The following is a 573,363-nucleotide window of genomic DNA, read 5'->3' as shown; positions in this document are numbered from 1 at the left end:
GTTTTTTGTGAATGCTTGAAAGTAGTTTAAGGCACTTTCAAAGGAAAGTGATTTTCTCTGAAAGGACAGCATTTAGAAAGTGAAGCAACACTCCATTCATTTCGCACAGTGAATTGAAGTGTTGGAACAGACTGCTTCTCTTTCAGAGAAACGCATGTAAGTTTCTTCCTAATGCTTGCAAGTAGCTTAAGGCACTTTCAAAGGAAAGTGATTTTCTCTGAAAGGACAGCATTTAGAAAGTGAAGCAACACTCCATTCACTTCGCACAGTGAATTGAAGTGTTGGAACAGACTGCTTCTCTTTCAGAGAAACGCATGTGGGTTTCTGGTGAATGCTTGTAAGTAGCTTAAGGCACTTTCAAAGGAAAGTGATTTTCTCTGAAAGGACAGCATTTAGAAAGTGAAGCAACACTCCATTCCCTTCGTGCAGTGAATTGAAGTGTTGGAACAGAGTGCTTCTCTTTCATAGAAACGGATTAGTGTTTCTTGTGAATGCTTGCAAGTTGCTTAAGGCACTTTCAAAGGAAAGTGATTTTCTCTGAAAGGACAGCATTTAGAAAGTGAAGCAACACTCCATTCACTTCGCACAGTGAATTGAAGTGTTGGAACAGACTGCTTCTCTTTCAGAGAAATGCATGTAAGTTTCCCTTGAATGCTTGTAAGTAGCTTAAGGCACTTTCAAATTAAAGTGATTTTCTCTGAAAGGACAGCATTTAGAAAGTGAGGCAACACTCCATTCACTTCACACAGTGAATTGAAGTGCTGGAACAAACTGCTTCTCTTTCAGAGAAACGCATGTGAGTTTTTTATGAATGCTTGAAAGTAGTTTAAGGCACTTTCAAAGGAAAGTGATTTTCTCTGAAAGGACAGCATTTAGAAAGTGAGGCAACACTCCATTCACTTCGCACAGTGAATTGAAGTGTTGGAACAGACTGCTTCTCTTTCAGAGAAACGCATGTGAGTTTCTTTCTAATAATTGCAAGTAGCTTAAGGCACTTTCAAGGGAAAGTGATTTTCTCTGAAAGGACAGCATTTAGAAAGTGAAGCAACACTCCATCCACTTCGCACAGTGAATTGAAGTGTTGAAACAGACTGCTTCTCTTTCAGAGAAACGCATGTGAGTTTCTTGTGAATTCTTGCAAGTTGCTTAAGGCACTTTCAAGGAAAGTGATTTTCTCTGAAAGGACAGCATTTAGAAAGTGAATCAACACTCCATTCACTTCGCACAGTGAATTGAAGTGTTGGAACAGACTGCTTCTCTTTCAGAGAAACGCATGTGAGTTTTTTGTGAATGCTTGAAAGTAGTTTAAGGCACTTTCAAAGGAAAGTGATTTTCTCTGAAAGGACAGCATTTAGAAAGTGAAGCAACACTCCATTCATTTCGCACAGTGAATTGAAGTGTTGGAACAGACTGCTTCTATTTCAGAGAAACGCATGTAAGTTTCTTCCTAATGCTTGCAAGTAGCTTAAGGCACTTTCAAAGGAAAGTGATTTTCTCTGAAAGGACAGCATTTAGAAAGTGAAGCAACACTCCATTAACTTCGCACAGTGAATTGAAGTGTTGGAACAGACTGCTTCTCTTTCAGAGAAACGCATGTGAGTTTCTGGTGAATGCTTGTAAGTAGCTTAAGGCACTTTCAAAGGAAAGTGATTTTCTCTGAAAGGACAGCATTTAGAAAGTGAAGCAACACTCCATTCCCTTCGTGCAGTGAATTGAAGTGTTGGAACAGAGTGCTTCTCTTTCATAGAAACGGATTAGTGTTTCTTGTGAATGCTTGCAAGTTGCTTAAGGCACTTTCAAAGGAAAGTGATTTTCTCTGAAAGGACAGCATTTAGAAAGTGAAGCAACACTCCATTCACTTTGTACAGTGAATTGAAGTGTTGGAACAGACTGCTTCTCTTTCAGAGAAACGCATGTGAGTTTCTTCCTAATGCTTGCAAGTAGCTTAAGGCACTTTCAACGGAAAGTGATTTTCTCTGAAAGAACAGCATTTAGAAAGTGAAGCAACACTCCATTCACTTCGCACAGTGAATTGAAGTGTTGGAACAGACTGCTTCTCTTTCAGAGAAACGCATGTGAGTTTCTGTTAAATGCTTGTAAGTAGCTTAAGGCACTTTCAAAGGAAAGTGATTTTCTCTGAAAGGACAGCATTTAGAAAGTGAGGCAACACTCTATTCACTTCACACAGTGAATTGAAGTGTTGGAACAGACTGCTTCTCTTTCAGAGAAACGCATGTGAGTTTTTTCATAATGCTTGCCTGTAGCTTAAGGCACTATCAAAGGAAAGTGATTTTCTCTGAAAGGACAGCATTTAGAAAGTGAAGCAACACTCCATTCACTTCGCACAGTGAATTGAAGTGTTGGAACAGACTGCTTCTCTTTCAGAGAAACGCATGTGAGTTTTTTATGAATGCTTGAAAGTAGTTTAAGGCACTTTCAAAGAAAAGTGGTTTTCTCTGAAAGGACAGCATTTAGAAAGTGAGGCAACACTCCATTCACTTCACACAGTGAATTGAAGTGTTGGAACCGACTGCTTTTCTTTCAGAGAAACGCATGTGAGTTTCTGGTGAATGCTTGTAAGTAGCTTAAGGCACTTTCAAAGGAAAGTGATTTCCTCTGAAAGGACAGCATTTAGAAAGTGAAGCAACACTCCATTCACTTCGCACAGTGAATTGAAGTGTTGGAACAGACTGCTTCTCTTTCAGAGAAACGCATGTGAGTTTCTGTTGAATGCTTGTAAGTAGCTTAAGGCACTTTCAAAGGAAAGTGATTTTCTCTGAAAGGACAGCATTTAGAAAGTGAGGCAACACTCCATTCACTTCACACAGTGAATTGAAGTGCTGGAACAGACTGCTTCTCTTTCAGTGAAACGCATGTGAGTTTTTTATGAATGCTTGAAAGTAGTTTAAGGCACTTTCAAAGGAAAGTGATTTTCTCTGAAAGGACAGCATTTAGAAAGTGAGGCAACACTCCATTCACTTCGCACAGTGAATTGAAGTGTTGGAACAGACTGCTTCTCTTTCAGAGAAACGCATGTGAGTTTCTTGTGAATTCTTGCAAGTTGCTTAAGGCACTTTCAAAGGAAAGTGATTTTCTCTGAAAACAGCATTTAGAAAGTGAAGCAACACTCCATTCACTTCGCACAGTGAATTGAAGTGTTGGAACAGACTGCTTGTCTTTCAGAGAAACGCATGTGAGTTTTTTGTGAATGCTTGAAAGTAGTTTAAGGCACTTTCAAAGGAAAGTGATTTTCTCTGAAAGGACAGCATTTAGAAAGTGAAGCAACACTCCATTCATTTCGCACAGTGAATTGAAGTGTTGGAACAGACTGCTTCTCTTTCAGAGAAACGCATGTAAGTTTCTTCCTAATGCTTGCAAGTAGCTTAAGGCACTTTCAAAGGAAAGTGATTTTCGCTGAAAGGACAGCATTTAGAAAGTGAAGCAACACTCCATTCACTTCTCACAGTGAATTGAAGTGTTGGAACAGACTGCTTCTCTTTCAGAGAAACGCATGTGGGTTTCTGGTGAATGCTTGTAAGTAGCTTAAGGCACTTTCAAAGGAAAGTGATTTTCTCTGAAAGGACAGCATTTAGAAAGTGAAGCAACACTCCATTCCCTTCGTGCAGTGAATTGAAGTGTTGGAACAGAGTGCTTCTCTTTCATAGAAACGGATTAGTGTTTCTTGTGAATGCTTGCAAGTTGCTTAAGGCACTTTCAAAGGAAAGTGATTTTCTCTGAAAGGACAGCATTTAGAAAGTGAAGCAACACTCCATTCACTTTGTACAGTGAATTGAAGTGTTGGAACAGACTGCTTCTCTTTCAGAGAAACGCATGTGAGTTTCTTCCTAATGCTTGCAAGTAGCTTAAGGCACTTTCAACGGAAAGTGATTTTCTCTGAAAGAACAGCATTTAGAAAGTGAAGCAACACTCCATTCACTTCGCACAGTGAATTGAAGTGTTGGAACAGACTGCTTCTCTTTCAGAGAAACGCATGTGAGTTTCTGTTAAATGCTTGTAAGTAGCTTAAGGCACTTTCAAAGGAAAGTGATTTTCTCTGAAAGGACAGCATTTAGAAAGTGAGGCAACACTCTATTCACTTCACACATTGAATTGAAGTGTTGGAACAGACTGCTTCTCTTTCAGAGAAACGCATGTGAGTTTTTTCATAATGCTTGCCTGTAGCTTAAGGCACTATCAAAGGAAAGTGATTTTCTCTGAAAGGACAGCATTTAGAAAGTGAAGCAACACTCCATTCACTTCGCACAGTGAATTGAAGTGTTGGAACAGACTGCTTCTCTTTCAGAGAAACGCATGTGAGTTTTTTATGAATGCTTGAAAGTAGTTTAAGGCACTTTCAAAGAAAACTGGTTTTCTCTGAAAGGACAGCATTTAGAAAGTGAGGCAACACTCCATTCACTTCACACAGTGAATTGAAGTGTTGGAACAGACTGCTTCTCTTTCAGAGAAACGCATGTGAGTTTCTTCCTAATGCTTGCAAGCAGCTTAAGGCACTTTCAAAGGAAAGTGATTTTCTCTGAAAGGACAGCATTTAGAAAGTGAAGCAACACTCCATTCACTTCGCACAGTGAATTGAAGTGTTGGAACAGACTGCTTCTCTTTCAGAGAAACGCATGTGAGTTTTTTATGAATGCTTGAAAGTAGTTTAAGGCACTTTCAAAGGAAAGTGATTTTCTCTAAAACGACAGCATTTAGAAAGTGAGGCAACACTCCATTCACTTCGCACAGTGAATTGAAGTGTTGGAACCGACTGCTTCTCTTTCGGAGAAACGCATGTGAGTTTCTGGTGAATGCTTGCAAGTTGCTTAAGGCACTTTCAAAGGAAAGTGATTTTCTCTGAAAGGACATAATTTAGAAAGTGAAGCAACACTCCATTCACTTCGCACAGTGAATTGAAGTGTTGGAACAGACTGCTTCTCTTTCAGAGAAACGCATGTGAGTTTCTGTTGAATGCTTGTAAGTAGCTTAAGGCACTTTCAAAGGAAAGTGATTTTCTCTGAAAGGACAGCATTTAGAAAGTGAAGCAACACTCCATTCACTTCGCACAGTGAATTGAAGTGTTGGAACAGACTGCTTCTCTTTCAGAGAAACGCATGTGAGTTTCTGTTGTATGCTTGTAAGTAGCTTAAGGCACTTTCAAAGGAAAGTGATTTTCTCTGAAAGGACAGCATTTAGAAAGTGAGGCAACACTCCATTCACTTCACACAGTGAATTGAAGTGCTGGAACAGACTGCTTCTCTTTCAATGAAACGCATGTGAGTTTTTTATGAATGCTTGAAAGTAGTTTAAGGCACTTTCAAAGGAAAGTGATTTTCTCTGAAAGGACAGCATTTAGAAAGTGAGGCAACACTCCATTCACTTCGCACAGTGAATTGAAGTGTTGGAACAGACTGCTTCTCTTTCAGAGAAACGCATGTAAGTTTCTTCCTAATGCTTGCAAGTAGCTTAAGGCACTTTCAAAGGAAAGTGATTTTCTCTGAAAGGACAGCATTTAGAAAGTGAAGCAACACTCCATTCACTTCGCACAGTGAATTGAAGTGTTGGAACAGACTGCTTCTCTTTCAGAGAAACGCATGTGAGTTTCTGGTGAATGCTTGTAAGTAGCTTAAGGCACGTTCAAAGGAAAGTGATTTTCTCTGAAAGGACAGCATTTAGAACGTAAAGCAACACTCCATTCCCTTCGCGCAATGAATTGAAGTGCTGGAACAGACTGCTTCTCTTTCATAGAAACGCATTAGTGTTTATTGCAAATGCTTCCAAGTAGCTTAAGGCACTTTCAAAGGAAAGTGATTTTCTCTGAAAGAACAGCATTTAGAAAGTGAAGCAACACTCCATTCCCTTCGCACAGAGAATTGAAGTGTTGGAACAGATTGCTTCTCTTTCAGAGAAATGCATGTGAGTTTCTGTTGAATGCTTGTAAGTAGCTTAACTCACATTCAAAGGAAAGGGATTTTCTCGGAAAGGACAGCATTTAGAACGTGAAGCAACACTCCATTCACTTCGCACAGTGAATTGAAGTGTTGGAACAGACTGCTTCTCTTTCAGAGAAACGCATGTGAGTTTTTTGTGAATGCTTGAAAGTAGTTTAAGGCACTTTCAATGGAAAGTGATTTTCTCTGAAAGGACAGCATTTAGAAAGTGAGGCAACACTCCCTTCACTTCGCACAGTGAATTGAAGTGTTGGAACAGACTGTTTCTCTTTCAGAGAAACGCATGTGAGTTTCTTCCTAATGCTTGCAAGCAGCTTAAGGCACTTTCAAAGGAAAGTGATTTTCTCTGAAAGGACAGCATTTAGAAAGTGAAGCAACACTCCATTCACTTCGCACAGTGAATTGAAGTGTTGGAACGGACTGCTTCTCTTTCAGAGAAACGCATGTGAGTTTCTTCCTAATGCTTGCAAGTAGCTTAAGGCACTTTCAAAGGAAAGTGATTTTCTCTGAAAGAACAGCATTTAGAAAGTGAAGCAACACTCCACTTCGCACAGTGAATTGAAGTGTTGGAACAGACTGCTTCTCTTTCAGAGAAACGCATGTGAGTTTTTTATTAATGCTTGAAAGTAGTGTAAGGCACTTTCAAAGGAAAGTGATATTCTCTGAAACAAAAGCATTTAGAAAGTGAGGCAACACTCCATTCACTTCGCACAGTGAATTGAAGTGTTGGAACCGACTGCTTCTCTTTCAGAGAAACGCATGTGAGTTTCTGGTGAATGCTTGTAAGTAGCTTAAGGTACTTTCAAAGGAAAGTGATTTCCTCTGAAAGGACAGCATTTAGAAAGTGAAGCCACACTCCATTCACTTCGTGCAGTGAATTGAAGTGTTGGAACAGAGTGCTTCTCTTTCATAGAAACGCCTTAGTGTTTCTTGTGAATGCTTGCAAGTTGCTTAAGGCACTTTCAAAGGAAAGTGATTTTCTCTGAAACAACAGCATTTAGAAAGTGAGGCAACACTCCATTCACTTCGCACAGTGAATTGAAGTGTTGGAACCGACTGCTTCTCATTCAGAGAAAAGCATGTGAGTTTCTTGTGAATTCTTTCAAGTTGCTTAAGGCACTTTCAAAGGAAAGTGATTTTCTCTGAAAGGACAGCATTTAGAAAGTGAAGCAACACTCCATTCACTTCGCACAGTGAATTGAAGTGTTGGAACAGACTGCTTCTCTTTCAGAGAAACGCATGTAAGTTTCTTCCTAATGCTTGCAAGTAGCTTAAGGCACTTTCAAAGGAAAGTGATTTTCTCTGAAAGACAGCATTTAGAAAGTGAAGCAACACTCCATTCACTTCGCACAGTGAATGGAAGTGTTGGAACAGACTGCTTCTCTTTCAGAGAAACGCATGTGAGTTTCTGGTGAATGCTTGTAAGTAGCTTAAGGCACTTTCAAAGGAAAGTGATTTTCTCTGAAAGGACAGCATTTAGAAAGGGAAGCAACACTCCATTCCCTTCGTGCAGTGAATTGAAGTGTTGGAACAGAGTGCTTCTCTTTCATAGAAACGCATTAGAGTTTCTTGTGAATGCTTGCAAGTTGCTTAAGGCACTTTCAAAGGAAAGTGATTTTCTCTGAAAGGACAGCATTTAGAAAGTAAAGCAACACTCCATTCACTTTGCACAGTGAATTGAAGTGTTGGAACAGACTGCTTCTCTTTCAGAGAAACGCATGTGAGTTTTTTGTGAATGCTTGAAAGTACTTTAAGGCACTTTCAAAGGAAAGTGATTTTCTCTGAAAGGACAGCATTTAGAAAGTGAAGCAACACTCCATTCACTTCGCACAGTGAATTGAAGTGTTGGAACAGACTGCTTCTCTTTCAGAGAAACGCATGTAAGTTTCTTTCTAATGCTTGCAAGTAGCTTAAGGCACTTTCAAAGGAAAGTGATTTTCTCTGAAAGACAGCATTTAGAAAGTGAAGCAACACTCCATTCACTTCGCACAGTGAATTGAAGTGTTGGAACAGACTGCTTCTCTTTCAGAGAAACGCATGTGAGTTTCTGTTGAATGCTTGTAAGTAGCTTAAGGCACTTTCAAAGGAAAGTGATTTTCTCTGAAAGGACAGCATTTAGAAAGTGAAGCAACACTCCATTCACTTCGCACAGTGAATTGAAGTGTTGGAACAGACTGCTTCTCTTTCAGAGAAACGCATGTGAGTTTCTGTTGTATGCTTGTAAGTAGCTTAAGGCACTTTCAAAGGAAAGTGATTTTCTCTGAAAGGACAGCATTTAGAAAGTGAGGCAACACTCCATTCACTTCACACAGTGAATTGAAGTGCTGGAACAGACTGCTTCTCTTTCAATGAAACGCATGTGAGTTTTTTATGAATGCTTGAAAGTAGTTTAAGGCACTTTCAAAGGAAAGTGATTTTCTCTGAAAGGACAGCATTTAGAAAGTGAGGCAACACTCCATTCACTTCGCACAGTGAATTGAAGTGTTGGAACAGACTGCTTCTCTTTCAGAGAAACGCATGTAAGTTTCTTCCTAATGCTTGCAAGTAGCTTAAGGCACTTTCAAAGGAAAGTGATTTTCTCTGAAAGGACAGCATTTAGAAAGTGAAGCAACACTCCATTCACTTCGCACAGTGAATTGAAGTGTTGGAACAGACTGCTTCTCTTTCAGAGAAACGCATGTGAGTTTCTGGTGAATGCTTGTAAGTAGCTTAAGGCACGTTCAAAGGAAAGTGATTTTCTCTGAAAGGACAGCATTTAGAACGTAAAGCAACACTCCATTCCCTTCGCGCAATGAATTGAAGTGCTGGAACAGACTGCTTCTCTTTCATAGAAACGCATTAGTGTTTATTGCAAATGCTTCCAAGTAGCTTAAGGCACTTTCAAAGGAAAGTGATTTTCTCTGAAAGAACAGCATTTAGAAAGTGAAGCAACACTCCATTCCCTTCGCACAGAGAATTGAAGTGTTGGAACAGATTGCTTCTCTTTCAGAGAAATGCATGTGAGTTTCTGTTGAATGCTTGTAAGTAGCTTAACTCACATTCAAAGGAAAGGGATTTTCTCGGAAAGGACAGCATTTAGAACGTGAAGCAACACTCCATTCACTTCGCACAGTGAATTGAAGTGTTGGAACAGACTGCTTCTCTTTCAGAGAAACGCATGTGAGTTTTTTGTGAATGCTTGAAAGTAGTTTAAGGCACTTTCAATGGAAAGTGATTTTCTCTGAAAGGACAGCATTTAGAAAGTGAGGCAACACTCCCTTCACTTCGCACAGTGAATTGAAGTGTTGGAACAGACTGTTTCTCTTTCAGAGAAACGCATGTGAGTTTCTTCCTAATGCTTGCAAGCAGCTTAAGGCACTTTCAAAGGAAAGTGATTTTCTCTGAAAGGACAGCATTTAGAAAGTGAAGCAACACTCCATTCACTTCGCACAGTGAATTGAAGTGTTGGAACGGACTGCTTCTCTTTCAGAGAAACGCATGTGAGTTTCTTCCTAATGCTTGCAAGTAGCTTAAGGCACTTTCAAAGGAAAGTGATTTTCTCTGAAAGAACAGCATTTAGAAAGTGAAGCAACACTCCACTTCGCACAGTGAATTGAAGTGTTGAACAGACTGCTTCTCTTTCAGAGAAACGCATGTGAGTTTTTTATTAATGCTTGAAAGTAGTGTAAGGCACTTTCAAAGGAAAGTGATATTCTCTGAAACAAAAGCATTTAGAAAGTGAGGCAACACTCCATTCACTTCGCACAGTGAATTGAAGTGTTGGAACCGACTGCTTCTCTTTCAGAGAAACGCATGTGAGTTTCTGGTGAATGCTTGTAAGTAGCTTAAGGTACTTTCAAAGGAAAGTGATTTCCTCTGAAAGGACAGCATTTAGAAAGTGAAGCCACACTCCATTCACTTCGTGCAGTGAATTGAAGTGTTGGAACAGAGTGCTTCTCTTTCATAGAAACGCCTTAGAGTTTCTTGTGAATGCTTGCAAGTTGCTTAAGGCACTTTCAAAGGAAAGTGATTTTCTCTGAAAACAACAGCATTTAGAAAGTGAGGCAACACTCCATTCACTTCGCACAGTGAATTGAAGTGTTGGAACCGACTGCTTCTCTTTCAGAGAAAAGCATGTGAGTTTCTTGTGAATTCTTTCAAGTTGCTTAAGGCACTTTCAAAGGAAAGTGATTTTCCTCTGAAAGGACAGCATTTAGAAAGTGAAGCAACACTCCATTCACTTCGCACAGTGAATTGAAGTGTTGGAACAGACTGCTTCTCTTTCAGAGAAACGCATGTAAGTTTCTTCCTAATGCTTGCAAGTAGCTTAAGGCACTTTCAAAGGAAAGTGATTTTCTCTGAAAGACAGCATTTAGAAAGTGAAGCAACACTCCATTCACTTCGCACAGTGAATGGAAGTGTTGGAACAGACTGCTTCTCTTTCAGAGAAACGCATGTGAGTTTCTGGTGAATGCTTGTAAGTAGCTTAAGGCACTTTCAAAGGAAAGTGATTTTCTCTGAAAGGACAGCATTTAGAAAGGGAAGCAACACTCCATTCCCTTCGTGCAGTGAATTGAAGTGTTGGAACAGAGTGCTTCTCTTTCATAGAAACGCATTAGAGTTTCTTGTGAATGCTTGCAAGTTGCTTAAGGCACTTTCAAAGGAAAGTGATTTTCTCTGAAAGGACAGCATTTAGAAAGTAAAGCAACACTCCATTCACTTTGCACAGTGAATTGAAGTGTTGGAACAGACTGCTTCTCTTTCAGAGAAACGCATGTGAGTTTTTTGTGAATGCTTGAAAGTACTTTAAGGCACTTTCAAAGGAAAGTGATTTTCTCTGAAAGGACAGCATTTAGAAAGTGAAGCAACACTCCATTCACTTCGCACAGTGAATTGAAGTGTTGGAACAGACTGCTTCTCTTTCAGAGAAACGCATGTAAGTTTCTTTCTAATGCTTGCAAGTAGCTTAAGGCACTTTCAAAGGAAAGTGATTTTCTCTGAAAGACAGCATTTAGAAAGTGAAGCAACACTCCATTCACTTCGCACAGTGAATTGAAGTGTTGGAACAGACTGCTTCTCTTTCAGAGAAACGCATGTGAGTTTCTGGTGAATGCTTGTAAGTAGCTTAAGGCACTTTCAAAGGAAAGTGATTTTCTCTGAAAGGACAGCATTTAGAAAGGGAAGCAACACTCCATTCCCTTCGTGCAGTGAATTGAAGTGTTGGAACAGAGTGCTTCTCTTTCATAGAAACGCATTAGAGTTTCTTGTGAATGCTTGCAAGTTGCTTAAGGCACTTTCAAAGGAAAGTGATTTTCTCTGAAAGGACAGCATTTAGAAAGTGAAGCAACACTCCATTCACTTTGTACAGTGAATTGAAGTGTTGGAACAGACTGCTTCTCTTTCAGAGAAATGCATGTGAGTTTCTGTTGAATGCTTGTGAGTAGCTTAAGGCTCTTTCAAAGGAAAGTGATTTTCTCTGAAAGGACAGCATTTAGAAAGTAAAGCAACACTCCATTCCCTTCGCGCAATGAATTGAAGTGTTGGAACAGACTGCTTCTCTTTCATAGAAACGCATTAGTGTTTCTTGTAAATGCTTGCAAGTAGCTTAAGGCACTTTCAAAGGAAAGTGATTTTCTCTGAAAGGACAGCATTTAGAAAGTGAAGCAACACTCCATTCACTTCGCACAGTGAATTGAAGTGTTGGAACAGACTGCTTCTCTTTCAGAGAAACGCATGTGAGTTTTTTATGAATGCTTGAAAGTAGTTTAAGGCACTTTCAAAGGAAAGTGATTTTCTCTGAAACGACAGCATTTAGAAAGTGAGGCAACACTCCATTCACTTCGCACAGTGAATTGAAGTGTTGGAACCGACTGCTTCTCTTTCAGAGAAACGCATGTGAGTTTCTGGTGAATGCTTGTAAGTAGCTTAAGGCACTTTCAAAGGAAAGTGATTTCCTCTGAAAGGACAGCATTTAGAAAGTGAAGCAACACTCCATTCACTTCGTGCAGTGAATTGAAGTGTTGGAACAGAGTGCTTCTCTTTCAGAGAAACGCCTTAGTGTTTCTTGTGAATGTTTGCAAGTTGCTTAAGGCACTTTCAAAGGAAAGTGATTTTCTCTGAAAGGACATAATTTAGAAAGTGAAGCAACACTCCATTCACTTCGCACAGTGAATTGAAGTGTTGGAACAGACTGCTTCTCTTTCAGAGAAACGCATGTGAGTTTCTGTTGAATGCTTGTAAGTAGCTTAAGGCACTTTCAAAGGAAAGTGATTTTCTCTGAAAGGACAGCATTTAGAAAGTGAAGCAACACTCCATTCACTTCGCACAGTGAATTGAAGTGTTGGAACAGACTGCTTCTCTTTCAGAGAAACGCATGTGAGTTTCTGTTGAATGCTTGTAAGTAGCTTAAGGCACTTTCAAAGGAAAGTGATTTTCTCTGAAAGGACAGCATTTAGAAAGTGAGGCAACACTCCATTCACTTCACACAGTGAATTGAAGTGCTGGAACAGACTGCTTCTCTTTCAATGAAACGCATGTGAGTTTTTTATGAATGCTTGAAAGTAGTTTAAGGCACTTTCAAAGGAAAGTGATTTTCTCTGAAAGGACAGCATTTAGAAAGTGAAGCAACACTCCATTCCCTTCGCACAGAGAATTGAAGTGTTGGAACAGATTGCTTCTCTTTCAGAGAAATGCATGTGAGTTTCTGTTGAATGCTTGTAAGTAGCTTAACTCACATTCAAAGGAAAGGGATTTTCTCGGAAAGGACAGCATTTAGAACGTGAAGCAACACTCCATTCACTTCGCACAGTGAATTGAAGTGTTGGAACAGACTGCTTCTCTTTCAGAGAAACGCATGTGAGTTTTTTGTGAATGCTTGAAAGTAGTTTAAGGCACTTTCAATGGAAAGTGATTTTCTCTGAAAGGACAGCATTTAGAAAGTGAGGCAACACTCCCTTCACTTCGCACAGTGAATTGAAGTGTTGGAACAGACTGCTTCTCTTTCAGAGAAACGCATCTGAGTTTCTTCCTAATGCTTGCAAGCAGCTTAAGGCACTTTCAAAGGAAAGTGATTTTCTCTGAAAGGACAGCATTTAGAAAGTGAAGCAACACTCCATTCACTTCGCACAGTGAATTGAAGTGTTGGAACGGACTGCTTCTCTTTCAGAGAAACGCATGTGAGTTTCTTCCTAATGCTTGCAAGTAGCTTAAGGCACTTTCAAAGGAAAGTGATTTTCTCTGAAAGAACAGCATTTAGAAAGTGAAGCAACACTCCACTTCGCACAGTGAATTGAAGTGTTGGAACAGACTGCTTCTCTTTCAGAGAAACGCATGTGAGTTTTTTATTAATGCTTGAAAGTAGTTTAAGGCACTTTCAAAGGAAAGTGATTTTCTCTGAAACAACAGCATTTAGAAAGTGAGGAAACACTCCATTCACTTCGCACAGTGAATTGAAGTGTTGGAACCGACTGCTTCTCTTTCAGAGAAACGCATGTGAGTTTCTGGTGAATGCTTGTAAGTAGCTTAAGGCACTTTCAAAGGAAAGTGATTTCCTCTGAAAGGACAGCATTTAGAAAGTGAAGCCACACTCCATTCACTTCGTGCAGTGAATTGAAGTGTTGGAACAGAGTGCTTCTCTTTCATAGAAACGCCTTAGTGTTTCTTGTGAATGCTTGCAAGTTGCTTAAGGCACTTTCAAAGGAAAGTGATTTTCTCTGAAACAACAGCATTTAGAAAGTGAGGCAACACTCCATTCACTTCGCACAGTGAATTGAAGTGTTGGAACCGACTGCTTCTCTTTCAGAGAAACGCATGTGAGTTTCTTGTGAATTCTTTCAAGTTGCTTAAGGCACTTTCAAAGGAAAGTGATTTTCTCTGAAAGGACAGCATTTAGAAAGTGAAGCAACACTCCATTCACTTCGCACAGTGAATTGAAGTGTTGGAACAGACTGCTTCTCTTTCAGAGAAACGCATGTGAGTTTTTTGTGAATGCTTGAAAGTAGTTTAAGGCACTTTCAAAGGAAAGTGATTTTCTCTTAAAGGACAGCATTTAGAAAGTGAAGCAACACTCCATTCACTTCGCACAGTGAATTGAAGTGTTGGAACAGACTGCTTCTCTTTCAGAGAAACGCATGTAAGTTTCTTCCTAATGCTTGCAAGTAGCTTAAGGCCCTTTCAAAGGAAAGTGATTTTCTCTGAAAGACAGCATTTAGAAAGTGAAGCAACACTCCATTCACTTCGCACAGTGAATGGAAGTGTTGGAACAGACTGCTTCTCTTTCAGAGAAACGCATGTGAGTTTCTGGTGAATGCTTGTAAGTAGCTTAAGGCACTTTCAAAGGAAAGTGATTTTCTCTGAAAGGACAGCATTTAGAAAGGGAAGCAACACTCCATTCCCTTCGTGCAGTGAATTGAAGTGTTGGAACAGAGTGCTTCTCTTTCATAGAAACACATTAGAGTTTCTTGTGAATGCTTGCAAGTTTGCTTAAGGCACTTTCAAAGGAAAGTGATTTTCTCTGAAAGGACAGCATTTAGAAAGTAAAGCAACACTCCATTCACTTCGCACAGTGAACTGAAGTGTTGGAACAGACTGCTTCTCTTTCAGAGAAACGCATGTGAGTTTTTTGTGAATGCTTGAAAGTACTTTAAGGCACTTTCAAAGGAAAGTGATTTTCTCTGAAAGGACAGCATTTAGAAAGTGAAGCAACACTCCATTCACTTCGCACAGTGAATTGAAGTGTTGGAACAGACTGCTTCTCTTTCAGAGAAACGCATGTAAGTTTCTTCCTAATGCTTGCAAGTAGCTTAAGGCACTTTCAAAGGAAAGTGATTTTCTCTGAAAGACAGCATTTAGAAAGTGAAGCAACACTCCATTCACTTCGCACAGTGAATTGAAGTGTTGGAACAGACTGCTTCTCTTTCAGAGAAACGCATGTGAGTTTCTGGTGAATGCTTGTAAGTAGCTTAAGGCACTTTCAAAGGAAAGTGATTTTCTCTGAAAGGACAGCATTTAGAAAGGGAAGCAACACTCCATTCCCTTCGTGCAGTGAATTGAAGTGTTGGAACAGAGTGCTTCCCTTTCATAGAAACGCATTAGAGTTTCTTGTGAATGCTTGCAAGTTGCTTAAGGCACTTTCAAAGGAAAGTGATTTTCTCTGAAAGGACAGCATTTAGAAAGTGAAGCAACACTCCATTCACTTTGTACAGTGAATTGAAGTGTTGGAACAGACTGCTTCTCTTTCAGAGAAATGCATGTGAGTTTCTGTTGAATGCTTGTAAGTAGCTTAAGGCTCTTTCAAAGGAAAGTGATTTTCTGTGAAAGGACAGCATTTAGAAAGTAAAGCAACACTCCATTCCCTTCGCGCAATGAATTGAAGTGTTGGAACAGACTGCTTCTCTTTCATAGAAACGCATTAGTGTTTCTTGTAAATGCTTGCAAGTAGCTTAAGGCACTTTCAAAGGAAAGTGATTTTCTCTGAAAGGACAGCATTTAGAAAGTGAAGCAACACTCCATTCCCTTCGCAGTGAGAATTGAAGTGTTGGAACAGATTGCTTCTCTTTCAGAGAAATGCATGTGAGTTTCTGTTGAATGCTTGTAAGTAGCTTAAGTCACATTCAAAGGAAAGGGATTTTCTCTGAAAGGACAGCATTTAGAACGTGAAGCAACACTCCATTCACTTCGCACAGTGAATTGAAGTGTTGGAACAGATTGCTTCTCTTTCAGAGAAACGCATGTGAGTTTCTTCGTAATGCTTGCAAGCAGCTTAAGGCACTTTCAAAGGAAAGTGATTTTCTCTGAAAGAACAGCATTTAGAAAGTGAAGCAACACTCCATTCACTTCGCACTGTGAATTGAAGTGTTGGAACGGACTGCTTCTCTTTCAGAGAAACGCATGTGAGTTTCTTCCTAATGCTTGCAAGTAGCTTAAGGCACTTTCAAAGGAAAGTGATTTTCTCTGAAAGGACAGCATTTAGAAAGTGAAGCAACACTCCATCCACTTCGCACAAGAATTGAAGTGTTGGAACAGACTGCTTCTCTTTCAGAGAAACGCATGTGAGTTTTTTATGAATGCTTGAAAGTAGTTTAAGGCACTTTCAAAGGAAAGTGATTTTCTCTGAAAGGACAGCATTTAGAAAGTGAGGCAACACTCCATTCACTTCGCACAGTGAATTGAAGTGCTGGAGCAGACTGCTTCTCTTTCAGAGAAACGCATGTGAGTTTTTTATGAATGCTTGAAAGTAGTTTAAGGCACTTTCAAAGGAAAGTGATTTTCTCTGAAAGGACAGCATTTAGAAAGTGAGGCAACACTCCATTCACTTCGCACAGTGAATTGAAGTGTTGGAACGGACTGCTTCTCTTTCAGAGAAACGCATGTGAGTTTTTTATGAATGCTTGAAAGTAGTTTAAGGCACTTTCAAAGGAAAGTGGTTTTCTCTGAAAGGACAGCATTTAGAAAGTGAGGCAACACTCCATTCACTTCACACAGTGAATTGAAGTGCTGGAACAGACTGCTTCTCTTTCAGAGAAACGCATGTGAGTTTTTTATGAATGCTTGAAAGTAGTTTAAGGCACTTTCAAAGGAAAGTGATTTTCTCTGAAAGGACAGCATTTAGAAAGTGAGGCAACACTCCATTCACTTCGCACAGTGAATTGAAGTGTTGGAACAAACTGCTTCTCTTTCAGAGAAACGCATGTGAGTTTCTTCCTAATGCTTGCAAGTAGCTTAAGGCACTTTCAAGGGAAAGTGATTTTCTCTGAAAGGACAGCATTTAGAAAGTGAAGCAACACTCCATCCACTTCGCACAGTGAATTGAAGTGTTGGAACAGACTGCTTCTCTTTCAGAGAAACGCATGTGAGTTTCCTGTGAATTCTTGCAAGTTGCTTAAGGCACTTTCAAAGGAAAGTGATTTTCTCTGAAAGGACAGCATTTAGAAAGTGAAGCAACACTCCATTCACTTCGCACAGTGAATTGAAGTGTTGGAACAGACTGCTTCTCTTTCAGAGAAACGCATGTAAGTTTCTTCCTAATGCTTGCAAGTAGCTTAAGGCACTTTCAAAGGAAAGTGATTTTCTCTGAAAGGACAGCATTTAGAAAGTGAAGCAACACTCCAATCACTTCGCACAGTGAATTGAAGTGTTGGAACAGACTGCTTCTCTTTCAGAGAAACGCATGTGAGTTTCTGGTGAATGCTTGTAAGTAGCTTAAGGCACGTTCAAAGGAAAGTGATTTTCTCTGAAAGGACAGCATTTAGAAAGTGAAGCAACACTCCATTCACTTCGCACAGTGAATTGAAGTGTTGGAACCGACTGCTTCTCTTTCAGAGAAACGCATGTGAGTTTCTGGTGAATGCTTGTAAGTAGCTTAAGGCACTTTCAAAGGAAAGTGATTTCCTCCGAAAGGACAGCATTTAGAAAGTGAAGCCACACTCCATTCACTTCGTGCAATGAATTGAAGTGATGGAACAGACTGCTTCTCTTTCATAGAAACGCATTAGTGTTTCTTGTAAATGCTTGCAAGTAGCTTAAGGCAATTTCAAAGGAAAGTGATTTTCTCTGAAAGAACAGCATTTAGAAAGTGAAGCAACACTCCATTCCCTTCGCACAGAGAATTGAAGTGTTGGAACAGATTGCTTCTCTTTCAGAGAAATGCATGTGAGTTTCTGTTGAATGCTTGTAAGTAGCTTAACTCACATTCAAAGGAAAGGGATTTTCTCGGAAAGGACAGCATTTAGAACGTGAAGCAACACTCCATTCACTTCGCACAGTGAATTGAAGTGTTGGAACAGACTGCTTCTCTTTCAGAGAAACGCATGTGAGTTTTTTGTGAATGCTTGAAAGTAGTTTAAGGCACTTTCAATGGAAAGTGATTTTCTCTGAAAGGACAGCATTTAGAAAGTGAGGCAACACTCCCTTCACTTCGCACAGTGAATTGAAGTGTTGGAACAGACTGCTTCTCTTTCAGAGAAACGCATGTGAGTTTCTTCCTAATGCTTGCAAGTAGCTTAAGGCACTTACAAAGGAAAGTGATTTTCTCTGAAAGGACAGCATTTAGAAAGTGAAGCAACACTCCATTCACTTCGCACAGTGAATTGAAGTGTTGGAACGGACTGCTTCTCTTTCAGAGAAACGCATGTGAGTTTCTTCCTAATGCTTGCAAGTAGCTTAAGGCACTTTCAAAGGAAAGTGATTTTCTCTGAAAGAACAGCATTTAGAAAGAGAAGCAACACTCCACTTCGCACAGTGAATTGAAGTGTTGGAAGAGACTGCTTCTCTTTCAGAGAAACGCATGTGAGTTTTTTATTAATGCTTGAAAGTAGTTTAAGGCACTTTCAAAGGAAAGTGATTTTCTCTGAAACAACAGCATTTAGAAAGTGAGGCAACACTCCATTCACTTCGCACAGTGAATTGAAGTGTTGGAACCGACTGCTTCTCTTTCAGAGAAACGCATGTGAGTTTCTGGTGAATGCTTGTAAGTAGCTTAAGGCACTTTCAAAGGAAAGTGATTTCCTCCGAAAGGACAGCATTTAGAAAGTGAAGCCACACTCCATTCACTTCGTGCAGTGAATTGAAGTGTTGGAACAGAGTGCTTCTCTTTCATAGAAACGCCTTAGTGTTTCTTGTGAATGCTTGCAAGTTGCTTAAGGCACTTTCAAAGGAAAGTGATTTTCTCTGAAACAACAGCATTTAGAAAGTGAGGCAACACTCCCTTCACTTCGCACAGTGAATTGAAGTGTTGGAACAGACTGCTTCTCTTTCAGAGAAACGCATGTGAGTTTCTTCCTAATGCTTGCAAGCAGCTTAAGGCACTTTCAAAGGAAAGTGATTTTCTCTGAAAGGACAGCATTTAGAAAGTGAAGCAACACTCCATTCACTTCGCACAGTGAATTGAAGTGTTGGAACAGACTGCTTCTCTTTCAGAGAAGCGCATGTGAGTTTTTTGTGAATGCTTGAAAGTACTTTAAGGCACTTTCAAAGGAAAGTGATTTTCTCTGAAAGGACAGCATTTAGAAAGTGAAGCAACACTCCATTCACTTCGCACAGTGAATTGAAGTGTTGGAACAGACTGCTTCTCTTTCAGAGAAACACATGTAAGTTTCTTTCTAATGCTTGCAAGTAGCTTAAGGCACTTTCAAAGGAAAGTGATTTTCTCTGAAAGACAGCATTTAGAAAGTGAAGCAACACTCCATTCACTTCGCACAGTGAATTGAAGTGTTGGAACAGACTGCTTCTCTTTCAGAGAAACGCATGTGAGTTTCTGGTGAATGCTTGTAAGTAGCTTAAGGCACTTTCAAAGGAAAGTGATTTTCTCTGAAAGGACAGCATTTAGAAAGGGAAGCAACACTCCATTCCCTTCGTGCAGTGAATTGAAGTGTTGGAACAGAGTGCTTCTCTTTCATAGAAACGCATTAGAGTTTCTTGTGAATGCTTGCAAGTTGCTTAAGGCACTTTCAAAGGAAAGTGATTTTCTCTGAAAGGACAGCATTTAGAAAGTGAAGCAACACTAAATTCACTTTGTACAGTGAATTGAAGTGTTGGAACAGACTGCTTCTCTTTCAGAGAAATGCATGTGAGTTTCTGTTGAATGCTTGTAAGTAGCTTAAGGCTCTTTCAAAGGAAAGTGATTTTCTCTGAAAGGACAGCATTTAGAAAGTAAAGCAACACTCCATTCCCTTCGCGCAATGAATTGAAGTGTTGGAACAGACTGCTTCTCTTTCATAGAAACGCATTAGTGTTTCTTGTAAATGCTTGCAAGTAGCTTAAGGCACTTTCAAAGGAAAGTGATTTTCTCTGAAAGGACAGCATTTAGAAAGTGAAGCAACACTCCATTCCCTTCGCAGAGAGAACTGAAGTGTTGGAACAGATTGCTTCTCTTTCAGAGAAATGCATGTGAGTTTCTGTTGAATGCTTGTAAGTAGCTTAAGGCACTTTCAAAGGAAAGGGATTTTCTCTGAAAGGACAGCATTTAGAAAGTGAAGCAACACTCCATTCACTTCGCACAGTGAATTGAAGTGTTGGAACAGATTGCTTCTCTTTCAGAGAAACGCATGTGAGTTTCTTCCTAATGCTTGCAAGCAGCTTAAGGCACTTTCAAAGGAAAGTGATTTTCTCTGAAAGAACAGCATTTAGAAAGTGAAGCAACACTCCATTCACTTCGCACTGTGAATTGAAGTGTTGGAACGGACTGCTTCACTTTCAGAGAAACGCATGTGAGTTTCTTCCTAATGCTTGCAAGTAGCTTAAGGCACTTTCAAAGGAAAGTGATTTTCTCTGAAAGGACAGCATTTAGAAAGTGAAGCAACACTCCAACCACTTCGCACAGTGAATTGAAGTGTTGGAACAGACTGCTTCTCTTTCAGAGAAACGCATGTGATTTTTTTATGAATGCTTGAAAGTAGTTTAAGGCACTTTCAAAGGAAAGTGTTTTTCTCTGAAAGGACAGCATTTAGAAAGTGAGGCAACACTCCATTCACTTCGCACAGTGAATTGAAGTGCTGGAGCAGACTGCTTCTCTTTCAGAGAAACGCATGTGAGTTTTTTATGAATGCTTGAAAGTAGTTTAAGGCACTTTCAAAGGAAAGTGATTTTCTCTGAAAGGACAGCATTTAGAAAGTGAGGCAACACTCCATTCACTTCGCACAGTGAATTGAAGTGTTGGAGCAGACTGCTTCACTTTCAGAGAAACGCATGTGAGTTTTTTATGAATGCTTGAAAGTAGTTTAAGGCACTTTCAAAGGAAAGTGATTTTCTCTGAAAGGACAGCATTTAGAAAGTGAGGCAACACTCCATTCACTTCACACAGTGAATTGAAGTGCTGGAACAGACTGCTTCTCTTTCAGAGAAACGCATGTGAGTTTTTTATGAATGCTTGAAAGTAGTTTAAGGCACTTTCAAAGGAAAGTGATTTTCTCTGAAAGGACAGCATTTAGAAAGTGAGGCAACACTCCATTCACTTCGCACAGTGAATTGAAGTGTTGGAACAGACTGCTTCTCTTTCAGAGAAACGCATGTGAGTTTCTTCCTAATGCTTGCAAGTAGCTTAAGGCACTTTCAAGGGAAAGTGATTTTCTCTGAAAGGACAGCATTTAGAAAGTGAAGCAACATTCCATCCACTTCGCACAGTGAATTGAAGTGTTGGAACAGACTGCTTCTCTTTCAGAGAAACGCATGTGAGTTTCTTGTGAATTCTTGCAAGTTGCTTAAGGCACTTTCAAAGGAAAGTGATTTTCTCTGAAAGGACAGCATTTAGAAAGTGAAGCAACACTCCATTCACTTCGCACAGTGAATTGAAGTGTTGGAACAGACTGCTTCTCTTTCAGAGAAACGCATGTAAGTTTCTTCCTAATGCTTGCAAGTAGCTTAAGGCACTTTCAAAGGAAAGTGATTTTCTCTGAAAGGACAGCATTTAGAAAGTGAAGCAACACTCCAATCACTTCGCACAGTGAATTGAAGTGTTGGAACAGACTGCTTCTCTTTCAGAGAAACGCATGTGAGTTTCTGGTGAATGCTTGTAAGTAGCTTAAGGCACGTTCAAAGGAAAGTGATTTTCTCTGAAAGGACAGCATTTAGAACGTAAAGCAACACTCCATTCCCTTCGCGCAATGAATTGAAGTGATGGAACAGACTGCTTCTCTTTCATAGAAACGCATTAGTGTTTCTTGTAAATGCTTGCAAGTAGCTTAAGGCAATTTCAAAGGAAAGTGATTTTCTCTGAAAGAACAGCATTTAGAAAGTGAAGCAACACTCCATTCCCTTCGCACAGAGAATTGAAGTGTTGGAACAGATTGCTTCTCTTTCAGAGAAATGCATGTGAGTTTCTGTTGAATGCTTGTAAGTAGCTTAACTCACATTCAAAGGAAAGGGATTTTCTCGGAAAGGACAGCATTTAGAACGTGAAGCAACACTCCATTCACTTCGCACAGTGAATTGAAGTGTTGGAACAGACTGCTTCTCTTTCAGAGAAACGCATGTGAGTTTTTTGTGAATGCTTGAAAGTAGTTTAAGGCACTTTCAATGGAAAGTGATTTTCTCTGAAAGGACAGCATTTAGAAAGTGAGGCAACACTCCCTTCACTTCGCACAGTGAATTGAAGTGTTGGAACAGACTGCTTCTCTTTCAGAGAAACGCATGTGAGTTTCTTCCTAATGCTTGCAAGTAGCTTAAGGCACTTTCAAAGGAAAGTGATTTTCTCTGAAAGGACAGCATTTAGAAAGTGAAGCAACACTCCATTCACTTCGCACAGTGAATTGAAGTGTTGGAACGGACTGCTTCTCTTTCAGAGAAACGCATGTGAGTTTCTTCCTAATGCTTGCAAGTAGCTTAAGGCACTTTCAAAGGAAAGTGATTTTCTCTGAAAGAACAGCATTTAGAAAGAGAAGCAACACTCCACTTCGCACAGTGAATTGAAGTGTTGGAACAGACTGCTTCTCTTTCAGAGAAACGCATGTGAGTTTTTTATTAATGCTTGAAAGTAGTTTAAGGCACTTTCAAAGGAAAGTGATTTTCTCTGAAACAACAGCATTTAGAAAGTGAGGCAACACTCCATTCAATTCGCACAGTGAATTGAAGTGTTGGAACCGACTGCTTCTCTTTCAGAGAAACGCATGTGAGTTTCTGGTGAATGCTTGTAAGTAGCTTAAGGCACTTTCAAAGGAAAGTGATTTCCTCCGAAAGGACAGCATTTAGAAAGTGAAGCCACACTCCATTCACTTCGTGCAGTGAATTGAAGTGTTGGAACAGAGTGCTTCTCTTTCATAGAAACGCCTTAGTGTTTCTTGTGAATGCTTGCAAGTTGCTTAAGGCACTTTCAAAGGAAAGTGATTTTCTCTGAAACAAAAGCATTTAGAAAGTGAGGCAACACTCCATTCACTTCGCACAGTGAATTGAAGTGTTGGAACCGACTGCTTCTCTTTCAGAGAAACGCATGTGAGTTTCTTGTGAATTCTTTCAAGATGCTTAAGGCACTTTCAAAGGAAAGTGATTTTCTCTGAAAGGACAGCATTTAGAAAGTGAAGCAACACTCCATTCACTTCGCACAGTGAATTGAAGTGTTGGAACAGACTGCTTCTCTTTCAGAGAAACGCATGTGAGTTTTTTGTGAATGCTTGAAAGTACTTTAAGGCACTTTCAAAGGAAAGTGATTTTCTCTGAAAGGACAGCATTTAGAAAGTGAAGCAACACTCCATTCACTTCGCACAGTGAATTGAAGTGTTGGAACAGACTGCTTCTCTTTCAGAGAAACTCATGTAAGTTTCTTCCTAATGCTTGCAAGTAGCTTAAGGCACTTTCAAAGGAAAGTGATTTTCTCTGAAAGACAGCATTTAGAAAGTGAAGCAACACTCCATTCACTTCGCACAGTGAATTGAAGTGTTGGAACAGACTGCTTCTCTTTCAGAGAAACGCATGTGAGTTTCTGGTGAATGCTTGTAAGTAGCTTAAGGCACGTTCAAAGGAAAGTGATTTTCTCTGAAAGGACAGCATTTAGAAAGTGAAGCAACACTCCATTCACTTCGCACAGTGAATTGAAGTGTTGGAACCGACTGCTTCTCTTTCAGAGAAACGCATGTGAGTTTCTGGTGAATGCTTGTAAGTAGCTTAAGGCACTTTCAAAGGAAAGTGATTTCCTCCGAAAGGACAGCATTTAGAAAGTGAAGCCACACTCCATTCACTTCGTGCAATGAATTGAAGTGATGGAACAGACTGCTTCTCTTTCATAGAAACGCATTAGTGTTTCTTGTAAATGCTTGCAAGTAGCTTAAGGCAATTTCAAAGGAAAGTGATTTTCTCTGAAAGAACAGCATTTAGAAAGTGAAGCAACACTCCATTCCCTTCGCACAGAGAATTGAAGTGTTGGAACAGATTGCTTCTCTTTCAGAGAAATGCATGTGAGTTTCTGTTGAATGCTTGTAAGTAGCTTAACTCACATTCAAAGGAAAGGGATTTTCTCGGAAAGGACAGCATTTAGAACGTGAAGCAACACTCCATTCACTTCGCACAGTGAATTGAAGTGTTGGAACAGACTGCTTCTCTTTCAGAGAAACGCATGTGAGTTTTTTGTGAATGCTTGAAAGTAGTTTAAGGCACTTTCAATGGAAAGTGATTTTCTCTGAAAGGACAGCATTTAGAAAGTGAGGCAACACTCCCTTCACTTCGCACAGTGAATTGAAGTGTTGGAACAGACTGCTTCTCTTTCAGAGAAACGCATGTGAGTTTCTTCCTAATGCTTGCAAGTAGCTTAAGGCACTTACAAAGGAAAGTGATTTTCTCTGAAAGGACAGCATTTAGAAAGTGAAGCAACACTCCATTCACTTCGCACAGTGAATTGAAGTGTTGGAACGGACTGCTTCTCTTTCAGAGAAACGCATGTGAGTTTCTTCCTAATGCTTGCAAGTAGCTTAAGGCACTTTCAAAGGAAAGTGATTTTCTCTGAAAGAACAGCATTTAGAAAGAGAAGCAACACTCCACTTCGCACAGTGAATTGAAGTGTTGGAAGAGACTGCTTCTCTTTCAGAGAAACGCATGTGAGTTTTTTATTAATGCTTGAAAGTAGTTTAAGGCACTTTCAAAGGAAAGTGATTTTCTCTGAAACAACAGCATTTAGAAAGTGAGGCAACACTCCATTCACTTCGCACAGTGAATTGAAGTGTTGGAACCGACTGCTTCTCTTTCAGAGAAACGCATGTGAGTTTCTGGTGAATGCTTGTAAGTAGCTTAAGGCACTTTCAAAGGAAAGTGATTTCCTCCGAAAGGACAGCATTTAGAAAGTGAAGCCACACTCCATTCACTTCGTGCAGTGAATTGAAGTGTTGGAACAGAGTGCTTCTCTTTCATAGAAACGCCTTAGTGTTTCTTGTGAATGCTTGCAAGTTGCTTAAGGCACTTTCAAAGGAAAGTGATTTTCTCTGAAACAACAGCATTTAGAAAGTGAGGCAACACTCCATTCACTTCGCACAGTGAATTGAAGTGTTGGAACCGACTGCTTCTCTTTCAGAAAAACGCATGTGAGTTTCTTGTGAATTCTTTCAAGTTGCTTAAGGCACTTTCAAAGGAAAGTGATTTTCTCTGAAAGGACAGCATTTAGAAAGTGAAGCAACACTCCATTCACTTCGCACAGTGAATTGAAGTGTTGGAACAGACTGCTTCTCTTTCAGAGAAACGCATGTGAGTTTTTTGTGAATGCTTGAAAGTACTTTAAGGCACTTTCAAAGGAAAGTGATTTTCTCTGAAAGGACAGCATTTAGAAAGTGAAGCAACACTCCATTCACTTCGCACAGTGAATTGAAGTGTTGGAACAGACTGCTTCTCTTTCAGAGAAACGCATGTAAGTTTCTTTCTAATGCTTGCAAGTAGCTTAAGGCACTTTCAAAGGAAAGTGATTTTCTCTGAAAGACAGCATTTAGAAAGTGAAGCAACACTCCATTCACTTCGCACAGTGAATTGAAGTGTTGGAACAGACTGCTTCTCTTTCAGAGAAACGCATGTGAGTTTCTGGTGAATGCTTGTAAGTAGCTTAAGGCACTTTCAAAGGAAAGTGATTTTCTCTGAAAGGACAGCATTTAGAAAGGGAAGCAACACTCCATTCCCTTCGTGCAGTGAATTGAAGTGTTGGAACAGAGTGCTTCTCTTTCATAGAAACGCATTAGAGTTTCTTGTGAATGCTTGCAAGTTGCTTAAGGCACTTTCAAAGGAAAGTGATTTTCTCTGAAAGGACAGCATTTAGAAAGTGAAGCAACACTAAATTCACTTTGTACAGTGAATTGAAGTGTTGGAACAGACTGCTTCTCTTTCAGAGAAATGCATGTGAGTTTCTGTTGAATGCTTGTAAGTAGCTTAAGGCTCTTTCAAAGGAAAGTGATTTTCTCTGAAAGGACAGCATTTAGAAAGTAAAGCAACACTCCATTCCCTTCGCGCAATGAATTGAAGTGTTGGAACAGACTGCTTCTCTTTCATAGAAACGCATTAGTGTTTCTTGTAAATGCTTGCAAGTAGCTTAAGGCACTTTCAAAGGAAAGTGATTTTCTCTGAAAGGACAGCATTTAGAAAGTGAAGCAACACTCCATTCCCTTCGCAGAGAGAACTGAAGTGTTGGAACAGATTGCTTCTCTTTCAGAGAAATGCATGTGAGTTTCTGTTGAATGCTTGTAAGTAGCTTAAGGCACTTTCAAAGGAAAGGGATTTTCTCTGAAAGGACAGCATTTAGAAAGTGAAGCAACACTCCATTCACTTCGCACAGTGAATTGAAGTGTTGGAACAGATTGCTTCTCTTTCAGAGAAACGCATGTGAGTTTCTTCCTAATGCTTGCAAGCAGCTTAAGGCACTTTCAAAGGAAAGTGATTTTCTCTGAAAGAACAGCATTTAGAAAGTGAAGCAACACTCCATTCACTTCGCACTGTGAATTGAAGTGTTGGAACGGACTGCTGCACTTTCAGAGAAACGCATGTGAGTTTCTTCCTAATGCTTGCAAGTAGCTTAAGGCACTTTCAAAGGAAAGTGATTTTCTCTGAAAGGACAGCATTTAGAAAGTGAAGCAACACTCCAACCACTTCGCACAGTGAATTGAAGTGTTGGAACAGACTGCTTCTCTTTCAGAGAAACGCATGTGATTTTTTTATGAATGCTTGAAAGTAGTTTAAGGCACTTTCAAAGGAAAGTGTTTTTCTCTGAAAGGACAGCATTTAGAAAGTGAGGCAACACTCCATTCACTTCGCACAGTGAATTGAAGTGCTGGAGCAGACTGCTTCTCTTTCAGAGAAACGCATGTGAGTTTTTTATGAATGCTTGAAAGTAGTTTAAGGCACTTTCAAAGGAAAGTGATTTTCTCTGAAAGGACAGCATTTAGAAAGTGAGGCAACACTCCATTCACTTCGCACAGTGAATTGAAGTGTTGGAGCAGACTGCTTCACTTTCAGAGAAACGCATGTGAGTTTTTTATGAATGCTTGAAAGTAGTTTAAGGCACTTTCAAAGGAAAGTGATTTTCTCTGAAAGGACAGCATTTAGAAAGTGAGGCAACACTCCATTCACTTCACACAGTGAATTGAAGTGCTGGAACAGACTGCTTCTCTTTCAGAGAAACGCATGTGAGTTTTTTATGAATGCTTGAAAGTAGTTTAAGGCACTTTCAAAGGAAAGTGATTTTCTCTGAAAGGACAGCATTTAGAAAGTGAGGCAACACTCCATTCACTTCGCACAGTGAATTGAAGTGTTGGAACAGACTGCTTCTCTTTCAGAGAAACGCATGTGAGTTTCTTCCTAATGCTTGCAAGTAGCTTAAGGCACTTTCAAGGGAAAGTGATTTTCTCTGAAAGGACAGCATTTAGAAAGTGAAGCAACATTCCATCCACTTCGCACAGTGAATTGAAGTGTTGGAACAGACTGCTTCTCTTTCAGAGAAACGCATGTGAGTTTCTTGTGAATTCTTGCAAGTTGCTTAAGGCACTTTCAAAGGAAAGTGATTTTCTCTGAAAGGACAGCATTTAGAAAGTGAAGCAACACTCCATTCACTTCGCACAGTGAATTGAAGTGTTGGAACAGACTGCTTCTCTTTCAGAGAAACGCATGTAAGTTTCTTCCTAATGCTTGCAAGTAGCTTAAGGCACTTTCAAAGGAAAGTGATTTTCTCTGAAAGGACAGCATTTAGAAAGTGAAGCAACACTCCAATCACTTCGCACAGTGAATTGAAGTGTTGGAACAGACTGCTTCTCTTTCAGAGAAACGCATGTGAGTTTCTGGTGAATGCTTGTAAGTAGCTTAAGGCACGTTCAAAGGAAAGTGATTTTCTCTGAAAGGACAGCATTTAGAACGTAAAGCAACACTCCATTCCCTTCGCGCAATGAATTGAAGTGATGGAACAGACTGCTTCTCTTTCATAGAAACGCATTAGTGTTTCTTGTAAATGCTTGCAAGTAGCTTAAGGCAATTTCAAAGGAAAGTGATTTTCTCTGAAAGAACAGCATTTAGAAAGTGAAGCAACACTCCATTCCCTTCGCACAGAGAATTGAAGTGTTGGAACAGATTGCTTCTCTTTCAGAGAAATGCATGTGAGTTTCTGTTGAATGCTTGTAAGTAGCTTAACTCACATTCAAAGGAAAGGGATTTTCTCGGAAAGGACAGCATTTAGAACGTGAAGCAACACTCCATTCACTTCGCACAGTGAATTGAAGTGTTGGAACAGACTGCTTCTCTTTCAGAGAAACGCATGTGAGTTTTTTGTGAATGCTTGAAAGTAGTTTAAGGCACTTTCAATGGAAAGTGATTTTCTCTGAAAGGACAGCATTTAGAAAGTGAGGCAACACTCCCTTCACTTCGCACAGTGAATTGAAGTGTTGGAACAGACTGCTTCTCTTTCAGAGAAACGCATGTGAGTTTCTTCCTAATGCTTGCAAGTAGCTTAAGGCACTTTCAAAGGAAAGTGATTTTCTCTGAAAGGACAGCATTTAGAAAGTGAAGCAACACTCCATTCACTTCGCACAGTGAATTGAAGTGTTGGAACGGACTGCTTCTCTTTCAGAGAAACGCATGTGAGTTTCTTCCTAATGCTTGCAAGTAGCTTAAGGCACTTTCAAAGGAAAGTGATTTTCTCTGAAAGAACAGCATTTAGAAAGAGAAGCAACACTCCACTTCGCACAGTGAATTGAAGTGTTGGAACAGACTGCTTCTCTTTCAGAGAAACGCATGTGAGTTTTTTATTAATGCTTGAAAGTAGTTTAAGGCACTTTCAAAGGAAAGTGATTTTCTCTGAAACAACAGCATTTAGAAAGTGAGGCAACACTCCATTCAATTCGCACAGTGAATTGAAGTGTTGGAACCGACTGCTTCTCTTTCAGAGAAACGCATGTGAGTTTCTGGTGAATGCTTGTAAGTAGCTTAAGGCACTTTCAAAGGAAAGTGATTTCCTCCGAAAGGACAGCATTTAGAAAGTGAAGCCACACTCCATTCACTTCGTGCAGTGAATTGAAGTGTTGGAACAGAGTGCTTCTCTTTCATAGAAACGCCTTAGTGTTTCTTGTGAATGCTTGCAAGTTGCTTAAGGCACTTTCAAAGGAAAGTGATTTTCTCTGAAACAAAAGCATTTAGAAAGTGAGGCAACACTCCATTCACTTCGCACAGTGAATTGAAGTGTTGGAACCGACTGCTTCTCTTTCAGAGAAACGCATGTGAGTTTCTTGTGAATTCTTTCAAGATGCTTAAGGCACTTTCAAAGGAAAGTGATTTTCTCTGAAAGGACAGCATTTAGAAAGTGAAGCAACACTCCATTCACTTCGCACAGTGAATTGAAGTGTTGGAACAGACTGCTTCTCTTTCAGAGAAACGCATGTGAGTTTTTTGTGAATGCTTGAAAGTACTTTAAGGCACTTTCAAAGGAAAGTGATTTTCTCTGAAAGGACAGCATTTAGAAAGTGAAGCAACACTCCATTCACTTCGCACAGTGAATTGAAGTGTTGGAACAGACTGCTTCTCTTTCAGAGAAACTCATGTAAGTTTCTTCCTAATGCTTGCAAGTAGCTTAAGGCACTTTCAAAGGAAAGTGATTTTCTCTGAAAGACAGCATTTAGAAAGTGAAGCAACACTCCATTCACTTCGCACAGTGAATTGAAGTGTTGGAACAGACTGCTTCTCTTTCAGAGAAACGCATGTGAGTTTCTGGTGAATGCTTGTAAGTAGCTTAAGGCACTTTCAAAGGAAAGTGATTTTCTCTGAAAGGACAGCATTTAGAAAGGGAAGCAACACTCCATTCCCTTCGTGCAGTGAATTGAAGTGTTGGAACAGAGTGCTTCTCTTTCATAGAAACGCATTAGAGTTTCTTGTGAATGCTTGCAAGTTGCTTAAGGTACTTTCAAAGGAAAGTGATTTTCTCTGAAAGGACAGCATTTAGAAAGTGAAGCAACACTCCATTCACTTTGTACAGTGAATTGAAGTGTTGGAACAGACTGCTTCTCTTTCAGAGAAACGCATGTGAGTTTCTGTTGAATGCTTGTAATTAGCTTAAGTCACATTCAAAGGAAAGGGATTTTCTCTGAAAGGACAGCATTTAGAACGTGAAGCAACACTCCATTCACTTCGCACAGTGAATTGAAGTGTTGGAACAGATTGCTTCTCTTTCAGAGAAAGGCATGTGATTTCTTCCTAATGCTTGCAAGCAGCTTAAGGCACTTTCAAAGGAAAGTGATTTTCTCTGAAAGAACAGCATTTAGAAAGTGAAGCAACACTCCATTCACTTCGCACTGTGAATTGAAGTGTTGGAACGGACTGCTTCTCTTTCAAAGAAACGCATGTGAGTTTCTTCCTAATGCTTGCAAGTAGCTTAAGGCACTTTCAAAGGAAAGTGATTTTCTCTGAAAGGACAGCATTTAGAAAGTGAAGCAACACTCCATCCACTTCGCACAGTGAATTGAAGTGTTGGAACAGACTGCTTTTCTTTCAGAGAAACGCATGTGAGTTTTTTATGAATGCTTGAAAGTAGTTTAAGGCACTTTCAAAGGAAAGTGATTTTCCCTGAAAGGACAGCATTTAGAAAGTGAGGCAACACTCCATTCACTTCGTACAGTGAATTGAAGTGCTGGAGCAGACTGCTTCTCTTTCAGAGAAACGCATGTGAGTTTTTTATGAATGCTTGAAAGTAGTTTAAGGCACTTTCAAAGGAAAGTGATTTTCTCTGAAAGGACAGCATTGAGAAAGTGAGGCAACACTCCATTCACTTCGCACAGTGAATTGAAGTGTTGGAACCGACTGCTTCTCTTTCAGAGAAACGCATGTGAGTTTCTTTCTAATGCTTGCAAGTAGCTTAAGGCACTTTCAAGGGAAAGTGATTTTCTCTGAAAAGACAGCATTTAGAAAGTGAGACAACACTCCATTCACTTCACACAGTGAATTGAAGTGCTGGAACAGACTGCTTCTCTTTCAGAGAAACGCATGTGAGTTTTTTATGAATGCTTGAAAGTAGTTTAAGGCACTTTCAAAGGAAAGTGATTTTCTCTGAAAGGACAGCATTTAGAAAGTGAGGCAACACTCCCTTCACTTCGCACAGTGAATTGAAGTGTTGGAACAGACTGCTTCTCTTTCAGAGAAACGCATGTGAGTTTCTTCCTAATGCTTGCAAGCAGCTTAAGGCACTTTCAAAGGAAAGTGATTTTCTCTGAAAGGACAGCATTTAGAAAGTGAAGCAACACTCCATTCACTTCGCACAGTGAATTGAAGTGTTGGAACGGACTGCTTCTCTTTCAGAGAAACGCATGTGAGTTTCTTCCTAATGCTTGCAAGTAGCTTAAGGCACTTTCAAAGGAAAGTGATTTTCTCTGAAAGAACAGCATTTAGAAAGTGAAGCAACACTCCACTTCGCACAGTGAATTGAAGTGTTGGAACAGACTGCTTCTCTTTCAGAGAAACGCATGTGAGTTTTTTATTAATGCTTGAAAGTAGTTTAAGGCACTTTCAAAGGAAAGTGATTTTCTCTGAAACAACAGCATTTAGAAAGTGAGGCAACACTCCATTCACTTCGCACAGTGAATTGAAGTGTTGGAACAGACTGCTTCTCTTTCAGAGAAACGCATGTGAGTTTCTGGTGAATGCTTGTAAGTAGCTTAAGGCACTTTCAAAGGAAAGTGATTTCCTCTGAAAGGACAGCATTTAGAAAGTGAAGCCACACTCCATTCACTTCGTGCAGTGAATTGAAGTGTTGGAACAGAGTGCTTCTCTTTCATAGAAACGCATTAGAGTTTCTTGTGAATGCTTGCAAGTTGCTTAAGGTACTTTCAAAGGAAAGTGATTTTCTCTGAAAGGACAGCATTTAGAACGTGAAGCAACACTCCATTCACTTCGCACAGTGAATTGAATTGTTGGAACAGATTGCTTCTCTTTCAGAGAAAGGCATGTGATTTCTTCCTAATGCTTGCAATCAGCTTAAGTCACTTTCAAAGGAAAGTGATTTTCTCTGAAAGAACAGCATTTAGAAAGTGAAGCAACACTCCATTCACTTCGCACTGTGAATTGAAGTGTTGGAACGGACTGCTTCTCTTTCAGAGAAACACATGTGAGTTTCTTCCTAATGCTTGCAAGTAGCTTAAGGCACTTTCAAAGGAAAGTGATTTTCTCTGAAAGGACAGCATTTAGAAAGTGAAGCAACACTCCATCCACTTCGCACAGTGAATTGAAGTGTTGGAACAGACTGCTTCTCTTTCAGAGAAACGCATGTGAGTTTTTTATGAATGCTTGAAAGTAGTTTAAGGCACTTTCAAAGGAAAGTGATTTTCTCTGAAAGGACAGCATTTAGAAAGTGAGGCAACACTCCATTCACTTCATACAGTGAATTGAAGTGCTGGAGCAGACTGCTTCTCTTTCAGAGAAACGCATGTGAGTTTTTTATGAATGCTTGAAAGTAGTTTAAGGCACTTTCAAAGGAAAGTGATTTTCTCTGAAAGGACAGCATTGAGAAAGTGAGGCAACACTCCATTCACTTCGCACAAGGAATTGAAGTGTTGGAACCGACTGCTTCTCTTTCAGAGAAACGCATGTGAGTTTCTTTCTAATGCTTGCAAGTAGCTTAAGGCACTTTCAAGGGAAAGTGATTTTCTCTGAAAGGACAGCATTTAGAAAGTGAGGCAACACTCCATTCACTTCACACAGTGAATTGAAGTGCTGGAACAGACTGCTTCTCTTTCAGAGAAACGCATGTGAGTTTTTTATGAATGCTTGAAAGTAGTTTAAGGCACTTTCAAAGGAAAGTGATTTTCTCTGAAAGGACAGCATTTAGAAAGTGAGGCAACACTCCCTTCACTTCGCACAGTGAATTGAAGTGTTGGAACAGACTGCTTCTCTTTCAGAGAAACGCATGTGAGTTTCTTCCTAATGCTTGCAAGCAGCTTAAGGCACTTTCAAAGGAAAGTGATTTTCTCTGAAAGGACAGCATTTAGAAAGTGAAGCAACACTCCATTCACTTCGCACAGTGAATTGAGGTGTTGGAACGGACTGCTTCTCTTTCAGAGAAACGCATGTGAGTTTCTTCCTAATGCTTGCAAGTAGCTTAAGGCACTTTCAAAGGAAAGTGATTTTCTCTGAAAGAACAGCATTTAGAAAGTGAAGCAACACTCCACTTCGCACAGTGAATTGAAGTGTTGGAACAGACTGCTTCTCTTTCAGAGAAACGCATGTGAGTTTTTTATTAATGCTTGAAAGTAGTTTAAGGCACTTTCAAAGGAAAGTGATTTTCTCTGAAACAACAGCATTTAGAAAGTGAGGCAACACTCCATTCACTTCGCACAGTGAATTGAAGTGTTGGAACCGACTGCTTCTCTTTCAGAGAAACGCATGTGAGTTTCTGGTGAATGCTTGTAAGTAGCTTAAGGCACTTTCAAAGGAAAGTGATTTCCTCTGAAAGGACAGCATTTAGAAAGTGAAGCCACACTCCATTCACTTCGTGCAGTGAATTGAAGTGTTGGAACAGAGTGCTTCTCTTTCATAGAAACGCCTTAGTGTTTCTTGTGAATGCTTGCAAGTTGCTTAAGGCACTTTCAAAGGAAAGTGATTTTCTCTGAAACAACAGCATTTAGAAAGTGAGGCAACACTCCATTCACTTCGCACAGTGAATTGAAGTGTTGGAACCGACTGCTTCTCTTTCAGAGAAACGCATGTGAGTTTCTTGTGAATTCTTTCAAGTTGCTTAAGGCACTTTCAAAGGAAAGTGATTTTCTCTGAAAGGACAGCATTTAGAAAGTGAAGCAACACTCCATTCACTTCGCACAGTGAATTGAAGTGCTGGAACAGACTGCTTCTCTTTCAGAGAAACGCATGTGAGTTTTTTGTGAATGCTTGAAAGTACTTTAAGGCACTTTCAAAGGAAAGTGATTTTCTCTGAAAGGACAGCATTTAGAAAGTGAAGCAACACTCCATTCACTTCGCACAGTGAATTGAAGTGTTGGAACAGACTGCTTCTCTTTCAGAGAAACGCATGTAAGTTTCTTCCTAATGCTTGCAAGTAGCTTAAGGCACTTTCAAAGGAAAGTGATTTTCTCTGAAAGGACAGCATTTAGAAAGTGAAGCAATACTCCATTCACTTCGCACAGTGAATTGAAGTGTTGGAACAGACTGCTTCTCTTTCAGAGAAACGCATGTGAGTTTCTGGTGAATGCTTGTAAGTAGCTTAAGGCACTTTCAAAGGAAAGTGATTTTCTCTGAAAGGACAGCATTTAGAAAGGGAAGCAACACTCCATTCCCTTCGTGCAGTGAATTGAAGTGTTGGAACAGAGTGCTTCTCTTTCATAGAAACGCATTAGAGTTTCTTGTGAATGCTTGCAAGTTGCTTAAGGCACTTTCAAAGGAAAGTGATTTTCTCTGAAAGGACAGCATTTAGAAAGTCAAGCAACACTCCATTCACTTTGTACAGTGAATTGAAGTGTTGGAACAGACTGCTTCTCTTTCAGAGAAATGCATGTGAGTTTCTGTTGAATGCTTGTAAGTAGCTTAAGGCTCTTTCAAAGGAAAGTGATTTTCTCTGAAAGGACAGCATTTAGAAAGTAAAGCAACACTCCATTCCCTTCGCGCAATGAATTGAAGTGTTGGAACAGACTGCTTCTCTTTCATAGAAACGCATTAGTGTTTCTTGTAAATGCTTGCAAGTAGCTTAAGGCACTTTCAAAGGAAAGTGATTTTCTCTGAAAGGACAGCATTTAGAAAGTGAAGCAACACTCCATTCCCTTCGCACAGAGAATTGAAGTGTTGGAACAGATTGCTTCTCTTTCAGAGAAATGCATGTGAGTTTCTGTTGAATGCTTGTAAGTAGCTTAAGTCACATTCAAAGGAAAGGGATTTTCTCTGAAAGGACAGCATTTAGAACGTGAAGCAACACTCCATTCACTTCGCACAGTGAATTGAAGTGTTGGAACAGATTGCTTCTCTTTCAGAGAAACGCATGTGAGTTTCTTCCTAATGCTTGCAAGCAGCTTAAGGCACTTTCAAAGGAAAGTGATTTTCTCTGAAAGAACAGCATTTAGAAAGTGAAGCAACACTCCATTCACTTCGCACTGTGAATTGAAGTGTTGGAACGGACTGCTTCTCTTTCAGAGAAACGCATGTGAGTTTCTTCCTAATGCTTGCAAGTAGCTTAAGGCACTTTCAAAGGAAAGTGATTTTCTCTGAAAGGACAGCATTTAGAAAGTGAAGCAACACTCCATTCACTTCGCACAGTGAATTGAAGTGTTGGAACAGACTGCTTCTCTTTCAGAGAAACACATGTGAGTTTCTGTTTAATGCTTGTAAGTAGCTTAAGGCACTTTCAAATTAAAGTGATTTTCTCTGAAAGGACAGCATTTAGAAAGTGAGGCAACACTCCATTCATTTCACGCAGTGAATTGAAGTGCTGGAGCAGACTGCTTCTCTTTCAGAGAAACGCATGTGAGTTTTTTATGAATGCTTGAAAGTAGTTTAAGGCACTTTCAAAGGAAAGTGATTTTCTCTGAAAGGACAGCATTTAGAAAGTGAGGCAACACTCCATTCACTTCGCACAGTGAATTGAAGTGTTGGAACAGACTGCTTCTCTTTCAGAGAAACGCATGTGAGTTTCTTTCTAATGCTTGCAAGTAGCTTAAGGCACTTTCAAGGGAAAGCGATTTTCTCTGAAAGGACAGCATTTAGAAAGTGAAGCAACACTCCATCCACTTCGCACAGTGAATTGAAGTGTTGGAACAGACTGCTTCTCTTTCAGAGAAACGCATGTGAGTTTCTTGTGAATTCTTGCTAGTTGCTTAAGGCACTTTCAAAGGAAAGTGATTTTCTCTGAAAGGACAGCATTTAGAAAGTGAAGCAACACTCCATTCACTTCGCACAGTGAATTGAAGTGTTGGAACAGACTGCTTCTCTTTCAGAGAAACGCATGTGAGTTTTTTGTGAATGCTTGAAAGTAGTTTAAGGCACTTACAAAGGAAAGTGATTTTCTCTGAAAGGACAGCATTTAGAAAGTGAAGCAACACTCCATTCACTTCGCACAGTGAATTGAAGTGTTGGAACAGACTGCTTCTCTTTCAGAGAAACGCATGTAAGTTTCTTCCTAATGCTTGCAAGTAGCTTAAGGCACTTTCAAAGGAAAGTGATTTTCTCTGAAAGGACAGCATTTAGAAAGTGAAGCAACACTCCATTCACTTCGCACAGTGAATTGAAGTGTTGGAACAGACTGCTTCTCTTTCAGAGAAACGCATGTGAGGTTCTGGTGAATGCTTGTAAGTAGCTTAAGGCACTTTCAAAGGAAAGTGATTTTCTCTGAAAGGACAGCATTTAGAAAGTGAAGCAACACTCCATTCCCTTCGTGCAGTGAATTGAAGTGTTGGAGCAGAGTGCTTCTCTTTCATAGAAACGCCTTAGTGTTTCTTGTGAATGCTTGCAAGTTGCTTAAGGCACTTTCAAAGGAAAGTGATTTTCTCTGAAACAACAGCATTTAGAAAGTGAGGCAACACTCCATTCACTTCGCACAGTGAATTGAAGTGTTGGAACCGACTGCTTCTCTTTCAGAGAAACGCATGTGAGTTTCTTGTGAATTCTTTCAAGTTGCTTAAGGCACTTTCAAAGGAAAGTGATTTTCTCTGAAAGGACAGAATTTAGAAAGTGAAGCAACACTCCATTCACTTCGCACAGTGAATTGAAGTGTTGGAACAGACTGCTTCTCTTTCAGAGAAACGCATGTGAGTTTTTTGTGAATGCTTGAAAGTACTTTAAGGCACTTTCAAAGGAAAGTGATTTTCTCTGAAAGGACAGCATTTAGAAAGTGAAGCAACACTCCATTCACTTCGCACAGTGAATTGAAGTGTTGGAACAGACTGCTTCTCTTTCAGAGAAACGCATGTAAGTTTCTTCCTAATGCTTGCAAGTAGCTTAAGGCACTTTCAAAGGAAAGTGATTTTCTCTGAAAGGACAGCATTTAGAAAGTGAAGCAATACTCCATTCACTTCGCACAGTGAATTGAAGTGTTGGAACAGACTGCTTCTCTTTCAGAGAAACGCATGTGAGTTTCTGGTGAATGCTTGTAAGTAGCTTAAGGCACTTTCAAAGGAAAGTGATTTTCTCTGAAAGGACAGCATTTAGAAAGGGAAGCAACACTCCATTCACTTCGTGCAGTGAATTGAAGTGTTGGAACAGAGTGCTTCTCTTTCATAGAAACGCATTAGAGTTTCTTGTGAATGCTTGCAAGTTGCTTAAGGCACTTTCAAAGGAAAGTGATTTTCTCTGAAAGGACAGCATTTAGAAAGTCAAGCAACACTCCATTCACTTTGTACAGTGAATTGAAGTGTTGGAACAGACTGCTTCTCTTTCAGAGAAATGCATGTGAGTTTCTGTTGAATGCTTGTAAGTAGCTTAAGGCTCTTTCAAAGGAAAGTGATTTTCTCTGAAAGGACAGCATTTAGAAAGTAAAGCAACACTCCATTCCCTTCGCGCAATGAATTGAAGTGTTGGAACAGACTGCTTCTCTTTCATAGAAACGCATTAGTGTTTCTTGTAAATGCTTGCAAGTAGCTTAAGGCACTTTCAAAGGAAAGTGATTTTCTCTGAAAGGACAGCATTTAGAAAGTGAAGCAACACTCCATTCCCTTCGCACAGAGAATTGAAGTGTTGGAACAGATTGCTTCTCTTTCAGAGAAATGCATGTGAGATTCTGTTGAATGCTTGTAAGTAGCTTAAGTCACATTCAAAGGAAAGGGATTTTCTCTGAAAGGACAGCATTTAGAACGTGAAGCAACACTCCATTCACTTCGCACAGTGAATTGAATTGTTGGAACAGATTGCTTCTCTTTCAGAGAAACGCATGTGAGTTTCTTCCTAATGCTTGCAAGCAGCTTAAGGCACTTTCAAAGGAAAGTGATTTTCTCTGAAAGAACAGCATTTAGAAAGTGAAGCAACACTCCATTCACTTCGCACTGTGAATTGAAGTGTTGGAACGGACTGCTTCTCTTTCAGAGAAACGCATGTGAGTTTCTTCCTAATGCTTTCAAGTAGCTTAAGGCACTTTCAAAGGAAAGTGATTTTCTCTGAAAGGACAGCATTTAGAAAGTGAAGCAACACTCCATTCACTTCGCACAGTGAATTGAAGTGTTGGAACAGACTGCTTCTCTTTCAGAGAAACACATGTGAGTTTCTGTTGAATGCTTGTAAGTAGCTTAAGGCACTTTCAAATTAAAGTGATTTTCTCTGAAAGGACAGCATTTAGAAAGTGAGGCAACACTCCATTCACTTCACGCAGTGAATTGAAGTGCTGGAGCAGACAGCTTCTCTTTCAGAGAAACGCATGTGAGTTTTTTATGAATGCTTGAAAGTAGTTTAAGGCACTTTCAAAGGAAAGTGATTTTCTCTGAAAGGACAGCATTTAGAAAGTGAGGCAACACTCCATTCACTTCGCACAGTGAATTGAAGTGTTGGAACAGACTGCTTCTCTTTCAGAGAAACGCATGTGAGTTTCTTTCTAATGCTTGCAAGTAGCTTAAGGCACTTTCAAGGGAAAGCGATTTTCTCTGAAAGGACAGCATTTAGAAAGTGAAGCAACACTCCATCCACTTCGCACAGTGAATTGAAGTGTTGGAACAGACTGCTTCTCTTTCAGAGAAACGCATGTGAGTTTCTTGTGAATTCTTGCTAGTTGCTTAAGGCACTTTCAAAGGAAAGTGATTTTCTCTGAAAGGACAGCATTTAGAAAGTGAAGCAACACTCCATTCACTTCGCACAGTGAATTGAAGTGTTGGAACAGACTGCTTCTCTTTCAGAGAAACGCATGTGAGTTTTTTGTGAATGCTTGAAAGTAGTTTAAGGCACTTACAAAGGAAAGTGATTTTCTCTGAAAGGACAGCATTTAGAAAGTGAAGCAACACTCCATTCACTTCGCACAGTGAATTGAAGTGTTGGAACAGACTGCTTCTCTTTCAGAGAAACGCATGTAAGTTTCTTCCTAATGCTTGCAAGTAGATTAAGGCACTTTCAAAGGAAAGTGATTTTCTCTGAAAGGACAGCATTTAGAAAGTGAAGCAACACTCCATTCACTTCGCACAGTGAATTGAAGTGTTGGAACAGACTGCTTCTCTTTCAGAGAAACGCATGTGAGTTTCTGGTGAATGCTTGTAAGTAGCTTAAGGCACTTTCAAAGGAAAGTGATTTTCTCTGAAAGGACAGCATTTAGAAAGTGAAGCAACACTCCATTCCCTTCGTGCAGTGAATTGAAGTGTTGGAGCAGAGTGCTTCTCTTTCATAGAAACGCTTTAGTGTTTCTTGTGAATGCTTGCAAGTTGCTTAAGGCACTTTCAAAGGAAAGTGATTTTCTCTGAAAGGACAGCATTTAGAAAGTGAAGCAACACTCCATTCACTTTGTACAGTGAATTGAAGTGTTGGAACAGACTGCTTCTCTTTCAGAGAAATGCATGTGAGTTTCTGTTGAATGCTTGTAAGAAGCTTAAGGCTCTTTCAAAGGAAAGTGATTTTCTCTGAAAGGACAGCATTTAGAAAGTAAAGCAACACTCCATTCCCTTCGCGCAATGAATTGAAGTCTTGGAACAGACTGCTACTCTTTCATAGAAACGCATTAGTGTTTCTTGTAAATTCTTGCAAGTTGCTTAACGCATTTTCAAAGGAAAGTGATTTTCTCTGAAAGGACAGCATTTGGAAAGTGAAGCAACACTCCATTCCCTTCGCACAGAGAATTGAAGTGTTGGAACAGATTGCTTCTCTTTCAGAGAAATGCATGTGAGTTTCTGTTGAATGCTTGTAAGTAGCTTAAGTCACATTCAAAGGAAAGGGATTTTCTCTGAAAGGACAGCACTTAGAACGTGAAGCAACACTCCATTCACTTCGCACAGTGAATTGAAGTGTTGGAACAGACTGCTTCTCTTTCAGAGAAACGCATGTGAGTTTTTTGTGAATGCTTGAAAGTAGTTTAAGGCACTTTCAATGAAAAGTGATTTTCTCTGAAAGGACAGCATTTAGAAAGTGAGGCAACACTCCCTTCACTTCGCACAGTGAATTGAAGTGTTGGAACAGATTGCTTCTCTTTCAGAGAAACGCATATGAGTTTCTTCCTAATGCTTGCAAGCAGCTTAAGGCACTTTCAAAGGAAAGTGATTTTCTCTGAAAGGACAGCATTTAGAAAGTGAAGCAACACTCCATTCTCTTCGCTCAGTGAATTGAAGTGTTGGAACAGACTGCTTCTCTTTCTGAGAAACGCATGTGAGTTTCTTCCTAATGCTTGCAAGTAGCTTAAGGCACTTTCAAAGGAAAGTGATTTTCTCTGAAAGAACAGCATTTAGAAAGTGAAGCAACACTCCATTCACTTCGCACAGTGAATTGAAGTGTTGGAACAGACTGCTTCTCTTTCAGAGAAACGCATGTGAGTTTCTGTTAAATGCTTGTAAGTAGCTTAAGGCACTTTCAAAGGAAAGTGATTTTCTCTGAAAGGACAGCATTTAGAAAGTGAGGCAACACTCTATTCACTTCACACAGTGAATTGAAGCGTTGGAACAGACTGCTTCTCTTTCAGAGAAACGCATGTGAGTTTTTTCCTAATGCTTGCAAGTAGCTTAAGGCACTATCAAAGGAAAGAGATTTTCTCTGAAAGGACAGCATTTAGAAAGTGAAGCAACACTCCATTCACTTCGCACAGCGAATTTAAGTGTTGGAACAGACTGCTTCTCTTTCAGAGAAACGCATGTGAGTTTTTTATGAATGCTTGAAATAGTTTAAGGCACTTTCAAAGGAAAGTGATTTTCTCTGAAAGGACAGCATTTAGAAAGTGAGGCAACACTCCATTCACTTCACACAGTGAATTGAAGTGTTGGAACAGACTGCTTCTCTTTCAGAGAAACGCATGTGACTTTCTGTTGAATGCTTGTAAGTAGCTTAAAGCACTTTCAAAGGAAAGTGATTTTCTCTGAAAGGACAGCATTTAGAAAGTGAAGCAACAGTCCATTCACTTCGCACAGTGAATTGAAGTGTTGGAACGGACTGCTTCTCTTTCAGAGAAACGCATGTGAGTTTCTGTTAAATGCTTGTAAGTAGCTTAAGGCACTTTCAAAGGAAAGTGATTTTCTCTGAAAGGACAGCATTTAGAAAGTGAAGCAACACTCCATTCACTTCGCACAGTGAATTGAAGTGTTAGAACAGACTGCTTCTCTTTCATAGAAACGCCTTAGTGTTTCTTGTGAATGCTTGCAAGTTGCTTAAGGCACTTTCAAAGGAAAGTGATTTTCTCTGAAAGGACAGCATTTAGAAAGTGAAGCAACACTCCATTCACTTCGTGCAGTGAAATGAAGTGTTGGAACAGAGTGCTTCTCTTTCATAGAAACGCCTTAGTGTTTCTTGTGAATGCTTGCAAGTTGCTTAAGGCACTTTCAAAGGAAAGTGATTTTCTCTGAAAGGACATAATTTAGAAAGTGAAGCAACACTCCATTCACTTCGCACAGTGAATTGAAGTGTTGGAACAGACTGCTTCTCTTTCAGAGAAACGCATGTGAGTTTCTGTTGAATGCTTGCAAGTAGCTTAAGGCACTTTCAAGGGAAAGTTATTTTCTCTGAAAGGACAGCATTTAGAAAGTGAGGCAACACTCCATTCACTTCGCACAGTGAATTGAAGTGTTGGAACAGACTGCTTCTCTTTCAGAGAAACGCATGTGAGTTTCTTCCTAATGCTTGCAAGTAGCTTAAGGCACTTTCAAGGGAAAGTGATTTTCTCTGAAAGGACAGCATTTAGAAAGTGAAGCAACACTCCATCCACTTCGCACAGTGAATTGAAGTGTTGGAACAGACTGCTTCTCTTTCAGAGAAACGCATGTGAGTTTCTTGTGAATTCTTGCAAGTTGCTTAAGGCACTTTCAAAGGAAAGTGATTTTCTCTGAAAGGACAGCATTTAGAAAGTGAAGCAACACTCCATTCACTTCGCACAGTGAATTGAAGTGTTGGAACAGACTGCTTCTCTTTCAGAGAAACGCATGTAAGTTTCTTCCTAATGCTTGCAAGTAGCTTAAGGCACTTTCAAAGGAAAGTGATTTTCTCTGAAAGGACAGCATTTAGAAAGTGAAGCAACACTCCAATCACTTCGCACAGTGAATTGAAGTGTTGGAACAGACTGCTTCTCTTTCAGAGAAACGCATGTGAGTTTCTGGTGAATGCTTGTAAGTAGCTTAAGGCACGTTCAAAGGAAAGTGATTTTCTCTGCAAGGACAGCATTTAGAACGTAAAGCAACACTCCATTCCCTTCGCGCAATGAATTGAAGTGATGGAACAGACTGCTTCTCTTTCATAGAAACGCATTAGTGTTTCTTGTAAATGCTTGCAAGTAGCTTAAGGCAATTTCAAAGGAAAGTGATTTTCTCTGAAAGAACAGCATTTAGAAAGAGAAGCAACACTCCACTTCGCACAGTGAATTGAAGTGTTGGAACAGACTGCTTCTCTTTCAGAGAAACGCATGTGAGTTTTTTATTAATGCTTGAAAGTAGTTTAAGGCACTTTCAAAGGAAAGTGATTTTCTCTGAAACAACAGCATTTAGAAAGTGAGGCAACACTCCATTCACTTCGCACAGTGAATTGAAGTGTTGGAACCGACTGCTTCTCTTTCAGAGAAACGCATGTGAGTTTCTGGTGAATGCTTGTAAGTAGCTTAAGGAACTTTCAAAGGAAAGTGATTTCCTCCGAAAGGACAGCATTTAGAAAGTGAAGCCACACTCCATTCACTTCGTGCAGTGAATTGAAGTGTTGGAACAGAGTGCTTCTCTTTCATAGAAACGCCTTAGTGTTTCTTGTGAATGCTTGCAAGTTGCTTAAGGCACTTTCAAAGGAAAGTGATTTTCTCTGAAACAAAAGCATTTAGAAAGTGAGGCAACACTCCATTCACTTCGCACAGTGAATTGAAGTGTTGGAACCGACTGCTTCTCTTTCAGAGAAACGCATGTGAGTTTCTTGTGAATTCTTTCAAGTTGCTTAAGGCACTTTCAAAGGAAAGTGATTTTCTCTGAAAGGACAGCATTTAGAAAGTGAAGCAACACTCCATTCAATTCGCACAGTGAATTGAAGTGTTGGAACAGACTGCTTCTCTTTCAGAGAAACGCATGTGAGTTTTTTGTGAATGCTTGAAAGTACTTTAAGGCACTTTCAAAGGAAAGTGATTTTCTCTGAAAGGACAGCATTTAGAAAGTGAAGCAACACTCCATTCACTTCGCACAGTGAATTGAAGTGTTGGAACAGACTGCTTCTCTTTCAGAGAAACGCATGTAAGTTTCTTCCTAATGCTTGCAAGTAGCTTAAGGCACTTTCAAAGGAAAGTGATTTTCTCTGAAAGACAGCATTTAGAAAGTGAAGCAACACTCCATTCACTTCGCACAGTGAATTGAAGTGTTGGAACAGACTGCTTCTCTTTCAGAGAAACGCATGTGAGTTTCTGGTGAATGCTTGTAAGTAGCTTAAGGCACTTTCAAAGGAAAGTGATTTTCTCTGAAAGGACAGCATTTAGAAAGGGAAGCAACACTCCATTCCCTTCGTGCAGTGAATTGAAGTGTTGGAACAGAGTGCTTCTCTTTCATAGAAACGCATTAGAGTTTCTTGTGAATGCTTGCAAGTTGCTTAAGGTACTTTCAAAGGAAAGTGATTTTCTCTGAAAGGACAGCATTTAGAAAGTGAAGCAACACTCCATTCACTTTGTACAGTGAATTGAAGTGTTGGAACAGACTGCTTCTCTTTCAGAGAAACGCATGTGAGTTTCTGTTGAATGCTTATAAGTAGCTTAAGTCACATTCAAAGGAAAGGGATTTTCTCTGAAAGGACAGCATTTAGAACGTGAAGCAACACTCCATTCACTTCGCACAGTGAATTGAAGTGTTGGAACAGATTGCTTCTCTTTCAGAGAAAGGCATGTGATTTCTTCCTAATGCTTGCAAGCAGCTTAAGGCACTTTCAAAGGAAAGTGATTTTCTCTGAAAGAACAGCATTTAGAAAGTGAAGCAACACTCCATTCACTTCGCACTGTGAATTGAAGTGTTGGAACGGACTGCTTCTCTTTCAGAGAAACGCATGTGAGTTTCTTCCTAATGCTTGCAAGTAGCTTAAGGCACTTTCAAAGGAAAGTGATTTTCTCTGAAAGAACAGCATTTAGAAAGTGAAGCAACACTCCACTTCGCACAGTGAATTGAAGTGTTGGAACAGACTGCTTCTCTTTCAGAGAAACGCATGTGAGTTTTTTATTAATGCTTGAAAGTAGTTTAAGGCACTTTCAAAGGAAAGTGATTTTCTCTGAAACAACAGCATTTAGAAAGTGAGGCAACACTCCATTCACTTCGCACAGTGAATTGAAGTGTTGGAACCGACTGCTTCTCTTTCAGAGAAACGCATGTGAGTTTCTGGTGAATGCTTGTAAGTAGCTTAAGGCACTTTCAAAGGAAAGTGATTTCCTCTGAAAGGACAGCATTTAGAAAGTGAAGCCACACTCCATTCACTTCCTGCAGTGAATTGCAGTGTTGGAACAGAGTGCTTCTCTTTCATAGAAACGCCTTAGTGTTTCTTGTGAATGCTTGCAAGTTGCTTAAGGCACTTTCAAAGGAAAGTGATTTTCTCTGAAACAACAACATTTAGAAAGTGAGGCAACACTCCATTCACTTCGCACAGTGAATTGAAGTGTTGGAACCGACTGCTTCTCTTTCAGAGAAACGCATGTGAGTTTCTTGTGAATTCTTTCAAGTTGCTTAAGGCACTTTCAAAGGAAAGTGATTTTCTCTGAAAGGACAGCATTTAGAAAGTGAAGCAACACTCCATTCACTTCGCACAGTGAATTGAAGTGTTGGAACAGACTGCTTCTCTTTCAGAGAAACGCATGTGAGTTTTTTGTGAATGCTTGAAAGTACTTTAAGGCACTTTCAAAGGAAAGTGATTTTCTCTGAAAGGACAGCATTTAGAAAGTGAAGCAACACTCCATTCACTTCGCACAGTGAATTGAAGTGTTGGAACAGACTGCTTCTCTTTCAGAGAAACGCATGTGAGTTTCTGGTGAATGCTTGTAAGTAGCTTAAGGCACTTTCAAAGGAAAGTGATTTTCTCTAAAAGGACAGCATTTAGAAAGGGAAGCAACACTCCATTCCCTTCGTGCAGTGAATTGAAGTGTTGGAACAGAGTGCTTCTCTTTCATAGAAACGCATTAGAGTTTCTTGTAAATGCTTGCAAGTTGCTTAAGGCACTTTCAAAGGAAAGTGATTTTCTCTGAAAGGACAGCATTTAGAAAGTGAAGCAACACTCCATTCATTTTGTACAGTGAATTGAAGTGTTGGAACAGACTGCTTCTCTTTCAGAGAAATGCATGTGAGTTTCTGTTGAATGCTTGTAAGTAGCTTAAGGCTCTTTCAAAGGAAAGTGATTTTCTCTGAAAGGACAGCATTTAGAAAGTAAAGCAACACTCCATTCCCTTCGCGCAATGAATTGAAGTGTTGGAACAGACTGCTTCTCTTTCAGAGAAACGCATGTGAGTTTCTGGTGAATGCTTGTAAGTAGCTTAAGGCACTTTCAAAGGAAAGTGATTTTCTCTGAAAGGACAGCATTTAGAAAGGGAAGCAACACTCCATTCCCTTCGTGCAGTGAATTGAAGTGTTGGAACAGAGTGCTTCTCTTTCATAGAAACGCATTAGAGTTTCTTGTGAATGCTTGCAAGTTGCTTAAGGCACTTTCAAAGGAAAGTGATTTTCTCTGAAAGGACAGCATTTAGAAAGTCAAGCAACACTCCATTCACTTTGTACAGTGAATTGAAGTGTTGGAACAGACTGCTTCTCTTTCAGAGAAATGCATGTGAGTTTCTGTTGAATGCTTGTAAGTAGCTTAAGGCTCTTTCAAAGGAAAGTGATTTTCTCTGAAAGGACAGCATTTAGAAAGTAAAGCAACACTCCATTCCCTTCGCGCAATGAATTGAAGTGTTGGAACAGACTGCTTCTCTTTCATAGAAACGCATTAGTGTTTCTTGTAAATGCTTGCAAGTAGCTTAAGGCACTTTCAAAGGAAAGTGATTTTCTCTGAAAGGACAGCATTTAGAAAGTGAAGCAACACTCCATTCCCTTCGCACAGAGAATTGAAGTGTTGGAACAGATTGCTTCTCTTTCAGAGAAATGCATGTGAGTTTCTGTTGAATGCTTGTAAGTAGCTTAAGTCACATTCAAAGGAAAGGGATTTTTTCTGAAAGGACAGCATTTAGAACGTGAAGCAACACTCCATTCACTTCGCACAGTGAATTGAAGTGTTGGAACAGATTGCTTCTCTTTCAGAGAAACGCATGTGAGTTTCTTCCTAATGCTTGCAAGCAGCTTAAGGCACTTTCAAAGGAAAGTGATTTTCTCTGAAAGAACAGCATTTAGAAAGTGAAGCAACACTCCATTCACTTCGCACTGTGAATTGAAGTGTTGGAACGGACTGCTTCTCTTTCAGAGAAACGCATGTGAGTTTCTTCCTAATGCTTGCAAGTAGCTTAAGGCACTTTCAAAGGAAAGTGATTTTCTCTGAAAGGACAGCATTTAGAAAGTGAAGCAACACTCCATTCACTTCGCACAGTGAATTGAAGTGTTGGAACAGACTGCTTCTCTTTCAGAAAACGCATGTGAGTTTCTGTTGAATGCTTGTAAGTAGCTTAAGGCACTTTCAAATTAAAGTGATTTTCTCTGAAAGGACAGCATTTAGAAAGTGAGGCAACACTCCATTCACTTCACGCAGTGAATTGAAGTGCTGGAGCAGACTGCTTCTCTTTCAGAGAAACGCATGTGAGTTTTTTATGAATGCTTGAAAGTAGTTTAAGGCACTTTCAAAGGAAAGTGATTTTCTCTGAAAGGACAGCATTTAGAAAGTGAGGCAACACTCCATTCACTTCGCACAGTGAATTGAAGTGTTGGAACAGACTGCTTCTCTTTCAGAGAAACGCATGTAAGTTTCTTCCTAATGCTTGCAAGTAGCTTAAGGCACTTTCAAAGGAAAGTGATTTTCTCTGAAAGGACAGCATTTAGAAAGTGAAGCAACACTCCATTCACTTCGCACAGTGAATTGAAGTGTTGGAACAGACTGCTTCTCTTTCAGAGAAACACATGTGAGTTTCTGGTGAATGCTTGTAAGTAGCTTAAGGCACTTTCAAAGGAAAGTGATTTTCTCTGAAAGGACAGCATTTAGAAAGTGAAGCAACACTCCATTCCCTTCGTGCAGTGAATTGAAGTGTTGGAGCAGAGTGCTTCTCTTTCATAGAAACGCTTTAGGGTTTCTTGTGAATACTTGCAAGTTGCTTAAGGCACTTTCAAAGGAAAGTGATTTTCTCTGAAAGGACAGCATTTAGAAAGTGAAGCAACACTCCATTCACTTTGTACAGTGAATTGAAGTGTTGGAACAGACTGCTTCTCTTTCAGAGAAATGCATGTGAGTTTCTGTTGAATGCTTGTAAGAAGCTTAAGGCTCTTTCAAAGGAAAGTGATTTTCTCTGAAAGGACAGCATTTAGAAAGTAAAGCAACACTCCATTCCCTTCGCGCAATGAATTGAAGTCTTGGAACAGACTGCTTCTCTTTCATAGAAACGCATTAGTGTTTCTTGTAAATTCTTGCAAGTTGCTTAACGCATTTTCAAAGGAAAGTGATTTTCTCTGAAAGGACAGCATTTAGAAAGTGAAGCAACACTCCATTCCCTTCGCACAGAGAATTGAAGTGTTGGAACAGATTGCTTCTCTTTCAGAGAAATGCATGTGAGTTTCTGTTGAATGCTTGTAAGTAGCTTAAGTCACATTCAAAGGAAAGGGATTTTCTCTGAAAGGACAGCATTTAGAACGTGAAGCAACACTCCATTCACTTCGCACAGTGAATTGAAGTGTTGGAACAGACTGCTTCTCTTTCAGAGAAACGCATGTGAGTTTTTTGTGAATGCTTGAAAGTAGTTTAAGGCACTTTCAATGGAAAGTGATTTTCTCTGAAAGGACAGCATTTAGAAAGTGAGGCAACACTCCCTTCACTTCGCACAGTGAATTGAAGTGTTGGAACAGATTGCTTCTCTTTCAGAGAAACGCATATGAGTTTCTTCCTAATGCTTGCAAGCAGCTTAAGGCACTTTCAAAGGAAAGTGATTTTCTCTGAAAGGACAGCATTTAGAAAGTGAAGCAACACTCCATTCACTTCGCACAGTGAATTGAAGTGTTGGAACAGACTGCTTCTCTTTCAGAGAAACGCATGTGAGTTTCTTCCTAATGCTTGCAAGTAGCTTAAGGCACTTTCAAAGGAAAGTGATTTTCTCTGAAAGAACAGCATTTAGAAAGTGAAGCAACACTCCATTCACTTCGCACAGTGAATTGAAGTGTTGGAACAGACTGCTTCTCTTTCAGAGAAACGCATGTGAGTTTCTGTTAAATGCTTGTAAGTAGCTTAAGGCACTTTCAAAGGAAAGTGATTTTCTCTGAAAGGACAGCATTTAGAAAGTGAGGCAACACTCTATTCACTTCACACAGTGAATTGAAGCGTTGGAACAGACTGCTTCTCTTTCAGAGAAACGGATGTGAGTTTTTTCCTAATGCTTGCAAGTAGCTTAAGGCACTATCAAAGGAAAGAGATTTTCTCTGAAAGGACAGCATTTAGAAAGTGAAGCAACACTCCATTCACTTCGCACAGCGAATTTAAGTGTTGGAACAGACTGCTTCTCTTTCAGAGAAACGCATGTGAGTTTTTTATGAATGCTTGAAAGTAGTTTAAGGCACTTTCAAAGGAAAGTGATTTTCTCTGAAAGGACAGCATTTAGAAAGTGAGGCAACACTCCATTCACTTCACACAGTGAATTGAAGTGTTGGAACAGACTGCTTTTCTTTCAGAGAAACGCATGTGACTTTCTGTTGAATGCTTGTAAGTAGCTTAAGGCACTTTCAAAGGAAAGTGATTTCCTCTGAAAGAACAGCATTTAGAAAGTGAAGCAACACTCCATTCACTTCGCACAGTGAATTGAAGTGTTGGAACAGACTGTTTCTCTTTCAGAGAAACTCATGTGAGTTTCTTCCTAATGCTTGCAAGCAGCTTAAGGCACTTCCAAAGGAAAGTGATTTTCTCTGAAAGGACAGCATTTAGAAAGTGATGCAACACTCCATTCACTTCGCACAGTGAATTGAAGTGTTGGAACGGACTGCTTCTCTTTCAGAGAAACGCATGTGAGTTTCTTCCTAATGCTTGCAAGTAGCTTAAGGCACTTTCAAAGGAAAGTGATTTTCTCTGAAAGAACAGCATTTAGAAAGTGAAGCAACACTCCATTCACTTGGCACAGTGAATTGAAGTGTTGGAACAGACTGCTTCTCTTTCAGAGAAACGCATGTGAGTTTCTGTTAAATGCTTGTAAGTAGCTTAAGGCGCTTTCAAAGGAAAGTGATTTTCTCTGAAAGGACAGCATTTAGAAAGTGATGCAACACTCCATTCACTTCGCACAGTGAATTGAAGTGTTGGAACGGACTGCTTCTCTTTCAGAGAAACACATGTGAGTTTCTGTTAAATGCTTGTAAGTAGCTTAAGGCACTTTCAAAGGAAAGTGATTTTCTCTGAAAGGACAGCATTTAGAAAGTGAAGCAACACTCCATTCACTTCACACAGTGAATTGAAGTGTTGGAACAGACTGCTTCTTTTTCAGAGAAACGCATGTGAGTTTTTTATGAATGCTTGAAAGTAGTTTAAGGCACTTTTAAAGGAAAGTGATTTTCTCCGAAAGGACAGCATTTAGAAAGTGAGGCAACACTCCATTCACTTCGCACAGTGAATTGAAGTGTTGGAACAGACTGCTTCTCTTTCAGAGAAACGCATGTGAGTTCTTCCTAATGCTTGCAAGTAGCTTAAGGCACTTTCAAGGGAAAGTGATTTTCTCTGAAAGGACAGCATTTAGAAAGTGAAGCAACGCTCCATCCACTTCGCACAGTGAATTGCAGTGTTGGAACAGACTGCTTCTCTTTCAGAGAAACGCATGTGAGTTTCTTGTGAATTCTTGCAAGTTGCTTAAGGCACTTTCAAAGGAAAGTGATTTTCTCTGAAAGGACAGCATTTAGAAAGTGAAGCAACACTCCATTCACTTCGCACAGTGAATTGAAGTGTTGGAACAGAGTGCTTCTCTTTCATAGAAACGCCTTAGTGTTTCTTGTGAATGCTTGCAAGTTGCTTAAGGCACTTTCAAAGGAAAGTGATTTTCTCTGAAAGGACATAATTTAGAAAGTGAAGCAACATTCCATTCACTTCGCACAGTGAATTGAAGTGTTGGAACAGACTGCTTCTCTTTCAGAGAAACGCATGTGAGTTTCTGTTGAATGCTTGCAAGTAGCTTAAGGCACTTTCAAGGGAAAGTGATTTTCTCTGAAAGGACAGCATTTAGAAAGTGAGGCAACACTCCATTCACTTCGCACAGTGAATTGAAGTGTTGGAACAGACTGCTTCTCTTTCAGAGAAACGCATGTGAGTTTCTTCCTAATGCTTGCAAGTAGCTTAAGGCACTTTCAAGGGAAAGTGATTTTCTCTGAAAGGACAGCATTTAGAAAGTGAAGCAACACTCCATCCACTTCGCACAGTGAATTGAAGTGTTTGAACAGACTGCTTCTCTTTCAGAGAAACGCATGTGAGTTTCTTGTGAATTCTTGCAAGTTGCTTAAGGCACTTTCAAAGGAAAGTGATTTTCTCTGCAAGGACAGCATTTAGAAAGTGAAGCAACACTCCATTCACTTCGCACAGTGAATTGAAGTGTTGGAACAGACTGCTTCTCTTTCAGAGAAACGCATGTGAGTTTTTTGTGAATGCTTGAAAGTAGTTTAAGGCACTTTCAAAGGAAAGTGATTTTCTCTGAAAGGACAGCATTTAGAAAGTGAAGCAACACTCCATTCACTTCGCACAGTGAATTGAAGTGTTGGAACAGACTGCTTCTCTTTCAGAGAAACGCATGTGAGTTTTTTGTGAATGCTTGAAAGTAGTTTAAGGCACTTTCAAAGGAAAGTGATTTTCTCTGAAAGGACAGCATTTAGAAAGTGAAGCAACACTCCATTCACTTCGCACAGTGAATTGAAGTGTTGGAACAGACTGCTTCTCTTTCAGAGAAACGCATGTGAGTTTTTTATGAATGCTTGAAAGTAGTTTAAGGCACTTTCAAAGGAAAGTGATTTTCTCTGAAAGGACAGCATTTAGAAAGTGAGGCAAAACTCCATTCACTTCGCACAGTGAATTGAAGTGTTGGAACAGACTGCTTCTCTTTCAGAGAAACGCATGTGAGTTTCTTCCTAATGCTTGCAAGTAGCTTAAGGCACTTTCAAAGGAAAGTGATTTTCTCTGAAAGGACAGCATTTAGAAAGTGAAGCAACACTCCATTCCCTTCGTGCAGTGAATTGAAGTGTTGGAGCAGAGTGCTTCTCTTTCATAGAAACGCTTTAGTGTTTCTTGTGAATGCTTGCAAGTTGCTTAAGGCACTTTCAAAGGAAAGTGATTTTCTCTGAAAGGACAGCATTTAGAAAGTGAAGCAACACTCCATTCACTTTGTACAGTGAATTGAAGTGTTGGAACAGACTGCTTCTCTTTCAGAGAAGTGCATGTGAGTTTCTGTTGAATGCTTGTAAGAAGCTTAAGGCTCTTTCAAAGGAAAGTGATTTTCTCTGAAAGGACAGCATTTAGAAAGTAAAGCAACACTCCATTCCCTTCGCGCAATGAATTGAAGTCTTGGAACAGACTGCTTCTCTTTCATAGAAACGCATTAGTGTTTCTTGTAAATGCTTGCAAGTAGCTTAAGGCACTTTCAAAGGAAAGTGATTTTCTCTGAAAGGACAGCATTTAGAAAGTGAAGCAACACTCCATTCCCTTCGCACAGAGAATTGAAGTGTTGGAACAGATTGCTTCTCTTTCAGAGAAATGCATGTGAGTTTCTGTTGAATGCTTGTAAGTAGCTTAAGTCACATTCAAAGGAAAGGGATTTTCTCTGAAAGGACAGCATTTAGAAAGTGAAGCAACACTCCATTCACTTCACACAGTGAATTGAAGTGTTGGAACAGACTGCTTCTCTTTCAGAGAAACGCATGTGAGTTTCTGTTAAATGCTTGTAAGTAGCTTAAGGCACTTTCAAAGGAAAGTGATTTTCTCTGAAAGGACAGCATTTAGAAAGTGAAGCAACAGTCCATTCACTTCGCACAGTGAATTGAAGTGTTGGAACGGACTGCTTCTCTTTCAGAGAAACGCATGTGAGTTTCTGTTAAATGCTTGTAAGTAGCTTAAGGCACTTTCAAAGGAAAGTGATTTTCTCTGAAAGGACAGCATTTAGAAAGTGAAGCAACACTCCATTCACTTCACACAGTGAATTGAAGTGTTGGAACAGACTGCTTCTTTTTCAGAGAAACGCATGTGAGTTTTTTATGAATGCTTGAAAGTAGTTTAAGGCACTTTTAAAGGAAAGTGATTTTCTCCGAAAGGACAGCATTTAGAAAGTGAGGCAACACTCCATTCACTTCGCACAGTGAATTGAAGTGTTGGAACAGACTGCTTCTCTTTCAGAGAAACGCATGTGAGTTCTTCCTAATGCTTGCAAGTAGCTTAAGGCACTTTCAAGGGAAAGTGATTTTCTCTGAAAGGACAGCATTTAGAAAGTGAAGCAATGCTCCATCCACTTCGCACAGTGAATTGAAGTGTTGGAACAGACTGCTTCTCTTTCAGAGAAACGCATGTGAGTTTCTTGTGAATTCTTGCAAGTTGCTTAAGGCACTTTCAAAGGAAAGTGATTTTCTCTGAAAGGACAGCATTTAGAATGTGAAGCAACACTCCATTCACTTCGCACAGTGAATTGAAGTGTTAGAACAGACTGCTTCTCTTTCATAGAAACGCCTTAGTGTTTCTTGTGAATGCTTGCAAGTTGCTTAAGGCACTCTCAAAGGAAAGTGATTTTCTCTGAAAGGACAGCATTTAGAAAGTGAAGCAACACTCCATTCACTTCGTGCAGTGAAATGAAGTGTTGGAACAGAGTGCTTCTCTTTCATAGAAACGCCTTAGTGTTTCTTGTGAATGCTTGCAAGTTGCTTAAGGCACTTTCAAAGGAAAGTGATTTTCTCTGAAAGGACATAATTTAGAAAGTGAAGCAACACTCCATTCACTTCGCACAGTGAATTGAAGTGTTGGAACAGACTGCTTCTCTTTCAGAGAAACGCATGTGAGTTTCTGTTGAATGCTTGCAAGTAGCTTAAGGCACTTTCAAGGGAAAGTGATTTTCTCTGAAAGGACAGCATTTAGAAAGTGAGGCAACACTCCATTCACTTCGCACAGTGAATTGAAGTGTTGGAACAGACTGCTTCTCTTTCAGAGAAACGCATGTGAGTTTCTTCCTAATGCTTGCAAGTAGCTTAAGACACTTTCAAGGGAAAGTGATTTTCTCTGAAAGGACAGCATTTAGAAAGTGAAGCAACACTCCATCCACTTCGCACAGTGAATTGAAGTGTTGGAACAGACTGCTTCTCTTTCAGAGAAACGCATGTGAGTTTCTTGTGAATTCTTGCAAGTTGCTTAAGGCACTTTCAAAGGAAAGTGATTTTCTCTGCAAGGACAGCATTTAGAAAGTGAAGCAACACTCCATTCAATTCGCACAGTGAATTGAAGTGTTGGAACAGACTGCTTCTCTTTCAGAGAAACGCATGTGAGTTTTTGTGAATGCTTGAAAGTAGTTTAAGGCACTTTCAAAGGAAAGTGATTTTCTCTGAAAGGACAGCATTTAGAAAGTGAAGCAACACTCCATTCACTTCGCACAGTGAATTGAAGTGTTGGAACAGACTGCTTCTCTTTCAGAGAAACGCATGTGAGTTTTTTATGAATGCTTGAAAGTAGTTTAAGGCACTTTCAAAGGAAAGTGATTTTCTCTGAAAGGACAGCATTTAGAAAGTGAGGCAAAACTCCATTCACTTCGCACAGTGAATTGAAGTGTTGGAACAGACTGCTTCTCTTTCAGAGAAACGCATGTGAGTTTCTTCCTAATGCTTGCAAGTAGCTTAAGGCACTTTCAAAGGAAAGTGATTTTCTCTGAAAGGACAGCATTTAGAAAGTGAAGCAACACTCCATTCCCTTCGTGCAGTGAATTGAAGTGTTGGAGCAGAGTGCTTCTCTTTCATAGAAACGCTTTAGTGTTTCTTGTGAATGCTTGCAAGTTGCTTAAGGCACTTTCAAAGGAAAGTGATTTTCTCTGAAAGGACAGCATTTAGAAAGTGAAGCAACACTCCATTCACTTTGTACAGTGAATTGAAGTGTTGGAACAGACTGCTTCTCTTTCAGAGAAGTGCATGTGAGTTTCTGTTGAATGCTTGTAAGAAGCTTAAGGCTCTTTCAAAGGAAAGTGATTTTCTCTGAAAGGACAGCATTTAGAAAGTAAAGCAACACTCCATTCCCTTCGCGCAATTAATTGAAGTCTTGGAACAGACTGCTTCTCTTTCATAGAAACGCATTAGTGTTTCTTGTAAATGCTTGCAAGTAGCTTAAGGCACTTTCAAAGGAAAGTGATTTTCTCTGAAAGGACAGCATTTAGAAAGTGAAGCAACACTCCATTCCCTTCGCACAGAGAATTGAAGTGTTGGAACAGATTGCTTCTCTTTCAGAGAAATGCATGTGAGTTTCTGTTGAATGCTTGTAAGTAGCTTAAGTCACATTCAAAGGAAAGGGATTTTCTCTGAAAGGACAGCATTTAGAAAGTGAAGCAACACTATATTCACTTTGCACAGTGAATTGAAGTGTTGGAACAGACTGCTTCTCTTTCATAGAAACCAATGTGAGTTTTTTGTGAATGCTTGAAAGTAGTTTTGGGCACTTTCAATGGAAAGTGATTTTCTCTGAAAGGACAGCATTTAGAAAGTGAGGCAACACTCCATTCACTTCGCACAGTGAATTGAAGTGTTGGAACAGACTGCTTCTCTTTCAGAGAAACGCATGTGAGTTTCTTCCTAATGCTTGCAAGTAGCTTAAGGCACTTTCAAAGGAAAGTGATTTTCTCTGAAAGGACAGCATTTAGAAAGTGAAGCAACACTCCATTCACTTCGCACAGTGAATTGAAGTGTTGGAACAGACTGCTTCTCTTTCAGAGAAACGCATGTGAGTTTCTTCCTAATGCTTGCAAGTAGCTTAAGGCACTTTCAAAGGAAAGTGATTTTCTCTGAAAGGACAGCATTTAGAAAGTGAGGCAACACTCTATTCACTTCACACAGTGAATTGAAGTGTTGGAACAGACTGCTTCTCTTTCAGAGAAACGCATGTGAGTTTTTTCCTAATGCTTGCAAGTAGCTTAAGGCACTATCAAAGGAAAGAGATTTTCTCTGAAAGGACAGCATTTAGAAAGTGAAGCAACACTCCATTCACTTCGCACAGCGAATTGAAGTGTTGGAACAGACTGCTTCTCTTTCAGAGAAACGCATGTGAGTTTTTTATGAATGCTTGAAAGTAGTTTAAGGCACTTTCAAAGGAAAGTGATTTTCTCTGAAACGACAGCATTTAGAAAGTGAGGCAACACTCCATTCACTTCACACAGTGAATTGAAGTGTTGGAACAGACTGCTTCTCTTTCAGAGAAACGCATGTGACTTTCTGTTGAATGCTTGTAAGTAGCTTAAGGCACTTTCAAAGGAAAGTGATTTCCTCTGAAAGAACAGCATTTAGAAAGTGAAGCAACACTCCATTCACTTCGCACAGTGAATTGAAGTGTTGGAACAGACTGCTTCTCTTTCAGAGAAACGCATGTGAGTTTCTTCCTAATGCTTGCAAGCAGCTTAAGGCTCTTTCAAGGGAAAGTGATTTTCTCTGAAAGGACAGCATTTAGAAAGTGAAGCAACACTCCATCCACTTCGCACAGTGAATTGAAGTGTTGGAACAGACTGCTTCTCTTTCAGAGAAACGCATGTGAGTTTCTTGTGAATTCTTGCAAGTTAGTTAAGGCACTTTCAAAGGAAAGTGATTTTCTCTGCAAGGACAGCATTTAGAAAGTGAAGCAACACTCCATTCACTTCGCACAGTGAATTGAAGTGTTGGAACAGACTGCTTCTCTTTCAGAGAAACGCATGTGAGTTTTTTGTGAATGCTTGAAAGTAGTTTAAGGCACTTTCAAAGGAAAGTGATTTTCTCTGAAAGGACAGCATTTAGAAAGTGAAGCAACACTCCATTCACTTCGCACAGTGAATTGAAGTGTTGGAACAGACTGCTTCTCTTTCAGAGAAACGCATGTGAGTTTTTTATGAATGCTTGAAAGTAGTTTAAGGCACTTTCAAAGGAAAGTGATTTTCTCTGAAAGGACAGCATTTAGAAAGTGAGGCAAAACTCCATTCACTTCGCACAGTGAATTGAAGTGTTGGAACAGACTGCTTCTCTTTCAGAGAAACGCATGTGAGTTTCTTCCTAATGCTTGCAGGTAGCTTAAGGCACTTTCAAAGGAAAGTGATTTTCTCTGAAAGGACAGCATTTAGAAAGTGAGGCAACACTCCATTCACTTCACACAGAGAATTGAAGTGTTGGAACAGACTGCTTCTCTTTCAGAGAAACGCATGTGAGTTTCTTCCTAATGCTTGCAAGTAGCTTAAGGCACTTTCAAAGGAAAGTGATTTTCTCTGAAAGGACAGCATTTAGAAAGTGAAGCAACACTCCATTCACTTCGCACAGTGAATTGAAGTGTTGGAACAGACTGCTTCTCTTTCAGAGAAACGCATGTGAGTTTCTTCCTAATGGTTGCAAGTAGCTTAAGGCACTATCAAAGGAAAGTGATTTTCTCTGAAAGGACAGCATTTAGAAAGTGAAGCAACACTCCATTCACTTCGCACAGTGGATTGAAGTGTTGGAACAGACTGCTTCTCTTTCAGAGAAACGCATGTGAGTTTTTTATGAATGCTTGAAAGTAGTTTAAGGCACTTTCAAAGGAAAGTGATTTTCTCTGAAACGACAGCATTTAGAAAGTGAGGCAACACTCCATTCACTTCGCACAGTGAATTGAAGTGTTGGAACCGACTGCTTCTATTTCAGAGAAACGCATGTGAGTTTATGGTGAATGCTTGTAAGTAGCTTAAGGCACTTTCAAAGGAAAGTGATTTTCTCTGAAAGGACAGCATTTAGAAAGTGAAGCAACACTCCATTCACTTCGTGCAGTGAATTGAAGTGTTGGAACAGAGTGCTTCTCTTTCACAGAAACGCCTTAGTGTTTCTTGTGAATGCTTGCAAGTTGCTTAAGGCACATTCAAAGGAAAGTGATTTTCTCTGAAAGGACAGCATTTAGAAAGTGAAGCAACACTCCATTCACTTCGCACAGTGAATTGAAGTGTTGGAACAGACTGCTTCTCTTTCAGAGAAACGCATGTGAGTTTCTGTTAAATGCTTGTAAGTAGCTTAAGGCACTTTCAAAGGAAAGTGATTTTCTCTGAAAGGACAGCATTTAGAAAGTGAGGCAACAATCTATTCACTTCACACAGTGAATTGAAGTGTTGGGACAGACTGCTTCTCTTTCAGAGAAACGCATGTGAGTTTTTTCCTAATGCTTGCAAGTAGCTTAAGGCACTATCAAAGGAAAGTGATTTTCTCTGAAAGGACAGCATTTAGAAAGTGAAGCAACACTCCATTCACTTCGCACAGTGGATTGAAGTGTTGGAACAGACTGCTTCTCTTTCAGAGAAACACATGTGAGTTTTTTATGAATGCTTGAAAGTAGTTTAAGGCACTTTCAAAGGAAAGTGATTTTTTCTGAAACGACAACATTTAGAAAGTGAGGCAACACTCCATTCACTTCACACAGTGAATTGAAGTGTTGGAACCCACTGCTTCACTTTCAGAGAAACGCATGTGAGTTTCTGGTGAATGCTTGTAAGTAGCTTAAGGCACTTTCAAAGGAAAGTGATTTCCTCTGAAAGGACAGCATTTAGAAAGTGAAGCAACACTCCATTCACTTCGTGCAGTGAAATGAAGTGTTGGAACAGAGTGCTTCTCTTTCATAGAAACGCCTTAGTGTTTCTTGTGAATGCTTGCAAGTTGCTTAAGGCACTTTCAAAGGAAAGTGATTTTCTCTGAAAGGACATAATTTAGAAAGTGAAGCAACACTCCATTCACTTCGCACAGTGAATTGAAGTGTTGGAACAGACTGCTTCTCTTTCAGAGAAACGCATGTGAGTTTCTTCCTAATGCTTGCAAGTAGCTTAAGGCACTTTCAAAGGAAAGTGATTTTCTCTGAAAGGACAGAATTTAGAAAGTGAGGCAACACTCTATTCACTTCACACAGTGAATTGAAGTGTTGGAACAGACTGCTTCTCTTTCAGAGAAACGCATGTGAGTTTTTTCCTAATGCTTGCAAGTAGCTTAAGGCACTATCAAAGGAAAGAGATTTTCTCTGAAAGGACAGCATTTAGAAAGTGAAGCAACACTCCATTCACTTCGCACAGCGAATTGAAGTGTTGGAACAGACTGCTTCTCTTTCAGAGAAACGCATGTGAGTTTTTTATGAATGCTTGAAAGTAGTTTAAGGCACTTTCAAAGGAAAGTGATTTTCTCTGAAACGACAGCATTTAGAAAGTGAGGCAACACTCCATTCACTTCACACAGTGAATTGAAGTGTTGGAACAGACTGCTTCTCTTTCAGAGAAACGCATGTGACTTTCTGTTGAATGCTTGTAAGTAGCTTAAGGCACTTTCAAAGGAAAGTGATTTCCTCTGAAAGAACAGCATTTAGAAAGTGAAGCAACACTCCATTCACTTCGCACAGTGAATTGAAGTGTTGGAACAGACTGCTTCTCTTTCAGAGAAACGCATGTGAGTTTCTTCCTAATGCTTGCAAGCAGCTTAAGGCTCTTTCAAGGGAAAGTGATTTTCTCTGAAAGGACAGCATTTAGAAAGTGAAGCAACACTCCATCCACTTCGCACAGTGAATTGAAGTGTTGGAACAGACTGCTTCTCTTTCAGAGAAACGCATGTGAGTTTCTTGTGAATTCTTGCAAGTTAGTTAAGGCACTTTCAAAGGAAAGTGATTTTCTCTGCAAGGACAGCATTTAGAAAGTGAAGCAACACTCCATTCACTTCGCACAGTGAATTGAAGTGTTGGAACAGACTGCTTCTCTTTCAGAGAAACGCATGTGAGTTTTTTGTGAATGCTTGAAAGTAGTTTAAGGCACTTTCAAAGGAAAGTGATTTTCTCTGAAAGGACAGCATTTAGAAAGTGAAGCAACACTCCATTCACTTCGCACAGTGAATTGAAGTGTTGGAACAGACTGCTTCTCTTTCAGAGAAACGCATGTGAGTTTTTTATGAATGCTTGAAAGTAGTTTAAGGCACTTTCAAAGGAAAGTGATTTTCTCTGAAAGGACAGCATTTAGAAAGTGAGGCAAAACTCCATTCACTTCGCACAGTGAATTGAAGTGTTGGAACAGACTGCTTCTCTTTCAGAGAAACGCATGTGAGTTTCTTCCTAATGCTTGCAGGTAGCTTAAGGCACTTTCAAAGGAAAGTGATTTTCTCTGAAAGGACAGCATTTAGAAAGTGAGGCAACACTCCATTCACTTCACACAGAGAATTGAAGTGTTGGAACAGACTGCTTCTCTTTCAGAGAAACGCATGTGAGTTTCTTCCTAATGCTTGCAAGTAGCTTAAGGCACTTTCAAAGGAAAGTGATTTTCTCTGAAAGGACAGCATTTAGAAAGTGAAGCAACACTCCATTCACTTCGCACAGTGAATTGAAGTGTTGGAACAGACTGCTTCTCTTTCAGAGAAACGCATGTGAGTTTCTTCCTAATGGTTGCAAGTAGCTTAAGGCACTATCAAAGGAAAGTGATTTTCTCTGAAAGGACAGCATTTAGAAAGTGAAGCAACACTCCATTCACTTCGCACAGTGGATTGAAGTGTTGGAACAGACTGCTTCTCTTTCAGAGAAACGCATGTGAGTTTTTTATGAATGCTTGAAAGTAGTTTAAGGCACTTTCAAAGGAAAGTGATTTTCTCTGAAACGACAGCATTTAGAAAGTGAGGCAACACTCCATTCACTTCGCACAGTGAATTGAAGTGTTGGAACCGACTGCTTCTATTTCAGAGAAACGCATGTGAGTTTATGGTGAATGCTTGTAAGTAGCTTAAGGCACTTTCAAAGGAAAGTGATTTTCTCTGAAAGGACAGCATTTAGAAAGTGAAGCAACACTCCATTCACTTCGTGCAGTGAATTGAAGTGTTGGAACAGAGTGCTTCTCTTTCACAGAAACGCCTTAGTGTTTCTTGTGAATGCTTGCAAGTTGCTTAAGGCACATTCAAAGGAAAGTGATTTTCTCTGAAAGGACAGCATTTAGAAAGTGAAGCAACACTCCATTCACTTCGCACAGTGAATTGAAGTGTTGGAACAGACTGCTTCTCTTTCAGAGAAACGCATGTGAGTTTCTGTTAAATGCTTGTAAGTAGCTTAAGGCACTTTCAAAGGAAAGTGATTTTCTCTGAAAGGACAGCATTTAGAAAGTGAGGCAACACTCTATTCACTTCACACAGTGAATTGAAGTGTTGGGACAGACTGCTTCTCTTTCAGAGAAACGCATGTGAGTTTTTTCCTAATGCTTGCAAGTAGCTTAAGGCACTATCAAAGGAAAGTGATTTTCTCTGAAAGGACAGCATTTAGAGAGTGAAGCAACACTCCATTCACTTCGCACAGTGGATTGAAGTGTTGGAACAGACTGCTTCTCTTTCAGAGAAACACATGTGAGTTTTTTATGAATGCTTGAAAGTAGTTTAAGGCACTTTCAAAGGAAAGTGATTTTTTCTGAAACGACAACATTTAGAAAGTGAGGCAACACTCCATTCACTTCACACAGTGAATTGAAGTGTTGGAACCCACTGCTTCACTTTCAGAGAAACGCATGTGAGTTTCTGGTGAATGCTTGTAAGTAGCTTAAGGCACTTTCAAAGGAAAGTGATTTCCTCTGAAAGGACAGCATTTAGAAAGTGAAGCAACACTCCATTCACTTCGTGCAGTGAAATGAAGTGTTGGAACAGAGTGCTTCTCTTTCATAGAAACGCCTTAGTGTTTCTTGTGAATGCTTGCAAGTTGCTTAAGGCACTTTCAAAGGAAAGTGATTTTCTCTGAAAGGACATAATTTAGAAAGTGAAGCAACACTCCATTCACTTCGCACAGTGAATTGAAGTGTTGGAACAGACTGCTTCTCTTTCAGAGAAACGCATGTGAGTTTCTGTTGAATGCTTGCAAGTAGCTTAAGGCACTTTCAAGGGAAAGTGATTTTCTCTGAAAGGACAGCATTTAGAAAGTGAGGCAACACTCCATTCACTTCGCACAGTAAATTGAACTGTTGGAACAGACTGCTTCTCTTTCAGAGAAACGCATGTGAGTTTCTTCCTAATGCTTGCAAGTAGCTTAAGGCACTTTCAAGGGAAAGTGATTTTCTCTGAAAGGACAGCATTTAGAATGTGAAGCAACACTCCATCCACTTCGCACAGTGAATTGAAGTGTTGGAACAGACTGCTTCTCTTTCAGAGAAACGCATGTGAGTTTCTTGTCAATTCTTGCAAGTTGCTTAAGGCACTTTCAAAGGAAAGTATTTTCTCTGCAAGGAAAGCATTTAGAAAGTGAAGCAACACTCCATTCACTTCGCACAGTGAATTGAAGTGTTGGAACAGACTGCTTCTCTTTCAGAGAAACGCATGTGAGTTTTTTGTGAATGCTTGAAAGTAGTTTAAGGCACTTTCAAAGGAAAGTGATTTCCTCTGAAAGGATAGCATTTAGAAAGTGAGGCTACAATCCATTCACTTCACACAGTGAATTGAAGTGCTTGAACAGACTGCTTCTCTTTCAGAGAAACGCATGTGAGTTTTTTATGAATGCTTGAAAGTAGTTTAAGGCACTTTCAAAGGAAAGTGATTTTCTCTGAAAGGACAGCATTTAGAAAGTGAGGCAACACTCCATTCACTTCGCACAGTGAATTGAAGTGTTGGAACAGACTGCTTCTCTTTCAGAGAAACGCATGTGAGTTTCTTCCTAATGCTTGCAAGTAGCTTAAGGCACTTTCAAGGGAAAGTGATTTTCTCTGAAAGGACAGCATTTAGAAAGTGAAGCAACACTTCATCCACTTCGCACAGTGAATTGAAGTGTTGGAACAGACTGCTTCTCTTTCAGAGAAACGCATGTGAGTTTCTTCCTAATGCTTGCAAGTAGCTTAAGGCACTTTCAAAGGAAAGTGATTTTCTCTGAAAGGACAGCATTTAGAAAGTGAAGCAACACTCCATTCACTTCGCACAGTGAATTGAAGTGTTGGAACAGACTGCTTCTCTTTCAGAGAAACGCATGTGAGTTTTTTGTGAATGCTTGAAAGTAGTTTAAGGCACTTTCAAAGGAAAGTGATTTTCTCTTAAAGGACAGCATTTAGAAAGTGAGGCAACACTCCATTCACTTCACACAGTGAATTGAAGTGTTGGAACAGACTGCTTCTCTTTCAGAGAAACGCATGTGAGTTTCTTCCTAATGCTTGCAAGTAGCTTAAGGCACTTTCAAAGGATAGTGATTTTCTCTGAAAGGACAGCATTTAGAAAGTGAGGCAACACTCCATTCACTTCGCACAGTGAATTGAAGTGTTGGAACAGACTGCTTCTCTTTCAGAGAAACGCATGTGAGTTTCTTCCTAATGCTTGCAAGCAGCTTAAGGCGCTTTCAAAGGAAAGTGATTTTCTCTGAAAGAACAGCATTTAGAAAGTGAAGCAACACTATATTCACTTTGCACAGTGAATTGAAGTGTTGGAACAGACTGCTTCTCTTTCAGAAAAACGCATGTGATTTTCTGTTAAATGCTTGTAAGTAGCTTAAGGCACTTTCAAAGGAAAGTGATTTTCTCTGAAATTACAGCATTTAGAAAGTGAGGCAACACTCTATTCACTTCACACAGTGAATTGAAGTGTTGGAACAGACTGCTTCTGTTTCAGAGAAACGCACGTGAGTTTCTTCCTAATGCTTGCAAGTAGCTTAAGGCACTATCAAATAAAAGTGATTTTCTCTGTAAGGACAGCATTTAGAAAGTGAAGCAACACTCCATTCACTTCGCACAGTGAATTGAAGTGTTGGAACAGACTGCTTCTCTTTCAGTGAAACGCATGTGAGTTTTTTATGAATGCTTGAAAGTAGTTTAAGGCACTTTCAAAGGAAAGTGATTTTCTCTGAAACGACAGCATTTAGAAAGTGAGGCAACACTCCATTCACTTCGCACAGTGAATTGAAGTGTTGGAACCGACTGCTTCTCTTTCAGAGAAACGCATGTGAGTTTCTGGTGAATGCTTGTAAGTAGCTTAAGGCACTTTCAAAGAAAAGTGATTTTCTCTGAAAGGACAGCATTTAGAAAGTGAAGCAACACTCCATTTACTTCGTGCAGTGAATTGAAATTTTGGAACAGAGTGCTTCTCTTTCATAGAAACGCCTTAGTGTTTCTTGTGAATGCTTGCAAGTTGCATAAGGCACTTTCAAAGGAAAGTGATTTTCTCTGAAAGGACAGCATTTAGAAAGTGAGGCAACACTCCATTCACTTCACACAGTGAATTGAAGTGTTGGAACAGACTGCTTCTCTTTCAGAGAAACGCATGTGACTTTCTTCCTAATGCTTGCAAGTAGCTTAAGGCACTTTCAAAGGAAAGTGATTTTCTCTGAAAGGACAGCATTTAGAAAGTGAAGGAACACTCCATTCACTTCGCACAGTGAATTGAAGTGTTGGAACAGACTGCTTCTCTTTCAGAGAAACGCATGTGAGTTTCTGGTGAATGCTTGTAAGTAGCTTAAGGCACTTTGAAAGGAAAGTGATTTTCTCTGAAAGGACAGCATTTAGAAAGTGAAGCAACACTCCATTCTCTTCACACATTGAATTGAAGTGTTGGAACAGACGGCTTCTCTTTCAGAGAAACGCATGTGAGTTTCTGTTGAATGCTTGTAAGTAGCTTAAGGCACTTTCAAAGGAAAGTGATTTTCTCTGAAATGACAGCATTTAGAAAGTGTGGCAACACTCCATTCACTTCACACAGTGAACTGAAGTGTTGGAACAGACTGCTTCTCTTTCAGAGAAACGCATGTGAGTTTCTTTTTGATGCTTGCAAGAAGCTTAAGGCACTTTCAAAGGAAAGTGATATTCTCTGAAAGGACAGCATTTAGAAAGTGAAGCAACACTCCATTCACTTCGCACAGTGAATTGAAGTGTTGGAACAGACTGCTTCTCTTTCAGAGAAACGCATGTGAGTTTCTTCCTAATGCTTGCAAGTAGCTTAAGGCACTTTCAAAGGAAAGTGATTTTCTCTGAAAGGACAGCATTTAGAAAGTAAAGCAAGACTCCATTCCCTTCGCGCAATGAATTGAAGTGTTGGAACAGACTGCTTCTCTTTCATAGAAACGCATTAGTGTTTCTTGTGAATGCTTGCAAGTAGCTTAAGGCACTTTCAAAGGAAAGTGATTTTCTCTGAAAGGACAGCATTTAGAAAGTGAAGCAACACTCCATTCACTTCGCACAGAGAATTGAAGTGTTGGAACAGATTGCTCCTCTTTCAGAGAAATGCATGTGAGTTTCTGTTGAATGCTTGTAAGTAGCTTAAGGCACATTCAAAGGAAAGGGATTTTCTCTGAAAGGACAGCATTTAGAAAGTGAAGCAACACTATATTCACTTCGCACAGTGAATTGAAGTGTTGGAACAGACTGCTTCTCTTTCAGAGAAACGCATGTGAGTTTCTTGTGAATGCTCGAAAGTTGTTTTGGGCACTTTCAATGGAAAATGATTTTCTCTGAAAGGACAGCATTTAGAAAGTGAGGCAACACTCCATTCACTTCGCACAGTGAATTGAAGTGTTGGAACAGACTGCTTCTCTTTCAGAGAAACGCATGTGAGTTTCTGGTGAATGCTTGTAAGTAGCTTAAGGCACTTTCAAAGGAAAGTGATTTTCTCTGAAAGGACAGCATTTAGAAAGTGAAGCAACACTCCATTCACTTCGCACAGTGAATTGAAGTGTTGGAACAGAATGCTTCTCTTTCAGAGAAATGCATGTGAGTTTCTGTTGAATGCTTGTAAGTAGCTTAAGGCACTTTCAAAGGAAAGTGATTTTCTCTGAAAGGACAGCATTTAGAAAGTGAAGCAACACTCCATTCACTTGACAGAGTGAATTGAAGTATTGGAACAGACTGCTTCTCTTTCAGAGAAACGCATGTGAGTTTCTGGTGAATGCTTGTAAGTAGCTTAAGGCACTTTCAAAGGAAAGTGATTTTCTCTGAAAGGACAGCATTTAGAAAGTGAAGCAACACTCCATTCACTTCGCACAGTGAATTGAAGTGTTGGAACAGACTGCTTCTCTTTCAGAGAAACGCATGTGAGTTTCTGTTGAATGCTTGTAAGTAGCTTAAGGCACTTTCAAAGGAAAGTGATTTTCTCTGAAAGGACAGCATTTAGAAAGTGAGGCAACACTCCATTCACTTCACACAGTGAATTGAAGTGCTGGAACAGACTGCTTCTCTTTCAGAGAAACGCATGTGAGTTTTTTATGAATGCTTGAAAGTAGTTAAGGCACTTTGAAAGGAAAGTGATTTTCTCTGAATGGACAGCATTTAGAAAGTGAGGCAACACTCCATTCACTTCGCACAGTGAATTGAAGTGTTGGAACAGACTGCTTCTCTTTCAGAGAGACGCATGTGAGTTTCTGGTGAATGCTTGTAAGTAGCTTAAGGTACTTTCAAGGGAAAGTGATTTTCTCTGAAAGGACAGCATTTAGAAAGTGAAGCAACACTCCATCCACTTCGCACAGTGAATTGAAGTGTTGGAACAGACTGCTTCTCTTTCAGAGAAACGCATGTGAGTTTCTTGTGAATTCTTGCAAGTTGCTTAACGCACTTTCAAAGGAAAGTGATTTTCTCTGAAAGGACAGCATTTAGAAAGTGAAGCAACACTCCATTCACTTCGCACAGTGAATTGAAGTGTTGGAACAGACTGCTTCTCTTTCAGAGAAACGCATGTGAGTTTCTGGTGAATGCTTGTAAGTAGCTTAAGGCACTTTCAAAGGAAAGTGATTTTCTCTGAAAGGACAGCATTTAGAAAGTGAAGCAACACTCCATTCACTTCGCACAGTGAATTGAAGTGTTGGAACAGACTGCTTCTCTTTCAGAGAAATGCATGTGAGTTTCTGTTGAATGCTTGTAAGTAGCTTAAGGCACTTTCAAAGGAAAGTGATTTTCTCTGAAAGGACAGCATTTAGAAAGTGAAGCAACACTCCATTCACTTGACAGAGTGAATTGAAGTATTGGAACAGACTGCTTCTCTTTCAGAGAAACGCATGTGAGTTTCTGGTGAATGCTTGTAAGTAGCTTAAGGCACTTTCAAAGGAAATTGATTTTCTCTGAAAGGACAGCATTTAGAAAGTGAAGCAACACTCCATTCACTTCGCTCAGTGAATTGAAGTGTTGGAACAGACTGCTTCTATTTCAGAGAAACGCATGTGAGTTTCTGTTGAATGCTTGTAAGTAGCTTAAGGCACTTTCAAAGGAAAGTGATTTTCTCTGAAAGGACAGCATTTAGAAAGTGAGGCAACACTCCATTCACTTCACACAGAGAATTGAAGTGCTGGAACAGACTGCTTCTCTTTCAGAGAAACGCATGTGAGTTTTTTATGAATGCTTGAAAGTAGTTAAGGCACTTTCAAAGGAAAGTAATTGTCTCTGAATGGACAGCATTTAGAAAGTGAGGCAACACTCCATTCACTTCGCACAGTGAATTGAAGTGTTGGAACAGACTGCTTCTCTTTCAGAGAGACGCATGTGAGTTTCTGGTGAATGCTTGTAAGTAGCTTAAGGCACTTTCAAGGGAAAGTGATTTTCTCTGAAAGGACAGCATTTAGAAAGTGAAGCAACACTCCATCCACTTCGCACAGTGAATTGAAGTGTTGGAACAGACTGCTTCTCTTTCAGAGAAACGCATGTGAGTTTCTTGTGAATTCTTGCAAGTTGCTTAACGCACTTTCAAAGGAAAGTGATTTTCTCTGAAAGGACAGCATTTAGAAAGTGAAGCAACACTCCATTCACTTCGCACAGTGAATTGAAGTGTTGGAACAGACTGCTTCTCTTTCAGAGAAACGCATGTGAGTTTTTTGTGAATGCTTGAAAGTAGTTTAAGGCACTTTCAAAGGAAAGTGATTTTCTCTGAAAGGACAGCATTTAGAAATTGAAGCAACACTCCATTCACTTCGCACAGTGAATTGAAGTGTTGGAACAGACTGCTTCTCTTTCAGAGAAATGCATGTGAGTTTCTTTTGAATGCTTGTAAGTAGCTTAAGGCACTTTCAAAGGAAAGTGATTTTCTCTGAAAGGACAGCATTTAGAAAGTGAAGCAACACTCCATTCACTTGACAGAGTGAATTGAAGTATTGGAACAGACTGCTTCTCTTTCAGAGAAACGCATGTGAGTTTCTGGTGAATGCTTGTAAGTAGCTTAAGGCACTTTCAAAGGAAAGTGATTTTCTCTGAAAGGACAGCATTTAGAAAGTGAAGCAACACTCCATTCCCTTCGTGCAGTGAATTGAAGTGTTGGAACAGACTGCTTCTCTTTCATAGAAACGCATTAGTGTTTCTTGTGAATGCTTGCAAGTTGCTTAAGGCACTTTCAAAGGAAAGTGATTTTCTCTGAAAGGACAGCATTTAGAAAGTGAAGCAACACTCCATTCACTTTGTACAGTGAATTGAAGTGTTGGAACAGACTGCTTCTCTCTCAGAGAAATGCATGTGAGTTTCTGTTGAATGCTTGTAAGTAGCTTAAGGCTCTTTCAAAGGAAAGTGATTTTCTCTGAAAGGACAGCATTTAGAAAGTAAAGCAACACTCCATTCCCTTCGCGCAATGAATTGAAGTGTTGGAACAGACTGCTTCTCTTTCAGAGAAACGCATGTGAGTTTCTTCCTAATGCTTGCAAGCAGCTTAAGGCACTTTCAAAGGAAAGTGATTTCCTCTGAAAGGACAGCATTTAGAAAGTGAAGCAACACTCCATTCACTTCGTGCAGTGAATTGAAGTGTTGGAACAGAGTGCTTCTCTTTCAGAGAAACGCATGTGAGTTTCTGTTAAATGCTTGTAAGTAGCTTAAGGCACTTTCAAAGGAAAGTGATTTTCTCTGAAAGGACAGCATTTAGAAAGTGAGGCAACACTCCATTCACTTCACACAGTGAATTGAAGTGCTGGAACAGACTGCTTCTCTTTCAGAGAAACGCATGTGAGTTTTTTATGAATGCTTGAAAGTAGTTAAGGCACTTTCAAAGGAAAGTGATTTTCTCTGAATGGACAGCATTTAGAAAGTGAGGCAACACTCCATTCACTTCGCACAGTGAATTGAAGTGTTGGAACAGACTGCTTCTCTTTCAGAGAAATGCATGTGAGTTTCTTTTGAATGCTTGTAAGTAGCTTAAGGCACTTTCAAAGGAAAGTGATTTTCTCTGAAAGGACAGCATTTAGAAAGTGAAGCAACACTCCATTCACTTGACAGAGTGAATTGAAGTATTGGAACAGACTGCTTCTCTTTCAGAGAAACGCATGTGAGTTTCTGGTGAATGCTTGTAAGTAGCTTAAGGCACTTTCAAAGGAAAGTGATTTCCTCTAAAAGGACAGCATTTAGAAAGTGAAGCAACACTCCATTCACTTCGTGCAGTGAATTGAAGTGTTGGAACAGAGTGCTTCTCTTTCAGAGAAACGCCTTAGTGTTTCTTGTGAATGCTTGCAAGTTGCTTAAGGCACTTTCAAAGGAAAGTGATTTTCTCTGAAAGGACATAATTTAGAAAGTGAAGCAACACTCCATTCACTTCGCACAGTGAATTGAAGTGTTGGAACAGACTGCTTCTCTTTCAGAGAAACGCATGTGAGTTTTTTATGAATGCTTGGAAGTAGTTTTAGGCACTTTCAAAGGAAAGTGATTTTCTCTGAAACAGCAGCATTTAGAAAGTGAGGCAACACTCCATTCACTTCGCACAGTGAATTGAAGTGTTGGAACCGACTGCTTCTCTTTCAGAGAAACGCATGTGAGTTTCTGGTGAATGCTTGTAAGTAGCTTAAGGCACTTTCAAAGGAAAGTGATTTTCTCTGAAAGGACAGCATTTAGAAAGTGAAGCAACACTTCATCCACTTCGCACAGTGAATTGAAGTGTTGGAACAGACTGCTTCTCTTTCAGAGAAACGCATGTGAGTTTTTTATGAATGCTTGAAAGTAGTTTAAGGCACTTTCAAAGGAAAGTGATTTTCTCTGAAAGGACAGCATTTAGAAAGTGAGGCAACACTCCATTCACTTCGCACAGTGAATTGAAGTGTTGGAACAGACTGCTTCTCTTTCAGAGAAACGCATGTGAGTTTCTTCCTAATGCTTGCAAGTAGCTTAAGGCACTTTCAAGGGAAAGTGATTTTCTCTGAAAGGACAGCATTTAGAAAGTGAAGCAACACTTCATCCACTTCGCACAGTGAATTGAAGTGTTGGAACAGACTGCTTCTCTTTCAGAGAAACGCATGTGAGTTTCTTCCTAATGCTTGCAAGTAGCTTAAGGCACTTTCAAGGGAAAGTGATTTTCTCTGAAAGGACAGCATTTAGAAAGTGAAGCAACACTCCATTCACTTCGCACAGTGAATTGAAGTGTTGGAACAGACTGCTTCTCTTTCAGAGAAACGCATGTGAGTTTCTGGTGAATGCTTGTAAGTAGCTTAAGGCACTTTCAAAGGAAAGTGATTTTCTCTGAAAGGACAGCATTTAGAAAGTAAAGCAACACTCCATTCCCTTCGCGCAATGAATTGAAGTGTTGGAACAGACTGCTTCTCTTTCATAGAAACGCATTAGTGTTTCTTGTAAATGCTTGCAAGTAGCTTAAGGCACTTTCAAAGGAAAGTGATTTTCTCTGAAAGGACAGCATTTAGAAAGTGAGGAAACACTCCATTCACTTCACTCAGTGAACTGATGTGTTGGAACAGACTGCTTCTCTTTCAGAGAAACGCATGTGAGTTTCTTTTTAATGCTTGCAAGTAGCTTAATGCACTTTCAAAGGAAAGTGATTTTCTCTGAAAGGACAGCATTTCGAAAGTGAAGCAACACTCCATTCACTTCGCACAGTGAATTGAAGTGTTGGAACAGACTGCTTCTCTTTCAGAGAAACGCATGTGAGTTTCTTCCTAATGCTTGCAAGTAGCTTAAGGCACTTTCAAAGGAAAGTGATTTTCTCTGAAAGGACAGCATTTAGAAAGTGAAGCAACACTCCATTCACTTCGCACAGTGAATTGAAGTGTTGGAACAGAGTGCTTCTCTTTCAGAGAAACACATGTGAGTTTCTTCCTAATGCTTGCAAGTAGCTTAAGGCACTTTCCTAAGAAAGTGATTTTCTCTGAAAGGACAGCATTTAGAAAGTGAAGCAACACTCCATTCACTTCGCACAGTGAATTGAAGTGTTGGAACAGACTGCTTCTCTTTCATACAGACGCATTAGTGTTTCCTGTGAATGCTTGCAAGTAGCTTAAGGCACTTTCAAAGGAAAGTGATTTTCTCTGAAAGGACAGCATTTAGAAAGTGAAGCAACACTGCATTCACTTCGCACAGAGAATTGAAGTGTTGGAACATATTGCTTCTCTTTCAGAGAAATGCATGTGAGTTTCTGTTCAATGCTTGTAAGTGCTTAAGGCACTTTCAAAGGAAAGTGATTTTCTCTGAAAGGACAGCATTTAGAAAGTGAAGCAACACTCCATTCACTTCACACATTGAATTGAAGTGTTGGAACAGACTGCTTCTCGTTCAGAGAAACGCATGTGAGTTTCTGTTGAATGCTTGTAAGTAGCTTAAGGCACTTTCAAAGGAAAGTGATTTTCTCTGAAAGGACAGCATTTAGAAAGTGAGGCCACACTCCATTCACTTCACACAATGAATTGAAGTGTTGGAACAGACTGCTTCTCTTTCAAGAAACGCATGTGAGTTTCTTCCTAATGCTTGCAAGTAGCTTAAGGCACTTTCAAGGGAAAGTGATTTTCTCTGAAAGGACAGCATTTAGAAAGTGAAGCAACACTCCATCCACTTCACACAGTGAATTGCAGTGTTGGAACAGACTGCTTCTCTTTCAGAGAAACGCATGTGAGTTTCTTCCTAATGCTTGCAAGTAGCTTAAGGTACTTTCAAAGGAAAGTGATTTTCTCTGAAAGGACAGCATTTAGAAAGTGAAGCAACACTCCATTCACTTCGCACAGTGAATTGAAGTATTGGAACAGACTGCTTCTCTTTCAGAGAAACGCATGTGAGTTTTTGTGAATGCTTGAAAGTAGTTTAAGGCACTTTCAAAGGAAAGTGATTTTCTCTGAAAGGACAGCATTTAGAAAGTGAAGCAACACTCCATTCACTTCGCACAGTGAATTGAAGTGTTGGAACAGACTGCTTCTTTTTCAGAGAAACGCATGTAAGTTTCTTCCTAATGCTTGCAAGTAGCTTAAGGCACTTTCAAAGGAAAGTGATTTTCTCTGAAAGGACAGCATTTAGAAAGTGAAGCAACACTCCATTCACTTCGCACAGTGAATTGAAGTGTTGGAACAGACTGCTTCTCTTTCAGAGAAACGCATGTGAGTTTCTGGTGAATGCTTGTAAGTAGCTTAAGGCACTTTCAAAGGAAAGTGATTTTCTCTGAAAGGACAGCATTTAGAAAGTAAAGCAACACTCCATTCCCTTCGCGCAATGAATTGAAGTGTTGGAACAGACTGCTTCTCTTTCATAGAAACGCATTAGTGTTTCTTGTAAATGCTTGCAAGTAGCTTAAGGCACTTTCAAAGGAAAGTGATTTTCTCTGAAAGGACAGCATTTAGAAAGTGAGGAAACACTCCATTCACTTCACTCAGTGAACTGATGTGTTGGAACAGACTGCTTCTCTTTCAGAGAAACGCATGTGAGTTTCTTTTTAATGCTTGCAAGTAGCTTAAGGCACTTTCAAAGGAAAGTGATTTTCTCTGAAAGGACAGCATTTCGAAAGTGAAGCAACACTCCATTCACTTCGCACAGTGAATTGAAGTGTTGGAACAGACTGCTTCTCTTTCTGAGAAACGCATGTGAGTTTCTTCCTAATGCTTGCAAGTAGCTTAAGGCACTTTCAAAGGAAAGTGATTTTCTCTGAAAGGACAGCATTTAGAAAGTGAAGCAACACTCCATTCACTTCGCACAGTGAATTGAAGTGTTGGAACAGACTGCTTCTCTTTCAGAGAAACGCATGTGAGTTTCTTCCTAATGCTTGCAAGTAGCTTAAGGCACTTTCAAAGGAAAGTGATTTTCTCTGAAAGGACATAATTTAGAAAGTGAAGCAACACTCCATTCACTTCGCACAGTGAATTGAAGTGTTGGAACAGACTGCTTCTCTTTCATACAAACGCATTAGTGTTTCTTGTGAATGCTTGCAAGTAGCTTAAGGCACTTTCAAAGGAAAGTGATTTTCTCTGAAAGGACAGCATTTAGAAAGTGAAGCAACACTGCATTCACTTCGCACAGAGAACTGAAGTGTTGGAACAGATTGCTTCTCTTTCAGAGAAATTCATGTGAGTTTCTGTTAAATGCTTGTAAGTAGCTTAAGGCACTTTCAAAGGAAAGTGATTTTCTCTGAAAGGACAGCATTTAGAAAGTGAAGCAACACTCCATTCACTTCACACATTGAATTGAAGTGTTGGAACAGACTGCTTCTCTTTCAGAGAAACGCATGTGAGTTTCTGTTGAATGCTTGTAAGTAGCTTAAGGCACTTTCAAAGGAAAGTGATTTTCTCTGAAAGGACAGCATTTAGAAAGAGAGGCCACACTCCATTCACTTCACACAGTGAATTGAAGTGTTGGAACAGACTGCTTCTCTTTCAGAGAAACGCATGTGAGTTTCTTCCTAATGCTTGCAAGTAGCTTAAGGCACTTTCAAAGGAAAGTGATTTTCTCTGAAAGGACAGCATTTAGAAAGTGAAGCAACACTCCATTCACTTCGCACAGAGAATTGAAGTGTTAGAACAGATTGCTTCTCTTTCAGAAAAATGCATGTGAGTTTCTGTTGAATGCTTGTAAGTAGCTTAAGGCTCTTTCAAAGGAAAGTGATTTTCTCTGAAAGGACAGCATTTAGAAAGTGAAGCAACACTCCATTCCCTTCGTGCAGTGAATTGAAGTGTTGGAACAGAGTGCTTCTCTTTCATAGAAACGCATTAGTGTTTCTTGTGAATGCTTGCAAGTTGCTTAAGGCACTTTCAAAGGAAAGTGATTTTCTCTGAAAGGACAGCATTTAGAAAGTAAAGCAACACTCCATTCCCTTCGCACAGAGAATTGAAGTGTTGGAACAGATTGCTTCTCTTTCAGAGAAATGCATGTGAGTTTCTGTTGAATGCTTGTAAGTAGCTTAAGTCACATTCAAAGGAAAGGGATTTTCTCTGAAAGGACAGCATTTAGAACGTGAACCAACACTCCATTCACTTCGCACAGTGAATTGAAGTGTTGGAACAGACTGCTTCTCTTTCAGAGAAACGCATGTGAGTTTCTGTTGAATGCTTGTAAGTAGCTTGAGGCACTTTCAAATTAAAGTGATTTTCTCTGAAAGGACAGCATTTAGAAAGTGAGGCAACACTCCATTCACTTCACACAGTGAATTGAAGTGCTGGAACAGACTGCTTCTCTTTCAGAGAAACGCATGTGAGTTTTTTATGAATGCTTGAAAGTAGTTTAAGGCACTTTCAAAGGAAAGTGATTTTCTCTGAAAGGACAGCATTTAGAAAGTGAGTCAACACTCCATTCACTTCGCACAGTGAATTGAAGTGTTGGAACAGACTGCTTCTCTTTCAGAGAAACGCATGTGAGTTTCTTCCTAATGCTTGCAAGTAGCTTAAGGCACTTTCAAGGGAAAGTGATTTTCTCTGAAAGGACAGCATTTAGAAAGTGAAGCAACACTCCATCCACTTCGCACAGTGAATTGAAGTGTTGGAACGGACTGCTTCTCTTTCAGAGAAACGCATGAGTTTCTTCCTAATGCTTGCAAGTAGCTTAAGGCACTTTCAAGGGAAAGTGATTTTCTCTGAAAGGACAGCATTTAGAAAGTGAAGCAACACTCCATTCACTTCGCACAGTGAATTGAAGTGTTGGAACAGACTGCTTCTCTTTCAGAGAAACGCATGTGAGTTTCTGGTGAATGCTTGTAAGTAGCTTAAGGCACTTTCAAAGGAAAGTGATTTTCTCTGAAAGGACAGCATTTAGAAAGTAAAGCAACACTCCATTCCCTTCGCGCAATGAATTGAAGTGTTGGAACAGACTGCTTCTCTTTCATAGAAACGCATTAGTGTTTCTTGTAAATGCTTGCAAGTAGCTTAAGGCACTTTCAAAGGAAAGTGATTTTCTCTGAAAGGACAGCATTTAGAAAGTGAGGAAACACTCCATTCACTTCACTCAGTGAACTGATGTGTTGGAACAGACTGCTTCTCTTTCAGAGAAACGCATGTGAGTTTCTTTTTAATGCTTGCAAGTAGCTTAATGCACTTTCAAAGGAAAGTGATTTTCTCTGAAAGGACAGCATTTCGAAAGTGAAGCAACACTCCATTCACTTCGCACAGTGAATTGAAGTGTTGGAACAGACTGCTTCTCTTTCAGAGAAACGCATGTGAGTTTCTTCCTAATGCTTGCAAGTAGCTTAAGGCACTTTCAAAGGAAAGTGATTTTCTCTGAAAGGACAGCATTTAGAAAGTGAAGCAACACTCCATTCACTTCGCACAGTGAATTGAAGAGTTGGAACAGAGTGCTTCTCTTTCAGAGAAACACATGTGAGTTTCTTCCTAATGCTTGCAAGTAGCTTAAGGCACTTTCCTAAGAAAGTGATTTTCTCTGAAAGGACAGCATTTAGAAAGTGAAGCAACACTCCATTCACTTCGCACAGTGAATTGAAGTGTTGGAACAGACTGCTTCTCTTTCATACAGACGCATTAGTGTTTCCTGTGAATGCTTGCAAGTAGCTTAAGGCACTTTCAAAGGAAAGTGATTTTCTCTGAAAGGACAGCATTTAGAAAGTGAAGCAACACTGCATTCACTTCGCACAGAGAATTGAAGTGTTGGAACATATTGCTTCTCTTTCAGAGAAATGCATGTGAGTTTCTGTTCAATGCTTGTAAGTGCTTAAGGCACTTTCAAAGGAAAGTGATTTTCTCTGAAAGGACAGCATTTAGAAAGTGAAGCAACACTCCATTCACTTCACACATTGAATTGAAGTGTTGGAACAGACTGCTTCTCGTTCAGAGAAACGCATGTGAGTTTCTGTTGAATGCTTGTAAGTAGCTTAAGGCACTTTCAAAGGAAAGTGATTTTCTCTGAAAGGACAGCATTTAGAAAGTGAGGCCACACTCCATTCACTTCACACAATGAATTGAAGTGTTGGAACAGACTGCTTCTCTTTCAAGAAACGCATGTGAGTTTCTTCCTAATGCTTGCAAGTAGCTTAAGGCACTTTCAAGGGAAAGTGATTTTCTCTGAAAGGACAGCATTTAGAAAGTGAAGCAACACTCCATCCACTTCACACAGTGAATTGCAGTGTTGGAACAGACTGCTTCTCTTTCAGAGAAACGCATGTGAGTTTCTTCCTAATGCTTGCAAGTAGCTTAAGGTACTTTCAAAGGAAAGTGATTTTCTCTGAAAGGACAGCATTTAGAAAGTGAAGCAACACTCCATTCACTTCGCACAGTGAATTGAAGTATTGGAACAGACTGCTTCTCTTTCAGAGAAACGCATGTGAGTTTTTGTGAATGCTTGAAAGTAGTTTAAGGCACTTTCAAAGGAAAGTGATTTTCTCTGAAAGGACAGCATTTAGAAAGTGAAGCAACACTCCATTCACTTCGCACAGTGAATTGAAGTGTTGGAACAGACTGCTTCTTTTTCAGAGAAACGCATGTAAGTTTCTTCCTAATGCTTGCAAGTAGCTTAAGGCACTTTCAAAGGAAAGTGATTTTCTCTGAAAGGACAGCATTTAGAAAGTGAAGCAACACTCCATTCACTTCGCACAGTGAATTGAAGTGTTGGAACAGACTGCTTCTCTTTCAGAGAAACGCATGTGAGTTTCTGGTGAATGCTTGTAAGTAGCTTAAGGCACTTTCAAAGGAAAGTGATTTTCTCTGAAAGGACAGCATTTAGAAAGTAAAGCAACACTCCATTCCCTTCGCGCAATGAATTGAAGTGTTGGAACAGACTGCTTCTCTTTCATAGAAACGCATTAGTGTTTCTTGTAAATGCTTGCAAGTAGCTTAAGGCACTTTCAAAGGAAAGTGATTTTCTCTGAAAGGACAGCATTTAGAAAGTGAGGAAACACTCCATTCACTTCACTCAGTGAACTGATGTGTTGGAACAGACTGCTTCTCTTTCAGAGAAACGCATGTGAGTTTCTTTTTAATGCTTGCAAGTAGCTTAAGGCACTTTCAAAGGAAAGTGATTTTCTCTGAAAGGACAGCATTTCGAAAGTGAAGCAACACTCCATTCACTTCGCACAGTGAATTGAAGTGTTGGAACAGACTGCTTCTCTTTCTGAGAAACGCATGTGAGTTTCTTCCTAATGCTTGCAAGTAGCTTAAGGCACTTTCAAAGGAAAGTGATTTTCTCTGAAAGGACAGCATTTAGAAAGTGAAGCAACACTCCATTCACTTCGCACAGTGAATTGAAGTGTTGGAACAGACTGCTTCTCTTTCAGAGAAACGCATGTGAGTTTCTTCCTAATGCTTGCAAGTAGCTTAAGGCACTTTCAAAGGAAAGTGATTTTCTCTGAAAGGACATAATTTAGAAAGTGAAGCAACACTCCATTCACTTCGCACAGTGAATTGAAGTGTTGGAACAGACTGCTTCTCTTTCATACAAACGCATTAGTGTTTCTTGTGAATGCTTGCAAGTAGCTTAAGGCACTTTCAAAGGAAAGTGATTTTCTCTGAAAGGACAGCATTTAGAAAGTGAAGCAACACTGCATTCACTTCGCACAGAGAACTGAAGTGTTGGAACAGATTGCTTCTCTTTCAGAGAAATTCATGTGAGTTTCTGTTAAATGCTTGTAAGTAGCTTAAGGCACTTTCAAAGGAAAGTGATTTTCTCTGAAAGGACAGCATTTAGAAAGTGAAGCAACACTCCATTCACTTCACACATTGAATTGAAGTGTTGGAACAGACTGCTTCTCTTTCAGAGAAACGCATGTGAGTTTCTGTTGAATGCTTGTAAGTAGCTTAAGGCACTTTCAAAGGAAAGTGATTTTCTCTGAAAGGACAGCATTTAGAAAGAGAGGCCACACTCCATTCACTTCACACAGTGAATTGAAGTGTTGGAACAGACTGCTTCTCTTTCAGAGAAACGCATGTGAGTTTCTTCCTAATGCTTGCAAGTAGCTTAAGGCACTTTCAAAGGAAAGTGATTTTCTCTGAAAGGACAGCATTTAGAAAGTGAAGCAACACTCCATTCACTTCGCACAGAGAATTGAAGTGTTAGAACAGATTGCTTCTCTTTCAGAAAAATGCATGTGAGTTTCTGTTGAATGCTTGTAAGTAGCTTAAGGCTCTTTCAAAGGAAAGTGATTTTCTCTGAAAGGACAGCATTTAGAAAGTGAAGCAACACTCCATTCCCTTCGTGCAGTGAATTGAAGTGTTGGAACAGAGTGCTTCTCTTTCATAGAAACGCATTAGTGTTTCTTGTGAATGCTTGCAAGTTGCTTAAGGCACTTTCAAAGGAAAGTGATTTTCTCTGAAAGGACAGCATTTAGAAAGTAAAGCAACACTCCATTCCCTTCGCACAGAGAATTGAAGTGTTGGAACAGATTGCTTCTCTTTCAGAGAAATGCATGTGAGTTTCTGTTGAATGCTTGTAAGTAGCTTAAGTCACATTCAAAGGAAAGGGATTTTCTCTGAAAGGACAGCATTTAGAACGTGAACCAACACTCCATTCACTTCGCACAGTGAATTGAAGTGTTGGAACAGACTGCTTCTCTTTCAGAGAAACGCATGTGAGTTTCTGTTGAATGCTTGTAAGTAGCTTGAGGCACTTTCAAATTAAAGTGATTTTCTCTGAAAGGACAGCATTTAGAAAGTGAGGCAACACTCCATTCACTTCACACAGTGAATTGAAGTGCTGGAACAGACTGCTTCTCTTTCAGAGAAACGCATGTGAGTTTTTTATGAATGCTTGAAAGTAGTTTAAGGCACTTTCAAAGGAAAGTGATTTTCTCTGAAAGGACAGCATTTAGAAAGTGAGTCAACACTCCATTCACTTCGCACAGTGAATTGAAGTGTTGGAACAGACTGCTTCTCTTTCAGAGAAACGCATGTGAGTTTCTTCCTAATGCTTGCAAGTAGCTTAAGGCACTTTCAAGGGAAAGTGATTTTCTCTGAAAGGACAGCATTTAGAAAGTGAAGCAACACTCCATCCACTTCGCACAGTGAATTGAAGTGTTGGAACGGACTGCTTCTCTTTCAGAGAAACGCATGAGTTTCTTCCTAATGCTTGCAAGTAGCTTAAGGCACTTTCAAAGGAAAGTGATTTCCTCTGAAAGGACAGCATTTAGAAAGTGAAGCAACACTCCATTCACTTCGTGCAGTGAATTGAAGTGTTGGAACAGAGTGCTTCTCTTTCAGAGAAACGCATGTGAGTTTCTGTTAAATGCTTGTAAGTAGCTTAAGGCACTTTCAAAGGAAAGTGATTTTCTCTGAAAGGACAGCATTTAGAAAGTGAGGCAACACTCTATTCACTTCACACAGTGAATTGCAGTGTTGGAACAGACTGCTTCTCTTTCAGAGAAACGCATGTGAGTTTTTTCCTAATGCTTGCAAGTAGCTTAAGGCACTATCAAAGGAAAGTGATTTTCTCTGAAAGGACAGCATTTAGAAAGTGAAGCAACACTCCATTCACTTCGCACAGTGAATTGAAGTGTTGGAAGAGACTGCTTCTCTTTCAGAGAAACGCATGTGAGTTTTTTATGAATGCTTGAAAGTAGTTTAAGGCACTTTCAAAGGAAAGTGATTTTCTCTGAAACGACAGCATTTAGAAAGGGAGGCAACACTCCATTCACTTCGCACAGTGAATTGAAGTGTTGGAACCGACTGCTTCTCTTTCAGAGAAACGCATGTGAGTTTCTGGTGAATGCTTGTAAGTAGCTTAAGGCACTTTCAAAGGAAAGTGATTTCCTCTGAAAGGACAGCATTTAGAAAGTGAAGCAACACTCCATTCACTTCGTGCAGTGAATTGAAGTGTTGGAACAGAGTGCTTCTCTTTCAGAGAAACGCCTTAGTGTTTCTTGTGAATGCTTGCAAGTTGCTTAAGGCACTTTCAAAGGAAAGTGATTTTCTCTGAAAGGACATAATTTAGAAAGTGAAGCAACACTCCATTCACTTCGCACAGTGAATTGAAGTGTTGGAACAGACTGCTTCTCTTTCAGAGAAACGCATGTGCGTTTCTGTTGAATGCTTGTAAGTAGCTTAAGGCACTTTCAAAGGAAAGTGATTTTCTCTGAAAGGACAGCATTTAGAAAGTGAAGCAACACTCCATTCACTTCGCACAGTGAATTGAAGTGTTGGAACAGACTGCTTCTCTTTCAGAGAAACGCATGTGAGTTTCTGGTGAATGCTTGTAAGTAGCTTAAGGCACTTTCAAAGGAAAGTGATTTTCTCTGAAAGGACAGCATTTAGAAAGTAAAGCAACACTCCATTCCCTTCGCGCAATGAATTGAAGTGTTGGAACAGACTGCTTCTCTTTCATAGAAACGCATTAGTGTTTCTTGTAAATGCTTGCAAGTAGCTTAAGGCACTTTCAAAGGAAAGTGATTTTCTCTGAAAGGACAGCATTTAGAAAGTGAGGAAACACTCCATTCACTTCACTCAGTGAACTGATGTGTTGGAACAGACTGCTTCTCTTTCAGAGAAACGCATGTGAGTTTCTTTTTAATGCTTGCAAGTAGCTTAAGGCACTTTCAAAGGAAAGTGATTTTCTCTGAAAGGACAGCATTTCGAAAGTGAAGCAACACTCCATTCACTTCGCACAGTGAATTGAAGTGTTGGAACAGACTGCTTCTCTTTCTGAGAAACGCATGTGAGTTTCTTCCTAATGCTTGCAAGTAGCTTAAGGCACTTTCAAAGGAAAGTGATTTTCTCTGAAAGGACAGCATTTAGAAAGTGAAGCAACACTCCATTCACTTCGCACAGTGAATTGAAGTGTTGGAACAGAGTGCTTCTCTTTCAGAGAAACGCATGTGAGTTTCTTCCTAATGCTTGCAAGTAGCTTAAGGCACTTTCAAAGGAAAGTGATTTTCTCTGAAAGGACATAATTTAGAAAGTGAAGCAACACTCCATTCACTTCGCACAGTGAATTGAAGTGTTGGAACAGACTTCTTCTCTTTCATACAAACGCATTAGTGTTTCTTGTGAATGCTTGCAAGTAGCTTAAGGCACTTTCAAAGGAAAGTGATTTTCTCTGAAAGGACAGCATTTAGAAAGTGAAGCAACACTGCATTCACTTCGCACAGAGAACTGAAGTGTTGGAACAGATTGCTTCTCTTTCAGAGAAATTCATGTGAGTTTCTGTTAAATGCTTGTAAGTAGCTTAAGGCACTTTCAAAGGAAAGTGATTTTCTCTGAAAGGACAGCATTTAGAAAGTGAAGCAACACTCCATTCACTTCACACATTGAATTGAAGTGTTGGAACAGACTGCTTCTCTTTCAGACAAACGCATGTGAGTTTCTGTTGAATGCTTGTAAGTAGCTTAAGGCACTTTCAAAGGAAAGTGATTTTCTCTGAAAGGACAGCATTTAGAAAGAGAGGCCACACTCCATTCACTTCACACAGTGAATTGAAGTGTTGGAACAGACTGCTTCTCTTTCAGAGAAACGCATGTGAGTTTCTTCCTAATGCTTGCAAGTAGCTTAAGGCACTTTCAAAGGAAAGTGATTTTCTCTGAAAGGACAGCATTTAGAAAGTGAAGCAACACTCCATTCACTTCGCACAGAGAATTGAAGTGTTAGAACAGATTGCTTCTCTTTCAGAAAAATGCATGTGAGTTTCTGTTGAATGCTTGTAAGTAGCTTAAGGCTCTTTCAAAGGAAAGTGATTTTCTCTGAAAGGACAGCATTTAGAAAGTGAAGCAACACTCCATTCCCTTCGTGCAGTGAATTGAAGTGTTGGAACAGAGTGCTTCTCTTTCATAGAAACGCATTAGTGTTTCTTGTGAATGCTTGCAAGTTGCTTAAGGCACTTTCAAAGGAAAGTGATTTTCTCTGAAAGGACAGCATTTAGAAAGTGAAGCAACACTCCATTCACTTCGCACAGTGAATTGAAGTGTTGGAACAGACTGCTTCTCTTTCAGAGAAATGCATGTGAGTTTCTGTTGAATGCTTGTAAGTAGCTTAAGGCTCTTTCAAAGGAAAGTGATTTTCTCTGAAAGGACAGCATTTAGAAAGTGAAGCAACACTCCATTCCCTTCGTGCAGTGAATTGAAGTGTTGGAACAGAGTGCTTCTCTTTCATAGAAACGCATTAGTGTTTCTTGTGAATGCTTGCAAGTTGCTTAAGGCACTTTCAAAGGAAAGTGATTTTCTCTGAAAGGACAGCATTTAGAACGTGAAGCAACACTCCATTCACTTCGCACAGTGAATTGAAGTGTTGGAACAGACTGCTTCTCTTTCAGAGAAACGCATGTGAGTTTTTTGTGAATGCTTGAAAGTAGTTTAAGGCACTTTCAATGGAAAGTGATTTTCTCTGAAAGGACAGCATTTAGAAAGTGAGGCAACACTCCCTTCACTTCGCAGAGTAATTGAAGTGTTGGAACAGACTGCTTCTCTTTCAGAGAAACACATGTGAGTTTCTTCCTAATGCTTGCAAGCAGCTTAAGGCACTTTCAAAGGAAAGTGATTTTCTCTGAAAGGACAGCATTTAGAAAGTGAAGCAACACTCCATTCACTTCGCACAGTGAATTGAAGTGTTGGAACAGACTGCTTCTCTTTCAGAGAAACGCATGTGAGTTTCTGGTGAATGCTTGTAAGTAGCTTAAGGCACTTTGAAAGGAAAGTGATTTTCTCTGAAAGGACAGCATTTAGAAAGTGAAGCAACACTCCATTCTCTTCACACATTGAATTGAAGTGTTGGAACAGACGGCTTCTCTTTCAGAGAAACGCATGTGAGTTTCTGTTGAATGCTTGTAAGTAGCTTAAGGCACTTTCAAAGGAAAGTGATTTTCTCTGAAAGGACAGCATTTAGAAAGTGAAGCAACACTCCATTCACTTCGCACAGTGAATTGAAGTGTTGGAACAGACTGCTTCTCTTTCAGAGAAACGCATGTGAGTTTCTGTTAAATGCTTGTAAGTAGCTTAAAGCACTTTCAAAGGAAAGTGATTTTCTCTGAAAGGACATTATTTAGAAAGTGAAGCAACACTCCATTCACTTCGCACAGTGAATTGAAGTGTTGGAACAGACTGCTTCTCTTTCAGAGAAACGCATGTGAGTTTCTGTTGAATGCTTGTAAGTAGCTTAAGGCACTTTCAAATTAAAGTGATTTTCTCTGAAAGGACAGCATTTAGAAAGTGAGGCAACACTCCATTCACTTCACACAGTGAATTGAAGTGCTGGAACAGACTGCTTCTCTGTCAGAGAAACGCATGTGAGTTTTTTATGAATGCTTGAAAGTAGTTTAAGGCACTTTCAAAGGAAAGTGATTTTCTCTGAAAGGACAGCATTTAGAAAGTGAGTCAACACTCCATTCACTTCGCACAGTGAATTGAAGTGTTGGAACAGACTGCTTCTCTTTCAGAGAAACGCATGTGAGTTTCTTCCTAATGCTTGCAAGTAGCTTAAGGCACTTTCAAGGGAAAGTGATTTTCTCTGAAAGGACAGCATTTAGAAAGTGAAGCAACACTCCATTCACTTCGTGCAGTGAATTGAAGTGTTGGAACAGAGTGCTTCTCTTTCAGAGAAACGCATGTGAGTTTCTGTTAAATGCTTGTAAGTAGCTTAAGGCACTTTCAAAGGAAAGTGATTTTCTCTGAAAGGACAGCATTTAGAAAGTGAGGCAACACTCTATTCACTTCACACAGTGAATTGCAGTGTTGGAACAGACTGCTTCTCTTTCAGAGAAACGCATGTGAGTTTTTTCCTAATGCTTGCAAGTAGCTTAAGGCACTATCAAAGGAAAGTGATTTTCTCTGAAAGGACAGCATTTAGAAAGTGAAGCAACACTCCATTCACTTCGCACAGTGAATTGAAGTGTTGGAACAGACTGCTTCTCTTTCAGAGAAACGCATGTGAGTTTTTTATGAATGCTTGAAAGTACTTTAAGGCACTTTCAAAGGAAAGTGATTTTCTCTGAAACGACAGCATTTAGAAAGTGAGGCAACACTCCATTCACTTCGCACAGTGAATTGAAGTGTTGGAACCGACTGCTTCTCTTTCAGAGAAACGCATGTGAGTTTCTGGTGAATGCTTGTAAGTAGCTTAAGGCACTTTCAAAGGAAAGTGATTTCCTCTGAAAGGACAGCATTTAGAAAGTGAAGCAACACTCCATTCACTTCGTGCAGTGAATTGAAATGTTGGAACAGAGTGCTTCTCTTTCAGAGAAACGCCTTAGTGTTTCTTGTGAATGCTTGCAAGTTGCTTAAGGCACTTTCAAAGGAAAGTGATTTTCTCTGAAAGGACATAATTTAGAAAGTGAAGCAACACTCCATTCACTTCGCACAGTGAATTGAAGTGTTGGAACAGACTGCTTCTCTTTCAGAAAACGCATGTGCGTTTCTGTTGAATGCTTGTAAGTAGCTTAAGGCACTTTCAAAGGAAAGTGATTTTCTCTGAAAGGACAGCATTTAGAAAGTGAAGCAACACTCCATTCACTTCGCACAGTGAATTGAAGTGTTGGAACAGACTGCTTCTCTTTCAGAGAAACGCATGTGAGTTTCTGTTGAATGCTTGTAAGTAGCTTAAGGCACTTTCAAATTAAAGTGATTTTCTCTGAAAGGACAGCATTTAGAAGGTGAGGCAACACTCCATTCACTTCACACACTGAATTGAAGTGCTGGAACAGACTGCTTCTCTTTCAGAGAAACGCATGTGAGTTTTTTGTGAATGCTTGAAAGTAGTTTAAGGCACTTTCAATGAAAAGTGATTTTCTCTGAAAGGACAGCATTTAGAAAGTGAGGCAACACTCCCTTCACTTCGCACAGTGAATTGAAGTGTTGGAACAGATTGCTTCTCTTTCAGAGAAACGCATATGAGTTTCTTCCTAATGCTTGCAAGCAGCTTAAGGCACTTTCAAAGGAAAGTGATTTTCTCTGAAAGGACAGCATTTAGAAAGTGAAGCAACACTCCATTCTCTTCGCTCAGTGAATTGAAGTGTTGGAACAGACTGCTTCTCTTTCTGAGAAACGCATGTGAGTTTCTTCCTAATGCTTGCAAGTAGCTTAAGGCACTTTCAAAGGAAAGTGATTTTCTCTGAAAGAACAGCATTTAGAAAGTGAAGCAACACTCCATTCACTTCGCACAGTGAATTGAAGTGTTGGAACAGACTGCTTCTCTTTCAGAGAAACGCATGTGAGTTTCTGTTAAATGCTTGTAAGTAGCTTAAGGCACTTTCAAAGGAAAGTGATTTTCTCTGAAAGGACAGCATTTAGAAAGTGAGGCAACACTCTATTCACTTCACACAGTGAATTGAAGCGTTGGAACAGACTGCTTCTCTTTCAGAGAAACGCATGTGAGTTTTTTCCTAATGCTTGCAAGTAGCTTAAGGCACTATCAAAGGAAAGAGATTTTCTCTGAAAGGACAGCATTTAGAAAGTGAAGCAACACTCCATTCACTTCGCACAGCGAATTTAAGTGTTGGAACAGACTGCTTCTCTTTCAGAGAAACGCATGTGAGTTTTTTATGAATGCTTGAAATAGTTTAAGGCACTTTCAAAGGAAAGTGATTTTCTCTGAAAGGACAGCATTTAGAAAGTGAGGCAACACTCCATTCACTTCACACAGTGAATTGAAGTGTTGGAACAGACTGCTTCTCTTTCAGAGAAACGCATGTGACTTTCTGTTGAATGCTTGTAAGTAGCTTAAAGCACTTTCAAAGGAAAGTGATTTTCTCTGAAAGGACAGCATTTAGAAAGTGAAGCAACAGTCCATTCACTTCGCACAGTGAATTGAAGTGTTGGAACGGACTGCTTCTCTTTCAGAGAAACGCATGTGAGTTTCTGTTAAATGCTTGTAAGTAGCTTAAGGCACTTTCAAAGGAAAGTGATTTTCTCTGAAAGGACAGCATTTAGAAAGTGAAGCAACACTCCATTCACTTCGCACAGTGAATTGAAGTGTTAGAACAGACTGCTTCTCTTTCATAGAAACGCCTTAGTGTTTCTTGTGAATGCTTGCAAGTTGCTTAAGGCACTTTCAAAGGAAAGTGATTTTCTCTGAAAGGACAGCATTTAGAAAGTGAAGCAACACTCCATTCACTTCGTGCAGTGAAATGAAGTGTTGGAACAGAGTGCTTCTCTTTCATAGAAACGCCTTAGTGTTTCTTGTGAATGCTTGCAAGTTGCTTAAGGCACTTTCAAAGGAAAGTGATTTTCTCTGAAAGGACATAATTTAGAAAGTGAAGCAACACTCCATTCACTTCGCACAGTGAATTGAAGTGTTGGAACAGACTGCTTCTCTTTCAGAGAAACGCATGTGAGTTTCTGTTGAATGCTTGCAAGTAGCTTAAGGCACTTTCAAGGGAAAGTTATTTTCTCTGAAAGGACAGCATTTAGAAAGTGAGGCAACACTCCATTCACTTCGCACAGTGAATTGAAGTGTTGGAACAGACTGCTTCTCTTTCAGAGAAACGCATGTGAGTTTCTTCCTAATGCTTGCAAGTAGCTTAAGGCACTTTCAAGGGAAAGTGATTTTCTCTGAAAGGACAGCATTTAGAAAGTGAAGCAACACTCCATCCACTTCGCACAGTGAATTGAAGTGTTGGAACAGACTGCTTCTCTTTCAGAGAAACGCATGTGAGTTTCTTGTGAATTCTTGCAAGTTGCTTAAGGCACTTTCAAAGGAAAGTGATTTTCTCTGAAAGGACAGCATTTAGAAAGTGAAGCAACACTCCATTCACTTCGCACAGTGAATTGAAGTGTTGGAACAGACTGCTTCTCTTTCAGAGAAACGCATGTAAGTTTCTTCCTAATGCTTGCAAGTAGCTTAAGGCACTTTCAAAGGAAAGTGATTTTCTCTGAAAGGACAGCATTTAGAAAGTGAAGCAACACTCCAATCACTTCGCACAGTGAATTGAAGTGTTGGAACAGACTGCTTCTCTTTCAGAGAAACGCATGTGAGTTTCTGGTGAATGCTTGTAAGTAGCTTAAGGCACGTTCAAAGGAAAGTGATTTTCTCTGCAAGGACAGCATTTAGAACGTAAAGCAACACTCCATTCCCTTCGCGCAATGAATTGAAGTGATGGAACAGACTGCTTCTCTTTCATAGAAACGCATTAGTGTTTCTTGTAAATGCTTGCAAGTAGCTTAAGGCAATTTCAAAGGAAAGTGATTTTCTCTGAAAGAACAGCATTTAGAAAGAGAAGCAACACTCCACTTCGCACAGTGAATTGAAGTGTTGGAACAGACTGCTTCTCTTTCAGAGAAACGCATGTGAGTTTTTTATTAATGCTTGAAAGTAGTTTAAGGCACTTTCAAAGGAAAGTGATTTTCTCTGAAACAACAGCATTTAGAAAGTGAGGCAACACTCCATTCACTTCGCACAGTGAATTGAAGTGTTGGAACCGACTGCTTCTCTTTCAGAGAAACGCATGTGAGTTTCTGGTGAATGCTTGTAAGTAGCTTAAGGAACTTTCAAAGGAAAGTGATTTCCTCCGAAAGGACAGCATTTAGAAAGTGAAGCCACACTCCATTCACTTCGTGCAGTGAATTGAAGTGTTGGAACAGAGTGCTTCTCTTTCATAGAAACGCCTTAGTGTTTCTTGTGAATGCTTGCAAGTTGCTTAAGGCACTTTCAAAGGAAAGTGATTTTCTCTGAAACAAAAGCATTTAGAAAGTGAGGCAACACTCCATTCACTTCGCACAGTGAATTGAAGTGTTGGAACCGACTGCTTCTCTTTCAGAGAAACGCATGTGAGTTTCTTGTGAATTCTTTCAAGTTGCTTAAGGCACTTTCAAAGGAAAGTGATTTTCTCTGAAAGGACAGCATTTAGAAAGTGAAGCAACACTCCATTCAATTCGCACAGTGAATTGAAGTGTTGGAACAGACTGCTTCTCTTTCAGAGAAACGCATGTGAGTTTTTTGTGAATGCTTGAAAGTACTTTAAGGCACTTTCAAAGGAAAGTGATTTTCTCTGAAAGGACAGCATTTAGAAAGTGAAGCAACACTCCATTCACTTCGCACAGTGAATTGAAGTGTTGGAACAGACTGCTTCTCTTTCAGAGAAACGCATGTAAGTTTCTTCCTAATGCTTGCAAGTAGCTTAAGGCACTTTCAAAGGAAAGTGATTTTCTCTGAAAGACAGCATTTAGAAAGTGAAGCAACACTCCATTCACTTCGCACAGTGAATTGAAGTGTTGGAACAGACTGCTTCTCTTTCAGAGAAACGCATGTGAGTTTCTGGTGAATGCTTGTAAGTAGCTTAAGGCACTTTCAAAGGAAAGTGATTTTCTCTGAAAGGACAGCATTTAGAAAGGGAAGCAACACTCCATTCCCTTCGTGCAGTGAATTGAAGTGTTGGAACAGAGTGCTTCTCTTTCATAGAAACGCATTAGAGTTTCTTGTGAATGCTTGCAAGTTGCTTAAGGTACTTTCAAAGGAAAGTGATTTTCTCTGAAAGGACAGCATTTAGAAAGTGAAGCAACACTCCATTCACTTTGTACAGTGAATTGAAGTGTTGGAACAGACTGCTTCTCTTTCAGAGAAACGCATGTGAGTTTCTGTTGAATGCTTATAAGTAGCTTAAGTCACATTCAAAGGAAAGGGATTTTCTCTGAAAGGACAGCATTTAGAACGTGAAGCAACACTCCATTCACTTCGCACAGTGAATTGAAGTGTTGGAACAGATTGCTTCTCTTTCAGAGAAAGGCATGTGATTTCTTCCTAATGCTTGCAAGCAGCTTAAGGCACTTTCAAAGGAAAGTGATTTTCTCTGAAAGAACAGCATTTAGAAAGTGAAGCAACACTCCATTCACTTCGCACTGTGAATTGAAGTGTTGGAACGGACTGCTTCTCTTTCAGAGAAACGCATGTGAGTTTCTTCCTAATGCTTGCAAGTAGCTTAAGGCACTTTCAAAGGAAAGTGATTTTCTCTGAAAGAACAGCATTTAGAAAGTGAAGCAACACTCCACTTCGCACAGTGAATTGAAGTGTTGGAACAGACTGCTTCTCTTTCAGAGAAACGCATGTGAGTTTTTTATTAATGCTTGAAAGTAGTTTAAGGCACTTTCAAAGGAAAGTGATTTTCTCTGAAACAACAGCATTTAGAAAGTGAGGCAACACTCCATTCACTTCGCACAGTGAATTGAAGTGTTGGAACCGACTGCTTCTCTTTCAGAGAAACGCATGTGAGTTTCTGGTGAATGCTTGTAAGTAGCTTAAGGCACTTTCAAAGGAAAGTGATTTCCTCTGAAAGGACAGCATTTAGAAAGTGAAGCCACACTCCATTCACTTCGTGCAGTGAATTGCAGTGTTGGAACAGAGTGCTTCTCTTTCATAGAAACGCCTTAGTGTTTCTTGTGAATGCTTGCAAGTTGCTTAAGGCACTTTCAAAGGAAAGTGATTTTCTCTGAAACAACAACATTTAGAAAGTGAGGCAACACTCCATTCACTTCGCACAGTGAATTGAAGTGTTGGAACCGACTGCTTCTCTTTCAGAGAAACGCATGTGAGTTTCTTGTGAATTCTTTCAAGTTGCTTAAGGCACTTTCAAAGGAAAGTGATTTTCTCTGAAAGGACAGCATTTAGAAAGTGAAGCAACACTCCATTCACTTCGCACAGTGAATTGAAGTGTTGGAACAGACTGCTTCTCTTTCAGAGAAACGCATGTGAGTTTTTTGTGAATGCTTGAAAGTACTTTAAGGCACTTTCAAAGGAAAGTGATTTTCTCTGAAAGGACAGCATTTAGAAAGTGAAGCAACACTCCATTCACTTCGCACAGTGAATTGAAGTGTTGGAACAGACTGCTTCTCTTTCAGAGAAACGCATGTGAGTTTCTGGTGAATGCTTGTAAGTAGCTTAAGGCACTTTCAAAGGAAAGTGATTTTCTCTAAAAGGACAGCATTTAGAAAGGGAAGCAACACTCCATTCCCTTCGTGCAGTGAATTGAAGTGTTGGAACAGAGTGCTTCTCTTTCATAGAAACGCATTAGAGTTTCTTGTAAATGCTTGCAAGTTGCTTAAGGCACTTTCAAAGGAAAGTGATTTTCTCTGAAAGGACAGCATTTAGAAAGTGAAGCAACACTCCATTCATTTTGTACAGTGAATTGAAGTGTTGGAACAGACTGCTTCTCTTTCAGAGAAATGCATGTGAGTTTCTGTTGAATGCTTGTAAGTAGCTTAAGGCTCTTTCAAAGGAAAGTGATTTTCTCTGAAAGGACAGCATTTAGAAAGTAAAGCAACACTCCATTCCCTTCGCGCAATGAATTGAAGTGTTGGAACAGACTGCTTCTCTTTCAGAGAAACGCATGTGAGTTTCTGGTGAATGCTTGTAAGTAGCTTAAGGCACTTTCAAAGGAAAGTGATTTTCTCTGAAAGGACAGCATTTAGAAAGGGAAGCAACACTCCATTCCCTTCGTGCAGTGAATTGAAGTGTTGGAACAGAGTGCTTCTCTTTCATAGAAACGCATTAGAGTTTCTTGTGAATGCTTGCAAGTTGCTTAAGGCACTTTCAAAGGAAAGTGATTTTCTCTGAAAGGACAGCATTTAGAAAGTCAAGCAACACTCCATTCACTTTGTACAGTGAATTGAAGTGTTGGAACAGACTGCTTCTCTTTCAGAGAAATGCATGTGAGTTTCTGTTGAATGCTTGTAAGTAGCTTAAGGCTCTTTCAAAGGAAAGTGATTTTCTCTGAAAGGACAGCATTTAGAAAGTAAAGCAACACTCCATTCCCTTCGCGCAATGAATTGAAGTGTTGGAACAGACTGCTTCTCTTTCATAGAAACGCATTAGTGTTTCTTGTAAATGCTTGCAAGTAGCTTAAGGCACTTTCAAAGGAAAGTGATTTTCTCTGAAAGGACAGCATTTAGAAAGTGAAGCAACACTCCATTCCCTTCGCACAGAGAATTGAAGTGTTGGAACAGATTGCTTCTCTTTCAGAGAAATGCATGTGAGTTTCTGTTGAATGCTTGTAAGTAGCTTAAGTCACATTCAAAGGAAAGGGATTTTTTCTGAAAGGACAGCATTTAGAACGTGAAGCAACACTCCATTCACTTCGCACAGTGAATTGAAGTGTTGGAACAGATTGCTTCTCTTTCAGAGAAACGCATGTGAGTTTCTTCCTAATGCTTGCAAGCAGCTTAAGGCACTTTCAAAGGAAAGTGATTTTCTCTGAAAGAACAGCATTTAGAAAGTGAAGCAACACTCCATTCACTTCGCACTGTGAATTGAAGTGTTGGAACGGACTGCTTCTCTTTCAGAGAAACGCATGTGAGTTTCTTCCTAATGCTTGCAAGTAGCTTAAGGCACTTTCAAAGGAAAGTGATTTTCTCTGAAAGGACAGCATTTAGAAAGTGAAGCAACACTCCATTCACTTCGCACAGTGAATTGAAGTGTTGGAACAGACTGCTTCTCTTTCAGAAAACGCATGTGAGTTTCTGTTGAATGCTTGTAAGTAGCTTAAGGCACTTTCAAATTAAAGTGATTTTCTCTGAAAGGACAGCATTTAGAAAGTGAGGCAACACTCCATTCACTTCACGCAGTGAATTGAAGTGCTGGAGCAGACTGCTTCTCTTTCAGAGAAACGCATGTGAGTTTTTTATGAATGCTTGAAAGTAGTTTAAGGCACTTTCAAAGGAAAGTGATTTTCTCTGAAAGGACAGCATTTAGAAAGTGAGGCAACACTCCATTCACTTCGCACAGTGAATTGAAGTGTTGGAACAGACTGCTTCTCTTTCAGAGAAACGCATGTAAGTTTCTTCCTAATGCTTGCAAGTAGCTTAAGGCACTTTCAAAGGAAAGTGATTTTCTCTGAAAGGACAGCATTTAGAAAGTGAAGCAACACTCCATTCACTTCGCACAGTGAATTGAAGTGTTGGAACAGACTGCTTCTCTTTCAGAGAAACACATGTGAGTTTCTCGTGAATGCTTGTAAGTAGCTTAAGGCACTTTCAAAGGAAAGTGATTTTCTCTGAAAGGACAGCATTTAGAAAGTGAAGCAACACTCCATTCCCTTCGTGCAGTGAATTGAAGTGTTGGAGCAGAGTGCTTCTCTTTCATAGAAACGCTTTAGGGTTTCTTGTGAATACTTGCAAGTTGCTTAAGGCACTTTCAAAGGAAAGTGATTTTCTCTGAAAGGACAGCATTTAGAAAGTGAAGCAACACTCCATTCACTTTGTACAGTGAATTGAAGTGTTGGAACAGACTGCTTCTCTTTCAGAGAAATGCATGTGAGTTTCTGTTGAATGCTTGTAAGAAGCTTAAGGCTCTTTCAAAGGAAAGTGATTTTCTCTGAAAGGACAGCATTTAGAAAGTAAAGCAACACTCCATTCCCTTCGCGCAATGAATTGAAGTCTTGGAACAGACTGCTTCTCTTTCATAGAAACGCATTAGTGTTTCTTGTAAATTCTTGCAAGTTGCTTAACGCATTTTCAAAGGAAAGTGATTTTCTCTGAAAGGACAGCATTTAGAAAGTGAAGCAACACTCCATTCCCTTCGCACAGAGAATTGAAGTGTTGGAACAGATTGCTTCTCTTTCAGAGAAATGCATGTGAGTTTCTGTTGAATGCTTGTAAGTAGCTTAAGTCACATTCAAAGGAAAGGGATTTTCTCTGAAAGGACAGCATTTAGAACGTGAAGCAACACTCCATTCACTTCGCACAGTGAATTGAAGTGTTGGAACAGACTGCTTCTCTTTCAGAGAAACGCATGTGAGTTTTTTGTGAATGCTTGAAAGTAGTTTAAGGCACTTTCAATGGAAAGTGATTTTCTCTGAAAGGACAGCATTTAGAAAGTGAGGCAACACTCCCTTCACTTCGCACAGTGAATTGAAGTGTTGGAACAGATTGCTTCTCTTTCAGAGAAACGCATATGAGTTTCTTCCTAATGCTTGCAAGCAGCTTAAGGCACTTTCAAAGGAAAGTGATTTTCTCTGAAAGGACAGCATTTAGAAAGTGAAGCAACACTCCATTCACTTCGCACAGTGAATTGAAGTGTTGGAACAGACTGCTTCTCTTTCAGAGAAACGCATGTGAGTTTCTTCCTAATGCTTGCAAGTAGCTTAAGGCACTTTCAAAGGAAAGTGATTTTCTCTGAAAGAACAGCATTTAGAAAGTGAAGCAACACTCCATTCACTTCGCACAGTGAATTGAAGTGTTGGAACAGACTGCTTCTCTTTCAGAGAAACGCATGTGAGTTTCTGTTAAATGCTTGTAAGTAGCTTAAGGCACTTTCAAAGGAAAGTGATTTTCTCTGAAAGGACAGCATTTAGAAAGTGAGGCAACACTCTATTCACTTCACACAGTGAATTGAAGCGTTGGAACAGACTGCTTCTCTTTCAGAGAAACGGATGTGAGTTTTTTCCTAATGCTTGCAAGTAGCTTAAGGCACTATCAAAGGAAAGAGATTTTCTCTGAAAGGACAGCATTTAGAAAGTGAAGCAACACTCCATTCACTTCGCACAGCGAATTTAAGTGTTGGAACAGACTGCTTCTCTTTCAGAGAAACGCATGTGAGTTTTTTATGAATGCTTGAAAGTAGTTTAAGGCACTTTCAAAGGAAAGTGATTTTCTCTGAAAGGACAGCATTTAGAAAGTGAGGCAACACTCCATTCACTTCACACAGTGAATTGAAGTGTTGGAACAGACTGCTTTTCTTTCAGAGAAACGCATGTGACTTTCTGTTGAATGCTTGTAAGTAGCTTAAGGCACTTTCAAAGGAAAGTGATTTCCTCTGAAAGAACAGCATTTAGAAAGTGAAGCAACACTCCATTCACTTCGCACAGTGAATTGAAGTGTTGGAACAGACTGTTTCTCTTTCAGAGAAACTCATGTGAGTTTCTTCCTAATGCTTGCAAGCAGCTTAAGGCACTTCCAAAGGAAAGTGATTTTCTCTGAAAGGACAGCATTTAGAAAGTGATGCAACACTCCATTCACTTCGCACAGTGAATTGAAGTGTTGGAACGGACTGCTTCTCTTTCAGAGAAACGCATGTGAGTTTCTTCCTAATGCTTGCAAGTAGCTTAAGGCACTTTCAAAGGAAAGTGATTTTCTCTGAAAGAACAGCATTTAGAAAGTGAAGCAACACTCCATTCACTTGGCACAGTGAATTGAAGTGTTGGAACAGACTGCTTCTCTTTCAGAGAAACGCATGTGAGTTTCTGTTAAATGCTTGTAAGTAGCTTAAGGCGCTTTCAAAGGAAAGTGATTTTCTCTGAAAGGACAGCATTTAGAAAGTGATGCAACACTCCATTCACTTCGCACAGTGAATTGAAGTGTTGGAACGGACTGCTTCTCTTTCAGAGAAACACATGTGAGTTTCTGTTAAATGCTTGTAAGTAGCTTAAGGCACTTTCAAAGGAAAGTGATTTTCTCTGAAAGGACAGCATTTAGAAAGTGAAGCAACACTCCATTCACTTCACACAGTGAATTGAAGTGTTGGAACAGACTGCTTCTTTTTCAGAGAAACGCATGTGAGTTTTTTATGAATGCTTGAAAGTAGTTTAAGGCACTTTTAAAGGAAAGTGATTTTCTCCGAAAGGACAGCATTTAGAAAGTGAGGCAACACTCCATTCACTTCGCACAGTGAATTGAAGTGTTGGAACAGACTGCTTCTCTTTCAGAGAAACGCATGTGAGTTCTTCCTAATGCTTGCAAGTAGCTTAAGGCACTTTCAAGGGAAAGTGATTTTCTCTGAAAGGACAGCATTTAGAAAGTGAAGCAACGCTCCATCCACTTCGCACAGTGAATTGCAGTGTTGGAACAGACTGCTTCTCTTTCAGAGAAACGCATGTGAGTTTCTTGTGAATTCTTGCAAGTTGCTTAAGGCACTTTCAAAGGAAAGTGATTTTCTCTGAAAGGACAGCATTTAGAAAGTGAAGCAACACTCCATTCACTTCGCACAGTGAATTGAAGTGTTGGAACAGAGTGCTTCTCTTTCATAGAAACGCCTTAGTGTTTCTTGTGAATGCTTGCAAGTTGCTTAAGGCACTTTCAAAGGAAAGTGATTTTCTCTGAAAGGACATAATTTAGAAAGTGAAGCAACATTCCATTCACTTCGCACAGTGAATTGAAGTGTTGGAACAGACTGCTTCTCTTTCAGAGAAACGCATGTGAGTTTCTGTTGAATGCTTGCAAGTAGCTTAAGGCACTTTCAAGGGAAAGTGATTTTCTCTGAAAGGACAGCATTTAGAAAGTGAGGCAACACTCCATTCACTTCGCACAGTGAATTGAAGTGTTGGAACAGACTGCTTCTCTTTCAGAGAAACGCATGTGAGTTTCTTCCTAATGCTTGCAAGTAGCTTAAGGCACTTTCAAGGGAAAGTGATTTTCTCTGAAAGGACAGCATTTAGAAAGTGAAGCAACACTCCATCCACTTCGCACAGTGAATTGAAGTGTTTGAACAGACTGCTTCTCTTTCAGAGAAACGCATGTGAGTTTCTTGTGAATTCTTGCAAGTTGCTTAAGGCACTTTCAAAGGAAAGTGATTTTCTCTGCAAGGACAGCATTTAGAAAGTGAAGCAACACTCCATTCACTTCGCACAGTGAATTGAAGTGTTGGAACAGACTGCTTCTCTTTCAGAGAAACGCATGTGAGTTTTTTGTGAATGCTTGAAAGTAGTTTAAGGCACTTTCAAAGGAAAGTGATTTTCTCTGAAAGGACAGCATTTAGAAAGTGAAGCAACACTCCATTCACTTCGCACAGTGAATTGAAGTGTTGGAACAGACTGCTTCTCTTTCAGAGAAACGCATGTGAGTTTTTTGTGAATGCTTGAAAGTAGTTTAAGGCACTTTCAAAGGAAAGTGATTTTCTCTGAAAGGACAGCATTTAGAAAGTGAAGCAACACTCCATTCACTTCGCACAGTGAATTGAAGTGTTGGAACAGACTGCTTCTCTTTCAGAGAAACGCATGTGAGTTTTTTATGAATGCTTGAAAGTAGTTTAAGGCACTTTCAAAGGAAAGTGATTTTCTCTGAAAGGACAGCATTTAGAAAGTGAGGCAAAACTCCATTCACTTCGCACAGTGAATTGAAGTGTTGGAACAGACTGCTTCTCTTTCAGAGAAACGCATGTGAGTTTCTTCCTAATGCTTGCAAGTAGCTTAAGGCACTTTCAAAGGAAAGTGATTTTCTCTGAAAGGACAGCATTTAGAAAGTGAAGCAACACTCCATTCCCTTCGTGCAGTGAATTGAAGTGTTGGAGCAGAGTGCTTCTCTTTCATAGAAACGCTTTAGTGTTTCTTGTGAATGCTTGCAAGTTGCTTAAGGCACTTTCAAAGGAAAGTGATTTTCTCTGAAAGGACAGCATTTAGAAAGTGAAGCAACACTCCATTCACTTTGTACAGTGAATTGAAGTGTTGGAACAGACTGCTTCTCTTTCAGAGAAGTGCATGTGAGTTTCTGTTGAATGCTTGTAAGAAGCTTAAGGCTCTTTCAAAGGAAAGTGATTTTCTCTGAAAGGACAGCATTTAGAAAGTAAAGCAACACTCCATTCCCTTCGCGCAATGAATTGAAGTCTTGGAACAGACTGCTTCTCTTTCATAGAAACGCATTAGTGTTTCTTGTAAATGCTTGCAAGTAGCTTAAGGCACTTTCAAAGGAAAGTGATTTTCTCTGAAAGGACAGCATTTAGAAAGTGAAGCAACACTCCATTCCCTTCGCACAGAGAATTGAAGTGTTGGAACAGATTGCTTCTCTTTCAGAGAAATGCATGTGAGTTTCTGTTGAATGCTTGTAAGTAGCTTAAGTCACATTCAAAGGAAAGGGATTTTCTCTGAAAGGACAGCATTTAGAAAGTGAAGCAACACTCCATTCACTTCACACAGTGAATTGAAGTGTTGGAACAGACTGCTTCTCTTTCAGAGAAACGCATGTGAGTTTCTGTTAAATGCTTGTAAGTAGCTTAAGGCACTTTCAAAGGAAAGTGATTTTCTCTGAAAGGACAGCATTTAGAAAGTGAAGCAACAGTCCATTCACTTCGCACAGTGAATTGAAGTGTTGGAACGGACTGCTTCTCTTTCAGAGAAACGCATGTGAGTTTCTGTTAAATGCTTGTAAGTAGCTTAAGGCACTTTCAAAGGAAAGTGATTTTCTCTGAAAGGACAGCATTTAGAAAGTGAAGCAACACTCCATTCACTTCACACAGTGAATTGAAGTGTTGGAACAGACTGCTTCTTTTTCAGAGAAACGCATGTGAGTTTTTTATGAATGCTTGAAAGTAGTTTAAGGCACTTTTAAAGGAAAGTGATTTTCTCCGAAAGGACAGCATTTAGAAAGTGAGGCAACACTCCATTCACTTCGCACAGTGAATTGAAGTGTTGGAACAGACTGCTTCTCTTTCAGAGAAACGCATGTGAGTTCTTCCTAATGCTTGCAAGTAGCTTAAGGCACTTTCAAGGGAAAGTGATTTTCTCTGAAAGGACAGCATTTAGAAAGTGAAGCAATGCTCCATCCACTTCGCACAGTGAATTGAAGTGTTGGAACAGACTGCTTCTCTTTCAGAGAAACGCATGTGAGTTTCTTGTGAATTCTTGCAAGTTGCTTAAGGCACTTTCAAAGGAAAGTGATTTTCTCTGAAAGGACAGCATTTAGAATGTGAAGCAACACTCCATTCACTTCGCACAGTGAATTGAAGTGTTAGAATAGACTGCTTCTCTTTCATAGAAACGCCTTAGTGTTTCTTGTGAATGCTTGCAAGTTGCTTAAGGCACTCTCAAAGGAAAGTGATTTTCTCTGAAAGGACAGCATTTAGAAAGTGAAGCAACACTCCATTCACTTCGTGCAGTGAAATGAAGTGTTGGAACAGAGTGCTTCTCTTTCATAGAAACGCCTTAGTGTTTCTTGTGAATGCTTGCAAGTTGCTTAAGGCACTTTCAAAGGAAAGTGATTTTCTCTGAAAGGACATAATTTAGAAAGTGAAGCAACACTCCATTCACTTCGCACAGTGAATTGAAGTGTTGGAACAGACTGCTTCTCTTTCAGAGAAACGCATGTGAGTTTCTGTTGAATGCTTGCAAGTAGCTTAAGGCACTTTCAAGGGAAAGTGATTTTCTCTGAAAGGACAGCATTTAGAAAGTGAGGCAACACTCCATTCACTTCGCACAGTGAATTGAAGTGTTGGAACAGACTGCTTCTCTTTCAGAGAAACGCATGTGAGTTTCTTCCTAATGCTTGCAAGTAGCTTAAGACACTTTCAAGGGAAAGTGATTTTCTCTGAAAGGACAGCATTTAGAAAGTGAAGCAACACTCCATCCACTTCGCACAGTGAATTGAAGTGTTGGAACAGACTGCTTCTCTTTCAGAGAAACGCATGTGAGTTTCTTGTGAATTCTTGCAAGTTGCTTAAGGCACTTTCAAAGGAAAGTGATTTTCTCTGCAAGGACAGCATTTAGAAAGTGAAGCAACACTCCATTCAATTCGCACAGTGAATTGAAGTGTTGGAACAGACTGCTTCTCTTTCAGAGAAACGCATGTGAGTTTTTGTGAATGCTTGAAAGTAGTTTAAGGCACTTTCAAAGGAAAGTGATTTTCTCTGAAAGGACAGCATTTAGAAAGTGAAGCAACACTCCATTCACTTCGCACAGTGAATTGAAGTGTTGGAACAGACTGCTTCTCTTTCAGAGAAACGCATGTGAGTTTTTTATGAATGCTTGAAAGTAGTTTAAGGCACTTTCAAAGGAAAGTGATTTTCTCTGAAAGGACAGCATTTAGAAAGTGAGGCAAAACTCCATTCACTTCGCACAGTGAATTGAAGTGTTGGAACAGACTGCTTCTCTTTCAGAGAAACGCATGTGAGTTTCTTCCTAATGCTTGCAAGTAGCTTAAGGCACTTTCAAAGGAAAGTGATTTTCTCTGAAAGGACAGCATTTAGAAAGTGAAGCAACACTCCATTCCCTTCGTGCAGTGAATTGAAGTGTTGGAGCAGAGTGCTTCTCTTTCATAGAAACGCTTTAGTGTTTCTTGTGAATGCTTGCAAGTTGCTTAAGGCACTTTCAAAGGAAAGTGATTTTCTCTGAAAGGACAGCATTTAGAAAGTGAAGCAACACTCCATTCACTTTGTACAGTGAATTGAAGTGTTGGAACAGACTGCTTCTCTTTCAGAGAAGTGCATGTGAGTTTCTGTTGAATGCTTGTAAGAAGCTTAAGGCTCTTTCAAAGGAAAGTGATTTTCTCTGAAAGGACAGCATTTAGAAAGTAAAGCAACACTCCATTCCCTTCGCGCAATTAATTGAAGTCTTGGAACAGACTGCTTCTCTTTCATAGAAACGCATTAGTGTTTCTTGTAAATGCTTGCAAGTAGCTTAAGGCACTTTCAAAGGAAAGTGATTTTCTCTGAAAGGACAGCATTTAGAAAGTGAAGCAACACTCCATTCCCTTCGCACAGAGAATTGAAGTGTTGGAACAGATTGCTTCTCTTTCAGAGAAATGCATGTGAGTTTCTGTTGAATGCTTGTAAGTAGCTTAAGTCACATTCAAAGGAAAGGGATTTTCTCTGAAAGGACAGCATTTAGAAAGTGAAGCAACACTATATTCACTTTGCACAGTGAATTGAAGTGTTGGAACAGACTGCTTCTCTTTCAGAGAAACGCATGTGAGTTTTTTATGAATGCTTGAAAGTAGTTTAAGGCACTTTCAAAGGAAAGTGATTTTCTCTGAAAGGACAGCATTTAGAAAGTGAGGCAAAACTCCATTCACTTCGCACAGTGAATTGAAGTGTTGGAACAGACTGCTTCTCTTTCAGAGAAACGCATGTGAGTTTCTTCCTAATGCTTGCAGGTAGCTTAAGGCACTTTCAAAGGAAAGTGATTTTCTCTGAAAGGACAGCATTTAGAAAGTGAGGCAACACTCCATTCACTTCACACAGAGAATTGAAGTGTTGGAACAGACTGCTTCTCTTTCAGAGAAACGCATGTGAGTTTCTTCCTAATGCTTGCAAGTAGCTTAAGGCACTTTCAAAGGAAAGTGATTTTCTCTGAAAGGACAGCATTTAGAAAGTGAAGCAACACTCCATTCACTTCGCACAGTGAATTGAAGTGTTGGAACAGACTGCTTCTCTTTCAGAGAAACGCATGTGAGTTTCTTCCTAATGGTTGCAAGTAGCTTAAGGCACTATCAAAGGAAAGTGATTTTCTCTGAAAGGACAGCATTTAGAAAGTGAAGCAACACTCCATTCACTTCGCACAGTGGATTGAAGTGTTGGAACAGACTGCTTCTCTTTCAGAGAAACGCATGTGAGTTTTTTATGAATGCTTGAAAGTAGTTTAAGGCACTTTCAAAGGAAAGTGATTTTCTCTGAAACGACAGCATTTAGAAAGTGAGGCAACACTCCATTCACTTCGCACAGTGAATTGAAGTGTTGGAACCGACTGCTTCTATTTCAGAGAAACGCATGTGAGTTTATGGTGAATGCTTGTAAGTAGCTTAAGGCACTTTCAAAGGAAAGTGATTTTCTCTGAAAGGACAGCATTTAGAAAGTGAAGCAACACTCCATTCACTTCGTGCAGTGAATTGAAGTGTTGGAACAGAGTGCTTCTCTTTCACAGAAACGCCTTAGTGTTTCTTGTGAATGCTTGCAAGTTGCTTAAGGCACATTCAAAGGAAAGTGATTTTCTCTGAAAGGACAGCATTTAGAAAGTGAAGCAACACTCCATTCACTTCGCACAGTGAATTGAAGTGTTGGAACAGACTGCTTCTCTTTCAGAGAAACGCATGTGAGTTTCTGTTAAATGCTTGTAAGTAGCTTAAGGCACTTTCAAAGGAAAGTGATTTTCTCTGAAAGGACAGCATTTAGAAAGTGAGGCAACAATCTATTCACTTCACACAGTGAATTGAAGTGTTGGGACAGACTGCTTCTCTTTCAGAGAAACGCATGTGAGTTTTTTCCTAATGCTTGCAAGTAGCTTAAGGCACTATCAAAGGAAAGTGATTTTCTCTGAAAGGACAGCATTTAGAAAGTGAAGCAACACTCCATTCACTTCGCACAGTGGATTGAAGTGTTGGAACAGACTGCTTCTCTTTCAGAGAAACACATGTGAGTTTTTTATGAATGCTTGAAAGTAGTTTAAGGCACTTTCAAAGGAAAGTGATTTTTTCTGAAACGACAACATTTAGAAAGTGAGGCAACACTCCATTCACTTCACACAGTGAATTGAAGTGTTGGAACCCACTGCTTCACTTTCAGAGAAACGCATGTGAGTTTCTGGTGAATGCTTGTAAGTAGCTTAAGGCACTTTCAAAGGAAAGTGATTTCCTCTGAAAGGACAGCATTTAGAAAGTGAAGCAACACTCCATTCACTTCGTGCAGTGAAATGAAGTGTTGGAACAGAGTGCTTCTCTTTCATAGAAACGCCTTAGTGTTTCTTGTGAATGCTTGCAAGTTGCTTAAGGCACTTTCAAAGGAAAGTGATTTTCTCTGAAAGGACATAATTTAGAAAGTGAAGCAACACTCCATTCACTTCGCACAGTGAATTGAAGTGTTGGAACAGACTGCTTCTCTTTCAGAGAAACGCATGTGAGTTTCTTCCTAATGCTTGCAAGTAGCTTAAGGCACTTTCAAAGGAAAGTGATTTTCTCTGAAAGGACAGAATTTAGAAAGTGAGGCAACACTCTATTCACTTCACACAGTGAATTGAAGTGTTGGAACAGACTGCTTCTCTTTCAGAGAAACGCATGTGAGTTTTTTCCTAATGCTTGCAAGTAGCTTAAGGCACTATCAAAGGAAAGAGATTTTCTCTGAAAGGACAGCATTTAGAAAGTGAAGCAACACTCCATTCACTTCGCACAGCGAATTGAAGTGTTGGAACAGACTGCTTCTCTTTCAGAGAAACGCATGTGAGTTTTTTATGAATGCTTGAAAGTAGTTTAAGGCACTTTCAAAGGAAAGTGATTTTCTCTGAAACGACAGCATTTAGAAAGTGAGGCAACACTCCATTCACTTCACACAGTGAATTGAAGTGTTGGAACAGACTGCTTCTCTTTCAGAGAAACGCATGTGACTTTCTGTTGAATGCTTGTAAGTAGCTTAAGGCACTTTCAAAGGAAAGTGATTTCCTCTGAAAGAACAGCATTTAGAAAGTGAAGCAACACTCCATTCACTTCGCACAGTGAATTGAAGTGTTGGAACAGACTGCTTCTCTTTCAGAGAAACGCATGTGAGTTTCTTCCTAATGCTTGCAAGCAGCTTAAGGCTCTTTCAAGGGAAAGTGATTTTCTCTGAAAGGACAGCATTTAGAAAGTGAAGCAACACTCCATCCACTTCGCACAGTGAATTGAAGTGTTGGAACAGACTGCTTCTCTTTCAGAGAAACGCATGTGAGTTTCTTGTGAATTCTTGCAAGTTAGTTAAGGCACTTTCAAAGGAAAGTGATTTTCTCTGCAAGGACAGCATTTAGAAAGTGAAGCAACACTCCATTCACTTCGCACAGTGAATTGAAGTGTTGGAACAGACTGCTTCTCTTTCAGAGAAACGCATGTGAGTTTTTTGTGAATGCTTGAAAGTAGTTTAAGGCACTTTCAAAGGAAAGTGATTTTCTCTGAAAGGACAGCATTTAGAAAGTGAAGCAACACTCCATTCACTTCGCACAGTGAATTGAAGTGTTGGAACAGACTGCTTCTCTTTCAGAGAAACGCATGTGAGTTTTTTATGAATGCTTGAAAGTAGTTTAAGGCACTTTCAAAGGAAAGTGATTTTCTCTGAAAGGACAGCATTTAGAAAGTGAGGCAAAACTCCATTCACTTCGCACAGTGAATTGAAGTGTTGGAACAGACTGCTTCTCTTTCAGAGAAACGCATGTGAGTTTCTTCCTAATGCTTGCAGGTAGCTTAAGGCACTTTCAAAGGAAAGTGATTTTCTCTGAAAGGACAGCATTTAGAAAGTGAGGCAACACTCCATTCACTTCACACAGAGAATTGAAGTGTTGGAACAGACTGCTTCTCTTTCAGAGAAACGCATGTGAGTTTCTTCCTAATGCTTGCAAGTAGCTTAAGGCACTTTCAAAGGAAAGTGATTTTCTCTGAAAGGACAGCATTTAGAAAGTGAAGCAACACTCCATTCACTTCGCACAGTGAATTGAAGTGTTGGAACAGACTGCTTCTCTTTCAGAGAAACGCATGTGAGTTTCTTCCTAATGGTTGCAAGTAGCTTAAGGCACTATCAAAGGAAAGTGATTTTCTCTGAAAGGACAGCATTTAGAAAGTGAAGCAACACTCCATTCACTTCGCACAGTGGATTGAAGTGTTGGAACAGACTGCTTCTCTTTCAGAGAAACGCATGTGAGTTTTTTATGAATGCTTGAAAGTAGTTTAAGGCACTTTCAAAGGAAAGTGATTTTCTCTGAAACGACAGCATTTAGAAAGTGAGGCAACACTCCATTCACTTCGCACAGTGAATTGAAGTGTTGGAACCGACTGCTTCTATTTCAGAGAAACGCATGTGAGTTTATGGTGAATGCTTGTAAGTAGCTTAAGGCACTTTCAAAGGAAAGTGATTTTCTCTGAAAGGACAGCATTTAGAAAGTGAAGCAACACTCCATTCACTTCGTGCAGTGAATTGAAGTGTTGGAACAGAGTGCTTCTCTTTCACAGAAACGCCTTAGTGTTTCTTGTGAATGCTTGCAAGTTGCTTAAGGCACATTCAAAGGAAAGTGATTTTCTCTGAAAGGACAGCATTTAGAAAGTGAAGCAACACTCCATTCACTTCGCACAGTGAATTGAAGTGTTGGAACAGACTGCTTCTCTTTCAGAGAAACGCATGTGAGTTTCTGTTAAATGCTTGTAAGTAGCTTAAGGCACTTTCAAAGGAAAGTGATTTTCTCTGAAAGGACAGCATTTAGAAAGTGAGGCAACACTCTATTCACTTCACACAGTGAATTGAAGTGTTGGGACAGACTGCTTCTCTTTCAGAGAAACGCATGTGAGTTTTTTCCTAATGCTTGCAAGTAGCTTAAGGCACTATCAAAGGAAAGTGATTTTCTCTGAAAGGACAGCATTTAGAGAGTGAAGCAACACTCCATTCACTTCGCACAGTGGATTGAAGTGTTGGAACAGACTGCTTCTCTTTCAGAGAAACACATGTGAGTTTTTTATGAATGCTTGAAAGTAGTTTAAGGCACTTTCAAAGGAAAGTGATTTTTTCTGAAACGACAACATTTAGAAAGTGAGGCAACACTCCATTCACTTCACACAGTGAATTGAAGTGTTGGAACCCACTGCTTCACTTTCAGAGAAACGCATGTGAGTTTCTGGTGAATGCTTGTAAGTAGCTTAAGGCACTTTCAAAGGAAAGTGATTTCCTCTGAAAGGACAGCATTTAGAAAGTGAAGCAACACTCCATTCACTTCGTGCAGTGAAATGAAGTGTTGGAACAGAGTGCTTCTCTTTCATAGAAACGCCTTAGTGTTTCTTGTGAATGCTTGCAAGTTGCTTAAGGCACTTTCAAAGGAAAGTGATTTTCTCTGAAAGGACATAATTTAGAAAGTGAAGCAACACTCCATTCACTTCGCACAGTGAATTGAAGTGTTGGAACAGACTGCTTCTCTTTCAGAGAAACGCATGTGAGTTTCTGTTGAATGCTTGCAAGTAGCTTAAGGCACTTTCAAGGGAAAGTGATTTTCTCTGAAAGGACAGCATTTAGAAAGTGAGGCAACACTCCATTCACTTCGCACAGTAAATTGAACTGTTGGAACAGACTGCTTCTCTTTCAGAGAAACGCATGTGAGTTTCTTCCTAATGCTTGCAAGTAGCTTAAGGCACTTTCAAGGGAAAGTGATTTTCTCTGAAAGGACAGCATTTAGAATGTGAAGCAACACTCCATCCACTTCGCACAGTGAATTGAAGTGTTGGAACAGACTGCTTCTCTTTCAGAGAAACGCATGTGAGTTTCTTGTCAATTCTTGCAAGTTGCTTAAGGCACTTTCAAAGGAAAGTATTTTCTCTGCAAGGAAAGCATTTAGAAAGTGAAGCAACACTCCATTCACTTCGCACAGTGAATTGAAGTGTTGGAACAGACTGCTTCTCTTTCAGAGAAACGCATGTGAGTTTTTTGTGAATGCTTGAAAGTAGTTTAAGGCACTTTCAAAGGAAAGTGATTTCCTCTGAAAGGATAGCATTTAGAAAGTGAGGCAACAATCCATTCACTTCACACAGTGAATTGAAGTGCTTGAACAGACTGCTTCTCTTTCAGAGAAACGCATGTGAGTTTTTTATGAATGCTTGAAAGTAGTTTAAGGCACTTTCAAAGGAAAGTGATTTTCTCTGAAAGGACAGCATTTAGAAAGTGAGGCAACACTCCATTCACTTCGCACAGTGAATTGAAGTGTTGGAACAGACTGCTTCTCTTTCAGAGAAACGCATGTGAGTTTCTTCCTAATGCTTGCAAGTAGCTTAAGGCACTTTCAAGGGAAAGTGATTTTCTCTGAAAGGACAGCATTTAGAAAGTGAAGCAACACTTCATCCACTTCGCACAGTGAATTGAAGTGTTGGAACAGACTGCTTCTCTTTCAGAGAAACGCATGTGAGTTTCTTCCTAATGCTTGCAAGTAGCTTAAGGCACTTTCAAAGGAAAGTGATTTTCTCTGAAAGGACAGCATTTAGAAAGTGAAGCAACACTCCATTCACTTCGCACAGTGAATTGAAGTGTTGGAACAGACTGCTTCTCTTTCAGAGAAACGCATGTGAGTTTTTTGTGAATGCTTGAAAGTAGTTTAAGGCACTTTCAAAGGAAAGTGATTTTCTCTTAAAGGACAGCATTTAGAAAGTGAGGCAACACTCCATTCACTTCACACAGTGAATTGAAGTGTTGGAACAGACTGCTTCTCTTTCAGAGAAACGCATGTGAGTTTCTTCCTAATGCTTGCAAGTAGCTTAAGGCACTTTCAAAGGATAGTGATTTTCTCTGAAAGGACAGCATTTAGAAAGTGAGGCAACACTCCATTCACTTCGCACAGTGAATTGAAGTGTTGGAACAGACTGCTTCTCTTTCAGAGAAACGCATGTGAGTTTCTTCCTAATGCTTGCAAGCAGCTTAAGGCGCTTTCAAAGGAAAGTGATTTTCTCTGAAAGAACAGCATTTAGAAAGTGAAGCAACACTATATTCACTTTGCACAGTGAATTGAAGTGTTGGAACAGACTGCTTCTCTTTCAGAAAAACGCATGTGATTTTCTGTTAAATGCTTGTAAGTAGCTTAAGGCACTTTCAAAGGAAAGTGATTTTCTCTGAAATTACAGCATTTAGAAAGTGAGGCAACACTCTATTCACTTCACACAGTGAATTGAAGTGTTGGAACAGACTGCTTCTGTTTCAGAGAAACGCACGTGAGTTTCTTCCTAATGCTTGCAAGTAGCTTAAGGCACTATCAAATAAAAGTGATTTTCTCTGTAAGGACAGCATTTAGAAAGTGAAGCAACACTCCATTCACTTCGCACAGTGAATTGAAGTGTTGGAACAGACTGCTTCTCTTTCAGTGAAACGCATGTGAGTTTTTTATGAATGCTTGAAAGTAGTTTAAGGCACTTTCAAAGGAAAGTGATTTTCTCTGAAACGACAGCATTTAGAAAGTGAGGCAACACTCCATTCACTTCGCACAGTGAATTGAAGTGTTGGAACCGACTGCTTCTCTTTCAGAGAAACGCATGTGAGTTTCTGGTGAATGCTTGTAAGTAGCTTAAGGCACTTTCAAAGAAAAGTGATTTTCTCTGAAAGGACAGCATTTAGAAAGTGAAGCAACACTCCATTTACTTCGTGCAGTGAATTGAAATTTTGGAACAGAGTGCTTCTCTTTCATAGAAACGCCTTAGTGTTTCTTGTGAATGCTTGCAAGTTGCATAAGGCACTTTCAAAGGAAAGTGATTTTCTCTGAAAGGACAGCATTTAGAAAGTGAGGCAACACTCCATTCACTTCACACAGTGAATTGAAGTGTTGGAACAGACTGCTTCTCTTTCAGAGAAACGCATGTGACTTTCTTCCTAATGCTTGCAAGTAGCTTAAGGCACTTTCAAAGGAAAGTGATTTTCTCTGAAAGGACAGCATTTAGAAAGTGAAGGAACACTCCATTCACTTCGCACAGTGAATTGAAGTGTTGGAACAGACTGCTTCTCTTTCAGAGAAACGCATGTGAGTTTCTGGTGAATGCTTGTAAGTAGCTTAAGGCACTTTGAAAGGAAAGTGATTTTCTCTGAAAGGACAGCATTTAGAAAGTGAAGCAACACTCCATTCTCTTCACACATTGAATTGAAGTGTTGGAACAGACGGCTTCTCTTTCAGAGAAACGCATGTGAGTTTCTGTTGAATGCTTGTAAGTAGCTTAAGGCACTTTCAAAGGAAAGTGATTTTCTCTGAAATGACAGCATTTAGAAAGTGTGGCAACACTCCATTCACTTCACACAGTGAACTGAAGTGTTGGAACAGACTGCTTCTCTTTCAGAGAAACGCATGTGAGTTTCTTTTTGATGCTTGCAAGAAGCTTAAGGCACTTTCAAAGGAAAGTGATATTCTCTGAAAGGACAGCATTTAGAAAGTGAAGCAACACTCCATTCACTTCGCACAGTGAATTGAAGTGTTGGAACAGACTGCTTCTCTTTCAGAGAAACGCATGTGAGTTTCTTCCTAATGCTTGCAAGTAGCTTAAGGCACTTTCAAAGGAAAGTGATTTTCTCTGAAAGGACAGCATTTAGAAAGTAAAGCAAGACTCCATTCCCTTCGCGCAATGAATTGAAGTGTTGGAACAGACTGCTTCTCTTTCATAGAAACGCATTAGTGTTTCTTGTGAATGCTTGCAAGTAGCTTAAGGCACTTTCAAAGGAAAGTGATTTTCTCTGAAAGGACAGCATTTAGAAAGTGAAGCAACACTCCATTCACTTCGCACAGAGAATTGAAGTGTTGGAACAGATTGCTCCTCTTTCAGAGAAATGCATGTGAGTTTCTGTTGAATGCTTGTAAGTAGCTTAAGGCACATTCAAAGGAAAGGGATTTTCTCTGAAAGGACAGCATTTAGAAAGTGAAGCAACACTATATTCACTTCGCACAGTGAATTGAAGTGTTGGAACAGACTGCTTCTCTTTCAGAGAAACGCATGTGAGTTTCTTGTGAATGCTCGAAAGTTGTTTTGGGCACTTTCAATGGAAAATGATTTTCTCTGAAAGGACAGCATTTAGAAAGTGAGGCAACACTCCATTCACTTCGCACAGTGAATTGAAGTGTTGGAACAGACTGCTTCTCTTTCAGAGAAACGCATGTGAGTTTCTGGTGAATGCTTGTAAGTAGCTTAAGGCACTTTCAAAGGAAAGTGATTTTCTCTGAAAGGACAGCATTTAGAAAGTGAAGCAACACTCCATTCACTTCGCACAGTGAATTGAAGTGTTGGAACAGACTGCTTCTCTTTCAGAGAAATGCATGTGAGTTTCTGTTGAATGCTTGTAAGTAGCTTAAGGCACTTTCAAAGGAAAGTGATTTTCTCTGAAAGGACAGCATTTAGAAAGTGAAGCAACACTCCATTCACTTGACAGAGTGAATTGAAGTATTGGAACAGACTGCTTCTCTTTCAGAGAAACGCATGTGAGTTTCTGGTGAATGCTTGTAAGTAGCTTAAGGCACTTTCAAAGGAAAGTGATTTTCTCTGAAAGGACAGCATTTAGAAAGTGAAGCAACACTCCATTCACTTCGCACAGTGAATTGAAGTGTTGGAACAGACTGCTTCTCTTTCAGAGAAACGCATGTGAGTTTCTGTTGAATGCTTGTAAGTAGCTTAAGGCACTTTCAAAGGAAAGTGATTTTCTCTGAAAGGACAGCATTTAGAAAGTGAGGCAACACTCCATTCACTTCACACAGTGAATTGAAGTGCTGGAACAGACTGCTTCTCTTTCAGAGAAACGCATGTGAGTTTTTTATGAATGCTTGAAAGTAGTTAAGGCACTTTGAAAGGAAAGTGATTTTCTCTGAATGGACAGCATTTAGAAAGTGAGGCAACACTCCATTCACTTCGCACAGTGAATTGAAGTGTTGGAACAGACTGCTTCTCTTTCAGAGAGACGCATGTGAGTTTCTGGTGAATGCTTGTAAGTAGCTTAAGGTACTTTCAAGGGAAAGTGATTTTCTCTGAAAGGACAGCATTTAGAAAGTGAAGCAACACTCCATCCACTTCGCACAGTGAATTGAAGTGTTGGAACAGACTGCTTCTCTTTCAGAGAAACGCATGTGAGTTTCTTGTGAATTCTTGCAAGTTGCTTAACGCACTTTCAAAGGAAAGTGATTTTCTCTGAAAGGACAGCATTTAGAAAGTGAAGCAACACTCCATTCACTTCGCACAGTGAATTGAAGTGTTGGAACAGACTGCTTCTCTTTCAGAGAAACGCATGTGAGTTTCTGGTGAATGCTTGTAAGTAGCTTAAGGCACTTTCAAAGGAAAGTGATTTTCTCTGAAAGGACAGCATTTAGAAAGTGAAGCAACACTCCATTCACTTCGCACAGTGAATTGAAGTGTTGGAACAGACTGCTTCTCTTTCAGAGAAATGCATGTGAGTTTCTGTTGAATGCTTGTAAGTAGCTTAAGGCACTTTCAAAGGAAAGTGATTTTCTCTGAAAGGACAGCATTTAGAAAGTGAAGCAACACTCCATTCACTTGACAGAGTGAATTGAAGTATTGGAACAGACTGCTTCTCTTTCAGAGAAACGCATGTGAGTTTCTGGTGAATGCTTGTAAGTAGCTTAAGGCACTTTCAAAGGAAATTGATTTTCTCTGAAAGGACAGCATTTAGAAAGTGAAGCAACACTCCATTCACTTCGCTCAGTGAATTGAAGTGTTGGAACAGACTGCTTCTATTTCAGAGAAACGCATGTGAGTTTCTGTTGAATGCTTGTAAGTAGCTTAAGGCACTTTCAAAGGAAAGTGATTTTCTCTGAAAGGACAGCATTTAGAAAGTGAGGCAACACTCCATTCACTTCACACAGAGAATTGAAGTGCTGGAACAGACTGCTTCTCTTTCAGAGAAACGCATGTGAGTTTTTTATGAATGCTTGAAAGTAGTTAAGGCACTTTCAAAGGAAAGTAATTGTCTCTGAATGGACAGCATTTAGAAAGTGAGGCAACACTCCATTCACTTCGCACAGTGAATTGAAGTGTTGGAACAGACTGCTTCTCTTTCAGAGAGACGCATGTGAGTTTCTGGTGAATGCTTGTAAGTAGCTTAAGGCACTTTCAAGGGAAAGTGATTTTCTCTGAAAGGACAGCATTTAGAAAGTGAAGCAACACTCCATCCACTTCGCACAGTGAATTGAAGTGTTGGAACAGACTGCTTCTCTTTCAGAGAAACGCATGTGAGTTTCTTGTGAATTCTTGCAAGTTGCTTAACGCACTTTCAAAGGAAAGTGATTTTCTCTGAAAGGACAGCATTTAGAAAGTGAAGCAACACTCCATTCACTTCGCACAGTGAATTGAAGTGTTGGAACAGACTGCTTCTCTTTCAGAGAAACGCATGTGAGTTTTTTGTGAATGCTTGAAAGTAGTTTAAGGCACTTTCAAAGGAAAGTGATTTTCTCTGAAAGGACAGCATTTAGAAATTGAAGCAACACTCCATTCACTTCGCACAGTGAATTGAAGTGTTGGAACAGACTGCTTCTCTTTCAGAGAAATGCATGTGAGTTTCTTTTGAATGCTTGTAAGTAGCTTAAGGCACTTTCAAAGGAAAGTGATTTTCTCTGAAAGGACAGCATTTAGAAAGTGAAGCAACACTCCATTCACTTGACAGAGTGAATTGAAGTATTGGAACAGACTGCTTCTCTTTCAGAGAAACGCATGTGAGTTTCTGGTGAATGCTTGTAAGTAGCTTAAGGCACTTTCAAAGGAAAGTGATTTTCTCTGAAAGGACAGCATTTAGAAAGTGAAGCAACACTCCATTCCCTTCGTGCAGTGAATTGAAGTGTTGGAACAGACTGCTTCTCTTTCATAGAAACGCATTAGTGTTTCTTGTGAATGCTTGCAAGTTGCTTAAGGCACTTTCAAAGGAAAGTGATTTTCTCTGAAAGGACAGCATTTAGAAAGTGAAGCAACACTCCATTCACTTTGTACAGTGAATTGAAGTGTTGGAACAGACTGCTTCTCTCTCAGAGAAATGCATGTGAGTTTCTGTTGAATGCTTGTAAGTAGCTTAAGGCTCTTTCAAAGGAAAGTGATTTTCTCTGAAAGGACAGCATTTAGAAAGTAAAGCAACACTCCATTCCCTTCGCGCAATGAATTGAAGTGTTGGAACAGACTGCTTCTCTTTCAGAGAAACGCATGTGAGTTTCTTCCTAATGCTTGCAAGCAGCTTAAGGCACTTTCAAAGGAAAGTGATTTCCTCTGAAAGGACAGCATTTAGAAAGTGAAGCAACACTCCATTCACTTCGTGCAGTGAATTGAAGTGTTGGAACAGAGTGCTTCTCTTTCAGAGAAACGCATGTGAGTTTCTGTTAAATGCTTGTAAGTAGCTTAAGGCACTTTCAAAGGAAAGTGATTTTCTCTGAAAGGACAGCATTTAGAAAGTGAGGCAACACTCCATTCACTTCACACAGTGAATTGAAGTGCTGGAACAGACTGCTTCTCTTTCAGAGAAACGCATGTGAGTTTTTTATGAATGCTTGAAAGTAGTTAAGGCACTTTCAAAGGAAAGTGATTTTCTCTGAATGGACAGCATTTAGAAAGTGAGGCAACACTCCATTCACTTCGCACAGTGAATTGAAGTGTTGGAACAGACTGCTTCTCTTTCAGAGAAATGCATGTGAGTTTCTTTTGAATGCTTGTAAGTAGCTTAAGGCACTTTCAAAGGAAAGTGATTTTCTCTGAAAGGACAGCATTTAGAAAGTGAAGCAACACTCCATTCACTTGACAGAGTGAATTGAAGTATTGGAACAGACTGCTTCTCTTTCAGAGAAACGCATGTGAGTTTCTGGTGAATGCTTGTAAGTAGCTTAAGGCACTTTCAAAGGAAAGTGATTTCCTCTAAAAGGACAGCATTTAGAAAGTGAAGCAACACTCCATTCACTTCGTGCAGTGAATTGAAGTGTTGGAACAGAGTGCTTCTCTTTCAGAGAAACGCCTTAGTGTTTCTTGTGAATGCTTGCAAGTTGCTTAAGGCACTTTCAAAGGAAAGTGATTTTCTCTGAAAGGACATAATTTAGAAAGTGAAGCAACACTCCATTCACTTCGCACAGTGAATTGAAGTGTTGGAACAGACTGCTTCTCTTTCAGAGAAACGCATGTGAGTTTTTTATGAATGCTTGGAAGTAGTTTTAGGCACTTTCAAAGGAAAGTGATTTTCTCTGAAACAGCAGCATTTAGAAAGTGAGGCAACACTCCATTCACTTCGCACAGTGAATTGAAGTGTTGGAACCGACTGCTTCTCTTTCAGAGAAACGCATGTGAGTTTCTGGTGAATGCTTGTAAGTAGCTTAAGGCACTTTCAAAGGAAAGTGATTTTCTCTGAAAGGACAGCATTTAGAAAGTGAAGCAACACTTCATCCACTTCGCACAGTGAATTGAAGTTTTGGAACAGACTGCTTCTCTTTCAGAGAAACGCATGTGAGTTTCTTCCTAATGCTTGCAAGTAGCTTAAGGCACTTTCAAGGGAAAGTGATTTTCTCTGAAAGGACAGCATTTAGAAAGTGAAGCAACACTTCATCCACTTCGCACAGTGAATTGAAGTGTTGGAACAGACTGCTTCTCTTTCAGAGAAACGCATGTGAGTTTCTTCCTAATGCTTGCAAGTAGCTTAAGGCACTTTCAAGGGAAAGTGATTTTCTCTGAAAGGACAGCATTTAGAAAGTGAAGCAACACTCCATTCACTTCGCACAGTGAATTGAAGTGTTGGAACAGACTGCTTCTCTTTCAGAGAAACGCATGTGAGTTTCTGGTGAATGCTTGTAAGTAGCTTAAGGCACTTTCAAAGGAAAGTGATTTTCTCTGAAAGGACAGCATTTAGAAAGTAAAGCAACACTCCATTCCCTTCGCGCAATGAATTGAAGTGTTGGAACAGACTGCTTCTCTTTCATAGAAACGCATTAGTGTTTCTTGTAAATGCTTGCAAGTAGCTTAAGGCACTTTCAAAGGAAAGTGATTTTCTCTGAAAGGACAGCATTTAGAAAGTGAGGAAACACTCCATTCACTTCACTCAGTGAACTGATGTGTTGGAACAGACTGCTTCTCTTTCAGAGAAACGCATGTGAGTTTCTTTTTAATGCTTGCAAGTAGCTTAATGCACTTTCAAAGGAAAGTGATTTTCTCTGAAAGGACAGCATTTCGAAAGTGAAGCAACACTCCATTCACTTCGCACAGTGAATTGAAGTGTTGGAACAGACTGCTTCTCTTTCAGAGAAACGCATGTGAGTTTCTTCCTAATGCTTGCAAGTAGCTTAAGGCACTTTCAAAGGAAAGTGATTTTCTCTGAAAGGACAGCATTTAGAAAGTGAAGCAACACTCCATTCACTTCGCACAGTGAATTGAAGTGTTGGAACAGAGTGCTTCTCTTTCAGAGAAACACATGTGAGTTTCTTCCTAATGCTTGCAAGTAGCTTAAGGCACTTTCCTAAGAAAGTGATTTTCTCTGAAAGGACAGCATTTAGAAAGTGAAGCAACACTCCATTCACTTCGCACAGTGAATTGAAGTGTTGGAACAGACTGCTTCTCTTTCATACAGACGCATTAGTGTTTCCTGTGAATGCTTGCAAGTAGCTTAAGGCACTTTCAAAGGAAAGTGATTTTCTCTGAAAGGACAGCATTTAGAAAGTGAAGCAACACTGCATTCACTTCGCACAGAGAATTGAAGTGTTGGAACATATTGCTTCTCTTTCAGAGAAATGCATGTGAGTTTCTGTTCAATGCTTGTAAGTGCTTAAGGCACTTTCAAAGGAAAGTGATTTTCTCTGAAAGGACAGCATTTAGAAAGTGAAGCAACACTCCATTCACTTCACACATTGAATTGAAGTGTTGGAACAGACTGCTTCTCGTTCAGAGAAACGCATGTGAGTTTCTGTTGAATGCTTGTAAGTAGCTTAAGGCACTTTCAAAGGAAAGTGATTTTCTCTGAAAGGACAGCATTTAGAAAGTGAGGCCACACTCCATTCACTTCACACAATGAATTGAAGTGTTGGAACAGACTGCTTCTCTTTCAAGAAACGCATGTGAGTTTCTTCCTAATGCTTGCAAGTAGCTTAAGGCACTTTCAAGGGAAAGTGATTTTCTCTGAAAGGACAGCATTTAGAAAGTGAAGCAACACTCCATCCACTTCACACAGTGAATTGCAGTGTTGGAACAGACTGCTTCTCTTTCAGAGAAACGCATGTGAGTTTCTTCCTAATGCTTGCAAGTAGCTTAAGGTACTTTCAAAGGAAAGTGATTTTCTCTGAAAGGACAGCATTTAGAAAGTGAAGCAACACTCCATTCACTTCGCACAGTGAATTGAAGTATTGGAACAGACTGCTTCTCTTTCAGAGAAACGCATGTGAGTTTTTGTGAATGCTTGAAAGTAGTTTAAGGCACTTTCAAAGGAAAGTGATTTTCTCTGAAAGGACAGCATTTAGAAAGTGAAGCAACACTCCATTCACTTCGCACAGTGAATTGAAGTGTTGGAACAGACTGCTTCTTTTTCAGAGAAACGCATGTAAGTTTCTTCCTAATGCTTGCAAGTAGCTTAAGGCACTTTCAAAGGAAAGTGATTTTCTCTGAAAGGACAGCATTTAGAAAGTGAAGCAACACTCCATTCACTTCGCACAGTGAATTGAAGTGTTGGAACAGACTGCTTCTCTTTCAGAGAAACGCATGTGAGTTTCTGGTGAATGCTTGTAAGTAGCTTAAGGCACTTTCAAAGGAAAGTGATTTTCTCTGAAAGGACAGCATTTAGAAAGTAAAGCAACACTCCATTCCCTTCGCGCAATGAATTGAAGTGTTGGAACAGACTGCTTCTCTTTCATAGAAACGCATTAGTGTTTCTTGTAAATGCTTGCAAGTAGCTTAAGGCACTTTCAAAGGAAAGTGATTTTCTCTGAAAGGACAGCATTTAGAAAGTGAGGAAACACTCCATTCACTTCACTCAGTGAACTGATGTGTTGGAACAGACTGCTTCTCTTTCAGAGAAACGCATGTGAGTTTCTTTTTAATGCTTGCAAGTAGCTTAAGGCACTTTCAAAGGAAAGTGATTTTCTCTGAAAGGACAGCATTTCGAAAGTGAAGCAACACTCCATTCACTTCGCACAGTGAATTGAAGTGTTGGAACAGACTGCTTCTCTTTCTGAGAAACGCATGTGAGTTTCTTCCTAATGCTTGCAAGTAGCTTAAGGCACTTTCAAAGGAAAGTGATTTTCTCTGAAAGGACAGCATTTAGAAAGTGAAGCAACACTCCATTCACTTCGCACAGTGAATTGAAGTGTTGGAACAGACTGCTTCTCTTTCAGAGAAACGCATGTGAGTTTCTTCCTAATGCTTGCAAGTAGCTTAAGGCACTTTCAAAGGAAAGTGATTTTCTCTGAAAGGACATAATTTAGAAAGTGAAGCAACACTCCATTCACTTCGCACAGTGAATTGAAGTGTTGGAACAGACTGCTTCTCTTTCATACAAACGCATTAGTGTTTCTTGTGAATGCTTGCAAGTAGCTTAAGGCACTTTCAAAGGAAAGTGATTTTCTCTGAAAGGACAGCATTTAGAAAGTGAAGCAACACTGCATTCACTTCGCACAGAGAACTGAAGTGTTGGAACAGATTGCTTCTCTTTCAGAGAAATTCATGTGAGTTTCTGTTAAATGCTTGTAAGTAGCTTAAGGCACTTTCAAAGGAAAGTGATTTTCTCTGAAAGGACAGCATTTAGAAAGTGAAGCAACACTCCATTCACTTCACACATTGAATTGAAGTGTTGGAACAGACTGCTTCTCTTTCAGAGAAACGCATGTGAGTTTCTGTTGAATGCTTGTAAGTAGCTTAAGGCACTTTCAAAGGAAAGTGATTTTCTCTGAAAGGACAGCATTTAGAAAGAGAGGCCACACTCCATTCACTTCACACAGTGAATTGAAGTGTTGGAACAGACTGCTTCTCTTTCAGAGAAACGCATGTGAGTTTCTTCCTAATGCTTGCAAGTAGCTTAAGGCACTTTCAAAGGAAAGTGATTTTCTCTGAAAGGACAGCATTTAGAAAGTGAAGCAACACTCCATTCACTTCGCACAGAGAATTGAAGTGTTAGAACAGATTGCTTCTCTTTCAGAAAAATGCATGTGAGTTTCTGTTGAATGCTTGTAAGTAGCTTAAGGCTCTTTCAAAGGAAAGTGATTTTCTCTGAAAGGACAGCATTTAGAAAGTGAAGCAACACTCCATTCCCTTCGTGCAGTGAATTGAAGTGTTGGAACAGAGTGCTTCTCTTTCATAGAAACGCATTAGTGTTTCTTGTGAATGCTTGCAAGTTGCTTAAGGCACTTTCAAAGGAAAGTGATTTTCTCTGAAAGGACAGCATTTAGAAAGTAAAGCAACACTCCATTCCCTTCGCACAGAGAATTGAAGTGTTGGAACAGATTGCTTCTCTTTCAGAGAAATGCATGTGAGTTTCTGTTGAATGCTTGTAAGTAGCTTAAGTCACATTCAAAGGAAAGGGATTTTCTCTGAAAGGACAGCATTTAGAACGTGAACCAACACTCCATTCACTTCGCACAGTGAATTGAAGTGTTGGAACAGACTGCTTCTCTTTCAGAGAAACGCATGTGAGTTTCTGTTGAATGCTTGTAAGTAGCTTGAGGCACTTTCAAATTAAAGTGATTTTCTCTGAAAGGACAGCATTTAGAAAGTGAGGCAACACTCCATTCACTTCACACAGTGAATTGAAGTGCTGGAACAGACTGCTTCTCTTTCAGAGAAACGCATGTGAGTTTTTTATGAATGCTTGAAAGTAGTTTAAGGCACTTTCAAAGGAAAGTGATTTTCTCTGAAAGGACAGCATTTAGAAAGTGAGTCAACACTCCATTCACTTCGCACAGTGAATTGAAGTGTTGGAACAGACTGCTTCTCTTTCAGAGAAACGCATGTGAGTTTCTTCCTAATGCTTGCAAGTAGCTTAAGGCACTTTCAAGGGAAAGTGATTTTCTCTGAAAGGACAGCATTTAGAAAGTGAAGCAACACTCCATCCACTTCGCACAGTGAATTGAAGTGTTGGAACGGACTGCTTCTCTTTCAGAGAAACGCATGAGTTTCTTCCTAATGCTTGCAAGTAGCTTAAGGCACTTTCAAGGGAAAGTGATTTTCTCTGAAAGGACAGCATTTAGAAAGTGAAGCAACACTCCATTCACTTCGCACAGTGAATTGAAGTGTTGGAACAGACTGCTTCTCTTTCAGAGAAACGCATGTGAGTTTCTGGTGAATGCTTGTAAGTAGCTTAAGGCACTTTCAAAGGAAAGTGATTTTCTCTGAAAGGACAGCATTTAGAAAGTAAAGCAACACTCCATTCCCTTCGCGCAATGAATTGAAGTGTTGGAACAGACTGCTTCTCTTTCATAGAAACGCATTAGTGTTTCTTGTAAATGCTTGCAAGTAGCTTAAGGCACTTTCAAAGGAAAGTGATTTTCTCTGAAAGGACAGCATTTAGAAAGTGAGGAAACACTCCATTCACTTCACTCAGTGAACTGATGTGTTGGAACAGACTGCTTCTCTTTCAGAGAAACGCATGTGAGTTTCTTTTTAATGCTTGCAAGTAGCTTAATGCACTTTCAAAGGAAAGTGATTTTCTCTGAAAGGACAGCATTTCGAAAGTGAAGCAACACTCCATTCACTTCGCACAGTGAATTGAAGTGTTGGAACAGACTGCTTCTCTTTCAGAGAAACGCATGTGAGTTTCTTCCTAATGCTTGCAAGTAGCTTAAGGCACTTTCAAAGGAAAGTGATTTTCTCTGAAAGGACAGCATTTAGAAAGTGAAGCAACACTCCATTCACTTCGCACAGTGAATTGAAGAGTTGGAACAGAGTGCTTCTCTTTCAGAGAAACACATGTGAGTTTCTTCCTAATGCTTGCAAGTAGCTTAAGGCACTTTCCTAAGAAAGTGATTTTCTCTGAAAGGACAGCATTTAGAAAGTGAAGCAACACTCCATTCACTTCGCACAGTGAATTGAAGTGTTGGAACAGACTGCTTCTCTTTCATACAGACGCATTAGTGTTTCCTGTGAATGCTTGCAAGTAGCTTAAGGCACTTTCAAAGGAAAGTGATTTTCTCTGAAAGGACAGCATTTAGAAAGTGAAGCAACACTGCATTCACTTCGCACAGAGAATTGAAGTGTTGGAACATATTGCTTCTCTTTCAGAGAAATGCATGTGAGTTTCTGTTCAATGCTTGTAAGTGCTTAAGGCACTTTCAAAGGAAAGTGATTTTCTCTGAAAGGACAGCATTTAGAAAGTGAAGCAACACTCCATTCACTTCACACATTGAATTGAAGTGTTGGAACAGACTGCTTCTCGTTCAGAGAAACGCATGTGAGTTTCTGTTGAATGCTTGTAAGTAGCTTAAGGCACTTTCAAAGGAAAGTGATTTTCTCTGAAAGGACAGCATTTAGAAAGTGAGGCCACACTCCATTCACTTCACACAATGAATTGAAGTGTTGGAACAGACTGCTTCTCTTTCAAGAAACGCATGTGAGTTTCTTCCTAATGCTTGCAAGTAGCTTAAGGCACTTTCAAGGGAAAGTGATTTTCTCTGAAAGGACAGCATTTAGAAAGTGAAGCAACACTCCATCCACTTCACACAGTGAATTGCAGTGTTGGAACAGACTGCTTCTCTTTCAGAGAAACGCATGTGAGTTTCTTCCTAATGCTTGCAAGTAGCTTAAGGTACTTTCAAAGGAAAGTGATTTTCTCTGAAAGGACAGCATTTAGAAAGTGAAGCAACACTCCATTCACTTCGCACAGTGAATTGAAGTATTGGAACAGACTGCTTCTCTTTCAGAGAAACGCATGTGAGTTTTTGTGAATGCTTGAAAGTAGTTTAAGGCACTTTCAAAGGAAAGTGATTTTCTCTGAAAGGACAGCATTTAGAAAGTGAAGCAACACTCCATTCACTTCGCACAGTGAATTGAAGTGTTGGAACAGACTGCTTCTTTTTCAGAGAAACGCATGTAAGTTTCTTCCTAATGCTTGCAAGTAGCTTAAGGCACTTTCAAAGGAAAGTGATTTTCTCTGAAAGGACAGCATTTAGAAAGTGAAGCAACACTCCATTCACTTCGCACAGTGAATTGAAGTGTTGGAACAGACTGCTTCTCTTTCAGAGAAACGCATGTGAGTTTCTGGTGAATGCTTGTAAGTAGCTTAAGGCACTTTCAAAGGAAAGTGATTTTCTCTGAAAGGACAGCATTTAGAAAGTAAAGCAACACTCCATTCCCTTCGCGCAATGAATTGAAGTGTTGGAACAGACTGCTTCTCTTTCATAGAAACGCATTAGTGTTTCTTGTAAATGCTTGCAAGTAGCTTAAGGCACTTTCAAAGGAAAGTGATTTTCTCTGAAAGGACAGCATTTAGAAAGTGAGGAAACACTCCATTCACTTCACTCAGTGAACTGATGTGTTGGAACAGACTGCTTCTCTTTCAGAGAAACGCATGTGAGTTTCTTTTTAATGCTTGCAAGTAGCTTAAGGCACTTTCAAAGGAAAGTGATTTTCTCTGAAAGGACAGCATTTCGAAAGTGAAGCAACACTCCATTCACTTCGCACAGTGAATTGAAGTGTTGGAACAGACTGCTTCTCTTTCTGAGAAACGCATGTGAGTTTCTTCCTAATGCTTGCAAGTAGCTTAAGGCACTTTCAAAGGAAAGTGATTTTCTCTGAAAGGACAGCATTTAGAAAGTGAAGCAACACTCCATTCACTTCGCACAGTGAATTGAAGTGTTGGAACAGACTGCTTCTCTTTCAGAGAAACGCATGTGAGTTTCTTCCTAATGCTTGCAAGTAGCTTAAGGCACTTTCAAAGGAAAGTGATTTTCTCTGAAAGGACATAATTTAGAAAGTGAAGCAACACTCCATTCACTTCGCACAGTGAATTGAAGTGTTGGAACAGACTGCTTCTCTTTCATACAAACGCATTAGTGTTTCTTGTGAATGCTTGCAAGTAGCTTAAGGCACTTTCAAAGGAAAGTGATTTTCTCTGAAAGGACAGCATTTAGAAAGTGAAGCAACACTGCATTCACTTCGCACAGAGAACTGAAGTGTTGGAACAGATTGCTTCTCTTTCAGAGAAATTCATGTGAGTTTCTGTTAAATGCTTGTAAGTAGCTTAAGGCACTTTCAAAGGAAAGTGATTTTCTCTGAAAGGACAGCATTTAGAAAGTGAAGCAACACTCCATTCACTTCACACATTGAATTGAAGTGTTGGAACAGACTGCTTCTCTTTCAGAGAAACGCATGTGAGTTTCTGTTGAATGCTTGTAAGTAGCTTAAGGCACTTTCAAAGGAAAGTGATTTTCTCTGAAAGGACAGCATTTAGAAAGAGAGGCCACACTCCATTCACTTCACACAGTGAATTGAAGTGTTGGAACAGACTGCTTCTCTTTCAGAGAAACGCATGTGAGTTTCTTCCTAATGCTTGCAAGTAGCTTAAGGCACTTTCAAAGGAAAGTGATTTTCTCTGAAAGGACAGCATTTAGAAAGTGAAGCAACACTCCATTCACTTCGCACAGAGAATTGAAGTGTTAGAACAGATTGCTTCTCTTTCAGAAAAATGCATGTGAGTTTCTGTTGAATGCTTGTAAGTAGCTTAAGGCTCTTTCAAAGGAAAGTGATTTTCTCTGAAAGGACAGCATTTAGAAAGTGAAGCAACACTCCATTCCCTTCGTGCAGTGAATTGAAGTGTTGGAACAGAGTGCTTCTCTTTCATAGAAACGCATTAGTGTTTCTTGTGAATGCTTGCAAGTTGCTTAAGGCACTTTCAAAGGAAAGTGATTTTCTCTGAAAGGACAGCATTTAGAAAGTAAAGCAACACTCCATTCCCTTCGCACAGAGAATTGAAGTGTTGGAACAGATTGCTTCTCTTTCAGAGAAATGCATGTGAGTTTCTGTTGAATGCTTGTAAGTAGCTTAAGTCACATTCAAAGGAAAGGGATTTTCTCTGAAAGGACAGCATTTAGAACGTGAACCAACACTCCATTCACTTCGCACAGTGAATTGAAGTGTTGGAACAGACTGCTTCTCTTTCAGAGAAACGCATGTGAGTTTCTGTTGAATGCTTGTAAGTAGCTTGAGGCACTTTCAAATTAAAGTGATTTTCTCTGAAAGGACAGCATTTAGAAAGTGAGGCAACACTCCATTCACTTCACACAGTGAATTGAAGTGCTGGAACAGACTGCTTCTCTTTCAGAGAAACGCATGTGAGTTTTTTATGAATGCTTGAAAGTAGTTTAAGGCACTTTCAAAGGAAAGTGATTTTCTCTGAAAGGACAGCATTTAGAAAGTGAGTCAACACTCCATTCACTTCGCACAGTGAATTGAAGTGTTGGAACAGACTGCTTCTCTTTCAGAGAAACGCATGTGAGTTTCTTCCTAATGCTTGCAAGTAGCTTAAGGCACTTTCAAGGGAAAGTGATTTTCTCTGAAAGGACAGCATTTAGAAAGTGAAGCAACACTCCATCCACTTCGCACAGTGAATTGAAGTGTTGGAACGGACTGCTTCTCTTTCAGAGAAACGCATGAGTTTCTTCCTAATGCTTGCAAGTAGCTTAAGGCACTTTCAAAGGAAAGTGATTTCCTCTGAAAGGACAGCATTTAGAAAGTGAAGCAACACTCCATTCACTTCGTGCAGTGAATTGAAGTGTTGGAACAGAGTGCTTCTCTTTCAGAGAAACGCATGTGAGTTTCTGTTAAATGCTTGTAAGTAGCTTAAGGCACTTTCAAAGGAAAGTGATTTTCTCTGAAAGGACAGCATTTAGAAAGTGAGGCAACACTCTATTCACTTCACACAGTGAATTGCAGTGTTGGAACAGACTGCTTCTCTTTCAGAGAAACGCATGTGAGTTTTTTCCTAATGCTTGCAAGTAGCTTAAGGCACTATCAAAGGAAAGTGATTTTCTCTGAAAGGACAGCATTTAGAAAGTGAAGCAACACTCCATTCACTTCGCACAGTGAATTGAAGTGTTGGAAGAGACTGCTTCTCTTTCAGAGAAACGCATGTGAGTTTTTTATGAATGCTTGAAAGTAGTTTAAGGCACTTTCAAAGGAAAGTGATTTTCTCTGAAACGACAGCATTTAGAAAGGGAGGCAACACTCCATTCACTTCGCACAGTGAATTGAAGTGTTGGAACCGACTGCTTCTCTTTCAGAGAAACGCATGTGAGTTTCTGGTGAATGCTTGTAAGTAGCTTAAGGCACTTTCAAAGGAAAGTGATTTCCTCTGAAAGGACAGCATTTAGAAAGTGAAGCAACACTCCATTCACTTCGTGCAGTGAATTGAAGTGTTGGAACAGAGTGCTTCTCTTTCAGAGAAACGCCTTAGTGTTTCTTGTGAATGCTTGCAAGTTGCTTAAGGCACTTTCAAAGGAAAGTGATTTTCTCTGAAAGGACATAATTTAGAAAGTGAAGCAACACTCCATTCACTTCGCACAGTGAATTGAAGTGTTGGAACAGACTGCTTCTCTTTCAGAGAAACGCATGTGCGTTTCTGTTGAATGCTTGTAAGTAGCTTAAGGCACTTTCAAAGGAAAGTGATTTTCTCTGAAAGGACAGCATTTCGAAAGTGAAGCAACACTCCATTCACTTCGCACAGTGAATTGAAGTGTTGGAACAGACTGCTTCTCTTTCAGAGAAACGCATGTGAGTTTCTGGTGAATGCTTGTAAGTAGCTTAAGGCACTTTCAAAGGAAAGTGATTTTCTCTGAAAGGACAGCATTTAGAAAGTAAAGCAACACTCCATTCCCTTCGCGCAATGAATTGAAGTGTTGGAACAGACTGCTTCTCTTTCATAGAAACGCATTAGTGTTTCTTGTAAATGCTTGCAAGTAGCTTAAGGCACTTTCAAAGGAAAGTGATTTTCTCTGAAAGGACAGCATTTAGAAAGTGAGGAAACACTCCATTCACTTCACTCAGTGAACTGATGTGTTGGAACAGACTGCTTCTCTTTCAGAGAAACGCATGTGAGTTTCTTTTTAATGCTTGCAAGTAGCTTAAGGCACTTTCAAAGGAAAGTGATTTTCTCTGAAAGGACAGCATTTCGAAAGTGAAGCAACACTCCATTCACTTCGCACAGTGAATTGAAGTGTTGGAACAGACTGCTTCTCTTTCTGAGAAACGCATGTGAGTTTCTTCCTAATGCTTGCAAGTAGCTTAAGGCACTTTCAAAGGAAAGTGATTTTCTCTGAAAGGACAGCATTTAGAAAGTGAAGCAACACTCCATTCACTTCGCACAGTGAATTGAAGTGTTGGAACAGAGTGCTTCTCTTTCAGAGAAACGCATGTGAGTTTCTTCCTAATGCTTGCAAGTAGCTTAAGGCACTTTCAAAGGAAAGTGATTTTCTCTGAAAGGACATAATTTAGAAAGTGAAGCAACACTCCATTCACTTCGCACAGTGAATTGAAGTGTTGGAACAGACTTCTTCTCTTTCATACAAACGCATTAGTGTTTCTTGTGAATGCTTGCAAGTAGCTTAAGGCACTTTCAAAGGAAAGTGATTTTCTCTGAAAGGACAGCATTTAGAAAGTGAAGCAACACTGCATTCACTTCGCACAGAGAACTGAAGTGTTGGAACAGATTGCTTCTCTTTCAGAGAAATTCATGTGAGTTTCTGTTAAATGCTTGTAAGTAGCTTAAGGCACTTTCAAAGGAAAGTGATTTTCTCTGAAAGGACAGCATTTAGAAAGTGAAGCAACACTCCATTCACTTCACACATTGAATTGAAGTGTTGGAACAGACTGCTTCTCTTTCAGACAAACGCATGTGAGTTTCTGTTGAATGCTTGTAAGTAGCTTAAGGCACTTTCAAAGGAAAGTGATTTTCTCTGAAAGGACAGCATTTAGAAAGAGAGGCCACACTCCATTCACTTCACACAGTGAATTGAAGTGTTGGAACAGACTGCTTCTCTTTCAGAGAAACGCATGTGAGTTTCTTCCTAATGCTTGCAAGTAGCTTAAGGCACTTTCAAAGGAAAGTGATTTTCTCTGAAAGGACAGCATTTAGAAAGTGAAGCAACACTCCATTCACTTCGCACAGAGAATTGAAGTGTTAGAACAGATTGCTTCTCTTTCAGAAAAATGCATGTGAGTTTCTGTTGAATGCTTGTAAGTAGCTTAAGGCTCTTTCAAAGGAAAGTGATTTTCTCTGAAAGGACAGCATTTAGAAAGTGAAGCAACACTCCATTCCCTTCGTGCAGTGAATTGAAGTGTTGGAACAGAGTGCTTCTCTTTCATAGAAACGCATTAGTGTTTCTTGTGAATGCTTGCAAGTTGCTTAAGGCACTTTCAAAGGAAAGTGATTTTCTCTGAAAGGACAGCATTTAGAAAGTGAAGCAACACTCCATTCACTTCGCACAGTGAATTGAAGTGTTGGAACAGACTGCTTCTCTTTCAGAGAAATGCATGTGAGTTTCTGTTGAATGCTTGTAAGTAGCTTAAGGCTCTTTCAAAGGAAAGTGATTTTCTCTGAAAGGACAGCATTTAGAAAGTGAAGCAACACTCCATTCCCTTCGTGCAGTGAATTGAAGTGTTGGAACAGAGTGCTTCTCTTTCATAGAAACGCATTAGTGTTTCTTGTGAATGCTTGCAAGTTGCTTAAGGCACTTTCAAAGGAAAGTGATTTTCTCTGAAAGGACAGCATTTAGAACGTGAAGCAACACTCCATTCACTTCGCACAGTGAATTGAAGTGTTGGAACAGACTGCTTCTCTTTCAGAGAAACGCATGTGAGTTTTTTGTGAATGCTTGAAAGTAGTTTAAGGCACTTTCAATGGAAAGTGATTTTCTCTGAAAGGACAGCATTTAGAAAGTGAGGCAACACTCCCTTCACTTCGCAGAGTAATTGAAGTGTTGGAACAGACTGCTTCTCTTTCAGAGAAACACATGTGAGTTTCTTCCTAATGCTTGCAAGCAGCTTAAGGCACTTTCAAAGGAAAGTGATTTTCTCTGAAAGGACAGCATTTAGAAAGTGAAGCAACACTCCATTCACTTCGCACAGTGAATTGAAGTGTTGGAACAGACTGCTTCTCTTTCAGAGAAACGCATGTGAGTTTCTGGTGAATGCTTGTAAGTAGCTTAAGGCACTTTGAAAGGAAAGTGATTTTCTCTGAAAGGACAGCATTTAGAAAGTGAAGCAACACTCCATTCTCTTCACACATTGAATTGAAGTGTTGGAACAGACGGCTTCTCTTTCAGAGAAACGCATGTGAGTTTCTGTTGAATGCTTGTAAGTAGCTTAAGGCACTTTCAAAGGAAAGTGATTTTCTCTGAAAGGACAGCATTTAGAAAGTGAAGCAACACTCCATTCACTTCGCACAGTGAATTGAAGTGTTGGAACAGACTGCTTCTCTTTCAGAGAAACGCATGTGAGTTTCTGTTAAATGCTTGTAAGTAGCTTAAAGCACTTTCAAAGGAAAGTGATTTTCTCTGAAAGGACATTATTTAGAAAGTGAAGCAACACTCCATTCACTTCGCACAGTGAATTGAAGTGTTGGAACAGACTGCTTCTCTTTCAGAGAAACGCATGTGAGTTTCTGTTGAATGCTTGTAAGTAGCTTAAGGCACTTTCAAATTAAAGTGATTTTCTCTGAAAGGACAGCATTTAGAAAGTGAGGCAACACTCCATTCACTTCACACAGTGAATTGAAGTGCTGGAACAGACTGCTTCTCTGTCAGAGAAACGCATGTGAGTTTTTTATGAATGCTTGAAAGTAGTTTAAGGCACTTTCAAAGGAAAGTGATTTTCTCTGAAAGGACAGCATTTAGAAAGTGAGTCAACACTCCATTCACTTCGCACAGTGAATTGAAGTGTTGGAACAGACTGCTTCTCTTTCAGAGAAACGCATGTGAGTTTCTTCCTAATGCTTGCAAGTAGCTTAAGGCACTTTCAAGGGAAAGTGATTTTCTCTGAAAGGACAGCATTTAGAAAGTGAAGCAACACTCCATTCACTTCGTGCAGTGAATTGAAGTGTTGGAACAGAGTGCTTCTCTTTCAGAGAAACGCATGTGAGTTTCTGTTAAATGCTTGTAAGTAGCTTAAGGCACTTTCAAAGGAAAGTGATTTTCTCTGAAAGGACAGCATTTAGAAAGTGAGGCAACACTCTATTCACTTCACACAGTGAATTGCAGTGTTGGAACAGACTGCTTCTCTTTCAGAGAAACGCATGTGAGTTTTTTCCTAATGCTTGCAAGTAGCTTAAGGCACTATCAAAGGAAAGTGATTTTCTCTGAAAGGACAGCATTTAGAAAGTGAAGCAACACTCCATTCACTTCGCACAGTGAATTGAAGTGTTGGAACAGACTGCTTCTCTTTCAGAGAAACGCATGTGAGTTTTTTATGAATGCTTGAAAGTACTTTAAGGCACTTTCAAAGGAAAGTGATTTTCTCTGAAACGACAGCATTTAGAAAGTGAGGCAACACTCCATTCACTTCGCACAGTGAATTGAAGTGTTGGAACCGACTGCTTCTCTTTCAGAGAAACGCATGTGAGTTTCTGGTGAATGCTTGTAAGTAGCTTAAGGCACTTTCAAAGGAAAGTGATTTCCTCTGAAAGGACAGCATTTAGAAAGTGAAGCAACACTCCATTCACTTCGTGCAGTGAATTGAAATGTTGGAACAGAGTGCTTCTCTTTCAGAGAAACGCCTTAGTGTTTCTTGTGAATGCTTGCAAGTTGCTTAAGGCACTTTCAAAGGAAAGTGATTTTCTCTGAAAGGACATAATTTAGAAAGTGAAGCAACACTCCATTCACTTCGCACAGTGAATTGAAGTGTTGGAACAGACTGCTTCTCTTTCAGAAAACGCATGTGCGTTTCTGTTGAATGCTTGTAAGTAGCTTAAGGCACTTTCAAAGGAAAGTGATTTTCTCTGAAAGGACAGCATTTAGAAAGTGAAGCAACACTCCATTCACTTCGCACAGTGAATTGAAGTGTTGGAACAGACTGCTTCTCTTTCAGAGAAACGCATGTGAGTTTCTGTTGAATGCTTGTAAGTAGCTTAAGGCACTTTCAAATTAAAGTGATTTTCTCTGAAAGGACAGCATTTAGAAGGTGAGGCAACACTCCATTCACTTCACACACTGAATTGAAGTGCTGGAACAGACTGCTTCTCTTTCAGAGAAACGCATGTGAGTTTTTTATGAATGCTTGAAAGTAGTTTAAGGCACTTTCAAAGGAAAGTGATTTTCTCTGAAAGGACAGCATTTAGAAAGTGAGGCAACACTCCATTCACTTCGCACAGTGAATTGAAGTGTTGGAACAGACTGCTTCTCTTTCAGAGAAACGCATTAGTGTTTCTTGTAAATGCTTGCAAGTAGCTTAAGGCACTTTCAAAGGAAAGTGATTTTCTCTGAAAGGACAGCATTTAGAAAGTGAGAAAACACTCCATTCACTTCACTCAGTGAACTGATGTGTTGGAACAGACTGCTTCTCTTTCAGAGAAACGCATGTGAGTTTCTTTTTAATGCTTGCAAGTAGCTTAAGGCACTTTCAAAGGAAAGTGATTTTCTCTGAAAGGACAGCATTTCGAAAGTGAAGCAACACTCCATTCACTTCGCACAGTGAATTGAAGTGTTGGAACAGACTGCTTCTCTTTCTGAGAAACGCATGTGAGTTTCTTCCTAATGCTTGCAAGTAGCTTAAGGCACTTTTAAAGGAAAGTGATTTTCTCTGAAAGGACAGCATTTAGAAAGTGAAGCAACACTCCATTCACTTCGCACAGTGAATTGAAGTGTTGGAACAGAGTGCTTCTCTTTCAGAGAAACGCATGTGAGTTTCTTCCTAATGCTTGCAAGTAGCTTAAGGCACTTTCAAAGGAAAGTGATTTTCTCTGAAAGGACATAATTTAGAAAGTGAAGCAACACTCCATTCACTTCGCACAGTGAATTGAAGTGTTGGAACAGACTTCTTCTCTTTCATACAAACGCATTAGTGTTTCTTGTGAATGCTTGCAAGTAGCTTAAGGCACTTTCAAAGGAAAGTGATTTTCTCTGAAAGGACAGCATTTAGAAAGTGAAGCAACACTGCATTCACTTCGCACAGAGAACTGAAGTGTTGGAACAGATTGCTTCTCTTTCAGAGAAATTCATGTGAGTTTCTGTTAAATGCTTGTAAGTAGCTTAAGGCACTTTCAAAGGAAAGTGATTTTCTCTGAAAGGACAGCATTTAGAAAGTGAAGCAACACTCCATTCACTTCACACATTGAATTGAAGTGTTGGAACAGACTGCTTCTCTTTCAGACAAACGCATGTGAGTTTCTGTTGAATGCTTGTAAGTAGCTTAAGGCACTTTCAAAGGAAAGTGATTTTCTCTGAAAGGACAGCATTTAGAAAGAGAGGCCACACTCCATTCACTTCACACAGTGAATTGAAGTGTTGGAACAGACTGCTTCTCTTTCAGAGAAACGCATGTGAGTTTCTTCCTAATGCTTGCAAGTAGCTTAAGGCACTTTCAAAGGAAAGTGATTTTCTCTGAAAGGACAGCATTTAGAAAGTGAAGCAACACTCCATTCACTTCGCACAGAGAATTGAAGTGTTAGAACAGATTGCTTCTCTTTCAGAAAAATGCATGTGAGTTTCTGTTGAATGCTTGTAAGTAGCTTAAGGCTCTTTCAAAGGAAAGTGATTTTCTCTGAAAGGACAGCATTTAGAAAGTGAAGCAACACTCCATTCCCTTCGTGCAGTGAATTGAAGTGTTGGAACAGAGTGCTTCTCTTTCATAGAAACGCATTAGTGTTTCTTGTGAATGCTTGCAAGTTGCTTAAGGCACTTTCAAAGGAAAGTGATTTTCTCTGAAAGGACAGCATTTAGAAAGTGAAGCAACACTCCATTCACTTCGCACAGTGAATTGAAGTGTTGGAACAGACTGCTTCTCTTTCAGAGAAATGCATGTGAGTTTCTGTTGAATGCTTGTAAGTAGCTTAAGGCTCTTTCAAAGGAAAGTGATTTTCTCTGAAAGGACAGCATTTAGAAAGTGAAGCAACACTCCATTCCCTTCGTGCAGTGAATTGAAGTGTTGGAACAGAGTGCTTCTCTTTCATAGAAACGCATTAGTGTTTCTTGTGAATGCTTGCAAGTTGCTTAAGGCACTTTCAAAGGAAAGTGATTTTCTCTGAAAGGACAGCATTTAGAACGTGAAGCAACACTCCATTCACTTCGCACAGTGAATTGAAGTGTTGGAACAGACTGCTTCTCTTTCAGAGAAACGCATGTGAGTTTTTTGTGAATGCTTGAAAGTAGTTTAAGGCACTTTCAATGGAAAGTGATTTTCTCTGAAAGGACAGCATTTAGAAAGTGAGGCAACACTCCCTTCACTTCGCAGAGTAATTGAAGTGTTGGAACAGACTGCTTCTCTTTCAGAGAAACGCATGTGAGTTTCTTCCTAATGCTTGCAAGCAGCTTAAGGCACTTTCAAAGGAAAGTGATTTTCTCTGAAAGGACAGCATTTAGAAAGTGAAGCAACACTCCATTCACTTCGCACAGTGAATTGAAGTGTTGGAACAGACTGCTTCTCTTTCAGAGAAACGCATGTGAGTTTCTGGTGAATGCTTGTAAGTAGCTTAAGGCACTTTGAAAGGAAAGTGATTTTCTCTGAAAGGACAGCATTTAGAAAGTGAAGCAACACTCCATTCTCTTCACACATTGAATTGAAGTGTTGGAACAGACGGCTTCTCTTTCAGAGAAACGCATGTGAGTTTCTGTTGAATGCTTGTAAGTAGCTTAAGGCACTTTCAAAGGAAAGTGATTTTCTCTGAAAGGACAGCATTTAGAAAGTGAAGCAACACTCCATTCACTTCGCACAGTGAATTGAAGTGTTGGAACAGACTGCTTCTCTTTCAGAGAAACGCATGTGAGTTTCTGTTAAATGCTTGTAAGTAGCTTAAAGCACTTTCAAAGGAAAGTGATTTTCTCTGAAAGGACATTATTTAGAAAGTGAAGCAACACTCCATTCACTTCGCACAGTGAATTGAAGTGTTGGAACAGACTGCTTCTCTTTCAGAGAAACGCATGTGAGTTTCTGTTGAATGCTTGTAAGTAGCTTAAGGCACTTTCAAATTAAAGTGATTTTCTCTGAAAGGACAGCATTTAGAAAGTGAGGCAACACTCCATTCACTTCACACAGTGAATTGAAGTGCTGGAACAGACTGCTTCTCTGTCAGAGAAACGCATGTGAGTTTTTTATGAATGCTTGAAAGTAGTTTAAGGCACTTTCAAAGGAAAGTGATTTTCTCTGAAAGGACAGCATTTAGAAAGTGAGTCAACACTCCATTCACTTCGCACAGTGAATTGAAGTGTTGGAACAGACTGCTTCTCTTTCAGAAAACGCATGTGAGTTTCTTCCTAATGCTTGCAAGTAGCTTAAGGCACTTTCAAGGGAAAGTGATTTTCTCTGAAAGGACAGCATTTAGAAAGTGAAGCAACACTCCATTCACTTCGTGCAGTGAATTGAAGTGTTGGAACAGAGTGCTTCTCTTTCAGAGAAACGCATGTGAGTTTCTGTTAAATGCTTGTAAGTAGCTTAAGGCACTTTCAAAGGAAAGTGATTTTCTCTGAAAGGACAGCATTTAGAAAGTGAGGCAACACTCTATTCACTTCACACAGTGAATTGCAGTGTTGGAACAGACTGCTTCTCTTTCAGAGAAACGCATGTGAGTTTTTTCCTAATGCTTGCAAGTAGCTTAAGGCACTATCAAAGGAAAGTGATTTTCTCTGAAAGGACAGCATTTAGAAAGTGAAGCAACACTCCATTCACTTCGCACAGTGAATTGAAGTGTTGGAACAGACTGCTTCTCTTTCAGAGAAACGCATGTGAGTTTTTTATGAATGCTTGAAAGTACTTTAAGGCACTTTCAAAGGAAAGTGATTTTCTCTGAAACGACAGCATTTAGAAAGTGAGGCAACACTCCATTCACTTCGCACAGTGAATTGAAGTGTTGGAACCGACTGCTTCTCTTTCAGAGAAACGCATGTGAGTTTCTGGTGAATGCTTGTAAGTAGCTTAAGGCACTTTCAAAGGAAAGTGATTTCCTCTGTAAGGACAGCATTTAGAAAGTGAAGCAACACTCCATTCACTTCGTGCAGTGAATTGAAATGTTGGAACAGAGTGCTTCTCTTTCAGAGAAACGCCTTAGTGTTTCTTGTGAATGCTTGCAAGTTGCTTAAGGCACTTTCAAAGGAAAGTGATTTTCTCTGAAAGGACATAATTTAGAAAGTGAAGCAACACTCCATTCACTTCGCACAGTGAATTGAAGTGTTGGAACAGACTGCTTCTCTTTCAGAAAACGCATGTGCGTTTCTGTTGAATGCTTGTAAGTAGCTTAAGGCACTTTCAAAGGAAAGTGATTTTCTCTGAAAGGACAGCATTTAGAAAGTGAAGCAACACTCCATTCACTTCGCACAGTGAATTGAAGTGTTGGAACAGACTGCTTCTCTTTCAGAGAAACGCATGTGAGTTTCTGTTGAATGCTTGTAAGTAGCTTAAGGCACTTTCAAATTAAAGTGATTTTCTCTGAAAGGACAGCATTTAGAAGGTGAGGCAACACTCCATTCACTTCACACACTGAATTGAAGTGCTGGAACAGACTGCTTCTCTTTCAGAGAAACGCATGTGAGTTTTTTATGAATGCTTGAAAGTAGTTTAAGGCACTTTCAAAGGAAAGTGATTTTCTCTGAAAGGACAGCATTTAGAAAGTGAGGCAACACTCCATTCACTTCGCACAGTGAATTGAAGTGTTGGAACAGACTGCTTCTCTTTCAGAGAAATGCATGTGAGTTTCTTCCTAATGCTTGCAAGTAGCTTAAGGCACTTTCAAGGGAAAGTGATTTTCTCTGAAAGGACAGCATTTAGAAAGTGAGGCAACACTCTATTCACTTCACACAGTGAATTGAAGTGTTGGAACAGACTGCTTCTCTTTCAGAGAAACGCATGTGAGTTTTTTCCTAATGCTTGCAAGTAGCTTAAGGCACTATCAAAGGAAAGTGATTTTCTCTGAAAGGACAGCATTTAGAAAGTGAAGCAACGTTCCATTCACTTCGCACAGTGAATTGAAGTGTTGGAACAGACTGCTTCTCTTTCAGAGAAACGCATGTGAGTTTTTTATGAATGCTTGAAAGTAGTTTAAGGCACTTTCAAAGGAAAGTGATTTTCTCTGAAACGACAGCATTTAGAAAGTGAGGCAACACTCCATTCACTTCGCACAGTGAATTGAAGTGTTGGAACCGACTGCTTCTCTTTCAGAGAAACGCATGTGAGTTTCTGGTGAATGCTTGTAAGTAGCTTAAGGCACTTTCAAAGGAAAGTGATTTCCTCTGAAAGGACAGCATTTAGAAAGTGAAGCAACACTCCATTCACTTCGCACAGTGAATTGAAGTGTTGGAACAGAGTGCTTCTCTTTCATAGAAACGCCTTAGTGTTTCTTGTGAATGCTTGCAAGTTGCTTAAGGCACTTTCAAAGGAAAGTGATTTTCTCTGAAAGGACATAATTTAGAAAGTGAAACAACACTCCATTCACTTCGCACAGTGAATTGAAGTGTTGGAACAGACTGCTTCTCTTTCAGAAAAACGCATGTAAGTTTCTGTTGAATGCTTGTATGTAGCTTAAGGCACTTTCAAAGGAAAGTGATTTTCTCTGGAAGGACAGCATTTAGAAAGTGAAGCAACACTCCTTTCACTTCGCACAGTGAATTGAAGTTTTGGAACAGACTGCTTTTCTTTCAGAGAAACGCATGTGAGTTTCTTCCTAATGCTTACAAGTAGCTTAAGTCACTTTCCAGGGAAAGTGATTTTCTCTGAAAGGACAGCATTTAGAAAGTGAAGCAACACTCCATCCACTTCGCACAGTGAATTGAAGTGTTGGAACAGACTGCTTCTCTTTCAGGAAACGCATGTGAGTTTCTTGTGAATTCTTGCAAGTTGCTTAAGGCACTTTCAAAGGAAAGTGATTTTCTCTGAAAGGACAGCATTTAGAAAGTGAAGCAACACTCCATTCACTTCGCACAGTGAATTGAAGTGTTGGAACAGACTGCTTCTCTTTCAGAGAAATGCATGTAAGTTTCTTCCTAATGCTTGCAAGTAGCTTAAGGCACTTTCAAAGGAAAGTGATTTTCTCTGAAAGGACAGCATTTAGAAAGTGAAGCAACACTCCATTCACTTCGCACAGTGAATTGAAGTGTTGGAAAAGACTGCTTCTCTTTCAGAGAAACGCATCTGAGTTTCTGGTGAATGCTTGTAAGTAGCTTAAGGCACTTTCAAAGGAAAATGATTTTCTCTGAAAGGACAGCATTTAGAAAGTAAAGCAACACTCCATTCCCTTCGCGCAATGAATTGAAGTCTTGGAACAGACTGCTTCTCTTTCATAGAAACGCATTAGTGTTTCTTGTAAATGCTTGCAAGTAGCTTAAGGCACTTTCAAAGGAAAGTGATTTTCGCTGAAACGACAACATTTAGAAATTGAGGAAACACTCCATTCACTTCACTCAGTGAACTGATGTGTTGGAACAGACGGCTTCTCTTTAACAGAAACGCATGTGAGTTTCTTTTTAATGCTTGCAAGTAGCTTAAGGCACTTTCAAAGGAAAGTGATTTTCTCTGAAAGGACAGCATTTCGAAAGTGAAGCAACACTCCATTCACTTCGCACAGTGAATTGAAGTGTTGGAACAGACTGCTTCTCTTTCAGAGAAACGCATGTGAGTTTCTTCCTAATGCTTGCAAGTAGCTTAAGGCACTTTCAAAGGAAAGTGATTTTCTCTGAAAGGACAGCATTTAGAAAGTGAAGCAACACTCCATTCACTTCGCACAGTGAATTGAAGTGTTGGAACAGAGTGCTTCACTTTCAGAGAAACACATGTAAGTTTCTTCCTAATGCTTGCAAGTAGCTTAAGGCACTTTCAAAGGAAAGTGATTTTCTCTGAAAGGACAGCATTTAGAAAGTGAAGCAACACTCCATTCACTTCGCACAGTGAATTGAAGTGTTGGAACAGACTGCTTCTCTTTCATACAGACGCATTAGTGTTTCTTGTGAATGCTTGCAAGTAGCTTAAGGCACTTTCAAAGGAAAGTGATTTTCTCTGAAAGGACAGCATTTAGAAAGTGAAGCAGCACTGCATTCACTTCGCACAGAGAATTGAAGTGTTGGAACAGATTGCTTCTCTTTCAGAGAAATGCATGTGAGTTTCTGTTGAATGCTTGTAATTAGCTTAAGGCACTTTCAAAGGAAAGTGATTTTCTCTGAAAGGACAGCATTTAGAAAGTGAAGCAACACTCCATTCACTTCACACATTGAATTGAAGTGTTGGAACAGACTGCTTCTCTTTCAGAGAAACGCATGTGAGTTTCTGTTGAATGCTTGTAAGTAGCTTAAGGCACTTTCAAAGGAAAGTGATTTTCTCTGAAAGGACAGCATTTAGAAAGAGAGGCCACACTCCATTCACTTCACACAGTGAATTGAAGTGTTGGAACAGACTGCTTCTCTTTCAGAGAAACGCATGTGAGTTTCTTCCTAATGCTTGCAAGTAGCTTAAGGCACTTTCAAAGGAAAGTGATTTTCTCTGAAAGGACAGCATTTAGAAAGTGAAGCAACACTCCATTCACTTCGCACAGAGAATTGAAGTGTTAGAACAGACTGCTTCTCTTTCAGAGAAATGCATGTGAGTTTCTGTTGAATGCTTGTAAGTAGCTTAAGGCTCTTTCAAAGGAAAGTGATTTTCTCTGAAAGGACAGCATTTAGAAAGTGAAGCAACACTCCATTCCCTTCGTGCAGTGAATTGAAGTGTTGGAACAGAGTGCTTCTCTTTCATAGAAACGCATTAGTGTTTCTTGTGAATGCTTGCAAGGTGCTTAAGGCACTTTCAAAGGAAAGTGATTTTCTCTGAAAGGACAGCATTTAGAAAGTGAAGCAACACTCCATTCACTTCGCACAGTGAATTGAAGTGTTGGAACAGACTGCTTCTCTTTCAGAGAAATGCATGTGAGTTTCTGTTGAATGCTTGTAAGTAGCTTAAGGCTCTTTCAAAGGAAAGTGATTTTCTCTGAAAGGACAGCATTTAGAAAGTGAAGCAACACTCCATTCCCTTCGTGCAGTGAATTGAAGTGTTGGAACAGAGTGCTTCTCTTTCATAGAAACGCATTAGTGTTTCTTGTGAATGCTTGCAAGTTGCTTAAGGCACTTTCAAAGGAAAGTGATTTTCTCTGAAAGGACAGCATTTAGAACGTGAAGCAACACTCCATTCACTTCGCACAGTGAATTGAAGTGTTGGAACAGACTGCTTCTCTTTCAGAGAAACGCATGTGAGTTTTTTGTGAATGCTTGAAAGTAGTTTAAGGCACTTTCAATGGAAAGTGATTTTCTCTGAAAGGACAGCATTTAGAAAGTGAGGCAACACTCCCTTCACTTCGCAGAGTAATTGAAGTGTTGGAACAGACTGCTTCTCTTTCAGAGAAACGCATGTGAGTTTCTTCCTAATGCTTGCAAGCAGCTTAAGGCACTTTCAAAGGAAAGTGATTTTCTCTGAAAGGACAGCATTTAGAAAGTGAAGCAACACTCCATTCACTTCGCACAGTGAATTGAAGTGTTGGAACAGACTGCTTCTCTTTCAGAGAAACGCATGTGAGTTTCTGGTGAATGCTTGTAAGTAGCTTAAGGCACTTTGAAAGGAAAGTGATTTTCTCTGAAAGGACAGCATTTAGAAAGTGAAGCAACACTCCATTCTCTTCACACATTGAATTGAAGTGTTGGAACAGACGGCTTCTCTTTCAGAGAAACGCATGTGAGTTTCTGTTGAATGCTTGTAAGTAGCTTAAGGCACTTTCAAAGGAAAGTGATTTTCTCTGAAAGGACAGCATTTAGAAAGTGAAGCAACACTCCATTCACTTCGCACAGTGAATTGAAGTGTTGGAATAGACTGCTTCTCTTTCAGAGAAACGCATGTGAGTTTCTGTTAAATGCTTGTAAGTAGCTTAAAGCACTTTCAAAGGAAAGTGATTTTCTCTGAAAGGACATTATTTAGAAAGTGAAGCAACACTCCATTCACTTCGCACAGTGAATTGAAGTGTTGGAACAGACTGCTTCTCTTTCAGAGAAACGCATGTGAGTTTCTGTTGAATGCTTGTAAGTAGCTTAAGGCACTTTCAAATTAAAGTGATTTTCTCTGAAAGGACAGCATTTAGAAAGTGAGGCAACACTCCATTCACTTCACACAGTGAATTGAAGTGCTGGAACAGACTGCTTCTCTGTCAGAGAAACGCATGTGAGTTTTTTATGAATGCTTGAAAGTAGTTTAAGGCACTTTCAAAGGAAAGTGATTTTCTCTGAAAGGACAGCATTTAGAAAGTGAGTCAACACTCCATTCACTTCGCACAGTGAATTGAAGTGTTGGAACAGACTGCTTCTCTTTCAGAGAAACGCATGTGAGTTTCTTCCTAATGCTTGCAAGTAGCTTAAGGCACTTTCAAGGGAAAGTGATTTTCTCTGAAAGGACAGCATTTAGAAAGTGAAGCAACACTCCATTCACTTCGTGCAGTGAATTGAAGTGTTGGAACAGAGTGCTTCTCTTTCAGAGAAACGCATGTGAGTTTCTGTTAAATGCTTGTAAGTAGCTTAAGGCACTTTCAAAGGAAAGTGATTTTCTCTGAAAGGACAGCATTTAGAAAGTGAGGCAACACTCTATTCACTTCACACAGTGAATTGCAGTGTTGGAACAGACTGCTTCTCTTTCAGAGAAACGCATGTGAGTTTTTTCCTAATGCTTGCAAGTAGCTTAAGGCACTATCAAAGGAAAGTGATTTTCTCTGAAAGGACAGCATTTAGAAAGTGAAGCAACACTCCATTCACTTCGCACAGTGAATTGAAGTGTTGGAACAGACTGCTTCTCTTTCAGAGAAACGCATGTGAGTTTTTTATGAATGCTTGAAAGTACTTTAAGGCACTTTCAAAGGAAAGTGATTTTCTCTGAAACGACAGCATTTAGAAAGTGAGGCAACACTCCATTCACTTCGCACAGTGAATTGAAGTGTTGGAACCGACTGCTTCTCTTTCAGAGAAACGCATGTGAGTTTCTGGTGAATGCTTGTAAGTAGCTTAAGGCACTTTCAAAGGAAAGTGATTTCCTCTGTAAGGACAGCATTTAGAAAGTGAAGCAACACTCCATTCACTTCGTGCAGTGAATTGAAATGTTGGAACAGAGTGCTTCTCTTTCAGAGAAACGCCTTAGTGTTTCTTGTGAATGCTTGCAAGTTGCTTAAGGCACTTTCAAAGGAAAGTGATTTTCTCTGAAAGGACATAATTTAGAAAGTGAAGCAACACTCCATTCACTTCGCACAGTGAATTGAAGTGTTGGAACAGACTGCTTCTCTTTCAGAAAACGCATGTGCGTTTCTGTTGAATGCTTGTAAGTAGCTTAAGGCACTTTCAAAGGAAAGTGATTTTCTCTGAAAGGACAGCATTTAGAAAGTGAAGCAACACTCCATTCACTTCGCACAGTGAATTGAAGTGTTGGAACAGACTGCTTCTCTTTCAGAGAAACGCATGTGAGTTTCTGTTGAATGCTTGTAAGTAGCTTAAGGCACTTTCAAATTAAAGTGATTTTCTCTGAAAGGACAGCATTTAGAAGGTGAGGCAACACTCCATTCACTTCACACACTGAATTGAAGTGCTGGAACAGACTGCTTCTCTTTCAGAGAAACGCATGTGAGTTTTTTATGAATGCTTGAAAGTAGTTTAAGGCACTTTCAAAGGAAAGTGATTTTCTCTGAAAGGACAGCATTTAGAAAGTGAGGCAACACTCCATTCACTTCGCACAGTGAATTGAAGTGTTGGAACAGACTGCTTCTCTTTCAGAGAAATGCATGTGAGTTTCTTCCTAATGCTTGCAAGTAGCTTAAGGCACTTTCAAGGGAAAGTGATTTTCTCTGAAAGGACAGCATTTAGAAAGTGAGGCAACACTCTATTCACTTCACACAGTGAATTGAAGTGTTGGAACAGACTGCTTCTCTTTCAGAGAAACGCATGTGAGTTTTTTCCTAATGCTTGCAAGTAGCTTAAGGCACTATCAAAGGAAAGTGATTTTCTCTGAAAGGACAGCATTTAGAAAGTGAAGCAACGTTCCATTCACTTCGCACAGTGAATTGAAGTGTTGGAACAGACTGCTTCTCTTTCAGAGAAACGCATGTGAGTTTTTTATGAATGCTTGAAAGTAGTTTAAGGCACTTTCAAAGGAAAGTGATTTTCTCTGAAACGACAGCATTTAGAAAGTGAGGCAACACTCCATTCACTTCGCACAGTGAATTGAAGTGTTGGAACCGACTGCTTCTCTTTCAGAGAAACGCATGTGAGTTTCTGGTGAATGCTTGTAAGTAGCTTAAGGCACTTTCAAAGGAAAGTGATTTCCTCTGAAAGGACAGCATTTAGAAAGTGAAGCAACACTCCATTCACTTCGCACAGTGAATTGAAGTGTTGGAACAGAGTGCTTCTCTTTCATAGAAACGCCTTAGTGTTTCTTGTGAATGCTTGCAAGTTGCTTAAGGCACTTTCAAAGGAAAGTGATTTTCTCTGAAAGGACATAATTTAGAAAGTGAAACAACACTCCATTCACTTCGCACAGTGAATTGAAGTGTTGGAACAGACTGCTTCTCTTTCAGAAAAACGCATGTAAGTTTCTGTTGAATGCTTGTATGTAGCTTAAGGCACTTTCAAAGGAAAGTGATTTTCTCTGGAAGGACAGCATTTAGAAAGTGAAGCAACACTCCTTTCACTTCGCACAGTGAATTGAAGTTTTGGAACAGACTGCTTTTCTTTCAGAGAAACGCATGTGAGTTTCTTCCTAATGCTTACAAGTAGCTTAAGTCACTTTCCAGGGAAAGTGATTTTCTCTGAAAGGACAGCATTTAGAAAGTGAAGCAACACTCCATCCACTTCGCACAGTGAATTGAAGTGTTGGAACAGACTGCTTCTCTTTCAGGAAACGCATGTGAGTTTCTTGTGAATTCTTGCAAGTTGCTTAAGGCACTTTCAAAGGAAAGTGATTTTCTCTGAAAGGACAGCATTTAGAAAGTGAAGCAACACTCCATTCACTTCGCACAGTGAATTGAAGTGTTGGAACAGACTGCTTCTCTTTCAGAGAAATGCATGTAAGTTTCTTCCTAATGCTTGCAAGTAGCTTAAGGCACTTTCAAAGGAAAGTGATTTTCTCTGAAAGGACAGCATTTAGAAAGTGAAGCAACACTCCATTCACTTCGCACAGTGAATTGAAGTGTTGGAAAAGACTGCTTCTCTTTCAGAGAAACGCATCTGAGTTTCTGGTGAATGCTTGTAAGTAGCTTAAGGCACTTTCAAAGGAAAATGATTTTCTCTGAAAGGACAGCATTTAGAAAGTAAAGCAACACTCCATTCCCTTCGCGCAATGAATTGAAGTCTTGGAACAGACTGCTTCTCTTTCATAGAAACGCATTAGTGTTTCTTGTAAATGCTTGCAAGTAGCTTAAGGCACTTTCAAAGGAAAGTGATTTTCGCTGAAACGACAACATTTAGAAATTGAGGAAACACTCCATTCACTTCACTCAGTGAACTGATGTGTTGGAACAGACGGCTTCTCTTTAACAGAAACGCATGTGAGTTTCTTTTTAATGCTTGCAAGTAGCTTAAGGCACTTTCAAAGGAAAGTGATTTTCTCTGAAAGGACAGCATTTCGAAAGTGAAGCAACACTCCATTCACTTCGCACAGTGAATTGAAGTGTTGGAACAGACTGCTTCTCTTTCAGAGAAACGCATGTGAGTTTCTTCCTAATGCTTGCAAGTAGCTTAAGGCACTTTCAAAGGAAAGTGATTTTCTCTGAAAGGACAGCATTTAGAAAGTGAAGCAACACTCCATTCACTTCGCACAGTGAATTGAAGTGTTGGAACAGAGTGCTTCTCTTTCAGAGAAACACATGTAAGTTTCTTCCTAATGCTTGCAAGTAGCTTAAGGCACTTTCAAAGGAAAGTGATTTTCTCTGAAAGGACAGCATTTAGAAAGTGAAGCAACACTCCATTCACTTCGCACAGTGAATTGAAGTGTTGGAACAGACTGCTTCTCTTTCATACAGACGCATTAGTGTTTCTTGTGAATGCTTGCAAGTAGCTTAAGGCACTTTCAAAGGAAAGTGATTTTCTCTGAAAGGACAGCATTTAGAAAGTGAAGCAGCACTGCATTCACTTCGCACAGAGAATTGAAGTGTTGGAACAGATTGCTTCTCTTTCAGAGAAATGCATGTGAGTTTCTGTTGAATGCTTGTAATTAGCTTAAGGCACTTTCAAAGGAAAGTGATTTTCTCTGAAAGGACAGCATTTAGAAAGTGAAGCAACACTCCATTCACTTCACACATTGAATTGAAGTGTTGGAACAGACTGCTTCTCTTTCAGAGAAACGCATGTGAGTTTCTGTTGAATGCTTGTAAGTAGCTTAAGGCACTTTCAAAGGAAAGTGATTTTCTCTGAAAGGACAGCATTTAGAAAGAGAGGCCACACTCCATTCACTTCACACAGTGAATTGAAGTGTTGGAACAGACTGCTTCTCTTTCAGAGAAACGCATGTGAGTTTCTTCCTAATGCTTGCAAGTAGCTTAAGGCACTTTCAAAGGAAAGTGATTTTCTCTGAAAGGACAGCATTTAGAAAGTGAAGCAACACTCCATTCACTTCGCACAGAGAATTGAAGTGTTAGAACAGACTGCTTCTCTTTCAGAGAAATGCATGTGAGTTTCTGTTGAATGCTTGTAAGTAGCTTAAGGCTCTTTCAAAGGAAAGTGATTTTCTCTGAAAGGACAGCATTTAGAAAGTGAAGCAACACTCCATTCCCTTCGTGCAGTGAATTGAAGTGTTGGAACAGAGTGCTTCTCTTTCATAGAAACGCATTAGTGTTTCTTGTGAATGCTTGCAAGGTGCTTAAGGCACTTTCAAAGGAAAGTGATTTTCTCTGAAAGGACAGCATTTAGAAAGTGAAGCAACACTCCATTCACTTCGCACAGTGAATTGAAGTGTTGGAACAGACTGCTTCTCTTTCAGAGAAATGCATGTGAGTTTCTGTTGAATGCTTGTAAGTAGCTTAAGGCTCTTTCAAAGGAAAGTGATTTTCTCTGAAAGGACAGCATTTAGAAAGTAAAGCAACACTCCATTCCCTTCGCACAGAGAATTGAAGTGTTGGAACAGATTGCTTCTCTTTCAGAGAAACGCATGTGAGTTTCTTCCTAATGCTTGCAAGTAGCTTAAGGTACTTTCAAAGGAAAGTGATTTTCTCTGAAAGGACAGCATTTAGAAAGTGAAGCAACACTCCATTCACTTCGCACAGTGAATTGAAGTATTGGAACAGACTGCTTCTCTTTCAGAGAAACGCATGTGAGTTTTTGTGAATGCTTGAAAGTAGTTTAAGGCACTTTCAAAGGAAAGTGATTTTCTCTGAAAGGACAGCATTTAGAAAGTGAAGCAACACTCCATTCACTTCGCACAGTGAATTGAAGTGTTGGAACAGACTGCTTCTTTTTCAGAGAAACGCATGTAAGTTTCTTCCTAATGCTTGCAAGTAGCTTAAGGCACTTTCAAAGGAAAGTCATTTTCTCTGAAAGGACAGCATTTAGAAAGTGAAGCAACACTCCATTCACTTCGCACAGTGAATTGAAGTGTTGGAACAGACTGCTTCTCTTTCAGAGAAATGCATGTGATTTTCTGGTGAATGCTTGTAAGTATCTTAAGGCACTTTCAAAGGAAAGTGATTTTCTCTGAAAGGACAGCATTTAGAAAGTGAGGAAACACTCCATTCACTTCACTCAGTGAACTGATGTGTTGGAACAGACTGCTTCTCTTTCAGAGAAACGCATGTGAGTTTCTTTTTAATGCTTGCAAGTAGCTTAAGGCACTTTCAAAGGAAAGTGATTTTCTCTGAAAGGACAGCATTTAGAAAGTGAAGCAACACTGCATTCACTTCGCACAGAGAATTGAAGTGTTGGAACAGATTGCTTCTCTTTCAGAGAAATGCATGTGAGTTTCTGTTGAATGCTTGTAAGTAGCTTAAGGCACTTTCAAAGGAAAATGATTTTCTCTGAAAGGACAGCATTTAGAAAGTGAAGCAACACTCCATTCACTTCACACATTGAATTGAAGTGTTGGAACAGACTGCTTCTCGTTCAGAGAAATGCATGTGAGTTTCTGGTGAATGCTTGTAAGTAGCTTAAGGCACTTTCAAAGGAAAGTGATTTTCTCTGAAAGGACAGCATTTAGAAAGTGAGGCCACACTCCATTCACTTCACACAGTGAATTGAAGTGTTGGAACAGACTGCTTCTCTTTCAGAGAAACGCATGTGAGTTTCTTCCTAATGCTTGCAAGTAGCTTAAGGCACTTTCAAGGGAAAGTGATTTTCTCTGAAAGGACAGCATTTAGAAAGTGAAGCAACACTCCATCCACTTCACACAGTGAATTGAAGTGTTGGAACAGACTGCTTCTCTTTCAGAGAAACGCATGTGAGTTTCTTCCTAATGCTTGCAAGTAGCTTAAGGTACTTTCAAAGGAAAGTGATTTTCTCTGAAAGGACAGCATTTAGAAAGTGAAGCAACACTCCATTCACTTCGCACAGTGAATTGAAGTATTGGAACAGACTGCTTCTCTTTCAGAGAAACGCATGTGAGTTTTTGTGAATGCTTGAAAGTAGTTTAAGGCACTTTCAAAGGAAAGTGATTTTCTCTGAAAGGACAGCATTTAGAAAGTGAAGCAACACTCCATTCACTTCGCACAGTGAATTGAAGTGTTGGAACAGACTGCTTCTTTTTCAGAGAAACGCATGTAAGTTTCTTCCTAATGCTTGCAAGTAGCTTAAGGTACTTTCAAAGGAAAGTGATTTTCTCTGAAAGGACAGCATTTAGAAAGTGAAGCAACACTCCATTCACTTCGCACAGTGAATTGAAGTGTTGGAACAGACTGCTTCTCTTTCAGAGAAACGCATGTGAGTTTCTGGTGAATGCTTGTAAGTAGCTTAAGGCACTTTCAAAGGAAAGTGATTTTCTCTGAAAGGACAGCATTTAGAAAGTAAAGCAACACTCCATTCCCTTCGCGCAATGAATTGAAGTGTTGGAACAGACTGCTTCTCTTTCATAGAAACGCATTAGTGTTTCTTGTAAATGCTTGCAAGTAGCTTAAGGCACTTTCAAAGGAAAGTGATTTTCTCTGAAAGGACAGCATTTAGAAAGTGAGGAAACACTCCATTCACTTCACTCAGTGAACTGATGTGTTGGAACAGACTGCTTCTCTTTCAGAGAAACGCATGTGAGTTTCTTTTTAATGCTTGCAAGTAGCTTAAGGCACTTTCAAAGGAAAGTGATTTTCTCTGAAAGGACAGCATTTCGAAAGTGAAGCAACACTCCATTCACTTCGCACAGTGAATTGAAGTGTTGGAACAGACTGCTTCTCTTTCAGAGAAACGCATGTGAGTTTCTTCCTAATGCTTGCAAGTAGCTTAAGGCACTTTCAAAGGAAAGTGATTTTCTCTGAAAGGACAGCATTTAGAAAGTGAGGCAACACTCCATTCACTTCGCACAGTGAATTGAAGTGTTGGAACAGAGTGCTTCTCTTTCAGAGAAACGCATGTGAGTTTCTTCCTAATGCTTGCAAGTAGCTTAAGGCACTTTCAAAGGAAAGTGATTTTCTCTGAAAGGACAGCATTTAGAAAGTGAAGCAACACTCCATTCACTTCGCACAGTGAATTGAAGTGTTGGAACAGACTGCTTCTCTTTCACACAAACGCATTTGTGTTTCTTGTGAATGCTTGCAAGTAGCTTAAGGCACTTTCAAAGGAAAGTGATTTTCTCTGAAAGGACAGCATTTAGAAAGTGAAGCAACACTGCATTCACTTCGCACAGAGAACTGAAGTGTTGGAACAGATTGCTTCTCTTTCAGAGAAATTCATGTGAGTTTCTGTTAAATGCTTGTAAGTAGCTTAAGGCACTTTCAAAGGAAAGTGATTTTCTCTGAAAGGACAGCATTTAGAAAGTGAAGCAAGACTCCATTCACTTCACACATTGAATTGAAGTGTTGGAACAGACTGCTTCTCTTTCAGAGAAACGCATGTGAGTTTCTGTTGAATGCTTGTAAGTAGCTTAAGGCACTTTGAAAGGAAAGTGATTTTCTCTGAAAGGACAGCATTTAGAAAGTGAAGCAACACTCCATTCTCTTCACACATTGAATTGAAGTGTTGGAACAGACGGCTTCTCTTTCAGAGAAACGCATGTGAGTTTCTGTTGAATGCTTGTAAGTAGCTTAAGGCACTTTGAAAGGAAAGTGATTTTCTCTGAAAGGACAGCATTTAGAAAGTGAAGCAACACTCCATTCACTTCGCACAGTGAATTGAAGTGTTGGAACAGACTGCTTCTCTTTCACACAAACGCATTTGTGTTTCTTGTGAATGCTTGCAAGTAGCTTAAGGCACTTTCAAAGGAAAGTGATTTTCTCTGAAAGGACAGCATTTAGAAAGAGAGGCCACACTCCATTCACTTCACACAGTGAATTGAAGTGTTGGAACAGACTGCTTCTCTTTCAGAGAAACGCATGTGAGTTTCTTCCTAATGCTTGCAAGTAGCTTAAGGCACTTTCAAAGGAAAGTGATTTTCTCTGAAAGGACAGCATTTAGAAAGTGAAGCAACACTCCATTCACTTCGCACAGAGAATTGAAGTGTTAGAACAGACTGCTTCTCTTTCAGAGAAATGCATGTGAGTTTCTGTTGAATGCTTGTAAGTAGCTTAAGGCTCTTTCAAAGAAAGTGATTTTCTCTGAAAGGACAGCATTTAGAAAGTGAAGCAACACTCCATTCCCTTCGTGCAGTGAATTGAAGTGTTGGAACAGAGTGCTTCTCTTTCACAGAAACGCATTAGTGTTTCTTGTGAATGCTTGCAAGTTGCTTAAGGCACTTTCAAAGGAAAGTGATTTTCTCTGAAAGGACAGCATTTAGAAAGTGAAGCAACACTCCATTCACTTCGCACAGTGAATTGAAGTGTTGGAACAGACTGCTTCTCTTTCAGAGAAATGCATGTGAGTTTCTGTTGAATGCTTGTAAGTAGCTTAAGGCACTTTCAAAGGAAAGTGATTTTCTCTGAAAGGACAGCATTTAGAACGTGAAGCAACACTCCATTCACTTCGCACAGTGAATTGAAGTGTTGGAAAAGACTGCTTCTCTTTCAGAGAAACGCATGTGAGTTTTTTGTGAATGCTTGAAAGTAGTTTAAGGCACTTTCAATGGAAAGTGATTTTCTCTGAAAGGACAGCATTTAGAAAGTGAGGCAACACTCCCTTCACTTCGCAGAGTGAATTGAAGTGTTGGAACAGACTGCTTCTCTTTCAGAGAAACGCAAGTGAGTTTCTTCCTAATGCTTGCAAGCAGCTTAAGGCACTTTCAAAGGAAAGTGATTTTCTCTGAAAGGACAGCATTTAGAAAGTGAAGCAACACTCCATTCACTTCGCACAGTGAATTGAAGTGTTGGAACGGACTGCTTCTCTTTCAGAGAAACGCATGTGAGTTTCTTCCTAATGCTTGCAAGTAGCTTAAGGCACTTTCAAAGGAAAGTGATTTTCTCTGAAAGGACAGCATTTAGAAAGTGAAGCAACACTCCATTCACTTCACACAGTGAATTGAAGTGTTGGAACAGACTGCTTCTCTTTCAGAGAAACGCATGTGAGTTTCTGTTAAATGCTTGTAAGTAGCTTAAAGCACTTTCAAAGGAAAGTGATTTTCTCGGAAAGGACAGCATTTAGAAAGTGAAGCAACACTCCATTCACTTCGCACAGTGAATTGAAGTGTTGGAACAGACTGCTTCTCTTTCAGAGAAACGCATGTGAGTTTCTGTTGAATGCTTGTAAGTAGCTTAAGGCACTTTCAAATTAAAGTGATTTTCTCTGAAAGGACAGCATTTAGAAAGTGAGGCAACACTCCATTCACTTCACACAGTGAATTGAAGTGCTGGAACAGACTGCTTCTCTTTCAGAGAAACGCATGTGAGTTTTTTATGAATGCTTGAAACTAGTTTAAGGCACTTTCAAAGGAAAGTGATTTTCTCTGAAAGGACAGCATTTAGAAAGTGAGTCAACACTCCATTCACTTCGCACAGTGAATTGAAGTGTTGGAACAGACTGCTTCTCTTTCAGAAAAACGCATGTGAGTTTCTTCCTAATGCTTGCAAGTAGCTTAAGGCACTTTCAAGGGAAAGTGATTTTCTCTGAAAGGACAGCATTTAGAAAGTGAAGCAACACTCCATCCACTTCGCACAGTGAATTGAAGTGTTGGAACGGACTGCTTCTCTTTCAGAGAAACGCATGAGTTTCTTCCTAATGCTTGCAAGTAGCTTAAGGCACTTTCAAAGGAAAGTGATTTCCTCTGAAAGGACAGCATTTAGAAAGTGAAGCAACACTCCATTCACTTCGTGCAGTGAATTGAAGTGTTGGAACAGAGTGCTTCTCTTTCAGAGAAACGTATGTGAGTTTCTGTTAAATGCTTGTAAGTAGCTTAAGGCACTTTCAAAGGAAAGTGATTTTCTCTGAAAGGACAGGATTTAGAAAGTGAGGCAACACTCTATTCACTTCACACAGTGAATTGCAGTGTTGGAACAGACTGCCTCTCTTTCAGAGAAACGCATGTGAGTTTTTTCCTAATGCTTGCAAGTAGCTTAAGGCACTATCAAAGGAAAGTGATTTTCTCTGAAAGGACAGCATTTAGAAAGTGAAGCAACACTCCATTCACTTCGCACAGTGAATTGAAGTGTTGGAACAGACTGCTTCTCTTTCAGAGAAACGCATGTGAGTTTTTTATGAATGCTTGAAAGTAGTTTAAGGCACTTTCAAAGGAAAGTGATTTTCTCTGAAACGACAGCATTTAGAAAGTGAGGCAACACTCCATTCACTTCGCACAGTGAATTGAAGTGTTGGAACCGACTGCTTCTCTTTCAGAGAAACGCATGTGAGTTTCTGGTGAATGCTTGTAAGTAGCTTAAGGCACTTTCAAAGGAAAGTGATTTCCTCTGAAAGGACAGCATTTAGAAAGTGAAGCAACACTCCATTCACTTCGTGCAGTGAATTGAAGTGTTGGAACAGAGTGCTTCTCTTTCAGAGAAATGCCTTAGTGTTTCTTGTGAATGCTTGCAAGTTGCTTAAGGCACTTTCAAAGGAAAGTGATTTTCTCTGAAAGGACATAATTTAGAAAGTGAGGCAACACTCCATTCACTTCGCACAGTTAATTGAAGTGTTGGAACAGACTGCTTCTCTTTCAGAGAAACGCATGTGAGTTTCTGTTAAATGCTTGTAAGTAGCTTAAGGCACTTTCAAAGGAAAGTGATTTTCTCTGAAAGGACAGCATTTAGAAAGTGAGGCAACACTCTATTCACTTCACACAGTGAATTGAAGTGTTGGAACAGACTGCTTCTCTTTCAGAGAAACGCATGTGAGTTTTTTCCTAATGCTTGCAAGTAGCTTAAGGCACTATCAAAGGAAAGTGATTTTCTCTGAAAGGACAGCATTTAGAAAGTGAAGCAACACTACATTCACTTCGCACAGTGAATTGAAGTGTTGGAACAGACTGCTTTTCTTTCAGAGAAACGCATGTGAGTTTCTTCCTAATGCTTGCAAGTAGCTTAAGTCACTTTCCAGGGAAAGTGATTTTCTCTGAAAGGACAGCATTTAGAAAGTGAAGCAACACTCCATCCACTTCGCACAGTGAATTGAAGTGTTGGAACAGACTGCTTCTCTTTCAGAGAAACGCATGTGAGTTTCTTGTGAATTCTTGCAAGTTGCTTAAGGCACTTTCAAAGGAAAGTGATTTTCTCTGAAAGGACAGCATTTAGAAAGTGAAGCAACACTCCATTCACTTCGCACAGTGAATTGAAGTGTTGGAACAGACTGCTTCACTTTAAGAGAAACGCATGTGAGTTTTTTGTGAATGCTTGAAAGTAGTTTAAGGCACCTTCAAAGGAAAGTGATTTTCTCTGAAAGGACAGCATTTAGAAAGTGAAGCAACACTCCATTCACTTCGCACAGTGAATTGAAGTGTTGGAACAGACTGCTTCTCTTTCAGAGAAACGCATGTAAGTTTCTTCCTAATGCTTGCAAGTAGCTTAAGGCTCTTTCAAAGGAAAGTGATTTTCTCTGAAAGGACAGCATTTAGAAAGTGAAGCAACACTCCATTCCCTTCGTGCAGTGAATTGAAGTGTTGGAACAGAGTGCTTCTCTTTCATAGAAACGCATTAGTGTTTCTTGTGAATGCTTGCAAGTTGCTTAGGGCACTTTCAAAGGAAAGTAATTTTCTCTGAAAGGACAGCATTTAGAAAGTGAAGCAACACTCCATTCACTTTGTACAGTGAATTGAAGTGTTGGAACAGACTGCTTCTCTTTCAGAGAAATGCATGTGAGTTTCTGTTGAATGCTTGTAAGTAGCTTAAGGCTCTTTCAAAGGAAAGTGATTTTCTCTGAAAGGGCAGCATTTAGAAAGTAAAGCAACACTCCATTCCCTTCGCGCAATGAACTGAAGTGTTGGAACAGACTGCTTCTCTTTCATAGAAACGCATTAGTGTTTCTTGTAAATGCTTGCAAGTAGCTTAAGGCACTTTCAAAGGAAAGTGATTTTCTCTGAAAGGACAGCATTTAGAAAGTGAAGCAACACTCCATTCCCTTCGCACAGAGAATTGAAGTGTTGGAACAGATTGCTTCTCTTTCAGAGAAATGCATGTGAGTTTCTGTTGAATGCTTGTAAGTAGCTTAAGTCACATTCAAAGGAAAGGGATTTTCTCTGAAAGGACAGCATTTAGAACGTGAAGCAACACTCCATTCACTTCGCACAGTGAATTGAAGTGTTGGAACAGACTGCTTCTCTTTAAGAGAAACGCATGTGAGTTTTTTGTGAATGCTTGAAAGTAGTTTAAGGCACTTTCAATGGAAAGTGATTTTCTCTGAAAGGACAGCATTTAGAAAGTGAGGCAACACTCCCTTCACTTCGCACAGTGAATTGAAGTGTTGGAACAGACTGCTTCTCTTTCAGAGAAACGCATGTGAGTTTCTGTTAAATGCTTGTAAGTAGCTTAAGGCACTTTCTAAGGAAAGTGATTTTCTCTGAAAGGACAGCATTTAGAAAGTGAGGCAACACTCCATTCACTTCACACAGTGAATTGAAGTGCTGGAACAGACTGCTTCTCTTTCAGAGAAACGCATGTGAGTTTTTTATGAATGCTTGAAATTAGTTTAGGGCACTTTCAAAGGAAAGTGATTTTCTCTGAAAGGACAGCATTTAGAAAGTGAGGCAACACTCCCTTCACTTCGCACAGTGAATTGAAGTTTTGGAACGGACTGCTTCTCTTTCAGAGAAACGCATGTGAGTTTCTTCCTAATGCTTGCAAGTAGCTTAAGGCACTTTCAAAGGAAAGTGATTTCCTCTGAAAGGACAGCATTTAGTAAGTGAAGCAACACTCCATTCACTTCGTGCAGTGAATTGAAGTGTTGGAACAGAGTGCTTCTCTTTCAGAGAAACGCATGTGAGTTTCTGTTAAATGCTTGTAAGTAGCTTAAGGCACTTTCAAAGGAAAGTGATTTTCTCTGAAAGGACAGCATTTAGAAAGTGAGGCAGCACTCTATTCACTTCACACAGTGAATTGCAGTGCTGGAACAGACAGCTTCTCTTTCAGAGAAACGCATGTGAGTTTTTTCCTAATGCTTGCAAGTAGCTTAAGGCACTTTCAAAGGAAAGTGATTTTCTCTTAAAGGACAGCATTTAGAAAGTGAAGCAACACTCCATTCACTTCGCACAGTGAATTGAAGTGTTGGAACAGACTGCTTCTCTTTCAGAGAAACGCATGTGAGTTTCTTCCTAATGCTTGCAAGTAGCTTAAGGCACTTTCAAGGGAAAGTGATTTCTCTGAAAGGACAGCATTTAGAAAGTGAAGCAACACTCCATTCACTTCGCACAGTGAATTGAAGTGTTGGAACCGACTGCTTCTCTTTCAGAGAAACGCATGTGAGTTTCTGGTGAATGCTTGTAAGTAGCTTAAGGCACTTTCAAAGGAAAGTGATTTCCTCTGAAAGGACAGCATTTAGAAAGTGAAGCAACACTCCATTCACTTCGCACAGTGAATTGAAGTGTTGGAACAGAGTGCTTCTCTTTCAGAGAAACGCCTTATTGTTTCTTGTGAATGCTTGCAAGTTGCTTAAGGCACTTTCAAAGGAAAGTGATTTTCTCTGAAAGGACATAATTTAGAAAGTGAAACAACACTCCATTCACTTCGCACAGTGAATTGAAGTGTTGGAACAGACTGCTTCTCTTTCAGAAAAACGCATGTAAGTTTCTGTTGAATGCTTGTAAGTAGTTTAAGGCACTTTCAAAGGAAAGTGATTTTCTCTGAAAGGACAGCATTTAGAAAGTGAAGCAACACTCCTTTCACTTCGCACAGTGAATTGAAGTGTTGGAACAGACTGCTTTTCTTTCAGAGAAACGCATGTGAGTTTCTTCCTAATGCTTGCAAGTAGCTTAAGTCACTTTCCAGGGAAAGTGATTTTCTCTGAAAGGACAGCATTTAGAAAGTGAAGCAACACTCCATCCACTTCGCACAGTGAATTGAAGTGTTGGAACAGACTGCTTCTCTTTCAGAGAAACGCATGTGAGTTTCTTGTGAATTCTTTCAAGTTGCTTAAGGCACTTTCAAAGGAAAGTGATTTTCTCTGAAAGGACAGCATTTAGAAAGTGAAGCAACACTCCATTCACTTCGCACAGTGAATTGAAGTGTTGGAACAGACTGCTTCTCTTTCAGAGAAACGCATGTGAGTTTTTTGTGAATGCTTGAAAGTAGTTCAAGGCACTTTCAAAGGAAAGTGATTTTCTCTGAAAGGACAGCATTTAGAAAGTGAAGCAACACTCCATTCACTTCGCACAGTGAATTGAAGTGTTGGAACAGACTGCTTCTCTTTCAGAGAAACGCATGTAAGTTTCTTCCTAATGCTTGCAAGTAGCTTAAGGCTCTTTCAAAGGAAAGTGATTTTCTCTGAAAGGACAGCATTTAGAAAGTGAAGCAACACTCCATTCCCTTCGTGCAGTGAATTGAAGTGTTGGAACAGAGTGCTTCTCTTTCATAGAAACGCATTAGTGTTTCTTGTGAATGCTTGCAAGTTGCTTAGGGCACTTTCAAAGGAAAGTGATATTCTCTGAAAGGACAGCATTTAGAAAGTGAAGCAACACTCCATTCACTTCGCACAGTGAATTGAAGTGTTGGAACAGACTGCTTCTTTTTCAGAGAAACGCATGTAAGTTTCTTCCTAATGCTTGCAAGTAGCTTAAGGCACTTTCAAAGGAAAGTCATTTTCTCTGAAAGGACAGCATTTAGAAAGTGAAGCAACACTCCATTCACTTCGCACAGTGAATTGAAGTGTTGGAACAGACTGCTTCTCTTTCAGAGAAACGCATGTGAGTTTCTGGTGAATGCTTGTAAGTAGCTTAAGGCACTTTCAAAGGAAAGTGATTTTCTCTGAAAGGACAGCATTTAGAAAGTGAGGAAACACTCCATTCACTTCACTCAGTGAACTGATGTGTTGGAACAGACTGCTTCTCTTTCAGAGAAACGCATATGAGTTTCTTTTTAATGCTTGCAAGTAGCTTAAGGCACTTTCAAAGGAAAGTGATTTTCTCTGAAAGGACAGCATTTAGAAAGTGAAGCAACACTGCATTCACTTCGCACAGAGAATTGAAGTGTTGGAACAGATTGCTTCTCTTTCAGAGAAATGCATGTGAGTTTCTGTTGAATGCTTTTAAGTAGCTTAAGGCACTTTCAAAGGAAAGTGATTTTCTCTGAAAGGACAGCATTTAGAAAGTGAAGCAACACTCCATTCACTTCACCCATTGAATTGAAGTGTTGGAACAGACTGCTTCTCGTTCAGAGAAACGCATGTGAGTTTCTGGTGAATGCTTGTAAATAGCTTAAGGCACTTTCAAAGGAAAGTGATTTTCTCTGAAAGGACAGCATTTAGAAAGTGAGGCCACACTCCATTCACTTCACACAGTGAATTGAAGTGTTGGAACAGACTGCTTCTCTTTCAGAGAAACGCATGTGAGTTTCTTCCTAATGCTTGCAAGTAGCTTAAGGCACTTTCAAGGGAAAGTGATTTTCTCTGAAAGGACAGCATTTAGAAAGTGAAGCAACACTCCATCCACTTCACACAGTGAATTGAAGTGTTGGAACACACTGCTTCTCTTTCAGAGAAACGCATGTGAGTTTCTTCCTAATGCTTGCAAGTAGCTTAAGGTACTTTCAAAGGAAAGTGATTTTCTCTGAAAGGACAGCATTTAGAAAGTGAAGCAACACTCCATTCACTTCGCACAGTGAATTGAAGTATTGGAACAGACTGCTTCTCTTTCAGAGAAACGCATGTGAGTTTTTGTGAATGCTTGAAAGTAGTTTAAGGCACTTTCAAAGGAAAGTGATTTTCTCTGAAAGGACAGCATTTAGAAAGTGAAGCAACACTCCATTCACTTCGCACAGTGAATTGAAGTGTTGGAACAGACTGCTTCTTTTTCAGAGAAACGCATGTAAGTTTCTTTCTAATGCTTGCAAGTAGCTTAAGGCACTATCAAAGGAAAGTGATTTTCTCTGAAAGGACAGCATTTAGAAAGTGAAGCAACACTCCATTCACTTCGCACCGTGAATTGAAGTGTTGGAACAGACTGCTTCTCTTTCAGAGAAACGCATGTGAGTTTCTGGTGAATGCTTGTAAGTAGCTTAAGGCACTTTCAAAGGAAAGTGATTTTCTCTGAAAGGACAGCATTTAGAAAGTAAAGCAACACTCCATTCCCTTCGCGCAATGAATTGAAGTGTTGGAACAGACTGCTTCTCTTTCATAGAAACGCATTAGTGTTTCTTGTAAATGCTTGCAAGTAGCTTAAGGCACTTTCAAAGGAAAGTGATTTTCTCTGAAAGGACAGCATTTAGAAAGTGAGGAAACACTCCATTCACTTCACTCAGTGAACTGATGTGTTGGAACAGACTGCTTCTCTTTCAGAGAAACGCATGTGAGTGTCTTTTTAATGCTTGCAAGTAGCTTAAGGCACTTTCAAAGGAAAGTGATTTTCTCTGAAAGGACAGCATTTCGAAAGTGAAGCAACACTCCATTCACTTCGCACAGTGAATTGAAGTGTTGGAACAGACTGCTTCTCTTTCAGAGAAACGCATGTGAGTTTCTTCCTAATGCTTGCAAGTAGCTTAAGGCACTTTCAAAGGAAAGTGATTTTCTCTGAAAGGACAGCATTTAGAAAGTGAGGCAACACTCCATTCACTTCGCACAGTGAATTGAAGTGTTGGAACAGAGTGCTTCTCTTTCAGAGAAGCGCATGTGAGTTTCTTCCTAATGCTTGCAAGTAGCTTAAGGCACTTTCAAAGGAAAGTGATTTTCTCTGAAAGGACAGCATTTAGAAAGTGAAGCAACACTCCATTCACTTCGCACAGTGAATTGAAGTGTTGGAATAGACTGCTTCTCTTTCATACAAACGCATTTGTGTTTCTTGTGAATGCTTGCAAGTAGCTTAAGGCACTTTCAAAGGAAAGTGATTTTCTCTGAAAGGACAGCATTTAGAAAGTGAAGCAACACTGCATTCACTTCGCACAGAGAACTGAAGTGTTGGAACAGATTGCTTCTCTTTCAGAGAAATTCATGTGAGTTTCTGTTAAATGCTTGTAAGTAGCTTAAGGCACTTTCAAAGGAAAGTGATTTTCTCTGAAAGGACAGCATTTAGAAAGTGAAGCAACACTCCATTCACTTCGCACAGAGAATTGAAGTGTTAGAACAGACTGCTTCTCTTTCAGAGAAATGCATGTGAGTTTCTGTTGAATGCTTGTAAGTAGCTTAAGGCTCTTTCAAAGGAAAGTGATTTTCTCTGAAAGGACAGCATTTAGAAAGTGAAGCAACACTCCATTCCCTTCGTGCAGTGAATTGAAGTGTTGGAACAGAGTGCTTCTCTTTCATAGAAACGCATTAGTGTTTCTTGTGAATGCTTGCAAGTTGCTTAAGGCACTTTCAAAGGAAAGTGATTTTCTCTGAAAGGACAGCATTTAGAAAGTGAAGCAACACTCCATTCACTTCGCACAGTGAATTGAAGTGTTGGAACAGACTGCTTTTCTTTCAGAGAAATGCATGTGAGTTTCTGTTGAATGCTTGTAAGTAGCTTAAGGCTCTTTCAAAGGAAAGTGATTTTCTCTGAAAGGACAGCATTTAGAAAGTGAAGCAACACTCCATTCCCTTCGCACAGAGAATTGAAGTGTTGGAACAGATTGCTTCTCTTTCAGAGAAATGCATGTGAGTTTCTGTTGAATGCTTGTAAGTAGCTTAAGTCACATTCAAAGGAAAGGGATTTTCTCTGAAAGGACAGCATTTAGAACGTGAAGCAACACTCCATTCACTTCGCACAATGAATTGAAGTGTTGGAACAGACTGCTTCTCTTTCAGAGAAACGCATGTGAGTTTTTTTGTGAATGCTTGAAAGTAGTTTAAGGCACTTTCAATGGAAAGTGATTTTCTCTGAAAGGACAGCATTTAGAAAGTGAGGCAACACTCCCTTCACTTCGCAGAGTGAATTGAAGTGTTGGAACAGACTGCTTCTCTTTCAGAGAAACGCAAGTGAGTTTCTTCCTAATGCTTGCAAGCAGCTTAAGTCACTTTCAAAGGAAAGTGATTTTCTCTGAAAGGACAGCATTTAGAAAGTGAAGCAACACTCCATTCACTTCGCACAGTGAATTGAAGTGTTGGAACGGACTGCTTCTCTTTCAGAGAAACGCATGTGAGTTTCTTCCTAATGCTTGCAAGTAGCTTAAGGCACTTTCAAAGGAAAGTGATTTTCTCTGAAAGGACAGCATTTAGAAAGTGAAGCAACACTCCATTCACTTCACACAGTGAATTGAAGTGTTGGAACAGACTGCTTCTCTTTCAGAGAAACGCATGTGAGTTTCTGTTAAATGCTTGTAAGTAGCTTAAAGCACTTTCAAAGGAAAGTGATTTTCTCTGAAAGGACAGCATTTAGAAAGAGAAGCAACACTCCATTCACTTCGCACAGTGAATTGAAGTGTTGGAACAGACTGCTTCTCTTTCAGAGAAACGCATGTGAGTTTCTGTTGAATGCTTGTAAGTAGCTTAAGGCACTTTCAAATTAAAGTGATTTTCTCTGAAAGGACAGCATTTAGAAAGTGAGGCAACACTCCATTCACTTCACACAGTGAATTGAAGTGCTGGAACAGACTGCTTCTCTTTCAGAGAAACGCATGTGAGTTTTTTATGAATGCTTGAAAGTAGTTTAAGGCACTTTCAAAGGAAAGTGATTTTCTCTGAAAGGACAGCATTTAGAAAGTGAGTCAACACTCCATTCACTTCGCACAGTGAATTGAAGTGTTGGAACAGACTTCTTCTCTTTCAGAGAAACGCATGTGAGTTTCTTCCTAATGCTTGCAAGTAGCTTAAGGCACTTTCAAGGGAAAGTGATTTTCTCTGAAAGGACAGCATTTAGAAAGTGAAGCAACACTCCATCCACTTCGCACAGTGAATTGAAGTGTTGGAACGGACTGCTTCTCTTTCAGAGAAACGCATGTGAGTTTCTTCCTAATGCTTGCAAGTAGCTTAAGGCACTTTCAAAGGAAAGTGATTTCCTCTGAAAGGACAGCATTTAGAAAGTGAAGCAACACTCCATTCACTTCGTGCAGTGAATTGAAGTGTTGGAACAGAGTGCTTCTCTTTCAGAGAAACGCATGTGAGTTTCTGTTAAATGCTTGTAAGTAGCTTAAGGCACTTTCAAAGGAAAGTGATTTTCTCTGAAAGGACAGGATTTAGAAAGTGAGGCAACACTCTATTCACTTCACACAGTGAATTGCAGTGTTGGAACAGACTGCTTCTCTTTCAGAGAAACGCATGTGAGTTTTTTCCTAATGCTTGCAAGTAGCTTAAGGCACTTTCAAAGGAAAGTGATTTTCTCTGAAAGGACAGCATTTAGAAAGTGAAGCAACACTCCATTCACTTCGCACAGTGAATTGAAGTGTTGTAACAGACTGCTTCTCTTTCAGAGAAACGCATGTGAGTTTTTTATGAATGCTTGAAAGTAGTTTAAGGCACTTTCAAAGGAAAGTGATTTTCTCTGAAACGACAGCATTTAGAAAGTGAGGCAACACTCCATTCACTTCACACAGTGAATTGAAGTGTTGGAACCGACTGCTTCTCTTTCAGAGAAACGCATGTGAGTTTCTGGTGAATGCTTGTAAGTAGCTTAAGGCACTTTCAAAGGAAAGTGATTTCCTCTGAAAGGACAGCATTTAGAAAGTGAAGCAACACTCCATTCACTTCGTGCAGTGAATTGAAGTGTTGGAACAGAGTGCTTCTCTTTCAGAGAAACGCCTTAGTGTTTCTTGTGAATGCTTGCAAGTTGCTTAAGGCACTTTCAAAGGAAAGTGATTTTCTCTGAAAGGACAGCATTTAGAAAGTGAAGCAACACTGCATTCACTTCGCACAGAGAACTGAAGTGTTGGAACAGATTGCTTCTCTTTCAGAGAAATTCATGTGAGTTTCTGTTAAATGCTTGTAAGTAGCTTAAGGCACTTTCAAAGGAAAGTGATTTTCTCTGAAAGGACAGCATTTAGAAAGTGAAGCAACACTCCATTCACTTCGCACAGAGAATTGAAGTGTTAGAACAGACTGCTTCTCTTTCAGAGAAATGCATGTGAGTTTCTGTTGAATGCTTGTAAGTAGCTTAAGGCTCTTTCAAAGGAAAGTGATTTTCTCTGAAAGGACAGCATTTAGAAAGTGAAGCAACACTCCATTCCCTTCGTGCAGTGAATTGAAGTGTTGGAACAGAGTGCTTCTCTTTCATAGAAACGCATTAGTGTTTCTTGTGAATGCTTGCAAGTTGCTTAAGGCACTTTCAAAGGAAAGTGATTTTCTCTGAAAGGACAGCATTTAGAAAGTGAAGCAACACTCCATTCACTTCGCACAGTGAATTGAAGTGTTGGAACAGACTGCTTTTCTTTCAGAGAAATGCATGTGAGTTTCTGTTGAATGCTTGTAAGTAGCTTAAGGCTCTTTCAAAGGAAAGTGATTTTCTCTGAAAGGACAGCATTTAGAAAGTGAAGCAACACTCCATTCCCTTCGCACAGAGAATTGAAGTGTTGGAACAGATTGCTTCTCTTTCAGAGAAATGCATGTGAGTTTCTGTTGAATGCTTGTAAGTAGCTTAAGTCACATTCAAAGGAAAGGGATTTTCTCTGAAAGGACAGCATTTAGAACGTGAAGCAACACTCCATTCACTTCGCACAATGAATTGAAGTGTTGGAACAGACTGCTTCTCTTTCAGAGAAACGCATGTGAGTTTTTTTGTGAATGCTTGAAAGTAGTTTAAGGCACTTTCAATGGAAAGTGATTTTCTCTGAAAGGACAGCATTTAGAAAGTGAGGCAACACTCCCTTCACTTCGCAGAGTGAATTGAAGTGTTGGAACAGACTGCTTCTCTTTCAGAGAAACGCAAGTGAGTTTCTTCCTAATGCTTGCAAGCAGCTTAAGTCACTTTCAAAGGAAAGTGATTTTCTCTGAAAGGACAGCATTTAGAAAGTGAAGCAACACTCCATTCACTTCGCACAGTGAATTGAAGTGTTGGAACGGACTGCTTCTCTTTCAGAGAAACGCATGTGAGTTTCTTCCTAATGCTTGCAAGTAGCTTAAGGCACTTTCAAAGGAAAGTGATTTTCTCTGAAAGGACAGCATTTAGAAAGTGAAGCAACACTCCATTCACTTCACACAGTGAATTGAAGTGTTGGAACAGACTGCTTCTCTTTCAGAGAAACGCATGTGAGTTTCTGTTAAATGCTTGTAAGTAGCTTAAAGCACTTTCAAAGGAAAGTGATTTTCTCTGAAAGGACAGCATTTAGAAAGAGAAGCAACACTCCATTCACTTCGCACAGTGAATTGAAGTGTTGGAACAGACTGCTTCTCTTTCAGAGAAACGCATGTGAGTTTCTGTTGAATGCTTGTAAGTAGCTTAAGGCACTTTCAAATTAAAGTGATTTTCTCTGAAAGGACAGCATTTAGAAAGTGAGGCAACACTCCATTCACTTCACACAGTGAATTGAAGTGCTGGAACAGACTGCTTCTCTTTCAGAGAAACGCATGTGAGTTTTTTATGAATGCTTGAAAGTAGTTTAAGGCACTTTCAAAGGAAAGTGATTTTCTCTGAAAGGACAGCATTTAGAAAGTGAGTCAACACTCCATTCACTTCGCACAGTGAATTGAAGTGTTGGAACAGACTTCTTCTCTTTCAGAGAAACGCATGTGAGTTTCTTCCTAATGCTTGCAAGTAGCTTAAGGCACTTTCAAGGGAAAGTGATTTTCTCTGAAAGGACAGCATTTAGAAAGTGAAGCAACACTCCATCCACTTCGCACAGTGAATTGAAGTGTTGGAACGGACTGCTTCTCTTTCAGAGAAACGCATGTGAGTTTCTTCCTAATGCTTGCAAGTAGCTTAAGGCACTTTCAAAGGAAAGTGATTTCCTCTGAAAGGACAGCATTTAGAAAGTGAAGCAACACTCCATTCACTTCGTGCAGTGAATTGAAGTGTTGGAACAGAGTGCTTCTCTTTCAGAGAAACGCATGTGAGTTTCTGTTAAATGCTTGTAAGTAGCTTAAGGCACTTTCAAAGGAAAGTGATTTTCTCTGAAAGGACAGGATTTAGAAAGTGAGGCAACACTCTATTCACTTCACACAGTGAATTGCAGTGTTGGAACAGACTGCTTCTCTTTCAGAGAAACGCATGTGAGTTTTTTCCTAATGCTTGCAAGTAGCTTAAGGCACTTTCAAAGGAAAGTGATTTTCTCTGAAAGGACAGCATTTAGAAAGTGAAGCAACACTCCATTCACTTCGCACAGTGAATTGAAGTGTTGGAACAGACTGCTTCTCTTTCAGAGAAACGCATGTGAGTTTTTTATGAATGCTTGAAAGTAGTTTAAGGCACTTTCAAAGGAAAGTGATTTTCTCTGAAACGACAGCATTTAGAAAGTGAGGCAACACTCCATTCACTTCACACAGTGAATTGAAGTGTTGGAACCGACTGCTTCTCTTTCAGAGAAACGCATGTGAGTTTCTGGTGAATGCTTGTAAGTAGCTTAAGGCACTTTCAAAGGAAAGTGATTTCCTCTGAAAGGACAGCATTTAGAAAGTGAAGCAACACTCCATTCACTTCGTGCAGTGAATTGAAGTGTTGGAACAGAGTGCTTCTCTTTCAGAGAAACGCCTTAGTGTTTCTTGTGAATGCTTGCAAGTTGCTTAAGGCACTTTCAAAGGAAAGTGATTTTCTCTGAAAGGACATAATTTAGAAAGTGAAGCAACACTCCATTCACTTCGCACAGTGAATTGAAGTGTTGGAACAGACTGCTTCTCTTTCAGAGAAACGCATGTAAGTTTCTTCCTAATGCTTGCAAGAAGCTTAAGGCACTTTCAAAGGAAAGTGATTTTCTCTGAAAGGACAGCATTTAGAAAGTGAAGCAACACTCCATTCACTTCGCACAGTGAATTGAAGTGTTGGAACAGACTGCTTCTCTTTCAGTGAAACGCATGTGAGTTTCTGGTGAATGCTTGTAAGTAGCTTAAGGCACTTTCAAAGGAAAGTGATTTTCTGTGAAAGGACAGCATTTAGAACGTAAAGCAACACTCCATTCCCTTCGCGCAATGAATTGAAGTGTTGGAACAGACTGCTTCTCTTTCATAGAAACGCATTAGTGTTTCTTGTAAATGCTTGCAAGTAGCTTAAGGCACTTTCAAAGGAAAGTGATTTTCTCTGAAAGGACAGCATTTAGAAAGTGAAGCAACACTCCATTCCCTTCGCACAGAGAATTGAAGTGTTGGAACAGATTGCTTCTCTTTCAGAGAAATGCATGTGAGTTTCTGTTGAATGCTTGTAAGTAGCTTAAGTCACATTAAAAGGAAAGGGATTTTCTCTGAAAGGACAGCATTTACAACGTGAAGCAACACTCCATTCACTTCGCACAGTGAATTGAAGTGTTGGAACAGACTGCTTCTCTTTCAGAGAAACGCATGTGAGTTTTTTGTGAATGCTTGAAAGTAGTTTAAGGCACTTTCAATGGAAAGTGATTTTCTCTGAAAGACAGCATTTAGAAAGTGAGGCAACACTCCCTTCACTTCGCACAGTGAATTGAAGTGTTGGAACAGACTGCTTCTCTTTCAGAGAAACGCATGTGAGTTTCTTCCTAATGCTTGCAAGTAGCTTAAGTCACTTTCCAGGGAAAGTGATTTTCTCTGAAAGGACAGCATTTAGAAAGTGAAGCAACACTCCATCCACTTCGCACAGTGAATTGAAGTGTTGGAACAGACTGCTTCTCTTTCAGAGAAACGCATGTGAGTTTCTTGTGAATTCTTGCAAGTTGCTTAAGGCACTTTCAAAGGAAAGTGATTTTCTCTGAAAGGACAGCATTTAGAAAGTGAAGCAACACTCCATTCACTTCGCACAGTGAATTGAAGTGTTGGAACAGACTGCTTCACTTTCAGAGAAACGCATGTGAGTTTTTTGTGAATGCTTGAAAGTAGTTTAAGGCACTTTCAAAGGAAAGTGATTTTCTCTGAAAGGACAGCATTTAGAAAGTGAAGCAACACTCCATTCACTTCGCACAGTGAATTGAAGTGTTGGAACAGACTGCTTCTCTTTCAGAGAAACGCATGTAAGTTTCTTCCTAATGCTTGCAAGGAGCTTAAGGCTCTTTCAAAGGAAAGTGATTTTCTCTGAAAGGACAGCATTTAGAAAGTGAAGCAACACTCCATTCCCTTCGTGCAGTGAATTGAAGTGTTGGAACAGAGTGCTTCTCTTTCATAGAAACGCATTAGTGTTTCTTGTGAATGCTTGCAAGTTGCTTAGGGCACTTTCAAAGGAAAGTAATTTTCTCTGAAAGGACAGCATTTAGAAAGTGAAGCAACACTCCCTTCACTTCGCACAGTGAATTGAAGTGTTGGAACAGACTGCTTCTCTTTCAGAGAAACGCATGTGAGTTTCTGTTAAATGCTTGTAAGTAGCTTAAGGCACTTTCTAAGGAAAGTGATTTTCTCTGAAAGGACAGCATTTAGAAAGTGAGGCAACACTCCATTCACTTCACACAGTGAATTGAAGTGCTGGAACAGACTGCTTCTCTTTCAGAGAAACGCATGTGAGTTTTTTATGAATGCTTGAAATTAGTTTAGGGCACTTTCAAAGGAAAGTGATTTTCTCTGAAAGGACAGCATTTAGAAAGTGAGGCAACACTCCCTTCACTTCGCACAGTGAATTGAAGTTTTGGAACGGACTGCTTCTCTTTCAGAGAAACGCATGTGAGTTTCTTCCTAATGCTTGCAAGTAGCTTAAGGCACTTTCAAAGGAAAGTGATTTCCTCTGAAAGGACAGCATTTAGTAAGTGAAGCAACACTCCATTCACTTCGTGCAGTGAATTGAAGTGTTGGAACAGAGTGCTTCTCTTTCAGAGAAACGCATGTGAGTTTCTGTTAAATGCTTGTAAGTAGCTTAAGGCACTTTCAAAGGAAAGTGATTTTCTCTGAAAGGACAGCATTTAGAAAGTGAGGCAGCACTCTATTCACTTCACACAGTGAATTGCAGTGCTGGAACAGACAGCTTCTCTTTCAGAGAAACGCATGTGAGTTTTTTCCTAATGCTTGCAAGTAGCTTAAGGCACTTTCAAAGGAAAGTGATTTTCTCTGAAAGGACAGCATTTAGAAAGTGAAGCAACACTCCATTCACTTCGCACAGTGAATTGAAGTGTTGGAACAGACTGCTTCTCTTTCAGAGAAACGCATGTGAGTTTCTTCCTAATGCTTGCAAGTAGCTTAAGGCACTTTCAAGGGAAAGTGATTTTCTCTGAAAGGACAGCATTTAGAAAGTGAAGCAAAACTCCATTCACTTCACACATTGAATTGAAGTGTTGGAACAGACTGCTTCTCTTTCAGAGAAACGCATGTGAGTTTCTGTTGAATGCTTGTAAGTAGCTTAAGGCACTTTCAAAGGAAAGTGATTTTCTCTGAAAGGACAGCATTTAGAAAGAGAGGCCACACTCCATTCACTTCACACAGTGAATTGAAGTGTTGGAACAGACTGCTTCTCTTTCAGAGAAACGCATGTGAGTTTCTTCCTAATGCTTGCAAGTAGCTTAAGGCACTTTCAAAGGAAAGTGATTTTCTCTGAAAGGACAGCATTTAGAAAGTGAAGCAACACTCCATTCACTTCGCACAGAGAATTGAAGTGTTAGAACAGACTGCTTCTCTTTCAGAGAAATGCATGTGAGTTTCTGTTGAATGCTTGTAAGTAGCTTAAGGCTCTTTCAAAGGAAAGTGATTTTCTCTGAAAGGACAGCATTTAGAAAGTGAAGCAACACTCCATTCCCTTCGTGCAGTGAATTGAAGTGTTGGAACAGAGTGCTTCTCTTTCATAGAAACGCATTAGTGTTTCTTGTGAATGCTTGCAAGTTGCTTAAGGCACTTTCAAAGGAAAGTGATTTTCTCTGAAAGGACAGCATTTAGAAAGTGAAGCAACACTCCATTCACTTCGCACAGTGAATTGAAGTGTTGGAACAGACTGCTTCTCTTTCAGAGAAATGCATGTGAGTTTCTGTTGAATGCTTGTAAGTAGCTTAAGGCTCTTTCAAAGGAAAGTGATTTTCTCTGAAAGGACAGCATTTAGAAAGTAAAGCAACACTCCATTCCCTTCGCACAGAGAATTGAAGTGTTGGAACAGATTGCTTCTCTTTCAGAGAAATGCATGTGAGTTTCTGTTGAATGCTTGTAAGTAGCTTAAGTCACATTCAAAGGAAAGGGATTTTCTCTGAAAGGACAGCATTTAGAACGTGAAGCAACACTCCATTCACTTCGCACAATGAAATGAAGTGTTGGAAAAGACTGCTTCTCTTTCAGAGAAACGCATGTGAGTTTTTTGTGAATGCTTGAAAGTAGTTTAAGGCACTTTCAATGGAAAGTGATTTTCTCTGAAAGGACAGCATTTAGAAAGTGAGGCAACACTCCCTTCACTTCGCAGAGTGAATTGAAGTGTTGGAACAGACTGCTTCTCTTTCAGAGAAACGCAAGTGAGTTTCTTCCTAATGCTTGCAAGCAGCTTAAGGCACTTTCAAAGAAAGTGATTTTCTCTGAAAGGACAGCATTTAGAAAGTGAAGCAACACTCCATTCACTTCGCACAGTGAATTGAAGTGTTGGAACGGACTGCTTCTCTTTCAGAGAAACGCATGTGAGTGTCTTCCTAATGCTTGCAAGTAGCTTAAGGCACTTTCAAAGGAAAGTGATTTTCTCTGAAAGGACAGCATTTAGAAAGTGAAGCAACACTCCATTCACTTCACACAGTGAATTGAAGTGTTGGAACAGACTGCTTCTCTTTCAGAGAAACGCATGTGAGTTTCTGTTAAATGCTTGTAAGTAGCTTAAAGCACTTTCAAAGGAAAGTGATTTTCTCTGAAAGGACAGCATTTAGAAAGAGAAGCAACACTCCATTCACTTCGCACATTGAATTGAAGTGTTGGAACAGACTGCTTCTCTTTCAGAGAAACGCATGTGAGTTTCTGTTGAATGCTTGTAAGTAGCTTAAGGCACTTTCAAATTAAAGTGATTTTCTCTGAAAGGACAGCATTTAGAAAGTGAGGCAACACTCCATTCACTTCACACAGTGAATTGAAGTGCTGGAACAGACTGCTTCTCTTTCAGAGAAACGCATGTGAGTTTTTTATGAATGCTTGAAAGTAGTTTAAGGCACTTTCAAAGGAAAGTGATTTTCTCTGAAAGGACAGCATTTAGAAAGTGAGTCAACACTCCATTCACTTCGCACAGTGAATTGAAGTGTTGGAACAGACTGCTTCTCTTTCAGAGAAACGCATGTGAGTTTCTTCCTAATGCTTGCAAGTAGCTTAAGGCACTTTCAAGGGAAAGTGATTTTCTCTGAAAGGACAGCATTTAGAAAGTGAAGCAACACTCCATCCACTTCGCACAGTGAATTGAAGTGTTGGAACGGACTGCTTCTCTTTCAGAGAAACGCATGAGTTTCTTCCTAATGCTTGCAAGTAGCTTAAGGCACTTTCAAAGGAAAGTGATTTTCTCTGAAAGGACAGCATTTAGAAAGTGAGGCAACACTCCCTTCACTTCGCACAGTGAATTGAAGTTTTGGAACGGACTGCTTCTCTTTCAGAGAAACGCATGTGAGTTTCTTCCTAATGCTTGCAAGTAGCTTAAGGCACTTTCAAAGGAAAGTGATTTCCTCTGAAAGGACAGCATTTAGTAAGTGAAGCAACACTCCATTCACTTCGTGCAGTGAATTGAAGTGTTGGAACAGAGTGCTTCTCTTTCAGAGAAACGCATGTGAGTTTCTGTTAAATGCTTGTAAGTAGCTTAAGGCACTTTCAAAGGAAAGTGATTTTCTCTGAAAGGACAGCATTTAGAAAGTGAGGCAGCACTCTATTCACTTCACACAGTGAATTGCAGTGCTGGAACAGACAGCTTCTCTTTCAGAGAAACGCATGTGAGTTTTTTCCTAATGCTTGCAAGTAGCTTAAGGCACTTTCAAAGGAAAGTGATTTTCTCTGAAAGGACAGCATTTAGAAAGTGAAGCAACACTCCATTCACTTCGCACAGTGAATTGAAGTGTTGGAACAGACTGCTTCTCTTTCAGAGAAACGCATGTGAGTTTCTTCCTAATGCTTGCAAGTAGCTTAAGGCACTTTCAAGGGAAAGTGATTTTCTCTGAAAGGACAGCATTTAGAAAGTGAAGCAACACTCCATTCACTTCACACATTGAATTGAAGTGTTGGAACAGACTGCTTCTCTTTCAGAGAAACGCATGTGAGTTTCTGTTGAATGCTTGTAAGTAGCTTAAGGCACTTTCAAAGGAAAGTGATTTTCTCTGAAAGGACAGCATTTAGAAAGAGAGGCCACACTCCATTCACTTCACACAGTGAATTGAAGTGTTGGAACAGACTGCTTCTCTTTCAGAGAAACGCATGTGAGTTTCTTCCTAATGCTTGCAAGTAGCTTAAGGCACTTTCAAAGGAAAGTGATTTTCTCTGAAAGGACAGCATTTAGAAAGTGAAGCAACACTCCATTCACTTCGCACAGTGAATTGAAGTGTTGGAACAGACTGCTTTTCTTTCAGAGAAATGCATGTGAGTTTCTGTTGAATGCTTGTAAGTAGCTTAAGGCTCTTTCAAAGGAAAGTGATTTTCTCTGAAAGGACAGCATTTAGAAAGTGAAGCAACACTCCATTCCCTTCGCACAGAGAATTGAAGTGTTGGAACAGATTGCTTCTCTTTCAGAGAAATGCATGTGAGTTTCTGTTGAATGCTTGTAAGTAGCTTAAGTCACATTCAAAGGAAAGGGATTTTCTCTGAAAGGACAGCATTTAGAACGTGAAGCAACACTCCATTCACTTCGCACAATGAATTGAAGTGTTGGAACAGACTGCTTCTCTTTCAGAGAAACGCATGTGAGTTTTTTTGTGAATGCTTGAAAGTAGTTTAAGGCACTTTCAATGGAAAGTGATTTTCTCTGAAAGGACAGCATTTAGAAAGTGAGGCAACACTCCCTTCACTTCGCAGAGTGAATTGAAGTGTTGGAACAGACTGCTTCTCTTTCAGAGAAACGCAAGTGAGTTTCTTCCTAATGCTTGCAAGCAGCTTAAGTCACTTTCAAAGGAAAGTGATTTTCTCTGAAAGGACAGCATTTAGAAAGTGAAGCAACACTCCATTCACTTCGCACAGTGAATTGAAGTGTTGGAACGGACTGCTTCTCTTTCAGAGAAACGCATGTGAGTTTCTTCCTAATGCTTGCAAGTAGCTTAAGGCACTTTCAAAGGAAAGTGATTTTCTCTGAAAGGACAGCATTTAGAAAGTGAAGCAACACTCCATTCACTTCACACAGTGAATTGAAGTGTTGGAACAGACTGCTTCTCTTTCAGAGAAACGCATGTGAGTTTCTGTTAAATGCTTGTAAGTAGCTTAAAGCACTTTCAAAGGAAAGTGATTTTCTCTGAAAGGACAGCATTTAGAAAGAGAAGCAACACTCCATTCACTTCGCACAGTGAATTGAAGTGTTGGAACAGACTGCTTCTCTTTCAGAGAAACGCATGTGAGTTTCTGTTGAATGCTTGTAAGTAGCTTAAGGCACTTTCAAATTAAAGTGATTTTCTCTGAAAGGACAGCATTTAGAAAGTGAGGCAACACTCCATTCACTTCACACAGTGAATTGAAGTGCTGGAACAGACTGCTTCTCTTTCAGAGAAACGCATGTGAGTTTTTTATGAATGCTTGAAAGTAGTTTAAGGCACTTTCAAAGGAAAGTGATTTTCTCTGAAAGGACAGCATTTAGAAAGTGAGTCAACACTCCATTCACTTCGCACAGTGAATTGAAGTGTTGGAACAGACTTCTTCTCTTTCAGAGAAACGCATGTGAGTTTCTTCCTAATGCTTGCAAGTAGCTTAAGGCACTTTCAAGGGAAAGTGATTTTCTCTGAAAGGACAGCATTTAGAAAGTGAAGCAACACTCCATCCACTTCGCACAGTGAATTGAAGTGTTGGAACGGACTGCTTCTCTTTCAGAGAAACGCATGTGAGTTTCTTCCTAATGCTTGCAAGTAGCTTAAGGCACTTTCAAAGGAAAGTGATTTCCTCTGAAAGGACAGCATTTAGAAAGTGAAGCAACACTCCATTCACTTCGTGCAGTGAATTGAAGTGTTGGAACAGAGTGCTTCTCTTTCAGAGAAACGCATGTGAGTTTCTGTTAAATGCTTGTAAGTAGCTTAAGGCACTTTCAAAGGAAAGTGATTTTCTCTGAAAGGACAGGATTTAGAAAGTGAGGCAACACTCTATTCACTTCACACAGTGAATTGCAGTGTTGGAACAGACTGCTTCTCTTTCAGAGAAACGCATGTGAGTTTTTTCCTAATGCTTGCAAGTAGCTTAAGGCACTTTCAAAGGAAAGTGATTTTCTCTGAAAGGACAGCATTTAGAAAGTGAAGCAACACTCCATTCACTTCGCACAGTGAATTGAAGTGTTGGAACAGACTGCTTCTCTTTCAGAGAAACGCATGTGAGTTTTTTATGAATGCTTGAAAGTAGTTTAAGGCACTTTCAAAGGAAAGTGATTTTCTCTGAAACGACAGCATTTAGAAAGTGAGGCAACACTCCATTCACTTCACACAGTGAATTGAAGTGTTGGAACCGACTGCTTCTCTTTCAGAGAAACGCATGTGAGTTTCTGGTGAATGCTTGTAAGTAGCTTAAGGCACTTTCAAAGGAAAGTGATTTCCTCTGAAAGGACAGCATTTAGAAAGTGAAGCAACACTCCATTCACTTCGTGCAGTGAATTGAAGTGTTGGAACAGAGTGCTTCTCTTTCAGAGAAACGCCTTAGTGTTTCTTGTGAATGCTTGCAAGTTGCTTAAGGCACTTTCAAAGGAAAGTGATTTTCTCTGAAAGGACATAATTTAGAAAGTGAAGCAACACTCCATTCACTTCGCACAGTGAATTGAAGTGTTGGAACAGACTGCTTCTCTTTCAGAGAAACGCATGTAAGTTTCTTCCTAATGCTTGCAAGAAGCTTAAGGCACTTTCAAAGGAAAGTGATTTTCTCTGAAAGGACAGCATTTAGAAAGTGAAGCAACACTCCATTCACTTCGCACAGTGAATTGAAGTGTTGGAACAGACTGCTTCTCTTTCAGTGAAACGCATGTGAGTTTCTGGTGAATGCTTGTAAGTAGCTTAAGGCACTTTCAAAGGAAAGTGATTTTCTGTGAAAGGACAGCATTTAGAACGTAAAGCAACACTCCATTCCCTTCGCGCAATGAATTGAAGTGTTGGAACAGACTGCTTCTCTTTCATAGAAACGCATTAGTGTTTCTTGTAAATGCTTGCAAGTAGCTTAAGGCACTTTCAAAGGAAAGTGATTTTCTCTGAAAGGACAGCATTTAGAAAGTGAAGCAACACTCCATTCCCTTCGCACAGAGAATTGAAGTGTTGGAACAGATTGCTTCTCTTTCAGAGAAATGCATGTGAGTTTCTGTTGAATGCTTGTAAGTAGCTTAAGTCACATTAAAAGGAAAGGGATTTTCTCTGAAAGGACAGCATTTACAACGTGAAGCAACACTCCATTCACTTCGCACAGTGAATTGAAGTGTTGGAACAGACTGCTTCTCTTTCAGAGAAACGCATGTGAGTTTTTTGTGAATGCTTGAAAGTAGTTTAAGGCACTTTCAATGGAAAGTGATTTTCTCTGAAAGACAGCATTTAGAAAGTGAGGCAACACTCCCTTCACTTCGCACAGTGAATTGAAGTGTTGGAACAGACTGCTTCTCTTTCAGAGAAACGCATGTGAGTTTCTTCCTAATGCTTGCAAGTAGCTTAAGTCACTTTCCAGGGAAAGTGATTTTCTCTGAAAGGACAGCATTTAGAAAGTGAAGCAACACTCCATCCACTTCGCACAGTGAATTGAAGTGTTGGAACAGACTGCTTCTCTTTCAGAGAAACGCATGTGAGTTTCTTGTGAATTCTTGCAAGTTGCTTAAGGCACTTTCAAAGGAAAGTGATTTTCTCTGAAAGGACAGCATTTAGAAAGTGAAGCAACACTCCATTCACTTCGCACAGTGAATTGAAGTGTTGGAACAGACTGCTTCACTTTCAGAGAAACGCATGTGAGTTTTTTGTGAATGCTTGAAAGTAGTTTAAGGCACTTTCAAAGGAAAGTGATTTTCTCTGAAAGGACAGCATTTAGAAAGTGAAGCAACACTCCATTCACTTCGCACAGTGAATTGAAGTGTTGGAACAGACTGCTTCTCTTTCAGAGAAACGCATGTAAGTTTCTTCCTAATGCTTGCAAGGAGCTTAAGGCTCTTTCAAAGGAAAGTGATTTTCTCTGAAAGGACAGCATTTAGAAAGTGAAGCAACACTCCATTCCCTTCGTGCAGTGAATTGAAGTGTTGGAACAGAGTGCTTCTCTTTCATAGAAACGCATTAGTGTTTCTTGTGAATGCTTGCAAGTTGCTTAGGGCACTTTCAAAGGAAAGTAATTTTCTCTGAAAGGACAGCATTTAGAAAGTGAAGCAACACTCCCTTCACTTCGCACAGTGAATTGAAGTGTTGGAACAGACTGCTTCTCTTTCAGAGAAACGCATGTGAGTTTCTGTTAAATGCTTGTAAGTAGCTTAAGGCACTTTCTAAGGAAAGTGATTTTCTCTGAAAGGACAGCATTTAGAAAGTGAGGCAACACTCCATTCACTTCACACAGTGAATTGAAGTGCTGGAACAGACTGCTTCTCTTTCAGAGAAACGCATGTGAGTTTTTTATGAATGCTTGAAATTAGTTTAGGGCACTTTCAAAGGAAAGTGATTTTCTCTGAAAGGACAGCATTTAGAAAGTGAGGCAACACTCCCTTCACTTCGCACAGTGAATTGAAGTTTTGGAACGGACTGCTTCTCTTTCAGAGAAACGCATGTGAGTTTCTTCCTAATGCTTGCAAGTAGCTTAAGGCACTTTCAAAGGAAAGTGATTTCCTCTGAAAGGACAGCATTTAGTAAGTGAAGCAACACTCCATTCACTTCGTGCAGTGAATTGAAGTGTTGGAACAGAGTGCTTCTCTTTCAGAGAAACGCATGTGAGTTTCTGTTAAATGCTTGTAAGTAGCTTAAGGCACTTTCAAAGGAAAGTGATTTTCTCTGAAAGGACAGCATTTAGAAAGTGAGGCAGCACTCTATTCACTTCACACAGTGAATTGCAGTGCTGGAACAGACAGCTTCTCTTTCAGAGAAACGCATGTGAGTTTTTTCCTAATGCTTGCAAGTAGCTTAAGGCACTTTCAAAGGAAAGTGATTTTCTCTGAAAGGACAGCATTTAGAAAGTGAAGCAACACTCCATTCACTTCGCACAGTGAATTGAAGTGTTGGAACAGACTGCTTCTCTTTCAGAGAAACGCATGTGAGTTTCTTCCTAATGCTTGCAAGTAGCTTAAGGCACTTTCAAGGGAAAGTGATTTTCTCTGAAAGGACAGCATTTAGAAAGTGAAGCAAAACTCCATTCACTTCACACATTGAATTGAAGTGTTGGAACAGACTGCTTCTCTTTCAGAGAAACGCATGTGAGTTTCTGTTGAATGCTTGTAAGTAGCTTAAGGCACTTTCAAAGGAAAGTGATTTTCTCTGAAAGGACAGCATTTAGAAAGAGAGGCCACACTCCATTCACTTCACACAGTGAATTGAAGTGTTGGAACAGACTGCTTCTCTTTCAGAGAAACGCATGTGAGTTTCTTCCTAATGCTTGCAAGTAGCTTAAGGCACTTTCAAAGGAAAGTGATTTTCTCTGAAAGGACAGCATTTAGAAAGTGAAGCAACACTCCATTCACTTCGCACAGAGAATTGAAGTGTTAGAACAGACTGCTTCTCTTTCAGAGAAATGCATGTGAGTTTCTGTTGAATGCTTGTAAGTAGCTTAAGGCTCTTTCAAAGGAAAGTGATTTTCTCTGAAAGGACAGCATTTAGAAAGTGAAGCAACACTCCATTCCCTTCGTGCAGTGAATTGAAGTGTTGGAACAGAGTGCTTCTCTTTCATAGAAACGCATTAGTGTTTCTTGTGAATGCTTGCAAGTTGCTTAAGGCACTTTCAAAGGAAAGTGATTTTCTCTGAAAGGACAGCATTTAGAAAGTGAAGCAACACTCCATTCACTTCGCACAGTGAATTGAAGTGTTGGAACAGACTGCTTCTCTTTCAGAGAAATGCATGTGAGTTTCTGTTGAATGCTTGTAAGTAGCTTAAGGCTCTTTCAAAGGAAAGTGATTTTCTCTGAAAGGACAGCATTTAGAAAGTAAAGCAACACTCCATTCCCTTCGCACAGAGAATTGAAGTGTTGGAACAGATTGCTTCTCTTTCAGAGAAATGCATGTGAGTTTCTGTTGAATGCTTGTAAGTAGCTTAAGTCACATTCAAAGGAAAGGGATTTTCTCTGAAAGGACAGCATTTAGAACGTGAAGCAACACTCCATTCACTTCGCACAATAAAATGAAGTGTTGGAAAAGACTGCTTCTCTTTCAGAGAAACGCATGTGAGTTTTTTGTGAATGCTTGAAAGTAGTTTAAGGCACTTTCAATGGAAAGTGATTTTCTCTGAAAGGACAGCATTTAGAAAGTGAGGCAACACTCCCTTCACTTCGCAGAGTGAATTGAAGTGTTGGAACAGACTGCTTCTCTTTCAGAGAAACGCAAGTGAGTTTCTTCCTAATGCTTGCAAGCAGCTTAAGGCACTTTCAAAGAAAGTGATTTTCTCTGAAAGGACAGCATTTAGAAAGTGAAGCAACACTCCATTCACTTCGCACAGTGAATTGAAGTGTTGGAACGGACTGCTTCTCTTTCAGAGAAACGCATGTGAGTGTCTTCCTAATGCTTGCAAGTAGCTTAAGGCACTTTCAAAGGAAAGTGATTTTCTCTGAAAGGACAGCATTTAGAAAGTGAAGCAACACTCCATTCACTTCACACAGTGAATTGAAGTGTTGGAACAGACTGCTTCTCTTTCAGAGAAACGCATGTGAGTTTCTGTTAAATGCTTGTAAGTAGCTTAAAGCACTTTCAAAGGAAAGTGATTTTCTCTGAAAGGACAGCATTTAGAAAGAGAAGCAACACTCCATTCACTTCGCACATTGAATTGAAGTGTTGGAACAGACTGCTTCTCTTTCAGAGAAACGCATGTGAGTTTCTGTTGAATGCTTGTAAGTAGCTTAAGGCACTTTCAAATTAAAGTGATTTTCTCTGAAAGGACAGCATTTAGAAAGTGAGGCAACACTCCATTCACTTCACACAGTGAATTGAAGTGCTGGAACAGACTGCTTCTCTTTCAGAGAAACGCATGTGAGTTTTTTATGAATGCTTGAAAGTAGTTTAAGGCACTTTCAAAGGAAAGTGATTTTCTCTGAAAGGACAGCATTTAGAAAGTGAGTCAACACTCCATTCACTTCGCACAGTGAATTGAAGTGTTGGAACAGACTGCTTCTCTTTCAGAGAAACGCATGTGAGTTTCTTCCTAATGCTTGCAAGTAGCTTAAGGCACTTTCAAGGGAAAGTGATTTTCTCTGAAAGGACAGCATTTAGAAAGTGAAGCAACACTCCATCCACTTCGCACAGTGAATTGAAGTGTTGGAACGGACTGCTTCTCTTTCAGAGAAACGCATGAGTTTCTTCCTAATGCTTGCAAGTAGCTTAAGGCACTTTCAAAGGAAAGTGATTTTCTCTGAAAGGACAGCATTTAGAAAGTGAGGCAACACTCCCTTCACTTCGCACAGTGAATTGAAGTTTTGGAACGGACTGCTTCTCTTTCAGAGAAACGCATGTGAGTTTCTTCCTAATGCTTGCAAGTAGCTTAAGGCACTTTCAAAGGAAAGTGATTTCCTCTGAAAGGACAGCATTTAGTAAGTGAAGCAACACTCCATTCACTTCGTGCAGTGAATTGAAGTGTTGGAACAGAGTGCTTCTCTTTCAGAGAAACGCATGTGAGTTTCTGTTAAATGCTTGTAAGTAGCTTAAGGCACTTTCAAAGGAAAGTGATTTTCTCTGAAAGGACAGCATTTAGAAAGTGAGGCAGCACTCTATTCACTTCACACAGTGAATTGCAGTGCTGGAACAGACAGCTTCTCTTTCAGAGAAACGCATGTGAGTTTTTTCCTAATGCTTGCAAGTAGCTTAAGGCACTTTCAAAGGAAAGTGATTTTCTCTGAAAGGACAGCATTTAGAAAGTGAAGCAACACTCCATTCACTTCGCACAGTGAATTGAAGTGTTGGAACAGACTGCTTCTCTTTCAGAGAAACGCATGTGAGTTTCTTCCTAATGCTTGCAAGTAGCTTAAGGCACTTTCAAGGGAAAGTGATTTTCTCTGAAAGGACAGCATTTAGAAAGTGAAGCAACACTCCATTCACTTCACACATTGAATTGAAGTGTTGGAACAGACTGCTTCTCTTTCAGAGAAACGCATGTGAGTTTCTGTTGAATGCTTGTAAGTAGCTTAAGGCACTTTCAAAGGAAAGTGATTTTCTCTGAAAGGACAGCATTTAGAAAGAGAGGCCACACTCCATTCACTTCACACAGTGAATTGAAGTGTTGGAACAGACTGCTTCTCTTTCAGAGAAACGCATGTGAGTTTCTTCCTAATGCTTGCAAGTAGCTTAAGGCACTTTCAAAGGAAAGTGATTTTCTCTGAAAGGACAGCATTTAGAAAGTGAAGCAACACTCCATTCACTTCGCACAGAGAATTGAAGTGTTAGAACAGACTGCTTCTCTTTCAGAGAAATGCATGTGAGTTTCTGTTGAATGCTTGTAAGTAGCTTAAGGCTCTTTCAAAGGAAAGTGATTTTCTCTGAAAGGACAGCATTTAGAAAGTGAAGCAACACTCCATTCCCTTCGTGCAGTGAATTGAAGTGTTGGAACAGAGTGCTTCTCTTTCATAGAAACGCATTAGTGTTTCTTGTGAATGCTTGCAAGTTGCTTAAGGCACTTTCAAAGGAAAGTGATTTTCTCTGAAAGGACAGCATTTAGAAAGTGAAGCAACACTCCATTCACTTCGCACAGTGAATTGAAGTGTTGGAACAGACTGCTTCTCTTTCAGAGAAATGCATGTGAGTTTCTGTTGAATGCTTGTAAGTAGCTTAAGGCTCTTTCAAAGGAAAGTGATTTTCTCTGAAAGGACAGCATTTAGAAAGTAAAGCAACACTCCATTCCCTTCGCACAGAGAATTGAAGTGTTGGAACAGATTGCTTCTCTTTCAGAGAAATGCATGTGAGTTTCTGTTGAATGCTTGTAAGTAGCTTAAGTCACATTCAAAGGAAAGGGATTTTCTCTGAAAGGACAGCATTTAGAACGTGAACCAACACTCCATTCTCTTCGCACAATGAAATGAAGTGTTGGAAAAGACTGCTTCTCTTTCAGAGAAACGCATGTGAGTTTTTTGTGAATGCTTGAAAGTAGTTTAAGGCACTTTCAATGGAAAGTGATTTTCTCTGAAAGGACAGCATTTAGAAAGTGAGGCAACACTCCCTTCACTTCGCAGAGTGAATTGAAGTGTTGGAACAGACTGCTTCTCTTTCAGAGAAACGCAAGTGAGTTTCTTCCTAATGCTTGCAAGCAGCTTAAGGCACTTTCAAAGGAAAGTGATTTTCTCTGAAAGGACAGCATTTAGAAAGTGAAGCAACACTCCATTCACTTCGCACAGTGAATTGAAGTGTTGGAACGGACTGCTTCTCTTTCAGAGAAACGCATGTGAGTGTCTTCCTAATGCTTGCAAGTAGCTTAAGGCACTTTCAAAGGAAAGTGATTTTCTCTGAAAGGACAGCATTTAGAAAGTGAAGCAACACTCCATTCACTTCACACAGTGAATTGAAGTGTTGGAACAGACTGCTTCCCTTTCAGAGAAACGCATGTGAGTTTCTGTTAAATGCTTGTAAGTAGCTTAAAGCACTTTCAAAGGAAAGTGATTTTCTCTGAAAGGACAGCATTTAGAAAGAGAAGCAACACTCCATTCACTTCGCACATTGAATTGAAGTGTTGGAACAGACTGCTTCTCTTTCAGAGAAACGCATGTGAGTTTCTGTTGAATGCTTGTAAGTAGCTTAAGGCACTTTCAAATTAAAGTGATTTTCTCTGAAAGGACAGCATTTAGAAAGTGAGGCAACACTCCATTCACTTCACACAGTGAATTGAAGTGCTGGAACAGACTGCTTCTCTTTCAGAGAAACGCATGTGAGTTTTTTATGAATGCTTGAAAGTAGTTTAAGGCACTTTCAAAGGAAAGTGATTTTCTCTGAAAGGACAGCATTTAGAAAGTGAGTCAACACTCCATTCACTTCGCACAGTGAATTGAAGTGTTGGAACAGACTGCTTCTCTTTCAGAGAAACGCATGTGAGTTTCTTCCTAATGCTTGCAAGTAGCTTAAGGCACTTTCAAGGGAAAGTGATTTTCTCTGAAAGGACAGCATTTAGAAAGTGAAGCAACACTCCATCCACTTCGCACAGTGAATTGAAGTGTTGGAACGGACTGCTTCTCTTTCAGAGAAACGCATGAGTTTCTTCCTAATGCTTGCAAGTAGCTTAAGGCACTTTCAAAGGAAAGTGATTTCCTCTGAAAGGACAGCATTTAGAAAGTGAAGCAACACTCCATTCACTTCGTGCAGTGAATTGAAGTGTTGGAACAGAGTGCTTCTCTTTCAGAGAAACGCATGTGAGTTTCTGTTAAATGCTTGTAAGTAGCTTAAGGCACTTTCAAAGGAAAGTGATTTTCTCTGAAAGGACAGGATTTAGAAAGTGAGGCAACACTCTATTCACTTCACACAGTGAATTGCAGTGTTGGAACAGACTGCTTCTCTTTCAGAGAAACGCATGTGAGTTTTTTCCTAATGCTTGCAAGTAGCTTAAGGCACTATCAAAGGAAAGTGATTTTCTCTGAAAGGACAGCATTTAGAAAGTGAAGCAACACTCCATTCACTTCGCACAGTGAATTGAAGTGTTGGAACAGACTGCTTCTCTTTCAGAGAAACGCATGTGAGTTTTTTATGAATGCTTGAAAGTAGTTTAAGGCACTTTCAAAGGAAAGTGATTTTCTCTGAAACGACAGCATTTAGAAAGTGAGGCAACACTCCATTCACTTCGCACAGTGAATTGAAGTGTTGGAACCGACTGCTTCTCTTTCAGAGAAACGCATGTGAGTTTCTGGTGAATGCTTGTAAGTAGCTTAAGGCACTTTCAAAGGAAAGTGATTTCCTCTGAAAGGACAGCATTTAGAAAGTGAAGCAACACTCCATTCACTTCGTGCAGTGAATTGAAGTGTTGGAACAGAGTGCTTCTCTTTCAGAGAAACGCCTTAGTGTTTCTTGTGAATGCTTGCAAGTTGCTTAAGGCACTTTCAAAGGAAAGTGTTTTTCTCTGAAAGGACATAATTTAGAAAGTGAAGCAACACTCCATTCACTTCGCACAGTGAATTGAAGTGTTTAACAGAGTGCTTCTCTTTCAGAGAAACGCATGTAAGTTTCTTCCTAATGCTTGCAAGAAGCTTAAGGCACTTTCAAAGGAAAGTGATTTTCTCTGAAAGGACAGCATTTAGAAAGTGAAGCAACACTCCATTCACTTCGCACAGTGAATTGAAGTGTTGGAACAGACTGCTTCTCTTTCAGTGAAACGCATGTGAGTTTCTGGTGAATGCTTGTAAGTAGCTTAAGGCACTTTCAAAGGAAAGTGATTTTCTGTGAAAGGACAGCATTTAGAATGTAAAGCAACACTCCATTCCCTTCGCGCAATGAATTGAAGTGTTGGAACAGACTGCTTCTCTTTCATAGAAACGCATTAGTGTTTCTTGTAAATGCTTGCTAGTAGCTTAAGGCACTTTCAAAGGAAAGTGATTTTCTCTGAAAGGACAGCATTTAGAAAGTGAAGCAACACTCCATTCCCTTCGCACAGAGAATTGAAGTGTTGGAACAGATTGCTTCTCTTTCAGAGAAATGCATGTGAGTTTCTGTTGAATGCTTGTAAGTAGCTTAAGTCACATTAAAAGGAAAGGGATTTTCTCTGAAAGGACAGCATTTACAACGTGAAGCAACACTCCATTCACTTCGCACAGTGAATTGAAGTGTTGGAACAGACTGCTTCTCTTTCAGAGAAACGCATGTGAGTTTTTTGTGAATGCTTGAAAGTAGTTTAAGGCACTTTCAATGGAAAGTGATTTTCTCTGAAAGACAGCATTTAGAAAGTGAGGCAACACTCCCTTCACTTCGCACAGTGAATTGAAGTGTTGGAACAGACTGCTTCTCTTTCAGAGAAATGCATGTGAGTTTCTGTTAAATGCTTGTAAGTAGCTTAAGGCACTTTCAAAGGAAAGTGATTTTCTCTGAAAGGACAGCATTTAGAAAGTGAGGCAACACTCTATTCACTTCACACAGTGAATTGAAGTGTTGGAACAGACTGCTTCTCTTTCAGAGAAACGCATGTGAGTTTTTTCCTAATGCTTGCAAGTAGCTTAAGGCACTATCAAAGGAAAGTGATTTTCTCTGAAAGGACAGCATTTAGAAAGTGAAGCAACACTACATTCACTTCGCACAGTGAATTGAAGTGTTGGAACAGACTGCTTCACTTTCAGAGAAACGCATGTGAGTTTTTTGTGAATGCTTGAAAGTAGTTTAAGGCACTTTCAAAGGAAAGTGATTTTCTCTGAAAGGACAGCATTTAGAAAGTGAAGCAACACTCCATTCACTTCGCACAGTGAATTGAAGTGTTGGAACAGACTGCTTCTTCTTCAGAGAAACGCATGTAAGTTTCTTCCTAATGCTTGCAAGTAGCTTAAGGCTCTTTCAAAGGAAAGTGATTTTCTCTGAAAGGACAGCATTTAGAAAGTGAAGCAACACTCCATTCCCTTCGTGCAGTGAATTGAAGTGTTGGAACAGAGTGCTTCTCTTTCATAGAAACGCATTAGTGTTTCTTGTGAATGCTTTCAAGTTGCTTAGGGCACTTTCAAAGGAAAGTAATTTTCTCTGAAAGGACAGCATTTAGAAAGTGAAGCAACACTCCATTCACTTTGTACAGTGAATTGAAGTGTTGGAACAGACTGCTTCTCTTTCAGAGAAATGCATGTGAGTTTCTGTTGAATGCTTGTAAGTAGCTTAAGGCTCTTTCAAAGGAAAGTGATTTTCTCTGAAAGGGCAGCATTTAGAAAGTAAAGCAACACTCCATTCCCTTCGCGCAATGAATTGAAGTGTTGGAACAGACTGCTTCTCTTTCATAGAAACGCATTAGTGTTTCTTGTAAATGCTTGCAAGTAGCTTAAGGCACTTTCAAAGGAAAGTGATTTTCTCTGAAAGGACAGCATTTAGAAAGTGAAGCAACACTCCATTCCCTTCGCACAGAGAATTGAAGTGTTGGAACAGATTGCTTCTCTTTCAGAGAAATGCATGTGAGTTTCTGTTGAATGCTTGTAAGTAGCTTAAGTCACATTCAAAGGAAAGGGATTTTCTCTGAAAGGACAGCATTTAGAACGTGAAGCAACACTCCATTCACTTCGCACAGTGAATTGAAGTGTTGGAACAGACTGCTTCTCTTTAAGAGAAACGCATGTGAGTTTTTTGTGAATGCTTGAAAGTAGTTTAAGGCACTTTCAATGGAAAGTGATTTTCTCTGAAAGGACAGCATTTAGAAAGTGAGGCAACACTCCCTTCACTTCGCACAGTGAATTGAAGTGTTGGAACAGACTGCTTCTCTTTCAGAGAAACGCATGTGAGTTTCTGTTAAATGCTTGTAAGTAGCTTAAGGCACTTTCTAAGGAAAGTGATTTTCTCTGAAAGGACAGCATTTAGAAAGTGAGGCAACACTCCATTCACTTCACACAGTGAATTGAAGTTTTGGAACGGACTGCTTCTCTTTCAGAGAAACGCATGTGAGTTTCTTCCTAATGCTTGCAAGTAGCTTAAGGCACTTTCAAAGGAAAGTGATTTCCTCTGAAAGGACAGCATTTAGTAAGTGAAGCAACACTCCATTCACTTCGTGCAGTGAATTGAAGTGTTGGAACAGAGTGCTTCTCTTTCAGAGAAACGCATGTGAGTTTCTGTTAAATGCTTGTAAGTAGCTTAAGGCACTTTCAAAGGAAAGTGATTTTCTCTGAAAGGACAGCATTTAGAAAGTGAGGCAGCACTCTATTCACTTCACACAGTGAATTGCAGTGCTGGAACAGACAGCTTCTCTTTCAGAGAATCGCATGTGAGTTTTTTCCTAATGCTTGCAAGTAGCTTAAGGCACTTTCAAAGGAAAGTGATTTTCTCTGAAAGGACAGCATTTAGAAAGTGAAGCAACACTCCATTCACTTCGCACAGTGAATTGAAGTGTTGGAACAGACTGCTTCTCTTTCAGAGAATCGCATGTGAGTTTCTTCCTAATGCTTGCAAGTAGCTTAAGGCACTTTCAAGGGAAAGTGATTTTCTCTGAAAGGACAGCATTTAGAAAGTGAAGCAACACTCCATTCACTTCGCACAGTGAATTGAAGTGTTGGAACCGACTGCTTCTCTTTCAGAGAAACGCATGTGAGTTTCTGGTGAATGCTTGTAAGTAGCTTAAGGCACTTTCAAAGGAAAGTGATTTCCTCTGAAAGGACAGCATTTAGAAAGTGAAGCAACACTCCATTCACTTCGCACAGTGAATTGAAGTGTTGGAACAGAGTGCTTCTCTTTCAGAGAAACGCCTTAGTGTTTCTTGTGAATGCTTGCAAGTTGCTTAAGGCACTTTCAAAGGAAAGTGATTTTCTCTGAAAGGACATAATTTAGAAAGTGAAACAACACTCCATTCACTTCGCACAGTGAATTGAAGTGTTGGAACAGACTGCTTCTCTTTCAGAAAAATGCATGTAAGTTTCTGTTGAATGCTTGTAAGTAGTTTAAGGCACTTTCAAAGGAAAGTGATTTTCTCTGAAAGGACAGCATTTAGAAAGTGAAGCAACACTCCTTTCACTTCGCACAGTGAATTGAAGTGTTGGAACAGACTGCTTTTCTTTCAGAGAAAAGCATGTGAGTTTCTTCCTAATGCTTGCAAGTAGCTTAAGTCACTTTCCAGGGAAAGTGATTTTCTCTGAAAGGACAGCATTTAGAAAGTGAAGCAACACTCCATCCACTTCGCACAGTGAATTGAAGTGTTGGAACAGACTGCTTCTCTTTCAGAGAAACGCATGTGAGTTTCTTGTGAATTCTTTCAAGTTGCTTAAGGCACTTTCAAAGGAATGTGATTTTCTCTGAAAGGACAGCATTTAGAAAGTGAAGCAACACTCCATTCACTTCGCACAGTGAATTGAAGTGTTGGAACAGACTGCTTCTCTTTCAGAGAAACGCATGTGAGTTTTTTGTGAATGCTTGAAAGTAGTTCAAGGCACTTTCAAAGGAAAGTGATTTTCTCTGAAAGGACAGCATTTAGAAAGTGAAGCAACACTCCATGCACTTCGCACAGTGAATTGAAGTGTTGGAACAGACTGCTTCTCTTTCAGAGAAACGCATGTAAGTTTCTTCCTAATGCTTGCAAGTAGCTTAAGGCTCTTTCAAAGGAAAGTGATTTTCTCTGAAAGGACAGCATTTAGAAAGTGAAGCAACACTCCATTCCCTTCGTGCAGTGAATTGAAGTGTTGGAACAGAGTGCTTCTCTTTCATAGAAACGCATTAGTGTTTCTTGTGAATGCTTGCAAGTTGCTTAGGGCACTTTCAAAGGAAAGTGATTTTCTCTGAAAGGACAGCATTTAGAAAGTGAAGCAACACTCCATTCACTTTGTACAGTGAATTGAAGTGTTGGAACAGACTGCTTCTCTTTCAGAGAAATGCATGTGAGTTTCTGTTGAATGCTTGTAAGTAGCTTAAGGCTCTTTCAAAGGAAAGTGATTTTCTCTGAAAGGGCAGCATTTAGAAAGTAAAGCAACACTCCATTCCCTTCGCGCAATGAATTGAAGTGTTGGAACAGACTGCTTCTCTTTCATAGAAACGCATTAGTGTTTCTTGTAAATGCTTGCAAGTAGCTTAAGGCACTTTCAAAGGAAAGTGATTTTCTCTGAAAGGACAGCATTTAGAAAGTGAAGCAACACTCCATTCCCTTCGCACAGAGAATTGAAGTGTTGGAACAGATTGCTTCTCTTTCAGAGAAATGCATGTGAGTTTCTGTTGAATGCTTGTAAGTAGCTTAAGTCACATTCAAAGGAAAGGGATTTTCTCTGAAAGGACAGCATTTAGAACGTGAAGCAACACTCCATTCACTTCGCACAGTGAATTGAAGTGTTGGAACAGACTGCTTCTCTTTAAGAGAAACGCATGTGAGTTTTTTGTGAATGCTTGAAAGTAGTTTAAGGCACTTTCAATGGAAAGTGATTTTCTCTGAAAGGACAGCATTTAGAAAGTGAGGCAACACTCCCTTCACTTCGCACAGTGAACTGAAGTGTTGGAACAGACTGCTTCTCTTTCAGAGAAACGCATGTGAGTTTCTGTTAAATGCTTGTAAGTAGCTTAAGGCACTTTCTAAGGAAAGTGATTTTCTCTGAAAGGACAGCATTTAGAAAGTGAGACAACACTCCATTCACTTCACACAGTGAATTGAAGTGCTGGAACAGACTGCTTCTCTTTCAGAGAAACGCATGTGAGTTTTTTATGAATGCTTGAAATTAGTTTAGGGCACTTTCAAAGGAAAGTGATTTTCTCTGAAAGGACAGCATTTAGAAAGTGAGGCAACACTCCCTTCACTTCGCACAGTGAATTGAAGTGTTGGAACAGACTGCTTCTCTTTCAGAGAAACGCATGTGAGTTTCTTCCTAATGCTTGCAAGTAGCTTAAGGCACTTTCAAGGGAAAGTGATTTTCTCTGAAAGGACAGCATTTAGAAAGTGAAGCAACACTCCATTCACTTCGCACAGTGAATTGAAGTGTTGGAACCGACTGCTTCTCTTTCAGAGAAACGCATGTGAGTTTCTGGTGAATGCTTGTAAGTAGCTTAAGGCACTTTCAAAGGAAAGTGATTTCCTCTGAAAGGACAGCATTTAGAAAGTGAAGCAACACTCCATTCACTTCGCACAGTGAATTGAAGTGTTGGAACAGAGTGCTTCTCTTTCAGAGAAACGCCTTAGTGTTTCTTGTGAATGCTTGCAAGTTGCTTAAGGCACTTTCAAAGGAAAGTGATTTTCTCTGAAAGGACATAATTTAGAAAGTGAAACAACACTCCATTCACTTCGCACAGTGAATTGAAGTGTTGGAACAGACTGCTTCTCTTTCAGAAAAACGCATGTAAGTTTCTGTTGAATGCTTGTAAGTAGTTTAAGGCACTTTCAAAGGAAAGTGATTTTCTCTGAAAGGACAGCATTTAGAAAGTGAAGCAACACTCCTTTCACTTCGCACAGTGAATTGAAGTGTTGGAACAGACTGCTTTTCTTTCAGAGAAACGCATGTGAGTTTCTTCCTAATGCTTGCAAGTAGCTTAAGTCACTTTCCAGGGAAAGTGATTTTCTCTGAAAGGACAGCATTTAGAAAGTGAAGCAACACTCCATCCACTTCGCACAGTGAATTGAAGTGTTGGAACAGACTGCTTCTCTTTCAGAGAAACGCATGTGAGTTTCTTGTGAATTCTTTCAAGTTGCTTAAGGCACTTTCAAAGGAAAGTGATTTTCTCTGAAAGGACAGCATTTAGAAAGTGAAGCAACACTCCATTCACTTCGCACAGTGAATTGAAGTGTTGGAACAGACTGCTTCTCTTTCAGAGAAACGCATGTGAGTTTTTTGTGAATGCTTGAAAGTAGTTCAAGGCACTTTCAAAGGAAAGTGATTTTCTCTGAAAGGACAGCATTTAGAAAGTGAAGCAACACTCCATTCACTTCGCACAGTGAATTGAAGTGTTGGAACAGACTGCTTCTCTTTCAGAGAAACGCATGTAAGTTTCTTCCTAATGCTTGCAAGTAGCTTAAGGCTCTTTCAAAGGAAAGTGATTTTCTCTGAAAGGACAGCATTTAGAAAGTGAAGCAACACTCCATTCCCTTCGTGCAGTGAATTGAAGTGTTGGAACAGAGTGCTTCTCTTTCATAGAAACGCATTAGTGTTTCTTGTGAATGCTTGCAAGTTGCTTAGGGCACTTTCAAAGGAAAGTGATTTTCTCTGAAAGGACAGCATTTAGAAAGTGAAGCAACACTCCATTCACTTTGTACAGTGAATTGAAGTGTTGGAACAGACTGCTTCTCTTTCAGAGAAATGCATGTGAGTTTCTGTTGAATGCTTGTAAGTAGCTTAAGGCTCTTTCAAAGGAAAGTGATTTTCTCTGAAAGGGCAGCATTTAGAAAGTAAAGCAACACTCCATTCCCTTCGCGCAATGAATTGAAGTGTTGGAACAGACTGCTTCTCTTTCATAGAAACGCATTAGTGTTTCTTGTAAATGCTTGCAAGTAGCTTAAGGCACTTTCAAAGGAAAGTGATTTTCTCTGAAAGGACAGCATTTAGAAAGTGAAGCAACACTCCATTCCCTTCGCACAGAGAATTGAAGTGTTGGAACAGATTGCTTCTCTTTCAGAGAAATGCATGTGAGTTTCTGTTGAATGCTTGTAAGTAGCTTAAGTCACATTCAAAGGAAAGGGATTTTCTCTGAAAGGACAGCATTTAGAACGTGAAGCAACACTCCATTCACTTCGCACAGTGAATTGAAGTGTTGGAACAGACTGCTTCTCTTTAAGAGAAACGCATGTGAGTTTTTTGTGAATGCTTGAAAGTAGTTTAAGGCACTTTCAATGGAAAGTGATTTTCTCTGAAAGGACAGCATTTAGAAAGTGAGGCAACACTCCCTTCACTTCGCACAGTGAACTGAAGTGTTGGAACAGACTGCTTCTCTTTCAGAGAAACGCATGTGAGTTTCTGTTAAATGCTTGTAAGTAGCTTAAGGCACTTTCTAAGGAAAGTGATTTTCTCTGAAAGGACAGCATTTAGAAAGTGAGACAACACTCCATTCACTTCACACAGTGAATTGAAGTGCTGGAACAGACTGCTTCTCTTTCAGAGAAACGCATGTGAGTTTTTTATGAATGCTTGAAATTAGTTTAGGGCACTTTCAAAGGAAAGTGATTTTCTCTGAAAGGACAGCATTTAGAAAGTGAGGCAACACTCCCTTCACTTCGCACAGTGAATTGAAGTTTTGGAACGGACTGCTTCTCTTTCAGAGAAACGCATGTGAGTTTCTTCCTAATGATTGCAAGTAGCTTAAGGCACTTTCAAAGGAAAGTGATTTCCTCTGAAAGGACAGCATTTAGTAAGTGAAGCAACATTCCATTCACTTCGTGCAGTGAATTGAAGTGTTCGAACAGAGTGCTTCTCTTTCAGAGAAACGCATGTGAGTTTCTGTTAAATGCTTGTAAGTAGCTTAAGGCACTTTCAAAGGAAAGTGATTTTCTCTGAAAGGACAGCATTTAGAAAGTGAGGCAGCACACTATTCACTTCACACAGTGAATTGCAGTGCTGGAAGAGACAGCTTCTCTTTCAGAGAAACGCATGTGAGTTTTTTCCTAATGCTTGCAAGTAGCTTAAGGCACTTTCAAAGGAAAGTGATTTTCTCTGAAAGGACAGCATTTAGAAAGTGAAGCAACACTCCATTCACTTCGCGCAGTGAATTGAAGTGTTGGAACAGACTGCTTCTCTTTCAGAGAAACGCATGTGAGTTTTTTATGAATGCTTGAAAGTAGTTTAAGGCACTTTCAAAGGAAAGTGATTTTCTCTGAAAGGACAGCATTTAGAAAGTGAGGCAACACTCCATTCACTACGCACAGTGAATTGAAGTGTTGGAACCGACTGCTTCTCTTTCAGAGAAACGCATGTGAGTTTCTGGTGAATGCTTGTAAGTAGCTTAAGGCACTTTCAAAGGAAAGTGATTTCCTCTGAAAGGACAGCATTTAGAAAGTGAAGCAACACTCCATTCACTACGTGCAGTGAATTGAAGTGTTGGAACAGAGTGCTTCTCTTTCAGAGAAACGCCTTAGTGTTTCTTGTGAATGCTTGCAAGTTGCTTAAGGCACTTTCAAAGGAAAGTGATTTTCTCTGAAAGGACATAATTTAGAAAGTGAAGCAACACTCCATTCACTTCGCACAGTGAATTGAAGTGTTGGAACAGACTGCTTCTCTTTCAGAGAAACGCATGTGAGTTTCTGTTGAATGCTTGTAAGTAGCTTAAGGCACTTTCAAAGGAAAGTGATTTTCTCTGAAAGGACAGCATTTAGAAAGTGAAGCAACACTCCATTCACTTCGCACAGTGAATTGAAGTTTTGGAACAGAGTGCTTCTCTTTCAGAGAAACGCATGTGAGTTTCTGTTGAATGCTTGTAAGTAGCTTAAGGCACTTTCAAATTAAAGTGATTTTCTCTGAAAGGACAGCATTTAGAAAGTGAGGCAACACTCCATTCACTTCGCACAGTGAATTGAAGTGTTGGAACAGAGTGCTTCTCTTTCAGAGAAACGCATGTGAGTTTCTTGTGAATGCTTGCAAGTTGCTTAAGGCACTTTCAAAGGAAAGTGATTTTCTCTGAAAGGACAGCATTTAGAAAGTGAAGCAACACTCCATTCACTTCGCACAGTGAATTGAAGTGTTGGAACAGACTGCTTCTCTTTCAGAGAAACGCATGTGAGTTTTTTGTGAATGCTTGAAAGTAGTTTGAGGCACTTTCAAAGGAAAGTGATTTTCTCTGAAAGGACAGCATTTAGAAAGTGAAGTAACACTCCATTCACTTCGCACAGTGAATTGAAGTTTTGGAACGGACTGCTTCTCTTTCAGAGAAACGCATGTGAGTTTCTTCCTAATGCTTGCAAGTAGCTTAAGGCACTTTCAAAGGAAAGTGATTTCCTCTGAAAGGACAGCATTTAGTAAGTGAAGCAACACTCCATTCACTTCGTGCAGTGAATTGAAGTGTTGGAACAGAGTGCTTCTCTTTCAGAGAAATGCATGTGAGTTTCTGTTAAATGCTTGTAAGTAGCTTAAGGCACTTTCAAAGGAAAGTGATTTTCTCTGAAAGGACAGCATTTAGAAAGTGAGGCAGCACTCTATTCACTTCACACACTGAATTGCAGTGCTGGAACAGACAGCTTCTCTTTCAGAGAAACGCATGTGAGTTTTTTCCTAATGCTTGCAAGTAGCTTAAGGCACTTTCAAAGGAAAGTGATTTTCTCTGAAAGGACAGCATTTAGAAAGTGAAGCAACACTCCATTCACTTCGCACAGTGAATTGAAGTGTTGGAACAGACTGCTTCTCTTTCAGAGAAACGCATGTGAGTTTTTTATGAATGCTTGAAAGTAGTTTAAGGCACTTTCAAAGGAAAGTGATTTTCTCTGAAACGACAGCATTTAGAAAGTGAGGCAACACTCCATTCACGTCGCACAGTGAATTGAAGTGTTGGAACCGACTGCTTCTCTTTCAGAGAAACACATGTGAGTTTCTGGTGAATGCTTGTAAGTAGCTTAAGGCACTTTCAAAGGAAAGTGATTTCCTCTGAAAGGACAGCATTTAGAAAGTGAAGCAACACTCCATTCACTTCGCACAGTGAATTGAAGTGTTGGAACAGAGTGCTTCTCTTTCAGAGAAACACATGTGAGTTTCTTGTGAATGCTTGCAAGTTGCTTAAGGCACTTTCAAAGGAAAGTGATTTTCTCTGAAAGGACAGCATTTAGAAAGTGAAGCAACACTCCATTCACTTCGCACAGTGAATTGAAGTGTTGGAACAGACTGCTTCTCTTTCAGAGAAACGCATGTGAGTTTTTTGTGAATGCTTGAAAGTAGTTTGAGGCACTTTCAAAGGAAAGTGATTTTCTCTGAAAGGACAGCATTTAGAAAGTGAAGCAACACTCCATTCACTTCGCACAGTGAATTGAAGTGTTGGAACAGACTGCTTCTCTTTCAGAGAAACGCATGTAAGTTTCTTCCTAATGCTTGCAGGTAGCTTAAGGCACTTTCAAAGGAAAGTGCTTTTCTCTGAAACGACAGCATTTAGAAAGTGAAGCAACACTCCATTGACTTCGCACAGTGAATTGAAGTGTTGGAGCAGACTGCTTCTCTTTCAGAGAAACGCATGTGAGTTTCTGGTGAGTGCTTGTAAGTAGCTTAAGGCACTTTCAAAGGAAAGTGATTTTCTCTGAAAGGACAGCATTTAGAACGTAAAGCAACACTCCATTCCCTTCGCGCAATGAATTGAAGTGTTGGAACAGACTGCTTCTCTTTCATAGAAACGCATTAGTGTTTCTTGTAAATGCTTGCAAGTAGCTTAAGGCACTTTCAAAGGAAAGTGATTTTCTCTGAAAGGACAGCATTTAGAAAGTGAAGCAACACTCCATTCCCTTCGCACAGAGAATTGAAGTGTTGGAACAGATTGCTTCTCTTTCAGAGAAATGCATGTGAGTTTCTGTTGAATGCTTGTAAGTAGCTTAAGTCACATTCAAAGGAAAGGGATTTTCTCTGAAAGGACAGCATTTAGAACGTGAAGCAACACTCCATTCACTTCGCACAGTGAATTGAAGTGTTGGAACAGACTGCTTCTCTTTCAGAGAAACGCATGTGAGTTTTTTGTGAATGCTTGAAAGTACTTTAAGACACTTTCAATGGAAAGTGATTTTCTCTGAAAGGACAGCATTTAGTATGTGAGGCAACACTCCCTTCACTTCGCACAGTGAATTGAAGTGTTGGAACAGACTGCTTCTCTTTCAGAGAAACGCATGTGAGTTTCTGTTAAATGCTTGTAGTAGCTTAAGGCACTTTCAAAGGAAAGTGATTTTCTCTGAAAGGACAGCATTTAGAAAGTGAGGCAACACTCTATTCACTTCACACAGTGAATTGAAGTGTTGGAACAGACTGCTTCTCTTAAAGAGAAACGCATGTGAGTTTTTTCCTAATGCTTGCAAGTAGCTTAAGGCACTATCAAAGGAAAGTGATTTTCTCTGAAAGGACAGCATTTAGAAAGTGAAGCAACACTCCATTCACTTCGCACAGTGAATTTAAGTGTTGGAACAGACTGCTTCTCTTTCAGAGAAACGCATGTGAGTTTTTTATGAATGCTTGAAAGTAGTTTAAGGCACTTTCAAAGGAAAGTGATTTTCTTTGAAACGACAGCATTTAGAAAGTGAGTCAACACTACATTCACTTCGCACAGTGAATTGAAGTGTTGGAACAGACTGCTTCTCTTTCAGAGAAACGCATGTGAGTTTCTTCCTAATGCTTGCAAGTAGCTTAAGGCACTTTCAAGGGAAAGTGATTTTCTCTGAAAGGACAGCATTTAGAAAGTGAAGCAACACTCCATCCACTTCGCACAGTGAATTGAAGTGTTGGAACAGACTGCATCTCTTTCAGAGAAACGCATGTGAGTTTCTTGTGAATTCTTGCAAGTTGCTTAAGGCACTTTCAAAGGAAAGTGATTTTCTCTGAAAGGACATAATTTAGAAAGTGAAGCAACACTCCATTCACTTCGCACAGTGAATTGAAGTTTTGGAACAGACTGCTTCTCTTTCAGAGAAACGCATGTGAGTTTTTTGTGAATGCTTGAAAGTAGTTTAAGGCACTTTCAAAGGAAAGTGATTTCCTCTGAAAGGACAGCATTTAGAAAGTGAAGCAACACTCCATTCACTTCGTGCAGTGAATTGAAGTGTTGGAACAGACTGCTTCTCTTTCAGAGAAACGCATATGAGTTTCTGTTAAATGCTTGTAAGTAGCTTAAGGCACTTTCAAAGGAAAGTGATTTTCTCTGAAAGGACAGCATTTAGAAAGTGAGGCAACACTCTATTCACTTCACACAGTGAATTGCAGTGTTGGAACAGACTGCTTCTCTTTCAGAGAAACGCATGTGAGTTTTTTCCTAATGCTTGCAAGTAGCTTAAGGCACTATCAAAGGAAAGTGATTTTCTCTGAAAGGACAGCATTTAGAAAGTGAAGCAACACTCCATTCACTTCGCACAGTGAATTGAAGTGTTGGAACAGACTGCTTCTCTTTCAGAGAAACGCATGTGAGTTTTTTATGAATGCTTGAAAGTAGTTTAAGGCACTTTCAAAGGAAAGTGATTTTTTCTGAAACGACAGAATTTAGAAAGTGAGGCAACACTCCATTCACTTCGCACAGTGAATTGAAGTGTTGGAACCGACTGCTTCTCTTTCAGAGAAACGCATGTGAGTTTCTGGTGAATGCTTGTAAGTAGCTTAAGGCACTTTCAAAGGAAAGTGATTTCCTCTGAAAGGACAGCATTTAGAAAGTGAAGCTACACTCCATTCACTTCGTGCAGTGAATTGAAGTGTTGGAACAGAGTGCTTCTCTTTCAGAGAAACGCCTTAGTGTTTCTTGTGAATGCTTGCAAGTGCTTAAGGCACTTTCAAAGGAAAGTGATTTTCTCTGAAAGGACATAATTTAGAAAGTGTAGCAACACTCCATTCACTTTGCACAGTGAATTGAATTGTTGGAACAGACTGCTTCTCTTTCAGAGAAACGCATGTGAGTTTCTGTTGAATGCTTGTAAGTAGCTTAAGGCACTTTCAAAGGAAAGTGATTTTCTCTGAAAGGACAGCATTTAGAAAGTGAAGCAACACTCCATTCACTTCGCACAGTGAATTGAAGTGTTGGAACAGACTGCTTCTCTTTCAGAGAAACGCATGTGAGTTTCTGTTGAATGCTTGTAAGTAGCTTAAGGCACTTTCAAATTAAAGTGATTTTCTCTGAAACGACAGCATTTAGAAAGTGAGGCAACACTCCATTCACTTCACACAGTGAATTGAAGTGCTGGAACAGACTGCTTCTCTTTCAGAGAAACGCATGTGAGTTTTTTATGAATGCTTGAAAGTAGCTTAAGGCACTTTCAAAGGAAAGTGATTTTCTCTGAAAGGACAGCATTTAGAAAGTGAGGCAACACTCTATTCACTTCACACAGTGAATTGCAGTGTTGGAACAGACTTCTTCTCTTTCAGAGAAACGCATGTGAGTTTTTTCCTAATGCTTGCAAGTAGCTTAAGGCACTATCAAAGGAAAGTGATTTTCTCTGAAAGGACAGCATTTAGAAAGTGAAGCAACACTCCATTCACTTCGCACAGTGAATTGAAGTGTTGGAACCGACTGCTTCTCTTTCAGAGAAACGCATGTGAGTTTCTGGTGAATGCTTGTAAGTAGCTTAAGGCACTTTCAAAGGAAAGTGATTTCCTCTGAAAGGACAGCATTTAGAAAGTGAAGCTACACTCCATTCACTTCGTGCAGTGAATTGAAGTGTTGGAACAGAGTGCTTCTCTTTCAGAGAAACGCCTTAGTGTTTCTTGTGAATGCTTGCAAGTGCTTAAGGCACTTTCAAAGGAAAGTGATTTTCTCTGAAAGGACATAATTTAGAAAGTGAAGCAACACTCCATTCACTTCGCACAGTGAATTGAAGTGTTGGAACAGACTGCTTCTCTTTCAGAGAAACGCATGTGAGTTTCTGTTGAATGCTTGTAAGTAGCTTAAGGCACTTTCAAATTAAAGTGATTTTCTCTGAAACGACAGCATTTAGAAAGTGAGGCAACACTCCATTCACTTCACACAGTGAATTGAAGTGCTGGAACAGACTGCTTCTCTTTCAGAGAAACGCATGTGAGTTTTTTATGAATGCTTGAAAGTAGTTTAAGGCACTTTCAAAGGAAAGTGATTTTCTCTGAAAGGACAGCATTTAGAAAGTGAGGCAACACTCCATTCACTTTGCACAGTGAATTGAAGTGTTGGAACAGACTGCTTCTCTTTCAGAAAAACGCATGTGAGTTTCTTACTAATGCTTGCAAGTAGCTTAAGGCACTTTCAAGGGAAAGTGATTTTTTCTGAAAGGACAGCATTTAGAAAGTGAAGCAACACTCCATTCACTTCGCACAGTGAATTGAAGTGTTGGAACAGACTGCTTCTCTTTCAGAGAAATGCATGTGAGTTTCTTGTGAATTCTTGCAAGTTGCTTAAGGCACTTGCAAAGGAAAGTGATTTTCTCTGAAAGGACAGCATTTAGAAAGTGAAGCAACACTCCATTCACTTCGCACAGTGAATTGAAGTGTTGGAACAGACTGCTTCTCTTTCAGAGAAACGCATGTGAGTTTTTTGTAAATGCTTGAAAGTAGTTTAAGGCACTTTCAAAGGAAAGTGATTTTCTCTGAAAGGACAGCATTTAGAAAGTGAAGCAACACTCCATTCACTTCGCACAGTGAATTGAAGTGTTGGAACAGACTGCTTCTCTTTCAGAGAAACGCATGTAAGTTTCTTCCTAATGCTTGCAAGTAGTTTAAGGCACTTTCAAAGGAAAGTGATTTTCTCTGAAAGGACAGCTTTTAGAAAGTGAAGCAACACTCCATTCACTTCGCACAGTGAATTGAAGTGTTGGAACAGACTGCTTCTCTTTCAGAGAAACGCATGTGAGTTTCTGGTGAATGCTTGTAAGTAGCTTAAGGCACTTTCAAAGGAAAGTGATTTTCTCTGAAAGGACAGCATTTAGAACGTAAAGCAACACTCCATTCCCTTCGCGCAATGAATTGAAGTGTTGGAACAGACTGCTTCTCTTTCATAGAAACGCATTAGTGTTTCTTGTAAATGCTTGCAAATAGCTTAAGGCACTTTCAAAGGAAAGTGATTTTCTCTGAAAGGACAGCATTTAGAAAGTGAAGCAACACTCCATTCCCTTCGCAAGGAGAATTGAAGTGTTGGAACAGATTGCTTCTCTTTCAGAGAAATGCATGTGAGTTTCTGTTGAATGCTTGTAAGTAGCTTAAGTCACATTCAAAGGAAAGGGATTTTCTCTGAAAGGACAGCATTTAGAACGTGAAGCAACACTCCATTCACTTCGCACAGTGAATTGAAGTGTTGGAACACACTGCTTCTCTTTCAGAGAAACGCATGTGAGTTTTTTGTGAATGCTTGAAAGTAGTTTAAGGCACTTTCAATGGAAAGTGATTTTCTCTGAAAGGACAGCATTTAGAAAGTGAGGCAACACTCCCTTCACTTCGCACAGTGAATTGAAGTGTTGGAACGGACTGCTTCTCTTTCAGAGAAAAGCATGTTAGTTTCTTCCTAATGCTTGCAAGTAGCTTAAGGCACTTTCAAAGGAAAGTGATTTCCTCTGAAAGGACAGCATTTAGAAAGTGAAGCAACACTCCATTCACTTCGTGCAGTGAATTGAAGTGTTGGAACAGAGTGCTTCTCTTTCAGAGAAACGCATGTGAATTTCTGTTAAATGCTTGTAAGTAGCTTAAGGCACTTTCAAAGGAAAGTGATTTTCTCTGAAAGGAAAGCATTTAGAAAGTGAGGCAACACTCTATTCACTTCACACAGTGAATTGCAGTGTTGGAACAGACTGCTTCTCTTTCAGAGAAACGCATGTGAGTTTCTGTTAAATGCTTGTAAGTAGCTTAAGGCACTTTCAAAGGAAAGTGATTTTCTCTGAAAGGACAGCATTTAGAAAGTGAGGCAACACTCTATTCACTTCACACAGTGAATTGAAGTGTTGGAACAGACTGCTTCTCTTTCAGAGAAACGCATGTGAGTTTTTTCCTAATGCTTGCAAGTAGCTTAAGGCACTATCAAAGGAAAGTGATTTTCTCTGAAAGGACAGCATTTAGAAAGTGAAGCAACACTCCATTCACTTCGCACAGTGAATTGAAGTGTTGGAACAGACTGCTTCTCTTTCAGAGAAACGCATGTGAGTTTTTTATGAATGCTTGAAAGTAGTTTAAGGCACTTTCAAAGGAAAGTGATTTTCTCTGAAACGACAGAATTTAGTAAGTGAGGCAACACTCCATTCACTTCGCACAGTGAATTGAAGTGTTGAAACCGACTGCTTCTCTTTCAGAGAAACGCATGTGAGTTTCTGGTGAATGCTTGTAAGTAGCTAAAGGCACTTTCAAAGGAAAGTGATTTTCTCTGAAAGGACAGCATTTAGAAAGTAAAGCAACACTCCATTCACTTCACACAGTGAATTGAAGTGTTGGAACAGACTGCTTCTCTTTCAGAGAAACGCCTTAGTGTTTCTTGTGAATGCTTGCAAGTTGCTTAAGGCACTTTCAAAGGAAAGTGTTTATCTCTGAAAGGACATAATTTAGAAAGTGAAGCAACACTCCATTCACTTTGCACAGTGAATTGAAGTGTTGGAACAGACTGCTTCTCTTTCAGAGAAACGCATGTGAGTTTCTGTTGAATGCTTGTAAGTAGCTTAAGGCACTTTCAAATTAAAGTGATTTTCTCTGAAAGGACAGCATTTAGAAAGTGAGGCAACACTCCATTCACTTCACACAGTGAATTGAAGTGCTGGAACAGATTGCTTCTCTTTCAGAGAAACGCATGTGAGTTTTTTATGAATGCTTGAAAGTAGTTTAAGGCACTTTCAAAGGAAAGTGATTTTCTCTGAAAGGACAGCATTTAGAAAGTGAGGCAACACTCCATTTACTTCGCACAGTGAATTGAAGTGTTGGAACAGACTGCTTCTCTTTCAGAGAAACGCATATGAGTTTCTTCCTAATGCTTGCAAGTAGCTTAAGGCACTTTCAAGGGAAAGTGATTTTCTCTAAAAGGACAGCATTTAGAAAGTGAAGCAACACTCCATTCCCTTCGCACAGAGAATTGAAGTGTTGAAACAGATTGCTTCTCTTTCAGAGAAATGCATGTGAGTTTCTGGTGAATGCTTGTAAGTAGCTTAAGTCACATTCAAAGGAAAGGGATTTTCTCTGAAAGGACAGCATTTAGAACGTGAAGCAACACTCCATTCACTTCGCACAGTGAATTGAAGTGTTGGAACAGACTGCTTCTCTTTCAGAGAAACGCATGTGAGTTTTTTGTGAATGCTTGAAAGTAGTTTAAGACACTTTCAATGGAAAGTGATTTTCTCTGAAAGGACAGCATTTAGAATGTGAGGCAACACTCCCTTCACTTCGCACAGTGAATTGAAGTGTTGGAACAGACTGCTACTCTTTCAGAGAAACGCATGTGAGTTTCTTCCTAATGCTTGCAAGCAGCTTAAGGCACTTTCAAAGGAAAGTGATTTTCTCTGAAAGGACAGCATTTAGAAAGTGAAGCAACACTCCATTCACCTCGCACAGTGAATTGAAGTGTTGGAACGGACTGCCTCTCTTTCAGAAAAACGCATGTGAGTTTCTTCCTAATGCTTGCAAGTAGCTTAAGGCACTTTCAAAGGAAAGTGATTTTCTCTGAAAGGACAGCATATAGAAAGTGAAGCAACACTCCACTTCGCACAGTGAATTGAAGTGTTGGAACAGACTGCTTCTCTTTCAGAGAAACGCATGTGAGTTTTTTCCTAATGCTTGCAAGTAGCTTAAGGCACTATCAAAGGAAAGTGATTTTCTCTGAAAGGACAGCATTTAGAAAGTGAAGCAACACTCCATTCACTTCGCACAGTGAATTGAAGTGTTGGAACAGACTGCTTCTCTTTCAGAGAAACGCATGTGAGTTTTTTATGAATGCTTGAAAGTAGTTTAAGGCACTTTCAAAGGAAAGTGATTTTCTCTGAAACAACAGGATTTAGAAAGTGAGGCAACACTCCATTCACTTCGCACAGTGAATTGAAGTGTTGGAACCGACTGCTTCTCTTTCAGAGAAACGCATGTGAGTTTCTGGTGAATGCTTGTAAGTAGCTTAAGGCACTTTCAAAGGAAAGTGATTTCCTCTGAAAGGACAGCATTTAGAAAGTGAAGCAACACTCCATTCACTTTGTGCAGTGAATTGAAGTGTTGGAACAGAGTGCTTCTCTTTCATAGAAACGCCTTAGTGTTTCTTGTGAATGCTTGCAAGTTGCTTAAGGCACTTTCAAAGGAAAGTGATTTTCTCTGAAAGGACATAATTTAGAAAGTGAAACAACACTCCATTCACTTCGCACAGTGAATTGAAGTGTTGGAACAGACTGCTTCTCTTTCAGAAAAATGCATGTGAGTTTCTGTTGAATGCTTGTAAGTAGCTTAAGGCACTTTCAAAGGAAAGTGATTTTCTCTGAAAGGACAGCATTTAGAAAGTGAAGCAACACTCCATTCACTTCGTGCAGTGAATTGAAGTGTTGGAAAAGAGTGCTTCTCTTTCATGGAAACGCATTAGTGTTTCTTGTGAATGCTTGTAAGTTGCTTAAGGCACTTTCAAAGGAAAGTGATTTTCTCTGAAAGGACATAATTTAGAAAGTGAAGCAACACTCCATTCACTTCGCACAGTGAATTGAAGTGTTGGAACAGACTGCTTCTCTTTCAGAGAAATGCATGTGAGTTTCTGTTGAATGCTTGTAAGTACCTTAAGGCACTTTCAAAGGAAAGTGATTTTCTCTGAAAGGACAGCATTTAGAAAGTGAGGCAACAATCCATTCACTTCACACAGTGAATTGAAGTGCTAGAACAGACTGCTTCTCTTTCAGAGAAACGCATGTGAGTTTTTTATGAATGCTTGAAAGTAGTTTAAGGCACTTTCAAAGGAAAGTGATTTTCTCTGAAAGGACAGCATTTAGAAAGTGAGGCAACACTCCATTCACTTCGCACAGTGAATTGAAGTGTTGGAACAGACTGCTTCTCTTTCAGAGAAACGCATGTGAGTTTCTTCCTAATGCTTGCAAGTAGCTTAAGGCACTTTCAAGGGAAAGTGATTTTCTCTGAAAGGACAGCATTTAGAAAGTGAAGCAACACTCCATCCACTTCGCACAGTGAATTGAAGTGTTGGAACAGACAGCTTCTCTTTCAGAGAAACGCATGTGAGTTTCTTCCTAATGCTTGCAAGTAGCTTAAGGTACTTTCAAAGGAAAGTGATTTTCTCTGAAAGGACAGCATTTAGAAAGTGAAGCAACACTCCATTCACTTCGCACAGTGAATTGAAGTGTTGGAACAGACTGCTTCTCTTTCAGAGAAACGCATGTGAGTTTTTGTGAATGCTTGAAAGTAGTTTAAGGCACTTTCAAAGGAAAGTGATTTTCTCTGAAAGGACAGCATTTAGAAAGTGAAGCAACACTCCATTCACTTCGCACAGTGAATTGAAGTGTTGGAACAGACTGCTTCTCTTTCAGAGAAACGCATGTAAGTTTCTTCCTAATGCTTGCAAGTAGCTTAAGGCACTTTCAAAGGAAAGTGATTTTCTCTGAAAGGATAGCATTTAGAAAGTGAAGCAACACTCCATTCACTTCGCACAGTGAATTGAAGTGTTGGAACAGACTGCTTCTCTTTCAGAGAAACGCATGTGAGTTTCTGGTGAATGCTTGTAAGTAGCTTAAGGCACTTTCAAAGGAAAGTGATTTTCTCTGAAAGGACAGCATTTAGAAAGTAAAGCAACACTCCATTCCCTTCGCGCAACGAATTGAAGTGTTGGAACAGACTGCTTCTCTTTCATAGAAACGCATTAGTGTTTCTTGTAAATGCTTGCAAGTAGCTTAAGGCACTTTCAAAGGAAAGTGATTTTCTCTGAAAGGACAGCATTTAGAAAGTGAGGAAACACTCCATTCACTTCACTCAGTGAACTGATGTGTTGGAACAGACTGCTTCTCTTTCAGAGAAATGCATGTGAGTTTCTTTTTAATGCTTGCAAGTAGCTTAAGGCACTTTCAAAGGAAAGTGATTTTCTCTGAAAGGACAGCATTTAGAAAGTGAGGAAACACTCCATTCACTTCACTCAGTGAACTGATGTGTTGGAACAGACTGCTTCTCTTTCAGAGAAATGCATGTGAGTTTCTTTTTAATGCTTGCAAGTAGCTTAAGGCACTTTCAAAGGAAAGTGATTTTCTCTGAAAGGACAGCATTTCGAAAGTGAAGCAACACTCCATTCACTTCGCACAGTGAATTGAAGTGTTGGAACAGACTGCTTCTCTTTCAGAGAAACGCATGTGAATTTCTTCCTAATGCTTGCAAGTGGCTTAAGGCACTTTCAAAGGAAAGTGATTTTCTCTGAAAGGACAGCATTTAGAAAGTGAAGCAACACTCCATTCACTTCGCACAGTGAATTGAAGTGCTGGAACAGAGTGCTTCTCTTTCAGAGAAACGCATGTGAGTTTCTTCCTAATGCTTGCAAGTAGCTTAAGGCACTTTCAAAGGAAAGTGATTTTCTCTGAAAGGACAGCATTTAGAAAGTGAAGCAACACTCCATTCACTTCGCACAGTGAATTGAAGTGTTGGAACAGACTGCTTCTCTTTCATACAGACGCATTAGTGTTTCTTGTGAATGCTTGCAAGTAGCTTAAGGCACTTTCAAAGGAAAGTGATTTTCTCTGAAAGGACAGCATTTAGAAAGTGAAGCAACACTGCATTCACTTCGCACAGAGAATTGAAGTGTTGGAACAGATTGCTTCTCTTTCAGAGAAATGCATGTGAGTTTCTGTTGAATGCTTGTAAGTAGCTTAATGCACTTTCAAAGGAAAGTGATTTTCTCTGAAAGGACAGCATTTAGAAAGTGAAGCAACTCTCCATTCACTTCACACATTGAATTGAAGTGTTGGAACAGACTGCTTCTCTTTCAGAGAAACGCATGTGAGTTTCTTCCTAATGGTTGCAAGCAGCTTAAGGCACTTTCAAAGGAAAGTGATTTTCTCTGAAAGGACAGCATTTAGAAAGTGAAGCAACACTCCATTCACTTCGCACAGTGAATTGAAGTGTTGGAACGGACTGCTTCTCTTTCAGAAAAACGCATGTGAGTTTCTTCCTAATGCTTGCAAGTAGCTTAAGGCACTTTCAAAGGAAAGTGATTTTCTCTGAAAGGACAGCATTTAGAAAGTGAAGCAACACTCCACTTCGCACAGTGAATTGAAGTGTTGGAACAGACTGCTTCTCTTTCAGAGAAACGCATGTGAGTTTTTTATGAATGCTTGAAAGTAGTTTAAGGCACTTTCAAAGGAAAGTGATTTTCTCTGAAACAACAGCATTTAGAAAGTGAGGCAACACTCCATTCACTTCGCACAGTGAATAGAAGTGTTGGAACCGACTGCTTCTCTTTCAGAGAAACGCATGTGAGTTTCTGGTGAATGCTTGTAAGTAGCTTAAGGCACTTTCAAAGGAAAGTGATTTCCTCTGAAAGGACAGCATTTAGAAAGTGAAGCAACACTCCATTCACTTTGTGCAGTGAATTGAAGTGTAGGAACAGAGTGCTTCTCTTTCATAGAAACGCCTTAGTGTTTCTTGTGAATGCTTGCAAGTTGCTTAAGGCACTTTCAAAGGAAAGTGATTTTCTCTGAAAGGACATAATTTAGAAAGTGAAACAACACTCCATTCACTTCGCACAGTGAATTGAAGTGTTGGAACAGACTGCTTCTCTTTCAGAAAAACGCATGTGAGTTTCTGTTGAATGCTTGTAAGTAGCTTGAGGCACTTTCAAAGGAAAGTGATTTTCTCTGAAAGGACAGCATTTAGAAAGTGAAGCAACACTCCATTCCCTTCGTGCAGTGAATTGAAGTGTTGGAAAAGAGTGCTTCTCTTTCATAGAAACGCATTAGTGTTTCTTGTGAATGCTTGTAAGTTGCTTAAGGCACTTTCAAAGGAAAGTGATTTTCTCTGAAAGGACATAATTTAGAAAGTGAAGCAACACTCCATTCACTTCGCACAGTGAATTGAAGTGTTGGAACAGACTGCTTCTCTTTCAGAGAAATGCATGTGAGTTTCTGTTGAATGTTTGTAAGTACCTTAAGGCACTTTCAAAGGAAAGTGATTTTCTCTGAAAGGACAGCATTTAGAAAGTGAGGCAACAATCCATTCACTTCACACAGTGAATTGAAGTGCTAGAACAGACTGCTTCTCTTTCAGAGAAACGCATGTGAGTTTTTTATGAATGCTTGAAAGTGGTTTAAGGCACTTTCAAAGGAAAGTGATTTTCTCTGAAAGGACAGCATTTAGAAAGTGAGGCAACACTCCATTCACTTCGCACAGTGAATTGAAGTGTTGGAACAGACTGCTTCTCTTTCAGAGAAACGCATGTGAGTTTCTTCCAAATGCTTGCAAGTAGCTTAAGGCACTTTCAAGGGAAAGTGATTTTCTCTGAAAGGACAGCATTTAGAAAGTGAAGCAACACTCCATCCACTTCGCACAGTGAATTGAAGTGTTGGAACAGACAGCTTCTCTTTCAGAGAAACGCATGTGAGTTTCTTCCTAATGCTTGCAAGTAGCTTAAGGTACTTTCAAAGGAAAGTGATTTTCTCTGAAAGGACAGCATTTAGAAAGTGAAGCAACACTCCATTCACTGCGCACAGTGAATTGAAGTGTTGGAACAGACTGCTTCTCTTTCAGAGAAACGCATGTGAGTTTTTGTGAATGCTTGAAAGTAGTTTAAGGCACTTTCAAAGGAAAGTGATTTTCTCTGAAAGGACAGCATTTAGAAAGTGAAGCAACACTCCATTCACTTCGCACAGTGAATTGAAGTGTTGGAACAGACTGCCTCTCTTTCAGAGAAACGCATGTAAGTTTCTTCCTAATGCTTGCAAGTAGCTTAAGGCACTTTCAAAGGAAAGTGATTTTCTCTGAAAGGATAGCATTTAGAAAGTGAAGCAACACTCCATTCACTTCGCACAGTGAATTGAAGTGTTGGAACAGACTGCTTCTCTTTCAGAGAAACGCATGTGAGTTTCTGGTGAATGCTTGTAAGTAGCTTAAGGCACTTTCAAAGGAAAGTGATTTTCTCTGAAAGGACAGCATTTAGAAACTAAAGCAACACTCCATTCCCTTCGCGCAATGAATTGAAGTGTTGGAACAGACTGCTTCTCTTTCATAGAAACGCATTAGTGTTTCTTGTAAATGCTTGCAAGTAGCTTAAGGCACTTTCAAAGGAAAGTGATTTTCTCTGAAAGGACAGCATTTAGAAAGTGAGGAAACACTCCATTCACTTCACTCAGTGAACTGATGTGTCGGAACAGACTGCTTCTCTTTCAGAGAAACGCATGTGAGTTTCTTTTTAATGCTTGCAAGTAGCTTAAGGCACTTTCAAAGGAAAGTGATTTTCTCTGAAAGGACAGCATTTCGAAAGTGAAGCAACACTCCATTCACTTCGCACAGTGAATTGAAGTGTTGGAACAGACTGCTTCTCTTTCAGAGAAACACATGTGAATTTCTTCCTAATGCTTGCAAGTAGCTTAAGGCACTTTCAAAGGAAAGTGATTTTCTCTGAAAGGACAGCATTTAGAAAGTGAAGCAACACTCCATTCACTTTGCACAGTGAATTGAAGTGCTGGAACAGAGTGCTTCTCTTTCAGAGAAACGCATGTGAGTTTCTTCCTAATGCTTGCAAGTAGCTTAAGGCACTTTCAAAGGAAAGTGATTTTCTCTGAAAGGACAGCATTTAGAAAGTGAAGCAACACTCCATTAACTTCGCACAGTGAATTGAAGTGTTGGAACAGACTGCTTCTCTTTCAGAGAAACGCATGTGAGTTTCTGGTGAATGCTTCTAAGTAGCTTAAGGCACTTTCAAAGGAAAGTGATTTTCTCTGAAACAACAGCATTTAGAAAGTGAGGCAACACTCCATTCACTTCGCACAGTGAATTGAAGTGTTGGAACCGACTGCTTCTCTTTCAGAGAAACGCATGTGTGTTTCTGGTGAATGCTTGTAAGTAGCTTAAGGCACTTTCAAAGGAAAGTGATTTCCTCTGAAAGGACAGCATTTAGAAAGTGAAGCAACACTCCATTCACTTTGTGCAGTGAATTGAAGTGTAGGAACAGAGTGCTTCTCTTTCATAGAAACGCCTTAGTGTTTCTTGTGAATGCTTGCAAGTTGCTTAAGGCACTTTCAAAGGAAAGTGATTTTCTCTGAAAGGACATAATTTAGAAAGTGAAACAACACTCCATTCACTTCGCACAGTGAATTGAAGTGTTGGAACAGACTGCTTCTCTTTCAGAGAAACGCATGTGAGTTTCTGTTGAATGCTTGTAAGTAGCTTAAGGCACTTTCAAAGGAAAGTGATTTTCTCTGAAAAGACAGCATTTAGAAAGTGAAGCAACACTCCATTCCCTTCGTGCAGTGTATTGAAGTGTTGGAAAAGAGTGCTTCTCTTTCATAGAAACGCATTAGTGTTTCTTGTGAATGTTTGTAAGTTGCTTAAGGCACTTTCAAAGGAAAGTGATTTTCTCTGAAAGGACATAATTTAGAAAGTGAAGCAACACTCCATTTACTTCGCACAGTGAATTGAAGTGTTGGAACAGACTGCTTCTCTTTCAGAGAAATGCATGAGAGTTTCTGTTGAATGCTTGTAAGTACCTTAAGGCACTTTCAAAGGAAAGTGATTTTCTCTGAAAGGACAGCATTTAGAAAGTGAGGCAACAATCCATTCACTTCACACAGTGAATTGAAGTGCTAGAACAGACTACTTCTCTTTCAGAGAAACGCATGTGAGTTTTTTATGAATGCTTGAAAGTAGTTTAAGGCACTTTCAAAGGAAAGTGATTTTCTCTGAAAGGACAGCATTTAGAAAGTGAGGCAACACTCCATTCACTTCGCACAGTGAATTGAAGTGTTGGAACAGACTGCTTCTCTTTCAGAAAAACGCATGCGAGTTTCTTCCTAATGCTTGCAAGTAGCTTAAGGCACTTTCAAGGGAAAGTGATTTTCTCTGAAAGGACAGCATTTAGAAAGTGAAGCAACACTCCATCCACTTCGCACAGTGAATTGAAGTGTTGGAACAGACTGCTTCTCTTTCAGAGAAACGCATGTGAGTTTCTTCCTAATGCTTGCAAGTAGCTTAAGGTACTTTCAAAGGAAAGTGATTTTCTCTGAAAGGACAGCATTTAGAAAGTGAAGCAACACTCCATTCACTTCGCACAGTGAATTGAAGTGTTGGAACAGACTGCTTCTCTTTCAGAGAAACGCATGTGAGTTTTTGTCAATGCTTGAAAGTAGTTTAAGGCACTTTCAAAGGAAAGTGATTTTCTCTGAAAGGACAGCATTTAGAAAGTGAAGCAACACTCCATTCACTTCGCACAGTGAATTGAAGTGTTGGAACAGACTGCTTCTCTTTCAGAGAAACGCATGTAAGTTTCTTCCTAATGCTTGCAAGTAGCTTAAGGCACTTTCAAAGGAAAGTGATTTTCTCTGAAAGGATAGCATTTAGAAAGTGAAGCAACACTCCATTCACTTCGCACAGTGAATTGAAGTGTTGGAACAGACTGCTTCTCTTTCAGAGAAACGCATGTGAGTTTCTGGTGAATGCTTGTAAGTAGCTTAAGGCACTTTCAAAGGAAAGTGATTTTCTCTGAAAGGACAGCTTTTAGAAAGTAAAGCAACACTCCATTCCCTTCTCGCAATGAATTGAAGTGTTGGAACAGACTGCTTCTCTTTCATAGAAACGCATTAGTGTTTCTTGTAAATGCTTGCAAGTAGCTTAAGGCACTTTCAAAGGAAAGTGATTTTCTCTGAAAGGACAGCATTTAGAAAGTGAGGAAACACTCCATTCACTTCACTCAGTGAACTGATGTGTCGGAACAGACTGCTTCTCTTTCAGAGAAACGCATGTGAGTTTCTTTTTAATGCTTGCAAGTAGCTTAAGGCACTTTCAAAGGAAAGTGATTTTCTCTGAAAGGACAGCATTTCGAAAGTGAAGCAACACTCCATTCACTTCGCACAGTGAATTGAAGTGTTGGAACAGACTGCTTCTCTTTCAGAGAAACGCATGTGAATTTCTTCCTAATGCTTGCAAGTAGCTTAAGGCACTTTCAAAGGAAAGTGATTTTCTCTGAAAGGACAGCATTTCGAAAGTGAAGCAACACTCCATTCACTTCGCACAGTGAATTGAAGTGCTGGAACAGAGTGCTTCTCTTTCAGTGAAACGCATGTGAGTTTCTTCCTAATGCTTGCAAGTAGCTTAAGGCACTTTCAAAGGAAAGTGATTTTCTCTGAAAGGACAGCATTTAGAAAGTGAAGCAACACTCCATTCACTTCGCACAGTGAATTGAAGCGTTGGAACAGACTGCTTCTCTTTCATACAGACGCATTATTGTTTCTTGTGAATGCTTGCAAGTAGCTTAAGGCACTTTCAAAGGAAAGTGATTTTCTCTGAAAGGACAGCATTTAGAAAGTGAAGCAACACTCCATTCACTTCGCACATTGAATTGAAGTGTTGGAACAGACTGCTTCTCTTTCAGAGAAACGCATGTGAGTTTCTGTTCAATGCTTGTAAGTAGCTTAAGGCATTTTCAAAGGAAAGTGATTTTCTCTGAAAGGACAGCATTTAGAAAGTGAGGCCACACTCCATTCACTTCACACAGTGAATTGAAGTGTTGGAACAGACTGCTTCTCTTTCAGAGAAACGCATGTGAGTTTCTTCCTAATGCTTGCAAGTAGCTTAAGGCACTTTCAAGGGAAAGTGATTTTCTCTGAAAGGACAGCATTTAGAAAGTGAAGCAACCCTCCATCCACTTCGCACAGTGAATTGAAGTGTTGGAACAGACTGCTTCTCTTTCAGAGAAACGCATGTGAGTTTCTTCCTAATGCTTGCAAGTAGCTTAAGGTACTTTCAAAGGAAAGTGATTTTCTCTGAAAGGACAGCATTTAGAAAGTGAAGCAACACTCCATTCACTTCGCACAGTGAATTGAAGTGTTGGAACAGACTGCTTCTCTTTCAGAGAAACGCATGTAAGTTTCTTCCTAATGCTTGCAAGTAGCTTAAGGCACTTTCAAAGGAAAGTGATTTTCTCTGAAAGGACAGCATTTAGAAAGTGAAGCAACACTCCATTCACTTCGCACAGTGAATTGAAGTGTTGGAACAGACTGCGTCTCTTTCAGAAAAACGCATGTGAGTTTCTGGTGAATGCTTGTAAGTAGCTTAAGGCACTTTCAAAGGAAAGTGATTTTCTCTGAAAGGACAGCATTTAGAAAGTAAAGCAACACTCCATTCCCTTCGCGCAATGAATTGAAGTGTTGGAACAGACTGCTTCTCTTTCATAGAAACGCATTAGTGTTTCTTGTAAATGCTTGCAAGTAGCTTAAGGCACTTTCAAAGGAAAGTGATTTTCTCTGAAAGGACAGCATTTAGAAAGTGAGGAAACACTCCATTCACTTCACTCAGTGAACTGATGTGTTGGAACAGACTGCTTCTCTTTCAGAGAAACGCATGTGAGTTTCTTTTTAATGCTTGCAAGTAGCTTAAGGCACTTTCAAAGGAAAGTGATTTTCTCTGAAAGGACAGCATTTCGAAAGTGAAGCAACACTCCATTCACTTCGCACAGTGAATTGAAGTGTTGGAACAGACTGCTTCTCTTTCAGAGAAACGCATGTGAGTTTCTTCCTAATGCTTGCAAGTAGCTTAAGGCACTTTCAAAGGAAAGTGATTTTCTCTGAAAGGACAGCATTTAGAAAGTGAAGCAACACTCCATTCACTTCGCACAGTGAATTGAAGTGTTGGAACAGAGTGCTTCTCTTTCAGAGAAACGCATGTGAGTTTCTACCTAATGCTTGCAGTAGCTTAAGGCACTTTCAAAGGAAAGTGATTTTCTCTGAAAGGACAGCATTTAGAAAGTGAAGCAACACTCCATTCACTTCGCACAGTGATTTGAAGTGTTGGAACAGACTGCTTCTCTTTCATACAAACGCATTAGTGTTTCTTGTGAATGCTTGCAAGTAGCTTAGGGCACTTTCAAAGGAAAGTGATTTTCTCTGAAAGGACAGCATTTAGAAAGTGAAGCAACACTGCATTCACTTCGCACAGAGAATTGAAGTGTTGGAACAGATTGCTTCTCTTTCAGAGAAATGCATGTGAGTTTCTGTTGAATGCTTGTAAGTAGCTTAAGGCACTTTCAAAGGAAAGTGATTTTCTCTGAAAGGACAGCATTTAGAAAGTGAAGCAACACTCCATTCACTTCACACATTGAATTGAAGTGTTGGAACAGACTGCTTCTCTTTCAGAGAAACGCATGTGAGTTTCTGTTGAATGCTTGTAAGTAGCTTAAGGCACTTTCAAAGGAAAGTGATTTTCTCTGAAAGGACAGCATTTAGAAAGAGAGGCCACACTCCATTCACTTCACACAGTGAATTAAAGTGTTGGAACAGACTGCTTCTCTTTCAGAGAAACGCATGTGAGTTTCTTCCTAATGCTTGCAAGTAGCTTAAGGCACTTTCAAAGGAAAGTGATTTTCTCTGAAAGGACAGCATTTAGAAAGTGAAGCAACACTCCATTCACTTCGCACAGAGAATTGAAGTGTTAGAACAGATTGCTTCTCTTTCAGAGAAATGCATGTGAGTTTCTGTTGAATGCTTGTAAGTAGCTTAAGGCTCTTTCAAAGGAAAGTGATTTTCTCTGAAAGGACAGCATTTAGAAAGTGAAGCAACACTCCATTCCCTTCGTGCAGTGAATTGAAGTGTTGGAACAGAGTGCTTCTCCTTCATAGAAACGCATTAGTGTTTCTTGTGAATGCTTGCAATTTGCTTAAGGCACTTTCAAAGGAAAGTGATTTTCTCTGAAAGGACAGCATTTAGAAAGTGAAGCAACACTCCATTCACTTTGTACAGTGAATTGAAGTGTTGGAACAGACTGCTTCTCTTTCAGAGAAATGCATGTGAGTTTCTGTTGAATGCTTGTAAGTAGCTTAAGGCTCTTTCAAAGGAAAGTGATTTTCTCTGAAAGGTCAGCATTTAGAAAGTAAAGCAACACTCCATTCCCTTCGCACAATGAATTGAAGTGTTGGAACAGACTGCTTCTCTTTCATAGAAACGCATTAGTGTTTCTTGTAAATGCTTGCAAGTAGCTTAAGGCACTTTCAAAGGAAAGTGATTTTCTCTGAAAGGACAGCATTTCGAAAGTGAAGCAACACTCCATTCACTTCGCACAGTGAATTGAAGTGTTGGAACAGACTGCTTCTCTTTCAGAGAAACGCATATGAGTTTCTTCCTAATGCTTGCAAGTAGCTTAAGGCACTTTCAAAGGAAAGTGATTTTCTCTGAAAGGACAGCATTTAGAAAGTGAAGCAACACTCCATTCACTTCGCACAGTGAATTGAAGTGTTGGAACAGACTGCTTCTCTTTCAGAGAAACGCATGTGAGTTTCTACCTAATGCTTCCAAGTAGCTTAAGGCACTTTCAAAGGAAAGTGATTTTCTCTGAAAGGACAGCATTTAGAAAGTGAAGCAACACTCCATTCACTTCGCACAGTGAATTGAAGTGTTGGAACAGACTGCTTCTCTTTCATACAAACGCATTAGTGTTTCTTGTGAATGCTTGCAAGTAGCTTAAGGCACTTTCAAAGGAAAGTGATTTTCTCTGAAAGGACATCATTTAGAAAGTGAAGCAACACTGCATTCACTTCGCACAGAGAATTGAAGTGTTGGAACAGATTGCTTCTCTTTCAGAGAAATGCATGTGAGTTTCTGTTGAATGCTTGTAAGTAGCTTAAGGCACTTTCAAAGGAAAGTGATTTTCTCTGAAAGGACAGCATTTAGAAAGTGAAGCAACACTCCATTCACTTCACACATTGAATTGAAGTGTTGGAACAGACTGCTTCTCTTTCAGAGAAACGCATGTGAGTTTCTGTTGAATGCTTGTAAGTAGCTTAAGGCACTTTCAAAGGAAAGTGATTTTCTCTGAAAGGACAGCATTTAGAAAGAGAGGCCACACTCCATTCACTTCACACAGTGAATTGAAGTGTTGGAACAGACTGCTTCTCTTTCAGAGAAACGCATGTGAGTTTCTTCCTAATGCTTGCAAGTAGCTTAAGGCACTTTCAAAGGAAAGTGATTTTCTCTGAAAGGACAGCATTTAGAAAGTGAAGCAACACTCCATTCACTTCGCACATAGAATTGAAGTGTTAGAACAGATTGCTTCTCTTTCAGAGAAATGCATGTGAATTTCTGTTGAATGCTTGTAAGTAGCTTAAGTCTCTTTCAAAGGAAAGTGATTTTCTCTGAAAGGACAGCATTTAGAAAGTGAAGCAACACTCCATTCCCTTCGTGCAGTGAATTGAAGTGTTTGAACAGAGTGCTTCTCCTTCATAGAAACGCATTAGTGTTTCTTGTGAATGCTTGCAATTTGCTTAAGGCACTTTCAAAGGAAAGTGATTTTCTCTGAAAGGACAGCATTTAGAAAGTGAAGCAACACTCCATTCACTTTGTACAGTGAATTGAAGTGTTGGAACAGACTGCTTCTCTTTCAGAGAAATGCATGTGAGTTTCTGTTGAATGCTTGTAAGTAGCTTAAGGCACTTTCAAAGGAAAGTGATTTTCTCTGAAAGGACAGCATTTAGAAAGTGAAGCAACACTCCATTCCCTTCGCACAGTGAATTGAAGTGTTGGAACAGACTGCTTCTCTTTCATAGAAACGCATTCGTGTTTCTTGTAAATGCTTGCAAGTAGCTTAAGGCACTTTCAAAGGAAAGTGATTTTCTCTGAAAGGACAGCATTTAGAAAGTGAAGCAACACTCCATTCCCTTCGCACAGAGAATTGAAGTGTTGGAACAGATTGCTTCTCTTTCAGAGAAATGCATGTGAGTTTCTGTTGAATGCTTGTAAGTAGCTTAAGTCACATTCAAAGGAAAGGGATTTTCTCTGAAAGGACAGCATTTAGAACGTGAAGCAACACTCCATTCACTTCGCACAGTGAATTGAAGTGTTGGAACAGACTGCTTCTCTTTCAGAGAAACGCATGTGAGTTTTTTGTGAATGCTTGAAATTAGTTTAAGGCACTTTCAATGGAAAGTGATTTTCTCTGAAAGGACAGCATTTAGAAAGTGAGGTAACACTCCCTTCACTTCGCACAGTGAATTGAAGTGTTGGAACAGACTGCTTCTCTTTCAGAGAAACGCATGTGAGTTTCTTCCTAATGCTTGCAAGCAGCTTAAGGCACTTTCAAAGGAAAGTGATTTTCTCTGAAAGGACAGCATTTAGAAAGTGAAGCAACACTCCATTCACTTCGCACAGTGAATTGAAGTGTTGGAACGGACTGCTTCTCTTTCATAGAAACACATGTGAGTTTCTTCCTAATGCTTGCAAGTAGCTTAAGGCACTTTCAAAGGAAAGTGATTTTCTCTGAAAGGACAGCATTTAGAAAGTGAAGCAACACTCCATTCTCTTCGCACAGTGAATTGAAGTGTTGGAACAGACTGCTTCTCTTTCAGAGAAACGCATGTGAGTTTCTGTTAAATGCTTGTAAGTAGCTTAAGGCACTTTCAAAGGAAAGTGATTTTCTCTGAAAGGACAGCATTTAGAAAGTGAAGCAACACTCCATTCACTTCGCACAGTGAATTGAAGTTTTGGAACAGACTGCTTCTCTTTCAGAGAAACGCATGTGAGTTTCTGTTGAATGCTTGTAAGTAGCTTAAGGCACTTTCAAATTAAAGTGATTTTCTCTGAAAGGACAGCATTTAGAAAGTGAGGCAACACTCCATTCACTTCACACAGTGAATTGAAGTGCTGGAACAGACTGCTTCTCTTTCAGAGAAACGCATGTGAGTTTTTTATGAATGCTTGAAAGTAGTTTAAGGCACTTTCAAAGGAAAGTGATTTTCTCTGAAACGACAGCATTTAGAAAGTGAGTCAACACTCCATTCACTTTGCACAGTGAATTGAAGTGTTGGAACAGACTGCTTCTCTTTCAGAGAAACGCATGTGAGTTTCTTCCTAATGCTTGGAAGTAGCTTAAGGCACATTCAAGGGAAAGTGATTTTCTCTGAAAGGACAGCATTTAGAAAGTGAAGAAACACTCCATCCACTTCGCACAGTGAATTGAAGTGTTGGAACGGACTGCTTCTCTTTCAGAGAAACGCATGAGTTTCTTCCTAATGCTTGCAAGTAGCTTAAGGCACTTTCAAAGGAAAGTGATTTCCTCTGAAAGGACAGCATTTAGAAAGTGAAGCAACACTCCATTCACTTCGTGCAGTGAATTGAAGTGTTGGAACAGAGTGCTTCTCTTTCAGAGAAACGCATGTGAGTTTTTTATGAATGCTTGAAAGTAGCTTAAGGCACTTTCAAAGGAAAGTGATTTTCTCTGAAAGGACAGCATTTAGAACGTAAAGCAACACTCCATTCCCTTCGCGCAATGAATTGAAGTGTTGGAACAGACTGCTTCTCTTTCATAGAAACGCATTAGTGTTTCTTGTAAATGCTTGCAAGTAGCTTAAGACACTTTCAAAGGAAAGTGATTTTCTCTGAAAGGACAGCATTTAGAAAGTGAGGAAACACTCCATTCACTTCACTCAGTGAACTGATGTGTTGGAACAGACTGCTTCTCTTTCAGAGAAACGCATGTGAGTTTCTTTTTAATGCTTGCAAGTAGCTTAAGGCACTTTCAAAGGAAAGTGATTTTCTCTGAAAGGACAGCATTTCGAAAGTGAAGCAACACTCCATTCACTTCGCACAGTGAATTGAAGTGTTGGAACAGACTGCTTCTCTTTCAGAGAAACGCATGTGAGTTTCTTCCTAATGCTTGCAAGTAGCTTAAGGCACTTTCAAAGGAAAGTGATTTTCTCTGAAAGGACAGCATTTAGAAAGTGAAGCAACACTCCATTCACTTCGCACAGTGAATTGAAGTGTTGGAACAGAGTGCTTCTCTTTCAGGGAAACGCATGTGAGTTTCTACCTAATGCTTGCAGTAGCTTAAGGCACTTTCAAAGGAAAGTGATTTTCTCTGAAAGGACAGCATTTAGAAAGTGAAGCAACACTCCATTCACTTCGCACAGTGATTTGAAGTGTTGGAACAGACTGCTTCTCTTTCATACAAACGCATTAGTGTTTCTTGTGAATGCTTGCAAGTAGCTTAGGGCACTTTCAAAGGAAAGTGATTTTCTCTGAAAGGACAGCATTTAGAAAGTGAAGCAACACTGCATTCACTTCGCACAGAGAATTGAAGTGTTGGAACAGATTGCTTCTCTTTCAGAGAAATGCATGTGAGTTTCTGTTGAATGCTTGTAAGTAGCTTAAGGCACTTTCAAAGGAAAGTGATTTTCTCTGAAAGGACAGCATTTAGAAAGTGAAGCAACACTCCATTCACTTCACACATTGAATTGAAGTGTTGGAACAGACTGCTTCTCTTTCAGAGAAACGCATGTGAGTTTCTGTTGAATGCTTGTAAGTAGCTTAAGGCACTTTCAAAGGAAAGTGATTTTCTCTGAAAGGACAGCATTTAGAAAGAGAGGCCACACTCCATTCACTTCACACAGTGAATTAAAGTGTTGGAACAGACTGCTTCTCTTTCAGAGAAACGCATGTGAGTTTCTTCCTAATGCTTGCAAGTAGCTTAAGGCACTTTCAAAGGAAAGTGATTTTCTCTGAAAGGACAGCATTTAGAAAGTGAAGCAACACTCCATTCACTTCGCACAGAGAATTGAAGTGTTAGAACAGATTGCTTCTCTTTCAGAGAAATGCATGTGAGTTTCTGTTGAATGCTTGTAAGTAGCTTAAGTCTCTTTCAAAGGAAAGTGATTTTCTCTGAAAGGACAGCATTTAGAAAGTGAAGCAACACTCCATTCCCTTCGTGCAGTGAATTGAAGTGTTGGAACAGAGTGCTTCTCCTTCATAGAAACGCATTAGTGTTTCTTGTGAATGCTTGCAATTTGCTTAAGGCACTTTCAAAGGAAAGTGATTTTCTCTGAAAGGACAGCATTTAGAAAGTGTAGCAACACTCCATTCACTTTGTACAGTGAATTGAAGTGTTGGAACAGACTGCTTCTCTTTCAGAGAAATGCATGTGAGTTTCTGTTGAATGCTTGTAAGTAGCTTAAGGCACTTTCAAAGGAAAGTGATTTTCTCTGAAAGGACAGCATTTAGAAAGTGAAGCAACACTCCATTCCCTTCGCACAGTGAATTGAAGTGTTGGAACAGACTGCTTCTCTTTCATAGAAACGCATTAGTGTTTCTTGTAAATGCTTGCAAGTAGCTTAAGGCACTTTCAAAGGAAAGTGATTTTCTCTGAAAGGACAGCATTTAGAAAGTGAAGCAACACTCCATTCCCTTCGCACAGAGAATTGAAGTGTTGGAACAGATTGCTTCTCTTTCAGAGAAATGCATGTGAGTTTCTGTTGAATGCTTGTAAGTAGCTTAAGTCACATTCAAAGGAAAGGGATTTTCTCTGAAAGGACAGCATTTAGAACGTGAAGCAACACTCCATTCACTTCGCACAGTGAATTGAAGTGTTGGAACAGACTTCTTCTCTTTCAGAGAAACGCATGTGAGTTTTTTGTGAATGCTTGAAAGTAGTTTAAGGCACTTTCAATGGAAAGTGATTTTCTCTGAAAGGACAGCATTTAGAAAGTGAGGTAACACTCCCTTCACTTCGCACAGTGAATTGAAGTGTTGGAACAGACTGCTTCTCTTTCAGAGAAACGCATGTGAGTTTCTTCCTAATGCTTGCAAGCAGCTTAAGGCACTTTCAAAGGAAAGTGATTTTCTATGAAAGGACAGCATTTAGAAAGTGAAGCAACACTCCATTCACTTCGCACAGTGAATTGAAGTGTTGGAACGGACTGCTTCTCTTTCATAGAAACACATGTGAGTTTCTTCCTAATGCTTGCAAGTAGCTTAAGGCACTTTCAAAGGAAAGTGATTTTCTCTGAAAGGACAGCATTTAGAAAGTGAAGCAACACTCCATTCTCTTCGCACAGTGAATTGAAGTGTTGGAACAGACTGCTTCTCTTTCAGAGAAACGCATGTGAGTTTCTGTTAAATGCTTGTAAGTAGCTTAAGGCACTTTCAAAGGAAAGTGATTTTCTCTGAAAGGACAGCATTTAGAAAGTGTAGCAACACTCCATTCACTTCGCACAGTGAATTGAAGTGTTGGAACAGACTGCTTCTCTTTCAGAGAAACGCATGTGAGTTTCTGTTGAATGCTTGTAAGTAGCTTAAGGCACTTTCAAATTAAAGTGATTTTCTCTGAAAGGACAGCATTTAGAAAGTGAGGCAACACTCCATTCACTTCACACAGTGAATTGAAGTGCTGGAACAGACTGCTTCTCTTTCAGAGAAACGCATGTGAGTTTTTTATGAATGCTTGAAAGTAGTTTAAGGCACTTTCAAAGGAAAGTGATTTTCTCTGAAAGGACAGCATTTAGAATGTGAGTCAACACTCCATTCACTTCGCACAGTGAATTGAAGTGTTGGAACAGACTGCTTCTCTTTCAGAGAAACGCATGTGAGTTTCTTCCTAATGCTTGGAAGTAGCTTAAGGCACATTCAAGGGAAAGTGATTTTCTCTGAAAGGACAGCATTTAGAAAGTGAAGCAACACTCCATCCACTTCGCACAGTGAATTGAAGTGTTGGAACGGACTGCTTCTCTTTCAGAGAAACGCATGAGTTTCTTCCTAATGCTTGCAAGTAGCTTAAGGCACTTTCAAAGGAAAGTGATTTCCTCTGAAAGGACAGCATTTAGAAAGTGAAGTAACACTCCATTCACTTCGTGCAGTGAATTGAAGTGTTGGAACAGAGTGCTTCTCTTTCAGAGAAACGCATGTGAGTTTTTTATGAATGCTTGAAAGTAGCTTAAGGCACTTTCAAAGGAAAGTGATTTTCTCTGAAAGGACAGCATTTAGAACGTAAAGCAACACTCCATTCCCTTCGCGCAATGAATTGAAGTGTTGGAACAGACTGCTTCTCTTTCATAGAAACGCATTAGTGTTTCTTGTAAATGCTTGCAAGTAGCTTAAGGCACTTTCAAAGGAAAGTGATTTTCTCTGAAAGGACAGCATTTAGAAAGTGAAGCAACACTCCATTCCCTTCGCACAGAGAATTGAAGTGTTGGAACAAATTGCTTCTCTTTCATAGAAACGCATTTGTGTTTCTTGTAAATGCTTGCAAGTAGCTTAAGGCACTTTCAAAGGAAAGGGATTATCTCTGAAAGGACAGCATTTAGAACGTGAAGCAACACTCCATTCACTTCGCACAGTGAATTGAAGTGTTGGAACAGACTGCTTCTCTTTCAGAGAAACGCATGTGAGTTTTTTGTGAATGCTTGAAAGTAGTTTAAGGCACTTTCAATGGAAAGTGATTTTCTCTGAAAGGACAGCATTTAGAAAGTGAGGCAACACTCCCTTCACGTCGCACAGTGAATTGAAGTGTTGGAACAGACTGCTTCTCTTTCAGAGAAAGGCATGTGAGTTTCTGTTAAATGCTTGTAAGTAGCTTAAGGCACTTTCAAAGGAAAGTGATTTTCTCTGAAAGGACAGCATTTAGAAAGTGAGGCAACACTCTATTCTCTTTACACAGTGAATTGAAGAGTTGGAACAGACTGCTTCTCTTTCAGAGAAACGCATGTGAGTTTTTTCCTAATGCTTGCAAGTAGCTTAAGGCACTATCAAAGGAAAGTGATTTTCTCTGAAAGGACAGCATTTAGAAAGTGAAGCAACACTCCATTCACTTCGCACAGTGAATTGAAGTGTTGGAACAGACTGCTTCTCTTTCAGAGAAACGCATGTGAGTTTTTTATGAATGCTTGAAAGTAGTTTAAGGCACTTTCAAAGGAAAGTGATTTTCTCTGAAACGACAGCATTTAGAAAGTGAGGCAACACTCCATTCACTTCGCACAGTGAATTGAAGTGTTGGAACCGACTGCTTCTCTTTCAGAGAAACGCATGTGAGTTTCTGGTGAATGCTTGTAAGTAGCTTAAGGCACTTTCAAAGGAAAGTGATTTCCCCTGAAAGGACAGCATTTAGAAAGTGAAGCAACACTCCATTCACTTCGAACAGTGAATTGAAGTGTTGGAACAGAGTGCTTCTCTTTCATAGAAACGCCTTAGTGTTTCTTGTAAATGCTTGCAAGTTGCTTAAAGCACTTTCAAAGGAAAGTGATTTTCTCAGAAAGGACATAATTTAGAAAGTGAAACAACACTCCATTCACTTCGCACAGTGAATTGAAGTGTTGGAACAGACTGCTTCTCTTTCAGAAAAACGCATGTGAGTTTCTGTTGAATGCTTGTAAGTAGCTTAAGGCACTTTCAAAGGAAAGTGATTTTCTCTGAAAGGACAGCATTTAGAAAGTGAAGCAACACTCCATTCACTTCGCACAGTGAATTGAAGTGTTGGAACAGACTGCTTTTCTTTCAGAGAAACGCATGTGAGTTTCTTCCTAATGCTTGCAAGTAGCTTAAGGCACTTTCCAGGGAAAGTGATTTTCTCTGAAAGGACAGCATTTAGAAAGTGAAGCAACACTCCATCCACTTCGCACAGTGAATTGAAGTGTTGGAACAGACTGCTTCTCTTTCAGAGAAACGCATGTGAGTTTCTGTTAAATGCTTGTAAGTAGCTTAAGGCACTTTCAAAGGAAAGTGATTTTCTCTGAAAGGACAGCATTTAGAAAGTGAGGCAACACTCTATTCACTTCACACAGTGAATTGCAGTGTTGGAACAGACTGCTTCTCTTTCAGAGAAACGCATGTGAGTTTTTTCCTAATGCTTGCAAGTAGCTTAAGGCACTATCAAAGGAAAGTGATTTTCTCTGAAAGGACAGCATTTAGAAAGTGAAGCAACACTCCATTCACTTCGCACAGTGAATTGAAGTGCTGGAACAGACTGCTTCTCTTTCAGAGAAACGCATGTGAGTTTTTTATGAATGCTTGAAAGTAGTTTAAGGCACTTTCAAAGGAAAGTGATTTTCTCTGAAACGACAGCCTTTAGAAAGTGAGGCAACACTCCATTCACTTCGCACAGTGAATTGAAGTGTTGGAACCGACTGCTTCTCTTTCAGAGAAACGCATGTGAGTTTCTCATGAATGCTTGAAAGTAGCTTAAGGCACTTTCAAAGGAAAGTGATTTCCTCTGAAAGGACAGCATTTAGAAAGTGAAGCAACACTCCATTCACTTCGTGCAGTGAATTGAAGTGTTGGAATAGAGTGCTTTTCTTTCAGAGAAACGCCTTAGTGTTTTTTGTGAATGCTTGCAAGTTGCTTAAGGCACTTTCAAAGGAAAGTGATTTTCTCTGAAAGGACATAATTTAGAAAGTGAAGCAACACTCCATTCACTTCGCACAGTGAATTGAAGTGTTGGAACAGACTGCTTCTCTTTCAGAGAAACGCATGTGAGTTTCTGTTGAATGCTTGTAAGTAGCTTAAGGCACTTTCAAATTAAAGTGATTTTCTCTGAAAGGACAGCATTTAGAAAGTGAGGCACCACTCCATTCACTTCACACAGTGAATTGAAGTGCTGGAACAGACTGCTTCTCTTTCAGAGAAACGCATGTGAGTTTTTTATGAATGCTTGAAAGTAGTTTAAGGCACTTTCAAAGGAAAGTGATTTTCTCTGAAAGGACAGCATTTAGAAAGTGAGGCAACACTCCATTCACTTCACACAGTGAATTGAAGTGTTGGAACAGACTGCTTCTCTATCAGAAAAACGCATGTGAGTTTCTGTTGAATGCTTGTAAGTAGCTTAAGGCACTTTCAAAGGAAAGTGATTTTCTCTGAAAGGACAGCATTTAGAAAGTGAAGCAACACTCCATTCACTTCGCACAGTGAATTGAAGTTTTGGAACAGACTGCTTTTCTTTCGGAGAAACGCATGTGAGTTTCTTCCTAATGCTTGCAAGTAGCTTAAGGCACTTTCCAGGGAAAGTGATTTTCTCTGAAAGGACAGCATTTAGAAAGTGAAGCAACACTCCATCCACTTCGCACAGTGAATTGAAGTTTTGGAACAGACTGCTTCTCTTTCAGAGAAACGCATGTGAGTTTCTTGTGAATTCTTGTAAGTTGCTTAAGGCACTTTCAAAGGAAAGTGATTTTCTCTGAAACGACAGCATTTAGAAAGTGAAGCAACACTCCATTCACTTCGCACAGTGAATTGAAGTGTTGGAACAGACTGCTTCTCTTTCAGAGAAACGCATGTGAGTTTTTTGTGAATGCTTGAAAGTAGTTTAAGGCACTTTCAAAGGAAAGTGATTTTCTCTGAAAGGACAGCATTTAGAAAGTGAAGCAACACTCCATTCACTTCGCACAGTGAATTGAAGTGTTGGAACAGACTGCTTCTCTTTCAGAGAAACGCATGTAAGTTTCTTCCTAATGCTTGCAAGTAGCTTAAGGCACTTTCAAAGGAAAGTGATTTTCTCTGAAAGGACAGCATTTAGAAAGTGAAGCAACACTCCATTCACTTCGCACAGTGAATTGAAGTGTTGGAACAGACTGCTTCTCTTTCAGAGAAACGCATGTGAGTTTCTGGTGAATGCTTGTAAGTAGCTTAAGGCACTTTCAAAGGAAAGTGATTTTCTCTGAAAGGACAGCAATTAGAAAGTAAAGCAACACTCCATTCCCTTCGCGCAATGAATTGAAGTGTTGGAACAGACTGCTTCTCTTTCATAGAAACGCATTAGTGTTTCTTGTAAATGCTTGCAAGTAGCTTAAGGCACTTTCAAAGGAAAGTGATTTTCTCTGAAAGGACAGCATTTAGAAAGTGAGGAAACACTCCATTCACTTCACTCAGTGAACTGATGTGTTGGAACAGACTGCTTCTCTTTCAGAGAAACGCATGTGAGTTTCCTTTTAATGCTTGCAAGTAGCTTAAGGCACTTTCAAAGGAAAGTGATTTTCTCTGAAAGGACAGCATTAAAAAGTGAAGCAACACTCCATTCACTTCGCACAGTGAATTGAAGTGTTGGAACAGACTGCTTCTCTTTCAGAGAAACGCATGTGAGTTTCGTCCTAATGCTTGCAAGTAGCTTAAGGCACTTTCAAAGGAAAGTGATTTTCTCTGAAAGGACAGCATTTAGAAAGTGAAGCAACACTCCATTCACTTCGCACAGTGAATTGAAGTGTTGGAACAGAGTGCTTCTCTTTCAGAGAAACGCATGTGAGTTTCTTCCTAATGCTTGCAAGAAGCTTAAGGCACTTTCAAAGGAAAGTGATTTTCTCTGAAAGGACAGCATTTAGAAAGTGAAGCAACACTCCATTCACTTCGCACAGTGAATTGAAGTGTTGGAACAGACTGCATCTCTTTCAGAGAAACGCATGTGAGTTTCTGTTGAATGCTTGTAAGTAGCTTAAGGCACTTTCAAAGGAAAGTGATTTTCTCTGAAAGGACAGCATTTAGAAAGTGAGGCAACACTCCATTCACTTCACACAGTGAATTGAAGTGCTGGAACAGACTGCTTCTCTTTCAGAGAAACGCATGTGAGTTTTTTATGAATGCTTGAAAGTAGTTTAAGGCACTTTCAAAGGAAAGTGATTTTCTCTGAAAGACAGCATTTAGAAAGTGAGGCAACACTCCATTCACTTCGCACAGTGAATTGAAGTGTTGGAACAGACTGCTTCTCTTTCAGAGAAACGCATGTGAGTTTCTGTTAAATGCTTGTAAGTAGCTTAAGGCACTTTCAAAGGAAAGTGATTTTCTCTGAAAGGACAGCATTTAGAAAGTGAGGCAACACTCTTTCACTTCACACAGTGAATTGCAGTGTTGGAACAGACTGCTTCTCTTTCAGAGAAACGCATGTGAGTTTTTTCCTAATGCTTGCAAGTAGCTTAAGGCACTATCAAAGGAAAGTGATTTTCTCTGAAAGGACAGCATTTAGAAAGTGAAGCAACACTCCATTCACTTCGCACAGTGAATTGAAGTGCTGGAACAGACTGCTTCTCTTTCAGAGAAACGCATGTGAGTTTCTCATGAATGCTTGAAAGTAGCTTAAGGCACTTTCAAAGGAAAGTGATTTCCTCTGAAAGGACAGCATTTAGAAAGTGAAGCAACACTCCATTCACTTCGTGCAGTGAATTGAAGTGTTGGAATAGAGTGCTTTTCTTTCAGAGAAACGCCTTAGTGTTTTTTGTGAATGCTTGCAAGTTGCTTAAGGCACTTTCAAAGGAAAGTGATTTTCTCTGAAAGGACATAATTTAGAAAGTGAAGCAACACTCCATTCACTTCGCACAGTGAATTGAAGTGTTGGAACAGACTGCTTCTCTTTCAGAGAAACGCATGTGAGTTTCTGTTGAATGCTTGTAAGTAGCTTAAGGCACTTTCAAATTAAAGTGATTTTCTCTGAAAGGACAGCATTTAGAAAGTGAGGCACCACTCCATTCACTTCACACAGTGAATTGAAGTGCTGGAACAGACTGCTTCTCTTTCAGAGAAACGCATGTGAGTTTTTTATGAATGCTTGAAAGTAGTTTAAGGCACTTTCAAAGGAAAGTGATTTTCTCTGAAAGGACAGCATTTAGAAAGTGAGGCAACACTCCATTCACTTCACACAGTGAATTGAAGTGTTGGAACAGACTGCTTCTCTATCAGAAAAACGCATGTGAGTTTCCTTTTAATGCTTGCAAGTAGCTTAAGGCACTTTCAAAGGAAAGTGATTTTCTCTGAAAGGACAGCATTTAGAAAGTGAGGAAACACTCCATTCACTTCACTCAGTGAACTGATGTGTTGGAACAGACTGCTTCTCTTTCAGAGAAACGCATGTGAGTTTCCTTTTAATGCTTGCAAGTAGCTTAAGGCACTTTCAAAGGAAAGTGATTTTCTCTGAAAGGACAGCATTTAGAAAGTGAAGCAACACTCCATTCACTTTGCACAGTGAATTGAAGTGTTGGAACAGACTGCTTCTCTTTCAGAGAAACGCATGTGAGTTTCGTCCTAATGCTTGCAAGTAGCTTAAGGCACTTTCAAAGGAAAGTGATTTTCTCTGAAAGGACAGCATTTAGAAAGTGAAGCAACACTCCATTCACTTCGCACAGTGAATTGAAGTGTTGGAACAGAGTGCTTCTCTTTCAGAGAAACGCATGTGAGTTTCTTCCTAATGCTTGCAAGAAGCTTAAGGCACTTTCAAAGGAAAGTGATTTTCTCTGAAAGGACAGCATTTAGAAAGTGAAGCAACACTCCATTCACTTCGCACAGTGAATTGAAGTGTTGGAACAGACTGCATCTCTTTCAGAGAAACGCATGTGAGTTTCTGTTGAATGCTTGTAAGTAGCTTAAGGCACTTTCAAAGGAAAGTGATTTTCTCTGAAAGGACAGCATTTAGAAAGTGAGGCAACACTCCATTCACTTCACACAGTGAATTGAAGTGCTGGAACAGACTGCTTCTCTTTCAGAGAAACGCATGTGAGTTTTTTATGAATGCTTGAAAGTAGTTTAAGGCACTTTCAAAGGAAAGTGATTTTCTCTGAAAGACAGCATTTAGAAAGTGAGGCAACACTCCATTCACTTCGCACAGTGAATTGAAGTGTTGGAACAGACTGCTTCTCTTTCAGAGAAACGCATGTGAGTTTCTGTTAAATGCTTGTAAGTAGCTTAAGGCACTTTCAAAGGAAAGTGATTTTCTCTGAAAGGACAGCATTTAGAAAGTGAGGCAACACTCTTTCACTTCACACAGTGAATTGCAGTGTTGGAACAGACTGCTTCTCTTTCAGAGAAACGCATGTGAGTTTTTTCCTAATGCTTGCAAGTAGCTTAAGGCACTATCAAAGGAAAGTGATTTTCTCTGAAAGGACAGCATTTAGAAAGTGAAGCAACACTCCATTCACTTCGCACAGTGAATTGAAGTGCTGGAACAGACTGCTTCTCTTTCAGAGAAACGCATGTGAGTTTTTTATGAATGCTTGAAAGTAGTTTTAAGGCACTTTCAAAGGAAAGTGATTTTCTCTGAAACGACAGCCTTTAGAAAGTGAGGCAACACTCCATTCACTTCGCACAGTGAATTGAAGTGTTGGAACCGACTGCTTCTCTTTTAGAGAAACGCATGTGAGTTTCTCATGAATGCTTGAAAGTAGCTTAAGGCACTTTCAAAGGAAAGTGATTTCCTCTGAAAGGACAGCATTTAGAAAGTGAAGCAACACTCCATTCACTTCGTGCAGTGAATTGAAGTGTTGGAATAGAGTGCTTTTCTTTCAGAGAAACGCCTTAGTGTTTTTTGTGAATGCTTGCAAGTTGCTTAAGGCACTTTCAAAGGAAAGTGATTTTCTCTGAAAGGACATAATTTAGAAAGTGAAGCAACACTCCATTCACTTCGCACAGTGAATTGAAGTGTTGGAACAGACTGCTTCTCTTTCAGAGAAACGCATGTGAATTTCTGTTGAATGCTTGTAAGTAGCTTAAGGCACTTTCAAATTAAAGTGATTTTCTCTGAAAGGACAGCATTTAGAAAGTGAGGCACCACTCCATTCACTTCACACAGTGAATTGAAGTGCTGGAACAGACTGCTTCTCTTTCAGAGAAACGCATGTGAGTTTTTTATGAATGCTTGAAAGTAGTTTAAGGCACTTTCAAAGGAAAGTGATTTTCTCTGAAAGGACAGCATTTAGAAAGTGAGGCAACACTCCATTCACTTCACACAGTGAATTGAAGTGTTGGAACAGACTGCTTCTCTATCAGAAAAACGCATGTGAGTTTCTGTTGAATGCTTGTAAGTAGCTTAAGGCACTTTCAAAGGAAAGTGATTTTCTCTGAAAGGACAGCATTTAGAAAGTGAAGCAACACTCCATTCACTTCGCACAGTGAATTGAAGTTTTGGAACAGACTGCTTTTCTTTCAGAGAAACGCATGTGAGTTTCTTCCTAATGCTTGCAAGTAGCTTAAGGCACTTTCCAGGGAAAGTGATTTTCTCTGAAAGGACAGCATTTAGAAAGTGAAGCAACACTCCATCCACTTCGCACAGTGAATTGAAGTGTTGGAACAGACTGCTTCTCTTTCAGAGAAACGCATGTGAGTTTCTTGTGAATTCTTGTAAGTTGCTTAAGGCACTTTCAAAGGAAAGTGATTTTCTCTGAAACGACAGCATTTAGAAAGTGAAGCAACACTCCATTCACTTCGCACAGTGAATTGAAGTGTTGGAACAGACTGCTTCTCTTTCAGAGAAACGCATGTGAGTTTTTTGTGAATGCTTGAAAGTAGTTTAAGGCACTTTCAAAGGAAAGTGATTTTCTCTGAAAGGACAGCATTTAGAAAGTGAAGCAACACTCCATTCACTTGGCACAGTGAATTGAAGTGTTGGAACAGACTGCTTCTCTTTCAGAGAAACGCATGTAAGTTTCTTCCTAATGCTTGCAAGTAGCTTAAGGCACTTTCAAAGGAAAGTGATTTTCTCTGAAAGGACAGCATTTAGAAAGTGAAGCAACACTCCATTCACTTCGCACAGTGAATTGAAGTGTTGGAACAGACTGCTTCTCTTTCAGAGAAACGCATGTGAGTTTCTGGTGAATGCTTGTAAGTAGCTTAAGGCACTTTCAAAGGAAAGTGATTTTCTCTGAAAGGACAGCAATTAGAAAGTAAAGCAACACTCCATTCCCTTCGCGCAATGAATTGAAGTGTTGGAACAGACTGCTTCTCTTTCATAGAAACGCATTAGTGTTTCTTGTAAATGCTTGCAAGTAGCTTAAGGCACTTTCAAAGGAAAGTGATTTTCTCTGAAAGGACAGCATTTAGAAAGTGAGGAAACACTCCATTCACTTCACTCAGTGAACTGATGTGTTGGAACAGACTGCTTCTCTTTCAGAGAAACGCATGTGAGTTTCCTTTTAATGCTTGCAAGTAGCTTAAGGCACTTTCAAAGGAAAGTGATTTTCTCTGATAGGACAGCATTTAGAAAGTGAAGCAACACTCCATTCACTTCGCACAGTGAATTGAAGTGTTGGAACAGACTGCTTCTCTTTCAGAGAAACGCATGTGAGTTTCGTCCTAATGCTTGCAAGTAGCTTAAGGCACTTTCAAAGGAAAGTGATTTTCTCTGAAAGGACAGCATTTAGAAAGTGAAGCAACACTCCATTCACTTCGCACAGTGAATTGAAGTGTTGGAACAGAGTGCTTCTCTTTCAGAGAAACGCATGTGAGTTTCTTCCTAATGCTTGCAAGAAGCTTAAGGCACTTTCAAAGGAAAGTGATTTTCTCTGAAAGGACAGCATTTAGAAAGTGAAGCAACACTCCATTCACTTCGCACAGTGAATTGAAGTGTTGGAACAGACTGCTTCTCTTTCAGAGAAACGCATGTGAGTTTCTGTTGAATGCTTGTAAGTAGCTTAAGGCACTTTCAAAGGAAAGTGATTTTCTCTGAAAGGACAGCATTTAGAAAGTGAGGCAACACTCCATTCACTTCACACAGTGAATTGAAGTGCTGGAACAGACTGCTTCTCTTTCAGAGAAACGCATGTGAGTTTTTTATGAATGCTTGAAAGTAGTTTAAGGCACTTTCAAAGGAAAGTGATTTTCTCTGAAAGACAGCATTTAGAAAGTGAGGCAACACTCCATTCACTTCGCACAGTGAATTGAAGTGTTGGAACAGACTGCTTCTCTTTCAGAGAAACGCATGTGAGTTTCTTCCTAATGCTTGCAAGTAGCTTAAGGCAGTTTCAAGGGAAAGTGATTTTCTCTGAAAGACAGCATTTAGAAAGTGAGGCAACACTCCATTCACTTCGCAGAGTGAATTGAAGTTTTGGAACAGACTGCTTCTCTTTCAGAGTAGCACATGTGAGTTTCTGGTGAATGCTTGTAAGTAGCTTAAGGCACTTTCAAAGGAAAGTGATTTTCTCTGAAAGGACAGCATTTAGAACGTAAAGCAACACTCCATTCCCTTCGCGCAATGAATTGAAGTGTTGGAACAGACTGCTTCTCTTTCATAGAAGCGCATTAGTGTTTCTTGTAAATGCTTGCAAGTAGCTTAAGGCACTTTCAAAGGAAAGTGATTTTCTCTGAAAGGACAGCATTTAGAAAGTGAAGCAACACTCCATTCCCTTCGCACAGAGAATTGAAGTGTTGGAACAGATTGCTTCTCTTTCAGAGAAATGCATGTGAGTTTCTGTTGAATGCTTGTAAGTAGCTTAAGTCACATTCAAAGGAAAGGGATTTTCTCTGAAAGGACAGCATTTAGAACGTGAAGCAACACTCCATTCACTTCGCACAGTGAATTGAAGTGTTGGAACAGACTGCTTCTCTTTTAGAGAAACGCATGTGAGTTTTTTGTGAATGCTTGAAAGTAGTTTAAGGCACTTTCAATGGAAAGTGATTTTTCTGAAAGGACAGCATTTAGAAAGTGAGGCAACACTCCCTTCACTTCGCACAGTGAATTGAAGTGTTGGAACAGACTGCTTCTCTTTCAGAGAAACGCATGTGAGTTTTTTATGAATGCTTGAAAGTAGTTTAAGGCACTTTCAAAGGAAAGTGATTTTCTCTGAAACGACAGCATTTAGAAAGTGAGGCAACACTCCATTCACTTCGCACAGTGAATTGAAGTGTTGGAACAGACTGCTTCTCTTTCAGAGAAAGGCATGTGAGTTTCTGGTGAATGCTTGTAAGTAGCTTAAGGCACTTTCAAAGGAAAGTGATTTCCTCTGAAAGGACAGCATTTAGAAAGTGAAGCAACACTCCATTCACTTCGTGCAGTGAATTGAAGTGCTGGAACAGAGTGCTTCTCTTTCATAGAAACGCCTTAGTGTTTCTTGTGAATGCTTGCAAGTTGCTTAAGGCACTTTCAAAGGAAAGTGATTTTCTCTGAAAGGACATAATTTAGAAAGTGAAACAACACTCCATTCACTTCGCACAGTGAATTGAAGTGTTGGAACAGACTGCTTCTCTTTCAGAGAAACGCATGTGAGTTTCTGTTGAATGCTTGTAAGTAGCTTAAGGCACTTTCAAAGGAAAGTGATTTTCTCTGAAAGGACAGCATTTAGAAAGTGAAGCAACACTCCATTCACTTCGCACAGTGAATTGAAGTGTTGGAACAGACTGCTTCTCTTTCAGAGAAACGCATGTGAGTTTCTGTTGAATGCTTGTAAGTAGCTTAAGGCACTTTCAAATTAAAGTGATTTTCTCTGAAAGGACAGCATTTAGAAAGTGAGGCAACACTCCATTCACTTCACACAGTGAATTGAAGTGTTGGAACAGACTGCTACTCTTTCAGAGAAACGCATGTAAGTTTCTTCCTAATGCTTGCAAGTAGCTCAAGGCACTTTCAAAGGAAAGTGATTTTCTCTGAAAGGACAGCATTTAGAAAGTGAGGTAACACTCCCTTCACTTCGCACAGTGAATTGAAGTGTTGGAACAGACTGCTTCTCTTTCAGAAAAACGCATGTGAGTTTCTTCCTAATGCTTGCAAGCAGCTTAAGGCACTTTCAAAGGAAAGTTATTTTCTCTGAAAGGACAGCATTTAGAAAGTGAAGCAACACTCCATTCACTTCGCACAATGAATTGAAGTGTTGGAACAGACTGCTTCTCTTTCAGAGAAACGCATGTGAGTTTCATCCTAATGCTTGCAAGTAGCTTAAGGCACTTTCAAAGGAAAGTGATTTCCTCTGAAAGGACAGCATTTAGAAAGTGAAGCAACACTCCATTCACTTCGTGCAGTGAATTGAAGTGTTGGAACAGAGTGCTTCTCTTTCAGAGAAACGCATGTGAGTTTCTGTTAAATGCTTGTAAGTAGATTAAGGCACTTTCAAAGGAAAGTGATTTTCTCTGAAAGGACAGCATTTAAAAAGTGAGGCAACACTCTATTCACTTCACACAGTGAATTGCAATGTTGGAACAGACTGCTTCTCTTTCAGAGAAACGCATGTGAGTTTTTTCCTAATGCTTGCAAGTAGCTTAAGGCACTATCAAAGGAAAGTGATTTTCTCTGAAAGGACAGCATTTAGAAAGTGAGGCAACACTCCATTCACTTCGCACAGTGAATTGAAGTGTTGGAACAGCCTGCTTCCCTTTCAGAGAAACGCATGTGAGTTTCTTGTGAATTCTTGCAAGTTGCTTAAGGCACTTTCAAAGGAAAGTGATTTTCTCTGAAAGGACAGCATTTAAAAGTGAAGCAACACTCCATTCACTTCGCACAGTGAATTGAAGGGTTGGAACAGACTGCTTCTCTTTCAGAGAAACGCATGTGAGTTTTTTGTGAATGCTTGAAAGTAGTTTAAGGCACTTTCAAAGGAAAGTGATTTTCTCTGAAAGGACAGCATTTAGAAAGTGAAGCAACACTCCATTCACTTCGCACAGTGAATTGAAGTGTTGGAACAGACTGCTTCTCTTTCAGAGAAACGCATGTGAGTTTTTTGTGAATGCTTGAAAGTAGTTTAAGGCACTTTCAATGGAAAGTGATGTTCTCTGAAAGGACAGCATTTAGAAAGTGAGGCAACACTCCCTTCACTTCGCACAGTGAATTGAAGTGTTGGAACAGACTGCTTCTCTTTCAGAGAAACGCATGTGAGTTTCTGTTAAATGCTTGTAAGTAGCTTAAGGCACTTTCAAAGGAAAGTGATTTTCTCTGAAAGGACAGCATTTAGAAAGTGAGGCAACACTCTATTCACTTCACACAGTGAATTGAAGTGTTGGAACAGACTGCTTCTCTTTCAGAGAAACGCATGTGAGTTTTTTCCTAATGCTTGCAAGTAGCTTAAGGCACTATCAAAGGAAAGTGATTTTCTCTGAAAGGACAGCATTTAGAAAGTGAAGCAACACTCCATTCACTTCGCACAGTGAATTGAAGTGTTGGAACAGACTGCTTCTCTTTCAGAGAAACGCATGTGAGTTTTTTATGAATGCTTGAAAGTAGTTTAAGGCACTTTCAAAGGAATTTGATTTTCTCTGAAACAACAGCATTTAGAAAGTGAGGCAACACTCCATTCACTTCGCACAGTTAATTGAAGTGTTGGAACCGACTGCTTCTCTTTCAGAGAAACGTATGTGAGTTTCTGGTGAATGCTTGTAAGTAGCTTAAGGCACTTTCAAATTAAAGTGATTTCCTCTGAAAGGAAAGCATTTAGAAAGTGAAGCAACACTCCATTCACTTCGTGCAGTGAATTGAAGTGTTGGAACAGAGTGCTTCTCTTTCATAGAAACGCCTTAGTGTTTCTTGTGAATGCTTGCAAGTTGCTTAAGGCACTTTCAAAGGAAAGTGATTTTCTCTGAAAGGACAGCATTTAGAAAGTGAGGCAACACTCTATTCACTTCACACAGTGAATTGAAGTGTTGGAACAGACTGCTCCTCTTTCAGAGAAACGCATGTGAGTTTTTTCCTAATGCTTGCAAGTAGCTTAAGGCACTATTAAAGGAAAGTGATTTTCTCTGAAAGGACAGCATTTAGAAAATGAAGCAACACTCCATTCACTTCGCACAGTGAATTGAAGTGTTGGAACAGACTGCTTCTCTTTCAGAGAAACGCATGTGAGTTTCTGTTGAATGCTTGTAAGTAGCTTAAGGCTCTTTCAAAGGAAAGTGATTTTCTCTGATAGGACAGCATTTAGAAAGTGAAGCAACACTCCATTCACTTCGCACAGTGAATTGAAGTGTTGGAACAGACTGCTTCTCTTTCAGAGAAACGCATGTGAGTTTCGTCCTAATGCTTGCAAGTAGCTTAAGGCACATCAAAGGAAAGTGATTTTCTCTGAAAGGACAGCATTTAGAAAGTGAAGCAACACTCCATTCACTTCGCACAGTGAATTGAAGTTTTGGAACAGACTGCTTTTCTTTCAGAGAAACGCATGTGAGTTTCTTCCTAATGCTTGCAAGTAGCTTAAGGCACTTTCCAGGGAAAGTGATTTTCTCTGAAAGGACAGCATTTAGAAAGTGAAGCAACACTCCATCCACTTCGCACAGTGAATTGAAGTGTTGGAACAGACTGCTTCTCTTTCAGAGAAACGCATGTGAGTTTCTTGTGAATTCTTGTAAGTTTCTTAAGGCACTTTCAAAGGAAAGTGATTTTCTCTGAAACGACAGCATTTAGAAAGTGAAGCAACACTCCATTCACTTCGCACAGTGAATTGAAGTGTTGGAACAGACTGCTTCTCTTTCAGAGAAACGCATGTGAGTTTTTTGTGAATGCTTGAAAGTAGTTTAAGGCACTTTCAAAGGAAAGTGATTTTCTCTGAAAGGACAGCATTTAGAAAGTGAAGCAACACTCCATTCACTTGGCACAGTGAATTGAAGTGTTGGAACAGACTGCTTCTCTTTCAGAGAAACGCATGTAAGTTTCTTCCTAATGCTTGCAAGTAGCTTAAGGCACTTTCAAAGGAAAGTGATTTTCTCTGAAAGGACAGCATTTAGAAAGTGAAGCAACACTCCATTCACTTCGCACAGTGAATTGAAGTGTTGGAACAGACTGCTTCTCTTTCAGAGAAACGCATGTGAGTTTCTGGTGAATGCTTGTAAGTAGCTTAAGGCACTTTCAAAGGAAAGTGATTTTCTCTGAAAGGACAGCAATTAGAAAGTAAAGCAACACTCCATTCCCTTCGCGCAATGAATTGAAGTGTTGGAACAGACTGCTTCTCTTTCATAGAAACGCATTAGTGTTTCTTGTAAATGCTTGCAAGTAGCTTAAGGCACTTTCAAAGGAAAGTGATTTTCTCTGAAAGGACAGCATTTAGAAAGTGAGGAAACACTCCATTCACTTCACTCAGTGAACTGATGTGTTGGAACAGACTGCTTCTCTTTCAGAGAAACGCATGTGAGTTTCCTTTTAATGCTTGCAAGTAGCTTAAGGCACTTTCAAAGGAAAGTGATTTTCTCTGATAGGACAGCATTTAGAAAGTGAAGCAACACTCCATTCACTTCGCACAGTGAATTGAAGTGTTGGAACAGACTGCTTCTCTTTCAGAGAAACGCATGTGAGTTTCGTCCTAATGCTTGCAAGTAGCTTAAGGCACTTTCAAAGGAAAGTGATTTTCTCTGAAAGGACAGCATTTAGAAAGTGAAGCAACACTCCATTCACTTCGCACAGTGAATTGAAGTGTTGGAACAGACTGCTTCTCTTTCAGAGAAACGCATGTGAGTTTCTTCCTAATGCTTGCAAGAAGCTTAAGGCACTTTCAAAGGAAAGTGATTTTCTCTGAAAGGACAGCATTTAGAAAGTGAAGCAACACTCCATTCACTTCGCACAGTGAATTGAAGTGTTGGAACAGACTGCTTCTCTTTCAGAGAAACGCATGTGAGTTTCTGTTGAATGCTTGTAAGTAGCTTAAGGCACTTTCAAAGGAAAGTGATTTTCTCTGAAAGGACAGCATTTAGAAAGTGAGGCAACACTCCATTCACTTCACACAGTGAATTGAAGTGCTGGAACAGACTGCTTCTCTTTCAGAGAAACGCATGTGAGTTTTTTATGAATGCTTGAAAGTAGTTTAAGGCACTTTCAAAGGAAAGTGATTTTCTCTGAAAGACAGCATTTAGAAAGTGAGGCAACACTCCATTCACTTCGCACAGTGAATTGAAGTGTTGGAACAGACTGCTTCTCTTTCAGAGAAACGCATGTGAGTTTCTTCCTAATGCTTGCAAGTAGCTTAAGGCAGTTTCAAGGGAAAGTGATTTTCTCTGAAAGACAGCATTTAGAAAGTGAGGCAACACTCCATTCACTTCGCAGAGTGAATTGAAGTTTTGGAACAGACTGCTTCTCTTTCAGAGTAGCACATGTGAGTTTCTGGTGAATGCTTGTAAGTAGCTTAAGGCACTTTCAAAGGAAAGTGATTTTCTCTGAAAGGACAGCATTTAGAACGTAAAGCAACACTCCATTCCCTTCGCGCAATGAATTGAAGTGTTGGAACAGACTGCTTCTCTTTCATAGAAGCGCATTAGTGTTTCTTGTAAATGCTTGCAAGTAGCTTAAGGCACTTTCAAAGGAAAGTGATTTTCTCTGAAAGGACAGCATTTAGAAAGTGAAGCAACACTCCATTCCCTTCGCACAGAGAATTGAAGTGTTGGAACAGATTGCTTCTCTTTCAGAGAAATGCATGTGAGTTTCTGTTGAATGCTTGTAAGTAGCTTAAGTCACATTCAAAGGAAAGGGATTTTCTCTGAAAGGACAGCATTTAGAACGTGAAGCAACACTCCATTCACTTCGCACAGTGAATTGAAGTGTTGGAACAGACTGCTTCTCTTTTAGAGAAACGCATGTGAGTTTTTTGTGAATGCTTGAAAGTAGTTTAAGGCACTTTCAATGGAAAGTGATTTTTCTGAAAGGACAGCATTTAGAAAGTGAGGCAACACTCCCTTCACTTCGCACAGTGAATTGAAGTGTTGGAACAGACTGCTTCTCTTTCAGAGAAACGCATGTGAGTTTTTTATGAATGCTTGAAAGTAGTTTAAGGCACTTTCAAAGGAAAGTGATTTTCTCTGAAACGACAGCATTTAGAAAGTGAGGCAACACTCCATTCACTTCGCACAGTGAATTGAAGTGTTGGAACAGACTGCTTCTCTTTCAGAGAAAGGCATGTGAGTTTCTGGTGAATGCTTGTAAGTAGCTTAAGGCACTTTCAAAGGAAAGTGATTTCCTCTGAAAGGACAGCATTTAGAAAGTGAAGCAACACTCCATTCACTTCGTGCAGTGAATTGAAGTGCTGGAACAGAGTGCTTCTCTTTCATAGAAACGCCTTAGTGTTTCTTGTGAATGCTTGCAAGTTGCTTAAGGCACTTTCAAAGGAAAGTGATTTTCTCTGAAAGGACATAATTTAGAAAGTGAAACAACACTCCATTCACTTCGCACAGTGAATTGAAGTGTTGGAACAGACTGCTTCGCTTTCAGAGAAACGCATGTGAGTTTATGTTGAATGCTTGTAAGTAGCTTAAGGCACTTTCAAAGGAAAGTGATTTTCTCTGAAAGGACAGCATTTAGAAAGTGAAGCAACACTCCATTCACTTCGCACAGTGAATTGAAGTGTTGGAACAGACTGCTTCTCTTTCAGAGAAACGCATGTGAGTTTCTGTTGAATGCTTGTAAGTAGCTTAAGGCACTTTCAAATTAAAGTGATTTTCTCTGAAAGGACAGCATTTAGAAAGTGAGGCAACACTCCATTCACTTCACACAGTGAATTGAAGTGTTGGAACAGACTGCTACTCTTTCAGAGAAACGCATGTAAGTTTCTTCCTAATGCTTGCAAGTAGCTCAAGGCACTTTCAAAGGAAAGTGATTTTCTCTGAAAGGACAGCATTTAGAAAGTGAGGTAACACTCCCTTCACTTCGCACAGTGAATTGAAGTGTTGGAACAGACTGCTTCTCTTTCAGAAAAACGCATGTGAGTTTCTTCCTAATGCTTGCAAGCAGCTTAAGGCACTTTCAAAGGAAAGTTATTTTCTCTGAAAGGACAGCATTTAGAAAGTGAAGCAACACTCCATTCACTTCGCACAATGAATTGAAGTGTTGGAACAGACTGCTTCTCTTTCAGAGAAACGCATGTGAGTTTCATCCTAATGCTTGCAAGTAGCTTAAGGCACTTTCAAAGGAAAGTGATTTCCTCTGAAAGGACAGCATTTAGAAAGTGAAGCAACACTCCATTCACTTCGTGCAGTGAATTGAAGTGTTGGAACAGAGTGCTTCTCTTTCAGAGAAACGCATGTGAGTTTCTGTTAAATGCTTGTAAGTAGATTAAGGCACTTTCAAAGGAAAGTGATTTTCTCTGAAAGGACAGCATTTAAAAAGTGAGGCAACACTCTATTCACTTCACACAGTGAATTGCAATGTTGGAACAGACTGCTTCTCTTTCAGAGAAACGCATGTGAGTTTTTTCCTAATGCTTGCAAGTAGCTTAAGGCACTATCAAAGGAAAGTGATTTTCTCTGAAAGGACAGCATTTAGAAAGTGAGGCAACACTCCATTCACTTCGCACAGTGAATTGAAGTGTTGGAACAGCCTGCTTCCCTTTCAGAGAAACGCATGTGAGTTTCTTGTGAATTCTTGCAAGTTGCTTAAGGCACTTTCAAAGGAAAGTGATTTTCTCTGAAAGGACAGCATTTAAAAGTGAAGCAACACTCCATTCACTTCGCACAGTGAATTGAAGGGTTGGAACAGACTGCTTCTCTTTCAGAGAAACGCATGTGAGTTTTTTGTGAATGCTTGAAAGTAGTTTAAGGCACTTTCAAAGGAAAGTGATTTTCTCTGAAAGGACAGCATTTAGAAAGTGAAGCAACACTCCATTCACTTCGCACAGTGAATTGAAGTGTTGGAACAGACTGCTTCTCTTTCAGAGAAACGCATGTGAGTTTTTTGTGAATGCTTGAAAGTAGTTTAAGGCACTTTCAATGGAAAGTGATGTTCTCTGAAAGGACAGCATTTAGAAAGTGAGGCAACACTCCCTTCACTTCGCACAGTGAATTGAAGTGTTGGAACAGACTGCTTCTCTTTCAGAGAAACGCATGTGAGTTTCTGTTAAATGCTTGTAAGTAGCTTAAGGCACTTTCAAAGGAAAGTGATTTTCTCTGAAAGGACAGCATTTAGAAAGTGAGGCAACACTCTATTCACTTCACACAGTGAATTGAAGTGTTGGAACAGACTGCTTCTCTTTCAGAGAAACGCATGTGAGTTTTTTCCTAATGCTTGCAAGTAGCTTAAGGCACTATCAAAGGAAAGTGATTTTCTCTGAAAGGACAGCATTTAGAAAGTGAAGCAACACTCCATTCACTTCGCACAGTGAATTGAAGTGTTGGAACAGACTGCTTCTCTTTCAGAGAAACGCATGTGAGTTTTTTATGAATGCTTGAAAGTAGTTTAAGGCACTTTCAAAGGAATTTGATTTTCTCTGAAACAACAGCATTTAGAAAGTGAGGCAACACTCCATTCACTTCGCACAGTTAATTGAAGTGTTGGAACCGACTGCTTCTCTTTCAGAGAAACGTATGTGAGTTTCTGGTGAATGCTTGTAAGTAGCTTAAGGCACTTTCAAATTAAAGTGATTTCCTCTGAAAGGAAAGCATTTAGAAAGTGAAGCAACACTCCATTCACTTCGTGCAGTGAATTGAATTGTTGGAACAGAGTGCTTCTCTTTCATAGAAACGCCTTAGTGTTTCTTGTGAATGCTTGCAAGTTGCTTAAGGCACTTTCAAAGGAAAGTGATTTTCTCTGAAAGGACAGCATTTAGAAAGTGAGGCAACACTCTATTCACTTCACACAGTGAATTGAAGTGTTGGAACAGACTGCTCCTCTTTCAGAGAAACGCATGTGAGTTTTTTCCTAATGCTTGCAAGTAGCTTAAGGCACTATTAAAGGAAAGTGATTTTCTCTGAAAGGACAGCATTTAGAAAATGAAGCAACACTCCATTCACTTCGCACAGTGAATTGAAGTGTTGGAACAGACTGCTTCTCTTTCAGAGAAACGCATGTGAGTTTCTGTTGAATGCTTGTAAGTAGCTTAAGGCTCTTTCAAAGGAAAGTGATTTTCTCTGATAGGACAGCATTTAGAAAGTGAAGCAACACTCCATTCACTTCGCACAGTGAATTGAAGTGTTGGAACAGACTGCTTCTCTTTCAGAGAAACGCATGTGAGTTTCGTCCTAATGCTTGCAAGTAGCTTAAGGCACTTTCAAAGGAAAGTGATTTTCTCTGAAAGGACAGCATTTAGAAAGTGAAGCAACACTCCATTCACTTCGCACAGTGAATTGAAGTGTTGGAACAGAGTGCTTCTCTTTCAGAGAAACGCATGTGAGTTTCTTCCTAATGCTTGCAAGAAGCTTAAGGCACTTTCAAAGGAAAGTGATTTTCTCTGAAAGGACAGCATTTAGAAAGTGAAGCAACACTCCATTCACTTCGCACAGTGAATTGAAGTGTTGGAACAGACTGCTTCTCTTTCAGAGAAACGCATGTGAGTTTCTGTTGAATGCTTGTAAGTAGCTTAAGGCACTTTCAAAGGAAAGTGATTTTCTCTGAAAGGACAGCATTTAGAAAGTGAGGCAACACTCCATTCACTTCACACAGTGAATTGAAGTGCTGGAACAGACTGCTTCTCTTTCAGAGAAACGCATGTGAGTTTTTTATGAATGCTTGAAAGTAGTTTAAGGCACTTTCAAAGGAAAGTGATTTTCTCTGAAAGACAGCATTTAGAAAGTGAGGCAACACTCCATTCACTTCGCACAGTGAATTGAAGTGTTGGAACAGACTGCTTCTCTTTCAGAGAAACGCATGTGAGTTTCTTCCTAATGCTTGCAAGTAGCTTAAGGTAGTTTCAAGGGAAAGTGATTTTCTCTGAAAGACAGCATTTAGAAAGTGAGGCAACACTCCATTCACTTCGCAGAGTGAATTGAAGTTTTGGAACAGACTGCTTCTCTTTCAGAGTAGCACATGTGAGTTTCTGGTGAATGCTTGTAAGTAGCTTAAGGCACTTTCAAAGGAAAGTGATTTTCTCTGAAAGGACAGCATTTAGAACGTAAAGCAACACTCCATTCCCTTCGCGCAATGAATTGAAGTGTTGGAACAGACTGCTTCTCTTTCATAGAAGCGCATTAGTGTTTCTTGTAAATGCTTGCAAGTAGCTTAAGGCACTTTCAAAGGAAAGTGATTTTCTCTGAAAGGACAGCATTTAGAAAGTGAAGCAACACTCCATTCCCTTCGCACAGAGAATTGAAGTGTTGGAACAGATTGCTTCTCTTTCAGAGAAATGCATGTGAGTTTCTGTTGAATGCTTGTAAGTAGCTTAAGTCACATTCAAAGGAAAGGGATTTTCTCTGAAAGGACAGCATTTAGAACGTGAAGCAACACTCCATTCACTTCGCACAGTGAATTGAAGTGTTGGAACAGACTGCTTCTCTTTTAGAGAAACGCATGTGAGTTTTTTGTGAATGCTTGAAAGTAGTTTAAGGCACTTTCAATGGAAAGTGATTTTTCTGAAAGGACAGCATTTAGAAAGTGAGGCAACACTCCCTTCACTTCGCACAGTGAATTGAAGTGTTGGAACAGACTGCTTCTCTTTCAGAGAAACGCATGTGAGTTTTTTATGAATGCTTGAAAGTAGTTTAAGGCACTTTCAAAGGAAAGTGATTTTCTCTGAAACGACAGCATTTAGAAAGTGAGGCAACACTCCATTCACTTCGCACAGTGAATTGAAGTGTTGGAACAGACTGCTTCTCTTTCAGAGAAAGGCATGTGAGTTTCTGGTGAATGCTTGTAAGTAGCTTAAGGCACTTTCAAAGGAAAGTGATTTCCTCTGAAAGGACAGCATTTAGAAAGTGAAGCAACACTCCATTCACTTCGTGCAGTGAATTGAAGTGCTGGAACAGAGTGCTTCTCTTTCATAGAAACGCCTTAGTGTTTCTTGTGAATGCTTGCAAGTTGCTTAAGGCACTTTCAAAGGAAAGTGATTTTCTCTGAAAGGACATAATTTAGAAAGTGAAACAACACTCCATTCACTTCACACAGTGAATTGAAGTGTTGGAACAGACTGCTACTCTTTCAGAGAAACGCATGTAAGTTTCTTCCTAATGCTTGCAAGTAGCTCAAGGCACTTTCAAAGGAAAGTGATTTTCTCTGAAAGGACAGCATTTAGAAAGTGAGGTAACACTCCCTTCACTTCGCACAGTGAATTGAAGTGTTGGAACAGACTGCTTCTCTTTCAGAAAAACGCATGTGAGTTTCTTCCTAATGCTTGCAAGCAGCTTAAGGCACTTTCAAAGGAAAGTTATTTTCTCTGAAAGGGCAGCATTTAGAAAGTGAAGCAACACTCCATTCACTTCGCACAATGAATTGAAGTGTTGGAACAGACTGCTTCTCTTTCAGAGAAACGCATGTGAGTTTCATCCTAATGCTTGCAAGTAGCTTAAGGCACTTTCAAAGGAAAGTGATTTCCTCTGAAAGGACAGCATTTAGAAAGTGAAGCAACACTCCATTCACTTCGTGCAGTGAATTGAAGTGTTGGAACAGAGTGCTTCTCTTTCAGAGAAACGCATGTGAGTTTCTGTTAAATGCTTGTAAGTAGATTAAGGCACTTTCAAAGGAAAGTGATTTTCTCTGAAAGGACAGCATTTAAAAAGTGAGGCAACACTCTATTCACTTCACACAGTGAATTGCAATGTTGGAACAGACTGCTTCTCTTTCAGAGAAACGCATGTGAGTTTTTTCCTAATGCTTGCAAGTAGCTTAAGGCACTATCAAAGGAAAGTGATTTTCTCTGAAAGGACAGCATTTAGAAAGTGAGGCAACACTCCATTCACTTCGCACAGTGAATTGAAGTGTTGGAACAGCCTGCTTCCCTTTCAGAGAAACGCATGTGAGTTTCTTGTGAATTCTTGCAAGTTGCTTAAGGCACTTTCAAAGGAAAGTGATTTTCTCTGAAAGGACAGCATTTAAAAGTGAAGCAACACTCCATTCACTTCGCACAGTGAATTGAAGGGTTGGAACAGACTGCTTCTCTTTCAGAGAAACGCATGTGAGTTTTTTGTGAATGCTTGAAAGTAGTTTAAGGCACTTTCAAAGGAAAGTGATTTTCTCTGAAAGGACAGCATTTAGAAAGTGAAGCAACACTCCATTCACTTCGCACAGTGAATTGAAGTGTTGGAACAGACTGCTTCTCTTTCAGAGAAACGCATGTGAGTTTTTTGTGAATGCTTGAAAGTAGTTTAAGGCACTTTCAATGGAAAGTGATGTTCTCTGAAAGGACAGCATTTAGAAAGTGAGGCAACACTCCCTTCACTTCGCACAGTGAATTGAAGTGTTGGAACAGACTGCTTCTCTTTCAGAGAAACGCATGTGAGTTTCTGTTAAATGCTTGTAAGTAGCTTAAGGCACTTTCAAAGGAAAGTGATTTTCTCTGAAAGGACAGCATTTAGAAAGTGAGGCAACACTCTATTCACTTCACACAGTGAATTGAAGTGTTGGAACAGACTGCTTCTCTTTCAGAGAAACGCATGTGAGTTTTTTCCTAATGCTTGCAAGTAGCTTAAGGCACTATCAAAGGAAAGTGATTTTCTCTGAAAGGACAGCATTTAGAAAGTGAAGCAACACTCCATTCACTTCGCACAGTGAATTGAAGTGTTGGAACAGACTGCTTCTCTTTCAGAGAAACGCATGTGAGTTTTTTATGAATGCTTGAAAGTAGTTTAAGGCACTTTCAAAGGAATTTGATTTTCTCTGAAACAACAGCATTTAGAAAGTGAGGCAACACTCCATTCACTTCGCACAGTTAATTGAAGTGTTGGAACCGACTGCTTCTCTTTCAGAGAAACGTATGTGAGTTTCTGGTGAATGCTTGTAAGTAGCTTAAGGCACTTTCAAATTAAAGTGATTTCCTCTGAAAGGAAAGCATTTAGAAAGTGAAGCAACACTCCATTCACTTCGTGCAGTGAATTGAAGTGTTGGAACAGAGTGCTTCTCTTTCATAGAAACGCCTTAGTGTTTCTTGTGAATGCTTGCAAGTTGCTTAAGGCACTTTCAAAGGAAAGTGATTTTCTCTGAAAGGACAGCATTTAGAAAGTGAGGCAACACTCTATTCACTTCACACAGTGAATTGAAGTGTTGGAACAGACTGCTCCTCTTTCAGAGAAACGCATGTGAGTTTTTTCCTAATGCTTGCAAGTAGCTTAAGGCACTATTAAAGGAAAGTGATTTTCTCTGAAAGGACAGCATTTAGAAAATGAAGCAACACTCCATTCACTTCGCACAGTGAATTGAAGTGTTGGAACAGACTGCTTCTCTTTCAGAGAAACGCATGTGAGTTTCTGTTGAATGCTTGTAAGTAGCTTAAGGCTCTTTCAAAGGAAAGTGATTTTCTCTGAAAGGACAGCATTTAGAAAGTGAGGCAACACTCCATTCACTTCACACAGTGAATTGAAGTGCTGGAACAGACTGCTTCTCTTTCAGAGAAACCCATGTGAGTTTTTTATGAATGCTTGAAAGTAGTTTAAGGCACTTTCAAAGGAAAGTGATTTTCTCTGAAAGGACAGCATTTAGAAAGTGAGGCAACACTCCATTCACTTCGCACAATGAATTGAAGTGTTGGAACAGACTGCTTCTCTTTCAGAGAAACGCATGTGAGTTTCTTCCTAATGCTTGCAAGTAGCTTAAGGCACTTTCAAGGGAAAGTGATTTCTCTGAAAGGACAGCATTTAGAAAGTGAAGCAACACTCCATCCACTTCGCACAGTGAATTGAAGTGTTGGAACAGACTGCTTCTCTTTCAGAGAAACGCATGTGAGTTTCTTGTGAATTCTTGCAAGTTGCTTAAGGCACTTTCAAAGGAAAGTGATTTTCTCTGAAAGGACAGCATTTAGAAAGTGAAGCAACACTCCATTCCCTTCGCACAGAGAATTGAAGTGTTGGAACAGATTGCTTCTCTTTCAGCGAAATGCATGTGAGTTTCTGTTGAATGCTTGTAAGTAGCTTAAGTCACATTCAAAGGAAAGGGATTTTCTCTGAAAGAACAGCATTTAGAACGTGAAGCAACACTCCATTCACTTCGCACAGTGAATTGAAGTGTTGGAACAGACTGCTTCTCTTTCAGAGAAACGCATGTGAGTTTCTTCCTAATGATTGCAAGTAGCTTAAGGCACTTTCAAAGGAAAGTGATTTTCTCTGAAAGAACAGCATTTAGAAAGTGAAGCAACACTCCACTTCGCACAGTGAATTGAAGTGTTGGAACAGACTGCTTCTCTTTCAGAGAAACGCATGTGAGTTTCTGTTAAATGCTTGTAAGTAGCTTAAGGCACTTTCAAAGGAAAGTGATTTTCTCTGAAAGGACAGAATTTAGATAGTGAGGCAACACTCTATTCACTTCACACAGTGAATTGAAGTGTTGGAACAGACTGCTTCTCTTTCAGAGAAACGCATGTGAGTTTTTTCCTAATGCTTGCAAGTAGCTTAAGGCACTATCAAAGGAAAGTGATTTTCTCTGAAAGGACAGCATTTAGAAAGTGAAGCAACACTCCATTCACTTCGCACAGTGAATTGAAGTGTTGGAACAGACTGCTTCTCTTTCAGAGAAACGCATGTGAGTTTTTTATGAATGCTTGAAAGTAGTTTAAGGCACTTTCAAAGGAATTTGATTTTCTCTGAAACGACAGCATTTAGAAAGTGAGGCAACACTCCATTCACTTCGCACAGTGAATTGAAGTGTTGGAACCGACTGCTTCTCTTTCAGAGAAACGCATGTGAGTTTCTGGTGAATGCTTGTAAGTAGCTTAAGGCACTTTCAAAGGAAAGTGATTTCCGATGAAAGGACAGCATTTAGAAAGTGAAGCAACACTCCATTCACTTCGTGCAGTGAATTGAAGTGTTGGAACAGGTGCTTCTCTTTCACAGAAACGCCTTAGTGTTTCTTGTGAATGCTTGCAAGTTGCTTAAGGCATTTTCAAAGGAAAGTGATTTTCTCTGAAAGGACATAATTTAGAAAGTGAAACAAAACGCCATTCACTTCGCACAGTGAATTAAAGTGCTGGAACAGACTGCTTCTCTTTCAGAGAAACGCATGTGAGGTTTTTATGAATGCTTGAAAGTAGTTTAAGGCACTTTCAAAGGAAAGTGATTTTCTCTGAAAGGACAGCATTTAGAAAGTGAGGCAACACTCCATTCACTTCGCACAGTGAATTGAAGTGCTGGAACAGACTGCTTCTCTTTCAGAGAAACGCATGTGAGTTTTTTATGAATGCTTGAAAGTAGTTTAAGGCACTTTCAAAGGAAAGTGATTTTCTCTGAAAGGACATAATTTAGAAAGTGAAGCAACACTCCATTCACCTCGTGCAGTGAATTGAAGTGTTGGAACAGACTGCTTCTCTTTCAGAGAAACGCATGTGAGTTTCTGTTGAATGCTTGTAAGTAGCTTAAGGCACTTTCAAAGGAAAGTGATTTTCTCTGAAAGGACAGCATTTAGAAAGTGAAGCAACACTCCATTCACTTCGCACAGTGAATTGAAGTGTTGGAACAGACTGCTTCTCTTTCAGAGAAACGCATGTGAGTTTCTGTTGAATGCTTGTAAGTAGCTTAAGGAACTATCAAAGGAAAGTGATTTTCTCTGAAAGGACAGCATTTAGAAAGTGAGGCAACACTCCACTTCACACAGTAAATTGAAGTGCTGGAACAGACTGCTTCTCTTTCAGAGAAACGCATGTGAGTTTTTTATGAATGCTTGAAAGTAGTTTAAGGCACTTTCAAAGGAAAGTGATTTTCTCTGAAAGGACAGCATTTAGAAAGTGAAGCAACACTCCATTCCCTTCGCACAGTGAATTGACGTGTTGGAACAGACTGCTTCTCTTTCAGAGAAACGCATGTGAGTTTCTTCCTAATGATTGCAAGTAGCTTAAGGCACTTTCAAAGGAAAGTGATTTTCTCTGAAAGAACAGCATTTAGAAAGTGAAGCAACACTCCACTTCGCACAGTGAATTGAAGTGTTGGAACAGACTGCTTCTCTTTCAGAGAAACGCATGTGAGTTTCTGTTAAATGCTTGTAAGTAGCTTAAGGCACTTTCAAAGGAAAGTGATTTTCTCTGAAAGGACAGAATTTAGATAGTGAGGCAACACTCTATTCACTTCACACAGTGAATTGAAGTGTTGGAACAGACTGCTTCTCTTTCAGAGAAACGCATGTGAGTTTTTTCCTAATGCTTGCAAGTAGCTTAAGGCACTATCAAAGGAAAGTGATTTTCTCTGAAAGGACAGCATTTAGAAAGTGAAGCAACACTCCATTCACTTCGCACAGTGAATTGAAGTGTTGGAACAGACTGCTTCTCTTTCAGAGAAACGCATGTGAGTTTTTTATGAATGCTTGAAAGTAGTTTAAGGCACTTTCAAAGGAATTTGATTTTCTCTGAAACGACAGCATTTAGAAAGTGAAGCAACACTCCATTCCCTTCGCAGAGAGAATTGAAGTGTTGGAACAGATTGCTTCTCTTTCAGAGAAATGCATGTGAGTTTCTGTTGAATGCTTGTAAGTAGCTTAAGTCACATTCAAAGGAAAGGGATTTTCTCTGAAAGGACAGCATTTAGAACGTGAAGCAACACTCCATTCACTTCGCACAGTGAATTGAAGTGTTGGAACAGACTGCTTCTCTTTTAGAGAAACGCATGTGAGTTTTTTGTGAATGCTTGAAAGTAGTTTAAGGCACTTTCAATGGAAAGTGATTTTTCTGAAAGGACAGCATTTAGAAAGTGAGGCAACACTCCCTTCACTTCGCACAGTGAATTGAAGTGTTGGAACAGACTGCTTCTCTTTCAGAGAAACGCATGTGAGTTTTTTATGAATGCTTGAAAGTAGTTTAAGGCACTTTCAAAGGAAAGTGATTTTCTCTGAAACGACAGCATTTAGAAAGTGAGGCAACACTCCATTCACTTCGCACAGTGAATTGAAGTGTTGGAACCGACTGCTTCTCTTTCAGAGAAACGCATGTGAGTTTCTGGTGAATGCTTGTAAGTAGCTTAAGGCACTTTCAAAGGAAAGTGATTTCCTCTGAAAGGACAGCATTTAGAAAGTGAAGCAACACTCCATTCACTTCGTGCAGTGAATTGAAGTGCTGGAACAGAGTGCTTCTCTTTCATAGAAACGCCTTAGTGTTTCTTGTGAATGCTTGCAAGTTGCTTAAGGCACTTTCAAAGGAAAGTGATTTTCTCTGAAAGGACATAATTTAGAAAGTGAAACAACACTCCATTCACTTCGCACAGTGAATTGAAGTGTTGGAACAGACTGCTTCTCTTTCAGAGAAACGATTGTGAGTTTCTGTTGAATGCTTGTAAGTAGCTTAAGGCACTTTCAAAGGAAAGTGATTTTCTCTGAAAGGACAGCATTTAGAAAGTGAAGCAACACTCCATTCACTTCGCACAGTGAATTGAAGTGTTGGAACAGACTGCTTCTCTTTCAGAGAAACGCATGTGAGTTTCTGTTGAATGCTTGTAAGTAGCTTAAGGCACTTTCAAATTAAAGTGATTTTCTCTGAAAGGACAGCATTTAGAAAGTGAGGCAACACTCCATTCACTTCACACAGTGAATTGAAGTGTTGGAACAGACTGCTACTCTTTCAGAGAAACGCATGTAAGTTTCTTCCTAATGCTTGCAAGTAGCTCAAGGCACTTTCAAAGGAAAGTGATTTTCTCTGAAAGGACAGCATTTAGAAAGTGAGGTAACACTCCCTTCACTTCGCACAGTGAATTGAAGTGTTGGAACAGACTGCTTCTCTTTCAGAAAAACGCATGTGAGTTTCTTCCTAATGCTTGCAAGCAGCTTAAGGCACTTTCAAAGGAAAGTGATTTTCTCTGAAAGGACAGCATTTAGAAAGTGAAGCAACACTCCATTCACTTCGCACAATGAATTGAAGTGTTGGAACAGACTGCTTCTCTTTCAGAGAAACGCATGTGAGTTTCATCCTAATGCTTGCAAGTAGCTTAAGGCACTTTCAAAGGAAAGTGATTTCCTCTGAAAGGACAGCATTTAGAAAGTGAGGCAACACTCCATTCACTTCGTGCAGTGAATTGAAGTGTTGGAACAGAGTGCTTCTCTTTCAGAGAAACGCATGTGAGTTTCTGTTAAATGCTTGTAAGTAGATTAAGGCACTTTCAAAGGAAAGTGATTTTCTCTGAAAGACAGCATTTAAAAAGTGAGGCAACACTCTATTCACTTCACACAGTGAATTGCAATGTTGGAACAGACTGCTTCTCTTTCAGAGAAACGCATGTGAGTTTTTTCCTAATGCTTGCAAGTAGCTTAAGGCACTATCAAAGGAAAGTGATTTTCTCTGAAAGGACAGCATTTAGAAAGTGAGGCAACACTCCATTCACTTCGCACAGTGAATTGAAGTGTTGGAACAGCCTGCTTCCCTTTCAGAGAAACGCATGTGAGTTTCTTGTGAATTCTTGCAAGTTGCTTAAGGCACTTTCAAAGGAAAGTGATTTTCTCTGAAAGGACAGCATTTAGAAAGTGAAGCAACACTCCATTCACTTCGCACAGTGAATTGAAGGGTTGGAACAGACTGCTTCTCTTTCAGAGAAACGCATGTGAGTTTTTTTGAATGCTTGAAAGTAGTTTAAGGCACTTTCAAAGGAAAGTGATTTTCTCTGAAAGGACAGCATTTAGAAAGTGAAGCAACACTCCATTCACTTCGCACAGTGAATTGAAGTGTTGGAACAGACTGCTTCTCTTTCAGAGAAACGCATGTGAGTTTTTTGTGAATGCTTGAAAGTAGTTTAAGGCACTTTCAATGGAAAGTGATGTTCTCTGAAAGGACAGCATGTAGAAAGTGAGGCAACACTCCCTTCACTTCGCACAGTGAATTGAAGTGTTGGAACAGACTGCTTTTCTTTCAGAGAAACGCATGTGAGTTTCTGTTAAATGCTTGTAAGTAGCTTAAGGCACTTTCAAAGGAAAGTGATTTTCTCTGAAAGGACAGCATTTAGAAAGTGAGGCAACACTCTATTCACTTCACACAGTGAATTGAAGTGTTGGAACAGACTGCTTCTCTTTCAGAGAAACGCATGTGAGTTTTTTCCTAATGCTTGCAAGTAGCTTAAGGCACTATCAAAGGAAAGTGATTTTCTCTGAAAGGACAGCATTTAGAAAGTGAAGCAACACTCCATTCACTTCGCACAGTGAATTGAAGTGTTGGAACAGACTGCTTCTCTTTCAGAGAAACGCATGTGAGTTTTTTATGAATGCTTGAAAGTAGTTTAAGGCACTTTCAAAGGAAAGTAATTTTCTCTGAAACGACAGCATTTAGAAAGTGAGGCAACACTCCATTCACTTCGCACAGTGAATTGAAGTGTTGGAACCGACTGCTTCTCTTTCAGAGAAACGCATGTGAGTTTCTGGTGAATGCTTGTAAGTAGCTTAAGGCACTTTCAAAGGAAAGTGATTTCCTCTGAAAGGACAGCATTTAGAAAGTGAAGCAACACTCCATTCACTTCGTGCAGTGAATTGAAGTGTTGGAACAGAGTGCTTCTCTTTCATAGAAACGCCTTAGTGTTTCTTGTGAATGCTTGCAAGTTGCTTAAGGCACTTTCAAAGAAAGTGATTTTCTCTGAAAGGACAGCATTTAGAAAATGAAGCAACACTCCATTCACTTCGCACAGTGAATTGAAGTGTTGGAACAGACTGCTTCTCTTTCAGAGAAACGCATGTGAGTTTCTGTTGAATGCTTGTAAGTAGCTTAAGGCTCTTTCAAAGGAAAGTGATTTTCTCTGAAAGGACAGCATTTAGAAAGTGAGGCAACACTCCATTCACTTCACACAGTGAATTGAAGTGCTGGAACAGACTGCTTCTCTTTCAGAGAAACCCATGTGAGTTTTTTATGAATGCTTGAAAGTAGTTTAAGGCACTTTCAAAGGAAAGTGATTTTCTCTGAAAGGACAGCATTTAGAAAGTGAGGCAACACTCCATTCACTTCGCACAGTGAATTGAAGTGTTGGAACAGACTGCTTCTCTTTCAGAGAAACGCATGTGAGTTTCTTCCTAATGCTTGCAAGTAGCTTAAGGCACTTTCAAGGGAAAGTGATTTCTCTGAAAGGACAGCATTTAGAAAGTGAAGCAACACTCCATCCACTTCGCACAGTGAATTGAAGTGTTGGAACAGACTGCTTCTCTTTCAGAGAAACGCATGTGAGTTTCTTGTGAATTCTTGCAAGTTGCTTAAGGCACTTTCAAAGGAAAGTGATTTTCTCTGAAAGGACAGCATTTAGAAAGTGAAGCAACACTCCATTCCCTTCGCACAGAGAATTGAAGTGTTGGAACAGATTGCTTCTCTTTCAGCGAAATGCATGTGAGTTTCTGTTGAATGCTTGTAAGTAGCTTAAGTCACATTCAAAGGAAAGGGATTTTCTCTGAAAGGACAGCATTTAGAACGTGAAGCAACACTCCATTCACTTCGCACAGTGAATTGAAGTGTTGGAACAGACTGCTTCTCTTTCAGAGAAACGCATGTGAGTTTCTTCCTAATGATTGCAAGTAGCTTAAGGCACTTTCGAAGGAAAGTGATTTTCTCTGAAAGAACAGCATTTAGAAAGTGAAGCAACACTCCACTTCGCACAGTGAATTGAAGTGTTGGAACAGACTGCTTCTCTTTCAGAGAAACGCATGTGAGTTTCTGTTAAATGCTTGTAAGTAGCTTAAGGCACTTTCAAAGGAAAGTGATTTTCTCTGAAAGGACAGAATTTAGATAGTGAGGCAACACTCTATTCACTTCACACAGTGAATTGAAGTGTTGGAACAGACTGCTTCTCTTTCAGAGAAACGCATGTGAGTTTTTTCCTAATGCTTGCAAGTAGCTTAAGGCACTATCAAAGGAAAGTGATTTTCTCTGAAAGGACAGCATTTAGAAAGTGAAGCAACACTCCATTCACTTCGCACAGTGAATTGAAGTGTTGGAACAGACTGCTTCTCTTTCAGAGAAACGCATGTGAGTTTTTTATGAATGCTTGAAAGTAGTTTAAGGCACTTTCAAAGGAATTTGATTTTCTCTGAAACGACAGCATTTAGAAAGTGAGGCAACACTCCATTCACTTCGCACAGTGAATTGAAGTGTTGGAACCGACTGCTTCTCTTTCAGAGAAACGCATGTGAGTTTCTGGTGAATGCTTGTAAGTAGCTTAAGGCACTTTCAAAGGAAAGTGATTTCCGTTGAAAGGACAGCATTTAGAAAGTGAAGCAACACTCCATTCACTTCGTGCAGTGAATTGAAGTGTTGGAACAGGTGCTTCTCTTTCACAGAAACGCCTTAGTGTTTCTTGTGAATGCTTGCAAGTTGCTTAAGGCATTTTCAAAGGAAAGTGATTTTCTCTGAAAGGACATAATTTAGAAAGTGAAACAAAACGCCATTCACTTCGCACAGTGAATTAAAGTGCTGGAACAGACTGCTTCTCTTTCAGAGAAACGCATGTGAGGTTTTTATGAATGCTTGAAAGTAGTTTAAGGCACTTTCAAAGGAAAGTGATTTTCTCTGAAAGGACAGCATTTAGAAAGTGAGGCAACACTCCATTCACTTCGCACAGTGAATTGAAGTGCTGGAACAGACTGCTCCTCTTTCAGAGAAACGCATGTGAGTTTTTTATGAATGCTTGAAAGTAGTTTAAGGCACTTTCAAAGGAAAGTGATTTTCTCTGAAAGGACATAATTTAGAAAGTGAAGCAACACTCCATTCACCTCGTGCAGTGAATTGAAGTGTTGGAACAGACTGCTTCTCTTTCAGAGAAACGCATGTGAGTTTCTGTTGAATGCTTGTAAGTAGCTTAAGGCACTTTCAAAGGAAAGTGATTTTCTCTGAAAGGACAGCATGTAGAAAGTGAAGCAACACTCCATTCACTTCGCACAGTGAATTGAAGTGTTGGAACAGACTGCTTCTCTTTCAGAGAAACGCATGTGAGTTTCTGTTGAATGCTTGTAAGTAGCTTAAGGCACTTTCAAATTAAAGTGATTTTCTCTGAAAGGACAGCATTTAGAAAGTGAGGCAACACTCCACTTCACACAGTAAATTGAAGTGCTGGAACAGACTGCTTCTCTTTCAGAGAAACGCATGTGAGTTTTTTATGAATGCTTGAAAGTAGTTTAAGGCACTTTCAAAGGAAAGTGATTTTCTCTGAAAGGACAGCATTTAGAAAGTAAAGCAACACTCCATTCCCTTCGCGCAATGAATTGAAGTGTTGGAACAGACTGCTTCTCTTTCATAGAAACGCATTAGTGTTTCTTGTAAATGCTTGCAAGTAGCTTAAGGCACTTTCAAAGGAAAGTGATTTTCTCTGAAAGGACAGCATTTAGAAAGTGAAGCAACACTCCATTCCCTTCGCAGAGAGAATTGAAGTGTTGGAACAGATTGCTTCTCTTTCAGAGAAATGCATGTGAGTTTCTGTTGAATGCTTGTAAGTAGCTTAAGTCACATTCAAAGGAAAGGGATTTTCTCTGAAAGGACAGCATTTAGAACGTGAAGCAACACTCCATTCACTTCGCACAGAGAATTGAAGTGTTGGAACAGACTGCTTCTCTTTCAGAGAAACACATGTGAGTTTTTTTGTGAATGCTTGTAAGTAGAATAAGGCACTTTCAAAGGAAAGTGATTTCCTCTGAAAGGACAGCATTTAGAAAGTGAAGCAACACTCCATTCACTTCGTGCAGTGAATTGAAGTGTTGGAACAGAGTGCTTCTCTTTAATAGAAACGCGTTAGTGTTTCTTGTGAATGCTTGCAAGTTGCTTAAGGCACTTTCAAAGGAAAGTGATTTTCTCTGAAAGGACAGCATTTAGAACGTAAAGCAACACTCCATTCCCTTCGCGCAATGAATTGAAGTGTTGGAACAGACTGCTTCTCTTTCATAGAAACGCATGTGAGTTTCTTCCTAATGCTTGCAAGTAGCTTAAGGCACTATCAAAGGAAAGTGATTTTCTCTGAAAGGACAGCATTTAGAAAGTGAAGCAACACTCCATTCACTTCGCACAGTGAATTGAAGTGTTGGAACAGACTGCTTCTCTTTCAGAGAAACGCATGTGAGTTTTTTATGAATGCTTGAAAGTAGTTTAAGGCACTTTCAAAGGAATTTGATTTTCTCTGAAACAACAGCATTTAGAAAGTGAGGCAACACTCCATTCACTTCGCACAGTGAATTGAAGTGTTGGAACCGACTGCTTCTCTTTCAGAGAATCGCATGTGAGTTTCTGGTGAATGCTTGTAAGTAGCTTAAGGCACTTTCAAAGGAAAGTGATTTCCGATTAAAGGACAGCATTTAGAAAGTGAAGCAACACTCCATTCACTTCGTGCAGTGAATTGAAGTGTTGGAACAGAGTGCTTCTCTTTCATAGAAACGCCTTAGTGTTTCTTGTAAATGCTTGCAAGTTGCTTAAGGCACTTTCAAAGGAAAGTGATTTTCTCTGAAAGGACATAATTTAGAAAGTGAGGCAACACTCCCTTCACTTCGCACAGTGAATTGAAGTGTTGGAACAGACTGCTTCTCTTTCAGAGAAACGCATGTGAGTTTCTGTTGAATGCTTGTAAGTAGCTTAAGGCCCTTTCAAAGAAAAGTGATTTTCTCTGAAAGGACAGCATTTAGAAAGTGAAGCAACACTCCATTCACTTCGCACAGTGAATTGAAGTGTTGGAACAGACTGCTTCTCTTTCAGAGAAACGCATGTGAGTTTCTGTTGAATGCTTGTAAGTAGCTTAAGGCACTTTCAAATTAAAGTGATTTTCTCTGAAAGGACAGCATTTAGAAAATGAGGCAACACTCCATTCACTTCACACAGTGAATTGAAGTGTTGGAACAGACTGCTTCTCTTTCAGAGAAACGCATGTATGTTTCTTCCTAATGCTTGCAAGCAGCTTAAGGCACTTTCAAAGGAAAGTGATTTTCTCTGAAAGGACAGCATTTAGAAAGTGAAGCAACACTCCATTCACTTCGCACAGTGAATTGAAGTGTTGGAACGGACTGCTTCTCTTTCAGAGAAACGCATGTGAGTTTCATCCTAATGCTTGCAAGTAGCTTAAGGCACTTTCAAAGGAAAGTGATTTCCTCTGAAAGGACAGCATTTAGAAAGTGAAGCAACACTCCATTCACTTCGTGCAGTGAATTGAAGTGTTGGAACAGAGTGCTTCTCTTTCAGAGAAACGCATGTGCGTTTCTGTTAAATGCTTGTAAGTAGCTTAAGGCACTTTCAAAGGAAAGTGATTTTCTCTGAAAGGACAGCCTTTAGAAAGTGAGGCAACACTCTATTCACTTCACACAGTGAATTGCAGTGTTGGAACCGACTGCTTCTCTTTCAGAGAAACTCATGTGATTTTTTCCTAATGCTTGCAAGTAGCTTAAGGCACTATCAAATTAAAGTGATTTTCTCTGAAAGGACAGCATTTAGAAAGTGAGGCAACACTCCATTCACTTCGCACAGTGAATTGAAGTGTTGGAACAGACTGCTTCTCTTTCAGAGAAACGCATGTGAGTTTCTTCCTAATGCTTGCAAGTAGCTTAAGGCACTTTCAAGGGAAAGTGATTTTCTCTGAAAGGACAGCATTTAGAAAGTGAAGCAACACTCCATCCACTTCGCACAGTGAATTGAAGTGTTGGAACAGACTGCTTCTCTTTCAGAGAAACGCATGTGAGTTTCTTGTGAATTCTTGCAAGTTGCTTAAGGCACTTTCAAAGGAAAGTGATTTTCTCTGAAAGGACAGCATTTAGAAAGTGAAGCAACACTCCATTCACTTCGCACAGAGAATTGAAGTGTTGGAACAGACTGCTTCTCTTTCAGAGAAACGCATGTGAGTTTTTTGTGAATGCTTGAAAGTAGTTTAAGGCACTTTCAAAGGAAAGGCATTTTCTCTGAAAGGACAGCATTTAGAACGTGAAGCAACACTCCATTCACTTCGCACAGTGAATTGAAGTGTTGGAACAGACTGCTTCTCTTTCAGAGAAACGCATGTGAGTTTTTTGTGAATGCTTGAAAGTAGTTTAAGGCACTTTCAATGGAAAGTGATTTTCTCTGAAAGGACAGCATTTAGAAAGTGAGGCAACACTCCCTTCACTTCGCACAGTGAATTGAAGTGTTGGAACAGACTGCTTCTCTTTCAGAGAAACGCATGTGAGTTTCTTCCTAATGCTTGCAAACAGCTTAAGGCACTTTCAAAGGAAAGTGATTTTCTCTGAAAGGACAGCATTTAGAAAGTGAAGCAACACTCCATTCACTTCGCACAGTGAATTGAAGTGTTGGAACGGACTGCTTCTCTTTCAGAGAAACGCATGTGAGTTTCTTCCTAATGCTTGCAAGTAGCTTAAGGCACTTTCAAAAGAAAGTGATTTTCTCTGAAAGAACAGCATTTAGAAAGTGAAGCAACACTCCATTCACTTCGCACAGTGAATTGAAGTGTTGGAACAGACTGCTTCTCTTTCAGAGAAACGCATGTGAGTTTTTTATGAATGCTTGAAAGTAGTTTAAGGCACTTTCAAAGGAATTTGATTTTCTCTGAAACGACAGCATTTAGAAAGTGAGGCAACACTCCATTCACTTCGCACAGTGAATTGAAGTGTTGGAACCGACTGCTTCTCTTTCAGAGAAACGCATGTGAGTTTCTGGTGAATGCTTGTAAGTAGCTTAAGGCACTTTCAAAGGAAAGTGATTTTCTCTGAAAGGACAGCATTTAGAAAGTGAAGCAACACTCCATTCACTTCGCACAGTGAATTGAAGTGTTGGAACAGACTGCTTCTCTTTCAGAGAAACGCATGTAAGTTTCTTCCTAATGCTTGCAAGTAGCTTAAGGCACTTTCAAAGGGAAGTGATTTTCTCTGAAAGGACAGCATTTAGAAAGTGAAGCAACACTCCATTCACTTCGCACAGTGAATTGAAGTGTTGGAACAGACTGCTTCTCTTTCAGAGAAACGCATGTGAGTCTCTGGTGAATGCTTGTAAGTAGCTTAAGGCACTTTCAAAGGAAAGTGATTTTCTCTGAAAGGACAGGATTTAGAATGTAAAGCAACACTCCATTCCCTTCGCGCAATGAATTGAAGTGTTGGAACAGACTGCTTCTCTTTCATAGAAACGCATTAGTGTTTCTTGTAAATGCTTGCAAGTAGCTTAAGGCACTTTCAAAGGAAAGTGATTTTCTCTGAAAGGACAGCATTTAGAAAGTGAAGCAACACTCCATTCCCTTCGCACAGAGAATTGAAGTGTTGGAACAGATTGCGTCTCTTTCAGAGAAATGCATGTGAGTTTCTGTTGAATGCTTGTAAGTAGCTTAAGTCACATTCAAAGGAAAGGGATTTTCTCTGAAGGGACAGCATTTAGAACGTGAAGCAACACTCCATTCACTTCGCACAGTGAATTGAAGTTTTGGAACAGACTGCTTCTCTTTCAGAGAAACGCATGTGAGTTTTTTGTGAATGCTTGAAAGTAGTTTAAGGCACTTTCAATGGAAAGTGATTTTCTCTGAAAGGACAGCATTTAGAAAGTGAGGCAACACTCCCTTCACTTCGCACAGTGAATTGAAGTGTTGGAACAGACTGCTTCTCTTTCAGAGAAACGCATGTGAGTTTCTTCCTAATGCTTGCAAGCAGCTTAAGGCACTTTCAAAGGAAAGTGATTTTCTCTGAAAGGACAGCATTTAGAAAGTGAAGCAACACTCCATTCACTTCGCACAGTGAATTAAATTGTTGGAACGGACTGCTTCTCTTTCAGAGAAACGCATGTGAGTTTCTTCCTAATGCTTGCAAGTAGCTTAAGGCACTTTCAAAAGAAAGTGATTTTCTCTGAAAGAACAGCATTTAGAAAGTGAAGCAACACTCCATTCACTTCGCCCAGTGAATTGAAGTGTTGGAACAGACTGCTTCTCTTTCAGAGAAACGCATGTGAGTTTCTGTTAAATGCTTGTAAGTAGCTTAAGGCACTTTCAAAGGAAAGTGATTTTCTCTGAAAGGACAGCATTTGGAAAGTGAGGCAACACTCTATTCACTTCACACTGTGAATTGAAGTGTTGGAACAGACTGCTTCTCTTTCAGAGAAACGCATGTGAGTTTTTTCCTAATGCTTGCAAGAAGCTTAAGGCACTATCAAAGGAAAGTGATTTTCTCTGAAAGGACAGCATTTAGAAAGTGAAGCAACACTCCATTCACTTCGCACAGTGAATTGAAGTGTTGGAACAGACTGCTTCTCTTTCAGAGAAACGCACGTGAGTTTTTTATGAATGCTTGAAAGTAGTTTAAGGCACTTTCAAAGGAAAGTGATTTTCTCTGAAACGACAGCATTTAGAAAGTGAGGCAACACTCCATTCACTTCGCACAGTGAATTGAAGTGTTGGAACCGACTGCTTCTCTTTCAGAGAAACGCATGTGAGTTTCTGGTGAATGCTTGTAAGTAGCTTAAGGCACTTTCAAAGGAAAGTGATTTCCTCTGAAAGGACAGCATTTAGAAAGTGAAGCAACACTCCATTCACTTCGTGCAGTGAATTGAAGTGTTGGAACAGAGTGCTTCTCTTTCATAGAAACGCCTTACTGTTTCTTGTGAATGCTTGTAAGTTGCTTAAGGCACTTTCAAAGGAAAGTGATTTTCTCTGAAAGGACATAATTTAGAAAGTGAAGCAAAACTCCATTCACTTCGCACAGTGAATTGAAGTGTTGGAACAGACTGCTTCTCTTTCAGAGAAACGCATGTGAGTTTCTGTTGAATGCTTGTAAGTAGCTTAAGGCACTTTCAAATTAAAGTGATTTTCTCGGAAAGGACAGATTTTGAAAGTGAGGCAACACTCCATTCACTTCACACAGTGAATTGAAGTGCTGGAACAGACTGCTTCTCTTTCAGAGAAACGCATGTGAGTTTTTTATGAATGCTTGAAAGTAGTTTAAGGCACTTTCAAAGGAAAGTGATTTTCTCTGAAAGGACAGCATTTAGAAAGTGAGGCAACACTCCATTCACTTCGCACAGTGAATTGAAGTGTTGGAACAGACTGCTTCTCTTTCAGGGAAACGCATGTGAGTTTCTTCCTAATGCTTGCAAGTAGCTTCAGGCACTTTCAAGGGAAAGTTATTTTCTCTGAAAGGACAGTATTTAGAAAGTGAAACAACACTCCATCCACTTCGCACAGTGAATTGAAGTGTTGGAACAGACTGCTTCTCTTTCAGAGAAACGCATGTGAGTTTCTTGTGAATTCTTGCAATTTGCTTAAGGCACTTTCAAAGGAAAGTGATTTTCTCTGAAAGGACAGCATTTAGAAAGTGAAGCAACACTCCATTCCCTTCGCACAGAGAATTGAAGTGTTGGAACAGATTGCTTCTCTTTCAGAGAAATGCATGTGAGTTTCTGTTGAATGCTTGAAAGTAGCTTAAGTCACATTCAAAGGAAAGGGATTTTCTCTGAAAGGACAGCATTTAGAACGTGAAGCAACACTCCATTCACTTCGAACAGTGAATTGAAGTGTTGGAACAGACTGCTTCTCTTTCAGAGAAACGCATGTGAGTTTTTTGTGAATGCTTGAATGTAGTTTAAGGCACTTTCAATGGAAAGTGATTTTCTCTGAAAGGACAGCATTTAGAAAGTGAGGCAACACTCCCTTCACTTCGCACAGTGAATTGAAGTGTTGGAACAGACTGCTTCTCTTTCAGAGAAACGCATGTGAGTTTCTTCCTAATGCTTGCGAGCAGCTTAAGGCACTTTCAAAGGAAAGTGATTTTCTCTGAAAGGACAGCATTTAGAAAGTGAAGCAACACTCCATTCACTTCGCACAGTGAATTGAAGTGTTGGAACGGACTGCTTCTCTTTCAGAGAAACGCATGTGAGTTTCTTCCTAATGCTTGCAAGTTGCTTAAAGCACTTTCAAAGGAAAGTGATTTTCTCTGAAAGAACAGCATTTAGAAAGTGAAGCAACACTCCACTTCGCACAGTGAATTGAAGTGTTGGAACAGACTGCTTCTCTTTCAGAGAAACGCATGTGAGTTTCTGTTAAATGCTTGTAAGTAGCTTAAGGCACTTTCAAAGGAAAGTGATTTTCTCTGAAAGGACAGCATTTAGAAAGTGAGGCAACACTCTATTCACTTCACAGAGTGAATTGAAGTGTTGGAACAGACTGCTTCTCTTTCAGAGAAACGCATGTGAGTTTTTTCCTAATGCTTGCAAGTAGCTTAAGGCACTATCAAATGAAAGTGATTTTCTCTGAATGGACAGCATTTAGAAAGTGAAGCAACACTCCATTCACTTCGCACAGTGAATTGAAGTGTTGGAACAGACTGCTTCTCTTTCAGAGAAGCGCATGTGAGTTTTTTATGAATGCTTGAAAGTAGTTTAAGGCACTTTCAAAGGATTTTGATTTTCTCTGAAACGACAGCATTTAGAAAGTGAGGCAACACTCCATTCACTTCGCACAGTGAATTGAAGTGTTGGAACCGACTGCTTCTCTTTCAGAGAAACGCATGTGAGTTTCTGGTGAATGCTTGTAAGTAGCTTAAGGCACTTTCAAAGGAAAGTGATTTCCTCTGAAAGGACAGCATTTAGAAAGTGAAGCAACACTCCATTCACTTCGTGCAGTGAATTGAAGTGTTGGAACAGAGTGCTTCTCTTTCATAGAAACGCCTTAGTGTTTCTTGTGAATGCTTGCAAGTTGCTTAAGGCACTTTCAAAGGAAAGTGATTTTCTCTGAAAGGACATAATTTAGAAAGTGAAACAACACTCCATTCACTTCGCACAGTGAATTGAAGTGTTGGAACAGACTGCTTCTCTTTCAGAGAAACGCATGTGAGTTTCTGTTGAATACTTGTAAGTAGCTTAAGGCACTTTCAAAGGAAAGTGATTTTCTCTGAAAGGACAGCATTTAGAAAGTGAAGCAACACTCCATTCACTTCGCACAGTGAATTGAAGTGTTGGAACAGACTGCTTCTCTTTCAGAGAAACGCATGTGAGTTTTTTATGAATGCTTGAAAGTAGTTTAAGGCACTTTCAAAGGAAAGTGATTTTCTCTGAAAGGACAGCATTTAGAAAGTGAGGCAACACTCCATTCACTTCGCACAGTGAATTGAAGTGTTGGAACAGACTGCTTCTCTTTCAGAGAAACGCATGTGAGTTTCGTCCTAATGATTGCAAGTAGCTTAAGGCACTTTCAAGGGAAAGTGATTTTCTCTGAAAGGACAGCATTTAGAAAGTGAAGCAACACTCCATCCACTTCGCACAGTGAATTGAAGTGTTGGAACAGACTGCTTCTCTTTCAGAGAAACGCATGTGAGTTTCTTGTGAATTCTTGCTAGTTGCTTAAGGCACTTTCAAAGGAAAGTGATTTCCTCTGAAAGGACAGCATTTAGAAAGTGAAGCAACACTCCATTCACTTCGCACAGTGAATTGAAGTGTTGGAACAGACTGCTTCTCTTTCAGAGAAACGCATGTGAGTTTCTGGTGAATGCTTGTAAGTAGCTTAAGGCACTTTCAAAGGAAAGTGATTTTCTCTGAAAGGACAGCATTTAGAAAGTAAAGCAACACTCCATTCCCTTCGCGCAATGAATTGAAGTGTTGGAGCAGACTGCTTCTCTTTCAAAGAAACGCATTAGTGTTTCTTGTAAATGCTTGCAAGTAGCTTAAGGCACTTTCAAAGGAAAGTGATTTTCTCTGAAAGGACAGCATTTAGAAAGTGAGGCAACACTCTATTCACTTCACACAGTGAATTGAAGTGTTGGGACAGACTGCTTCTCTTTCAGAGGAACGCATGTGAGTTTTTTCCTAATGCTTGCAAGTAGCTTAAGGCACCATCAAAGGAAAGTGATTTTCTCTGAAAGGACAGCATTTAGAAAGTGAAGCAACACTCCATTCACTTCGCACAGTGAATTGAAGTGTTGGAACAGACTGCTTCTCTTTCAGAGAAACGCATGTGAGTTTCTGTTGAATGCTTGTAAGTAGCTTAAGGCACTTTCAAAGGAAAGTGATTTTCTCTGAAAGGACAGCATTCAGAAAGTGAAGCAACACTCCATTCACTTCGCACAGTGAATTGAAGTGTTGGAACAGACTGCTTCTCTTTCACAGAAACGCATGTGAGTTTTTTGTGAATGCTTGAAAGTAATTTAAGGCACTTTCAAAGGAAAGTGATTTTCTCTGAAAGGACAGCATTTAGAAAGTGAAGCAACACTCCATTCACTTCGCACAGTGAATTGAAGTGTTGGAACAGACTGCTTCTCTTTCAGAGAAACGCATGTGAGTTTCTTGTGAATTCTTGCTAGTTGCTTAAGGCACTTTCAAAGGAAAGTGATTTCCTCTGAAAGGACAGCATTTAGAAAGTGAAGCAACACTCCATTCACTTCGCACAGTGAATTGAAGTGTTGGAACAGACTGCTTCTCTTTCAGAGAAACGCATGTGAGTTTTTTGTGAATGCTTGAAAGTAGTTTATGGCACTTTCAAAGGAAAGTGATTTTCTCTGAAAGGACAGCATGTAGAAAGTGAAGCAACACTCCATTCACTTCGCACAGTAAATTGAAGTGTTGGAACAGACTGCTTCTCTTTCAGAGAAACGCATGTAAGTTTCTTCCTAATGCTTGCAAGTAGCTTAAGGCACTTTCAAAAGAAAGTGATTTTCTATGAAAGGACAGCATTTAGAAAGTGAAGCAACACTCCATTCACTTCGCACAGTGAATTGAAGTGTTGGAACAGACTGCTTCTCTTTCAGAGAAACGCATGTGAGTTTCTGGTGAATGCTTGTAAGTAGCTTAAGGCACTTTCAAAGGAAAGTGATTTTCTCTGAAAGGACAGCATTTAGAAAGTAAAGCAACACTCCATTCCCTTCGCGCAATGAATTGAAGTGTTGGAGCAGACTGCTTCTCTTTCATAGAAACGCATTAGTGTTTCTTGTAAATGCTTGCAAGTAGCTTAAGGCACTTTCAAAGGAAAGTGATTTTCTCTGAAAGGACAGCATTTAGAAAGTGAGGCAACACTCTATTCACTTCACACAGTGAATTGAAGTGTTGGGACAGACTGCTTCTCTTTCAGAGGAACGCATGTGAGTTTTTTCCTAATGCTTGCAAGTAGCTTAAGGCACCATCAAAGGAAAGTGATTTTCTCTGAAAGGACAGCATTTAGAAAGTGAAGCAACACTCCATTCACTTCGCACAGTGAATTGAAGTGTTGGAACAGACTGCTTCTCTTTCAGAGAAACGCATGTGAGTTTCTTCCTAATGCTTGCAAGTAGCTTAAGGTACTTTCAAAGGAAAGTGATTTTCTCTGAAAGGACAGCATTTAGAAAGTGAAGCAACACTCCATTCACTTCGCACAGTGAATTGAAGTGTTGGAACAGACTGCTTCTCTTTCAGAGAAACGCATGTGAGTTTCTGTTGAATGCTTGTAAGTAGCTTAAGGCACTTTCAAAGGAAAGTGATTTTCTCTGAAAGGACAGCATTTAGAAAGTGAGGTAACACTCCCTTCACTTCGCACAGTGAATTGAAGTGTTGGAACAGACTGCTTCTCTTTCAGAAAAACGCATGTGAGTTTCTTCCTAATGCTTGCAAGCAGCTTAAGGCACTTTCAAAGGAAAGTGATTTTCTCTGAAAGGACAGCATTTAGAAAGTGAAGCAACACTCCATTCACTTCGCACAATGAATTGAAGTGTTGGAACAGACTGCTTCTCTTTCAGAGAAACGCATGTGAGTTTCATCCTAATGCTTGCAAGTAGCTTAAGGCACTTTCAAAGGAAAGTGATTTCCTCTGAAAGGACAGCATTTAGAAAGTGAGGCAACACTCCATTCACTTCGTGCAGTGAATTGAAGTGTTGGAACAGAGTGCTTCTCTTTCAGAGAAACGCATGTGAGTTTCTGTTAAATGCTTGTAAGTAGATTAAGGCACTTTCAAAGGAAAGTGATTTTCTCTGAAAGACAGCATTTAAAAAGTGAGGCAACACTCTATTCACTTCACACAGTGAATTGCAATGTTGGAACAGACTGCTTCTCTTTCAGAGAAACGCATGTGAGTTTTTTCCTAATGCTTGCAAGTAGCTTAAGGCACTATCAAAGGAAAGTGATTTTCTCTGAAAGGACAGCATTTAGAAAGTGAGGCAACACTCCATTCACTTCGCACAGTGAATTGAAGTGTTGGAACAGCCTGCTTCCCTTTCAGAGAAAGGCATGTGAGTTTCTTGTGAATTCTTGCAAGTTGCTTAAGGCACTTTCAAAGGAAAGTGATTTTCTCTGAAAGGACAGCATTTAGAAAGTGAAGCAACACTCCATTCACTTCGCACAGTGAATTGAAGGGTTGGAACAGACTGCTTCTCTTTCAGAGAAACGCATGTGAGTTTTTTTGAATGCTTGAAAGTAGTTTAAGGCACTTTCAAAGGAAAGTGATTTTCTCTGAAAGGACAGCATTTAGAAAGTGAAGCAACACTCCATTCACTTCGCACAGTGAATTGAAGTGTTGGAACAGACTGCTTCTCTTTCAGAGAAACGCATGTGAGTTTTTTGTGAATGCTTGAAAGTAGTTTAAGGCACTTTCAATGGAAAGTGATGTTCTCTGAAAGGACAGCATGTAGAAAGTGAGGCAACACTCCCTTCACTTCGCACAGTGAATTGAAGTGTTGGAACAGACTGCTTTTCTTTCAGAGAAACGCATGTGAGTTTCTGTTAAATGCTTGTAAGTAGCTTAAGGCACTTTCAAAGGAAAGTGATTTTCTCTGAAAGGACAGCATTTAGAAAGTGAGGCAACACTCTATTCACTTCACACAGTGTATTGAAGTGTTGGAACAGACTGCTTCTCTTTCAGAGAAACGCATGTGAGTTTTTTCCTAATGCTTGCAAGTAGCTTAAGGCACTATCAAAGGAAAGTGATTTTCTCTGAAAGGACAGCATTTAGAAAGTGAAGCAACACTCCATTCACTTCGCACAGTGAATTGAAGTGTTGGAACAGACTGCTTCTCTTTCAGAGAAACGCATGTGAGTTTTTTATGAATGCTTGAAAGTAGTTTAAGGCACTTTCAAAGGAAAGTAATTTTCTCTGAAACGACAGCATTTAGAAAGTGAGGCAACACTCCATTCACTTCGCACAGTGAATTGAAGTGTTGGAACCGACTGCTTCTCTTTCAGAGAAACGCATGTGAGTTTCTGGTGAATGCTTGTAAGTAGCTTAAGGCACTTTCAAAGGAAAGTGATTTCCTCTGAAAGGACAGCATTTAGAAAGTGAAGCAACACTCCATTCACTTCGTGCAGTGAATTGAAGTGTTGGAACAGAGTGCTTCTCTTTCATAGAAACGCCTTAGTGTTTCTTGTGAATGCTTGCAAGTTGCTTAAGGCACTTTCAAAGAAAGTGATTTTCTCTGAAAGGACAGCATTTAGAAAATGAAGCAACACTCCATTCACTTCGCACAGTGAATTGAAGTGTTGGAACAGACTGCTTCTCTTTCAGAGAAACGCATGTGAGTTTCTGTTGAATGCTTGTAAGTAGCTTAAGGCTCTTTCAAAGGAAAGTGATTTTCTCTGAAAGGACAGCATTTAGAAAGTGAGGCAACACTCCATTCACTTCACACAGTGAATTGAAGTGCTGGAACAGACTGCTTCTCTTTCAGAGAAACCCATGTGAGTTTTTTATGAATGCTTGAAAGTAGTTTAAGGCACTTTCAAAGGAAAGTGATTTTCTCTGAAAGGACAGCATTTAGAAAGTGAGGCAACACTCCATTCACTTCGCACAGTGAATTGAAGTGTTGGAACAGACTGCTTCTCTTTCAGAGAAACGCATGTGAGTTTCTTCCTAATGCTTGCAAGTAGCTTAAGGCACTTTCAAGGGAAAGTGATTTCTCTGAAAGGACAGCATTTAGAAAGTGAAGCAACACTCCATCCACTTCGCACAGTGAATTGAAGTGTTGGAACAGACTGCTTCTCTTTCAGAGAAACGCATGTGAGTTTCTTGTGAATTCTTGCAAGTTGCTTAAGGCACTTTCAAAGGAAAGTGATTTTCTCTGAAAGGACAGCATTTAGAAAGTGAAGCAACACTCCATTCCCTTCGCACAGAGAATTGAAGTGTTGGAACAGATTGCTTCTCTTTCAGCGAAATGCATGTGAGTTTCTGTTGAATGCTTGTAAGTAGCTTAAGTCACATTCAAAGGAAAGGGATTTTCTCTGAAAGGACAGCATTTAGAACGTGAAGCAACACTCCATTCACTTCGCACAGTGAATTGAAGTGTTGGAACAGACTGCTTCTCTTTCAGAGAAACGCATGTGAGTTTCTTCCTAATGATTGCAAGTAGCTTAAGGCACTTTCGAAGGAAAGTGATTTTCTCTGAAAGAACAGCATTTAGAAAGTGAAGCAACACTCCACTTCGCACAGTGAATTGAAGTGTTGGAACAGACTGCTTCTCTTTCAGAGAAACGCATGTGAGTTTCTGTTAAATGCTTGTAAGTAGCTTAAGGCACTTTCAAAGGAAAGTGATTTTCTCTGAAAGGACAGAATTTAGATAGTGAGGCAACACTCTATTCACTTCACACAGTGAATTGAAGTGTTGGAACAGACTGCTTCTCTTTCAGAGAAACGCATGTGAGTTTTTTCCTAATGCTTGCAAGTAGCTTAAGGCACTATCAAAGGAAAGTGATTTTCTCTGAAAGGACAGCATTTAGAAAGTGAAGCAACACTCCATTCACTTCGCACAGTGAATTGAAGTGTTGGAACAGACTGCTTCTCTTTCAGAGAAACGCATGTGAGTTTTTTATGAATGCTTGAAAGTAGTTTAAGGCACTTTCAAAGGAATTTGATTTTCTCTGAAACGACAGCATTTAGAAAGTGAGGCAACACTCCATTCACTTCGCACAGTGAATTGAAGTGTTGGAACCGACTGCTTCTCTTTCAGAGAAACGCATGTGAGTTTCTGGTGAATGCTTGTAAGTAGCTTAAGGCACTTTCAAAGGAAAGTGATTTCCGTTGAAAGGACAGCATTTAGAAAGTGAAGCAACACTCCATTCACTTCGTGCAGTGAATTGAAGTGTTGGAACAGGTGCTTCTCTTTCACAGAAACGCCTTAGTGTTTCTTGTGAATGCTTGCAAGTTGCTTAAGGCATTTTCAAAGGAAAGTGATTTTCTCTGAAAGGACATAATTTAGAAAGTGAAACAAAACGCCATTCACTTCGCAGAGTGAATTAAAGTGCTGGAACAGACTGCTTCTCTTTCAGAGAAACGCATGTGAGGTTTTTATGAATGCTTGAAAGTAGTTTAAGGCACTTTCAAAGGAAAGTGATTTTCTCTGAAAGGACAGCATTTAGAAAGTGAGGCAACACTCCATTCACTTCGCACAGTGAATTGAAGTGCTGGAACAGACTGCTCCTCTTTCAGAGAAACGCATGTGAGTTTTTTATGAATGCTTGAAAGTAGTTTAAGGCACTTTCAAAGGAAAGTGATTTTCTCTGAAAGGACATAATTTAGAAAGTGAAGCAACACTCCATTCACCTCGTGCAGTGAATTGAAGTGTTGGAACAGACTGCTTCTCTTTCAGAGAAACGCATGTGAGTTTCTGTTGAATGCTTGTAAGTAGCTTAAGGCACTTTCAAAGGAAAGTGATTTTCTCTGAAAGGACAGCATGTAGAAAGTGAAGCAACACTCCATTCACTTCGCACAGTGAATTGAAGTGTTGGAACAGACTGCTTCTCTTTCAGAGAAACGCATGTGAGTTTCTGTTGAATGCTTGTAAGTAGCTTAAGGCACTTTCAAATTAAAGTGATTTTCTCTGAAAGGACAGCATTTAGAAAGTGAGGCAACACTCCACTTCACACAGTAAATTGAAGTGCTGGAACAGACTGCTTCTCTTTCAGAGAAACGCATGTGAGTTTTTTATGAATGCTTGAAAGTAGTTTAAGGCACTTTCAAAGGAAAGTGATTTTCTCTGAAAGGACAGCATTTAGAAAGTAAAGCAACACTCCATTCCCTTCGCGCAATGAATTGAAGTGTTGGAACAGACTGCTTCTCTTTCATAGAAACGCATTAGTGTTTCTTGTAAATGCTTGCAAGTAGCTTAAGGCACTTTCAAAGGAAAGTGATTTTCTCTGAAAGGACAGCATTTAGAAAGTGAAGCAACACTCCATTCCCTTCGCAGAGAGAATTGAAGTGTTGGAACAGATTGCTTCTCTTTCAGAGAAATGCATGTGAGTTTCTGTTGAATGCTTGTAAGTAGCTTAAGTCACATTCAAAGGAAAGGGATTTTCTCTGAAAGGACAGCATTTAGAACGTGAAGCAACACTCCATTCACTTCGCACAGAGAATTGAAGTGTTGGAACAGACTGCTTCTCTTTCAGAGAAACACATGTGAGTTTTTTTGTGAATGCTTGTAAGTAGAATAAGGCACTTTCAAAGGAAAGTGATTTCCTCTGAAAGGACAGCATTTAGAAAGTGAAGCAACACTCCATTCACTTCGTGCAGTGAATTGAAGTGTTGGAACAGAGTGCTTCTCTTTAATAGAAACGCGTTAGTGTTTCTTGTGAATGCTTGCAAGTTGCTTAAGGCACTTTCAAAGGAAAGTGATTTTCTCTGAAAGGACAGCATTTAGAACGTAAAGCAACACTCCATTCCCTTCGCGCAATGAATTGAAGTGTTGGAACAGACTGCTTCTCTTTCATAGAAACGCATGTGAGTTTCTTCCTAATGCTTGCAAGTAGCTTAAGGCACTATCAAAGGAAAGTGATTTTCTCTGAAAGGACAGCATTTAGAAAGTGAAGCAACACTCCATTCACTTCGCACAGTGAATTGAAGTGTTGGAACAGACTGCTTCTCTTTCAGAGAAACGCATGTGAGTTTTTTATGAATGCTTGAAAGTAGTTTAAGGCACTTTCAAAGGAATTTGATTTTCTCTGAAACAACAGCATTTAGAAAGTGAGGCAACACTCCATTCACTTCGCACAGTGAATTGAAGTGTTGGAACCGACTGCTTCTCTTTCAGAGAATCGCATGTGAGTTTCTGGTGAATGCTTGTAAGTAGCTTAAGGCACTTTCAAAGGAAAGTGATTTCCGATTAAAGGACAGCATTTAGAAAGTGAAGCAACACTCCATTCACTTCGTGCAGTGAATTGAAGTGTTGGAACAGAGTGCTTCTCTTTCATAGAAACGCCTTAGTGTTTCTTGTAAATGCTTGCAAGTTGCTTAAGGCACTTTCAAAGGAAAGTGATTTTCTCTGAAAGGACATAATTTAGAAAGTGAGGCAACACTCCCTTCACTTCGCACAGTGAATTGAAGTGTTGGAACAGACTGCTTCTCTTTCAGAGAAACGCATGTGAGTTTCTGTTGAATGCTTGTAAGTAGCTTAAGGCCCTTTCAAAGAAAAGTGATTTTCTCTGAAAGGACAGCATTTAGAAAGTGAAGCAACACTCCATTCACTTCGCACAGTGAATTGAAGTGTTGGAACAGACTGCTTCTCTTTCAGAGAAACGCATGTGAGTTTCTGTTGAATGCTTGTAAGTAGCTTAAGGCACTTTCAAATTAAAGTGATTTTCTCTGAAAGGACAGCATTTAGAAAATGAGGCAACACTCCATTCACTTCACACAGTGAATTGAAGTGTTGGAACAGACTGCTTCTCTTTCAGAGAAACGCATGTATGTTTCTTCCTAATGCTTGCAAGCAGCTTAAGGCACTTTCAAAGGAAAGTGATTTTCTCTGAAAGGACAGCATTTAGAAAGTGAAGCAACACTCCATTCACTTCGCACAGTGAATTGAAGTGTTGGAACGGACTGCTTCTCTTTCAGAGAAACGCATGTGAGTTTCATCCTAATGCTTGCAAGTAGCTTAAGGCACTTTCAAAGGAAAGTGATTTCCTCTGAAAGGACAGCATTTAGAAAGTGAAGCAACACTCCATTCACTTCGTGCAGTGAATTGAAGTGTTGGAACAGAGTGCTTCTCTTTCAGAGAAACGCATGTGCGTTTCTGTTAAATGCTTGTAAGTAGCTTAAGGCACTTTCAAAGGAAAGTGATTTTCTCTGAAAGGACAGCCTTTAGAAAGTGAGGCAACACTCTATTCACTTCACACAGTGAATTGCAGTGTTGGAACCGACTGCTTCTCTTTCAGAGAAACTCATGTGATTTTTTCCTAATGCTTGCAAGTAGCTTAAGGCACTATCAAATTAAAGTGATTTTCTCTGAAAGGACAGCATTTAGAAAGTGAGGCAACACTCCATTCACTTCGCACAGTGAATTGAAGTGTTGGAACAGACTGCTTCTCTTTCAGAGAAACGCATGTGAGTTTCTTCCTAATGCTTGCAAGTAGCTTAAGGCACTTTCAAGGGAAAGTGATTTTCTCTGAAAGGACAGCATTTAGAAAGTGAAGCAACACTCCATCCACTTCGCACAGTGAATTGAAGTGTTGGAACAGACTGCTTCTCTTTCAGAGAAACGCATGTGAGTTTCTTGTGAATTCTTGCAAGTTGCTTAAGGCACTTTCAAAGGAAAGTGATTTTCTCTGAAAGGACAGCATTTAGAAAGTGAAGCAACACTCCATTCACTTCGCACAGAGAATTGAAGTGTTGGAACAGACTGCTTCTCTTTCAGAGAAACGCATGTGAGTTTTTTGTGAATGCTTGAAAGTAGTTTAAGGCACTTTCAAAGGAAAGGCATTTTCTCTGAAAGGACAGCATTTAGAACGTGAAGCAACACTCCATTCACTTCGCACAGTGAATTGAAGTGTTGGAACAGACTGCTTCTCTTTCAGAGAAACGCATGTGAGTTTTTTGTGAATGCTTGAAAGTAGTTTAAGGCACTTTCAATGGAAAGTGATTTTCTCTGAAAGGACAGCATTTAGAAAGTGAGGCAACACTCCCTTCACTTCGCACAGTGAATTGAAGTGTTGGAACAGACTGCTTCTCTTTCAGAGAAACGCATGTGAGTTTCTTCCTAATGCTTGCAAACAGCTTAAGGCACTTTCAAAGGAAAGTGATTTTCTCTGAAAGGACAGCATTTAGAAAGTGAAGCAACACTCCATTCACTTCGCACAGTGAATTGAAGTGTTGGAACGGACTGCTTCTCTTTCAGAGAAACGCATGTGAGTTTCTTCCTAATGCTTGCAAGTAGCTTAAGGCACTTTCAAAAGAAAGTGATTTTCTCTGAAAGAACAGCATTTAGAAAGTGAAGCAACACTCCATTCACTTCGCACAGTGAATTGAAGTGTTGGAACAGACTGCTTCTCTTTCAGAGAAACGCATGTGAGTTTTTTATGAATGCTTGAAAGTAGTTTAAGGCACTTTCAAAGGAATTTGATTTTCTCTGAAACGACAGCATTTAGAAAGTGAGGCAACACTCCATTCACTTCGCACAGTGAATTGAAGTGTTGGAACCGACTGCTTCTCTTTCAGAGAAACGCATGTGAGTTTCTGGTGAATGCTTGTAAGTAGCTTAAGGCACTTTCAAAGGAAAGTGATTTTCTCTGAAAGGACAGCATTTAGAAAGTGAAGCAACACTCCATTCACTTCGCACAGTGAATTGAAGTGTTGGAACAGACTGCTTCTCTTTCAGAGAAACGCATGTAAGTTTCTTCCTAATGCTTGCAAGTAGCTTAAGGCACTTTCAAAGGGAAGTGATTTTCTCTGAAAGGACAGCATTTAGAAAGTGAAGCAACACTCCATTCACTTCGCACAGTGAATTGAAGTGTTGGAACAGACTGCTTCTCTTTCAGAGAAACGCATGTGAGTCTCTGGTGAATGCTTGTAAGTAGCTTAAGGCACTTTCAAAGGAAAGTGATTTTCTCTGAAAGGACAGGATTTAGAATGTAAAGCAACACTCCATTCCCTTCGCGCAATGAATTGAAGTGTTGGAACAGACTGCTTCTCTTTCATAGAAACGCATTAGTGTTTCTTGTAAATGCTTGCAAGTAGCTTAAGGCACTTTCAAAGGAAAGTGATTTTCTCTGAAAGGACAGCATTTAGAAAGTGAAGCAACACTCCATTCCCTTCGCACAGAGAATTGAAGTGTTGGAACAGATTGCGTCTCTTTCAGAGAAATGCATGTGAGTTTCTGTTGAATGCTTGTAAGTAGCTTAAGTCACATTCAAAGGAAAGGGATTTTCTCTGAAGGGACAGCATTTAGAACGTGAAGCAACACTCCATTCACTTCGCACAGTGAATTGAAGTTTTGGAACAGACTGCTTCTCTTTCAGAGAAACGCATGTGAGTTTTTTGTGAATGCTTGAAAGTAGTTTAAGGCACTTTCAATGGAAAGTGATTTTCTCTGAAAGGACAGCATTTAGAAAGTGAGGCAACACTCCCTTCACTTCGCACAGTGAATTGAAGTGTTGGAACAGACTGCTTCTCTTTCAGAGAAACGCATGTGAGTTTCTTCCTAATGCTTGCAAGCAGCTTAAGGCACTTTCAAAGGAAAGTGATTTTCTCTGAAAGGACAGCATTTAGAAAGTGAAGCAACACTCCATTCACTTCGCACAGTGAATTAAATTGTTGGAACGGACTGCTTCTCTTTCAGAGAAACGCATGTGAGTTTCTTCCTAATGCTTGCAAGTAGCTTAAGGCACTTTCAAAAGAAAGTGATTTTCTCTGAAAGAACAGCATTTAGAAAGTGAAGCAACACTCCATTCACTTCGCCCAGTGAATTGAAGTGTTGGAACAGACTGCTTCTCTTTCAGAGAAACGCATGTGAGTTTCTGTTAAATGCTTGTAAGTAGCTTAAGGCACTTTCAAAGGAAAGTGATTTTCTCTGAAAGGACAGCATTTGGAAAGTGAGGCAACACTCTATTCACTTCACACTGTGAATTGAAGTGTTGGAACAGACTGCTTCTCTTTCAGAGAAACGCATGTGAGTTTTTTCCTAATGCTTGCAAGAAGCTTAAGGCACTATCAAAGGAAAGTGATTTTCTCTGAAAGGACAGCATTTAGAAAGTGAAGCAACACTCCATTCACTTCGCACAGTGAATTGAAGTGTTGGAACAGACTGCTTCTCTTTCAGAGAAACGCACGTGAGTTTTTTATGAATGCTTGAAAGTAGTTTAAGGCACTTTCAAAGGAAAGTGATTTTCTCTGAAACGACAGCATTTAGAAAGTGAGGCAACACTCCATTCACTTCGCACAGTGAATTGAAGTGTTGGAACCGACTGCTTCTCTTTCAGAGAAACGCATGTGAGTTTCTGGTGAATGCTTGTAAGTAGCTTAAGGCACTTTCAAAGGAAAGTGATTTCCTCTGAAAGGACAGCATTTAGAAAGTGAAGCAACACTCCATTCACTTCGTGCAGTGAATTGAAGTGTTGGAACAGAGTGCTTCTCTTTCATAGAAACGCCTTACTGTTTCTTGTGAATGCTTGCAAGTTGCTTAAGGCACTTTCAAAGGAAAGTGATTTTCTCTGAAAGGACATAATTTAGAAAGTGAAGCAAAACTCCATTCACTTCGCACAGTGAATTGAAGTGTTGGAACAGACTGCTTCTCTTTCAGAGAAACGCATGTGAGTTTCTGTTGAATGCTTGTAAGTAGCTTAAGGCACTTTCAAATTAAAGTGATTTTCTCTGAAAGGACAGATTTTGAAAGTGAGGCAACACTCCATTCACTTCACACAGTGAATTGAAGTGCTGGAACAGACTGCTTCTCTTTCAGAGAAACGCATGTGAGTTTTTTATGAATGCTTGAAAGTAGTTTAAGGCACTTTCAAAGGAAAGTGATTTTCTCTGAAAGGACAGCATTTAGAAAGTGAGGCAACACTCCATTCACTTCGCACAGTGAATTGAAGTGTTGGAACAGACTGCTTCTCTTTCAGGGAAACGCATGTGAGTTTCTTCCTAATGCTTGCAAGTAGCTTCAGGCACTTTCAAGGGAAAGTTATTTTCTCTGAAAGGACAGTATTTAGAAAGTGAAACAACACTCCATCCACTTCGCACAGTGAATTGAAGTGTTGGAACAGACTGCTTCTCTTTCAGAGAAACGCATGTGAGTTTCTTGTGAATTCTTGCAATTTGCTTAAGGCACTTTCAAAGGAAAGTGATTTTCTCTGAAAGGACAGCATTTAGAAAGTGAAGCAACACTCCATTCCCTTCGCACAGAGAATTGAAGTGTTGGAACAGATTGCTTCTCTTTCAGAGAAATGCATGTGAGTTTCTGTTGAATGCTTGAAAGTAGCTTAAGTCACATTCAAAGGAAAGGGATTTTCTCTGAAAGGACAGCATTTAGAACGTGAAGCAACACTCCATTCACTTCGAACAGTGAATTGAAGTGTTGGAACAGACTGCTTCTCTTTCAGAGAAACGCATGTGAGTTTTTTGTGAATGCTTGAATGTAGTTTAAGGCACTTTCAATGGAAAGTGATTTTCTCTGAAAGGACAGCATTTAGAAAGTGAGGCAACACTCCCTTCACTTCGCACAGTGAATTGAAGTGTTGGAACAGACTGCTTCTCTTTCAGAGAAACGCATGTGAGTTTCTTCCTAATGCTTGCGAGCAGCTTAAGGCACTTTCAAAGGAAAGTGATTTTCTCTGAAAGGACAGCATTTAGAAAGTGAAGCAACACTCCATTCACTTCGCACAGTGAATTGAAGTGTTGGAACGGACTGCTTCTCTTTCAGAGAAACGCATGTGAGTTTCTTCCTAATGCTTGCAAGTTGCTTAAAGCACTTTCAAAGGAAAGTGATTTTCTCTGAAAGAACAGCATTTAGAAAGTGAAGCAACACTCCACTTCGCACAGTGAATTGAAGTGTTGGAACAGACTGCTTCTCTTTCAGAGAAACGCATGTGAGTTTCTGTTAAATGCTTGTAAGTAGCTTAAGGCACTTTCAAAGGAAAGTGATTTTCTCTGAAAGGACAGCATTTAGAAAGTGAGGCAACACTCTATTCACTTCACAGAGTGAATTGAAGTGTTGGAACAGACTGCTTCTCTTTCAGAGAAACGCATGTGAGTTTTTTCCTAATGCTTGCAAGTAGCTTAAGGCACTATCAAATGAAAGTGATTTTCTCTGAATGGACAGCATTTAGAAAGTGAAGCAACACTCCATTCACTTCGCACAGTGAATTGAAGTGTTGGAACAGACTGCTTCTCTTTCAGAGAAGCGCATGTGAGTTTTTTATGAATGCTTGAAAGTAGTTTAAGGCACTTTCAAAGGATTTTGATTTTCTCTGAAACGACAGCATTTAGAAAGTGAGGCAACACTCCATTCACTTCGCACAGTGAATTGAAGTGTTGGAACCGACTGCTTCTCTTTCAGAGAAACGCATGTGAGTTTCTGGTGAATGCTTGTAAGTAGCTTAAGGCACTTTCAAAGGAAAGTGATTTCCTCTGAAAGGACAGCATTTAGAAAGTGAAGCAACACTCCATTCACTTCGTGCAGTGAATTGAAGTGTTGGAACAGAGTGCTTCTCTTTCATAGAAACGCCTTAGTGTTTCTTGTGAATGCTTGCAAGTTGCTTAAGGCACTTTCAAAGGAAAGTGATTTTCTCTGAAAGGACATAATTTAGAAAGTGAAACAACACTCCATTCACTTCGCACAGTGAATTGAAGTGTTGGAACAGACTGCTTCTCTTTCAGAGAAACGCATGTGAGTTTCTGTTGAATACTTGTAAGTAGCTTAAGGCACTTTCAAAGGAAAGTGATTTTCTCTGAAAGGACAGCATTTAGAAAGTGAAGCAACACTCCATTCACTTCGCACAGTGAATTGAAGTGTTGGAACAGACTGCTTCTCTTTCAGAGAAACGCATGTGAGTTTTTTATGAATGCTTGAAATTAGTTTAAGGCACTTTCAAAGGAAAGTGATTTTCTCTGAAAGGACAGCATTTAGAAAGTGAGGCAACACTCCATTCACTTCGCACAGTGAATTGAAGTGTTGGAACAGACTGCTTCTCTTTCAGAGAAACGCATGTGAGTTTCGTCCTAATGATTGCAAGTAGCTTAAGGCACTTTCAAGGGAAAGTGATTTTCTCTGAAAGGACAGCATTTAGAAAGTGAAGCAACACTCCATCCACTTCGCACAGTGAATTGAAGTGTTGGAACAGACTGCTTCTCTTTCAGAGAAACGCATGTGAGTTTCTTGTGAATTCTTGCTAGTTGCTTAAGGCACTTTCAAAGGAAAGTGATTTCCTCTGAAAGGACAGCATTTAGAAAGTGAAGCAACACTCCATTCACTTCGCACAGTGAATTGAAGTGTTGGAACAGACTGCTTCTCTTTCAGAGAAACGCATGTGAGTTTCTGGTGAATGCTTGTAAGTAGCTTAAGGCACTTTCAAAGGAAAGTGATTTTCTCTGAAAGGACAGCATTTAGAAAGTAAAGCAACACTCCATTCCCTTCGCGCAATGAATTGAAGTGTTGGAGCAGACTGCTTCTCTTTCAAAGAAACGCATTAGTGTTTCTTGTAAATGCTTGCAAGTAGCTTAAGGCACTTTCAAAGGAAAGTGATTTTCTCTGAAAGGACAGCATTTAGAAAGTGAGGCAACACTCTATTCACTTCACACAGTGAATTGAAGTGTTGGGACAGACTGCTTCTCTTTCAGAGGAACGCATGTGAGTTTTTTCCTAATGCTTGCAAGTAGCTTAAGGCACCATCAAAGGAAAGTGATTTTCTCTGAAAGGACAGCATTTAGAAAGTGAAGCAACACTCCATTCACTTCGCACAGTGAATTGAAGTGTTGGAACAGACTGCTTCTCTTTCAGAGAAACGCATGTGAGTTTCTGTTGAATGCTTGTAAGTAGCTTAAGGCACTTTCAAAGGAAAGTGATTTTCTCTGAAAGGACAGCATTCAGAAAGTGAAGCAACACTCCATTCACTTCGCACAGTGAATTGAAGTGTTGGAACAGACTGCTTCTCTTTCACAGAAACGCATGTGAGTTTTTTGTGAATGCTTGAAAGTAATTTAAGGCACTTTCAAAGGAAAGTGATTTTCTCTGAAAGGACAGCATTTAGAAAGTGAAGCAACACTCCATTCACTTCGCACAGTGAATTGAAGTGTTGGAACAGACTGCTTCTCTTTCAGAGAAACGCATGTGAGTTTCTTGTGAATTCTTGCTAGTTGCTTAAGGCACTTTCAAAGGAAAGTGATTTCCTCTGAAAGGACAGCATTTAGAAAGTGAAGCAACACTCCATTCACTTCGCACAGTGAATTGAAGTGTTGGAACAGACTGCTTCTCTTTCAGAGAAACGCATGTGAGTTTTTTGTGAATGCTTGAAAGTAGTTTATGGCACTTTCAAAGGAAAGTGATTTTCTCTGAAAGGACAGCATGTAGAAAGTGAAGCAACACTCCATTCACTTCGCACAGTAAATTGAAGTGTTGGAACAGACTGCTTCTCTTTCAGAGAAACGCATGTAAGTTTCTTCCTAATGCTTGCAAGTAGCTTAAGGCACTTTCAAAAGAAAGTGATTTTCTATGAAAGGACAGCATTTAGAAAGTGAAGCAACACTCCATTCACTTCGCACAGTGAATTGAAGTGTTGGAACAGACTGCTTCTCTTTCAGAGAAACGCATGTGAGTTTCTGGTGAATGCTTGTAAGTAGCTTAAGGCACTTTCAAAGGAAAGTGATTTTCTCTGAAAGGACAGCATTTAGAAAGTAAAGCAACACTCCATTCCCTTCGCGCAATGAATTGAAGTGTTGGAGCAGACTGCTTCTCTTTCATAGAAACGCATTAGTGTTTCTTGTAAATGCTTGCAAGTAGCTTAAGGCACTTTCAAAGGAAAGTGATTTTCTCTGAAAGGACAGCATTTAGAAAGTGAGGCAACACTCTATTCACTTCACACAGTGAATTGAAGTGTTGGGACAGACTGCTTCTCTTTCAGAGGAACGCATGTGAGTTTTTTCCTAATGCTTGCAAGTAGCTTAAGGCACCATCAAAGGAAAGTGATTTTCTCTGAAAGGACAGCATTTAGAAAGTGAAGCAACACTCCATTCACTTCGCACAGTGAATTGAAGTGTTGGAACAGACTGCTTCTCTTTCAGAGAAACGCATGTGAGTTTCTTCCTAATGCTTGCAAGTAGCTTAAGGTACTTTCAAAGGAAAGTGATTTTCTCTGAAAGGACAGCATTTAGAAAGTGAAGCAACACTCCATTCACTTCGCACAGTGAATTGAAGTGTTGGAACAGACTGCTTCTCTTTCAGAGAAACGCATGTGAGTTTCTGTTGAATGCTTGTAAGTAGCTTAAGGCACTTTCAAAGGAAAGTGATTTTCTCTGAAAGGACAGCATTCAGAAAGTGAAGCAACACTCCATTCACTTCGCACAGTGAATTGAAGTGTTGGAACAGACTGCTTCTCTTTCACAGAAACGCATGTGAGTTTTTTGTGAATGCTTGAAAGTAATTTAAGGCACTTTCAAAGGAAAGTGATTTTCTCTGAAAGGACAGCATTTAGAAAGTGAAGCAACACTCCATTCACTTCGCACAGTGAATTGAAGTGTTGGAACAGACTGCTTCTCTTTCAGAGAAACGCATGTAATTTTCTTCCTAATGCTTGCAAGTAGCTTAAGGCACTTTCAAAGGAAAGTGATTTTCTCTGAAAGGACAGCATTTAGAAAGTGAAGCAACACTCCATTCACTTCGCACAGTGAATTGAAGTGTTGGAACAGACTGCTTCTCTTTCAGAGAAACGCATGTGAGTTTCTGGTGAATGCTTGTAAGTAGCTTAAGGCACTTTCAAAGGAAAGTGATTTTCTCTGAAAGGACAGCATTTAGAACGTAAAGCAACACTCCATTCCCTTCGCGCAATGAATTGAAGTGTTGGAACAGATTGCGTCTCTTTCAGAGAAATGCATGTGAGTTTCTGTTGAAAGCTTGTAAGTAGCTTAAGTCACATTCAAAGGAAAGGGATTTTCTCTGAAGGGACAGCATTTAGAACGTGAAGCAACACTCCATTCACTTCGCACAGTGAATTGAAGTTTTGGAACAGACTGCTTCTCTTTCAGAGAAACGCATGTGAGTTTTTTGTGAATGCTTGAAAGTAGTTTAAGGCACTTTCAATGGAAAGTGATTTTCTCTGAAAGGACAGCATTTAGAAAGAGAGGCAACACTCCCTTCACTTCGCACAGTGAATTGAAGTGTTGGAACAGACTGCTTCTCTTTCAGAGAAACGCATGTGAGTTTCTTCCTAATGCTTGCAAGCAGCTTAAGGCACTTTCAAAGGAAAGTGATTTTCTCTGAAAGGACAGCATTTAGAAAGTGAAGCAACACTCCATTCACTTCGCACAGTGAATTAAAGTGTTGGAACGGACTGCTTCTCTTTCAGAGAAACGCATGTGAGTTTCTTCCTAATGCTTGCAAGTAGCTTAAGGCACTTTCAAAAGAAAGTGATTTTCTCTGAAAGAACAGCATTTAGAAAGTGAAGCAACACTCCATTCACTTCGCACAGTGAATTGAAGTGTTGGAACAGACTGCTTCTCTTTCAGAGAAACGCATGTGAGTTTCTGTTAAATGCTTGTAAGTAGATTAAGGCACTTTCAAAGGAAAGTGATTTTCTCTGAATGGACAGCATTTGGAAAGTGAGGCAACACTTTATTCACTTCACACTGTGAATTGAAGTGTTGGAACAGACTGCTTCTCTTTCAGAGAAACGCATGTGAGTTTTTTCCTAATGCTTGCAAGAAGCTTAAGGCACTATCAAAGGAAAGTGATTTTATCTGAAAGGACAGCATTTAGAAAGTGAAGCAACACTCCATTCACTTCGCACAGTGAATTGAAGGGTTGGAACAGACTGCTTATCTTTCAGAGAAACGCATGTGAGTTTTTTATGAATGCTTGAAAGTAGTTTAAGGCACTTTCAAAGGAAAGTGATTTTCTCTGAAACGACAGCATTCAGAAAGTGAGGCAACACTCCATTCACTTCGCACAGTGAATTGAAGTATTGGAACCGACTGCTTCTCTTTCAGAGAAACGCATGTGAGTTTCTGGTGAATGCTTGTAAGTAGCTTAAGGCAGTTTCAAAGGAAAGTGATTTCCTCTGAAAGGACAGCATTTTGAAAGTGAAGCAACACTCCATTCACTTTGTGCAGTGAATTGAAGTGTTGGAACAGAGTGCTTCTCTTTCATAGAAACGCCTTAGTGTTTCTTGTGAATGCTTGCAAGTTGCTTAAGGCACTTTCAAAGGAAAGTGATTTTCTCTGAAAGGACATAATTTAGAAAGTGAAGCAAAACTCCATTCACTTCGCACAGTGAATTGAAGTGTTGGAACAGACTGCTTCTCTTTCAGAGAAACGCATGTGAGTTTCTGTTGAATACTTGTAAGTAGCTTAAGGCACTTTCAAAGGAAAGTGATTTTCTCTGAAAGGACAGCATTTAGAAAGTGAAGCAACACTCCATTCACTTCGCACAGTGAATTGAAGTGTTGGAACAGACTGCTTCTCTTTCAGAGAAACACATGTGAGTTTCTGTTGAATGCTTGTAAGTAGCTTAAGGCACTTTCAAATTAAAGTGATTTTCTCTGAAAGGACAGCATTTAGAAAGTGAGGCAACACTCCATTCACTTCACACAGTGAATTGAAGTGCTGGAACAGACTGCTTCTCTTTCAGAGAAACGCATGTGAGTTTTTTATGAATGCTTGAAAGTAGTTTAAGGCACTTTCAAAGGAAAGTGATTTTCTCTGAAATGACAGCATTTAGAAAGTGAGGCAACACTCCATTCACTTCGCACAGTGAATTGAAGTGTTGGAACAGACTGCTTCTCTTTCAGAGAAACGCATGTGAGTTTCTTCCTAATGCTTGCAAGTAGCTTAAGGCACTTTCAAGGGAAAGTGATTTTCTCTGAAAGGACAGCATTTAGAAAGTGAAGCAACACTCCATCCACTTCGCACAGTGAATTGAATTGTTGGAACAGACTGCTTCTCTTTCAGAGAAACGCTTGTGAGTTTCTTGTGAATTCTTGCTAGTTGCTTAAGGCACTTTCAAAGGAAAGTGATTTCCTCTGAAAGGACAGCATTTAGAAAGTGAAGCAACACTCCATTCACTTCGCACAGTGAATTGAAGTGTTGGAACAGACTGCTTCTCTTTCAGAGAAACGCATGTGAGTTTTTTGTGAATGCTTGAAAGTAGTTTATGGCACTTTCAAAGGAAAGTGATTTTCTCTGAAAGGACAGCATGTAGAAAGTGAAGCAACACTCCATTCACTTCGCACAGTAAATTGAAGTGTTGGAACAGACTGCTTCTCTTTCAGAGAAACGCATGTAAGTTTCTTCCTAATGCTTGCAAGTAGCTTAAGACACTTTCAAAAGAAAGTGATTTTCTATGAAAGGACAGCATTTAGAAAGTGAAGCAACACTCCATTCACTTCGCACAGTGAATTGAAGTGTTGCAACAGACTGCTTCTCTTTCAGAGAAACGCATGTGAGTTTCTGGTGAATGCTTGTAAGTAGCTTAAGGCACTTTCAAAGGAAAGTGATTTTCTCTGAAAGGACAGCATTTAGAAAGTAAAGCAACACTCCATTCCCTTCGCGCAATGAATTGAAGTGTTGGAGCAGACTGCTTCTCTTTCATAGAAACGCATTAGTGTTTCTTGTAAATGCTTGCAAGTAGCTTAAGGCACTTTCAAAGGAAAGTGATTTTCTCTGAAAGGACAGCATTTAGAAAGTGAGGCAACACTCTATTCACTTCACACAGTGAATTGAAGTGTTGGGACAGACTGCTTCTCTTTCAGAGGAACGCATGTGAGTTTTTTCCTAATGCTTGCAAGTAGCTTAAGGCACTATCAAAGGAAAGTGATTTTCTCTGAAAGGACAGCATTTAGAAAGTGAAGCAACACTCCATTCACTTCGCACAGTGAATTGAAGTGTTGGAACAGACTGCTTCTCTTTCAGAGAAACGCATGTGAGTTTCTTCCTAATGCTTGCAAGTAGCTTAAGGTACTTTCAAAGGAAAGTGATTTTCTCTGAAAGGACAGCATTTAGAAAGTGAAGCAACACTCCATTCACTTCGCACAGTGAATTGAAGTGTTGGAACAGACTGCTTCTCTTTCAGAGACACGCATGTGAGTTTCTGTTGAATGCTTGTAAGTAGCTTAAGGCACTTTCAAAGGAAAGTGATTTTCTCTGAAAGGACAGCATTCAGAAAGTGAGGCAACACTCCATTCACTTCGCACAGTGAATTGAAGTGCTGGAACAGACTGCTTCTCCTTCAGAGAAACGCATGTGAGTTTTTTGTGAATGCTTGAAAGTAATTTAAGGCACTTTCAAAGGAAAGTGATTTTCTCTGAAAGGACGGCATTTAGAAAGAGAAGCAACACTCCATTCACTTCGCACAGTGAATTGAAATGTTGGAACAGACTGCTTCTCTTTCAGAGAAACGCATGTAAGTTTCTTCCTAATGCTTGCAAGTAGCTTAAGGCACTTTCAAAGGAAAGTGATTTTCTCTGAAAGGACAGCATTTAGAAAGTGAGGCAACACTCCATTCACTTCGCACAGTGAACTGAAGTGTTGGAACAGACTGCTTCTCTTTCAGAGAAACGCATGTGAGTTTCTGGTGAATGCTTGTAAGTAGCTTAAGGCACTTTCAAAGGAAAGTGATTTTCTCTGAAAGGACAGCATTTAGAACGTAAAGCAACACTCCATTCCCTTCAAGCAATGAATTGAAGTGTTGGAACAGATTGCGTCTCTTTCAGAGAAATGCATGTGAGTTTCTGTTGAATGCTTGTAAGTAGCTTAAGTCACATTCAAAGGAAAGGGATTTTCTCTGAAGGGACAGCATTTAGAACGTGAAGCAACACTCCATTCACTTCGCACAGTGAATTGAAGTTTTGGAACAGACTGCTTCTCTTTCAGAGAAACGCATGTGAGTTTTTTGTGAATGCTTGAAAGTAGTTTAAGGCACTTTCAATGGAAAGTGATTTTCTCTGAAAGGACAGCATTTAGAAAGTGAGGCAACACTCCCTTCACTTCGCACAGTGAATTGAAGTGTTGGAACAGACTGCTTCTCTTTCAGAGAAACGCATGTGAGTTTCTTCCTAATGCTTGCAAGCAGCTTAAGGCACTTTCAAAGGAAAGTGATTTTCTCTGAAAGGACAGCATTTAGAAAGTGAAGCAACACTCCATTCACTTCGCACAGTGAATTAAAGTGTTGGAACGGACTGCTTCTCTTTCAGAGAAACGCATGTGAGTTTCTTCCTAATGCTTGCAAGTAGCTTAAGGCACTTTCAAAAGAAAGTGATTTTCTCTGAAAGAACAGCATTTAGAAAGTGAAGCAACACTCCATTCACTTCGCACAGTGAATTGAAGTGTTGGAACAGACTGCTTCTCTTTCAGAGAAACGCATGTGAGTTTCTGTTAAATGCTTGTAAGTAGCTTAAGGCACTTTCAAAGGAAAGTGATTTTCTATGAAAGGACAGCATTTGGAAAGTGAGGCAACACTCTATTCACTTCACACTGTGAATTGAAGTGTTGGAACAGACTGCTTCTCTTTCAGAGAAACGCATGTGAGTTTTTTCCTAATGCTTGCAAGAAGCTTAAGGCACTATCAAAGGAAAGTGATTTTCTCTGAAAGGACAGCATTTAGAAAGTGAAGCAACACTCCATTCACTTCGCACAGTGAATTGAAGGGTTGGAACAGACTGCTTCTCTTTCAGAGAAACGCATGTGAGTTTTTTATGAATGCTTGAAAGTAGTTTAAGGCACTTTCAAAGGAAAGTGATTTCCTCTGAAAGGACAGCATTTTGAAAGTGAAGCAACACTCCATTCACTTCGTGCAGTGAATTGAAGTGTTGGAACAGAGTGCTTCTCTTTCATAGAAACGCCTTAGTGTTTCTTGTGAATGCTTGCAAGTTGCTTAAGGCACTTTCAAAGGAAAGTGATTTTCTCTGAAAGGACATAATTTAGAAAGTGAAGCAAAACTCCATTCACTTCGCACAGTGAATTGAAGTGTTGGAACCGACTGCTTCTCTTTCAGAGAAACGCATGTGAGTTTCTGTTGAATGCTTGTAAGTAGCTTAAGGCACTTTCAAATTAAAGTGATTTTCTCTGAAAGGACAGCATTTAGAAAGTGAGGCAACACTCCATTCACTTCACACAGTGAATTGAAGTGCTTGAACAGACTTCTTCTCTTTCAGAGAAACGCATGTGAGTTTTTTATGAATGCTTGAAAGTAGTTTAAGGCACTTTCAAAGGAAAGTGATTTTCTCTGAAAGGACAGCATTTAGAAAGTGAGGCAACACTCCATTCACTTCGCACAGTGAATTGAAGTGTTGGAACAGACTGCTTCTCTTTCAGAGAAACGCATGTGAGTTTCTTCCTAATGCTTGCAAGTAGCTTCAGGCACTTTCAAGGGAAAGTTATTTTCTCTGAAAGGACAGCATTTAGAAAGTGAAGCAACACTCCATCCACTTCGCACAGTGAATTGAAGTGTTGGAACAGACTGCTTCTCTTTCAGAGAAACGCATGTGAGTTTCTTGTGAATTCTTGCAATTTGCTTAATGCACTTTCAAAGGAAAGTGATTTTCTCTGAAAGGACAGCATTTAGAAAGTGAAGCAACACTCCATTCACTTCGCACAGTGAATTGAAGTGTTGGAACAGACTGCTTCTCTTTCAGAGAAACGCATGTGAGTTTCTGGTGAATGCTTGTAAGTAGCTTAAGGCACTTTCAAAGGAAAGTGATTTTCTCTGAAAGGACAGCATTTAGAAAGTAAAGCAACACTCCATTCCCTTCGCGCAATGAATTGAAGTGTTGGAGCAGACTGCTTCTCTTTCATAGAAACGCATTAGTGTTTCTTGTAAATGCTTGCAAGTAGCTTAAGGCACTTTCAAAGGAAAGTGATTTTCTCTGAAAGGACAGCATTTAGAAAGTGAAGCAACACTCCATTCACTTCGCACAGTGAATTGAAGTGTTGGAACAGACTGCTTCTCTTTCAGAGAAACGCATGTAAGTTTCTTCCTAATGCTTGCAAGTAGCTTAAGGCACTTTCAAAGGAAAGTGATTTTCTCTGAAAGGACAGCATTTAGAAAGTGAAGCAACACTCCATTCACTTCGCACAGTGAATTGAAGTGTTGGAACAGACTGCTTCTCTTTCAGAGAAACGCATGTGAGTTTCTGGTGAATGCTTGTAAGTAGCTTAAGGCACTTTCAAAGGAAAGTGATTTTCTCTGAAAGGACAGCATTTAGAACGTAAAGCAACACTCCATTCCCTTCGCGCAATGAATTGAAGTGTTGGAACAGACTGCTTCTCTTTCATAGAAACGCATTAGTGTTTCTTGTAAATGCTTGCAAGTAGCTTAAGGCACTTTCAAAGGAAAGTGATTTTCTCTGAAAGGACAGCATTTAGAAAGTGAAGCAACACTCCATTCACTTCGCACAGTGAACTGAAGTGTTGGAACAGACTGCTTCTCTTTCAGAGAAACGCATGTGAGTTTTTTGTGAATGCTTGAAAGTAGTTTAAGGCACTTTAAATGGAAAGTGATTTTCTTTGAAAGGACAGCATTTAGAAAGTGAGGCAACACTCCCTTCACTTCGCACAGTGAATTGAAGTGTTGGAACAGACTGCTTCTCTTTCAGAGAAACGCATGTGAGTTTCTTCCTAATGCTTGCAAGCAGCTTAAGGCACTTTCAAAGGAAAGTGATTTTCTCTGAAAGGACAGCATTTAGAAAGTGAAGCAACACTCCATTCACTTCGCACAGTGAATTAAAGTGTTGGAACGGACTGTTTCTCTTTCAGAGAAACGCATGTGAGTTTCTTCCTAATGCTTGCAAGTAGCTTAAGGCACTTTCAAAAGAAAGTGATTTTCTCTGAAAGAACAGCATTTAGAAAGTGAAGCAACACTCCATTCACTTCGCACAGTGAATTGAAGTGTTGGAACAGACTGCTTCTCTTTCAGAGAAACGCATGTGAGTTTCTGTTAAATGCTTGTAAGTAGCTTAAGGCACTTTCAAAGGAAAGTGATTTTCTCTGAAAGGACAGCATTTGGAAAGTGAGGCAACACTCTATTCACTTCACACTGTGAATTGAAGTGTTGGAACAGACTGCTTCTCTTTCAGAGAAACGCATGTGAGTTTTTTCCTAATGCTTGCAAGAAGCTTAAGGCACTATCAAAGGAAAGTGATTTTCTCTGAAAGGACAGCATTTGGAAAGTGAGGCAACACTCTATTCACTTCACACTGTGAATTGAAGGGTTGGAACAGACTGCTTCTCTTTCAGAGAAACGCATGTGAGTTTTTTCCTAATGCTTGCAAGAAGCTTAAGGCACGATTAAAGGAAAGTGATTTTCTCTGAAAGGACAGCATTTAGAAAGTGAAGCAACACTCCATTCACTTCGCACAGTGAATTGAAGTGTTGGAACAGACTGCTTCTCTTTCAGAGAAACGCATGTGAGTTTTTTATGAATGCTTGAAAGTAGTTTAAGGCACTTTCAAAGGAAAGTGATTTTTTCTGAAACGACAGCATTTAGAAAGTGAGGCAACACTCCATTCACTTCGCACAGTGAATTGAAGTGTTGGAACCGACTGCTTCTCTTTCAGAGAAACGCATGTGAGTTTCTGGTGAATGCTTGTAAGGAGCTTAAGGCACTTTCAAAGGAAAGTGATTTCCTCTGAAAGGACAGCATTTAGAAAGTGAAGCAACACTCCATTCAGTTCGTGCAGTGAATTGAAGTGTTGGAACAGAGTGCTTCTCTTTCATAGAAACGCCTTAGTGTTTCTTGTGAATGCTTGCAAGTTGCTTAAGGCACTTTAAAAGGAAAGTGATTTTCTCTGAAAGGACATAATTTAGAAAGTGATGCAAAACTCCATTCACTTCACACAGTGAATTGAAGTGTTGGAACAGACTGCTTCTCTTTCAGAGAAACGCATGTGAGTTTCTGTTGAATGCTTGTAAGTAGCTTAAGGCACTTTCAAATTAAAGTGATTTTCTCTGAAAGGACAGATTTAGAAAGTGAGGCAACACTCCATTCACTTCACACAGTGAATTGAAGTGCTGGAACAGACTGCTTCTCTTTCAGAGAAACGCATGTGAGTTTTTTATGAATGCTTGAAAGTAGTTTAAGGCACTTTCAAAGGAAAGTGATTTTCTCTGAAAGGACAGCATTTAGAAAGTGAGGCAACACTCCATTCACTTCGCACAGTGAATTGAAGTGTTGGAACAGACTGCTTCTCTTTCAGAGAAACGCATGTGAGTTTCTTCCTAATGCTTGCAAGTAGCTTCAGGCACTTTCAAGGGAAAGTTATTTTCTCTGAAAGGACAGCATTTAGAAAGTGAAGCAACACTCCATTCACTTCGCACAGTGAATTGAAGTGTTGGAACAGACTGCTTCTCTTTCAGAGAAACGCATGTGAGTTTCTTGTGAATTCTTGCAATTTGCTTAAGGCACTTTCAAAGGAAAGTGATTTTCTCTGAAAGGACAGCATTTAGAAAGTGAAGCAACACTCCATTCCCTTCGCACAGAGAATTGAAGTGTTGGAACAGATTGCTTCTCTTTCAGAGAAATGCATGTGAGTTTCTGTTGAATGCTTGAAAGTAGCTTAAGTCACATTCAAAGGAAAGGGATTTTCTCTGAAAGGACAGCATTTAGAACGTGAAGCAACACTCCATTCACTTCGCACAGTGAATTGAAGTGTTGGAACAGACTGCTTCTCTTTCAGAGAAACGCATGTGAGTTTTTTGTGAATGCTTGAATGTAGTTTAAGGCACTTTCAATGGAAAGTGATTTTCTCTGAAAGGACAGCATTTAGAAAGTGAGGCAACACTCCCTTCACTTCGCACAGTGAATTGAAGTGTTGGAACAGACTGCTTCTCTTTCAGAGAAACGCATGTGAGTTTCTTCCTAATGCTTGCGAGCAGCTTAAGGCACTTTCAAAGGAAAGTGATTTTCTCTGAAAGGACAGCATTTAGAAAGTGAAGCAACACTCCATTCACTTCGCACAGTGAATTGAAGTGTTGGAACGGACTGCTTCTCTTTCAGAGAAACGCATGTGAGTTTCTTCCTAATGCTTGCAAGTTGCTTAAAGCACTTTCAAAGGAAAGTGATTTTCTCTGAAAGGACAGCATTTAGAAAGTGAAGCAACACTCCATTCACTTCGCACAGTGAATTGAAGTGTTGGAACGGACTGCTTCTCTTTCAGAGAAACGCATGTGAGTTTCTTCCTAATGCTTGCAAGTTGCTTAAGGCACTTTCAAAGGAAAGTGATTTTCTCTGAAAGGACATAATTTAGAAAGTGAAACAACACTCCATTCACTTCGCACAGTGAATTGAAGTGTTGGAACAGACTGCTTCTCTTTCAGAGAAACGCATGTGAGTTTCTGTTGAATACTTGTAAGTAGCTTAAGGCACTTCAAAGGAAAGTGATTTTCTCTGAAAGGACAGCATTTAGAAAGTGAAGCAACACTCCATTCACTTCGCACAGTGAATTGAAGTGTTGGAACAGACTGCTTCTCTTTCAGAGAAACGCATGTGAGTTTCTGTTGAATGCTTGTAAGTAGCTTAAGGCACTTTCAAATTAAAGTGATTTTCTCTGAAAGGACAGCATTTAGAAAGTGAGGCAACACTCCATTCACTTCACACAGTGAATTGAAGTGCTGGAACAGACTGCTTCTCTTTCAGAGAAACGCATGTGAGTTTTTTATGAATGCTTGAAAGTAGTTTAAGGCACTTTCAAAGGAAAGTGATTTTCTCTGAAAGGACAGCATTTAGAAAGTGAGGCAACACTCCATTCACTTCGCACAGTGAATTGAAGTGTTGGAACAGACTGCTTCTCTTTCAGAGAAACGCATGTGAGTTTCTTCCTAATGCTTGCAAGTAGCTTAAGGCACTTTCAAGGGAAAGTGATTTTCTCTGAAAGGACAGCATTTAGAAAGTGAAGCAACACTCCATCCACTTCGCACAGTGAATTGAAGTGTTGGAACAGACTGCTTCTCTTTCAGAGAAACGCATGTGAGTTTCTTGTGAATTCTTGCTAGTTGCTTAAGGCACTTTCAAAGGAAAGTGATTTCCTCTGAAAGGACAGCATTTAGAAAGTGAAGCAACACTCCATTCACTTCGCACAGTGAATTGAAGTGTTGGAACAGACTGTTTCTCTTTCAGAGAAACGCATGTGAGTTTTTTGTGAATGCTTGAAAGTAGTTCATGGCACTTTCAAAGGAAAGTGATTTTCTCTGAAAGGACAGCATGTAGAAAGTGAAGCAACACTCCATTCACTTCGCACAGTAAATTGAAGTGTTGGAACAGACTGCTTCTCTTTCAGAGAAACGCTTGTAAGTTTCTTCCTAATGCTTGCAAGTAGCTTAAGGCACTTTCAAAAGAAAGTGATTTTCTATGAAAGGACAGCATTTAGAAAGTGAAGCAACACTCCATTCACTTCGCACAGTGAATTGAAGTGTTGGAACAGACTGCTTCTCTTTCAGAGAAACGCATGTGAGTTTCTGGTGAATGCTTGTAAGTAGCTTAAGGCACTTTCAAAGGAAAGTGATTTTCTCTGAAAGGACAGCATTTAGAAAGTAAAGCAACACTCCATTCCCTTCGCGCAATGAATTGAAGTGTTGGAGCAGACTGCTTCTCTTTCATAGAAACGCATTAGTGTTTCTTGTAAATGCTTGCAAGTAGCTTAAGGCACTTTCAAAGGAAAGTGATTTTCTCTGAAAGGACAGCATTTAGAAAGTGAAGCAACACTCCATTCACTTCGCACAGTGAATTGAAGTGTTGGAACAGACTGCTTCTCTTTCAGAGAAACGCATGTAAGTTTCTTCCTAATGCTTGCTAGTAGCTTTAGGCACTTTCAAAGGAAAGTGATTTTCTCTGAAAGGACAGCATTTAGAAAGTGAAGCAACACTCCATTCACTTCGCACAGTGAATTGAAGTGTTGGAACAGACTGCTTCTCTTTCAGAGAAACGCATGTGAGTTTCTGGTGAATGCTTGTAAGTAGCTTAAGGCACTTTCAAAGGAAAGTGATTTTCTCTGAAAGGACAGCATTTAGAACGTAAAGCAACACTCCATTCCCTTCGCGCAATGAATTGAAGTGTTGGAACAGACTGCTTCTCTTTCATAGAAACTCATTAGTGTTTCTTGTAAATGCTTGCAAGTAGCTTAAGGCACTTTCAAAGGAAAGTGATTTTTTCTGAAAGGACAGCATTTAGAAAGTGAAGCAACACTCCATTCACTTCGCACAGTGAATTGAAGTGTTGGAACAGACTGCTTCTCTTTCAGAGAAATGCATGTGAGTTTCTGTTGAATGCTTGAAAGTAGCTTAAGTCACATTCAAAGGAAAGGGATTTTCTCTGAAAGGACAGCATTTAGAACGTGAAGCAACACTCCATTCACTTCGCACAGTGAATTGAAGTGTTGGAACAGACTGCTTCTCTTTCAGAGAAACGCATGTGAGTTTTTTGTGAATGCTTGAATGTAGTTTAAGGCACTTTCAATGGAAAGTGATTTTCTCTGAAAGGACAGCATTTAGAAAGTGAGGCAACACTCCCTTCACTTCGCACAGTGAATTGAAGTGTTGGAACAGACTGCTTCTCTTTCAGAGAAACGCATGTGAGTTTCTTCCTAATGCTTGCGAGCTGCTTAAGGCACTTTCAAAGGAAAGTGATTTTCTCTGAAAGGACAGCATTTAGAAAGTGAAGCAACACTCCATTCACTTCGCACAGTGAATTGAAGTGTTGGAACGGACTGCTTCTCTTTCAGAGAAACGCATGTGAGTTTCTTCCTAATGCTTGCAAGTTGCTTAAAGCACTTTCAAAGGAAAGTGATTTTCTCTGAAAGAACAGGATTTAGAAAGTGAAGCAACACTCCACTTCGCACAGTGAATTGAAGTGTTGGAACAGACTGCTTCTCTTTCAGAGAAACGCATGTGAGTTTCTGTTAAATGCTTGTAAGTAGCTTAAGGCACTTTCAAAGGAAAGTGATTTTCTCTGAAAGGACAGCATTTAGAAAGTGAGGCAACACTCTATTCACTTCACAGAGTGAATTGAAGTGTTGGAACAGACTGCTTCTCTTTCAGAGAAACGCATGTGAGTTTTTTCCTAATGCTTGCAAGTAGCTTAAGGCACTTTCAAAGGATTTTGATTTTCTCTGAAACGACAGCATTTAGAAAGTGAGGCAACACTCCATTCACTTCGCACAGTGAATTGAAGTGTTGGAACCGACTGCTTCTCTTTCAGAGAAACGCATGTGAGTTTCTGGTGAATGCTTGTAAGTAGCTTAAGGCACTTTCAAAGGAAAGTGATTTCCTCTGAAAGGACAGCATTTAGAAAGTGAAGCAACACTCCATTCACTTCGTGCAGTGAATTGAAGTGTTGGAACAGAGTGCTTCTCTTTCATAGAAACGCCTTAGTGTTTCTTGTGAATGCTTGCAAGTTGCTTAAGGCACTTTCAAAGGAAAGTGATATTCTCTGAAAGGACATAATTTAGAAAGTGAAACAACACTCCATTCACTTCGCACAGTGAATTGAAGTGTTGGAACAGACTGCTTCTCTTTCAGAGAAACGCATGTGAGTTTCTGTTGAATACTTGTAAGTAGCTTAAGGCACTTTCAAAGGAAAGTGATTTTCTCTGAAAGGACAGCATTTAGAAAGTGAAGCAACACTCCATTCACCTCGCACAGTGAATTGAAGTGTTGGAACAGACTGCTTCTCTTTCAGAGAAACGCATGTGAGTTTCTGTTGAATGCTTGTAAGTAGCTTAAGGCACTTTCAAATTAAAGTGATTTTCTCTGAAAGGACAGCATTTAGAAAGTGAGGCAACACTCCATTCACTTCACACAGTGAATTGAAGTGCTGGAACAGACTGCTTCTCTTTCAGAGAAACGCATGTGAGTTTTTTATGAATGCTTGAAAGTAGTTTAAGGCACTTTCAAAGGAAAGTGATTTTCTCTGAAAGGACAGCATTTAGAAAGTGAGGAAACACTCCATTCACTTCACTCAGTGAACTGATGTGTTGGAACAGACTGCTTCTCTTTCAGAGAAACGCATGTGAGTTTCCTTTTAATGCTTGCAAGTAGCTTAAGGCACTTTCAAAGGAAAGTGATTTCCTCTGAAAGGACAGCATTTAGAAAGTGAAGCAACACTCCATTCACTTCGCACAGTGAATTGAAGTTTTGGAACAGACTGTTTCTCTTTCAGAGAAACGCATGTGAGTTTTTTGTGAATGCTTGAAAGTAGTTTATGGCACTTTCAAAGGAAAGTGATTTTCTCTGAAAGGACAGCATGTAGAAAGTGAAGCAACACTCCATTCACTTCGCACAGTAAATTGAAGTGTTGGAACAGACTGCTTCTCTTTCAGAGAAACGCTTGTAAGTTTCTTCCTAATGCTTGCAAGTAGCTTAAGGCACTTTCAAAAGAAAGTGATTTTCTATGAAAGGACAGCATTTAGAAAGTGAAGCAACACTCCATTCACTTCGCACAGTGAATTGAAGTGTTGGAACAGACTGCTTCTCTTTCAGAGAAACGCATGTGAGTTTCTGGTGAATGCTTGTAAGTAGCTTAAGGCACTTTCAAAGGAAAGTGATTTTCTCTGAAAGGACAGCATTTAGAAAGTAAAGCAACACTCCATTCCCTTCGCGCAATGAATTGAAGTGTTGGAGCAGACTGCTTCTCTTTCATAGAAACGCATTAGTGTTTCTTGTAAATGCTTGCAAGTAGCTTAAGGCACTTTCAAAGGAAAGTGATTTTCTCTGAAAGGACAGCATTTAGAAAGTGAAGCAACACTCCATTCACTTCGCACAGTGAATTGAAGTGTTGGAACAGACTGCTTCTCTTTCAGAGAAACGCATGTAAGTTTCTTCCTAATGCTTGCTAGTAGCTTAAGGCACTTTCAAAGGAAAGTGATTTTCTCTGAAAGGACAGCATTTAGAAAGTGAAGCAACACTCCATTCACTTCGCACAGTGAATTGAAGTGTTGGAACAGACTGCTTCTCTTTCAGAGAAACGCATGTGAGTTTCTGGTGAATGCTTGTAAGTAGCTTAAGGCACTTTCAAAGGAAAGTGATTTTCTCTGAAAGGACAGCATTTAGAACGTAAAGCAACACTCCATTCCCTTCGCGCAATGAATTGAAGTGTTGGAACAGACTGCTTCTCTTTCATAGAAACGCATTAGTGTTTCTTGTAAATGCTTGCAAGTAGCTTAAGGCACTTTCAAAGGAAAGTGATTTTCTCTGAAAGGACAGCATTTAGAAAGTGAAGCAACACTCCATTCACTTCGCACAGTGAATTGAAGTGTTGGAACAGACTGCTTCTCTTTCAGAGAAACGCATGTGAGTTTTTTGTGAATGCTTGAAAGTAGTTTAAGGCACTTTAAATGGAAAGTGATTTTCTTTGAAAGGACAGCATTTAGAAAGTGAGGCAACACTCCCTTCACTTCGCACAGTGAATTGAAGTGTTGGAACAGACTGCTTCTCTTTCAGAGAAACGCATGTGAGTTTCTTCCTAATGCTTGCAAGCAGCTTAAGGCACTTTCAAAGGAAAGTGATTTTCTCTGAAAGGACAGCATTTAGAAAGTGAAGCAACACTCCATTCACTTCGCACAGTGAATTAAAGTGTTGGAACGGACTGTTTCTCTTTCAGAGAAACGCATGTGAGTTTCTTCCTAATGCTTGCAAGTAGCTTAAGACACTTTCAAAAGAAAGTGATTTTCTCTGAAAGAACAGCATTTAGAAAGTGAAGCAACACTCCATTCACTTCGCACAGTGAATTGAAGTGTTGGAAGAGACTGCTTCTCTTTCAGAGAAACGCATGTGAGTTTCTGTTAAATGCTTGTAAGTAGCTTAAGGCACTTTCAAAGGAAAGTGATTTTCTCTGAAAGGACAGCATTTGGAAAGTGAGGCAACACTCTATTCACTTAACACTGTGAATTGAAGTGTTGGAACAGACTGCTTCTCTTTCAGAGAAACGCATGTGAGTTTTTTCCTAATGCTTGCAAGAAGCTTAAGGCACTATCAAAGGAAAGTGATTTTCTCTGAAAGGACAGCATTTGGAAAGTGAGGCAACACTCTATTCACTTCACACTGTGAATTGAAGTGTTGGAACAGACTGCTTCTCTTTCAGAGAAACGCATGTGAGTTTTTTCCTAATGCTTGCAAGAAGCTTAAGGCACTATCAAAGGAAAGTGATTTTCTCTGAAAGGACAGCATTTAGAAAGTGAAGCAACACTCCATTCACTTCGCACAGTGAATTGAAGTGTTGGAACAGACTGCTTCTCTTTCAGAGAAACGCATGTGAGTTTTTTAATGAATGCTTGAAAGTAGTTTAAGGCACTTTCAAAGGAAAGTGATTTTCTCTGAAACGACAGCATTTAGAAAGTGAGGCAACACTCCATTCACTTCGCACAGTGAATTGAAGTGTTGGAACCGACTGCTTCTCTTTCAGAGAAACGCATGTGAGTTTCTGGTGAATGCTTGTAAGTAGCTTAAGGCACTTTCAAAGGAAAGTGATTTCCTCTGAAAGGACAGCATTTAGAAAGTGAAGCAACACTCCATTCAGTTCGTGCAGTGAATTGAAGTGTTGGAACAGAGTGCTTCTCTTTCATAGAAACGCCTTAGTGTTTCTTGTGAATGCTTGCAAGTTGCTTAAGGCACTTTCAAAGGAAAGTGATTTTCTCTGAAAGGACATAATTTAGAAAGTGATGCAAAACTCCATTTACTTCACACAGTGAATTGAAGTGTTGGAACAGACTGCTTCTCTTTCAGAGAAACGCATGTGAGTTTCTGTTGAATGCTTGTAAGTAGCTTAAGGCACTTTCAAATTAAAGTGATTTTCTCTGAAAGGACAGATTTAGAAAGTGAGGCAACACTCCATTCACTCCACACAGTGAATTGAAGTGCTGGAACAGACTGCTTCTCTTTCAGAGAAACGCATGTGAGTTTTTTATGAATGCTTGAAAGTAGTTTAAGGCACTTTCAAAGGAAAGTGATTTTCTCTGAAAAGACACATTTAGAAAGTGAGGCAACACTCCATTCACTTCGCACAGTGAATTGAAGTGTTGGAACAGACTGCTTCTCTTTCAGAGAAACGCATGTGAGTTTCTTCCTAATGCTTGCAAGTAGCTTCAGGCACTTTCAAGGGAAAGTTATTTTCTCTGAAAGGACAGCATTTAGAAAGTGAAGCAACACTCCATCCACTTCGCACAGTGAATTGAAGTGTTGGAACAGACTGCTTCTCTTTCAGAGAAACGCATGTGAGTTTCTTGTGAATTCTTGCAATTTGCTTAAGGCACTTTCAAAGGAAAGTGATTTTCTCTGAAAGGACAGCATTTAGAAAGTGAAGCAACACTCCATTCCCTTCGCACAGAGAATTGAAGTGTTGGAACAGATTGCTTCTCTTTCAGAGAAATGCATGTGAGTTTCTGTTGAATGCTTGAAAGTAGCTTAAGTCACAATCAAAGGAAAGGGATTTTCTCTGAAAGGACAGCATTTAGAAAGTGAAGCAACACTCCATTCACTTCGCACAGTGAATTGAAGTGTTGGAACAGACTGCTTCTCTTTCAGAGAAACGCATGTGAGTTTTTTGTGAATGCTTGAATGTAGTTTAAGGCACTTTCAATGGAAAGTGATTTTCTCTGAAAGGACAGCATTTAGAAAGTGAGGCAACACTCCCTTCACTTCGCACAGTGAATTGAAGTGTTGGAACAGACTGCTTCTCTTTCAGAGAAACGCATGTGAGTTTCTTCCTAATGCTTGCGAGCAGCTTAAGGCACTTTCAAAGGAAAGTGATTTTCTCTGAAAGGACAGCATTTAGAAAGTGAAGCAACACTCCATTCACTTCGCACAGTGAATTGAAGTGTTGGAACAGACTGCTTCTCTTTCAGAGAAACGCATGTGAGTTTCTTCCTAATGCTTGCAAGTTGCTTAAAGCACTTTCAAAGGAAAGTGATTTTCTCTGAAAGAACAGCATTTAGAAAGTGAAGCAACACTCCATTCACTTCGCACAGTGAATTGAAGTGTTGGAACAGACTGCTTCTCTTTCAGAGAAACGCATGTGAGTTTCTGTTAAATGCTTGTAAGTAGCTTAAGGCACGTTCAAAGGAAAGTGATTTTCTCTGAAAGGACAGCATTTGGAAAGTGAGGCAACACTCTATTCACTTCACACTGTGAATTGAAGTGTTGGAACAGACTGCTTCTCTTTCAGAGAAACGCATGTGAGTTTTTTCCTAATGCTTGCAAGAAGCTTAAGGCACTATCAAAGGAAAGTGATTTTCTCTGAAAGGACAGCATTTAGAAAGTGAAGCAACACTCCATTCACTTCGCACAGTGAATTGAAGTGTTGGAACAGACTGCATCTCTTTCAGAGAAACGCATGTGAGTTTCTGGTGAATGCTTGTAAGTAGCTTAAGGCACTTTCAAAGGAAAGTGATTTTCTCTGAAAGGACAGCATTTAGAAAGTAAAGCAACACTCCATTCCCTTCGCGCAATGAATTGAAGTGTTGGAGCAGACTGCTTCTCTTTCATAGAAACGCATTAGTGTTTCTTGTAAATGCTTGCAAGTAGCTTAAGGCACTTTCAAAGGAAAGTGATTTTCTCTGAAAGGACAGCATTTAGAAAGTGAGGCAACACTCTATTCACTTCACACAGTGAATTGAAGTGTTCGACAGACTGCTTCTCTTTCAGAGGAACGCATGTGAGTTTTTTCCTAATGCTTGCAAGTAGCTTAAGGCACTATCAAAGGAAAGTGATTTTCTCTGAAAGGACAGCATTTAGAAAGTGAAGCAACACTCCATTCACTTCGCACAGTGAATTGAAGTGTTGGAACAGACTGCTTCTCTTTCAGAGAAACGCATGTGAGTTTCTTCCTAATGCTTGCAAGTAGCTTAAGGTACTTTCAAAGGAAAGTGATTTTCTCTGAAAGGACAGCATTTAGAAAGTGAAGCAACACTCCATTCACTTCGCACAGTGAATTGAAGTGTTGGAACAGACTGCTTCTCTTTCAGAGAAACGCATGTGAGTTTCTGTTGAATGCTTGTAAGTAGCTTAAGGCACTTTCAAAGGAAAGTGATTTTCTCTGAAAGGACAGCATTTAGAAAGTGAGGCAACACTCCATTCACTTCGCACAGTGAATTGAAGTGTTGGAACAGACTGCTTCTCTTTCAGAGAAACGCATGTGAGTTTTTTGTGAATGCTTGAAAGTAATTTAAGGCACTTTCAAAGGAAAGTGATTTTCTCTGAAAGGACAGCATTTAGAAAGTGAAGCAACACTCCATTCACTTCGCACAGTGAATTGAAGTGTTGGAACAGACTGCTTCTCTTTCAGAGAAACGCATGTAAGTTTCTTCCTAATGCTTGCAAGTAGCTTAAGGCACTTTCAAAGGAAAGTGATTTTCTCTGAAAGGACAGCATTTAGAAAGTGAAGCAACACTCCATTCACTTCGCACAGTGAATTGAAGTGTTGGAACAGACTGCTTCTCTTTCAGAGAAACGCATGTGAGTTTCTGGTGAATGCTTGTAAGTAGCTTAAGGCACTTTCAAAGGAAAGTGATTTTCTCTGAAAGGACAGCATTTAGAACGTAAAGCAACACTCCATTCCCTTCGCGCAATGAATTGAAGTGTTGGAACAGATTGCGTCTCTTTCAGAGAAATGCATGTGAGTTTCTGTTGAATGCTTGTAAGTAGCTTAAGTCACATTCAAAGGAAAGGGATTTTCTCTGAAGGGACAGCATTTAGAACGTGAAGCAACACTCCATTCACTTCGCACAATGAATTGAAGTTTTGGAACAGACTGCTTCTCTTTCAGAGAAACGCATGTGAGTTTTTTGTGAATGCTTGAAAGTAGTTTAAGGCACTTTCAATGGAAAGTGATTTTCTCTGAAAGGACAGCATTTAGAAAGTGAGGCAACACTCCCTTCACTTCGCACAGTGAATTGAAGTGTTGGAACAGACTGCTTCTCTTTCAGAGAAACGCATGTGAGTTTCTTCCTAATGCTTGCAAGCAGCTTAAGGCACTTTCAAAGGAAAGTGATTTTCTCTGAAAGGACAGCATTTAGAAAGTGAAGCAACACTCCATTCACTTCGCACAGTGAATTAAAGTGTTGGAACGGACTGCTTCTCTTTCAGAGAAACGCATGTGAGTTTCTTCCTAATGCTTGCAAGTAGCTTAAGGCACTTTCAAAAGAAAGTGATTTTCTCTGAAAGAACAGCATTTAGAAAGTGAAGCAACACTCCATTCACTTCGCACAGTGAATTGAAGTGTTGGAACAGACTGCTTCTCTTTCAGAGAAACGCATGTGAGTTTCTGTTAAATGCTTGTAAGTAGCTTAAGGCACGTTCAAAGGAAAGTGATTTTCTCTGAAAGGACAGCATTTGGAAAGTGAGGCAACACTCTATTCACTTCACACTGTGAATTGAAGTGTTGGAACAGACTGCTTCTCTTTCAGAGAAACGCATGTGAGTTTTTTCCTAATGCTTGCAAGAAGCTTAAGGCACTATCAAAGGAAAGTGATTTTCTCTGAAAGGACAGCATTTAGAAAGTGAAGCAACACTCCATTCACTTCGCACAGTGAATTGAAGTGTTGGAACAGACTGCTTCTCTTTCAGAGAAACGCATGTGAGTTTTTTATGAATGCTTGAAAGTAGTTTAAGGCACTTTCAAAGAAAGTGATTTTCTCTGAAACGACAGCATTCAGAAAGTGAGGCAACACTCCATTCACTTCGCACAGTGAATTGAAGTGTTGGAACCGACTGCTTCTCTTTCAGAGAAACGCATGTGAGTTTCTGGTGAATGCTTGTAAGTAGCTTAAGGCACTTTCAAAGGAAAGTGATTTCCTCTGAAAGGACAGCATTTAGAAAGTGAAGCAACACTCCATTCACTTCGTGCAGTGAATTGAAGTGTTGGAACAGAGTGCTTCTCTTTCATAGAAACGCCTTAGTGTTTCTTGTGAATGCTTGCAAGTTGCTTAAGGCACTTTCAAAGGAAAGTGATTTTCTCTAAAAGGACATAATTTAGAAAGTGAAGCAAAACTCCATTCACTTCGCACAGTGAATTGAAGTGTTGGAACAGACTGCTTCTCTTTCAGAGAAACGCATGTGAGTTTCTGTTGAATGCTTGTAAGTAGCTTAAGGCACTTTCAAATTAAAGTGATTTTCTCTGAAAGGACAGCATTTAGAAAGTGAGGCAACACTCCATTCACTTCACACAGTGAATTGAAGTGCTGGAACAGACTTCTTCTCTTTCAGAGAAACGCATGTGAGTTTTTTATGAATGCTTGAAAGTAGTTTAAGGCACTTTCAAAGGAAAGTGATTTTCTCTGAAAGGACAGCATTTAGAAAGTGAGGCAACACTCCATTCACTTCGCACAGTGAATTGAAGTGTTGGAACAGACTGCTTCTCTTTCAGAGAAACGCATGTGAGTTTCTTCCTAATGCTTGCAAGTAGCTTCAGGCACTTTCAAGGGAAAGTTATTTTCTCTGAAAGGACAGCATTTAGAAAGTGAAGCAACACTCCATCCACTTAGCACAGTGAATTGAAGTGTTGGAACAGACTGCTTCTCTTTCAGAGAAACGCATGTGAGTTTCTTGTGAATTCTTGCAATTTGCTTAAGGCACTTTCAAAGGAAAGTGATTTTCTCTGAAAGGACAGCATTTAGAAAGTGAAGCAACACTCCATTCCCTTCGCACAGAGAATTGAAGTGTTGGAACAGATTGCTTCTCTTTCAGAGAAATGCATGTGAGTTTCTGTTGAATGCTTGAAAGTAGCTTAAGTCACAATCAAAGGAAAGGGATTTTCTCTGAAAGGACAGCATTTAGAAAGTGAAGCAACACTCCATTCACTTCGCACAGTGAATTGAAGTGTTGGAACAGACTGCTTCTCTTTCAGAGAAACGCATGTGAGTTTTTTGTGAATGCTTGAATGTAGTTTAAGGCACTTTCAATGGAAAGTGATTTTCTCTGAAAGGACAGCATTTAGAAAGTGAGGCAACACTCCCTTCACTTCGCACAGTGAATTGAAGTGTTGGAACAGACTGCTTCTCTTTCAGAGAAACGCATGTGAGTTTCTTCCTAATGCTTGCGAGCAGCTTAAGGCACTTTCAAAGGAAAGTGATTTTCTCTGAAAGGACAGCATTTAGAAAGTGAAGCAACACTCCATTCACTTCGCACAGTGAATTGAAGTGTTGGAACAGACTGCTTCTCTTTCAGAGAAACGCATGTGAGTTTCTTCCTAATGCTTGCAAGTTGCTTAAAGCACTTTCAAAGGAAAGTGATTTTCTCTGAAAGAACAGCATTTAGAAAGTGAAGCAACACTCCACTTCGCACAGTGAATTGAAGTGTTGGAACAGACTGCTTCTCTTTCAGAGAAACGCATGTGAGTTTCTGTTAAATGCTTGTAAGTAGCTTAAGGCACTTTCAAAGGAAAGTGATTTTCTCTGAAAGGACAGCATTTAGAAAGTGAGGCAACACTCTATTCACTTCACAGAGTGAATTGAAGTGTTGGAACAGACTGCTTCTCTTTCAGAGAAACGCATGTGAGTTTTTTCCTAATACTTGCAAGTAGCTTAAGGCACTATCAAATGAAAGTGATTTTCTCTGAATGGACAGCATTTAGAAAGAGAAGCAACACTCCATTCACTTCGCACAGTGAATTGAAGTGTTGGAACAGACTGCTTCTCTTTCAGAGAAGCGCATGTGAGTTTTTTATGAATGCTTGAAAGTAGTTTAAGGCACTTTCAAAGGATTTTGATTTTCTCTGAAACGACAGCATTTAGAAAGTGAGGCAACACTCCATTCACTTCGCACAGTGAATTGAAGTGTTGGAACCGACTGCTTCTCTTTCAGAGAAACGCATGTGAGTTTCTGGTGAATGCTTGTAAGTAGCTTAAGGCACTTTCAAAGGAAAGTGATTTCCTCTGAAAGGACAGCATTTAGAAAGTGAAGCAATACTCCATTCACTTCGTGCAGTGAATTGAAGTGTTGGAACAGAGTGCTTCTCTTTCATAGAAACGCCTTAGTGTTTCTTGTGAATGCTTGCAAGTTGCTTAAGGCACTTTCAAAGGAAAGTGATTTTCTCTGAAAGGACATAATTTAGAAAGTGAAACAACACTCCATTCACTTCGCACAGTGAATTGAAGTGTTGGAACAGACTGCTTCTCTTTCAGAGAAACGCATGTGAGTTTCTGTTGAATACTTGTAAGTAGCTTAAGGCACTTTCAAAAGAAAGTGATTTTCTCTGAAAGGACAGCATTTAGAAAGTGAAGCAACACTCCATTCACTTCGCACAGTGAATTGAAGTGTTGGAACAGACTGCTTCTCTTTCAGAGAAACGCATGTGAGTTTCTGTTGAATGCTTGTAAGTAGCTTAAGGCACTTTCAAATTAAAGTGATTTTCTCTGAAAGGACAGCATTTAGAAAGTGAGGCAACACTCCATTCACTTCACACAGTGAATTGAAGTGCTGGAACAGACTGCTTCTCTTTCAGAGAAACGCATGTGAGTTTTTTATGAATGCTTGAAAGTAGTTTAAGGCACTTTCAAAGGAAAGTGATTTTCTCTGAAAGGACAGCATTTAGAAAGTGAGGCAACACTCCATTCACTTCGCACAGTGAATTGAAGTGTTGGAACAGACTGCTTCTCTTTCAGAGAAACGCATGTGAGTTTCTTCCTAATGCTTGCAAGTAGCTTAAGGCACTTTCAAGGCAAAGTGATTTTCTCTGAAAGGACAGCATTTAGAAAGTGAAGCAACACTCCATCCACTTCGCACAGTGAATTGAAGTGTTGGAACAGACTGCTTCTCTTTCAGAGAAACGCATGTGAGTTTCTTGTAAATTCTTGCTAGTTGCTTAAGGCACTTTCAAAGGAAAGTGATTTCCTCTGAAAGGACAGCATTTAGAAAGTGAAGCAACACTCCATTCACTTCGCACAGTGAATTGAAGTGTTGGAACAGACTGCTTCTCTTTCAGAGAAACGCATGTGAGTTTTTTGTGAATGCTTGAAAGTAGTTTATGGCACTTTCAAAGGAAAGTTATTTTCTGAAAGGACAGCATGTAGAAAGTGAAGCAACACTCCATTCACTTCGCACAGTAAATTGAAGTGTTGGAACAGACTGCTTCTCTTTCAGAGAAACGCATGTAAGTTTCTTCCTAATGCTTGCAAGTAGCTTAAGGCACTTTCAAAAGAAAGTGATTTTCTATGAAAGGACAGCATTTAGAAAGTGAAGCAACACTCCATTCACTTCGCACAGTGAATTGAAGTGTTGGAACAGACTGCTTCTCTTTCAGAGAAACGCATTTAAGTTTCTTCCTAATGCTTGCAAGTAGCTTAAGGCACTTTCAAAAGAAAGTGATTTTCTATGAAAGGACAGCATTTAGAAAGTGAAGCAACACTCCATTCACTTCGCACAGTGAATTGAAGTGTTGGAACAGACTGCATCTCTTTCAGAGAAACGCATGTGACTTTCTGGTGAATGCTTGTAAGTAGCTTAAGGCACTTTCAAAGGAAAGTGATTTTCTCTGAAAGGACAGCATTTAGAAAGTAAAGCAACACTCCATTCCCTTCGCGCAATGAATTGAAGTGTTGGAGCAGACTGCTTCTCTTTCATAGAAACGCATTAGTGTTTCTTGTAAATGCTTGCAAGTAGCTTAAGGCACTTTCAAAGGAAAGTGATTTTCTCTGAAAGGACAGCATTTAGAAAGTGAGGCAACACTCTATTCACTTCACACAGTGAATTGAAGTGTTGGGACAGACTGCTTCTCTTTCAGAGGAACGCATGTGAGTTTTTTCCTAATGCTTGCAAGTAGCTTAAGGCACTATCAAAGGAAAGTGATTTTCTCTGAAAGGACAGCATTTAGAAAGTGAAGCAACACTCCATTCACTTCGCACAGTGAATTGAAGTGTTGGAACAGACTGCTTCTCTTTCAGAGAAACGCATGTGAGTTTCTTCCTAATGCTTGCAAGTAGCTTAAGGTACTTTCAAAGGAAAGTGATTTTCTCTGAAAGGACAGCATTTAGAAAGTGAAGCAACACTCCATTCACTTCGCACAGTGAATTGAAGTGTTGGAACAGACTGCTTCTCTTTCAGAGAAACGCTTGTATGTTTCTTCCTAATGCTTGCAAGTAGCTTAAGGCACTTTCAAAGAAAGTGATTTTCTATGAAAGGACAGCATTTAGAAAGTGAAGCAACACTCCATTCACTTCGCACAGTGAATTGAAGTGTTGGAACAGACTGCTTCTCTTTCAGAGAAACGCATGTGAGTTTCTGGTGAATGCTTGTAAGTAGCTTAAGGCACTTTCAAAGGAAAGTGATTTTCTCTGAAAGGACAGCATTTAGAAAGTGAAGCAACACTCCATTCACTTCGCACAGTGAATTGAAGTGTTGGAACAGACTGCTTCTCTTTCAGAGAAACGCATGTAAGTTTCTTCCTAATGCTTGCAAGTAGCTTAAGGCACTTTCAAAGGAAAGTGATTTTCTCTGAAAGGACAGCATTTAGAAAGTGAAGCAACACTCCATTCACTTCGCACAGTGAATTGAAGTGTTGGAACAGACTGCTTCTCTTTCAGAGAAACGCATGTGAGTTTCTGGTGAATGCTTGTAAGTAGCTTAAGGCACTTTCAAAGGAAAGTGATTTTCTCTGAAAGGACAGCATTTAGAACGTAAAGCAACACTCCATTCCCTTCGCGCAATGAATTGAAGTGTTGGAACAGATTGCGTCTCTTTCAGAGAAATGCATGTGAGTTTCTGTTGAATGCTTGTAAGTAGCTTAAGTCACATTCAAAGGAAAGGGATTTTCTCTGAAGGGACAGCATTTAGAACGTGAAGCAACACTCCATTCACTTCGCACAATGAATTGAAGTTTTGGAACAGACTGCTTCTCTTTCAGAGAAACGCATGTGAGTTTTTTGTGAATGCTTGAAAGTAGTTTAAGGCACTTTCAATGGAAAGTGATTTTCTCTGAAAGGACAGCATTTAGAAAGTGAGGCAACACTCCCTTCACTTCGCACAGTGAATTGAAGTGTTGGAACAGACTGCTTCTCTTTCAGAGAAACGCATGTGAGTTTCTTCCTAATGCTTGCAAGCAGCTTAAGGCACTTTCAAAGGAAAGTGATTTTCTCTGAAAGGACAGCATTTAGAAAGTGAAGCAACACTCCATTCACTTCGCACAGTGAATTAAAGTGTTGGAACGGACTGCTTCTCTTTCAGAGAAACGCATGTGAGTTTCTTCCTAATGCTTGCAAGTAGCTTAAGGCACTTTCAAAAGAAAGTGATTTTCTCTGAAAGAACAGCATTTAGAAAGTGAAGCAACACTCCATTCACTTCGCACAGTGAATTGAAGTGTTGGAACAGACTGCTTCTCTTTCAGAGAAACGCATGTGAGTTTCTGTTAAATGCTTGTAAGTAGCTTAAGGCACGTTCAAAGGAAAGTGATTTTCTCTGAAAGGACAGCATTTGGAAAGTGAGGCAACACTCTATTCACTTCACACTGTGAATTGAAGTGTTGGAACAGACTGCTTCTCTTTCAGAGAAACGCATGTGAGTTTTTTCCTAATGCTTGCAAGAAGCTTAAGGCACTATCAAAGGAAAGTGATTTTCTCTGAAAGGACAGCATTTAGAAAGTGAAGCAACACTCCATTCACTTCGCACAGTGAATTGAAGTGTTGGAACAGACTGCTTCTCTTTCAGAGAAACGCATGTTAGTTTTTTATGAATGCTTGAAAGTAGTTTAAGGCACTTTCAAAGAAAGTGATTTTCTCTGAAACGACAGCATTCAGAAAGTGAGGCAACACTCCATTCACTTCGCACAGTGAATTGAAGTGTTGGAACCGACTGCTTCTCTTTCAGAGAAACGCATGTGAGTTTCTGGTGAATGCTTGTAAGTAGCTTAAGGCACTTTCAAAGGAAAGTGATTTCCTCTGAAAGGACAGCATTTAGAAAGTGAAGCAACACTCCATTCACTTCGTGCAGTGAATTGAAGTGTTGGAACAGAGTGCTTCTCTTTCATAGAAACGCCTTAGTGTTTCTTGTGAATGCTTGCAAGTTGCTTAAGGCACTTTCAAAGGAAAGTGATTTTCTCTAAAAGGACATAATTTAGAAAGTGAAGCAAAACTCCATTCACTTCGCACAGTGAATTGAAGTGTTGGAACAGACTGCTTCTCTTTCAGAGAAACGCATGTGAGTTTCTGTTGAATGCTTGTAAGTAGCTTAAGGCACTTTCAAATTAAAGTGATTTTCTCTGAAAGGACAGCATTTAGAAAGTGAGGCAACACTCCATTCACTTCACACAGTGAATTGAAGTGCTGGAACAGACTTCTTCTCTTTCAGAGAAACGCATGTGAGTTTTTTATGAATGCTTGAAAGTAGTTTAAGGCACTTTCAAAGGAAAGTGATTTTCTCTGAAAGGACAGCATTTAGAAAGTGAGGCAACACTCCATTCACTTCGCACAGTGAATTGAAGTGTTGGAACAGACTGCTTCTCTTTCAGAGAAACGCATGTGAGTTTCTTCCTAATGCTTGCAAGTAGCTTCAGGCACTTTCAAGGGAAAGTTATTTTCTCTGAAAGGACAACATTTAGAAAGTGAAGCAACACTCCATCCACTTCGCACAGTGAATTGAAGTGTTGGAACTGACTGCTTCTCTTTCAGAGAAACGCATGTGAGTTTCTTGTGAATTCTTGCAATTTGCTTAAGGCACTTTCAAAGGAAAGTGATTTTCTCTGAAAGGACAGCATTTAGAAAGTGAAGCAACACTCCATTCCCTTCGCACAGAGAATTGAAGTGTTGGAACAGATTGCTTGTCTTTCAGAGAAATGCATGTGAGTTTCTGTTGAATGCTTGAAAGTAGCTTAAGTCACAATCAAAGGAAAGGGATTTTCTCTGAAAGGACAGCATTTAGAAAGTGAAGCAACACTCCATTCACTTCGCACAGTGAATTGAAGTGTTGGAACAGACTGCTTCTCTTTCAGAGAAACGCATGTGAGTTTTTTGTGAATGCTTGAATGTAGTTTAAGGCACTTTCAATGGAAAGTGATTTTCTCTGAAAGGACAGCATTTAGAAAGTGAGGCAACACTCCCTTCACTTCGCACAGTGAATTGAAGTGTTGGAACAGACTGCTTCTCTTTCAGAGAAACGCATGTGAGTTTCTTCCTAATGCTTGCGAGCAGCTTAAGGCACTTTCAAAGGAAAGTGATTTTCTCTGAAAGGACAGCATTTAGAAAGTGAAGCAACACTCCATTCACTTCGCACAGTGAATTGAAGTGTTGGAACAGACTGCTTCTCTTTCAGAGAAACGCATGTGAGTTTCTTCCTAATGCTTGCAAGTTGCTTAAAGCACTTTCAAAGGAAAGTGATTTTCTCTGAAAGAACAGCATTTAGAAAGTGAAGCAACACTCCATTCACTTCGCACAGTGAATTGAAGTGTTGGAACAGACTGCTTCTCTTTCAGAGAAACGCATGTGAGTTTCTGTTAAATGCTTGTAAGTAGCTTAAGGCACGTTCAAAGGAAAGTGATTTTCTCTGAAAGGACAGCATTTGGAAAGTGAGGCAACACTCTATTCACTTCACACTGTGAATTGAAGTGTTGGAACAGACTGCTTCTCTTTCAGAGAAACGCATGTGAGTTTTTTCCTAATGCTTGCAAGAAGCTTAAGGCACTATCAAAGGAAAGTGATTTTCTCTGAAAGGACAGCATTTAGAAAGTGAAGCAACACTCCATTCACTTCGCACAGTGAATTGAAGTGTTGGAACAGACTGCTTCTCTTTCAGAGAAACGCATGTGAGTTTTTTATGAATGCTTGAAAGTAGTTTAAGGCACTTTCAAAGAAATTGATTTTCTCTGAAACGACAGCATTCAGAAAGTGAGGCAACACTCCATTCACTTCGCACAGTGAATTGAAGTGTTGGAACCGACTGCTTCTCTTTCAGAGAAACGCATGTGAGTTTCTGGTGAATGCTTGTAAGTAGCTTAAGGCACTTTCAAAGGAAAGTGATTTCCTCTGAAAGGACAGCATTTAGAGAGTGAAGCAACACTCCATTCACTTCGTGCAGTGAATTGAAGTGTTGGAACAGAGTGCTTCTCTTTCATAGAAACGCCTTAGTGTTTCTTGTGAATGCTTGCAAGTTGCTTAAGGCACTTTCAAAGGAAAGTGATTTTCTCTAAAAGGACATAATTTAGAAAGTGAAGCAAAACTCCATTCACTTCGCACAGTGAATTGAAGTGTTGGAACAGACTGCTTCTCTTTCAGAGAAACGCATGTGAGTTTCTGTTGAATGCTTGTAAGTAGCTTAAGGCACTTTCAAATTAAAGTGATTTTCTCTGAAAGGACAGCATTTAGAAAGTGAGGCAACACTCCATTCACTTCACACAGTGAATTGAAGTGCTGGAACAGACTTCTTCTCTTTCAGAGAAACGCATGTGAGTTTTTTATGAATGCTTGAAAGTAGTTTAAGGCACTTTCAAAGGAAAGTGATTTTCTCTGAAAGGACAGCATTTAGAAAGTGAGGCAACACTCCATTCACTTCGCACAGTGAATTGAAGTGTTGGAACAGACTGCTTCTCTTTCAGAGAAACGCATGTGAGTTTCTTCCTAATGCTTGCAAGTAGCTTCAGGCACTTTCAAGGGAAAGTTATTTTCTCTGAAAGGACAGCATTTAGAAAGTGAAGCAACACTCCATCCACTTCGCACAGTGAATTGAAGTGTTGGAACAGACTGCTTCTCTTTCAGAGAAACGCATGTGAGTTTCTTGTGAATTCTTGCAATTTGCTTAAGGCACTTTCAAGGGAAAGTGATTTTCTCTGAAAGGACAGCATTTAGAAAGTGAAGCAACACTCCATTCCCTTCGCACAGAGAATTGAAGTGTTGGAACAGATTGCTTCTCTTTCAGAGAAATGCATGTGAGTTTCTGTTGAATGCTTGAAAGTAGCTTAAGTCACAATCAAAGGAAAGGGATTTTCTCTGAAAGGACAGCATTTAGAAAGTGAAGCAACACTCCATTCACTTCGCACAGTGAATTGAAGTGTTGGAACAGACTGCTTCTCTTTCAGAGAAACGCATGTGAGTTTTTTGTGAATGCTTGAATGTAGTTTAAGGCACTTTCAATGGAAAGTGATTTTCTCTGAAAGGACAGCATTTAGAAAGTGAGGCAACACTCCATTCACTTCGCACAGTGAATTGAAGTGTTGGAACAGACTGCTTCTCTTTCAGAGAAACGCATGTGAGTTTCTTCCTAATGCTTGCGAGCAGCTTAAGGCACTTTCAAAGGAAAGTGATTTTCTCTGAAAGGACAGCATTTAGAAAGTGAAGCAACACTCCATTCACTTCGCACAGTGAATTGAAGTGTTGGAACAGACTGCTTCTCTTTCAGAGAAACGCATGTGAGTTTTTTATGAATGCTTGAAAGTAGTTTAAGGCACTTTCAAAGGATTTTGATTTTCTCTGAAACGACAGCATTTAGAAAGTGAGGCAACACTCCATTCACTTAGCACAGTGAATTGAAGTGTTGGAACCGACTGCTTCTCTTTCAGAGAAACGCATGTGAGTTTCTGGTGAATGCTTGTAAGTAGCTTAAGGCACTTTCAAAGGAAAGTGATTTCCTCTGAAAGGACAGCATTTAGAAAGTGAAGCAATACTCCATTCACTTCGTGCAGTGAATTGAAGTGTTGGAACAGAGTGCTTCTCTTTCATAGAAACGCCTTAGTGTTTCTTGTGAATGCTTGCAAGTTGCTTAAGGCACTTTCAAAGGAAAGTGATTTTCTCTGAAAGGACATAATTTAGAAAGTGAAACAACACTCCATTCACTTCGCACAGTGAATTGAAGTGTTGGAACAGACTGCTTCTCTTTCAGAGAAACGCATGTGAGTTTCTGTTGAATACTTGTAAGTAGCTTAAGGCACTTTCAAAAGAAAGTGATTTTCTCTGAAAGGACAGCATTTAGAAAGTGAAGCAACACTCCATTCACTTCGCACAGTGAATTGAAGTGTTGGAACAGACTGCTTCTCTTTCAGAGAAACGCATGTGAGTTTCTGTTGAATGCTTGTAAGTAGCTTAAGGCACTTTCAAATTAAAGTGATTTTCTCTGAAAGGACAGCATTTAGAAAGTGAGGCAACACTCCATTCACTTCACACAGTGAATTGAAGTGCTGGAACAGACTGCTTCTCTTTCAGAGAAACGCATGTGAGTTTTTTATGAATGCTTGAAAGTAGTTTAAGGCACTTTCAAAGGAAAGTGATTTTCTCTGAAAGGACAGCATTTAGAAAGTGAGGCAACACTCCATTCACTTCGCACAGTGAATTGAAGTGTTGGAACAGACTGCTTCTCTTTCAGAGAAACGCATGTGAGTTTCTTCCTAATGCTTGCAAGTAGCTTAAGGCACTTTCAAGGCAAAGTGATTTTCTCTGAAAGGACAGCATTTAGAAAGTGAAGCAACACTCCATCCACTTCGCACAGTGAATTGAAGTGTTGGAACAGACTGCTTCTCTTTCAGAGAAACGCATGTGAGTTTCTTGTAAATTCTTGCTAGTTGCTTAAGGCACTTTCAAATTAAAGTGATTTCCTCTGAAAGGACAGCATTTAGAAAGTGAAGCAACACTCCATTCACTTCGCACAGTGAATTGAAGTGTTGGAACAGACTGCTTCTCTTTCAGAGAAACGCATGTGAGTTTTTTGTGAATGCTTGAAAGTAGTTTATGGCACTTTCAAAGGAAAGTTATTTTCTGAAAGGACAGCATGTAGAAAGTGAAGCAACACTCCATTCACTTCGCACAGTAAATTGAAGTGTTGGAACAGACTGCTTCTCTTTCAGAGAAACGCATGTAAGTTTCTTCCTAATGCTTGCAAGTAGCTTAAGGCACTTTCAAAAGAAAGTGATTTTCTATGAAAGGACAGCATTTAGAAAGTAAAGCAACACTCCATTCCCTTCGCACAATGAATTGAAGTGTTAAAGCAGACTGCTTCTCTTTCATATAAACGCATTAGTGTTTCTTGTAAATGCTTGCAAGTAGCTTAAGGCACTTTCAAAGGAAAGTGATTTTCTCTGAAAGGACAGCATTTAGAAAGTGAGGCAACACTCTATTCACTTCACACAGTGAATTGAAGTGTTGGGACAGACTGCTTCTCTTTCAGAGGAATGCATGTGAGTTTTTTCCTAATGCTTGCAAGTATCTTAAGGCACTATCAAAGGAAAGTGATTTTCTCTGAAAGGACAGCATTTAGAAAGTGAAGCAACACTCCATTCACTTCGCACAGTGAATTGAAGTGTTGGAACAGACTGCTTCTCTTTCAGAGAAACGCATGTGAGTTTCTGTTGAATGCTTGTAAGTAGCTTAAGGCACTTTCAAAGGAAAGTGATTTTCTCTGAAAGGACAGCATTTAGAAAGTGAGGCAACACTCCATTCACTTCGCACAGTGAATTGAAGTGTTGGAACAGACTGCTTCTCTTTCAGAGAAACGCATGTGAGTTTTTTGTGAATGCTTGAAAGTAATTTAAGGCACTTTCAAAGGAAAGTGATTTTCTCTGAAAGGACAGAATTTAGAACGTAAAGCAACACTCCATTCCCTTCGCGCAATGAATTGAAGTGTTGGAACAGACTGCTTCTCTTTCATAGAAACGCATTAGTGTTTCTTGTAAATGCTTGCAAGTTGCTTAAGGCACTTTCAAAGGAAAGTGATTTTCTCTGAAAGGACAGCATTTAGAAAGTGAAGCAACACTCAATTCCCTTCACACAGAGAATTGAAGAGTTGGAACAGATTGCTTCTCTTTCAGAGAAATGCATGTGAGTTTCTGTTGAATGCTTGAAAGTAGCTTAAGTCACATTCAAAGGAAAGGGATTTTCTCTGAAAGGACAGCATTTAGAACGTGAAGCAACACTCCATTCACTTCGCACAGTGAATTGAAGTGTTGGAACAGACTGCTTCTCTTTCAGAGAAACGCATGTGAGTTTTTTGTGAATGCTTGAAAGTAGTTTAAGGCACTTTCAATGGAAAGTGATTTTCTCTGACAGGACAGCATTTAGAAAGTGAAGCAACACTCCCTTCACTTCGCACAGTGAATTGAAGTGTTGGAACAGACTGCTTCTCTTTCAGAGAAACTCATGTGAGTTTCTTCCTAATGCTTGCAAGCAGCTTAAGGCACTTTCAAAGGAAAGTGATTTTCTCTGAAAGGACAGCATTTAGAAAGTGAAGCAACACTCCATTCACTTTGCACAGTGAATTGAAGTCTTGGAACGGACTGCTTCTTTTTCAGAGAAACGCATGTGAGTTTCTTCCTAATGCTTGCAAGTAGCTTAAGGCACTTTCAAAAGAAAGTGATTTTCTCTGAAAGAACAGCATTTAGAAAGTGAAGCAACACTCCATTCACTTCGCACAGTGAATTGAAGTGTTGGAACAGACTGCTTCTCTTTCAGAGAAACGCATGTGAGTTTCTGTTAAATGCTTGTAAGTAGCTTAAGGCACTTTCAAAGGAAAGTGATTTTCTCTGAAAGGACAGCATTTAGAAAGTGAGGCAACACTCTATTCACTTCACACAGTGAATTGAAGTGTTGGAACAGACTGCTTCTCTTTCAGAGAAACGCATGTGAGTTTCTGGTGAATGCTTGTAAGTAGCTTAAGGCACTTTCAAAGGAAAGTGATTTTCTCTGAAAGGACAGCATTTAGAAAGTGAAGCAACACTCCATTCACTTCGTGCAGTGAATTGAAGTGTTGGAACAGAGTGCTTCTCTTTCATAGAAACGCCTTAGTGTTTCTTGTGAATGCTTGCATGTTGCTTAAGGCACTTTCAAAGGAAAGTGATTTTCTCTGAAAGGACAGCATTTAGAAAGTGAAGCAACACTCCATTCACTTCGCACAGTGAATTGAAGTGTTGGAACAGACTGCTTCTCTTTCAGAGAAACGCATGTGAGTTTCTGTTGAATGCTTGTAAGTAGCTTAAGGCACTTTCAAATTAAAGTGATTTTCTCTGAAAGGACAGCATTTAGAAAGTTAGGCAACACTCCATTCACTTCACACAGTGAATTGAAGTGCTGGAACAGACTGCTTCTCTTTCAGAGAAACGCATGTGAGTTTTTTATGAATGCTTGAAAGTAGTTTAAGGCACTTTCAAAGGAAAGTGATTTTCTCTGAAAGGACAGCATTTAGAAAGTGAGGCAACACTCCATTCACTTCGCACAGTGAATTGAAGTGTTGGAACAGACTGCTTCTCTTTCAGAGAAACGCATGTGAGTTTCTTCCTAATGCTTGCAAGTAGCTTAAGGCACTTTCAAGGGAAAGTTATTTTCTCTGAAAGGACAGCATTTAGAAAGTGAAGCAACACTCCATCCACTTCGCACAGTGAATTGAAGTGTTGGAACAGACTGCTTCTCTTTCAGAGAAACGCATGTGAGTTTCTTGTGAATTCTTGCAAGTTGCTTAAGGCACTTTCAAAGGAAAGTGATTTTCTCTGAAAGGACAGCATTTAGAAAGTGAAACAACACTCCATTCCTTCGCACAGAGAATTGAAGTGTTGGAACAGATTGCTTCTCTTTCAGAGAAATGCATGTGAGTTTCTGTTGAATGCTTGAAAGTAGCTTAAGTCACATTCAAAGGAAAGGGATTTTCTCTGAAAGGACAGCATTTAGAACGTGAAGCAACACTCCATTCACTTCGCACAGTGAATTGAAGTGTTGGAACAGACTGCTTCTCTTTCAGGGAAACGCATGTGAGTTTTTTGTGAATGCTTGAAAGTAGTTTAAGGCACTTTCAATGGAAAGTGATTTTCTCTGAAAGGACAGCATTTAGAAAGTGAGACAACACTCCCTTCACTTCGCACAGTGAATTGAACTGTTGGAACAGACTGCTTCTCTTTCAGAGAAAGGCATGTGAGTTTCTTCCTAATGCTTGCAAGCAGCTTAAGGCACTTTCAAAGGAAAGTGATTTTCTCTGAAAGGACAGCTTTTAGAAAGTGAAGCAACACTCCATTCACTTCGCACAGTGAATTGAAGTGTTGGAACGGACTGCTTCTCTTTCAGAGAAACGCATGTGAGTTTCTTCCTAATGCTTGCAAGTAGCTTAAGGCACTTTCCAAGGAAAGTGATTTTCTCTGGAAGAACAGCATTTAGAAAATGAAGCAACACTCCACTTCGCACAAAAATTGAAGTGTTGGAACAGACTGCTTCTCTTTCAGAGAAACGCATGTGAGTTTCTGTTAAATGCTTGTAAGTTGCTTAAGGCACTTTCAAAGGAAAGTGATTTTCTCAGAAAGGACATAATTTAGAAAGTGAAACAACACTCCATTCACTTCGCACAGTGAATTGAAGTGTTGGAACAGACTGCTTCTCTTTCAAAAAACGCATGTGAGTTTCTGTTGAATGCTTGTAAGTAGCTTAAGGCACTTTCAAAGGAAAGTGATTTTCTCTGAAAGGACAGCATTTAGAAAGTGAAGCAACACTCCATTCACTTCGCACAGTGAATTGAAGTGTTGGAACAGACTGCTTTTCTTTCAGAGAAACGCATGTGAGTTTCTTCCTAATGCTTGCAAGTAGCTTAAGGCACTTTCCAGGGAAAGTGATTTTCTCTGAAAGGACAGCATTTAGAAAGTGAAGCAACACTCCATCCACTTCGCACAGTGAATTGAAGTGTTGGAACAGACTGCTTCTCTTTCAGAGAAACGCATGTGAGTTTCTTGTGAATTCTTGCAAGTTGCTTAAGGCACTTTCAAAGGAAAGTGATTTTCTCTGAAATGACAGCATTTAGAAAGTGAAGCAACACTCCATTCACTTCGCACAGTGAATTGAAGTGTTGGAACAGACTGCTTCTCTTTCAGAGAAACGCATGTGAGTTTTTTGTGAATGCTTGAAAGTAGTTTAAGGCACTTTCAAAGGAAAGTGATTTTCTCTGAAAGGACAGCATTTAGAAAGTGAAGCAACACTCCATTCACTTCGCACAGTGAATTGAAGTGTTGGAACAGACTGCTTCTCTTTCAGAAAAACGCATGTGAGTTTCTGTTGAATGCTTGTAAATAGCTTAAGGCACTTTCAAAGGAAAGTGATTTTCTCTGAAAGGACAGCATTTAGAAAGTGAAGCAAGACTCCATCCACTTCGCACAGTGAATTGAAGTGTTGGAACAGACTGCTTTTCTTTCAGAGAAACGCATGTGAGTTTCTTCCTAATGCTTGCAAGTAGCTTAAGGCACTTTCCAGGGAAAGTGATTTTCTCTGAAAGGACAGCATTTAGAAAGTGAAGCAACACTCCATTCACTTCGCACAGTGAATTGAAGTGTTGGAACAGACTGCTTCTCTTTCAGAGAAACGCATGTGAGTTTCTTGTGAATTCTTGTAAGTTGCTTAAGGCACTTTCAAAGGAAAGTGATTTTCTCTGAAACGACAGTATTTAGAAAGTGAAGCAACACTCCATTCACTTCGCACAGTGAATTGAAGTGGTGGAACAGACTGCTTCTCTTTAAGAGAAACGCATGTGAGTTTTTTGTGAATGCTTGAAAGTAGTTTAAGGCACTTTCAAAGGAAAGTGATTTTCTCTGAAAGGACAGCATTTAGAAAGTGAAGCAAGACTCCATTCACTTTGCACAGTGAATTGAAGTGTTGGAACAGACTGCTTCTCTTTCAGAGAAACGCATGTAAGTTTCTTCCTAATGCTTGCAAGTAGCTTAAGGCACTTTCAAAGGAAAGTGATTTTCTCTGAAAGGACAGCATTTAGAAAGTGAAGCAACACTCCATTCACTTCGCACAGTGAATTGAAGTGTTGGAACAGACTGCTTCTCTTTCAGAGAAACGCATGTGAGTTTCTGGTGAATGCTTGTAAGTAGCTTAAGGCACTTTCAAAGGAAAGTGATTTTCTCTGAAAGGACAGCATTTAGAAAGTAAAGCAACACTCCATTCCCTTCACGCAATGAATTGAAGTGTTGGAACAGACTGCTTCTCTTTCATAGAAACGCATTAGTGTTTCTTGTAAATGCTTGCAAGTAGCTTAAGGCACTTTCAAAGGAAAGTGATTTTCTCTGAAAGGACAGCATTTAGAAAGTGAGGAAACACTCCATTCACTTCACTCAGTGAACTGATGTGTTGGAACAGACTGCATCTCTTTCAGAGAAACGCATGTGAGTTTCTTTTTAATGCTTGCAAGTAGCTTAAGGCACTTTCAAAGGAAAGTGATTTTCTATGAAAGGACAGCATTTAGAAAGTGAAGCAACACTCCATTCACTTCGCACAGTGAATTGAAGTGTTGGAACAGACTGCTTCTCTTTCAGAGAAACGCATGTGAGTTTCTTCCTAATGCTTGCAAGTAGCTTAAGGCACTTTCAAAGGAAAGTGATTTTTTCTGAAAGGACAGCATTTAGAAAGTGAAGCAACACTCCATTCACTTCGCACAGTGAATTGAAGTGTTGGAACAGAGTGCTTCTCTTTCAGAGAAACGCATGTGAGTTTCTGTTAAATGCTTGTAAGTAGCTTAAGGCACTTTCAAAGGAAAGTGATTTTCTCTGAAAGGACAGCATTTAGAAAGTGAAGCAACACTCCATTCACTTCGCACAGTGAATTGAAGTGTTGGAACAGACTGCTTCTCTTTCAGAGAAACGCATGTGAGTTTCTGTTGAATGCTTGTAAGTAGCTTAAGGCACTTTCAAATTAAAGTGATTTTCTCTGAAAGGACAGCATTTAGAAATTGAGGCAACACTCCATTCACTTCACACAGTGAATTGAAGTGCTGGAACAGACTGCTTCTCTTTCAGAGAAACGCATGTGAGTTTTTTATGAATGCTTGAAAGTAGTTTAAGGCACTTTCAAAGGAAAGTGATTTTCTCTGAAAGACAGCATTTAGAAAATGAGGCAACACTCCATTCACTTCGCACAGTGAATTGAAGTGTTGGAACAGACTGCTTCTCTTTCAGAGAAACGCATGTGAGTTTCTTCCAAATGCTTGCAAGTAGCTTAAGGCACTTTCAAGGGAAAGTGATTTTCTCTGAAAGGACAGCATTTAGAAAGTGAAGCAACACTCCATCCACTTCGCACAGTGAATTGAAGTTTTGGAACAGACTGCTTCTCTTTCAGAGAAACGCATGTGAGTTTCTTGTGAATTCTTGCAAGTTGCTTAAGGCACTTTCAAAGGAAAGTGATTTTCTCTGAAAGGACAGCATTTAGAAAGTGAAGCAACACTCCATTCACTTCGCACAGTGAATTGAAGTTTTGGAACAGACTGCTTCTCTTTCAGAGAAACGCATGTGAGTTTTTTGTGAATACTTGAAAGTAGTTTAAGGCACTTTCAAAGGAGAGTGATTTTCTCTGAAAGGACAGCATTTAGAAAGTGAAGCAACACTCCATTCACTTCGCATAGTGAATTGAAGTGTTGGAACAGACTGCTTCTCTTTCAGAGAAACGCATGTAAGTTTCTTCCTAATGCTTGCAAGTAGCTTAAGGCACTTTCAAAGGAAAGTGATTTTCTCTGAAAGGACAGCATTTAGAAAGTGAAGCAACACTCCATTCACTTCGCACAGTGAATTGAAGTGTTGGAACAGACTGCTTCTCTTTCAGAGAAACGCATGTGAGTTTCTGGTGAATGCTTGTAAGTAGCTTAAGGCACTTTCAAAGGAAAGTGATTTTCTCTGAAAGGACAGCATTTAGAACGTAAAGCAACACTCCATTCCCTTTGCGCAATGAATTGAAGTGTTGGAACAGACTGCTTCTCTTTCATAGAAACGCATTAGTGTTTCTTGTAAATGCTTGCAAGTAGCTTAAGGCACTTTCAAAGGAAAGTGATTTTCTCTGAAAGGACAGCATTTAGAAAGTGAAGCAACACTCCATTCCCTTCGCACAGAGAATTGAAGTGTTGGAACAGATTGCTTCTCTTTCAGAGAAATGCATGTGAGTTTCTGTTGTATGCTTGTAAGTAGCGTAAGTCACATTCAAAGGAAAGGGATTTTCTCTGAAAGGACAGCATTTACAACGTGAAGCAACACTCCATTCACTTCGCACAGTGAATTGAAGTGTTGGAACAGACTGCTTCTCTTTTAGAGAAACGCATGTGAGTTTTTTGTGAATGCTTGAAAATAGTTTAAGGCACTTTCAATGGAAAGTGATTTTCTCTGAAAGGACAGCATTTAGAAAGTGAGGCAACACTCCCTTCACTTCGCACAGTGAATTGAAGTGTTGGAACAGACTGCTTCTCTTTCAGAGAAACGCATGTGAGTTTCTGTTAAATGCTTGTAAGTAGCTTAAGGCACTTTCAAAGGAAAGTGATTTTCTCTGAAAGGACAGCATTTAGAAAGTGAGGCAACACTCTATTCACTTCACACAGTGAATTGAAGTGTTGGAACAGACTGCTTCTCTTTCAGAGAAACGCATGTGAGTTTTTTCCTAATGCTTGCAAGTAGCTTAAGGCACTATCAAAGGAAAGTGATTTTCTCTGAAAGGACTGCATTTAGAAAGTGAAGCAACACTCCATTCACTTCGCACAGTGAATTGAAGTGTTGGAACAGACTGCTTTTCTTTCAGAGAAACGCATGTGAGTTTTTTATGAATGCTTGAAAGTAGTTTAAGGCACTTTCAAAGGAAAGTGATTTTCTCTGAAACGACAGCATTTAGAAAGTGAGGCAACACTCCATTCACTTCGCACAGTGAATTGAAGTGTTGGAACCGACTGCTTCTCTTTCAGAGAAACGCATGTGAGTTTCTGGTGAATGTTTGTAAGTAGCTTAAGGCACTTTCAAAGGAAAGTGATTTCCTCTGAAAGGACAGCATTTAGAAAGTGAAGCAACACTCCATTCACTTCGTGCAGTGAATTTAAGTGTTGGAACAGAGTGCTTCTCTTTCATAGAAACGCCTTAGTGTTTCTTGTGAATGCTTGCAAGTTGCTTAAGGCACTTTCAAAGGAAAGTGATTTTCTCTGAAAGGACAGCATTTAGAAAGTGAGGCAACACTCTATTCACTTCACACAGTGAATTGAAGTGTTGGAACAGACTGCTTCTCTTTCAGAGAAACGCATGTGAGTTTTTTCCTAATGCTTGCAAGTAGCTTAAGGCACTATCAAAGGAAAGTGATTTTCTCTGAAAGGACAGCATTTAGAAAGTGAAGCAACACTCCATTCACTTCGCACAGTGAATTGAAGTGTTGGAACAGACTGCTTCTCTTTCAGAGAAACGCATGTGAGTTTCTGTTGAATGCTTGTAAGTAGCTTAAGGCTCTTTCAAAGGAAAGTGATTTTCTCTGAAAGGACAGCATTTAGAAATTGAGGCAACACTCCATTCACTTCACACAGTGAATTGAAGTGCTGGAACAGACTGCTTCTCTTTCAGAGAAACGCATGTGAGTTTTTTATGAATGCTTGAAAGTAGTTTAAGGCACTTTCAAAGGAAAGTGATTTTCTCTGAAAGACAGCATTTAGAAAATGAGGCAACACTCCATTCACTTCGCACAGTGAATTGAAGTGTTGGAACAGACTGCTTCTCTTTCAGAGAAACGCATGTGAGTTTCTTCCAAATGCTTGCAAGTAGCTTAAGGCACTTTCAAGGGAAAGTGATTTTCTCTGAAAGGACAGCATTTAGAAAGTGAAGCAACACTCCATCCACTTCGCACAGTGAATTGAAGTGTTGGAACAGACTGCTTCTCTTTCAGAGAAACGCATGTGAGTTTCTTGTGAATTCTTGCAAGTTGCTTAAGGCACTTTCAAAGGAAAGTGATTTTCTCTGAAAGGACAGCATTTAGAAAGTGAAGCAACACTCCATTCACTTCGCACAGTGAATTGAAGTTTTGGAACAGACTGCTTCTCTTTCAGAGAAACGCATGTGAGTTTTTTGTGAATACTTGAAAGTAGTTTAAGGCACTTTCAAAGGAGAGTGATTTTCTCTGAAAGGACAGCATTTAGAAAGTGAAGCAACACTCCATTCACTTCGCATAATGAATTGAAGTGTTGGAACAGACTGCTTCTCTTTCAGAGAAACGCATGTAAGTTTCTTCCTAATGCTTGCAAGTAGCTTAAGGCACTTTCAAAGGAAAGTGATTTTCTCTGAAAGGACAGCATTTAGAAAGTGAAGCAACACTCCATTCACTTCGCACAGTGAATTGAAGTGTTGGAACAGACTGCTTCTCTTTCAGAGAAACGCATGTGAGTTTCTGGTGAATGCTTGTAAGTAGCTTAAGGCACTTTCAAAGGAAAGTGATTTTCTCTGAAAGGACAGCATTTAGAACGTAAAGCAACACTCCATTCCCTTTGCGAAATGAATTGAAGTGTTGGAACAGACTGCTTTTCTTTCATAGAAACGCATTAGTGTTTCTTGTAAATGCTTGCAAGTAGCTTAAGGCACTTTCAAAGGAAAGTGATTTTCTCTGAAAGGACAGCATTTAGAAAGTGAAGCAACACTCCATTCCCTTCGCACAGAGAATTGAAGTGTTGGAACAGATTGCTTCTCTTTCAGAGAAATGCATGTGAGTTTCTGTTGTATGCTTGTAAGTAGCGTAAGTCACATTCAAAGGAAAGGGATTTTCTCTGAAAGGACAGCATTTACAACGTGAAGCAACACTCCATTCACTTCGCACAGTGAATTGAAGTGTTGGAACAGACTGCTTCTCTTTTAGAGAAACGCATGTGAGTTTTTTGTGAATGCTTGAAAGTAGTTTAAGGCACTTTCAATGGAAAGTGATTTTCTCTGAAAGGACAGCATTTAGAAAGTGAGGCAACACTCCCTTCACTTCGCACAGTGAATTGAAGTGTTGGAACAGACTGCTTCTCTTTCAGAGAAACGCATGTGAGTTTCTGTTAAATGCTTGTAAGTAGCTTAAGGCACATTCAAAGGAAAGTGATTTTCTCTGAAAGGACAGCATTTAGAAAGTGAGGCAACACTCTATTCACTTCACACAGTGAATTGAAGTGTTGGAACAGACTGCTTCTCTTTCAGAGAAACGCATGTGAGTTTTTTCCTAATGCTTGCAAGTAGCTTAAGGCACTATCAAAGGAAAGTGATTTTCTCTGAAAGGACTGCATTTAGAAAGTGAAGCAACACTCCATTCACTTCGCACAGTGAATTGAAGTGTTGGAACAGACTGCTTTTCTTTCAGAGAAACGCATGTGAGTTTTTTATGAATGCTTGAAAGTAGTTTAAGGCACTTTCAAAGGAAAGTGATTTTCTCTGAAACGACAGCATTTAGAAAGTGAGGCAACACTCCATTCACTTCGCACAGTGAATTGAAGTGTTGGAACCGACTGCTTCTCTTTCAGAGAAACGCATGTGAGTTTCTGGTGAATGTTTGTAAGTAGCTTAAGGCACTTTCAAAGGAAAGTGATTTCCTCTGAAAGGACAGCATTTAGAAAGTGAAGCAACACTCCATTCACTTCGTGCAGTGAATTTAAGTGTTGGAACAGAGTGCTTCTCTTTCATAGAAACGCCTTAGTGTTTCTTGTGAATGCTTGCAAGTTGCTGAAGGCACTTTCAAAGGAAAGTGATTTTCTCTGAAAGGACAGCATTTAGAAAGTGAGGCAACACTCTATTCACTTCACACAGTGAATTGAAGTGTTGGAACAGACTGCTTCTCTTTGAGAGAAACGCATGTGAGTTTTTTCCTAATGCTTGCAAGTAGCTTAAGGCACTATCAAAGGAAAGTGATTTTCTCTGAAAGGACAGCATTTAGAAAGTGAAGCAACACTCCATTCACTTCGCACAGTGAATTGAAGTGTTGGAACAGACTGCTTATCTTTCAGAGAAACGCATGTGAGTTTCTGTTGAATGCTTGTAAGTAGCTTAAGGCTCTTTCAAAGGAAAGTGATTTTCTCTGAAAGGACAGCATTTAAAAAGTGAGGCAACACTCCATTCACTTCACACAGTGAATTGAAGTGCTGGAACAGACTGCTTCTCTTTCAGAGAAACCCATGTGAGTTTTTTATGAATGCTTGAAAGTAGTTTAAGGCACTTTCAAAGGAAAGTGATTTTCTCTGAAAGGACAGCATTTAGAAAGTGAGGCAACACTCCATTCACTTCGCACAGTGAATTGAAGTGTTGGAACAGACTGCTTCTCTTTCAGAGAAACGCATGTGAGTTTCTTCCTAATGCTTGCAAGTAGCTTAAGGCACTTTCAAGGGAAAGTGATTTTCTCTGAAAGGACAGCATTTAGAAAGTGAAGCAACACTCCATCCACTTCGCACAGTGAATTGAAGTGTTGGAACAGACTGCTTCTCTTTCAGAGAAACGCATGTGAGTTTCTTGTGAATTCTTGCAAGTTGCTTAAGGCACTTTCAAAGGAAAGTGATTTTCTCTGAAAGGACAGCATTTAGAAAGTGAAGCAACACTCCATTCCCTTCGCACAGAAATTGAAGTGTTGGAACAGATTGCTTCTCTTTCAGAGAAATGCATGTGAGTTTCTGTTGAATGCTTGTAAGTAGCTTAAGTCACATTCAAAGGAAAGGGATTTTCTCTGAAAGGACAGCATTTAGAACGTGAAGCAACACTCCATTCACTTCGCACAGTGAATTGAAGTGTTGGAACAGACTGCTTCTCTTTCAGAGAAACGCATGTGAGTTTTTTGTGAATGCTTGAAAGTAGTTTAAGGCACTTTCAATGAAAAGTGATTTTCTCTGAAAGGACAGCATTTATAAAGTGAGGCAACACTCCCTTCACTTCGCACAGTGAATTGAAGTGTTGGAACAGACTGCTTCTCTTTCAGAGAAACGCATGTGAGTTTCTTCCTAATGCTTGCAAGCAGCTTAAGGCACTTTCAAAGGAAAGTGATTTTCTCTGAAAGGACAGCATTTAGAAAGTGAAGCAACACTCCATTCACTTCGCACAGTGAATTGAAGTGTTGGAACGGACTGCTTCTCTTTCAGAGAAACGCATGTGAGTTTCTTCCTAATGCTTGCAAGTAGCTTAAGGCACTTTCAAAGGAAAATGATTTTCTCTGAAAGAACAGCATTTAGAAAGTGAAGCAACACTCCACTTCGCACAGTGAATTGAAGTGTTGGAACAGACTGCTTCTCTTTCAGAGAAACGCATGTGAGTTTCTGTTAAATGCTTGTAAGTAGCTTAAGGCACTTTCAAAGGAAAGTGATTTTCTCTGAAAGGACAGAATTTAGAAAGTGAGGCAACACTCTATTCACTTCACACAGTGAATTGAAGTGTTGGAACAGACTGCTTCTCTTTCAGAGAAACGCATGTGAGTTTTTTCCAAATGCTTGCAAGTAGCTTAAGGCACTATCAAAGGAAAGTGATTTTCTCTGAAAGGACAGCATTTAGAAAGTGAAGCAACACTCCATTCACTTCGCACAGTGAATTGAAGTGTTGGAACAGACTGCTTCTCTTTCAGAGAAACGCATGTGAGTTTTTTATGAATGCTTGAAAGTAGTTTAAGGCACTTTCAAAGGAATTTGATTTTCTCTGAAACGACAGCATTTAGAAAGTGAGGCAACACTCCATTCACTTCGCACAGTGAATTGAAGTGTTGGAACCGACTGCTTCTCTTTCAGAGAAACACATGTGAGTTTCTGGTGAATGCTTGTAAGTAGCTTAAGGCACTTTCAAAGGAAAGTGATTTCCTCTGAAAGGACAGCATTTCGAAAGTGAAGCAACACTCCATTCACTTCGCACAGTGAATTGAAGTGTTGGAACAGACTGCTTCTCTTTCAGAGAAACGCCTTAGTGTTTCTTGTGAATGCTTGCAAGTTGCTTAAGGCACTTTCAAAGGAAAGTGATTTTCTCTGAAAGGACATAATTTAGAAAGTGAAACAACACTCCATTCACTTCGCACAGTGAATTGAAGTGCTGGAACAGACTGCTTCTCTTTCAGAGAAACGCATGTGAGTTTTTTATGAATGCTTGAAAGTAGTTTAAGGCACTTTCAAAGGAAAGTGATTTTCTCTGAAAGGACAGCATTTAGAAAGTGAGGCAACACTCCATTCACTTCGCACAGTGAATTGAAGTGCTGGAACAGACTGCTTCTCTTTCAGAGAAACGCATGTGAGTTTTTTATGAATGCTTGAAAGTAGTTTAAGGCACTTTCAAAGGAAAGTGATTTTCTCTGAAAGGACATAATTTAGAAAGTGAAGCAACACTCCATTCACCTCGTGCAGTGAATTGAAGTGTTGGAACAGACTGCTTCTCTTTCAGAGAAACGCATGTGAGTTTCTGTTGAATGCTTGTAAGTAGCTTCAGGCACTTTCAAAGGAAAGTGATTTTCTCTGAAAGGACAGCATTTAGAAAGTGAAGCAACACTCCATTCACTTCGCACAGTGAATTGAAGTGTTGGAACAGACTGCTTCTCTTTCAGAGAAACGCATGTGAGTTTCTGTTGAATGCTTGTAAGTAGCTTAAGGCACTTTCAAATTAAAGTGATTTTCTCTGAAAGGACACAATTTAGAAAGTGAGGCAACACTCCACTTCACACAGTGAATTGAAGTGCTGGAACAGACTGCTTCTCTTTCAGAGAAACGCATGTGAGTTTTTTATGAATGCTTGAAAGTAGTTTAAGGCACTTTCAAAGGAAAGTGATTTTCTCTGAAAGGACAGCATTTAGAAAGTAAAGCAACACTCCAATCCCTTCGCGCAATGAATTGAAGTGTTGGAACAGACTGCTTCTCTTTCATAGAAACGCATTAGTGTTTCTTGTAAATGCTTGCAAGTAGCTTAAGGCACTTTCAAAGGAAAGTGATTTTCTCTGAAAGGACAGCATTTAGAAAGTGAAGCAACACTCCATTCCCTTCGCAGAGAGAATTGAAGTGTTGGAACAGATTGCTTCTCTTTCAGAGAAATGCATGTGAGTTTCTGTTGAATGCTTGTAAGTAGCTTAAGTCACATTCAAAGGAAAGGGATTTTCTCTGAAAGGACAGCATTTAGAACGTGAAGCAACACTCCATTCACTTCGCACAGAGAATTGAAGTGTTGGAACAGACTGCTTCTCTTTCAGAGAAACACATGTGAGTTTTTTTGTTAATGCTTGTAAGTAGCTTAAGGCACTTTCAAAGGAAAGTGATTTCCTCTGAAAGGACAGCATTTAGAAAGTGAAGCAACACTCCATTCACTTCGCACAGTGAATTGAAGTGTTGGAACAGACTGCTTCTCTTTCAGAGAAACGCATGTGAGTTTCTTCCTAATGCTTGCAAGTAGCTTAAGGCACTTTCAAAGGAAAGTGATTTTCTCTGAAAGGACAGCATTTAGAAAGTAAAGCAACACTCCATTCCCTTCGCGCAATGAATTGAAGTGTTGGAACAGACTGCTTCTCTTTCATAGAAACGCATTAGTGTTTCCTGTAAATGCTTGCAAGTAGCTTAAGGCACTTTCAAAGGAAAGTGATTTTCTCTGAAAGGACAGCATTTAGAAAGTGAGGAAACACTCCATTCACTTCACTCAGTGAACTGATGTGTTGGAACAGACTGCTTCTCTTTCAGAGAAACGCATGTGAGTTTCTTTTTAATACTTGCAAGTAGCTTAAGGCACTTTCAAAGGAAAGTGATTTTCTCTGAAAGGACAGCATTTAGAAAGTGAAGCAACACTCCATTCACTTCGCACAGTGAATTGAAGTGTTGGAACAGACTGCTTCTCTTTCAGAGAAACGCATGTGAGTTTCTTCCTAATGCTTGCAAGTATCTTAAGGCACTTTCAAAGGAAAGTGATTTTTTCTGAAAGGACAGCATTTAGAAAGTGAAGCAACACTCCATTCACTTCGCACAGTGAATTGAAGTGTTGGAACAGAGTGCTTCTCTTTCAGAGAAACGCATGTGAGTTTTTTCCTAATGCTTGCAAGAAGCTTAAGGCACTTTCAAAGGAAAGTGATTTTCTCTGAAAGGACAGCATTTAGAAAGTGAAGCAACACTCCATTCACTTCGCACAGTGAATTGAAGTGTTGGAACAGACTGCTTCTCTTTCAGAGAAACACATGTGAGTTTCTGTTGAATGCTTGTAAGTAGCTTTAGGCACTTTCAAATTAAAGTGATTTTCTCTGAAAGGACAGCATTTAGAAAGTGAGGCAACACTCCATTCACTTCACACAGTGAATTGAAGTGCTGGAACAGACTGCTTCTCTTTCAGAGAAACGCATGTGAGTTTTTTATGAATGCTTGAAGTAGTTTAAGGCACTTTCAAAGGAAAGTGATTTTCTCTGAAAGACAGCATTTAGAAAGTGAGGCAACACTCCATTCACTTCGCACAGTGAATTGAAGTGTTGGAACAGACTGCTTCTCTTTCAGAGAAACGCATGTGAGTTTCTTCCTAATGCTTGCAAGTAGCTTAAGGCACTTTCAAGGGAAAGTGATTTTCTCTGAAAGGACAGCATTTAGAAAGTGAAGCAACACTCCATCCACTTCGCACAGTGAATTGATGTGTTGGAACAGACTGCTTCTCTTTCAGAGAAACGCATGTGAGTTTCTTGTGAATTCTTGCAAGTTGCTTAAGGCACTTTCAAAGGAAAGTGATTTTCTCTGAAAGGACAGCATTTAGAAAGTGAAGCAACACTCCATTCTCTTCGCACAGTGAATTGAAGTTTTGGAACAGACTGCTTCTCTTTCAGAGAAACGCATGTGAGTTTTTTGTGAATACTTGAAAGTAGTTTAAGGCACTTTCAAAGGAGAGTGATTTTCTCTAAAGGACAACATTTAGAAAGTGAAGCAACACTCCATTCACTTCGCACAGTGAATTGAAGTGTTGGAACAGACTGCTTCTCTTTCAGAGAAACGCATGTGAGTTTCTGGTGAATGCTTGTAAGTAGCTTAAGGCACTTTCAAAGGAAAGTGATTTTCTCTGAAAGGACAGCATTTAGAACGTAAAGCAACACTCCATTCCCTTTGCGCAATGAATTGAAGTGTTGGAACAGACTGCTTCTCTTTCATAGAAACGCATTAGTTTTTCTTGTAAATGCTTGCAAGTAGCTTAAGGCACTTTCAAAGGAAAGTGATTTTCTCTGAAAGGACAGCATTTAGAAAGTGAAGCAACACTCCATTCCCTTCGCACAGAGAATTGAAGTGTTGGAACAGATTGCTTCTCTTTCAGAGAAATGCATGTGAGTTTCTGTTGAATGCTTGTTAGTAGCTTAAGTCACATTCAAAGGAAAGGGATTTTCTCTGAAAGAACAGCATTTAGAAAGTGAAGCAACACTCCACTTCGCACAGTGAATTGAAGTGTTGGAACAGACTGCTTCTCTTTCAGAGAAACGCATGTGAGTTTCTGTTAAATGCTTGTAAGTAGCTTAAGGCACTTTCAAAGGAAAGTGATTTTCTCTGAAAGGACAGAATTTAGAAAGTGAGGCAACACTCTATTCACTTCACACAGTGAATTGAAGTGTTGGAACAGACTGCTTCTCTTTCAGAGAAACGCATGTGAGTTTTTTCCAAATGCTTGCAAGTAGCTTAAGGCACTATCAAAGGAAAGTGATTTTCTCTGAAAGGACAGCATTTAGAAAGTGAAGCAACACTCCATTCACTTCGCACAGTGAATTGAAGTGTTGGAACAGACTGCTTCTCTTTCAGAGAAACGCATGTGAGTTTTTTATGAATGCTTGAAAGTAGTTTAAGACACTTTCAAAGGAATTTGATTTTCTCTGAAACGACAGCATTTAGAAAGTGAGGCAACACTCCATTCACTTCGCACAGTGAATTGAAGTGTTGGAACCGACTGCTTCTCTTTCAGAGAAACACATGTGAGTTTCTGGTGAATGCTTGTAAGTAGCTTAAGGCACTTTCAAAGGAAAGTGATTTCCTCTGAAAGGACAGCATTTAGAAAGTGAAGCAACACTCCATTCACTTCGCACAGTGAATTGAAGTGTTGGAACAGACTGCTTCTCTTTCAGAGAAACGCCTTAGTGTTTCTTGTGAATGCTTGCAAGTTGCTTAAGGCACTTTCAAAGGAAAGTGATTTTCTCTGAAAGGACATAATTTAGAAAGTGAAACAACACTCCATTCACTTCGCACAGTGAATTGAAGTGCTGGAACAGACTGCTTCTCTTTCAGAGAAACGCATGTGAGTTTTTTATGAATGCTTGAAAGTAGTTTAAGGCACTTTCAAAGGAAAGTGATTTTCTCTGAAAGGACAGCATTTAGAAAGTGAGGCAACACTCCATTCACTTCGCACAGTGAATTGAAGTGCTGGAACAGACTGCATCTCTTTCAGAGAAACGCATGTGAGTTTTTTATGAATGCTTGAAAGTAGTTTAAGGCACTTTCAAAGGAAAGTGATTTTCTCTGAAAGGACATAATTTAGAAAGTGAAGCAACACTCCATTCACCTCGTGCAGTGAATTGAAGTGTTGGAACAGACTGCTTCTCTTTCAGAGAAAAGCATGTGAGTTTCTGTTGAATGCTTGTAAGTAGCTTCAGGCACTTTCAAAGGAAAGTGATTTTCTCTGAAAGGACAGCATTTAGAAAGTGAAGCAACACTCCATTCACTTCGCACAGTGAATTGAAGTGTTGGAACAGACTGCTTCTCTTTCAGAGAAACGCATGTGAGTTTCTGTTGAATGCTTGTAAGTAGCTTAAGGCACTTTCAAATTAAAGTGATTTTCTCTGAAAGGACAGCATTTAGAAAGTGAGGCAACACTCCACTTCACACAGTGAATTGAAGTGCTGGAACAGACTGCTTCTCTTTCAGAGAAACGCATGTGAGTTTTTTATGAATGCTTGAAAGTAGTTTAAGGCACTTTCAAAGGAAAGTGATTTTCTCTGAAAGGACAGCATTTAGAAAGTAAAGCAACACTCCATTCCCTTCGCGCAATGAATTGAAGTGTTGGAACAGACTGCTTCTCTTTCATAGAAACGCATTAGTGTTTCTTGTAAATGCTTGCAAGTAGCTTAAGGCACTTTCAAAGGAAAGTGATTTTCTCTGAAAGGACAGCATTTAGAAAGTGAAGCAACACTCCATTCCCTTCGCAGAGAGAATTGAAGTGTTGGAACAGATTGCTTCTCTTTCAGAGAAATGCATGTGAGTTTCTGTTGAATGCTTGTAAGTAGCTTAAGTCACATTCAAAGGAAAGGGATTTTCTCTGAAAGGACAGCATTTAGAACGTGAAGCAACACTCCATTCACTTCGCACAGAGAATTGAAGTGTTGGAACAGACTGCTTCTCTTTCAGAGAAACACATGTGAGTTTTTTTGTGAATGCTTGTAAGTAGCTTAAGGCACTTTCAAAGGAAAGTGATTTCCTCTGAAAGGACAGCATTTAGAAAGTGAAGCAACACTCCATTCACTTCGCACAGTGAATTGAAGTGTTGGAACAGACTGCTTCTCTTTCAGAGAAACGCATGTGAGTTTCTTCCTAATGCTTGCAAGTAGCTTAAGGCACTTTCAAAGGAAAGTGATTTTCTCTGAAAGGACAGCATTTAGAAAGTAAAGCAACACTCCATTCCCTTCGCGCAATGAATTGAAGTGTTGGAACAGACTGCTTCTCTTTCATAGAAACGCATTAGTGTTTCCTGTAAATGCTTGCAAGTAGCTTAAGGCACTTTCAAAGGAAAGTGATTTTCTCTGAAAGGACAGCATTTAGAAAGTGAGGAAACACTCCATTCACTTCACTCAGTGAACTGATGTGTTGGAACAGACTGCTTCTCTTTCAGAGAAACGCATGTGAGTTTCTGGTGAATGCTTGTAAGTAGCTTAAGGCACTTTCAAAGGAAAGTGATTTTCTCTGAAAGGACAGCATTTAGAAAGTGAAGCAACACTCCATTCACTTCGCACAGTGAATTGAAGTGTTGGAACAGACTGCTTCTCTTTCAGAGAAACGCATGTGAGTTTCTTCCTAATGCTTGCAAGTATCTTAAGGCACTTTCAAAGGAAAGTGATTTTTTCTGAAAGGACAGCATTTAGAAAGTGAAGCAACACTCCATTCACTTCGCACAGTGAATTGAAGTGTTGGAACAGAGTGCTTCTCTTTCAGAGAAACGCATGTGAGTTTCTTCCTAATGCTTGCAAGAAGCTTAAGGCACTTTCAAAGGAAAGTGATTTTCTCTGAAAGGACAGCATTTAGAAAGTGAAGCAACACTCCATTCACTTCGCACAGTGAATTGAAGTGTTGGAACAGACTGCTTCTCTTTCAGAGAAACACATGTGAGTTTCTGTTGAATGCTTGTAAGTAGCTTTAGGCACTTTCAAATTAAAGTGATTTTCTCTGAAAGGACAGCATTTAGAAAGTGAGGCAACACTCCATTCACTTCACACAGTGAATTGAAGTGCTGGAACAGACTGCTTCTCTTTCAGAGAAACGCATGTGAGTTTTTTATGAATGCTTGAAGTAGTTTAAGGCACTTTCAAAGGAAAGTGATTTTCTCTGAAAGACAGCATTTAGAAAGTGAGGCAACACTCCATTCACTTCGCACAGTGAATTGAACTGTTGGAACAGACTGCTTCTCTTTCAGAGAAACGCATGTGAGTTTCTTCCTAATGCTTGCAAGTAGCTTAAGGCACTTTCAAGGGAAAGTGATTTTCTCTGAAAGGACAGCATTTAGAAAGTGAAGCAACACTCCATCCACTTCGCACAGTGAATTGATGTGTTGGAACAGACTGCTTCTCTTTCAGAGAAACGCATGTGAGTTTCTTGTGAATTCTTGCAAGTTGCTTAAGGCACTTTCAAAGGAAAGTGATTTTCTCTGAAAGGACAGCATTTAGAAAGTGAAGCAACACTCCATTCTCTTCGCACAGTGAATTGAAGTTTTGGAACAGACTGCTTCTCTTTCAGAGAAACGCATGTGAGTTTTTTGTGAATACTTGAAAGTAGATTAAGGCACTTTCAAAGGAGAGTGATTTTCTCTAAAGGACAACATTTAGAAAGTGAAGCAACACTCCATTCACTTCGCACAGTGAATTGAAGTGTTGGAACAGACTGCTTCTCTTTCAGAGAAACGCATGTGAGTTTCTGGTGAATGCTTGTAAGTAGCTTAAGGCACTTTCAAAGGAAAGTGATTTTCTCTGAAAGGACAGCATTTAGAACGTAAAGCAACACTCCATTCCCTTTGCGCAATGAATTGAAGTGTTGGAACAGACTGCTTCTCTTTCAGTCAAACGCATTAGTGTTTCTTGTAAATGCTTGCAAGTAGCTTAAGGCACTTTCAAAGGAAAGTGATTTTCTCTGAAAGGACAGCATTTAGAAAGTGAAGCAACACTCCATTCCCTTCGCACAGAGAATTGAAGTGTTGGAACAGATTGCTTCTCTTTCAGAGAAATGCATGTGAGTTTCTGTTGAATGCTTGTAAGTAGCTTAAGTCACATTCAAAGGAAAGGGATTTTCTCTGAAAGGACAGCATTTAGAACGTGAAGCAACACTCCATTCACTTCGCACAGTGAATTGAAGTGTTGGAACAGACTGCTTCTCTTTCAGAGAAACGCCTTAGTGTTTCTTGTGAATGCTTGCAAGTTGCTTAAGGCACTTTCAAAGGAAAGTGATTTTCTCTGAAAGGACATAATTTAGAAAGTGAAACAACACTCCATTCAGTTCGCACAGTGAATTGAAGTGCTGGAACAGACTGCTTCTCTTTCAGAGAAACGCATGTGAGTTTTTTATGAATGCTTGAAAGTAGTTTAAGGCACTTTCAAAGGAAAGTGATTTTCTCTGAAAGGACAGCATTTAGAAAGTGAGGCAACACTCCATTCACTTCGCACAGTGAATTGAAGTGCTGGAACAGACTGCTTCTCTTTCAGAGAAACACATGTGAGTTTTTTATGAATGCTTGAAAGTAGTTTAAGGCACTTTCAAAGGAAAGTGATTTTCTCTGAAAGGACATAATTTAGAAAGTGAAGCAACACTCCATTCACCTCGTGCAGTGAATTGAAGTGTTGGAACAGACTGCTTCTCTTTCAGAGAAACGCATGTGAGTTTCTGTTGAATGCTTGTACGTAGCTTCAGGCACTTTCAAAGGAAAGTGATTTTCTCTGAAAGGACAGCATTTAGAAAGTGAAGCAACACTCCATTCACTTCGCACAGTGAATTGAAGTGTTGGAACAGACTGCTTCTCTTTCAGAGAAACGCCTTAGTGTTTCTTGTGAATGCTTGCAAGTTGCTTAAGGCACTTTCAAAGGAAAGTGATTTTCTCTGAAAGGACATAATTTAGAAAGTGAAACAACACTCCATTCATTTCGCACAGTGAATTGAAGTGCTGGAACAGACTGCTTCTCTTTCAGAGAAACGCATGTGAGTTTTTTATGAATGCTTGAAAGTAGTTTAAGGCACTTTCAAAGGAAAGTGATTTTCTCTGAAAGGACAGCATTTAGAAAGTGAGGCAACACTCCATTCACTTCGCACAGTGAATTGAAGTGCTAGAACAGACTGCTTCTCTTTCAGAGAAACGCATGTGAGTTTTTTATGAATGCTTGAAAGTAGTTTAAGGCACTTTCAAAGGAAAGTGATTTTCTCTGAAAGGACATAATTTAGAAAGTGAAGCAACACTCCATTCACCTCGTGCAGTGAATTGAAGTGTTGGAACAGACTGCTTCTCTTTCAGAGAAACGCATGTGAGTTTCTGTTGAATGCTTGTACGTAGCTTCAGGCACTTTCAAAGGAAAGTGATTTTCTCTGAAAGGACAGCATTTAGAAAGTGAAGCAACACTCCATTCACTTCGCACAGTGAATTGAAGTGTTGGAACAGACTGCTTCTCTTTCAGAGAAACGCATGTGAGTTTCTGTTGAATGCTTGTAAGTAGCTTAAGGCACTTTCAAATTAAAGTGATTTTCTCTGAAAGGACAGCATTTAGAAAGTGAGGCAACACTCCACTTCACACAGTGAATTGAAGTGCTGGAACAGACTGCTTCTCTTTCAGAGAAACGCATGTGAGTTTTTTATGAATGCTTGAAAGTAGTTTAAGGCACTTTCAAAGGAAAGTGATTTTCTCTGAAAGGACAGCATTTAGAAAGTAAAGCAACACTCCATTCCCTTCGCGCAATGAATTGAAGTGTTGGAACAGACTGCTTCTCTTTCATAGAAACGCATTAGTGTTTCTTGTAAATGCTTGCAAGTAGCTTAAGGCACTTTCAAAGGAAAGTGATTTTCTCTGAGAGGACAGCATTTAGAAAGTGAAGCAACACTCCATTCCCTTCGCAGAGAGAATTGAAGTGTTGGAACAGATTGCTTCTCTTTCAGAGAAATGCATGTGAGTTTCTGTTGAATGCTTGTAAGTAGCTTAAGTCACATTCAAAGGAAAGGGATTTTCTCTGAAAGGACAGCATTTAGAACGTGAAGCAACACTCCATTCACTTCGCACAGAGAATTGAAGTGTTGGAACAGACTGCTTCTCTTTCAGAGAAACACATGTGAGTTTTTTTGTGAATGCTTGTAAGTAGCTTAAGGCACTTTCAAAGGAAAGTGATTTTCTCTGAAAGGACAGCATTTAGAAAGTGAGGAAACACTCCATTCACTTCACTCAGTGAACTGATGTGTTGGAACAGACTGCTTCTCTTTCAGAGAAACGCATGTGAGTTTCTTTTTAATGCTTGCAAGTAGCTTAAGGCACTTTCAAAGGAAAGTGATTTTCTCTGAAAGGACAGCATTTAGAAAGTGAAGCAACACTCCATTCACTTCGCACAGTGAATTGAAGTGTTGGAACAGACTGCTTCTCTTTCAGAGAAACGCATGTGAGTTTCTTCCTAATGCTTGCAAGTATCTTAAGGCACTTTCAAAGGAAAGTGATTTTTTCTGAAAGGACAGCATTTAGAAAGTGAAGCAACACTCCATTCACTTCGCACAGTGAATTGAAGTGTTGGAACAGAGTGCTTCTCTTTCAGAGAAACGCATGTGAGTTTCTTCCTAATGCTTGCAAGAAGCTTAAGGCACTTTCAAAGGAAAGTGATTTTCTCTGAAAGGACAGCATTTAGAAAGTGAAGCAACACTCCATTCACTTCGCACAGTGAATTGAAGTGTTGGAACAGACTGCTTCTCTTTCAGAGAAACACATGTGAGTTTCTGTTGAATGCTTGTAAGTAGCTTTAGGCACTTTCAAATTAAAGTGATTTTCTCTGAAAGGACAGCATTTAGAAAGTGAGGCAACACTCCATTCACTTCACACAGTGAATTGAAGTGCTGGAACAGACTGCTTCTCTTTCAGAGAAACGCATGTGAGTTTTTTATGAATGCTTGAAAGTAGTTTAAGGCACTTTCAAAGGAAAGTGATTTTCTCTGAAAGACAGCATTTAGAAAGTGAGGCAACACTCCATTCACTTCGCACAGTGAATTGAAGTGTTGGAACAGACTGCTTCTCTTTCAGAGAAACGCATGTGAGTTTCTTCCTAATGCTTGCAAGTAGCTTAAGGCACTTTCAAGGGAAAGTGATTTTCTCTGAAAGGACAGCATTTAGAAAGTGAAGCAACACTCCATCCACTTCGCACAGTGAATTGATGTGTTGGAACAGACTGCTTCTCTTTCAGAGAAACGCATGTGAGTTTCTTGTGAATTCTTGCAAGTTGCTTAAGGCACTTTCAAAGGAAAGTGATTTTCTCTGAAAGGACAGCATTTAGAAAGTGAAGCAACACTCCATTCTCTTCGCACAGTGAATTGAAGTTTTGGAACAGACTGCTTCTCTTTCAGAGAAACGCATGTGAGTTTTTTGTGAATACTTGAAAGTAGTTTAAGGCACTTTCAAAGGAGAGTGATTTTCTCTAAAGGACAACATTTAGAAAGTGAAGCAACACTCCATTCACTTCGCACAGTGAATTGAAGTGTTGGAACAGACTGCTTCTCTTTCAGAGAAACGCATGTGAGTTTCTTCCTAATGCTTGCAAGTAGCTTCAGGCACTTTCAAGGGAAAGTTATTTTCTCTGAAAGGACAGCATTTAGAAAGTGAAGCAACACTCCATCCACTTCGCACAGTGAATTGAAGTGTTGGAACAGACTGCTTCTCTTTCAGAGAAACGCATGTGAGTTTCTGGTGAATGCTTGTAAGTAGCTTAAGGCACTTTCAAAGGAAAGTGATTTTCTCTGAAAGGACAGCATTTAGAACGTAAAGCAACACTCCATTCCCTTTGCGCAATGAATTGAAGTGTTGGAACAGACTGCTTCTCTTTCATAGAAACGCATTAGTGTTTCTTGTAAATGCTTGCAAGTAGCTTAAGGCACTTTCAAAGGAAAGTGATTTTCTCTGAAAGGACAGCATTTAGAAAGTGAAGCAACACTCCATTCCCTTCGCACAGAGAATTGAAGTGTTGGAACAGATTGCTTCTCTTTCAGAGAAATGCATGTGAGTTTCTGTTGAATGCTTGTAAGTAGCTTAAGTCACATTCAAAGGAAAGGGATTTTCTCTGAAAGGACAGCATTTAGAACGTGAAGCAACACTCCATTCACTTCGCACAGTGAATTGAAATGTTGGAACAGACTGCTTCTCTTTTAGAGAAACACATGTGAGTTTTTTGTGAATGCTTGAAAGTAGTTTAAGGCACTTTCAAAGGAAAGTGATTTTCTCTGAAAGGACAGCATTTAGAAAGTGAGGCAACACTCCCTTCACTTCGCACAGTGAATTGAAGTGTTGGAACAGACTGCTTCTCTTTCAGAGAAACGCATGTGAGTTTCTGTTAAATGCTTGTAAGTAGCTTAAGGCACTTTCAAAGGAAAGTGATTTTCTCTGAAAGGACAGCATTTAGAAAGTGAGGCAACACTCTATTCACTTCACACAGTGAATTGAAGTGTTGGAACAGACTGCTTCTCTTTCAGAGAAACGCATGTGAGTTTTTTCCTAATGCTTGCAAGTAGCTTAAGGCACTATCAAAGGAAAGTGATTTTCTCTGAAAGGACAGCATTTAGAAAGTGAAGCAACACTCCATTCACTTCGCACAGTGAATTGAAGTGTTGGAACAGACTGCTTCTCTTTCAGAGAAACGCATGTGAGTTTTTTATGAATGCTTGAAAGTAGTTTAAGGCACTTTCAAAGGAAAGTGATTTTCTCTGAAACGACAGCATTTAGAAAGTGAGGCAACACTCCATTCACTTCGCACAGTGAATTGAAGTGTTGGAACCGACTGCTTCTCTTTCAGAGAAACGCATGTGAGTTTCTGGTGAATGCTTGTAAGTAGCTTAAGGCACTTTCAAAGGAAAGTGATTTCCGATGAAAGGACAGCATTTAGAAAGTGAAGCAACACTCCATTCACTTCGTGCAGTGAATTGAAGTGTTGGAACAGAGTGCTTCTCTTTCATAGAAACGCCTTAGTGTTTCTTGTGAATGCTTGCAAGTTGCTTAAGGCACTTTCAAAGGAAAGTGATTTTCTCTGAAAGGACAGCATTTAGAAAGTGAGGCAACACTCTATTCACTTCACACAGTGAATTGAAGTGTTGGAACAGACTGCTTCTCTTTCAGAGAAACGCATGTGAGTATTTTCCTAATGCTTGCAAGTAGCTTAAGGCACTATCAAAGGAAAGTGATTTTCTCTGAAAGGACAGCATTTAGAAAGTGAAGCAACACTCCATTCACTTCGCACAGTGAATTGAAGTGTTGAAACAGACTGCTTCTCTTTCAGAGAAACGCATGTGAGTTTCTGTTGAATGCTTGTAAGTAGCTTAAGGCTCTTTCAAAGGAAAGTGATTTTCTCTGAAAGGACAGCATTTAGAAAGTGAGGCAACACTACATTCACTTCACACAGTGAATTGAAGTGCTGGAACAGACTGCTTCTCTTTCAGAGAAACCCATGTGAGTTTTTTATGAATGCTTGAAAGTAGTTTAAGGCACTTTCAAAGGAAAGTGATTTTCTCTGAAAGGACAGCATTTAGAAAGTGAGGCAACACTCCATTCACTTCGCACAGTGAATTGAAGTGCTGGAACAGACTGCTTCTCTTTCAGAGAAACGCATGTGAGTTTCTTCCTAATGCTTGCAAGTAGCTTAAGGCACTTTCAAGGGAAAGTGATTTTCTCTGAAAGGACAGCATTTAGAAAGTGAAGCAACACTCCATCCACTTCGCACAGTGAATTGAAGTGTTGGAACAGACTGCTTCTCTTTCAGAGAAACGCATGTGAGTTTCTTGTGAATTCTTGCAAGTTGCTTAAGGCACTTTCAAAGGAAAGTGATTTTCTCTGAAAGGACAGCATTTAGAAAGTGAAGCAACACTCCATTCCCTTCGCACAGAGAATTGAAGTGTTGGAACAGATTGCTTCCCTTTCAGAGAAATGCATGTGAGTTTCTGTTGAATGCTTGTAAGTAGCTTAAGTCACATTCAAAGGAAAGGGATTTTCTCTGAAAGGACAGCATTAAGAACGTGAAGCAACAATCCATTCACTTCGCACAGTGAATTGAAGTGTTGGAACAGACTGCTTCTCTTTCAGAGAAACGCATGTGAGTTTTTTCCTAATGCTTGCAAGTAGCTTAAGGCACTATCAAAGGAAAGTGATTTTCTCTGAAAGGACAGCATTTAGAAAGTGAAGCAACACTCCATTCACTTCGCACAGTGAATTGAAGTGTTGGAACAGACTGCTTCTCTTTCAGAGAAACGCATGTGAGTTTTTTATGAATGCTTGAAAGTAGTTTAAGGCACTTTCAAAGGAATTTGATTTTCTCTGAAACGACAGCATTTAGAAAGTGAGGCAACACTCCATTCACTTCGCACCGTGAATTGAAGTGTTGGAACCGACTGCTTCTCTTTCAGAGAAACGCATGTGAGTTTCTGGTGAATGCTTGTAAGTAGCTTAAGGCCCTTTCAAAGGAAAGTGATTTCCGATGAAAGGACAGCATTTAGAAAGTGAAGCAACACTCCATTCACTTCGTGCAGTGAATTGAAGTGTTGGAACAGAGTGCTTCTCTTTCATAGAAACGCCTTAGTGTTTCTTGTGAATGCTTGCAAGTTGCTTAAGGCACTTTCAAAGGAAAGTGATTTTCTCTGAAAGGACATAATTTAGAAAGTGAAACAACACTCCATTCACTTCGCACAGTGAATTGAAGTGTTGGAACAGACTGCTTCTATTTCAGAGATACGCATGTGAGTTTCTGTTGAATGCTTGTAAGTAGCTTAAGACACTTTCAAAGGAAAGTGATTTTCTCTGAAAGGACAGCATTTAGAAAGTGAAGCAACACTCCATTCACTTCGCACAGTGAATTAAAGTGTTGGAACAGACTGCTTCTCTTTCAGAGAAACGCATGTGAGTTTCTGTTGAATGCTTGTAAGTAGCTTAAGGCACTTTCAAAGGAAAGTGATTTTCTCTGAAAGGACAGCATTTAGAAAGTGAAGCAACACTCCATTCACTTCGCACAGTGAATTGAAGTGTTGGAACGGACTGCTTCTCTTTCAGAGAAACGCATGTGAGTTTCATCCTAATGCTTGCAAGTAGCTTAAGGCACTTTCAAAGGAAAGTGATTTCCTCTGAAAGGACAGCATTTAGAAAGTGAAGCAACACTCCATTCACTTCGTGCAGTGAATTGAAGTGTTGGAACAGAGTGCTTCTCTTTCAGAGAAACGCATGTGAGTTTCTGTTAAATGCTTGTAAGTAGCTTAAGGCACTTTCAAAGGAAAGTGATTTTCTCTGAAAGGACAGCATTTAGAAAGTGAGGCAACACTCTATTCACTTCACACAGTGAATTGCAGTGTTGGAACCGACTGCTTCTCTTTCAGAGAAACTCATGTGATTTTTTCCTAATGCTTGCAAGTAGCTTAAGGCACTATCAAAGGAAAGTGATTTTCTCTGAAAGGACAGCATTTAGAAAGTGAGGCAACACTCCATTCACTTCGCACAGTGAATTGAAGTGTTGGAACAGACTGCTTCTCTTTCAGAGAAACGCATGTGAGTTTCTTCCTAATGCTTGCAAGTAGCTTAAGGCACTTTCAAGGGAAAGTGATTTTCTCTGAAAGGACAGCATTTAGAAAGTGAAGCAACACTCCATCCACTTCGCACAGTGAATTGAAGTGTTGGAACAGACTGCTTCTCTTTCAGAGAAACGCATGTGAGTTTCTTGTGAATTCTTGCAAGTTGCTTAAGGCACTTTCAAAGGAAAGTGATTTTCTCTGAAAGGACAGCATTTAGAAAGTGAAGCAACACTCCATTCACTTCGCACAGTGAATTGAAGTGTTGGAACAGACTGCTTCTCTTTCAGAGAAACGCATGTGAGTTTCTGTTAAATGCTTGTAAGTAGCTTAAGGCACTTTCAAAGGAAAGTGATTTTCTCTGAAAGGACAGAATTTAGAAAGTGAGGCAACACTCTATTCACTTCACACAGTGAATTGAAGTGTTGGAACAGACTGCTTCTCTTTCAGAGAAACGCATGTGAGTTTTTTCCAAATGCTTGCAAGTAGCTTAAGGCACTATCAAAGGAAAGTGATTTTCTCTGAAAGGACAGCATTTAGAAAGTGAAGCAACACTCCATTCACTTCGCACAGTGAATTGAAGTGCTGGAACAGACTGCTTCTCTTTCAGAGAAACGCATGTGAGTTTTTTATGAATGCTTGAAAGTAGTTTAAGACACTTTCAAAGGAATTTGATTTTCTCTGAAACGACAGCATTTAGAAAGTGAGGCAACACTCCATTCACTTCGCACAGTGAATTGAAGTGTTGGAACCGACTGCTTCTCTTTCAGAGAAACACATGTGAGTTTCTGGTGAATGCTTGTAAGTAGCTTAAGGCACTTTCAAAGGAAAGTGATTTCCTCTGAAAGGACAGCATTTAGAAAGTGAAGCAACACTCCATTCACTTCGCACAGTGAATTGAAGTGTTGGAACAGACTGCTTCTCTTTCAGAGAAACGCCTTAGTGTTTCTTGTGAATGCTTGCAAGTTGCTTAAGGCACTTTCAAAGGAAAGTGATTTTCTCTGAAAGGACATAATTTAGAAAGTGAAACAACACTCCATTCACTTCGCACAGTGAATTGAAGTGCTGGAACAGACTGCTTCTCTTTCAGAGAAACGCATGTGAGTTTTTTATGAATGCTTGAAAGTAGTTTAAGGCACTTTCAAAGGAAAGTGATTTTCTCTGAAAGGACAGCATTTAGAAAGTGAGGCAACACTCCATTCACTTCGCACAGTGAATTGAAGTGCTGGAACAGACTGCTTCTCTTTCAGAGAAACGCATGTGAGTTTTTTATGAATGCTTGAAAGTAGTTTAAGGCACTTTCAAAGGAAAGTGATTTTCTCTGAAAGGACATAATTTAGAAAGTGAAGCAACACTCCATTCACCTCGTGCAGTGAATTGAAGTGTTGGAACAGACTGCTTCTCTTTCAGAGAAACGCATGTGAGTTTCTGTTGAATGCTTGTAAGTAGCTTCAGGCACTTTCAAAGGAAAGTGATTTTCTCTGAAAGGACAGCATTTAGAAAGTGAAGCAACACTCCATTCACTTCGCACAGTGAATTGAAGTGTTGGAACAGACTGCTTCTCTTTCAGAGAAACGCATGTGAGTTTCTGTTGAATGCTTGTAAGTAGCTTAAGGCACTTTCAAATTAAAGTGATTTTCTCTGAAAGGACAGCATTTAGAAAGTGAGGCAACACTCCACTTCACACAGTGAATTGAAGTGCTGGAACAGACTGCTTCTCTTTCAGAGAAACGCATGTGAGTTTTTTATGAATGCTTGAAAGTAGTTTAAGGCACTTTCAAAGGAAAGTGATTTTCTCTGAAAGGACAGCATTTAGAAAGTAAAGCAACACTCCATTCCCTTCGCGCAATGAATTGAAGTGTTGGAACAGACTGCTTCTCTTTCATAGAAACGCATTAGTGTTTCTTGTAAATGCTTGCAAGTAGCTTAAGGCACTTTCAAAGGAAAGTGATTTTCTCTGAAAGGACAGCATTTAGAAAGTGAAGCAACACTCCATTCCCTTCGCAGAGAGAATTGAAGTGTTGGAACAGATTGCTTCTCTTTCAGAGAAATGCATGTGAGTTTCTGTTGAATGCTTGTAAGTAGCTTAAGTCACATTCAAAGGAAAGGGATTTTCTCTGAAAGGACAGCATTTAGAACGTGAAGCAACACTCCATTCACTTCGCACAGAGAATTGAAGTGTTGGAACAGACTGCTTCTCTTTCAGAGAAACACATGTGAGTTTTTTTGTGAATGCTTGTAAGTAGCTTAAGGCACTTTCAAAGGAAAGTGATTTCCTCTGAAAGGACAGCATTTAGAAAGTGAAGCAACACTCCATTCACTTCGCACAGTGAATTGAAGTGTTGGAACAGACTGCTTCTCTTTCAGAGAAACGCATGTGAGTTTCTTCCTAATGCTTGCAAGTAGCTTAAGGCACTTTCAAAGGAAAGTGATTTTCTCTGAAAGGACAGCATTTAGAAAGTAAAGCAACACTCCATTCCCTTCGCGCAATGAATTGAAGTGTTGGAACAGACTGCTTCTCTTTCATAGAAACGCATTAGTGTTTCCTGTAAATGCTTGCAAGTAGCTTAAGGCACTTTCAAAGGAAAGTGATTTTCTCTGAAAGGACAGCATTTAGAAAGTGAGGAAACACTCCATTCACTTCACTCAGTGAACTGATGTGTTGGAACAGACTGCTTCTCTTTCAGAGAAACGCATGTGAGTTTCTGGTGAATGCTTGTAAGTAGCTTAAGGCACTTTCAAAGGAAAGTGATTTTCTCTGAAAGGACAGCATTTAGAAAGTGAAGCAACACTCCATTCACTTCGCACAGTGAATTGAAGTGTTGGAACAGACTGCTTCTCTTTCAGAGAAACGCATGTGAGTTTCTTCCTAATGCTTGCAAGTATCTTAAGGCACTTTCAAAGGAAAGTGATTTTTTCTGAAAGGACAGCATTTAGAAAGTGAAGCAACACTCCATTCACTTCGCACAGTGAATTGAAGTGTTGGAACAGAGTGCTTCTCTTTCAGAGAAACGCATGTGAGTTTCTTCCTAATGCTTGCAAGAAGCTTAAGGCACTTTCAAAGGAAAGTGATTTTCTCTGAAAGGACAGCATTTAGAAAGTGAAGCAACACTCCATTCACTTCGCACAGTGAATTGAAGTGTTGGAACAGACTGCTTCTCTTTCAGAGAAACACATGTGAGTTTCTGTTGAATGCTTGTAAGTAGCTTTAGGCACTTTCAAATTAAAGTGATTTTCTCTGAAAGGACAGCATTTAGAAAGTGAGGCAACACTCCATTCACTTCACACAGTGAATTGAAGTGCTGGAACAGACTGCTTCTCTTTCAGAGAAACGCATGTGAGTTTTTTATGAATGCTTGAAGTAGTTTAAGGCACTTTCAAAGGAAAGTGATTTTCTCTGAAAGACAGCATTTAGAAAGTGAGGCAACACTCCATTCACTTCGCACAGTGAATTGAAGTGTTGGAACAGACTGCTTCTCTTTCAGAGAAACGCATGTGAGTTTCTTCCTAATGCTTGCAAGTAGCTTAAGGCACTTTCAAGGGAAAGTGATTTTCTCTGAAAGGACAGCATTTAGAAAGTGAAGCAACACTCCATCCACTTCGCACAGTGAATTGATGTGTTGGAACAGACTGCTTCTCTTTCAGAGAAACGCATGTGAGTTTCTTGTGAATTCTTGCAAGTTGCTTAAGGCACTTTCAAAGGAAAGTGATTTTCTCTGAAAGGACAGCATTTAGAAAGTGAAGCAACACTCCATTCTCTTCGCACAGTGAATTGAAGTTTTGGAACAGACTGCTTCTCTTTCAGAGAAACGCATGTGAGTTTTTTGTGAATACTTGAAAGTAGTTTAAGGCACTTTCAAAGGAGAGTGATTTTCTCTAAAGGACAACATTTAGAAAGTGAAGCAACACTCCATTCACTTCGCACAGTGAATTGAAGTGTTGGAACAGACTGCTTCTCTTTCAGAGAAACGCATGTGAGTTTCTGGTGAATGCTTGTAAGTAGCTTAAGGCACTTTCAAAGGAAAGTGATTTTCTCTGAAAGGACAGCATTTAGAACGTAAAGCAACACTCCATTCCCTTTGCGCAATGAATTGAAGTGTTGGAACAGACTGCTTCTCTTTCATAGAAACGCATTAGTGTTTCTTGTAAATGCTTGCAAGTAGCTTAAGGCACTTTCAAAGGAAAGTGATTTTCTCTGAAAGGACAGCATTTAGAAAGTGAAGCAACACTCCATTCCCTTCGCACAGAGAATTGAAGTGTTGGAACAGATTGCTTCTCTTTCAGAGAAATGCATGTGAGTTTCTGTTGAATGCTTGTAAGTAGCTTAAGTCACATTCAAAGGAAAGGGATTTTCTCTGAAAGGACAGCATTTAGAACGTGAAGCAACACTCCATTCACTTCGCACAGTGAATTGAAGTGTTGGAACAGACTGCTTCTCTTTCAGAGAAACGCCTTAGTGTTTCTTGTGAATGCTTGCAAGTTGCTTAAGGCACTTTCAAAGGAAAGTGATTTTCTCTGAAAGGACATAATTTAGAAAGTGAAACAACACTCCATTCAGTTCGCACAGTGAATTGAAGTGCTGGAACAGACTGCTTCTCTTTCAGAGAAACGCATGTGAGTTTTTTATGAATGCTTGAAAGTAGTTTAAGGCACTTTCAAAGGAAAGTGATTTTCTCTGAAAGGACAGCATTTAGAAAGTGAGGCAACACTCCATTCACTTCGCACAGTGAATTGAAGTGCTGGAACAGACTGCTTCTCTTTCAGAGAAACGCATGTGAGTTTTTTATGAATGCTTGAAAGTAGTTTAAGGCACTTTCAAAGGAAAGTGATTTTCTCTGAAAGGACATAATTTAGAAAGTGAAGCAACACTCCATTCACCTCGTGCAGTGAATTGAAGTGTTGGAACAGACTGCTTCTCTTTCAGAGAAACGCATGTGAGTTTCTGTTGAATGCTTGTACGTAGCTTCAGGCACTTTCAAAGGAAAGTGATTTTCTCTGAAAGGACAGCATTTAGAAAGTGAAGCAACACTCCATTCACTTCGCACAGTGAATTGAAGTGTTGGAACAGACTGCTTCTCTTTCAGAGAAACGCCTTAGTGTTTCTTGTGAATGCTTGCAAGTTGCTTAAGGCACTTTCAAAGGAAAGTGATTTTCTCTGAAAGGACATAATTTAGAAAGTGAAACAACACTCCATTCAGTTCGCACAGTGAATTGAAGTGCTGGAACAGACTGCTTCTCTTTCAGAGAAACGCATGTGAGTTTTTTATGAATGCTTGAAAGTAGTTTAAGGCACTTTCAAAGGAAAGTGATTTTCTCTGAAAGGACAGCATTTAGAAAGTGAGGCAACACTCCATTCACTTCGCACAGTGAATTGAAGTGCTAGAACAGACTGCTTCTCTTTCAGAGAAACGCATGTGAGTTTTTTATGAATGCTTGAAAGTAGTTTAAGGCACTTTCAAAGGAAAGTGATTTTCTCTGAAAGGACATAATTTAGAAAGTGAAGCAACACTCCATTCACCTCGTGCAGTGAATTGAAGTGTTGGAACAGACTGCTTCTCTTTCAGAGAAACGCATGTGAGTTTCTGTTGAATGCTTGTACGTAGCTTCAGGCACTTTCAAAGGAAAGTGATTTTCTCTGAAAGGACAGCATTTAGAAAGTGAAGCAACACTCCATTCACTTCGCACAGTGAATTGAAGTGTTGGAACAGACTGCTTCTCTTTCAGAGAAACGCATGTGAGTTTCTGTTGAATGCTTGTAAGTAGCTTAAGGCACTTTCAAATTAAAGTGATTTTCTCTGAAAGGACAGCATTTAGAAAGTGAGGCAACACTCCACTTCACACAGTGAATTGAAGTGCTGGAACAGACTGCTTCTCTTTCAGAGAAACGCATGTGAGTTTTTTATGAATGCTTGAAAGTAGTTTAAGGCACTTTCAAAGGAAAGTGATTTTCTCTGAAAGGACAGCATTTAGAAAGTAAAGCAACACTCCATTCCCTTCGCGCAATGAATTGAAGTGTTGGAACAGACTGCTTCTCTTTCATAGAAACGCATTAGTGTTTCTTGTAAATGCTTGCAAGTAGCTTAAGGCACTTTCAAAGGAAAGTGATTTTCTCTGAGAGGACAGCATTTAGAAAGTGAAGCAACACTCCATTCCCTTCGCAGAGAGAATTGAAGTGTTGGAACAGATTGCTTCTCTTTCAGAGAAATGCATGTGAGTTTCTGTTGAATGCTTGTAAGTAGCTTAAGTCACATTCAAAGGAAAGGGATTTTCTCTGAAAGGACAGCATTTAGAACGTGAAGCAACACTCCATTCACTTCGCACAGAGAATTGAAGTGTTGGAACAGACTGCTTCTCTTTCAGAGAAACACATGTGAGTTTTTTTGTGAATGCTTGTAAGTAGCTTAAGGCACTTTCAAAGGAAAGTGATTTTCTCTGAAAGGACAGCATTTAGAAAGTGAGGAAACACTCCATTCACTTCACTCAGTGAACTGATGTGTTGGAACAGACTGCTTCTCTTTCAGAGAAACGCATGTGAGTTTCTTTTTAATGCTTGCAAGTAGCTTAAGGCACTTTCAAAGGAAAGTGATTTTCTCTGAAAGGACAGCATTTAGAAAGTGAAGCAACACTCCATTCACTTCGCACAGTGAATTGAAGTGTTGGAACAGACTGCTTCTCTTTCAGAGAAACGCATGTGAGTTTCTTCCTAATGCTTGCAAGTATCTTAAGGCACTTTCAAAGGAAAGTGATTTTTTCTGAAAGGACAGCATTTAGAAAGTGAAGCAACACTCCATTCACTTCGCACAGTGAATTGAAGTGTTGGAACAGAGTGCTTCTCTTTCAGAGAAACGCATGTGAGTTTCTTCCTAATGCTTGCAAGAAGCTTAAGGCACTTTCAAAGGAAAGTGATTTTCTCTGAAAGGACAGCATTTAGAAAGTGAAGCAACACTCCATTCACTTCGCACAGTGAATTGAAGTGTTGGAACAGACTGCTTCTCTTTCAGAGAAACACATGTGAGTTTCTGTTGAATGCTTGTAAGTAGCTTTAGGCACTTTCAAATTAAAGTGATTTTCTCTGAAAGGACAGCATTTAGAAAGTGAGGCAACACTCCATTCACTTCACACAGTGAATTGAAGTGCTGGAACAGACTGCTTCTCTTTCAGAGAAACGCATGTGAGTTTTTTATGAATGCTTGAAAGTAGTTTAAGGCACTTTCAAAGGAAAGTGATTTTCTCTGAAAGACAGCATTTAGAAAGTGAGGCAACACTCCATTCACTTCGCACAGTGAATTGAAGTGTTGGAACAGACTGCTTCTCTTTCAGAGAAACGCATGTGAGTTTCTTCCTAATGCTTGCAAGTAGCTTAAGGCACTTTCAAGGGAAAGTGATTTTCTCTGAAAGGACAGCATTTAGAAAGTGAAGCAACACTCCATCCACTTCGCACAGTGAATTGATGTGTTGGAACAGACTGCTTCTCTTTCAGAGAAACGCATGTGAGTTTCTTGTGAATTCTTGCAAGTTGCTTAAGGCACTTTCAAAGGAAAGTGATTTTCTCTGAAAGGACAGCATTTAGAAAGTGAAGCAACACTCCATTCTCTTCGCACAGTGAATTGAAGTTTTGGAACAGACTGCTTCTCTTTCAGAGAAACGCATGTGAGTTTTTTGTGAATACTTGAAAGTAGTTTAAGGCACTTTCAAAGGAGAGTGATTTTCTCTAAAGGACAACATTTAGAAAGTGAAGCAACACTCCATTCACTTCGCACAGTGAATTGAAGTGTTGGAACAGACTGCTTCTCTTTCAGAGAAACGCATGTGAGTTTCTGGTGAATGCTTGTAAGTAGCTTAAGGCACTTTCAAAGGAAAGTGATTTTCTCTGAAAGGACAGCATTTAGAACGTAAAGCAACACTCCATTCCCTTTGCGCAATGAATTGAAGTGTTGGAACAGACTGCTTCTCTTTCATAGAAACGCATTAGTGTTTCTTGTAAATGCTTGCAAGTAGCTTAAGGCACTTTCAAAGGAAAGTGATTTTCTCTGAAAGGACAGCATTTAGAAAGTGAAGCAACACTCCATTCCCTTCGCACAGAGAATTGAAGTGTTGGAACAGATTGCTTCTCTTTCAGAGAAATGCATGTGAGTTTCTGTTGAATGCTTGTAAGTAGCTTAAGTCACATTCAAAGGAAAGGGATTTTCTCTGAAAGGACAGCATTTAGAACGTGAAGCAACACTCCATTCACTTCGCACAGTGAATTGAAATGTTGGAACAGACTGCTTCTCTTTTAGAGAAACACATGTGAGTTTTTTGTGAATGCTTGAAAGTAGTTTAAGGCACTTTCAAAGGAAAGTGATTTTCTCTGAAAGGACAGCATTTAGAAAGTGAGGCAACACTCCCTTCACTTCGCACAGTGAATTGAAGTGTTGGAACAGACTGCTTCTCTTTCAGAGAAACGCATGTGAGTTTCTGTTAAATGCTTGTAAGTAGCTTAAGGCACTTTCAAAGGAAAGTGATTTTCTCTGAAAGGACAGCATTTAGAAAGTGAGGCAACACTCTATTCACTTCACACAGTGAATTGAAGTGTTGGAACAGACTGCTTCTCTTTCAGAGAAACGCATGTGAGTTTTTTCCTAATGCTTGCAAGTAGCTTAAGGCACTATCAAAGGAAAGTGATTTTCTCTGAAAGGACAGCATTTAGAAAGTGAAGCAACACTCCATTCACTTCGCACAGTGAATTGAAGTGTTGGAACAGACTGCTTCTCTTTCAGAGAAACGCATGTGAGTTTTTTATGAATGCTTGAAAGTAGTTTAAGGCACTTTCAAAGGAAAGTGATTTTCTCTGAAACGACAGCATTTAGAAAGTGAGGCAACACTCCATTCACTTCGCACAGTGAATTGAAGTGTTGGAACCGACTGCTTCTCTTTCAGAGAAACGCATGTGAGTTTCTGGTGAATGCTTGTAAGTAGCTTAAGGCACTTTCAAAGGAAAGTGATTTCCGATGAAAGGACAGCATTTAGAAAGTGAAGCAACACTCCATTCACTTCGTGCAGTGAATTGAAGTGTTGGAACAGAGTGCTTCTCTTTCATAGAAACGCCTTAGTGTTTCTTGTGAATGCTTGCAAGTTGCTTAAGGCACTTTCAAAGGAAAGTGATTTTCTCTGAAAGGACAGCATTTAGAAAGTGAGGCAACACTCTATTCACTTCACACAGTGAATTGAAGTGTTGGAACAGACTGCTTCTCTTTCAGAGAAACGCATGTGAGTATTTTCCTAATGCTTGCAAGTAGCTTAAGGCACTATCAAAGGAAAGTGATTTTCTCTGAAAGGACAGCATTTAGAAAGTGAAGCAACACTCCATTCACTTCGCACAGTGAATTGAAGTGTTGAAACAGACTGCTTCTCTTTCAGAGAAACGCATGTGAGTTTCTGTTGAATGCTTGTAAGTAGCTTAAGGCTCTTTCAAAGGAAAGTGATTTTCTCTGAAAGGACAGCATTTAGAAAGTGAGGCAACACTACATTCACTTCACACAGTGAATTGAAGTGCTGGAACAGACTGCTTCTCTTTCAGAGAAACCCATGTGAGTTTTTTATGAATGCTTGAAAGTAGTTTAAGGCACTTTCAAAGGAAAGTGATTTTCTCTGAAAGGACAGCATTTAGAAAGTGAGGCAACACTCCATTCACTTCGCACAGTGAATTGAAGTGCTGGAACAGACTGCTTCTCTTTCAGAGAAACGCATGTGAGTTTCTTCCTAATGCTTGCAAGTAGCTTAAGGCACTTTCAAGGGAAAGTGATTTTCTCTGAAAGGACAGCATTTAGAAAGTGAAGCAACACTCCATCCACTTCGCACAGTGAATTGAAGTGTTGGAACAGACTGCTTCTCTTTCAGAGAAACGCATGTGAGTTTCTTGTGAATTCTTGCAAGTTGCTTAAGGCACTTTCAAAGGAAAGTGATTTTCTCTGAAAGGACAGCATTTAGAAAGTGAAGCAACACTCCATTCCCTTCGCACAGAGAATTGAAGTGTTGGAACAGATTGCTTCCCTTTCAGAGAAATGCATGTGAGTTTCTGTTGAATGCTTGTAAGTAGCTTAAGTCACATTCAAAGGAAAGGGATTTTCTCTGAAAGGACAGCATTAAGAACGTGAAGCAACAATCCATTCACTTCGCACAGTGAATTGAAGTGTTGGAACAGACTGCTTCTCTTTCAGAGAAACGCATGTGAGTTTTTTCCTAATGCTTGCAAGTAGCTTAAGGCACTATCAAAGGAAAGTGATTTTCTCTGAAAGGACAGCATTTAGAAAGTGAAGCAACACTCCATTCACTTCGCACAGTGAATTGAAGTGTTGGAACAGACTGCTTCTCTTTCAGAGAAACGCATGTGAGTTTTTTATGAATGCTTGAAAGTAGTTTAAGGCACTTTCAAAGGAATTTGATTTTCTCTGAAACGACAGCATTTAGAAAGTGAGGCAACACTCCATTCACTTCGCACCGTGAATTGAAGTGTTGGAACCGACTGCTTCTCTTTCAGAGAAACGCATGTGAGTTTCTGGTGAATGCTTGTAAGTAGCTTAAGGCCCTTTCAAAGGAAAGTGATTTCCGATGAAAGGACAGCATTTAGAAAGTGAAGCAACACTCCATTCACTTCGTGCAGTGAATTGAAGTGTTGGAACAGAGTGCTTCTCTTTCATAGAAACGCCTTAGTGTTTCTTGTGAATGCTTGCAAGTTGCTTAAGGCACTTTCAAAGGAAAGTGATTTTCTCTGAAAGGACATAATTTAGAAAGTGAAACAACACTCCATTCACTTCGCACAGTGAATTGAAGTGTTGGAACAGACTGCTTCTATTTCAGAGATACGCATGTGAGTTTCTGTTGAATGCTTGTAAGTAGCTTAAGACACTTTCAAAGGAAAGTGATTTTCTCTGAAAGGACAGCATTTAGAAAGTGAAGCAACACTCCATTCACTTCGCACAGTGAATTAAAGTGTTGGAACAGACTGCTTCTCTTTCAGAGAAACGCATGTGAGTTTCTGTTGAATGCTTGTAAGTAGCTTAAGGCACTTTCAAAGGAAAGTGATTTTCTCTGAAAGGACAGCATTTAGAAAGTGAAGCAACACTCCATTCACTTCGCACAGTGAATTGAAGTGTTGGAACGGACTGCTTCTCTTTCAGAGAAACGCATGTGAGTTTCATCCTAATGCTTGCAAGTAGCTTAAGGCACTTTCAAAGGAAAGTGATTTCCTCTGAAAGGACAGCATTTAGAAAGTGAAGCAACACTCCATTCACTTCGTGCAGTGAATTGAAGTGTTGGAACAGAGTGCTTCTCTTTCAGAGAAACGCATGTGAGTTTCTGTTAAATGCTTGTAAGTAGCTTAAGGCACTTTCAAAGGAAAGTGATTTTCTCTGAAAGGACAGCATTTAGAAAGTGAGGCAACACTCTATTCACTTCACACAGTGAATTGCAGTGTTGGAACCGACTGCTTCTCTTTCAGAGAAACTCATGTGATTTTTTCCTAATGCTTGCAAGTAGCTTAAGGCACTATCAAAGGAAAGTGATTTTCTCTGAAAGGACAGCATTTAGAAAGTGAGGCAACACTCCATTCACTTCGCACAGTGAATTGAAGTGTTGGAACAGACTGCTTCTCTTTCAGAGAAACGCATGTGAGTTTCTTCCTAATGCTTGCAAGTAGCTTAAGGCACTTTCAAGGGAAAGTGATTTTCTCTGAAAGGACAGCATTTAGAAAGTGAAGCAACACTCCATCCACTTCGCACAGTGAATTGAAGTGTTGGAACAGACTGCTTCTCTTTCAGAGAAACGCATGTGAGTTTCTTGTGAATTCTTGCAAGTTGCTTAAGGCACTTTCAAAGGAAAGTGATTTTCTCTGAAAGGACAGCATTTAGAAAGTGAAGCAACACTCCATTCACTTCGCACAGTGAATTGAAGTGTTGGAACAGACTGCTTCTCTTTCAGAGAAACGCATTAGTGTTTCTTGTAAATGCTTGCAAGCAGCTTAAGGCACTTTCAAAGGAAAGTGATTTTCTCTGAAATGACAGCATTTAGAAAGTGAAGCAACACTCCATTCCCTTCGCACAGAGAATTGAAGTGTTGGAACAGATTGCTTCTCTTTCAGAGAAATGCATGTGAGTTTCTGTTGAATGCTTGTAAGTAGCTTAATTCACATTCAAAGGAAAGGGATTTTCTCTGAAAGGACAGCATTTAGAACGTGAAGCAACACTCCATTCACTTCGCACAGTGAATTGAAGTGTTGGAACAGACTGCTTCTCTTTCAGAGAAACGCATGTGAGTTTTTTGTGAATGCTTGAAAGTAGTTTAAGGCACTTTCAATGGAAAGTGATTTTCTCTGAAAGGACAGCATTTAGAAAGTGAGGCAACACTCCCTTCACTTCGCACAGTGAATTGAAGTGTTGGAACAGACTGCTTCTCTTTCAGAGAAACGCATGTGAGTTTCTTCCTAATGCTTGCAAGCAGCTTAAGGCACTTTCAAAGGAAAGTGATTTTCTCTGAAAGGACAGCATTTAGAAAGTGAAGCAACACTTCATTCACTTCGCACAGTGAATTGAAGTGTTGGAACGGACTGCTTCTCTTTCAGAGAAACGCATGTGAGTTTCTTCCTAATGCTTGCAAGTAGCTTAAGGCACTTTCAAAGGAAAGTGATTTTCTCTGAAAGAACAGCATTTAGAAAGTGAAGCAACACTCCACTTCGCACAGTGAATTGAAGTGTTGGAACAGACTGCTTCTCTTTCAGAGAAACGCATGTGAGTTTCTGTTAAATGCTTTTAAGTAGCTTAAGGCACTTTCAAAGGAAAGTGATTTTCTCTGAAAGGACAGCATTTAGAAAGTGAGGCAACACTCTATTCACTTCACACAGTGAATTGAAGTGTTGGAACAGACTGCTTCTCTTTAAGAGAAACACATGTGATTTTTTTCCTAATGCTTGCAAGTAGCTTAAGGCACTATCAAAGGAAAGTGATTTTCTCTGAAAGGACAGCATTTAGAAAGTGAAGCAACACTCCATTCACTTCGCACAGTGAATTGAAGTGTTGGAACAGACTGCTTCTCTTTCAGAGAAACGCATGTGAGTTTTTTATGAATGCTTGAAAGTAGTTTAAGGCACTTTCAAAGGAATTTGATTTTCTCTGAAACGACAGCATTTAGAAAGTGAGGCAACACTCCATTCATTTCGCACAGTGAATTGAAGTGTTGGAACCGACTGCTTCTCTTTCAGAGAAACGCATGTGAGTTTCTGGTGAATGGTTGTAAGTAGCTTAAGGCACTTTCAAAGGAAAGTGATTTCCTCTGAAAGGACAGCATTTAGAAAGTGAAGCAACACTCCATTCACTTCGTGCAGTGAATTGAAGTGTTGGAACAGAGTGCTTCTCTTTCATAGAAACGCCTTAGTGTTTCTTGTGAATGCTTGCAAGTTGCTTAAGGCACTTTCAAAGGAAAGTGATTTTCTCTGAAAGGACATAATTTAGAAAGTGAAACAACACTCCATTCACTTCGCACAGTGAATTGAAGTGCTGGAACAGACTGCTTCTCTTTCAGAGAAACCCATGTGAGTTTTTTATGAATGCTTGAAAGTAGTTTAAGGCACTTTCAAAGGAAAGTGATTTTCTCTGAAAGGACAGCATTTAGAAAGTGAGGCAACACTCCATTCACTTCGCACAGTGAATTGAAGTCTGGAACAGACTGCTTCTCTTTCAGAGAAACGCATGTGAGTTTTTTATGAATGCTTGAAAGTAGTTTAAGGCACTTTCAAAGGAAAGTGATTTTCTCTGAAAGGACATAATTTAGAAAGTGAAGCAACACTCCATTCACTTCGTGCAGTGAATTGAAGTGTTGGAACAGACTGCTTCTCTTTCAGAGAAACGCATGTGAGTTTCTGTTGAATGCTTGTAAGTAGCTTAAAGCACTTTCAAAGGAAAGTGATTTTCTCTGAAAGGACAGCATTTAGAAAGTGAAGCAACACTCCATCCACTTCGCACAGTGAATTGAAGTGTTGGAACAGACTGCTTCTCTTTCAGAGAAACGCATGTGAGTTTCTTGTGAATTCTTGCAAGTTGCTTAAGGCACTTTCAAAGGAAAGTGATTTTCTCTGAAAGGACAGCATTTAGAAAGTGAAGCAACACTCCATTCACTTCGCACAGTGAATTGAAGTGTTGGAACAGACTGCTTCTCTTTCAGAGAAACGCATTAGTGTTTCTTGTAAATGCTTGCAAGCAGCTTAAGGCACTTTCAAAGGAAAGTGATTTTCTCTGAAATGACAGCATTTAGAAAGTGAAGCAACACTCCATTCCCTTCGCACAGAGAATTGAAGTGTTGGAACAGATTGCTTCTCTTTCAGAGAAATGCATGTGAGTTTCTGTTGAATGCTTGTAAGTAGCTTAATTCACATTCAAAGGAAAGGGATTTTCTCTGAAAGGACAGCATTTAGAACGTGAAGCAACACTCCATTCACTTCGCACAGTGAATTGAAGTGTTGGAACAGACTGCTTCTCTTTCAGAGAAACGCATGTGAGTTTTTTGTGAATGCTTGAAAGTAGTTTAAGGCACTTTCAATGGAAAGTGATTTTCTCTGAAAGGACAGCATTTAGAAAGTGAGGCAACACTCCCTTCACTTCGCACAGTGAATTGAAGTGTTGGAACAGACTGCTTCTCTTTCAGAGAAACGCATGTGAGTTTCTTCCTAATGCTTGCAAGCAGCTTAAGGCACTTTCAAAGGAAAGTGATTTTCTCTGAAAGGACAGCATTTAGAAAGTGAAGCAACACTTCATTCACTTCGCACAGTGAATTGAAGTGTTGGAACGGACTGCTTCTCTTTCAGAGAAACGCATGTGAGTTTCTTCCTAATGCTTGCAAGTAGCTTAAGGCACTTTCAAAGGAAAGTGATTTTCTCTGAAAGAACAGCATTTAGAAAGTGAAGCAACACTCCACTTCGCACAGTGAATTGAAGTGTTGGAACAGACTGCTTCTCTTTCAGAGAAACGCATGTGAGTTTCTGTTAAATGCTTTTAAGTAGCTTAAGGCACTTTCAAAGGAAAGTGATTTTCTCTGAAAGGACAGCATTTAGAAAGTGAGGCAACACTCTATTCACTTCACACAGTGAATTGAAGTGTTGGAACAGACTGCTTCTCTTTAAGAGAAACACATGTGATTTTTTTCCTAATGCTTGCAAGTAGCTTAAGGCACTATCAAAGGAAAGTGATTTTCTCTGAAAGGACAGCATTTAGAAAGTGAAGCAACACTCCATTCACTTCGCACAGTGAATTGAAGTGTTGGAACAGACTGCTTCTCTTTCAGAGAAACGCATGTGAGTTTTTTATGAATGCTTGAAAGTAGTTTAAGGCACTTTCAAAGGAATTTGATTTTCTCTGAAACGACAGCATTTAGAAAGTGAGGCAACACTCCATTCACTTCGCACAGTGAATTGAAGTGTTGGAACCGACTGCTTCTCTTTCAGAGAAACGCATGTGAGTTTCTGGTGAATGGTTGTAAGTAGCTTAAGGCACTTTCAAAGGAAAGTGATTTCCTCTGAAAGGACAGCATTTAGAAAGTGAAGCAACACTCCATTCACTTCGTGCAGTGAATTGAAGTGTTGGAACAGAGTGCTTCTCTTTCATAGAAACGCCTTAGTGTTTCTTGTGAATGCTTGCAAGTTGCTTAAGGCACTTTCAAAGGAAAGTGATTTTCTCTGAAAGGACATAATTTAGAAAGTGAAACAACACTCCATTCACTTCGCACAGTGAATTGAAGTGCTGGAACAGACTGCTTCTCTTTCAGAGAAACCCATGTGAGTTTTTTATGAATGCTTGAAAGTAGTTTAAGGCACTTTCAAAGGAAAGTGATTTTCTCTGAAAGGACAGCATTTAGAAAGTGAGGCAACACTCCATTCACTTCGCACAGTGAATTGAAGTCTGGAACAGACTGCTTCTCTTTCAGAGAAACGCATGTGAGTTTTTTATGAATGCTTGAAAGTAGTTTAAGGCACTTTCAAAGGAAAGTGATTTTCTCTGAAAGGACATAATTTAGAAAGTGAAGCAACACTCCATTCACTTCGTGCAGTGAATTGAAGTGTTGGAACAGACTGCTTCTCTTTCAGAGAAACGCATGTGAGTTTCTGTTGAATGCTTGTAAGTAGCTTAAAGCACTTTCAAAGGAAAGTGATTTTCTCTGAAAGGACAGCATTTAGAAAGTGAAGCAACACTTCATTCTCTTCGCACAGTGAATTGAAGTGTTGGAACAGACTGCTTCTCTTTCAGAGAAACGCATGTGAGTTTCTGTTGAATGCTTGTAAGTAGCTTAAGGCACTTTCAAAGGAAAGTGATTTTCTCTGAAAGGACAGCATTTAGAAAGTGAGGCAACACTCCATTCACTTCACACAGTGAATTGAAGTGCTGGAACAGACTGCTTCTCTTTCAGAGAAACGCATTTGAGTTTTTTATGAATGCTTGAAAGTAGTTTAAGGCACTTTCAAAGGAAAGTGATTTTCTCTGAAAGGACAGCATTTAGAAAGTGAAGCAACACTCCATTCACTTCGCACAGTGAATTGAAGTGTTGGAACAGACTGCTTCTCTTTCAGAGAAGCGCATGTGAGTTTCTGGTGAATGCTTGTAAGTAGCTTAAGGCACTTTCAAAGGAAAGTGATTTTCTCTGAAAGGACAGCATTTAGAAAGTAAAGCAACACTCCATTCCCTTCGCGCAATGAATTGAAGTGTTGGAACAGACTGCTTCTCTTTCATAGAAACGCATTAGTGTTTCTTGTAAATGCTTGCAAGTAGCTTAAGGCACTTTCAAAGAAAGTGATTTTCTCTGAAAGGACAGCATTTAGAAAGTGAAGCAACACTCCATTCACTTCGCACAGTGAATTGAAGTGCTGGAACAGACTGCTTCTCTTTCAGAGAAACCCATGTGAGTTTTTTATGAATGCTTGAAAGTAGTTTAAGGCACTTTCAAAGGAAAGTGATTTTCTCTGAAAGGACAGCATTTAGAAAGTGAGGCAACACTCCATTCACTTCGCACAGTGAATTGAAGTCTGGAACAGACTGCTTCTCTTTCAGAGAAACGCATGTGAGTTTTTTATGAATGCTTGAAAGTAGTTTAAGGCACTTTCAAAGGAAAGTGATTTTCTCTGAAAGGACATAATTTAGAAAGTGAAGCAACACTCCATTCACTTCGTGCAGTGAATTGAAGTGTTGGAACAGACTGCTTCTCTTTCAGAGAAACGCATGTGAGTTTCTGTTGAATGCTTGTAAGTAGCTTAAAGCACTTTCAAAGGAAAGTGATTTTCTCTGAAAGGACAGCATTTAGAAAGTGAAGCAACACTTCATTCTCTTCGCACAGTGAATTGAAGTGTTGGAACAGACTGCTTCTCTTTCAGAGAAACGCATGTGAGTTTCTGTTGAATGCTTGTAAGTAGCTTAAGGCACTTTCAAAGGAAAGTGATTTTCTCTGAAAGGACAGCATTTAGAAAGTGAGGCAACACTCCATTCACTTCGCACAGTGAATTGAAGTGTTGGAACAGACTGCTTCTCTTTCAGAGAAACGCATGTGAGTTTTTTATGAATGCTTGAAAGTAGTTTAAGGCACTTTCAAAGGAATTTGATTTTCTCTGAAACGACAGCATTTAGAAAGTGAGGCAACACTCCATTCACTTCGCACAGTGAATTGAAGTGTTGGAACCGACTGCTTCTCTTTCAGAGAAACGCATGTGAGTTTCTGGTGAATGGTTGTAAGTAGCTTAAGGCACTTTCAAAGGAAAGTGATTTCCTCTGAAAGGACAGCATTTAGAAAGTGAAGCAACACTCCATTCACTTCGTGCAGTGAATTGAAGTGTTGGAACAGAGTGCTTCTCTTTCATAGAAACGCCTTAGTGTTTCTTGTGAATGCTTGCAAGTTGCTTAAGGCACTTTCAAAGGAAAGTGATTTTCTCTGAAAGGACATAATTTAGAAAGTGAAACAACACTCCATTCACTTCGCACAGTGAATTGAAGTGCTGGAACAGACTGCTTCTCTTTCAGAGAAACCCATGTGAGTTTTTTATGAATGCTTGAAAGTAGTTTAAGGCACTTTCAAAGGAAAGTGATTTTCTCTGAAAGGACAGCATTTAGAAAGTGAGGCAACACTCCATTCACTTCGCACAGTGAATTGAAGTCTGGAACAGACTGCTTCTCTTTCAGAGAAACGCATGTGAGTTTTTTATGAATGCTTGAAAGTAGTTTAAGGCACTTTCAAAGGAAAGTGATTTTCTCTGAAAGGACATAATTTAGAAAGTGAAGCAACACTCCATTCACTTCGTGCAGTGAATTGAAGTGTTGGAACAGACTGCTTCTCTTTCAGAGAAACGCATGTGAGTTTCTGTTGAATGCTTGTAAGTAGCTTAAAGCACTTTCAAAGGAAAGTGATTTTCTCTGAAAGGACAGCATTTAGAAAGTGAAGCAACACTTCATTCTCTTCGCACAGTGAATTGAAGTGTTGGAACAGACTGCTTCTCTTTCAGAGAAACGCATGTGAGTTTCTGTTGAATGCTTGTAAGTAGCTTAAGGCACTTTCAAAGGAAAGTGATTTTCTCTGAAAGGACAGCATTTAGAAAGTGAGGCAACACTCCATTCACTTCACACAGTGAATTGAAGTGCTGGAACAGACTGCTTCTCTTTCAGAGAAACGCATTTGAGTTTTTTATGAATGCTTGAAAGTAGTTTAAGGCACTTTCAAAGGAAAGTGATTTTCTCTGAAAGGACAGCATTTAGAAAGTGAAGCAACACTCCATTCACTTCGCACAGTGAATTGAAGTGTTGGAACAGACTGCTTCTCTTTCAGAGAAGCGCATGTGAGTTTCTGGTGAATGCTTGTAAGTAGCTTAAGGCACTTTCAAAGGAAAGTGATTTTCTCTGAAAGGACAGCATTTAGAAAGTAAAGCAACACTCCATTCCCTTCGCGCAATGAATTGAAGTGTTGGAACAGACTGCTTCTCTTTCATAGAAACGCATTAGTGTTTCTTGTAAATGCTTGCAAGTAGCTTAAGGCACTTTCAAAGAAAGTGATTTTCTCTGAAAGGACAGCATTTAGAAAGTGAAGCAACACTCCATTCACTTCGCACAGTGAATTGAAGTGCTGGAACAGACTGCTTCTCTTTCAGAGAAACCCATGTGAGTTTTTTATGAATGCTTGAAAGTAGTTTAAGGCACTTTCAAAGGAAAGTGATTTTCTCTGAAAGGACAGCATTTAGAAAGTGAGGCAACACTCCATTCACTTCGCACAGTGAATTGAAGTCTGGAACAGACTGCTTCTCTTTCAGAGAAACGCATGTGAGTTTTTTATGAATGCTTGAAAGTAGTTTAAGGCACTTTCAAAGGAAAGTGATTTTCTCTGAAAGGACATAATTTAGAAAGTGAAGCAACACTCCATTCACTTCGTGCAGTGAATTGAAGTGTTGGAACAGACTGCTTCTCTTTCAGAGAAACGCATGTGAGTTTCTGTTGAATGCTTGTAAGTAGCTTAAAGCACTTTCAAAGGAAAGTGATTTTCTCTGAAAGGACAGCATTTAGAAAGTGAAGCAACACTTCATTCTCTTCGCACAGTGAATTGAAGTGTTGGAACAGACTGCTTCTCTTTCAGAGAAACGCATGTGAGTTTCTGTTGAATGCTTGTAAGTAGCTTAAGGCACTTTCAAAGGAAAGTGATTTTCTCTGAAAGGACAGCATTTAGAAAGTGAGGCAACACTCCATTCACTTCACACAGTGAATTGAAGTGCTGGAACAGACTGCTTCTCTTTCAGAGAAACGCATTTGAGTTTTTTATGAATGCTTGAAAGTAGTTTAAGGCACTTTCAAAGGAAAGTGATTTTCTCTGAAAGGACAGCATTTAGAAAGTGAAGCAACACTCCATTCACTTCGCACAGTGAATTGAAGTGTTGGAACAGACTGCTTCTCTTTCAGAGAAACGCATGTGAGTTTCTGGTGAATGCTTGTAAGTAGCTTAAGGCACTTTCAAAGGAAAGTGATTTTCTCTGAAAGGACAGCATTTAGAAAGTAAAGCAACACTCCATTCCCTTCGCGCAATGAATTGAAGTGTTGGAACAGACTGCTTCTCTTTCATAGAAACGCATTAGTGTTTCTTGTAAATGCTTGCAAGTAGCTTAAGGCACTTTCAAAGAAAGTGATTTTCTCTGAAAGGACAGCATTTAGAAAGTGAAGCAACACTCCATTCCCTTCGCACAGAGAATTGAAGTGTTGGAACAGATTGCTTCTCTTTCAGAGAAATGCATGTGAGTTTCTGTTGAATGCTTGTAAGTAGCTTAAGTCACATTCAAAGGAAAGGGATTTTCTCTGAAAGGACAGCATTTACAACGTGAAGCAACACTCCATTCACTTCGCACAGTGAATTGAAGTGTTATAACAGACTGCTTCTCTTTCAGAGAAACGCATGTGAGTTTTTTGTGAATGCTTGAAAGTAGTTTTAGGCACTTTCAATGGAAAGTGATTTTCTCTGAAAGGACAGCATTTAGAAAGTGAGGCAACACTCCATTCACTTCGCACAGTGAATTGAAGTGTTGGAACAGACTGCTTCTCTTTCAGAGAAACGCATGTGAGTTTCTTCGTAATGCTTGCAAGCAGCTTAAGGCACTTTCAAAGGAAAGTGATTTTCTCTGAAAGGACAGCATTTAGAAAGTGAAGCAACACTCCAATCACTTCGCACAGTGAATTGAAGGGTTGGAACGGACTGCTTCTCTTTCAGAGAAACGCATGTGAGTTTCTTCCTAATGCTTGCAAGTAGCTTAAGGCACTTTCAAAGGAAAGTGATTTTCTCTGAAAGAACAGCATTTAGAAAGTGAAGCAACACTCCATTCACTTCGCACAGTGAATTGAAGTGTTGGAACAGACTGCTTCTCTTTCAGAGAAACGCATGTGAGTTTCTGTTAAATGCTTGTAAGTAGCTTAAGGCACTTTCAAAGGAAAGTGATTTTCTCTGAAAGGACAGAATTTAGAAAGTGAGGCAACACTCTATTCACTTCACACAGTGAATTGAAGTGTTGGAACAGACTGCTTCTCTTTCAGAGAAACGCATGTGAGTTTTTTATGAATGCTTGAAAGTAGTTTAAGGCACTTTCAAAGGAATTTGATTTTCTCTGAAACGACAGCATTTAGAAAGTGAGGCAACACTCCATTCACTTCGCACAGTGAATTGAAGTGTTGGAACCGACTGCTTCTCTTTCAGAGAAACGCATGTGAGTTTCTGGTGAATGCTTGTAAGTAGCTTAAGGCACTTTCAAAGGAAAGTGATTTCCGATGAAAGGACAGCATTTAGAAAGTGAAGCAACACTCCATTCACTTCGTGCAGTGAATTGAAGTGTTGGAACAGAGTGCTTCTCTTTCATAGAAACGCCTTAGTGTTTCTTGTGAATGCTTGCAAGTTGCTTAAGGCACTTTCAAAGGAAAGTGATTTTCTCTGAAAGGACATAATTTAGAAAGTGAAACAACACTCCATTCACTTCGCACAGTGAATTGAAGTGCTAGAACAGACTGCTTCTCTTTCAGAGAAACGCATGTGAGTTTTTTATGAATGCTTGAAAGTAGTTTAAGGCACTATCAAAGGAAAGTGATTTTCTCTGAAAGGACATAATTTAGAAAGTGAAGCAACACTCCATTCACCTCGTGCAGTGAATTGAAGTGTTTGAACAGACTGCTTCTCTTTCAGAGAAACGCATGTGAGTTTCTGTTGAATGCTTGTAAGTAGCTTAAGGCACTTTCAAAGGAAAGTGATTTTCTCTGAAAGGACAGCATTTAGAAAGTGAAGCAACACTCCACTTCACACAGTGAATTGAAGTGCTGGAACAGACTACTTCTCTTTCAGAGAAACGCATGTGAGTTTTTTATGAATGCTTGAAAGTAGTTTAAGGCACTTTCAAAGGAAAGTGATTTTCTCTGAAAAGACAGCATTTAGAAAGTAAAGCAACACTCCATTCCCTTCGCGCAATGAATTGAAGTGTTGGAACAGACTGCTTCTCTTTCATAGAAACGCATTAGTGTTTCTTGTAAATGCTTGCAAGTAGCTTAAGGCACTTTCAAAGGAAAGTGATTTTCTCTGAAAGGACAGCATTTAGAAAGTGAAGCAGCACTCCATTCCCTTCGTAGAGAGAATTGAAGTGTTGGAACAGATTGCTTCTCTTTCAGAGAAATGCATGTGAGTTTCTGTTGAATGCTTGTAAGTAGCTTAAGTCACATTCAAAGGAAAGGGATTTTCTCTGAAAGGACAGCATTTAGAACGTGAAGCAACACTCCATTCACTTCGCACAGAGAATTGAAGTGTTGGAACAGACTGCTTCTCTTTCAGAGAAACACATGTGAGTTTTTTTGTGCTTGCTTGTAAGTAGCTTAAGGCACTTTCAAAGGAAAGTGATTTTCTCTGAAAGGACATAATTTAGAAAGTGAAGCAACACTCCATTCACTTCGCACAGTGAATTGAAGTGTTGGAACAGACTGCTTCTCTTTCAGAGAAACACATGTGAGTTTCTGTTGAATGCTTGTAAGTAGCTTAAGGCACTTTCAAATTAAAGTGATTTTCTCTGAAAGGACAGCATTTAGAAAATGAGGCAACATTCCATTCACTTCACACAGTGAATTGAAGTGTTGGAACAGACTGCTTCTCTTTCAGAGAAACGCATGTGAGTTTCTTGTGAATTCTTGCAAGTTGCTTAAGGCACTTTCAAAGGAAAGTGATTTTCTCTGAAAGGACAGCATTTAGAAAGTGAAGCAACACTCCATTCACTTCGCACAGTGAATTGAAGTGTTGGAACAGACTGCTTCTCTTTCAGAGAAACGCATGTGAGTTTCTGGTGAATGCTTGTAAGTAGCTTAAGGCACTTTCAAAGGAAAGTGATTTTCTCTGAAAGGACAGCATTTAGAACGTAAAGCAACACTCCATTCCCTTCGCGCAATGAATTGAAGTGTTGGAACAGACTGCTTCTCTTTCATAGAAACGCATTAGTGTTTCTTGTAAATGCTTGCAAGTAGCTTAAGGCACTTTCAAAGGAAAGTGATTTTCTCTGAAATGACAGCATTTAGAAAGTGAAGCAACACTCCATTCCCTTCGCACAGAGAATTGAAGTGTTGGAACAGATTGCTTCTCTTTCAGAGAAATGCATGTGAGTTTCTGTTGAATGCTTGTAAGTAGCTTAAGTCACATTCAAAGGAAAGGGATTTTCTCTGAAAGGACAGCATTTAGAACGTGAAGCAACACTCCATTCACTTCGCACAGTGAATTGAAGTGTTGGAACAGACTGCTTCTCTTTCAGAGGAACGCATGTGAGTTTTTTGTGAATGCTTGAAATTAGTTTAAGGCACTTTCAATGGAAAGTGATTTTCTCTGAAAGGACAGCATTTAGAAAGTGAGGCAACACTCCCTTCACTTCGCACAGTGAATTGAAGTGTTGGAACAGACTGCTTCTCTTTCAGAGAAACGCATATGAGTTTCTTCCTAATGCTTGCAAGCAGCTTAAGGCACTTTCAAAGGAAAGTGATTTTCTCTGAAAGGACAGCATTTAGAAAGTGAAGAAACACTCCATTCACTTCGCACAGTGAATTGAAGTGTTGGAACGGACTGCTTCTCTTTCAGAGAAACGCATGTGAGTTTCTTCCTAATGCTTGCAAGTAGCTTAAGGCACTTTCAAAGGAAAGTGATTTTCTCTGAAAGAACAGCATTTAGAAAGTGAAGCAACACTCCACTTCGCACAGTGAATTGAAGTGTTGGAACAGACTGCTTCTCTTTCAGAGAAACGCATGTGAGTTTCTGTTAAATGCTTGTAAGTAGCTTAAGGCACTTTCAAAGGAAAGTGATTTTCTCTGAAAGGACAGAATTTAGAAAGTGAGGCAACACTCTATTCACTTCACACAGTGAATTGAAGTGTTGGAACAGACTGCTTCTCTTTCAGAGAAACGCATGTGAGTTTTTTCCTAATGCTTGCAAGTAGCTTAAGGCACTATCAAAGGAAAGTGATTTTCTCTGAAAGGACAGCATTTAGAAAGTGAAGCAACACTCCATTCACTTCGCACAGTGAATTGAAGTGTTGGAACAGACTGCTTCTCTTTCAGAGAAACGCATGTGAGTTTTTTATGAATGCTTGAAAGTAGTTTAAGGCACTTTCAAAGGAATTTGATTTTCTCTGAAACGACAGCATTTAGAAAGTGAGGCAACACTCCATTCACTTCGCACAGTGAATTGAAGTGTTGGAACCGACTGCTTCTCTTTCAGAGAAACGCATGTGAGTTTCTGGTGAATGCTTGTAAGTAGCTTAAGGCACTTTCAAAGGAAAGTGATTTCCGATGAAAGGACAGCATTTAGAAAGTGAAGCAACACTCCATTCACTTCGTGCAGTGAATTGAAGTGTTGGAACAGAGTGCTTCTCTTTCATAGAAACGCCTTAGTGTTTCTTGTGAATGCTTGCAAGTTGCTTAAGGCACTTTCAAAGGAAAGTGATTTTCTCTGAAAGGACATAATTTAGAAAGTGAAACAACACTCCATTCACTTCGCACAGTGAATTGAAGTGTTGGAACAGACTGCTTCTCTTTCAGAGAAACGCATGTGAGTTTCTGTTGAATGCTTGTAAGTAGCTTAAGGCACTTTCAAAGGAAAGTGATTTTCTCTGAAAGGACAGCATTTAGAAAGTGAAGCAACACTCCATTCACTTCGCACAGTGAATTGAAGTGTTGGAACAGACTGCTTCTCTTTCAGAGAAACGCATGTGAGTTTCTGGTGAATGCTTGTAAGTAGCTTAAGGCACTTTCAAATTAAAGTGATTTTCTCTGAAAGGACAGCATTTAGAAAATGAGGCAACACTCCATTCACTTCACACAGTGAATTGAAGTGTTGGAACAGACTGCTTCTCTTTCAGAGAAACGCATGTAAGTTTCTTCCTAATGCTTGCAAGCAGCTTAAGGCACTTTCAAAGGAAAGTGATTTTCTCTGAAAGGACAGCATTTAGAAAGTGAAGCAACACTCCATTCACTTCGCACAGTGAATTGAAGTGTTGGAACGGACTACTTCTCTTTCAGAGAAACGCATGTGAGTTTCATCCTAATGCTTGCAAGTAGCTTAAGGCACTTTCAAAGGAAAGTGATTTCCTCTGAAAGGACAGCATTTAGAAAGTGAAGCAACACTCCATTCACTTCGTGCAGTGAATTGAAGTGTTGGAACAGAGTGCTTCTCTTTCAGAGAAACGCATGTGAGTTTCTGTTAAATGCTTGCAAGTAGCTTAAGGCACTTTCAAAGGAAAGTGATTTTCTCTGAAAGGACAGCATTTAGAAAGTGAGGCAACACTCTATTCACTTCACACAGTGAATTGCAGTGTTGGAACAGACTGCTTCTCTTTCAGAGAAACTCGTGTGATTTTTTCCTAATGCTTGCAAGTAGCTTAAGGCACTATCAAAGGAAAGTGATTTTCTCTGAAAGGACAGCATTTAGAAAGTGAGGCAACACTCCATTCACTTCGCACAGTGAATTGAAGTGTTGGAACAGACTGCTTCTCTTTCAGAGAAACGCATGTGAGTTTCTTCCTAATGCTTGCAAGTAGCTTAAGGCACTTTCAAGGGAAAGTGATTTTCTCTGAAAGGACAGCATTTAGAAAGTGAAGCAACACTCCATCCACTTCGCACAGTGAATTGAAGTGTTGGAACAGACTGCTTCTCTTTCAGAGAAACGCATGTGAGTTTCTTGTGAATTCTTGCAAGTTGCTTAAGGCACTTTCAAAGGAAAGTGATTTTCTCTGAAAGGACAGCATTTAGAAAGTGAAGCAACACTCCATTCACTTCGCACAGTGAATTGAAGTGTTGGAACAGACTGCTTCTCTTTCAGAGAAACGCATGTGAGTTTTTTGTGAATGCTTGAAAGTAGTTTAAGGCACTTTCAAAGGAAAGTGATTTTCTCTGAAAGGACAGCATTTAGAAAGTGAAGCAACACTCCATTCACTTCGCACAGTGAATTGAAGTGTTGGAACAGACTGCTTCTCTTTCAGAGAAACACATGTGAGTTTCTGGTGAATGCTTGTAAGTAGCTTAAGGCACTTTCAAAGGAAAGTGATTTTCTCTGAAAGGACAGCATTTAGAACGTAAAGCAACACTCCATTCCCTTCGCGCAATGAATTGAAGTGTTGGAACAGACTGCTTCTCTTTCATAGAAACGCATTAGTGTTTCTTGTAAATGCTTGCAAGTAGCTTAAGGCACTTTCAAAGGAAAGTGATTTTCTCTGAAATGACAGCATTTAGAAAGTGAAGCAACACTCCATTCCCTTCGCACAGAGAATTGAAGTGTTGGAACAGACTGCTTCTCTTTCAGAGAAACGCATGTGAGTTTTTTGTGAATGCTTGAAAGTAGTTTAAGGCACTTTCAATGGAAAGTGATTTTCTCTGAAAGGACAGCATTTAGAAAGTGAGGCAACACTCCCTTCACTTCGCACAGTGAATTGAAGTGTTGGAACAGACTGCTTCTCTTTCAGAGAAACGCATGTGAGTTTCTTCCTAATGCTTGCAAGCAGCTTAAGGCACTTTCAAAGGAAAGTGATTTTCTCTGAAAGGACAGCATTTAGAAAGTGAAGCAACACTCCATTCACTTCGCACAGTGAATTGAAGTGTTGGAACGGACTGCTTCTCTTTCAGAGAAACGCATGTGAGTTTCTTCCTAATGCTTGCAAGTAGCTTAAGGCACTTTCAAAAGAAAGTGATTTTCTCTGAAAGAACAGCATTTAGAAAGTGAAGCAACACTCCACTTCGCACAGTGAATTGAAGTGTTGGAACAGACTGCTTCTCTTTCAGAGAAACGCATGTGAGTTTCTGTTAAATGCTTGTAAGTAGCTTAAGGCACTTTCAAAGGAAAGTGATTTTCTCTGAAAGGACGGCATTTAGAAAGTGAGGCAACACTCTATTCACTTCACACAGTGAATTGAAGTGTTGGAACAGACTGCTTCTCTTTCAGAGAAACGCATGTGAGTTTTTTCCTATTGCTTGCAAGTAGCTTAAGGCACTATCAAAGGAAAGTGATTTTCTCTGAAAGGACAGCATTTAGAAAGTGAAGCAACACTCCATTCACTTCGCACAGTGAATTGAAGTGTTGGAACAGACTGCTTCTCTTTCAGAGAAACGCATGTGAGTTTATGGTGAATGCTTGTAAGTAGCTTAAGGCACTTTCAAAGGAAAGTGATTTCCTCTGAAAGGACAGCATTTAGAAAGTGAAGCAACACTCCATTCACTTCGTGCAGTGAATTGAAGTGTTGGAACAGAGTGCTTCTCTTTCATAGAAACGCCTTAGTGTTTCTTGTGAATGCTTGCAAGTTGCTTAAGGCACTTTCAAAGGAAAGTGATTTTCTCTGAAAGGACAGCATTTAGAAAGTGAAGCAACACTTCATTCACTTCGCACAGTGAATTGAAGTGTTGGAACAGACTGCTTCTCTTTCAGAGAAACGCATGTGAGTTTCTGTTGAATGCTTGTAAGTAGCTTAAGGCACTTTCAAATTAAAGTGATTTTCTCTGAAAGGACAGCATTTAGAAAGTGAGGCAACACTCCATTCACTTCACACAGTGAATTGAAGTGCTGGAACAGACTGCTTCTCTTTCAGAGAAACGCATTTGAGGTTTTTATGAATGCTTGAAAGTAGTTTAAGGCACTTTCAAAGGAAAGTGATTTTCTCTGAAAGGACAGCATTTAGAAAGTGAAGCAACACTCCATTCACTTCGCACAGTGAATTGAAGTGTTGGAACAGACTGCTTCTCTTTCAGAGAAACGCATGTGAGTTTCTTCCTAATGATTGCAAGTAGCTTAAGGCACTTTCAAGGGAAAGTTATTTTCTCTGAAAGGACAGCATTTAGAAAGTAAAGCAACACTCCATTCCCTTCGCGCAATGAATTGAAGTGTTGGAACAGACTGCTTCTCTTTCATAGAAACGCATTAGTGTTTCTTGTAAATGCTTGCAAGTAGCTTAAGGCACTTTCAAAGAAAGTGATTTTCTCTGAAAGGACAGCATTTAGAAAGTGAAGCAACACTCCATTCCCTTTGCACAGAGAATTGAAGTGTTGGAACAGATTGCTTCTCTTTCAGAGAAATGCATGTGAGTTTCTGTTGAATGCTTGTAAGTAGCTTAAGTCACATTCAAAGGAAAGGGATTTTCTCTGAAAGGACAGCATTTAGAACGTGAAGCAACACTCCATTCACTTCGCACAGTGAATTGAAGTGTTATAACAGACTGCTTCTCTTTCAGAGAAACGCATGTGAGTTTTTTGTGAATGCTTGAAAGTAGTTTAAGGCACTTTCAATGGAAAGTGATTTTCTCTGAAAGGACAGCATTTAGAAAGTGAGGCAACACTACATTCACTTCGCACAGTGAATTGAAGTGTTGGAACAGACTGCTTATCTTTCAGAGAAACGCATGTGAGTTTCTTCCTAATGCTTGCAAGCAGCTTAAGGCACTTTCAAAGGAAAGTGATTTTCTCTGAAAGGACAGCATTTAGAAAGTGAGGCAACACTCCAATCACTTCGCACAGTGAATTGAACGGTTGGAACGGACTGCTTCTCTTTCAGAGAAACGCATGTGAGTTTCTTCCTAATGCTTGCAAGTAGCTTAAGGCACTTTCAAAGGAAAGTGATTTTCTCTGAAAGAACAGCATTTAGAAAGTGAAGCAACACTCCATTCACTTCGCACAGTGAATTGAAGTGTTGGAACAAACTGCTTCTCTTTCAGAGAAACGCATGTGAGTTTCTGTTAAATGCTTGTAAGTAGCTTAAGGCACTTTCAAAGGAAAGTGATTTTCTCTGAAAGGACAGCATTTAGAAAGTGAGGCAACACTCCATTCACTTCGCACAGTGAATTGAACTGTTGGAACAGACTGCTTCTCTTTCAGAGAAACGCATGTGAATTTCTTCCTAATGCTTGCAAGTAGCTTAAGGCACTTTCAAAGGTAAGTGATTTTCTCTGAAAGGACAGCATTTAGAAAGTGAGGCAACACTCAATTCACTTCACACAGAGAATTGAAGTGTTGGAACAGACTGCTTCTCTTTCAGAGAAACGCATGTGAGTTTCTTCCTAATGCTTGCAAGTAGCTTAAGGTACTTTCAAAGGAAAGTGATTTTCTCTGAAAGGACAGCATTTAGAAAGTGAAGCAACACTCCATTCACTTTGCACAGTGAATTGAAGTGTTGGAACAGACTGCTTCTCTTTCAGAGAAACGCATGTGAGTTTCTTCCTAATGCTTGCAAGTAGCTTAAGGCACTTTCAAAGGAAAGTGATTTTCTCTGAAAGAACAGCATTTAGAAAGTGAAGCAACACTCCATTCACTTCGCACAGTGAATTGAAGTGTTGGAACAGACTGCTTCTCTTTCAGAGAAACGCATGTGAGTTTCTGTTAAATGCTTGTAAGTAGCTTAAGGCACTTTCAAAGGAAAGTGATTTTCTCTGAAAGGACAGCATTTAGAAAGTGAGGCAACACTCTATTCACTTCACACAGTGAATTGAAGTGTTGGAACAGACTGCTTCTCTTTCAGAGAAACACATGTGAGTTTCTTCCTAATGCTTGAAAGTAGCTTAAGGCACTATCAAAGGAAAGTGATTTTCTCTTAAAGGACAGCATTTAGAAAGTGAAGCAACACTCCATTCACTTCGTGCAGTGAATTGAAGTGTTGGAACAGAGTGCTTCTCTTTCATAGAAACGCCTTAGTGTTTCTTGTGAATGCTTGCAAGTTGCTTAAGGCACTTTCAAAGGAAAGTGATTTTCTCTGAAAGGACATAATTTAGAAAGTGAAGCAACACTCCATGAACTTCGCACAGTGAATTGAAGTGTTGGAACAGACTGCTTCTCTTTCAGAGAAACGCATGTGACTTTCTGTTGAATGCTTGTAAGTAGCTTAAGGCACTTTCAAAGGAAAGTGATTTTCTCTGAAAGGACAGCATTTAGAAAGTGAGGCAACACTCCATTCACTTCGCACAGTGAATTGAAATGTTGGAACAGACTGCTTCTCTTTCAGAGAAACGCATGTGAGTTTTTTGTGAATGCTTGAAAGTAGTTTAAGGCACTTTCAAAGGAAAGTGATTTTCTCTGAAAGGACAGCATTTAGAAAGTGAAGCAACACTCCATTCACTTCGCACAGTGAATTGAAGTGTTGGAACAGACTGCTTCTCTTTCAGAGAAACGCATGTGAGTTTCTGGTGAATGCTTGTAAGTAGCTTAAGGCACTTTCAAAGGAAAGTGATTTTCTCTGAAAGGACAGCATTTAGAACGTAAAGCAACACTCCATTCCCTTCGCGCAATGAATTGAAGTGTTGGAACAGACTGCTTCTCTTTCATAGAAACGCATTAGTGTTTCTTGTAAATGCTTGCAAGTAGCTTAAGGCACTTTCAAAGGAAAGTGATTTTCTCTGAAAGGACAGCATTTAGAAAGTGAGGCAACACTCCCTTCACTTCACACAGTGAATTGAAGTGTTGGAACAGACTGCTTCTCTTTCAGAGAAACGCATGTGAGTTTCTGTTAAATGCTTGTAAGTAGCTTAAGGCACTTTCAAAGGAAAGTGATTTTCTCTAAAAGGACAGCATTTAGAAAGTGAGGCAACACTCTATTCACTTCACACAGTGAATTGAAGTGTTAGAACAGACAGCTTCTCTTTCAGAGAAACGCATGTGAGTTTCTGTTAAATGCTTGTAAGTAGCTTAAGGCACTTTCAAAGGAAAGTGATTTTCTCTGAAAGGACAGCATTTAGAAAGTGAGGCAACACTCCATTCCCTTCGCGCAATGAATTGAAGTGTTGGAACAGAGTGCTTCACTTTCATAGAAACGCCTTAGTGTTTCTTGTGAATGCTTGCAAGTTGCTTAAGGCACTTTCAAAGGAAAGTGATTTTCTCTGAAAGGACATAATTTAGAAAGTGAAGCAACACTCCATGAACTTCGCACAGTGAATTGAAGTGTTGGAACAGACTGCTTCTCTTTCAGAGAAACGCATGTGAGGTTTTTGTGAATGCTTGAAAGTAGTTTAAGGCACTTTCAAAGGAAAGTGATTTTCTCTGAAAGGACAGCATTTAGAAAGTGAAGCAACACTCCATTCACTTCGCACAGTGAATTGAAGTGTTGGAACAGACTGCTTCTCTTTCAGAGAAACGCATGTAAGTTTCTTCCTAATGCTTGCAAGTAGCTTAAGGCACTTTCAAAGGAAAGTGATTTTCTCTGAAAGGACAGCATTTAGAAAGTGAAGCAACACTCCATTCACTTCGCACAGTGAATTGAAGTGTTGGAACAGACTGCTTCTCTTTCAGAGAAACGCATGTGAGTTTCTGGTGAATGCTTGTAAGTAGCTTAAGGCACTTTCAAAGGAAAGTGATTTTCTCTGAAAGGACAGCATTTAGAACGTAAAGCAACACTCCATTCCCTTCGCGCAATGAATTGAAGTGTTGGAACAGACTGCTTCTCTTTCATAGAAACGCATTAGTGTTTCTTGTAAATGCTTGCAAGTAGCTTAAGGCACTTTCAAAGGAAAGTGATTTTCTCTGAAAGGACAGCATTTAGAAAGTGAGGCAACACTCCCTTCACTTCGCACAGTGAATTGAAGTGTTGGAACAGACTGCTTCTCTTTCAGAGAAACGCATGTGAGTTTCTGTTAAATGCTTGTAAGTAGCTTAAGGCACTTTCAAAGGAAAGTGATTTTCTCTGAAAGGATAGCATTTAGAAAGTGAGGCAACACTCTATTCACTTCACACAGTGAATTGAAGTGTTGGAACAGACTGCTTCTCTTTCAGAGAAACGCATGTGAGTTTTTTCCTAATGCTTGCAAGTAGCTTAAGGCACTATCAAAGGAAAGTGATTTTCTCTGAAAGGACAGCATTTAGAAAGTGAAGCAACACTCCATTCACTTCGCACAGTGAATTGAAGTGTTGGAACAGACTGCTTCTCTTTCAGAGAAACGCATGTGAGTTTTTTATGAATGCTTGAAAGTAGTTTAAGGCACTTTCAAAGGAAAGTGATTTTCTCTGAAAGGACAGCATTTAGAAAGTGAGGCAACACTCCATTCACTTCGCACAGTGAATTGAAGTGTTGGAACCGACTACTTCTCTTTCAGAGAAACGCATGTGAGTTTCTGTTGAATGCTTGTAAGTAGCTTAAGGCACTTTCAAAGGAAAGTGATTTTCTCTGAAAGGACAGCATTTAGAAAGTGAAGCAACACTCCATTCACTTCGCACAGTGAATTGAAGTGTTGGAACAGACTGCTTCTCTTTCAGAGAAACGCATGTGAGTTTCTGTTGAATGCTTGTAAGTAGCTTAAGGCACTTTCAAATTAAAGTGATTTTCTCTGAAAGGACAGCATTTAGAAAGTGAGGCAACTCTCCATTCACTTCACACAGTGAATTGAAGTGCTGGAACAGACTGCTTCTCTTTCAGAGAAACGCATGTGAGTTTTTTATGAATGCTTGAAAGTAGTTTAAGGCACTTTCAAAGGAAAGTGATTTTCTCTGAAAGGACAGCATTTAGAAAGTGAAGCAACACTCCATTCACTTCGCACAGTGAATTGAAGTGTTGGAACAGACTGCTTCTCTTTCAGAGAAACGCATGTGAGTTTTTTATGAATGCTTGAAAGTAGTTTAAGGCACTTTCAAAGGAAAGTGATTTTCTCTGAAACGACAGCATTTAGAAAGTGAGGCAACACTCCATTCACTTCGCACAGTGAATTGAAGTGTTGGAACCGACTGCTTCTCTTTCAGAGAAACGCATGTGAGTTTCTGGTGAATGCTTGTAAGTAGCTTAAGGCACTTTCAAAGGAAAGTGATTTCCTATGAAAGGACAGCATTTAGAAAGTGAAGCAACACTCCATTCACTTCGTGCAGTGAATTGAAGTGTTGGAACAGAGTGCTTCTCTTTCATAGAAACGCCTTAGTGTTTCTTGTGAATGCTTGCAAGTTGCTTAAGGCACTTTCAAAGGAAAGTGATTTTCTCTGAAAGGACAGCATTTAGAAAGTGAGGCAACACTCTATTCACTTCACACAGTGAATTGAAGTGTTGGAACAGACTGCTTCTCTTTCAGAGAAACGCATGTGAGTTTTTTCCTAATGCTTGCAAGTAGCTTAAGGCACTATCAAAGGAAAGTGATTTTCTCTGAAAGGACAGCATTTAGAAAGTGAAGCAACACTCCATTCACTTCGCACAGCGAATTGAAGTGTTGGAACAGACTGCTTCTCTTTCAGAGAAACGCATGTGAGTTTCTGGTGAATGCTTGTAAGTAGCTTAAGGCACTTTCAAATTAAAGTGATTTTCTCTGAAAGGACAGCATTTAGAAAGTGAGGCAACACTCCATTCACTTCGCACAGTGAATTGAAGTGTTGGAACAGACTGCTTCTCTTTCAGAGAAACGCATGTGAGTTTCTTCCTAATGCTTGCAAGTAGGTTAAGGCACTTTCAAGGGAAAGTTATTTTCTCTGAAAGGACAGCATTTAGAAAGTGCAGCAACACTCCATTCACTTCGCACAGTGAATTGAAGTGTTGGAACAGACTGCTTCTCTTTCAGAGAAACGCATGTGAGTTTCTGTTAAATGCTTGTAAGTAGCTTAAGGCACTTTCAAAGGAAAGTGATTTTCTCTGAAAGGACAGCATTTAGAAAGTGAGGCAACACTCTATTCACTTCACACAGTGAATTGAAGTGTTGGAACAGACTGCTTCTCTTTCAGAGAAACACATGTGAGTTTCTTCCTAATGCTTGAAAGTAGCTTAAGGCACTATCAAAGGAAAGTGATTTTCTCTGAAAGGACAGCCTTTAGAAAGTGAAGCAACACTCCATTCACTTCGCACAGTGAATTGAAGTGTTGGAACAGACTGCTTCTCTTTCAGAGAAACGCATGTGAGTTTTTTATGAATGCTTGAAAGTAGTTTAAGGCACTTTCAAAGGAAAGTGATTTTCTCTGAAACGACAGCATTTAGAAAGTGAGGCAACACTCCATTCACTTCGCACAGTGAATTGAAGCGTTGGAACCGACTGCTTCTCTTTCAGAGAAACGCATGTGATTTTCTGGTGAATGCTTGTAAGTAGCTTAAGGCACTTTCAAAGGAAAGTGATTTTCTCTGAAAGGACAGCATTTAGAAAGTGAAGCAACACTCCATTCACTTCGTGCAGTGAATTGAAGTGTTGGAACAGAGTGCTTCTCTTTCATAGAAACGCCTTAGTGTTTCTTGTGAATGCTTGCAAGTTGCTTAAGGCAATTTCAAAGGAAAGTGATTTTCTCTGAAAGGACATAATTTAGAAAGTGAAGCAACACTCCATGAACTTCGCACAGTGAATTGAAGTGTTGGAACGGACTGCTTCTCTTTCAGAGAAACGCATGTGACTTTCTGTTGAATGCTTGTAAGTAGCTTAAGGCACTTTCAAAGGAAAGTGATTTTCTCTGAAAGGACAGCATTTAGAATGTGAGGCAACACTCCATTCACTTCGCACAGTGAATTGAAGTGTTGGAACAGACTGCTTCTCTTTCAGAGAAACGCATGTGAGTTTTTTGTGAATGCTTGAAAGTAGTTTAAGGCACTTTCAAAGGAAAGTGATTTTCTCTGAAAGGACAGCATTTAGAAAGTGAAGCAACACTCCATTCACTTCGCACAGTGAATTGAAGTGTTGGAACAGACTGCTTCTCTTTCAGAGAAACGCATGTAAGTTTCTTCCTAATGCTTGCAAGTAGCTTAAGGCACTTTCCAAGGAAAGTGATTTTCTCTGAAAGGACAGCATTTAGAAAGTGAAGCAACACTCCATTCACTTCGCACAGTGAATTGAAGTGTTGGAACAGACTGCTTCTCTTTCAGAGAAACGCATGTGAGTTTCTGGTGAATGCTTGTAAGTAGCTTAAGGCACTTTCAAAGGAAAGTGATTTTCTCTGAAAGGACAGCATTTAGAAAGTGAGGCAACACTCCCTTCACTTCGCACAGTGAATTGAAGTGTTGGAACAGACTGCTTCTCTTTCAGAGAAACGCATGTGAGTTTCTTCCTAATGCTTGCAAGTAGCTTAAGGCACTTTCAAGGGAAAGTTATTTTCTCTGAAAGGACAGCATTTAGAAAGTGCAGCAACACTCCATTCACTTCGCACAGTGAATTGAAGTGTTGGAACAGACTGCTTCTATTTCAGAGAAACGCATGTGAGTTTCTGTTAAATGCTTGTAAGTAGCTTAAGGCACTTTCAAAGGAAAGTGATTTTCTCTGAAAGGACAGCATTTAGAAAGTGAGGCAACACTCTATTCACTTCACACAGTGAATTGAAGTGTTGGAACAGACTGCTTCTCTTTCAGAGAAACACATGTGAGTTTCTTCCTAATGCTTGAAAGTAGCTTAAGGCACTATCAAAGGAAAGTGATTTTCTCTGAAAGGACAGCCTTTAGAAAGTGAAGCAACACTCCATTCACTTCGCACAGTGAATTGAAGTGTTGGAACAGACTGCTTCTCTTTCAGAGAAACGCATGTGAGTTTTTTATGAATGCTTGAAAGTAGTTTAAGGCACTTTCAAAGGAAAGTGATTTTCTCTGAAACGACAGCATTTAGAAAGTGAGGCAACACTCCATTCACTTCGCACAGTGAATTGAAGCGTTGGAACCGACTGCTTCTCTTTCAGAGAAACGCATGTGATTTTCTGGTGAATGCTTGTAAGTAGCTTAAGGCACTTTCAAAGGAAAGTGATTTTCTCTGAAAGGACAGCATTTAGAAAGTGAAGCAACACTCCATTCACTTCGTGCAGTGAATTGAAGTGTTGGAACAGAGTGCTTCTCTTTCATAGAAACGCCTTAGTGTTTCTTGTGAATGCTTGCAAGTTGCTTAAGGCAATTTCAAAGGAAAGTGATTTTCTCTGAAAGGACATAATTTAGAAAGTGAAGCAACACTCCATGAACTTCGCACAGTGAATTGAAGTGTTGGAACGGACTGCTTCTCTTTCAGAGAAACGCATGTGACTTTCTGTTGAATGCTTGTAAGTAGCTTAAGGCACTTTCAAAGGAAAGTGATTTTCTCTGAAAGGACAGCATTTAGAATGTGAGGCAACACTCCATTCACTTCGCACAGTGAATTGAAGTGTTGGAACAGACTGCTTCTCTTTCAGAGAAACGCATGTGAGTTTTTTGTGAATGCTTGAAAGTAGTTTAAGGCACTTTCAAAGGAAAGTGATTTTCTCTGAAAGGACAGCATTTAGAAAGTGAAGCAACACTCCATTCACTTCGCACAGTGAATTGAAGTGTTGGAACAGACTGCTTCTCTTTCAGAGAAACGCATGTGAGATTCTGGTGAATGCTTGTAAGTAGCTTAAGGCACTTTCAAAGGAAAGTGATTTTCTCTGAAAGGACAATATTTAGAGCGTAAAGCAACACTCCATTCCCTTCGCGCAATGAATTGAAGTGTTGGAACAGACTGCTTCTCTTTCATAGAAACGCATTAGTGTTTCTTGTAAATGCTTGCAAGTAGCTTAAGGCACTTTCAAAGGAAAGTGATTTTCTCTGAAAGGACAGCATTTAGAAAGTGAGGCAACACTCCCTTCACTTCGCACAGTGAATTGAAGTGTTGGAACAGACTGCTTCTCTTTCAGAGAAACGCATGTGAGTTTCTGTTAAATGCTTGTAAGTAGCTTAAGGCACTTTCAAAGGAAAGTGATTTTCTCTGAAAGGACAGCATTTAGAAGGTGAGGCAACACTCTATTCACTTCACACAGTGAATTGAAGTGTTGGAACAGACTGCTTCTCTTTCAGAGAAACGCATGTGAGTTTTTTCCTATGGCTTGCAAGTAGCTTAAGGCACTATCAAAGGAAAGTGATTTTCTCTGAAAGGACAGCATTTAGAAAGTGAAGCAACACTCCATTCACTTCGCACAGTGAATTGAAGTGTTGGAACAGACTGCTTCTCTTTCAGAGAAACGCATGTGAGTTTTTTATGAATGCTTGAAAGTAGTTAAAGGCACTTTCAAAGGAAAGTGATTTTCTCTGAAAGGACAGCATTTCGAAAGTGAGGCAACACTCCATTCACTTCGCACAGTGAATTGAAGTGTTGGAACCGACTACTTCTCTTTCAGAGAAACGCATGTGAGTTTCTGGTGAATGCTTGTATGTAGCTTAAGGCACTTTCAAAGGAAAGTGATTTCCTCTGAAAGGACAGCATTTAGAAAGTGAAGCAACACTCCATTCACTTCGTGCAGTGAATTGAAGTGTTGGAACAGAGTGCTTCTCTTTCATAGAAACGCCTTAGTGTTTCTTGTGAATGCTTGCAAGTTGCTTAAGGCACTTTCAAAGGAAAGTGATTTTCTCTGAAAGGACAGCATTTAGTAAGTGAAACAACACTCCACTACGCACAGTGAATTGAAGTGTTGGAACAGACTGCTTCTCTTTCAGAGAAACGCATGTGAGTTTCTGTTGAATGCTTGTAAGTAGCTTAAGGCACTTTCAAAGGAAAGTGATTTTCTCTGAAAGGACAGCATTTAGAAAGTGAAGCAACACTCCATTCACTTCGCACAGTGAATTGAAGTGTTGGAACAGACTGCTTCTCTTTCAGAGAAACGCATGTGAGTTTCTGTTGAATGCTTGTAAGTAGCTTAAGGCACTTTCAAATTAAAGTGATTTTCTCTGAAAGGACAGCATTTAGAAAGTGAGGCAAGACTCCATTCACTTCACACAGTGAATTGAAGTGCTGGAACAGACTGCTTCTCTTTCAGAGAAACGCATGTGAGTTTTTTATGAATGCTTGAAAGTAGTTTAAGGCACTTTCAAAGGAAAGTGATTTTCTCTGAAAGGACAGCATTTAGAAAGTGAAGCAACACTCCATTCACTTCGCACAGTGAATTGAAGTGTTGGAACAGACTGCTTCTCTTTCAGAGAAACGCATGTGAGTTTTTTATGAATGCTTGAAAGTAGTTTAAGGCACTTTCAAAGGAAAGTGATTTTCTCTGAAACGACAGCATTTAGAAAGTGAGGCAACAGTCCATGCACTTCGCACAGTGAATTGAAGTGTTGGAACCGACTGCTTCTCTTTCAGAGAAACGCATGTGAGTTTCTGGTGAATGCTTGTAAGTAGCTTAAGGCACTTTCAAAGGAAAGTGATTTCCTCTGAAAGGACAGCATTTAGAAAGTGAAGCAACACTCCATTCACTTCGTGCAGTGAATTGAAGTGTTGGAACAGAGTGCTTCTCTTTCATAGAAACGCCTTAGTGTTTCTTGTGAATGCTTGCAAGTTGCTTGAGGCACTTTCAAAGGAAAGTGATTTTCTCTGAAAGGACAGCATTTAGAAAGTGAGGCAACACTCTATTCACTTCACACAGTGAATTGAAGTGTTGGAACAGACTGCTTCTCTTTCAGAGAAACGCATGTGAGTTTTTTCCTAATGCTTGCAAGTAGCTTAAGGCACTATCAAAGGAAAGTGATTTTCTCTGAAAGGACAGCATTTAGAAAGTGAAGCAACACTCCATTCACTACGCACAGTGAATTGAAGTGTTGGAACAGACTGCTTCTCTTTCAGAGAAACGCATGTGAGTTTCTGGTGAATGCTTGTAAGTAGCTTAAGGCACTTTCAAATTAAAGTGATTTTCTCTGAAAGGACAGCATTTAGAAAGTGAGGCAACACTCCATTCACTTCGCACAGTGAATTGAAGTGTTGGAACAGACTGCTTCTCTTTCAGAGAAACGCATGTGAGTTTCTTCCTAATGCCTGCAAGTAGCTTAAGGCACTTTCAAGGGAAAGTTATTTTCTCTGAAAGGACAGCATTTAGAAAGTGAAGCAACACTCCATTCACTTCGCACAGTGAATTGAAGTGTTGGAACAGACTGCTTCTCTTTCAGAGAAACGCATGTGAGTTTCTTGTGAATTCTTGCAAGTTGCTTAAGGAACTTTCAAAGGAAAGTGATTTTCTCTGAAAGGACAGCATTTAGAAAGTGAAGCAACACTCCATTCCCTTCGCACAGAGAATTGAAGTGTTGGAACAGATTGCTTCTCTTTCAGAGAAATGCATGTGAGTTTCTGTTGAATGCTTGTAAGTAGCTTAAGTCACATTCAAAGGAAAGGGATTTTCTCTGAAAGGACAGCATTTAGAACGTGAAGCAACACTCCATTCACTTCGCACAGTGAATTGAAGTGTTGTAACAGACTGCTTCTCTTTCAGAGAAACGCATGTGAGTTTTCTGTGAATGCTTGAAAGTAGTTTAAGGCACTTTCAATGGAAAGTGATTTTCTCTGAAAGGACAGCATTTAGAAAGTGAGGCAACACTCCCTTCACTTCGCACAGTGAATTGAAGTGTTGGAACAGACTGCTTCTCTTTCAGAGAAACGCATGTGAGTTTCTTCCTAATGCTTTCAAGCAGCTTAAGGCACTTTCAAAGGAAAGTGATTTTCTCTGAAAGGACATAATTTAGAAAGTGAAGCAACACTCCATTCACTTCGCACAGTGAATTGAAGTGTTGGAACAGACTGCTTCTCTTTCAGAGAAACGCATGTGAGTTTCTTCCTAATGCTTGCAAGTAGCTTAAGGCACTTTCAAAGGAAAGTGATTTTCTCTGAAAGAACAGCATTTAGAAAGTGAAGCAACACTCCACTTCGCACAGTGAATTGAAGTGTTGGAACAGACTGCTTCTCTTTCAGAGAAACGCATGTGAGTTTCTGTTAAATGCTTGTAAGTAGCTTAAGGCACTTTCAAAGGAAAGTGATTTTCTCTGCAAGGACAGCATTTAGAAAGTGAGGCAACACTCTATTCACTTCACACAGTGAATTGAAGTGTTGGAACGGACTGCTTCTCTTTCAGAGAAACGCATGTGAGTTTTTTGTGAATGCTTGAAAGCAGTTTAAGGCACTTTCAAAGGAAAGTGATTTTCTCTGAAAGGACAGCATTTAGAAAGTGAAGCAACACTCCCTTCACTTCGCACAGTGAATTGAAGTGTTGGAACAGACTGCTTCTCTTTCAGAGAAACGCAATGTAAGTTTCTTCCTAATGCTTGCAAGTAGCTTAAGGCACTTTCAAAGGAAAGTGATTTTCTCTGAAAGGACAGCATTTAGAAAGTGAAGCAACACTCCATTCACTTCGCACAGTGAATTGAAGTGTTGGAACAGACTGCTTCTCTTTCAGAGAAACGCATGTGAGTTTCTGGTGAATGCTTGTAAGTAGCTTAAGGCACTTTCAAAGGAAAGTGATTTTCTCTGAAAGGACAGCATTTAGAATGTAAAGCAACACTCCATTCCCTTCGCGCAATGAATTGAAGTGTTGGAACAGACTGCTTCTCTTTCAGAGAAACGCATTAGTGTTTCTTGTAAATGCTTGCAAGTAGCTTAAGGCACTTTCAAAGGAAAGTGATTTTCTCTGAAAGGACAGCATTTAGAAAGTGAAGCAACACTCCATTCCCTTCGCACAGAGAATTGAAGTGTTGGAACAGATTGCGTCTCTTTCAGAGAAATGCATGTGAGTTTCTGTTGAATGCTTGTAAGTAGCTTAAGTCACATTCAAAGGAAAGGGATTTTCTCTGAAGGGACAGCATTTAGAACGTGAAGCAACACTCCATTCACTTCGCACAGTGAATTGAAGTTTTGGAACAGACTGCTTCTCTTTCAGAGAAACGCATGTGAGTTTTTTGTGAATGCTTGAAAGTAGTTTAAGGCACTTTCAATGGAAAGTGATTTTCTCTGAAAGGACAGCATTTAGAAAGTGAGGCAACACTCCCTTCACTTCGCACAGTGAATTGAAGTGTTGGAACAGACTGCTTCTCTTTCAGAGAAACGCATGTGAGTTTCTTCCTAATGCTTGCAAGCAGCTTAAGGCACTTTCAAAGGAAAGTGATTTTCTCTAAAAGGACAGCATTTAGAAAGTGAAGCAACACTCCACTCACTTCGTGCAGTGAATTGAAGTGTTGGAACAGAGTGCTTCTCTTTCATAGAAACGCCTTAGTGTTTCTTGTGAATGCTTGCAAGTTGCTTAAGGCACTTTCAAAGGAAAGTGATTTTCTCTGAAAGGACATAATTTAGAAAGTGAAACAACACTCCACTTCGCACAGTGAATTGAAGTGTTGGAACAGACTGCTTCTCTTTCAGAGAAACGCATGTGAGTTTCTGTTGAATGCTTGTAAGTAGCTTAAGGCACTTTCAAAGGAAAGTGATTTTCTCTGAAAGGACAGCATTTAGAAAGTGAAGCAACACTCCATTCACTTCGCACAGTGAATTGAAGTGTTGGAACAGACTGCTTCTCTTTCAGAGAAACGCATGTGAGTTTCTGTTGAATGCTTGTAAGTAGCTTAAGGCACTTTCAAATTAAAGTGATTTTCTCTGAAAGGACAGCATTTGGAAAGTGAGGCAACACTCCATTCACTTCACACAGTGAATTGAAGTGCTGGAACAGACTGCTTCTCTTTCAGAGAAACGCATGTGAGTTTTTTATGAATGCTTGAAAGTAGTTTAAGGCACTTTCAAAGGAAAGTGATTTTCTCTGAAAGGACAGCATTTAGAAAGTGAGGCAACACTCCATTCACTTCGCACAGTGAATTGAAGTGTTGGAACAGACTGCTTCTCTTTCAGAGAAGCGCATGTGAGTTTTTTATGAATGCTTGAAAGTAGTTTAAGGCACTTTCAAAGGATTTTGATTTTCTCTGAAACGACAGCATTTAGAAAGTGAGGCAACACTCCATTCACTTCGCACAGTGAATTGAAGTGTTGGAACAGACTGCTTCTCTTTCAGAGAAACGCATGTGAGTTTCTGGTGAATGCTTGTAAGTAGCTTAAGGCACTTTCAAAGGAAAGTGATTTCCTCTGAAAGGACAGCATTTAGAAAGTGAAGCAACACTCCATTCACTTTGTGCAGTGAATTGAAGTGTTGGAACAGAGTGCTTCTCTTTCATAGAAACGCCTTAGTGTTTCTTGTGAATGCTTGCAAGTTGCTTAAGGCACTTTCAAAGGAAAGTGATTTTCTCTGAAAGGACATAATTTAGAAAGTGAAACAACACTCCATTCACTTCGCACAGTGAATTGAAGTGTTGGAACGGACTGCTTCTCTTTCAGAGAAACGCATGTGAGTTTCTGTTGAATGCTTGTAAGTAGCTTAAGGCACTTTCAAAGGAAAGTGATTTTCTCTGAAAGGACAGCATTTAGAAAGTGAAGCAACACTCCATTCACTTCGCACAGTGAATTGAAGTGTTGGAACAGACTGCTTCTCTTTCAGAGAAACGCATGTGAGTTTCTGTTGAATGCTTCTAAGTAGCTTAAGGCACTTTCAAATTAAAGTGATTTTCTCTGAAAGGACAGCATTTAGAAAGTGAGGCAACACTCCATTCACTTCACACAGTGAATTGAAGTGCTGGAACAGACTGCTTCTCTTTCAGAGAAACGCATGTGAGTTTTTTATGAATGCTTGAAAGTAGTTTAAGGCACTTTCAAAGGAAAGTGATTTTCTCTGAAAGGACAGCATTTAGAAAGTGAGGCAACACTCCATTCACTTCGCACAGTGAATTGAAGTGTTGGAACAGACTGCTTCTCTTTCAGAGAAACGCATGTGAGTTTCTTCCTAATGCTTGCAAGTAGCTTAAGGCACTTTCAAGGCAAAGTGATTTTCTCTGAAAGGAGAGCATTTAGAAAGTGAAGCAACACTCCATCCACTTCGCACAGTGAATTGAAGTGTTGGAACAGACTGCTTCTCTTTCAGAGAAACGCATGTGAGTTTCTGGTGAATGCTTGTAAGTAGCTTAAGGCACTTTCAAAGGAAAGTGATTTTCTCTGAAAGGACAGCATTTAGAAAGTAAAGCAACACTCCATTCCCTTCGCGCAATGAATTGAAGTGTTGGAGCAGACTGCTTCTCTTTCATAGAAACGCATTAGTGTTTCTTGTAAATGCTTGCAAGTAGCTTAAGGCACTTTCAAAGGAAAGTGATTTTCTCTGAAAGGACAGCATTTAGAAAGTGAGGCAACACTCTATTCACTTCACACAGTGAATTGAAGTGTTGGGACAGACTGCTTCTCTTTCAGAGGAACGCATGTGAGTTTTTTCCTAATGCTTGCAAGTAGCTTAAGGCACTATCAAAGGAAAGTGATTTTCTCTGAAAGGACAGCATTTAGAAAGTGAAGCAACACTCCATTCACTTCGCACAGTGAATTGAAGTGTTGGAACAGACTGCTTCTCTTTCAGAGAAACGCATGTGAGTTTCTTCCTAATGCTTGCAAGTAGCTTAAGGTACTTTCAAAGGAAAGTGATTTTCTCTGAAAGGACAGCATTTAGAAAGTGAAGCAACACTCCATTCACTTCGCACAGTGAATTGAAGTGTTGGAACAGACTGCTTCTCTTTCAGAGAAACGCATGTGAGTTTTTTATGAATGCTTGAAAGTAGTTTAAGGCACTTTCAAAGGAAAGTGATTTTCTCTGAAAGGACAGCATTTAGAAAGTGAGGCAACAATCCATTCACTTCGCACAGTGAATTGAAGTGTTGGAACAGACTGCTTCTCTTTCAGAGAAGCGCATGTGAGTTTTTTATGAATGCTTGAAAGTAGTTTAAGGCACTTTCAAAGGATTTTGATTTTCTCTGAAACGACAGCATTTAGAAAGTGAGGCAACACTCCATTCACTTCGCACAGTGAATTGAAGTGTTGGAACCGACTGCTTCTCTTTCAGAGAAACGCATGTGAGTTTCTGGTGAATGCTTGTAAGTAGCTTAAGGCACTTTCAAAGGAAAGTGATTTCCTCTGAAAGGACAGCATTTAGAAAGTGAAGCAACACTCCATTCACTTTGTGCAGTGAATTGAAGTGTTGGAACAGAGTGCTTCTCTTTCATAGAAACGCCTTAGTGTTTCTTGTGAATGCTTGCAAGTTGCTTAAGGCACTTTCAAAGGAAAGTGATTTTCTCTGAAAGGACATAATTTAGAAAGTGAAACAACACTCCATTCACTTCGCACAGTGAATTGAAGTGTTGGAACAGACTGCTTCTCTTTCAGAGAAACGCATGTGAGTTTCTGTTGAATGCTTGTAAGTAGCTTAAGGCACTTTCAAAGGAAAGTGATTTTCTCTGAAAGGACAGCATTTAGAAAGTGAAGCAACACTCCATTCACTTCGCACAGTGAATTGAAGTGTTGGAGCAGACTGCTTCTCTTTCAGAGAAACGCATGTGAGTTTCTGTTGAATGCTTGTAAGTAGCTTAAGGCACTTTCAAATTAAAGTGATTTTCTCTGAAAGGACAGCATTTAGAAAGTGAGGCAACACTCCATTCACCTCACACAGTGAATTGAAGTGCTGGAACAGACTGCTTCTCTTTCAGAGAAACGCATGTGAGTTTTTTATGAATGCTTGAAAGTAGTTTAAGGCACTTTCAAAGGAAAGTGATTTTCTCTGAAAGGACAGCATTTAGAAAGTGAGGCAACACTCCATTCACTTAGCACAGTGAAATGAAGTGTTGGAACAGACTGCTTCTCTTTCAGAGAAACACATGTGAGTTTCTTCCTAATGCTTGCAAGTAGCTTAAGGCACTTTCAAGGCAAAGTGATTTTCTCTGAAAGGACAGCATTTAGAAAGTGAAGCAACACTCCATCCACTTCGCACAGTGAATTGAAGTGTTGGAACAGACTGCTTCTCTTTCAGAGAAACGCATGTGAGTTTCTGGTGAATGCTTGTAAGTAGCTTAAGGCACTTTCAAAGGAAAGTGATTTTCTCTGAAAGGACAGCATTTAGAAAGTAAAGCAACACTCCATTCCCTTCGCGCAATGAATTGAAGTGTTGGAGCAGACTGCTTCTCTTTCATAGAAACGCATTAGTGTTTCTTGTAAATGCTTGCAAGTAGCTTAAGGCACTTTCAAAGGAAAGTGATTTTCTCTGAAAGGACAGCATTTAGAAAGTGAGGCAACACTCTATTCACTTCACACAGTGAATTGAAGTGTTGGGACAGACTGCTTCTCTTTCAGAGGAACGCATGTGAGTTTTTTCCTAATGCTTGCAAGTAGCTTAAGGCACTATCAAAGGAAAGTGATTTTCTCTGAAAGGACAGCATTTAGAAAGTGAAGCAACACTCCATTCACTTCGCACAGTGAATTGAAGTGTTGGAACAGACTGCTTCTCTTTCAGAGAAACGCATGTGAGTTTCTTCCTAATGCTTGCAAGTAGCTTAAGGTACTTTCAAAGGAAAGTGATTTTCTCTGAAAGGACAGCATTTAGAAAGTGAAGCAACACGCCATTCACTTCGCACAGTGAATTGAAGTGTTGGAACAGACTGCTTCTCTTTCAGAGAAACGCATGTGAGTTTCTGTTGAATGCTTGTAAGTAGTTTAAGGCACTTTCAAAGGAAAGTGATTTTCTCTGAAAGGACAGCATTTAGAAAGTGAGGCAACACTCCATTCACTTCGCACAGTGAATTGAAGTGTTGGAACAGACTGCTTCTCTTTCAGAGAAACGCATGTGAGTTTCTGTTGAATGCTTGTAAGTAGCTTAAGGCACTTTCAAAGGAAAGTGATTTTCTCTGAAAGGACAGCATTTAGAAAGTGAAGCAACACTCCATTCACTTCGCACAGTGAATTGAAATGTTGGAACAGACTGCTTCTCTTTCAGAGAAACGCATGTGAGTTTCTGTTGAATGCTTGTAAGTAGCTTAAGGTACTTTCAAATTAAAGTGATTTTCTCTGAAAGGACAGCATTTGGAAAGTGAGGCAACACTCCATTCACTTCACACAGTGAATTGAAGTGCTGGAACAGACTGCTTCTCTTTCAGAGAAACGCATGTGAGTTTTTTATGAATGCTTGAAAGTAGTTTAAGGCACTTTCAAAGGAAAGTGATTTTCTCTGAAAGGACAGCATTTCGAAAGTGAGGCAACACTCCATTCACTTCGCACAGTGAATTGAAGTGTTGGAACAGACTGCTTCTCTTTCAGAGAAGCGCATGTGAGTTTTTTATGAATGCTTGAAAGTAGTTTAAGGCACTTTCAAAGGATTTTGATTTTCTCTGAAACGACAGCATTTAGAAAGTGAGGCAACACTCCATTCACTTCGCACAGTGAATTGAAGTGTTGGAACCGACTGCTTCTCTTTCAGAGAAACGCATGTGAGTTTCTGGTGAATGCTTGTAAGTAGCTTAAGGCACTTTCAAAGGAAAGTGATTTCCTCTGAAAGGACAGCATTTAGAAAGTGAAGCAACACTCCATTCACTTTGTGCAGTGAATTGAAGTGTTGGAACAGAGTGCTTCTCTTTCATAGAAACGCCTTCCTGTTTCTTGTGAATGCTTGCAAGTTGCTTAAGGCACTTTCAAAGGAAAGTGATTTTCTCTGAAAGGACATAATTTAGAAAGTGAAACAACACTCCATTCACTTCGCACAGTGAATTGAAGTGTTGGAACAGACTGCTTCTCTTTCAGAGAAACGCATGTGAGTTTCTGTTGAATGATTGTAAGTAGCTTAAGGCACTTTCAAAGGAAAGTGATTTTCTCTGAAAGGACAGCATTTAGAAAGTGAAGCAACACTCCATTCACTTCGCACAGTGAATTGAAGTGTTGGAACAGACTGCTTCTCTTTCACAGAAACGCATGTGAGTTTCTGTTGAATGCTTGTAAGTAGCTTAAGGCACTTTCAAATTAAAGTGATTTTCTCTGAAAGGACAGCATTTAGAAAGTGAGGCAACACTCCATTCACTTCACACAGTGAATTGAAGTGCTGGAACAGACTGCTTCTCTTTCAGAGAAACGCATGTGAGTTTTTTATGAATGCTTGAAAGTAGTTTAAGGCACTTTCAAAGGAAAGTGATTTTCTCTGAAAGGACAGCATTTAGAAAGTGAGGCAACACTCCATTCACTTCGCACAGTGAATTGAAGTGTTGGAACAGACTGCTTCTCTTTCAGAGAAACGCATGTGAGTTTCTTCCTAATGCTTGCAAGTAGCTTAAGGCACTTTCAAGGCAAAGTGATTTTCTCTGAAAGGACAGCATTTAGAAAGTGAAGCAACACTCCATCCACTTCGCACAGTGAATTGAAGTGTTGGAACAGACTGATTCTCTTTCAGAGAAACGCATGTGAGTTTCTGGTGAATGCTTGTAAGTAGCTTAAGGCACTTTCAAAGGAAAGTGATTTTCTCTGAAAGGACAGCATTTAGAAAGTAAAGGAACACTCCATTCCCTTCGCGCAATGAATTGAAGTGTTGGAGCAGACTGCTTCTCTTTCATAGAAACGCATTAGTGTTTCTTGTAAATGCTTGCAAGTAGCTTAAGGCACTTTCAAAGGAAAGTGATTTTCTCTGAAAGGACAGCATTTAGAAAGTGAGGCAACACTCTATTCACTTCACACAGTGAATTGAAGTGTTGGGACAGACTGCTTCTCTTTCAGAGGAACGCATGTGAGTTTTTTCCTAATGCTTGCAAGTAGCTTAAGGCACTATCAAAGGAAAGACATTTTCTCTGAAAGGACAGCATTTAGAAAGTGAAGCAACACTCCATTCACTTCGCACAGTGAATTGAAGTGTTGGAACAGACTGCTTCTCTTTCAGAGAAACGCATGTGAGTTTCTTCCTAATGCTTGCAAGTAGCTTAAGGTACTTTCAAAGGAAAGTGATTTTCTCTGAAAGGACAGCATTTAGAAAGTGAAGCAACACTCCATTCACTTCGCACAGTGAATTGAAGTGTTGGAACAGACTGCTTCTCTTTCAGAGAAACGCATGTGAGTTTCTGTTGAATGCTTGTAAGTAGTTTAAGGTACTTTCAAAGAAAGTGATTTTCTCTGAAAGGACAGTATTTAGAAAGTGAGGCAACACTCCATTCACTTCGCACAGTGAATTGAAGTGTTGGAACAGACTGCTTCTCTTTCAGAGAAACGCATGTGAGTTTTTTGTGAATGCTTGAAAGTAATTTAAGGCACTTTCAAAGGAAAGTGATTTTCTCTGAAAGGACAGCATTTAGAAAGTGAAGCAACACTCCATTCACTTCGCACAGTGAATTGAAGTGTTGGAACAGACTGCTTCTCTTTCAGAGAAACGCATGTAAGTTTCTTCCTAATGCTTGCAAGTAGCTTAAGGCACTTTCAAAGGAAAGTGATTTTCTCTGAAAGGACAGCATTTAGAAAGTGAAGCAACACTCCATTCACTTCGCACAGTGAATTGAAGTGTTGGAACAGACTGCTTCTCTTTCAGAGAAACGCATGTGAGTTTCTGGTGAATGCTTGTAAGTAGCTTAAGGCACTTTCAAAGGAAAGTGATTTTCTCTGAAAGGACAGCATTTAGAACGTAAAGTAACACTCCATTCCCTTCGCGCAATGAATTGAAGTGTTGGAACAGACTGCTTCTCTTTCATAGAAACGCATTAGTGTTTCTTGTAAATGCTTGCAAGTAGCTTAAGGCACTTTCAAAGGAAAGTGATTTTCTCGGAAAGGACAGCATTTAGAAAGTGAAGCAGCACTCCATTCACTTCGCACAGTGAATTGAAGTGTTGGAACAGACTGCTTCTCTTTCAGAGAAACGCATGTGAGTTTTTTGTGAATGCTTGAAAGTAGTTTAAGGCACTTTCAAAGGAAAGTGATTTTCTCTGAAAGGACAGCATTTAGAACGTAAAGTAACACTCCATTCCCTTCGCGCAATGAATTGAAGTGTTGGAACAGACTGCTTCTCTTTCATAGAAACGCATTAGTGTTTCTTGTAAATGCTTGCAATTAGCTTAAGGCATTTTAAATGGAAAGTGATTTTCTTTGAAAGGACAGTATTTAGAAAGTGAGGCAACACTCCCTTCACTTCGCACAGTGAATTGAAGTGTTGGAACAGACTGCTTCTCTTTCAGAGAAACGCATGTGAGTTTCTTCCTAATGCTTGCAAGCAGCTTAAGGCACTTTCAAAGGAAAGTGATTTTCTCTGAAAGGACAGCATTTAGAAAGTGAAGCAACACTCCATTCACTTTGCACAGTGAATTGAAGTCTTGGAACGGACTGCTTCTCTTTCAGAGAAACGCATGTGAGTTTCTTCCTAATGCTTTCAAGTAGCTTAAGGCACTTTCAAAAGAAAGTGATTTTCTCTGAAAGAACAGCATTTAGAAAGTGAAGCAACACTCCATTCACTTCGCACAGTGAATTGAAGTGTTGGAACAGACTGCTTCTCTTTCAGAGAAACGCATGTGAGTTTCTGTTAAATGCTTGTAAGTAGCTTAAGGCACTTTCAAAGAAAGTGAATTTCTCTGAAAGGACAGCATTTAGAAAGTGAGGCAACACTCTATTCACTTCACACAGTGAATTGAAGTGTTGGAACAGACTGCTTCTCTTTCAGAGAAACGCATGTGAGTTTTTTCCTAATGCTTGCAAGTAGCTTAAGGCACTATCAAAGGAAAGTGATTTTCTCTGAAAGGACAGCATTTAGAAAGTGAAGCAACACTCCATTCACTTCGCACAGTGAATTGAAGTGTTGGAACAGACTGCTTCTCTTTCAGAGAAACGCATGTGAGTTTTTTATGAATGCTTGAAAGTAGTTTAAGGCACTTTCAAAGGAAAGTGATTTTCTCTGAAACCACAGCATTTAGAAAGTGAGGCAACACTCCATTCACTTTGCACAGTGAATTGAAGTGTTGGAACCGACTGCGTCTCTTTCAGAGAAACGCATGTGAGTTTCTGGTGAATGCTTGTAAGTAGCTTAAGGCACTTTCAAAGGAAAGTGATTTCCTCTGAAAGGACAGCATTTAGAAAGTGAAGCAACACTCCATTCACTTCGTGCAGTGAATTGAAGTGTTGGAACTGAGTGCTTCTCTTTCATAGAAACGCCTTAGTGTTTCTTGTGAATGCTTGCAAGTTGCTTAAGGCACTTTCAAAGGAAAGTGATTTTCTCTGAAAGGACATAATTTAGAAAGTGAAACAACACTCCACTTCGCACAGTGAATTGAAGTGTTGGAACAGACTGCTTCTCTTTCAGAGAAACGCATGTGAGTTTCTGTTGAATGCTTGTAAGTAGCTTAAGGCACTTTCAAAGGAAAGTGATTTTCTCTGAAAGGACAGCATTTAGAAAGTGAAGCAACACTCCATTCACTTCGCACAGTGAATTGAAGTGTTGGAACAAACTGCTTCTCTTTCAGAGAAACGCATGTGAGTTTCCGTTGAATGCTTGTAAGTAGCTTAAGGCACTTTCAAATTAAAGTGATTTTCTCTGAAAGGACAGCATTTAGAAAGTGAGGCAACCCTCCATTCACTTCACACAGTGAATTGAAGTGCTGGAACAGACTGCTTCTCTTTCAGAGAAACGCATGTGAGTTTTTTATGAATGCTTGAAAGTAGTTTAAGGCACTTTCAAAGGAAAGTGATTTTCTCTGAAAGGACAGCATTTAGAAAGTGAGGCAACACTCCATTCACTTCGCACAGTGAATTGAAGTGTTGGAACAGACTGCTTCTCTTTCAGAGAAACGCATGTGAGTTTCTTGTGAATTCTTGCAAGTTGCTTAAGGCACTGTCAAAGGAAAGTGATTTTCTCTGAAAGGACAGCATTTAGAAAGTGAAGCAACACGCCATTCCCTTCGCACAGAGAATTGAAGTGTTGGAACAGATTGCTTCTCTTTCAGAGAAATGCATGTGAGTTTCTGTTGAATGCTTGAAAGTAGCTTAAGTCACATTCAAAGGAAAGGGATTTTCTCTGAAAGGACAGCATTTAGAACGTGAAGCAACACTCCATTCACTTCGCACAGTGAATTGAAGTGTTGGAACAGACTGCTTCTCTTTCAGAGAAACGCATGTGAGTTTTTTGTGAATGCTTGAAAGTAGTTTAAGGCACTTTCAATGGAAAGTGATTTTCTCTGACAGGACAGCATTTAGAAAGTGAGGCAACACTCCCTTCACTTCGCACAGTGAATTGAAGTGTTGGAACAGACTGCTTCTCTTTCAGAGAAACGCATGTGAGTTTCTTCCTAATGCTTGCAAGCAGCTTAAGGCACTTTCAAAGGAAAGTGATTTTCTCTGAAAGGACAGAATTTAGAAAGTGAAGCAACACTCCATTCACTTTGCACAGTGAATTGAAGTCTTGGAACGGACTGCTTCTTTTTCAGAGAAACGCATGTGAGTTTCTTCCTAATGCTTGCAAGTAGCTTAAGGCACTTTCAAAAGAAAGTGATTTTCTCTGAAAGAACAGCATTTAGAAAGTGAAGCAACACTCCATTCACTTCGCACAGTGAATTGAAGTGTTGGAACAGACTGCTTCTCTTTCAGAGAAACGCATGTGAGTTTCTGTTAAATGCTTGTAAGTAGCTTAAGGCACTTTCAAAGGAAAGTGATTTTCTCTGAAAGGACAGCATTTAGAAAGTGAGGCAACACTCTATTCACTTCACACAGTGAATTGAAGTGTTGGAACAGACTGCTTCTCTTTCAGAGAAACGCATGTGAGTTTCTGGTGAATGCTTGTAAGTAGCTTAAGGCACTTTCAAAGGAAAGTGATTTTCTCTGAAAGGACAGCATTTAGAAAGTGAAGCAACACTCCATTCACTTCGTGCAGTGAATTGAAGTGTTGGAACAGAGTGCTTCTCTTTCATAGAAACGCCTTAGTGTTTCGTGTGAATGCTTGAAAGTTGCTTAAGGCACTTTCAAAGGAAAGTGATTTTCTCTGAAAGGACAGCATTTAGAAAGTGAAGCAACACTCCATTCACTTCGCACAGTGAATTGAAGTGTTGGAACAGACTGCTTCTCTTTCAGAGAAACGCATGTGAGTTTTTTATGAATGCTTGAAAGTAGTTTAAGGCACTTTCAAAGGATTTTGGTTTTCTCTGAAACGAAAGCATTTAGAAAGTGAGGCAACACTCCATTAACTTTGCACACTTAATTGAAGTGTTGGAACCGACTGCTTCTCTTTCAGAGAAACGCATGTGAGTTTCTGGTGAATGCTTGTAAGTAGCTTAAGGCACTTTCAAAGGAAAGTGATTTTCTCTGAAAGGACATAATTTAGAAAGTGAAACAACACTCCACTTCGCACAGTGAATTGAAGTGTTGGAACAGACTGCTTCTCTCTCAGAGAAACGCATGTGAGTTTCTGTTGAATGCTTGTAAGTAGCTTAAGGCACTTTCAAAGGAAAGTGATTTTCTCTGAAAGGACAGCATTTAGAAAGTGAAGCAACACTCCATTCACTTCGCACAGTGAATTGAAGTGTTGGAACAGACTGCTTCTCTTTCAGAGAAACGCATGTGAGTTTTCTGTGAATGCTTGAAAGTAGTTTAAGGCACTTTCAATGGAAAGTGATTTTCTCTGACAGGACAGCATTTAGAAAGTGAAGCAACACTCCCTTCACTTCGCACAGTGAATTGAAGTGTTGGAACAGACTGCTTCTCTTTCAGAGAAACGCATGTGAGTTTCTTCCTAATGCTTGCAAGCAGCTTAAGGCACTTTCAAAGGAAAGTGATTTCCTCTGAAAGGACAGCATTTAGAAAGTGAAGCAACACTCCATTCACTTCGCACAGTGAATTGAAGTGTTGGAACAGACTGCTTCTCTTTCAGAGAAACGCATGTGATTTTTTTGTGAATGCTTGAAAGTAGTTTAAGGCACTTTCAAAGGAAAGTGATTTTCTCTGAAAGGACAGCATTTAGAAAGTGAAGCAACACTCCATTCACTTCGCACAGTAAATTGAAGTGTTCGAACAGACTGCTTCTCTTTCAGAGAAACGCATGTGAGTTTCTGTTAAATGCTTGTTAGTAGCTTAAGGTACTTTCAAAGGAAAGTGATTTTCTTTGAAAGGACAGCATTTAGAAAGTGAGGCAACACTCTATTCACTTCACACAGTGAATTGAAGTGTTGGAACAGACTGCTTCTCTTTCATAGAAACGCCTCAGTGTTTCTTGTGAATGCTTGCATGTTGCTTAAGGCACTTTCAAAGGAAAGTGATTTTCTCTGAAAGGACAGCATTTAGAAACTGAAGCAACACTCCATTCACTTCGCACAGTGAATTGAAATGTTGGAACAGAGTGCTTCTCTTTCAGAGAAACGCATGTGAGTTTCTGTTGAATGCTTGTAAGTAGCTTAAGGCACTTTCAAATTAAAGTGATTTTCTCTGAAAGGACAGCATTTAGAAAGTGAGGCAACACTCCATTCACTTCACACAGTGAATTGAAGTGCTGGAACAGACTGCTTCTCTTTCAGAGAAACGCATGTGAGTTTTTTATGAATGCTTGAAAGTAGTTTAAGGCACTTTCAAAGGAAAGTGATTTTCTCTGAAAGGACAGCATTTAGAAAGTGAAGCAACACTCCATTCACTTCGCACAGTGAATTGAAGTGTTGGAACAGACTGCTTCTCTTTCAGAGAAACGCATGTGAGTTTCTTCCTAATGCTTGCAAGTAGCTTAAGGCACTTTCAAGGGAAAGTTATTTTCTCTGAAAGGACAGCATTTAGAAAGTGAAGCAACACTCCATCCACTTCGCACAGTGAATTGAAGTGTTGGAACAGACTGCTTCTCTTTCAGAGAAACGCATGTGAGTTTCTTGTGAATTCTTGCAAGTTGCTTAAGGCACTTTCAAAGGAAAGTGATTTTCTCTGAAAGGACAGCATTTAGAAAGTGAAGCAACACTCCATTCCCTTCGCACAGAGAATTGAAGTGTTGGAACAGATTGCTTTTCTTTCAGAGAAATGCATGTGAGTTTCTGTTGAATGGCTGAAAGTAGCTTAAGTCACATTCAAAGGAAAGGGATTTTCTCTGAAAGGACAGCATTTAGAACGTGAAGCAACACTCCATTCACTTCGCACAGTGAATTGAAGTGCTGGAACAGACTGCTTCTCTTTCAGAGAAACGCATGTGAGTTTTTTATGAATGCTTGAAAGTAGTTTAAGGCACTTTCAAAGGATTTTGATTTTCTCTGAAACGAAAGCATTTAGAAAGTGAGGCAACACTCCATTAACTTCGCACAGTGAATTGAAGTGTTGGAACCGACTGCTTCTCTTTCAGAGAAACGCATTTGAGTTTCTGGTGAATGCTTGTAAGTAGCTTAAGGCACTTTCAAAGGAAAGTGATTTCCTCTGAAAGGACAGCATTTAGAAAGTGAAGCAACACTCCATTCACTTCGTGCAGTGAATTGAAGTGTTGGAACAGAGTGCTTCTCTTTCATAGAAACGCCTTAGTGTTTCTTGTGAATGCTTGCAAGTTGCTTAAGGCACTTTCAAAGGAAAGTGATTTTCTCTGAAAGGACATAATTTAGATAGTGAAACAACACTCCATTCACTTCGCTCAGTGAATTGAAGTGTTGGAACAGACTGCTTCTCTTTCAGAGAAACGCATGTGAGTTTCTGTTGAATGCTTTTAAGCAGCTTAAGGCACTTTCAAAGGAAAGTGATTTTCTCTGAAAGGACAGCATTTAGAAAGTGAGGCAACACTCCATTCACTTCACACAGTGAATTGAAGTGCTGGAACAGACTGCTTCTCTTTCAGAGAAACGCATGTGAGTTTTTTTTGAATGCTTGAAAGTAGCTTAAGGCACTTTCAAAGGAAAGTGATTTTCTCTGAAAGGACAGCATTTAGAAAGTGAGGCAACACTCCATTCACTTCGCACAGTGAATTGAAGTGTTGTAACAGACTGCTTCTCTTTCAGAGAAACACATGTGAGTTTCTTCCTAATGCTTGCAAGTAGCTTAAGGCACTTTCAAGGGAAAGTGATTTTCTCTGAAAGGACAGCATTTAGAAAGTGAAGCAACACTCCATCCACTTCGCACAGTGAATTGAAGTGTTGGAACAGACTGCTTCTCTTTCAGAGAAACGCATGTGAGTTTCTTGTGAATTCTTGCAAGTTTCTTAAGGCACTTTCAAAGGAAAGTGATTTTCTCTGAAAGGACAGCATTTAGAAAGTGAAGCAACACTCCATTCACTTCGCACAGTGAATTGAAGTGTTGGAACAGACTGCTTCTCTTTCAGAGAAACGCATGTGAGTTTTTTGTGAATGCTTGAAAGTAGTTTAAGGCACTTTCAAAGGAAAGTGATTTTCTCTGAAAGGACAGCATTTAGAAAGTGAAGCAACACTCCATTCACTTCGCACAGTGAATTGAAGTGTTGGAACAGACTGCTTCTCTTTCAGAGAAACGCATGTAAGTTTCTTCCTAATGCTTGCAAGTAGCTTAAGGCACTTTCAAAAGAAAGTGATTTTCTCTGAAAGGACAGCATTTAGAAAGTGAAGCAACACTCCATTCACTTCGCACAGTGAATTGAAGTGTTGGAACAGACTGCTTCTCTTTCAGAGAAACGCATGTGAGTTTCTGGTGAATGCTTGTAAGTAGCTTAAGGCACTTTCAAAGGAAAGTGATTTTCTCTGAAAGGACAGCATTTAGAAAGTAAAGCAACACTCCATTCCCTTCGCGCAATGAATTGAAGTGTTGGAACAGACTGCTTCTCTTTCATAGAAACGCATTAGTGTTTCTTGTAAATGCTTGCAAGTAGCTTAAGGCACTTTCAAAGGAAAGTGATTTTCTCTGAAAGGACAGCATTTAGAAAGTGAAGCAACACTCCATTCCCTTCGCACAGAGAATTGAAGTGTTGGAACAGATTGCTTCTCTTTCAGAGAAATGCATGTGAGTTTCTGTTGAATGCTTGTACGTAGCTTAAGTCACATTCAAAGGAAAGGGATTTTCTCTGAAAGGACAGCATTTAGAACGTGAAGCAACACTCCATTCACTTCGCACAGTGAATTGAAGTGTTGGAACAGACTGCTTCTCTTTCAGAGGAACGCATGTGAGTTTTTTGTGAATGCTTGAAAGTAGTTAAAGGCACTTTCAATGGAAAGTGATTTTCTCTGAAAGGACAGCATTTAGAAAGTGAGGCAACACTCCATTCACTTCGCACAGTGAATTGAAGTGTTGGAACAGACTGCTTCTCTTTCAGAGAAACGCATGTGAGTTTCTTCTTAATGCTTGCAAGCAGCTTAAGGCACTTTCAAAGGAAAGTGATTTTCTCTGAAAGGACAGCATTTAGAAAGTGAAGCAACACTCCATTCACTTCGCACAGTGAATTGAAGTGTTGGAACGGACTGCTTCTCTTTCAGAGAAACGCATGTGAGTTTCTGTTAAATGCTTGTAAGTAGCTTAAGGCACTTTCAAAGGAAAGTGATTTTCTCTGAAAGGACAGCATTTAGAAAGTGAGGCAACACTCTATTCACTTCACACAGTGAATTGAAGTGTTGGGACAGACTGCTTCTCTTTCAGAGAAACGCATGTGAGTTTTTTCCTAATGCTTGCAAGTAGCTTAAGGCACTATCAAAGGAAAGTGATTTTCTCTGAAAGGACAGCATTTAGAAAGTGAAGCAACACTCCATTCACTTCGTGCAGTGAATTGAAGTGTTGGAACAGAGTGCTTCTCTTTCATAGAAACGCCTTAGTGTTTCTTGTGAATGCTTGCATGTTGCTTAAGGCACTTTCAAAGGAAAGTGATTTTCTCTGAAAGGACAGCATTTAGAAAGTGAAGCAACACTCCATTCACTTCGCACAGTGAATTGAAGTGTTGGAACAGAGTGCTTCTCTTTCAGAGAAACGCATGTGAGTTTCTGTTGAATGCTTGTAAGTAGCTTAAGGCACTTTCAAATTAAAGTGATATTCTCTGAAAGGACAGCATTTAGAAAGTGAGGCAACACTCCATTCACTTCACACAGTGAATTGAAGTGCTGGAACAGACTGCTTCTCTTTCAGAGAAACGTATGTGAGTTTTTTATGAATGCTTGAAAGTAGTTTAAGGCACTTTCAAAGGAAAGTGATTTTCTCTGACAGGACAGCATTTAGAAAGTGAGGCAACACTCCATTCACTTCGCACAGTGAATTGAAGTGTTGGAACAGACTGCTTCTCTTTCAGAGAAACGCATGTGAGTTTCTTCCTAATGCTTGCAAGTAGCTTAAGGCACTTTCAAGGGAAAGTTATTTTCTCTGAAAGGACAGCATTTAGAAAGTGAAGCAACACTCCATCCACTTCGCACAGTGAATTGAAGTGTTGGAACAGACTGCTTCTCTTTCAGAGAAACGCATGTGAGTTTCTTGTGAATTCTTGCAAGTTGCTTAAGGCACTTTCAAAGGAAAGTGATTTTCTCTGAAAGGACAGCATTTAGAAAGTGAAGCAACACTCCATTCCCTTCGCACAGAGAATTGAAGTGTTGGAACAGATTGCTTTTCTTTCAGAGAAATGCATGTGAGTTTCTGTTGAATGGCTGAAAGTAGCTTAAGTCACATTCAAAGGAAAGGGATTTTCTCTGAAAGGACAGCATTTAGAACGTGAAGCAACACTCCATTCACTTCGCACAGTGAATTGAAGTGTTGGAACAGACTGCTTCTCTTTCAGAGAAACGCATGTGAGTTTTTTGTGAATGCTTGAAAGTAGTTTAAGGCACTTTCAATGGAAAGTGATTTTCTCTGAAAGGACAGCATTTAGAAAGTGAGGCAACACTCCCTTCACTTCGCACAGTGAATTGAACTGTTGCAACAGACTGCTTCTCTTTCAGAGAAACGCATGTGAGTTTCTTCCTAATGCTTGCAAGCAGCTTAAGGCACTTTCAAAGGAAAGTGATTTTCTCTGAAAGGACAGCTTTTAGAAAGTGAAGCAACACTCCATTCACTTCGCACAGTGAATTGAAGTGTTGGAACGGACTGCTTCTCTTTCAGAGAAACGCATGTGAGTTTCTTCCTAATGCTTGCAAGTAGCTTAAGGCACTTTCAAAGGAAAGTGATTTTCTCTGAAAGAACAGCATTTAGAAAGTGAAGCAACACTCCATTCACTTCGCACAGTGAATTGAAGTGTTGGAACAGACTGCTTCTCTTTCAGAGAAACGCATGTGAGTTTCTGTTAAATGCTTGTAAGTAGCTTAAGGCACTTTCAAAGGAAAGTGATTTTCTCTGAAAGGACAGCATTTTGAAAGTGAGGTAACACTCTATTCACTTCACACAGTGAATTGAAGTGTTGGAACAGACTGCTTCTCTTTCAGAGAAACGCATGTGAGTTTTTTCCTAATGCTTGCAAGTAGCTTTAGGCACTGTCAAAGGAAAGTGATTTTCTCTGAAAGGACAGCATTTAGAAAGTGAAGCAACACTCCATTCACTTCGCACAGTGAATTGAAGTGTTGGAACAGACTGCTTCTCTTTCAGAGAAACGCATGTGATTTTTTTTTGAATGCTTGAAAGTAGTTTAAGGCACTTTCAAAGGATTTTGATTTTCTCTGAAACGAAAGCATTTAGAAAGTGAGGCAACACTCCATTAACTTCGCACAGTGAATTGAAGTGTTGGAACCGATTGCTTCTCTTTCAGAGAAACGCATGTGAGTTTCTGGTGAATGCTTGTAAGTAGCTTAAGGCACTTTCAAAGGAAAGTGATTTCCTCTGAAAGGACAGCATTTAGAAAGTGAAGCAACACTCCATTCACTTCGTGCAGTGAATTGAAGTGTTGGAACAGAGTGCTTCTCTTTCATAGAAACGCCTTAGTGTTTCTTGTGAATGCTTGCAAGTTGCTTAAGGCACTTTCAAAGGAAAGTGATTTTCTCTGAAAGGACATAATTTAGAAAGTGAAACAACACTCCATTCACTTCGCACAGTGAATTGAAGTGTTGGAACAGACTGCTTCTCTTTCAGAGAAACGCATGTGAGTTTCTGTTGAATGCTTTTAAGCAGCTTAAGGCACTTTCAAAGGAAAGTGATTTTCTCTGAAAGGACAGCATTTAGAAAGTGAAGCAACACTCCATTCACTTTGCACAGTGAATTGAAGTGTTGGAACAGACTGCTTCTCTTTCAGAGAAACGCATGTGAGTTTCTGTTGAATGCTTGTAAGTAGCTTAAGGCACTTTCAAATTAAAGTGATTTTCTCTGAAAGGACAGCATTTAGAAAGTGAGGCAACACTCCATTCACTTCACACAGTGAATTGAAGTGCTGGAACAGACTGCTTCTCTTTCAGAGAAACGCATGTGAGTTTTTTATGAATGCTTGAAATAGTTTAAGGCACTTTCAAAGGAAAGTGATTTTCTCTGAAAGGACAGCATTTAGAAAGTGAGGCAACACTCCATTCACTTCGCACAGTGAATTGAAGTGTTGTAACAGACTGCTTCTCTTTCAGAGAAACGCATGTGAGTTTCTTCCTAATGCTTGCAAGTAGCTTAAGGCACTTTCAAGGGAAAGTGATTTTCTCTGAAAGGACAGCATTTAGAAAGTGAAGCAACACTCCATCCACTTCGCACAGTGAATTGAAGTGTTGGAACAGACTGCTTCTCTTTCAGAGAAACGCATGTGAGTTTCTTGTGAATTCTTGCAAGTTGCTTAAGGCACTTTCAAAGGAAAGTGATTTTCTCTGAAAGGACAGCATTTAGAAAGTGAAGCAACACTCCATTCCCTTCGCACAGAGAATTGAAGTGTTGGAACAGATTGCTTTTCTTTCAGAGAAATGCATGTGAGTTTCTGTTGAATGGCTGAAAGTAGCTTAAGTCACATTCAAAGGAAAGGGATTTTCTCTGAAAGGACAGCATTTAGAACGTGAAGCAACACTCCATTCACTTCGCACAGTGAATTGAAGTGTTGGAACAGACTGCTTCTCTTTCAGAGAAACGCATGTGAGTTTTTTGTGAATGCTTGAAAGTAGTTTAAGGCACGTTCAATTGAAAGTGATTTTCTCTGAAAGGACAGCATTTAGAAAGTGAGGCAACACTCCCTTCACTTCGCACAGTGAATTGAACTGTTGCAACAGACTGCTTCTCTTTCAGAGAAACGCATGTGAGTTTCTTCCTAATGCTTGCAAGCAGCTTAAGGCACTTTCAAAGGAAAGTGATTTTCTCTGAAAGGACAGCTTTTAGAAAGTGAAGCAACACTCCATTCACTTCGCACAGTGAATTGAAGTGTTGGAACGGACTGCTTCTCTTTCAGAGAAACGCATGTGAGTTTCTTCCTAATGCTTGCAAGTAGCTTAAGGCACTTTCAAAGGAAAGTGATTTTCTCTGAAAGAACAGCATTTAGAAAGTGAAGCAACACTCCATTCACTTCGCACAGTGAATTGAAGTGTTGGAACAGACTGCTTCTCTTTCAGAGAAACGCATGTGAGTTTCTGTTAAATGCTTGTAAGTAGCTTAAGGCACTTTCAAAGGAAAGTGATTTTCTCTGAAAGGACAGCATTTTGAAAGTGAGGTAACACTCTATTCACTTCACACAGTGAATTGAAGTGTTGGAACAGACTGCTTCTCTTTCAGAGAAACGCATGTGAGTTTTTTCCTAATGCTTGCAAGTAGCTTTAGGCACTGTCAAAGGAAAGTCATTTTCTCTGAAAGGACAGCATTTAGAAAGTGAAGCAACACTCCATTCACTTCGCACAGTGAATTGAAGTGTTGGAACAGACTGCTTCTCTTTCAGAGAAACGCATGTGATTTTTTTTTGAATGCTTGAAAGTAGTTTAAGGCACTTTCAAAGGATTTTGATTTTCTCTGAAACGAAAGCATTTAGAAAGTGAGGCAACACTCCATTAACTTCGCACAGTGAATTGAAGTGTTGGAACCGATTGCTTCTCTTTCAGAGAAACGCATGTGAGTTTCTGGTGAATGCTTGTAAGTAGCTTAAGGCACTTTCAAAGGAAAGTGATTTCCTCTGAAAGGACAGCATTTAGAAAGTGAAGCAACACTCCATTCACTTCGTGCAGTGAATTGAAGTGTTGGAACAGAGTGCTTCTCTTTCATAGAAACGCCTTAGTGTTTCTTGTGAATGCTTGCAAGTTGCTTAAGGCACTTTCAAAGGAAAGTGATTTTCTCTGAAAGGACATAATTTAGAAAGTGAAACAACACTCCATTCACTTCGCACAGTGAATTGAAGTGTTGGAACAGACTGCTTCTCTTTCAGAGAAACGCATGTGAGTTTCTGTTGAATGCTTTTAAGCAGCTTAAGGCACTTTCAAAGGAAAGTGATTTTCTCTGAAAGGACAGCATTTAGAAAGTGAAGCAACACTCCATTCACTTTGCACAGTGAATTGAAGTGTTGGAACAGACTGCTTCTCTTTCAGAGAAACGCATGTGAGTTTCTGTTGAATGCTTGTAAGTAGCTTAAGGCACTTTCAAATTAAAGTGATTTTCTCTGAAAGGACAGCATTTAGAAAGTGAGGCAACACTCCATTCACTTCACACAGTGAATTGAAGTGCTGGAACAGACTGCTTCTCTTTCAGAGAAACGCATGTGAGTTTTTTATGAATGCTTGAAATAGTTTAAGGCACTTTCAAAGGAAAGTGATTTTCTCTGAAAGGACAGCATTTAGAAAGTGAGGCAACACTCCATTCACTTCGCACAGTGAATTGAAGTGTTGTAACAGACTGCTTCTCTTTCAGAGAAACGCATGTGAGTTTCTTCCTAATGCTTGCAAGTAGCTTAAGGCACTTTCAAGGGAAAGTGATTTTCTCTGAAAGGACAGCATTTAGAAAGTGAAGCAACACTCCATCCACTTCGCACAGTGAATTGAAGTGTTGGAACAGACTGCTTCTCTTTCAGAGAAACGCATGTGAGTTTCTTGTGAATTCTTGCAAGTTTCTTAAGGCACTTTCAAAGGAAAGTGATTTTCTCTGAAAGGACAGCATTTAGAAAGTGAAGCAACACTCCATTCACTTCGCACAGTGAATTGAAGTGCTGGAACAGACTGCTTCTCTTTCAGAGAAACGCATGTGAGTTTTTTATGAATGCTTGAAATAGTTTAAGGCACTTTCAAAGGAAAGTGATTTTCTCTGAAAGGACAGCATTTAGAAAGTGAGGCAACACTCCATTCACATCGCACAGTGAATTGAAGTGTTGTAACAGACTGCTTCTCTTTCAGAGAAACGCATGTGAGTTTCTTCCTAATGCTTGCAAGTAGCTTAAGGCACTTTCAAGGGAAAGTGATTTTCTCTGAAAGGACAGCATTTAGAAAGTGAAGCAACACTCCATCCACTTCGCACAGTGAATTGAAGTGTTGGAACAGACTGCTTCTCTTTCAGAGAAACGCATGTGAGTTTCTTGTGAATTCTTGCAAGTTTCTTAAGGCACTTTCAAAGGAAAGTGATTTTCTCTGAAAGGACAGCATTTAGAAAGTGAAGCAACACTCCATTCACTTCGCACAGTGAATTGAAGTGTTGGAACAGACTGCTTCTCTTTCAGAGAAACGCATGTGAGTTTTTTGTGAATGCTTGAAAGTAGTTTAAGGCACTTTCAAAGGAAAGTGATTTTCTCTGAAAGGACAGCATTTAGAAAGTGAAGCAACACTCCATTCACTTCGCACAGTGAATTGAAGTGTTGGAACAGACTGCTTCTCTTTCAGAGAAACGCATGTAAGTTTCTTCCTAATGCTTGCAAGTAGCTTAAGTCACTTTCAAAAGAAAGTGATTTTCTCTGAAAGGACAGCATTTAGAAAGTGAAGCAACACTCCATTCACTTCGCACAGTGAATTGAAGTGTTGGAACAGACTGCTTCTCTTTCAGAGAAACGCATGTGAGTTTCTGGTGAATGCTTGTAAGTAGCTTAAGGCACTTTCAAAGGAAAGTGATTTTCTCTGATAGGACAGCATTTAGAAAGTGAAGCAACACTCCATTCACTTCGTGCAGTGAATTGAAGTGTTGGAACAGAGTGCTTCTCTTTCATAGAAACGCCTTAGTGTGTCCTGTGAATGATTGCAAGTTGCTTAAGGCACTTTCAAAGGAAAGTGATTTTCTCTGAAAGGACATAATTTAGAAAGTGAAGCAACACTCCATGAACTTCGCACAGTGAATTGAAGTGTTGGAACAGACTGCTTCTCTTTCAGAGAAACGCATGTGACTTTCTGTTGAATGCTTGTAAGTAGCTTAAGGCACTTTCAAAGGAAAGTGATTTTCTCTGACAGGACAGCATTTAGAAAGTGAGGCAACACTCCCTTCACTTCGCACAGTGAATTGAAGTGTTGGAACAGACTGCTTCTCTTTCAGAGAAACGCATGTGAGTTTCTTCCTAATGCTTGCAAGCAGCTCAAGGCACTTTCAAAGGAAAGTGATTTTCTCTGAAAGGACAGAATTTAGAAAGTGAAGCAACACTCCATTCACTTTGCACAGTGAATTGAAGTCTTGGAACGGACTGCTTCTTTTTCAGAGAAACGCATGTGAGTTTCTTCCTAATGCTTGCAAGTAGCTTAAGGCACTTTCAAAAGAAAGTGATTTTCTCTGAAAGAACAGCATTTAGAAAGTGAAGCAAGACTCCATTCACTTCGCACAGTGAATTGAAGTGTTGGAACAGACTGCTTCTCTTTCAGAGAAACGCATGTGAGTTTCTGTTGAATGCTTGTAAGTAGCTTGAGGCACTTTCAAAGGAAAGTGATTTTCTCTGAAAGGACAGCATTTAGAAAGTGAAGCAACACTCCACTTCGCACAATGAATTGAACTGTTGGAACAGACTGCTTCTCTTTCAGAGAAACGCATGTGAGTTTCTGTTGAATGCTTGTAAGTAGCTTAAGGCACTTTCAAATTAAAGTGATTTTCTCTGAAAGGACAGCATTTAGAAAGTGAGGCAACACTCCATTCACTTCACACAGTGAATTGAAGTGCTGGAACAGACTGCTTCTCTTTCAGAGAAACGCATGTGAGTTTTTTATGAATGCTTGAAAGTAGTTTAAGGCACTTTCAAAGGAAAGTGATTTTCTCTGAAAGACAGCATTTAGAAAGTGAGGCAACACTCTATTCACTTCGCACAGTGAATTGAAGTGTTGGAACAGACTGCTTCTCTTTCAGAGAAACGCATGTGAGTTTCTTCCTAATGCTTGCAAGTAGCTTAAGGCACTTTCAAGGGAAAGTTATTTTCTCTGAAAGGACAGCATTTAGAAAGTGAAGCAACACTCCATCCAGTTCGCACAGTGAATAGAAGTGTAGGAACAGACTGCTTCTCTTTCAGAGAAACGCATGTGAGTTTCTTGTGAATTCTTGCAAGTTGCTTAAGGCACTTTCAAAGGAAAGTGATTTTCTCTGAAAGGACAGCATTTAGAAAGTGAAGCAACACTCCATTCCCTTCGCACAGAGAATTGAAGTGTTGGAACAGATTGCTTTTCTTTCAGAGAAATGCATGTGAGTTTCTGTTGAATGGCTGAAAGTAGCTTAAGTCACATTCAAAGGAAAGGGATTTTCTCTGAAAGGACAGCATTTAGAACGTGAAGCAACACTCCATTCACTTCGCACAGTGAATTGAAGTGTTGGAACAGACTGCTTCTCTTTCAGAGAAACGCATGTGAGTTTTTTGTGAATGCTTGAAAGTAGTTTAAGGCACTTTCAATGGAAAGTGATTTTCTCTGAAAGGACAGCATTTAGAAAGTGAGGCAACACTCCCTTCACTTCGCACAGTGAATTGAACTGTTGGAACAGACTGCTTCTCTTTCAGAGAAACGCATGTGAGTTTCTTCCTAATGCTTGCAAGCAGCTTAAGGCACTTTCAAAGGAAAGTGATTTTCTCTGAAAGGACAGCTTTTAGAAAGTGAAGCAACACTCCATTCACTTCGCACAGTGAATTGAAGTGTTGGAACGGACTGCTTCTCTTTCAGAGAAACGCATGTGAGTTTCTTCCTAATGCTTGCAAGTAGCTTAAGGCACTTTCAAAGGAAAGTGATTTTCTCTGAAAGAACAGCATTTAGAAAGTGAAGCAACACTCCACTTCGCACAAAAATTGAAGTGTTGGAACAGACTGCTTCTCTTTCAGAGAAACGCATGTGAGTTTCTGTTAAATGCTTGTAAGTAGCTTAAGGCACTTTCAAAGGAAAGTGATTTTCTCTGAAAGGACAGCATTTTGAAAGTGAGGCAACACTCTATTCACTTCACACAGTGAATTGAAGTGTTGTAACAGACTGCTTCTCTTTCAGAGAAACGCATGTGAGTTTTTTCCTAATGCTTGCAAGTAGCTTTAGGCACTGTCAAAGGAAAGTCATTTTCTCTGAAAGGACAGCATTTCGAAAGTGAAGCAACACTCCATTCACTTCGCACAGTGAATTGGAGTGTTGGAACAGACTGCTTCTCTTTCAGAGAAACGCATGTGAGTTTTTTATGAATGCTTGAAAGTAGTTTAAGGCACTTTCAAAGGATTTTGATTTTCTCTGAAACGAAAGCATTTAGAAAGTGAGGCAACACTCCATTAACTTCGCACAGTGAATTGAAGTGTTGGAACCGACTGCTTCTCTTTCAGAGAAACGCATGTGAGTTTCTGGTGAATGCTTGTAAGTAGCTTAAGGCACTTTCAAAGGAAAGTGATTTCCTCTGAAAGGACAGCATTTAGAAAGTGAAGCAACACTCCATTCACTTCGTGCAGTGAATTGAAGTGTTGGAACAGAGTGCTTCTCTTTCATAGAAACGCCTTAGTGTTTCTTGTGAATGCTTGCAAGTTGCTTAAGGCACTTTTAAAGGAAAGTGATTTTCTCTGAAAGGACAAAATTTAGAAAGTGAAACAACACTCCATTCACTTCGCACAGTGAATTGAAGTGTTGGAACAGACTGCTTCTCTTTCAGAGAAACGCATGTGAGTTTCTGTTGAATGCTTTTAAGCAGCTTAAGGCACTTTCAAAGGAAAGTGATTTTCTCTGAAAGGACAGCATTTAGAAAGTGAAGCAACACTCCATTCACTTTGCACAGTGAATTGAAGTGTTGGAACAGACTGCTTCTCTTTCAGAGAAACGCATGTGAGTTTCTGTTGAATGCTTGTAAGTAGCTTAAGGCACTTTCAAATTAAAGTGATTTTCTCTGAAAGGACAGCATTTAGAAAGTGAGGCAACACTCCATTCACTTCACACAGTGTTTTGAAGTGCTGGAACAGACTGCTTCTCTTTCAGAGAAACGCATGTGAGTTTTTTATGAATGCTTGAAAGTAGTTTAAGGCACTTTCAAAGGAAAGTGATTTTCTCTGAAAGGACAGCATTTAGAAAGTGAGGCAACACTCCATTCACTTCGCACAGTGAATTGAAGTGTTGTAACAGACTGCTTCTCTTTCAGAGAAACGCATGTGAGTTTCTTCCTAATGCTTGCAAGTAGCTTAAGGCACTTTCAAGGGAAAGTGATTTTCTCTGAAAGGACAGGATTTAGAAAGTGAAGCAACACTCCTTCCACTTCGCACAGTGAATTGAAGTGTTGTAACAGACTGCTTCTCTTTCAGAGAAACGCATGTGAGTTTCTTGTGAATTCTTGCAAGTTTCTTAAGGCACTTTCAAAGGAAAGTGATTTTCTCTGAAAGGACAGCATTTAGAAAGTGAAGCAACACTCCATTCACTTCGCACAGTGAATTGAAGTGTTGGAACAGACTGCTTCTCTTTCAGAGAAACGCATGTGAGTTTTTTGTGAATGCTTGAAAGTAGTTTAAGGCACTATCAAAGGAAAGTGATTTTCTCTGAAAGGACAGCATTTAGAAAGTGAAGCAAAACTCCATTCACTTCGCACAGTGAATTGAAGTGTTGGAACAGACTGCTTCTCTTTCAGAGAAACGCATGTGAGTTTCTTCCTAATGCTTGCAAGTAGCTTAAGGTACTTTCAAAGGAAAGTGATTTTCTCTGAAAGGACAGCATTTAGAAAGTGAAGCAACACTCCATTCACTTCGCACAGTGAATTGAAGTGTTGGAACAGACTGCTTCTCTTTCAGAGAAACGCATGTGAGTTTCTGGTGAATGCTTGTAAGTAGCTTAAGGCACTTTCAAAGGAAAGTGATTTTCTCTGAAAGGACAGCATTTAGAAAGTGAAGCAACACTCCATTCCCTTCGCGCAATGAATTGAAGTGTTGGAACAGACTGCTTCTCTTTCATAGAAACGCATTAGTGTTTCTTGTAAATGCTTGCTAGTAGCTTAAGGCACTTTCAAAGGAAAGTGATTTTCTCTGAAAGGACAGCATTTAGAAAGTGAAGCAACACTCCATTCCCTTCGCATAGAGAATTGAAGTGTTGGAACAGATTGCTTCTCTTTCAGAGAAATGCATGTGAGTTTCTGTTGAATGCTTGTACGTAGCTTAAGTCACATTCAAAGGAAAGGGATTTTCTCTGAAAGGACAGCATTTAGAACGTGAAGCAACACTCCATTCACTTCGCACAGTGAATTGAAGTGTTGGAACAGACTGCTTCTCTTTCAGAGAAACGCATGTGAGTTTTTTGTGAATGCTTGAAAGTAGTTTAAGGCACTTTCAATGGAAAGTGATTTTCTCTGAAAGGACAGCATTTAGAAAGTGAGGCAACACTCCATTCACTTCGCACAGTGAATTGAAGTGTTGGAACAGACTGCTTCTCTTTCAGAGAAACGCATGTGAGTTTCTTCTTAATGCTTGCAAGCAGCTTAAGGCACTTTCAAAGGAAAGTGATTTTCTCTGAAAGGACAGCATTTAGAAAGTGAAGCAACACTCCATTCACTTCGCACAGTGAATTGAAGTGTTGGAACGGACTGCTTCTCTTTCAGAGAAACGCATGTGAGTTTCTTCCTAATGCTTGCAAGTAGCTTAAGGCACTTTCAAAGGAAAGTGATTTTCTCTGAAAGAACAGCATTTAGAAAGTGAAGCAACACTCCATTCACTTCGCACAGTGAATTGAAGTGTTGGAACAGACTGCTTCTCTTTCAGAGAAACGCATGTGAGTTTCTGTTAAATGCTTGTAAGTAGCTTAAGGCACTTTCAAAGGAAAGTGATTTTCTCTGAAAGGACAGCATTTAGAAAGTGAGGCAACACTCTATTCACTTCACACAGTGAATTGAAGTGTTGGGACAGACTGCTTCTCTTTCAGAGAAACGCATGTGAGTTTTTTATGAATGCTTGAAAGTAGCTTAAGGCACTATCAAAGGAAAGTGATTTTCTCTGAAAGGACAGCATTTAGAAAGTGAAGCAACACTCCATTCACTTCGCACAGTGAATTGAAGTGTTGGAACAGACTGCTTCTCTTTCAGAGAAACGCATGTGAGTTTCTGGTGAATGCTTGTAAGTAGCTTAAGGCACTTTCAAAGGAAAGTGATTTTCTCTGAAAGGACAGCATTTAGAACGTAAAGTAACACTCCATTCCTTTCGCGCAATGAATTGAAGTGTTGGAACAGACTGCTTCTCTTTCATAGAAACGCATTAGTGTTTCTTGTAAATGCTTGCAAGTAGCTTAAGGCACTTTCAAAGGAAAGTGATTTTCTCGGAAAGGACAGCATTTAGAAAGTGAAGCAGCACTCCATTCACTTCGCACAGTGAATTGAAGTGTTGGAACAGACTGCTTCTCTTTCAGAGAAACGCATGTGAGTTTTTTGTGAATGCTTGAAAGTAGTTTAAGGCACTTTCAAAGGAAAGTGATTTTCTCTGAAAGGACAGCATTTAGAACGTAAAGTAACACTCCATTCCCTTCGCGCAATGAATTGAAGTGTTGGAACAGACTGCTTCTCTTTCATAGAAACGCATTAGTGTTTCTTGTAAATGCTTGCAATTAGCTTAAGGCATTTTAAATGGAAAGTGATTTTCTTTGAAAGGACAGTATTTAGAAAGTGAGGCAACACTCCCTTCACTTCGCACAGTGAATTGAAGTGTTGGAACAGACTGCTTCTCTTTCAGAGAAACGCATGTGAGTTTCTTCCTAATGCTTGCAAGCAGCTTAAGGCACTTTCAAAGGAAAGTGATTTTCTCTGAAAGGACAGCATTTAGAAAGTGAAGCAACACTCCATTCACTTTGCACAGTGAATTGAAGTCTTGGAACGGACTGCTTCTCTTTCAGAGAAACGCATGTGAGTTTCTTCCTAATGCTTTCAAGTAGCTTAAGGCACTTTCAAAAGAAAGTGATTTTCTCTGAAAGAACAGCATTTAGAAAGTGAAGCAACACTCCATTCACTTCGCACAGTGAATTGAAGTGTTGGAACAGACTGCTTCTCTTTCAGAGAAACGCATGTGAGTTTCTGTTAAATGCTTGTAAGTAGCTTAAGGCACTTTCAAAGGAAAGTGAATTTCTCTGAAAGGACAGCATTTAGAAAGTGAGGCAACACTCTATTCACTTCACACAGTGAATTGAAGTGTTGGAACAGACTGCTTCTCTTTCAGAGAAACGCATGTGAGTTTTTTCCTAATGCTTGCAAGTAGCTTAAGGCACTATCAAAGGAAAGTGATTTTCTCTGAAAGGACAGCATTTAGAAAGTGAAGCAACACTCCATTCACTTCGCACAGTGAATTGAAGTGTTGGAACAGACTGCTTCTCTTTCAGAGAAACGCATGTGAGTTTTTTATGAATGCTTGAAAGTAGTTTAAGGCACTTTCAAAGGAAAGTGATTTTCTCTGAAACCACAGCATTTAGAAAGTGAGGCAACACTCCATTCACTTTGCACAGTGAATTGAAGTGTTGGAACCGACTGCGTCTCTTTCAGAGAAACGCATGTGAGTTTCTGGTGAATGCTTGTAAGTAGCTTAAGGCACTTTCAAAGGAAAGTGATTTCCTCTGAAAGGACAGCATTTAGAAAGTGAAGCAACACTCCATTCACTTCGTGCAGTGAATTGAAGTGTTGGAACTGAGTGCTTCTCTTTCATAGAAACGCCTTAGTGTTTCTTGTGAATGCTTGCAAGTTGCTTAAGGCACTTTCAAAGGAAAGTGATTTTCTCTGAAAGGACATAATTTAGAAAGTGAAACAACACTCCACTTCGCACAGTGAATTGAAGTGTTGGAACAGACTGCTTCTCTTTCAGAGAAACGCATGTGAGTTTCTGTTGAATGCTTGTAAGTAGCTTAAGGCACTTTCAAAGGAAAGTGATTTTCTCTGAAAGGACAGCATTTAGAAAGTGAAGCAACACTCCATTCACTTCGCACAGTGAATTGAAGTGTTGGAACAGACTGCTTCTCTTTCAGAGAAACGCATGTGAGTTTCCGTTGAATGCTTGTAAGTAGCTTAAGGCACTTTCAAATTAAAGTGATTTTCTCTGAAAGGACAGCATTTAGAAAGTGAGGCAACCCTCCATTCACTTCACACAGTGAATTGAAGTGCTGGAACAGACTGCTTCTCTTTCAGAGAAACGCATGTGAGTTTTTTATGAATGCTTGAAAGTAGTTTAAGGCACTTTCAAAGGAAAGTGATTTTCTCTGAAAGGACAGCATTTAGAAAGTGAGGCAACACTCCATTCACTTCGCACAGTGAATTGAAGTGTTGGAACAGACTGCTTCTCTTTCAGAGAAACGCATGTGAGTTTCTTGTGAATTCTTGCAAGTTGCTTAAGGCACTGTCAAAGGAAAGTGATTTTCTCTGAAAGGACAGCATTTAGAAAGTGAAGCAACACGCCATTCCCTTCGCACAGAGAATTGAAGTGTTGGAACAGATTGCTTCTCTTTCAGAGAAATGCATGTGAGTTTCTGTTGAATGCTTGAAAGTAGGTTAAGTCACATTCAAAGGAAAGGGATTTTCTCTGAAAGGACAGCATTTAGAACGTGAAGCAACACTCCATTCACTTCGCACAGTGAATTGAAGTGTTGGAACAGACTGCTTCTCTTTCAGAGAAACGCATGTGAGTTTTTTGTGAATGCTTGAAAGTAGTTTAAGGCACTTTCAATGGAAAGTGATTTTCTCTGACAGGACAGCATTTAGAAAGTGAGGCAACACTCCCTTCACTTCGCACAGTGAATTGAAGTGTTGGAACAGACTGCTTCTCTTTCAGAGAAACGCATGTGAGTTTCTTCCTAATGCTTGCAAGCAGCTTAAGGCACTTTCAAAGGAAAGTGATTTTCTCTGAAAGGACAGAATTTAGAAAGTGAAGCAACACTCCATTCACTTTGCACAGTGAATTGAAGTCTTGGAACGGACTGCTTCTTTTTCAGAGAAACGCATGTGAGTTTCTTCCTAATGCTTGCAAGTAGCTTAAGGCACTTTCAAAAGAAAGTGATTTTCTCTGAAAGAACAGCATTTAGAAAGTGAAGCAACACTCCATTCACTTCGCACAGTGAATTGAAGTGTTGGAACAGACTGCTTCTCTTTCAGAGAAACGCATGTGAGTTTCTGTTAAATGCTTGTAAGTAGCTTAAGGCACTTTCAAAGGAAAGTGATTTTCTCTGAAAGGACAGCATTTAGAAAGTGAGGCAACACTCTATTCACTTCACACAGTGAATTGAAGTGTTGGAACAGACTGCTTCTCTTTCAGAGAAACGCATGTGAGTTTCTGGTGAATGCTTGTAAGTAGCTTAAGGCACTTTCAAAGGAAAGTGATTTTCTCTGAAAGGACAGCATTTAGAAAGTGAAGCAACACTCCATTCACTTCGTGCAGTGAATTGAAGTGTTGGAACAGAGTGCTTCTCTTTCATAGAAACGCCTTAGTGTTTCGTGTGAATGCTTGCAAGTTGCTTAAGGCACTTTCAAAGGAAAGTGATTTTCTCTGAAAGGACAGCATTTAGAAAGTGAAGCAACACTCCATTCACTTCGCACAGTGAATTGAAGTGTTGGAACAGACTGCTTCTCTTTCAGAGAAACGCATGTGAGTTTTTTATGAATGCTTGAAAGTAGTTTAAGGCACTTTCAAAGGATTTTGGTTTTCTCTGAAACGAAAGCATTTAGAAAGTGAGGCAACACTCCATTAACTTTGCACAGTTAATTGAAGTGTTGGAACCGACTGCTTCTCTTTCAGAGAAACGCATGTGAGTTTCTGGTGAATGCTTGTAAGTAGCTTAAGGCACTTTCAAAGGAAAGTGATTTTCTCTGAAAGGACATAATTTAGAAAGTGAAACAACACTCCACTTCGCACAGTGAATTGAAGTGTTGGAACAGACTGCTTCTCTCTCAGAGAAACGCATGTGAGTTTCTGTTGAATGCTTGTAAGTAGCTTAAGGCACTTTCAAAGGAAAGTGATTTTCTCTGAAAGGACAGCATTTAGAAAGTGAAGCAACACTCCATTCACTTCGCACAGTGAATTGAAGTGTTGGAACAGACTGCTTCTCTTTCAGAGAAACGCATGTGAGTTTTCTGTGAATGCTTGAAAGTAGTTTAAGGCACTTTCAATGGAAAGTGATTTTCTCTGACAGGACAGCATTTAGAAAGTGAAGCAACACTCCCTTCACTTCGCACAGTGAATTGAAGTGTTGGAACAGACTGCTTCTCTTTCAGAGAAACGCATGTGAGTTTCTTCCTAATGCTTGCAAGCAGCTTAAGGCACTTTCAAAGGAAAGTGATTTCCTCTGAAAGGACAGCATTTAGAAAGTGAAGCAACACTCCATTCACTTCACACAGTGAATTGAAGTGTTGGAACAGACTGCTTCTCTTTCAGAGAAACGCATGTGATTTTTTTGTGAATGCTTGAAAGTAGTTTAAGGCACTTTCAAAGGAAAGTGATTTTCTCTGAAAGGACAGCATTTAGAAAGTGAAGCAACACTCCATTCACTTCGCACAGTAAATTGAAGTGTTCGAACAGACTGCTTCTCTTTCAGAGAAACGCATGTGAGTTTCTGTTAAATGCTTGTAAGTAGCTTAAGGTACTTTCAAAGGAAAGTGATTTTCTTTGAAAGGACAGCATTTAGAAAGTGAGGCAACACTCTATTCACTTCACACAGTGAATTGAAGTGTTGGAACAGACTGCTTCTCTTTCATAGAAACGCCTCAGTGTTTCTTGTGAATGCTTGCATGTTGCTTAAGGCACTTTCAAAGGAAAGTGATTTTCTCTGAAAGGACAGCATTTAGAAACTGAAGCAACACTCCATTCACTTCGCACAGTGAATTGAAATGTTGGAACAGAGTGCTTCTCTTTCAGAGAAACGCATGTGAGTTTCTGTTGAATGCTTGTAAGTAGCTTAAGGCACTTTCAAATTAAAGTGATTTTCTCTGAAAGGACAGCATTTAGAAAGTGAGGCAACACTCCATTCACTTCACACAGTGAATTGAAGTGCTGGAACAGACTGCTTCTCTTTCAGAGAAACGCATGTGAGTTTTTTATGAATGCTTGAAAGTAGTTTAAGGCACTTTCAAAGGAAAGTGATTTTCTCTGAAAGGACAGCATTTAGAAAGTGAAGCAACACTCCATTCACTTCGCACAGTGAATTGAAGTGTTGGAACAGACTGCTTCTCTTTCAGAGAAACGCATGTGAGTTTCTTCCTAATGCTTGCAAGTAGCTTAAGGCACTTTCAAGGGAAAGTTATTTTCTCTGAAAGGACAGCATTTAGAAAGTGAAGCAACACTCCATCCACTTCGCACAGTGAATTGAAGTGTTGGAACAGACTGCTTCTCTTTCAGAGAAACGCATGTGAGTTTCTTGTGAATTCTTGCAAGTTGCTTAAGGCACTTTCAAAGGAAAGTGATTTTCTCTGAAAGGACAGCATTTAGAAAGTGAAGCAACACTCCATTCCCTTCGCACAGAGAATTGAAGTGTTGGAACAGATTGCTTTTCTTTCAGAGAAATGCATGTGAGTTTCTGTTGAATGGCTGAAAGTAGCTTAAGTCACATTCAAAGGAAAGGGATTTTCTCTGAAAGGACAGCATTTAGAACGTGAAGCAACACTCCATTCACTTCGCACAGTGAATTGAAGTGCTGGAACAGACTGCTTCTCTTTCAGAGAAACGCATGTGAGTTTTTTATGAATGCTTGAAAGTAGTTTAAGGCACTTTCAAAGGATTTTGATTTTCTCTGAAACGAAAGCATTTAGAAAGTGAGGCAACACTCCATTAACTTCGCACAGTGAATTGAAGTGTTGGAACCGACTGCTTCTCTTTCAGAGAAACGCATTTGAGTTTCTGGTGAATGCTTGTAAGTAGCTTAAGGCACTTTCAAAGGAAAGTGATTTCCTCTGAAAGGACAGCATTTAGAAAGTGAAGCAACACTCCATTCACTTCGTGCAGTGAATTGAAGTGTTGGAACAGAGTGCTTCTCTTTCATAGAAACGCCTTAGTGTTTCTTGTGAATGCTTGCAAGTTGCTTAAGGCACTTTCAAAGGAAAGTGATTTTCTCTGAAAGGACATAATTTAGATAGTGAAACAACACTCCATTCACTTCGCTCAGTGAATTGAAGTGTTGGAACAGACTGCTTCTCTTTCAGAGAAACGCATGTGAGTTTCTGTTGAATGCTTTTAAGCAGCTTAAGGCACTTTCAAAGGAAAGTGATTTTCTCTGAAAGGACAGCATTTAGAAAGTGAGGCAACACTCCATTCACTTCACACAGTGAATTGAAGTGCTGGAACAGACTGCTTCTCTTTCAGAGAAACGCATGTGAGTTTTTTTTGAATGCTTGAAAGTAGCTTAAGGCACTTTCAAAGGAAAGTGATTTTCTCTGAAAGGACAGCATTTAGAAAGTGAGGCAACACTCCATTCACCTCGCACAGTGAATTGAAGTGTTGTAACAGACTGCTTCTCTTTCAGAGAAACGCATGTGAGTTTCTTCCTAATGCTTGCAAGTAGCTTAAGGCACTTTCAAGGGAAAGTGATTTTCTCTGAAAGGACAGCATTTAGAAAGTGAAGCAACACTCCATCCACTTCGCACAGTGAATTGAAGTGTTGGAACAGACTGCTTCTCTTTCAGAGAAACGCATGTGAGTTTCTTGTGAATTCTTGCAAGTTTCTTAAGGCACTTTCAAAGGAAAGTGATTTTCTCTGAAAGGACAGCATTTAGAAAGTGAAGCAACACTCCATTCACTTCGCACAGTGAATTGAAGTGTTGGAACAGACTGCTTCTCTTTCAGAGAAACGCATGTGAGTTTTTTGTGAATGCTTGAAAGTAGTTTAAGGCACTTTCAAAGGAAAGTGATTTTCTCTGAAAGGACAGCATTTAGAAAGTGAAGCAACACTCCATTCACTTCGCACAGTGAATTGAAGTGTTGGAACAGACTGCTTCTCTTTCAGAGAAACGCATGTAAGTTTCTTCCTAATGCTTGCAAGTAGCTTAAGGCACTTTCAAAAGAAAGTGATTTTCTCTGAAAGGACAGCATTTAGAAAGTGAAGCAACACTCCATTCACTTCGCACAGTGAATTGAAGTGTTGGAACAGACTGCTTCTCTTTCAGAGAAACGCATGTGAGTTTCTGGTGAATGCTTGTAAGTAGCTTAAGGCACTTTCAAAGGAAAGTGATTTTCTCTGAAAGGACAGCATTTAGAAAGTAAAGCAACACTCCATTCCCTTCGCGCAATGAATTGAAGTGTTGGAACAGACTGCTTCTCTTTCATAGAAACGCATTAGTGTTTCTTGTAAATGCTTGCAAGTAGCTTAAGGCACTTTCAAAGGAAAGTGATTTTCTCTGAAAGGACAGCATTTAGAAAGTGAAGCAACACTCCATTCCCTTCGCACAGAGAATTGAAGTGTTGGAACAGATTGCTTCTCTTTCAGAGAAATGCATGTGAGTTTCTGTTGAATGCTTGTACGTAGCTTAAGTCACATTCAAAGGAAAGGGATTTTCTCTGAAAGGACAGCATTTAGAACGTGAAGCAACACTCCATTCACTTCGCACAGTGAATTGAAGTGTTGGAACAGACTGCTTCTCTTTCAGAGGAACGCATGTGAGTTTTTTGTGAATGCTTGAAAGTAGTTAAAGGCACTTTCAATGGAAAGTGATTTTCTCTGAAAGGACAGCATTTAGAAAGTGAGGCAACACTCCATTCACTTCGCACAGTGAATTGAAGTGTTGGAACAGACTGCTTCTCTTTCAGAGAAACGCATGTGAGTTTCTTCTTAATGCTTGCAAGCAGCTTAAGGCACTTTCAAAGGAAAGTGATTTTCTCTGAAAGGACAGCATTTAGAAAGTGAAGCAACACTCCATTCACTTCGCACAGTGAATTGAAGTGTTGGAACGGACTGCTTCTCTTTCAGAGAAACGCATGTGAGTTTCTGTTAAATGCTTGTAAGTAGCTTAAGGCACTTTCAAAGGAAAGTGATTTTCTCTGAAAGGACAGCATTTAGAAAGTGAGGCAACACTCTATTCACTTCACACAGTGAATTGAAGTGTTGGGACAGACTGCTTCTCTTTCAGAGAAACGCATGTGAGTTTTTTCCTAATGCTTGCAAGTAGCTTAAGGCACTATCAAAGGAAAGTGATTTTCTCTGAAAGGACAGCATTTAGAAAGTGAAGCAACACTCCATTCACTTCGTGCAGTGAATTGAAGTGTTGGAACAGAGTGCTTCTCTTTCATAGAAACGCCTTAGTGTTTCTTGTGAATGCTTGCATGTTGCTTAAGGCACTTTCAAAGGAAAGTGATTTTCTCTGAAAGGACAGCATTTAGAAAGTGAAGCAACACTCCATTCACTTCGCACAGTGAATTGAAGTGTTGGAACAGAGTGCTTCTCTTTCAGAGAAACGCATGTGAGTTTCTGTTGAATGCTTGTAAGTAGCTTAACGCACTTTCAAATTAAAGTGATATTCTCTGAAAGGACAGCATTTAGAAAGTGAGGCAACACTCCATTCACTTCACACAGTGAATTGAAGTGCTGGAACAGACTGCTTCTCTTTCAGAGAAACGTATGTGAGTTTTTTATGAATGCTTGAAAGTAGTTTAAGGCACTTTCAAAGGAAAGTGATTTTCTCTGACAGGACAGCATTTAGAAAGTGAGGCAACACTCCATTCACTTCGCACAGTGAATTGAAGTGTTGGAACAGACTGCTTCTCTTTCAGAGAAACGCATGTGAGTTTCTTCCTAATGCTTGCAAGTAGCTTAAGGCACTTTCAAGGGAAAGTGATTTTCTCTGAAAGGACAGCATTTAGAAAGTGAAGCAACACTCCATCCACTTCGCACAGTGAATTGAAGTGTTGGAACAGACTGCTTCTCTTTCAGAGAAACGCATGTGAGTTTCTTGTGAATTCTTGCAAGTTGCTTAAGGCACTTTCAAAGGAAAGTGATTTTCTCTGAAAGGACAGCATTTAGAAAGTGAAGCAACACTCCATTCCCTTCGCACAGAGAATTGAAGTGTTGGAACAGATTGCTTTTCTTTCAGAGAAATGCATGTGAGTTTCTGTTGAATGGCTGAAAGTAGCTTAAGTCACATTCAAAGGAAAGGGATTTTCTCTGAAAGGACAGCATTTAGAACGTGAAGCAACACTCCATTAACTTCGCACAGTGAATTGAAGTGTTGGAACAGACTGCTTCTCTTTCAGAGAAACGCATGTGAGTTTTTTGTGAATGCTTGAAAGTAGTTTAAGGCACTTTCAATGGAAAGTGATTTTCTCTGAAAGGACAGCATTTAGAAAGTGAGGCAACACTCCCTTCACTTCGCACAGTGAATTGAACTGTTGCAACAGACTGCTTCTCTTTCAGAGAAACGCATGTGAGTTTCTTCCTAATGCTTGCAAGCAGCTTAAGGCACTTTCAAAGGAAAGTGATTTTCTCTGAAAGGACAGCTTTTAGAAAGTGAAGCAACACTCCATTCACTTCGCACAGTGAATTGAAGTGTTGGAACGGACTGCTTCTCTTTCAGAGAAACGCATGTGAGTTTCTTCCTAATGCTTGCAAGTAGCTTAAGGCACTTTCAAAGGAAAGTGATTTTCTCTGAAAGAACAGCATTTAGAAAGTGAAGCAACACTCCATTCACTTCGCACAGTGAATTGAAGTGTTGGAACAGACTGCTTCTCTTTCAGAGAAACGCATGTGAGTTTCTGTTAAATGCTTGTAAGTAGCTTAAGGCACTTTCAAAGGAAAGTGATTTTCTCTGAAAGGACAGCATTTTGAAAGTGAGGTAACACTCTATTCACTTCACACAGTGAATTGAAGTGTTGGAACAGACTGCTTCTCTTTCAGAGAAACGCATGTGAGTTTTTTCCTAATGCTTGCAAGTAGCTTTAGGCACTGTCAAAGGAAAGTCATTTTCTCTGAAAGGACAGCATTTAGAAAGTGAAGCAACACTCCATTCACTTCGCACAGTGAATTGAAGTGTTGGAACAGACTGCTTCTCTTTCAGAGAAACGCATGTGATTTTTTTTTGAATGCTTGAAAGTAGTTTAAGGCACTTTCAAAGGATTTTGATTTTCTCTGAAACGAAAGCATTTAGAAAGTGAGGCAACACTCCATTAACTTCGCACAGTGAATTGAAGTGTTGGAACCGATTGCTTCTCTTTCAGAGAAACGCATGTGAGTTTCTGGTGAATGCTTGTAAGTAGCTTAAGGCACTTTCAAAGGAAAGTGATTTCCTCTGAAAGGACAGCATTTAGAAAGTGAAGCAACACTCCATTCACTTCGTGCAGTGAATTGAAGTGTTGGAACAGAGTGCTTCTCTTTCATAGAAACGCCTTAGTGTTTCTTGTGAATGCTTGCAAGTTGCTTAAGGCACTTTCAAAGGAAAGTGATTTTCTCTGAAAGGACATAATTTAGAAAGTGAAACAACACTCCATTCACTTCGCACAGTGAATTGAAGTGTTGGAACAGACTGCTTCTCTTTCAGAGAAACGCATGTGAGTTTCTGTTGAATGCTTTTAAGCAGCTTAAGGCACTTTCAAAGGAAAGTGATTTTCTCTGAAAGGACAGCATTTAGAAAGTGAAGCAACACTCCATTCACTTTGCACAGTGAATTGAAGTGTTGGAACAGACTGCTTCTCTTTCAGAGAAACGCATGTGAGTTTCTGTTGAATGCTTGTAAGTAGCTTAAGGCACTTTCAAATTAAAGTGATTTTCTCTGAAAGGACAGCATTTAGAAAGTGAGGCAACACTCCATTCACTTCACACAGTGAATTGAAGTGCTGGAACAGACTGCTTCTCTTTCAGAGAAACGCATGTGAGTTTTTTATGAATGCTTGAAATAGTTTAAGGCACTTTCAAAGGAAAGTGATTTTCTCTGAAAGGACAGCATTTAGAAAGTGAGGCAACACTCCATTCACTTCGCACAGTGAATTGAAGTGCTGGAACAGACTGCTTCTCTTTCAGAGAAACGCATGTGAGTTTTTTATGAATGCTTGAAATAGTTTAAGGCACTTTCAAAGGAAAGTGATTTTCTCTGAAAGGACAGCATTTAGAAAGTGAGGCAACACTCCATTCACATCGCACAGTGAATTGAAGTGTTGTAACAGACTGCTTCTCTTTCAGAGAAACGCATGTGAGTTTCTTCCTAATGCTTGCAAGTAGCTTAAGGCACTTTCAAGGGAAAGTGATTTTCTCTGAAAGGACAGCATTTAGAAAGTGAAGCAACACTCCATCCACTTCGCACAGTGAATTGAAGTGTTGGAACAGACTGCTTCTCTTTCAGAGAAACGCATGTGAGTTTCTTGTGAATTCTTGCAAGTTTCTTAAGGCACTTTCAAAGGAAAGTGATTTTCTCTGAAAGGACAGCATTTAGAAAGTGAAGCAACACTCCATTCACTTCGCACAGTGAATTGAAGTGTTGGAACAGACTGCTTCTCTTTCAGAGAAACGCATGTGAGTTTTTTGTGAATGCTTGAAAGTAGTTTAAGGCACTTTCAAAGGAAAGTGATTTTCTCTGAAAGGACAGCATTTAGAAAGTGAAGCAACACTCCATTCACTTCGCACAGTGAATTGAAGTGTTGGAACAGACTGCTTCTCTTTCAGAGAAACGCATGTAAGTTTCTTCCTAATGCTTGCAAGTAGCTTAAGTCACTTTCAAAAGAAAGTGATTTTCTCTGAAAGGACAGCATTTAGAAAGTGAAGCAACACTCCATTCACTTCGCACAGTGAATTGAAGTGTTGGAACAGACTGCTTCTCTTTCAGAGAAACGCATGTGAGTTTCTGGTGAATGCTTGTAAGTAGCTTAAGGCACTTTCAAAGGAAAGTGATTTTCTCTGATAGGACAGCATTTAGAAAGTGAAGCAACACTCCATTCACTTCGTGCAGTGAATTGAAGTGTTGGAACAGAGTGCTTCTCTTTCATAGAAACGCCTTAGTGTGTCCTGTGAATGATTGCAAGTTGCTTAAGGCACTTTCAAAGGAAAGTGATTTTCTCTGAAAGGACATAATTTAGAAAGTGAAGCAACACTCCATGAACTTCGCACAGTGAATTGAAGTGTTGGAACAGACTGCTTCTCTTTCAGAGAAACGCATGTGACTTTCTGTTGAATGCTTGTAAGTAGCTTAAGGCACTTTCAAAGGAAAGTGATTTTCTCTGACAGGACAGCATTTAGAAAGTGAGGCAACACTCCCTTCACTTCGCACAGTGAATTGAAGTGTTGGAACAGACTGCTTCTCTTTCAGAGAAACGCATGTGAGTTTCTTCCTAATGCTTGCAAGCAGCTCAAGGCACTTTCAAAGGAAAGTGATTTTCTCTGAAAGGACAGAATTTAGAAAGTGAAGCAACACTCCATTCACTTTGCACAGTGAATTGAAGTCTTGGAACGGACTGCTTCTTTTTCAGAGAAACGCATGTGAGTTTCTTCCTAATGCTTGCAAGTAGCTTAAGGCACTTTCAAAAGAAAGTGATTTTCTCTGAAAGAACAGCATTTAGAAAGTGAAGCAAGACTCCATTCACTTCGCACAGTGAATTGAAGTGTTGGAACAGACTGCTTCTCTTTCAGAGAAACGCATGTGAGTTTCTGTTGAATGCTTGTAAGTAGCTTGAGGCACTTTCAAAGGAAAGTGATTTTCTCTGAAAGGACAGCATTTAGAAAGTGAAGCAACACTCCACTTCGCACAATGAATTGAACTGTTGGAACAGACTGCTTCTCTTTCAGAGAAACGCATGTGAGTTTCTGTTGAATGCTTGTAAGTAGCTTAAGGCACTTTCAAATTAAAGTGATTTTCTCTGAAAGGACAGCATTTAGAAAGTGAGGCAACACTCCATTCACTTCACACAGTGAATTGAAGTGCTGGAACAGACTGCTTCTCTTTCAGAGAAACGCATGTGAGTTTTTTATGAATGCTTGAAAGTAGTTTAAGGCACTTTCAAAGGAAAGTGATTTTCTCTGAAAGACAGCATTTAGAAAGTGAGGCAACACTCTATTCACTTCGCACAGTGAATTGAAGTGTTGGAACAGACTGCTTCTCTTTCAGAGAAACGCATGTGAGTTTCTTCCTAATGCTTGCAAGTAGCTTAAGGCACTTTCAAGGGAAAGTTATTTTCTCTGAAAGGACAGCATTTAGAAAGTGAAGCAACACTCCATCCAGTTCGCACAGTGAATAGAAGTGTAGGAACAGACTGCTTCTCTTTCAGAGAAACGCATGTGAGTTTCTTGTGAATTCTTGCAAGTTGCTTAAGGCACTTTCAAAGGAAAGTGATTTTCTCTGAAAGGACAGCATTTAGAAAGTGAAGCAACACTCCATTCCCTTCGCACAGAGAATTGAAGTGTTGGAACAGATTGCTTTTCTTTCAGAGAAATGCATGTGAGTTTCTGTTGAATGGCTGAAAGTAGCTTAAGTCACATTCAAAGGAAAGGGATTTTCTCTGAAAGGACAGCATTTAGAACGTGAAGCAACACTCCATTCACTTCGCACAGTGAATTGAAGTGTTGGAACAGACTGCTTCTCTTTCAGAGAAACGCATGTGAGTTTTTTGTGAATGCTTGAAAGTAGTTTAAGGCACTTTCAATGGAAAGTGATTTTCTCTGAAAGGACAGCATTTAGAAAGTGAGGCAACACTCCCTTCACTTCGCACAGTGAATTGAACTGTTGGAACAGACTGCTTCTCTTTCAGAGAAACGCATGTGAGTTTCTTCCTAATGCTTGCAAGCAGCTTAAGGCACTTTCAAAGGAAAGTGATTTTCTCTGAAAGGACAGCTTTTAGAAAGTGAAGCAACACTCCATTCACTTCGCACAGTGAATTGAAGTGTTGGAACGGACTGCTTCTCTTTCAGAGAAACGCATGTGAGTTTCTTCCTAATGCTTGCAAGTAGCTTAAGGCAATTTCAAAGGAAAGTGATTTTCTCTGAAAGAACAGCATTTAGAAAGTGAAGCAACACTCCACTTCGCACAAAAATTGAAGTGTTGGAACAGACTGCTTCTCTTTCAGAGAAACGCATGTGAGTTTCTGTTAAATGCTTGTAAGTAGCTTAAGGCACTTTCAAAGGAAAGTGATTTTCTCTGAAAGGACAGCATTTTGAAAGTGAGGCAACACTCTATTCACTTCACACAGTGAATTGAAGTGTTGGAACAGACTGCTTCTCTTTCAGAGAAACGCATGTGAGTTTTTTCCTAATGCTTGCAAGTAGCTTTAGGCACTGTCAAAGGAAAGTCATTTTCTCTGAAAGGACAGCATTTCGAAAGTGAAGCAACACTCCATTCACTTCGCACAGTGAATTGGAGTGTTGGAACAGACTGCTTCTCTTTCAGAGAAACGCATGTGAGTTTTTTATGAATGCTTGAAAGTAGTTTAAGGCACTTTCAAAGGATTTTGATTTTCTCTGAAACGAAAGCATTTAGAAAGTGAGGCAACACTCCATTAACTTCGCACAGTGAATTGAAGTGTTGGAACCGACTGCTTCTCTTTCAGAGAAACGCATGTGAGTTTCTGGTGAATGCTTGTAAGTAGCTTAAGGCACTTTCAAAGGAAAGTGATTTCCTCTGAAAGGACAGCATTTAGAAAGTGAAGCAACACTCCATTCACTTCGTGCAGTGAATTGAAGTGTTGGAACAGAGTGCTTCTCTTTCATAGAAACGCCTTAGTGTTTCTTGTGAATGCTTGCAAGTTGCTTAAGGCACTTTTAAAGGAAAGTGATTTTCTCTGAAAGGACAAAATTTAGAAAGTGAAACAACACTCCATTCACTTCGCACAGTGAATTGAAGTGTTGGAACAGACTGCTTCTCTTTCAGAGAAACGCATGTGAGTTTCTGTTGAATGCTTTTAAGCAGCTTAAGGCACTTTCAAAGGAAAGTGATTTTCTCTGAAAGGACAGCATTTAGAAAGTGAAGCAACACTCCATTCACTTTGCACAGTGAATTGAAGTGTTGGAACAGACTGCTTCTCTTTCAGAGAAACGCATGTGAGTTTCTGTTGAATGCTTGTAAGTAGCTTAAGGCACTTTCAAATTAAAGTGATTTTCTCTGAAAGGACAGCATTTAGAAAGTGAGGCAACACTCCATTCACTTCACACAGTGTTTTGAAGTGCTGGAACAGACTGCTTCTCTTTCAGAGAAACGCATGTGAGTTTTTTATGAATGCTTGAAAGTAGTTTAAGGCACTTTCAAAGGAAAGTGATTTTCTCTGAAAGGACAGCATTTAGAAAGTGAGGCAACACTCCATTCACTTCGCACAGTGAATTGAAGTGTTGTAACAGACTGCTTCTCTTTCAGAGAAACGCATGTGAGTTTCTTCCTAATGCTTGCAAGTAGCTTAAGGCACTTTCAAGGGAAAGTGATTTTCTCTGAAAGGACAGGATTTAGAAAGTGAAGCAACACTCCTTCCACTTCGCACAGTGAATTGAAGTGTTGTAACAGACTGCTTCTCTTTCAGAGAAACGCATGTGAGTTTCTTGTGAATTCTTGCAAGTTTCTTAAGGCACTTTCAAAGGAAAGTGATTTTCTCTGAAAGGACAGCATTTAGAAAGTGAAGCAACACTCCATTCACTTCGCACAGTGAATTGAAGTGTTGGAACAGACTGCTTCTCTTTCAGAGAAACGCATGTGAGTTTTTTGTGAATGCTTGAAAGTAGTTTAAGGCACTATCAAAGGAAAGTGATTTTCTCTGAAAGGACAGCATTTAGAAAGTGAAGCAAAACTCCATTCACTTCGCACAGTGAATTGAAGTGTTGGAACAGACTGCTTCTCTTTCAGAGAAACGCATGTGAGTTTCTTCCTAATGCTTGCAAGTAGCTTAAGGTACTTTCAAAGGAAAGTGATTTTCTCTGAAAGGACAGCATTTAGAAAGTGAAGCAACACTCCATTCACTTCGCACAGTGAATTGAAGTGTTGGAACAGACTGCTTCTCTTTCAGAGAAACGCATGTGAGTTTCTGGTGAATGCTTGTAAGTAGCTTAAGGCACTTTCAAAGGAAAGTGATTTTCTCTGAAAGGACAGCATTTAGAAAGTGAAGCAACACTCCATTCCCTTCGCGCAATGAATTGAAGTGTTGGAACAGACTGCTTCTCTTTCATAGAAACGCATTAGTGTTTCTTGTAAATGCTTGCTAGTAGCTTAAGGCACTTTCAAAGGAAAGTGATTTTCTCTGAAAGGACAGCATTTAGAAAGTGAAGCAACACTCCATTCCCTTCGCATAGAGAATTGAAGTGTTGGAACAGATTGCTTCTCTTTCAGAGAAATGCATGTGAGTTTCTGTTGAATGCTTGTACGTAGCTTAAGTCACATTCAAAGGAAAGGGATTTTCTCTGAAAGGACAGCATTTAGAACGTGAAGCAACACTCCATTCACTTCGCACAGTGAATTGAAGTGTTGGAACAGACTGCTTCTCTTTCAGAGAAACGCATGTGAGTTTTTTGTGAATGCTTGAAAGTAGTTTAAGGCACTTTCAATGGAAAGTGATTTTCTCTGAAAGGACAGCATTTAGAAAGTGAGGCAACACTCCATTCACTTCGCACAGTGAATTGAAGTGTTGGAACAGACTGCTTCTCTTTCAGAGAAACGCATGTGAGTTTCTTCTTAATGCTTGCAAGCAGCTTAAGGCACTTTCAAAGGAAAGTGATTTTCTCTGAAAGGACAGCATTTAGAAAGTGAAGCAACACTCCATTCACTTCGCACAGTGAATTGAAGTGTTGGAACGGACTGCTTCTCTTTCAGAGAAACGCATGTGAGTTTCTTCCTAATGCTTGCAAGTAGCTTAAGGCACTTTCAAAGGAAAGTGATTTTCTCTGAAAGAACAGCATTTAGAAAGTGAAGCAACACTCCATTCACTTCGCACAGTGAATTGAAGTGTTGGAACAGACTGCTTCTCTTTCAGAGAAACGCATGTGAGTTTCTGTTAAATGCTTGTAAGTAGCTTAAGGCACTTTCAAAGGAAAGTGATTTTCTCTGAAAGGACAGCATTTAGAAAGTGAGGCAACACTCTATTCACTTCACACAGTGAATTGAAGTGTTGGGACAGACTGCTTCTCTTTCAGAGAAACGCATGTGAGTTTTTTATGAATGCTTGAAAGTAGCTTAAGGCACTATCAAAGGAAAGTGATTTTCTCTGAAAGGACAGCATTTAGAAAGTGAAGCAACACTCCATTCACTTCGCACAGTGAATTGAAGTGTTGGAACAGACTGCTTCTCTTTCAGAGAAACGCATGTGAGTTTCTGGTGAATGCTTGTAAGTAGCTTAAGGCACTTTCAAAGGAAAGTGATTTTCTCTGAAAGGACAGCATTTAGAAAGTGAAGCAACACTCCATTCACTTCGTGCAGTGAATTGAAGTGTTGGAACAGAGTGCTTCTCTTTCATAGAAACGCCTTAGTGTTTCTTGTGAATGCTTGCAAGTTGCTTAAGGCACTTTCAAAGGAAAGTGATTTTCTCTGAAAGGACATAATTTAGAAAGTGAAGCAACACTCCATGAAATTCGCACAGTGAATTGAAGTGTTGGAACAGACTGCTTCTCTTTCAGAGAAACGCATGTGAGTTTCTGTTGAATGCTTGTAAGTAGCTTAAGGCACTTTCAAAGGAAAGTGATTTTCTCTGAAAGGACAGCATTTAGAAAGTGAAGCAACACTCCATTCACTTCGTGCAGTGAATTGAAGTGTTGGAACAGAGTGCTTCTCTTTCATAGAAACGCCTTAGTGTTTCTTGTGAATGCTTGCAAGTTGCTTAAGGCACTTTCAAAGGAAAGTGATTTTCTCTGAAAGGACAGCATTTAGAAAGTGAAGCAACACTCCATTCCCTTCGCACAGAGAATTGAAGTGTTGGAACAGATTGCTTCTCTTTCAGAGAAATGCATGTGAGTTTCTGTTGAATGCTTGAAAGTAGCTTAAGTCACATTCAAAGGAAAGGGATTTTCTCTGAAAGGACAGCATTTAGAACGTGAAGCAACACTCCATTCACTTCGCACAGTGAATTGAAGTGTTGGAACAGACTGCTTCTCTTTCAGAGAAACGCATGTGAGTTTTTTGTGAATGCTTGAAAGTAGTTTAAGGCACTTTCAATGGAAAGTGATTTTCTCTGACAGAACAGCATTTAGAAAGTGAGGCAACACTCCCTTCACTTCGCACAGTGAATTGAAGTGTTGGAACAGACTGCTTCTCTTTCAGAGAAACGCATGTGAGTTTCTTCCTAATGCTTGCAAGCAGCTTAAGGCACTTTCAAAGGAAAGTGATTTTCTCTGAAAGGACAGAATTTAGAAAGTGAAGCAACACTCCATTCACTTTGCACAGTGAATTGAAGTCTTGGAACGGACTGCTTCTTTTTCAGAGAAACGCATGTGAGTTTCTTCCTAATGCTTGCAAGTAGCTTAAGGCACTTTCAAAAGAAAGTGATTTTCTCTGAAAGAACAGCATTTAGAAAGTGAAGTAACACTCCATTCACTTCGCACAGTGAATTGAAGTGTTGGAACAGACTGCTTCTCTTTCAGAGAAACGCATGTGAGTTTCTGTTAAATGCTTGTAAGTAGCTTAAGGCACTTTCAAAGGAAAGTGATTTTGTCTGAAAGGACAGCATTTTGAAAGTGAGGCAACACTCTATTCACTTCACAATGTGAATTGAAGTGTTGGAACAGACTGCTTCTCTTTCAGAGAAACGCATGTGAGTTTCTGGTGAATGCTTGTAAGTAGCTTAAGGCACTTTCAAAGGAAAGTGATTTTCTCTGAAAGGACAGCATTTAGAAAGTGAAGCAACACTCCATTCACTTCGTGCAGTGAATTGAAGTGTTGGAACAGAGTGCTTCTCTTTCATAGAAACGCCTTAGTGTTTCTTGTGAATGCTTGCAAGTTGCTTAAGGCACTTTCAAAGGAAAGTGATTTTCTCTGAAAGGACAGCATTTAGAAAGTGAAGCAACACTCCTTTCACTTCGCACAGTGAATTGAAGTGTTGGAACAGACTGCTTCTCTTTCAGAGAAACGCATGTGAGTTTTTTATGAATGCTTGAAAGTAGTTTAAGGCACTTTCAAAGGATTTTGATTTTCTCTGAAACGAAAGCATTTATAAAGTGAGGCAACACTCCATTAACTTTGCACAGTGAATTGAAGTGTTGGAACAGACTGCTTCTCTTTCAGAGAAACGCATGTGAATTTCTGTTAAATGCTTGTAAGTAGCTTAAGGCACTTTCAAAGGAAAGTGATTTTCTCTGAAAGGACAGCATTTAGAAAGTGAAGCAAAACTCCATTCACTTTGCACAGTGAATTGAAGTGTTGGAACAGACTGCTTCTCTTTCAGAGAAACGCATGTGAGTTTCTTCCTAATGCTTGCAAGTAGCTTAAGGTACTTTCAAAGGAAAGTGATTTTCTCTGAAAGGACAGCATTTAGAAAGTGAAGCAACACTCCATTCACTTCGCACAGTGAATTGAAGTGTTGGAACAGACTGCTTCTCTTTCAGAGAAACGCATGTGAGTTTCTGGTGAATGCTTGTAAGTAGCTTAAGGCACTTTCAAAGGAAAGTGATTTTCTCTGAAAGGACAGCATTTAGAAAGTGAAGCAACACTCCATTCACTTCGTGCAGTGAATTGAAGTGTTGGAACAGAGTGCTTCTCTTTCATAGAAACGCCTTAGTGTTTCTTGTGAATGCTTGCAAGTTGCTTAAGGCACTTTCAAAGGAAAGTGATTTTCTCTGAAAGGACATAATTTAGAAAGTGAAGCAACACTCCATGAAATTCGCACAGTGAATTGAAGTGTTGGAACAGACTGCTTCTCTTTCAGAGAAACGCATGTGAGTTTCTGGTGAATGCTTGTAAGTAGCTTAAGGCACTTTCAAAGGAAAGTGATTTTCTCTGAAAGGACAGCATTTAGAAAGTGAAGCAACACTCCATTCACTTCGTGCAGTGAATTGAAGTGTTGGAACAGAGTGCTTCTCTTACATAGAAACGCCTTAGTGTTTCTTGTGAATGCTTGCAAGTTGCTTAAGGCACTTTCAAAGGAAAGTGATTTTCTCTGAAAGGACAGCATTTAGAAAGTGAAGCAACACTCCATTCCCTTCGCACAGAGAATTGAAGTGTTGGAACAGATTGCTTCTCTTTCAGAGAAATGCATGTGAGTTTCTGTTGAATGCTTGAAAGTAGCTTAAGTCACATTCAAAGGAAAGGGATTTTCTCTTAAAGGACAGCATTTAGAACGTGAAGCAACACTCCATTCACTTCGCACAGTGAATTGAAGTGTTGGAACAGACTGCTTCTCTTTCAGAGAAACGCATGTGAGTTTTTTGTGAATGCTTGAAAGTAGTTTAAGGCACTTTCAATGGAAAGTGATTTTCTCTGACAGGACAGCATTTAGAAAGTGAGGCAACACTCCCTTCACTTCGCACAGTGAATTGAAGTGTTGGAACAGACTGCTTCTCTTTCAGAGAAACGCATGTGAGTTTCTTCCTAATGCTTGCAAGCAGCTTAAGGCACTTTCAAAGGAAAGTGATTTTCTCTGAAAGGACAGAATTTAGAAAGTGAAGCAACACTCCATTCACTTTGCACAGTGAATTGAAGTCTTGGAACGGACTGCTTCTTTTTCAGAGAAACGCATGTGAGTTTCTTCCTAATGCTTGCAAGTAGCTTAAGGCACTTTCAAAAGAAAGTGATTTTCTCTGAAAGAACAGCATTTAGAAAGTGAAGCAACACTCCATTCACTTCGCACAGTGAATTGAAGTGTTGGAACAGACTGCTTCTCTTTCAGAGAAACGCATGTGAGTTTCTGTTAAATGCTTGTAAGTAGCTTAAGGCACTTTCAAAGGAAAGTGATTTTGTCTGAAAGGACAGCATTTAGAAAGTGAGGCAACACTCTATTCACTTCACAATGTGAATTGAAGTGTTGGAACAGACTGCTTCTCTTTCAGAGAAACGCATGTGAGTTTCTGGTGAATGCTTGTAAGTAGCTTAAGGCACTTTCAAAGGAAAGTGATTTTCTCTGAAAGGACAGCATTTAGAAAGTGAAGCAACACTCCATTCACTTCGTGCAGTGAATTGAAGTGTTGGAACAGAGTGCTTCTCTTTCATAGAAACGCCTTAGTGTTTCTTGTGAATGCTTGCAAGTTGCTTAAGGCACTTTCAAACGAAAGTGATTTTCTCTGAAAGGACAGCATTTAGAAAGTGAAGCAACACTCCATTCACTTCACACAGTGAATTGAAGTGTTGGAACAGACTGCTTCTCTTTCAGAGAAACGCATGTGAGTTTCTTATGAATGCTTGAAAGTAGCTTAAGGCACTTTCAAATTAAAGTGATTTTCTCTGAAAGGACAGCATTTAGAAAGTGAGGCAACACTCCATTCACTTCACACAGTGAAATGAAGTGCTGGAACAGACTGCTTCTCTTTCAGAGAAACGCATGTGAGTTTTTTATGAATGCTTGAAAGTAGTTTAAGGCACTTTCAAAGGAAAGTGGTTTTCTCTGAAAGGACAGCATTTAGAAAGTGAGGCAACACTCCATTCACTTCGCACAGTGAATTGAAGTGTTGGAACAGACTGCTTCTCTTTCAGAGAAACGCATGTGAGTTTCTTCCTAATGCTTGCAAGTAGCTTAAGGCACTTTCAAGGGAAAGTTATTTTCTCTGAAAGGACAGCATTTAGAAAGTGAAGCAACACTCCATCCACTTCGCACAGTGAATTGAAGTGTTGGAACAGACTGCTTCTCTTTCAGAGAAACGCATGTGAGTTTCTTGTGAATTCTTGCAAGTTGCTTAAGGCACTTTCAAAGGAAAGTGATTTTCTCTGAAAGGACAGCATTTAGAAAGTGAAGCAACACTCCATTCCCTTCGCACAGAGAATTGAAGTGTTGGAACAGACTGCTTTTCTTTCAGAGAAATGCATGTGAGTTTCTGTTGAATGGCTGAAAGTAGCTTAAGTCACATTCAAAGGAAAGGGATTTTCTCTGAAAGGACAGCATTTAGAACGTGAAGCAACACTCCATTCACTTCGCACAGTGAATTGAAGTGTTGGAACAGACTGCTTCTCTTTCAGAGAAACGCATGTGAGTTTTTTGTGAATGCTTGAAAGTAGTTTAAGGCACTTTCAATGGAAAGTGATTTTCTCTGAAAGGACAGCATTTAGAAAGTGAGGCAACACTCCCTTCACTTCGCACAGTGAATTGAACTGTTGGAACAGACTGCTTCTCTTTCAGAAAAACGCATGTGAGTTTCTTCCTAATGCTTGCAAGCAGCTTAAGGCACTTTCAAAGGAAAGTGATTTTCTCAGAAAGAACAGCTTTTAGAAAGTGAAGCAACACTCCATTCACTTCGAACAGGGAATTGAAGTGTTGGAACGGACTGCTTCTCTTTCAGAGAAACGCATGTGAGTTTCTTCCAAATGCTTGCAAGTAGCTTAAGGCACTTTCAAAGGAAAGTGATTTTCTCTGAAAGGACAGCATTTAGAAAGTGAAGCAACACTCCACTTCGCACAAAAATTGAAGTGTTGGAACAGACTGCTTCTCTTTCAGAGAAACGCATGTGAGTTTCTGTTAAATGCTTGTAAGTAGCTTAAGGCACTTTCAAAGGAAAGTGATTTTCTCTGAAAGGACAGCATTTTGAAAGTGAGGCAACACTCTATTCACTTCACACAGTGAATTGAAGTGTTGGAACAGACTGCTTCTCTTTCAGAGAAACGCATGTGAGTTTTTTCCTAATGCTTACAAGTAGCTTTAGGCACTGTCAAAGGAAAGTCATTTTCTCTGAAAGGACAGCATTTAGAAAGTGAAGCAACACTCCATTCACTTCGCACAGTGAATTGAAGTGTTGGAACAGACTGCTTCTCTTTCAGAGAAACGCATGTGAGTTTTTTATGAATGCTTGAAAGTAGTTTAAGGCACTTTCAAAGGATTTTGATTTTCTCTGAAACGAAAGCATTTAGAAAGTGAGGCAACACTCCATTAACTTCGCACAGTGAATTGAAGTGTTGGAACCGACTGCTTCTCTTTCATAGAAACGCCTTAGTGTTTCTTGTGAATGCTTGCAAGTTGCTTAAGGCACTTTCAAAGGAAAGTGATTTTCTCTGAAAGGACATAATTTAGAAAGTGAAACAACACTCCATTCACTTCGCACAGTGAATTGAAGTGTTGGAACAGACTGCTTCTCTTTCAGAGAAACGCATGTGAGTTTCTGTTGAATGCTTTTAAGCAGCTTAAGGCACTTTCAAAGGAAAGTGTTTTTCTCTGAAAGGACAGCATTTAGAAAGTGAAGCAACACTCCATTCACTTCGCACAGTGAATTGAAGTGTTGGAACAGACTGCTTCTCTTTCAGAGAAACGCATGTGAGTTTCTGTTGAATGCTTGTAAGTAGCTTAAGGCACTTTCAAATTAAAGTGATTTTCTCTGAAAGGACAGCATTTAGAAAGTGAGGCAACACTCCATTCACTTCACACAGTGAATTGAAGTGCTGGAACAGACTGCTTCTCTTTCAGAGAAACGCATGTGAGTTTTTTATGAATGCTTGAAAGTAGTTTAAGGCACTTTCAAAGGAAAGTGATTTTCTCTGAAAGGACAGCATTTAGAAAGTGAGGCAACACTCCATTCACTTCGCACAGTGAATTGAAGTGTTGGAACAGACTGCTTCTCTTTCAGAGAAACGCATGTGAGTTTCTGGTGAATGCTTGTAAGTAGCTTAAGGCACTTTCAAAGGAAAGTGATTTTCTCTGAAAGGACAGCATTTAGAAAGTAAAGCAACACTCCATTCCCTTCGCGCAATGAATTGAAGTGTTGGAACAGACTGCTTCTCTTTCATAGAAACGCATTAGTGTTTCTTGTAAATGCTTGCAAGTAGCTTAAGGCACTTTCAAAGGAAAGTGATTTTCTCTGAAAGGACAGCATTTAGAAAGTGAAGCAACACTCCATTCCCTTCGCACAGAGAATTGAAGTGTTGGAACAGATTGCTTCTCTTTCAGAGAAATGCATGTGAGTTTCTGTTGAATGCTTGTACGTAGCTTAAGTCACATTCAAAGGAAAGGGATTTTCTCTGAAAGGACAGCATTTAGAACGTGAAGCAACACTCCATTCACTTCGCACAGTGAATTGAAGTGTTGGAACAGACTGCTTCTCTTTCAGAGAAACGCATGTGAGTTTTTTGTGAATGCTTGAAAGTAGTTTAAGGCACTTTCAATGGAAAGTGATTTTCTCTGAAAGGACAGCATTTAGAAAGTGAGGCAACACTCCATTCACTTCGCACAGTGAATTGAAGTGTTGGAACAGACTGCTTCTCTTTCAGAGAAACGCATGTGAGTTTCTGGTGAATGCTTGTAAGTAGCTTAAGGCACTTTCAAAGGAAAGTGATTTTCTCTGAAAGGACAGCATTTAGAAAGTGAAGCAACACTCCATTCACTTCGTGCAGTGAATTGAAGTGTTGGAACAGAGTGCTTCTCTTTCATAGAAACTCCTTAGTGTTTCTTGTGAATGCTTGCATGTTGCTTAAGGCACTTTCAAAGGAAAGTGATTTTCTCTGATAGGACAGCATTTAGAAAGTGAAGCAACACTCCATTCACTTCGCACAGTGAATTGAAGTGTTGGAACAGACTGCTTCTCTTTCAGAGAAACGCATGTGAGTTTCTGTTGAATGCTTGTAAGTAGCTTAAGGCACTTTCAAATTAAAGTGATTTTCTCTGAAAGGACAGCATTTAGAAAGTGAGGCAACACTCCATTCACTTCACACAGTGAAATGAAGTGCTGGAACAGACTGCTTCTCTTTCAGAGAAACGCATGTGAGTTTTTTATGAATGCTTGAAAGTAGTTTAAGGCACTTTCAAAGGAAAGTGGTTTTCTCTGAAAGGACAGCATTTAGAAAGTGAGGCAACACTCCATTCACTTCGCACAGTGAATTGAAGTGTTGGAACAGACTGCTTCTCTTTCAGAGAAACGCATGTGAGTTTCTTCCTAATGCTTGCAAGTAGCTTAAGGCACTTTCAAGGGAAAGTTATTTTCTCTGAAAGGACAGCATTTAGAAAGTGAAGCAACACTCCATCCACTTCGCACAGTGAATTGAAGTGTTGGAACAGACTGCTTCTCTTTCAGAGAAACGCATGTGAGTTTCTTGTGAATTCTTGCAAGTTGCTTAAGGCACTTTCAAAGGAAAGTGATTTTCTCTGAAAGGACAGCATTTAGAAAGTGAAGCAACACTCCATTCCCTTCGCACAGAGAATTGAAGTGTTGGAACAGATTGCTTTTCTTTCAGAGAAATGCATGTGAGTTTCTGTTGAATGGCTGAAAGTAGCTTAAGTCACATTCAAAGGAAAGGGATTTTCTCTGAAAGGACAGCATTTAGAACGTGAAGCAACACTCCATTCACTTCGCACAGTGAATTGAAGTGTTGGAACAGACTGCTTCTCTTTCAGAGAAACGCATGTGAGTTTTTTGTGAATGCTTGAAAGTAGTTTAAGGCACTTTCAATGGAAAGTGATTTTCTCTGAAAGGACAGCATTTAGAAAGTGAGGCAACACTCCCTTCACTTCGCACAGTGAATTGAACTGTTGGAACAGACTGCTTCTCTTTCAGAGAAACGCATGTGAGTTTCTTCCTAATGCTTGCAAGCAGCTTAAGGCACTTTCAAAGGAAAGTGATTTTCTCAGAAAGGACAGCTTTTAGAAAGTGAAGCAACACTCCATTCACTTCGCACAGGGAATTGAAGTGTTGGAACGGACTGCTTCTCTTTCAGAGAAACGCATGTGAGTTTCTTCCAAATGCTTGCAAGTAGCTTAAGGCACTTTCAAAGGAAAGTGATTTTCTCTGAAAGGACAGCATTTAGAAAGTGAAGCAACACTCCACTTCGCACAAAAATTGAAGTGTTGGAACAGACTGCTTCTCTTTCAGAGAAACGCATGTGAGTTTCTGTTAAATGCTTGTAAGTAGCTTAAGGCACTTTCAAAGGAAAGTGATTTTCTCTGAAAGGACAGCATTTTGAAAGTGAGGCAACACTCTATTCACTTCACACAGTGAATTGAAGTGTTGGAACAGACTGCTTCTCTTTCAGAGAAACGCATGTGAGTTTTTTCCTAATGCTTACAAGTAGCTTTAGGCACTGTCAAAGGAAAGTCATTTTCTCTGAAAGGACAGCATTTAGAAAGTGAAGCAACACTCCATTCACTTCGCACAGTGAATTGAAGTGTTGGAACAGACTGCTTCTCTTTCAGAGAAACGCATGTGAGTTTTTTATGAATGCTTGAAAGTAGTTTAAGGCACTTTCAAAGGATTTTGATTTTCTCTGAAACGAAAGCATTTAGAAAGTGAGGCAACACTCCATTAACTTCGCACAGTGAATTGAAGTGTTGGAACCGACTGCTTCTCTTTCATAGAAACGCCTTAGTGTTTCTTGTGAATGCTTGCAAGTTGCTTAAGGCACTTTCAAAGGAAAGTGATTTTCTCTGAAAGGACATAATTTAGAAAGTGAAACAACACTCCATTCACTTCGCACAGTGAATTGAAGTGTTGGAACAGACTGCTTCTCTTTCAGAGAAACGCATGTGAGTTTTTTATGAATGCTTGAAAGTAGTTTAAGGCACTTTCAAATTAAAGTGATTTTCTCTGAAAGGACAGCATTTAGAAAGTGAGGCAACACTCCATTCACTTCACACAGTGAATTGAAGTGCTGGAACAGACTGCTTCTCTTTCAGAGAAACGCATGTGAGTTTTTTATGAATGCTTGAAAGTAGTTTAAGGCACTTTCAAAGGAAAGTGATTTTCTCTGAAAGGACAGCATTTAGAAAGTGAGGCAACACTCCATTCACTTCGCACAGTGAATTGAAGTGTTGGAACAGACTGCTTCTCTTTCAGAGAAACGCATGTGAGTTTCTGGTGAATGCTTGTAAGTAGCTTAAGGCACTTTCAAAGGAAAGTGATTTTCTCTGAAAGGACAGCATTTAGAAAGTAAAGCAACACTCCATTCCCTTCGCGCAATGAATTGAAGTGTTGGAACAGACTGCTTCTCTTTCATAGAAACGCATTAGTGTTTCTTGTAAATGCTTGCAAGTAGCTTAAGGCACTTTCAAAGGAAAGTGATTTTCTCTGAAAGGACAGCATTTAGAAAGTGAAGCAACACTCCATTCCCTTCGCACAGAGAATTGAAGTGTTGGAACAGATTGCTTCTCTTTCAGAGAAATGCATGTGAGTTTCTGTTGAATGCTTGTACGTAGCTTAAGTCACATTCAAAGGAAAGGGATTTTCTCTGAAAGGACAGCATTTAGAACGTGAAGCAACACTCCATTCACTTCGCACAGTGAATTGAAGTGTTGGAACAGACTGCTTCTCTTTCAGAGAAACGCATGTGAGTTTTTTGTGAATGCTTGAAAGTAGTTTAAGGCACTTTCAATGGAAAGTGATTTTCTCTGAAAGGACAGCATTTAGAAAGTGAGGCAACACTCCATTCACTTCGCACAGTGAATTGAAGTGTTGGAACAGACTGCTCCTCTTTCAGAGAAACGCATGTGAGTTTCTTCTTAATGCTTGCAAGCAGCTTAAGGCACTTTCAAAGGAAAGTGATTTTCTCTGAAAGGACAGCATTTAGAAAGTGAAGCAACACTCCATTCACTTCGCACAGGGAATTGAAGTGTTGGAACGGACTGCTTCTCTTTCAGAGAAACGCATGTGAGTTTCTTCCTAATGCTTGCAAGTAGCTTAAGGCACTTTCAAAGGAAAGTGATTTTCTCTGAAAGAACAGCATTTAGAAAGTGAAGCAACACTCCATTCACTTCGCACAGTGAATTGAAGTGTTGGAACAGACTGCTTCTCTTTCAGAGAAACGCATGTGAGTTTCTTTTAAATGCTTGTAAGTAGCTTAAGGCACTTTCAAAGGAAAGTGATTTTCTCTGAAAGGACAGCATTTAGAAAGTGAGGCAACACTCCCTTCACTTCGCACAGTGAATTGAACTGTTGGAACAGACTGCTTCTCTTTCAGAGAAACGCATGTGAGTTTCTTCCTAATGCTTGCAAGCAGCTTAAGGCACTTTCAAAGGAAAGTGATTTTCTCTGAAAGGACAGCTTTTAGAAAGTGAAGCAACACTCCATTCACTTCGCACAGTGAATTGAAGTGTTGGAACGGACTGCTTCTCTTTCAGAGAAACGCATGTGAGTTTCTTCCTAATGCTTGCAAGTAGCTTAAGGCACTTTCAAAGGAAAGTGATTTTCTCTGAAAGAACAGCATTTAGAAAGTGAAGCAACACTCCACTTCGCACAAAAATTGAAGTGTTGGAACAGACTGCTTCTCTTTCAGAGAAACGCATGTGAGTTTCTGTTAAATGCTTGTAAGTAGCTTAAGGCACTTTCAAAGGAAAGTGATTTTCTCTGAAAGGACAGCATTTTGAAAGTGAGGCAACACTCTATTCACTTCACACAGTGAATTGAAGTGTTGGAACAGACTGCTTCTCTTTCAGAGAAACGCATGTGAGTTTTTTCCTAATGCTTGCAAGTAGCTTTAGGCACTGTCAAAGGAAAGTCATTTTCTCTGAAAGGACAGCATTTAGAAAGTGAAGCAACACTCCATTCACTTCGCACAGTGAATTGAAGTGTTGGAACAGACTGCTTCTCTTTCAGAGAAACGCATGTGAGTTTTTTATGAATGCTTGAAAGTAGTTTAAGGCACTTTCAAAGGATTTTGATTTTCTCTGAAACGAAAGCATTTAGAAAGTGAGGCAACACTCCATTAACTTCGCACAGTGAATTGAAGTGTTGGAACCGACTGCTTCTCTTTCAGAGAAACGCATGTGAGTTTCTGGTGAATGCTTGTAAGTAGCTTAAGGCACTTTCAAAGGAAAGTGATTTCCTCTGAAAGGACAGCATTTAGAAAGTGAAGCAACACTCCATTCACTTCGTGCAGTGAATTGAAGTGTTGGAACAGAGTGCTTCTCTTTCATAGAAACGCCTTAGTGTTTCTTGTGAATGCTTGCAAGTTGCTTAAGGCACTTTCAAAGGAAAGTGATTTTCTCTGAAAGGACATAATTTAGAAAGTGAAACAACACTCCATTCACGTCGCACAGTGAATTGAAGTGTTGGAACAGACTGCTTCTCTTTCAGAGAAACGCATGTGAGTTTCTGTTGAATGCTTTTAAGCAGCTTAAGGCACTTTCAAAGGAAAGTGATTTTCTCTGAAAGGACAGCATTTAGAAAGTGAAGCAACACTCCATTCACTTCGCACAGTGAATTGAAGTGTTGGAACAGACTGCTTCTCTTTCAGAGAAACGCATGTGAGTTTCTGTTGAATGCTTGTAAGTAGCTTAAGGCACTTTCAAATTAAAGTGATTTTCTTTGAAAGGACAGCATTTAGAAAGTGAGGCAACACTCCATTCACTTCACACAGTGAATTGAAGTGCTGGAACAGACTGCTTCTCTTTCAGAGAAACGCATGTGAGTTTTTTATGAATGCTTGAAAGTAGTTTCAGGCACTTTCAAAGGAAAGTGATTTTCTCTGAAAGGACAGCATTTAGAAAGTGAGGCAACACTCCATTCACTTCGCACAGAGAATTGAAGTGTTGTAACAGACTGCTTCTCTTTCAGAGAAACGCATGTGAGTTTCTTCCTAATGCTTGCAAGTAGCTTAAGGCACTTTCAAGGGAAAGTGATTTTCTCTTAAAGGACAGCATTTAGAAAGTGAAGCAACACTCCATCCACTTCGCACAGTGAATTGAAGTGTTGGAACAGACTGCTTCTCTTTCAGAGAAACGCATGTGAGTTTCTTGTGAATTCTTGCAAGTTTCTTAAGGCACTTTCAAAGGAAAGTGATTTTCTCTGAAAGGACATCATTTAGAAAGTGAAGCAACAGTCCATTCACTTCGCACAGTGAATTGAAGTGTTGGAACAGACTGCTTCTCTTTCAGAGAAACGCATGTAAGTTTCTTCCTAATGCTTGCAAGTAGCTTAAGGCACTTTCAAAAGAAAGTGATTTTCTCTGAAAGGACAGCATTTAGAAAGTGAAGCAACACTCCATTCACTTCGCACAGTGAATTGAAGTGTTGGAACAGACTGCTTCTCTTTCAGAGAAACGCATGTGAGTTTCTGGTGAATGCTTGTAAGTAGCTTAAGGCACTTTCAAAGGAAAGTGATTTTCTCTGAAAGGACAGCATTTAGAAAGTAAAGCAACACTCCATTCCCTTTGCGCAATGAATTGAAGTGTTGGAACAGACTGCTTCTCTTTCATAGAAACGCATTAGTGTTTCTTGTAAATGCTTGCAAGTAGCTTAAGGCACTTTCAAAGGAAAGTGATTTTCTCTGAAAGGACAGCATTTAGAAAGTGAAGCAACACTCCATTCCCTTCGCACAGAGAATTGAAGTGTTGGAACAGATTGCTTCTCTTTCAGAGAAATGCATGTGAGTTTCTGTTGAATGCTTGTACGTAGCTTAAGTCACATTCAAAGGAAAGGGATTTTCTCTGAAAGGACAGCATTTAGAACGTGAAGCAACACTCCATTCACTTCGCACAGTGAATTGAAGTGTTGGAACAGACTGCTTCTCTTTCAGAGAAACGCATGTGAGTTTTTTGTGAATGCTTGAAAGTAGTTTAAGGCACTTTCAATGGAAAGTGATTTTCTCTGAAAGGACAGCATTTAGAAAGTGAGGCAACACTCCATTCACTTCGCACAGTGAATTGAAGTGTTGGAACAGACTGCTTCTCTTTCAGAGAAACGCATGTGAGTTTCTTCTTAATGCTTGCAAGCAGCTTAAGGCACTTTCAAAGGAAAGTGATTTTCTCTGAAAGGACAGCATTTAGAAAGTGAAGCAACACTCCATTCACTTTGCACAGTGAATTGAAGTGTTGGAACGGACTGCTTCTCTTTCAGAGAAACGCATGTGAGTTTCTTCCTAATGCTTGCAAGTAGCTTAAGGCACTTTCAAAGGAAAGTGATTTTCTCTGAAAGAACAGCATTTAGAAAGTGAAGCAACACTCCATTCACTTCGCACAGTGAATTGAAGTGTTGGAACAGACTGCTTCTCTTTCAGAGAAACGCATGTGAGCTTCTGTTAAATGCTTGTAAGTAGCTTAAGGCACTTTCAAAGGAAAGGGATTTTCTCTGAAAGGACAGCATTTAGAAAGTGAGGCAACACTCTATTCACTTCACACAGTGAATTGAAGTGTTGGGACAGACTGCTTCTCTTTCAGAGAAACGCATGTGAGTTTTTTCCTAATGCTTGCAAGTAGCTTAAGGCACTATCAAAGGAAAGTGATTTTCTCTGAAAGGACAGCATTTAGAAAGTGAAGCAAAACTCCATTCACTTCGCACAGTGAATTGAAGTGTTGGAACAGACTGCTTCTCTTTCAGAGAAACGCATGTGAGTTTCTTCCTAATGCTTGCAAGTAGCTTAAGGTACTTTCAAAGGAAAGTGATTTTCTCTGAAAGGACAGCATTTAGAAAGTGAAGCAACACTCCATTCACTTCGCACAGTGAATTGAAGTGTTGGAACAGACTGCTTCTCTTTCAGAGAAACGCATGTGAGTTTCTGGTGAATGCTTGTAAGTAGCTTAAGGCACTTTCAAAGGAAAGTGATTTTCTCTGAAAGGACAGCATTTAGAAAGTGAAGCAACACTCCATTCACTTCGTGCAGTGAATTGAAGTGTTGGAACAGAGTGCTTCTCTTTCATAGAAATGCCTTAGTGTTTCTTGTGAATGCTTGCAAGTTGCTTAAGGCACTTTCAAAGGAAAGTGATTTTCTCTGAAAGGACATAATTTAGAAAGTGAAGCAACACTCCATGAACTTCGCACAGTGAATTGAAGTGTTGGAAGAGACTGCTTCTCTTTCAGAGAAACGCATGTGACTTTCTGTTGAATGCTTGTAAGTAGCTTAAGGCACTTTCAAAGGAAAGTGATTTTCTCTGAAAGGACAGCATTTAGAAAGTGAGGCAACACTCCATTCACTTCGCACAGTGAATTGAAGTGTTGGAACAGACTGCTTCTCTTTCAGAGAAACGCATGTGAGTTTTTTGTGAATGCTTGAAAGTAGTTTAAGGCACTTTCAAAGGAAAGTGATTTTCTCTGAAAGGACAGCATTTAGAAAGTGAAGCAACACTCCATTCACTTCGCACAGTGAATTGAAGTGTTGGAACAGACTGCTTCTCTTTCATAGAAACGCATTAGTGTTTCTTGTAAATGCTTGCAAGTAGCTTAAGGCACTTTCAAAGGAAAGTGATTTTCTCTGAAAGGACAGCATTTAGAAAGTGAAGCAACACTCCATTCCCTTCGCACAGAGAATTGAAGTGTTGGAACAGATTGCTTCTCTTTCAGAGAAATGCATGTGAGTTTCTGTTGAATGCTTGTACGTAGCTTAAGTCACATTCAAAGGAAAGGGATTTTCTCTGAAAGGACAGCATTTACAACGTGAAGCAACACTCCATTCACTTCGCACAGTGAATTGAAGTGTTATAACAGACTGCTTCTCTTTCAGAGAAACGCATGTGAGTTTTTTGTGAATGCTTGAAAGTAGTTTAAGGCACTTTCAATGGAAAGTGATTTTCTCTGAAAGGACAGCATTTAGAAAGTGAGGCAACACTCCCTTCACTTCGCACAGTGAATTGAAGTGTTGGAACAGACTGCTTCTCTTTCAGAGAAACGCATGTGAGTTTCTTCCTAATGCTTGCAAGCAGCTTAAGGCAAGTTCAAAGGAAAGTGATTTTCTCTGAAAGGACAGCATTTAGAAAGTGAAGCAACACTCCATTCACTTCGCACAGTGAATTGAAGTGTTGGAACGGACTGCTTCTCTTTCAGAGAAACGCATGTGAGTTTCTGTTGAATGCTTGTAAGTAGCTTAAGGCACTTTCAAAGGAAAGTGATTTTCTCTGAAAGGACAGCATTTAGAAAGTGAGGCAACACTCCATTTACTTCGCACAGTGAATTGAAGTGTTGGAACAAACTGCTTCTCTTTCAGAGAAACGCATGTGAGTTTTTTGTGAATGCTTGAAAGTAGTTTAAGGCACTTTCAAAGAAAAGTGATTTTCTCTGAAAGGACAGCATTTAGAAAGTGAAGCAACACTCCATTCACTTCGCACAGTGAATTGAAGTGTTGGAACAGACTGCTTCTCTTTCAGAGAAACGCATGTAAGTTTCTTCCTAATTCTTGCAAGTAGCTTAAGGCACTTTCAAAGGAAAGTGATTTTCTCTGAAAGGACAGCATTTAGAAAGTGAAGCAACACTCCATTCACTTCGCACAGTGAATTGAAGTGTTGCAACAGACTGCTTCTCTTTCAGAGAAACGCATGTGAGTTTTTTGTGAATGCCTGAAAGTAGCTTAAGGCACTTTCATTGGAAAGTGATTTTCTCTGAAAGGACAGCATTTAGAAAGTGAGGCAACACTCCATTCACTTCGCACAGTGAATTGAAGTGTTGGAACAGACTGCTTCTCTTTCAGAGAAACGCATGTGAGTTTCTGTTGAATGCTTGTAAGTAGCTTAAGGCACTTTCAAAGGAAAGTGATTTTCTCTGAAAGGACAGCATTTAGAAAGTGAAGCAACACTCCATTCACTTCGCACAGTGAATTGAAGTGTTGGAACAGACTGCTTCTCTTTCAGAGAAACGCATGTGAGTTTCTGTTGAATGCTTGTAAGTAGCTTAAGGCACTTTCAAATTAAAGTGATTTTCTCTGAAAGGACAGCATTTAGAAAGTGAAGCAACACTCCATTCACTTCACACAGTGAATTGAAGTGCTGGAACAGACTGCTTCTCTTTCAGAGAAACGCATGTGAGTTTTTTATGAATGCTTGAAAGTAGTTTAAGGCACTTTCAAAGGAAAGTGATTTTCTCTGAAAGGACAGCATTTAGAAAGTGAGGCAACACTCCATTCACTTCGCACAGTGAATTGAAGTGTTGGAACAGACTGCTTCTCTTTCAGAGAAACGCATGTGAGTTTCTTCCTAATGCTTGCAAGTAGCTTAAGGCACTTTCAAGGGAAAGTGATTTTCTCTGAAAGGACAGCATTTAGAAAGTGAAGCAACACTCCATCCACTTCGCACAGTGAATTGAAGTGTTGGAACAGACTGCTTCTCTTTCAGAGAAACGCATGTGAGTTTCTTGTGAATTCTTGCAAGTTGCTTAAGGCACTTTCAAAGGAAAGTGATTTTCTCTGAAAGGACAGCATTTAGAAAGTGAAGCAACACTCCATTCCCTTCGCACAGAGAATTGAAGTGTTGGAACAGATTGCTTCTCTTTCAGAGAAATGCATGTGAGTTTCTGTTGAATGCTTGTAAGTAGCTTAAGTCACATTTAAAGGAAAGGGATTTTCTCTGAAAGGACAGCATTTAGAAAGTGAAGCAACACTCCATTCACTTCGCACAGTGAATTGAAGTGTTGGAACAGACTGCTTCTCTTTCAGAGAAACGCAAGTGAGTTTTTGGTGAATGCTTGAAAGTAGTTTAAGGCACTTTCAATGGAAAGTGATTTTCTCTGAAAGGACAGCATTTAGAAAGTGAGGCAACACTCCATTCACTTCGCACAGTGAATTGAAGTGTTGGAACAGACTGCTTCTCTTTCAGAGAAACGCATGTGAGTTTCTTACTAATGCTTGCAAGCAGCTTAAGGCACTTTCAAAGGAAAGTGATTTTCTCTGAAAGGACAGCATTTAGAAAGTGAAGCAACACTCCACTTCGCACAGTGAATTGAAGTGTTGGAACAGACTGCTTCTCTTTCAGAGAAACGCATGTGAGTTTCTGGTGAATGCTTGTAAGTAGCTTAAGGCACTTTCAAAGGAAAGTGATTTCCTCTGAAAGGACAGCATTTAGAAAGTGAAGCAACACTCCATTCACTTCGTGCAGTGAATTGAAGTGTTGGAACAGAGTGCTTCTCTTTCAGAGAAACGCCTTAGTGTTTCTTGTGAATGCTTGCAAGTTGCTTAAGGCACTTTCAAGGGAAAGTGATTTTCTCTGAAAGGACATAATTTAGAAAGTGAACCAACACTCCATTCACTTCGCACAGTGAATTGAAGTGTTGGAACAGACTGCTTCTCTTTCAGAGAAACGCATGTGAGTTTCTGTTGAATGCTTGTAAGTAGCTTAAGGCACTTTCAAAGGAAAGTGATTTTCTCTGAAAGGACAGCATTTAGAAAGTGAAGCAACACTCCATTCACTTCGCACAGTGAATTGAAGTGTTGGAACAGACTGCTTCTCTTTCAGAGAAACGCATGTGAGTTTCTGTTGAATGCTTGTAAGTAGCTTAAGGCACTTTCAAATTAAAGTGATTTTCTCTGAAAGGACAGCATTTAGAAAGTGAGGCAACACTCCATTAACTTCACACAGTGAATTGAAGTGCTGGAACAGACTGCTTCTCTTTCAGAGAAATGCATGTGAGTTTTTTATGAATGCTTGAAAGTAGTTTAAGGCACTTTCAAAGGAAAGTGATTTTCTCTGAAAGGACAGCATTTAGAAAGTGAGGCAACACTCCATTCACTTCGTGCAGTGAATTGAAGTTTCGGAACAGACTGCTTCTCCTTCAGAGAAACGCATGTGAGTTTCTTCCTAATGCTTGCAAGTAGCTTAAGGCACTTTCAAGGGAAAGTGATTTTCTCTGAAAGGACAGCATTTAGAAAGTGGAGCAACACTCCATTCACTTCGCACAGTGAATTGAAGTGTTGGAACAGACTGCTTCTCTTTCAGAGAAACGCATGTGAGTTTCTTGTGAATTCTTGCAAGTTGCTTAAGGCACTTTCAAAGGAAAGTGATTTTCTCTGAAAGGACAGCATTTAGAAAGTGAAACAACACTCCATTCACTTCGCACAGTGAATTGAAGTGTTGGAACAGACTGCTTCTCTTTCAGAGAAACGCATGTGAGTTTCTTCCTAATGCTTGCAAGCAGCTTAAGGCACTTTCAAAGGAAAGTGATTTTCTCTGAAAGGACAGCATTTAGAAAGTGAAGCAACACTCCATTCACTTCGCACAGTGAATTGAAGTGTTGGAACGGACTGTTTCTCTTTCAGAGAAACGCATGTGAGTTTCTTCCTAATGCTTGCAAGTAGCTTAAGGCACTTTCAAAAGAAAGTGATTTTCTCTGAAAGAACAGCATTTAGAAAGTGAAGCAACACTCCATTCACTTCGCACAGTGAATTGAAGTGTTGGAACAGACTGCTTCTCTTTCAGAGAAACGCATGTGAGTTTTTTGTGAATGCTTGAAAGTACTTTAAGGCACTTTCAAAGGAAAGTGATTTCCTCTGAAAGACAGCATTTAGAAAGTGAAGAAACACTCCATTCACTTCGCACAGTGAATTGAAGTGTTGGAACAGACTGCTTCTCTTTCAGAGAAACGCATGTAAGTTTCTTCCTAATGCTTGCAAGTAGCTTAAGGCACTTTCAAAAGAAAGTGATTTTCTCTGAAAGGACAGCATTTAGAAAGTGAAGCAACACTCCATTCACTTCGCACAGTGAATTGAAATGTTGGAACAGACTGCTTCTCTTTCAGAGAAACGCATGTGAGTTTCTGGTGAATGCTTGTAAGTAGCTTAAGGCACTTTCAAAGGAAAGTGATTTTCTCTGAAAGGACAGCATTTAGAAAGTAAAGCAACACTCCATTCCCTTCGCGCAATGAATTGAAGTGTTGGAACAGACTGCTTCTCTTTCATAGAAACGCATTAGTGTTTCTTGTAAATGCTTGCAAGTAGCTTAAGGCACTTTCAAAGGAAAGTGATTTTCTCTGAAAGGACAGCGTTTAGAAAGTGAAGCAACACTCCATTCCCTTCGCACAGAGAATTGAAGTGTTGGAACAGATTGCTTCTCTTTCAGAGAAATGCATGTGAGTTTCTGTTGAATGCTTGTAAGTAGCTTAAGTCACATTCAAAGGAAAGGGATTTTCTCTGAAAGGACATCATTTAGAACGTGAAGCAACACTCCATTCACTTCGCACAGTGAATTGAAGTGTTATAACAGACTGCTTCTCTTTCAGAGAAACACATGTGAGTTTTTTGTGAATGCTTGAAAGTAGTTTAAGGCACTTTCAATGGAAAGTGATTTTCTCTGAAAGGACAGCATTTAGAAAGTGAGGCAACACTCCCTTCACTTCGCACAGTGAATTGAAGTGTTGGAACAGACTGCTTCTCTTTCAGAGAAACGCATGTGAGTTTCTTCCTAATGCTTGAAAGCAGCTTAAGGCACTTTCAAAGGAAAGTGATTTTCTCTGAAAGGACAGCATTTAGAAAGTGAAGCAACACTCCATTCACTTCGCACAGTGAATTGAAGTGTTCGAACGGACTGCTTCTCTTTCAGAGAAACGCATGTGAGTTTCTTCCTAATGCTTGCAAGTAGCTTAAGGCACTATCAAAAGAAAGTGATTTTCTCTGAAAGAACAGCATTTAGAAAGTGAAGCAACACTCCATTCACTTCGCACAGTGAATTGAAGTGTTGGAACAGACTGCTTCTCTTTCAGAGAAACGCATGTGAGTTTTTTCCTAATGCTTGCAAGTAGTTTAAGGCACTATCAAAGCAAAGTCATTTTCTCTGAAAGGACAGCATTTAGAAAGTGAAGCAACACTCCATTCACTTCGCACAGTGAATTGAAGTGTTGGAACAGACTGCTTCTCTTTCAGAGAAACGCATGTGAGTTTTTTATGAATGCTTGAAAGTAGTTTAAGGCACTTTCAAAGGAATTTGATTTTCTCTGAAACGACAGCATTTAGAAAGTGAGGCAACACTCCATTCACTTCGCACAGTGAATTGAAGTGTTGGAACCGACTGCTTCTCTTTCAGAGAAACGCATGTGAGTTTCTGGTGAATGCTTGTAAGTAGCTTAAGGCACTTTCAAAGGAAAGTGATTTTCTCTGAAAGGACATAATTTAGAAAGTGAAACAACACTCCATTCACTTCGCACAGTGAATTGAAGTGTTGGAAGTGAGTGCTTCTCTTTCATAGAAACGCCTTAGTGTTTCTTCTGAATGCTTGCAAGTTGCTTAAGGCACTTTCAAAGGAAAGTGATTTTCTCTGAAAGAACAGCATTTAGAAAGTGAAGCAACACTCCATTCACTTCGCACAGTGAATTGAAGTGTTGGAACAGACTGCTTCTCTTTCAGAGAAACGCATGTAAGTTTCTTCCTAATGCTTGCAAGTAACTTAAGGCACTTTCAAAAGAAAGTGATTTTCTCTGAAAGGACAACATTTAGAAAGTGAAGCAACACTCCATTCACTTCGCACAGTGAATTGAAGTGTTGGAACAGACTGCTTCTCTTTCAGAGAAACGCATGTGAGTTTCTGGTGAATGCTTGTAAGTAGCTTAAGGCACTTTCAAAGGAAAGTGATTTTCTCTGAAAGGACAGAATTTAGAAAGTAAAGCAGCACTCCATTCCCTTCGCGCAATGAATTGAAGTGTTGGAACAGACTGCTTCTCTTTCATAGAAACGCATTAGTGTTTCTTGTAAATGCTTGCAAGTAGCTTAAGGCACTTTCAAAGGAAAGTGATTTTCTCTGAAAGGACAGCATTTAGAAAGTGAAGCAACACTCCATTCCCTTCGCACAGAGAATTGAAGTGTTGGAACAGATTGCTTCTCTTTCAGAGAAATGCATGTGAGTTTCTGTTGAATGCTTGTAAGTAGCTTAAGTCACATTCAAAGGAAAGGGATTTTCTCTGAAAGGACAGCATTTAGAACGTGAAGCAACACTCCATTCACTTCGCACAGTGAATTGAAGTGTTATAACAGACTGCTTCTCTTTCAGAGAAACGCATGTGAGTTTTTTGTGAATGCTTGAAAGTAGTTTAAGGAACTTTCAATGGAAAGTGATTTTCTCTGAAAGGACAGCATTTAGAAAGTGAGGCAACACTCCCTTCACTTCGCACAGTGAATTGAAGTGTTGGAACAGACTGCTTCTCTTTCAGAGAAACGCATGTGAGTTTCTTCCTAATGCTTGCAAGCAGCTTAAGGCACTTTCAAAGGAAAGTGATTTTCTCTGAAAGGACAGCATTTAGAAAGTGAAGCAACACTCCATTCACTTCGCACAGTGAATTGAAGTGTTGGAACGGACTGCTTCTCTTTCAGAGAAACGCATGTGAGTTTCTTCCTAATGCTTGCAAGTAGCTTAAGGCACTTTCAAAAGAAAGTGATTTTCTCTGAAAGAACAGCATTTAGAAAGTGAAGCAACACTCCATTCACTTCGCACAGTGAATTGAAGTGTTGGAACAGACTGCTTCTCTTTCAGAGAAACGCATGTGTGTTTCTGTTAAATGCTTGTAAGTAGCTTAAGGCACTTTCAAAGGAAAGTGATTTTCTCTGAAAGGACAGCATTTAGAAAGTGAGGCAACACTCTATTCACTTCACACAGTGAATTGAAGTACTGGAACAGACTGCTTCTCTTTCAGAGAAACGCATGAGAGTTTTTTCCTAATGCTTGCAAGTAGCTTAAGGCACTATCAAAGGAACGTGATTTTCTCTGAAAGGACAGCATTTAGAAAGTGAAGCAACACTCCATTCACTTCGTACAGTGAATTGAAGTGTTGGAACAGACTGCTTCTCTTTCAGAGAAACGCATGTGAGTTTTTTATGAATGCTTGAAAGTAGTTTAAGGCACTTTCAAAGGAAAGTGATTTTCTCTGAAACGACAGTATTTAGAAAGTGAGGCAACACTCCATTCACTTCGCACAGTGAATTGAAGTGTTGAAACCGACTGCTTCTCTTTCAGAGAAACGCATGTGAGTTTCTGGTGAATGCTTGTAAGTAGCTTAAGGCACTTTCAAAGGAAAGTGATTTCCTCTGAAAGGACAGCATTTAGAAAGTGAAGCAACACTCCATTCACTTCGTGCAGTGAATTGAAGTGTTGGAACAGAGTGTTTCTCTTTCATAGAAACGCCTTAGTGTTTATTGTGAATGCTTGCAAGTTGCTTAAGGCACTTTCAAAGGAAAGTGATTTTCTCTGAAAGGACATAATTTAGAAAGTGAAACAACACTCCATTCACTTCGCACAGTGAATTGATGTGTTGGAACAGACTGCTTCTCTTTCAGAGAAACGCATGTGAGTTTCTGTTGAATGCTTGTAAGTAGCTTAAGGCACTTTCAAAGGAAAGTGATTTTCTCTGAAAGGACAGCATTTAGAAAGTGAAGCAACACTCCATTCACTTCGCACAGTGAATTGAAGTGTTCTAACAGACTCCTTCTCTTTCAGAGAAATGCATGTGTGTTTCTGTTGAATGCTTGTAAGTAGCTTAAGGCACTTTCAAAGGAAAGTGATTTTCTCTGAAAGGACAACATTTAGAAAGTGAAGCAACACTCCATTCACTTCGCACAGTGAATTGAAGTGTTGGAACAGACTGCTTCTCTTTCAGAGAAACGCATGTGAGTTTCTGGTGAATGCTTGTAAGTAGCTTAAGGCACTTTCAAAGGAAAGTGATTTTCTCTGAAAGGACAGAATTTAGAAAGTAAAGCAGCACTCCATTCCCTTCGCGCAATGAATTGAAGTGTTGGAACAGACTGCTTCTCTTTCATAGAAACGCATTAGTGTTTCTTGTAAATGCTTGCAAGTAGCTTAAGGCACTTTCAAAGGAAAGTGATTTTCTCTGAAAGGACAGCATTTAGAAAGTGAAGCAACACTCCATTCCCTTCGCACAGAGAATTGAAGTGTTGGAACAGATTGCTTCTCTTTCAGAGAAATGCATGTGAGTTTCTGTTGAATGCTTGTAAGTAGCTTAAGTCACATTCAAAGGAAAGGGATTTTCTCTGAAAGGACAGCATTTAGAACGTGAAGCAACACTCCATTCACTTCGCACAGTGAATTGAAGTGTTATAACAGACTGCTTCTCTTTCAGAGAAACGCATGTGAGTTTTTTGTGAATGCTTGAAAGTAGTTTAAGGAACTTTCAATGGAAAGTGATTTTCTCTGAAAGGACAGCATTTAGAAAGTGAGGCAACACTCCCTTCACTTCGCACAGTGAATTGAAGTGTTGGAACAGACTGCTTCTCTTTCAGAGAAACGCATGTGAGTTTCTTCCTAATGCTTGCAAGCAGCTTAAGGCACTTTCAAAGGAAAGTGATTTTCTCTGAAAGGACAGCATTTAGAAAGTGAAGCAACACTCCATTCACTTCACACAGTGAATTGAAGTGTTGGAACGGACTGCTTCTCTTTCAGAGAAACGCATGTGAGTTTCTTCCTAATGCTTGCAAGTAGCTTAAGGCACTTTCAAAAGAAAGTGATTTTCTCTGAAAGAACAGCATTTAGAAAGTGAAGCAACACTCCATTCACTTCGCACAGTGAATTGAAGTGTTGGAACAGACTGCTTCTCTTTCAGAGAAACGCATGTGTGTTTCTGTTAAATGCTTGTAAGTAGCTTAAGGCACTTTCAAAGGAAAGTGATTTTCTCTGAAAGGACAGCATTTAGAAAGTGAGGCAACACTCTATTCACTTCACACAGTGAATTGAAGTACTGGAACAGACTGCTTCTCTTTCAGAGAAACGCATGAGAGTTTTTTCCTAATGCTTGCAAGTAGCTTAAGGCACTATCAAAGGAAAGTGATTTTCTCTGAAAGGACAGCATTTAGAAAGTGAAGCAACACTCCATTCACTTCGTACAGTGAATTGAAGTGTTGGAACAGACTGCTTCTCTTTCAGAGAAACGCATGTGAGTTTTTTATGAATGCTTGAAAGTAGTTTAAGGCACTTTCAAAGGAAAGTGATTTTCTCTGAAACGACAGTATTTAGAAAGTGAGGCAACACTCCATTCACTTCGCACAGTGAATTGAAGTGTTGAAACCGACTGCTTCTCTTTCAGCGAAACGCATGTGAGTTTCTGGTGAATGCTTGTAAGTAGCTTAAGGCACTTTCAAAGGAAAGTGATTTCCTCTGAAAGGACAGCATTTAGAAAGTGAAGCAACACTCCATTCACTTCGTGCAGTGAATTGAAGTGTTGGAACAGAGTGTTTCTCTTTCATAGAAACGCCTTAGTGTTTCTTGTGAATGCTTGCAAGTTGCTTAAGGCACTTTCAAAGGAAAGTGATTTTCTCTGAAAGGACATAATTTAGAAAGTGAAACAACACTCCATTCACTTCGCACAGTGAATTGATGTGTTGGAACAGACTGCTTCTCTTTCAGAGAAACGCATGTGAGTTTCTGTTGAATGCTTGTAAGTAGCTTAAGGCACTTTCAAAGGAAAGTGATTTTCTCTGAAAGGACAGCATTTAGAAAGTGAAGCAACACTCCATTCACTTCGCACAGTGAATTGAAGTGTTCTAACAGACTCCTTCTCTTTCAGAGAAATGCATGTGTGTTTCTGTTGAATGCTTGTAAGTAGCTTAAGGCACTTTCAAATTAAAGTGATTTTCTCTGAAAGGACAGCATTTAGAAAGTGAGGCAACACTCCATTCCCTTCGCGCAATGAATTGAAGTGTTGGAACAGACTGCTTCTCTTTCATAGAAACGCATTAGTGTTTCTTGTAAATGCTTGCAAGTAGCTTAAGGCACTTTCAAAGGAAAGTGATTTTCTCTGAAAGGACAGCATTTAGAAAGTGAAGCAACACCCCATTCCCTTCGCACAGAGAATTGAAGTGTTGGAACAGATTGCTTCTCTTTCAGAGAAATGCATGTGAGTTTCTGTTGAATGCTTGTAAGTAGCTTAAGTCACATTCAAAGGAAAGGGATTTTCTCTGAAAGGACATCATTTAGAACGTGAAGCAACACTCCATTCACTTCGCACAGTGAATTGAAGTGTTATAACAGGCTGCTTCTCTTTCAGAGAAACGCATGTGAGTTTTTTGTGAATGCTTGAAAGTAGTTTAAGGCACTTTCAATGGAAAGTGATTTTCTCTGAAAGGACAGCATTTAGAAAGTGAGGCAACACTCCCTTCACTTCGCACAGTGAATTGAAGTGTTGGAACAGACTGCTTCTCTTTCAGAGAAACGCATGTGAGTTTCTTCCTAATGCTTGCAAGCAGCTTAAGGCACTTTCAAAGGAAAGTGATTTTCTCTGAAAGGACAGCATTTAGAAAGTGAAACAACACTCCATTCACTTCGCACAGTGAATTGAAGTGTTGGAACGTACTGCTTCTCTTTCAGAGAAACGCATGTGAGTTTCTTCCTAATGCTTGCAAGTAGCTTAAGGCACTTTCAAAAGAAAGTGATTTTCTCTGAAAGAACAGCATTTAGAAAGTGAAGCAACACTCCATTCACTTCGCACAGTGAATTGAAGTGTTGGAACAGACTGCTTCTCTTTCAGAGAAACGCATGTGAGTTTCTTCCTAATGCTTGCAAGTAGCTTAAGGCACTTTCAAAGGAAAGTGATTTTCTCTGAAAGGACAGCATTTAGAAAGTGAGGCAACACTCTATTCACTTCACACAGTGAATTGAAGTGTTGGAACAGACTGCTTCTCTTTCAGAGAAACGCATGTGAGTTTCTGGTGAATGCTTGTAAGTAGCTTAAGGCACTTTCAAAGGAAAGTGATTTCCTCTGAAAGGACAGCATTTAGAAAGTGAAGCAACACTCCATTCACTTCGTGCAGTGAATTGAAGTGTTGGAAGAGAGTGCTTCTCTTTCATAGAAACGCCTTAGTGTTTCTTCTGAATGCTTGCAAGTTGCTTAAGGCACTTTCAAAGGAAAGTGATTTTCTCTGAAAGGACAGCATTTAGAAAGTGAAGCAACACTCCATTCACTTCGCACAGTGAATTGAAGTGTTGGAACAGACTGCTTCTCTTTCAGAGAAACGCATGTAAGTTTCTTCCTAATGCTTGCAAGTAACTTAAGGCACTTTCAAAAGAAAGTGATTTTCTCTGAAAGGACAACATTTAGAAAGTGAAGCAACACTCCATTCACTTCGCACAGTGAATTGAAGTGTTGGAACAGACTGCTTCTCTTTCAGAGAAACGCATGTGAGTTTCTGGTGAATGCTTGTAAGTAGCTTAAGGCACTTTCAAAGGAAAGTGATTTTCTCTGAAAGGACAGAATTTAGAAAGTAAAGCAGCACTCCATTCCCTTCGCGCAATGAATTGAAGTGTTGGAACAGACTGCTTCTCTTTCATAGAAACGCATTAGTGTTTCTTGTAAATGCTTGCAAGTAGCTTAAGGCACTTTCAAAGGAAAGTGATTTTCTCTGAAAGGACAGCATTTAGAAAGTGAAGCAACACTCCATTCCCTTCGCACAGAGAATTGAAGTGTTGGAACAGATTGCTTCTCTTTCAGAGAAATGCATGTGAGTTTCTGTTGAATGCTTGTAAGTAGCTTAAGTCACATTCAAAGGAAAGGGATTTTCTCTGAAAGGACAGCATTTAGAACGTGAAGCAACACTCCATTCACTTCGCACAGTGAATTGAAGTGTTATAACAGACTGCTTCTCTTTCAGAGAAACGCATGTGAGTTTTTTGTGAATGCTTGAAAGTAGTTTAAGGCACTTTCAATGGAAAGTGATTTTCTCTGAAAGGACAGCATTTAGAAAGTGAGGCAACACTCCCTTCACTTTGCACAGTGAATTGAAGTGTTGGACAGACTGCTTCTCTTTCAGAGAAACGCATGTGAGTTTCTTCCTAATGCTTGCAAGCAGCTTAAGGCACTTTCAAAGGAAAGTGATTTTCTCTGAAAGGACAGCATTTAGAAAGTGAAGCAACACTCGATTCACTTCGCACAGTGAATTGAAGTGTTGGAACGGACTGCTTCTCTTTCAGAGAAACGCATGTGAGTTTCTTCCTAATGCTTGCAAGTAGCTTAAGGCACTTTCAAAAGAAAGTGATTTTCTCTGAAAGAACAGCATTTAGAAAGTGAAGCAACACTCCATTCACTTCGCACAGTGAATTGAAGTGTTGGAACAGACTGCTTCTCTTTCAGAGAAACGCATGTGAGTTTCTGTTAAATGCTTGTAAGTAGCTTAAGGCACTTTCAAAGCAAAGTGATTTTCTCTGAAAGGACAGCATTTAGAAAGTGAGGCAACACTCTATTCACTTCACACAGTGAATTGAAGTACTGGAACAGACTGCTTCTCTTTCAGAGAAACGCATGTGAGTTTTTTCCTAATGCTTGCAAGTAGCTTAAGGCACTATAAAAGGAAAGTGATTTTCTCTGAAAGGACAGCATTTAGAAAGTGAAGCAACACTCCATTCACTTCGCACAGTGAATTGAAGTGTTGGAACAGACTGCTTCTCTTTCAGAGAAACGCATGTGAGTTTTTTATGAATGCTTGAAAGTAGTTTAAGGCACTTTCAAAGGAAAGTGATTTTCTCTGAAACGACAGTATTTAGAAAGTGAGGCAACACTCCATTCACTTCGCACAGTGAATTGAAGTGTTGAAACCGACTGCTTCTCTTTCAGAGAAACGCATGTGAGTTTTTTGTGAATGCTTGAAAGTAGTTTAAGGCACTTTCAATGGAAAGTGATTTTCTCTGAAAGGACAGCATTTAGAAAGTGAGGCAACACTCCCTTCACTTCGCACAGTGAATTGAAGTGTTGGACAGACTGCTTCTCTTTCAGAGAAACGCATGTGAGTTTCGTCCTAATGCTTGCAAGCAGCTTAAGGCACTTTCAAAGGAAAGTGATTTTCTCTGAAAGGACAGCATTTAGAAAGTGAAGCAACACTCCATTCACTTCGCACAGTGAATTGAAGTGTTGGAACGGACTGCTTCTCTTTCAGAGAAACGCATGTGAGTTTCTTCCTAATGCTTGCAAGTAGCTTAAGGCACTTTCAAAAGAAAGTGATTTTCTCTGAAAGAACAGCATTTAGAAAGTGAAGCAACACTCCATTCACTTCGCACAGTGAATTGAAGTGTTGGAACAGACTGCTTCTCTTTCAGAGAAACGCATGTGAGTTTCTGTTAAATGCTTGTAAGTAGCTTAAGGCACTTTCAAAGGAAAGTGATTTTCTCTGAAAGGACAGCATTTAGAAAGTGAGGCAACACTCTATTCACTTCACACAGTGAATTGAAGTACTGGAACAGACTGCTTCTCTTTCAGAGAAACGCATGTGAGTTTTTTCCTAATGCTTGCAAGTAGCTTAAGGCACTATAAAAGGAAAGTGATTTTCTCTGAAAGGACAGCATTTAGAAAGTGAAGCAACACTCCATTCACTTCGCACAGTGAATTGAAGTGTTGGAACAGACTGCTTCTCTTTCAGAGAAACGCATGTGAGTTTTTTATGAATGCTTGAAAGTAGTTTAAGGCACTTTCAAAGGAAAGTGATTTTCTCTGAAACGACAGTATTTAGAAAGTGAGGCAACACTCCATTCACTTCGCACAGTGAATTGAAGTGTTGAAACCGACTGCTTCTCTTTCAGAGAAACGCATGTGAGTTTCTGGTGAATGCTTGAAAGTAGTTTAAGGCACTTTCAAAGGAAAGAGATTTCCTCTGAAAGGACAGCATTTAGAAAGTAAAGCAACACTCCATTCACTTCGTGCAGTGAATTGAAGTGTTGGAACAGAGTGCTTCTCTTTCATAGAAACGCCTTAGTGTTTCTTGTGAATGCTTGCAAGTTGCTTAAGGCACTTTCAAAGGAAAGTGATTTTCTCTGAAAGGACATAATTTAGAAAGTGAAACAACACTCCATTCACTTCGCACAGTGAATTGATGTGTTGGAACAGACTGCTTCTCTTTCAGAGAAACGCATGTGAGTTTCTGTTGAATGCTTGTAAGTAGCTTAAGGCACTTTCAAAGGAGAGTGATTTTCTCTGAAAGGACAGCATTTAGAAAGTGAAGCAACACTCCATTCACTTCGCACAGTGAATTGAAGTGTTCTAACAGACTCCTTCTCTTTCAGAGAAACGCATGTGAGTTTCTGTTGAATGCTTGTAAGTAGCTTAAGGCACTTTCAAATTAAAGTGATTTTCTCTGAAAGGACAGCATTTAGAAAGTGAGGCAACACTCCATTCACTTCACACAGTGAATTGAAGTGTTGGAACAGATTGCTTCTCTTTCAGAGAAACGCATGTGAGTTTCTGGTGAATGCTTGTAAGTAGCTTAAGGCACTTTCAAAGGAAAGTGATTTTCTCTGAAAGGACAACATTTAGAAAGTAAAGCAACACTCCATTCCCTTCGCCAATGAACTGAAGTGTTGGAACAGACTGCTTCTCTTTCATAGAAACGCATTAGTGTTTCTTGTAAATGCTTGCAAGTAGCTTAAGGCACTTTCAAAGGAAAGTGATTTTCTCTGAAAGGACAGCATTTAGAAAGTGAAGCAACACCCCATTCCCTTCGCACAGAGAATTGAAGTGTTGGAACAGATTGCTTCTCTTTCAGAGAAATGCATGTGAGTTTCTGTTGAATGCTTGTAAGTAGCTTAAGTCACATTCAAAGGAAAGGGATTTTCTCTGAAAGGACATCATTTAGAACGTGAAGCAACACTCCATTCACTTCGCACAGTGAATTGAAGTGTTATAACAGGCTGCTTCTCTTTCAGAGAAACGCATGTGAGTTTTTTGTGAATGCTTGAAAGTAGTTTAAGGCACTTTCAATGGAAAGTGATTTTCTCTGAAAGGACAGCATTTAGAAAGTGAGGCAACACTCCCTTCACTTTGCACAGTGAATTGAAGTGTTGGAACAGACTGCTTCTCTTTCAGAGAAACGCATGTGAGTTTCTTCCTAATGCTTGCAAGCAGCTTAAGGCACTTTCAAAGGAAAGTGATTTTCTCTGAAAGGACAGTATCTAGAAAGTGAAGCAACACTCCATTCACTTCGCACAGTGAATTGAAGTGTTGGAACGTACTGCTTCTCTTTCAGAGAAACGCATGTGAGTTTCTTCCTAATGCTTGCAAGTAGCTTAAGGCACTTTCAAAAGAAAGTGATTTTCTCTGAAAGAACAGCATTTAGAAAGTGAAGCAACACTCCATTCACTTCGCACAGTGAATTGAAGTGTTGGAACAGACTGCTTCTCTTTCAGAGAAACACATGTGAGTTTCTTCCTAATGCTTGCAAGTAGCTTAAGGCACTTTCAAAGGAAAGTGATTTTCTCTGAAAGGACAGCATTTAGAAAGTGAGGCAACACTCTATTCACTTCACACAGTGAATTGAAGTGCTGGAACAGACTGCTTCTCTTTCAGAGAAACGCATGTGAGTTTTTTCCTAATGCTTGCAAGTAGCTTAAGGCACTATCAAAGGAAAGTGATTTTCTCTGAAAGGACAGCATTTAGAAAGTGAAGCAGCACTCCATTCACTTCGCACAGTGAATTGAAGTGTTGGAACAGACTCCTTCTCTTTCAGAGAAACGCATGTGTGTTTTTTATGAATGCTTGAAAGTAGTTTAAGGCACTTTCAAAGGAAAGTGATTTTCTCTGAAACGACAGTATTTAGAAAGTGAGGCAACACTCCATTCACTTCGCACAGTGAATTGAAGTGTTGGAACAGACTGCTTCTCTTTCAGAGAAACGCATGTGAGTTTCTGGTGAATGCTTGTAAGTAGCTTAAGGCACTTTCAAAGGAAAGTGATTTCCTCTGAAAGGACAGCATTTAGAAAGTGAAGCAACACTCCATTCACTTCGTGCAGTGAATTGAAGTGTTGGAACAGAGTGCTTCTCTTTCATAGAAACGTCTTAGTGTTTCTTGTGAATGCTTGCAAGTTGCTTAAGGCACTTTCAAAGGAAAGTGATTTTCTCTGAAAGGACATAATTTAGAAAGTGAAACAACACTCCATTCACTTCGCACAGTGAATTGATGTGTTGGAACAGACTGCATCTCTTTCAGAGAAACGCATGTGAGTTTCTGTTGAATGCTTGTAAGTAGCTTAAGGCACTTTCAAAGGAAAGTGATTTTCTCTGAAAGGACAGCATTTAGAAAGTGAAGCAACACTCCATTCACTTCGCACAGTGAATTGAAGTGTTCTAACAGACTCCTTCTCTTTCAGAGAAACGCATGTGAGTTTCTGTTGAATGCTTGTAAGTAGCTTAAGGCACTTTCAAATTAAAGTGATTTTCTCTGAAAGGACAGCATTTAGAAAGTGAGGCAACACTCCATTCACTTCACACAGTGAATTGAAGTGTTGGAACAAATTGCTTCTCTTTCAGAGAAACGCATGTGAGTCTCTGGTGAATGCTTGTAAGTAGCTTAAGGCACTTTCAAAGGAAAGTGATTTTCTCTGAAAGGACAACATTTAGAAACTAAAGCAACACTCCATTCCCTTCGCGCAATGAATTGAAGTGTTGGAACAGACTGCTTCTCTTTCATAGAAACGCATTAGTGTTTCTTGTAAATGCTTGCAAGTAGCTTAAGGCACTTTCAAAGGAAAGTGATTTTCTCTGAAAGGACAGCATTTAGAAAGTGAAGCAACACTCCATTCCCTTCGCACAGAGAATTGAAGTGTTGGAACAGATTGCTTCTCTTTCAGAGAAATGCATGTGAGTTTCTGTTGAATGCTTGTAAGTAGCTGAAGTCACATTCAAAGGAAAGGGATTTTCTCTGAAAGGACAGCATTTAGAACGTGAAGCAACACTCCATTCACTTCGCACAGTGAATTGAAGTGTTGGAACAGACTGCTTCTCTTTCAGAAAAACGCATGTGAGTTTTTTGTGAATGCTTGAAAGTAGTTTAAGGCACTTTCAATGGAAAGTGATTTTCTCTGAAAGGACAGCATTTAGAAAGTGAAGCAACACTCCATTCACTTCGTGCAGTGAATTGAAGTGTTGGAACAGAGTGCTTCTCTTTCATAGAAACGCCTTAGTGTTTCTTGTGAATGCTTGCAAGTTGCTTAAGGCACTTTCAAAGGAAAATGATTTTCTCTGAAAGGACAGCATTTAGAAAGTGAAACAACACTCCATTCACTTCGCACAGTGAATTGAAGTGTTGGAACAGACTGCTTCTCTTTCAGAGAAACGCATGTGAGTTTCTTCCTAATGCTTGCAAGTAGCTTAAGGCACTTTCAAAGGAAAGTGATTTTCTCTGAAAGGACAGCATTTAGAAAGTGAAGCAACACTCCATTCACTTCGCACAGTGAATTGAAGTGTTGGAACAGACTGCTTCTCTTTCAGAGAAACGCATGTGAGTTTCTGTTGAATGCTTGTAAGTAGCTTAAGGCACTTTCAAAGGAAAGTGATTTTCTCTGAAAGGACAGCATTTAGAAAGTGAAGCAACACTCCATTCACTTCGCACAGTGAATTGAAGTGTTGGAACAGACTGCTTCTCTTTCAGAGAAACGCATGTGAGTTTCTGTTGAATGCTTGTAAGCAGCTTAAGGCACTTTCAAAGGAAAGTGATTTTCTCTGAAAGGACAGCATTTAGAAAGTGAAGCAACACTCCATTCACTTCGCACAGTGAATTGAAGTGTTTTAACAGACTGCTTCTCTTTCAGAGAAACGCATGTGAGTTTCTGTTGAATGCTTGTAAGTAGCTTAAGGCACTTTCAAAGGAAAGTGATTTTCTCTGAAAGGACAGCATTTAGAAAGTGAAGCAACACTCCATTCACTTCGCACAGTGAATTGAAGTGTTGGAACAGACTGCTTCTCTTTCAGAGAAACGCATGTGAGTTTCTGTTGAATGCTTGTAAGTAGCTTAAGGCACTTTCAAAGGAAAGTGATTTTCTCTGAAAGGACAGCATTTAGAAAGTGAAGCAACACTCCATTCACTTCGCACAGTGAATTGAAGTGTTGGAACGGAGTGCTTCTCTTTCAGAGAAACGCATGTGAGTTTCTTCCTAATGCTTGCAAGTAGCTTAAGGCACTTTCAAAGGAAAGTGATTTTCTCTGAAAGAACAGCATTTAGAAAGGGAAGCAACACTCCACTTCGCACAGTGAATTGAAGTGTTGGAACAGACTGCTTCTCTTTCAGAGAAACGCATGTGAGTTCTGTTGAATGCTTGTAAGTAGCTTAAGGCACTTTCAAAGGAAAGTGATTTTCTCTGAAAGGACAGCATTTAGAAAGTGAAGCAACACTCCATTCACTTCGCACAGTGAATTGAAATGTTGGAACAGACTGCTTCTCTTTCAGAGAAACGCATGTGAATTTCTGTTGAATGCTTGTAAGTAGCTTAAGGCACTTTCAAATTAAAGTGATTTTCTCTGAAAGGACAGCATTTAGAAAGTGAGGCAACACTCCATTCACTTCACACAGTGAATTGAAGTGCTGGAACAGACTGCTTCTCTTTCAGAGAAACGCATGTGAGTTTTTTATGAATGCTTGAAAGTAATTTAAGGCACTTTCAAAGGAAAGTGATTTTCTCTGAAAGGAAAGCATTTAGAAAGTGAGGCAACATTCCATTCACTTCGCACAGTGAATTGAAGTGTTGGAACAGACTGCTTCTCTTTCAGAGAAACGCATGTGAGTTTCTTCCTAATGCTTGCAAGTAGCTTAAGGCACTTTCAAAGGAAAGTGATTTTCTCTGAAAGGACAGCATTTAGAAAGTGAAGCAACACTCCATCCATTTGCACAGTGAATTGAAGTGTTGGAACAGACTGCTTCTCTTTCAGAGAAACGCATGTGAGTTTCTTGTGAATTCTTGCAAGTTGCTTAAGGCACTATCAAAGGAAAGTGATTTTCTCTGAAAGGACAGCATTTAGAAAGTGAAGCAACACTCCATTCCCTTCGCACAGAGAATTGAAGTGTTGGAACAGATTGCTTCTCTTTCAGAGAAATGCATGTTAGTTTCTGTTGAATGCTTGTAAGTAGCTTAAGTCACATCCAAAGGAAAGGGATTTTCTCTGAAAAGACAGCATTTAGAAAGTGAAGCAACACTCCATTCACTTCGCACAGTTAATTGAAGTGTTGGAACAGACTGCTTCTCTTTCAGAGAAACGCATGTGAGTTTTTTGTGAATGCTTGAAAGTAGCTTAAGGCACTTTCAAAGGAAAGTGATTTTCTCTGAAAGGACAACATTTAGAAAGTAAAGCAACACTCCATTCCCTTCGCGCAATGAATTGAAGTGTTGGAACAGACTGCTTCTCTTTCATAGAAACGCATTAGTGTTTCTTGTAAATGCTTGCAAGTAGCTTAAGGCACTTTCAAAGGAAAGTGATTTTCTCTGAAAGGACAGCATTTAGAAAGTGAAGCAACACTCCATTCCCTTCGCACAGAGAATTGAAGTGTTGGAACAGACTGCATCTCTTTCAGAGAAACGCATGTGAGTTTCTGTTGAATGCTTGTAAGTAGCTTAAGGCACTTTCAAAGGAAAGTGATTTTCTCTGAAAGGACAGCATTTAGAAAGTGAAGCAACACTCCATTCACTTCGCACAGTGAATTGAAGTGTTCTAACAGACTCCTTCTCTTTCAGAGAAACACATGTGAGTTTCTGTTGAATGCTTGTAAGTAGCTTAAGGCACTTTCAAATTAAAGTGATTTTCTCTGAAAGGACAGCATTTAGAAAGTGAGGCAACACTCCATTCACTTCACACAGTGAATTGAAGTGTTGGAACAGATTGCTTCTCTTTCAGAGAAACGCATGTGAGTCTCTGGTGAATGCTTGTAAGTAGCTTAAGGCACTTTCAAAGGAAAGTGATTTTCTCTGAAAGGACAACATTTAGAAAGTAAAGCAACACTCCATTCCCTTCGCGCAATGAATTGAAGTGTTGGAACAGACTGCTTCTCTTTCATAGAAACGCATTAGTGTTTCTTGTAAATGCTTGCAAGTAGCTTAAGGCACTTTCAAAGGAAAGTGATTTTCTCTGAAAGGACAGCATTTAGAAAGTGAAGCAACACTCCGTTCCCTTCGCACAGAGAATTGAAGTGTTGGAACAGATTGCTTCTCTTTCAGAGAAATGCATGTGAGTTTCTGTTGAATGCTTGTAAGTAGCTGAAGTCACATTCAAAGGAAAGGGATTTTCTCTGAAAGGACAGCATTTAGAACGTGAAGCAACACTCCATTCACTTCGCACAGTGAATTGAAGTGTTGGAACAGACTGCTTCTCTTTCAGAAAAACGCATGTGAGTTTTTTGTGAATGCTTGAAAGTAGTTTAAGGCACTTTCAATGGAAAGTGATTTTCTCTGAAAGGACAGCATTTAGAAAGTGAAGCAACACTCCATTCACTTCGTGCAGTGAATTGAAGTGTTGGAACAGAGTGCTTCTCTTTCATAGAAACGCCTTAGTGTTTCTTGTGAATGCTTGCAAGTTGCTTAAGGCACTTTCAAAGGAAAATGATTTTCTCTGAAAGGACAGCATTTAGAAAGTGAAACAACACTCCATTCACTTCGCACAGTGAATTGAAGTGTTGGAACAGACTGCTTCTCTTTCAGAGAAACGCATGTGAGTTTCTTCCTAATGCTTGCAAGTAGCTTAAGGCACTTTCAAAGGAAAGTGATTTTCTCTGAAAGGACAGCATTTAGAAAGTGAAGCAACACTCCATTCACTTCGCACAGTGAATTGAAGTGTTGGAACAGACTGCTTCTCTTTCAGAGAAACGCATGTGAGTTTCTGTTGAATGCTTGTAAGTAGCTTAAGGCACTTTCAAAGGAAAGTGATTTTCTCTGAAAGGACAGCATTTAGAAAGTGAAGCAACACTCCATTCACTTCGCACAGTGAATTGAAGTGTTGGAACAGACTGCTTCTCTTTCAGAGAAACGCATGTGAGTTTCTGTTGAATGCTTGTAAGCAGCTTAAGGCACTTTCAAAGGAAAGTGATTTTCTCTGAAAGGACAGCATTTAGAAAGTGAAGCAACACTCCATTCACTTCGCACAGTGAATTGAAGTGTTTTAACAGACTGCTTCTCTTTCAGAGAAACGCATGTGAGTTTCTGTTGAATGCTTGTAAGTAGCTTAAGGCACTTTCAAAGGAAAGTGATTTTCTCTGAAAGGACAGCATTTAGAAAGTGAAGCAACACTCCATTCACTTCGCACAGTGAATTGAAGTGTTGGAACAGACTGCTTCTCTTTCAGAGAAACGCATGTGAGTTTCTGTTGAATGCTTGTAAGTAGCTTAAGGCACTTTCAAAGGAAAGTGATTTTCTCTGAAAGGACAGCATTTAGAAAGTGAAGCAACACTCCATTCACTTCGCACAGTGAATTGAAGTGTTGGAACGGAGTGCTTCTCTTTCAGAGAAACGCATGTGAGTTTCTTCCTAATGCTTGCAAGTAGCTTAAGGCACTTTCAAAGGAAAGTGATTTTCTCTGAAAGAACAGCATTTAGAAAGGGAAGCAACACTCCACTTCGCACAGTGAATTGAAGTGTTGGAACAGACTGCTTCTCTTTCAGAGAAACGCATGTGAGTTCTGTTGAATGCTTGTAAGTAGCTTAAGGCACTTTCAAAGGAAAGTGATTTTCTCTGAAAGGACAGCATTTAGAAAGTGAAGCAACACTCCATTCACTTCGCACAGTGAATTGAAATGTTGGAACAGACTGCTTCTCTTTCAGAGAAACGCATGTGAATTTCTGTTGAATGCTTGTAAGTAGCTTAAGGCACTTTCAAATTAAAGTGATTTTCTCTGAAAGGACAGCATTTAGAAAGTGAGGCAACACTCCATTCACTTCACACAGTGAATTGAAGTGCTGGAACAGACTGCTTCTCTTTCAGAGAAACGCATGTGAGTTTTTTATGAATGCTTGAAAGTAATTTAAGGCACTTTCAAAGGAAAGTAATTTTCTCTGAAAGGAAAGCATTTAGAAAGTGAGGCAACATTCCATTCACTTCGCACAGTGAATTGAAGTGTTGGAACAGACTGCTTCTCTTTCAGAGAAACGCATGTGAGTTTCTTCCTAATGCTTGCAAGTAGCTTAAGGCACTTTCAAAGGAAAGTGATTTTCTCTGAAAGGACAGCATTTAGAAAGTGAAGCAACACTCCATCCATTTGCACAGTGAATTGAAGTGTTGGAACAGACTGCTTCTCTTTCAGAGAAACGCATGTGAGTTTCTTGTGAATTCTTGCAAGTTGCTTAAGGCACTATCAAAGGAAAGTGATTTTCTCTGAAAGGACAGCATTTAGAAAGTGAAGCAACACTCCATTCCCTTCGCACAGAGAATTGAAGTGTTGGAACAGATTGCTTCTCTTTCAGAGAAATGCATGTTAGTTTCTGTTGAATGCTTGTAAGTAGCTTAAGTCACATCCAAAGGAAAGGGATTTTCTCTGAAAAGACAGCATTTAGAAAGTGAAGCAACACTCCATTCACTTCGCACAGTTAATTGAAGTGTTGGAACAGACTGCTTCTCTTTCAGAGAAACGCATGTGAGTTTTTTGTGAATGCTTGAAAGTAGCTTAAGGCACTTTCAAAGGAAAGTGATTTTCTCTGAAAGGACAACATTTAGAAAGTAAAGCAACACTCCATTCCCTTCGCGCAATGAATTGAAGTGTTGGAACAGACTGCTTCTCTTTCATAGAAACGCATTAGTGTTTCTTGTAAATGCTTGCAAGTAGCTTAAGGCACTTTCAAAGGAAAGTGATTTTCTCTGAAAGGACAGCATTTAGAAAGTGAAGCAACACTCCATTCCCTTCGCACAGAGAATTGAAGTGTTGGAACAGACTGCATCTCTTTCAGAGAAACGCATGTGAGTTTCTGTTGAATGCTTGTAAGTAGCTTAAGGCACTTTCAAAGGAAAGTGATTTTCTCTGAAAGGACAGCATTTAGAAAGTGAAGCAACACTCCATTCACTTCGCACAGTGAATTGAAGTGTTCTAACAGACTCCTTCTCTTTCAGAGAAACGCATGTGAGTTTCTGTTGAATGCTTGTAAGTAGCTTAAGGCACTTTCAAATTAAAGTGATTTTCTCTGAAAGGACAGCATTTAGAAAGTGAGGCAACACTCCATTCACTTCACACAGTGAATTGAAGTGTTGGAACAGATTGCTTCTCTTTCAGAGAAACGCATGTGAGTCTCTGGTGAATGCTTGTAAGTAGCTTAAGGCACTTTCAAAGGAAAGTGATTTTCTCTGAAAGGACAACATTTAGAAAGTAAAGCAACACTCCATTCCCTTCGCGCAATGAATTGAAGTGTTGGAACAGACTGCTTCTCTTTCATAGAAACGCATTAGTGTTTCTTGTAAATGCTTGCAAGTAGCTTAAGGCACTTTCAAAGGAAAGTGATTTTCTCTGAAAGGACAGCATTTAGAAAGTGAAGCAACACTCCATTCCCTTCGCACAGAGAATTGAAGTGTTGGAACAGATTGCTTCTCTTTCAGAGAAATGCATGTGAGTTTCTGTTGAATGCTTGTAAGTAGCTGAAGTCACATTCAAAGGAAAGGGATTTTCTCTGAAAGGACAGCATTTAGAACGTGAAGCAACACTCCATTCACTTCGCACAGTGAATTGAAGTGTTGGAACAGACTGCTTCTCTTTCAGAAAAACGCATGTGAGTTTTTTGTGAATGCTTGAAAGTAGTTTAAGGCACTTTCAATGGAAAGTGATTTTCTCTGAAAGGACAGCATTTAGAAAGTGAAGCAACACTCCATTCACTTCGTGCAGTGAATTGAAGTGTTGGAACAGAGTGCTTCTCTTTCATAGAAACGCCTTAGTGTTTCTTGTGAATGCTTGCAAGTTGCTTAAGGCACTTTCAAAGGAAAGTGATTTTCTCTGAAAGGACAGCATTTAGAAAGTGAAACAACACTCCATTCACTTCGCACAGTGAATTGAAGTGTTGGAACAGACTGCTTCTCTTTCAGAGAAACGCATGTGAGTTTCTGTTGAATGCTTGTAAGTAGCTTAAGGCACTTTCAAAGGAAAGTGATTTTCTCTGAAAGGACAGCATTTAGAAAGTGAAGCAACACTCCATTCACTTCGCACAGTGAATTGAAGTGTTGGAACAGACTGCTTCTCTTTCAGAGAAACGCATGTGAGTTTCTGTTGAATGCTTGTAAGTAGCTTAAGGCACTTTCAAAGGAAAGTGATTTTCTCTGAAAGGACAGCATTTAGAAAGTGAAGCAACACTCCATTCACTTCGCACAGTGAATTGAAGTGTTGGAACAGACTGCTTCTCTTTCAGAGAAACGCATGTGAGTTTCTGTTGAATGCTTGTAAGCAGCTTAAGGCACTTTCAAAGGAAAGTGATTTTCTCTGAAAGGACAGCATTTAGAAAGTGAAGCAACACTCCATTCACTTCGCACAGTGAATTGAAGTGTTTTAACAGACTGCTTCTCTTTCAGAGAAACGCATGTGAGTTTCTGTTGAATGCTTGTAAGTAGCTTAAGGCACTTTCAAAGGAAAGTGATTTTCTCTGAAAGGACAGCATTTAGAAAGTGAAGCAACACTCCATTCACTTCGCACAGTGAATTGAAGTGTTGGAACAGACTGCTTCTCTTTCAGAGAAACGCATGTGAGTTTCTGTTGAATGCTTGTAAGTAGCTTAAGGCACTTTCAAAGGAAAGTGATTTTCTCCGAAAGGACAGCATTTAGAAAGTGAAGCAACACTCCATTCACTTCGCACAGTGAATTGAAGTGTTGGAACGGACGGCTTCTCTTTCAGAGAAACGCATGTGAGTTTCTTCCTAATGCTTGCAAGTAGCTTAAGGCACTTTCAAAGGAAAGTGATTTTCTCTGAAAGAACAGCATTTACAAAGGGAAGCAACACTCCACTTCGCACAGTGAATTGAAGTGTTGGAACAGACTGCTTCTCTTTCAGAGAAACGCATGTGAGTTCTGTTGAATGCTTGTAAGTAGCTTAAGGCACTTTAAAAGGAAAGTGATTTTCTCTGAAAGGACAGCATTTAGAAAGTGAAGCAACACTCCATTCACTTCGCACAGTGAATTGAAATGTTGGAACAGACTGCTTCTCTTTCAGAGAAACGCATGTGAATTTCTGTTGAATGCTTGTAAGTAGCTTAAGGCACTTTCAAATTAAAGTGATTTTCTCTGAAAGGACAGCATTTAGAAAGTGAGGCAACACTCCATTCACTTCACACAGTGAATTGAAGTGCTGGAACAGACTGCTTCTCTTTCAGAGAAACGCATGTGAGTTTTTTATGAATGCTTGAAAGTAGTTTAAGGCACTTTCAAAGGAAAGTGATTTTCTCTGAAAGGAAAGCATTTAGAAAGTGAGGCAACATTCCATTCACTTCGCACAGTGAATTGAAGTGTTGGAACAGACTGCTTCTCTTTCAGAGAAACGCATGTGAGTTTCTTCCTAATGCTTGCAAGTAGCTTAAGGCACTTTCAAAGGAAAGTGATTTTCTCTGAAAGGACAGCATTTAGAAAGTGAAGCAACACTCCATCCATTCGCACAGTGAATTGAAGTGTTGGAACAGACTGCTTCTCTTTCAGAGAAACGCATGTGAGTTTCTTGTGAATTCTTGCAAGTTGCTTAAGGCACTTTCAAAGGAAAGTGATTTTCTCTGAAAGGACAGCATTTAGAAAGTGAAGCAACACTCCATTCCCTTCGCACAGAGAATTGAAGTGTTGGAACAGATTGCTTCTCTTGCAGAGAAATGCATGTTAGTTTCTGTTGAATGCTTGTAAGTAGCTTAAGTCACATCCAAAGGAAAGGGATTTTCTCTGAAAAGACAGCATTTAGAAAGTGAAGCAACACTCCATTCACTTCGCACAGTTAATTGAAGTGTTGGAACAGACTGCTTCTCTTTCAGAGAAACGCATGTGAGTTTTTTGTGAATGCTTGAAAGTAGCTTAAGGCACTTTCAAAGGAAAGTGATTTTCTCTGAAAGGACAACATTTAGAAAGTAAAGCAACACTCCATTCCCTTCGCGCAATGAATTGAAGTGTTGGAACAGACTGCTTCTCTTTCATAGAAACGCATTAGTGTTTCTTGTAAATGCTTGCAAGTAGCTTAAGGCACTTTCAAAGGAAAGTGATTTTCTCTGAAAGGACAGCATTTAGAAAGTGAAGCAACACTCCATTCCCTTCGCACAGAGAATTGAAGTGTTGGAACAGATTGCTTCTCTTTCAGAGAAATGCATGTGAGTTTCTGTTGAATGCTTGTAAGTAGCTTAAGTCACATTCAAAGGAAAGAGATTTTCTCTGAAAGGACAGCATTTAGAACGTGAAGCAACACTCCATTCACTTCGCACAGTGAATTGAAGTGTTATAACAGACTGCTTCTCTTTCAGAAAAAAGCATGTGAGTTTTTTGTGAATGCTTGAAAGTAGTTTAAGGCACTTTCAATGGAAAGTGATTTTCTCTGAAAGGACAGCATTTAGAAAGTGAAGCAACACTCCATTCACTTCGTGCAGTGAATTGAAGTGTTGGAACAGAGTGCTTCTCTTTCATAGAAACGCCTTAGTGTTTCTTGTGAATGCTTGCAAGTTGCTTAAGGCACTTTCAAAGGAAAGTGATTTTCTCTGAAAGGACAGCATTTAGAAAGTGAAACAACACTCCATTCACTTCGCACAGTGAATTGAAGTGTTGGAACAGACTGCTTCTCTTTCAGAGAAACGCATGTGAGTTTCTGTTGAATGCTTGTAAGTAGCTTAAGGCACTTTCAAAGGAAAGTGATTTTCTCTGAAAGGACAGCATTTAGAAAGTGAAGCAACGCTCCATTCACTTCGCACAGTGAATTGATGTGTTGGAACAGACTGCTTCTCTTTCAGAGAAACGCATGTGAGTTTCTGTTGAATGCTAGTAAGTAGCTTAAGGCACTTTCAAAGGAAAGTGATTTTCTCTGAAAGGACAGCATTTAGAAAGGGAAGCAACACTCCATTCACTTCGCACAGTGAATTGAAGTGTTTTAACAGACTGCTTCTCTTTCAGAGAAACACATGTGAGTTTCTGTTGAATGCTTGTAAGTAGCTTAAGGCACTTTCAAAGGAAAGTGATTTTCTCTGAAAGGACAGCATTTAGAAAGTGAAGCAACACTCCATTCACTTCGCACAGTGAATTAAAGTGTTGGAACAGACTGCTTCTCTTTCAGAGAAACGCATGTGAGTTTCTGTTGAATGCTTGTAAGTAGCTTAAGGCACTTTCAAAGGAAAGTGATTTTCTCTGAAAGGACAGCATTTAGAAAGTGAAGCAACACTCCATTCACTTCGCACAGTGAATTGAAGTGTTGGAACGGACTGCTTCTCTTTCAGAGAAACGCATGTGAGTTTCTTCCTAATGCTTGCAAGTAGCTTAAGGCACTTTCAAAGGAAAGTGATTTTCTCTGAAAGAACAGCATTTAGAAAGGGAAGCAACACTCCACTTCGCACAGTGAATTGAAGTGTTGGAACAGACTGCTTCTCTTTCAGAGAAACGCATGTGAGTTCTGTTGAATGCTTGTAAGTAGCTTAAGGCACTTTCAAAGGAAAGTGATTTTCTCTGAAAGGACAGCATTTAGAAAGTGAAGCAACACTCCATTCACTTCGCACAGTGAATTGAAGTGTTGGAACAGACTGCTTCTCTTTCAGAGAAACGCATGTGAGTTTCTGTTGAATGCTTGTAAGTAGTTTAAGGCACTTTCAAATTAAAGTGATTTTCTCTGAAAGGACAGCATTTAGAAAGTGAGGCAACACTCCATTCACTTCACACAGTGAATTGAAGTGCTGGAACAGACTGCTTCTCTTTCAGAGAAACGCATGTGAGTTTCTTCCTAATGCTTGCAAGTAGCTTAAGGCATTTTCAAGGGAAAGTGATTTTCTCTGAAAGGACAGCATTTAGAAAGTGAAGCAACACTCCATCCATTCGCACAGTGAATTGAAGTGTTGGAACAGACTGCTTCTCTTTCAGAGAAACGCATGTGAGTTTCTTGTGAATTCTTGCAAGTTGCTTAAGGCACTTTCAAAGGAAAGTGATTTTCTCTGAAAGGACAGCATTTAGAAAGTGAAGCAACACTCCATTCCCTTCGCACAGAGAATTGAAGTGTTGGAACAGATTGCTTCTCTTTCAGAGAAATGCATGTGAGTTTCTGTTGAATGCTTGTAAGTAGCTTAAGTCACATTCAAAGGAAAGGGATTTTCTCTGAAAAGACAGCATTTAGAAAGTGAAGCAACACTCCATTCACTTCGCACAGTTAATTGAAGTGTTGGAACAGACTGCTTCTCTTTCAGAGAAACGCATGTGAGTTTTTTGTGAATGCTTGAAAGTAGTTTAAGGCACTTTCAATGGAAAGTGATTTTCTCTGGAAGGACAGCATTTAGAAAGTGAGGCAACACTCCGTTCACTTCGCACAGTGAATTGAAGTGTTGGCACAGACTGCTTCTCTTTCAGAGAAACGCATGTGAGTTTCTTCCTAATGCTTGCAAGCAGCTTAAGGCACTTTCAAAGGAAAGTGATTTTCTCTGAAAGGACAGCATTTAGAAAGTGAAGCAACACTCCATTCACTTCGCACAGTGAATTGAAGTGTTGGAACGGACTGCTTCTCTTTCAGAGAAACGCATGTGAGTTTCTTCCTAATGCTTGCAAGTAGCTTAAGGCACTTTCAAAGGAAAGTGATTTTCTCTGAAAGAACAGCATTTAGAAAGGGAAGTAACACTCCACTTCGCACAGTGAATTGAAGTGTTGGAACAGACTGCTTCTCTTTCAGAGAAACGCATGTGAGTTTCTCTTAAATGCTTGTAAGTAGCTTAAGGCACTTTCAAAGGAAAGTGATTTTCTCTGAAAGGACAGCATTTAGAAAGTGAGGCAACACTCTATTCACTTCACACAGTGGATTGAACTGTTGGAACAGACTGCTTCTCTTTCAGAGAAACGCATGTGAGTTTTTTCCTAATGCTTGCAAGTAGCTTAAGGCACTATCAAAGGAAAGTGATTTTCTCTGAAAGGACAGCATTTAGAAAGTGAAGCAACACTCCATTCACTTCGCACAGTGAATTGAAGTGTTGGAACAGACTGCTTCTCTTTCAGAGAAACGCATGTGAGTTTTTTATGAATGCTTGAAAGTAGTTTAAGGCACTTTCAAAGGAATTTGATTTTCTCTGAAACGACAGCATTTAGAAAGTGAGGCAACACTCCATTCACTTCGCACAGTGAATTGAAGTGTTGGAACCGACTGCTTCTCTTTCAGAGAAACGCATGTGAGTTTCTGGTGAATGCTTGTAAGTAGCTTAAGGCACTTTCAAAGGAAAGTGATTTCCTCTGAAAGAACAGCATTTAGAAAGTGAAGCAACACTCCATTCACTTCGTGCAGTGAATTGAAGTGTTGGAACAGAGTTCTTCTCTTTCAAAGAAACGCCTTAGTGTTTCTTGTGAATGCTTGCAAGTTGCTTAAGGCACTTTCAAAGGAAAGTGATTTTCTCTGAAAGGACATAATTTAGAAAGTGAAACAACACTCCATTCACTTCGCACAGTGAATTGAAGTGTTGGAACAGACTGCTTCTCTTTCAGAGAAATGCATGTGAGTTTCTGTTGAATGCTTGTAAGTAGCTTAAGGCACTTTCAAAGGAAAGTGATTTTCTCTGAAAGGACAGAATTTAGAAAGTGAAGCAACACTCCATTCACTTCGCACAGTGAATTGAAGTGTTGGAACAGACTGCTTCTCTTTCAGAGAAACCCATGTGAGTTTCTGTTGAATGCTTGTAAGTAGCTTAAGGCACTTTCAAATTAAAGTGATTTTCTCTGAAAGGACAGCATTTAGAAAGTGAGGCAACACTCCATTCACTTCACACAGTGAATTGAAGTGCTAGAACAGACTGCTTCTCTTTCAGAGAAACGCATGTGAGTTTTTTATGAATGCTTGAAAGTAGTTTAAGGCACTTTCAAAGGAAAGTGATTTTCTCTGAAAGGACAGCATTTAGAAAGTGAGGCAACACTCCATTCACTTCGCACAGTGAATTGAAGTGTTGGAACAGACTGCTTCTCTTTCAGAGAAACGCATGTGAGTTTCTTCCTAATGCTTGCAAGTAGCTTAAGGCACTTTCAAGGGAAAGTGATTTTCTCTGAAAGGACAGCATTTAGAAAGTGAAGCAACCCTCCATTCCCTTCGCAAAGAGAATTGAAGTGTTGGAACAGATTGCTTCTCTTTCAGAGAAATGCATGTGAGTTTCTGTTGAATGCTTGTAAGTAGATTAAGTCACATTCAAAGGAAAGAGATTTTCTCTGAAAGGACAGCATTTAGAAAGTGAAGCAACACTCCATTCACTTCGCACAGCTAATTGAAGTGTTGGAACAGACTGCTTCTCTTTCAGAGAAACGCATGTGACTTTTTTGTGAATGCTTGAAAGTAGTTTAAGGCACTTTCAATGGAAAGTGATTTTCTCTGAAAGGACAGCATAAAGAAAGTGAGGCAACACTCCGTTCACTTCGCACAGTGAATTGAAGTGTTGGAACAGACTGCTTCTCTTTCAGAGAAACGCATGTGAGTTTCTTCCTAATGCTTGCAAGCAGCTTAAGGCACTTTCAAAAGAAAGTGATTTTCTCTGAAAGGACAGCCTTTAGAAAGTGAAGCAACACTCCATTCACTTCGCACAATGAATTGAAGTGTTGGAATAGACTGCTTCTCTTTCAGAGAAACGCATGTGAGTTTCTGTTGAATGCTTGTAAGTAGCTTAAGGCACTTTCAAAGGAAAGTGATTTTCTCTGAAAGGACAGCATTTAGAAAGTGAGGCAACACTCTATTCACTTCACACAGTGAATTGAAGTGCTGGAACAGACTGCTTCTCTTTCAGAGAAACGCATGTGAGTTTTTTCCTAATGCTTGCAAGTAGCTTAAGGCACTATCAAAGGAAAGTGATTTTCTCTGAAAGGACAGCATTTAGAAAGTGAAGCAACACTCCATTCACTTCGCACAGTGAATTGAAGTGTTGGAACAGACTGCTTCTCTTTCAGAGAAACGCATGTGAGTTTTTTATGAATGCTTGAAAGTAGTTTAAGGCACTTTCAAAGGAAAGTGATTTTCTCTGAAAAGACAGTATTTAGAAAGTGAGGCAACACTCCATTCACTTCGCACAGTGAATTGAAGTGTTGGAACAGACTGCTTCTCTTTCAGAGAAACGCATGTGAGTTTCTGGTGAATGCTTGTAAGTAGCTTAAAGCACTTTCAAAGGAAAGTGATTTCCTCTGAAAGGACAGCATTTAGAAAGTGAAGCAACACTCCATTCACTTCGTGCAGTGAATTGAAGTGTTGGAACAGAGTGCTTCTCTTTCATAGAAACGCCTTAGTGTTTCTTGTGAATGCTTGCAAGTTGCTTAAGGCACTTTCAAAGGAAAGTGATTTTCTCTGAAAGGACATAATTTAGAAAGTGAAACAACACTCCATTCACTTCGCACAGTGAATTGATGTGTTGGAACAGACTGCTTCTCTTTCAGAGAAACACATGTGAGTTTCTGTTGAATGCTTGTAAGTAGCTCAAGGCACTTTCAAAGGAAAGTGATTTTCTCTGAAAGGACAGCATTTAGAAAGTGAAGCAACACTCCATTCACTTCGCACAGTGAATTGAAGTGTTGGAACAGACTGCTTCTCTTTCAGAGAAACGCATGTGAGTTTCTGTTGAATGCTTGTAAGTAGCTTAAGGCACTTTCAAAGGAAAGTGATTTTCTCTGAAAGGACAGCATTTAGAAAGTGAAGCAACACTCCATTCACTTCGCACAGTGAATTGAAGTGTTGGAACAGACTGCTTCTCTTTCAGAGAAACGCATGTGAGTTTCTGTTGAATGCTTGTAAGTAGCTTAAGGCACTTTCAAAGGAAAGTGATTTTCTCTGAAAGGACAGCATTTAGAAAGTGAAGCAACACTCCATTCACTTCGCACAGTGAATTGAAGTGTTGGAACGGACTGCTTCTCTTTCAGAGAAACGCATGTGAGTTTCTTCCTAATGCTTGCAAGTAGCTTAAGGCACTTTCAAAGGAAAGTGATTTTCTCTGAAAGAACAGCATTTAGAAAGGGAAGCAACACTCCACTTCGCACAGTGAATTGAAGTGTTGGAACAGACTGCTTCTCTTTCAGAGAAACGCATGTGAGTTCTGTTGAATGCTTGTGAGTAGCTTAAGGCACTTTCAAAGGAAAGTGATTTTCTCTGAAAGGACAGCATTTAGAAAGTGAAGCAACACTCCATTCACTTCGCACAGTGAATTGAAGTGTTGGAACAGACTGCTTCTCTTTCAGAGAAACGCATGTGAGTTTCTGTTGAATGCTTGTAAGTAGCTTAAGGCACTTTCAAAGGAAAGTGATTTCCTCTGAAAGGACAGCATTTAGAAAGTGAAACAACACTCCATTCACTTCGTGCAGTGAATTGAAGTGTTGGAACAGAGTGCTTCTCTTTCATAGAAACGCCTTAGTGTTTCTTGTGAATGCTTGCAAGTTGCTTAAGGCACTTTCAAAGGAAAGTGATTTTCTCTGAAAGGACATAATTTAGAAAGTGAAACAACACTCCATTCACTTCGCACAGTGAATTGATGTGTTGGAACAGACTGCTTCTCTTTCAGAGAAACACATGTGAGTTTCTGTTGAATGCTTGTAAGTAGCTCAAGGCACTTTCAAAGGAAAGTGATTTTCTCTGAAAGGACAGCATTTAGAAAGTGAAGCAACACTCCATTCACTTCGCACAGTGAATTGAAGTGTTGGAACAGACTGCTTCTCTTTCAGAGAAACGCATGTGAGTTTCTGTTGAATGCTTGTAAGTAGCTTAAGGCACTTTCAAAGGAAAGTGATTTTCTCTGAAAGGACAGCATTTAGAAAGTGAAGCAACACTCCATTCACTTCGCACAGTGAATTGAAGTGTTTTAACAGACTGCTTCTCTTTCAGAGAAACGCATGTGAGTTTCTGTTGAATGCTTGTAAGTAGCTTAAGGCACTTTCAAAGGAAAGTGATTTTCTCTTAAAGGACAGCATTTAGAAAGTGAAGCAACACTCCATTCACTTCGCACAGTGAATTGAAGTGTTGGAACAGACTGCTTCTCTTTCAGAGAAACGCATGTGAGTTTCTGTTGAATTCTTGTAAGTAGCTTAAGGCACTTTCAAAGGAAAGTGATTTTCTCTGAAAGGACAGCATTTAGAAAGTGAAGCAACACTCCATTCACTTCGCACAGTGAATTGAAGTGTTGGAACGGACTGCTTCTCTTTCAGAGAAACGCATGTGAGTTTCTTCCTAATGCTTGCAAGTAGCTTAAGGCACTTTCAAAGGAAAGTGATTTTCTCTGAAAGAACAGCATTTAGAAATGGAAGCAACACTCCACTTCGCACAGTGAATTGAAGTGTTGGAACAGACTGCTTCTCTTTCAGAGAAACGCATGTGAGTTCTGTTGAATGCTTGTGAGTAGCTTAAGGCACTTTCAAAGGAAAGTGATTTTCTCTGAAAGGACAGCATTTAGAAAGTGAAGCAACACTCCATTCACTTCGCACAGTGAATTGAAGTGTTGGAACAGACTGCTTCTCTTTCAGAGAAACGCATGTGAGTTTCTGTTGAATGCTTGTAAGTAGCTTAAGGCACTTTCAAATTAAAGTGATTTTCTCTGAAAGGACAGCATTTAGAAAGTGAGGCAACACTCCATTCACTTCACACAGTGAATTGAAGTGCTGGAACAGACTGCTTCTCTTTCAGAGAAACGCATGTGAGTTTTTTATGAATGCTTGAAAGTAGTTTAAGGCACTTTCAAAGGAAAGTGATTTTCTCTGAAAGGAAAGCATTTAGAAAGTGAGGCAACACTCCATTCACTTCACACAGTGAATTGAAGTGCTGGAACAGACTGCTTCTCTTTCAGAGAAACGCATGTGAGTTTTTTATGAATGCTTGAAAGTAGTTTAAGGCACTTTCAAAGGAAAGTGATTTTCTCTGAAAGGACAGCATTTAGAAAGTGAAGCAACACTCCATTCACTTCGCACAGTGAATTGAAGTGTTGGAACAGACTGCTTCTCTTTCAGAGAAACGCATGTGAGTTTCTGTTGAATGCTTGTAAGTAGCTTAAGGCACTTTCAAAGGAAAGTGATTTTCTCTGAAAGGACAGCATTTAGAAAGTGAAGCAACACTCCATTCACTTCGCACAGTGAATTGAAGTGTTGGAACGGACTGCTTCTCTTTCAGAGAAACGCATGTGAGTTTCTTCCTAATGCTTGCAAGTAGCTTAAGGCACTTTCAAAGGAAAGTGATTTTCTCTGAAAGAACAGCATTTAGAAAGGGAAGCAACACTCCACTTCGCACAGTGAATTGAAGTGTTGGAACAGACTGCTTCTCTTTCAGAGAAACGCATGTGAGTTTCTTCCTAATGCTTGCAAGCAGCTTAAGGCACTTTCAAAAGAAAGTGATTTTCTCTGAAAGGACAGCCTTTAGAAAGTGAAGCAACACTCCATTCACTTCGCACAGTGAATTGAAGTGTTGGAATAGACTGCTTCTCTTTCAGAGAAACGCATGTGAGTTTCTGTTGAATGCTTGTAAGTAGCTTAAGGCACTTTCAAAGGAAAGTGATTTTCTCTGAAAGGACAGGATTTAGAAAGTGAAGCAACACTCCACTTCGCACAGTGAATTGAAGTGTTGGAACAGACTGCTTCTCTTTCAGAGAAACGCATGTGAGTTTCTTCCTAATACTTGCAAGCAGCTTAAGGCACTTTCAAAAGAAAGTGATTTTCTCTGAAAGGACAGCCTTTAGAAAGTGAAGCAACACTCCATTCACTTCGCACAGTGAATTGAAGTGCTGGAACAGACTGCTTCTCTTTCAGAGAAACGCATGTGAGTTTTTTCCTAATGCTTGCAAGTAGCTTAAGGCACTATCAAAGGAAAGTGATTTTCTCTGAAAGGACAGCATTTAGAAAGTGAAGCAACACTCCATTCACTTCGCACAGTGAATTGAAGTGTTGGAACAGACTGCTTCTCTTTCAGAGAAACGCATGTGAGTTTTTTATGAATGCTTGAAAGTAGTTTAAGGCACTTTCAAAGGAAAGTGATTTTCTCTGAAACGACAGTATTTAGAAAGTGAGGCAACACTCCATTCACTTCGCACAGTGAATTGCAGTGTTGGAACAGACTGCTTCTCTTTCAGAGAAACGCATGTGAGTTTCTGTTGAATGCTTGTAAGTAGCTTAAGGCACTTTCAAAGGAAAGTGATTTCCTCTGAAAGGACAGCATTTAGAAAGTGAAGCAACACTCCATTCACTTCGTGCAGTGAATTGAAGTGTTGGAACAGAGTGCTTCTCTTTCATAGAAACGCCTTAGTGTTTCTTGTGAATGCTTGCAAGTTGCTTAAGGCACTTTCAAAGGAAAGTGATTTTCTCTGAAAGGACATAATTTAGAAAGTGAAACAACACTCCATTCACTTCGCACAGTGAATTGATGTGTTGGAACAGACTGCTTCTCTTTCAGAGAAACGCATGTGAGTTTCTGTTGAATGCTTGTAAGTAGCTCAAGGCACTTTCAAAGGAAAGTGATTTTCTCTGAAAGGACAGCATTTAGAAAGTGAAGCAACACTCCATTCACTTCGCACAGTGAATTGAAGTGTTGGAACAGACTGCTTCTCTTTCAGAGAAACGCATGTGAGTTTCTGTTGAATGCTTGTAAGTAGCTTAAGGCACTTTCAAAGGAAAGTGATTTTCTCTGAAAGGACAGCATTTAGAAAGTGAAGCAACACTCCATTCACTTCGCACAGTGAATTGAAGTGTTTTAACAGACTGCTTCTCTTTCAGAGAAACGCATGTGAGTTTCTGTTGAATGCTTGTAAGTAGCTTAAGGCACTTTCAAAGGAAAGTGATTTTCTCTGAAAGGACAGCATTTAGAAAGTGAAGCAACACTCCATTCACTTCGCACAGTGAATTGAAGTGTTGGAACAGACTGCTTCTCTTTCACAGAAACGCATGTGAGTTTCTGTTGAATGCTTGTAAGTAGCTTAAGGCACTTTCAAAGGAAAGTGATTTTCTCTGAAAGGACAGCATTTAGAAAGTGAAGCAACACTCCATTCACTTCGCACAGTGAATTGAAGTGTTGGAACAGACTGCTTCTCTTTCAGAGAAACGCATGTGAGTTCTGTTGAATGCTTGTGAGTAGCTTAAGGCACTTTCAAAGGAAAGTGATTTTCTCTGAAAGGACAGCATTTAGAAAGTGAAGCAACACTCCATTCACTTCGCACAGTGAATTGAAGTGTTGGAACAGACTGCTTCTCTTTCAGAGAAACGCATGTGAGTTTCTGTTGAATGCTTGTAAGTAGCTTAAGGCACTTTCAAATTAAAGTGATTTTCTCTGAAAGGACAGCATTTAGAAAGTGAGGCAACACTCCATTCACTTCACACAGTGAATTGAAGTGCTGGAACAGACTGCTTCTCTTTCAGAGAAACGCATGTGAGTTTTTTATGAATGCTTGAAAGTAGTTTAAGGCACTTTCAAAGGAAAGTGATTTTCTCTGAAAGGAAAGCATTTAGAAAGTGAGGCAACACTCCATTCACTTCACACAGTGAATTGAAGTGCTGGAACAGACTGCTTCTCTTTCAGAGAAACGCATGTGAGTTTTTTATGAATGCTTGAAAGTAGTTTAAGGCACTTTCAAAGGAAAGTGATTTTCTCTGAAAGGACAGCATTTAGAAAGTGAAGCAACACTCCATTCACTTCGCACAGTGAATTGAAGTGTTGGAACAGACTGCTTCTCTTTCAGAGAAACGCATGTGAGTTTCTGTTGAATGCTTGTAAGTAGCTTAAGGCACTTTCAAAGGAAAGTGATTTTCTCTGAAAGGACAGCATTTAGAAAGTGAAGCAACACTCCATTCACTTCGCACAGTGAATTGAAGTGTTGGAACGGACTGCTTCTCTTTCAGAGAAACGCATGTGAGTTTCTTCCTAATGCTTGCAAGTAGCTTAAGGCACTTTCAAAGGAAAGTGATTTTCTCTGAAAGAACAGCATTTAGAAAGGGAAGCAACACTCCACTTCGCACAGTGAATTGAAGTGTTGGAACAGACTGCTTCTCTTTCAGAGAAACGCATGTGAGTTTCTTCCTAATGCTTGCAAGTAGCTTAAGGCACTTTCCAGGGAAAGTGATTTTCTCTGAAAGGACAGCATTTAGAAAGTGAAGCAACACTCCATCCATTCGCACAGTGAATTGAAGTGTTGGAACAGACTGCTTCTCTTTCAGAGAAACGCATGTGAGTTTCTTGTGAATTCTTGCAAGTTGCTTAAGGCACTTTCAAAGGAAAGTGATTTTCTCTGAAAGGACAGCATTTAGAAAGTGAAGCAACACTCCATTCCCTTCGCACAGAGAATTGAAGTGTTGGAACAGATTGCTTCTCTTTCAGAGAAATGCATGTGAGTTTCTGTTGAATGCTTGTAAGTAGCTTAAGTCACATTCAAAGGAAAGGGATTTTCTCTGAAAAGACAGCATTTAGAAAGTGAAGCAACACTCCATTCACTTCGCACAGTTAATTGAAGTGTTGGAACAGACTGCTTCTCTTTCAGAGAAACGCATGTGAGTTTTTTGTGAATGCTTGAAAGTAGTTTAAGGCACTTTCAATGGAAAGTGATTTTCTCTGAAAGGACAGCATTTAGAAAGTGAGGCAACACTCCGTTCACTTCGCACAGTGAATTGAAGTGTTGGAACAGACTGCTTCTCTTTCAGAGAAACGCATGTGAGTTTCTTCCTAATGCTTGCAAGCAGCTTAAGGCACTTTCAAAGGAAAGTGATTTTCTCTGAAAGGACAGCATTTAGACAGTGAAGCAACACTCCATTCACTTTGCACAGTGAATTGAAGTGTTGGAACGGACTGCTTCTCTTTCAGAGAAACGCATGTGAGTTTCTTCCTAATGCTTGCAAGTAGCTTAAGGCACTTTCAAAGGAAAGTGATTTTCTCTGAAAGAACAGCATTTAGAAAGGGAAGCAACACTCCACTTCGCACAGTGAATTGAAGTGTTGGAACAGACTGCTTCTCTTTCAGAGAAACGCATGTGAGTTTCTCTTAAATGCTTGTAAGTAGCTTAAGGCACTTTCAAAGGAAAGTGATTTTCTCTGAAAGGACAGCATTTAGAAAGTGAGGCAACACTCTATTCACTTCACACAGTGGATTGAACTGTTGGAACAGACTGCTTCTCTTTCAGAGAAACGCATGTGAGTTTTTTCCTAATGCTTGCAAGTAGCTTAAGGCACTATCAAAGGAAAGTGATTTTCTCTGAAAGGACAGCATTTAGAAAGTGAAGCAACACTCCATTCACTTCGCAAAGTGAATTGAAGTGTTGGAACAGACTGCTTCTCTTTCAGAGAAACGCATGTGAGTTTTTTATGAATGCTTGAAAGTAGTTTAAGGCACTTTCAAAGGAATTTGATTTTCTCTGAAACGACAGCATTTAGAAAGTGAGGCAACACTCCATTCACTTCGCACAGTGAATTGAAGTGCTGGAACCGACTGCTTCTCTTTCAGAGAAACGCATGTGAGTTTCTGGTGAATGCTTGTAAGTAGCTTAAGGCACTTTCAAAGGAAAGTGATTTCCTCTGAAAGGACAGCATTTAGAAAGTGAAGCAACACTCCATTCACTTCGTGCAGTGAATTGAAGTGTTGGAACAGAGTGCTTCTCTTTCATAGAAACGCCTTAGTGTTTCTTGTGAATGCTTGCAAGTTGCTTAAGGCACTTTCAAAGGAAAGTGATTTTCTCTGAAAGGACATAATTTAGAAAGTGAAAAAACACTCCATTCACTTCGCACAGTGAATTGAAGTGTTGGAACAGACTGCTTCTCTTTCAGAGAAACGCATGTGAGTTTCTGTTGAATGCTTGTAAGTAGCTTAAGGCACTTTCAAAGGAAAGTGATTTTCTCTGAAAGGACAGCATTTAGAAAGTGAAGCAACACTCCATTCACTTCGCACAGTGAATTGAAGTGTTGGAACAGACTGCTTCTCTTTCAGAGAAACGCATGTGAGTTTCTGTTGAATGCTTGTAACTAGCTTAAGGCACTTTCAAATTAAAGTGATTTTCTCTGAAAGGACAGCATTTAGAAAGTGAGGCAACACTCCATTCACTTCACACAGTGAATTGAAGTGCTAGAACAGACTGCTTCTCTTTCAGAGAAACGCATGTGAGTTTTTTATGAATGCTTGAAAGTAGTTTAAGGCACTTTCAAAGGAAAGTGATTTTCTCTGAAAGGACAGCATTTAGAAAGTGAGGCAACACTCCATTCACTTCGCACAGGGAATTGAAGTGTTGGAACAGACTGCTTCTCTTTCAGAGAAACGCATGTGAGTTTCTTCCTAATGCTTGCAAGTAGCTTAAGGCACTTTCAAGGGAAAGTGATTTTCTCTGAAAGGACAGCATTTAGAAAGTGAAGCAACACTCCATTCCCTTCGCACAGAGAATTGAAGTGTTGGAACAGATTGCTTCTCTTTCAGAGAAATGCATGTGAGTTTCTGTTGAATGCTTGTAAGTAGCTTAAGTCACATTCAAAGGAAAGAGATTTTCTCTGAAAGGACAGCATTTAGAAAGTGAAGCAACACTCCATTCACTTCGCACAGTTAATTGAAGTGTTGGAACAGACTGCTTCTCTTTCAGAGAAACGCATGTGACTTTTTTGTGAATGCTTGAAAGTAGTTTAAGGCACTTTCAATGGAAAGTGATTTTCTCTGAAAGGACAGCATAAAGAAAGTGAGGCAACACTCCGTTCACTTCGCACAGTGAATTGAAGTGTTGGAACAGACTGCTTCTCTTTCAGAGAAACGCATGTGAGTTTCTTCCTAATGCTTGCAAGCAGCTTAAGGCACTTTCAAAAGAAAGTGATTTTCTCTGAAAGGACAGCCTTTAGAAAGTGAAGCAACACTCCATTCACTTCGCACAGTGAATTGAAGTGTTGGAATAGACTGCTTATCTTTCAGAGAAACGCATGTGAGTTTCTGGTGAATGCTTGTAAGTAGCTTAAGGCACTTTCAAAGGAAAGTGATTTTCTCTGAAAGGACAGCATTTAGAAAGTAAAGCAGCACTCCATTCCCTTCGCGCAATGAATTGAAGTGTTGGAACAGACTGCTTCTCTTTCATAGAAACGCATTAGTGTTTCTTGTAAATGCTTGCAAGTAGCTTAAGGCACTTTCAAAGGAAAGTGATTTTCTCTGAAAGGACAGCATTTAGAAAGTGAAGCAACACTCCATTCCCTTCACACAGAGAATTGAAGTGTTGGAACAGATTGCTTCTCTTTCAGAGAAATGCATGTGAGTTTCTGTTGAATGCATGTAAGTAGCTTAAGTCACATTCAAAGGAAAGTGATTTACTCTGAAAGGACAGCATTTAGAACGTGAAGCAACACTCCATTCACTTCGCACAGTGAATTGAAGTGTTATAACAGACTGCTTCTCTTTCAGAGAAACGCATGTGAGTTTTTTGTGAATGCTTGAAAGTAGTTTAAGGCACTTTCAATGGAAAGTGATTTTCTCTAAAAGGACAGCACTTAGAAAGTGAAGCAACACTCCAATCACTTCGCACAGTGAATTGAAGTGTTGGAACGGACTGCTTCTCTTTCAGAGAAACGCATGTGAGTTTCTTCCTAATGCTTGCAAGTAGCTTAAGGCACTTTCAAAGGAAAGTGATTTTCTCTGAAAGAACAGCATTTAGAAAGTGAAGCAACACTCCATTCACTTCGCACAGTGAATTGAAGTGTTGGAACAGACTGCTTCTCTTTCAGAGAAACGCATGTGAGTTTCTGTTAAATGCTTATAAGTAGCTTAAGGCACTTTCAAAGGAAAGTGATTTTCTCTGTAAGGACAGCATTTAGAAAGTGAGGCAACACTCCATTCACTTCACACAGTGAATTGAAGTGCTAGAACAGACTGCTTCTCTTTCAGAGAAACGCATGTGAGTTTTTTATGAATGCTTGAAAGTATTTTAAGGCACTTTCAAAGGAAAGTGATTTTCTCTGAAAGGACAGCATTTAGAAAGTGAAGCAACACTCCATTCACTTCGCACAGTGAATTGAAGTTTTGGAACAGACTGCTTCTCTTTCAGAGAAACGCATGTGAGTTTCTTCCTAATGCTTGCAAGTAGCTTAAGGCACTTTCAAAGGAAAGTGATTTTCTCTGAAAGAACAGCATTTAGAAAGTGAAGCAACACTCCATTCACTTCGCACAGTGAATTGAAGTGTTGGAACAGACTGCTTCTCTTTCAGAGAAACGCATGTGAGTTTCTGTTAAATGCTTGTAAGTAGCTTAAGGCACTTTCAAAGGAAAGTGATTTTCTCTGAAAGGACAGCATTTAGAAAGTGAAGCAACACTCCATTCACTTCGCACAGTGAATTGAAGTGTTGGAACAGACTGCTTCTCTTTCAGAGAAACGCATGTGAGTTTCTGTTGAATGCTTGTAAGTAGCTTAAGGTACTTTCAAATTAAAGTGATTTTCTCTGAAAGGACAGCATTTGGAAAGTGAGGCAACACTCCATTCACTTCACACAGTGAATTGAAGTGCTGGAACAGACTGCTTCTCTTTCAGAGAAACGCATGTGAGTTTTTTATGAATGCTTGAAAGTAGTTTAAGGCACTTTCAAAGGAAAGTGATTTTCTCTGAAAGGACAGCATTTAGAAAGTGAGGCAACACTCCATTCACTTCGCACAGTGAATTGAAGTGTTGGAACAGACTGCTTCTTTTTCAGAGAAACGCATGTGAGTTTCTGGTGAATGCTTGTAAGTACCTTAAGGCACTTTCAAAGGAAAGTGATTTTCTCTGAAAGGACAGCATTTAGAAAGTGAAGCAACACTCCATTCACTTCGCAGAGTGAATTGAAGTATTGGAACAGACTGCTTCTTTTTCAGAGAAACACATGTGAGTTTCTGTTGAATGCTTGTAAGTAGCTTAAGGCACTTTCAAAGGAAAGTGATTTTCTCTGAAAGGACAGCATTTAGAAACTGAGGCAACACTCCATTCACTTCGCACAGTGAATTGAAGTGTTGGAACAGACTGCTTCTCTTTCAGAGAAACGCATGTGAGTTTCTTCCTAATGCTTGCAAGTAGCTTAAGGCACTTTCAAGGGAAAGTGATTTTTTCTGAAAGGACAGCATTTAGAAAGTGAAGCAACACTCCATCCACTTCGCACAGTGAATTGAAGTGTTGGAACAGACTGCTTCTCTTTCAGAGAAACGCATGTGAGTTTCTTGTGAATTCTTGCAAGTTGCTTAAGGCACTTTCAAAGGAAAGTGATTTTCTCTGAAAGGACAGCAGTTAGAAAGTGAAGCAACACTCCATTCACTTCGCACAGTGAATTGAAGTGTTAGAACAGACTGCTTCTCTTTCAGAGAAACGCATGTGAGTTTTTTGTGAATGCTTGAAAGTAGTTTAAGGCACTTTCAAAGAAAGTGATTTTCTCTGAAAGGACAGCATTTAGAGAGTGAAGCAACACTCCATTCACTTCGCACAGTGAATTGAAGTGTTGGAACAGACTGCTTCTCTTTCAGAGAAACGCATATAAGTTTCTTCCTAATGCTTGCAAGTAGCTTAAGGCACTTTCAAACGAAAGTGATTTTCTCTGAAAGGACAGCATTTAGAAAGTGAAGCAACACTCCATTCACTTCGCACAGTGAATTGAAGTGTAGGAACAGACTGCTTCTCTTTCAGAGAAACGCATGTGAGTTTCTGGTGAATGCTTGTAAGTAGCTTAAGGCACTTTCAAAGGAAAGTGATTTTCTCTGAAAGGACAGCATTTAGAAAGTAAAGCAGCACTCCATTCACTTCGCACAGTGAATTGAAGTGTTGGAACAGACTGCTTCTCTTTCAGAGAAACACATGTGAGTTTCTGTTGAATGCTTGTAAGTAGCTTAAGGCACTTTCAAAGGAAAGTGATTTTCTCTGAAAGGACAGCATTTAGAAAGTGAAGCAACACTCCATTCACTTCACACAGTGAATTGAAGTGCTGGAACAGACTGCTTCTCTTTCAGAGAAACGCATGTGAGTTTTTTATGAATGCTTGAAAGTAGTTTAAGGCACTTTCAAAGGAAAGTGATTTTCTCTGAAAGGACAGCATTTAGAAAGTGAGGTAACACTCCATTCACTTCGCACAGTGAATTGAAGTGTTGGAACAGACTGCTTCTCTTTCAGAGAAACGCATGTGAGTTTCTGGTGAATGCTTGTAAGTACCTTAAGGCACTTTCAAAGGAAAGTGATTTTCTCTGAAAGGACAGCATTTAGAAAGTGAAGCAACACTCCATTCACTTCGCAGAGTGAATTGAAGTATTGGAACAGACTGCTTCTTTTTCAGAGAAACGCATGTGAGTTTCTGGTGAATGCTTGTAAGTAGCTTAAGGCACTTTCAAAGGAAAGTGATTTTCTCTGAAAGGACAGCATTTAGAAAGTGAAGCAACACTCCATTCACTTCGCACAGTGAATTGAAGTGTTGGAACAGACTGCTTCTCTTTCAGAGAAACGCATGTGAGTTTCTTCCTAATGCTTGCAAGTAGCTTAAGGCACTTTCAAAGGAAAGTGATTTTCTCTGAAAGGACAGCATTTAGAAAGTGAGGCAGCACTCCATTCACTTCACACAGAGAATTGAAGTGTTGGAACAGACTGCTTCTCTTTCAGAGAAACGCATGAGAGTTTCTTCCTAATGCTTTCAAGTATCTTAAGGAACTTTCAAAGGAAAGTGATTTTCTCTGAAAGGACAGCATTTAGAAAGTGAAGCAACACTCCATTCACTTCGCACAGTGAATTGAAGTGTTGGAACAGACTGCTTCTCTTTCAGAGAAACGCATGTGAGTTTCTGTTACATGCTTGTAAGTAGCTTAAGGCACTTTCAAAGGAAAGTGATTTTCTCTGAAAAGACAGCATTCAGAAAGTGAGGCAACACTCTATTCACTTCACACAGTGAATTGAAGTGTTGGAACAGACTACTTCTGTTTCAGAGAAACGCATGTGAGTTTCTTCCTAATGCTTGCAAGTAGCTTAAGGCACTATCAAAGGAAAGTGATTTTCTCTGAAAGGACAGCATTTAGAAAGTGAAGCAACACTCCATTCACTTCGCACAGTGAATTGAAGTGTTGGAACAGACTGCTTCTCTTTCAGAGAAACGCATGTGAGTTTTTTGTGAATGCTTGAAAGTAGTTTAAGGCACTTTCAAAGGAAAGTGATTTCTCTGAAACGACAGCATTTAGAAAGTGAGGCAACACTCCATTCACTTCGCACAGTGAATTGAAGTGTTGGAACCGACTGCTTCTCTTTCAGAGAAACGCATGTGAGTTTCTGGTGAATGCTTGTAAGTACCTTAAGGCACTTTCAAAGGAAAGTGATTTTCTCTAAAAGGACAGCATTTAGAAAGTGAAGCAACAGTCCATTCACTTCGTGCAGTGAATTGAAGTGTTGGAACAGACTGCTTCTCTTTCAGAGAAACGCATGTGAGTTTCTTCCTAATGCTTGCAAGTAGCTTAAGGCACTTTCAAGGGAAAGTGATTTTCTCTGAAAGGACAGCATTTAGAAAGTGAAGGAACACTCCATCCACTTCGCACAGTGAATTGAAGTGTTGGAACAGACTGCTTCTCTTTCAGAGAAACGCATGTGAGTTTCTTGTGAATTCTTGCAAGTTGCTTAAGGCACTTTCAAAGGAAAGTGATTTTCTCTGAAAGGACAGCAGTTAGAAAGTGAAGCAACACTCCATTCACTTCGCACAGTGAATTGAAGTGTTGGAACAGACTGCTTCTCTTTCAGAGAAACGCATGTGAGTTTCTGTTAAATGCTTGTAAGTAGCTTAAGGCACTTTCAAAGGAAAGTGATTTTCTCTGAAAGAACAGCATTTAGAAAGTGAGGCAACACTCTATTCACTTCACACAGTGAATTGAATTGTTGGAACAGACTGCTTCTCTTTCAGAGAAACGCATGTGAGTTTTTTATGAATGCTTGAAAGTAGTTTAAGGCACTTTCAAAGGAAAGTGATTTTCTCTGAAAGGACAGCATTTAGAAAGTGAAGCAACACTCCATTCACTTCGCACAGTGAATTGAAGTGTTGGAACAGACTGCTTCTCTTTCAGAGAAACGCATGTGAGTTTCTTCCTAATGCTTGCAAGTAGCTTAAGGCACTTTCAAAGGAAAGTGATTTTCTCTGAAAGGACAGCATTTAGAAAGTGAGGCAGCACTCCATTCACTTCACACAGAGAATTGAAGTGTTGGAACAGACTGCTTCTCTTTCAGAGAAACGCATGTGAGATTCTTCCTAATGCTTGCAAGTAGCTTAAGGTACTTTCAAAGGAAAGTGATTTTCTCTGAAAGGACAGCATTTAGAAAGTGAAGCAACACTCCATTCACTTCGCACAGTGAATTGAAGTGTTGGAACAGACTGCTTCTCTTTCAGAGAAACGCATGTGAGTTTCTTCCTAATGCTTGCAAGTAGCTTAAGGCACTTTCAAAGGAAAGTGATTTCTCTGAAAGAACAGCATTTAGAAAGTGAAGCAACACTCCATTCACTTCGCACAGTGAATTGAAGTGTTGGAACAGACTGCTTCTCTTTCAGAGAAACGCATGTGAGTTTCTGTTAAATGCTTGTAAGTAGCTTAAGGCACTTTCAAAGGAAAGTGATTTTCTCTGAAAGGACAGCATTTAGAAAGTGAGGCAACACGCTATTCACTTCACACAGTGAACTGAAGTGCTGGAACAGACTGCTTCTGTTTCAGAAAAATGCATGTGAGTTTCTTCCTAATGCTTGCAAGTAGCTTAAGGCACTATCAAAGGAAAGTGATTTTCTCTGAAAGGACAGCATTTAGAAAGTGAAGCAACACTCCATTCACTTCGCACAGTGAATTGAAGTGTTGGAACAGACTGCTTCTCTTTCAGAGAAACGCATGTGAGTTTTTTATGAATGCTTGAAAGTAGTTTAAGGCACTTTCAAAGGAAAGTGATTTTCTCTGAAACGACAGCATTTAGAAAGTGAGGCAACACTCCATTCACTTCGCACAGTGAATTGAAGTGTTGGAACCGACTGCTTCTCTTTCAGAGAAACGCATGTGAGTTTCTGTTGAATGCTTGTAAGTAGCTTAAGGCACTTTCAAAGGAAAGTGATTTTCTCTGAAAGGACAGCATTTAGAAAGTGAAGCAACAGTCCATTCACTTCGTGCAGTGAATTGAAGTGTTGGAACAGAGTGCTTCTCTTTCATAGAAACGCCTTAGTGTTTCTTGTGAATGCTTGCAAGTTGCTTAAGGTACTTTCAAAGGAAAGTGATTTTCTCTGAAAGGACAGAATTTAGAAAGTGAAGCAACACTCCATTCACTTCGCACAGTGAATTGAAGTGTTGGAACAGACTGCTTCTCTTTCAGAGAAACGCATGTGAGTTTCTGTTGAATGCTTGTAAGTAGCTTAAGGCACTTTCAAAGGAAAGTGATTTTCTCTGAAAGGACAGCATTTAGAAAGTGAGGCAACACTCCATTCACTTCACACAGTGAATTGAAGTGCTGGAACAGACTGCTTCTCTTTCAGAGAAACGCATGTGAGTTTTTTATGAATGCTTGAAAGTAGTTTAAGGCACTTTCAAAAGAAAGTGATTTTCTCTGAAAGGACAGCATTTAGAAAGTGAGGCAACACTCCATTCACTTCGCACAGTGAATTGAAGTGTTGGAACAGACTGCTTCTTTTTCAGAGAAACGCATGTGAGTTTCTGGTGAATGCTTGTAAGTACCTTAAGGCACTTTCAAAGGAAAGTGATTTTCTCTGAAAGGACAGCATTTAGAAAATGAAGCAACACTCCATTGACTTCGCAGAGTGAATTGAAGTATTGGAACAGACTGCTTCTTTTTCAGAGAAACGCATGTGAGTTTCTGTTGAATGCTTGTAAGTAGCTTAAGGCACTTTCAAAAGAAAGTGATTTTCTCTGAAAGGACAGCATTTAGAAAGTGAGGCAACACTCCATTCACTTCGCACAGTGAATTGAAGTGTTGGAACAGACTGCTTCTCTTTCAGAGAAACGCATGTGAGTTTCTTCCTAATGCTTGCACGTAGCTTAAGGCACTTTCTAGGGAAAGTGATTTTCTCTGAAAGGACAGCATTTAGAAAGTGAAGCAACACTCCATCCACTTCGCACAGTGAATTGAAGTGTTGGAACAGACTGCTTCTCTTTCAGAGAAACGCATGTGAGTTTCTTGTGAATTCTTGCAAGTTGCTTAAGACACTTTCAAAGGAAAGTGATTTTCTCTGAAAGGACAGCATTTAGAAAGTGAAGCAACACTCCATTCACTTCGCACAGTGAATTGAAGTGTTGGAACAGACTGCTTCTCTTTCATAGAAACGCATTAGTGTTTCTTGTAAATGCTTGCAAGTAGCTTAAGGCACTTTCAAAGGAAAGTGATTTTCTCTGAAAGGACAGCATTTAGAAAGTGAGGCAACACTCCCTTCACTTCGCACAGTGAATTGAAGTGTTGGAACAGACTGCTTCTCTTTCAGAGAAACGCATGTGAGTTTCTGTTAAATGCTTGTAAGTAGCTTAAGGCACTTTCAAAGGAAAGTGATTTTCTCTGAAAGGATAGCATTTACAAAGTGAGGCAACACTCTATTCACTTCACACAGTGAATTGAAGTGTTGGAACAGACTGCTTCTCTTTCAGAGAAACGCATGTGAGTTTTTTCCTAATGCTTGCAAGAAGCTTAAGGCACTATCAAAGGAAAGTGATTTTCTCTGAAAGGACAGCATTTAGAAAGTGAAGCAACACTCCATTCACTTCGCACAGTGAATTGAAGTGTTGGAACAGACTGCTTCTCTTTCAGAGAAACGCATGTGAGTTTTTTATGAATGCTTGAAAGTAGTTTAAGGCACTTTCAAAGGAAAGTGATTTTCTCTGAAAGGACAGCATTTAGAAAGTGAGGCAACACTCCATTCACTTCGCACAGTGAATTGAAGTGTTGGAACCGACTACTTCTCTTTCAGAGAAACGCATGTGAGTTTCTGTTGAATGCTTGTAAGTAGCTTAAGGCACTTTCAAAGGAAAGTGATTTTCTCTGAAAGGACAGCATTTAGAAAGTGAAGCAACACTCCATTCACTTCGCACAGTGAATTGAAGTGTTGGATCAGACTGCTTCTCTTTCAGAGAAACGCATGTGAGTTTCTGTTGAATGCTTGTAAGTAGCTTAAGGCACTTTCAAATGAAAGTGATTTTCTCTGAAAGGACAGCATTTAGAAAGTGAGGCAACACTCCATTCACTTCACACAGTGAATTGAAGTGCTAGAACAGACTGCTTCTCTTTCAGAGAAACGCATGTGAGTTTTTTATGAATGCTTGAAAGTAGTTTAAGGAACTTTCAAAGGAAAGTGATTTTCTCTGAAAGGACAGCATTTAGAAAGTGAGGCAACACTCCATTCACTTCGCACAGTGAATTGAAGTGTTGGAACAGACTGCTTCTTTTTCACAGAAACGCATGTGAGTTTCTGGTGAATGCTTGTAAGTACCTTAAGGCACTTTCAAAGGAAAGTGATTTTCTCTGAAAGGACAGCATTTAGAAAGTGAAGCAACACTCCATTCACTTCGCAGAGTGAATTGAAGTATTGGAACAGACTGCTTCTTTTTCAGAGAAACGCATGTGAGTTTCTGTTGAATGCTTGTAAGTAGCTTAAGGCACTTTCAAAGGAAAGTGATTTTCTCTGAAAGGACAGCATTTAGAAAGTGAGGCAACACTCCATTCACTTCACACAGTGAATTGAAGTGCTGGAACAGACTGCTTCTCCTTCAGAGAAACGCATGTGAGTTTTTTATGAACGCTTGAAAGTAGTTTAAGGCACTTTCAAAGGAAAGTGATTTTCTCTGAAAGGACAGCATTTAGAAAGTGAGGCAACACTCCATTCACTTCGCACAGTGAATTGAAGTGTTGGAATAGACTGCTTCTCTTTCAGAGAAACGCATGTGAGTTTCTGGTGAATGCTTGTAAGTACCTTAAGGCTCCTTCAAAGGAAAGTGATTTTCTCTGAAAGGACAGCATTTAGAAAGTGAAGCAACACTCCATTCACTTCGCAGAGTGAATTGAAGTATTGGAACAGACTGCTTCTTTTTCAGAGAAACGCATGTGAGTTTCTGGTGAATGCTTGTAAGTAGCTTAAGGCACTTTCAAAGGAAAGTGATTTTCTCTGAAAGGACAGCATTTAGAAAGTGAAGCAACACTCCATTCACTTCGCACAGTGAATTGAAGTGTTGGAACAGACTGCTTCTCTTTCAGAGAAACGCATGTAAGTTTCTGTTGAATGCTTGTAAGTAGCTTAAGGCACTTTCAAAGGAAAGTGATTTTCTCTGAAAGGACAGCATTTAGAAAGTGAAACAACACTCCATTCCCTTCGTGCAGTGAATTGAAGTGTTGGAACAGAGTGCTTCTCTATCATAGAAACGCATTAGTGTTTCTTGTGAATGCTTGTAAGTTGCTTAAGGCACTTTCAAAGGAAAGTGATTTTCTCTGAAAGGACAGCATTTAGAAAGTGAAGCAACACTCCATTCACTTCGCACAGTGAATTGAAGTGTTGGAACAGACTGCTTCTCTTTCAGAGAAATGCATGTGAGTTTCTGTTGAATGCTTGTAAGTAGCTTAAGGCACTTTCAAAGGAAAGTGATTTTCTCTGAAAGGACAGCATTTAGAAAGTGAAGCAACACTCCATTCACTTCGCACAGTGAATTGAAGTGTTGGAACGGACTGCTTCTCTTTCAGAGAAACGCATGTGAGTTTCTTCCTAATGCTTGCAAGTAGCTTAAGGCATTTTCAAAGGAAAGTGATTTTCTCTGAAAGGACAGCATTTAGAAAGTGAAGCAACACTCCATTCACTTCGCACAGTGAATTGAAGTGTTGGAACAGACTGCTTCTCTTTCAGAGAAACGCATGTAAATTTCTTCCTAATGCTTGCAAGTAGCTTAAGGCACTTTCAAAGGAAATGATTTTCTCTGAAAGGACAGCATTTAGAAAGTGAAGCAACACTCCATTCACTTCGCAGAGTGAATTGAAGTGTTGGAACAGACTGCTTCTCTTTCAGAGAAACGCATGTGAGCTTTTTATGAATGCTTGAAAGTAGTTTCAGGCATTTTCAAAGGAAAGTGATTTTCTCTGAAACGACAGCATTTAGAAAGTGAGGCAACACTCCATTCACTTCGCACAGTGAATTGAAGTGTTGGAACCGACTGCTTTTTCTTCAGAGAAACACATGTGAGTTTCTGGTGAATGCTTGTAAGTAGCTTAAGGCACTTTCAAAGGAAAGTGATTTTCTCTGAAAGGACAGCATTTAGAAAGTGAAGCAACACTCCATTCCCTTCGCACAGAGAATTGAAGTGTTGGAACAGATTGCTTCTCTTTCAGAGAAATGCATGTGAGTTTCTGTTGAATGCTTGCAAGTAGCTTAAGTCACATTCAAAGGAAAGGGATTTTCTCTGAAAGGACAGCATTTAGAACGTGAAGCAACACTCCATTCACTTAGCACAGTGAATTGAAGTGTTGGAACAGACTGCTACTCTTTCAGAGAAACGCATGTGAGTTTTTTGTGAATGCTTGAAAGTAGTTTAAGGCACTTTCAATGGAAAGTGATTTTCTCTGAAAGGACAGCATTTAGAAAGTGAAGCAACACTCCCTTCACTTCGCACAGTGAATTGAAGTGTTGGAACAGACTGCTTCTCTTTCAGAGAAATGCATGTGAGTTTCTTCCTAATGCTTGCAAGCAGCTTAAGGCACTTTCAAAGGAAAGTGATTTTCTCTGAAAGGACAGCATTTAGAAAGTGAAGCAACACTCCATTCACTTCGCACAGTGAATTGAAGTGTTGGAACGGACTGCTTCTCTTTCAGAGAAACGCATGTGAGTTTCTTCCTAATGCTTGCAAGTAGCTTAAGGCACTTTCAAGGGAAAGTGATTTTCTCTGAAAGGACAGCATTTAGAAAGTGAAGCAACACTCCATCCACTTCGCAGAGTGAATTGAAGTGTTGGAACCGACTGCTTCTCTTTCAGAGAAACGCATGTGAGTTTCTTGTGAATTCTTGCAAGTTGCTTAAGGCACTTTCAAAGGAAAGTGATTTTCTCTGAAAGGACAGCATTTAGAAAGTGAAGCAACACTCCATTCACTTCGCACAGTGAATTGAAGTGTTGGAACAGACTGCTTCTCTTTCAGAGAAACGCATGTGAGTTTTTTGTGAATGCTTGAAAGTAGTTTAAGGCACTTTCAAAGGAAAGTGATTTTCTCTGAAAGGACAGCATTTAGAAAGTTAAGCAACACTCCATTCACTTCGCACAGTGAATTGAAGTGTTGGAACCGACTGCTTCTCTTTCAGAGAAACGCATGTGAGTTTCTGGTGAATGCTTGTAAGTAGCTTAAGGCACTTTCAAAGGAAAGTGATTTTCTCTGAAAAGACAGCATTTAGAAAGTGAAGCAACACTCCATTCACTTCGTGCAGTGAATTGAAGTGTTGGAACAGAGTGCTTCTCTTTCATAGAAACGCCTTAGTGTTTCTTGTGAATGCTTGCAAGTTGCTTAAGGTACTTTCAAAGGAAAGTGATTTTCTCTGAAAGGACATAATTTAGAAAGTGAAACAGCACTCCATTCACTTCGCACAGTGAATTGAAGTGTTGGAACAGACTGCTTCTCTTTCAGAGAAACGCATGTGAGTTTCTGTTGAATGCTTGTAAGTAGCTTAAGGCACTTTCAAAGGAAAGTGATTTTCTCTGAAAGGACAGCATTTAGAAAGTGAAGCAACACTCCATTCACTTCGCACAGTGAATTGAAGTGTTGGAACAGACTGCTTCTCTTTCAGAGAAACGCATGTGAGTTTCTGTTGAATGCTTGTAAGTAGCTTAAGGCACTTTCAAAGGAAAGTGATTTTCTCTGAAAGGACAGCATTTAGAAAGTGAGGCAACACTCCATCCACTTCGCACAGTGAATTGAAGTGTTGGAACAGACTGCTTCTCTTTCAGAGAAACGCATGTGAGTTTCTTGTGAATTCTTGCAAGTTGCTTAAGGCACTTTCAAAGGAAAGTGATTTTCTCTGAAAGGACAGCATTTAGAAAGTGAAGCAACACTCCATTCACTTCGCACAGTGAATTGAAGTGTTGGAACAGACTGCTTCTCTTTTAGAGAAACGCATGTGAGTTTTTTGTGAATGCTTGAAAGTAGTTTAAGGCACTTTCAAAGGAAAGTGATTTTCTCTGAAAGGACAGCATTTAGAAAGTGAAGCAACACTCCATTCACTTCGCACAGTGAATTGAAGTTTTGGAACAGACTGCTTCTCTTTCAGAGAAACGCATGTAAGTTTCTTCCTAATGCTTGCAAGTAGCTTAAGGCACTTTCAATGGAAAGTGATTTTCTCTGAAAGGACAGCATTTAGAAAGTGAAGCAACACTCCATTCACTTCGCACAGTGAATTGAAGTGTTGGAACAGACTGCTTCTCTTTCAGAGAAACGCATGTGAGCTTTTTATGAATGCTTCAAAGTAGTTTCAGGCACTTTCAATGGAAAGTGATTTTCTATGAAACGACAGCATTTAGAAAGTGAGGCAACACTCCATTCACTTCGCACAGTGAATTGAAGTGTTGGAACAGACTGCTTCTCTTTCAGAGAAATGCATGTGAGTTTCTGTTGAATGCTTGCAAGTAGCTAAAGTCACATTCAAAGGAAAGGGATTTTCTCTGAAAGGACAGCATTTAGAACGTGAAGCAACACTCCATTCACTTAGCACAGTGAATTGAAGTGTTGGAACAGACTGCTTCTCTTTCAGAGAAACGCATGTGAGTTTTTTGTGAATGCTTGAAAGTAGTTTAAGGCACTTTCAATGGAAAGTGATTTTCTCTGAAAGGACAGCATTTAGAAAGTGAGGCAACACTCCCTTCACTTCGCACAGTGAATTGAAGTGTTGGAACAGACTGCTTCTCTTTCAGAGAAATGCATGTGAGTTTCTTCCTAATGCTTGCAAGCAGCTTAAGGCACTTTCAAAGGAAAGTGATTTTCTCTGAAAGGACAGCATTTAGAAAGTGAAGCAACACTCCATTCACTTCGCACACTGAATTGAAGTGTTGGAACGGAATGCTTCTCTTTCAGAGAAACGCATGTGAGTTTCTTCCTAATGCTTGCAAGTAGCTTAAGGCACTTTCAAGGGAAAGTGATTTTCTCTGAAAGGACAGCATTTAGAAAGTGAAGCAACACTCCATTCACTTCGCACAGTGAATTGAAGTGTTGGAACCGACTGCTTCTCTTTCAGAGAAACGCATGTGAGTTTCTTGTGAATTCTTGCAAGTTGCTTAAGGCACTTTCAAAGGAAAGTGATTTTCTCTGAAAGGACAGCATTTAGAAAGTGAAGCAACACTCCATTCACTTCGCACAGTGAATTGAAGTGTTGGAACAGACTGCTTCTCTTTCAGAGAAACGCATGTGAGTTTTTTGTGAATGCTTGAAAGTAGTTTAAGGCACTTTCAAAGGAAAGTGATTTTCTCTGAAAGGACAGCATTTAGAAAGTGAAGCAACACTCCATTCACTTCGCACAGTGAATTGAAGTGTTGGAACCGACTGCTTCTCTTTCAGAGAAACGCATGTGAGTTTCTGGTGAATGCTTGTAAGTAGCTTAAGGCACTTTCAAAGGAAAGTGATTTTCTCTGAAAAGACAGCATTTAGAAAGTGAAGCAACACTCCATTCACTTCGTGCAGTGAATTGAAGTGTTGGAACAGAGTGCTTCTCTTTCATAGAAACGCCTTAGTGTTTCTTGTGAATGCTTGCAAGTTGCTTAAGGTACTTTCAAAGGAAAGTGATTTTCTCTGAAAGGACATAATTTAGAAAGTGAAACAGCACTCCATTCACTTCGCACAGTGAATTGAAGTGTTGGAACAGACTGCTTCTCTTTCAGAGAAACGCATGTGAGTTTCTGTTGAATGCTTGTAAGTAGCTTAAGGCACTTTCAAAGGAAAGTGATTTTCTCTGAAAGGACAGCATTTAGAAAGTGAAGCAACACTCCATTCACTTCGCACAGTGAATTGAAGTGTTGGAACAGACTGCTTCTCTTTCAGAGAAACGCATGTGAGTTTCTGTTGAATGCTTGTAAGTAGCTTAAGGCACTTTCAAAGGAAAGTGATTTTCTCTGAAAGGACAGCATTTAGAAAGTGAGGCAACACTCCATTCACTTCACACAGTGAATTGAAGTGCTGGAACAGACTGCTTCTCTTTCAGAGAAACGCATGTGAGTTTTTTATGAATGCTTGAAAGTAGTTTAAGGCACTTTCAAAGGAAAGTGATTTTCTCTGAAAGGACAGCATTTAGAAAGTGAGGCAACACTCCATTCACTTCGCACAGTGAATTGAAGTGTTGGAACAGACTGCTTCTCTTTCAGAGAAACGCATGTGAGTTTCTTCCTAATGCTTGCAAGTAGCTTAAGGAACTTTCAAGGGAAAGTGATTTTCTCTGAAAGGACAGCATTTAGAAAGTGAAGCAACACTCCATCCACTTCGCACAGTGAATTGAAGTGTTGGAACAGACTGCTTCTCTTTCAGAGAAATGCATGTGAGTTTCTGTTGAATGCTTGTAAGTAGCTTAAGGCACTTTCAAAGGAAAGTGATTTTCTCTGAAAGGACAGCATTTAGAAAGTGAAGCAACACTCCAATCACTTCGCACAGTGAATTGAAGTGTTGGAACGGACTGCTTCTCTTTCAGAGAAACGCATGTGAGTTTCTGTTAAATGCTTGTAAGTAGCTTAAGGCACTTTCAAATGAAAGTGATTTTCTCTGAAAGGACAGCATTTAGAAAGTGAGGCAACACTCTATTCACTTCACACAGTGAATTGAAGTGTTGGAACAGACTGCTTCTCTTTCAGAGAAACGCATGTGAGTTTTTTCCTAATGCTTGCAAGTAGCTTAAGGCACTATCAAAGGAAAGTGATTTTCTCTGAAAGGACAGCATTTAGAACGTGAAGCAACACTCCATTCACTTCGCACAGTGAATTGAAGTGTTGGAACAGACTGCTTCTCTTTCAGAGAAACGCATGTGAGTTTTTTATGAATGCTTGAAAGTAGTTTAAGGCACTTTCAAAGGAAAGTGATTTTCTCTGAAAGGACAGCATTTAGAAAGTGAGGCAACACTCCATTCACTTCGCACAGTGAATTGAAGTGTTGGAACCGACTGCTTCTCTTTCAGAGAAACGCATGTGAGTTTCTGTTGAATGCTTGTAAGTAGCTTAAGGCACTTTCAAAGGAAAGTGATTTTCTCTGAAAGGACAGCATTTAGAAAGTGAAGCAACACTCCATTCACTTCGTGCAGTGAATTGAAGTGTTGGAGCAGAGTGCTTCTCTTTCATAGAAACGCCTTAGTGTTTCTTGTGAATGCTTGCAAGTTGCTTAAGGCACTTTCAAAGGAAAGTGATTTTCTCTGAAAGGACATAATTTAGAAAGTGAAGCAACACTCCATTCACTTCGCACAGTGAATTGAAGTGTTGGAACAGACTGCTTCTCTTTCAGAGAAACGCATGTGAGTTTCTGTTGAATGCTTGTAAGTAGCTTAAGGCACTTTCAAAGGAAAGTGATTTTCTCTGAAAGGACAGCATTTAGAAAGTGAAGCAACACTCCATTCACTTCGCACAGTGAATTGAAGTGTTGGAACAGACTGCTTCTCTTTCAGAGAAACGCATGTGAGTTTCTGTTGAATGCTTGTAAGTAGCTTAAGGCACTTTCAAATGAAAGTGATTTTCTCTGAAAGGACAGCATTTAGAAAGTGAAGCAACACTCCATTCACTTCGCACAGTGAATTGAAGTGTTGGAACAGAGTGCTTCTCTTTCAGAGAAACGCATGTGAGTTTTTTGTGAATGCTTGAAAGTACTTTAAGGCACTTTCAATGGAAAGTGATTTTCTCTGAAAGGACAGCATTTAGAAAGTGAGGCAACACTCCCTTCACTTCGCACAGTGAATTGAAGTGTTGGAACAGACTGCTTCTCTTTCAGAGAAATGCATGTGAGTTTCTTCCTAATGCTTGCAAGCAGCTTAAGGCACTTTCAAAGGAAAGTGATTTTCTCTGAAAGGACAGCATTTAGAAAGTGAAGCAACACTCCATTCACTTCGCACACTGAATTGAAGTGTTGGAACGGACTGCTTCTCTTTCAGAGAAACGCATGTGAGTTTCTTCCTAATGCTTGCAAGTAGCTTAAGGCACTTTCAAGGGAAAGTGATTTTCTCTGAAAGGACAGCATTTAGAAAGTGAAGCAACACTCCATCCACTTCGCACAGTGAATTGAAGTGTTGGAACCGACTGCTTCTCTTTCAGAGAAACGCATGTGAGTTTCTTCCTAATGCTTGCAAGTAGCTTAAGGCACTTTCAAAGGAAAGTGATTTTCTCTGAAAGGACATCATTTAGAAAGTGAAGCAACACTCCATTCACTTCGCACAGTGAATTGAAGTGTTGGAACAGACTGCTTCTCTTTCAGAGAAATGCATGTGAGTTTCTGTTGAATGCTTGTAAGTAGCTTAAGGCACTTTCAAAGGAAAGTGATTTTCTCTGAAAGGACAGCATTTAGAAAGTGAAGCAACACTCCATTCACTTCGCACAGTGAATTGAAGTGTTGGAACAGAGTGCTTCTCTTTCAGAGAAACGCATGTGAGTTTTTTGTGAATGCTTGAAAGTACTTTAAGGCACTTTCAATGGAAAGTGATTTTCTCTGAAAGGACAGCATTTAGAAAGTGAGGCAACACTCCCTTCACTTCGCACAGTGAAATGAAGTGTTGGAACAGACTGCTTCTCTTTCAGAGAAATGCATGTGAGTTTCTTCCTAATGCTTGCAAGCAGCTTAAGGCACTTTCAAAGGAAAGTGATTTTCTCTGAAAGGACAGCATTTAGAAAGTGAAGCAACACTCCATTCACTTCGCACACTGAATTGAAGTGTTGGAACGGACTGCTTCTCTTTCAGAGAAACGCATGTGAGTTTCTTCCTAATGCTTGCAAGTAGCTTAAGGCACTTTCAAGGGAAAGTGATTTTCTCTGAAAGGACAGCATTTAGAAAGTGAAGCAACACTCCATCCACTTCGCACAGTGAATTGAAGTGTTGGAACCGACTGCTTCTCTTTCAGAGAAACGCATGTGAGTTTCTTCCTAATGCTTGCAAGTAGCTTAAGGCACTTTCAAAGGAAAGTGATTTTCTCTGAAAGGACATCATTTAGAAAGTGAAGCAACACTCCATTCACTTCGCACAGTGAATTGAAGTGTTGGAACAGACTGCTTCTCTTTCAGAGAAATGCATGTGAGTTTCTGTTGAATGCTTGTAAGTAGCTTAAGGCACTTTCAAAGGAAAGTGATTTTCTCTGAAAGGACAGCATTTAGAAAGTGAAGCAACACTCCAATCACTTCGCACAGAGAATTGAAGTGTTGGAATGGACTGCTTCTCTTTCAGAGAAACGCATGTGAGTTTCTGTTAAATGCTTGTAAGTAGCTTAAGGCACTTTCAAAGGAAAGTGATTTTCTCTGAAAGGACAGCATTTAGAAAGTGAGGCAACACTCTATTCACTTCACACAGTGAATTGAAGTGTTGGAACAGACTGCTTCTCTTTCAGAGAAACGCATGTGAGTTTTTTCCTAATGCTTGCAAGTAGCTTAAGGCACTATCAAAGGAAAGTGATTTTCTCTGAAAGGACAGCATTTAGAAAGTGAAGCAACACTCCATTCACTTCGCACAGTGAATTGAAGTGTTGGAACGGACTGCTTCTCTTTCAGAGAAACGCATGTGAGTTTCTTCCTAATGCTTGCAAGTAGCTTAAGGCATTTTCAAAGGAAAGTGATTTTCTCTGAAAGGACAGCATTTAGAAAGTGAAGCAACACTCCATTCACTTCGCACAGTGAATTGAAGTGTTGGAACAGACTGCTTCTCTTTCAGAGAAACGCATGTAAATTTCTTCCTAATGCTTGCAAGTAGCTTAAGGCACTTTCAAAGGAAAGTGATTTTCTCTGAAAGGACAGCATTTAGAAAGTGAAGCAACACTCCATTCACTTCGCACAGTGAATTGAAGTGTTGGAACAGACTGCTTCTCTTTCAGAGAAACGCATGTGAGCTTTTTATGAATGCTTCAAAGTAGTTTCAGGCACTTTCAATGGAAAGTGATTTTCTATGAAACGACAGCATTTAGAAAGTGAGGCAACACTCCATTCACTTCGCACAGTGAATTGAAGTGTTGGAACAGACTGCTTCTTCTTCAGAGAAACACATGTGAGTTTCTGGTGAATGCTTGTAAGTAGCTTAAGGCACTTTCAAAGGAAAGTGATTTTCTCTGAAAGGACAGCATTTAGAAAGTGAAGCAACACTCCATTCCCTTCGCACAGAGAATTGAAGTGTTGGAACAGATTGGTTCTCTTTCAGAGAAATGCATGTGAGTTTCTGTTGAATGCTTGCAAGTAGCTAAAGTCACATTCAAAGGAAAGGGATTTTCTCTGAAAGGACAGCATTTAGAACGTGAAGCAACACTCCATTCACTTAGCACAGTGAATTGAAGTGTTGGAACAGACTGCTTCTCTTTCAGAGAAACGCATGTGAGTTTTTTGTGAATGCTTGAAAGTAGTTTAAGGCACTTTCAATGGAAAGTGATTTTCTCTGAAAGGACAGCATTTAGAAAGTGAGGCAACACTCCCTTCACTTCGCACAGTGAATTGAAGTGTTGGAACAGACTGCTTCTCTTTCAGAGAAATGCATGTGAGTTTCTTCCTAATGCTTGCAAGCAGCTTAAGGCACTTTCAAAGGAAAGTGATTTTCTCTGAAAGGACAGCATTTAGAAAGTGAAGCAACACTCCATTCACTTCGCACACTGAATTGAAGTGTTGGAACGGACTGCTTCTCTTTCAGAGAAACGCATGTGAGTTTCTTCCTAATGCTTGCAAGTAGCTTAAGGCACTTTCAAGGGAAAGTGATTTTCTCTGAAAGGACAGCATTTAGAAAGTGAAGCAACACTCCATTCACTTCGCACAGTGAATTGAAGTGTTGGAACCGACTGCTTCTCTTTCAGAGAAACGCATGTGAGTTTCTTGTGAATTCTTGCAAGTTGCTTAAGGCACTTTCAAAGGAAAGTGATTTTCTCTGAAAGGACAGCATTTAGAAAGTGAAGCAACACTCCATTCACTTCGCACAGTGAATTGAAGTGTTGGAACAGACTGCTTCTCTTTCAGAGAAACGCATGTGAGTTTTTTGTGAATGCTTGAAAGTAGTTTAAGGCACTTTCAAAGGAAAGTGATTTTCTCTGAAAGGACAGCATTTAGAAAGTGAAGCAACACTCCATTCACTTCGCACAGTGAATTGAAGTGTTGGAACCGACTGCTTCTCTTTCAGAGAAACGCATGTGAGTTTCTGGTGAATGCTTGTAAGTAGCTTAAGGCACTTTCAAAGGAAAGTGATTTTCTCTGAAAAGACAGCATTTAGAAAGTGAAGCAACACTCCATTCACTTCGTGCAGTGAATTGAAGTGTTGGAACAGAGTGCTTCTCTTTCATAGAAACGCCTTAGTGTTTCTTGTGAATGCTTGCAAGTTGCTTAAGGTACTTTCAAAGGAAAGTGATTTTCTCTGAAAGGACATAATTTAGAAAGTGAAACAGCACTCCATTCACTTCGCACAGTGAATTGAAGTGTTGGAACAGACTGCTTCTCTTTCAGAGAAACGCATGTGAGTTTCTGTTGAATGCTTGTAAGTAGCTTAAGGCACTTTCAAAGGAAAGTGATTTTCTCTGAAAGGACAGCATTTAGAAAGTGAAGCAACACTCCATTCACTTCGCACAGTGAATTGAAGTGTTGGAACAGACTGCTTCTCTTTCAGAGAAACGCATGTGAGTTTCTGTTGAATGCTTGTAAGTAGCTTAAGGCACTTTCAAAGGAAAGTGATTTTCTCTGAAAGGACAGCATTTAGAAAGTGAGGCAACACTCCATTCACTTCACACAGTGAATTGAAGTGCTGGAACAGACTGCTTCTCTTTCAGAGAAACGCATGTGAGTTTTTTATGAATGCTTGAAAGTAGTTTAAGGCACTTTCAAAGGAAAGTGATTTTCTCTGAAAGGACAGCATTTAGAAAGTGAGGCAACACTCCATTCACTTCGCACAGTGAATTGAAGTGTTGGAACAGACTGCTTCTCTTTCAGAGAAACGCATGTGAGTTTCTTCCTAATGCTTGCAAGTAGCTTAAGGAACTTTCAAGGGAAAGTGATTTTCTCTGAAAGGACAGCATTTAGAAAGTGAAGCAACACTCCATCCACTTCGCACAGTGAATTGAAGTGTTGGAACAGACTGCTTCTCTTTCATAGAAACGCATGTGAGTTTCTTGTGAATTCTTGCAAGTTGCTTAAGGCACTTTCAAAGGAAAGTGATTTTCTCTGAAAGGACAGCATTTAGAAAGTGAAGCAACACTCCATTCACTTTGCACAGTGAATTGAAGTGTTGGAACAGACTGCTTCTCTTTCAGAGAAACGCATGTGAGTTTCTTCCTAATGCTTGCAAGTAGCTTAAGGCACTTTCAAAGGAAAGTGATTTTCTCTGAAAGGACATCATTTAGAAAGTGAAGCAACACTCCATTCACTTCGCACAGTGAATTGAAGTGTTGGAACAGACTGCTTCTCTTTCAGAGAAATGCATGTGAGTTTCTGTTGAATGCTTGTAAGTAGCTTAAGGCACTTTCAAAGGAAAGTGATTTTCTCTGAAAGGACAGCATTTAGAAAGTGAAGCAACACTCCAATCACTTCGCACAGTGAATTGAAGTGTTGGAACGGACTGCTTCTCTTTCAGAGAAACGCATGTGAGTTTCTGTTAAATGCTTGTAAGTAGCTTAAGGCACTTTCAAATGAAAGTGATTTTCTCTGAAAGGACAGCATTTAGAAAGTGAGGCAACACTCTATTCACTTCACACAGTGAATTGAAGTGTTGGAACAGACTGCTTCTCTTTCAGAGAAACGCATGTGAGTTTTTTCCTAATGCTTGCAAGTAGCTTAAGGCACTATCAAAGGAAAGTGATTTTCTCTGAAAGGACAGCATTTAGAACGTGAAGCAACACTCCATTCACTTCGCACAGTGAATTGAAGTGTTGGAACAGACTGCTTCTCTTTCAGAGAAACGCATGTGAGTTTTTTATGAATGCTTGAAAGTAGTTTAAGGCACTTTCAAAGGAAAGTGATTTTCTCTGAAAGGACAGCATTTAGAAAGTGAGGCAACACTCCATTCACTTCGCACAGTGAATTGAAGTGTTGGAACCGACTGCTTCTCTTTCAGAGAAACGCATGTGAGTTTCTGTTGAATGCTTGTAAGTAGCTTAAGGCACTTTCAAAGGAAAGTGATTTTCTCTGAAAGGACAGCATTTAGAAAGTGAAGCAACACTCCATTCACTTCGTGCAGTGAATTGAAGTGTTGGAGCAGAGTGCTTCTCTTTCATAGAAACGCCTTAGTGTTTCTTGTGAATGCTTGCAAGTTGCTTAAGGCACTTTCAAAGGAAAGTGATTTTCTCTGAAAGGACATAATTTAGAAAGTGAAGCAACACTCCATTCACTTCGCACAGTGAATTGAAGTGTTGGAACAGACTGCTTCTCTTTCAGAGAAACGCATGTGAGTTTCTGTTGAATGCTTGTAAGTAGCTTAAGGCACTTTCAAAGGAAAGTGATTTTCTCTGAAAGGACAGCATTTAGAAAGTGAAGCAACACTCCATTCACTTCGCACAGTGAATTGAAGTGTTGGAACAGACTGCTTCTCTTTCAGAGAAACGCATGTGAGTTTCTGTTGAATGCTTGTAAGTAGCTTAAGGCACTTTCAAATGAAAGTGATTTTCTCTGAAAGGACAGCATTTAGAAAGTGAAGCAACACTCCATTCACTTCGCACAGTGAATTGAAGTGTTGGAACAGAGTGCTTCTCTTTCAGAGAAACGCATGTGAGTTTTTTGTGAATGCTTGAAAGTAGTTTAAGGCACTTTCAATGGAAAGTGATTTTCTCTGAAAGGACAGCATTTAGAAAGTGAGGCAACACTCCCTTCACTTCGCACAGTGAATTGAAGTGTTGGAACAGACTGCTTCTCTTTCAGAGAAATGCATGTGAGTTTCTTCCTAATGCTTGCAAGCAGCTTAAGGCACTTTCAAAGGAAAGTGATTTTCTCTGAAAGGACAGCATTTAGAAAGTGAAGCAACACTCCATTCACTTCGCACACTGAATTGAAGTGTTGGAACGGACTGCTTCTCTTTCAGAGAAACGCATGTGAGTTTCTTCCTAATGCTTGCAAGTAGCTTAAGGCACTTTCAAGGGAAAGTGATTTTCTCTGAAAGGACAGCATTTAGAAAGTGAAGCAACACTCCATCCACTTCGCACAGTGAATTGAAGTGTTGGAACCGACTGCTTCTCTTTCAGAGAAACGCATGTGAGTTTCTTGTGAATTCTTGCAAGTTGCTTAAGGCACTTTCAAAGGAAAGTGATTTTCTCTGAAAGGACAGCATTTAGAAAGTGAAGCAACACTCCATTCACTTCGCACAGTGAATTGAAGTGTTGGAACAGACTGCTTCTCTTTCAGAGAAACGCATGTGAGTTTTTTGTGAATGCTTGAAAGTAGTTTAAGGCACTTTCAAAGGAAAGTGATTTTCTCTGAAAGGACAGCATTTAGAAAGAGAAGCAACACTCCATTCACTTCGCACAGTGAATTGAAGTGTTGGAACCGACTGCTTCTCTTTCAGAGAAACGCATGTGAGTTTCTGGTGAATGCTTGTAAGTAGCTTAAGGCACTTTCAAAGGAAAGTGATTTTCTCTGAAAAGACAGCATTTAGAAAGTGAAGCAACACTCCATTCACTTCGTGCAGTGAATTGAAGTGTTGGAACAGAGTGCTTCTCTTTCATAGAAACGCCTTAGTGTTTCTTGTGAATGCTTGCAAGTTGCTTAAGGTACTTTCAAAGGAAAGTGATTTTCTCTGAAAGGACATAATTTAGAAAGTGAAACAGCACTCCATTCACTTCGCACAGTGAATTGAAGTGTTGGAACAGACTGCTTCTCTTTCAGAGAAACGCATGTGAGTTTCTGTTGAATGCTTGTAAGTAGCTTAAGGCACTTTCAAAGGAAAGTGATTTTCTCTGAAAGGACAGCATTTAGAAAGTGAAGCAACACTCCATTCACTTCGCACAGTGAATTGAAGTGTTGGAACAGACTGCTTCTCTTTCAGAGAAACGCATGTGAGTTTCTGTTGAATGCTTGTAAGTAGCTTAAGGCACTTTCAAAGGAAAGTGATTTTCTCTGAAAGGACAGCATTTAGAAAGTGAGGCAACACTCCATTCACTTCACACAGTGAATTGAAGTGCTGGAACAGACTGCTTCTCTTTCAGAGAAACGCATGTGAGTTTTTTATGAATGCTTGAAAGTAGTTTAAGGCACTTTCAATGGAAAGTGATTTTCTCTGAAAGGACAGCATTTAGAAATTGAGGCAATACTCCATTCACTTCGCACAGTGAATTGAAGTGTTGGAACAGACTGCTTCTCTTTCAGAGAAACGCATGTGAGTTTCTTCCTAATGCTTGCAAGTAGCTTAAGGAACTTTCAAGGGAAAGTGATTTTCTCTGAAAGGACAGCATTTAGAAAGTGAAGCAACACTCCATCCACTTCGCACAGTGAATTGAAGTGTTGGAACAGACTGCTTCTCTTTCATAGAAACGCATGTGAGTTTCTTGTGAATTCTTGCAAGTTGCTTAAGGCACTTTCAAAGGAAAGTGATTTTCTCTGAAAGGACAGCATTTAGAAAGTGAAGCAACACTCCATTCACTTCGCACAGTGAATTGAAGTGTTGGAACAGACTGCTTCTCTTTCAGAGAAACGCATGTGAGTTTCTTCCTAATGCTTGCAAGTAGCTTAAGGCACTTTCAAAGGAAAGTGATTTTCTCTGAAAGGACATCATTTAGAAAGTGAAGCAACACTCCATTCACTTCGCACAGTGAATTGAAGTGTTGGAACAGACTGCTTCTGTTTCAGAGAAATGCATGTGAGTTTCTGTTGAATGCTTGTAAGTAGCTTAAGGCACTTTCAAAGGAAAGTGATTTTCTCTGAAAGGACAGCATTTAGAAAGTGAAGCAACACTCCAATCACTTCGCACAGTGAATTGAAGTGTTGGAACGGACTGCTTCTCTTTCAGAGAAACGCATGTGAGTTTCTGTTAAATGCTTGTAAGTAGCTTAAGGCACTTTCAAAGGAAAGTGATTTTCTCTGAAAGGACAGCATTTAGAAAGTGAGGCAACACTCTATTCACTTCACACAGTGAATTGAAGTGTTGGAACAGACTGCTTCTCTTTCAGAGAAACGCATGTGAGTTTTTTCCTAATGCTTGCAAGTAGCTTAAGGCACTATCAAAGGAAAGTGATTTTCTCTGAAAGGACAGCATTTAGAAAGTGAAGCAACACTCCATTCACTTCGCACAGTGAATTGAAGTGTTGGAACAGACTGCTTCTCTTTCAGAGAAACGCATGTGAGTTTTTTATGAATGCTTGAAAGTAGTTTAAGGCACTTTCAAAGGAAAGTGATTTTCTCTGAAAGGACAGCATTTAGAAAGTGAGGCAACACTCCATTCACTTCGCACAGTGAATTGAAGTGTTGGAACCGACTGCTTCTCTTTCAGAGAAACGCATGTGAGTTTCTGTTGAATGCTTGTAAGTAGCTTAAGGCACTTTCAAAGGAAAGTGATTTTCTCTGAAAGGACAGCATTTAGAAAGTGAAGCAACACTCCATTCACTTCGTGGAGTGAATTGAAGTGTTGGAGCAGAGTGCTTCTCTTTCATAGAAACGCCTTAGTGTTTCTTGTGAATGCTTGCAAGTTGCTTAAGGCACTTTCAAAGGAAAGTGATTTTCTCTGAAAGGACATAATTTAGAAAGTGAAGCAACACTCCATTCACTTCGCACAGTGAATTGAAGTGTTGGAACAGACTGCTTCTCTTTCAGAGAAACGCAAGTGAGTTTCTGTTGAATGCTTGTAAGTAGCTTAAGGCACTTTCAAAGGAAAGTGATTTTCTCTGAAAGGACAGCATTTAGAAAGTGAAGCAACACTCCATTCACTTCGCACAGTGATTTGAAGTGTTGGAACAGACTGCTTCTCTTTCAGAGAAACGCATGTGAGTTTCTGTTGAATTCTTATAAGTAGCTTAAGGCACTTTCAAAGGAAAGTGATTTTCTCTGAAAGGACAGCATTTAGAAAGTGAGGCAACACTCCATTCACTTCACACAGTGAATTGAAGTGCTGGAACAGACTGCTTCTCTTTCAGAGAAACGCATGTGAGTTTTTTATGAATGCTTGAAAGTAGTTAAGGCACTTTCAAAGGAAAGTGATTTTCTCTGAAAGGACAGCATTTAGAAAGTGAGGCAACACTCCATTCACTTCGCACATTGAATTGAAGTGTTGGAACAGACTGCTTCTTTTTCAGAGAAACGCATGTGAGTTTCTGGTGAATGCTTGTAAGTACCTTAAGGCACTTTCAATGGAAAGTGATTTTCTCTGAAAGGACAGCATTTAGAAAGTGAAGCAACACTCCATTCACTTCGCACAGTGAATTGAAGTGTTGGAACAGACTGCTTCTCTTTCAGAGAAACGCATGTGAGTTTCTGTTGAATGCTTGTACGTAGCTTAAGGCACTTTCAAAGGAAAGGGATTTTCTCTGAAAGGACAGCATTTAGAAAGTGAGGCAACACTCCATTCACTTCGCACAGTGAATTGAAGTGTTGGAACCGACTGCTTCTCTTTCAGAGAAACGCATGTGAGTTTCTGGTGAATGCTTGTAAGTGCCTTAAGGCACTTTCAAAGGAAAGTGATTTTCTCTGAAAGGACAGCATTTAGAAAGTGAAGCAACACTCCATTCACTTCGTGCAGTGAATTGAAGTGTTGGAGCAGAGTGCTTCTCTTTCATAGAAACGCCTTAGTGTTTCTTCTGAATGCTTGCAAGTTGCTTAAGGCACTTTCAAAGGAAAGTGATTTTCTCTGAAACTACATAATTTAGAAAGTAAAGCAACACTCCATTCACTTCGCACAGTGAATTGAAGTGTTGGAACAGACTGCTTCTCTTTCAGAGAAACGCATGTGAGTTTCTGTTGAATGCTTGTAAGTAGCTTAAGGCACTTTCAAAGGAAAGAGATTTTCTCTGAAAGGACAGCATTTAGAAAGTGAAGCAACACTCCATTCACTTCGCACAGTGAATTGAAGTGTTGGAACAGAGTGCTTCTCTTTCAGAGAAACGCATGTGAGTTTTTTGTGAATGCTTGAAAGTAGTTTAAGGCACTTTCAAAGGAAAGTGATTTTCTCTGAAAGGACAGCATTTAGAAAGTGAAGCAACACTCCATTCACTTCGCACAGTGAATTGAAGTTTTGGAACAGACTGCTTCTCTTTCAGAGAAACGCATGTAAGTTTCTTCCTAATGCTTGCAAGTAGCTTAAGGCACTTTCAATGGAAAGTGATTTTCTCTGAAAGGACAGCATTTAGAAAGTGAAGCAACACTCCATTCACTTCGCACAGTGAATTGAAGTGTTGGAACAGACTGCTTCTCTTTCAGAGAAACGCATGTGAGTTTCTTCCTAATGCTTGCAAGTAGCTTAAGGCACTTTCAAAGGAAAGTGATTTTCTCTGAAAGGACATCATTTAGAAAGTGAAGCAACACTCCATTCACTTCGCACAGTGAATTGAAGTTTTGGAACAGACTGCTTCTCTTTCAGAGAAATGCATGTGAGTTTCTGTTGAATGCTTGTAAGTAGCTTAAGGCACTTTCAAAGGAAAGTGATTTTCTCTGAAAGGACAGCATTTAGAAAGTGAAGCAACACTCCAATCACTTCGCACAGTGAATTGAAGTGTTGGAACGGACTGCTTCTCTTTCAGAGAAACGCATGTGAGTTTCTGTTAAATGCTTGTAAGTAGCTTAAGGCACTTTCAAAGGAAAGTGATTTTCTCTGAAAGGACAGCATTTAGAAAGTGAGGCAACACTCTATTCACTTCACACAGTGAATTGAAGTGTTGGAACAGACTGCTTCTCTTTCATAGAAACGCATGTGAGTTTCTTGTGAATTCTTGCAAGTTGCTTAAGGCACTTTCAAAGGAAAGTGATTTTCTCTGAAAGGACAGCATTTAGAAAGTGAAGCAACACTCCATTCACTTCGCACAGTGAATTGAAGTGTTGGAACAGACTGCTTCTCTTTCAGAGAAACGCATGTGAGTGTCTTCCTAATGCTTGCAAGTAGCTTAAGGCACTTTCAAAGGAAAGTGATTTTCTCTGAAAGGACATCATTTAGAAAGTGAAGCAACACTCCATTCACTTCGCACAGTGAATTGAAGTGTTGGAACAGACTGCTTCTCTTTCAGAGAAATGCATGTGAGTTTCTGTTGAATGCTTGTAAGTAGCTTAAGGCACTTTCAAAGGAAAGTGATTTTCTCTGAAAGGACAGCATTTAGAAAGTGAAGCAACACTCCAATCACTTCGCACAGTGAATTGAAGTGTTGGAACGGACTGCTTCTCTTTCAGAGAAACGCATGTGAGTTTCTGTTAAATGCTTGTAAGTAGCTTAAGGCACTTTCAAAGGAAAGTGATTTTCTCTGAAAGGACAGCATTTAGAAAGTGAGGCAACACTCTATTCACTTCACACAGTGAATTGAAGTGTTGGAACAGACTGCTTCTCTTTCAGAGAAACGCATGTGAGTTTTTTCCTAATGCTTGCAAGTAGCTTAAGGCACTATCAAAGGAAAGTGATTTTCTCTGAAAGGACAGCATTTAGAAAGTGAAGCAACACTCCATTCACTTCGCACAGTGAATTGAAGTGTTGGAACAGACTGCTTCTCTTTCAGAGAAACGCATGTGAGTTTTTTATGAATGCTTGAAAGTAGTTTAAGGCACTTTCAAAGGAAAGTGATTTTCTCTGAAAGGACAGCATTTAGAAAGTGAGGCAACACTCCATTCACTTCGCACAGTGAATTGAAGTGTTGGAACCGACTGCTTCTCTTTCAGAGAAACGCATGTGAGTTTCTGTTGAATGCTTGTAAGTAGCTTAAGGCACTTTCAAAGGAAAGTGATTTTCTCTGAAAGGACAGCATTTAGAAAGTGAAGCAACACTCCATTCACTTCGTGGAGTGAATTGAAGTGTTGGAGCAGAGTGCTTCTCTTTCATAGAAACGCCTTAGTGTTTCTTGTGAATGCTTGCAAGTTGCTTAAGGCACTTTCAAAGGAAAGTGATTTTCTCTGAAAGGACATAATTTAGAAAGTGAAGCAACACTCCATTCACTTCGCACAGTGAATTGAAGTGTTGGAACAGACTGCTTCTCTTTCAGAGAAACGCAAGTGAGTTTCTGTTGAATGCTTGTAAGTAGCTTAAGGCACTTTCAAAGGAAAGTGATTTTCTCTGAAAGGACAGCATTTAGAAAGTGAAGCAACACTCCATTCACTTCGCACAGTGAATTGAAGTGTTGGAACAGACTGCTTCTCTTTCAGAGAAACGCATGTGAGTTTCTGTTGAATTCTTATAAGTAGCTTAAGGCACTTTCAAAGGAAAGTGATTTTCTCTGAAAGGACAGCATTTAGAAAGTGAGGCAACACTCCATTCACTTCACACAGTGAATTGAAGTGCTGGAACAGACTGCTTCTCTTTCAGAGAAACGCATGTGAGTTTTTTATGAATGCTTGAAAGTAGTTAAGGCACTTTCAAAGGAAAGTGATTTTCTCTGAAAGGACAGCATTTAGAAAGTGAGGCAACACTCCATTCACTTCGCACAGTGAATTGAAGTGTTGGAACAGACTGCTTCTTTTTCAGAGAAACGCATGTGAGTTTCTGGTGAATGCTTGTAAGTACCTTAAGGCACTTTCAAAGGAAAGTGATTTTCTCTGAAAGGACAGCATTTAGAAAGTGAAGCAACACTCCATTCACTTCGCACAGTGAATTGAAGTGTTGGAACAGACTGCTTCTCTTTCAGAGAAACGCATGTGAGTTTCTGTTGAATGCTTGTACGTAGCTTAAGGCACTTTCAAAGGAAAGGGATTTTCTCTGAAAGGACAGCATTTAGAAAGTGAGGCAACACTCCATTCACTTCGCACAGTGAATTGAAGTGTTGGAACAGACTGCTTCTTTTTCAGAGAAACGCATGTGAGTTTCTGGTGAATGCTTGTAAGTACCTTAAGGCACTTTCAAAGGAAAGTGATTTTCTCTGAAAGGACAGCATTTAGAAAGTGAAGCAACACTCCATTCACTTCGCACAGTGAATTGAAGTGTTGGAACAGACTGCTTCTCTTTCAGAGAAACGCATGTGAGTTTCTGTTGAATGCTTGTACGTAGCTTAAGGCACTTTCAAAGGAAAGGGATTTTCTCTGAAAGGACAGCATTTAGAAAGTGAGGCAACACTCCATTCACTTCGCACAGTGAATTGAAGTGTTGGAACCGACTGCTTCTCTTTCAGAGAAACGCATGTGAGTTTCTGGTGAATGCTTGTAAGTGCCTTAAGGCACTTTCAAAGGAAAGTGATTTTCTCTGAAAGGACAGCATTTAGAAAGTGAAGCAACACTCCATTCACTTCGTGCAGTGAATTGAAGTGTTGGAGCAGAGTGCTTCTCTTTCATAGAAACGCCTTAGTGTTTCTTCTGAATGCTTGCAAGTTGCTTAAGGCACTTTCAAAGGAAAGTGATTTTCTCTGAAACTACATAATTTAGAAAGTAAAGCAACACTCCATTCACTTCGCACAGTGAATTGAAGTGTTGGAACAGACTGCTTCTCTTTCAGAGAAACGCATGTGAGTTTCTGTTGAATGCTTGTAAGTAGCTTAAGGCACTTTCAAAGGAAAGAGATTTTCTCTGAAAGGACAGCATTTAGAAAGTGAAGCAACACTACATTCACTTCGCACAGTGAATTGAAGTGTTGGAACAGAGTGCTTCTCTTTCAGAGAAACGCATGTGAGTTTTTTGTGAATGCTTGAAAGTAGTTTAAGGCACTTTCAAAGGAAAGTGATTTTCTCTGAAAGGACAGCATTTAGAAAGTGAAGCAACACTCCATTCACTTCGCACAGTGAATTGAAGTTTTGGAACAGACTGCTTCTCTTTCAGAGAAACGCATGTAAGTTTCTTCCTAATGCTTGCAAGTAGCTTAAGGCACTTTCAATGGAAAGTGATTTTCTCTGAAAGGACAGCATTTAGAAAGTGAAGCAACACTCCATTCACTTCGCACAGTGAATTGAAGTGTTGGAACAGACTGCTTCTCTTTCAGAGAAACGCATGTGAGTTTCTTCCTAATGCTTGCAAGTAGCTTAAGGCACTTTCAAAGGAAAGTGATTTTCTCTGAAAGGACATCATTTAGAAAGTGAAGCAACACTCCATTCACTTCGCACAGTGAATTGAAGTGTTGGAACAGACTGCTTCTCTTTCAGAGAAATGCATGTGAGTTTCTGTTGAATGCTTGTAAGTAGCTTAAGGCACTTTCAAAGGAAAGTGATTTTCTCTGAAAGGACAGCATTTAGAAAGTGAAGCAACACTCCAATCACTTCGCACAGTGAATTGAAGTGTTGTAACGGACTGCTTCTCTTTCAGAGAAACGCATGTGAGTTTCTGTTAAATGCTTGTAAGTAGCTTAAGGCACTTTCAAAGGAAAGTGATTTTCTCTGAAAGGACAGCATTTAGAAAGTGAGGCAACACTCTATTCACTTCACACAGTGAATTGAAGTGTTGGAACAGACTGCTTCTCTTTCAGAGAAACGCATGTGAGTTTTTTCCTAATGCTTGCAATTAGCTTAAGGCACTATCAAAGGAAAGTGATTTTCTCTGAAAGGACAGCATTTAGAAAGTGAAGCAACACTCCATTCACTTCGCACAGTGAATTGAAGTGTTGGAACAGACTGCTTCTCTTTCAGAGAAACGCATGTGAGTTTTTTATGAATGCTTGAAAGTAGTTTAAGGCACTTTCAAAGGAAAGTGATTTTCTCTGAAAGGACAGCATTTAGAAAGTGAGGCAACACTCCATTCACTTCGCACAGTGAATTGAAGTGTTGGAACGGACTGCTTCTCTTTCAGAGAAACGCATGTGAGTTTCTGGTGAATGCTTGTAAGTAGCTTAAGGCACTTTCAAAGGAAAGTGATTTTCTCTGAAAGGACAGCATTTAGAAAGTGAAGCAACACTCCATTCACTTCGTGCAGTGAATTGAAGTGTTGGAGCAGAGTGCTTCTCTTTCATAGAAACGCCTTAGTGTTTCTTGTGAATGCTTGCAAGTTGCTTAAGGCACTTTCAAATGAAAGTGATTTTCTCTGAAAGGACATAATTTAGAAAGTGAAGCAACACTCCATTCACTTCGCACAGTGAATTGAAGTGTTGGAACAGACTGCTTCTCTTTCAGAGAAACGCATGTGAGTTTCTGTTGAATGCTTGTAAGTAGCTTAAGGCACTTTCAAAGGAAAGTGATTTTCTCTGAAAGGACAGCATTTAGAAAGTGAAGCAACACTCCATTAACTTCGCACAGTGAATTGAAGTGTTGGAACAGACTGCTTCTCTTTCAGAGAAACGCATGTGAGTTTCTGTTGAATGCTTGTAAGTAGCTTAAGGCACTTTCAAAGGAAAGTGATTTTCTCTGAAAGGACAGCATTTAGAAAGTGAGGCAACACTCCATTCACTTCACACAGTGAATTGAAGTGCTGGAACAGACTGCTTCTCTTTCAGAGAAACGCATGTGAGTTTTTTATGAATGCTTGAAAGTAGTTAAGGCACTTTCAATGGAAAGTGATTTTCTCTGAAAGGACAGCATTTAGAAAGTGAGGCAACACTCCATTCACTTCGCACAGTGAATTGAAGTGTTGGAACAGACTGCTTCTTTTTCAGAGAAACGCATGTGAGTTTCTGGTGAATGCTTGTAAGTACCTTAAGGCACTTTCAAAGGAAAGTGATTTTCTCTAAAAGGACAGCATTTAGAAAGTGCAGCAACACTCCATTCACTTCGCAGAGTGAATTGAAGTATTGGAACAGACTGCTTCTTTTTCAGAGAAACGCATGTGAGTTTCTGGTGAATGCTTGTAAGTAGCTTAAGGCACTTTCAAAGGAAAGTGATTTTCTCTGAAAGGACAGCATTTAGAAAGTGAAGCAACACTCCATTCACTTCGCACAGTGAATTGAAGTGTTGGAACAGACTGCTTCTCTTTCAGAGAAACGCATGTGAGTTTCTGTTGAATGCTTGTACGTAGCTTAAGGCACTTTCAAAGGAAAGGGATTTTCTCTGAAAGGACAGCATTTAGAAAGTGAGGCAACACTCCATTCACTTCGCACAGTGAATTGAAGTGTTGGAACCGACTGCTTCTCTTTCAGAGAAACGCATGTGAGTTTCTGGTGAATGCTTGTAAGTACCTTAAGGCACTTTCAAAGGAAAGTGATTTTCTCTGAAAGGACAGCATTTAGAAAGTGAAGCAACACTCCATTCACTTCGTGCAGTGAATTGAAGTGTTAGAGCAGAGTGCTTCTCTTTCATAGAAACGCCTTAGTGTTTCTTGTGAATGCTTGCAAGTTGCTTAAGGCACTTTCAAAGGAAAGTGATTTTCTCTGAAAGGACATAATTTAGAAAGTAAAGCAACACTCCATTCACTTCGCACAGTGAATTGAAGTGTTGGAACAGACTGCTTCTCTTTCAGAGAAACGCATGTGAGTTTCTGTTGAATGCTTGTAAGTAGCTTAAGGCACTTTCAAAGGAAAGTGATTTTCTCTGAAAGGACAGCATTTAGAAAGTGAAGCAACACTCCATTCACTTCGCACAGTGAATTGAAGTGTTGGAACAGACTGCTTCTCTTTCAGAGAAACGCATGTGAGTTTCTGTTGAATGCTTGTAAGTAGCTTAATGCACTTTCAAAGGAAAGTGATTTTCTCTGAAAGGACAGCATTTAGAAAGTGAGGCAACACTCTATTCACTTCACACAGTGAATTGAAGTGTTGGAACAGACTGCTTCTGTTTCAGAGAAACGCATGTGAGTTTCTTCCTAATTCTTGCAAGTAGCTTAAGGCACTATCAAAGGAAAGTGATTTTCTCTGAAAGGACAGCATTTAGAAAGTGAAGCAACACTCCATTCACTTCGCACAGTGAATTGAGGTGTTGGAACAGACTGCTTTTCTTTCAGAGAAATGCATGTGAGTTTTTTATGAATGCTTGAAAGTAGTTTACGGCACTTTCAAAGGAAAGTGATTTTCTCTGAAAGGACAGCATTTAGAAAGTGAAGCAACACTCCATTCACTTCGCACAGTGAACTGAAGTGTTGGAACAGACTGCTTCTCTTTCATAGAAACGCATGTGAGTTTCTTGTGAATTCTTGCAAGTTGCTTAAGGCACTTTCAAAGGAAAGTGATTTTCTCTGAAAGGACAGCATTTAGAAAGTGAAGCAACACTCCATTCACTTCGCACAGTGAATTGAAGTGTTGGAACAGACTGCTTCTCTTTCAGAGAAACGCATGTAAGTTTCTTCCTAATGCTTGCAAGTAGCTTAAGGCACTTTCAATGGAAAGTGATTTTCTCTGAAAGGACAGCATTTAGAAAGTGAAGCAACACTCCATTCACTTCGCACAGTGAATTGAAGTGTTGGAACAGACTGCTTCTCTTTCAGAGAAACGCATGTGAGTTTCTTCCTAATGCTTGCAAGTAGCTTAAGGCACTTTCAAAGGAAAGTGATTTTCTCTGAAAGGACATCATTTAGAAAGTGAAGCAACACTCCATTCACTTCGCACAGTGAATTGAAGTGTTGGAACAGACTGCTTCTCTTTAAGAGAAATGCATGTGAGTTTCTGTTGAATGCTTGTAAGTAGCTTAAGGCACTTTCAAAGGAAAGTGATTTTCTCTGAAAGGACAGCATTTAGAAAGTGAGGCAACACTCTATTCACTTCACACAGTGAATTGAAGTGTTGGAACAGACTGCTTCTGTTTCAGAGAAACGCATGTGAGTTTCTTCCTAATGCTTGCAAGTAGCTTAAGGCACTATCAAAGGAAAGTGATTTTCTCTGAAAGGACAGCATTTAGAAAGTGAAGCAACACTCCATTCACTTCGCACAGTGAATTGAAGTGTTGGAACAGACTGCTTCTCTTTCAGAGAAACGCATGTGAGTTTCTTATGAATGCTTGAAAATAGTTTAAGGCACTTTCAAAGGAAAGTGATTTTCTCTGAAACGACAGCATTTAGAGAGTGAGGCAACACTCCATTCACTTCGCACAGTGAAGTGAAGTGTTGGAACCGACTGCTTCTCTTTCAGAGAAACGCATGTGAGTTTCTGGTGAATGCTTGTAAGTAGCTTAAGGCACTTTCAAAGGAAAGTGATTTTCTCTGAAAGGACAGCATTTAGAAAGTGAAGCAACACTCCATTCACTTCGTGCAGTGAATTGAAGTGTTGGAACAGAGTGCTTCTCTTTCATAGAAACGCCTTAGTGTTTCTTGTGAATGCTTGCAAGTTGCTTAAGGTACTTTCAAAGGAAAGTGATTTTCTCTGAAAGGACATAATTTAGAAAGTGAAGCAACACTCCATTCACTTTGCACAGTGAATTGAAGTGTTGGAACAGACTGCTTCTCTTTCAGAGAAACGCATGTGAGTTTCTGGTGAATGCTTGTAATTAGCTTAAGGCACTTTCAAAGGAAAGTGATTTTCTCTGAAAGGACAGCATTTAGAAAGTGAAGCAACACTCCATTCACTTGGCACAGTGAATTGAAGTGTTGGAACAGACTGCTTCTCTTTCAGAGAAACTCATGTGAGTTTCTGTTGAATGCTTGTAAGTAGCTTAAGGCACTTTCAAAGGAAAGTGATTTTCTCTGAAAGGACAGCATTTAGAAAGTGAGGCAACACTCCATTCACTTCACACAGTGAATTGAAGTGCTGGAACAGACTGCTTCTCTTTCAGAGAAACGCATGTGAATTTTTTATGAATGCTTGAAAGTAGTTTAAGGCACTTTCAAAGGAAAGTGATTTTCTCTGAAAGGACAGCATTTAGAAAGTGAGGCAACACTCCATTCACTTCGCACAGTGAATTGAAGTGTTGGAAAAGACTGCTTCTCTTTCAGAGAAACGCATTTGAGTTTCTTCCTAATGCTTGCAAGTAGCTTAAGGCACTTTCAAGGGAAAGTGATTTTCTTTGAAAGGACAGCATTTAGAAAGTGAAGCAACACTCCATCCACTTCGCACAGTGAATTGAAGTGTTGGAACAGACTGCTTCTCTTTCATAGAAACGCATGTGAGTTTCTTGTGAATTCTTGCAAGTTGCTTAAGGCACTTTCAAAGGAAAGTGATTTTCTCTGAAAGGACAGCATTTAGAAAGTGAAGCAACACTCCATTCACTTCGCACAGTGAATTGAAGTGTTGGAACAAACTGCTTCTCTTTCAGAGAAACGCATGTGAGTTTTTTGTGAATGCTTGAAAGTAGTTTAAGGCACTTTCAAAGGAAAGTGATTTTCTCTGAAAGGACAGCATTTAGAAAGTGAAGCAACACTCCATTCACTTCGCACAGTGAATTGAAGTTTTGGAACAGACTGCTTCTCTTTCAGAGAAACGCATGTAAGTTTCTTCCTAATGCTTGCAAGTAGCTTAAGGCACTTTCAATGGAAAGTGATTTTCTCTGAAAGGACAGCATTTAGAAAGTGAAGCAACACTCCATTCACTTCGCACAGTGAATTGAAGTGTTGGAACAGACTGCTTCTCTTTCAGAGAAACGCATGTGAGTTTCTTCCTAATGCTTGCAAGTAGCTTAAGGCACTTTCAAAGGAAAGTGATTTTCTCTGAAAGGACATCATTTAGAAAGTGAAGCAACACTCCATTCACTTCGCACAGTGAATTGAAGTGTTGGAACAGACTGCTTCTCTTTCAGAGAAATGCATGTGAGTTTCTGTTGAATGCTTGTAAGTAGCTTAAGGCACTTTCAAAGGAAAGTGATTTTCTCTGAAAGGACAGCATTTAGAAAGTGAAGCAACACTCCAATCACTTCACACAGTGAATTCAAGTGTTGGAACGGACTGCTTCTCTTTCAGAGAAACGCATGTGAGTTTCTGTTAAATGCTTGTAAGTAGCTTAAGGCACTTTCAAAGGAAAGTGATTTTCTCTGAAAGGACAGCATTTAGAAAGTGAGGCAACACTCTATTCACTTCACACAGTGAATTGAAGTGTTGGAACAGACTGCTTCTCTTTCAGAGAAACGCATGTGAGTTTTTTCCTAATGCTTGCAAGTAGCTTAAGGCACTTTCAAAGGAAAGTGATTTTCTCTGAAAGGACAGCATTTAGAAAGTGAAGCAACACTCCATTCACTTCGCACAGTGAATTGAAGTGTTGGAACAGACTGCTTCTCTTTCAGAGAAACGCATGTGAGTTTTTTATGAATGCTTGAAAGTAGTTTAAGGCACTTTCAAAGGAAAGTGATTTTCTCTGAAAGGACAGCATTTAGAAAGTGAGGCAACACTCCATTCACTTCGCACAGTGAATTGAAGTGTTGGAACCGACTGCTTCTCTTTCAGAGAAACGCATGTGAGTTTCTGGTGAATGCTTGTAAGTAGCTTAAGGCACTTTCAAAGGAAAGTGATTTTCTCTGAAAGGACAGCATTTAGAAAGTGAAGCAACACTCCATTCACTTCGTGCAGTGAATTGAAGTGTTGGAGCAGAGTGCTTCTCTTTCATAGAAACGCCTTAGTGTTTCTTGTGAATGCTTGCAAGTTGCTTAAGGCACGTTCAAAGGAAAGTGATTTTCTCTGAAAGGACATAATTTAGAAAGTGAAGCAACACTCCATTCACTTCGCACAGTGAATTGAAGTGTTGGAACAGACTGCTTCTCTTTCAGAGAAACGCATGTGAGTTTCTGTTGAATGCTTGTAAGTAGCTTAAGGCACTTTCAAGGGAAAGTGATTTTCTCTGAAAGGACAGCATTTAGAAAGTGAGGCAACACTCCATTCACTTCGCACAGTGAATTGAAGTGTTGGAACAGACTGCTTCTCTTTCAGAGAAACGCATGTGAGTTTCTGTTGAATGCTTGTAAGTAGCTTAAGGCACTTTCAAAGGAAAGTGATTTTCTCTGAAAGGACAGCATTTAGAAAGTGAGGCAACACTCCATTCACTTCACACAGTGAATTGAAGTGCTGGAACAGACTGCTTCTCTTTCAGAGAAACGCATGTGAGTTTTTTATGAATGCTTGAAAGTAGTTAAGGCACTTTCAAAGGAAAGTGATTTTCTCTGAAAGGACAGCATTTAGAAAGTGAGGCAACACTCCATTCACTTCGCACAGTGAATTGAAGTGTTGGAACAGACTGCTTCTTTTTCAGAGAGAAGCATGTGAGTTTCTGGTGAATGCTTGTAAGTAGCTTAAGGCACTTTCAAAGGAAAGTGATTTTCTCTGAAAGGACAGCATTTAGAAAGTGAAGCAACACTCCATTCACTTCGCAGAGTGAATTGAAGTATTGGAACAGACTGCTTCTCTTTCAGAGAAACGCATGTGAGTTTCTGGTGAATGCTTGTAAGTAGCTTAAGGCACTTTCAAAGGAAAGTGATTTTCTCTGAAAGGACAGCATTTAGAAAGTGAAGCAACACTCCATTCACTTCGTGCAGTGAATTGAAGTGTTGGAGCAGAGTGCTTCTCTTTCATAGAAACGCCTTAGTGTTTCTTGTGAATGCTTGCAAGTTGCTTAAGGCACTTTCAAAGGAAAGTGATTTTCTCTGAAAGGACAGCATTTAGAAAGTGAGGCAACACTCCATTCACTTCGCACAGTGAATTGAAGTGTTGGAACCGACTGCTTCTTTTTCAGAGAGACGCATGTGAGTTTCTGGTGAATGCTTGTAAGTAGCTTAAGGCACTTTCAAAGGAAAGTGATTTTCTCTGAAAGGACAGCATTTAGAAAGTGAAGCAACACTCCATTCACTTCGCACAGTGAATTGAAGTGTTGGAACAGACTGCTTCTCTTTCAGAGAAACGCATGTGAGTTTCTGTTGAATGCTTGTAAGTAGCTTAAGGCACTTTCAAAGGAAAGTGATTTTCTCTGAAAGGACAGCATTTAGAAAGTGAGGCAACACTCCATTCACTTCAAACAGTGAATTGAAGTGCTGGAACAGACTGCTTCTCTTTCAGAGAAACGCATGTGAGTTTTTTATGAATGCTTGAAAGTAGTTAAGGCACTTTCAAAGGAAAGTGATTTTCTCTGAAAGGACAGCATTTAGAAAGTGAGGCAACACTCCATTCACTTCGCACAGTGAATTGAAGTGTTGGAACAGACTGCTTCTTTTTCAGAGAAACGCATGTGAGTTTCTGGTGAATGCTTGTAAGTACCTTAAGGCACTTTCAAAGGAAAGTGATTTTCTCTGAAAGGACAGCATTTAGAAAGTGAAGCAACACTCCATTCACTTCGCAGAGTGAATTGAAGTATTGGAACAGACTGCTTCTTTTTCAGAGAAACGCATGTGAGTTTCTGGTGAATGCTTGTAAGTAGCTTAAGGCACTTTCAAAGGAAAGTGATTTTCTCTGAAAGGACAGCATTTAGAAAGTGAAGCAACACTCCATTCACTTCGCACAGTGAATTGAAGTGTTGGAAAAGACTGCTTCTCTTTCAGAGAAACGCATGTGAGTTTCTTCCTAATGCTTGCAAGTAGCTTAAGGCACTTTCAAGGGAAAGTGATTTTCTTTGAAAGGACAGCATTTAGAAAGTGAAGCAACACTCCATCCACTTCGCACAGTGAATTGAAGTGTTGGAACAGACTGCTTCTCTTTCATAGAAACGCATGTGAGTTTCTTGTGAATTCTTACAAGTTGCTTAAGGCACTTTCAAAGGAAAGTGATTTTCTCTGAAAGGACAGCATTTAGAAAGTGAAGCAACACTCCATTCACTTCGCACAGTGAATTGAAGTGTTGGAACCGACTGCTTCTCTTTCAGAGAAACGCATGTGAGTTTTTTCCTAATGCTTGCCAGTAGCTTAAGGCACTATCAAAGGAAAGTGATTTTCTCTGAAAGGACAGCATTTAGAAAGTGAAGCAACACTCCATTCACTTCGCACAGTGAATTGAAGTGTAGGAACAGACTGCTTCTCTTTCAGAGAAACGCATGTGAGTTTTTTATGAATGCTTGAAAGTAGTTTAAGGCACTTTCAAAGGAAAGTGATTTTCTCTGAAAGGACAGCATTTAGAAAGTGAGGCAACACTCCATTCACTTTGCACAGTGAATTGAAGTGTTGGAACCGACTGCTTCTCTTTCAGAGAAACGCATGTGAGTTTCTGGTGAATGCTTGTAAGTAGCTTAAGGCACTTTCAAAGGAAAGTGATTTTCTCTGAAAGGACAGCATTTAGAAAGTGAAGCAACACTCCATTCACTTCGTGCAGTGAATTGAAGTGTTGGAGCAGAGTGCTTCTCTTTCATAGAAACGCCTTAGTGTTTCTTGGGAATGCTTGCAAGTTGCTTAAGGCACTTTCAAAGGAAAGTGATTTTCTCTGAAAGGACATAATTTAGAAAGTGAAGCAACACTCCATTCACTTCGCACAGTGAATTGAAGTGTTGGAACAGACTGCTTCTCTTTCAGAGAAACGCATGTGAGTTTCTGTTGAATGCTTGTAAGTAGCTTAAGGCACTTTCAAAGGAAAGTGATTTTCTCTGAAAGGACAGCATTTAGAAAGTGAAGCAACACTCCATTCACTTCACACAGTGAATTGAAATGTTGGAACAGACTGCTTCTCTTTCAGAGAAACGCATGTGAGTTTCTGTTGAATGCTTGTAAGTAGCTTAAGGCACTTTCAAAGGAAAGTGATTTTCTCTGAAAGGACAGCATTTAGAAAGTGAGGCAACACTCCATTCACTTCGCACAGTGAATTGAAGTGTTGGAACAGACTGCTTCTTTTTCAGAGAGAAGCATGTGAGTTTCTGGTGAATGCTTGTAAGTACCTTAAGGCACATTCAAAGGAAAGTGATTTTCTCTGAAAGGACAGCATTTAGAAAGTGAAGCAACACTCCATTCACTTCGCAGAGTGAATTGAAGTATTGGAACAGACTGCTTCTCTTTCAGAGAAACGCATGTGAGTTTCTGGTGAATGCTTGTAAGTAGCTTAAGGCACTTTCAAAGGAAAGTGATTTTCTCTGAAAGGACAGCATTTAGAAAGTGAAGCAACACTCCATTCACTTCGTGCAGTGAATTGAAGTGTTGGAGCAGAGTGCTTCTCTTTCATAGAAACGCCTTAGTGTTTCTTGTGAATGCTTGCAAGTTGCTTAAGGCACTTTCAAAGGAAAGTGATTTTCTCTGAAAGGACAGCATTTAGAAAGTGAGGCAACACTCCATTCACTTCGCACAGTGAATTGAAGTGTTGGAACCGACTGCTTCTTTTTCAGAGAGACGCATGTGAGTTTCTGGTGAATGCTTGTAAGTAGCTTAAGGCACTTTCAAAGGAAAGTGATTTTCTCTGAAAGGACAGCATTTAGAAAGTGAAGCAACACTCCATTCACTTCGCACAGTGAATTGAAGTGTTGGAACAGACTGCTTCTCTTTCAGAGAAACGCATGTGAATTTCTGTTGAATGCTTGTAAGTAGCTTAAGGCACTTTCAAAGGAAAGTGATTTTCTCTGAAAGGACAGCATTTAGAAAGTGAGGCAACACTCCATTCACTTCACACAGTGAATTGAAGTGCTGGAACAGACTGCTTCTCTTTCAGAGAAACGCATGTGAGTTTTTTATGAATGCTTGAAAGTAGTTAAGGCACTTTCAAAGGAAAGTGATTTTCTCTGAAAGGACAGCATTTAGAAAGTGAGGCAACACTCCATTCACTTCGCACAGTGAATTGAAGTGTTGGAACAGACTGCTTCTTTTTCAGAGAAACGCATGTGAGTTTCTGGTGAATGCTTGTAAGTACCTTAAGGCACTTTCAAAGGAAAGTGATTTTCTCTGAAAGGACAGCATTTAGAAAGTGAAGCAACACTCCATTCACTTCGCAGAGTGAATTGAAGTATTGGAACAGACTGCTTCTTTTTCAGAGAAACGCATGTGAGTTTCTGGTGAATGCTTGTAAGTAGCTTAAGGCACTTTCAAAGGAAAGTGATTTTCTCTGAAAGGACAGCATTTAGAAAGTGAAGCAACACTCCATTCACTTCGCACAGTGAATTGAAGTGTTGGAACAGACTGCTTCTCTTTCAGAGAAACGCATGTGAGTTTCTGTTGAATGCTTGTAAGTAGCTTAAGGCACTTTCAAAGGAAAGTGATTTTCTCTGAAAGGACAGCATTTAGAAAGTGAGGCAACACTCCATTCACTTCGCACAGTGAATTGAAGTGTTGGAACCGACTGCTTCTCTTTCAGAGAAACGCATGTGAGTTTCTGGTGAATGCTTGTAAGTACCTTAAGGCACTTTCAAAGGAAAGTGATTTTCTCTGAAAGGACAACATTTAGAAAGTGAAGCAACACTCCATTCACTTCGTGCAGTGAATTGAAGTGTTGGAGCAGAGTGCTTCTCTTTCATAGAAACGCCTTAGTGTTTCTTGTGAATGCTTGCAAGTTGCTTAAGGCACTTTCAAAGGAAAGTGATTTTCTCTGAAAGGACATAATTTAGAAAGTAAAGCAACACTCCATTCACTTCGCACAGTGAATTGAAGTGTTGGAACAGACTGCTTCTCTTTCAGAGAAACGCATGTGAGTTTTTTGTGAATGCTTGAAAGTAGTTTAAGGCACTTTCAAAGGAAAGTGATTTTCTCTGAAAGGACAGCATTTAGAAAGTGAAGCAACACTCCATTCACTTCGTGCAGTGAATTGAAGTGTTGGAGCAGAGTGCTTCTCTTTCATAGAAACGCCTTAGTGTTTCTTGGGAATGCTTGCAAGTTGCTTAAGGCACTTTCAAAGGAAAGTGATTTTCTCTGAAAGGACATAATTTAGAAAGTGAAGCAACACTCCATTCACTTCGCACAGTGAATTGAAGTGTTGGAACAGACTGCTTCTCTTTCAGAGAAACGCATGTGAGTTTCTGTTGAATGCTTGTAAGTAGCTTAAGGCACTTTCAAAGGAAAGTGATTTTCTCTGAAAGGACAGCATTTAGAAAGTGAAGCAACACTCCATTCACTTCACACAGTGAATTGAAATGTTGGAACAGACTGCTTCTCTTTCAGAGAAACGCATGTGAGTTTCTGTTGAATGCTTATAAGTAGCTTAAGGCACTTTCAAAGGAAAGTGATTTTCTCTGAAAGGACAGCATTTAGAAAGTGAGGCAACACTCCATTCACTTCACACAGTGAATTGAAGTGCTGGAACAGACTGCTTCTCTTTCAGAGAAACGCATGTGAGTTTTTTATGAATGCTTGAAAGTAGTTAAGGCACTTTCAAAGGAAAGTGATTTTCTCTGAAAGGACAGCATTTAGAAAGTGAGGCAACACTCCATTCACTTCGCACAGTGAATTGAAGTGTTGGAACAGACTGCTTCTTTTTCAGAGAGAAGCATGTGAGTTTCTGGTGAATGCTTGTAAGTACCTTAAGGCACTTTCAAAGGAAAGTGATTTTCTCTGAAAGGACAGCATTTAGAAAGTGAAGCAACACTCCATTCACTTCGCAGAGTGAATTGAAGTATTGGAACAGACTGCTTCTCTTTCAGAGAAACGCATGTGAGTTTCTGGTGAATGCTTGTAAGTAGCTTAAGGCACTTTCAAAGGAAAGTGATTTTCTCTGAAAGGACAGCATTTAGAAAGTGAAGCAACACTCCATTCACTTCGCACAGTGAATTGAAGTGTTGGAACAGACTGCTTCTCTTTCAGAGAAACGCATGTGAGTTTCTGTTGAATGCTTGTAAGTAGCTTAAGGCACTTTCAAAGGAAAGTGATTTTCTCTGAAAGGACAGCATTTAGAAAGTGAGGCAACACTCCATTCACTTCGCACAGTGAATTGAAGTGTTGGAACCGACTGCTTCTCTTTCAGAGAAACGCATGTGAGTTTCTGGTGAATGCTTGTAAGTACCTTAAGGCACTTTCAAAGGAAAGTGATTTTCTCTGAAAGGACAGCATTTAGAAAGTGAAGCAACACTCCATTCACTTCGTGCAGTGAATTGAAGTGTTGGAGCAGAGTGCTTCTCTTTCATAGAAACGCCTTAGTGTTTCTTGTGAATGCTTGCAAGTTGCTTAAGGCACTTTCAAAGGAAAGTGATTTTCTCTGAAAGGACAGCATTTAGAAAGTGAGGCAACACTCCATTCACTTCGCACAGTGAATTGAAGTGTTGGAACCGACTGCTTCTTTTTCAGAGAGACGCATGTGAGTTTCTGGTGAATGCTTGTAAGTAGCTTAAGGCACTTTCAAAGGAAAGTGATTTTCTCTGAAAGGACAGCATTTAGAAAGTGAAGCAACACTCCATTCACTTCGCACAGTGAATTGAAGTGTTGGAACAGACTGCTTCTCTTTCAGAGAAACGCATGTGAGTTTCTGTTGAATGCTTGTAAGTAGCTTAAGGCACTTTAAAAGGAAAGTGATTTTCTCTGAAAGGACAGCATTTAGAAAGTGAGGCAACACTCCATTCACTTCACACAGTGAATTGAAGTGCTGGAACAGACTGCTTCTCTTTCAGAGAAACGCATGTGAGTTTTTTATGAATGCTTGAAAGTAGTTAAGGCACTTTCAAAGGAAAGTGATTTTCTCTGAAAGGACAGCATTTAGAAAGTGAGGCAACACTCCATTCACTTCGCACAGTGAATTGAAGTGTTGGAACAGACTGCTTCTTTTTCAGAGAAACGCATGTGAGTTTCTGGTGAATGCTTGTAAGTACCTTAAGGCACTTTCAAAGGAAAGTGATTTTCTCTGAAAGGACAGCATTTAGAAAGTGAAGCAACACTCCATTCACTTCTCAGAGTGAATTGAAGTATTGGAACAGACTGCTTCTTTTTCAGAGAAACGCATGTGAGTTTCTGGTGAATGCTTGTAAGTAGCTTAAGGCACTTTCAAAGGAAAGTGATTTTCTCTGAAAGGACAGCATTTAGAAAGTGAAGCAACACTCCATTCACTTCGCACAGTGAATTGAAGTGTTGGAACAGACTGCTTCTCTTTCAGAGAAACGCATGTGAGTTTCTGTTGAATGCTTGTAAGTAGCTTAAGGCACTTTCAAAGGAAAGTGATTTTCTCTGAAAGGACAGCATTTAGAAAGTGAGGCAACACTCCATTCACTTCGTGCAGTGAATTGAAGTGTTGGAGCAGAGTGCTTCTCTTTCATAGAAACGCCTTAGTGTTTCTTGTGAATGCTTGCAAGTTGCTTAAGGCACTTTCAAAGGAAAGTGATTTTCTCTGAAAGGACATAATTTAGAAAGTAAAGCAACACTCCATTCACTTCGCACAGTGAATTGAAGTGTTGGAACAGACTGCTTCTCTTTCAGAGAAACGCATGTGAGTTTTTTGTGAATGCTTGAAAGTAGTTTAAGGCACTTTCAAAGGAAAGTGATTTTCTCTGAAAGGACAGCATTTAGAAAGTGAAGCAACACTCCATTCACTTCGCACAGTGAATTGAAGTTTTGGAACAGACTGCTTCTCTTTCAGAGAAACGCATGTAAGTTTCTTCCTAATGCTTGCAAGTAGCTTAAGGCACTTTCAATGGAAAGTGATTTTCTCTGAAAGGACAGCATTTAGAAAGTGAAGCAACACTCCATTCACTTCGCACAGTGAATTGAAGTGTTGGAACAGACTGCTTCTCTTTCAGAGAAACGCATGTGAGTTTCTTCCTAATGCTTGCAAGTAGCTTAAGGCACTTTCAAAGGAAAGTGATTTTCTCTGAAAGGACATCATTTAGAAAGTGAAGCAACACTCCATTCACTTCGCACAGTGAATTGAAGTGTTGGAACAGACTGCTTCTCTTTCAGAGAAATGCATGTGAGTTTCTGTTGAATGCTTGTAAGTAGCTTAAGGCACTTTCAAAGGAAAGTGATTTTCTCTGAAAGGACAGCATTTAGAAAGTGAGGCAACACTCTATTCACTTCACACAGTGAATTGAAGTGTTGGAACAGACTGCTTCTGTTTCAGAGAAACGCATGTGAGTTTCTTCCTAATGCTTGCAAGTAGCTTAAGGCACTCTCAAAGGAAAGTGATTTTCTCTGAAAGGACAGCATTTAGAAAGTGAAGCAACACTCCATTCACTTCGCACAGTGAATTGAAGTGTTGGAACAGACTGCTTCTCTTTCAGAGAAACGCATGTGAGTTTTTTATGAATGCAAGAAAGTAGTTTAAGGCACTTTCAAAGGAAAGTGATTTTCTCTGAAACGACAGCATTTAGAAAGTGAGGCAACACTCCATTCACTTCGCACAGTGAATTGAAGTGTTGGAACCGACTGCTTCTCTTTCAGAGAAACGCATGTGAGTTTCTGGTGAATGCTTGTAAGTAGCTTAAGGCACTTTCAAAGGAAAGTGATTTTCTCTGAAAGGACAGCATTTAGAAAGTGAAGCAACACTCCATTCACTTCGTGCAGTGAATTGAAGTGTTGGAACAGAGTGCTTCTCTTTCATAGAAACGCCTTAGTGTTTCTTGTGAATGCTTGCAAGTTGCTTAAGGTACTTTCAAAGGAAAGTGATTTTCTCTGAAAGGACATAATTTAGAAAGTGAAGCAACACTCCATTCACTTCGCACAGTGAATTGAAGTGTTGGAACAGACTGCTTCTCTTTCAGAGAAACGCATGTGAGTTTCTGGTGAATGCTTGTAAGTAGCTTAAGGCACTTTCAAAGGAAAGTGATTTTCTCTGAAAGGACAGCATTTAGAAAGTGAAGCAACACTCCATTCACTTCGCACAGTGAATTGAAGTGTTGGAACAGACTGCTTCTCTTTCAGAGAAACGCATGTGAGTTTCTGTTGAATGCTTGTAAGTAGCTTAAGGCACTTTCAATGGAAAGTGATTTTCTCTGAAAGGACAGCATTTAGAAAGTGAGGCAACACTCCATTCACTTCGCACAGTGAATTGAAGTGTTGGAAAAGACTGCTTCCCTTTCAGAGAAACGCATGTGAGTTTCTTCCTAATGCTTGCAAGTAGCTTAAGGCACTTTCAAGGGAAAGTGATTTTCTTTGAAAGGACAGCATTTAGAATGTGAAGCAACACTCCATCCACTTCGCACAGTGAATTGAAGTGTTGGAACAGACTGCTTCTCTTTCATAGAAACGCATGTGAGTTTCTTGTGAATTCTTGCAAGTTGCTTAAGGCACTTTCAAAGGAAAGTGATTTTCTCTGAAAGGACAGCATTTAGAAAGTGAAGCAACACTCCATTCACTTCGCACAGTGAATTGAAGTGTTGGAACAGACTGCTTCTCTTTCAGAGAAACGCATGTGAGTTTTTTGTGAATGCTTGAAAGTAGTTTAAGGCACTTTCAAAGGAAAGTGATTTTCTCTGAAAGGACAGCATTTAGAAAGTGAAGCAACACTCCATTCACTTCGCACAGTGAATTGAAGTTTTGGAACAGACTGCTTCTCTTTCAGAGAAACGCATGTAAGTTTCTTCCTAATGCTTGCAAGTACCTTAAGGCACTTTCAATGGAAAGTGATTTTCTCTGAAAGGACAGCATATAGAAAGTGAAGCAACACTCCATTCACTTCGCACAGTGAATTGAAGTGTTGGAACAGACTGCTTCTCTTTCAGAGAAACGCATGTGAGTTTCTTCCTAATGCTTGCAAGTAGCTTAAGGCACTTTCAAAGGAAAGTGATTTTCTCTGAAAGGACATCATTTAGAAACTGAAGCAACACTCCATTCACTTCGCACAGTGAATTGAAGTGTTGGAACAGACTGCTTCTCTTTCAGAGAAATGCATGTGAGTTTCTGTTGAATGCTTGTAAGTAGCTTAAGGCACTTTCAAAGGAAAGTGATTTTCTCTGAAAGGACAGCATTTAGAAAGTGAGGCAACACTCTATTCACTTCACACAGTGAATTGAAGTGTTGGAACAGACTGCTTCTCTTTCAGAGAAACGCATGTGAGTTTCTTCCTAATGCTTGCAAGTAGCTTAAGGCACTATCAAAGGAAAGTGATTTTCTCTGAAAGGACAGCATATAGAAAGTGAAGCAACACTCCATTCACTTCGCACAGTGAATTGAAGTGTTGGAACAGACTGCTTCTCTTTCAGAGAAACGCATGTGAGTTTCTTCCTAATGCTTGCAAGTAGCTTAAGGCACTTTCAAAGGAAAGTGATTTTCTCTGAAAGGACATCATTTAGAAAGTGAAGCAACACTCCATTCACTTCGCACAGTGAATTGAAGTGTTGGAACAGACTGCTTCTCTTTCAGAGAAATGCATGTGAGTTTCTGTTGAATGCTTGTAAGTAGCTTAAGGCACTTTCAAAGGAAAGTGATTTTCTCTGAAAGGACAGCATTTAGAAAGTGAGGCAACACTCTATTCACTTCACACAGTGAATTGAAGTGTTGGAACAGACTGCTTCTGTTTCAGAGAAACGCATGTGAGTTTTTTCCTAATGCTTGCAAGTAGCTTAAGGCACTATCAAAGGAAAGTGATTTTCTCTGAAAGGACAGCATTTAGAAAGTGAAGCAACACTCCATTCACTTCGCACAGTGAATTGAAGTGTTGGAACAGACTGCTTCTCTTTCAGAGAAACGCATGTGAGTTTTTTATGAATGCAAGAAAGTAGTTTAAGGCACTTTCAAAGGAAAGTGATTTTCTCTGAAACGACAGCATTTAGAAAGTGAGGCAACACTCCATTCACTTCGCACAGTGAATTGAAGTGTTGGAACCGACTGCTTCTCTTTCAGAGAAACGCATGTGAGTTTCTGGTGAATGCTTGTAAGTAGCTTAAGGCACTTTCAAAGGAAAGTGATTTTCTCTGAAAGGACAGCATTTAGAAAGTGAAGCAACACTCCATTCACTTCGTGCAGTGAATTGAAGTGTTGGAACAGAGTGCTTCTCTTTCATAGAAACGCCTTAGTGTTTCTTGTGAATGCTTGCAAGTTGCTTAAGGTACTTTCAAAGGAAAGTGATTTTCTCTGAAAGGACATAATTTAGAAAGTGAAGCAACACTCCATTCACTTCGCACAGTGAATTGAAGTGTTGGAACAGACTGCTTCTCTTTCAGAGAAACGCATGTGAGTTTCTGGTGAATGCTTGTAAGTAGCTTAAGGCACTTTCAAAGGAAAGTGATTTTCTCTGAAAGGACAGCATTTCGAAAGTGAAGCAACACTCCATTCACTTCGCACAGTGAATTGAAGTGTTGGAACAGACTGCTTCTCTTTCAGAGAAACGCATGTGAGTTTCTGTTGAATGCTTGTAAGTAGCTTAAGGCACTTTCAATGGAAAGTGATTTTCTCTGAAAGGACAGCATTTAGAAAGTGAGGCAACACTCCATTCACTTCGCACAGTGAATTGAAGTGTTGGAAAAGACTGCTTCTCTTTCAGAGAAACGCATGTGAGTTTCTTCCTAATGCTTGCAAGTAGCTTAAGGCACTTTCAAGGGAAAGTGATTTTCTTTGAAAGGACAGCATTTAGAAAGTGAAGCAACACTCCATCCACTTCGCACAGTGAATTGAAGTGTTGGAACAGACTGCTTCTTTTTCATAGAAACGCATGTGAGTTTCTTGTGAATTCTTGCAAGTTGCTTAAGGCACTTTCAAAGGAAAGTGATTTTCTCTGAAAGGACAGCATTTAGAAAGTGAAGCAACACTCCATTCACTTCGCACAGTGAATTGAAGTGTTGGAACAGACTGCTTCTCTTTCAGAGAAACGCATGTGAGTTTTTTGTGAATGCTTGAAAGTAGTTTAAGGCACTTTCAAAGGAAAGTGATTTTCTCTGAAAGGACAGCATTTAGAAAGTGAAGCAACACTCCATTCACTTCGCACAGTGAATTGAAGTTTTGGAACAGACTGCTTCTCTTTCAGAGAAACGCATGTAAGTTTCTTCCTAATGCTTGCAAGTACCTTAAGGCACTTTCAATGGAAAGTGATTTTCTCTGAAAGGACAGCATATAGAAAGTGAAGCAACACTCCATTCACTTCGCACAGTGAATTGAAGTGTTGGAACAGACTGCTTCTCTTTCAGAGAAACGCATGTGAGTTTCTTCCTAATGCTTGCAAGTAGCTTAAGGCACTTTCAAAGGAAAGTGATTTTCTCTGAAAGGACATCATTTAGAAACTGAAGCAACACTCCATTCACTTCGCACAGTGAATTGAAGTGTTGGAACAGACTGCTTCTCTTTCAGAGAAATGCATGTGAGTTTCTGTTGAATGCTTGTAAGTAGCTTAAGGCACTTTCAAAGGAAAGTGATTTTCTCTGAAAGGACAGCATTTAGAAAGTGAGGCAACACTCTATTCACTTCACACAGTGAATTGAAGTGTTGGAACAGACTGCTTCTCTTTCAGAGAAACGCATGTGAGTTTCTTCCTAATGCTTGCAAGTAGCTTAAGGCACTATCAAAGGAAAGTGATTTTCTCTGAAAGGACAGCATATAGAAAGTGAAGCAACACTCCATTCACTTCGCACAGTGAATTGAAGTGTTGGAACAGACTGCTTCTCTTTCAGAGAAACGCATGTGAGTTTCTTCCTAATGCTTGCAAGTAGCTTAAGGCACTTTCAAAGGAAAGTGATTTTCTCTGAAAGGACAGCATTTAGAAACTGAAGCAACACTCCATTCACTTCGTGCAGTGAATTGAAGTGTTGGAACAGAGTGCTTCTCTTTCATAGAAACGCCTTAGTGTTTCTTGTGAATGCTTGCAAGTTGCTTAAGGTACTTTCAAAGGAAAGTGATTTTCTCTGAAAGGACATAATTTAGAAAGTGAAGCAACACTCCATTCACTTCGCACAGTGAATTGAAGTGTTGGAACAGACTGCTTCTCTTTCAGAGAAACGCATGTGAGTTTCTGGTGAATGCTTGTAAGTAGCTTAAGGCACTTTCAAAGGAAAGTGATTTTCTCTGAAAGGACAGCATTTAGAAAGTGAAGCAACACTCCATTCACTTCGCACAGTGAATTGAAGTGTTGGAACAGACTGCTTCTCTTTCAGAGAAACGCATGTGAGTTTCTGTTGAATGCTTGTAAGTAGCTTAAGGCACTTTCAATGGAAAGTGATTTTCTCTGAAAGGACAGCATTTAGAAAGTGAGGCAACACTCCATTCACTTCGCACAGTGAATTGAAGTGTTGGAAAAGACTGCTTCCCTTTCAGAGAAACGCATGTGAGTTTCTTCCTAATGCTTGCAAGTAGCTTAAGGCACTTTCAAGGGAAAGTGATTTTCTTTGAAAGGACAGCATTTAGAATGTGAAGCAACACTCCATCCACTTCGCACAGTGAATTGAAGTGTTGGAACAGACTGCTTCTCTTTCATAGAAACGCATGTGAGTTTCTTGTGAATTCTTGCAAGTTGCTTAAGGCACTTTCAAAGGAAAGTGATTTTCTCTGAAAGGACAGCATTTAGAAAGTGAAGCAACACTCCATTCACTTCGCACAGTGAATTGAAGTGTTGGAACAGGCTGCTTCTCTTTCAGAGAAACGCATGTGAGTTTTTTGTGAATGCTTGAAAGTAGTTTAAGGCACTTTCAAAGGAAAGTGATTTTCTCTGAAAGGACAGCATTTAGAAAGTGAAGCAACACTCCATTCACTTCGCACAGTGAATTGAAGTTTTGGAACAGACTGCTTCTCTTTCAGAGAAACGCATGTAAGTTTCTTCCTAATGCTTGCAAGTACCTTAAGGCACTTTCAATGGAAAGTGATTTTCTCTGAAAGGACAGCATATAGAAAGTGAAGCAACACTCCATTCACTTCGCACAGTGAATTGAAGTGTTGGAACAGACTGCTTCTCTTTCAGAGAAACGCATGTGAGTTTCTTCCTAATGCTTGCAAGTAGCTTAAGGCACTTTCAAAGGAAAGTGATTTTCTCTGAAAGGACATCATTTAGAAACTGAAGCAACACTCCATTCACTTCGCACAGTGAATTGAAGTGTTGGAACAGACTGCTTCTCTTTCAGAGAAATGCATGTGAGTTTCTGTTGAATGCTTGTAAGTAGCTTAAGGCACTTTCAAAGGAAAGTGATTTTCTCTGAAAGGACAGCATTTAGAAAGTGAGGCAACACTCTATTCACTTCACACAGTGAATTGAAGTGTTGGAACAGACTGCTTCTCTTTCAGAGAAACGCATGTGAGTTTCTTCCTAATGCTTGCAAGTAGCTTAAGGCACTATCAAAGGAAAGTGATTTTCTCTGAAAGGACAGCATATAGAAAGTGAAGCAACACTCCATTCACTTCGCACAGTGAATTGAAGTGTTGGAACAGACTGCTTCTCTTTCAGAGAAACGCATGTGAGTTTCTTCCTAATGCTTGCAAGTAGCTTAAGGCACTTTCAAAGGAAAGTGATTTTCTCTGAAAGGACATCATTTAGAAAGTGAAGCAACACTCCATTCACTTCGCACAGTGAATTGAAGTGTTGGAACAGACTGCTTCTCTTTCAGAGAAATGCATGTGAGTTTCTGTTGAATGCTTGTAAGTAGCTTAAGGCACTTTCAAAGGAAAGTGATTTTCTCTGAAAGGACAGCATTTAGAAAGTGAGGCAACACTCTATTCACTTCACACAGTGAATTGAAGTGTTGGAACAGACTGCTTCTGTTTCAGAGAAACGCATGTGAGTTTTTTCCTAATGCTTGCAAGTAGCTTAAGGCACTATCAAAGGAAAGTGATTTTCTCTGAAAGGACAGCATTTAGAAAGTGAAGCAACACTCCATTCACTTCGCACAGTGAATTGAAGTGTTGGAACAGACTGCTTCTCTTTCAGAGAAACGCATGTGAGTTTTTTATGAATGCAAGAAAGTAGTTTAAGGCACTTTCAAAGGAAAGTGATTTTCTCTGAAACGACAGCATTTAGAAAGTGAGGCAACACTCCATTCACTTCGCACAGTGAATTGAAGTGTTGGAACCGACTGCTTCTCTTTCAGAGAAACGCATGTGAGTTTCTGGTGAATGCTTGTAAGTAGCTTAAGGCACTTTCAAAGGAAAGTGATTTTCTCTGAAAGGACAGCATTTAGAAAGTGAAGCAACACTCCATTCACTTCGTGCAGTGAATTGAAGTGTTGGAACAGAGTGCTTCTCTTTCATAGAAACGCCTTAGTGTTTCTTGTGAATGCTTGCAAGTTGCTTAAGGTACTTTCAAAGGAAAGTGATTTTCTCTGAAAGGACATAATTTAGAAAGTGAAGCAACACTCCATTCACTTCGCACAGTGAATTGAAGTGTTGGAACAGACTGCTTCTCTTTCAGAGAAACGCATGTGAGTTTCTGGTGAATGCTTGTAAGTAGCTTAAGGCACTTTCAAAGGAAAGTGATTTTCTCTGAAAGGACAGCATTTCGAAAGTGAAGCAACACTCCATTCACTTCGCACAGTGAATTGAAGTGTTGGAACAGACTGCTTCTCTTTCAGAGAAACGCATGTGAGTTTCTGTTGAATGCTTGTAAGTAGCTTAAGGCACTTTCAATGGAAAGTGATTTTCTCTGAAAGGACAGCATTTAGAAAGTGAGGCAACACTCCATTCACTTCGCACAGTGAATTGAAGTGTTGGAAAAGACTGCTTCTCTTTCAGAGAAACGCATGTGAGTTTCTTCCTAATGCTTGCAAGTAGCTTAAGGCACTTTCAAGGGAAAGTGATTTTCTTTGAAAGGACAGCATTTAGAAAGTGAAGCAACACTCCATCCACTTCGCACAGTGAATTGAAGTGTTGGAACAGACTGCTTCTTTTTCATAGAAACGCATGTGAGTTTCTTGTGAATTCTTGCAAGTTGCTTAAGGCACTTTCAAAGGAAAGTGATTTTCTCTGAAAGGACAGCATTTAGAAAGTGAAGCAACACTCCATTCACTTCGCACAGTGAATTGAAGTGTTGGAACAGACTGCTTCTCTTTCAGAGAAACGCATGTGAGTTTTTTGTGAATGCTTGAAAGTAGTTTAAGGCACTTTCAAAGGAAAGTGATTTTCTCTGAAAGGACAGCATTTAGAAAGTGAAGCAACACTCCATTCACTTCGCACAGTGAATTGAAGTTTTGGAACAGACTGCTTCTCTTTCAGAGAAACGCATGTAAGTTTCTTCCTAATGCTTGCAAGTACCTTAAGGCACTTTCAATGGAAAGTGATTTTCTCTGAAAGGACAGCATATAGAAAGTGAAGCAACACTCCATTCACTTCGCACAGTGAATTGAAGTGTTGGAACAGACTGCTTCTCTTTCAGAGAAACGCATGTGAGTTTCTTCCTAATGCTTGCAAGTAGCTTAAGGCACTTTCAAAGGAAAGTGATTTTCTCTGAAAGGACATCATTTAGAAACTGAAGCAACACTCCATTCACTTCGCACAGTGAATTGAAGTGTTGGAACAGACTGCTTCTCTTTCAGAGAAATGCATGTGAGTTTCTGTTGAATGCTTGTAAGTAGCTTAAGGCACTTTCAAAGGAAAGTGATTTTCTCTGAAAGGACAGCATTTAGAAAGTGAGGCAACACTCTATTCACTTCACACAGTGAATTGAAGTGTTGGAACAGACTGCTTCTCTTTCAGAGAAACGCATGTGAGTTTCTTCCTAATGCTTGCAAGTAGCTTAAGGCACTATCAAAGGAAAGTGATTTTCTCTGAAAGGACAGCATATAGAAAGTGAAGCAACACTCCATTCACTTCGCACAGTGAATTGAAGTGTTGGAACAGACTGCTTCTCTTTCAGAGAAACGCATGTGAGTTTCTTCCTAATGCTTGCAAGTAGCTTAAGGCACTTTCAAAGGAAAGTGATTTTCTCTGAAAGGACATCATTTAGAAACTGAAGCAACACTCCATTCACTTCGCACAGTGAATTGAAGTGTTGGAACAGACTGCTTCTCTTTCAGAGATATGCATGTGAGTTTCTGTTGAATGCTTGTAAGTAGCTTAAGGCACTTTCAAAGGAAAGTGATTTTCTCTGAAAGGACAGCATTTAGAAAGTGAGGCAACACTCTATTCACTTCACACAGTGAATTGAAGTGTTGGAACAGACTGCTTCTGTTTCAGAGAAACGCATGTGAGTTTCTTCCTAATGCTTGCAAGTAGCTTAAGGCACTATCAAAGGAAAGTGATTTTCTCTGAAAGGACAGCATTTAGAAAGTGAAGCAACACTCCATTCACTTCGCACAGTGAATTGAAGTGTTGGAACAGACTGCTTCTCTTTCAGAGAAACGCATGTGAGTTTTTTATGAATGCTTGAAAATAGTTTAAGGCACTTTCAAAGGAAAGTGATTTTCTCTGAAACGACAGCATTTAGAAAGTGAGGCAACACTCCATTCACTTCGCACAGTGAATTGAAGTGTTGGAACCGACTGCTTCTCTTTCAGAGAAACGCATGTGAGTTTCTGGTGAATTCTTTTAAGTAGCTTAAGGCACTTTCAAAGGAAAGTGATTTTCTCTGAAAGGACAGCATTTAGAAAGTGAAGCAACACTCCATTCACTTCGTGCAGTGAATTGAAGTGTTGGAACAGAGTGCTTCTCTTTCATAGAAACGCCTTAGTGTTTCTTGTGAATGCTTGCAAGTTGCTTAAGGTACTTTCAAAGGAAAGTGATTTTCTCTGAAAGGACATAATTTAGAAAGTGAAGCAACACTCCATTCACTTCGCACAGTGAATTGAAGTGTTGGAACAGACTGCTTCTCTTTCAGAGAAACGCATGTGAGTTTCTGGTGAATGCTTGTAAGTAGCTTAAGTCACTTTCAAAGGAAAGTGATTTTCTCTGAAAGGACAGCATTTAGAAAGTGAAGCAACACTCCATTCACTTCGCACAGTGAATTGAAGTGTTGGAACAGACTGCTTCTCTTTCAGAGAAACGCATGTGAGTTTCTGTTGAATGCTTGTAAGTAGCTTAAGGCACTTTCAAAGGAAAGTGATTTTCTCTGAAAGGACAGCATTTAGAAAGTGAGGCAACACTCCATTCACTTCACACAGTGAATTGAAGTGCTGGAACAGACTGCTTCTCTTTCAGAGAAACGCATGTGAGTTTTTTATGAATGCTTGAAAGTAGTTTAAGGCACTTTCAAAGGAAAGTGATTTTCTCTGAAAGGACAGCATTTAGAAAGTGAGGCAACACTCCATTCACTTCGCACAGTGAATTGAAGTGTTGGAACAGACTGCTTCTCTTTCAGAGAAACGCATGTGAGTTTCTTCCTAATGCTTGCAAGTAGCTTAAGGCACTTTCAAGGGAAAGTGATTTTCTTTGAAAGGACAGCATTTAGAAAGTGAAGCAACACTCCATCCACTTCGCACAGTGAATTGAAGTGTTGGAACAGACTGCTTCTCTTTCATAGAAACGCATGTGAGTTTCTTGTGAATTCTTGCAAGTTGCTTAAGGCACTTTCAAAGGAAAGTGATTTTCTCTGAAAGGACAGCATTTAGAAAGTGAAGCAACACTCCATTCACTTCGCACAGTGAATTGAAGTGTTGGAACAGACTGCTTCTCTTTCAGAGAAACGCATGTGAGTTTTTTATGAATGCTTGAAAGTAGTTTAAGGCACTTTCAAAGGAAAGTGATTTTCTCTGAAAGGACAGCATTTAGACAGTGAAGCAACACTCCATTCACTTCGCACAGTGAATTGAAGTGTTGGAACAGACTGCTTCTCTTTCAGAGAAACGCATGTGAGTTTTTTATGAATGCTTGAAAGTAGTTTAAGGCACTTTCAAAGGAAAGTGATTTTCTCTGAAAGGACAGCATGTAGAAAGTGAGGCAACACTCCATTCACTTCGCACAGTGAATTGAACTGTTGGAACCGACTGCTTCTCTTTCAGAGAAACGCATGTGAGTTTCTGGTGAATGCTTGTAAGTAGCTTAAGGCACTTTCAAAGGAAAGTGATTTTCTCTGAAAGGACAGCATTTAGAAAGTGAAGCAACACTCCATTCACTTCGTGCAGTGAATTGAAGTGTTGGAGCAGAGTGCTTCTCTTTCATAGAAACGCCTTAGTGTTTCTTGTGAATGCTTGCAAGTTGCTTAAGGCACTTTCAAAGGAAAGTGATTTTCTCTGAAAGGACATAATTTAGAAAGTAAAGCAACACTCCATTCACTTCGCACAGTGAATTGAAGTGTTGGAACAGACTGCTTCTCTTTCAGAGAAACGCATGTGAGTTTCTGTTGAATGCTTGTAAGTAGCTTAAGGCACTTTCAAAGGAAAGTGATTTTCTCTGAAAGGACAGCATTTAGAAAGTGAAGCAACACTCCATTCACTTCGCACAGTGAATTGAAGTGTTGGAACAGACTGCTTCTCTTTCAGAGAAACGCATGTGAGTTTCTGTTGAATGCTTGTAAGTAGCTTAAGGCACTTTCAAAGGAAAGTGATTTTCTCTGAAAGGACAGCATTTAGAAAGTGAGGCAACACTCCATTCACTTCACACAGTGAATTGAAGTGCTGGAACAGACTGCTTCTCTTTCAGAGAAACGCATGTGAGTTTTTTATTAATGCTTGAAAGTAGTTAAGGCACTTTCAAAGGAAAGTGATTTTCTCTGAAAGGACAGCATTTAGAAAGTGAGGCAACACTCCATTCACTTCGCACAGTGAATTGAAGTGTTGGAACAGACTGCTTCTTTTTCACAGAGAAGCATGTGAGTTTCTGGTGAATGCTTGTAAGTACCTTAAGGCACTTTCAAAGGAAAGTGATTTTCTCTGAAAGGACAGCATTTATAAAGTGAAGCAACACTCCATTCACTTCGCAGAGTGAATTGAAGTATTGGAACAGACTGCTTCTCTTTCAGAGAAACGCATGTGAGTTTCTGGTGAATGCTTGTAAGTAGCTTAAGGCACTTTCAAAGGAAAGTGATTTTCTCTGAAAGGACAGCATTTAGAAAGTGAAGCAACACTCCATTCACTTCGCACAGTGAATTGAAGTGTTGGAACAGACTGCTTCTCTTTCAGAGAAACGCATGTGAGTTTCTGTTGAATGCTTGTAAGTAGCTTAAGGCACTTTCAAAGGAAAGTGATTTTCTCTGAAAGGACAGCATTTAGAAAGTGAGGCAACACTCCATTCACTTCGCACAGTGAATTGAAGTGTTGGAACCGACTGCTTCTCTTTCAGAGAAACGCATGTGAGTTTCTGGTGAATGCTTGTAAGTACCTTAAGGCACTTTCAAAGGAAAGTGATTTTCTCTGAAAGGACAGCATTTAGAAAGTGAAGCAACACTCCATTCACTTCGTGCAGTGAATTGAAGTGTTGGAGCAGAGTGCTTCTCTTTCATAGAAACGCCTTAGTGTTTCTTGTGAATGCTTGCAAGTTGCTTAAGGCACTTTCAAAGGAAAGTGATTTTCTCTGAAAGGACATAATTTAGAAAGTAAAGCAACACTCCATTCACTTCGCACAGTGAATTGAAGTGTTGGAACAGACTGCTTCTCTTTCAGAGAAACGCATGTGAGTTTTTTGTGAATGCTTGAAAGTAGTTTAAGGCACTTTCAAAGGAAAGTGATTTTCTCTGAAAGGACAGCATTTAGAAAGTGAAGCAACACTCCATTCACTTCGCACAGTGAATTGAAGTTTTGGAACAGACTGCTTCTCTTTCAGAGAAACGCATGTAAGTTTCTTCCTAATGCTTGCAAGTAGCTTAAGGCACTTTCAATGGAAAGTGATTTTCTCTGAAAGGACAGCATTTAGAAAGTGAAGCAACACTCCATTCACTTCGCACAGTGAATTGAAGTGTTGGAACAGACTGCTTCTCTTTCAGAGAAACGCATGTGAGTTTCTTCCTAATGCTTGCAAGTAGCTTAAGGCACTTTCAAAGGAAAGTGATTTTCTCTGAAAGGACATCATTTAGAAAGTGAAGCAACACTCCATTCACTTCGCACAGTGAATTGAAGTGTTGGAACAGACTGCTTCTCTTTCAGAGAAATGCATGTGAGTTTCTGTTGAATGCTTGTAAGTAGCTTAAGGCACTTTCAAAGGAAAGTGATTTTCTCTGAAAGGACAGCATTTAGAAAGTGAGGCAACACTCTATTCACTTCACACAGTGAATTGAAGTGTTGGAACAGACTGCTTCTGTTTCAGAGAAACGCATGTGAGTTTCTTCCTAATGCTTGCAAGTAGCTTAAGGCACTATCAAAGGAAAGTGATTTTCTCTGAAAGGACAGCATTTAGAAAGTGAAGCAACACTCCATTCACTTCGCACAGTGAATTGAAGTGTTGGAACAGACTGCTTCTCTTTCAGAGAAACGCATGTGAGTTTTTTATGAATGCAAGAAAGTAGTTTAAGGCACTTTCAAAGGAAAGTGATTTTCTCTGAAACGACAGCATTTAGAAAGTGAGGCAACACTCCATTCACTTCGCACAGTGAATTGAAGTGTTGGAACCGACTGCTTCTCTTTCAGAGAAACGCATGTGAGTTTCTGGTGAATGCTTGTAAGTAGCTTAAGGCACTTTCAAAGGAAAGTGATTTTCTCTGAAAGGACAGCATTTAGAAAGTGAAGCAACACTCCATTCACTTCGTGCAGTGAATTGAAGTGTTGGAACAGAGTGCTTCTCTTTCATAGAAACGCCTTAGTGTTTCTTGTGAATGCTTGCAAGTTGCTTAAGGTACTTTCAAAGGAAAGTGATTTTCTCTGAAAGGACATAATTTAGAAAGTGAAGCAACACTCCATTCACTTCGCACAGTGAATTGAAGTGTTGGAACAGACTGCTTCTCTTTCAGAGAAACGCATGTGAGTTTCTGGTGAATGCTTGTAAGTAGCTTAAGGCACTTTCAAAGGAAAGTGATTTTCTCTGAAAGGACAGCATTTAGAAAGTGAAGCAACACTCCATTCACTTCGCACAGTGAATTGAAGTGTTGGAACAGACTGCTTCTCTTTCAGAGAAACGCATGTGAGTTTCTGTTGAATGCTTGTAAGTAGCTTAAGGCACTTTCAATGGAAAGTGATTTTCTCTGAAAGGACAGCATTTAGAAAGTGAGGCAACACTCCATTCACTTCACACAGTGAATTGAAGTGCTGGAACAGACTGCTTCTCTTTCAGAGAAACGCATGTGAGTTTTTTATGAATGCTTGAAAGTAGTTTAAGGCACTTTCAAAGGAAAGTGATTTTCTCTGAAAGGACAGCATTTAGAAAGTGAGGCAACACTCCATTCACTTCGCACAGTGAATTGAAGTGTTGGAAAAGACTGCTTCTCTTTCAGAGAAACGCATGTGAGTTTCTTCCTAATGCTTGCAAGTAGCTTAAGGCACTTTCAAGGGAAAGTGATTTTCTTTGAAAGGACAGCATTTAGAAAGTGAAGCAACACTACATCCACTTCGCACAGTGAATTGAAGTGTTGGAACAGACTGCTTCTCTTTCATAGAAACGCATGTGAGTTTCTTGTGAATTCTTGCAAGTTGCTTAAGGCACTTTCAAAGGAAAGTGATTTTCTCTGAAAGGACAGCATTTAGAAAGTGAAGCAACACTCCATTCACTTCGCACAGTGAATTGAAGTGTTGGAACAGACTGCTTCTCTTTCAGAGAAACGCATGTGAGTTTTTTGTGAATGCTTGAAAGTAGTTTAAGGCACTTTCAAAGGAAAGTGATTTTCTCTGAAAGGACAGCATTTAGAAAGTGAAGCAACACTCCATTCACTTCGCACAGTGAATTGAAGTTTTGGAACAGACTGCTTCTCTTTCAGAGAAACGCATGTAAGTTTCTTCCTAATGCTTGCAAGTAGCTTAAGGCACTTTCAATGGAAAGTGATTTTCTCTGAAAGGACAGCATATAGAAAGTGAAGCAACACTCCATTCACTTCGCACAGTGAATTGAAGTGTTGGAACAGACTGCTTCTCTTTCAGAGAAACGCATGTGAGTTTCTTCCTAATGCTTGCAAGTAGCTTAAGGCACTTTCAAAGGAAAGTGATTTTCTCTGAAAGGACATCATTTAGAAACTGAAGCAACACTCCATTCACTTCGCACAGTGAATTGAAGTGTTGGAACAGACTGCTTCTCTTTCAGAGAAATGCATGTGAGTTTCTGTTGAATGCTTGTAAGTAGCTTAAGGCACTTTCAAAGGAAAGTGATTTTCTCTGAAAGGACAGCATTTAGAAAGTGAGGCAACACTCTATTCACTTCACACAGTGAATTGAAGTGTTGGAACAGACTGCTTCTGTTTCAGAGAAACGCATGTGAGTTTCTTCCTAATGCTTGCAAGTAGCTTAAGGCACTATCAAAGGAAAGTGATTTTCTCTGAAAGGACAGCATTTAGAAAGTGAAGCAACACTCCATTCACTTCGCACAGTGAACTGAAGTGTTGGAACAGACTGCTTCTCTTTCAGAGAAACGCATGTGAGTTTCTGTTGAATGCTTGTAAGTAGCTTAAGGCACTTTCAAAGGAAAGTGATTTTCTCTGAAAGGACAGCATTTAGAAAGTGAGGCAACACTCCATTCACTTCACACAGTGAATTGAAGTGCTGGAACAGACTGCTTCTCTTTCAGAGAAACGCATGTGAGTTTTTTATGAATGCTTGAAAGTAGTTTAAGGCACTTTCAAAGGAAAGTGATTTTCTCTGAAAGGACAGCATTTAGAAAGTGAGGCAACACTCCATTCACTTCGCACAGTGAATTGAAGTGTTGGAACAGACTGCTTCTCTTTCAGAGAAACGCATGTGAGTTTCTTCCTAATGCTTGCAAGTAGCTTAAGGCACTTTCAAGGGAAAGTGATTTTCTTTGAAAGGACAGCATTTAGAAAGTGAAGCAACACTCCATCCACTTCGCACAGTGAATTGAAGTGTTGGAACAGAGTGCTTCTCTTTCATAGAAACGCATGTGAGTTTCTTGTGAATTCTTGCAAGTTGCTTAAGGCACTTTCAAAGGAAAGTGATTTTCTCTGAAAGGACAGCATTTAGAAAGTGAAGCAACACTCCATTCACTTCGCACAGTGAATTGAAGTGTTGGAACAGACTGCTTCTCTTTCAGAGAAACGCATGTGAGTTTTTTGTGAATGCTTGAAAGTAGTTTAAGGCACTTTCAAAGGAAAGTGATTTTCTCTGAAAGGACAGCATTTAGACAGTGAAGCAACACTCCATTCACTTCGCACAGTGAATTGAAGTTTTGGAACAGACTGCTTCTCTTTCAGAGAAACGCATGTAAGTTTCTTCCTAATGCTTGCAAGTAGCTTAAGGCACTTTCAATGGAAAGTGATTTTCTCTGAAAGGACAGCATTTAGAAAGTGAAGCAACACTCCATTCACTTCGCACAGTGAATTGAAGTGTTGGAACAGACTGCTTCTCTTTCAGAGAAATGCATGTGAGTTTCTGTTGAATGCTTGTAAGTAGCTTAAGGCACTTTCAAAGGAAAGTGATTTTCTCTGAAAGGACAGCATTTAGAAAGTGAAGCAACACTCCAATCACTTCACACAGTGAATTCAAGTGTTGGAACGGACTGCTTCTCTTTCAGAGAAACGCATGTGAGTTTCTGTTAAATGCTTGTAAGTAGCTTAAGGCACTTTCAAAGGAAAGTGATTTTCTCTGAAAGGACAGCATTTAGAAAGTGAGGCAACACTCTATTCACTTCACACAGTGAATTGAAGTGTTGGAACAGACTGCTTCTCTTTCAGAGAAACGCATGTGAGTTTTTTCCTAATGCTTGCAAGTAGCTTAAGGCACTATCAAAGGAAAGTGATTTTCTCTGAAAGGACAGCATTTAGAAAGTGAAGCAACACTCCATTCACTTCGCACAGTGAATTGAAGTGTTGGAACAGACTGCTTCTCTTTCAGAGAAACGCATGTGAGTTTTTTATGAATGCTTGAAAGTAGTTTAAGGCACTTTCAAAGGAAAGTGATTTCTCTGAAAGGACAGCATGTAGAAAGTGAGGCAACACTCCATTCACTTCGCACAGTGAATTGAAGTGTTGGAACCGACTGCTTCTCTTTCAGAGAAACGCATGTGAGTTTCTGGTGAATGCTTGTAAGTAGCTTAAGGCACTTTCAAAGGAAAGTGATTTTCTCTGAAAGGACAGCATTTAGAAAGTGAAGCAACACTCCATTCACTTCGTGCAGTGAATTGAAGTGTTGGAGCAGAGTGCTTCTCTTTCATAGAAACGCCTTAGTGTTTCTTGTGAATGCTTGCAAGTTGCTTAAGGCACTTTCAAAGGAAAGTGATTTTCTCTGAAAGGACATAATTTAGAAAGTAAAGCAACACTCCATTCACTTCGCACAGTGAATTGAAGTGTTGGAACAGACTGCTTCTCTTTCAGAGAAACGCATGTGAGTTTCTGTTGAATGCTTGTAAGTAGCTTAAGGCACTTTAAAAGGAAAGTGATTTTCTCTGAAAGGACAGCATTTAGAAAGTGAGGCAACACTCCATTCACTTCACACAGTGAATTGAAGTGCTGGAACAGACTGCTTCTCTTTCAGAGAAACGCATGTGAGTTTTTTATTAATGCTTGAAAGTAGTTAAGGCACTTTCAAAGGAAAGTGATTTTCTCTGAAAGGACAGCATTTAGAAAGTGAGGCAACACTCCATTCACTTCGCACAGTGAATTGAAGTGTTGGAACAGACTGCTTCTTTTTCACAGAGAAGCATGTGAGTTTCTGGTGAATGCTTGTAAGTACCTTAAGGCACTTTCAAAGGAAAGTGATTTTCTCTGAAAGGACAGCATTTATAAAGTGAAGCAACACTCCATTCACTTCGCAGAGTGAATTGAAGTATTGGAACAGACTGCTTCTCTTTCAGAGAAACGCATGTGAGTTTCTGGTGAATGCTTGTAAGTAGCTTAAGGCACTTTCAAAGGAAAGTGATTTTCTCTGAAAGGACAGCATTTAGAAAGTGAGGCAACACTCCATTCACTTCGCACAGTGAATTGAAGTGTTGGAACCGACTGCTTCTCTTTCAGAGAAACGCATGTGAGTTTCTGGTGAATGCTTGTAAGTACCTTAAGGCACTTTCAAAGGAAAGTGATTTTCTCTGAAAGGACAGCATTTAGAAAGTGAAGCAACACTCCATTCACTTCGTGCAGTGAATTGAAGTGTTGGAGCAGAGTGCTTCTCTTTCATAGAAACGCCTTAGTGTTTCTTGTGAATGCTTGCAAGTTGCTTAAGGCACTTTCAAAGGAAAGTGATTTTCTCTGAAAGGACAGCATTTAGAAAGTGAGGCAACACTCCATTCACTTCGCACAGTGAATTGAAGTGTTGGAACCGACTGCTTCTTTTTCAGAGAGACGCATGTGAGTTTCTGGTGAATGCTTGTAAGTAGCTTAAGGCACTTTCAAAGGAAAGTGATTTTCTCTGAAAGGACAGCATTTAGAAAGTGAAGCAACACTCCATTCACTTCGCACAGTGAATTGAAGTGTTGGAACAGACTGCTTCTCTTTCAGAGAAACGCATGTGAGTTTCTGTTGAATGCTTGTAAGTAGCTTAAGGCACTTTCAATGGAAAGTGATTTTCTCTGAAAGGACAGCATATAGAAAGTGAAGCAACACTCCATTCACTTCGCACAGTGAATTGAAGTGTTGGAACAGACTGCTTCTCTTTCAGAGAAACGCATGTGAGTTTCTTCCTAATGCTTGCAAGTAGCTTAAGGCACTTTCAAAGGAAAGTGATTTTCTCTGAAAGGACATCATTTAGAAACTGAAGCAACACTCCATTCACTTCGCACAGTGAATTGAAGTGTTGGAACAGACTGCTTCTCTTTCAGAGAAATGCATGTGAGTTTCTGTTGAATGCTTGTAAGTAGCTTAAGGCACTTTCAAAGGAAAGTGATTTTCTCTGAAAGGACAGCATTTAGAAAGTGAGGCAACACTCTATTCACTTCACACAGTGAATTGAAGTGTTGGAACAGACTGCTTCTGTTTCAGAGAAACGCATGTGAGTTTCTTCCTAATGCTTGCAAGTAGCTTAAGGCACTATCAAAGGAAAGTGATTTTCTCTGAAAGGACAGCATTTAGAAAGTGAAGCAACACTCCATTCACTTCGCACAGTGAATTGAAGTGTTGGAACACACTGCTTCTCTTTCAGAGAAACGCATGTGAGTTTTTTATGAATGCTTGAAAATAGTTTAAGGCACTTTCAAAGGAAAGTGATTTTCTCTGAAACGACAGCATTTAGAAAGTGAGGCAACACTCCATTCACTTCGCACAGTGAATTGAAGTGTTGGAACCGACTGCTTCTCTTTCAGAGAAACGCATGTGAGTTTCTGGTGAATTCTTTTAAGTAGCTTAAGGCACTTTCAAAGGAAAGTGATTTTCTCTGAAAGGACAGCATTTAGAAAGTGAAGCAACACTCCATTCACTTCGTGCAGTGAATTGAAGTGTTGGAACAGAGTGCTTCTCTTTCATAGAAACGCCTTAGTGTTTCTTGTGAATGCTTGCAAGTTGCTTAAGGTACTTTCAAAGGAAAGTGATTTTCTCTGAAAGGACATAATTTAGAAAGTGAAGCAACACTCCATTCACTTCGCACAGTGAATTGAAGTGTTGGAACAGACTGCTTCTCTTTCAGAGAAACGCATGTGAGTTTCTGGTGAATGCTTGTAAGTAGCTTAAGTCACTTTCAAAGGAAAGTGATTTTCTCTGAAAGGACAGCATTTAGAAAGTGAAGCAACACTCCATTCACTTCGCACAGTGAATTGAAGTGTTGGAACAGACTGCTTCTCTTTCAGAGAAACGCATGTGAGTTTCTGTTGAATGCTTGTAAGTAGCTTAAGGCACTTTCAAAGGAAAGTGATTTTCTCTGAAAGGACAGCATTTAGAAAGTGAGGCAACACTCCATTCACTTCACACAGTGAATTGAAGTGCTGGAACAGACTGCTTCTCTTTCAGAGAAACGCATGTGAGTTTTTTATGAATGCTTGAAAGTAGTTTAAGGCACTTTCAAAGGAAAGTGATTTTCTCTGAAAGGACAGCATTTAGAAAGTGAGGCAACACTCCATTCACTTCGCACAGTGAATTGAAGTGTTGGAACCGACTGCTTCTCTTTCAGAGAAACGCATGTGAGTTTCTGGTGAATTCTTTTAAGTAGCTTAAGGCACTTTCAAAGGAAAGTGATTTTCTCTGAAAGGACAGCATTTAGAAAGTGAAGCAACACTCCATTCACTTCGTGCAGTGAATTGAAGTGTTGGAACAGAGTGCTTCTCTTTCATAGAAACGCCTTAGTGTTTCTTGTGAATGCTTGCAAGTTGCTTAAGGTACTTTCAAAGGAAAGTGATTTTCTCTGAAAGGACATAATTTAGAAAGTGAAGCAACACTCCATTCACTTCGCACAGTGAATTGAAGTGTTGGAACAGACTGCTTCTCTTTCAGAGAAACGCATGTGAGTTTCTGGTGAATGCTTGTAAGTAGCTTAAGTCACTTTCAAAGGAAAGTGATTTTCTCTGAAAGGACAGCATTTAGAAAGTGAAGCAACACTCCATTCACTTCGCACAGTGAATTGAAGTGTTGGAACAGACTGCTTCTCTTTCAGAGAAACGCATGTGAGTTTCTGTTGAATGCTTGTAAGTAGCTTAAGGCACTTTCAAAGGAAAGTGATTTTCTCTGAAAGGACAGCATTTAGAAAGTGAGGCAACACTCCATTCACTTCACACAGTGAATTGAAGTGCTGGAACAGACTGCTTCTCTTTCAGAGAAACGCATGTGAGTTTTTTATGAATGCTTGAAAGTAGTTTAAGGCACTTTCAAAGGAAAGTGATTTTCTCTGAAAGGACAGCATTTAGAAAGTGAGGCAACACTCCATTCACTTCGCACAGTGAATTGAAGTGTTGGAACAGACTGCTTCTCTTTCAGAGAAACGCATGTGAGTTTCTTCCTAATGCTTGCAAGTAGCTTAAGGCACTTTCAAGGGAAAGTGATTTTCTTTGAAAGGACAGCATTTAGAAAGTGAAGCAACACTCCATCCACTTCGCACAGTGAATTGAAGTGTTGGAACAGAGTGCTTCTCTTTCATAGAAACGCATGTGAGTTTCTTGTGAATTCTTGCAAGTTGCTTAAGGCACTTTCAAAGGAAAGTGATTTTCTCTGAAAGGACAGCATTTAGAAAGTGAAGCAACACTCCATTCACTTCGCACAGTGAATTGAAGTGTTGGAACAGACTGCTTCTCTTTCAGAGAAACGCATGTGAGTTTTTTGTGAATGCTTGAAAGTAGTTTAAGGCACTTTCAAAGGAAAGTGATTTTCTCTGAAAGGACAGCATTTAGACAGTGAAGCAACACTCCATTCACTTCGCACAGTGAATTGAAGTTTTGGAACAGACTGCTTCTCTTTCAGAGAAACGCATGTAAGTTTCTTCCTAATGCTTGCAAGTAGCTTAAGGCACTTTCAATGGAAAGTGATTTTCTCTGAAAGGACAGCATTTAGAAAGTGAAGCAACACTCCATTCACTTCGCACAGTGAATTGAAGTGTTGGAACAGACTGCTTCTCTTTCAGAGAAATGCATGTGAGTTTCTGTTGAATGCTTGTAAGTAGCTTAAGGCACTTTCAAAGGAAAGTGATTTTCTCTGAAAGGACAGCATTTAGAAAGTGAAGCAACACTCCAATCACTTCACACAGTGAATTCAAGTGTTGGAACGGACTGCTTCTCTTTCAGAGAAACGCATGTGAGTTTCTGTTAAATGCTTGTAAGTAGCTTAAGGCACTTTCAAAGGAAAGTGATTTTCTCTGAAAGGACAGCATTTAGAAAGTGAGGCAACACTCTATTCACTTCACACAGTGAATTGAAGTGTTGGAACAGACTGCTTCTCTTTCAGAGAAACGCATGTGAGTTTTTTCCTAATGCTTGCAAGTAGCTTAAGGCACTATCAAAGGAAAGTGATTTTCTCTGAAAGGACAGCATTTAGAAAGTGAAGCAACACTCCATTCACTTCGCACAGTGAATTGAAGTGTTGGAACAGACTGCTTCTCTTTCAGAGAAACGCATGTGAGTTTTTTATGAATGCTTGAAAGTAGTTTAAGGCACTTTCAAAGGAAAGTGATTTTCTCTGAAAGGACAGCATGTAGAAAGTGAGGCAACACTCCATTCACTTCGCACAGTGAATTGAAGTGTTGGAACCGACTGCTTCTCTTTCAGAGAAACGCATGTGAGTTTCTGGTGAATGCTTGTAAGTAGCTTAAGGCACTTTCAAAGGAAAGTGATTTTCTCTGAAAGGACAGCATTTAGAAAGTGAAGCAACACTCCATTCACTTCGTGCAGTGAATTGAAGTGTTGGAGCAGAGTGCTTCTCTTTCATAGAAACGCCTTAGTGTTTCTTGTGAATGCTTGCAAGTTGCTTAAGGCACTTTCAAAGGAAAGTGATTTTCTCTGAAAGGACATAATTTAGAAAGTAAAGCAACACTCCATTCACTTCGCACAGTGAATTGAAGTGTTGGAACAGACTGCTTCTCTTTCAGAGAAACGCATGTGAGTTTCTGTTGAATGCTTGTAAGTAGCTTAAGGCACTTTAAAAGGAAAGTGATTTTCTCTGAAAGGACAGCATTTAGAAAGTGAGGCAACACTCCATTCACTTCACACAGTGAATTGAAGTGCTGGAACAGACTGCTTCTCTTTCAGAGAAACGCATGTGAGTTTTTTATTAATGCTTGAAAGTAGTTAAGGCACTTTCAAAGGAAAGTGATTTTCTCTGAAAGGACAGCATTTAGAAAGTGAGGCAACACTCCATTCACTTCGCACAGTGAATTGAAGTGTTGGAACAGACTGCTTCTTTTTCACAGAGAAGCATGTGAGTTTCTGGTGAATGCTTGTAAGTACCTTAAGGCACTTTCAAAGGAAAGTGATTTTCTCTGAAAGGACAGCATTTATAAAGTGAAGCAACACTCCATTCACTTCGCAGAGTGAATTGAAGTATTGGAACAGACTGCTTCTCTTTCAGAGAAACGCATGTGAGTTTCTGGTGAATGCTTGTAAGTAGCTTAAGGCACTTTCAAAGGAAAGTGATTTTCTCTGAAAGGACAGCATTTAGAAAGTGAAGCAACACTCCATTCACTTCGCACAGTGAATTGAAGTGTTGGAACAGACTGCTTCTCTTTCAGAGAAACGCATGTGAGTTTCTGTTGAATGCTTGTAAGTAGCTTAAGGCACTTTCAAAGGAAAGTGATTTTCTCTGAAAGGACAGCATTTAGAAAGTGAGGCAACACTCCATTCACTTCGCACAGTGAATTGAAGTGTTGGAACCGACTGCTTCTCTTTCAGAGAAACGCATGTGAGTTTCTGGTGAATGCTTGTAAGTACCTTAAGGCACTTTCAAAGGAAAGTGATTTTCTCTGAAAGGACAGCATTTAGAAAGTGAAGCAACACTCCATTCACTTCGTGCAGTGAATTGAAGTGTTGGAGCAGAGTGCTTCTCTTTCATAGAAACGCCTTAGTGTTTCTTGTGAATGCTTGCAAGTTGCTTAAGGCACTTTCAAAGGAAAGTGATTTTCTCTGAAAGGACAGCATTTAGAAAGTGAGGCAACACTCCATTCACTTCGCACAGTGAATTGAAGTGTTGGAACCGACTGCTTCTTTTTCAGAGAGACGCATGTGAGTTTCTGGTGAATGCTTGTAAGTAGCTTAAGGCACTTTCAAAGGAAAGTGATTTTCTCTGAAAGGACAGCATTTAGAAAGTGAAACAACACTCCATTCACTTCGCACAGTGAATTGAAGTGTTGGAACAGACTGCTTCTCTTTCAGAGAAACGCATGTGAGTTTCTGTTGAATGCTTGTAAGTAGCTTAAGGCACTTTCAAAGGAAAGTGATTTTCTCTGAAAGGACAGCATTTAGAAAGTGAGGCAACACTCCACTCACTTCACACAGTGAATTGAAGTGCTGGAACAGACTACTACTCTTTCAGAGAAACGTATGTGAGTTTTTTATGAAGGCTTGAAAGTAGTTAAGGCACTTTCAAAGGAAAGTGATTTTCTCTGAAAGGACAGCATTTAGAAAGTGAGGCAACACTCCATTCACTTCGCACAGTGAATTGAAGTGTTGGAACAGACTGCTTCTTTTTCAGAGAAACGCATGTGAGTTTCTGGTGAATGCTTGTAAGTACCTTAAGGCACTTTCAAAGGAAAGTGATTTTCTCTGAAAGGACAGCATTTAGAAAGTGAAGCAACACTCCATTCACTTCGCAGAGTGAATTGAAGTATTGGAACAGACTGCTTCTTTTTCAGAGAAACGCATGTGAGTTTCTGGTGAATGCTTGTAAGTAGCTTAAGGCACTTTCAAAGGAAAGTGATTTTCTCTGAAAGGACAGCATTTAGAAAGTGAAGCAACACTCCATTCACTTCGCACAGTGAATTGAAGTGTTGGAACAGACTGCTTCTCTTTCAGAGAAACGCATGTGAGTTTCTGTTGAATGCTTGTACGTAGCTTAAGGCACTTTCAAAGGAAAGTGATTTTCTCTGAAAGGACAGCATTTAGAAAGTGAGGCAACACTCCATTCACTTCGCACAGTGAATTGAAGTGTTGGAACCGACTGCTTCTCTTTCAGAGAAACGCATGTGAGTTTCTGGTGAATGCTTGTAAGTACCTTAAGGCACTTTCAAAGGAAAGTGATTTTCTCTGAAAGGACAGCATTTAGAAAGTGAAGCAACACTCCATTCACTTCGTGCAGTGAATTGAAGTGTTGGAGCAGAGTGCTTCTCTTTCATAGAAACGCCTTAGTGTTTCTTGTGAATGCTTGCAAGTTGCTTAAGGTACTTTCAAAGGAAAGTGATTTTCTCTGAAAAAACAGCATTTAGAAAGTGAGGCAACACTCCATTCACTTCGCACAGTGAATTGAAGTGTTGGAACAGACTGCTTCTCTTTCAGAGAGACGCATGTGAGTTTCTGGTGAATGCTTGTAAGTAGCTTAAGGCACTTTCAAAGGAAAGTGATTTTCTCTGAAAGGACAGCATTTAGAAAGTGAGGCAACACTCCATTCACTTCACACAGTGAATTGAAGTGCTGGAACAGACTGCTTCTCTTTCAGAGAAACGCATGTGAGTTTTTTATGAATGCTTGAAAGTAGTTAAGGCACTTTCGAAGGAAAGTGATTTTCTCTGAAAGGACAGCATTTAGAAAGTGAGGCAACACTCCATTCACTTCGCACAGTGAATTGAAGTGTTGGAACGGACTGCTTCTCTTTCAGAGAAACTCATGTGAATTTCTTCCTAATGCTTGCAAGTAGCTTAAGGCACTTTCAAAGGAAAGTGATTTTCTCTGAAAAAACAGCATTTAGAAAGTGAAGCAACACTCCACTGCGCACAGTGAATTGATGTTGGAACAGACTGCTTCTCTTTCATAGAAACGCATGTGAGTTTCTGTTAAATGCTTGTAAGTAGCTTAAGGCACTTTCAAAGGAAAGTGATTTTCTCTGAAAGGACAGCATTTAGAAAGTGAGGCAACACTCTATTCACTTCACACAGTGAATTGAAGTGTTGGAACAGACTGCTTCTGTTTCAGAGAAACGCATGTGAGTTTCTTCCTAATGCTTGCAAGTAGCTTAAGGCACTATCAAAGGAAAGTGATTTTCTCTGAGAGGACAGCATTTAGAAAGTGAAGCAACACTCCATTCACTTCGCACAGTGAATTGAAGTGTTGGAACAGACTGCTTCTCTTTCAGAGAAACGAATGTGAGTTTTTTATGAATGCTTCAAAGTAGTTTAAGGCACTTTCAAAGGAAAGTGATTTTCTCTGAAACGACAGCATTTAGAAAGTGAGGCAACACTCCATTCACTTCGCACAGTGTATTGAACTGTTGGAGCCGACTGCTTCTCTTTCAGAGAAACGCATGTGAGTTTCTGGTGAATGCTTGTAAGTAGCTTAAGGCACTTTCAAAGGAAAGTGATGTTCTCTGAAAGGACAGCATTTAGAAAGTGAAGCAACACTCCATTCACTTCGTGCAGTGAATTGAAGTGTTGGAACAGAGTGCTTCTCTTTCATAGAAACGCCTTAGTGTTTCTTGTGAATGCTTGCAAGTTGCTTAAGGTACTTTCAAAGGAAAGTGATTTTCTCTGAAAGGACATAATTTAGAAAGTGAAGCAACACTCCATTCACTTCGCACAGTGAATTGAAGTGTTGGAACAGACTGCTTCTCTTTCAGAGAAACGCATGTGAGTTTCTGGTCAATGCTTGTAAGTAGCTTAAGGCACTTTCAAAGGAAAGTGATTTTCTCTGAAAGGACAGCATTTAGAAAGTGAAGCAACACTCCATTCACTTCGCACAGTGAATTGAAGTGTTGGAACAGACTGCTTCTCTTTCAGAGAAACGCATGTGAGTTTCTGTTGAATGCTTGTAAGTAGCTTAAGGCACTTTCAAAGGAAAGTGATTTTCTCTGAAAGGACAGCATTTAGAAAGTGAGGCAACACTCCATTCACTTCGCACAGTGAATTGAAGTGCTGGAACAGACTGCTTCTCTTTCAGAGAAACGCATGTGAGTTTTTTATGAATGCTTGAAAGTAGTTTAAGGCACTTTCAAAGGAAAGTGATTTTCTCTGAAAGGACAGCATTTAGAAAGTGAGGCAACACTCCATTCACTTCGCACAGTGAATTGAAGTGTTGGAACAGACTGCTTCTCTTTCAGAGAAACGCATGTGAGTTTCTTCCTAATGCTTGCAAGTAGCTTAAGGCACTTTCAAGGGAAAGTGATTTTCTCTGAAAGGACAGCATTTAGAAAGTGAAGCAACACTCCATCCACTTCGCACAGTGAATTGAAGTGTTGGAACAGACTGCTTCTCTTTCATAGAAACGCATGTGAGTTTCTTGTGAATTCTTGCAAGTTGCTTAAGGCACTTTCAAAGGAAAGTGATTTTCTCTGAAAGGACAGCATTTAGAAGGTGAAGCAACACTCCATTCACTTCGCACAGTGAATTGAAGTGTTGGAACAGACTGCTTCTCTTTCAGAGAAACGCATGTGAGTTTTTTATGAATGCTTGAAAGTAGTTTAAGGCACTTTCAAAGGAAAGTGATTTTCTCTGAAAGGACAGCATTTAGAAAGTGAGGCAACACTCCATTCACTTCGCACAGTGAATTGAAGTGTTGGAACCGACTGTTTCTCTTTCAGAGAAACGCATGTGAGTTTCTGGTGAATGCTTGTAAGTAGCTTAAGGCACTTTCAAACGAAAGTGATTTTCTCTGAAAGGACAGCATTTAGAAAGTGAAGCAACACTCCATTCACTTCGTGCAGTGAATTGAAGTGTTGGAGCAGAGTGCTTCTCTTTCATAGAAACGCCTTAGTGTTTCTTGTGAATGCTTGCAAGTTGCTTAAGGCACTTTCAAAGGAAAGTGATTTTCTCTGAAAGGACATAATTTAGAAAGTGAAGCAACACTCCATTCACTTCGCACAGTGAATTGAAGTGTTGGAACAGACTGCTTCTCTTTCAGAGAAACGCATGTGAGTTTCTGTTGAATGCTTGTAAGTAGCTTAAGGCACTTTCAAAGGAAAGTGATTTTCTCTGAAAGGACAGCATTTAGAAAGTGAAGCAACACTCCATTCACTTCGCACAGTGAATTGAAGTGTTGGAACAGACTGCTTCTCTTTCAGAGAAACGCATGTGAGTTTCTGTTGAATGCTTGTAAGTAGCTTAAGGCACTTTCAAAGGAAAGTGATTTTCTCTGAAAGGACAGCATTTAGAAAGTGAGGCAACACTCCATTCACTTCACACAGTGAATTGAAGTGCTGGAACAGACTGCTTCTCTTTCAGAGAAACGCATGTGAGTTTTTTTATGAATGCTTGAAAGTAGTTAAGGCACTTTCAAAGGAAAGTGATTTTCTCTGAAAGGACAGCATTTAGAAAGTGAGGCAACACTCCATTCACTTTGCACAGTGAATTGAAGTGTTGGAACAGACTGCTTCTTTTTCAGAGAGACGCATGTGAGTTTCTGGTGAATGCTTGTAAGTACCTTAAGGCACTTTCAAAGGAAAGTGATTTTCTCTGAAAGGACAGCATTTAGAAAGTGAAGCAACACTCCATTCACTTCGCAGAGTGAATTGAAGTATTGGAACAGACTGCTTCTATTTCAGAGAAACGCATGTGAGTTTCTGTTGAATGCTTGTAAGTAGCTTAAGGCACTTTCAAAGGAAAGTGATTTTCTCTGAAAGGACAGCATTTAGAAAGTGAAGCAACACTCCATTCACTTCGCACAGTGAATTGAAGTGTTGGAACAGACTGCTTCTCTTTCAGAGAAACGCATGTGAGTTTCTGTTGAATGCTTGTAAGTAGCTTAAGGCACTTTCAAAGGAAAGTGATTTTCTCTGAAAGGACAGCATTTAGAAAGTGAAGCAACACTCCATTCCCGTCGTGCAGTGAATTGAAGTGTTGGAAAAGAGTGCTTCTCTTTCATAGAAATGCATTAGTGTTTCTTGTGAATGCTTGTAAGTTGCTTAAGGCACTTTCAAAGGAAAGTGATTTTCTCTGAAAGGACATCATTTAGAAAGTGAAGCAACACTCCATTCACTTCGCACAGTGAATTGAAGTGTTGGAACAGACTGCTTCTCTTTCAGAGAAATGCATGTGAGTTTCTGTTGAATGCTTGTAAGTAGCTTAAGGCACTTTCAAAGGAAAGTGATTTTCTCTGAAAGGACAGCATTTAGAAAGTGAAGCAACACTCCATTCACTTCGCACAGTGAATTGAAGTGTTGGAACAGACTGCTTCTCTTTCAGAGAAACGCATGTGAGTTTCTTCCTAATGCTTGCAAGTAGCTTAAGGCACTTTCAAAGGAAAGTGATTTTCTCTGAAAGGACAGCATTTAGAAAGTGAAGCAACACTCCATTCACTTCGCACTGTGAATTGAAGTGTTGGAACAGACTGCTTCTCTTTCAGAGAAACGCATATGAGTTTCTGTTAAATGCTTGTAAGTAGCTTAAGGCACTTTCAAAGGAAAGTGATTTTCTCTGAAATTACAGCATTTAGAAAGTGAGGCAACACTCTATTCACTTCACACAGTGAATTGAAATGTTTCAACAGACTGCTTCTGTTTCAGAGAAACGCATGTGAGTTTCTTCCTAATGCTTGCAAGTAGCTTAAGGCACTATCAAAGGAAAGTGATTTTCTCTGAAAGGACAGCATTTAGAAAGTGAAGCAACACTCCATTCACTTCGCACAGTGAATTGAAGTGTTGGAACAGACTGCTTCTCTTTCAGAGAAACGCATGTGAGTTTTTTATGAATGCTTGAAAGTAGTTTAAGGCACTTTCAAAGGAAAGTGATTTTCTCTGAAACGACAGCATTTAGAAAGTGAGGCAACACTCCATTCACTTCGCACAGTGAATTGAAGTGTTGGAACCGACTGCTTCTCTTTCAGAGAAACGCATGTGAGTTTCTGGTGAATGCGTGTAAGTAGCTTAAGGCACTTTCAAAGGAAAGTGATTTTCTCTGAAAGGACAGCATTTAGAAAGTGAAGCAACACTCCATTCACTTCGTGCAGTGAATTGAAGTGTTGGAACAGACTGCTTCAAATTCATAGAAACGCCTTAGTGTTTCTTGTGAATGCTTGCAAGTTGCTTAAGGCACTTTCAAAGGAAAGTGATTTTCTCTGAAAGGACATAATTTAGAAAGTGAAGCAACACTCCATTCACTTCGCACAGTGAATTGAAGTGTTGGAACAGACTGCTTCTCTTTCAGAGAAATGCATGTGAGTTTCTGTTGAATGCTTGTAAGTAGCTTAAGGCACTTTCAAAGGAAAGTGATTTTCTCTGAAAGGACAGCATTTAGAAAGTGAAGCAACACTCCATTCACTTCGCACAGTGAATTGAAGTGTTGGAACAGACTGCTTCTCTTTCAGAGAAACGCATGTGAGTTTCTGTTGAATGCTTGTAAGTAGCTTAAGGCACTTTCAAAGGAAAGTGATTTTCTCTGAAAGGACAGCATTTAGAAAGTGAGGCAACACTCCATTCACTTCGCACAGTGAATTGAAGTGCTGGAACAGACTGCTTCTCTTTCAGAAAAACGCATGTGAGTTTTTTATGAATGCTTGAAAGTAGTTTAAGGCACTTTCAAAGGAAAGTGATTTTCTCTGAAAGGACAGCGTTTAGAAAGTGAGGCAACACTCCATTCACTTCGCACAGTGAATTGAAGTGTTGGAACAGACTGCTTCTCTTTCAGAGAAATGCATGTGAGTTTCTTCCTAATGCTTGCAAGTAGCTTAAGGAACTTTCAAGGGAAAGTGATTTTCTCTGAAAGGACAGCATTTAGAAAGTGAAGCAACACTCCATCCACTTCGCACAGTGAATTGAAGTGTTGGAACAGACTGCTTCTCTTTCATAGAAACGCATGTGAGTTTCTTGTGAATTCTTGCAAGTTGCTTAAGGGACTTTCAAAGGAAAGTGATTTTCTCTGAAAGGACAGCATTTAGAAAGTGAAGCAACACTCCATTCACTTCGCAGAGTGAATTGAAGTATTGGAACAGACTGCTTCTTTTTCAGAGAAACGCATGTGAGTTTCTGTTGAATGCTTGTAAGTAGCTTAAGGCACTTTCAAAGGAAAGTGATTTTCTCTGAAAGGACAGCATTTAGAAAGTGAGGCAACACTCCATTCACTTCACACAGTGAATTGAAGTGCTGGAACAGACTGCTTCTCTTTCAGAGAAACGCATGTGAGTTTTTTATGAATGCTTGAAAGTAGTTTAAGGCACTTTCAAAGGAAAGTGATTTTCTCTGAAAGGACAGCATTTAGAAAGTGAGGCAACACTCCATTCACTTCGCACAGTGAATTGAAGTGTTGGAACAGACTGCTTCTCTTTCAGAGAAACGCATGTGAGTTTCTGGTGAATGCTTGTAAGTACCTTAAGGCTCTTTCAAAGGAAAGTGATTTTCTCTGAAAGGACAGCATTTAGAAAGTGAAGCAACACTCCATTCACTTCGCAGTGTGAATTGAAGTATTGGAACAGACTGCTTCTTTTTCAGAGAAACGCATGTGAGTTTCTGGTGAATGCTTGTAAGTAGCTTAAGGCACTTTCAAAGGAAAGTGATTTTCTCTGAAAGGACAGCATTTAGAAAGTGAAGCAACACTCCATTCACTTCGCACAGTGAATTGAAGTGTTGGAACAGACTGCTTCTCTTTCAGAGAAACGCATGTGAGTTTCTGTTGAATGCTTGTATGTAGCTTAAGGCACTTTCAAAGGAAAGTGATTTTCTCTGAAAGGACAGCATTTAGAAAGTGAAGCAACACTCCATTCCCTTCGTGCAGTGAATTGAAGTGTTGGAACAGAGTGCTTCTCTTTCATAGAAACGCATTAGTGTTTCTTGTGAATGCTTGTAAGTTGCTTAAGGCACTTTCAAAGGAAAGTGATTTTCTCTGAAAGGACATAATTTAGAAAGTGAAGCAACACTCCATTCACTTCGCACAGTGAATTGAAGTGTTGGAACAGACTGCTTCTCTTTCAGAGAAATGCATGTGAGTTTCTGTTGAATGCTTGTAAGTAGCTTAAGGCACTTTCAAAGGAAAGTGATTTTCTCTGAAAGGACAGCATTTAGAAAGTGAAGCAACACTCCATTCACTTCGCACAGTGAATTGAAGTGTTGGAACGGACTGCTTCTCTTTCAGAGAAACGCATGTGAGTTTCTTCCTAATGCTTGCAAGTAGCTTAAGGCATTTTCAAAGGAAAGTGATTTTCTCTGAAAGAACAGCATTTAGAAAGTGAAGCAACACTCCATTCACTTCGCACAGTGAATTGAAGTCTTGGAAGAGACTGCTTCTCTTTCAGAGAAATGCATGTGTGTTTCTGTTAAATGCTTGTAAGTAGCTTAAGGCACTTTCAAAGGAAAGTGATTTTCTCTGAAAGGACAGCATTTAGAAAGTGAGGCAACACTCTATTCACTTCGCACAGTGAATTGAAGTGTTGGAACAGACTGCTTCTCTTTCAGAGAAACGCATGTGAGTTTCTTGTGAATTCTTGCAAATTGCTTAAGGCACTTTCAAAGGAAAGTGATTTTCTCTGAAAGGACAGCATTTAGAAAGTGAAGCAACACTCCATTCATTTCGCACATTGAATTGAAGTGTTGGAACAGACTGCTTCTCTTTCAGAGAAACGCATGTGAGTTTTTTGTGAATGCTTGAAAGTAGTTTAAGGTACTTTCAAAGGAAAGTGATTTTCTCTGAAAGGACAGCATTTAGAAAGTGAAGCAACACTCCATTCACTTCGCACAGTGAATTGAAGTGTTGGAACAGACTGCTTCTCTTTCAGAGAAACGCATGTAAATTTCTTCCTAATGCTTGCAAGTAGCTTAAGGCACTTTCAAAGGAAAGTGATTTTCTCTGAAAGGACAGCATTTAGAAAGTGAAGCAACACTCCATTCACTTCGCACAGTGAATTGAAGTTTTGGAACAGACTGCTTCTCTTTCAGAGAAACGTATGTGAGCTTTTTATGAATGCTTGAAAGTAGTTTCAGGCACTTTCAAAGGAGAGTGATTTTCTCTGAAACGACAGCATTTAGAAAGTGAGGCAACACTCCATTCACTTCGCACAGTGAATTGAAGTGTTGGAACCGACTGCTTCTTCTTCAGAGAAACACATGTGAGTTTCTGGTGAATGCTTGTAAGTAGCTTAAGGCACTTTCAAAGGAAAGTGATTTTCTCTGAAAGGACAGCATTTAGAAAGTGAGGCAACACTCCATTCACTTCACACAGTGAATTGAAGTGCTGGAACGGACTGCTTCTCTTTCAGAGAAACGCATGTGAGTTTTTTATGAATGCTTGAAAGTAGTTAAGGCACTTTCAAAGGAAAGTGATTTTCTCTGAAAGGACAGCATTTAGAAAGTGAGGCAACACTCCATTCACTTTGCACAGTGAATTGAAGTGTTGGAACAGACTGCTTCTTTTTCAGAGAGACGCATGTGAGTTTCTGGTGAATGCTTGTAAGTACCTTAAGGCACTTTCAAAGGAAAGTGATTTTCTCTGAAAGGACAGCATTTAGAAAGTGAAGCAACACTCCATTCACTTCGCAGAGTGAATTGAAGTATTGGAACAGACTGCTTCTTTTTCAGAGAAACGCATGTGAGTTTCTGTTGAATGCTTGTAAGTAGCTTAAGGCACTTTCAAAGGAAAGTGATTTTCTCTGAAAGGACAGCATTTAGAAAGTGAAGCAACACTCCATTCACTTCGCACAGTGAATTGAAGTGTTGGAACAGACTGCTTCTCTTTCAGAGAAACGCATGTGAGTTTCTGTTGAATGCTTGTAAGTAGCTTAAGGCACTTTCAAAGGAAAGTGATTTTCTCTGAAAGGACAGCATTTAGAAAGTGAGGCAACACTCCATTCACTTCACACAGTGAATTGAAGTGCTGGAACAGACTGCTTCTCTTTCAGAGAAATGCATGTGAGTTTTTTATGAATGCTTGAAAGTAGTTTAAGGCACTTTCAAAGGAAAGTGATTTTCTCTGAAAGGACAGCATTTAGAAAGTGAGGCAACACTCCATTCACTTCGCACAGTGAATTGAAGTGTTGGAACAGACTGCTTCTCTTTCAGAGAAACGCATGTGAGTTTCTGGTGAATGCTTGTAAGTACCTTAAGGCTCTTTCAAAGGAAAGTGATTTTCTCTGAAAGGACAGCATTTAGAAAGTGAAGCAACACTCCATTCACTTCGCAGAGTGAATTGAAGTGTTGGAACAGACTGCTTCTTTTTCAGAGAAACGCATGTGAGTTTCTGGTGAATGCTTGTAAGTAGCTTAAGGCACTATCAAAGGAAAGTGATTTTCTCTGAAAGGACAGCATTTAGAAAGTGAAGCAACACTCCATTCACTTCGCACAGTGACTTGAAGTGTTGGAACAGACTGCTTCTCTTTCAGAGAAACGCATGTGAGTTTCTGTTGAATGCTTGTATGTAGCTTAAGGCACTTTCAAAGGAAAGTGATTTTCTCTGAAAGGACAGCATTTAGAAAGTGAGGCAACACTCCATTCACTTCGCACAGTGAATTGAAGTGTTGGAACAGACTGCTTCTCTTTCAGAGAAACGCATGTGAGTTTCTGGTGAATGCTTGTATGTAGCTTAAGGCACTTTCAAAGGAAAGTGATTTTCTCTGAAAGGACAGCATTTAGAAAGTGAAGCAACACTCCATTCCCTTCGTGCAGTGAATTGAAGTGTTGGAACAGAGTGCTTCTCTTTCATAGAAACGCATTAGTGTTTCTTGTGAATGCTTGTAAGTTGCTTAAGGCACTTTCAAAGGAAAGTGATTTTCTCTGAAAGGACATAATTTAGAAAGTGAAGCAACACTCCATTCACTTCGCACAGTGAATTGAAGTGTTGGAACAGACTGCTTCTCTTTCAGAGAAATGCATGTGAGTTTCTGTTGAATGCTTGTAAGTAGCTTAAGGCACTTTCAAAGGAAAGTGATTTTCTCTGAAAGGACAGCATTTAGAAAGTGAAGCAACACTCCATTCACTTCGCACAGTGAATTGAAGTGTTGGAACGGACTGCTTCTCTTTCAGAGAAACGCATGTGAGTTTCTTCCTAATGCTTGCAAGTAGCTTAAGGCATTTTCAAAGGAAAGTGATTTTCTCTGAAAGAACAGCATTTAGAAAGTGAAGCAACACTCCATTCACTTCGCACAGTGAATTGAAGTCTTGGAAGAGACTGCTTCTCTTTCAGAGAAATGCATGTGAGTTTCTGTTAAATGCTTGTAAGTAGCTTAAGGCACTTTCAAAGGAAAGTGATTTTCTCTGAAAGGACAGCATTTAGAAAGTGAGGCAACACTCTATTCACTTCACACAGTGAATTGAAGTGTTGGAACAGACTGCTTCTCTTTCAGAGAAACGCATGTGAGTTTCTTGTGAATTCTTGCAAATTGCTTAAGGCACTTTCAAAGGAAAGTGATTTTCTCTGAAAGGACAGCATTTAGAAAGTGAAGCAACACTCCATTCATTTCGCACATTGAATTGAAGTGTTGGAACAGACTGCTTCTCTTTCAGAGAAACGCATGTGAGTTTTTTGTGAATGCTTGAAAGTAGTTTAAGGTACTTTCAAAGGAAAGTGATTTTCTCTGAAAGGACAGCATTTAGAAAGTGAAGCAACACTCCATTCACTTCGCACAGTGAATTGAAGTGTTGGAACAGACTGCTTCTCTTTCAGAGAAACGCATGTAAATTTCTTCCTAATGCTTGCAAGTAGCTTAAGGCACTTTCAAAGGAAAGTGATTTTCTCTGAAAGGACAGCATTTAGAAAGTGAAGCAACACTCCATTCACTTCGCACAGTGAATTGAAGTTTTGGAACAGACTGCTTCTCTTTCAGAGAAACGTATGTGAGCTTTTTATGAATGCTTGAAAGTAGTTTCAGGCACTTTCAAAGGAGAGTGATTTTCTCTGAAACGACAGCATTTAGAAAGTGAGGCAACACTCCATTCACTTCGCACAGTGAATTGAAGTGTTGGAACCGACTGCTTCTTCTTCAGAGAAACACATGTGAGTTTCTGGTGAATGCTTGTAAGTAGCTTAAGGCACTTTCAAAGGAAAGTGATTTTCTCTGAAAGGACAGCATTTAGAAAGTGAGGCAACACTCCATTCACTTCACACAGTGAATTGAAGTGCTGGAACAGACTGCTTCTCTTTCAGAGAAACGCATGTGAGTTTTTTATGAATGCTTGAAAGTAGTTAAGGCACTTTCAAAGGAAAGTGATTTTCTCTGAAAGGACAGCATTTAGAAAGTGAGGCAACACTCCATTCACTTTGCACAGTGAATTGAAGTGTTGGAACAGACTGCTTCTTTTTCAGAGAGACGCATGTGAGTTTCTGGTGAATGCTTGTAAGTACCTTAAGGCACTTTCAAAGGAAAGTGATTTTCTCTGAAAGGACAGCATTTAGAAAGTGAAGCAACACTCCATTCACTTCGCAGAGTGAATTGAAGTATTGGAACAGACTGCTTCTTTTTCAGAGAAACGCATGTGAGTTTCTGGTGAATGCTTGTAAGTAGCTTAAGGCACTTTCAAAGGAAAGTGATTTTCTCTGAAAGGACAGCATTTAGAAAGTGAAGCAACACTCCATTCACTTCGCACAGTGAATTGAAGTGTTGGAACAGACTGCTTCTCTTTCAGAGAAACGCATGTGAGTTTCTGTTGAATGCTTGTAAGTAGCTTAAGGCACTTTCAAAGGAAAGTGATTTTCTCTGAAAGGACAGCATTTAGAAAGTGAGGCAACACTCCATTCACTTCACACAGTGAATTGAAGTGCTGGAACAGACTGCTTCTCTTTCAGAGAAACGCATGTGAGTTTTTTATGAATGCTTGAAAGTAGTTTAAGGCACTTTCAAAGGAAAGTGATTTTCTCTGAAAGGACAGCATTTAGAAAGTGAGGAAACACTCCATTCACTTCGCACAGTGAATTGAAGTGTTGGAACAGACTGCTTCTCTTTCAGAGAAACGCATGTGAGTTTCTTGTGAATGCTTGTAAGTACCTTAAGGCACTTTCAAAGGAAAGTGATTTTCTCTGAAAGGACAGCATTTAGAAAGTGAAGCAACACTCCATTCACTTCGCAGAGTGAATTGAAGTATTGGAACAGACTGCTTCTTTTTCAGAGAAACGCATGTGAGTTTCTGTTGAATGCTTGTAAGTAGCTTAAGGCACTTTCAAAGGAAACTGATTTTCTCTGAAAGGACAGCATTTAGAAAGTGAAGCAACACTCCATTCACTTCGCACAGTGAATTGAAGTGTTGGAACAGACTGCTTCTCTTTCAGAGAAACGCATGTGAGTTTCTGTTGAATGCTTGTAAGTAGCTTAAGGCACTTTCAAAGGAAAGTGATTTTCTCTGAAAGGACAGCATTTAGAAAGTGAAGCAACACTCCATTCCCTTCGTGCAGTGAATTGAAGTGTTGGAAAAGAGTGCTTCTCTTTCATAGAAATGCATTAGTGTTTCTTGTGAATGCTTGTAAGTTGCTTAAGGCACTTTCAAAGGAAAGTGATTTTCTCTGAAAGGACATCATTTAGAAAGTGAAGCAACACTCCATTCACTTCGCACAGTGAATTGAAGTGTTGGAACAGACTGCTTCTCTTTCAGAGAAATGCATGTGAGTTTCTGTTGAATGCTTGTAAGTAGCTTAAGGCACTTTCAAAGGAAAGTGATTTTCTCTGAAAGGACAGCATTTAGAAAGTGAAGCAACACTCCATTCACTTCGCACAGTGAATTGAAGTGTTGGAACAGACTGCTTCTCTTTCAGAGAAACGCATGTGAGTTTCTGTTGAATGCTTGTAAGTAGCTTAAGGCACTTTCAAAGGAAAGTGATTTTCTCTGAAAGGACAGCATTTAGAAAGTGAAGCAACACTCCATTCACTTCGCACTGTGAATTGAAGTGTTGGAACAGACTGCTTCTCTTTCAGAGAAACGCATGTGAGTTTCTGTTAAATGCTTGTAAGTAGCTTAAGGCACTTTCAAAGGAAAGTGATTTTCTCTGAAATTACAGCATTTAGAAAGTGAGGCAACACTCTATTCACTTCACACAGTGAATTGAAGTGTTTCAACAGACTGCTTCTGTTTCAGAGAAACGCATGTGAGTTTCTTCCTAATGCTTGCAAGTAGCTTAAGGCACTATCAAAGGAAAGTGATTTTCTCTGAAAGGACAGCATTTAGAAAGTGAAGCAACACTCCATTCACTTCACACAGTGAATTGAAGTGTTGGAACAGACTGCTTCTCTTTCAGAGAAACGCATGTGAGTTTTTTATGAATGCTTGAAAGTAGTTTAAGGCACTTTCAAAGGAAAGTGATTTTCTCTGAAACGACAGCATTTAGAAAGTGAGGCAACACTCCATTCACTTCGCACAGTGAATTGAAGTGTTGGAACCGACTGCTTCTCTTTCAGAGAAACGCATGTGAGTTTCTGGTGAATGCTTGTAAGTAGCTTAAGGCACTTTCAAAGGAAAGTGATTTTCTCTGAAAGGACAGCATTTAGAAAGTGAAGCAACACTCCATTCACTTCGTGCAGTGAATTGAAGTGTTGGAACAGACTGCTTCTAATTCATAGAAACGCCTTAGTGTTTCTTGTGAATGCTTGCAAGTTGCTTAAGGCACTTTCAAAGGAAAGTGATTTTCTCTGAAAGGACATAATTTAGAAAGTGAAGCAACACTCCATTCACTTCGCACAGTGAATTGAAGTGTTGGAACAGACTGCTTCTCTTTCAGAGAAACGCATGTGAGTTTCTGTTGAATGCTTGTAAGTAGCTTAAGGCACTTTCAAAGGAAAGTGATTTTCTCTGAAAGGACAGCATTTAGAAAGTGAAGCAACACTCCATTCACTTCGCACAGTGAATTGAAGTGTTGGAACAGACTGCTTCTCTTTCAGAGAAACGCATGTGAGTTTCTGTTGAATGCTTGTAAGTAGCTTAAGGCACTTTCAAAGGAAAGTGATTTTCTCTGAAAGGACAGCATTTAGAAAGTGAAGCAACACTCCATTCACTTCGCACAGTGAATTGAAGTGTTGGAACAGACTGCTTCTCTTTCAGAGAAACGCATGTGAGTTTCTGTTAAATGCTTGTAAGTAGCTTAAGGCACTTTCAAAGGAAAGTGATTTTCTCTGAAATTACAGCATTTAGAAAGTGAGGCAACACTCTATTCACTTCACACAGTGAATTGAAGTGTTTCAACAGACTGCTTCTGTTTCAGAGAAACGCATGTGAGTTTCTTCCTAATGCTTGCAAGTAGCTTAAGGCACTATCAAAGGAAAGTGATTTTCTCTGAAAGGACAGCATTTAGAAAGTGAAGCAACACTCCATTCACTTCACACAGTGAATTGAAGTGTTGGAACAGACTGCTTCTCTTTCAGAGAAACGCATGTGAGTTTTTTATGAATGCTTGAAAGTAGTTTAAGGCACTTTCAAAGGAAAGTGATTTTCTCTGAAACGACAGCATTTAGAAAGTGAGGCAACACTCCATTCACTTCGCACAGTGAATTGAAGTGTTGGAACCGACTGCTTCTCTTTCAGAGAAACGCATGTGAGTTTCTGGTGAATGCTTGTAAGTAGCTTAAGGCACTTTCAAAGGAAAGTGATTTTCTCTGAAAGGACAGCATTTAGAAAGTGAAGCAACACTCCATTCACTTCGTGCAGTGAATTGAAGTGTTGGAACAGACTGCTTCTAATTCATAGAAACGCCTTAGTGTTTCTTGTGAATGCTTGCAAGTTGCTTAAGGCACTTTCAAAGGAAAGTGATTTTCTCTGAAAGGACAGCATTTAGAAAGTGAAGCAACACTCCATTCACTTCGCACAGTGAATTGAAGTGTTGGAACAGACTGCTTCTCTTTCAGAGAAACGCATGTGAGTTTCTGTTGAATGCTTGTAAGTAGCTTAAGGCACTTTCAAAGGAAAGTGATTTTCTCTGAAAGGACAGCATTTAGAAAGTGAAGCAACACTCCATTCACTTCGCACAGTGAATTGAAGTGTTGGAACAGACTGCTTCTCTTTCAGAGAAACGCATGTGAGTTTCTGTTGAATGCTTGTAAGTAGCTTAAGGCACTTTCAAAGGAAAGTGATTTTCTCTGAAAGGACAGCATTTAGAAAGTGAGGCAACACTCCATTCACTTCGCACAGTGAATTGAAGTGCTGGAACAGACTGCTTCTCTTTCAGAGAAACGCATGTGAGTTTTTTATGAATGCTTGAAAGTAGTTTAAGGCACTTTCAAAGGAAAGTGATTTTCTCTGAAAGGACAGCATTTAGAAAGTGAGGCAACACTCCATTCACTTCGCACAGTGAATTGAAGTGTTGGAACAGACTGCTTCTCTTTCAGAGAAACGCATGTGAGTTTCTTCCTAATGCTTGCAAGCAGCTTAAGGCACTTTCAAGGGAAAGTGATTTTCTCTGAAAGGACAGCATTTAGAAAGTGAAGCAACACTCCATCCACTTCGCACAGTGAATTGAAGTGTTGGAACAGACTGCTTCTCTTTCATAGAAACGCATGTGAGTTTCTTGTGAATTCTTGCAAGTTTCTTAAGGGACTTTCAAAGGAAAGTGATTTTCTCTGAAAGGACAGCATTTAGAAAGTGAAGCAACACTCCATTCCCTTCGTGCAGTGAATTGAAGTGTTGGAACAGAGTGCTTCTCTTTCATAGAAACGCATTAGTGTTTCTTGTGAATGCTTGTAAGTTGCTTAAGGCACTTTCAAAGGAAAGTGATTTTCTCTGAAAGGACATAATTTAGAAAGTGAAGCAACACTCCATTCACTTCGCACAGTGAATTGAAGTGTTGGAACAGACTGCTTCTCTTTCAGAGAAATGCATGTGAGTTTCTGTTGAATGCTTGTAAGTAGCTTAAGGCACTTTCAAAGGAAAGTGATTTTCTCTGAAAGGACAGCATTTAGAAAGTGAAGCAACACTCCATTCACTTCGCACAGTGAATTGAAGTGTTGGAACGGACTGCTTCTCTTTCAGAGAAACGCATGTGAGTCTCTTCCTAATGCTTGCAAGTAGCTTAAGGCATTTTCAAAGGAAAGTGATTTTCTCTGAAAGAACAGCATTTAGAAAGTGAAGCAACACTCCATTCACTTCGCACAGTGAATTGAAGTCTTGGAAGAGACTGCTTCTCTTTCAGAGAAATGCATGTGAGTTTCTGTTAAATGCTTGTAAGTAGCTTAAGGCACTTTCAAAGGAAAGTGATTTTCTCTGAAAGGACAGCATTTAGAAAGTGAGGCAACACTCTATTCACTTCACACAGTGAATTGAAGTGTTGGAACAGACTGCTTCTCTTTCAGAGAAACGCATGTGAGTTTCTTGTGAATTCTTGCAAATTGCTTAAGGCACTTTCAAAGGAAAGTGATTTTCTCTGAAAGGACAGCATTTAGAAAGTGAAGCAACACTCCATTCATTTCGCACATTGAATTGAAGTGTTGGAACAGACTGCTTCTCTTTCAGAGAAACGCATGTGAGTTTTTTGTGAATGCTTGAAAGTAGTTTAAGGTACTTTCAAAGGAAAGTGATTTTCTCTGAAAGGACAGTATTTAGAAAGTGAAGCAACACTCCATTCACTTCGCACAGTGAATTGAAGTGTTGGAACAGACTGCTTCTCTTTCAGAGAAACGCATGTAAATTTCTTCCTAATGCTTGCAAGTAGCTTAAGGCACTTTCAAAGGAAAGTGATTTTCTCTGAAAGGACAGCATTTAGAAAGTGAAGCAACACTCCATTCACTTCGCACAGTGAATTGAAGTTTTGGAACAGACTGCTTCTCTTTCAGAGAAACGTATGTGAGCTTTTTATGAATGCTTGAAAGTAGTTTCAGGCACTTTCAAAGGAGAGTGATTTTCTCTGAAACGACAGCATTTAGAAAGTGAGGCAACACTCCATTCACTTCGCACAGTGAATTGAAGTGTTGGAACCGACTGCTTCTTCTTCAGAGAAACACATGTGAGTTTCTGGTGAATGCTTGTAAGTAGCTTAAGGCACTTTCAAAGGAAAGTGATTGTCTCTGAAAGGACAGCATTTAGAAAGTGAGGCAACACTCCATTCACTTCACACAGTGAATTGAAGTGCTGGAACAGACTGCTTCTCTTTCAGAGAAACGCATGTGAGTTTTTTATGAATGCTTGAAAGTAGTTAAGGCACTTTCAAAGGAAAGTGATTTTCTCTGAAAGGACAGCATTTAGAAAGTGAGGCAACACTCCATTCACTTTGCACAGTGAATTGAAGTGTTGGAACAGACTGCTTCTTTTTCAGAGAGACGCATGTGAGTTTCTGGTGAATGCTTGTAAGTACCTTAAGGCACTTTCAAAGGAAAGTGATTTTCTCTGAAAGGACAGCATTTAGAAAGTGAAGCAACACTCCATTCACTTCGCAGAGTGAATTGAAGTATTGGAACAGACTGCTTCTTTTTCAGAGAAACGCATGTGAGTTTCTGGTGAATGCTTGTAAGTAGCTTAAGGCACTTTCAAAGGAAAGTGATTTTCTCTGAAAGGACAGCATTTAGAAAGTGAAGCAACACTCCATTCACTTCGCACAGTGAATTGAAGTGTTGGAACAGACTGCTTCTCTTTCAGAGAAACGCATGTGAGATTCTGTTGAATGCTTGTAAGTAGCTTAAGGCACTTTCAAAGGAAAGTGATTTTCTCTGAAAGGACAGCATTTAGAAAGTGAGGCAACACTCCATTCACTTCACACAGTGAATTGAAGTGTTGGAACAGACTGCTTCTCTTTCAGAGAAACGCATGTGAGTTTTTTATGAATGCTTGAAAGTAGTTTAAGGCACTTTCAAAGGAAAGTGATTTTCTCTGAAAGGACAGCATTTAGAAAGTGAGGAAACACTCCATTCACTTCGCACAGTGAATTGAAGTGTTGGAACAGACTGCTTCTCTTTCAGAGAAACGCATGTGAGTTTCTTGTGAATGCTTGTAAGTACCTTAAGGCTCTTTCAAAGGAAAGTGATTTTCTCTGAAAGGACAGCATTTAGAAAGTGAAGCAACACTCCATTCACTTCGCAGAGTGAATTGAAGTATTGGAACAGACTGCTTCTTTTTCAGAGAAACGCATGTGAGTTTCTGTTGAATGCTTGTAAGTAGCTTAAGGCACTTTCAAAGGAAACTGATTTTCTCTGAAAGGACAGCATTTAGAAAGTGAAGCAACACTCCATTCACTTCGCACAGTGAATTGAAGTGTTGGAACAGACTGCTTCTCTTTCAGAGAAACGCATGTGAGTTTCTGTTGAATGCTTGTAAGTACCTTAAGGCACTTTCAAAGGAAAGTGATTTTCTCTGAAAGGACAGCATTTAGAAAGTGAAGCAACACTCCATTCCCTTCGTGCAGTGAATTGAAGTGTTGGAAAAGAGTGCTTCTCTTTCATAGAAATGCATTAGTGTTTCTTGTGAATGCTTGTAAGTAGCTTAAGGCACTTTCAAAGGAAAGTGATTTTCTCTGAAAGGACATCATTTAGAAAGTGAAGCAACACTCCATTCACTTCGCACAGTGAATTGAAGTGTTGGAACAGACTGCTTCTCTTTCAGAGAAATGCATGTGAGTTTCTGTTGAATGCTTGTAAGTAGCTTAAGGCACTTTCAAAGGAAAGTGATTTTCTCTGAAAGGACCGCATTTAGAAAGTGAAGCAACACTCCATTCACTTCGCACAGTGAATTGAAGTGTTGGAACAGACTGCTTCTCTTTCAGAGAAACGCATGTGAGTTTCTTCCTAATGCTTGCAAGTAGCTTAAGGCACTTTCAAAGGAAAGTGATTTTCTCTGAAAGGACAGCATTTAGAAAGTGAAGCAACACTCCATTCACTTCGCACTGTGAATTGAAGTGTTGGAACAGACTGCTTCTCTTTCAGAGAAACGCATGTGAGTTTCTGTTAAATGCTTGTAAGTAGCTTAAGGCACTTTCAAAGGAAAGTGATTTTCTCTGAAATTACAGCATTTAGAAAGTGAGGCAACACTCTATTCACTTCACACAGTGAATTGAAGTGTTTCAACAGACTGCTTCTGTTTCAGAGAAACGCATGTGAGTTTCTTCCTAATGCTTGCAAGTAGCTTAAGGCACTATCAAAGGAAAGTGATTTTCTCTGAAAGGACAGCATTTAGAAAGTGAAGCAACACTCCATTCACTTCGCACAGTGAATTGAAGTGTTGGAACAGACTGCTTCTCTTTCAGAGAAACGCATGTGAGTTTTTTATGAATGCTTGAAAGTAGTTTAAGGCACTTTCAAAGGAAAGTGATTTTCTCTGAAACGACAGCATTTAGAAAGTGAGGCAACACTCCATTCACTTCGCACAGTGAATTGAAGTGTTGGAACCGACTGCTTCTCTTTCAGAGAAACGCATGTGAGTTTCTGGTGAATGCTTGTAAGTAGCTTAAGGCACTTTCAAAGGAAAGTGATTTTCTCTGAAAGGACAGCATTTAGAAAGTGAAGCAACACTCCATTCACTTCGTGCAGTGAATTGAAGTGTTGGAACAGACTGCTTCTAATTCATAGAAACGCCTTAGTGTTTCTTGTGAATGCTTGCAAGTTGCTTAAGGCACTTTCAAAGGAAAGTGATTTTCTCTGAAAGGACATAATTTAGAAAGTGAAGCAACACTCCATTCACTTCGCACAGTGAATTGAAGTGTTGGAACAGACTGCTTCTCTTTCAGAGAAACGCATGTGAGTTTCTGTTGAATGCTTGTAAGTAGCTTAAGGCACTTTCAAAGGAAAGTGATTTTCTCTGACAGGACAGCATTTAGAAAGTGAAGCAACACTCCATTCACTTCGCACAGTGAATTGAAGTGTTGGAACAGACTGCTTCTCTTTCAGAGAAACGCATGTGAGTTTCTGTTGAATGCTTGTAAGTAGCTTAAGGCACTTTCAAAGGAAAGTGATTTTCTCTGAAAGGACAGCATTTAGAAAGTGAGGCAACACTCCATTCACTTCGCACAGTGAATTGAAGTGCTGGAACAGACTGCTTCTCTTTCAGAGAAACGCATGTGAGTTTTTTATGAATGCTTGAAAGTAGTTTAAGGCACTTTCAAAGGAAAGTGATTTTCTCTGAAAGGACAGCATTTAGAAAGTGAGGCAACACTCCATTCACTTCGCACAGTGAATTGAAGTGTTGGAACAGACTGCTTCTCTTTCAGAGAAACGCATGTGAGTTTCTTCCTAATGCTTGCAAGCAGCTTAAGGCACTTTCAAGGGAAAGTGATTTTCTCTGAAAGGACAGCATTTAGAAAGTGAAGCAACACTCCATCCACTTCGCACAGTGAATTGAAGTGTTGGAACAGACTGCTTCTCTTTCATAGAAACGCATGTGAGTTTCTTGTGAATTCTTGCAAGTTGCTTAAGGGACTTTCAAAGGAAAGTGATTTTCTCTGAAAGGACAGCATTTAGAAAGTGAAGCAACACTCCATTCACTTCGCAGAGTGAATTGAAGTATTGGAACAGACTGCTTCTTTTTCAGAGAAACGCATGTGAGTTTCTGTTGAATGCTTGTAAGTAGCTTAAGGCACTTTCAAAGGAAAGTGATTTTCTCTGAAAGGACAGCATTTAGAAAGTGAGGCAACACTCCATTCACTTCACACAGTGAATTGAAGTGCTGGAACAGACTGCTTCTCTTTCAGAGAAACGCATGTGAGTTTTTTATGAATGCTTGAAAGTAGTTTAAGGCACTTTCAAAGGAAAGTGATTTTCTCTGAAAGGACAGCATTTAGAAAGTGAGGCAACACTCCATTCACTTCGCACAGTGAATTGAAGTGTTGGAACAGACTGCTTCTCTTTCAGAGAAACGCATGTGAGTTTCTGGTGAATGCTTGTAAGTACCTTAAGGCTCTTTCAAAGGAAAGTGATTTTCTCTGAAAGGACAGCATTTAGAAAGTGAAGCAACACTCCATTCACTTCGCAGAGTGAATTGAAGTATTGGAACAGACTGCTTCTTTTTCAGAGAAACGCATGTGAGTTTCTGGTGAATGCTTGTAAGTAGCTTAAGGCACTATCAAAGGAAAGTGATTTTCTCTGAAAGGACAGCATTTAGAAAGTGAAGCAACACTCCATTCACTTCGCACAGTGACTTGAAGTGTTGGAACAGACTGCTTCTCTTTCAGAGAAACGCATGTGAGTTTCTGTTGAATGCTTGTATGTAGCTTAAGGCACTTTCAAAGGAAAGTGATTTTCTCTGAAAGGACAGCATTTAGAAAGTGAGGCAACACTCCATTCACTTCGCACAGTGAATTGAAGTGTTGGAACAGACTGCTTCTCTTTCAGAGAAACGCATGTGAGTTTCTGGTGAATGCTTGTAAGTACCTTAAGGCTCTTTCAAAGGAAAGTGATTTTCTCTGAAAGGACAGCATTTAGAAAGTGAAGCAACACTCCATTCAGTTCGCAGAGTGAATTGAAGTATTGGAACAGACTGCTTCTTTTTCAGAGAAACGCATGTGAGTTTCTGGTGAATGCTTGTAAGTAGCTTAAGGCACTTTCAAAGGAAAGTGATTTTCTCTGAAAGGACAGCATTTAGAAAGTGAAGCAACACTCCATTCACTTCGCACAGTGAATTGAAGTGTTGGAACAGACTGCTTCTCTTTCAGAGAAACGCATGTGAGTTTCTGTTGAATGCTTGTAGGTAGCTTAAGGCACTTTCAAAGGAAAGTGATTTTCTCTGAAAGGACAGCATTTAGAAAGTGAAGCAACACTCCATTCCCTTCGTGCAGTGAATTGAAGTGTTGGAACAGAGTGCTTCTCTTTCATAGAAACGCATTAGTGTTTCTTGTGAATGCTTGTAAGTTGCTTAAGGCACTTTCAAAGGAAAGTGATTTTCTCTGAAAGGACATAATTTAGAAAGTGAAGCAACACTCCATTCACTTCGCACAGTGAATTGAAGTGTTGGAACAGACTGCTTCTCTTTCAGAGAAATGCATGTGAGTTTCTGTTGAATGCTTGTAAGTAGCTTAAGGCACTTTCAAAGGAAAGTGATTTTCTCTGAAAGGACAGCATTTAGAAAGTGAAGCAACACTCCATTCACTTCGCACAGTGAATTGAAGTGTTGCAACGGACTGCTTCTCTTTCAGAGAAACGCATGTGAGTTTCTTCCTAATGCTTGCAAGTAGCTTAAGGCATTTTCAAAGGAAAGTGATTTTCTCTGAAAGAACAGCATTTAGAAAGTGAAGCAACACTCCATTCACTTCGCACAGTGAATTGAAGTCTTGGAAGAGACTGCTTCTCTTTCAGAGAAATGCATGTGAGTTTCTGTTAAATGCTTGTAAGTAGCTTAAGGCACTTTCAAAGGAAAGTGATTTTCTCTGAAAGGACAGCATTTAGAAAGTGAGGCAACACTCTATTCACTTCACTCAGTGAATTGAAGTGTTGGAACAGACTGCTTCTCTTTCAGAGAAACGCATGTGAGTTTCTTGTGAATTCTTGCAAATTGCTTAAGGCACTTTCAAAGGAAAGTGATTTTCTCTGAAAGGACAGCATTTAGAAAGTGAAGCAACACTCCATTCATTTCGCACATTGAATTGAAGTGTTGGAACAGACTGCTTCTCTTTCAGAGAAACGCATGTGAGTTTTTTGTGAATGCTTGAAAGTAGTTTAAGGTACTTTCAAAGGAAAGTGATTTTCTCTGAAAGGACAGCATTTAGAAAGTGAAGCAACACTCCATTCACTTCGCACAGTGAATTGAAGTGTTGGAACAGACTGCTTCTCTTTCAGAGAAACGCATGTAAATTTCTTCCTAATGCTTGCAAGTAGCTTAAGGCACTTTCAAAGGAAAGTGATTTTCTCTGAAAGGACAGCATTTAGAAAGTGAAGCAACACTCCATTCACTTCGCACAGTGAATTGAAGTTTTGGAACAGACTGCTTCTCTTTCAGAGAAACGTATGTGAGCTTTTTATGAATGCTTGAAAGTAGTTTCAGGCACTTTCAAAGGAGAGTGATTTTCTCTGAAACGACAGCATTTAGAAAGTGAGGCAACACTCCATTCACTTCGCACAGTGAATTGAAGTGTTGGAACCGACTGCTTCTTCTTCAGAGAAACACATGTGAGTTTCTGGTGAATGCTTGTAAGTAGCTTAAGGCACTTTCAAAGGAAAGTGATTTTCTCTGAAAGGACAGCATTTAGAAAGTGAGGCAACACTCCATTCACTTCACACAGTGAATTGAAGTGCTGGAACAGACTGCTTCTCTTTCAGAGAAACGCATGTGAGTTTTTTATGAATGCTTGAAAGTAGTTAAGGCACTTTCAAAGGAAAGTGATTTTCTCTGAAAGGACAGCATTTAGAAAGTGAGGCAACACTCCATTCACTTTGCACAGTGAATTGAAGTGTTGGAACAGACTGCTTCTTTTTCAGAGAGACGCATGTGAGTTTCTGGTGAATGCTTGTAAGTACCTTAAGGCACTTTCAAAGGAAAGTGATTTTCTCTGAAAGGACAGCATTTAGAAAGTGAAGCAACACTCCATTCACTTCGCAGAGTGAATTGAAGTATTGGAACAGACTGCTTCTTTTTCAGAGAAACGCATGTGAGTTTCTGGTGAATGCTTGTAAGTAGCTTAAGGCACTTTCAAAGGAAAGTGATTTTCTCTGAAAGGACAGCATTTAGAAAGTGAAGCAACACTCCATTCACTTCGCACAGTGAATTGAAGTGTTGGAACAGACTGCTTCTCTTTCAGAGAAACGCATGTGAGTTTCTGTTGAATGCTTGTAAGTAGCTTAAGGCACTTTCAAAGGAAAGTGATTTTCTCTGAAAGGACAGCATTTAGAAAGTGAGGCAACACTCCATTCACTTCACACAGTGAATTGAAGTGCTGGAACAGACTGCTTCTCTTTCAGAGAAACGCATGTGAGTTTTTTATGAATGCTTGAAAGTAGTTTAAGGCACTTTCAAAGGAAAGTGATTTTCTCTGAAAGGACAGCATTTAGAAAGTGAGGAAACACTCCATTCACTTCGCACAGTGAATTGAAGTGTTGGAACAGACTGCTTCTCTTTCAGAGAAACGCATGTGAGTTTCTTGTGAATGCTTGTAAGTACCTTAAGGCACTTTCAAAGGAAAGTGATTTTCTCTGAAAGGACAGCATTTAGAAAGTGAAGCAACACTCCATTCACTTCGCAGAGTGAATTGAAGTATTGGAACAGACTGCTTCTTTTTCAGAGAAACGCATGTGAGTTTCTGTTGAATGCTTGTAAGTAGCTTAAGGCACTTTCAAAGGAAACTGATTTTCTCTGAAAGGACAGCATTTAGAAAGTGAAGCAACACTCCATTCACTTCGCACAGTGAATTGAAGTGTTGGAACAGACTGCTTCTCTTTCAGAGAAACGCATGTGAGTTTCTGTTGAATGCTTGTAAGTAGCTTAAGGCACTTTCAAAGGAAAGTGATTTTCTCTGAAAGGACAGCATTTAGAAAGTGAAGCAACACTCCATTCCCTTCGTGCAGTGAATTGAAGTGTTGGAAAAGAGTGCTTCTCTTTCATAGAAATGCATTAGTGTTTCTTGTGAATGCTTGTAAGTTGCTTAAGGCACTTTCAAAGGAAAGTGATTTTCTCTGAAAGGACATCATTTAGAAAGTGAAGCAACACTCCATTCACTTCGCACAGTGAATTGAAGTGTTGGAACAGACTGCTTCTCTTTCAGAGAAATGCATGTGAGTTTCTGTTGAATGCTTGTAAGTAGCTTAAGGCACTTTCAAAGGAAAGTGATTTTCTCTGAAAGGACAGCATTTAGAAAGTGAAGCAACACTCCATTCACTTCGCACAGTGAATTGAAGTGTTGGAACAGACTGCTTCTCTTTCAGAGAAACGCATGTGAGTTTCTTCCTAATGCTTGCAAGTAGCTTAAGGCACTTTCAAAGGAAAGTGATTTTCTCTGAAAGGACAGCATTTAGAAAGTGAAGCAACACTCCATTCACTTCGCACTGTGAATTGAAGTGTTGGAACAGACTGCTTCTCTTTCAGAGAAACGCATGTGAGTTTCTGTTAAATGCTTGTAAGTAGCTTAAGGCACTTTCAAAGGAAAGTGATTTTCTCTGAAATTACAGCATTTAGAAAGTGAGGCAACACTCTATTCACTTCACACAGTGAATTGAAGTGTTTCAACAGACTGCTTCTGTTTCAGAGAAACGCATGTGAGTTTCTTCCTAATGCTTGCAAGTAGCTTAAGGCACTATCAAAGGAAAGTGATTTTCTCTGAAAGGACAGCATTTAGAAAGTGAAGCAACACTCCATTCACTTCACACAGTGAATTGAAGTGTTGGAACAGACTGCTTCTCTTTCAGAGAAACGCATGTGAGTTTTTTATGAATGCTTGAAAGTAGTTTAAGGCACTTTCAAAGGAAAGTGATTTTCTCTGAAACGACAGCATTTAGAAAGTGAGGCAACACTCCATTCACTTCGCACAGTGAATTGAAGTGTTGGAACCGACTGCTTCTCTTTCAGAGAAACGCATGTGAGTTTCTGGTGAATGCTTGTAAGTAGCTTAAGGCACTTTCAAAGGAAAGTGATTTTCTCTGAAAGGACAGCATTTAGAAAGTGAAGCAACACTCCATTCACTTCGTGCAGTGAATTGAAGTGTTGGAACAGACTGCTTCTAATTCATAGAAACGCCTTAGTGTTTCTTGTGAATGCTTGCAAGTTGCTTAAGGCACTTTCAAAGGAAAGTGATTTTCTCTGAAAGGACATAATTTAGAAAGTGAAGCAACACTCCATTCACTTCGCACAGTGAATTGAAGTGTTGGAACAGACTGCTTCTCTTTCAGAGAAACGCATGTGAGTTTCTGTTGAATGCTTGTAAGTAGCTTAAGGCACTTTCAAAGGAAAGTGATTTTCTCTGAAAGGACAGCATTTAGAAAGTGAAGCAACACTCCATTCACTTCGCACAGTGAATTGAAGTGTTGGAACAGACTGCTTCTCTTTCAGAGAAACGCATGTGAGTTTCTGTTGAATGCTTGTAAGTAGCTTAAGGCACTTTCAAAGGAAAGTGATTTTCTCTGAAAGGACAGCATTTAGAAAGTGAGGCAACACTCCATTCACTTCGCACAGTGAATTGAAGTGCTGGAACAGACTGCTTCTCTTTCAGAGAAACGCATGTGAGTTTTTTATGAATGCTTGAAAGTAGTTTAAGGCACTTTCAAAGGAAAGTGATTTTCTCTGAAAGGACAGCATTTAGAAAGTGAGGCAACACTCCATTCACTTCGCACAGTGAATTGAAGTGTTGGAACAGACTGCTTCTCTTTCAGAGAAACGCATGTGAGTTTCTTCCTAATGCTTGCAAGCAGCTTAAGGCACTTTCAAGGGAAAGTGATTTTCTCTGAAAGGACAGCATTTAGAAAGTGAAGCAACACTCCATCCACTTCGCACAGTGAATTGAAGTGTTGGAACAGACTGCTTCTCTTTCATAGAAACGCATGTGAGTTTCTTGTGAATTCTTGCAAGTTGCTTAAGGGACTTTCAAAGGAAAGTGATTTTCTCTGAAAGGACAGCATTTAGAAAGTGAAGCAACACTCCATTCCCTTCGTGCAGTGAATTGAAGTGTTGGAACAGAGTGCTTCTCTTTCATAGAAACGCATTAGTGTTTCTTGTGAATGCTTGTAAGTTGCTTAAGGCACTTTCAAAGGAAAGTGATTTTCTCTGAAAGGACATAATTTAGAAAGTGAAGCAACACTCCATTCACTTCGCACAGTGAATTGAAGTGTTGGAACAGACTGCTTCTCTTTCAGAGAAATGCATGTGAGTTTCTGTTGAATGCTTGTAAGTAGCTTAAGGCACTTTCAAAGGAAAGTGATTTTCTCTGAAAGGACAGCATTTAGAAAGTGAAGCAACACTCCATTCACTTCGCACAGTGAATTGAAGTGTTGGAACGGACTGCTTCTCTTTCAGAGAAACGCATGTGAGTCTCTTCCTAATGCTTGCAAGTAGCTTAAGGCATTTTCAAAGGAAAGTGATTTTCTCTGAAAGAACAGCATTTAGAAAGTGAAGCAACACTCCATTCACTTCGCACAGTGAATTGAAGTCTTGGAAGAGACTGCTTCTCTTTCAGAGAAATGCATGTGAGTTTCTGTTAAATGCTTGTAAGTAGCTTAAGGCACTTTCAAAGGAAAGTGATTTTCTCTGAAAGGACAGCATTTAGAAAGTGAGGCAACACTCTATTCACTTCACACAGTAAATTGAAGTGTTGGAACAGACTGCTTCTCTTTCAGAGAAACACATGTGAGTTTCTTGTGAATTCTTGCAAATTGCTTAAGGCACTTTCAAAGGAAAGTGATTTTCTCTGAAAGGACAGCATTTAGAAAGTGAAGCAACACTCCATTCATTTCGCACATTGAATTGAAGTGTTGGAACAGACTGCTTCTCTTTCAGAGAAACGCATGTGAGTTTTTTGTGAATGCTTGAAAGTAGTTTAAGGTACTTTCAAAGGAAAGTGATTTTCTCTGAAAGGACAGCATTTAGAAAGTGAAGCAACACTCCATTCACTTCGCACAGTGAATTGAAGTGTTGGAACAGACTGCTTCTCTTTCAGAGAAACGCATGTAAATTTCTTCCTAATGCTTGCAAGTAGCTTAAGGCACTTTCAAAGGAAAGTGATTTTCTCTGAAAGGACAGCATTTAGAAAGTGAAGCAACACTCCATTCACTTCGCACAGTGAATTGAAGTTTTGGAACAGACTGCTTCTCTTTCAGAGAAACGTATGTGAGCTTTTTATGAATGCTTGAAAGTAGTTTCAGGCACTTTCAAAGGAGAGTGATTTTCTCTGAAACGACAGCATTTAGAAAGTGAGGCAACACTCCATTCACTTCGCACAGTGAATTGAAGTGTTGGAACCGACTGCTTCTTCTTCAGAGAAACACATGTGAGTTTCTGGTGAATGCTTGTAAGTAGCTTAAGGCACTTTCAAAGGAAAGTGATTTTCTCTGAAAGGACAGCATTTAGAAAGTGAGGCAACACTCCATTCACTTCACACAGTGAATTGAAGTGCTGGAACAGACTGCTTCTCTTTCAGAGAAACGCATGTGAGTTTTTTATGAATGCTTGAAAGTAGTTAAGGCACTTTCAAAGGAAAGTGATTTTCTCTGAAAGGACAGCATTTAGAAAGTGAGGCAACACTCCATTCACTTTGCACAGTGAATTGAAGTGTTGGAACAGACTGCTTCTTTTTCAGAGAGACGCATGTGAGTTTCTGGTGAATGCTTGTAAGTACCTTAAGGCACTTTCAAAGGAAAGTGATTTTCTCTGAAAGGACAGCATTTAGAAAGTGAAGCAACACTCCATTCACTTCGCAGAGTGAATTGAAGTATTGGAACAGACTGCTTCTTTTTCAGAGAAACGCATGTGAGTTTCTGGTGAATGCTTGTAAGTAGCTTAAGGCACTTTCAAAGGAAAGTGATTTTCTCTGAAAGGACAGCATTTAGAAAGTGAAGCAACACTCCATTCACTTCGCACAGTGAATTGAAGTGTTGGAACAGACTGCTTCTCTTTCAGAGAAACGCATGTGAGTTTCTGTTGAATGCTTGTAAGTAGCTTAAGGCACTTTCAAAGGAAAGTGATTTTCTCTGAAAGGACAGCATTTAGAAAGTGAGGCAACACTCCATTCACTTCACACAGTGAATTGAAGTGCTGGAACAGACTGCTTCTCTTTCAGAGAAACGCATGTGAGTTTTTTATGAATGCTTGAAAGTAGTTTAAGGCACTTTCAAAGGAAAGTGATTTTCTCTGAAAGGACAGCATTTAGAAAGTGAGGAAACACTCCATACACTTCGCACAGTGAATTGAAGTGTTGGAACAGACTGCTTCTCTTTCAGAGAAACGCATGTGAGTTTCTTGTGAATGCTTGTAAGTACCTTAAGGCACTTTCAAAGGAAAGTGATTTTCTCTGAAAGGACAGCATTTAGAAAGTGAAGCAACACTCCATTCACTTCGCAGAGTGAATTGAAGTATTGGAACAGACTGCTTCTTTTTCAGAGAAACGCATGTGAGTTTCTGTTGAATGCTTGTAAGTAGCTTAAGGCACTTTCAAAGGAAACTGATTTTCTCTGAAAGGACAGCATTTAGAAAGTGAAGCAACACTCCATTCACTTCGCACAGTGAATTGAAGTGTTGGAACAGACTGCTTCTCTTTCAGAGAAACGCATGTGAGTTTCTGTTGAATGCTTGTAAGTAGCTTAAGGCACTTTCAAAGGAAAGTGATTTTCTCTGAAAGGACAGCATTTAGAAAGTGAAGCAACACTCCATTCCCTTCGTGCAGTGAATTGAAGTTTTGGAAAAGAGTGCTTCTCTTTCATAGAAATGCATTAGTGTTTCTTGTGAATGCTTGTAAGTTGCTTAAGGCACTTTCAAAGGAAAGTGATTTTCTCTGAAAGGACATCATTTAGAAAGTGAAGCAACACTCCATTCACTTCGCACAGTGAATTGAAGTGTTGGAACAGACTGCTTCTCTTTCAGAGAAATGCATGTGAGTTTCTGTTGAATGCTTGTAAGTAGCTTAAGGCACTTTCAAAGGAAAGTGATTTTCTCTGAAAGGACAGCATTTAGAAAGTGAAGCAACACTCCATTCACTTCGCACAGTGAATTGAAGTGTTGGAACAGACTGCTTCTCTTTCAGAGAAACGCATGTGAGTTTCTTCCTAATGCTTGCAAGTAGCTTAAGGCACTTTCAAAGGAAAGTGATTTTCTCTGAAAGGACAGCATTTAGAAAGTGAAGCAACACTCCATTCACTTCGCACTGTGAATTGAAGTGTTGGAACAGACTGCTTCTCTTTCAGAGAAACGCATGTGAGTTTCTGTTAAATGCTTGTAAGTAGCTTAAGGCACTTTCAAAGGAAAGTGATTTTCTCTGAAATTACAGCATTTAGAAAGTGAGGCAACACTCTATTCACTTCACACAGTGAATTGAAGTGTTTCAACAGACTGCTTCTGTTTCAGAGAAACGCATGTGAGTTTCTTCCTAATGCTTGCAAGTAGCTTAAGGCACTATCAAAGGAAAGTGATTTTCTCTGAAAGGACAGCATTTAGAAAGTGAAGCAACACTCCATTCACTTCACACAGTGAATTGAAGTGTTGGAACAGACTGCTTCTCTTTCAGAGAAACGCATGTGAGTTTCTGTTGAATGCTTGTAAGTAGCTTAAGGCACTTTCAAAGGAAAGTGATTTTCTCTGAAAGGACAGCATTTAGAAAGTGAAGCAACACTCCATTCACTTCGCACAGTGAATAGAAGTGTTGGAACAGACTGCTTCTCTTTCAGAGAAACGCATGTGAGTTTCTGTTGAATGCTTGTAAGTAGCTTAAGGCACTTTCAAAGGAAAGTGATTTTCTCTGAAAGGACAGCATTTAGAAAGTGAAGCAACACTCCATTCCCTTCGTGCAGTGAATTGAAGTGTTGGAACAGACTGCTTCTCTTTCAGAGAAACGCATGTGAGTTTCTGTTGAATGCTTGTAAGTAGCTTAAGGCACTTTCAAAGGAAAGTGATTTTATCTGAAAGGACAGCATTTAGAAAGTGAGGCAACACTCCATTCACTTCGCACAGTGAATTGAAGTGCTGGAACAGACTGCTTCTCTTTCAGAGAAACGCATGTGTGTTTTTTATGAATGCTTGAAAGTAGTTTAAGGCACTTTCAAAGGAAAGTGATTTTCTCTGAAAGGACAGCATTTAGAAAGTGAGGCAACACTCCATTCACTTCGTACAGTGAATTGAAGTGTTGGAACAGACTGCTTCTCTTTCAGAGAAACGCATGTGAGTTTCTTCCTAATGCTTGCAAGCAGCTTAAGGCACTTTCAAGGGAAAGTGATTTTCTCTGAAAGGACAGCATTTAGAAAGTGAAGCAACACTCCATCCACTTCGCACAGTGAATTGAAGTGTTGGAACAGACTGCTTCTCTTTCATAGAAACGCATGTGAGTTTCTTGTGAATTCTTGCAAGTTGCTTAAGGGACTTTCAAAGGAAAGTGATTTTCTCTGAAAGGACAGCATTTAGAAAGTGAAGCAACACTCCATTCACTTCGCAGAGTGAATTGAAGTATTGGAACAGACTGCTTCTTTTTCAGAGAAACGCATGTGAGTTTCTGTTGAATGCTTGTAAGTAGCTTAAGGCACTTTCAAAGGAAAGTGATTTTCTCTGAAAGGACAGCATTTAGAAAGTGAGGCAACACTCCATTCACTTCACACAGTGAATTGAAGTGCTGGAACAGACTGCTTCTCTTTCAGAGAAACGCATGTGAGTTTTTTATGAATGCTTGAAAGTAGTTTAAGGCACTTTCAAAGGAAAGTGATTTTCTCTGAAAGGACAGCATTTAGAAAGTGAGGCAACACTCCATTCACTTCGCACAGTGAATTGAAGTGTTGGAACAGACTGCTTCTCTTTCAGAGAAACGCATGTGAGTTTCTGGTGAATGCTTGTAAGTACCTTAAGGCTCTTTCAAAGGAAAGTGATTTTCTCTGAAAGGACAGCATTTAGAAAGTGAAGCAACACTCCATTCACTTCGCAGAGTGAATTGAAGTATTGGAACAGACTGCTTCTTTTTCAGAGAAACGCATGTGAGTTTCTGTTGAATGCTTGTAAGTAGCTTAAGGCACTTTCAAAGGAAACTGATTTTCTCTGAAAGGACAGCATTTAGAAAGTGAAGCAACACTCCATTCACTTCGCACAGTGAATTGAAGTGTTGGAACAGACTGCTTCTCTTTCAGAGAAACGCATGTGAGTTTCTGTTGAATGCTTGTAAGTAGCTTAAGGCACTTTCAAAGGAAAGTGATTTTCTCTGAAAGGACAGCATTTAGAAAGTGAAGCAACACTCCATTCCCTTCGTGCAGTGAATTGAAGTTTTGGAAAAGAGTGCTTCTCTTTCATAGAAATGCATTAGTGTTTCTTGTGAATGCTTGTAAGTTGCTTAAGGCACTTTCAAAGGAAAGTGATTTTCTCTGAAAGGACATCATTTAGAAAGTGAAGCAACACTCCATTCACTTCGCACAGTGAATTGAAGTGTTGGAACAGACTGCTTCTCTTTCAGAGAAATGCATGTGAGTTTCTGTTGAATGCTTGTAAGTAGCTTAAGGCACTTTCAAAGGAAAGTGATTTTCTCTGAAAGGACAGCATTTAGAAAGTGAAGCAACACTCCATTCACTTCGCACAGTGAATTGAAGTGTTGGAACAGACTGCTTCTCTTTCAGAGAAACGCATGTGAGTTTCTTCCTAATGCTTGCAAGTAGCTTAAGGCACTTTCAAAGGAAAGTGATTTTCTCTGAAAGGACAGCATTTAGAAAGTGAAGCAACACTCCATTCACTTCGCACTGTGAATTGAAGTGTTGGAACAGACTGCTTCTCTTTCAGAGAAACGCATGTGAGTTTCTGTTAAATGCTTGTAAGTAGCTTAAGGCACTTTCAAAGGAAAGTGATTTTCTCTGAAATTACAGCATTTAGAAAGTGAGGCAACACTCTATTCACTTCACACAGTGAATTGAAGTGTTTCAACAGACTGCTTCTGTTTCAGAGAAACGCATGTGAGTTTCTTCCTAATGCTTGCAAGTAGCTTAAGGCACTATCAAAGGAAAGTGATTTTCTCTGAAAGGACAGCATTTAGAAAGTGAAGCAACACTCCATTCACTTCACACAGTGAATTGAAGTGTTGGAACAGACTGCTTCTCTTTCAGAGAAACGCATGTGAGTTTCTGTTGAATGCTTGTAAGTAGCTTAAGGCACTTTCAAAGGAAAGTGATTTTCTCTGAAAGGACAGCATTTAGAAAGTGAAGCAACACTCCATTCACTTCGCACAGTGAATAGAAGTGTTGGAACAGACTGCTTCTCTTTCAGAGAAACGCATGTGAGTTTCTGTTGAATGCTTGTAAGTAGCTTAAGGCACTTTCAAAGGAAAGTGATTTTCTCTGAAAGGACAGCATTTAGAAAGTGAAGCAACACTCCATTCCCTTCGTGCAGTGAATTGAAGTGTTGGAACAGACTGCTTCTCTTTCAGAGAAACGCATGTGAGTTTCTGTTGAATGCTTGTAAGTAGCTTAAGGCACTTTCAAAGGAAAGTGATTTTATCTGAAAGGACAGCATTTAGAAAGTGAGGCAACACTCCATTCACTTCGCACAGTGAATTGAAGTGCTGGAACAGACTGCTTCTCTTTCAGAGAAACGCATGTGTGTTTTTTATGAATGCTTGAAAGTAGTTTAAGGCACTTTCAAAGGAAAGTGATTTTCTCTGAAAGGACAGCATTTAGAAAGTGAGGCAACACTCCATTCACTTCGTACAGTGAATTGAAGTGTTGGAACAGACTGCTTCTCTTTCAGAGAAACGCATGTGAGTTTCTTCCTAATGCTTGCAAGCAGCTTAAGGCACTTTCAAGGGAAAGTGATTTTCTCTGAAAGGACAGCATTTAGAAAGTGAAGCAACACTCCATCCACTTCGCACAGTGAATTGAAGTGTTGGAACAGACTGCTTCTCTTTCATAGAAACGCATGTGAGTTTCTTGTGAATTCTTGCAAGTTGCTTAAGGGACTTTCAAAGGAAAGTGATTTTCTCTGAAAGGACAGCATTTAGAAAGTGAAGCAACACTCCATTCACTTCGCAGAGTGAATTGAAGTATTGGAACAGACTGCTTCTTTTTCAGAGAAACGCATGTGAGTTTCTGTTGAATGCTTGTAAGTAGCTTAAGGCACTTTCAAAGGAAAGTGATTTTCTCTGAAAGGACAGCATTTAGAAAGTGAGGCAACACTCCATTCACTTCACACAGTGAATTGAAGTGCTGGAACAGACTGCTTCTCTTTCAGAGAAACGCATGTGAGTTTTTTATGAATGCTTGAAAGTAGTTTAAGGCACTTTCAAAGGAAAGTGATTTTCTCTGAAAGGACAGCATTTAGAAAGTGAGGCAACACTCCATTCACTTCGCACAGTGAATTGAAGTGTTGGAACAGACTGCTTCTCTTTCAGAGAAACGCATGTGAGTTTCTGGTGAATGCTTGTAAGTACCTTAAGGCTCTTTCAAAGGAAAGTGATTTTCTCTGAAAGGACAGCATTTAGAAAGTGAAGCAACACTCCATTCACTTCGCAGAGTGAATTGAAGTATTGGAACAGACTGCTTCTTTTTCAGAGAAACGCATGTGAGTTTCTGGTGAATGCTTGTAAGTAGCTTAAGGCACTTTCAAAGGAAAGTGATTTTCTCTGAAAGGACAGCATTTAGAAAGTGAAGCAACACTCCATTCACTTCGCACAGTGACTTGAAGTGTTGGAACAGACTGCTTCTCTTTCAGAGAAACGCATGTGAGTTTCTGTTGAATGCTTGTATGTAGCTTAAGGCACATTCAAAGGAAAGTGATTTTCTCTGAAAGGACAGCATTTAGAAAGTGAAGCAACACTCCATTCCCTTCGTGCAGTGAATTGAAGTGTTGGAACAGAGTGCTTCTCTTTCATAGAAACGCATTAGTGTTTCTTGTGAATGCTTGTAAGTTGCTTAAGGCACTTTCAAAGGAAAGTGATTTTCTCTGAAAGGACATAATTCAGAAAGTGAAGCAACACTCCATTCACTTCGCACAGTGAATTGAAGTGTTGGAACAGACTGCTTCTCTTTCAGAGAAATGCATGTGAGTTTCTGTTGAATGCTTGTAAGTAGCTTAAGGCACTTTCAAAGGAAAGTGATTTTCTCTGAAAGGACAGCATTTAGAAAGTGAAGCAACACTCCATTCACTTCGCACAGTGAATTGAAGTGTTGGAACGGACTGCTTCTCTTTCAGAGAAACGCATGTGAGTTTCTTCCTAATGCTTGCAAGTAGCTTAAGGCATTTTCAAAGGAAAGTGATTTTCTCTGAAAGAACAGCATTTAGAAAGTGAAGCAACACTCCATTCACTTCGCACAGTGAATTGAAGTCTTGGAAGAGACTGCTTCTCTTTCAGAGAAACGCATGTGAGTTTTTTGTGAATGCTTGAAAGTAGTTTAAGGTACTTTCAAAGGAAAGTGATTTTCTCTGAAAGGACAGCATTTAGAAAGTGAAGCAACACTCCATTCACTTCGCACAGTAAATTGAAGTGTTGGAACAGACTGCTTCTCTTTCAGAGAAACGCATGTAAATTTCTTCCTAATGCTTGCAAGTAGCTTAAGGCACTTTCAAAGGAAAGTGATTTTCTCTGAAAGGACAGCATTTAGAAAGTGAAGCAACACTCCATTCACTTCGCACAGTGAATTGAAGTTTTGGAACAGACTGCTTCTCTTTCAGAGAAACACATGTGAGCTTTTTATGAATGCTTGAAAGTAGTTTCAGGCACTTTCAAAGGAGAGTGATTTTCTCTGAAACGACAGCATTTAGAAAGTGAGGCAACACTCCATTCACTTCGCACAGTGAATTGAAGTGTTGGAACCGACTGCTTCTTCTTCAGAGAAACACATGTGAGTTTCTGGTGAATGCTTGTAAGTAGCTTAAGGCACTTTCAAAGGAAAGTGATTTTCTCTGAAAGGACAGCATTTAGAAAGTGAAGCAACACTCCATTCCCTTCGCACAGAGAATTGAAGTGTTGGAACAGATTGCTTCTCTTTCAGAGAAATGCATGTGAGTTTCTGTTGAATGCTTGCAAGTAGCTTAAGTCACATTCAAAGGAAAGGGATTTTCTCTGAAAGGACAGCATTTAGAACGTGAAGCAACACTCCATTCACTTAGCACAGTGAATTGAAGTGTTGGAACAGACTGCTTCTCTTTCATAGAAACGCATGTGAGTTTCTTGTGAATTCTTGCAAGTTGCTTAAGGCACTTTCAAAGGAAAGTGATTTTCTCTGAAAGGACAGCATTTAGAAAGTGAAGCAACACTCCATTCACTTCGCAGAGTGAATTGAAGTATTGGAACAGACTGCTTCTTTTTCAGAGAAACGCATGTGAGTTTCTGTTGAATGCTTGTAAGTAGCTTAAGGCACTTTCAAAGGAAAGTGATTTTCTCTGAAAGGACAGCATTTAGAAAGTGAGGCAACACTCCATTCACTTCACACAGTGAATTGAAGTGCTGGAACAGACTGCTTCTCTTTCAGAGAAACGCATGTGAGTTTTTTTGAATGCTTGAAAGTAGTTTAAGGCACTTTCAAAGGAAAGTGATTTTCTCTGAAAGGATAGCATTTAGAAAGTGAGGCAACACTCCATTCACTTCGCACAGTGAATTGAAGTGTTGGAACAGACTGCTTCTCTTTCAGAGAAACGCATGTGAGTTTCTGGGGAATGCTTGTAAGTACCTTAAGGCTCTTTCAAAGGAAAGTGATTTTCTCTGAAAGGACAGCATTTCGAAAGTGAAGC

This window comes from Myodes glareolus, chromosome 17, assembly GCF_982192425.1.
Source record: "Myodes glareolus chromosome 17, mMyoGla1.1, whole genome shotgun sequence".
In the NCBI taxonomy this organism is placed as follows: Eukaryota; Metazoa; Chordata; class Mammalia; order Rodentia; family Cricetidae; genus Myodes; species Myodes glareolus.
This window is presented reverse-complemented; position numbering follows the sequence as displayed.